General features: G+C 39.7%; 1 protein-coding gene and 7 long non-coding RNA genes across 25 annotated transcripts; 4 read left to right on the top strand and 4 right to left on the bottom strand.

Annotated features, from left to right (window-relative positions):
* The first annotated feature begins 69,845 nt into the window (after nt 1-69,845).
* On the top strand, nt 69,846-115,824 carry LOC144324179 (uncharacterized). Of its 8 annotated transcripts, none has more exons than XR_013389597.1 (6): nt 69,846-70,010; nt 78,716-78,798; nt 107,476-107,667; nt 111,935-112,100; nt 112,720-112,862; nt 115,471-115,824. It is a non-coding gene; the product is annotated as an uncharacterized LOC144324179 (long non-coding RNA). The 8 variants fall into 8 exon arrangements; XR_013389595.1 differs by lacking the exons at nt 69,846-70,010; nt 78,716-78,798 and adding exons at nt 104,802-104,902; nt 106,568-106,665; XR_013389593.1 differs by lacking the exons at nt 69,846-70,010; nt 78,716-78,798 and adding exons at nt 104,802-104,902; nt 106,568-106,694.
* On the bottom strand, nt 113,773-303,673 carry CCDC85A (coiled-coil domain containing 85A). Of its 10 annotated transcripts, XM_077915452.1 has the most exons (7): nt 303,266-303,671; nt 295,282-296,245; nt 151,276-151,352; nt 126,180-126,314; nt 123,043-123,162; nt 119,472-119,570; nt 113,773-115,589 (listed from the first exon to the last, which is right to left on the bottom strand). In XM_077915452.1, the coding sequence occupies exons 1-7, from the start codon at nt 303,524-303,526 to the stop codon at nt 115,500-115,502; spliced, it is 1,746 nt and encodes a 581-aa protein (XP_077771578.1). In that variant the 5' UTR covers nt 303,527-303,671; the 3' UTR covers nt 113,773-115,499. The 10 variants fall into 10 exon arrangements, 9 of the variants coding, with proteins under 9 accessions (XP_077771578.1, XP_077771580.1, XP_077771579.1 ...); XM_077915454.1 differs by lacking the exon at nt 126,180-126,314 and having other exon boundaries at nt 303,266-303,669; XM_077915453.1 differs by lacking the exon at nt 119,472-119,570 and having other exon boundaries at nt 303,266-303,666.
* On the top strand, nt 134,625-155,532 carry LOC144324178 (uncharacterized). The gene is made up of 4 exons (XR_013389591.1): nt 134,625-135,004; nt 142,275-142,366; nt 154,420-154,496; nt 155,222-155,532. It is a non-coding gene; the product is annotated as an uncharacterized LOC144324178 (long non-coding RNA).
* A 4,018-nt stretch (nt 303,674-307,691) lies between the features above and the next one.
* LOC144323087 (uncharacterized) lies at nt 307,692-359,836 on the bottom strand. Its single transcript, XR_013388626.1, has 3 exons — nt 359,738-359,836; nt 341,479-341,573; nt 307,692-308,848 (listed from the first exon to the last, which is right to left on the bottom strand). It is a non-coding gene; the product is annotated as an uncharacterized LOC144323087 (long non-coding RNA).
* On the bottom strand, nt 353,841-355,911 carry LOC144323085 (uncharacterized). Its single transcript, XR_013388624.1, has 3 exons — nt 355,784-355,911; nt 355,460-355,604; nt 353,841-355,385 (listed from the first exon to the last, which is right to left on the bottom strand). It is a non-coding gene; the product is annotated as an uncharacterized LOC144323085 (long non-coding RNA).
* LOC144323086 (uncharacterized) lies at nt 356,006-360,542 on the top strand. Its single transcript, XR_013388625.1, has 3 exons — nt 356,006-356,427; nt 357,168-357,319; nt 359,594-360,542. It is a non-coding gene; the product is annotated as an uncharacterized LOC144323086 (long non-coding RNA).
* A 64,046-nt stretch (nt 360,543-424,588) lies between these two features.
* LOC144324176 (uncharacterized) lies at nt 424,589-512,031 on the bottom strand. Its single transcript, XR_013389588.1, has 4 exons — nt 511,942-512,031; nt 451,733-451,802; nt 427,710-427,827; nt 424,589-426,154 (listed from the first exon to the last, which is right to left on the bottom strand). It is a non-coding gene; the product is annotated as an uncharacterized LOC144324176 (long non-coding RNA).
* Nucleotides 435,022-474,013, top strand: LOC144324171 (uncharacterized). 2 transcript variants are annotated; one of them, XR_013389579.1, is made up of 5 exons: nt 435,026-435,179; nt 442,876-443,031; nt 448,319-448,416; nt 468,669-468,784; nt 473,810-474,013. It is a non-coding gene; the product is annotated as an uncharacterized LOC144324171 (long non-coding RNA). The 2 variants fall into 2 exon arrangements; XR_013389578.1 differs by lacking the exon at nt 442,876-443,031 and having other exon boundaries at nt 435,022-435,179.
* Nucleotides 512,032-538,382: the final 26,351 nt, after the last annotated feature.

The following is a 538,382-nucleotide window of genomic DNA, read 5'->3' as shown; positions in this document are numbered from 1 at the left end:
ATATAGATATTACAGAAGCAGCAAGGAAGGATTTTCTGGATGAGTGATGAGATTTTGGCTCCAGAGAATCCAAAACCCAAGCCTCACACAACTCAGGAAGACCATGGTTTAAACTTTCAGACTAACTTCATATAAAAATATGCGCAGAATCCTTGACAGATTTTTTGCAGTACATAGCAAAGATGCTTTCCTATCTCAGACCCTAACCCTCCAACTTTAAAAACGTATCTATCACATCATTGACAAAATGTGAGCTATGGGTCCCTCAGTGTACCTGCATTAGCACTACTGGCCAGGATTTCCTTTTTAGGATATTTAGTGAGATATTCAGAACTGGCACTTAACAAGATGGAATTGTTTGTCTGGTGTCCCCACCTGTCTCTCCCATGTCCCTCTCCTCTGCTCTTAACTTTAGCTATCTAATATCCTCCCACAGTCTCACTGTCTCTTCCCCTACTCAAATCCCCCTCTTAAATTAACCCATCTGAAACTCTCAATACATAAGATGTTGATATATCTAACTATATCTAACAGAGAATCTGAGGGCTTTTATATTTAGATCAAAGAACTAAAAACAAACAGATGAGACCCCATTCAGTAGAATAGAATGTTTACAGACGTTATGTTTTACTGTTGTGAGATTTCTGAAATTGGTCACAGGCAATCACCAACTAAACTTAGGGACCTAAAGTGGTTTAGATCATTTATATCCCTTCTTCTTCTTTCAATCATAATGAGAATTCCATTCCTTTTCATATCAAAGATGTCTTTAGAATCTAGGAAGTTTTACAAACAGGAACTAATCTCCCATTTGCTTCCTATAAGACACAGTAAAGAATGAAGGTTTCTATAGACATATATTGAGAGGGGTAGACCATAGATATTGTGAAGAGAACACAATGAAATTGACCTGTTTGGTAGGATACTGAAATATTGGTAGAAAACCTCTCATTTGAACATGAAATTTAACAGGTATATAGAAAAAGCTGAAAAGGAAGTTGCCAAATGACATAACAGAATAACCCAACTTCCTGCAAGTCCTTACAATTTTAAGCTGACTTTGAAAAATGAGAGGAAAGGATAGAAAAGAATTTTTAAATTTCCCTCGAATAAGCATGAATAAATGGACCATTTAGGGAAAATCTCAGACGAGAAGAACAGTAACACTTTAAGTTTCCTAACAATACCTGGAACAATGACAAAAGAACTTAGAGCTTCACGTTTATTAACAGATATCACCTTGTACTCCTATTGAGCCTTCTGAGAGTGAATAGCACTTAGTGTCCACATAGGAAAACCCCCCTTTTTTTGTTCATCTGCTCATTGCATAGCCAAAACAGTCATTGCCTGCAGGGGTACAAATTGTATGGCTTCTAGAGCCAGCCTTTACTTCCAGAAGGCGTCCATGCTGGAAATTGGGGCAGCGCCGACAGGACATTAACAGGGCTCAGCTACTGTGCCCAGTAGCTTCGGTGATTATCAAATCTCTATTCAACAAACCCATAGCAGCAACTTGGTCAACAAGTGCTTGACAGGATCACCTCAGAGGTAAAATTCTATCAGTTACTTATGAAGCCTCTAGCTAAAATCATAATATGTGTTATTCTCATACCAATAAAAAGTGATATCACAGATTAACTTTCTAAAGTATAAATTTATTAAATATAGCAGGAGATTTTGCTAGAGGTCAAATTATTAAGGTAATTTTTTTTAATGTCTGAAAATATGCTCTCATCAGTGTTACCCAAACTGTGTTCTACTAAACAGATGTTCTATAAGGGAAAAAAATAGTTTCCATGGTCAGATAAGTTTAGAACATATAGCTCTCTGGGTTATTTACCATCCTTATAAGAATAGTAATTAAGTCTGGGGAAGATTTTAAAACATTTTTTTTAGAATTTGCATGAACACCTGGAGACAGATGTGTGTTCTTTGGACAACTTGGCAATACAGGATCACTTACAGTTAAAAAAAAAAAAAGAAAAGAAAAAAGTTTTCCCTCAGATAACTACATTCACTTCATTTTGTTAAAATTTTTTATTCCTCAAGTTGAAAACATTAACTTTCCATTTTAGATGAAGAATTGTGATAATAGATTCAAGTTGGAAGCAACCATGCTAATCTGAAGCCAAACACAGCTTGAATAACGGGAAGGGCTCCCAGCAAGAGCTCTAGAAGTGATCACCTCAGAGTGATGACAACTTCCCATTTCCTTAGGTAGAAAATGAAAGAACAGGTTATAACAAACCAACTCCAGATAATTTATAAAAAAAAAATAGAAGCCACTTAAAATGGCTGAAACTACTATAGGGCCTTGCTGCTAGTAACAGAATTACTACAATAATTTCTTTTACAAAACTTCGTATTTGCTCATTCACCTGTGGCTATACACTAATTGATTTGAGAGATAAGGATAAAATTAAGCTCAGGGATGAATTGATTTTCAAGTTCTTAGGAATTTAATACTAATCCGATGGCCAGATGAATTTTCTCTGGTTTATATTTGGTTTATATTTGAAGGCAGAGTATTTTTTAAATAATATTCCTTTGAAGAAATAAGTGAAAATTATTCATATCTTTTTAAAACTTTGAAAACAAAGATGGTGGAGTGTCAAAAGAAAAACAGCTTTTTCCCCTAGAGACTTTCAGAAATTAAAATTTCAGAAATTAAAAAAGATACTACATATTTCTTTTTTTTTTTTTTTTTTTAATGAGGGATGCTTGTGTGGCTCAGCGGTTGAGTGTCTGCCTTTGGCTCAGGGCATAATCCCGGAGGCCCGGGATCGAGTCCCACATTAGGGTCCCTGCTTGGAGCGTGTTTCTCCCTCTGCTTGTGTCACTGTCTCTCTCTCTCTCTCTCTCTCTCTCTCTCTGTGTGTGTGTGTCTCTCACGAATAAATAAATAAAATCTTAAAAAAAATTAAATAGATACAAGTATGAGAGATTTAAGATAATTATTCTTTTATTCTGAAAGAAGAATAGCTATGGAAAAATGTATTATGAGGCTTAAAAAACCCACAATAAGTTGTAAAAGACCTCTGTTTTTCAATTAAAGGAGCTTCTTTAAACTTACTTTGAGAATCTCATTGGAATTATTTGCTATTCCACTGAAATAATAAACTGAATTATTTAGCTTTTACGTGTTTCATGTGGATCATCTATAAAGTTATACAAAGAATTTCATATTTTAAAATACCGATTTTCAAAACAAAATGTTAAATTCACACCATACTTTTTCAAATCTAACACAAAATCAATTTTCTAGGAAATCAACATAATGCATTTAATTATGAGTATTGCAGTCTTTATATTCCTTTTTCCTTTAAATTCTACATAATTTGATGATTTATGAAATAACCAGCTATTAACATAGACTAGACCCATTATGCTTTGCATTAAGTGAACATTATTACAAACAATGATAATAAGGATATCCTGATATCCCCTGCTTTTTTACAAGTAAAATAAATCTCTGTCTACTTTTAGGCCATTTATTCACATGGTAATGTGGTTTGGATATTTCTCCATATCTGTGAAAAATCTACCTCATTTTTATTTTTTAAAAAATTTTTTTATTGGAGTTCAAGTTGCCAACATATAGCTTAACATCCAGTGCTCATCCCGTCAAGTGCCCCCCTCAGTGCCCACCACCCAGTCACCCCAACCCCGCCCCCCTCCCCCCCCCCCCCCCCCCCGGCCCACTTCCCCTTCCACTACCCCTTGTTCATTTCCCAGAGTTAGGTATCTCTCATGTTTTGTCACCCTCACTGATATTTTCACTCATTTTCTCTCCTTTCCCTTTATTCCCTTTCACTAAGTTTTATATTCCCCAAATGAATGAGACCATATAATTTTTGTCCTTCTCCGATTGACTTATTTCACTCAGCATAATACCCTCCAGTTCCATCCACGTTGAACCAAATGGTGGGTATTTGTCATTCCTAATGGCTGAGTAATATTCCATTGTATACATAGACCACATCTTCTTTATCCATCATCTTTCGTTGGACACCGAGGCTCCTTCCACAGTGTGGCTATTGTGGACATTGCTACTAGAAACATCGGGGTGCAGGTGTCCCGGCGTTTCATTGCATTTGTATCTTTGGGGTAAATCCCCAACACTGCAATTGCTGGGTCGTAAGGCAGGTCTATTTTTAACTCTTTGAGGAACCTCCACACAGTTTTCCAGAGTGGCTGCACCAGTTCACATTACCTTATTTTTAATTAAAGTTATACTGTATATTCTATCAATTGTGTAAATAACAATCGACAGATATTTAGATTGTTTCCAGATTTGTGCCTGAGTAGTTGTTACAAATGTGTTTTGATGGGCAACCTAGTAAACTACCTGTTCATGTTTGTCATAATTCTATAAGGTTGAACTACTTTTTCTCTATAATTTATCAACCCTTTACTAAAAATAAAATTAGTCTGTTCTTACATGCTTTTCCAGTTAGTTTTCCTCATGGTTGTCATTCGTACTCTGACTTTAGTTTTCTGTGTTGACTGAATGATCAAATATTATGTTCTTAAATTGATCAATCTCCCTTCACAACTTCCAAATTTTGCATCCTGCTTGGAAGACCTTCATGCAGCAATATTCTAATGTTTTACTTCATTGGTTTTATGATTTTATATTATGTGATACTGTTTGATTCATCTGCAACTCACTCATGTGAGATCTCTATCTCACTTATATTCTCCAATTGTCAAACCAATTTATTAAAACATCACTTATTACCTAATCTATTCTCTCCACCATTTATTAGAATTCTACTACTATCATATACTAAATATTCATATATTTCCACTTCTACACTTTTCAGTCTATTCCTAAATCAGTAACAAACTCCATTTCTTTAGATTTTTAACTTATATTTATCCTGAGTAGGGCTTGTTTTCCATTACTCTTCTTATTTATAATATTTCATTTTAATCTTACTATCTATTTTTCCAAGTGAAGTTTAGCATTACATTGTGAATTTTCTTAAAAGCAATCTTGCTGTTATTTTGAAAAAAGTATGTTAAATATACCGATTTGAGAAAAATATGCATTTTTATTTCATAGATAATTCTTGTCCAAAGCACATCTTTCTCTTTATTTAATACTTCTTTACTATCCTTAGAAAAGACTTAAAGTTTTTTGTTTGTTCATATTTTCTAAGACAGAGAGCATGAGGGAGCCAGGAGAAAGGCGCAGAGGGTGAGGAATAGGGAGAGAGAATCTTAAGCAGACTCCATGTTCAGTGTGGAGCCTGGGGCAGAGCTGGATCTCAGGATGCTGAGGTCATGATCTGAACCAAAATCAAAAGCCAGTGTCTTCATTGACTAAGCCACCCAGGAGCCTCTAACACTTTTTTTTAACATAAATTCTACACATTGATTATTACTCTCAGGCTTTGTATCTTAAGTGTTTTATCCCATCATGTTTTTAATATTAATGATGTTTATTTAATTCAATATGCTCAAATATTTCAACATGTAATGAACATAAAAAATAGTTAATGATATTAAAAAAATTTTTTCATAGTAAGTCTTCAAAATATAGCCTGTATTTTACACTTACAGCACATCTCAGTTTGAACTAATCACATTTCAAGTGATCAAAAGCCATATGTAGTTAGCAGCAATTGTATTGGACAGCACATTGCAGACAATTCTCCTTTACAGGTGAACATGGAATGTTGCTATGCAGAAGTCTGAAGTCTGTTTTTTTTTTTTCTCTTTGGAGGTGACTAACTTTTTCTGACATCTGAATAATTATTTCTTCATTCTTGAAATTCATTGACATAACAGGGGTATATATCAATGTAAGGAGTTCTATGCCTCATTTTCATGCTAATTTACTGTGCAGGTGTAGTTTTTCATTTCAGTGATATCTTCTTATAATACGTCTTTGTAATATTACTTTTCTAATGTCACTGCTATATAGAATACATTGAAGCTATGTTTTTTTCTGAATTGATTGGTTTTGTATATAGGAAACTTTGGCTGTTTATTTTTAAAATGCTATTTTACTAAATTGTTTTTATAATAGTTTTTAGTTTATTCTTTTAGGGCATATTACTATCATTTGCAAAATAAAAAAATTTGCCCATACTTTCCATTATTTGTAAGTTTAATTTTTATTTTTTTTCCTAATTTTACTGTCTGTACTTCCAGAAAAATAATAAATGATAACAATGTAAAAGACCATATTTGTGTTTCTTCCCACCTTAGCAGAAATATCTCAGTGTTTCAATAGTAGGCCTGATGTTTGCCTTTGAATTAAGACATGTATTTACTTCATACTAAGGAAGTTTCCATTTCCATATTTTAGGAGTTTTTAAAGTGTTTTGTTTTGTTCTGTTGAGAGAGAGCAACTACCAGAAATGGGGAAGAGGGAAAGGAAGAGGGAGAGAGAGAATCTTAAGCAGGTTCCATGCCAAGTGCAGAGTCCAACTAGGGGCTCAATCCCATGACCCTGAGATCATGACCTGAGCCAAAATCTAGAGTCAAATGCTTAATAGCCTGAGCCACCCAGGCACCCCAAGAGTTCTTAAGGTTTTATATTAAAAAAATAAATGCTCCTTTAAAGCAACTGCATCTATTAAATTGATTATATGATTTTCCTCTATCTTTTAATATGATAAATCTTATCACCAGTCTTCCAAATACTAAGGTGTTTTTCACACAGCTCTATTCCATTTGCTATAATTCGTTTTGCACTTTTGCTTTCATGGGTTAAAGTAGTCTGCCTTTGTTTCTCCCTTTCTGTTATCATTAATCAGATTTTGATATCACTTTAAACTTTCCTTTTTTATATGATGTAAATTTATTTGACAGAATTAGAATTATTTCTTTCAAAGTTCTAGAGTATTTGAAAGACTTCATCTGTAAAATCTTCTAAGTGTGATGTTTGTAAGGAATAACAAGTACTTTTCTCAATTTTCACCTTGAATATTTGGGTCATTTAGTTTTTCCATATCTTCGTGAGTAAATTCTGAAAACTTATGCATTCTTTTATTTGAAAAAACTTTCATTTTGTCTAGGTTTTCAAATAGAGAATATTGTAAGATACTCTCTTTTAACTAATTTGATATATTCTTTATGTGTAGTTGTTTGTTTATTTCCTCACTTTCATTTCAAATTTAATCTGTTTTATCTGTTTTGTTTTAAGAACCAGGCTTTGGATTTACTTATAGGTTCTGCTTTGTTATGTATTCACTTCTGCTTTCATTTTGTTAAATCATCCATCTACTTTCCTTAGTTCTTACCTGTTGATCTTTTCCAGAAACTTGATTTGAATAACTAATTTACTTATTGTTACTCTTTTTTTATGTAAGAGTTTAAGACTATGAGAATTGTGCTGTATATAACTGTGAATATATTCCATAGATTCTGAAACTTATTGCTTTCAATTTCATCGTTTTATAAACATTGCAGAATCCAGGTTTTGATTTTTAACCAGTGAGTTATTTAAACACAGAAATTCCATGAATTGTTATCAAAACATTTGTTATATTTTGTTGGTTTGATTTCGTATTTCAAGATGGCTATATTGTAGCTTTAAGTATCTCAAATACCCAAACCAAACTCTTTTTGAACCATTACTGATTTTCAGATATCATTTACATATCTTGGAAATGTAAAATTTCTCTCCTATGAAATGCAAATAATAGTACTTACCTCCTTGGTATTCTCTGTAGACCCTATTTAAAATTGAAGCCCCACAGATATCCACCTATTGTGCTAAACTTTTCTCTAGAGCACTTTTCACCATCTAAAAATTAAACATATAATTTATTTAAATGTTTACTTACACTTGTGTCTCTCCCAACTATAATATAAGCTACACTGTATTTAAGAACAGACTCACATATTTATGTTTCCTACTTAAATTTAATATCATTTTGTCAGATGTCTCAAAATATTGATATTTTATTAAGATCGTATTAGTTATATAGCTTAAATCAAGATTTGGAATTTTTGAAATCTGAGTACACATAGCAGGTTATATGTGTGTGTACATGTGTGTACGTGTTTATAGTGAATACACTTTGAGGAGTCAGAGAGAAACCTTTCGTGAAAGCATAGCATGGTGCCCCCCTACTCAGACATAAAAAGTCTGTTTGTATACAACCTGACCTATAGCTATTCATCTCACACAGGTGAAGAGCTGTTACGGTTTCCTTTCTTTCTCTCAAAGGAACAGAGCTGGCTTCAAGAGGAGGCTCTGATCCCTTAAACAGTTTTATGCTTATGTATTCCTTATAGCACTCAAAGAGAGGTAAACAGAATTAAAAAAAAAAACCCACACACAATTTCTCTGACTAGTCAAATTTTATTTTGACCTGAAGCAAGTGTCTTAGAGAGCCTTATAAACACACGCATAAATTAATCACTGAGCTAATCAAATCAATCAGATCAAGTTCTATTACCTGGTCATTCTACTTGCAGTGGAATGTCACTGAGATGACTAGGGTTATAATGAGTAAAATAAGAGTAGCCACACATATTCAATGAGAATTTGCTTCCAATTATTATCAGTGTCATTATGTATGAGAACTTAAGTGAAATTTCTTTATTAAAGAGAAATTTGCTGGATTCATTTGATTTGAAGGCTTCTTGTAAAATTAGCGTGTTTATAAACACTCTAAACTGAAATTCACAGAGATTGAATCATGCTGATCATCCATCTACTCAGACACATTTTAAGCAGAGGTTTCTTGATCCAGGCTCTCGGTCCTATCAGATTCTCAAAGAGTGGCCAGATTCTGTAGAGTTGATTCATACTAAACAAACTCAGAAACCAACTGTGGTAACTGGGGAAGATATACTTACCTTGGATAGGACTTTCCTATCTAAAAAGTACAACAGCTGCAAACAAAAAAACATTCATGCTCTTCAGTAATACCATGTTTCCTCTGGATTCAAGCAACGGATTCTTTCAACATCCACATACATGCTTTACATTTATTGTTCATTCATTGTTGATTAGGTTGGGAAGCATCATGGTTCCTAACTGGATTTAGGAAACATCTCAGCAGTACTCATTTACAAAATATTTTGTAAAATGATCTACTCTAAATTTACTCATTCACTCATTTATATTATTTGTTTGTTCACTCATTTATTGAACATTAACTGTCTGCTATACAACAGAGCTTGTGCCAGACACTGATGAAAAAGTAGTAAAACACAATTCCCATTTTAAGGTCAGAGTCTGGAAGGGAAGACAGACATATTAAGAGATAAGTTACAATATGGTGTGACAAATGCTTTGACAGGGTACCTCAGAGCATATTGTAGCTGTCTCATCTAATCACTTTTTGTTCATTTCACTTGTTTCAATTTAAGAGGCTTTTTGAGGGGAGAGAGGAGGAATAAGGGTGAAACTTCCTAAACACCAAATCTAACCTGTATCACAAAATTGCACTTTTTTAGGCAAGGAGAACTATTATCCACACATTTTACATCCAGCTACAGGAATCTTCCTTCCTCTTCCTGAAAATAGACAAGCTCATGTTCAATGGGCCATATCTCCAGATCCTTGAAACCTGATTGGAGGCCACAAGGATCTCTATTAGCTCCTAATTGGAATCAGGATTCACACTTTCATGAAAAAAAGTCAAATTCCCTTGTGAAATCAGGCAAAATGAATTGTCCAGTCTAGCTGTATTTGACACCAAATGCAGGTGACACTCTAAGACCTCAATCCCAAAGATCGAGAAGCTATCCAAATCCTCCATGATTTGTCTTAAGTACTATATGGCATCCAGAAAGATGTGAGGACAAGAAAATAAAGAAATGGTTATTAAAAGGCCAGAACTTGTGAGCCACAGATGACAGCGGATTTTGACTGATCATGAGGTCAGTATTCAAAATTTGCCCGGACAAAGCAAATAACCAAATACTAGAGTAAGGACTCCAAAGGCAAGTTATGATGAAATGGTAAAACACATTTGATAACTGAGAATGTATTTGGGCTGAAAACTAAAATTCTACATATCTTTCTGACCTAGACATAAATGAACAGGTTCATTTGAAAAGGTGTTGTTCTACCAAGTTTCTTACCAAGTACGCACTTTGAAATTGCTCTCCAAAGAGAACAAGAATGATGTATTATAGAACGCAAACATTTTAAAGTTCTTATTAGATATAACCTTTTTTTTCCTGCTTGAGCATAGTTGAGAATTATGCACCATTATTGTTCAATAACTATTAAAAAGAACAGAGCAGCAATAATTCTTTTGAATTTCTGAGCTTCAAAGTAACATTTCTTCCCACCATCATTAGAGATACTCATCAGCAGACTGTGTCCTCATTCTAAAATATTGTCTTTGTAAGCACAAGAGTTCCCAAAGGAGAGTATCAATGGTTATTGACTTTAAACCACTGACACAGCAAATGACATTCATCTGTTAAGAAGGGAAGGTCGAAAGATTGGTACAAGATCAGTTTCACTTCACAACTTAACGTATGTATCCTTTGCTATCACTTTACTTCCATTTACCCCAAGATATCTACTAGCAGCCTTCCTCATAAACTCTCAATAATAATTCATAAGCTAAATTATTTTCCAATTTGTGTCATTTTAAAAATTCTTATTGATGATGCTGAATTTCTAGAAAATAATATGTAGGGGATCCCTGGGTGGCTCAGTGGTTTAGCACCTGCCTTTGGCCCAGGGTGTGATCCTGGTGTCCCGGGATCTAGTCCCACATCGGGTTCCCTGCATGGAACCGCTTCTCTCTCTGCCTGTGTCTCTGCCTCTCTCTCTCTGTGTCTCTCATGAATAAATAAATAAAATCTTTAAATAAAAAAGAAAAGAAAAGATTATGTATTTTCTGGAAAAAATAGAAAAGTATTACTCCTAGTTATTTAAGTTTAGCTGTATTACTCTAGTTTAAGTAACTCATTATTCTTTGAGGAACAGAAATACCGAATAAATGGGAAAATGCTAATTATACAATGTCGCATTTAAAATGGAAATTATTTTAGTTTATCTTCAAACAGCTAATTTTTAAATTATTTGAGTGACTTCTAGGAGGATAAAAGCATAGAGCTTTCTCTACAGCTTTCTCTGCAGCTGCATTAACTCTTCCTAGACACTTGGATCCCATTAAAGCTATTCATTGACACAGTCATACTTGCCTGAAATTTGGATATTTTGGATAAGAAAGAAATAAAGATTACTGAATTTTTAAAAATTCTTCATTTATACAAGAGATACCTTTTCTCTTTTAAAAATAGCCATCTCTTCCATAAGCTAAGTTCACGAACATAGCTGTTCTCTAAAATGAAATGTTTAATGGAAGCATTCATCTGAAAATTTTCAAACACAAGGCTATTAGTTCTTTGAGGAAGTAATTTTGTCTTAATTGCTATAGCCTATAATCTAGCACAGTTCCTGACATGTACTTGGATGCTCAAAGAATATTTTTTAAGTAAATGAGTCAAAATGATGTTCTTTTTGTCCAATGTTTTTGACATAATGGATTATAATAGCCAACAGTTATTGAGGATTTGTTATATTCCAGGATATATGACCACTTAAAATATATTAACTACTTTAATTCTCAGTCCTGTGATATCTGGACTATTATTATTCCCACTTTACAGATGGGGAAAATCTCTGGAGAGGTTAAGAAACTTGCTCAAGATACACAACTCCCATCTAGGTAGAGTCAAGATTCAAACTAGGCAAACTGCCCACCTGTCCGGCCTTCTCATATAAACATGACATTACACTACCTCTCTGAACTGATAAGATCAAAAAATTAGATTCCAAATACTTTCAATAGCAGTCTGGCTATCCATTAGAAAAGATTTCATGTGGGTCCAACTTGTTCTTTCCATCTTAAAATAATTTAAAAATAGAACATTGTATGCCCTGGAGCTGGCTTAAAATAAATAAAATATTAAATCAGTCAAAAAGTAGTTATTTGAAATTTAAAATGTTTGAATAGGTTTTTGGCAGTATTTACTAAATTCATTTTGACTTTTGTTTTATCCTAAATAATTAAGGTATTTTGCTTTACAAAATTGTTTTTACATATCATTTTCTGAAGACAAACAAAAGCAGAATGCATTGTAAGACTGAGGAGATAAAATGCACTGACATATCTACAGAAGTGCAAAGGAACATAAGAGATTTTGACTTGAATTACATGGATTCAGTCCACTAACTTACTTAATATATATAGACAATTAGAATTAAGATAAATTACAAGTGGAAAGTGCAATTGAGAAAATTGTTTGCAAAGATCATGGTGGACAGTAAAGTGAGGTCACTGACATTATGTTAGATTTTAGTCCCCACGCTTATCGTATTGAAGTTTTAGGTCCTACAGGTTAATTTTTGTGAGGTGAAGGATGTCTGCAAAAAGGTAGCTAGACACTAGGCACTAGGCACGATAGCCTGGAAGAGAGATGAGAAATAGGAGATCTTGTGCCACCTTGACCCTAACCAGCTCTAAGAAGAGCACTTGAGCTAAAGGTGAGCAGGGGCTTTCTCTCCATTTCTGTGATGAATACATATGGCACACTAAGGACCCTTCTGATGCCCCCTTGATTTGCAGATTTTGAGGATCTTGTTCTGCAGTCAGGGCAAGAACCTTAAAGAAGAGAAGAAGCGAAAGATGCCATGGATAATAATAGTGATTAATGTTGATGGAACGCCTAATACATGTCAGGCATTCTCCAACTACTCCAAATGTATTCTCTCACTTAATCTTTTTTTTTAAGATTTTATTTATTTATTTGATGTAGAGAGAGAGAGTGAGCATGAGTACAAGCAGGGGGAGCAGCAGAGGGAGAGGGAGAAGCAGGCTCCCCATTGAGCAGGGAGCCCAACACTGAGCTCGATGCCAGGACCTTGGGATCATGACCTGAGCTGAAAGTGGGTGCTTAACCGACTAAGCACCCAGGGGCCCCTCACTTAATCTTGAAAAAGTCTTCACTTCTCAGATAACAAGCTAAAGTTTAGAGAAGTTAAACAACTTGCCCAAGATCACACAGCTGATAAACAGCGGCACCAGGATTTGCACCCAGGTAGTTTAAGTTCCAGAACCTGCTCTCCTTAAAAGAGAAATCTGGAGGGAGAATGAATTCCCTGGTAGACATGGACTATATGATTCTACATAAAGATACGCCCTAAGAATTCCCAAGATTACTTTCAGGGGTAGTGGAGTGGCAGTGGTAAGAGAATTTTCTTGGATGCTGACTTCCTGCTTGAGCAGATAGGACAAGGTCCCAGCAGGAATTGAGCATAACTTCTAATATGAATTCATTATTTCCACAGACTAATGGAGCCTAGGGGTATTTGGACAATACATATTTCATTTATTTTATATTTGGGAAGAAGAAAGCATTTAGACATCAGCAGAGATTAGTCACTACTGAATTTGCACATGTTCAAAATTTCAGAAGTGAAGTAGCAGGCTAGCCAGACAACTAAACAAAATGATTTGTCTAGACTAAGGATTTGGCTTGAAAGAAACGGGACCAAAGGCTTATTCAATAAAGCATTTGTACAAACATAATGAGAAAATCTAACATAGAATGTCCAGTGAATTTCAGTTAGCCATTGACACGAAAAGGAATAAGGCAGTCCACTGGCAGTCTGACCAGACTGTGCTCAAAAACTTCCATCTGTAAATCATTTTTCACTTGGGAAGCATATCCCTTAAAGAAAATATTAAAAACAGTGATTGGATATTGAGCCAGCTCATCTTCAGAAATCTATTTAACTTATAAAAAAGTACTTGAAATTCAGTTTTAGAAGCACTATGAAGTTTACTGCCATTATCCCTAGTCTTTCCTTTTTACCTTAAATCATTTTTGGAACAAGGCAAGACCTAAGTAAGTATAAATAAAAAAAAGATTTCTGTGGGAAAATGCTTTGGGAAATTCAACTAAGTCATGCTCCAAACACACTTCTTGCCCATCATTTTAGCAGTGAGTCTGGAGATTTTCCTGCTCCTAGGTGAGGGTAGAGGAGCTATTAGGGCATTGACTGAAGGGAAAGTGAATTCTTTTGCCTTTGTGTGTTTAAGAGAGTAAAGCAGTCTACTTAGCCAAGTTCCACAGTCAAATTTTAAGACTATTGTAATAAGAGTGTAGGATTGAAAGAGGTGGACAGACTATGAGCACCTGGATCAAACTGGCCTGAAGATGTTACTTTTGTACATTTTAGTTCTGTGACAGTAAATTAAATACCCAGTTTTGCTTCTCAGTTTGCTCTGAGTCATTTAATTTTAATTTGCAATTGAAAGTCTCTGGAAGCTCTAGGAGTGTAAGAAACTGGGTGGGAGCCTACGTTGGGGTGAAGAATAGGGATGGTATGATGAGCAGTAGAATGGATGATAATTCAGCCTTCCAGTGACCACTGGAGGCAAAACAGGACCTAGGAAAGCAATAGGACCTAGGAACAGGACCTGGAAAGTTTCATTTAATGACGCATAGAGTCTCCTTCTCATACATCCTTCACTTTTCTCCTTTTTACCACTAGGATTTCCTGGGAAAAACTGGCATCAGAAGGAAAAGAGAACAGGATTAGTTCAGGAATCAGTATGCTCTAGACAGGGCTAATAGGGGTTTCTCCAAACACTGGGTTGCAGTTTGCAGCTGCAGCAGTAGGGAGGATGAAGATGGTTTGAAAAGTTCCTCTTGCAGCTCTATTCTTTGCAGATATTTTTATTATAGACATGCACAGAGATAGATCATTGGTAGCTCAAAGACTGAAAGAAAATAAAGGCATATGTGTAACCCTATTAGATGATCAAGCTACCGAAGAAAGTTCTTCACTCAAGATGACTTAAATATCTAAAGAAGACAACAGGATCTCAAGACCTGATTTTTTTTAAATTTATTTTTTATTGGTGTTCAATTTACTAACATACAGAATAACCCCCAGTGCCCGTCACCCATTCACTCCCACCCCCCGCCCTCCTCCCCTTCTACCACCCCTAGTTCGTTTCCCAGAGTTAGGAGTCTTTACGTTCTGTCTCCCTTTCTGATATTTCCCACACATTTCTTCTCCCTTCCCTTATATTCCCTTAAGACCTGATTTTTTCGAGACTTTAGGTAACTCCATTTTGTGTCATTGACACAGCCCAACAGCCCACAGAAAGCATATGAACTGCACAGAGGGGAACCTTTACTTTCCCAAACTCAAGAAGCAAATAAAGATCTAGTCATGAATTTATTATAATCCAACAGGAAGTCATTAACTCTAAGCATAGAAGAAAGTATGTCAACAGCAGAGAGTAATTACATTTGCAGCACTATCAACAATCCTACACCAATTATTTGGGAAGCATTTTCTAACTGCAATAAAGTAGCTTGAGGATAGGTGGGGAAGTTACTCTGTGGTGTGCCGGCTTTAGGAAAGAGCAAAAATTTAAGGAAGGATAAAAAATTCTTAAGGAACTCTATCTATAATGATGGCTCAAGATAAAATTATTACATTTGTATTACAATAACCTGTGGAGAAATTTTATAAAATCACAGAGTGAAATAGCCAAGAGGAGAACCTGTAAACATTTTTTAAAATGCTGACAGAAAAACGGAGGGAAAAACACAATAAAAAGGATAATTCCCATGATTGTCTTTAATAGCTTACCAAGTTCTCTGAATTTACTAATAGGGCTTTCTAGTAAGAATGAGAACCACTTGCAATTACAAATTAAATCTCAATATAGAGACATTGCAGCATTTAAAAAGAGAACACGTGATATGTATAAAGATGAGACGTCCATGTGCCTCTGTGTTTAAGTGCTAATTTGATTTGGGAAACTTTTATGCACTTAATAATTACCCCCCTTTCTCTGTGTTAATTGGTTCCATACCCCCACCAGCACCTCCCAACAGAGAAGTAAAATGAACTTCTTTAGCACTATGTTTAGAATTGTCAACACCTCCTACGAAGTTATACTGTCCTTCGCAAATAGGAGCAATTGGAGGAAGGTTTAACTTTGGCGCTCTTTGGGTGGTGGAGAAAAATCCGTGGCTTAAGGCAAATATTATTTTGTCAGATTTCAGGCATGGTTTTGGATTAAATCAAACCTAACTGCTAAGCTCATTACATAAATAATTAAAATAGCAGGAAGAGGGAAAAATATTAGCAAATTTTCTGAAAAGAAGAAAGAAAGCTGAACTCAGGGTTATATAGTTATAATTCCAAAGACCATATTTTTACCTCCTTAAACCTTTGAAAACTACTACAGGTCATGTCAGCAAGATGGCAGAACAGGAGTTTTATATTGTCATCTCCCCACGGTGTACCAGTTTTGACAAGCACCCCTGGATGTGAGTATCTTCGTGGGAGAAGTTCAGCAGAGAAGTTCCAGCACATCATTGGAGCAAAAAGTCAAAGAGCAGACTCACCGAAGAAGGAAAAAGGAACAATTTCATTTTACCTGTAATCACTCTTCCTCCAAAGTGGCACAGCTTGATGCCAAGAAAGGCTCCCTCAGTCCGTAATCCCTCCCCTGCAGGAATGTGAGAGGATACTAAGAGTGCCCAGCTTTCCTACTTGTGTGGGACACTGCCTAAGTGACCCACCTCTTTCTTGTTCTACCCAGAACTCTGAGGGGATCAGCATGGTTCAGTGGCTGGAAGACGCTGGGTTCAGGGAAGAGTTACAAGCACTTAGAGCAACCAGAGCTTATAACACAACAGAGAGCCATGTATCCCACTATTTCTCTGTCAACCCCATCAAGAAGCCTGCCCATGAGCCACTAGAGTTGCTTTACCTGTGGATCTCCCAACTGGCTCATGGGTCCTCTCACTGTTCTGCACCACACCTCATCTCCCTCCCAAGGCCCATGACCATTTTCCTGAGTATACTCCTGCAGACAGTGACTATGATCCTTTGTAGATAGCTAGGGAGCATGAATAGAAAGCCAGCCTGATTCTGCGGGATTGGAAGTAGACTCACAAACGAGTATTTCAGGGCACCGCTTTGGGAAGAACAAATGGGAGGGTCTCAGTATTCAGTAGGTGTTTGCAGGACCAAAAGAAGGCATGGAGACTTAACAGCCCATCCCTTACCCACAAGAAGGAACAAGAGAAGTAGAGCAAAAACCGTTGTGCAGTGCCTGGGTGGCGTAGTCGGTTAAGCAGTCACTTAAGTTGCTTTTGGTTCAGGTCATGCAGGCTTGTGAGATTGACCCGTGTTGGGCTCCATGCTCACTGAGGAGTCTGCTTTGATTCTCTGTCTCTGCCCTTCCTGCCCCACCCCCATGCTCGCTCTCTCTCTCTCTCTAAAAAATAAATCTTAAAAAAAAAAAATCCCTTATGATTACATTTGACCCATTCAGGATAATTTTCTATTCAAGCTCCATGTGAGGTAACATTTTCACAGGTTCCAGGGATTTGGACATGGACATTATTTGGGACCCATGATTTTACTTGCCACAAAAAACAAATTGTTAGAGGGATTGAAATATTACAGTAGGAAATATTCATTTAATGTAAAAGAAAATGGTAAAGGAGAAATTGAGGAAATAAAAAGATAAAGCAAATAGAAAACAAAACCCAAAATGGCAGATTTAAATCCAACTAAATCAATAATATTAAAAGTGAATGAATTAAATAATCTGATCAAAAGCAGAAAATGTTGGATTTTTTTTAAGTGTACAGAAAATATGGTATCTGTAGCCAGTACACTTTGGTTTTTTAAATTTTATCATTAAAATCTTAGGTAGTTAACATACAGTGAAATATTGGTTTCTGGAGTAGAATTCAGTGATTTATCACTTATATACAATATCCAATACTCATCATAGCAAGTGCCCTCTTTAATACCCATCACCCATCTAGCCCATCCCCCTCCCACCTCTCTCCATCAATCCTCAGTTTGTCTCTATCATTAAGAATCTCTTATGGCAGGACATCTGGGTGGCTCAGTGATTGAGTGCCTGCCTTCGGCTTAGGTGGAGATCCCAGGGTTCTGGGATCGAGTCCTGCATCAGGTTCAGTGTGGGGAGCCTGCTTCTCCCTCTGCCTATGTCTTTGCCTCTCTATGTCTCTCATGAATAAATAAATAAAATCCTTTAAAAATATATCTGGAAATTAGGGCAGCCCGGGTGGCTCGGCAGTTTAGCGCTGCCTTTAGCCCAGGGCCTGATCCTGGAGACCTGGGATCGAGGCCCACGTAGGGCTCCCTGCATGGAGCCTGTTTCTCCCTCTGCCTGTGTCTCTGCCTCTCTCTCTCTCTCTCTCTCTCTCTCTCTGTGTGTGTGTCTCATGAATAAAATCTTAAGATATATATATATATATATATATATGTATATATATATGGAAATTAAACAAAACAAGGCAAAATAACTGATGGGTCAAAGAAGAAAACAAAGGGGAACTTAGAAAAATTTTTTGAATGAGTTAAAATGAAATGCAACATACCAAATTTATGTGTTGCATTTTAAGCAGTTTTAAGAGGGAAATATATAGTTGTAAGCACCCCTATTACAAATAGAAGATCTCAATCAATACCTAAACTTCCATCTTAAGAACTGGATAAAGAAAACTAAACCCTAAACATTGAGAAGGAAGGAAATAACAAAGATTGGAGCAGAAATAAATAAAATAGAAATAAAACTGAAATGAACTAAAATAGAAAAACAATTTAGAATGAAGCAAGAAATTAGAGTTTTGAATAGATCAACAAAATTAACAAGCTTTACCTAAACTGACCAGGACAAAAGTAAAATAAAATCCCATGGGGATTTACAATCAATTATTACAATCAGGAATGAAAGAAAGATGTAACTATTGATTTTACAGAAATAAAAAGAATAAGAAAGAAATACTACAAATAACTGTATGTTGTTCACATACAACATACAATTATCCATTTGATAACTTAGGTAAAATGGATAAATTTCTGGAAAGACACAAACTACCAAAACTAACTCAAGATGAAATAGCAAATCTGAATAGACCTATCACAAATAAAGAGACTAAATCTGTAATTTAAAAATTTACCACAAAGCAAGCCCAGGTCCATAAGCCTTCACTGGTGAATTCTAGCAAATACGTAAGGAGGAATTAATACCATACTTCATAAACTTCCAAAAAAAATGGAAAAGGAGGAAACATTTTCCAATGCATTACATGAGTACTGAATTACCAAAACTAAAGACATTAGAATAAAAGAAAACCATAGACTGATAACATTTATGAAAATACATGCAAAAATCTTCAACAAAATACAAGCAAACTGAATCTAGCAATATCTAAAAAGATTATGCACCCTAACCAAATGGGATTTATCCCAGGAATACAAAGTTGATTTAACATGCAAAAACCAATCAGCATAATACAATATGTTGATAGAATATAAGATGAAAACCACATCATCATCTTGATAGATGCAGAAAAAACTTTGACAAAAATCGAACACCACTTCATTAAAAACACACTAAAAAATTAGAAATAGAAAGAAACATTCTCAACCCAATAAAGGGCATCTACAAAATAACTACAGTTAAAATCATCCATAACAGTGAAAGACTGAAAGTTTTCCCATTAAAATTAGAAAGAAGACCAAGATATCCAGCCTTGCCACTTCTATTCTGCATAGAACTAAAAGTTCTATCAGGGCAATTAGGCAAGAAAAAAAAGTAAAGTAAGGGAGAAATAAAAATATCTCTTCACCGATGACACAATCTTGTATATAGAAAATTGTAATAAATCCACCAACAGTATTATAACTAATTAGTTCAGCAAACTGCAGAATAGAAAAGCAATGTACAAACACAATTATATTTCTATATACTAGCAATAAACAACCTGACAATGATATCAAGAAGTCAATTTAATTTACAATAGCATCAAAAAATATTTGAGTAAATTTAACAAAAGTAGTATCATATGCACACTAAAAAGTACAAAATATCATACAGAAAAATTAAAGACCTAAATAAAATAAGAAGACATCCAATGCTCATGAAATGGAAAACATTGTTAAGATGAAAACACACACTCCAAACTCCAAACACTTCCATGGAATGGAAGACGTTATTAAGATGAAAACGCACACTCCCCACACTCATCCAGTAAGTTCAATGCAATCTCTTTCAAAATCTGTTTTTTTGCTGTTGCAAAAATTGACAGTGATCCTGATATTCATATGAAATTGCAACCCAGAATAGCCAATGAAAATGAAGAACAAAGTTGGAAAATTCATACTTCCTGACTTCAAAACGTACTACAAAGCTATTATAATCAAGATCTGTGGTAGTGGCCTGAGGATAGACATGTATATCAATGAAATATAATTGGAAGTCCAAAAATGAACCCTTACATTATGTTCAACTGATTTCCTGCAAGGATGGCAAGACAACTCAAATAGGCTTGAGGAATCTTTTTTAGAGTTAATGAAAATATTCTAAAATTGTGGGAATGATTGAACAACTCTATAACATTACAGAGAGTCATTGGATTGTACACTTAAAATGGGTGAATATTTTGGGTGGCAAATTGTTCCTCAATAAGATATTTAAAAATCAACTGATTGACTTCAAATGTACAAGTATCTCATTTACACTAAGAAGTCAATGCATTAAGTAATTTTTGATTTTTTCAAGGGTGGAGAAAGAGGGTTAGGGTCTTTAGACTTTTGTTAGTTAAAATCCTATATTCAAATAGGTGTCTGTCTCATTTCACAGATTGAGGAATTGAGGAGGACTCGGAGAGTTCCTTGTGCGCCAACCTGTTCCAATGAGATCTTGGTCACCGCCAGCATTATCTGATAGAGAAAGCCAAGAAAAGAATCATTGTGGAAAGTGAAAGGCAAAGATTAGAGACAGGCATTCTAGGTTTGTTTTAAATCAGCACACATTTGGATGTTTTTAATACTGAACATTTTATTAAATGCAAGCAGCTCACTGGGCCACAGAGAATCCTGAGCTATTTGTGGCCTCCAGCTCCTTGGTCTGAAAAATTGGAGTGAATATCAGTTCATTCTACTTGAGGCTTAAGAACTTCTCTGAATTTATGAAATTGGAAACAGATACTTGAATCACTTGATACCATTATTCATCCATAACGTGGACATAAGTGTTTTCAGTATATTTTCCCTTGAAGTTGAGTAATGTGAAAGTAAATGCCTAACATATTCTAGACAGGTTCCCCTTTTTATGAACCTATTACATTCTGTGAGTTTGTTTCAATTACCTGATCTCTAAGTCCCACCAATTCTGAGCTTTGTCTAATAGTAGAAGCATCATGTTGCCAGAACCTGAAATTCTGCTTTTCTGGGATGTTCTGATGGCAGAGAGTACAAAGAAATGACTTCTCTGGAATCATTCCAGGACAGCATGCTGTCAGGGCAACCAGAGGATAATATGCACAGTCCAGTGAAGGCTGCATAATAAATAGCCTATGCGCTATTTTTAGCTCACTCTCATGAGTTACATCACTGGCACTGATAAGCTATTACAATGTGCTCAGATACATATTAAAAGTGATTAAGTGTCATGGACTTAGTGACATAATATTATATCTTCAAGTTTGAAGGTTGAGTGCTGCTTCCAGGATTCTTGCTTATAGCGCTGTTTATTCATTCTTCTATCACCTCTGTTACTTGGAGAGATGACAGAAGGAATGCAGAGGGAAAGCAAGTCACTCAGATCAATGCCAGGTGGCCAAGTCAGGACAAAGCAAGGGACTGCCAAGGGTTCTATAGATTCACTGTGATAAATACGAAAGTGCTTTTATTTCCACTCTAAACATTTCATTGATATATGCTTCTTTTGCACCTACAATAGGTTGGTAATATTTATTTCTTTTGGAGACTTTCCTCCAAAATGGCTATTAAAATAGAGCTGCACTTAAAAATCAATACAAAGTTCATTATCTGAGAGATAAATGGTCAGTGGCATGAAATCATGAATGAGCAAAATTGTTAATATGTTACACTACTGTGCTCCCAGCCTCTCTAACGTGCTTATTCTGAATTTCCCTCATTCCTAGACCTCTCCTCCCACCCACTTCATCTTCTCCCTTCAAGCTGGACAAATTTCAAACATGAGCCAAGTGGATGAGCCCTTTTAAGCGTCTGTGCATTCCATTTCCCTAAAAAAATTCATATCTCTAAATAGTGGTGAAGGAAAAAGGTAGTGAAATATACAATGTTAGAAGGAAAGGGTCAAAAATGTCAAGGTCTGAAGGCCTCTGTCATCACCTAGACTCTACTTTATAGTTCCCTAACAGGTCTTCAGGTCAGGGATTGATTTGAGTGGCCACAACACTCAACAAACTAACGGTGATCTCTGTTGATCATTTACTAGGCTTTATAAGACTAAATTACCATTTTTGAACTGCTTAGAAGATATCAAACCACTCAAAGTTGTGAGAATGGAGATACCCTTGCAACATTGTGCTTTTGGGCTCAAGCAAACCTCCTTAAGGTATGTGGTATTCTAGGACAGGTTAATTTCAATCCCTCTGCCCACTAGAGGCCTGGTCAGTTGTGGGTGCAATTCCAGCCTAACAGCATGGAGTTCCGAAGTTACTTTTGTTGACTTGAACATATGAAGTTACTAGAAAGAAGCCAGAACATCTCTCCATGCTGGTGTGGGTGTCCACAGGTCTGCCCTGAGGTTCTAGCACAATGAGCTCAGTCCCAAGTGGCATTAGTTAAATAGGTTTAAATACTTTCATCTGGAGTGAAAGGAAGTAAACTCAGATATTTGGATTTCTTAGGAAAACCTGACAGTGTTTGGAAAGGCAGTAAATGAAGAGTACCAACTCCGAAATAATACTGGATTCAATCTTTATGACCTTGAGCAACTGTCTAACCTTTCAATATCACAGTTGGCTCAGCCATAAAATTGTGGTAATACAAAACTCTTCTTCATACTTATTTTGATGATTCAGTGAGACCATGTATGTAAACTGCTTCTCTTAGAGCCTGGCACATAATAATTTCTCAATAAATTCTTGTATATATCAGTACGAGTATGAATATTTGTGTCATTTATATTATTTGGTGATGGTTTAAAGTATGAGATTCAAGATTCCAAGGAACAGATCAATAGCTTCTCAGAGGAGTCTATGGATTGCATCTCAGATAAAGGCTGTCTGCATCCCCCGGAAATCAATCCTATTGCCATGCAGCCTGCAGCTTGACTGAGTGCCCTCTGAGAAAAGTTTCTGCCCTCCAACCATCCATAGCCAGCTCCCTACAGCCCTTTAGGGAGAAGTTTTGAGATGCATTGTTTCACCTAAGATATTCCAAATGGAGTGAAAGTGGTGTCTCTTAGCCAAGACATGGAAACCCTAAGTGTCCATCAACCGATGAACAGATACAGAAGACATGCTATGTATATACACAGATATGCATATCTACATACATAGATACATGTCGTACTGGTAACTACCAATCTACCCTCTGTTTTGAAGAGTTCACCTTTTTTAGATTCCCACATGTAAGAGAATATTTGTCTTTCTCAGACTTATCTCATCTAGCATAATGCTTTGAGGAATCACCCTTATTTCTGCAAATGGCAAGACTTCTTTGTTTTTCATAGCTGAATAATATTCTACTGTACACAACCACATCTTTATCCATTCATCTATTGATGGACAAGTTAGATTGTTTCTATATTTTTGCTATTGTGAATAATGCTGAAATAAACATGAGAGCGCAGATATGTTTTCGATATTCTCTTTCTATCTTTTGGATATGAGTGGGATTGTTGGATAATATGGTAGTTTTATTTTTAATTTTTTTGAGGAACCTCCATAATGTTTTGCAGAGTGCCCACCAACATGCACGACTGTTCCCCTTTCTCCACATCCTCACTAGCATTCATTATCTCTTGTCTTTTTGATGATAGTCATTCTAACAGGTGTGAAGTGATATCTCATTATGGTTTTGATTTGTGTTTCCCTGATGATTAATGACATTGAGCATTTTTTCATGTACCTGTTGGCTATTTGTATGTCTTTCAAAAATGTCTATTCATTCACTCTGCACATTTTTAAACCATATGTTTTTGTTTTTGTTTTAAACTAAATATTTTTGTTAAGTTGTATGAATTCTTGCTATATTTTGGATATTAACCACTTATCAGATATGGTTTTCAAAATATTTTCTCCCAGACAATAGGTGTCTTTTCATTTGTTCATGGTATATTTTGCTGTGCAGAAGAAGCTTTTTGGTTTAAGATGGTCTCACTTGTTGATTTTTACTTTTGTGGCTAATACATCCTCAAAAAACTATTCTCAAGATCAATGTCAAAGAGCTTTTTCCCTGTTTTCTAATAGGAGTTTTACAGTTTCAGGTCTTACATTTAGGTCCTCAATCTATTTCAAATTCATTTTTGTGATATATAAAATAGGGGTTCAATTTTATTGTTTTGCATGTGAATATCTAGTTTTCCCAACACCATTTATTGAAGAAACTGTCTTTTCCCCATTGAGTATTCTTGGCTCCCTTGTCAAATATTTGTTGACCATCTATTCTGTTCCATTCATCTATGCATCTATTTTTAAGTCAATATCATAGTGTTTTGATTACTATAACTTTGTAGTATAATTTGAAACCAGAAATGTGATGCCTCCAGCTATGTTCTTCTTTCTTATGGTTCCATTGTCCATTTGGGATCTTTTGTGGTTTCATACAAATTTGAGGATTGTTTTTCCTATTTCTGTGAAAAATGTCATTGGAATTCTGATAGGGATTACACTGAATCTATAGATGCCCTTGGGTAGTATGGACATTTTAACAATATTAATTCTTCTGACCTATGAACATGGAGTATCTTTCCATTTGCTTATGTCTTCTTTAATTTCTTCCATCTAGGTATTACTGTTTGCTTTGTACAGATCTGACATTCCTTGGTTAAATTTATTCCTAAGTGTTTTGTTCTTTTATTTAGTTATTAATTTTTTGCTATTTCTGTGGATGATATTGTTTTCCTTGTCTTTTTCAGATTGTTGTTAGTGTATAGAAACATAACTGATTTTTGTTACATTGATTTTATATCCAGGAACTTTTCTTTATATATTTTATATATATTTTCTATGTATAAGATCGCTTCATCTGCAAATAAAGATAATTTTACTTTTTGTTTCTAATTCAAATGCCTTTAATTTCTTTATTTTGTCTGATTGCTCTAGATGGGACTTCTATGTTGAATAGGTGTGTGTGTGTGTGTGTGTGTCTGTAGTGAGAATATTTAGGACCTACTCTCAGCAACTTTCAAGTATTGTCAACTAAAGTCAGCATGCTATACATAGATTTCCAGAAACTTATTCATCTTATAATTAGAAGTGTGTATGCTTTGACCACCTTCACCCATTTGACCTACTCCACTCCCCCCAACTCTTGCCCTGGCAACCACCAATCTACTCTCTGTTTCTGTGAGTCCTTTTTTTTTTTTAATTCACATATAAGTGAGTTCATACAGTATTTGTCTTCCTCTGTCTGTATCCTGCAACTTAATTGGATTCATTTATTTGTTCTAACAGTTTTTTGGTTGACTCGTTAGGCTTTTCTATATGAAAAGATCATGTCATCTCATAATAGAGATGATTTTACTTCTTCCTCTCTGATTTGAATGCCTTTTATTTCTTTTTCTTGCTTGATTATTCTGGCTAGGACTTCCAATATTATGTTGAATAGGAGTTATGAGAATGGGCATCCTTGTTTTATTCCTGATCTTAGAGGAAACACTTTAATCTTTCACCACTGAATATAATGTTAGCTGTGGCTTCCCCCTTATGACCTTCATTATGTTGAGGAATATTCCCTCTATATCCAGTTTATTGAGAGTTTTTATCATGAAAGGATATTAAATTTTGTCAAATGCTTTTGTTGCAACTATTGAGGTGATTATATAAGTTTTATCTTTCATTCTATTAATGTGATATATCACACATATTGATTTGCATATGTTGAACCATCCTTGCATCCCAAAAATAAATTCCACTTAATCTTAGTGTATGGTCCTTTCAATGTACTATTTAATTTGGTTTGCTAGCATTGTGTTGAGAATTTTTGCATCTATATTCATCAGGGATATTGGCCTGTAGTTTTAAATATGTCTTATTTGACTGTTGTATCAGAGTAACTCTGGCCTAGCAAAATTAGTATGGGAAAGTTCTCCCCTCTACAATTTTTTATAAGAGTTTGAGAAAGATTGGCATTAATTCGTTTTTGAATATTTAGTAGAATTTACCAGTAAAACCATCTGTCTTGGGTGAGCATTAGGATTTGGAAAGCTCCCTAGGTAATACAAATATGCAACCAGGGTAGAGAACCACTATTTGGGAGCCTTGGTATTTCTATCCAGAATGTAACAGTGCTTCTCCCCACTTCCTCCTATACCTACTGCTAGAGTAATCTTTCTAAAATAAAAATCTGTTTTTTATGTTTCCTTAATTTTAATATGTCCCTATGGCTCCCCATGTATCCCAAACATGGATATTCTTCATTATCTATCTCCCCAACTATATTTTGCCACTTCCCCATCACACTGCCACACTGGATAGCCATATTTACCTAAGTGGCATTTCTCAGGTGAGCCTCACACTTCCATACCTGATATATCCCATTTCCTTGGACTAGAATACTTGGTCTCATTGATGCATTTGACTAGCTCTAACTTGACCTTCAAGATGCATTTTCCTCTACATAGAGAGAAGCCTGAAAATGAGAAGAGGGAAAATGGTTTGTAACTGTATCTAACAGATTCTATTTCATTCATATATATTTTTAAATTTTTAACAAATATCCAACTTAGTCACTGTCTCTACTGGCCCCCTCTTCAGGACTCCCTAAGCACAATGTAAACAATTCTTTCAATAAATGAATCATGCTGCATGGTAACCTTAACCTTGTGAAGTTAGGATCAGTGTCTAATTCATCTTCTTACCTGTAATAGAATCAGAATCTAAGATATACAGTGGCTATGGAAAAATATAGCTTTGAGTAACAAATGAATGAATGAATGAAGCAAGCACAGAAATATTAAAGTGAGTCTCCAATGACCTCATTCTACTTTCAGCAAGATCTTCCATCCATAGTTTGCATCTGTTGCCTAATACTGTACCCACCTTTAGATCAGGACTTTGAGAGCACTTGTCATATCAAAATCACTGTGACGAAAGGAATAGAGTCCTCAAATCTAGAGGTTTCAATCTATCTATGGTAGTTGAGGGCAAAATAAACTAAAGGCTCAGGTGTTTTCACAAAGGGCTCATCTAGTAAGTAAGAGGAGAATTGTGTACCCACATTAGAATGAAATATATAGAAATTTTTTAATGCTTCACTTTCTTCTTGAAATTATAGAGTTGCCACAGGGTATTTCCTACCATATTTCTTTTTTTTAATTTTTATTTATTTATTTATGATAGTCACAGAGAGAGAGAGAGAAAAAAAGAGAGGCAGAGACATAGGCAGAGGGAGAAGCAGGCTCCATGCACCGGGAGCGACGTGGGATTCGATCCCGGGTCTCCAGGATCGCGCCCTGGGCCAAAGGCAGGCGCTAAACCGCTGTGCCACCCAGGGATCCCTCCTACCATATTTCTGCCTGCCTTTTATAATCAACCTAAACATGGGGAGATCATTGCACTCCAATCAACTAGTAAACCCCATAACCAGATTGTGTGATCATACCAGCCCCCTCAGGAGTCATGGGTACACAATGGGAAATTAATCAGATCAGTGACCATTTTCAGACCACATCTATACTTTTTCTCTCCGGGGTGAATAGCTCCTCTGAGACCTATAACCACAGCTAAAAGTGACTCATGTTAAATAGAGAAGTTTCTTTTAAAATGAGAATGCAGAAAGACATTATTAGTTTCCTTCTCAGGGAATAAGAATGTCCAATGAACATTTTATCCTAAACACTAAGAATCAAAGCCCAAAACACACCTGTCTCTTAAGAGAAGAGCCATAGACAAATCACTGGACAAGTTTAATATTATAAGGATGATAATTTCACATTAGAAAATTTGTTGCTGGGCAGCCCCAGTGGCCCAGCGGCTTAGCACTGCCTTCAGCCCAGGGTGTGATCCTGAAGTCCGAGGATTGAGTCCCACGTCAGGCTCCTTGCATGGAGCCTGCTTCTCCCTCTGCCTGTGTCTCTGCCTCTCTCTCTCTCTCTCTCTCTCTCTCTGTCATAAATAAATAAATAAAATCTTTAAAAAAGACATTTTGTTCCTTTATTCTTTTATCCCAATTCCTTTAATCCAAAATAGACATTGTTTTCAGTCCATTGTTTCTAATCAAGTTCAAGTCAAATGTCTCAGCATCAATATTAAATTCTTTGAATTAAACAGAATCATTCTTCAAAGATTATTCCTGGTCTATGATTTATTAAATCCAAATCTGTGCCACTTCTTTCTTACCCTTGCAAGAATTCTTCCCCCAAGAGAATCAAGGGACCCTGATATCTTAAGACCACAGGGCCAAAGAGCCTAGTCTTCCACACACTTTATACTTGTTTCATCTCTGTTAGAAAGGCAAGAAGTTGAGGCAAGGTGCCATGTGGTCAGGGATGAAGCTCTAGGCATTGCCTCTAGAGCTGTGTCTTCCTCGGATTGTGAATTGTGGTTAATGATATCATCTTATATTTATATCATACATGGCAGGAAGCAAGAACTCTCCAGTAATTCATGTTTTACATAAAGATGAAGTCCAGAAAAGTGAGAATGTGCTGAAAGGACATTAGGAAATTCTAATCAAGAGAAAAACAGGCCAGAGGCTCACAGCCAGGCCCAGTTTCCCAGGACTGCTTTTGATGACCTTTTGACTGTCCATCCATGATATAAAGCCAGGCTGCTGGATGGCAAAGAAAGGACACAGAGCTACCACCTGCTGACCTCAAAGCATCATTGACTGAATGTATGAGAGAAAAGTAACATCCAACTTGACTCAATCCAATCTTGAGTAGGAGAAAGAACATGAGTTTTGGAGCAAAATGAGCTTAGGTCCAAATCCTAGTTTTGCTACTTTTTACTGCCTTTAATTTTAGGTACATCTATTAATCTTTATATGTCTAAGCTTCAAATCTATAAAATTAGGGTTAAATGAAATGACATATATAGGCTGTCTAAGATAAATAGCAGGCACACATTCCATATGTGTGCACCTCATTACATACCCAAACTTGCTCACACTCCTGGCACAGAAATATCACAACCCTTGTCCATCTATAAACTTGAGTGTTTTCATACATATCCAAATACATCAACTTCAGATTTTCTTCCTAAGTCCTGCAAATCACAAATCAATCAGTGTATCTTTTTCACAAACACAAGCCCAGAAGACATGGTGCATCTCTTTATACACAAACACAAATACAATTCGTTACAATACCAGGCCCATGTGGAGAATGGAGACCGGATGACACATATTTTATTTGTAGGCCAGTGACAGAGCTCTTAAAACAAATAGTATTTTCTTGCCAAACACCAAAAGACAAAAAACAAACGTTTTTAGGCTGACTTGAGTCCATTCCGTGAATTGCTCCTCTGGGTTCTTCCTCATTAACTAAGGTTCCAGTCAGGAGGCACTTCATGCAGGAAATCCCTGTGCTGCTATCTCAGCTACAGAGAGATTCCAGTGGCAATGGTAGGAGCAATGGCACCCATCCACCCCCCAGGGCTGCTAGTCATACATGTGTCTGGTATCCCTGCCCAGGTCTTTGGATATGAACCATTATAGGCTATTTGTATTTGTGGGTCTTCTTTATGTGTGGACTTAGATTGGATGCCAGTAGCCTCACTAGTATCTCTCTGAAACACTCAAATCATATGTCAGATAAACATATTACTGTTGCAGGTTAAGGAGGAGGCTGTACAGTTCCAGACATGGATCAACATATTTTCACAAGGTTTTGGCTGAGGTGCAGAGGGTGGCAAAGACTGTCACATATCTTAACAGGCTGTGTTTATTATTGGTATGTGTTATATGGCCCTTTGTATGTACCCCAGAAGGAAGTATGGCCATCAGGCCTTTCCTCACTTTCCCATAAAAGAAGGCAGTGAATGGCAAAGACCAGGCATCTCACACCACAGGTGTCTGTGGCAGAGTCTACTCTGTTCTTGTCCCAGACGTGTCTTCCTGGACCGAGTTGACACCACTGAAGATGCTGGTTCTCATCGTGGCCCCTTCCCTTCAGATCTGTGATTGGTCAGCTTGCTGAGTTCTACTGTGTAAAAGCTATGTGCTATAAACCCAGTTAATAAGGGAAGAGAGAGAGAGACGTTCTAAGGAAGAACTAAAGACTAGTGCCCCACAGACAACTTGCAGCTTTGCTGTGTTTTTGCTTTTTTCCTTAACCGTGAAAGTATATCAAGTGGGAGATGCTAGCCAGGATCAAAATGTAGAATCAATTTGCCTCAGCAAGGTTGTAAAGTTTCTCCCTTTCCTAATGAACACAGAAGTATCTGAGAGAGGAAAAAAGGAAAGGCAGAGAGAGAAAGGGCAGGAGATGAGTTGAGTAAGGGTTCTTCAATAGCTAAGTGCTATTCTTTTCTTTCTTTCTTTCTTTCTTTCTTTCTTTCTTTCTTTCTTTCTTTCTTCTTTCTTTTTTTCTTCTTTCTTCTTTCTTTCTTCTTTCTTTCTTTCTTTCTTTCTTTCTTTCTTTCTTTCTTTCTTTCTTTCTTTCTTATTAGAAACAGAGAGAGAGAGAGAGAGAGAGGCAGAGACATGGGCAGAGGGAGAAGCAGGCTCCCTGCAGGGAGCCCAATGCAGGACTCAATCCCAGGACCCCAGGATCATGACCTGAGCCAAAGGCAGGCACTCAACCATTGAGCCACCCAGGTGCCCTGCTAAGTGCTATTTAAAGTCAGTGAGGCTCACTGAAAGTCATGATGGAAGAAAAGCCATTATGCTTAATTTAATTTCTAGTTTATTTTCATTCTAACATCCCATTGTTACTTTCAAGAAAGACTTCTCATTTCTGTTATGCGAACACATTTTCTGGGTACAAGTTAAACTTAGAAGCCCTGACTGAAACTTTGGGAACTGAGCTGCAGCGGGGGGGATCCCAGTATGGATTCCTTTATGAGATGTGGGAGGGCCACTTTTACAACCATCTATGTCATATTAATGCCTCTGTCCTATAGGAATCCCAAGAGAAGAGAAACAGCTGAGAAAGGAATAAAACTGGTGGTTGTTGACTTAATGGGAAGCTAGGGAATTTGACTCTCCATCCATCTTCACCAGCTTTAGTGCAGTGCTCTAACAAAGGAGTGGGTAGGAGCAAACAGGAGAGCTCATTTTGCCTCCCAGACTAGATATCATTAAGTCTGCAAACAACAAAAGTGGTATCAATCTTTTATATGTACATGGGACTTTACAGAGCTCAAAGAACATTATATATGTATATATACATATATAGAGAGAGATTTATATATACATACATAAATATATATACATATATATATATACTCCTGTGTGTATTATGTACACATTCAATCCCCATAAAAACAATGCAAACTCTTAGAAGTTTGTACAGAATAAAAGGTGGGGCTCAAAGAGGTGGAGGGATTTATCAAATGCCAGAGAGATAGTAAGGGGTAAAGCTGGGACAGGAACTCAGATCCTATGACATCAAATCCAATGCACTTTGCATTATTCAGGGGAAACTGAGGTATTGAAAGAGGTTCAGTGGCTTATCCAAGGACATATGGTTGGGTGGAAACAGAACTCAAACCAAACAGATTTCTCTGAGGTGATAGATTTTAGGGAGGGAGAATGGGATTGATTGGTAAGGTCTGATGGATACTCCCCACTCCCTGACACACTCACCCTTTGGAAATGGAAAGAAACAGAGGCTTCACAAAGGAGAAAGAAGAGAAACTGCAACTGTTCACTCATGTCCTCCCCACAGCTTCTTCAGCCTTCAGGAAAGTTCTTCCCAGGATTTTTAACATCTCACAGGTAAGAATGAACTACACAGTCAAAAGGTTCAAGATGGAATTGAGCTTACCCGTGATAGTCACAGCCTGATCCTTCCTCAATAGCAGAGAGGGAGAATGAGGACATCTCCACCACTGAGGCAGGGAGTGTCACAGGAGCCCCCTGGCTTATAAATTCCTGCTGGCAGTCAGAGCAGTTGTAATGGACACCCTCTGCAGCTACTAGAAATAAATTGAGTATAAGTGTGTGTGTTGGGGGGGTGGTGGCAGTGCCTGGAAGGCTTCCATTTAATTTATGAGCCTTCGTGGCCAGCCACAGTCATCACGAAGGTGCTATTTCTGGGATCTGACCAATTTAATTTTGTAGTTTCCAGGTTTCTTTCATTTTGGGGAAAAGTAGTTGCAGCCTTATTTGGAGTTTCCAAATTTAAAGCTGAATCCAAGTTTTTACTCTCTTCTTCTATAAGTGGAATCCTAATCCTTTTGAAGGCCTAGGGAAAATGTGTACGCACGAGACTCATCATTTTACACATTTCCATTTCCTCTCTGGGAAATGGAACCCACGGTACCTATTGTAACTACCTGGCAGATGAGGGGAGGGGTGGCATCTACATGTCACTGAATCTCCCCCTTCAGGTGAAATCAGCTTACAGAAAAGAATCTCAGGCTCTTACTTCAGGAAGCTGGAAGACTCATGAAACAGAATTACCTAGTGGTAAGAAGCCCTATGTGGAGAATTTATTTTTCTGATTTTTAGTTTCTTTGCCTGTGCAAATGAACTGATAGTATCTTCCTCATAGGATTTTTGAGAGGATTAATTACAATTCTTTACATTAATTATAGACATCCTTGAACATTTTAAGTGTCCGCTAAAGTTTAGCTATTGTCATTATTATTAATATCACTGTTCCATGGCTGCTCTGAGGAAAAGGTAACAAGAGTTTACATTCATAAGAAAAAAATGCCCTGTGAAGTTCTGATACATAAAAAATAAAAGCAACTGCCCATCTAGAGGGTGTGTTAGGGGACCATCATAGTTTGATTGTAATAAATTCAAATTTTCTATACTTCAGCTCCCCTAAAGCAAAGAATCTAATGTTTGCTTTCGGTCTGTGAAGAGATTGCTCTGTTGTGGATGCCATGGTTGCAGAAAAAGGACCTCACTCCCTGGAGGGAACTTATTGGTGATTTCTTTGAGTGGAAACAACTAGACAGGACGTCCTGCTCAATAGCTTAAGAATGGAAACTGTGGCTCTTAAAGATCTAGTGGCTTGGTTTGAGAGTCATTGTGAAGATTTAACAGGCTCAGCAGCAGTGGCATCCCACTTGGACCCTGGTCCTGTGAAAATGTAGATGGAGCAAGGGAAGAGTGGGCCTAAGGTGACTTGCCCAGAGTCTCACAGCTAAGAGGGCACATGGTCAGGAAGTAATGGAATTGCTCCGGTATCAGAACCATCTGAGCAATCCTGCTGCTTGGACTTTTGAAACATGCTTTAAGCTTTTGTCTTTTTTTTTTTTTTTTTTCGGTAGAAAAATATGAGGAAAGTAAAGTTCTAATGCCAGAAATTTGCTATTATCCTGTTGTGAATCTGGGATGCCCTCATGGTGCAGGAATTGCGAAGTAAAATAATTCTACAATTACTTGCCAGCATCCTTTAGGGATGGGTTCAATGGGCTGTGTGACAATCCCATCAGAAGGCAGTTAAGGACTTGATGTCATTTTGAAGCTTGGTCTCTTCAGTTCCAAGAGTTTCCTGAGGAAACATGGCTGTACTAAGAGTTTCAAACTATAAACAAAAGCTTGAATTAATCCCAAAGTATGCAGTTAGACCACTGTGCCCTGCACAGTGGTATCCCAACAGTGGCAGCATGGTTGGCTAACAAACATTCTATTGTTCTTCACAGTTTTTGCTATAACATCACTTCCTCAAAAGGAGATTTTGTTTCTCAAAAAAACTACTTAGGAAAAACACATGATCTTGGTTGCCTATTTATGCATGGGAAGTAATTTAGACTCATTACAGTCTCCCTGCAAGTTCCACTCTTCCTCCCCATGGAGGCAGAAGAATAGATTTTTCAACACAAAGTAGCCATGGAAAACTTTTCAATGATTTCCTGTCTCATTTTCTGATGCATAAGAGCAAAAGAATGCATAAAATTGTATTGACTAAGATCAAGCAGGGGTGATAAAGCAAAACTTTATCACCATTTCAAAACTGACAAAATCAAAGCAGCTTGTAAATGGATTTAATTGAGCTCAGAAAAACCTCAACATTTCCCCCACTAAAGAAACTTGTATTGTTTCCTTTCTATGTCACAAAGGGCACATATTTGACAAGTTTAAAAGAGATCACCTCATAATTTTTCCCTTTGGAGAACAGCAAAGGGAAGCGTCAGGCACAGCTTGGTGGGTGTTGGGTAATTGTCACATCTCTCTCCATCCCAGTGCCATACTCATGGTCTGGGCCATGGCCTAGGGGTTCTCGAAACTGTGGCACATCAGCCAATGCAGATTGGACAAACATGCTCCCTATTTCCAGAGCCTGCAGCGGGAGGCTGTGCCAAGTTTTGATGCATTTGTGTGGCAAAAACAGTATTATCTGCAGAGAATCATATTCCAGGGCATGGCCTCTCATGCTGCGGATCTGTGTGTGAGCTGTCCACCAACTGGGAAACTCTAGAGGGTCTCTCTGGACTAGCCTGTTAGCTCTGCATCTCCTAAGCTAAAGGAAATCCTCGATTAGATTTCTTTTCTCTCTGCCACGTGCTAAGCAGTTATAGCTCCTGCTGGCTTTTCTGGCAAGTCCCACCCATGAAAAGAACTTCATTTTAGCTCCCTGAAATTCCATCTCCTCAGGAACAAAGAAATTTCTCTTATAAATATTAGTGCTGCTTCTAGAAATACAGATTGTTTCACTGGGAAAGGGAGTCTCACATCCCATCCCACAGACCCTTGGGTTCTCCTGGAATTTCAAGAGCATTTTATGAAATAATAGGTTCCTGTTTGTGTTGCAGTATTTCATTCAGCACTTAAATCTGCCCCTTGCCTTCACAGCCATGTACTGCTTTACAGTCTAATTTCACACTCTCATACTTTCATTGCCCTTCTTCTCCAATCACTCAATTATTTATTTAACCCTGATATAATTCTCAGGAGTCAGGCGAGCATTGTCCTCATTTTGGAGGCAGGAAAATGGAGCGGAGTGTGCATGCGGGTGAGTGTATGTGTGTATGAGAAGAGAGGAGGATGCCTGTGTTCATTCACAGAATCAACTCAGAACATGGAATTAGAATACACAGCTTCCTCGGCTGGTCATTTACTATGTCCCTCTGCTGATAAATAAATAAATATATATATATATATGTGAATATATATGTATAATACATATATATATTATATGCGTGCATATATATACACACATATAGAATGCACACGCACATATTGCTGACCATATAAATGGTAAGCTATGAGAAATAGAAACTAAAAAAAAAAAACTTATTCCATCTGGCTGCATACCTTGGAAACTCACCAGAGACATATATAGCTCTATGCAGATAAACCTTTTTCTCCCAAACCTTTTTTTTTTTCTCCCAAACCTTTTTTATTCTTACTTGTCTTCAAGGACGTTTATGGGTGAAGAGCAAATTGATAACAAGTCATTGTAGGATTCTATTGCTCCATCATTAATTCTCCTGTGGTTTAAGCTTAGTAGTGTTTTCTTTTCCTCTGTTTTTTTTTTTTTTTGTTTTTTTTTGAAATTACAGAGACAAAACAATATGGAGTGGTAACTATATTTCAAAGAGTCACTTGGATTAATAATTCAGTCAGACACCTTCCTCATCTCCCCTCTTATCCTCAAATCCAGATAGATCCTATTGTATGAAATAATTAGACTAATTATGCCTCTATCCTATAATCACTTGGACTTAAAAACTTGACTTGTTTTTAGTTTCTTGAAAATATATTAGCTAATAGTTATATATGATATATGAGTCAATACATATTTCAGTGTTACTTTTTCTTTGATCTTTGCTCCCCATGACTGGCAAACATTAGCAGCTAATAGTGTTGAGTGAAATCAGTCATGCACAATTTATCATAGAAGCAGCAAGGCTTCTATGGAAGTGAAATGACACTGGATGACAAGAACCTTCTCAAACAATGCCAAGAAGCATTTCTTTTTTAAATGATACTTTAAAAATGATTAATTAGATTGGCAGACGAAAGATACTCTTAGAGGAAACTAGATACGTTCATTTCAATTCCATAAAAATGGTCACCTCTATCTTTGTTATCCTGTATCTGTGTCATCTTTATCCATGCCACCTCTATTTTCATTAGGAAGAGAAGTATAGGAAGGGATGTGTCACAGAAGGGAGTATTAAAGATGAAGGAAGAGTTTGAGAATGGCTAGATCCAGGGCAAATCTACAGTCTGTAGAGGACAAGTGGTTATCTCTGGTGGAAAAGCAGAGGTGGGATGAGAGAAAACCACAGAAAAGTTACAAACTATTAGTAATGTTCTAGTCTGAGGATGCAGAGATCATGGCCAAATATTAATTTCCAAATTATGTCAGTCCCATCGCAACTGACAGAAATGGGAAGTCAGTAAAATTTCTACTACTTAAAAAAATATTATTATGTTTTAGCTGGGATTATGAAATGTAAGATTCTTGAGAACAAAGAATCTAGGGCAAGACTAAAATTTCCTAGTTTCCCTCTGACTCTGTAACAGAAAATATTTTTCCAAATAGGTAGAATAGGCATTTCGTCTGCTTCACCAAGAAGGCCCTCTTATGTAGGTTCTCACTCCTTCCTTTCTGTTATTACTTCTACTAGCCCATTTCAATGACAAAAATTTTACACATTAAAAACTAGGGCATTTCCGCCCAGTTGTTACATATGAGAATATTCCATCTGTTGTATCCAAGTGTCAAGAACATTATAGCTCTCAACAATGTCATCTGAATTGATCTAGCACAACATTTCTACTTTGATACCTAGCTGAAGATTCTTTAGATATGGAACTTTGAGATAGGTAAATTTTCAGGTAAGGGGGAAATGGAAAGTTAATAAATAAATCCAAAACTGAGGCACTGTCCTAGAAAACAATGCTGAATTATGGAATCTAACTGTCAAGTTAATATGAGCTCTGGGTTCAGGAAAAGCAAGATATCCTCAAATCATAGAAACTGGACCTGTGATTTTGGTCCTTTTTCATTCTATAAAGTATACTAGTTGTCTTCATTTTGTGGGCCCATAGTTGAGGAGTGACAAAGCAAAAACATGTCTAAGCATGAAAAACAGCAACACTGAACAACCACAAATAAGGTGGTCAGACAACACTAAAACTCTCTTTTAGGATAGCTGGGGATTCCTGAGCTCAGGAGAAAATGCGTGTAGGCATTTTCAGAGGAGCATGAAGATAACAGGAAAAATCTCTTGGAGAGCAAACTCTTCAAAGTTGCTTAATCATATTAGAGAACATCATGAAATTACCCAATCTCCCCTTCTGGTTGGGACAAGACTTGGGGATGAAATCTAGGTTGGGGTGTTCAAGGGCCAGGGATAAGGCATATGATGATCAGAACTAAACCTCAGCTTACAGATGGAACAGGAGAGAACTAGGTTACCATTATAAATAAAGAGCTTTTTTTTTTTTTTTAATAAAGAGCTTTAGTGAGATCATCTGTAACTGTCAAGATCCCAGAAGGAAAAAAAATCCAACTTAGATGACAGAAGAAATTTTAATAAAAGAAATATTCATAGACATTTAGGCATGACTCATATACTATTGGGGAGGGTCCAGTTCCAGTGATCTTCCAGAATACTGTTTCTTCCTTTAAGATTTGGTCAGTAATGCCTTCTAGCTATGGTAGTCTTTGAGTGCCTCAACATTTGGTTTTTAGTGGAGCCTCTCCTTGGATGAACTCCATGAGCCAACAGTAAAGAAGCCTAGGTGTACAGACTTGGAGAATTAGCCTCCTGGGACCCAGAACAGGGGGACGAAGGATAGAGAATAGAGCTGAGGTGGAGAGGATGAGAGGTCAAATGGGGACTAACCAGTACATCATCTAAAATATCAAATCATCAGAGCTGAAAAATGTTATATCATCAGAGATGAGTGGAGATGACCCAAGGCAATGGACGAAGAACTGATCCATAGAGGAAAGGCAGGGCCTAGAGAGAGCCCTCAAGGAACCATGTACATCAGTGGGAAGGAAGCTATTGGGGAGGGTAGATTTCTGACCACTAACTAAATCAGATAATATCAATTATCATTGACATGGACACAGAGTCTTTACTCCAGCCTTATAGACTTTCCTTCTCAAATTTCATTCTCAAAATTCTCAAAGGAGACCTCATACACTCCAACCCTCTAACTCTTCTTTCAAACTCAGTTAAATATCTCAGGGAACGCTTAACCTCCCTGATGAGATCATCTTCACCCTAACATATGCTCTTTTAGAACCATGTATTTTATCTTCACAGCATTTTCACTTTTCATTTTAGCAATTTAATATTTAATTGTATGATTCTTCAATTAAGGTTTGTTTTCCCGCTCATACAATAAATCTTATGAGAACAGAAATCATGTTGGTTTTTGCTAACCATTGGATCTCTAGTGCTTAATATATGGCAGGAACTCAGGAGATATTTTTTGAGCAAATAACATTTTTTTAAAAATCAGAAATAAATATCCCTAACTCATGCAGTTGGGTGGCTTAGTCAAGGGCTGGCTCCATAGGTGAACAAATAATATCTAAAGCTGTGTCTTTTTATATTGTGCAAAAAGAAAATGTGACACTCCAGGTATACCATGTAACAGAGAAATTGCATATGATATATGTTAAAAATGGCAAGACAGATTTTATACAACCTACTGCACTAGGAGAAAGACTTCAGTACAGAAATCACCTAAAGTCCAAGTTAAGGAAGACTACTCAAGAATATTTCAGTAGTGGTCAGTATTAATTCAAAGAGGGAAAGATACTGAACTCAAATCTGTTAAAATGAAAGTTAGGAGAACTTGTAAGTACTGGGGTGAGCTAGTGGGAAGGCATGAGAGGATATGAGGGGAGGATGTTCTCAATGTGATTGACCATCAGTGTTTACCAATTGTCACTAATCAAAGTTAGGCTCCTACCTTCCCACAAGTTCTGGGAGATAGAGACATTGTGTGTCTTGATTACATTTCAGAGGGCTGATTCCTAGACCCTGGAGAAAGGTATTCCTGGGTTATAGAATATTTATATCTCAAAGGGGCAGAGAAAAAATTTATAATTATAAGTTGTTGAAAGTAAATGCTCAAAGAAAACAGTGGCCAGGGGCCTATAGTCAGGAACTTTTGCAGGTTTTAAGCAAAATAACCTATAAGCAAAAAGAATCTCAGAACAGATACATGTTCTTATTCAGTATGAGAAGTACCTGGTACAAGTGAGTGGGAAGAAAAGATTATATGACGAGAGCAAAAAGCCCCTCAAAGAAAGAAAATAATCTGTCTCTGTGGTTTCCAATTACATCCTCTTAGCTATTGCACTGAAAATAGAATCATGCTTGGTAATTATGGAAGAGATATCTTGAAAGCAGGAGGTATTTACACTAAATGCCAAGTCAGCAGGCAATGGCATAGGAAAATTATTCCACCCCCTTGTGCTGACTTCCACCCCAGAGTCAAACATGCTGACTGCACATGTCCCTGCTCCCCAGCTTGGGAATCTCAGGGACTATAGGGGGTCAGTAGCAAGCCCACAATTCACTGTAGACTGAGAACACAGAGAGAAAACATCACATCAGGTAACAAAACAGGAAGAGCTTTAAAGAAACCAAGTACAACTAACAATATAGGTCATTAGCTGTTCAGACCCTTGTGAAATCCTTGCTGCAGTTTAAGTTCCCTCTAAAAAATAACCAGTGAAATAAATAGAGTAGCATACTTGGAGTGGCATGGAGAAGCAAAACTGGTGTGGATTGGGTTTAAAGATGCATTTGGGTCTATAGACTCCACTGCTTGTTCTAGCCAACTAGAACGTTCACTGAGATGGAGTGATAGGGGAACACAGGGCTAGCTGAGGACAAGGCTCTAGCCCAGGGCAGCACATGGACAGGTCCTTGAAACAGGCAAAGGGACATTCCCCTACAGACAAAACTGCCTCAATGTTCCTACTTTGCTAAGGGCAAAAGGCAATCTTAGCCTGACCCCCAGGATCCTGTAAGCCTACTTTAACATATAAAGATTCCTTTAGAAATTTCCCTCTATCTCTAAAGCCCCAAGATACGTGTTGGCAATCATCCCCCAAGCACATGGCCCACTGATACACATCTGAAGGGTCTCATGACTTAGGTTTTATTAGTTATAATAAGTGACCTTTTCCCCATAATAGCTAGCCCACTCAAGGTCCTGGAAATCTTGCTTCCAAAATTCCTTAGAGTACACTATCCCCAAACCCCTTCCAACTCCCAGGTATATAATCAGCCACCCCTCACAGGCCTGGGGCAGCAGCTCTTCCTGCCTACAGGTCCTGTCCCATGCTTTCATAAAACCACCATTTTGCACCAAAAACATCTCAAGAATTGTTTCTTGGTCGTCGGCTCCAGACCTCACCTATATTCCAAAGCTTCATCAGGAGGACTCTAAGTGGAGACATCCCTCTCAGATGCACCATAAACCCTCCCGGGACAGGCCACCCTACCCCTCAGCTCTAGCCCTTCTGCGCTTGCAGCTGTTCACCAGATTCCTGCTTTCCACTTGGAGAGAGCAAGTCTGTTCATTAGTCTTGGTGCTCTGAGCTTCTGCTTATTTCGACTAATTAGCTCCCTGCCTCTGGTGAGAAAAGGGCATGAGGCCCAGGCTCACTCCTCTTTTCTTCCCTCTCCCTTTTTTTTTGGAAAATGGACATCTAATTTCTTTTCTTTTCTCCCCTTTTATTTTTCGCAGAGCTGTAGAGATTGACATGGCTGGCGATTCAGCAATTTCGATGCCCTGGAAAATTTAATGAAGAGGAGAGGGAGACAATACTATTCATTAAGGTGACTTCAGCCTCTGAAAAATTGAGGGTCTGCAGTGCAAGGTTCATTTGATTGCTTAAATGACCGCCAGCCTCAAAGCAGAGCTGGTGCTCCGGAGAGTCTGGGTCTCCCTCACCTCTCAGCGTGGCTTTGCTTCCCACCTCCTTTTCCTACAACAGATAGTGAGTTTTCCCCCTCTCGCTGCCTGCCCTCCAATCCTGTAGCCCTGGGTGAGGCCCATTAACTCCTTTGACTCCTGGCCCATTCAGCGAGTTAATGATTGAGCCGCGGGGAACCCTGGTTGCCTCCAGCCTCACCTCCACCGTCAGCAGGGCGGGTGTAGGGCATGCCTTAGCACACCATAAATCCCGCAGTTCCATAATGGACAGTTCATCTTCATGCTTTAGAACTTCCAAAGATTTTAAAGAGATTGCATCAGCATCTCCTAAAATCCCTTTTGTTTCACTGACAGCTTTAAAAGATCGTCTTCCCTGGCTGCAAAATTACGGATGTCATTTTTAATGATCGATGTTATTTGTCATCCCAGAGGATGGTCTCTGGTGAGAATTACAAAGATGCCTTTATGAGACAGGGCCAGGAGCCCAGAGTAAATCAGAGGATGGTTTTATGGCGACCCAAGTGACAGAGCTGAAGTAATCGCGTGGAAAGTGACACCAGACTCTAAATAACACTCCCTTCCACATCGCCTCTGACCTACAACTCATTTGTTCGTGTTGCCTCTGACCAAATATGTCTTCAGCCCAATGGGCGGGAGAAGACTCAGTAATCATTATCTGATGGACAGTGGCCTTCAGCCCCTGCGATATCACACCAGCTGTGTGACTTGTTCTACATCAATTAACCTCTCTGAGCCTCAGTTTCCACAAGTGTAAAAAGATCTTTATTTTAGTGCAAAGGTTCTGTGATGTGGTGGTATGTGATTCATGAGAAGAATCTGTATGGTTCACTAACTATATCCTTCATGACCAGAGCGAAGGCTGGCTGAGCACCTCAGATGCTACAAATCCTCAATATCACAAACTATACAGGAATACTCTCTGGAAAATGTCCCCCCATGATCAGCTTAAGCAATACTATCCGCCTAGTTAAGGAAGTCTGACAAACACTAATTATTCTCATTAAGTTAATTTGGTTTCCCAGATCTGCTCTGATACCCAGAAATCAAAGGCTAGCCCCCAAACTGGGGTGTTTTTGGAGGAAACCCACAAATGTACTTCTAGGACCCAACTACACTTAGCTACCAAAATAAGAGTTTTCTATTTTCCTTCTATATGATGGGAATGTATAATTGGGTATGAGGAAATGGGTCAGACATCACATCCCTGTGCAGGCCTGCCTGTGACATTTGTGGAGCTTGGAACAAAAATACAAATGAAGGTCCACCTATTATACTGTCCGTGTTTATGCTCTTCAGAGCCCTACATGGGGCTCACAGCTGAGACCTCTCTACCCAGACCTAAAAGCTGCCCTGTGTCTGTGTGACCTGGATGATCCTTGGTGGATCAAAGGAAGAACACAAAGGAGTTCTTTCCCAAAGGGTTACTTCACTTGTACCTTGCACATTAGTCTGAGTCCTCCAAGAAACAAAGAGACATCAGGATAGGACTTTAGGGGCAAGAAAGTTATTAGTGGAAATTCTTGGGAGAAAAAGATGAGAAGAAATCAGGAGAGGCCAGAAGAACTTTTGCGCAGTGGTGCAGGTCTGACTCCAAGCAAAGGGGAAGGAGAGGAAAGAAGGTCGGTTGGAAGTGTCTCACACAACAGGGCAATTCTAAGCAAAGCCAGAGTGAGGCCACTGGGCCAACTTTAAGGTCATCTTCTGTCGAAGACAAGGACACCTACCTGACTATTCCTACCACACTCAGCCACTGGCTGGGAGCAGCATGGGGAGGTGTGGCATGAGTGTGAAGGCTCTGGTGGATTTCAGACAGTGACACGTGCAGCTAAAGTTCAAATCCATCCTCTGAAGTCACAGATCTGAGTGGCTGCCATAGTCTGTTTGATTCACATGGACCTTCTCTATGTATTCACTACAGACGAAGCTATTTCTCAGGATTGCCAAGCAAACCACTGGTAATGTGCGGTACAAACTCTTTCAGCCTTCAAAAGTCAGCACTGCAACCGAGTGGCTAAGTGCCTGGGTTTCCAGAAGATGGCCTACCCCTATTTAGGTTACAGGTTTATCTATTCAAGGAATAAGCACCTAAAGAAGGGATGCCATTGGCCACATTGATCAGAGTCCTCCTGTCCCACTCACCTCTCTGTACTACAGTGACGAGGTGGCTCTCCTTTGGTGAGGACACAGATTCTGACTCATGGTCAGAAACTCCACCCAACTGTGATATGTTGTCAGTGCCCTTGTGAAAATAAGAGCCCAAATGTGGGTATTGAATGAAATTTCTATTACAAAAAAAATCAAATTGCCAGAAACCTAGTGGCTCAAAACAATGCCCACCTGTTATCTTGCCGTTATTATAGGTCAGCACAGTATGGTTTGGTTCTCTGCATAGGTCTCCCAAGGCCAAAATCAAGGTGTCATATAAGCTGGACTCTTAACTAGAGCCTTAGGGGAAGAAGTCACTTAGGCTCACTTGGATAATTGGTGAATTCAGTTCCTTATAGTTGTAAAGGTGAGGTCCCCATTCCCTTGCTAGATGTCGGTTGGGGGTTACTTTCAGTTCCTAAAGGGTACTTGCTTTCCTTAACACATGGACCCCACAACTTCAGAATCAACAACTGTGCATCAAATCTCCTTCATGTTTCAAATCTTTGCTTCTCCTTCCATTGCTTACCAGAGAAAACTCTCCACTTTTAAAGGTCTCATGTAATGAGATTAGGCCCAAATAGATAATCTAGCAAAAAATTTCCCTTTCTTAAGGTTCTGTTAATCAGTCATCTTAATTACATCTTCAAAGTCTCTTTTGATATACAACATACCATATTCATGTGTGTGATATTTTATCCTATTCACAGTCACAGGATTAAGGCCAAAAATCTTGGAGAAGGTGCATTTTTAGAATTCTACCGACAGTAGATATCTGGAGCTAAACATCCTCTAAAATTATCTTCCTTAATAAAAACCTTACCGATATAACTCTTAAAAAAGAGATGAGAATATTGGACACTTTGAAGCCTATAGACATGCCTGTCAAGGTGATGGATAGGGGCTGCTCCAGTCAGCACATGCTCCCAAAGAGGACTAGACACCCCCACCAACTCTGTAACTCCACAAAACGGATCAAGAGGCATCAATAAACCCACTCCACAAGACACTCTGCTAAGCAGAGAAAAATGCAGGAGAAATGATATAGGATTACACTTTCAAGATTGCAACTTTAGAGGAATTTAAAGAAGCCAGTCAATTTGATAAATAAGGAAAAATCGTGACAATTCAGGAATATGGAAAATAGTGCAATGCCAGCGTATCCCCACGGCATTGACAGCACACAGACACAGAAGAAAACTACTAAAGATGGAGCAGACCCAAATAGAACCTATATAAAAATAAAAGGCAATCCAGTGTCATAAAATAATGTTATAGATTTAAGAACTAAATAGTGGGGAAGATTTAAGAACTAAATAGTGGGGAAGTATAGCTAATAAAATAACAGATAAAATATAAGTGACATTTATCTTCTATCAAGTTGACAAAAGGCTTTTGTAGATCAAAAGCAGAGAAGTCAGAAAGGAACATGATATGGGGATCCCTGGGTGGCTCAGCAGTTTAGCACCTGCCTTCGGCCCGGGGCATGATCCTGGGGACCTGGGATCGAGTCCAGCGTTGGGCTCCTTGCATGGAGCCTGCTTCTCCCTCTGCCTATGTCTCTGCCTCTCTCTCTCTCTCTCTCTCTGTCTCTCATGGATAAATGAATAAAATCTAAAAAAAAAAAAAAAAGGAGCTTGATATATTTACTATGTACATTTTAAAACTTCTATACAGCTAAAAACAACCACAAAGAAAATTAAAATGCAATGAGAATTATGGAGAAATAAAAATATGTATTTTGTTGTATGATAAATAACAGTGGATTATAAGTTTAATATATAAAAGCTCATACTGATTACTAATTAAATTAATAAAACAATAGGAAAATGATCAGAGAACCCAGATTAGCAATATACAAAGTAAGAAATACAAATTACTGTTAATCATATGAAAAAAATATATTTGATCAGCAACCAAAGTAAATATGAAAAAATATAAACAGTAAAATGCCATTTACTACCTATCAAATTGATAATTAAGTATATATTCACACACATATATAGTTACCAGTGTTAATCAGGGTATAAGGAAGTAAATGCTTTATATGATGCTAAAGTGATTGTATATTAATTCAATCCTTCTATTAAACATGTTTGAAATAAAACCTTAAATGCGGGGACACCTGGGTGGCTCAGCGGTTGAGCTATTCCTTCAAACCAGGGTGTGATCCCGGAGTCCCGGGATTGAGTCTCACATCAGGCTCCTGCATGGAACCTGCTTCTCCCTCTGCCTGTATCTCTGCTTCTCTCTCTGTGTCTCTCATGAATAAATAAATAAAATCTTAAAAAAAAAAAAAACTACCTTAAATGTGTACACACTCTTTCTTCCAAAACCTTTACTTCCAGAAGTTTATCATAAGGAAATAACTAAGGATGTGCCTAAACCTTTGCCTACAGAAGTCTTCATCTAAGCATTAGTCATACAGTGAAAAATTGGGGACAATCTCAGTGTCAAAAAAGAGGGAATTGGTTAATAAATTATGGTGCATTTTATGTAGCCATGAAAAATCATACTCTAGAAGAATATTACATGATGTGAAAATGTTATGGTTCATCATGTATTATAGAAGGAAAATAAGCAACATGCAAGGGAAAAAGTCTGTATAATAACATTTCGTAAAGAAAGATACATTATATGTAGCTTAATACATAATGTCTCATATGGAAAACAAATTAAAAATGTAACACAGTGGGGATTGCTGGGTGGCTCAGCAGTTTAGCACCTGCCTTCGGTCCAGGGCATGATTCTGGAGTCCTGGGATCAAGTCCCACGTCAGGCTCCCTGCACAGATCCTGCTCCTCCCTCTGCCTCTTTCTCTCTCTCCCTCTCCCTCTCTCTCATGAATAAATAAATAAATAAAATCTTTAAAAAAATGTAACACAGTAATAACAGTTGTCATTTTGGGGAGTTGAGATTATGGAAGTTCTTGTGCTTTTGTGCATTTTCCCAAGTTTTCAAAAATAAACATACTATAAAAATACAAAACTAATCTTAAAAATAGTTAAAAATAAATGCCCAGAATGTTATCAACTTGGGTATCTCAATACAATTGAGGATGAAGACAAAGCATTGGAGACAGAAGATGTAAATTCTCAACAAGCCACTCTTGGAGGCTGGCTCCCGGGCATTTGCCCAAAGGAAAGGCATGCTCATGGTGTCCCAAAAGAAGTGATAGTGATCCGTAGGTTCACAAAGCTGCCTGCTGGCCTGGCTGCCTCATAGCAATTCATCGTGGTCGTTTTATGGACGTCTTACTTCAGTTAGCTTTTCCTCGTCCAACTTCTCTCTTTGGAAAACTGTGGTTCTTCTAAATCTTTTTCTCTGCCTTTGCGTCTCACCATAATCATGAAAAGACAATAGTTAAGGGCCCTGGGAAGTAAGCAATATCAAGAACTCGAGGCATTCATACTGAAATTTGAGATAATCTGAAAATAATGTGTCCAGGGTAAAGCTTGCTGTTGAGAATGTCTGATTCCATGCAATTGCCTTTAAGTTAAATTGGAACTCAACCTAAGCCACATTTTTTCCTTTCAAGAGAATTTATTTGGAAACAGGGTCTCCAAACTGCATGTGGATAAGGTTTTGACAGGGCCTCTAGCTATCTTCTGAGAGTCAGTTTGAAATATATACATAGGCACCAATTTCATTACTAATGCTAATAGTAGTAAACAATAATAATAAGAATTAGCTTTAACTGAAAATCTCTAAGTCCAGGGATTATGCTTAGCTCGTCATAGGTATGATATAATTTAATTCTCCTAAAACTCTGAAAATTCAATGCTATTATTGTCCAGCTTCAAAAATGAAGAAATTAAATTCTGAAAAAGCTCAAATCCATTGCCAGTCTTCTTAAATGCAAATCCTCTAGAAAAAAATTAAGCCTCTTTTACTTAAAGGTTTTCTACTACTTGGTTTATGCTTCCTTGTCTGTCTTTGGACCCTGCAAGCTCCACTCAAGCCTATGGAATTAAATGAAGTCACATCAGACGTTTTCGCTCAGTGTATCTGGCTTGTCATCCCTATGCACTCGACAGGGGTGCCTCTGTAGTCTCACCTGAGAACTTCTAGAAGACTCAAGTGTCCCAGCAGGGGTTCACTCTGAAGTCTGCTCACCCTGCAGCCTTTCTCTTCTTCCTTTTGTCTCTCTCTGGATGTCCGCTGCCCTCAGAGCTACTGGAGGACAGAGCTTTGCCCCTGCAGCTGCTCTACCCACAATTTCTATGTGTTCCCCGAGTTGAAAGACCTTCTATACTGCCTTCACTTCGAGCCTAAAGGAGCTGAATCATGGTGCGTTTTGCACAAATATCAGAGAAAATGTTCTCTTGTTAAGACTCAGATATAGACTTTAGGAGTTCCTGCACTGAGAGAAGCAGGTGCTCATGCCCCTCTCCACTTCCCCAGGTATGACACTCCTTCCAGTCACATCCCTTCCCACCCACCTGCCAAGCTGATCAGCTCCTGCAGATTAGCCCAAGCCCTGCTAGAGCTCCAGGTCATCAGACATGCCCAGACCGAACTTGGGCTCACATTAGGCTACAGCCCTTCTCATTAAAAGTTAAAATACCTATCTATTTAAAGCCAAAGGTACACCATTGTGTAGATTAAAATATCTGGAGAAAAAGACTGCAACTCAAGTATCAAATTCTTGCTGGCAATACAAAGTGAATATCCTATGAGATCTGGTTTATTTTACCAATGCCACCCGACTTCATTGTGGACAATTTCTGTTTAACTAGTCATCTCACTTTGCATTCCACTCATTTTCATTGACATTTATTTCATATTCAAAGGTGTTATTAAAAAGGTAAAAAGGACTCTGCAGGAAGGGCATTATATAAATGTTGTGAATTCATTGATTTGACTCTTCTAAGCAGTAGGTGGCATTGAAAATGGTACTATAATTGAATTTTAATCATTGAAATATTTCCACCTAATGCCTTTTTCCTTTTTACAACTGAAGAGCAAATGTAATGTTTGCGTTTAAGAGAAATCATGTGTCTTTAATTCAGAATTCACTTAATTGGTGAGTTAGGGATTTCAAAACACATCCAAGAGCATTTGGAATTTTAAGAAAAATTAAAATTGAAACTATTCTGGAACCTATAGAATATTGATCTGTCCCAGAGTCAAAAGTAGATTTGCAGGTCAAATTGGGCCCACTGCCTATTTTTGTACAATCCACGAGTGAAGAGTAATTTTTAATTTTAATTTTTAAATATTTATTATCTTACATAAAAGTTACTTTATTTACAATTTTCATTTTTAAATATCTACTAGGCAAAAGCAAAGATTGTTGTGGGGCACCCAGGTGGCATAGTCGGTTAAGCATTGGACTCTTGGTTTTGACTCAGGTCGTGCTCTTAGGGTCATGAGACTGAGCCCTGCATAGGGTTCCATGCTCAGCTCTAAGTCTGTTTAAGAGCCTCACTCCTTCTTCCTCTGCCCCTTCTGCTCATGCTTACTCTCCTTCTCTTTCTCTCTAAAATAAAGAAATAAATCCTTAAAAACAAAAACTAAAAAACAAAGATTGTGGCATGATGTGATAACATACAAATTGAAATTTGGGGGTTAGTAAAGTTTTACAGGAACACAGAAAAGTCATTTATTTGAATATTATCTATGATGGCGTATGCAATACAGCAGCAGAACTGAGTTATTGCGACAGAGACATATGGTCCACAAAGCATGAAATATTTACTATCTGGCTTTTTACAGAAAAGTTTGCCAATCCCTGATCTGTTTGATTGATTTTGGTATTTGTAATTAGGCATAAAGAAACAGAAAATAGGGACACTTAGGTGGCTCAGTGGTTTAGCACCTGCCTTCAGCCCAGGGCGTGATCCTGGAGTCTGGGATTGAGTCCTACATGGGGCTCCCATTTACACAGATAGCTATTAAATGGCTCAGTTGGTTAAGTGTCTGACTTTTGATTTCAGCTCAGGTCATCATGTCAGGATCGTGTGATTGAGTCCCACAGTGGGCTCTGTGCTCAGTGGGAAGTTTGCTTGAGATTTTCTCTTTTCCTCTTCCTCTATCCCTCCCCCTGTTTGCTTGCTGTCTCTCCTAAAAAAAATAAATACATAATTTTTTTAAAAGTTCTAAATTTTTAGAAAACTTTTGCAGATAGATAGAAGTAAAGGAAAATATATAACAATATTAGAAAGAGTGTCAACTTTGGATCTTGACAAAAACTAAGAGTAAAACCTAGCTTTAGTACTCACTGTGCAACTTTAAACATGTCACTTAGCCTCTCTGAGTCTGATTTCTCAACTGTGAAATGGAAATGAAAATACCTACCTCATTAAAGTCAGAATGAGGATTATTAATAATGTAAGTAAAGTGCCCTATTTCCATGACTGGAATCTACTAGCTTTTCAGTGAATAATATATAGAGTGCTGCAGTTTGGGTCAATCCTCTTCAGTAACACACACTCTTGAAAGAGGTCTTCAAAAAGAAGTCAGATTAAAAGGGTAAACTTCTGAGTTGGTTACTTACAAAAACTTCCAAAGACCTTTTACTACCACCATCCACCCTCATGTACAGGCATGTACTCCGCTTGGGGCGGTAACCTTGAAGAGTATAGGAAGAAAGCTTTCACGGATTTCAGAATCTAAAGAGAAAAGCAAAGTCAAGAAAGTATAACCATGCAAAGAAATGCCTCCCTAGGTGATAGGCTGGAAAAGCCACACAATGGCTAAAACTGAGCTCTGGAACTAAAAAGACCAAAGTTGAGGCTTTGTTACTTACTAGCTATGTGTCATTGAGGAGGTCACTTAGCTGCTTTACTCTCTTCCCTCATGTACAGACCAAGAGTTGTATCAGTATCTATCTCATTGAAACTTGAGGATTGAGAAAGATACTATGAAGTGCTTGAGATGGTGGCTGGCATATGAAAGCATTTCATTCTTTCATGCATTCAACATACAGCTAGGGGCACACCTGTGTACCAAACACTATGGCCAATGTTAGGGAGAAAACAGCGAACAAGAGTTGTGGCATCTGCTCTCATGAACTTTGTAACTGATAGGGAATCAAGGCAGTATACAAGTAATTGAACAAGTCAGTCAGTCATAAGTCATAAGTAATTCTACAAGAAAATAAATAAATAAATTCATAATAAAAGAGGTGTCTGTGTTAGCTGAAACATTCGATTAAGGCTTCTCTAACAGGATGACACCCTTCTGAAGGATGAGGAGGACCCAGGGATATAAAGAGCAGGACCAAAAGAAAAGCTTTGTGCAGATTTTTCCTTGAAAGGACGTTAGGTAACTGGCTAGAGTATGGCTAGCAAGGGAGAAAAATAACAGAAGATCAAATCAAAGGGACAGACAAGAGCTAGATAATATAGGATCTTTTTTTTTTTTATCTTTTTTTTAAGATTTATTTGTTCATGAGAGACAGAGAGAGAGAGAGGCAGAGGGAGAAGCAGGCTCCACGCCGGGAGCCCAACACGGGACTCGATCCCAGGACTCCAGGATCGTGCCCTGGGCCAAAGGCAGGCGCCAAACCGCTGAGCCACCCAGGGGATCCCAATATAGGATCTTTGAAACCCTCATAAGGAGGTTGATTTTGTTTCTACTGCAAAGGAAAACATTTAAATGACTTTAAACAGAGGAGTAATATGAGGTGTTTATACTTATAAAGGGCTGCTAAGTGAACGGAGGAAGGCAAGAAGGGAAGTAGGGAGCTGTTTTGGGAACCTGTGCAGGAGTCCAGGAAAAAGATGTATCCAGGAAAGAGATGTGTCACTGTCATCTAGAGAGAGTTCCAGAACAGGGAAGAGAGTGGAGATCGTCTAGGCAGTTGGAATAGGCAGGACATGCTGATGGATTAGATGCAAAAAAGAGGGAGTATCAAGAATAACTCCAGGTTTGAGAGGATGGGCTTCCCTGTCATTTCCCTAAATTTGGAAGACTATAGGGAGAAACAGCTTTGAGGGTGAAAGTAAAGAGTTCCATCAGGACGTGTTCTTCAAGTTCATCATTTAGAAATGGGGTGGAGGGAGAGATGCCAGTTAAAGGGGCTGAAAAGGAAAATCAAACAAGTGTGAAACTAGGAAGTCAAAAAAGGAGAGGAGAGGACTTCAAGAAGAAGATGGTGGCAAGTTGCATAAAACACCACCATCATCGTTATTCTTATTATGAAGGAAACATTGGTATGGGGCTTAACATGTCCCCTCCTCTAAGCAGTCATTTGACTATGAGAGTTAGCTCCCTCAGTTGGGCTCTATCCCATCACCATACTCATTGTATCCAAATAATATATCGCAGCTTGTATATATGTTATTTATTTACAGTGTGGATCTTCTACTTAGAATTTTGTTCTACAAAGGCAGGGACCCGGTCCTTTTCATCCTCACTGTATTCTCAGTGCCTAGAAAAGAACTTGGCACATAGGAAATGTCCAGTTAATACATGCAGAATGGGTGAGTGAATGAATGGACGTTTGGTGGCTTCCTATTCCTATCTCCTTTTCTCTTTGTGCATCTCTGCTCTTCCCTGGATGGTCTCCTCAGAGTCGCCTGTCAGGCTTACTTAATACATTATGTTCAAGTTAAATTTTAAGACATTTATATAATATGTCTCTTCCTCCTGCCTTATAAGGATGGCAGGAGACATCCCACCTGCATTTTACAGAGAAGGCAGCAGAATAGTGAAAAGAAAACTGGATTTGGACTCAGGAATCTTGACCTCACATATAGCATTACACTCTAATTAACTGTGTAATTTCTAAGCAATTGCCTAAGTGGTTCTTACCTCGACTTCCTCATCTACAAAACAGAGATAGTAATCTTATACTAACCTCAAATGCTTATTATAAGGAAAATGAGATTGTATATAAACAGCACAGTGCAAGGCATATAATAGTATTAAAGAGCAGGTGTGTGTGTGTGTGTGTGTGTGCATGTATGTATGTATGTAATAACGGTAGTAACAGCAGTAGCAATAGTACTAGTAATATTTGAAATCAGTGTGAAGCAATTTCGCATTTGGGTAAAAGAGAAATTTGCAACTTGAAATTGGCATATTGGCCAAATCTTTCAACAACAAACATTATTAAAAATGAAAATCCACATAAAATGAGGATCTCAAGCCTCAATCAGTCATTTGCTTATTTTCTGAATTTTGCATATCACAGCGGGGCTGTAGTATTACAAGAGGCTTTGGATACTACTTCCTGAAAGTCTACTTGACCCCGTTCCATGAATTAGAGAGAAGCCACAGTATCTGGCATATTATCAGGAGACTGAGCCATGTTTGGAATAAACTTGGTGTTTATGCTGAACTATCATGAGGATCAAAATATGCTACCTCACAGACTAATTTAAAATGTTTTCTATTCTTTAAAAAAAGAATTTGCTGCAGCACTTAAAATTCTTAAAGCAAGCTCATGAAGAAATCCTCCAGATCTTGAGGCCTAATTTAAACTAGACAGAGCAGGGCTCAGTTCATGAAACTTCTGGGTTCAAGAGACCTGGGCCCCATTCTGAAATTATGCCCATGAGTACTACCTGGTTGCAAGAATATTACCAAATGCACACTAAATGACATTTAATAATGTGACATGATCTCACATTCTCTTCAATTTTCAAAGAAGTGTTAGGGCATTTCTTTGCCTCCTGTCACTGTAAAAAAAAAAAAAAAAAAAAGAAGGAGGACATCCTAACTCAACTTGTACACTTCCTTGGTTTGGTCACATCTAACAGCCTGTCCCTTGAACATTACATCAAGAAAGTGCTATGGCTTTGCTTTGTCTTCTGAGGAGTTATGGTGGGTTTCCCTTTTTCTGCAAACCTGAGTTTGGCTTCTGCAACTATAGGATTCTAAGCTTCCTGAGGTCAGGAATCAGTTTACTCTTACTGCATAATAAACTACATCAAGACATAGAAGCTTAAAATGATAGCCTATGATTCTACAAGTCACCAGACAATTCTTCTGATCTCAGTAGGACTCCTTTAGGAAGTTGCACTCAGTAGCTTTATTCTGGAAGTTCAGTGGTTATGGGTTGGACCCCTTGTTTCTCTCCGTGTGCTCTGTCATCCCTCAGCACAGAATACCCAGATAGGATTCCAAGAGGGCAAGAGAGTGGTGCACGGCCTCTTGACCCCTAGTTTTGGTATTAACTAACATATAATTACTTTGCTGCATTCTGTTGGCCTAAATAAATCCCAAGACCAAGTCAGATTCAAGGAGTAGAAAAATGATTCTCTGCTTTCGGAAGGGGCCAGCTGAATGGGGCCACCCATTTGAAAAGGTGTGGATAAACGGAGCAATGGAAAATGGGGTCAATTTAGCAATTAATCTACCACAAACCATGAATTCTTTGTGACTATAGCTCCTGTGCCAAGGCCACCCAGTGTTTAGCTCATAGGAAGCACTCAATAAACAATTACTAAAGGAGTCATGGAATGTTGTATTTGGGCCTAAGCCCTGAGCCTTCTCTTATTTCTCTGTGATCCCTGTTTTTTTCATAGATTTGAGCTGCATGGTCTTCTCTTCCCATTATTCTCTGGTCTTAGCTCAGCTCTGATATCAGCTAAAAAGCCCACCAACATAACTGAGATAATACTGAGTCAACATATCACTACTGAAGAACAAATCTAATGAAAATATTTCCATTATGAACAGTTCTGGAACACTTAAACTTCTTCTTTACTTTGCATTTAAAAATGGGTGAGACTTGACTTCCACAAGTTGATGTTTTACAAGGATAGAAGGAAAAACTGTGGTGTAACACATACAAATCAAACATATGACTAGATTGTTTACATATATTATCTAGTTTAATCCTAATAATATTATAGATATTATTGTCCCCATTGTAAAGATTCAGAAGTGCAAAATAACATCCCAAAGGATACCTAGTAGGAGGTAACAGAATTGACTTTAGGTCATGTCCTTTCTATTATAGCACATGTCTTTTCAGATCTGATAAAAAGTAATTTCAAGTTCTAATTTTCAAGCAGACTAAAACAAGGAAGGCCATGAGACCTGAGATGAGGGTGTTAAATTATGAATCCTTACTCTTGAAGGGAGCCAATCTTAGCTTTCTATAGTGGACAGAGCCCCTGACAATTTTGCAGCAAAAGGCAGAGGAAGATAGCTTCACCTCTGCAGCCTCTGCAGCTGAGACAAGAGTAGAGCTGATGAAGGATGGGCCCTAAAGGCCCAGACTGACTAGCAATGAGTTAAGGACAAAATGGTAGCCTGAAGACATACTGAGCCCCAGTGAGAATCCAGTCATAGAGCCATTAGGAGATTAGACACACTTCCCTTTGGCCAGAGTGTAACTATTTTGTTCATGATATTGATGAAATTTTCTCTTTCCATTATGTTTAGCCCCAAACACCAGCAATTTAAAAGATCTCTCTCCCAGATCTCTTGTAAACTTCTTGTATGAACTAGAATATTCTTTCATCAAATTCTTCTTGAAATGGATAGAAATTGTGTGATAATATGGCATGAATGCTGAACCAGGAAGTCAGGAGACCTGGTTCTAATACCAAACCTTATATAACTTTAAACAAGATCCTCATAACTCCAGGTACCATTCTCTCCATATGCTAAAACAAAACTCAAAAAACTCTTATTATTGGACTGCAACTACACCCTAGATGCCCACCATCTCTAAACATCTCTTCAGACGAATTAGCCAGTTAATTTTCATATATAGATTTCCATGCTTTAGATCCTAAGACCACAGCTCTTTGGACGGGGATCAACCCCTGACCCAAAGAATAGCCATCTATGTGATGGTTGGTGACCTCTGACCAACAGGAAAATGCTATATTAGATGGTGTCCTTGGCCACATGCCCACTCCCCTAACTTGAAATCACTTCCACATCACAATGTATAAGCCAACTGTTCTGGTTTTGATATAAATGTCTCCAAAATATATGTAACAACAAAACACAAACAAACCAATATGAAATGGGTGAAGGGCTCAACTAATCATGTCTCCAAAAGATATACAAATGACCAAGAAGCATGTGAAAAGATGCTCATCATTAGTCATTAGGGAAATACAAATAAAAACCATAATGAGATACCATTTCATCCCCACTAGGATGGCTATAATTAAGAAGATGGACAATAACAAGCATTACCAGGAATCTGGGGAAACTGGAACCCCTATACATCATTGGCTAGAATGTATAAAGGTACAACTGCTTTGGACAACAGTTTGCAGTTGCTTGAAAGGTTAAATCTAGAGTTACCATATGATCCACTAATCTCATTCCTAATTGATACCAAAGAGAACAAAAAAACATATATCCACACAAAAACTTAAACACAAATGCTCATAGCAGCATTATTCATGACAATCAAAAAGTGAAAATAACCCAAATGTCCACCAACTGATAAAACAAAAGGTAATTATCCATTCAATGGGCTATTATTCAACTTTTAAAAAAGAATGAATTACTGATATATTGTATAATCAATGGAGCTTGAAAACATTATGCTAAGTGAAAGAAGCCAGGTACCAAAGGCCACACACTCTATGATTATATTTATATGAAATTTTAAAATAGAGAAATCTATAGGGAGAGGAAGTAGATTAGTGGTTACCAAGGGATGGTGGAAATGGGGCCCCATAATGGGAACAGGGTTTCCTTTGGGGGATGAAAATGTACTTGATTAGAGAGTAATGATTTTTCAATATATTAAAAACAACTGAATTGTACATTTTAAGATAAAGGTAAATTTATAGCATGTGAATATATTTCAATGTTTAAAAGTTTGAAGAAGACCCTTGTAATTATCAATATTAGTATTATCTTTCTGTATATTGATGAGAAGTCTAAGATTATAAAGTTTAGGTGATTTACTCTAGGTCTCTAAATGAACAGTTAGGAAATACTCATATTTTATGCCTTCAGTGTGCATAAACCGGATATATCCATGTACATATGTAAATATTCTTATATTTATATGTAAAAATGCATGTGTGTTTTGCAGGAGTATAGCATTCCATTCATTTCTTTTCAATGGACAACCACTTATTGAGTTTAGTCTGTTCTAGGCACTGAGGATACAGAAAGAAAGAAAAAAAAGTAGCACTTGCAATTATTTTCCTTCAGTGAATTAGTTTAGCATGTTAGCTGTCAATAAAAACAATGAAAGAGAATCTACCCTGGATTTTTAAGTAAGCTCCACCTTTCCACACAAGACCAATCAACACATCTCACTACCATCCTGGCACCTGTGTTTCTGACCTGAAGTCCTTCTAACACTTTCCTCCCTTAACTACAAACCCTCACTCAGTCCTGGTATCCGTCCTATCTCCAACTCTCTGGAAAGGGTGTCTCTCTGTTTTGAGCCCCCCATGTCTCCCAGGTGGCAGTGATGGCATTAGCCAGCTTTCTCCACTGCAGCACTATTAGCATTTAGGACCAGGTAATCCGGGAAATTGTCATGTGCACTGTAGGATGCTTAGCTGCATCTCTGGCCTTGGCTCCCTGATGGCAGTATCAACCTCATCCCCAGGTGTCACAAGCAAAATGTCTCCAGACATTTCATATGTCCGCTGAGGGGTAAATCTCCCTGGGTTAAGAATCACGTCTCAGCCTGACATTTGCTCTAAGGCTCTTCCTGGCCTGGACCATTGAGAAGGCTGCCTCTTGTAATGGTGCTTCTTGTAATCGAGCTAAGCAAGAATGCACCCCCACTCCAGAACCAGGCTGCTGGGGTTGGGGGGGCACAAAATCCCTTTAAAACCTGCTTTCAGTTCTCTTCAAAAGCATCTAATGAGCTCTATCTAGCTCTATTTAACCAAAAGAATCTAGAGTCCATATTTTTCTGAAGACCCCTCTCTACTCCCAGAGAAATGCCCCTGTGGCTTATTTTAGTTTCTGGATCCAGTGTCAAGCATAGAGTTCCTGTGAAAAAGAAGTAGGACAGATCTGGGGGCTTCGAATCATTAGAGGTAAGACCTGCTCTCGTCCTGATTCTGCTCCCTTTCACCTTTTATTCCAGGACCAGTTACAAGGCAGCACTTAACTGAGGAAGCTGCCTCAGCTGAAAAAAATGAAAGTGGGTAGGAACAAGGCCTGATGGGCCCTGAATTTAGGTGTTCTGGGTCTAAATCGGGAATGCAACTGAGGAGCTTTCAATCCACCAGAGCAGAATAAATGTGCGGAACAGACCATAGAAAACTGCCTACAGAGGCAATAGTTCTGTGAACCGTACTGCTCAAGGACTTTGCTGTTAGGAGAGGGAGCCTATTCAAGGAAACGTTAAAGAAAAAAATTCTTTTGTTACTGCTATGTGGAGGGCCAATTCTTGTCAAACTGTCAAATGGATCACATTGGAGCTGTCTGTGTCAGAAGCTCTGTTCTCCTCAGGTGGTCTAAAAAGGGAATCAAATAGCTCTGTTGGGAAGACCAAGGGGTAGGCCAGATTCAGGCACAGAGGAATCCTCACGTCTCTCCCTCCCTCTCTCTCCTCCTTACTTACATGTTTGTTGCACACCCTCAACTTGTGGTAGACTGTGACAATTAGCATCTGGATTTCACTGCCAATATCAATCTCCAAGAAAAACTCTGATAGGTCCTTCCTGGGTTACTTCTGTACCTTGGACAGGTCCACTAGCACTATCTGAACCACTTAGTCCACTAGCATTAAGCCAGTGCTACTGGGAGGGCAAAGCACCAACTTTATGGCTCCCCACTGCGGTCCTCCTCCCCCTGTCCCTGTTGGCATTTATGGTCCTCTTGCTGCCCAACACTGCCTTCAGGTCTCCTTGAATCCACAGGCACCCTATTTCCTCCACTCCATACCTTATCTCTAGCCTTCAAAGCCCACTCTCCCATAAGGATGGAATGCATAAACAAAAAAAAAAAAAAAAAAAAGGATGGAATGCATACATTTGGAGCCTGTGACAGAAATGTTTGGAGCCTCCTGTGGTGAAAGGCGAGGGTCAGAGTCCATCAGAGTACATTATGTATGCAGTTGTCTTACCTCAGTGAGTATGTGCTGATTCAGCCCATCCCAAGTGAGGGGTGTCATTTCATTTATTTGAATTTGTGTTAGAGCTTCAGAAACCTCTCTGGCAAAATATAGCCACATTTCTTCAAAAACTTCTAGAGAAGCCTGACATTTGCCTTACCTATTCAGACAAACTCAAATTTAAAACTCCCTGAGAGTTACAGGGGTAGAAGCCAGAGCCAAAAACAGCTTTCCCCAAAGCTGGGACTGTCAAAGTGGCCCCTCCTTACCCTCACTTGAGGGAAAGTCCTCCAGAATTTAGTCAACTTCACCATGTCTGTTCTGTGCTCAGGGTTGGACCAGGGGACCAGTGGCCAGTGAAAAACCATACTGAAACCCCTACTGCCCAAATCCACCTTCTCTCACACTCAGGAAAATGTCTTCCTTACATAGTTCTCACAGCTTTGATAGATTATTTTGTGTGTGTGTGTTTTTAATAGCAATTAGACCAGGAAGAAAAATCCCCTCAAAATCAGATTACAAAATTCAGAACAATATGTCAGAGTCTACAGGATAAAATACTCTTCAACACGTCTTGTTTTCTTGCTACTACAGAATGACCTCAGCCTCTAGGGTACCAGCCAGAGACTAGTTAAGGATTGACACTGTAGTGATTACCAAAGGCCTCTCTCCTGTGTCTTTGGAGAGGTCTCTATCAGCTGTGTGGATCACATCTAATGGTCATATGTACATGAGAGGCCAAAGGAATCATCTCCTCTCTGATTTCTGTATGACACTTGGCAAATACAGAGGTTCTCAACCATTGCCGCACACAGAATCACCTGGGAAGCTTTCAAAATATGCCTAGGCCCTGACTCCAACCTCAGAAGCACTGATTTAATTAGTCTAAGGTGGAGCGTAAACACTGTAAAGTATTAAAAACTTCCCAGGTGAACCTACTGTGTAGCCAGATTTGCGAACTTTCGGCATAAACAAAGATCTAGTATCCATTGAGCTCTCACTACATGTCGAGCGTTGCACTAACGTGTTCACAAGCATTATCTCATTCAGGTCACAGAAGAGCTCTACCAGGTAGTTTCCATCATTTTACCTATTTTATAAATAAGGCAATTGAACCTAAGGAGTTTTAGTCATTTAAATAACCAATAAGTTTCAGAAAAGGGAATCAGTATCTGGTCTTTCTGTCCAAAAAGTCCACATGTTGAGCAATTATGCTATCCCGTGTCCTACTACACTCTGCTACTTTCTGAACACACAGGATTATGGTTACCAAATCTAAACAGAAACAAGATATATGCTACCAAATGAGAAAAGGGGAAGAAAATGTCAAACAGGTGAGGGAGATTTGCTAAATCTAAAACAAAGATTTTGCTGCCCTACCAGCTAGGAGCTTACTTTCTTGACCTCAAGAGCACTATACAATTTCTTCTTTGGAGAAGAAAATGATGACAACGACATGGTAATAATGTGGGGATATTAGTAACCTCACTTTCTTTTAGATACTCAAAAAATTTATTAAAAGAAGATACACTTGCACACAAACACAGCACAGGATTTTAAAGAACCTAAAATTATCTGCACCAATCTTCTAATTTTACATATGAGGAACCTAAGACTCAGAGAAGTGATTTGACTTGCTCAATTTCACATGGTAGAGAGAGAGAGAGATAGAGATTTTTAAATTGATCTTTTTTTAGTTATCTCTACACCTAACATGGGGCTCGAACTCAGACCCTGAGATCAAGAGTCATATGTTCCATCCACTGAGCCAGGCAGGTGCCCCTCCTATATATTTGAAGAAATTATCACAAAGTCTCCTGACTCCTAGTTTGGGCCACTTTACCATGTCCAGTGATGGAGAGTTCTCAGGAAGATGCATCAGCACTAGAAAATACGTAACATGCTGTAATAGCACTCTTCAAACCTCTGTCCATGACATTACCAAATAAACCATGCCCATGTGCTTGTTTTGGTAGTCATAAGACAGTTTGCGGGTAGATGGCCTTCTTGGGATGGTCTCAGAGCTGTGTCCTCCATTATCTGTACCTTAAGAAATGTCTCTTTTCCAAAATGGCTCCCCAAACTGTGGGAAATGGGGATGACACTGAAGCCATACGCGTTTGGATTTTGCTTTCCCAGTGATTTCCACACTGGTTCTAGACTAACAGGTCGGGATTACTCAGGATGTTTATTCAAAAAACATATGTGTGACCTATGAGCCAGAGCTACCAAATCATAATTTCTGGATGTGAAGCCCACTTTGAAAACGACTCCGGTGATTCTTCTGCACATGAACATTTAAAAACCACTGAGCTTAAGCAGCAGCCTTTCCTGCTACAAGTGGGTTCCCAGAAGAACCAGAATAAAATCAGCAACTTCACAACCAAAAAAAAGCTTTTATACACTCTCAGTTCTGATTCTTTACTCATGCTGACAGCTGTGACATGCCATTAGGAAATCCCTGAGGCTCTCTAGACATACCATAATCCAAGCTGGAAGGCCTAGACAAAGAGTTCTGGTTTCCCAGCCTTTTGATCTTGGGTGTCAGAGCCAACAGGCCATGCAGACTTCTGTACTCCAAGTCCTTAGAGTCCCTCAGCTCACTGATGCCTTATCTGCTGCCAAGAGGGAGACGACAGACACTGTGCCTCCACTCTCACCCTGCTCTGCAGTGCTTCCCTCAATCTGTGGCTTCCCAGAGAGTGACACACTGAGGCTTCTGTGGCTACTTGCCACATTTATACTTTTTATTGTGTCTCTGAGGGATTCAGCCTTCCAATTTATGCTAGCAATGTAGGCACAAGTGGATCCCTCCAAAGAACATGAAAAGGTCTTATCTCTTCATATAATGTTTCCCCCCAAAAAAGCAAAAAATTCATCAAGAACACCAGATGCCTGCTCTTTGAAATGGAGGCAACCCCTCCATATAAAAGACATCTATTCCTTTTTATTTGAGGACTGATTTTTCAAGGCATAGAAGTGCCGACTGTGACTTTACAATTGCATAGTAGCAGGCCTGCCTGACCAGAAATGTGAAACATCCTTAATTTGATGTCATGTATCTGTGATGCAGGTGGAAGCTGGAGAACAAGAACTGAAGAGAACTACTCTAACCATCTCAACCAAAAGCCCCCATCTAACTATTTGAATTAAACTGAGCCATGAACCATTATATAATATCTAATCAAAATCTAATGAATCTTTTCAAACACAAGAAAATCTATATAATAGGTCAATTTACTAATATGGAAGCAAACCAGAAAAGCCTTATTCTCCAATTTCCTGAAAAAATAAAATACTGAAGTTTAATCTGAGTTATATCCCGAGGCCAAATCCAATCCAACATGACCAAAATTGCTATGACATAATATCAAAATATACTACTGAAATGAAATTTATTTTGGACAGACACTACACTAGAACTCAATCATCAATGATAGCTTTCAGTTCTAGGAGGAGAAGTGGTAACAAAGGTGGGAAATCTATATATGAGTGTGGCCCTATGGAATGGGTTCCAAGGCATGCTTCTATGTTATGAAACTCTGCATCTGATTGCTACAGAGTCACATGACTCGAGTGGTGGGACAGGACCGACTGATGTATTTCCTCCCTCAGTCAGGAATTCCACCTGAGATGAAGCTCATGTGTGGGTTTGTCTGTGGAGACATCTGTGAGTATCTGAGGAAGACAAATGTATAAGCTAAGAAAGAAGTTGATGGCCACAAGGAAGTCAACTTAGAGGATCCAATTATACGTAGCATGCTGATGGAAAATAATTTTCTTCCTTAAAGACAAGACTTGTCATATTGCACTAAGCCAACTATCTGCAATCAAATTTTCTCTGAATGGAGGGTACAGTGGAATTCTGTGTCTAGGGTGAGACACCTACTGCTGGCACCAGGACAAGGGTTTACTTAGAGTGCTTGGCCTGAAGAGCTACCCATTAAATAGTTGGATATTGAAGCCAGGACTAACCAGTTGGAAATTTTCATCTCCTTACAATTCTCTTTAACACAGGGATACCTGGCCTCCCAAATAATGCTGACATTTAAAGATCTTGTCCTTTTTTTTTTAAAAAGATTTCATTTATTTATTCATGAGAGACACACACAAAGAGAGGCAGAGACATAGGCAGAGGGAGAAGCAGGCTCCACACAGGGAGCCCTATGTGGGACTTGATCCCGGGACCCCGGGATCACGACCTGAGCCAAAGGCAGATGCTCAACTGCTGAGCCACCCAGGTGTTCAGAAGACCTTGTCCTCAAAAGGCAGTGACTATTAACCACCAAAATGATTTGGCTCATTTTTGTCCTAGAGATATTTTAACACTTATTAATACTTAATAATATTTAATACTTACATGTGCCTCCCACAATATCAAAACTCAGTAGGTGTTGTTTAAATCCTTTTTTTAAATTTTTTTTAAATCTTTATTTATTTATAATAGTCACAGAGAGAGAAAGAGAGAGAGGCAGAGGGAGAAGCAGGCTCCATGCACCGGGAGCCCGACGTGGGATTCAATCCCGGGTCTCCAGGATCGCGCCCTGGGCCAAAGGCAGGCGCCAAACCCCTGAGCCACCCAGGGATCCCTGTTGTTTAAATCTTAATGTTAGATAACGTACTTGGTTGCAAAAAAAAAAAAAAAAATTATGACAAAACTCTGTTTACCCTAAATGTGTTTATAAGCTATTATTAATATATTTTACACATACAAACTGGTGAAATAAAGAAGAATTCAATCTCAGGGAATCTGAGTTTGTTAAAGGCACACAAAGCATAAATATGTGTTTCTAAATATCTAGGGGTTAGAGGGCATCTTCTGCTTTATGTGAGAGGACTGGAAGGATTTGTAGGCACAGGGGACATTTTCTGTCTGGATCCAGTCTTGCACTGTTATTTCCTCTCAGTATTACTGAGAATATGTAAAAGTCAGGGAAGAGATATTAGGGGCAATTCAGCCAATAAGTCCATCAGTATATTTTTAAGTATTTGTTTTTATTCTGAAGCATGTTCCTTTCCACATTTTTCACAATTGCCCTATGAGATAGGTAAATGTCTTACATCCATTTTATAACTAAGGCTTAGCTGTGTTGGGTGACTTGCCCAAGGCTAGTCAGTCAGAAAGTGGAAGAGGTGGGACTTAAGTCCAGTGCTGCCTCCCTCCGAAGCAGTACTGAACATGATCAGATATTATGTCCTGCAGCAACTAGCTACCTACCAAGTCTTTTGTCTTGATGTGGTGTTAGGGGTGGCAGTAGGAGTGGAAAATTGCTCCAGTTTGAACCAAAAATTATAGAATTCAGATATTTTCCCAGTATGTCCACAAAACTGGAAGAATGAGCAAACTAGATATATATTTTTATGAGGTGACAGAAAGCTAATTTGCAATGATTATTGGCCTTTGGGGAATTTTGAAAAATGCCTCCTTAAATTCAAAGAATGTTTGTATGAATTCACAAGGCTCAGATATCCACTGCAGTCCATTCTGACCCAAAAGGGCCAACAGACTCAATTTAAAAATGTCATCTCTCATGATACTGTACATAGAAAACCCAAAAGACTCCCCCCCCAAGATTGTTAGAACTCATACAGCAATTCAGCAGTGTGGCAGGATACAAAATCAATGCACAGAAGTCAGTGGCATTTCTATACACTAACGATGAGACTGAAGAAAGAGAAATTAAGGAGTCAATCCCATTTACAATTGCACCCAAAAGCATAAGATGTCTAGGAAAAAACCTAACCAAAGAGGTAAAGATTCTATACCTTAAAAACTACAGAACACTTCTGAAAGAAACTGAAGACACAAAGAGATGGAAAAATATTCCATGCTCATGGATTGGCAGAATTAATATTGTGAAAATGTCAATGCTACCCAGGGCAATGTACACATTTAATGCAATCCCTATCAAAATTCCATGGACTTTCTTCAGAGAGTTGGAACAAATCATCTTAAGATTTGTGTAAAATCAGAAAAGACCCCGAATAGCCAGGGGAATATTAAAAAAGAAAACCATAGCCGGGGGCATCGCAATGCTAGATTTCAGGTTGTACTACAAAGCTGTGGTCATCAAGACAGTGTGGTACTGGCACAAAAACAGACACATAGATCAGTGGAACAGAATAGAGAATCCAGAAGTGGACCCTCAACTCTATAGTCAACTAATATTCGACAAAGCAGGAAAGACTATCCACTGGAAAAAAAGTAGTCTCTTCAATAAATGGTGCTGGGAAAATTGGACATCCACATGCAGAAGAATGAAACTAGACCATTCTCTTACACAAGACACAAAGATAAACTCAAAATGGATGAAAGATCTAAATGTGAGACAAGAATCCATCAAAATCCTAGAGGAGAACACAGGCAACACCCTTTTTGAACTCGGCCACAGCAACTTCTTACAAAATACATCCATGAAGGCAAGGGAAACGAGCAAAAATGAATTATTGGGACTTCATCAAGATAAGAAGCTTCTGCACAGCAAAAGAAACAGTCAACGAAACTAAAAGACAACCTACAGAATGGGAGCAGATATTTGCAAATGACATATCAGATAAAGGGCTAGTTTCCAAGATCTATAAAGAACTTATCAAACTCAACAGCAAAGAAACAAACAATCCAATCATGAAATGGGCAAAAGACATGAGCAGAAATCTCACAGAGGAAGACATACACATGGCCAACAAGCACATGAGAAAATGCTCTGCATCACTTGCCATCAGGGAAATACAAATCAAAACCACAATGAGATACCACCTCACACCAGTGAGAATGGGGAAAATTAACAAGGCAGGAAACAACAAATGTTGGAGAGGATGTGGAGAAGGGGGAACCCTCCTGCACTGTTGGTGGGAATGTGAACTGGTGCAGCCACTCTGGAAAACTGTGTGGAGGTTCCTCAAAGAGTTAAAAATAGACCTGCCCTACGACCCAGGGATTGCACTGCTGGGGATTTACCCCAAAGATGCAGATGCAGTGAAATGGCAGGACACCTGCACCCCAATGTTTATAGCAGCAATGTCCACAATAGCCAAACTGTGGAAAGAGCCTCGGTGTCCATCGAAAGATGAGTGGATAAAGAAGATGTGGTCTATGTATACAACGGAATGTTACCCACCATTTGCTTCGACGTGGATGGAACTGGAGGGTATTATGCTGAGTGAAATAAGTCAATCGGAAAAGGACAAACATTATATGATTTCATTCATTTGGAGAATATAAAACTTAGTGAAATGGAATAAAAGGAAAGGAGAAAAAATGCGTGAAAATATCAGTGAGGGTGACAAAACATGAGAGACTCCTAACTCTGGGAAATGAACAAGGGGAAGTGGAAGGGGAGGTGGATGGGGGTTGGGGTGACTGGGTGTTGGGCACTGAGGGGAGCACTGGGCAGGATGAGCACTGGATGTTATGCTATATGTTGGCAAATTGAACTCTAATAAAATTTTTTTTTTAAAAAAAAAAGAATGTCATCTCTAAGAGAAAAAGGCAAGCTCAACACATTAACTCTTTTTTTTTTAAAGATTTATTTATTTATTCATGAGAGACACAGAGAGAGAGGTAGAGACACAGGCAGAGGGAGAAGTAGGCTCCCTGCAGGGAGCCCGATGCGGGACTCGATCCTGGGGCTCCAGGATCACGACCTGGGCCAAAGGCAGGTGCTAAACCACTGAGCCACCCAGAGATCTCCCATATTAACTAAATCTTAAGCATAGCATGGTGTCTCCTGCTCACTTTTGTCTGCTGCCCCAGTTGCCATCCACTCCAATACCATGGTGGTCACTGTTGGGGGTGCAAATTAACCCTAATAAGAAATTGGGACTTAATGCAGGCTGCCTTTGTGTAACATAGAAAGTCACATAGACACAGAGAGTGCCAAAGCCTACCTCATCTTGTCTTAAACCATGTAGGCTTTGGTACATTAAGTGAGAAGCTTGAGAAGTGGCAATGGGGTTTGTGGCTATGAAGTAATTGACATGATCTGCTACAGACATCCAAGAAAAATTTCAGAGTTGCTCCTAAAGGGGAAGAGAATGACAATAGTTGTTCATACCACACACACACACACACACACACACACACACACACACCCCAGAAGTAACAATATTACTATTATTATTATTTACTGTTTAGACAACTTTGGAGGAGGAATTGAAAACGAAGAAGGCTTGACTTAGCAGTGAAAAAAGAAGTGGTTCATTCCAGGAAAGAAGATTGGAATGTGAAGAGATAGAGAGACCAGTGTGATCAAAGACCAAGCACTACTGTAAAATTGAAATGATTTCTATATCTTCTAATAACTCCCTTTTTTTCCTCTATTGTAGAGGCCCCACTAAATTTGATTGAAGCTACACAAAATGCATTTCTTAACAGATCGCTTCTCCAACACCATAAATGTATTGTGTAAGAACGTCCTATTCTTTATTATAATTCAAATAACTGTCAAAATAAAATGTTAGTTGCTTCTCTAGTCAGAATAGTCCCTTTAGGCTGTGAAAGAAATGATAATTAAAGACAATCCCCACTGGATGCCATTGATCTTTCACTCAGGATTGAAATCTTTCTGTAAGAAATCAGGACTGACATAATCTAACATGTGCATGTAAAGTGTCAGTATGAGTATTTAATTTCAAATGCTGATTATAAAAAAAATTACATTGCAGTGTTTTTAAAGCATTAGTACTTATTAATTGTCCCCTTTTTGCTATAAACTGCTTAATTTTAAAATGAGTATAATGCATAGCTTCATATATATTACTTTTTAATTTATAGTCATATATACAATCACCTGCATGCTACCAACTTTTTGTTGTTTCTGTGGTTTGGGGGTGGTTCTGATGTTTTTGGGGTTCATATGATAAACTAAAAATTGAACATCTTGCCATAGAAATAATTTTCTATGGAAGAATTTAGAATGTAAATCAACAGTTACGGTGGTAAAACACACTATGGCAGCAAGACGATAGATTTTTGTTGTCCTTTGTTGTTGTTGATTAGTTTTATGGGATTTTGTTTCTGCTGTTTATCAGTTTAGTTTCTTTTATCTAGGAAAGATTTTATCTAATTCCAGTCCCATTGACTTTTTCTGGACACACCTTTCTCCTTCATTTGCTATGTTAAATAATTTGAACTGTTATTTTGCAGTTGAGAATTTTAAAAGCCTATTTGAAGACCACAATAATTAATTTATTCATAAAAAGAACACAATGTGGGTACCTACCACATTCCAGGCACTGTTTTTGGACACTCAGAGTACAAACCAAAAAAGGCTTTGAATTCATAAGTTTATATCCTATATACAACCTAGTAAACAAAAAGTAAATTGTATGTTAGTATGTAAAAAGGTAATTAGTGCTATGGCAAAAATAATAAAATGGAGCACAGCAAGGCAGAATATGAGTAGAGGAAGTTGCCATCATACACAGGGTGGGGAGGAAAGCCTTAAAGGAGTGGAAGAGGTTAGCAGTGGGGATAACAAGGAAAGGAGCATTCTCAGAGAGACAGTGCAAGTGACATAGGGTGGAGTTAATCTCCTGAGCTCAAGGAAGGGAAAGAAGGCCAGTGTTCTATAACGGAGTGAGGAGTGAAGGCCAGAAGATAATATGGGGACTCACAAGCCCCCACAAGTACTTTAGATTTTACTCTTAGGAGGAAAGCCATTGAACATTTTTGAAGGAGTGACACAATCTAATATAAGTTGTAATGGGTTCACTCTGGTTGCTCTGTGGTGATTGTAGACAGTCACGACAAGGCTCTTGGGAAGGTCAGATAGGAAGCTGCTACCACTTGCGGGTGTGACAACGTGGTGGCACAGACCAGAAAAGCAGCTGTGGACACGATGAGAGGTGGTGGGATAATACATACGTTTAAAGTAATGTTGTGGGATTTGCTGATAGATTGATGTGAGGAAAAAAAGAAAGAAGTCGAAGATGGCTGGCCTTAAGGGTTTTGGGATAAGCAACCAGGATAGAGCCCTCATCACTTGTAAAAAACACATAGCCAAAGAGTAGACTTCAATGGAGCAAGAAGTCAAAAAGTGGAGATTGTACTTCTGATTTCTTGTAGAGCATGTAAGAAGCTCAGCAGTCATCACTTCATTACAACAAGTAAAAATCTGAACAAACTGAAAAATCATCAACTCCTCTTAGATCGCTTAGAGAAGTAAGGCCACAGGACAAACCGATGCTCTCAAAATTGGAGAGACAGACAGATGAATGCACAGAATCACAACTCACTCAAGAAAAAAAGATCCATGCACAGAAACCACCATGAGAACCAGTGCCAGTGTTGGAAAACCTCATCTGTAATTGATGAACTGCTGGAGCCCCAGGCAGGCACGTCTGAGAGTTTCAAACTTCAGGGGACCCAATCACAGGGGTATCTGCACCCCTTTGTGAGTTTTACCTCCAGAAACTTTTTTAATTTAAAATTTAAAAGCATTCTGTTCTTAGTAAGGCTTGCCCTTAGGAGAAACTATTTCACCAGAGCCTAACCTGCTGGTTTTCATCACAGCCCAGCCTACTGAAGGAAGGTAAATACCCAGCTGCTTCCTCTAACCATTCTGTCCTAAGGGAAGAAAAACTTGAGGAGCTCACTATAAGACTGAAACTGACTCATGAAACCTTAGACTGCTTCCCCTCATCCTCACACCTCACCACTACATAACTAACGGCCTTTTATCTAGTATGTCATGTTCACCTTTGAAAAGTTTCCAAAAAATTTACAAGACATATTAAAAGGAAAAAAATATGGCTTAGAAGAGAGGAAACAAGCATTAGAACGAGTCAGAAATGACAGGAATGTTGGAATTCCTAGAGCAGGAATTAAAAAACAAACAATATCCTGAGGAGTTTAACGCAAAAAGTAGACAACATACAAGAAAAGATGGATAATGTAAACAGAGATACGGAATTCTATGAAAGAATTAAAAAATAAATACTAGTTATTAAAAATACTGTAACAGGGATCCCTGGGTGGCGCAGCGGTTTGGCGCCTGCCTTTGGCCCAGGGCGCGATCCTGGAGACCCGGGATCGAATCCCACGTCGGGCTCCCGGTGCATGGAGCCTGCTTCTCCCTCTGCCTTTGTCTCTGCTCGCCCCTCTCTCTCTCTCTCTCTGTGACTATCATAAATTAAAAAAAAAAAAAAAAGATTTTAAAAAAAAATAAAAAAATAAAAAAATAAAAATACTGTAACAGACACGAAGAATACCTTGATGGATTCATTAGTAAACTTGATACAGCTGAGGAAAGAATCTCTGAGCTTGAAGACAGGACAATAAAAATTTCTAAAACCGAAAAGCAAAGATGAAAATCCAGGTCAGACCACATGGCAAGCCACCTGGATTAGCAGAAATGCTAGCTAAGATTGAGAGGAGTTTAAAATAGGTGACAGAGAAAAAAGATAATGAAAATCAACTGAGCCTTGGGACCCACTGCAACAGAAAGGGTTGTAGTTCATCCTGTTAATTCTTGTAACTTTTCCCTAGAAGTTCTGATGACCACCATCTGGAAGAATCTGAGACTTAAATGTTAGATCCAAATGATCAGAACAATGCGCAGGATGCGACACCAATGGAAATTGTTCATATTATACCCAGATCGCACTTAGATATCCTTTATTGTTTCTGTCTGCCCACAATTTTGCCTCCAGTGACCTGTACCTGTGACTCTTCTTAGACCTACTGTCCTCAGGCTCCCAGAGCCATTTGTGCAGAGAGCTGGAAATATCTGGACTTCACGTTCTCACCGCCACCGTGCCCATGCCCTTGCTCCACACTCGGTGCTTCACAAGTGACTGATGGCACAGCAGGGTGAAAGCCAGCTTACTTGCCTTGGCTCAGGACTAACTCTGAGGGGTAATTTACCCTCCAGTGTTCCCTTGAAGCAGGTACCTCCAGAAATGATGCCCTTGCTTGGTTTCTCCTCCCTTCTTCTTCTATTTCCTTCATTTAATTTCTGGCTTCTCTGCAGAGCACTTCTCTTGTATAACAATTCTTAGCTCAGAGTCTGCTTCTGGGAAGCCCAACCTAAAATATTTTTGCTATAAGCTTTCATTCCACTTTGGACTTCCACTTCATATTACTCAATTCATGGGCAATTCCTTGTTCAAAAATCTATCATTCTACTGGTATATGAATGGCATAAGTGGAGGGACTGGTTGTCCCTACTGTTGCATTCCTGTGTCCAACCTAGTTTGTGGCACATAGATGGAAATTCATGCTGGATTATGAGTGAATGAACAAACCAAGAGGGTCAAGATTAATTAGTGAATTAATAACATGTTTATAAGGTTATTTTAAGGAAACGATGCTTTATTATTTTTTTTATTTAAAGCTTATATTTATTCATGAGAGACACACAGAGAGAGAGGCAGAGTCATGGGCAGAAGGAGAAGCAGGCTCCCTCTGGGGAGCCTGATGCAGGATTCTATCCCGGGATTCTGGGATCACGACCTAAGCCAAAGGCAGAGGCTGAACTACTGAGCCACCCAGGTGCCCCCAATGCTTTATTTTTTTAAAGCAGCTTTAATTAATTAACCAAAGATAGATAAGCAAGCCTTATTACTGAAAAATAGAAGTCCTTAAGAATATGCATGTCAGTTTTCAACCTTCTGGGCATTCTTTCTCTGTACTGTCTACTCTGATTACTTTCCTTAAAAGGGAAGATAGAATCAAGATGGGAGCCAAGCAGGTACCCAATCACACTGGGTACCAAAATTATTCTGGCTATTCTTCCCCTGTAGGTTCCATCCTTACAGCTACAGTGAATTGAGTGATGTTCAGAATATCTGATTCTTTGAACCGCATCACCAAGACATACATGGTGAGCAGCCACTGCTACTGCTCATGTCTGCTAAGCGAGGCCTCAGCAAATGGTTTGGGTCGTTAGAGCAGTAAATACAGGAGAGAAAACTTGTCCATTAATCAACACACGGGGAGCTCTTCATTGGCCAGAAAAGGAACTGACAATCTTTTGGTGTGTGTTCTCAGTCACTTAATGACACCATATTGCTGCAAGAAGATTCCCTGAATAATTTTAAAGCAAGGAGTACAGAAGAGAAGGATATATGGGAAAAAAAAATCAGAGTCAGTTCTCTATGCTAGTCTGCCTAGAATTTTAACTACCAAACTAAGCCAATCTGAATTATTTTAAATCTTTTTTCAAGTCCTCTTCTCCCTCTGTGAGATGAATACACTTCCTGCAATACACATGCCAATTTTGAGTTGTAACATGGAAAAAGATGTGTTCACTAATCATGGGACTTTGGCTCCAACTGACACCATCTTCCTTTGGGAGCTAAAGAAACTTTCCTAAGATAAAAGAAATCAGGGTCCCTGCTACAAGTTGAAGAGATTCTTAGGGCAGAAAAAGTCAATGTACATTGTCTTTGGAGAGGTTTTCTTTATAAAAGCCTCATGCCAACATTTTAGAAATAGCTATACCAGCTGGGAAAAGAATGAGGACTATGCCTGACTTTACCTACTAAAAAGAAAGATAATTCAGGTAGCTTTTAACTCAATAATTAAATCTTTGTTTAAGTGTAAATGCAAATTAACTGTATTAAAATATATATAATTTATGTGTTCCAAATTTCAGATGAAAAGCTTATTCACAGAAGCAAATGTAAAAAGGAAATAAAATCCCTTAGTTTGCAGCAGTGCTGTTTTATTTTTGTTTTGCATTTATTGTGGTTAATTTAGAAGTTCCTTCATGCTGTTCCTGTGGCTTGATAATCATTTGATAAAGGCAGCCTGATGGTGAGGTTTTTAATTCCTGAATTTATAATATGGTTCTGTCAAAACAAAATAAAAATCCAATGAGCTTAAAAAAGAAGACACTAGAATGGTTAATACAGATTAATAAATCAGGAAAGGAAAATAAGGATTGAGAAAAAAATAGGAATTCAAAGATGTTCACCAGAGTGGTTAATGCTATTATATGACTGAACTTCAAAACTTGGCTCTAGACTTCTTGACAACCAGACAAGAGGTAAGTTTAAACAGTCCAAATAAGAGAGGGAGAAAAGACCCAACTCATTCACTCTATGAGACAATAACATCTTCCAACTATAAATTTTAGACTGAATTTTTCATTTGAGAGTATATATAACAGATTCTATTTGATCAATGGACATTATTCTTGGTAACATTTTTACAGCAAACACATGGTCATTTCACAATATCATATTTGGCTAATTATTTAATGCAACTGAGTGAAGGTGATTCTATGAACCAAACTTATATGTCAAATGTCAGTGATCTAATTTGTTGTGGGGTTTTGGGTTTTTTATCTTGTTTTGTTTTTTGTTTTCTTAGGGGGAAGATTGTAGAGGGGGCGGGGGGGAGAGAGAATCTTAATGAATCTTTTTTTTTTTTTAATTTTTATTTATTTATGATAGGCACACAGTGAGAGAGAGAGAGGCAGAGACACAGGCAGAGGGAGAAGCAGGCTCCATGCACCGGGAGCCTGACGTGGGATTCGATCCCGGATCTCCAGGATCGCGCCCTGGGCCAAAGGCAGGCACCAAACCGCTGCGCCACCCAGGGATCCCGGGGAGAGAGAATCTTAAGCAGGTTCCACATCCAGCACAGAGCCTAATGCGAAGCTCAATCTCATGACCCTGAGATCGTGACCTGAACTGAAATCAGGAGTCGAACGCTTAACCAACTGAGCTGCCCAGGTGCCCTCTAATTTGTTTTAATAACAGCTTTAAATTACCAAAAATAGTGAATACTCTATTTTTCCTAAATGGAACTTTTCTCAGCCAGGTTTTTGTTTAGAGCTAGATGGTATGGGATCCCTGGGTGGCGCAGTGGTTTAGTGCCTGCCTTTGGCCCAGGGCACGATCCTGGAGACCCGGGATCGAATCCCACGTCAGGCTCCTGGTGCATGGAGCCTGCTTCTCCCTCTGCCTGTGTCTCTGCCTCTCTCTCTCTCACTGTGTGCCTATCATAAATAAATAAAAAATTTAAAAAAAAAGATTTAGAGCTAGATGATAGAAAAATTAGATCATACCCTCTGACCAGTGATTTGAGAAGCAAATTTCTATACTGACTGTGCATTGAAGGAAGCTCCCCATTTTTTGGAAACAAAATGAACAGGTGGGTAACTGACCTTTTCTTATAACAACTGACAAACACCTTACCATTCTCCTTTGGATTAACTGATGATCCATCAATGCCCACAGGTGAGCGTTTGTTAGAAAGCCAACAAGTTTTGTTAGAAAAAGATCTTAGAGTGATCCAGTATTTAAATAAACCATAGATTTTGATACCCTTACTTTGCAAAACATGGTATAGGCTTATAACACTTATTCTTTTTGAGAAATGTACAATGATGCCGGTGATCACAGCTTCCCTTTCTACATGACACTGTATGCTTTAGCTATAACAACAACAATAGTGGTAATGAAAGCATTATTTATCACAAACTTATTTGCGGAGCACTGTTTGCAGTCATTTACAAATAACTCCTGTAATCTTCACAAAAGATATGTAAATTATTATCTCCACTTTATAGATGAGAATACTGAAGTAGGAAGCTCAAGGTCACACAGCTAATAAGAGTTGGAGCTCAGGAAGTATAATTTTCCAAGACTGTGCTCTTAACCACTATGTTTAAAAAGAACAGCTATAAGAATTAGAAGGGGAGAAACACACTTATCATGTAATACTTCTCAGATAATCATGAGATTGTCTATAAAGGAAATTCAACGGCATATAAACAAATTAACCATTCTCCAGAGTTACTTGATAAAAGAGCAACAAAGGAAAATAAACAGGTTCTCATAGCTCTGTAATAACCAACTAGAAAAAAATGTAACAGAACCTCTCACCCACAAAATCAACAAAAACTATAGAGCATCTAGTAATAAATGCAACAAAAAAAATGTGTAAGACCTTCATGAATAAACTGCAAAGCGTAATGAAAAGATATAAATAAATCTAAATAAATTTAAAGAGTAAGGGGTGGGAAAACAATGTTCTATTTTAGATAGGTCAATTCCAAGCAAACTCTGAAGAAGGATTATTTATGAATGTGAATCTCCAAAATTCATATGGAAGAGAGTCAAGACTGAAGAAAAAGAACATATCATAATAGAAAGAAGACACAGGAATTTTAAATAATACAGTAAGTATTGGAGGAGGTTGAGAAGATATGACCTCCAGTTGTCCCAGAGCCTGACCCAGGCAATCAGAGGCTCCTCCACACACCCCCACACAGTTCCCACAGTTGGATCCATCTTCAAGCGCTGTGGCTTTGAGAGAGCAATATGCTATTGAGAGCATCTGGATGGTACACATGATGAAGCCCTATTACCACCTCTCTATATAAACTCCTGAGTCTGGCAGGCAGGTGTGAAGATCTACTTATTCTGCAGACCCCCAAGACGAGCCTCGTAAGTTCTCTTATTAAAACTGCCTCCTACCGTCTGGAGTGGCCTGCCTCCTTCCATCTCTCTGTACTCTCTGTGTGTGAAACCATTTTCAGATTTCACTTAGGGAATCTGAGGTTGCAAACTGGTGGGCCCAGCAAAAACACAAAAACAAAAACAAAATCAGAAGAATGGGTCTTGGGAAAAGGGTGTCTGAGAGGGAAATCCTGAATTGGCCTTTGACCTCTGTGTGGGGAGGGGTGCCTCGGATATTAGATGGTCATGGACCCCTACATGACTACGGGAATGCCCTGAAAATGCCAGCTGGTCTGATGTGCCAGTTTGAGGAACAGTGCAGAGAGCACCATGCAAGGAAGGGAGAGGCAACAGGCTTGCCTCTCCTGGGGGCGTTTGGGCTGGCCACCCATGCCTGGCTGGAGGTGAGAGCTTGAAGAGCCGAGGTTAGAGAAGCACTTGACCATGTAGGTTCCCCTGCAGACCTTGGGGTTGGCTGACAAGAGACCTTAGCCTGCTGTTCTGCAGAACTAGGAGGGTGTGTAAACTGGCCCAGATTAAGGTCCGAGGCCTTGTAACAGAGCCTGATTAGGATGCTAAGCATGGAACCTCTGAGAAGGTGAGGAGAGTGAAGAGCAGGATGTTATGTTGATAGTGAAATGACTGAGCTAGTACATGCTGTCCTACCGTTAATGCAAAGGCAAGCAGGAGCCTCAGCAACCCCCAACAACCCCAGCCAGCAGGCAACCCCGCAGTTCAGAAACCATTCGGGATAAGAGAATGAATGCCTGCTGGCTTATTGATTCAGCGCCAAATTCCAGCAACATGCCAGGAGCCCACATGCCCAGAGAGTTCCCCTTTTTGAGCCAAACTTCCCAGCAGGCTAGACTAATCCAATACTCAGGGAATGAGTACCCTCTCCTCACCCCAGCACCCTACAGACATTGCCTTCAGGCAGGATGTGTGGCCAATTTTCTCTAGCTCCTGCCCAGTCGGAGAAATCCCAATTCCCTCCCATATCCCATAGCCCCACAAGCCAAGCCTGCATAGAGTCCCTGGTCTTTTGCTGGGAACATCTATGAGGGAGAGGGTGGGCCGTGAACCCAAAGAAAATTCAATGCCCAGACACCACCTTAAAGTTTTGGGTAAGATGTGCATTGTTACAGAATCTGTAATTTGTTGACCAAGAAAAGAGGCAGAATTAAAATCACTTATTTGGGGTCTCAGAATTGCAATTTAAGGAATCCCGATTTTGGACAATAATCCAAATAGTCCTCTGTGGCCCCCCAGCAACACTCTGGGTGGGGGGGAAGTCAAGGGTTCCTGAAGACAAAAGGGAATGCTAAGCTGTATGTTATTTACAAAGAATTCTGAATAGTATTAGTGGTAGAAAACTAAACTTGATTGAATATAATGGGTTGCTAAGACTATAAGCAAAGTCTCCTACTGTAGCAAGTTGCTTGACCTTAAGTCTGTGTTCTTGGAATATTTGTGGTTTGGCCCATTTTACAAGTTCATGGTTTTTCTGGTGAGGATGTATATAGATAAGGCTCATCTTCTTAGTGGCCTCCTGGTTCCATTTTAAAACCCCTGGACACAAATGACCCCTATTTGTTTCACCTTTTACCTTTCCCCCTTTTGATGAAGATCTTTCTCTGAAAACATCTGATTAACTATTTCTTTAGTCTCATGTCAATGGGATGGACCTGTCCCAGGAAATCCTATCCCACATCAGGAGGATTTTTAAATTTTTGATGGTTTGTTTTAAAGAGTCCCTGTCATTGGGGTCAGGCCACACTGAGCAACAAGGTGACAGCTGGGAAATGGTTCTCAGGCCGTGTCCGCATTCGGGCTTTGTTAAACTGCCTCGAGGTTTAGGTGAATTAGTTCATTGAGTGACCATGATCAGATGTTTGTAGAGGTTTTAGATGGAACTTTCTTAGCAAGGTGATAACATAAGAGCAATTAGCAATAACCTAAAAACGTCCCGGTCAGTCGGCATTAATCCAGAATGTTAAGAATGTTTATGAAATACCTAAAGGCTCAGTAAACTTAGCAGTGTGATAGAGATCTAAGGAAATAAAACCTTGTATCAGTTGTTGGCAAGTTGGAAGGCTAGTACAATGCATATTTCATATTTTAACAAATTTGAGTCCAGTGTAAATATGGATGGAGTCCTTGTTGGCAATTTTTCTTACTTTTTTTTTCCACTTTACTCATGGTTTCCTGGAGAAAACCTCAATCCCTTGAGGCCAGAGTGGTTTCATTACCTGCTCCAGTTCCAGTACTATTTAGTCCCTTGTTGGCTGCAGGTGGAGGGGAGTGGGTGGTGTATAGCTTGTGAGAAAGCCAACTGCTAATTCCTTCAATTCAATTCTTTTGGTCCATAAACCCATCCTGATGAAAAGCATCTAACTTGGTCATCTCTGCAAACATAAGCTGTGCAGTTGGGTGAGTTATAACAGTGATTACAATTTTTCTTTTTTTTTCTTTTTTCTTAATTTTTATTTATTTATGATAGTCACAGAGAGAGAGAGAGAGAGAGGCAGAGACACAGGCAGAGGGAGAAGCAGGCTCCATGCACCGGGAGCCCGACGTGGGATTCGATCCCGGGTCTCCAGGATCACGCCCTGGGCCAAAAGCAGGCGCCAAACCGCTGCGCCACCCAGGGATCCCAATTACAATTTTTCATAAGCCTTCGATCAGCCTAATAATATGTATTAAGATTAATAGTAATAACCAGTTGGTGCCATCCTTCTTAACCATGATCCTATTCCTGATGATCACCACCTAGAGATGGAAGTAATCCCCAAGTCCTGGCATTCATCCCACCTGGCTAATAGGTTGATAATATCCTTTCTGGTTTTCAGTTCTTGTGTTATTTTGCCAGACTGATTAACATAAAAGCAGCTCTCTTCTAATAGAGCACAAGTACATCTTTGCTGTGCCATCAAGATATCCAGTGCACTTCTATTTTGTAAGACCATTTCTGCCAGGTATTAGTTTTAGTTTGTTGATAGTTAAATGCTTGAACAGAAGTACTGAATGTGGTAGTCAAGATTATGGATCGGGTGCATATTGCCTTTTCCAAGTCTGATACTCCAAAGAAAGAAGGTCTTGGGCAAGGACACAAGCAAGGCCCTGTCTGTCTATAATTGGGTTATTGGTTGACATCCATCTAAAAGTATAATCTTCCCTGCTTTTCCAAAGCCTTTTTAATTAGTAAGAGAAGGATCCCAGATTTGGTGTATGGGAAGTTGGAAGGAAGAATCTTTCCAATGGTGGTATCAGGGGCAAAGATAACAACTTCAATATACCCTTTCCATAGAAAGATTGGAGTAAATGTTGGTGCCACAGAAACACTCAGAGAAATGCCAGTACCTTCTAGGAACAATGCATAAGTGGGTCCTTCTGCTCGGCCTTTTTCAGTTTCAAAGGCAGAAATCTCCTAATCAGAAATGTAGTCCTCTTCAGAGTACACAATCAGGTTTACTAGAATCATGTGAGTGATTGTAGGAGCACCTTCTATCTCTATGCACTTGAGGCAATAAATGAGTTTGATTGTTGGGTCTGATTTGGGCTAAGATATGGGATGCTTCCAGGAAAAAGATAGGTGGAATTAGGCTTCCACCATCTTTCAGATTTCTGATTAATTCTCCCTATTGACCATTAAGGGGAGCACATCTGCTTTCCAATGTTCAGTTCCTTTATAAATTTCATTTCCCCACCATAAGGATACATTAAAAGTTGCATAGACTTCCATGTGGAGTGGATTCATGATCATCTGAATCCTATAAAAGCCAAACATTCAAGGGAAGATAACCAATGCCATTTTTATTTTTAAAACATAAAATCATTAGTCAATGTCCAGATTTGAGAGGTATTCTCTATGAGCAGGGACAACCCAGTGGAAGGCAATTATGTCTAAGGCATGTTTTCCAGGTGCAAGTTGGTGAGTATTTTTCAAAGAATATAGGGGCGAAGGACAGGCCACCCCAAGGCACCTTTGACATGAAGATTCATTTGAGTTGAAGACAATTGAGACTCTGTAGGCTCAGGAGAAACTTAATTACCTAGAAGAATCTAAATTGAGGGTCTTTCCTAGACTAATGATTGTTACCAGAGATAAATCTTATGAGTGACCCACCTGTATGGCAGGGCAAACCTCTAATTACTGAACATCTGTTTTTCTTATTGCCTAGGACTTGTAATCCTTCCCTTCAAAGTCCAAGACTCTTCCACTCTTCTCCTTAGTTCAGGATGTCTGACATACAGCTGGCAGAAGGTACGATTTCTTACCATGTCAGTCACACTGAATCTGTAGGGTCTGATGGAGTGTGTTGAGTCTTTTTTTTCTCTAAATTTAGATTAGCAGGAGGAAATATTTGTGAAACTATTTCCTCGGGCTTAGAGACTCTTTGGCTAAATATGATATTTTGGCTACTGATCATTTCTTCCCAGGGATGGTCTTTGTTTTTCTTTGTCTTCTCTGTCCTAATGCGCACAGGAGAAAGGCTGCTGCTAATACACCTCTGGGAAGCCAATTTGACACAATTGGTAAGCACTGGTTGAACACTGAAAACCTGTTAGAGCGCTTGCCACCTAACTCAAAGACTTCAGTGTTAGGATAAGTTGGTCATAGAATGGCTTAAATTGACACTAGATCATCTGCCAACCTCCAGAAAACTTTTGTGCATGAAAATACACTGTAAAACAACCCTTGGTTCCCAACCCCACAGCACAATCTTCTGAGAGATGCAAGTTTTTGATAAAGCTGTTAATGTGCATATACCAAATAAGATTTTTCCTTTCATCTTGCTCATGTCCTAAGAGCTTGGCTTTGTGGCCACTGAGAATATTCTCTTTGGTCTCCAACACCTAGAGAGTGTACTTACTTGGTGACCACTTGAATAGAGTGGGGTTCTGAGTCTTTTGGTTGTGCCAGTTCTCAAGGGAGTGTCATGAGAAGTCCCAGCCCATTAGAATCTTTGTCATCTGAACATTCATTGCCTTTTAGTGCTGGAAAATATCACTTGCCCAGTGTCCCATATTAGCAGGTGTGTGACTGGAGGTGTCTGATATCTTTGTAGACCAGAAACTGTTTTCACTACATCATCCTTACTGCCTGTACAAAGAAGACCTTTACTTTTACATTGCCAGGTGAACTGGGGAGACCCTGGGCTCTGAGTCCACAACCCATCCCAAAGATGTTGCTGAAGGCTCTTGATCTTGTCAAGAGAAAAACTCAAGGACAGACACAACATAGTAGATAAGTGACACAACCAGGAAAGTTTATTAAAAAGTATACTCTCAAAATGTGGAGTGGGCAAGCTTGAGGAAGAACATGAGTGGCATGCCCTGGGTTTCTTTTTATTGTCAATTGTTAATTAGGTGGCATATTTATTACTTGGGATGAGTATTTCTTAGAAGCAGGGTTGGTTTCATGCCTTTTTTTTTTTTTTTTTCTTTATTTGGTCGGGGTTTTCTGGCCAACTTTATCAGCCATCTTGGGTCTATGTGGTTTGATCTGGCTTCTTGCAGCTTTGTTTTGGAGTGCTGCCTGGACAGGTCTGATTTTCCAGATAGCTGAATATGACTTCCTCTTTGTTGGCCTACAGGTATCCTGTTAGAACCTAACTGCCTCTAACACTTAGACTAATTTTGGAAGTAAACTTTGGGATTGTGGGGGCTACATCATCTATGCTCTCTGGACACTTGTGTTTTTGGTTAAACCTACGAGCTTTTAATGGCTTGAGTTACTATTGAAATTAATAAGTTCCTACTCATCAATGGCCAGATGATCTTTTAAATTGGTTTTCTTTGAAATATATATTTTTATAAAGAGCCCAAAATTGTTGCATTAGTATAATGGTTAGCTGTAGGAACTCCCTTAAAAAGAAAGAACAGAAATTAGACTTAAGATAAAAATGTCCATATTCGATGTAAAATCCCCTCCTTAAAATCTAGCCTCATCTGCCTGTTCTAACTTCCCTTTTCCTACAAGATTTGAAGAAATATCATTTGGCTGTATTCATAATCTTCACAGAAGAAACAGGTGACCAGAATTTCTTTTGGGCCTTCCTACAAATGATCAGCAGAAGGCCAATATTCATGAGCTAATAGAAACGAAGTTGAATTGTATATCCAGAGAAATGCCTTTTGTTAAAATGTTTTTTTTTTTTTTTTTTGTTAAAATGTTTTAAACAAATTTTACAAAGGCACAAATCTTTGATTCTCATTTTAGTTAAAAATCTCCCTGATAATGGCAGGTGGGTAGCTCAGTCAGTTAAGCATCAGACTTTCAGCGAGGGTCGTGATCTCAGGGTCATGGGGTCTAGCCCTGTGTGGGACTCTGTACTTATCAGGGAGTCTGCTTGAGATTCCCTCCCTCTGCCCCTCCCCCTGTTTATGCGCTGGCTTGTTCTCTCCAAAATAAATAAAATCTTAAAAAAAAAAAAAAAAAAAAAAACTCCCTGATACAAAGAAGCACAGATATCATTAAAAAGATAGGCCTATCCCTTAATATTCAGACTCTAATCCAGGTCTTTGGGGAATTAAAAACAACAGTCTTTGTCCTACAAATCTGTACAAAAACCCTGATGGCTCAGGGGTTTAGTGCCACCTTCAGCCTGGGGTGTGATCCTGGGGACCCGGGATTGAGTCCCATGTCAGGCTCCCTGCATGGAGCCTGCTTTTCCCTCTCTGGGTCTCTGCCTCTCTGTCTCTCTTATGAATAAATCTAAAAAGCAAACAAGCAAATCTGTACAAAACTAGAAATACAACTCTACTAATCTCAAAACCTCACCTATTCGTCTCAAAATGTTTGGGGTATGATAAAAGATCTGGATAATGGAACAAATATCATCTGAAAGTGGAAAAAGGATTGATTTTTAAATAAGAATTATTCTGAAACCCTAGGGGGAATTTTTTTGCTTTGTTTTTACATTCTTTCTCTGTCCCTTGAGATTATAAAACTTGCCTTTGAAATGTAAACATAGCCCACAATTACCTGAGACTGCAGGAAGAAAAAAAAGGCAGGAAGGGACCATGTTAAAATATAAACTGCAGAAAGGGCTCTTGCTGACCAGACTCTAGTACCTCTGGAAGGAGGCAGGTACATCCAATTATGCACCTTAAAGGAAACTTAAGATCTTCTCTCTGTGCCTTGTGATACAAATTTTCTAACCACCATCACCATGATCCCCTTGCCATTTTCTCTGGGACCTAAGAGTCATTCTTTGAAATGCAAAATTTAGGGAGAAGTTGTTCATGAGTTAAAAAAAAAAAAGATATTTGAAAATGGGTCCTGTGGTGTTCCCTCCACAAATAAAAACAAAAGCTCTAAGATTTTGTTTGCATCGTGCCTCTGTATTTGTATGTGTGTCCATGTATGTTGTAAATGTGATTTTTTTTTCTACCTCCAGATGTGGTTGCTAAAACTAATTTGTAAAAGAATTCTATTTAGTTGGTTTGAAAGCAAGGTTACTTGTAAAGATTGGACATTTTAAAATTCAGAAAGTTAAAAGCAAACCTAAATGTTTTTCAAGTTCATGTAATCTGGAAAACTCCTCAGTATTAAAGCTAATTGAAGATTGTGGGCTTGTACGTCTGTTTTTAGAGTTACCAGAATTAAATATAAAACTTTTATTCTGCATATGTTTACTGAAAGTCAAATAAGTTCATGCAACCTCTGATGCAAAAATGGTCAGGAAAAAAATTAGAATAATGTTCAACTCTGTTTAATGTCCAATAGAATTGTGGATAGTCTAAATATAATTAAAAACAAGTAAGTAAATAAAAAAGTGTGTAGGTAAACTTTTAAATAGCTTCCAAAATCTTTGGTGATCTGAAACTAAAGTTTTGCTGAGTTAATTGATGAGTAAAGTTAAATTAATCAAATACTATATCTGTTCCAAATAAGATAAACTTATGTTCAGGACTTAAAGGTTTCATTATTTTATCTACTTTGGTCTTATTGATTGGGGGGGGGAGGCAGAAGAAAAATTCCCTTACTACCTGCAGCCCATTGACAAGTCCTTGAACTAGTGACATTTCTGTAGGGATTCAACTGGCTCAATGTTAATACCTTAAGGACAACAGGTAATATCAGTCTAGACCTCAGGACCCTGTAAGTCTACTTTCACACATAAAATTCCCTTGGGAATTTTCTTTAAATCCCCCAGGATACATGTTAGTAATCATTCCCCAAGCATATGGCCCACTGATGTATATGTGAAGGGTCTCATGAATAAGGTTTATTAGACCATAATTAATGACCTTTTAACAATAGCTAGCCCCCTTAAGTTCCGAGAAACTTTGTTCCAAAATTCCTTAGAGACTAGCACTACCCCTAACTCCCTCCCAACTTGAAAGTATATAATGGGCCATTCCTTATTACCCCAGGACAGTTCTTTCTGCCCATGGAAGGGGGAATGGAGGAGGGTGTTCTGTCCGCCTGCTTTAATAAAGCTACCACTTTGCACCAAAGACGTCTCAAATTCTTTCTTGGCCATCAGGTCTAAATCCCACCAATCCTCACCTATATATTCAAACACTACATCATTTTTATAGAAAAACTCAAGATAAATATGTTAGTACAATCTTCTAATATAGCATAAAACAGGTTTACTATGAAAAAGCACATATTTTCAAAAGTTAGGAATATATTCATAAATTTGCCAATCTCAAGAATTCTGATGAAACCCTTCACAATTGTTTACTACCTAGTTTTTACTAGAAAAGTTTCTGAGCATTAAGAATTCTAATAAATATGATACTGAAAATAGTAACTATGCAAAGAAAAGATCAGGGTTTTTGGTCAGAAAGTATAAGGAATATATATTATATATAATTTTATATTATATATAAATTGGGGGGGATTTTTTTTTCTCCTAAAGTGAAACTGGTCATTTAAAGAGGGAAAACAGAATAAAATCTGAATGGTAAAAGTTTATGGAGAAAAAATCTTTGGAAAGAAATCTTATGAGTGGTCAGTATTGGCTAAGATTAGGATAAATTTAAGTAAATGCAGTTTTTAAAAAAGATTTATTTTAGGGAGTGCATGGTAATGGAGGGGGTTGGGGGTAGGGGCAGAGATGATCTGAAGCAGACTCTGTACTGAGTGCAGGGACTGATGTGGGGCTCAATCTCATGACCCTGAGATCATGGACTAAACCAAAACCAAGAGTCAGACACTTAAGGGATGCCTGGGTGGTTCAGTTGGTTAAGTAAATGAGTTGCTTTACTTAAATTCAATTTGCCAACCTATAACAGCCAGTGCTCATCTCATCATGTGCCCTCCTTAATGATCATCACCTAAGTACCCTATCCGCCCCCACTCCCCTTCTGCAACCATTTGTTTCTCAGAGTTAAGAATCTCTCATAGTTTGTCTTCCTCTCTAATTTTCCCCCACTCAGTTTCTCACCCTTCCCTTATGATCCTTTCACTATTATATTCCACATATGAATGAAACTATATGATAATTGTCTTTCTCCGATTGACTTATTTCACTCAGCATAAATACCCTCCAGTTCTGTCCACATCAGTGTAAATGGTAGGTATCCATCTTTTCTGATGGCTGAGTAATATTCTATTGTATATATAGGCCACATATTCTTTATCCATTCATCTGTCCGAGGATATCATGGCTCCTTCCATAGTTTGGCTATTTTAGACATTACTGCTATGAACATCGGGGTACAAGTGTCCTGTCATTTCACTACATCTGTATCCTAGGGGTAAATATCTGATAGTGCAATTGCTGGGTCATAGGGTAGCTCTATTTAACTTCTTGAGGAACCTCCACACTGTTTTCCAGATTGGCTGCACCAGCTTGCATGCCCACCAACAGAGCAAAAGGGTTCGCCTTTTTCCACATCCTTGTCAATATGTTTCCTGTCTTAATTTTAGTCCTATTCACTGGTATAAAGTGGTATCTCATTATGGTTTTGTAAATAAATTTTGATATCAAAAGTATACTGGTATAAAAATTGTTAAAAGGACATAGTTTTCTTGATCAATACGCTTTTAAGATATTCTAAACAAAAAATTTTTACCTTTTATCTGCCAAAAGTATTCTGTTTTTCCAATACTTCCTGTTTATCAGGTCTTTGAGTACTACAAAAAAAAAAAAAAAAAAAAAAAAAAAAAAAAAAAACCTGAATCTTATTATTAAGAGCTAAATTTTGCTTATCTAAACTTCTATATTTACCTTCAATGTCTTTTATTGTCACTTTGGTTAAATGGATAATTACTGTTTCATAATGACTTATAATCAGTTTAATGTTCAAACCTTTTAATATTTTGACCTTGGGATGCCTGGTGACTCAGGTGGTTAAGTGGCTGCCTTTGGCTCAGGTCATGATCTCAGGGTCCTGGGATCAAGCCCTGCAGTGGGCTCCCTGCTCAGTAGAGAGTCTGCTTTTCCCTCTCCCTCTGCTCCTCCCCTCTATTCCTGCTTGCTCGCTCATGCTCTCTGTCTCTCTCTCTCTCAAATAAATGAATAAATCCTTAATATTTTGACCTATTTCCCAAATCAAATTCTGAAAGCTTCCTGACCACAATCTAAGGGGTCCTGGAATATCTCAAAAATTTCATGAGAAATTAAAATCCATGTTCCAAAAACCATAAAAAAGCTTTTAACAAATGTGCTTCAGGGAGACTCATGGGAGGGTGGGGGGGTGGAAACTAAGTACAGGTTTCTGATAACCTTAAGATCTGAATTAAAACTGAATTTCCACAAGTCATGAAAAAACTGGAATCAAACAAAACAAGAGTTAATAACAGAACTGAATAAACCAAGGAGGATAGTTTTATGATGTTTGAAACCTTATAGACCTAAGTCTGGGAAAATTTTTTTTAAGAACTTCTTTTAATCTGACTTATAGAAATTTGATTAAAATACACCTTTGTGAATAAACTGATCTTTCTTTCTGCCTTCCTAAAGCCTCCAGATTTCAGAAAATCTTTGAATATTCTTATATAAATATATTGCCATAAAATGTAAGTTCAGTAAGTATCTGTTCTCCTGACAGGGTGCAGTTGAAAACATTACCAAAGCTTTGATTGCAGTGTCCTATTTGAGAGAAACCTCAGATATGACCAGACAACTTTAAGGAACTAAAGTTGACTTTATAAAGCCAATAAATCCCCTTGAAAATATCAGTCTGATGCCTTACTTACAGGGTTCCTAGCAGCCTTATTAGTTCCAAACTGCCTTAGAAGGTCAGTTCCTAGCAGGTGCAAGAACTTCAGGATATATGGGGAACCTTGAGAAGAGAGGAATTTATCCAAAACTATAGGTATTTCAGGTGAAGTTTGATGGTAAGTATTTGTCTTGGCTTCTGGCTGTGAGGCCATTATAAAGTTCAATCTAGAGATTCCTTATGAAAAGTTCAGCAAGCAGGTTTTAAAGAACCCACATTATTGATTGCAAGTCTTGCTGCACTTACATAAATAATGCCAAGTGGTTTTCTTGAAACTAGACTTATTTTGCAAACAACTTATTTTTGGTAGAAATGAAGGTGATTATAGGGAGAAAATGGAACACCCCTTTTGTAGGTATTACATTATAGTACTGTTTTTATAAACTAGACAAGATCCTGATTTCTTTTAGTGTCCTCTAATGCCTGGCTACAATTCTCAAGACATTTTTAAAAAATATTCATGAGAGACACAGAGAGGCAGAGACACAGGCAGAGGGAGAAGCAGGCTCCATGCAGGGAGCCTGATGCAGGACTCGATCCAGAGACTCCAGGATCATGCCCTGGGCCAAGGCTGGCACTAAACCGCTAAGCTACCCAGGGATCCCCTCTCAAGACATTTTACATTTTTCTTCTACATTTCTTTTTTTTTTTTTTTTTCTTCTACATTTCTGACTTGGAATAATCGGAGAACTAAAAATGCCCTTTTTCCTGAAGCCCTGCAAAATGAGTATAAAAAAAAGATAATATAAACTTCAGAGAAATCATAATAGCTCAGCTTAGGACCTCTTAGGGCCTGTTGTTCTGCAGGCCTCTCAAAGATCACCAGAGACCTTGAACAATAAAGGAGAAAGATCAGATTGCCACTGCCTGCCATCATTTGAATGTGCTTCAAGCATGATGTCTACAAATATTTTTGACCACCCTGAGAACTCAAACTGGCTCATAATTTGATTCAATCATTAAGCATGCTTTGTTTCCATAGAAATGCAGCTTAATTAATACCTGATTACTTGAATCCTAGGCCTACCTTTGAAAACATACCTGCATTACTCCTTTCTGAAATGAGATTAGCTAAACTGACCCATTAAGACTGAGACTGCTACTTCTTATTGAACAAATCTACTAGCGTAACTCAATATGGGAAACTCAGGGAAGTTTCAGAGGGCACTGTAGATGCTAAGGAGAGGCCAATCCAAGATGGGCCACGTCAACATGGAGCTTATTTTGAGTTGAAGGTAATTGAGACTCCACTGGCTCAAGAAAAACTTTGTATCCCTCCCTTAACTCCATAGAAGAAGCCACATTGGATATTCTTTCCCAGAATGATGGTTTATGCCAGAGATAAAGTTTATCTGAGTGACCCATCTGTATGGGAAGACAAATCCCAAATTAGCAAACATTGGCTCTTCTTACCGCCTGGAAATAGTATTCCTCCCCTTGGAAATCTCAAACCCTACGTGCTTCTCCTCACTTTGCTTGTCTTTGGAATTTCCATGTCTGTATGGATTCTCCATATGTATTAAACTAAACTTTGTTTTCTTATGTTAATCTGTCTCCTGCCAATTTGATTCAGTCCATCAAGGAGGACCTTGAAGGGAACAAATTCTTCTGAAACAACAAAACAACAAAAGAGAATCTTACATTTTTGCCAGTTAAGTTTTCCATCCCTCTAGGGATAGAGTCCAAGCTATTAAGTCAGGCATTTCATGATTTTCCCTGGCACAAATCCAACAGTTAGGTTTGCAAAATCAAAGTTTTTGCAGGGTAGGGACAAAAGGGTGTAATAAGGCTTGACCATCAGTAATAAGGGTCACAAGAAAAAATAAAATGCTAACCCAGGACTAAAATTATTCCCAATAAGAGAAGCCATTGTAAGAAGAACTTAGAAAAAATGTATCAACTAGTAGGAGTTGTAAGCAGAATGGAGCAACTAAAAGAATTAGATTCAGTCCACATGGCAAATAACCAATATGAAAGTAGTGAGTTTTTCTAATACTATAGGATTTTATCAATTAAGGAGTCCTCATTCGTATAATATAGCAAAAAGCATTAGAATGCTTATTAGAACAAACAACCAAAATACTTCAACAGTCCTTCATGACCAATTTTCCTAAGAATCTTAGATGTATTCTCCCAGTTAAAATGTCAAGCATAAACCCACTCTTGGTACTCTTCATTTTAGACAAAGAGGTCTACAGGGAGTATGAGGATATATGCTAGAAATGATGTTCTATTTCTTCAGAGAAAAGCTGATAAGAGCTTCCCCAGTAAGATGATTAAGAAAAGTGTTATAAAGACAATAAGTTATTGGTTTAAAAAACAACAACATGGAAATACGCAGGCCTGATCCAATGTCTTGGGAAAATTGTCTACCCGGATGTCCTCTGCTTCAACTCTGGGTCAATTTGAGTTTTAGGTCTGCAATACATTCTGGTGCCTTGTGTGTGACTGGAACTTTCTTTAAAATGAGAAACATGAATCTAAGAATCAATGCCTTTGAGTTTAGCTGCATAAACATTAGTTAAACATACTTGGTGGGATCCTTTCCATGAGGGTTATAGGGCAACTTGGTGGTGCTATCTCTTCCAGTAGACACAATCTCCAGGTGTAGATAATGGTGAACGTTGCTTTCATCTTTCAGGAGCATGCTAGGAAAATAATTTTCTACAAAGTATGTGTAAGAAGGGAAATACTCTTCCTTTACCCTTCAAGGTCTTCCAGTTAGATGACAAATTAAACTTTTGTGAGAAAGATCAACAGGAGAAAAAAAGTTTTATGTACACACAGATGCCAAATGATGAAACTGAGACCTAAATAAATAACCAAGGAGGCAGTTTTTAGGCAAAGAGATGGTCTGTGGAGAATTGACAGGACAAAGAATTTAATATTGGGAGCTTCAATTGGTGAGAAATTCTAAGCAGAGTTTGGACTGTGATAGTAAAATTGTAAAAAAGGAACAAGGTTGCTTATAAGTTTTCTGAGCCCTGAATTTCCTGCCTTTGGTGATAACTCTTTACCTCCTAGTATGGGGAAGCTATCTTTCATATGGGAGACTTATTTTCTCTTTTCCAGGGCTATAGAGAAGGGTCTAGTGTCCTTGAACAGGCTATCTCCTAAGTAACTTTTACTTCAAATAATAGACCAAAGTGGCACATTTTGGGTGGCTGACATTTGGGCCTACTTCTCTGGAAGTTTCTCACATTAAAAGTTGACTTCATAGGTGGTTCAGTCTCAACAAACCAGTCTTAGTTCTGACAATAGGTCAGCTCAGTTAAATTCATCAGGAAGTGGTCTTGCAAATGTGTTTTCAAATTTAAGCCTATAGTTCAAATAATCCAGTATTAAATAAGAGGTATTTTTATGGAAACAAAAGAAAAATGATTAATAATTTAAAAAGCAGTTTGGGGGTTCTTTTTTTAAAGTAATAAATTTATTTTCTATTGGCGTTCAATTTGCCAACATACAGAATAACACCCAGTGCTCATCACGTCAAGTGCCCCCCTCAGTGCCCACCACCCAGTCACCCAAACCCCCCGCCCTCTTCCCCTTCCACCACCCCTAGTTCGTTTCCCAGAGTTAGGAGTCTTCCATGATCTGTCTCCCTTTCTGATATTTCCTACCCATTTCTTCTCCCTTCCCTTCTATTCCCTTTCACTATTATTTATATTCAGTTTGGGGGTTCTTAGGATAGCCAATCAAGAGAACTTTTAGAGGTCTGGCTTGAAACATCTTCAGATATATTGGATGATTTTTTTTTCCCCTCAAGTTCCCCCAAACAACCTGAGTTAATTGCACCTGCTCAGGAAGTGACTTTCTTTACACACCTGGTAAGGTTCCTGGGAACCCTGTGTAGGGACCAGGGGCAGGCTGCACCAAGATGGGCCACTTTAGCATGAACATTATTTCGAGTTAAAAGCAACCCAAATCCAGCAGATGGTAGGAAAGCTCTCTACCTCCGCTCAACTGCTGTGTGTACCAGGGAGGAGAGCAACTAACTCTATCTATCTAAAGATAATTCTTTACCTAAGCAACTTCTCTGCATAACAAGCACCTTGTTTTCCCAACATCTCCTTTCACAGTCCTGCTAATGGTCTACTCCCCTTTGTATCCTCAGACCCTACCCTTCTCCTTAGCTCACATAAGCGTCATATTGCATCACTGTCTTTGGAATTTCCACGTCTGTGTGGATTCCCCATAGTATACTATTAAATTTGATTTTCTCCTGTTAATCTGACTCCAATCAACTTCATTCTTAGTCCCTTAGAAGAACCTAGAAGGTTAAAGGAAGTCCTTCCTCCCCAATGCCTGTAAAGCAAGATATAATGTTTTTCTGAGGGACTTCATTGAACCCCTATAGTCAACCTGAGTTCCTAAAAACTGTTTGACCGTATCTGAATCTGTACATACCTTCCCAAAATGACATTCCAGTCAAAGCCTTGGTAATATAACCAATGTTTTCAATTGTGTTATAAAACAGATTTTTATTGAACTTATGCAAATAAATATATTGTCGTGAACATAAAGGAATATTCGGAGTTTTTGAATTCTAGAGGGGTCAAGTGGGGAGAAAAGGATATTTTATCAAATTGCTGTAAGTCAGAATTAGCTTTAGAGAACAAGTTTTCTTTAATCTGGAAAAAAAGAACATTAAAAAATATCAAATATTTCAAACAAAAATATTATAAAAATTATAATCCTCCGTTCATTTAGTCTCATGTTACTAATTTTTTTCTGCTTGAATATAGTTCTTCCACTAGTTCCAGAAATTCTTACCTACTTTAGTTTTACAATCTTAGGGTTATCACAAACTGGCACTTAGAATTCTTTCCATAAGTCTAACTGAAGATGAAAATGTTTGCAGAAAGCTTTTGTAAAGCATCTCAATAAAGAATAACTAGCTGTAAATGATAAAAGATTAAAAATGGCCATAGTGAAAGATCTGATAAGAATTCATCACGATGTAACTGATACAGAAATTTGGTTATTTCTGTGACATGACTTTCAAAATAACACACCAGGACCTATCAGATTTCTAGATGTTTCATAAACAACTTTTAGAATGTTTATTTTAATATACAAATATAATGTAAGAGGGTTTGTTATCACTTTTGACCATACTTCCCATGTAATTTAACATAACAAGTATAATTTATCTTAATATCTCTTTTACTATGAGAAACAAAATCTTTGAAATATTCAACTTTCTGGAATATTTTACATTGCTATCAAAAAAGGCTTCATTTAGGAATTTGATTTTGGAAGATTTTAAAAATGAAAACGTCTGAACATTTGATTAAATCAGATCACAGATAATCATGAAAACATATTTATTGAACCAAAGTGACAGTCAAGGAATTTAAAGGCAAAAACAGAAAGTTATATAGTTGTGAATAAAACTTAGCTCTTTTATTATTAAAAAGACTCAGGGTTTTTTTTTTTTTTTTTTTTTTTTTTTGTATCATCAAAATCTGATACAGACAAAGCCTGGAATCTTTGTTTTCCAGGCATATTATGTTAAAGGTAAAGAAAAAATTTGTTCCTAAATGCTTATAAACTAAAAATAAGTTTTTCCTTTTAACAGAAAGAAACAAATTCTAATTTTGCACTAGAGTACTTTTTTATTCAGGTTTTATTTTAATTCCAATATAGTTCACATACAGTGTTGTATTAGTTCCGGGTACACACGCTAGTTATTAAACACTTCTGTACAAAAAAATAAAAATAAATAAATAAATAAATAAATAAATAAATAAATAAATAAATAAACACTTCTGTACAACATCCAGTGCTTGTCACAATGAGCACACTCCTTAATTCCTATCATTTTGCTCATTTCCCCCACCCACCTCTCTGGTAGCCATCAGTTCTCTATAGTTAAGTGTTTCTTGGTTTAGTTTATTCCTAGGTATTTTAATACTTTTGGTGTAATTGTAAAAGGAATTTCTTTATTAATTTTTCTTTCGGTTGCTCCATTATTAGTGCATAGAAATGCAACAGATTTCTGTACATTAATTTTGTATCCTGTGACTTAAGAGTTTCAGTAGTTTTTGGTGGAGCCTTTAGGGTTTTCTATTTATAGTTTTATATCACATGCAAATAGTGAAAGTTTTACTTCTTCATTACCAATTTGAATGCCCCCTTTTTTTTATCTGATTGTTGTGCAGTATTTTGTTGAATAAAAGTTGTAAGAGTGGACATCTTTGTCTTATTCCTGACCTTAGGGGAAAAGCTCTCAGTATTTCACCATAGAGTATGATTTTAACTGTGGGTTTTTCACATATGGCCTTTATTAGGTTGATGTATGTTCCCTCTAAACCTACTTTGTTGAGGATTTTTATCATGAATATATTTTGTACTTTGTCAAATGCTTTTTCTGCCTCTATTGAAATGATCATATAGATCTCATCCTTTCTCTTAATCATGTGATATATATGCTGATTGCAAATATTGAACAACCTAGCATTCTGGGAATAAATCCCACTTGATCATGGTGAATGACTTTTTAATATATTGTTGGATTCAGTTGGCTAATAAGTTGAGATTTTTTCATCTATGTTCATCAGAGATATCAGCCTGTAGTTCTGTGTGTGTGTGTGTGTGTGTGTGTGTGTGTGTGTGTGTGATGTGTTTATCTGGTTTTGGTATCAGGGTAATACTGGTCTTATATAATGAATTTGGAAGATTTATGTCCTTTTCTATTTTGGGGGGGATAGTTTGAAAAGAACAGGTGTTAGTTCTTTCAATTTTTGGTAGAACTCAACTGTGAAGCTGTCAGCTCCTGGAATTTAGTTTGTCGGGAGTTTTTTGATTACTCATTCAATCTCTTTGGTGGTAATCTGTTCAAATTTTGTCTTCCTCCTTCAATTTTGGTAGATTATGTTTCTAGAAATTTATCCATTTCTTCTTGGTTGTCCAAAGTATAGGCATATAATTTTTCATAAACTTACTGTATTTCTGTTGTATTGGTTGTTATTTCTCCTTTCATTTCTGATTTTATTTGCATCCTGTCCCTCCCCCCCCCCCTTCTCTTAATGAATCTGGCTAGGGCTGAATTAATTTCATCAGTCTTGTTCAATGAACCAGCTCCTGCTTTCATTGATCTGTCCTATTTTTTTAGTTTTCTATTTCATCATTTCCACTCTAATCTTTATTATTTCTTCCTACTACTTGTTTTGGGTTTTCTTTGTTCTTTTTGTAGCTCCTTTAGGTATAAAGTCAGGTTGTTTGAGATTTTTTTTACTGCTTGAACTAGGTCTGTATTGATACAAATTTCCCTCTTAGAACAGCATTTGCTGCCACCCAAGATTTTGGAGTATTGTGTTTTCATTTTTGTCTGTTTGTTTCCACCTAATTTCTATTTCCTGTTTGATTTCTTGGTTGACTCATTCATTGTTTAGTAGCATGTTATTTAACTTCCATGTATTTTTGCTCTTTCTATATTTTTTTCTTGTGGTTGATCTCTAGTTTCATAATGCTGAAGTCAGAAAAGATGCACAGAATGATGTCAATCTTTTTAAATTTGTTAAGACTTGTTTTGTGGCCTAATATGTATTCTGGAGAATGTTTCATGTCAACTTGAGAAGAATGTTTATTCTGTTTTAGGATAGAATGTTAGGACTATATCTGTTAAATCCATCTGTTCCAACGTGTCTTTCAAAGCCTGTTTCCTTTTTAAAAACTTTTTATTTAAATTCTAGTTAGTTAACATATAGTGTATTATATTATTAGTTTCAGGAATATAATTTAGAGATTCATAACTTACATACAACACCCAGTGCTTGTCATAACAAGTACCCTCCTTAATACCCATCACCCATCCAGCCCATCCCCTTCCTACTTCCCTCTATGAACCCTAGTGTGTTCTCTATTAAGAGTCTCATGGTTTGTTTCCCTCTTTTGCCACCCCTCCCATATGTTTATCTCTTTTGTTTCTTAAAAAATATTTTTCATTTATTTGACAGAGGGAGCCCAAGCAAAAGGAGCAAAAGGCAGAGGGAGGGGGTAAAGCAGTCTCCTCGTCAAGCAGGGAGCCTGATGTGGGGCTCAATCCCAGGACCCTGGGATTATGACCTGAGCTAAAAGCAGACACTTAATTGACTGAGCAACCCAGATGCCCCCATCTCTTTTGTTTCTTAAATTCCACATGAGTGAAATCATATGGTATTTGTCTTTCTCTGACGTATTTCACTGAGCAAAAAACACTTCTATTTACATCATCGCAAATACCAATATTTCATTTTTTTGATTGTCAAGTAATATTCAATTGTATGTATATACCACTTCTTTATCCATCAGTTGATGAACATTTAGCAAAGCCACTGTTTCCTTGTGATTTTCTGTTTGGAAGATCTGTTCATCAGTGTATGTGGGGTGTTAAAGTCCTCCAGTATTATTGTATTACTATCAATTATTTCCTTTGTGTTTGTTATTAACTGTTTTAATTATTTCAGTGCTCCCATGTTGGGTACATAAAGATTTAATTTTGGGGGGAATCCCTGGGTGACGCAGTGGTTTAGCGCCTGCCTTTGGCCCACAGCGCGATCCTGGAGACCCTGGATCGAATCCCACGTCGGGCTCCCGGTGCATGGAGCCTGCTTCTCCCTCTGCCTATGTCTCTGCCTCTCTCTCTCTCTGTGTGACTATCATAAATAAATAAAAAATTTTTAAAAAAGATTTAATTTTTTTTAAAGATTTTATTTATTCATGAGAAACACACACACAGAGGCAGATAAATCCATCAATCCATCAAGTTCCTTGAAAACTTTTCTCATCTTGCATATTTTTTCCCTCTATCCTTGATTATTTCCTATTACTTTGTTCTCTAGGTCACTGATTCATTCCTTTGTTTTGTCTAGTCTACTATTTATTCCATCTAGTGTGGTTTTAATTTCATTTATTCGTTTATTTCATTAATTCATTTATTTCATCTCTGATTAGTTGTTTTTTTTGAATCTCATCGTTAAGAGTCTCATTGATGTCCTTACCCTTTTCTCAAGTCCAATCGAGTATCTTTATGGTCATTACCTTAAATTCACTATCAGGTATATTACTTATCTCCATTTCCCTTAGGTCTCTTGTTGTGGTTTTGTCCTGTTCTTTTATTTGGAACATATTCCTCTGTCTCCTCATTCTATCTAAATCTGTGTCTATTTCTGTGTGTTACAAAAGACAGCTACATCTCCTGCTCTTGAAAGTGATTGCCTTATGAAAAAGTGGTCCTACCTATAGTGCCCTGCTATCCAGTGTCCCATGTTCACCCAAACCTGGTACTTGAGGAGAGTCTCCTGTGTGAGAATTGTGCACCTGCTCTTGTGCCTGAGCCACTTTTTCCTTTAGTCCAGTCATCAGCAGTGGTTCCCTTTTAACTTTAAGTGATCACTACACCCAACATGGGGCTGAAACTCATGACCCTGAGATCAAGAGTCACAAGCTCTATTGACTGAGCCAGCCAGATGGCCTTGCAGTGAGCATCTTTGCCTGTTGTGGGCAGAGTTTGGTCCTTGTGGTGTTAGTGGTCGAGTTTGGGGACATTTTGGGCTTGAATTGAGTTGGATTAAGCATTTTCTAGAGATGCAATAGCATGGAACTGCAGGGTACTTTCCCTGTGTTGTCCCCTGAGAAGCTTTTGTTGGTAAGTGGAGCTTGCATTCAGATCAGTTGTCTGCCTCCAGCCTAAGCTAGGGTCTCTGACTAGTTTGTGTGGTTATATTTCCCTGTCTCAGGAGCATGAGTCACTTTGGAATGGTGATGGCTGCTGTAAGGGCTACTTGTACACTGCCAGGCCTGTGGCACTGCCCTATATGGGCTCTGGCCTAAGGAGTATTGTTAAGGATAGATATGCTAACACTCAGCACAGGGTGGAGGTGGTGGGGTGAGGAGTATGCTGAGCCCTTAACAGCAGGGCTATGAAGTTAGGGAGTTAACCCCACAGGTGGCCATGTGTGTACGTTGAGTGGTAAGGAAGGGAAATGGCTGTTGCCAGTTCCTTAGCTCCTGAAGGAGTTCCCCAAGGATTTCTGTCCAATAAATTTCCTATTCATAGGCCGCTCATGGGGACTCTTTCCTCTCACCCACCTGCTATCCCAGAGCTGAGCCTCTCACCCACCTGCTATCCCAGAGCTGAGCCCTATATATATATATGTTTTAGGTACTGCTGCTTTTAAGAACTCATGAAATTCAGCTCCCCCAGTTTCAAAGCTGTGTTATGGGGATTTGTCTTTCCCATGCAGGCTCCCCAGTGTGGGGGTCTGTTTCTCTCCCTTCTCCATCTGGGCATGGTCCTTCCCTCTTTTTGGAGAGCCCCACTTGTTTAATTTCTGATTGTTTCTCTGTCCTTTTCCTACTCTCTTTTATGTGGCCTCTTCCCTATACTTAGTTGTAAGATTTGTTCTGCTAGTCTTTGGGTCATTTTGTGGATTATTTACACTGACGTGTTGTATAGTTGTATCTGTGGGATAAGGTGAGGATAGTAGGGTCCTCCTACTTGGCCATGTTGCCCAGAAGTTGCATGAGTGTACTTTAAATATTAGGGAATCATTCTTAAACAAACGTACTTTAATCTTATAGCCAGTACTGACCATGTATAAAATTCCATTGCAAAAATTTCTTTTCTATAATCTATCATTTTTTTTGGTTCAGATTTTGTCCTCTGTTTTCTTTAACTACCCTCCCTATAGGGCAAAAAAAGTTTTTTTTTTTCCTCAAGAAAAACGTATTTCCATTTCTTATACTTTATTTTATCAAAGATACACATCTTTTCTTACATACAGAATTGTTTCTGTATTTTTAGCAACTTTAACTTCATGTATTAGAATTTTTAATTCTTAGAAGCTTTAACTTCTAGGAAACTAAATAGTAGTAAGTGTGTATTCTGTTGTAACAGCATTTTTTGGATTGGCAAATTTATGAATACATTTCATAACTTCTAGAAACATGCTTCTTCATAGTACAATCTTTTTAATAAAACACAATACATGTTTGCTAATACCCCAACTTATTTTTTGTTTCTCTGTAATAAGCCAGAAGTAGATAAATCTATGTTAAGTACTTAAAGTTTATCTTATTTGGTAATGACCTAGATATTCAATGAATTCAATCTAATTCAGCCTAATTCATTACTTAGCAGAATTTCAGGATTTTAGGTTACCAAAACAATTTGGGAAAGTTGTTTTAAAATTTCACCTAAGGGTGCCTGGGTATCTCAGTTGTTTAAGTGTCTGACTCTTGATTTCAGCTCAGGTCATGATCTCAGCGTTGTGAGATCAAGCCTGGCATGGGGCTCCACACTGGGAATGGACCATGCTTAAGATTCTCTCTCCCTCTTCCTTGCCCTCCCCCACCCTCATCCCAAGTGTGTGTGTGTGCACGTGTGCTGCACTCTCTCTCTCCAAAAGAAAAATTTACCTAAAAACTTATTTCTTATCACATCTGTTTGATTTACTTGTTCTTAATAATCATGCTTAGATTATCCATACAAACTGTGAGACAGCCAAGTTAATTATCTTCCCATGCTAAACATATTGTAATAGACATAATAGTAGCTTTAAGTAAACCCAGGCAAAGTAAATGTTTTAATTTTAAGGCTAATAACTTTGAAGACATGTCTGTTTTAATTAAGCAAACAACCTTATATTAGCTTTAATATTAAATAATTTTTCAGAAAGCATGAACTTGAAAATCATTTGGGTTAGTTTCTTTGAGAGTTTTAGAATGCTGATCCTTATTAGAGTTTCCCTTAATTTAACTAAATACAACTCTTGTATAAATTAATTTTAGGGGGACGCCTGGGTGGCTCAGTGGTTAAGCGTCTGCCTTTGGCTAGGGGTATGATCCTGGAGTCCCAGGATCTAGTCCCACATCGGGCTCCCTGCATGGAGCCTGCTTCTCCCTCTGCCTGTGTCTCTGCCTCTCTCTCTCTGTCTCTCATGAATAAATAAAATCTTTAAAAAAAATTAATTTTAGGAATGCCATCCAGAGGTAGCGAAAATAATCTTACATTTATAACATATGTATAGGCATTTAAACACACAGACATATACAAGTAAAATCTAATGCCTTTTGTTTTTACTAATATTTGTGGAAAGAACATTATAGATCTGATTTCCAAATACATCTTTCTTTTTCTAATAAAAAAAAACAACTCCTTAAAAGTCCATATTTCAAAGAATGGCTCTCAGGTTCTAGAGAAGACAGGGGCAGAAAATTTGCATTATAAAGGCATAGGGAATGTATCTGAATTTTTTCCAAGGGGACTTTTTGGGACATATTGGCTTCTAATCAGAGGTGCTAGACCCTGGTTTAAGAACACTTTTAGCAGTTTGTATTTTTAAAAGATCTCTTCCTCTTTGTCCCCCTTTCCTTTTCAGTCTTGGGTGATTGTAGACTGTGTTTATATCTCAAAAATACCATAGAATGTATCTCTATAGGCAATAGAGAAAAAAAATGCAAGTTCTTTTTTAAAGTGATTTGAGATCATTGCTATTAAACATTCTTTCCCTTAAGTACAGGGTAATTTTGTTCCAATATCCCAATCTTTTGTAATATCTATCAGCATTTTTGAGAAGAAAAGGTGAGGTTTTGAGATTAGTGAAGATAGATAGCCTTAGACTTGCTTTCAGAGTTCCATTTCTAATTTTGCAGAGATTTAAAAAAGAATTTTTTTGCTAAATTTTTTTTTCAAAGAACTAGACTACATGTTGAATATTAAGGAATTGACTCAGCATCTTTCGGTGTAAGCATAACTTTACAGTGTTATATTAGTTTCAGGGGTACAGTATGATGATTCAATAATTCCATGTATCACCAGGGGCTCATCACAAGAGCCTTCTTTAATCCTCATCACCTATTTCACTCAACCCTCTACCACCCACCACCCACCTCTGGTAACCAGCAGTTTGTTCTCTATAATTAAGAATGTTTCTTGGTTTGTGTCTTTGTTCTTTTTCTCCTGCTCATTTGCTTTATTTCTTAAATTCCATATGGGAGTGAAATCATATGGTATTTGTCTTTCTCTGACTAACTTATTTCACTTAGCAGAATACACCTTAGCTCTATCCACATTGTTGCAAATGGCAAGATTTCATTCCTTTTGCTGGCTGAATAATATTCCATTATATATCACTTCTTCCTTCTCCATCAATCAGTGCACAATTGGGCTGAATCCATTTCTTGACTATTGTAAGTACTGATGCGGTAAACATAGGGGTGCATGTGTATCTTTGAATTAGTATTTATTCTTTGGGTAAATATCTAGTAGTGTAATTGCTGGATGGTAGGGTAGTCTTATTTTTAACTTCTTTGGGAACCTCCATACTGTTTTTCACAGTGGCTGCACCAGTTCATATTTTTACCAAGAGTGCATGAGGGTTCCTTTTTATTCACATCCTCCCCACCACATGTTGTATTTGAGTTTTTATTTTAGCCATTCTGGCAGGAGTGAGGTGATATCTCATTGTAGTTTTTTTTTTTTTTTTTTTCTCATTGTAGTTTTGATTTGTATTTCTCTGATGGTAAAAGATGATGAACATCTTTTCATGTCTGTTTGCCAGCTGTATATCCTTTGGAGAAATGTCTATTTGTGCCTCCTTCTCATTTTTCAATTGGATTATTTGGTTTTTGGGGTGTTGAATTATAGAAGTTTTTTTATATATCTTGGAAACTAACCCTTTTTTGAATATGTCATTGGCAAAGATCTTCTATTCCATAAGTTGCCTTTTAGTTTTGTTATCTCCTTCACTGTGCAGAAGCTTTTTATTTTGATGAAGTCCCAGTAGTTGATTTTTTTTCTTTTTCTTTTCTTTTTTCTTTTCTTTTCTTTTCTTTTCTTTCTTTTCTTTTTTCTTTCTTTCTTTTTTTTTCTTCTTCTTTAATTCCTCTTGTCTTAGGAGACCTATCTAGAAAATTTGCTATGGCCAATGTCAGAAAGGTTACTGCCTATATTCTTTTTTTAGGATTTTTATGGTTTCAGGTCTCACATTAAGGTCTTTATTTGAATTTATTTTTGTGGATGGTGTGATAATGAAGTCCAGTTTCTTTTTTTGCATGTTGCTAACCCAGTTTACCTAACATCATTTGTTGTAAAGACTGTCCTTTTCCCATTGGATATTCTTTCATGCTTTGTCAAAAACTAATTGACCATACTGCAGTGGGTTTATTTCTGGGTTTTCTGTTTGGTTCTGTTGGTTTCTGTGTCTATTTTTGGGCGGGTACTGTGGTGAATGATTTTTAAAATATATTGTTGGATTTAATTTCCTAGTGTTTGGTTGAGGATTTTTACATCTATGTTCATTGGAGATATTAGCCTGTTCTCTTTTTTTGTGTGTGATGTTTGGTTTTGGTATCAGGGTAATGCTGGTCTCTTATAATGAATTTGGAAGTTATATGTCCTTTTCTATTTTTTTAGAATACTTTGGGAAGAACAAATATTAACTCTTCTTTCAATGTTTGGTAGAATTCACCTGTGAAGATGTTTTTGGAATTTTGTTGGGGGTTTTTTGATTACTGATTCAAATTGGTGGCGATTGGTCTATTCAAATTTTGTTTATCTTCCTGCTTCAGTTTTGGTAGGATATATGTTTCCAGGAATTTATCCATTTCTTTTTGGTTGTCCAATTTGTTGGTATATAGATTAATATTCTCTTAGTGCTTGAATTACTTTATTTCTCCTCTCTCACTTGATTTTTGAGTCCTTTCTCTTTTTCTTGAAAGTCTGGCTAGAGGTTTATCAATATTGATTTTTTTTTTTCAAAGAATCTACTCCTGGTTTCATTGATCTGTCCTATTATTTTTTTTTTTTAGTTTCTATTTCATTTATTTCTGCTCTAATTTCTATTACTTCCTTCCGTGTACTGGTTTTAGGTTTTCTTTGTTGTCTTTTTCTAGCTCCTATAGATGCAAGCTTAAGTTGTTTGAAATTTTTCTTGTTTCTTAAGATAGGCCTGTATTGCCTTAAACTTCTCTCTTAGGACCATTTTTGCTGCATCTCAAAGATTTTGGACCATTGTGTTTTCATTTTTATTTCCCTCTATGTAATTTTTTATTTCTTGTTTGATTTTTTTGGTAGAGCCATTCATTCTTTAGCATATTATTTAGCCTCAATGTTTTTTTTTTTTTTTTCAGATTTCTTGTGGTTGATTTCTATTTTCATAGTGTTTTTGTCAGAAAAGATACATGCAGAGCACCTCGGTGGCTCAGTCAGTGAAGTGTCTGCCTTCAGCTTAGATCATGATCCCAGGGTCCTGGTATTGAGCCCCACAGCGTTCTCCCTCATTGGGGACACTGCTCCTCCCTCTCCCTCTACTGCTCCCTCTGCTGTGCTGTCTTGCACTTTCTCTCTCACTCTCTCAAATAATATTTTTTTAAAAGAAATGATGTATGCAATGACATTGATCTTTTTGAATTTGCTAAGACTTGTTTTGTGGCCTAATATGTGACCTATTCTAGAGAATGTTCCATGTGCATTTGAAGAATGTATATTCTGTTGTTTTAGGATGGAATGTCCTGAATATATCTGTTCAATCCATCTGGTCCAGTGTGTCATTCAGAGTCATTATTTCCTTATTGATTTCTGTTTGGATGATCTGTCCAGTAATGTAATTAGGGTATTAAAGTTCTGTACTATTATTGTTATTACTATCGTTTATTTTAAAATATTTTGGTGCTCCCATATTGGATGCATTAATATTTATGATTATTTTACCTTTTTGTTGGATTGTTCCCTTTATTAGTATATATTATCCTTCTTTGTCTCTTGTTATAGTCTTTGTTTTAAAGTCTATTTTGTATGACCTAAATGTTGCTACCCCAGCTCTCTTGTGACAGCCATCTGCATGATAAATGTTTCTCCATCCCCTTACTTTCAGTCTTTAGATGTGAAATGAGATTCTTGTAGTCAGCATATAGATGGGCCTTTTTTTTTTTTTTAAGATTTTATTTATTTATTCATGAGAGACACAGAGTCAGAGACACAGGCAGAGGGAGAAGCAGGCTCCATGCAGGGAGCCCAACATGGGACTCGATCCCAGGTCTCCAGGATCACACCCTGGGCCAAAGGCGGCGCTGAGCCACCCGGACTGCTCTTTCTCTCTCTCTCTTTCTCTCTCTCTCTCTCTTTTTTTTTTTAATCCATTTCATCATCCAATGCCTTTTGATTGGAGTATTTAGTCCATTTATATTCAAGGTATTTATTCAGAGATATGTTTTTATTGCCATTTTGTTCTTGTTTTGTGGTTTTCTATTGTAGTTCTCTGATCCTTTCTTTTGTTCTCTTCTCTCATGGTTTGCTGGCTTGCTTTGGTGATATACTTGGATTCCTTTCTCTTTGTTTTGCATGTCAAGTACTGATTTTAGATTTGTGGTTACCATTTGGTTAGTACATAATGTTGGGCCAGCGGGGGCAAGGGGGATGGGGAGGCACCAACAAAATGGTGGTAGACCCTCCACCTGTTGCCCCCACCTCAGAACTTTCCCATCACCAGCAGACCGCTGGCAGACATGTTATCAGGGGGAGCCTGGACCTATGCAGGAAACCTGAACTGCATCTTACTCTGATCCCATATAAGGGCATGGGCAGTTATTGCCCCAGGCCGATTTCACCAGTACTATGCCTAATACCTATCATCCTGTACAGACACACAATCCCCCCTTTAAAAAGCCCACTTGCACTCCCCTGCATGTGACTTCCCTGGCCCTCAATTTCCCTGCTCTCTTCCTCCCCTGTGGGCTGTGGAACCTCACCGGAGAGCACGTCCCATTAAAAACCTGTTTCGACCAACTTTGGCCTGGCCTCTCTATTTCATTTCACTACCGATCTGATTAAACCTGACATATAACATCTCTGGATATAGCGGTTTATATTAAGTTGGCTGCAATATTAAGTTGATCGTTTATGTTTGAATCCATTATTTACTCTTCTCCCCACTTTTAGGTATATGGTGTCCTGTTTTATATCCATTTATTTTGTGAGTTCCTTGGCTGATATTTTACAAAAACATTCATTTTGACTGCTTTTGTGTTTTCTACTGTCATTTTTTGGTCTTTCTTTTCCGTCCAAAGACTGCCCTTTAATATCTCTTGCAGGGATGATTCAATTATCACAATTTCCTTTAGATTTTATATGTCTGGGAGATTCTTTTCTCTCCTATTCTGAATGATAGCCTTGTTGGATACAAGGTTCTTGGCCACAGATTTGTCCCATTTAGCACTTTGAATTTATCATGCCACTTTCTTCTGGCTTGGAAATTTTCTCCTAAAAAACCCTTTGATAGCCTTATGGGGTTTCCCATGTATATAACTGTTTTCTTTTGTCTTGCTGCTTTAATTTTTTTTATGACTGTATTTTGCCATTTTAATGATAATATATCTTGGTATGGATCTGCTTTTGTTGATTTTTCTTGGGGGCTCTCTGTGCCTCCTGGATCTGGATATTGTTTCCTTCCCCAGATAGGGAAATTTTCATCTCTTCAAATAATTTTTCTACCCCTTTTTCTTTCTCTCCTTCTGGGATCCCTATGATGTGAATATTGTTATGTTTCATGGAATCACTGAGTACCCTGTCTATTCTCATTTTGCATAATGCTTTTTTCTCTTTTGTTCAGCTTGATTGCTTTCCATTACTCTGTCTTCTAGGTTTTTAATTTGTTTCTCCTTTTCTTCTAGCAGCTGTTTATTCCATCAAGCATGCTTCTCATTTTGTTTATTGAGCTCTTTATCTTTGCTCTATTGTTCTTGATCTCTGTGTCTTCCACTCTTTCCTTGAGTCCAGTGAGTATCTGTATGATCATTACCTTGAGTTCTCTATCAGGCATGTTATTTACATATGTTACACTTAGATCTCTGGCCATGGCCTTGTCCTATTCTTTCATTTGGGACAAATTCCTCTGTCATCTCATTTTGTCTAAGTCTCTGTGCCTGCTCTCTGTGTTAGAAAAGTCTACTTCTGTTCTTGAGGGTAATGGCCTTATGAAGAAGAGATCCTATGTGCCCTACAATGTAGTGTTCCCACCCTCCTGCACTTCAGAGAGTACCTCCTATACATGCTGGTGTGTCCTGCTACTTTGTCTTGGTTGCTTTATTTTTCAGGTCAGTTGTCTGCAGTGACTCTCTTTGCCTGTCATAGACAGTGTTTGGTACCTGTGGTGTTAGTTGATCAGTTTGGGGCCACCTTGGGCTTAAGTTTAGTTTAAACCATTGGTTTGCCATAGATGCAGTAGCACCAAGTTGCAGGGCACTTTGCCTGTGTTGTGTCTGGAGAAGTTTTCATTGGTGGGCAGATGCTTCATTTAGGCTCCTGAAGTGCAGGAGGATGGGGCTTTGTGTAAGCAATGTAGATAGTGAATGTTGGTAGTCAGGCTAGTTCCTGCAGATGTGTGTTTATGCTGATAGGCCAGGGAGTAAATGGCACCTGATAGCTCCTTTGTTCCTGGAGAGGTCCCTCAGTAACTCAGCCCCTCTGAGATAGGCTCTAAGGTTAGTAAATAACTGCCTCCCATATGCCAGAGGCATTTTCCAAACTGCTGCTTCTATGCTTTATCTCCTAAGGCTGTTTGTGGTACTGTGTCTTTAAGGGTGAGGATTTAGCTTCCTCCCAACTTCTGGGCTCCCCAGCAGTTAGCCCACTGATTTTTGAAAACTGTAGGCTTAAGTCCCACTAGTTGTAAGAACTCAAGAAATTTGGCCTCTCTAGTTTTTAAAACCAAATGTTATGGGGATTTTTCTCCCCGTTGCATGCTCCTTGGTGTAAGAGTCTGTTTTACTCCCTTCTTTGGGACTGTAGCTGCTTCCCTATTTCAGCTGGTCCTACATGTCTGTGTAGCTCCTATGTCTCTGCCCTTCTCCTTAGTTGTGGACTTTTTTCTGCCAGTCTTCAAGTCATTTTCTGGGTTATTCACACTGATTTGAGTGTTACCTAGTTGTATCCATGGAATGAGGTGAGCTTACTGTCTTCCTACTCTACTATCTTGCCAGCCTTCTCTGGGTTCTATTTTTGTATCCATTTAGTTACTCTGTCTTTTGATTGGAGCATTGAATCCATTAACTTTTTTTTTTTTTTTTTTTTAAGATTTTATTTATTTGAGAGAGAGAGCAGCAGGAGGGGCAGTGGCAGAGAGAGAACAGACTACTCCTGAGCAAGGAGGCTGACATGGTGAATCAATCCCAGGACCCCGAGATCATGACCTAAGCCAAAGGTAGACGCTTAACTGACTGAGCCACCCAGGTGCCCCAAGTCCATTAACGTTTAAAGTAATTATTGATCAGTATGTACTCTTGCCATTTTGTTACTTATTTTCTGGTTGATTTTGTAGTTCTTCTGACACTTTCTTCTTTTGCTCTCTTCCCCTGTGCTGTGATGGCTTTCTTTAGTTATGCTTGGATTCCTTTCTCTTTATTTATTTACTTATTTGTTTATTTTTTTGTGTGTTACTGATTTTTAATTTGTGGTTACCCTTAAGTTCATAAGTAACATATATACCACAGTTTATATTAGTTGATGATTAAGGCAAGCAAATTGTAAAAGCACTAAATTTTTATTCCCCTCTCCATCTTTTATGTTTATGAAGTCCTATTTTACATAATTGTTGAAGATATAATTGACTTTACTGCTTTTGTATTTTAGCCTCCTACTGGATTTATAGGGGATTGATCTACCTTTATTACATGTTAGCTTTTACATGTGAAATGTTTTTCTTTTATCAGTTTCTTATTTATGGTTCTGGCCTTTTCACTGAAAGAACTCCCTTTAACGTTTACAAAACTGACTTGGTGGTGATGAACTTCTTTAATTTTGGGGGAAACCCTTCACATCTCTCCTCAATTCTGAATAATCTTTCTGCATAGTGTATTCTTGGTTGTAGATTTTTTTTCCACTCAGCACTTTAAATAGATTATGCCACTCTCTTCTGGCCTGCAAAGTTTCTGCCTACAAGTTAGCTGATAGCCTTATAGGGGCTGGGTGGTGGTGGTGGTGTTGTCCTTTATATGTAACTATTGCTTTTCTCTGGCTGCTTTTAGGATTCTCTCTTTATCATTAATTTCTGCCATTTTATTTATTTACTATTTTTATTTTTAAAATTTATTTACCCTTTATTTTTAAGATTTTGTTTATTCATGAGAGACACAGAGAGGCAGAGACACAGGCAGAGGGAGCAGCAGGTTCCATGCAGGAGCCTGATGTGGGACTCGATCCGCGGATTCCAGGATCACGCCCTAGGCCAAAGGCAGGCACTAAACCACTGAGCCACCCAGGGATCCCCAATTTCTGCCATCTTAAATAGGTCTTGGTGTGGACTTGCTTGGGTTCACCTTGTTTGGGACTATCTATGAATCCTGGACCTGGATATCTGTTTCTTAGATTAAGTAAGTTTTCAGCTGTTATTTCTTCAATAATGTTTTCTTTCTCCTTGTTTCTCTTTTCTCATTCTGAGATCCCTATAACGCGAATGTCACTATGCTTGATGGTGTCACCTGTTCTCTCTCTCTCTCTCTCTTTTATTTTTGGCCATTCAGCTTGGTTTCTTTTCATTACTGTTACGAATCTCTAATCTATTCTTCTGCATCCTCTAATCTGCTGTCAATTGCCTTTAGCATACTTTTTCATTTTAATTGTTGTATTCATCTCTGGTTTTTTTAAATATTTTCTATCACTTCTTGGAGTTTTCACTGAGCTTATCTGCTTTTTCCTCAAGTCTGGTGAGTATCTTTATGGCCATTACTTTCAAATTTTATCAGACATATTGCTTATCTCTATTTCATTTAGCTCTTTTCTGTGATTTTCTGTTTTGTTCTTTCATTTAGGACCTATTCCTCTGCCTCTTCATTTTGCTTAACCCCCTCTGTTTGTTTTCATGTATTAGGTAGATAGCTATGTCTCCTGACCTTGAAAATAGTGGTGTGGTATAGAAGAGATCCTGTGCTGCCCTGTAGTGCAACACCCCTTGGTCACCAAGACCAGGTGCTCCAGACATCACCCTGGAGTAGGCTGTATGCTCCCTCTTATTGTGGCTAAGCATAATTGCTATGGGTATGCTGGTGGTTTGGCCTTCACTTGCTGTGGGCACTCTGGGCAAGGTTGGATTACTTCACTGTTGAGAGGCCTAGTTACAGTCTCTGTAGGCTTCCTGGTGGGCAGAGCTGTAAATCAGCCTCACTGTCTACGTTTAGCTGCTGGGACAGCTGTGGTACACAAAGGGCAGAGCTTCTCTCTATGCAGCATGCTAGGAGGCTTGGCTACAGGGTTTGCAGGCATAGTGGTGTGTGTGGGGTTATGTCTACTCCTCAGGGCAGAAGTCACTTTGGAATGGAACGGCTGCTTGCCAGGTTTGCTAGGGCAGGAGCTGCTTTGGAGCTGTGTCTTTCCAGGTGGGGTTGTTGTGTGGGAGGGTCTGTAGGAAAACAAAAAGCTGGGCATGGAAGTGCTAGCAAATTAGAGTGTTATCTGGACCCTTTCAGGAACCAGTTCTATCTAGTCTGGATAAGCAAATATCTGAAGGTCAAGAGAAATCATTCCTACCAAGATAAATCTGTAGATTCCTGCCCTCTAGCACACATCCTAAGATTAGTCAAATCTCCTTCAGGTATTTTTCAGTCTGCTGCTGCTGTGCTATGTCTCAGGCCAAGTTATTTAGTGTGCTGGCCCTTTAAGTGTAGAGACTCAGTTTCCTATAATCCTTAAACTCTCCTGGATTTAAGCCTTGCTGATTTTCTTTTTCTTTTTTATTTCTTTCTTCCTTTCTTCCCTCCTCCCTTTCTTTTCTTCTTACAGATTTTATTTATTCATGAGAGACACAGAAAATCAGAGACCTAGGCAGAAGGAAAAGCAGGCTTGCTGCAAGGAGCCTGATGCAGGACACCAACCCAGGATCCAGGAATCACAACCTGAGCCAAAGGCAAACGCTCAACCACTGAACCACCCAGGCACCCCAAGACTTGCTGATTTTCACACCAGATATCACAGGTATTCATCTTCCCATGTCCCCAAGGCAGATACTGGGTCTGATCCCCAGGTGTCTCCATGCTTGTGATGTCCCTCCCATTTATGGTTAGCTGTGCTGGGGGGTTGGTTTTTGACTGTGGCTCTGCCCCCTTTTGCTCCTTTTGATGTGGCCTTTTTTTTGACTAGTTGTGGAAGATCTGTTCTGCTAGTTTTCAGGTCATTTTCAAAGTTAGTTGTAATAGATGTAGTTATTGCTTCATTATGTTTATCCAACTAGGTGAGCTCAGGATCCTTCTACTCTTGTCATTTTTCTTGGATTTCCTTATATATCTTACTTAGAATTTTGACTGATTTTGGTGACAGAAAACTAATCTTGACAGACTATAATTTGTTGCTAAGACTGTCACCAAGCAAAGTCTCCTACTGTGGCAAGTTGTAGATTTTGCAGATTTATGAGTCTCTGGAAAATCATGCTTTTGCCCATTTAAAAAATTCATGGATTCTCCAGTGAGGACTTGCATAAGGCTCATCTCCTTAAAGGTCCCCTGGCTCTGTTTTAAAACCTCTCTTGCCCTAAATGACCTCATTTCATTTCATTTCATCTTTTCCATATTGGTAAGGTACAAGTTTATCCAACCCAATCCACTTTTTGCATAGAAAAAGTGCAAGTTTATCCAACCCAATCCACTTTTTGCATAGAAAAAGTGCAAGCCTTTTTAGGATTTGAGTGCTTCGGAGAACTTCTATTTTCCACTTAGTACAGTGCCTTTTTAGCCTTATACTGTCTGGCAAAGAAAGAGCACACATAGAACTGGGGATCACAGCAGCAAGCCACCTTTTGAGAAGGCAAAAATACTTGAGAAGCTGATTAAAGTTCTGGGCATCTCCCAAGCACGGTCATCCTGAGTTAGATGTATCTGTGACTCTAAAAGGTATGGGTTAGATGCTGTGGCAGAAACAACAGAAGGAGAGTACCCTTGGAATTTTGGTCTCAGCTTTGGAAGGGGGCAGGAGCCTGATATATATCACATAGAGCAACAGCTCCTAGCAGTATGCAATCATCAGTAGAGCTGCTCAGGAAGGAACAGTCTAGCATGGTAAGAGCTTCCCTTTGAATCAATGTGTGGGTTGAGAATGTTTTATCCACTTACTTCTCCCATGGCTCAAACCCCACTTTGACAAAGTGGCATGCCTATTTGCAGCAGAGGAACACTATGTTTGCCAGCTTTCTAGCTTTAGAAATGCTGGTGTCAGTAGACCCTATAAATGCCCACATTCCTATTCCTATGGTGGCCCATTTGACCTGTAGAGAAAGGAGGAGGGGAAATTCCAACTCCTCTCTCCTAGGAGTCTACAGATGGGTCCAGTTGGGGCAACCTGCCCATATGGACTGCAGTTACTTTTCTGCCTAATACTGACACCATCTAGATGGAACCAGGAATGGACCACAGTAGCCAGTGGGCTGAACTCAGAACTATTCGGCTAATGATCATTCATAACCACTGGCCGTTAACCCTTTGGATTGACAATTGGGCTATTCCAAGTGAATAACCCTATGGCTTGGACAATGAGCTACTAAGGGGTGGATGATCATGATTAAACCCTTGTGGAGTCAGGATATATAGTAAGACATTTGGGCTGGCCAGTAAAAACCTAAGGCAGTCTTCACTGCCTTCCATGCCCTGGTTCATAAGGTACCGACACTTCCTGGCAGTCAGGAAGCTGATGCCCTAGCTCAGGTATGAGCCCTTTAGTAGATAGAACAGACTGGGTATATAGAAAAAATGTCCACCATAGCCGCTGATGGGATGGCATATTGCCAAGGATGCCAAATAACCCTTGAAATACACTGACTTGGTTAATGGACTAACACCATGTCCTGTGTGTTCTAAATGATACTCAAGGCAACTACCAAAATAATCTGAGCCCATCTACTGGAGTTCCCAACTGGTGAGGGGCTGGTAGATGGATTATACCGACTCTCTTTTCTCTAAGTGAGGGTTATAAGTAAGTCTTGGTTTGTGTGGACACTATATCTGGCCTAAACCAAGCTTTCCCCTGTTGCCATGTAAATCAGGCTGTATTAGGGGATTAGAGAAGCTGTGTGCCCTGGGTGGATACCCTCATCAAATAAATGGTGATCAGGGTCACAGTTCAAAGGTCATGATATAGAAGACTGGGCAGTCTTTCCTTACTGTTGAGATTTTTGCCTCAGCGCTGTTTTACCTTGTTCCTCAGATGGATTGGAGGATGGGACGGGTCAGGAGAAGAGTGGCAAAATAGAAAATAAGCAAAAGGAATGAGGAAGGCCCTATTGATAATTTTTTACTCTATCACATAAAGAGAATACAGAACTTTTTTCTTGTGTGACAGTAGTTAAAGGAATCACTTGTTTAGACACTGTTTATTTCAATAAAATTAAGCCATTGTGATATTCTCCAATTTGCTGTGTTAGGAGACCATATATCCAAGTGATAGCATATAAAGTGTACAATTTTATTAAAATTTTGGGCAGTCTGTAACAGGATTCTAAATCAAACTAATTTAAAACAGTAGGGAAAAATTGAATCTATTTGAGAGCCCAAGATCAGAGTAGAATCCAGACAAGGTATAATCGGTGTTTCGGCCACCTTTCTCCACCTTTTCCTGTATGTGTTCTCCTCAGGATGACTTTTTTAATGATAGCCAGCATGACTGTAGGCAACAGAAAACTCAGAACATCCAACATTAGACAGGAATGTTGTCTACCCATGAAACAAAATTTCTTCCAGGAGTTTAAATGAGCCTCGTTAGGTCTTATTGTGACAATTGGACCATAGGAATGCCATGTGTTGATTGGCTTAAGACTGGCTTCTTGAGCCAATTATTAGTAAGTAGGACGAGATTATCATGGCCAGCTTTAAGTCTAGGCATTAATCAAGATTCAGCTCTAGAACTGAAAATTGCTTCTCTCCATTCACTTGAAAAGTGTGGAGGGAGGGGTATGTTTCTAAAGCAAAGGAGGGCTCTCCTAGGAAAAGAAAAATGAATCCTGAGTAATCAATGTGTTCACTGTTTGAATAGAAGAGCTATACTGAGTCTGGGGAATGGTGATAGCTTAAAAAAGAATACCCATAGAGACTTATCTGGTCGGTCAGAAAACCATTCCTACCTAACCTAGATTATTACAAAAGGAAAACAGATTTTTTTCTAATAAGGCCTATCTGAAATGTCATGGTAGTAAGCTCACGGAGCTTGGCCCAAACCCAACAATGAATCCATAGAATCAAAGGCCAATTTCAGACACTTTCTTCTTCTATAAATTGCACTCCTGATTAGCATATGAATCTATTGCCATGGCCATTATGATGTTGCATATTGTATGCTATTGTTTCAGAACATGATCTAGAAAACTAAGGGTCCTAGGATAGGAAAAGGAAACTCTGAGTAATAAGACCAGGTGGAATTAGAACTTGGGCATCAAAACTACGAAAAACACAATTGTAAAAATGAGAGTATCTTGTGTGTTTAAAGGGACATTCTTAAATCTCAATGAAATGAGACTATACTTCATGTTTGTTTTATCCTCACGTCCAAGTGGTTTTGAGACAGCCATCGACATTAAAACTTAAAATAAGGTGACTAAAAAAGGAGAGGATGGAAGGAGACAGAAGGATGAAGGAAAAGGGTAGAGGAAGTAAGAAAAAGCACTATGAGAATAATAGTAGCTGTTCCTCTTAATTATCAGACTTTTAAAAATCTTCTGCTAAATTCCAGCAGGATTTCTTGGCTTCAATCCTGCTAAGTTGCTCTCAACAGTGTCCTTTCTGCTAAATGGCCAATGTATTGAGTTTTTCATGCTAACATTTTATTTTCAAGATATGAAATGGATTCTTTATAATGAATATGATATTTAAAAATTTGAGAATATTGGGCATACTTCTGAAATTCTCTTAATTTTAATTCTTTTCCTTGGTATATATTAAGTTTGGGGATTCCAATTCAGAGTCATGGCTTCCCTCCAATGCTGGGTGATATTTGGTTGCATATCCATCTTAGTATTGATATTTCCTCATTAACCTTGCTGTGTTTACCATACAACTTGCTTGAAGAAACTGGTCAGGATGCTGGGTTTGGGAGACCCCTGACCATAAATCTAAGGAGGATGGTGGGACAAACTTCTAGGCAGGCTGTTCCAATACCTAATGATCTGAGCACAGAGGGTCCTTCATCCTGTGGGTGTTTACCAAACGGGAGACTTTGCCTTGTGCCTGCAATTCAAGTATCCTTACTCTTTGCTCTGGCCTAGGAATAATTCCTTGTTCTGTCTGACACAAGGAGGGAGAGATTATATGCGGGAATCAAAATGCCTACCTCCTGTCAGTTGCTCCAGAAGCGCACACGATGAGGCTCCAACTCTTGAATTTGTAGCATCCTTGCAGCCATTCTGTGTTGTCAACAGTACCCTCCATCAGGTACTTTGAAGAATGAATCCATTGTTCCAACCAGATACTGTTTGTCTTCCATTTTTCAAGAATTTATCTTAATTGCTGGTTCAGAGTACACTGTTATATTCTAGTGGGATTGTAAATACCTCTTCACTGTTAGAGTTTAAGACAAGAAGGGGCTATAGCAGACATTCTGCCATTTTTGAAGTGAAAGTCTTTGCTCTCAAATGTTTTTACAATGATATGAAAAATACAGAAATAGTTGGGGAAATTTTGTTTTTCAAACATCTTGTTCCTAGGAGAATCAGACCATTATCCCCTTTTTCTCTCCATTTCCACAATTTCGACCTGTGATTGGCCAGGATAAGGCCTGCAGACCTATAGTCTGGAGGATATACAGAAAACAGCTTGAAAGGGTGAGCTGTGCAGCTAGAATTGCTTTATGTGGTTAATAGACCTTCCATGTTTTGTCTATTTTTAGAGATTTTATTTGAGAGAGAGAGCATGAGCCAATCCCAGGACCCCAAGTTCATGACCTGAGCTAAAGGCAGGCATGTACTGACTGAGCCACCCAGGCGCCCCAGACTTTTCATGTTGATGTAATTCCCTCTCCCAACCTAATGATCTAACATTGCCACACATGTAGCTCTAGGCTCCTGTGTCTTGGAAGACTTGGGGACCGTCAAGACCATGAGCTTGGGAACTACAGAGACTCTAAAGAATGTTCAAACAAGTCAACAAGAGAGATGTCCTCTCCTTTCAGCATGTCAGGACAGAGGCTCAGCAAAGGTAAGTTGTTTGAACTGAGCCCATTATGGAGTTGAATTCTGAACTTGCTGGCTGAAGTCTGCTGTGCTAAGCCCAAGAGCTTTTATTCAGTGCCGTACTTAGTAAAGCATGCTTCATGTAGGCTCCAGCCCATGTGATCTATAACACACTCACATCCAACAGTGTATTACTGGGTGTCACATAAGATCCAATTTTTCTATTGTGCCTTGAGCATGTGTTAGAAACTTAAAAGACATTCATTTGAAAAGCTTAGATCATGATTGTCAGTCTGTCAGCTTCAAGGCTGGTAAAAATATTCTGCCAAGATGTATAAATTAACCTTTGTTCCAGAGAAAAGGAGATCATAAACTGATCACATAAGAGAATGATGCCACACATTTTTGATAAATATATTAGCAAGATTCAGGCCCTGCACTATTGCCTATCAGTTATATCCATTAAAGTTGGGGCTGATGTTCAGTGCAGGAAGCCTTATTCTAGTCTTACTAGTGGTTTCCCAGAAGTAGGTGTGTTCTCTGAGCATGTGTATAATGGGTGTTTTCCAATTTTTGTCTTGGTCAAAGCACAGAGGTCAAGTTTTGCACTCTGCAATATTTCCCCTTAGTATATTTCCTCCTATTGACTGTTTTAATGATAATTGAATTAAATTTAAATCTATATGAATAAGTGAAAGATTTTATAACCCTAATTTCTAAATATTAAATACGATTCTAAAGTTTTATTTACATTATAATAGAGAATGGTGTGAATTGAGTAACCTGAATATTAAATCCCTCAAACGTTCCTTTGGTTTAAGATAATGAATCATCTGTTTTACCATGATTAATACCATCATACAGGAACACTATGATACTTAGTGCCTATCAGAAATCTATGGAATGTAGGAAAAACATTTTGAAGGAAAAAACACTGAGATTAAATAATTTATTACCATTGCTAAGATGAACACATATACTTGATACTCAATTTTATGCAGAACTTTAAAAAAATAGTTTTAATACAGTATCAAAATTTACACAAGTATTTTGTCAAAAGACCAGTGTTCCTTGTATTAGCTTCTGCAGTCTCTACTGCAGGCACAAAAACTTGTTTTAAATATCTTCAGAGTGTAGGAATACAACAATTTAAGGATGAATGCTTTTCTACAAGAGAAGGTGTAAATATAGCAAGCCATTTTCTTTTACAGAGTAATAATATAACATTTCAAAAGAAAAGCTTAACTGGTAACCCAATTACAATAATTAGATAATTCTATAGCAAATTAATTCATAAATATTTTCTGAAAACAGGGCTGTTTTTTCATCACCATAACATTTTAAAAAGTAACAAAAGTCCTTCACATTCCTTCACCAGTGACAATTAGTATACTGTAATGAGCCCATTAAAAACAACAGCAACAATGAATATCTGCTATGAATCCAATCTGAGTAATTTAGAAGAAATCTAAAAACTGGGAATTGTTGCATTCCTACTTTTATAATCTTAAACTACAATAAAAACTTAGCATTCTGTCACAGGCCTCTTGCACATTCATACAAGAAACTATCATTGCATTTGAAAAAAACCAAAATACCTATCATAGCATTTCCAGTACACACAGTCTAATATTATATATATATATATATATACCAAAAATAAGAAACTAAGCAAAGCTAGCACACCTCTTTTTCAAACCTCAAGCTATCTGAAGAGCTTTTAGCCTCAATAATGAAGGACATGCGTCAGTTTCATAAAACGTTAGCCGCTGTAGGCAAAGAAAGCTTTTTTATCATAAATGCAGTGCAATATTTTAAAGTTTACATAAAGTTTATTAAATATAACAGCAGATCTAGAAACTAAATTGTAGAAATTGACATCACAGCTGGAAACACTTAGAAAAATTATGTTTGCTTGTTCTTTAATTGGAATTAATATTAACATCAATGGATACACTGAATGAATATGGAAGTTGATATGTCCCCAAGATGTGTCTTCATGAACATAGCAAGATGAAAAGGAAAGCTATATTTATCTTGATTACTTGAAATAAGTGGTACTCTCTGCTATGCACTCTACAAAGTCCTTCTACCCTGCTAGCTAGTAAAGAGAATTTACGTGGTAGTTTTAGCACCTCAAAAGTCAAAACAAAATCCTAGAAACCTAATCTTATCTTACATCCAAATGCATTTTGCATCAGGAATTTGCTGACTAAAATAGAAGAAATAGGCTCCCAACTCAAAGTTGGAAAGCTGGAAGATACCTCTTCCTCAAACCTCATGGTAGGAAAGTCTCACCATTTTGTGCAATGAGTCAACTCTATCAAACCCACCGAGGCCCTACTGGTTCTTCTAATTGTGCAGGTTTCCTGATGACAATATTAGATCTGAGGAGTCCAAAAACATTTTAGTTCTAATGAAAATATTGGTACCAAAGTGGTGATTTTCAAAGCTATTTGAAATCTACTTGAGATGAGCTGTTGTGGGCACGGAAATGAGAGAGACATGAAATATAGCCTCAGTAATACTAAAGGTTTTAGAGGGAAAATATGTGCAATGTACAATCACTCCATGTTATTCAATGAGTCCAGGTTTGTGGAAACTCATTTTTTCTTCTTTTCTGTCTCTGGCAGTGGTGGTCTTTTGCTTGAAAGAGTGCCTTTCACATTGGTCCTTTGTACTGGTTTCCGGACAAATGTTGCCTAATTCCAGGACAGGAACCTGCAGCATCTCCAAGTTTCCTCCATACAACCTTAAAAAAGGTAGAAAATGAGTAAATAAATAGCATCTTAATGGCCTCTATGGTTTTTAAAGGGGGATCTATGAGAGGGGCAAAGAGAAATGTGAAGACGAGACAAAATATCTCCATGAATGAGTTCAAACACAATGAAATGTGATGGAAGTTCTAAATCACAAGGGCTGCTTAGTAGAGGGAACCTACTATGCTTTGTTAGCAATCAGGGTCAAAATTAAAGAATGATGTCCAACTTCCTCTGGTTATGTGAGTGGTCCTTCACTCTGGCTGTGAAGGGTGCATTTGTAGAACCTTACACAGTAACTCCCCCTGGTAGAGAGGAAGCATCATCATCTATATCTTTTTTTTTTTTTTTTTTTAAAGCTACAAATGTAACTCTGTACAGCCAGAATTAAGAACACATGAGCAAAATCCTCATGGTTTCTATATCCTACATCTTAAACCAGAGATATCAAAATGTTTAATCCACTAAGGAAAATGGAGTTTTTGTTCTTGAGCTATTTAAGCACTCAGCTTAAACAGGGTCACTGGTAAATTTCCCTGGCTTTCTCTATGGGGGGTGGGGGAGATGAGTCCTAAATCTTAGCTACCTAACAGTACAATCTGATTATCAAAGCAGAGAGCATCCAAATGCAGGACAAATATTAAGAATACATTCAAGAATCACCAAATAAGTACACTAAGTCAAAAACTGGGTCATTTTAGAGGGACAATAGCAAAAAGTGAGAATAAGACTAATTTGGGAGTAAAACCACTGAATTCACCAATGATATACCAATATGCTAAACTGGGGGTGGGGGGATGCATTTTCCAATTAACAGTCATAACCCTCCTTAGGGTGATTCTTTTCAGATTGATTCATTCCCTAAAAGTTTACATAGCTCTAACATAAACACAAAACCAGTTGGTTAATTATTGATTTGATAGACTCTTTGTTTTGTTTTTTTGGTCCCCACCCCCCACCCCCACCCCCCCCCCCCCGTCCTTCTTTTAAATAGAGCAGATACTCTAGGGAAGCTCAATACTATTCATAGCAATACATAAGAATATAAGGTTCTGTCTACCTTCACTTCTAATGAAACCATTAGCTCTCTTTTAGCAGACACCACTATGTGGTAGAAAGGACTGGTCCTTTTTGAAGAGGGTTGTACTGATGGTCTCTAGTAGGAAAGGAATGATCTAGCAATGAAGTTCAAGCTACCCACAGGGTAGTTAGAGAAAAATCTCATTTCTTAATAGACTGCGAAAAGGTGCAAACACTGCATCAGGGAGTCAAGGGATGCTCTGGACTTGCCCTTTCTAGCCCTTATGTGGTGTACACCATTACAGCTGACCAGGGTGCCTTGAATGTCTGATTCTATCTTCTGCTTCTAAGCCAAAGACCTCAAGGAACACAGACACAAAGTCCAAGATGGTTACAACTCCAAAGTGCAAACACTTTCCAAATATTCAAATATGGAATACCATGGGCCTTTGCCCCAGAAGGCAAAACTCTGAAATGAGCCAGTGCTACTAAGGTAGACACAGAGTAGCAACTCGTTAACTAGAAGAACAGGATAGGTGTGTGTCTGGGTTAACCAGTCAAGTATTTCAGCTGTACTCAGGGCATTTACAAGAGCCAAACAAACCTAAAAATACCATTACTACAAAAAGATAAGATACTGCTCTGTGAGAAACAGTAATTCTATTTTTGTGGCACAGTTTGGGAAGAGAATAAAAACACCTCTTACTAATCAACATGACGCTAACAGTCAGTTCCTTGTAGAGATGTTGACAACTGATCTCCAGGAGGAACACAGGAAACGGAAGCAAAACTTATTATCCTAAGTTCTGAGTCTTAGAACTGATCTCAGATTATGAGAAAACTTTCCATTCCCGTGACCTTATTTTATAAAAGCACATAGCTCCTCTACTAAGTTTAATAACCTTGGCTAGTTTCTAAGAAATTACTTATCTGTGAAAATTTCTCACAATCTGTTTTTCACTTAATTCTCCAGCATGCAGTATGTGATTTTGATGTTCATATAATTTATAATGTGACAAACATTTTAGGACCAACACCTTTTTCTCCTAGCACTCTTCTATTTGGAAACTATTTAAAAACTAATATCAGATTTAGGTTGGCTTATTTTTTTTTTTAAGCAAATGTTGGTAATTAAAGACAAAAGTAGACAAGGAGCCCTAAAGAACTTCTACAGGCAAAAAAAAATTTGTAGCATTTTTGTGAAACATAGGCAAACCTAAAGATCAACACAAACTAATCAAGACCCAGTCCATTATACGTTTCTTCTGTGACTAAGAAATAAATTTTCTAATGTGCAGAAGTCTTCTATCAAAAAACAAACAAACAAACAAAAAAACAAAATAAGCAATCCTAAGCATGTGATTTTACAGCGATGCATGCATTGATGCATTGCTTTTCATTCTTGGGGAAAGAAAATGTAAGCTCCCAGATTTATCACACTTGAGACAGTGGTGATCTGGATATAGTTCTGACTTCACTGTTCATTAGAGAACAATTCAAGAGGGCAACTTTATACATGAAATGTAAATGTGAGGATCATTCCCAGGGCTTCCTCTCCAAATTGTACAGGGGGCTGGGTGAAACCTCACCATCTGAATTACAAAGGATCCCCTTATACTACTCTTTGGAGAACCACTGTAGAATGATCACTGTGGCCCCATCTAGTTCAATTCCTAATGTCTGAACCTGTATGTCTCATTCCCTAGCCAACAGACAAGCGACAGGCTTTTTTATAAAGGTATGTGGCTTAACTTTTTGAATTTATGGGAAGGAAATATTCAAATTTAAAACTGTAAGGACAGGCTGAAAAAGCTACAGAAGGTGTGAAGAGTGGTGCATGGGGAAATAATGACTTGTAGAACTAATGACCTTTTTGAAAACAGATGAAAACAGATGCAGGGAAGAAAGAGTTTCAAAAGAAAAACAGCTACAACATGAAGCTGGAGACTAAGACTGTGGCCCCAGCACATATAAAATGCCCCTGGGACTTAAAACATTGCCTGGATTCCAAGAACACCTCAAGGAAGTAGATACATTTAAGGTATTAGGACCTTCATGTATTTCTAAGCAATTTTGATATCCTAATGGACAAAGAATGAGGATAAAAGTACAATGTAGAGCCAATTAAAATCAGTGCTTAATTTTTTTTTTTTTTTGCTTTTAACAAACATATTCCTCTACAAGAGTCTATGTAGCTTTTTAACTTCAGTTATAGTCTTGATTAAATGATATACCCATGCATATTACTCAAAATTTAGCCAGGGATTAATAATAAAACCAAATCACATTATTGATATGCATCATGAAAATAGCGTGTCAATTTTTTTTAAAATTTTTTTTCAATTTTTTTTTTTTTTACTGTGTTCTTTGACTTCTATGTGTCTATCTCTTCATTATTTCTTCCTAAACATTTCTGAGCTTTTATTAACCACTGAAAGGTAAAGATACTAGTTTGCATGACACGAAGTGCCCGTATCGCCTGATTTAAGTCTGAAGATGGCTGTGTTTTGATCACAGGCTTTTTAAACACTGATTTTCAGATACTGATTAAAAGTATGAAACAGAAACCCATTTCTCAAAACTAGCAACACAATATTTTAGACAGTAAGTTATGTAAAAATGTTCATAGATCATTTTGGAATACAGAATTGGCTGATTATCGCTTACCTGAATATTTTGACTGTTAATAAAACTGCAAGAAAACATACTAAAGATAAAAACAAGGGGAATGGGTTTTCATATAAAACTATAAAGGCATTTGGCCAGAATTTTAAAAAGTAGATATTCAAAAAGTGGTAACTAAGCTACGATGGGGCTTTCAACACAGAATACACAATAAAGCACATTAAACTTACATTGCACATTTCTCTGACTATAGCTTTTTCTGTCTCACTAAGGTCATTTTCATACTCTTTACCCTGTTGACGATCTATAGTTTCCTGAACATCCAAGACCTAGATTTGTTGAAAAAGAAAAGCAAATTTCACATGGGGAAAAAACTTGTTAGTTATGAATTAAACCATCAAGGAGCTCCACTTTGTAAAACCTTTGGTTTTCTCCGTGTCTGCATATCAGAGTGGATTAATATACGGCAAAATCTTTTAAAACAGTCAATTGTTCTAAAACCTACGACCAATGTTTCTACCTGATTTTCAAATGGCCATTCAAAGCAATCTACTGCATCACTAATAGTCAATTGAATTCATTCATGCCTAAAATAATTAGATGCATTCAGTTAATTGGGTCATTAAAATAACATCAACCATTTCAAGAAAATAGTTCTTGCTCCATTGTAAAGGTGAGCAAAATAATTAAGGATATGCCAAATAATCCAAATGATATGTAGACATGGCCTATAGAAAAGAGGACTAAAAAGAGATATCGACAGGTTAAACTGGTCAGAACCCAGGAATATGTACATAAGAACTTGAGTGAACATTACAGTTCTTACCTGGACATGTTCCCAGGGCCTAGGAAAGGACTATAGAAATGGCTCTTTGATAACATCAAAGAGAAAAATTGGCTCCTTACAGTGAAAATGTTTGAGCAACATTTTAAATATTTTTCATTAGAGCAAAGAAAGTTTGGGTGAGATTCCTTTAAGTAATTTTAGGGGCCTATCATTCCACTTCTCTACATTATCTATAAATGGATCCAAAATATTTCTTCAAATAGGTCTATAACGTTTTCATGCCATACTTTCTATAGGTCAAAAGGGGAGAAAACTTTGGTTTTGTTTTCTCTAGATTACCTTACAAGCCAAAGCATTAAACAGCAAAAAGACCCAAGAAAACAAAAAAGCCCAAAAAACCAATGCTTTTCCTCAAAGCTCCTCTAAGAATCCCCACCAAGCTGTGACCTTGCTAACCTCCTTGATTCTGTTGTCATCATGGTCAATGCTGATGGCCACCCCTAAAAGCGTCACCTGAGAACTGGCACCAATGAACAGTTGAGCCAAAATAAATGACTTAAACATGAAGTGGGGCCTTCATGTCAAGTTCGTAGATACTGAGTCTACACGGATATTTACTGGAGTTCAATCCTGAAATAATCTAATTCAGCAACTACTCCCTTGTTAATTCAAAATGTTGAGCAATTATTACTACCTAGGTACTACTACTTTTAAAGGAGGATATCACAGTAGTAAATGAAAGCCTTACCCTGATACTCTGATGAGTGTCTGTTCACATTCTTTAGACACTCAGAGGAACTTTTATTTGCTCAGTGAATATTCATAGAAAACTAACTCCTGGAACAAGCTCCTTTGCCTACAAATTCAGTTTCTAATGCACCTCAGAGAAGTGTACTTCAAATCAGTTAATTTCTACTAAATGAAGTGAAGCTCCAATTAATAGTTAGAATGAATTTTAAAGCAAGATAAATGTGATGTTATTACAAGTGGGCTAATTTCTCACACCGATTTACAACACTTTCCTCCCAAATCACAACCACAGAGTTTTTTTTAAAGCTTACAGATTTTTTTTTCAACTCTATCAGAAGATGAGAAACTGAGCCATTGTTCTAATTAATCCTTTCACAACAGAAAAATTTTATGATGTAAATCAGCTCTAGAATCCATGGGCTTTTAAAAACCAAACATGTTGAGTGGCTATGTTTCTTCTTTTACATTGTGGTATCCCTAAGAGGCATTTCCCACAGGCGATATTTCCCATAGGCACATACTTCTGTTTCATGACACTGTTAATTCATGGAAGCAAACATTTTGTATTCAAGAGCCTCCACTTATTCAATAAAGATGCTTTAGTTGCTCAGTATTACCCATCTTCCGAGTGAGGACACTTATGTTATAATCAGAACATGTTATCTTTCTCTTGAGATAAAATTTTACATGGAAATTAGAAAAGGAATTCAGAGAAAATTGAAGAGCTCCTCCTTGCTCTTCCTTTTAAGGCCATATGAACACAGGTGCAGTGAAAAAGTTTGGGAAAGATTGCAGTGCTATCCACTATGCTGATCTGATTCAAACAAGATTTGCCATTTAATAAGGCAAAAAGTGGAAATAGTTTTCAATCTGAAAAGTAGGGCAATGTGTTGCTGGAGTAAGTGCAGATGCTAACCCTACAAGATTGAAGCCACACTCATTTTTTATTTCTAAGCTGCTTTTCAGATAGCTGGCGTCTGGTTCATACTCTAGTAACAGCATGTTTATAGCACGCTGCTCATGCTAACCAGCAACCGGATGCTGTTGCAGAGAGCATGATGTCGGTCAGTTGATAAATCAGCACCCACCAGATGCAGGGTGGTGCCCCTCATTCTGGTGTGCCTTCGCACATGAATTCTTCTCGGTTGCTCACTTGGTGAATTATTCCAACCAAGACAGGAAGTACCAGGTGCATTGCACCAGCCACCAGCATGGTTCTGCTACCTTCCCTCATCCGCAATCGGTATATATTTGGGAGGAGCAACTTGTTACATGGAAGCTACAGCAAAATATAATGAGCTAAATCTCCTGCTAAAACCAAACCAAATAAATACTTTGAATTTCTTATCTACTTATTTGCTTTATGCATGCCAAGGAAAGTGTGGCCCACTCTTTGGGGCCACATCTTTAGGCTGCTGATAAATCATCCAGAAACCAAAACCATTTTAATAAAGCTCTGAAGCTCCTGTGGCAAGTGCAGAGCTGAAGCACACTACCTACTTTATGGCTCAGAAAGGTCTGATTAAGGCTATATGTTAAGAAGTACAGATAATTTGAAGGACAGTGATTCATGCCTTGGAATTTATAAAACTTCAAGGAACCATACTAATTTTTAAAGTGATTTTTATTGCCTGCATCAGTTTCTTCTTTCAGATTATTAATTTTACTTATAATGCTTATTTATCGGAAAGCTCGCTATTAGTAAAGAAAATAAATAATAAATTTCCTCTTTGGAAGTCCTTGGATGATCTGAAGTATAAGCCAAAAAAACTAGCTTTCTGAATAAGATCCTCTATTTTCTAACACGATATGGAAGAGCATTAACCAGCATTTGAAGACTTAATACTTAAAGGGGGATAGAGTAGGTTTTTAGTTCAGTATTTTCTTTCAGTACACTGCACAATATATTTCAATTGCATAAAGAAATATCCTTATTTTGGCCAACTATTATAACTCCCTATTTTGAAGACATGCATGCTACAAACACTGCACATAAAATACCCAGAACAATATTTTACACATATGGATATACATGCACATCAGACTTCAACTTCGATGCAGATTGATATGAATCACATTACTCAAAACAAAATGATAAAACCAGGGATTCAACCATAAGTACTCAAACCCGTTATTAAAAAAAATTATACTTCAAAAATCAAAGTATCTATGGTTAAAACAAGACTGTGAGAACTACCAGACTATAGCGAACAAGCCACAACACAACTGAAGTTCTGTATAAACGGTTGTACACAGTTGGTTACCTTAAGAGAATGTACCACGGGTTCAGGCTGCTGAGAAGGTGTGGTATGTCCACTGAAGCTAGCTGGAGAGTTGGGTGGACTGTTACTCCCATCAGCCCCTGATGACAACCTAAAAGAACCCTTAGTAGAAAATCAACAACTTTGTTATTAAAACAAAAGTCGTTTATAACTGCATAGATGTCATTCAGTATTCAATTTCGCTGCCAAGTGAGAATGAGCCACTTTGTTAATTTTTTTTTCTAGCCTGTTCTAAGATGCTCTCAACCTGTTAATTGGAATACTCTTGCTGCTTGACCAGCAAGAACACTTAACCAAGTGCCCTCCCTGTGCATGCCCAGATGTCATTTCTGATTTGCCAAAAAGAACAATGTCCCCTAAGGAATGCCCATTAAGAACATTTCAAGACTGATTTTTGAAATTTAAAGATACTCAAGAGCAGGGAATTTATGAGTTGCTCAGCAGCTGAGTTAAACATGCTCACTCAGCAAGACAAACGCTATATTCCATATGTCTCGGAAAATACAGACACATCACATTCTTGCATTGGAGAGACAGTGTATGTTATAAAAACTTTAAGGTAAAAACCTATAGCGGAGCATTTTCCAAAGAGACTTAACCAAACTGAACATTTTCTTTAAGGAAGAATTATCTTTTGGTTTTTAAAAAAATAACTATGGTCGAAAATGACATTTGTACTTTAGTGAGCCTGACTTAATTGCTGAAAAACCAGCACTTGGGCACGATTAACTTGGCCTTGGAGACTCATAGTCACCCAAACAGGAACTGAAAAAAAGCAAAGCTTCAGTTCTGTCCCCTCCTAACCCGTTTTTATGGAGATCATTACACTCGAAGGGCCTGAGATTTTAATTTCTGTCCATCTACAAATCTACAGATATTTTTTCATGCCTAACAGGTTAATAATGGCTTCATTTAACTTGATCTTATGACTCTAATACTCTGAGAAGGAGCCACTGAAGGTACCTCCTGTGTGGATTCATAAAGGGAAGAAACAACTGTGGTGAGGAACATATTTTTTCCAGTACCTACAGAAGAGCTTCTGTGTTGTGCTTTTTAGGGATGGGAGGGAGGCTCTGAGAGCAGCAACAGTTCTAAGTACGGGATAATGTAGACCATACTATTGGTTAGAGAAAATGACAAGTCCCAGTGATTTTTACAGACTATCATTTTTGCAGTTTGGAGTATCTTCCCCCTTCCCTTGTCCCTGTCGTTTCTTCCTGTGTCCTTGAAGGCTACCCTTGCCCCCTCACAAGCCAACTGAAGCTATGTTTTTTTTCCCCTCGTGCATAGAGTTATGCAATCAAGTCAGCTCCTACCCATTCCCCCCGCCCATACTAGCCACCAGGAGGAAGAAACTGTGGAATATGACATTTAGGGGACCTCTCCGGCTCTACCCTTTGCTACTAGCATTACGAGCAGGTGATGACACAGGAAGGCCAATTACAATAGCCCCAACGCCTTCTGGGGGAAAAATGTCTATGTTTTCCTGTATTTGTAATTCAGATCAAATCAGATATAATAGTACCTGATACAAATAAAAGAAGGGAACCTAGTAGAAGTTTAAAGATGGTGAAGGGGCCTACCAGTCCCCTCAACTTCACCACCAAATTCTGGACATCCTCTTCCTCGGTAGAGATGAAATATTTGCAAAGTGAAGGAGTTCTAAAGGAAGCTGCTCCTCTTTAAATAGTTCTGCTCCTCTATCGTTCTCTTTCCCTACTGCTACCACCTTTATTAATGGTCTTGAAAAGGCCTCTAAGGTGAGGCAGAGTTTACTTCCAACTTCTCATTTAGGACCCACTAATGCAGTATAGTTTGCCCCCTGACTTAATCTCACTACGCAGGCCACAATCCTCCCCCCCTGGGGGTTATCCATTCTTCCAGCTCTTCCTTTTCAACCTTCTGCTGCCCAGTCCTTCTGTTTAAAATGTTCCCTTCCCAGAACTGGCAAAATGGTGGGCACATCAATCCCAGCATGCTTTTGCTTGGGCATGAGGCCTCTTCGCATTCAGGGCATCTGGATTTAAAAGAATTTCTAAAATCAATGACAACTAGTTCCCCTAAACCAAACCCTTTGGGAAAGTTAGTATTGTTTAAAATTAAGGGGAGTCTTGTTCTTCCCTTAAACACTCTTTTATTTCTTTAATAATAACAATTGCTAAAACAGGAACCGCACAGTGTGGAAAACATATTCAGCGATTAAAGTTCTACTTCAAATTTGCTTGGCAAGCTAAGGACTAGTCATCACCAGAAAGATCAAGGTTCACATTTTATGTGGTTTTTGTAAAGTCACAGAGGTAACCAAATGCCCAGTAGAGTTGTACACTAACAGGTGCTCAGTAGTTTTCTAGGTTATAACACAAACAACATCATTCCTATCACATCTCATTTAATTACTCTAAGATAAAAGGTTACATATCTTTGTGCTTAGCAGAATCAGACCAATATTTGGAGAATTATCTAGGCTCAATCACTACCTACTCTCAGTTGACTAATAATACATTTTCACGGAACTCTTTTTAAAATATGCTGAGAGAAATACTAGTGAAACGAATGGTTTTAAACAGTCCTTTGGGATTTATGATAGTAACATTAAGCCTGTTTGTTTAAATTGTAACTTGGCTGGCTCAGGAGACAGGGAATTTAAAAAGAAGAAAATCTTAATAAAATTGGAAATGTGACTTGCAGCTTCAGGGTTATTTTCAAACTACACATGATCGCATGGTGCATACACCACCTTTTGGGGCAGCGATCACTTCTGAAGGACAAGAAATCATTTTCTGGGCTGGTCTACAGACAGTTCATTTTCATGGCTGTGGATCTTTTAAACTCCTTTTCATGAAAGGTGCAGGGTACCTTTGTTCTTCTCCAATGCGAGGGGTTACTCAACCTTCAACCCCCAAGTTCAGGAAAAACAAAACAAAACAAAACATCGACGCTGACCATTTAGGAGATGAAAGACTCTACTCCCAGCTTCCCTCCCCAGGTTCAGACACACACACAGCAACTTTTTTTCACGTGTACAGACTTGCTCTCTCCCCCCAGCGTAACTTTTCCTCTAGCAACAGAAGCCATCTGTATGCACAAGCAAAGGCAGCAGCTGACTCATCTTCACTCACCGGGAGAGTGGGCAGGCATCGTCCTATTCCTCGGCACCCTTGCCACCACTGCAAGACCCGCCGGGCTCTGGGCCCCCAGCCTTTCTCCATATTTGAGCTGTTTCTAGTTGGAGGTTGCCTTCTATTCTGGGTGGCCTTATATTTGGAACAATATAGTACAATCACTCAGAAAAATACTGTTTCCCAAGTCTCAAGAAAGCAGATAGAACAAGAAACTTAATGAAATGAACCACAATGACCACAATGGCAAGCTGTAACATGCACCTCAAATTAGGAAAAAAATTAAAAACAAACTCAAGTCCTGTCTATGAAAGCTAATACTGATTTTTAAAGAAAGTTTATGACTAACTCTAAAGCTATCAAAAAGAGGTAGATGATAATGTCCAAATCCCCCCCAAAAAACTGAAGCTACTTGGACAACTGTTTTGTTGGTTTCACTTGTGAGAAACAGAGAATTAGCCATAAGTCTTCTGAGTGTTTAAAACTGTGTAACTTCAGAACTTAGCAGAAATGATTTGAAATGCAATTGGGAGCACCATGCTCTTTTGTTAAGAAACCCGAGGTGGGTAGATATATTCAGCAATACTTCGCACACTGAAGAGTATGTAATGAGCTAAGAAGTCATCACTGCATTAAAATAACTTTTACATGGGACATATACATCATTATCAAAATTTCCATTCATCAGTTAAATAAAAATTTTCCCCTAAATTTTAATTTTTTCTAAAATTAGAAAATTAATCTAAAATTAATTTCTAGAATCATGACTAAACAGCATAATTCTATTAAAATAATCAGAAGCAAAATGAACTTACTTGAACGTAATTTCCTCTCCCTGGCAACTTCCACTAAGACCCTTATCTAAGAGTGCTATGTCCTAAGGAATAAGATCTGTTTTTTTTTTAATACAGAAAATTCATCAAATAGTCCCCAAATTCCAGCATCTGAATGTTTAATTATAGGAGGATGAAAAATGACAACATAATTTTCAGTTCCCACTGATCTCTTTTCCCAGAAGTGTGTGCTGTGTGTGAGTAGCACTGGTCTAATTTTCACTCTTCTCCAATATTTGGAGGCTGAACAATGAAGAAAATGCGCCATGGTCTTAAGTGAAAAAGAGTAACGATGACCGGCAGTTGGTACTTGCAAATATCTCTTCTGAATCTATGGAATCCATAGGACCAGTTAAGAAGTCAGCCACACATATTCCTCAACATATAACAGTGAAAATTATATATTTGGACTATGATGATCATTTCATTGTTAGCAATACAAATTTGAACATCACTTTCAATAATCATTTCATGTGTCAATGCCTCATTTCTTTCTATCATCAAAAGAATTCTATCCAAGAATTTATAATATGGTTTATGGCTTAAAATCCACCTGTCATCCCAATCTGCATAATTCTATTTTTGAGATGGTCATTAAAAAGTACCGCAGATTTTTTGTTTGTTTGTTTACACAAATGAGTCCTACCTTCCAGATTTGGTTCTCTTTATGACTTCTAAATCGATCAGATCTTATGTTTTTGGATTCGGTGACTAAGTAAGACATATAGGGATCCCTACTTCCATTCTTCTTTAATGTGTAGTGAGATTGAAATTCAATGCCTCTCCACTGTAACATGCTCATTATCATAACCATGAGATCTAAGGTAACAACTATAATCATTTAGAAGCCTGCTGGAAGGAGCAGCCCTTTAACCACAATATTTCCCCAGTTTTATAAAGTAGATAGAACATGATATAATAGCTGTGCCTTTTAGCATCTTGTAAATGGTTCTTTTAAGACATTAAATATAGGTTGCATAGTATTATTAATCTCTTAAGAGGGGACAATATACATGGGCCAGATTTTTGTGGACGAATACTTGATAGTATAGCCAGTTTCAAGGAAAGATACTCAGAATCAGGATGATTGGCCTTCTACTCATGTTGGCAACTTAAAAAACAAAACAAAACAAAGAAACCGCCAAATCCCCCCAAAACTCCAGGTCATGGAAAAATGTGTTCTGGACCAGCCATCATTTTGACCTGCAAGTAAACTGTTAGCTTTTCGCTAGCTCTACAATAGTCAATTATGCTATCTGCTGAAGGCTGTTTCATAAAACATAAAGCCTTCACTGACTTTACAGGTAGAGTGGTTTCTGGCAACTTCAGAGCTTGAGGTGAGGCAACCTAGATTCTGGCCATCAGTTGGGAGAACAACTCCAAACCTTAAAAAACTCACTTTTCCATTTTCTGAGTTCCATTTTGTTTAAGTTTTGTTTTCTGCAGTTTTCCAAAATTCCAAATTTATAAAGAATGCCTGAATGACCCTGCTACTCCCTAGAAATCTGTGTACTCAATGGCCACTTTATATACAGGTATATAGAATAACCCATAAATTATTTTAGGTATCAGGAGGACCCTGATGCTAATAGCAAAGTAATGCTCTGTGTCACAACTGCATGGATGTACTTACGATGTGGTAAGTACTCATTATAGAAATCATGAAATCCAGTGCTTATAAGCAAAGACCCTAGATCAAGAAACAAAAATATCCCTTACTATCACTGAAGAAGATAAAATGTATTGGTACTGTTATGCATTTTATTACATGATATCTGGAAGATGTTTTTCCAAGAAAATTTGAGACTTGGGGTACTTTCTAGTATTGTCCTTAAAATAACCAACTTCTTCAGAATTAAGGGAACAAAAGAAGCCACTCACATTTTTTAAAAGGTTACCTGAACAATAAGAAAATATGTCACTTATGGTCTCATTGAGTAAACTATAATTCATTATAAGGGTTTTAAGAGCAACAAGATGAAGCTATTGTCATTAAGTTGTCTTCTTGCTATTTTATGGTTGTATTTTATTTATTGTAATTTTAATTAACATTCTGGAAGTTTCCATTCTTTTACCTTAAAGAAGTACATATTAAAAAAAATGTCTAACACAAAGAATAGAATGTTTTTATATTTTGTCATATATAGGCTTTTCACTTAGATATAAATCAGTTGAATGCATTTGTAACAAACTTTGGAGCCTAGCCCTCTATTCTAGGAAGCCAATTATGGAGAGCTAAAGATTGATCGGCTAAAGTGGTTTCCTGTTAGTTAAAGATGTTCAATTTTTAATAAGTTCTGAAGCTAGGTCAAACTATCACATGGTGCATCATACCTCATCAGAATGCATACCTAGTTTAGGAAGGAGGATGAACTTTCTTTCCTTATTATGGGACAAAGGCAAATGCTTTGCTTAATTTCATCAGGAAAATAGTATTTTGTTCGGTTTGACCAGTCTTTATTCTGACATACCTCAAAATTGTGCCAGCACACAAACAGAAGCTTCGAAGAAACTTTAGAGGTTACCTTGATAAGCCTTTTCCAAAAGATTCCTATGAATGATCTTAGAAATGCTAAGAGATCCTCTGCCTTATTCTAATAGATGATATTTAGTTGACCAGATTCAAAGAAAAGTGCATTTTAAAAATTTAGGTAAGGAATCTATTCAATACTGATTTAAAACATTAAAGAATTTCCTGGATTTATAGATATTCATCTATTCGCTTAAATACTTACTAAGCACCCACCAAAGGTGACATCCCATGCTATGCCAGGTAGGTCCCGAATCCAACCATTTTTTGTGTAAGGAGCAGCAAAGTAGAAGTTCAAGTCATTGACTCTAAGGTCATGCTGCCTGGACTCTGATTCTTGATCAGACAGCTGGCAGGTGTGTGACCTCCCTGAGCCTCAGTTTCCCCATCTATAAAGTGTGGGTAATGATGCTACAATGGCACTTCACTCAATGAGGCTACTTATATGAAAAGAGCTCTTCAAATAGCACCGGGCCCACATTAAGCAGTCTGCAAGTATGTGTTTGCTTTGCTTATCAACACATCTTATAATTTATTTGTCAACCTACTTCCACATATTATCAAGAGTAGTTCTCAACCTGAGGTGAGTTGACCCTCCACCGGGGACATCTGGCAAAAATGCAGACATTTTTTAGTTGTTAAAACGGGGCGATTTCTATGGGCACTTACAGGTGGAGGCCAAGGATACTGTTGAATGCCTGACAATCCAAAGGACCGCCCCCACAACAAAGACTTATCCAGCCCTAAATGTCACTAATGCTCAAGTTGAGAAACTCTGATTTAGAGAAGAACTGTGCTGGAAAACTGCAAAGCAAAATTTCTGGTGACAGCTTCATAGATTTTGTAGACGAGGACAAGTCACCTACATGATTTGGAGCTAGTGATGATTTTAAAGGAGACTCTCTAAGCTTCAGCCCTCAAGTGGTCTAAGAATAAAGACATCTATATTTCTACCCCAAATAGGAAATCACTCTTTCTAACAAAAGGAAAAGATTTAAAAAAAATACCCCAACATCCTACTGTTAACAACGCTAACGGAAACAGAATACAAATGGGCAGCACAGGGCAGCCGTCCAAAGAACAAAGAGCTCTCTGAGAGGAGACAGCATGTTGCAGGCACCTTAAAAATCGAGACACCAATCCCACAGAGACTAAAATTGGCAGAAGGTGCTTTGTGGAAATTATGAAAGGAAATAAAGCTTCTGTAGCAATAGGGCAGGTAAAGATTCTGCACTCAATTTTAAGTAGTCACACTAGGAAAGAACACAACTGCCAGCAAATAGAAATGAGAGCCCCAACACGTGAAACAACATCCCTGTGCAGAAGAGCATTGTGTGACACGCAGAGGGAAATCAGAGAAAAATCCCAACCTGAATGGAGACCATTCTCTTCTTCACACCTGGTTAAGAGCTGTAGTCTGAATGCATGTCCCTGAGGGCGTGTCTGAGTCCCAAAAGTACTCAGCCACTGAGCTCCTACTCCCTGGTAGGACTCTCCTAAATGCTGTCACTTAAAGGTGATTAAGATTAGCTAATATGAGCTCCTACTACATGTTAACACGTATTAAGACACTAACTGTTGGCCTGGTGCTGTTCTTGATAATTTAAAAATTTATGCTCCATAATTTGTTTTGTTTTGGGGTCCTAGAGATCTCCTTCTGTTCAATGTACCCGCTATTTAGTTCCTGGGCTGCAAAGAGATCCTGGGGAGGATCAGGTTGTCTGGAATGGTCCAGGGTTTTATGTGTGTGTGTGTGTGTGTGGGGGGGTATCAGAATAAAAGTGTGTTAATATTAATAACTGATACAAATGAACTGATGAATATACCAGCTGAACATCAGCTCTGTGCTCATTTGACTTTCTCCATTCAAGGCCCATAACTGGGGATGCAACAGTTCATAAAGTCTGAATCTGGAAAAATAACCCAAGGATTTTGAAACTTAAAATTTTACAAAATCTCCTAAAGAATTTGAGAATTACTAACAATTCATTATGGAATACCATAGGAGTCATGCTATAAGTGAAATATGATAGGGCTCCAGAACAATACAGTTACAAAGAGAATATTCGACTTCCTGTCTAGCTTTCTTCTATTTGAGTCTGGGCTCCAGCAATACTTTTCTGGATCTCATGGTTTTTTTGATACCATACCAGTGTCATCCAGGATGTCACTCTCTTGCCCCTGGTTCCTATTGATTCCTATTCATATTTTCTCTCCCTCTCTGGTCCTGGGATAGGTATCTTAAAAACTTGCTTCAATCCTGGCTTTGCTGCTGAAAAGTGATGATCACGTGAACTTTTCTTTCATTAACAGATGAGAATAATTACTGTGACCACTCACCTTCAGGTGAGATAAGACTTGTCCGCAGCTCAATTTTAAGCCCTATCATATTTTGCAGCAATATTCTATATCTTTGAGCTCCTTGAGGTCACTGTACTTTTATTATCTTTGTCATAATGATGACTAGTACCCTATCTGCACATAGTAGTGGCTCCATAAACTTGGTATATTATTGGATGGTCAAAATTTACTTGTGAGACTGACTTTTCCTTTATCATCTCAAAAAGAGTTGTGTAAATGCTTTACTTGTATGTCTATACACTTGGTAATTACAAGACACCCAACTACTTGTCAAATAATTAAAGTATACCTCTGGAGTGCTAGCATGGCCTGGATCAAGAAGTGAAACTCCATTTTGGCAAGTTAAACTCCAACAAGATTCCCATTATTTTTTCTTCTTTCTCGTTCCCAGTTAAGACCACAAAAAGTAGAGCAAGATAAATTTATCCTGAAAATCTTGAACTACTTCTGATTCTAAATAGTAGTAAAGATCAAATATGTTAAAATAGTGACTGAAAAGACCACTAGGGATGGATAGTAGACTGAAAGTAGAAATAGACTTACTACTAGGGCATCCAAAGTATATGGTGGTTCTCATCAAAATTATTATGTAATGCCAAACACAAGTGGTAAAAATTAAATATCATCTAAAGAGATACTATTCTCAATTTCTTTAAATGTAGGCCAAACTAGCACTGGTTTGTTGGCAAACTGCATTTGAATAAAATATTTAAAAAAATAAGTAAAGTGCCAAAAAATGCCTAAAGAAGAGAAAAAAATGTAGGGCAATCTTTAAGTATCCCAGTATTCCCAGCCAGGGAAACCAGAAGGTAATATTTATTCACTCATTCTTCATTTTTTATGCCAAAAAATGGCTAAGATTGAGGTCTGTAGAGTCATAGAAGAGGTGGCAAGGAGCTTTAATTCAAAGAACCAAATACCTGGGTGGCTTAGCAGTTAAGGCCTTTGGCCCAGGGTGTGATCCTGGAGACCCGGGATCGAGTCCCGCATCAGGCTCCCTGCATGGAGCCTGCTTCTCCTTCTTCCTCTCTCTCTGTGTCTCATGAATAAATAAGATTAAAAAATTTTAGATATTTGCCCTGTTTAGGGAAACAGAAGTGGTTCAGAAGGATGTGAGGGGCAGAGTAGGAAGAACTGAAGCTGACATGAAAGGCAGGAGTCAGATCATGGAGAACCTTCTACACCACATAAGGATTTACATCATGCTAAGGCATGAGCTGTAATGAGACCCGATTTGTGTTCTATAGATCCTTCTAGTAATGATGTAGAGAATGATCTAGGTGGGACAGGACTAGCTGGGATGAAGCCCAGTTAGGAGATTGACAGAGAAGTCCAAGTGAAATATGGTTACTTGCTGCCCATCAGACAACATCAGAGGGAATGAAAAGAGGAACAATGATGGGTTAAAAGGGCAGGACCCCCTGAGCCTTTGTGTTGATCTGCATCCAGGATGTCTCCCAGCTTTCTGGCCGGGCACTGGCTAAATGGTCATGCTGTTGACCAGGCCAGGAAATGCCAGAGCAACTGATGCATCTAACTAACTCCTTCATCAGGTATGAAAATCAAGATGAAAAAGGTAATTAATTAAGAATATAAAGCCCCCAAACATCTTTCTCACAGATACCCCCAAAATGGTTTTCTTCTGACATGTAAAAGAGTAGGCAAAATATTTAAATTAAAAATGATTTTAACTTCATGCCATCGTAAAAATAGCCCATCAAATAATATAATGTTCTTGGGAGAAAAACAAAGTCATTTTGAAATATCTGGGACTCCAGGTGAAACTTGCAGATATATAAATACAGTTTCAAAAATAAAACAAGATAAATGGAAGTAATTACAGAGGTTAACGTGAAGCCTTTTTACAAGAATTAGAGAGGGCAAACCCCAGAAGAATAGAATTTGTATCTTGAAAGGGCTAAGACAGCGAACACCCTGTATCTCGGTAGCCAGAGTGACAGCAGACAGAATAACAATGAAGGCCCAGTTAAAAAAAAAAAAAAAATTAGCTGTTAAACAATAGGTAGGAAATGTGAACAATTACATTTACGTACATTCTGCTTCTAGGTAATGAGTTTATGTGCTTAATTCTCGTCTTTTGTTAACCATAAAATCCCCAGTGAGAAACACTGAAATTTCTAGAAAAAAAAAAAAAAAAAGAATGAATGATGCATTTAGTTTTCCAACCAGGTTGATGTTAATTAAATAGTGAAAAATAATGGTATTTTTGTTGAGAAAAACATATCTGAATACTTTCAGGCTTGTAAGAATGAGGGTGGAGGAGGCCAGAGTAAGAACTGAGAGTCAGGGCATGCAGCTGAATTGCCAGCGTTATATGCAGAAGCAGAAAAGGAATGCTAGTTAACACTGCATTTGGCTTGCTGAACAGAGCTGATTAACGCTTGTGTTAAAATACCTCAGCCCACCCCTGGATCCCAGGGTGAAGACCTGGGCAGGGCTAGAGCCCCTGGGACTAAAGAAGCATTTAAGAGAGACACTTGTTGAGCTAAGAAATATTACTCTGTGAGGTGGTTTTTGCTGCCCTGGCTTTGGCAAAAGGAAGAATCTTTTTCTTCAAGGAGTCGTCCAGTACACAGGCCTTCTGCACAAAATGGGAAGGTCAAGATCACAGAGAGCTAGACAGAGAGGGAGAGTCTGCATCATCCCAGGGCGCCCACCTCTCTAGAATGCATGCTTGCATCACAAATAAGGCCAGCTGCTTGGGAGACTGAGGTTCCACCCATGCCATTTGTTGGAGGCTCCGTCTTGGAGGATTCACAGTGACTTTCTGGGTGAAGGCTCACAAAAGCAGGAGTGGCCAAGACGATTTCAGGCAGTGTAGCCTCTGCACACCTGGTGGTAATAAAATCTCTAGCCTGGAACAATGAAACTCTCCATTCGTGAGAACACCCTTGGGAGACAAAAGGAAGCATCTTGAAAGCAGGAGCTCTTTTCACAAACAGCTCTTACTGGGAAGAAAGAGACTGACAAATAGAGGTTTATGTGTGCCCTGGCTCATGACGTAAATAATTTATGATGAAAAGCAAGAGTTTGGGATTCAAACTATAACTGCTCGGTTTAAGTAAATAATATTCAGAAAGGTAAGTCGATGACCCATCAGGGAGTTAAAGGGTAAAACCACTTAGCAGAATTAGTACACAAGTAAGGTCTCCCCTCTTCTGGGAGATTAAAAATGTTGAATGGGCCTCTCCTTCCAGTCTGGACTGCACTTTTGCCTTATCTTTAAATTTTAAAGTATACCAGGGCACAGCGCACAAACCTCTTTTTCCCTCAACACTCATTCGACAAGAGGTTCCAATTCAGTCCCACAGCCACATATTCTTGCAAATCTGTATCTCCGGCCCTGACCTTTCTCCCGACTTTCAGAGGTGTAGATCTAACTCTGCAGGCGACTCCTCCTCATAGCTGTCCACCTCCAATGTACCATGTCCAACACAACTTGACTGCCCTGTACCTCCTAACCTGTCCCCCCCCGCAGTGTTTTCCATCTCCATTAACAGCACCACCAATCACACGAAATTACTTAGATCAAAATCCAAGGAGTCATTCCTGATTCTTCCCAGGGCTGCCATACTGTACCACACCTGGGCCGTCACTCACTGTACAGTCTGTGTAGACAGTTCCTCCTGGGGTTGTCAGTACTCACACTATGAAGCCATAGGCAGCCTCCCCCCCCACCCCTTTATATTCTAGACCTAACCTATCATCGAACACTCCCAACTCTGTTTAAAAATATACTAGGCCTCCAACACTTCCTTATCATCTCCAACCTACTACTTAGTTCAAGCTACCACCACCCCCTTAGGCAGGCTACAAACCTAGCCCCCTACGTCCTCAACTCCTCGCCTCTTCCTCTGGACTCCACTGCCTCTACTTTTTTAGGTTTCGTCTCTATCCAACATTCACAGTGACCTTCTGATAATGTAACTAGATGTATCACACCCTTGCCCAATTCCTCCAATGGCTTTCCATGAACTCAGACCCAAACTCAAAACACGTGGCTTTGGTCAACAAAGCCCACAGGGGTCTGTTACATGCCTGTTCCTGACCTCACCTCTTGTTATTCTCTGTCTCACACACTCTGTTCCAGCCACATTAGCTTTCTTGCTCCTGTTTCCTCACACATGCCTAGCTCACTCCCACCGAAAGCCTTTTCCCTTTTGTTCCCACTTCCTGTGATGCTCTCCCCTGCTTCTTTGGGTGCCTCCAGATGTCACTTCCTCAGAGAGGCTTCTTCTCTCTCACTCCAGTCACTCACCAATCCTGTACCCCGCTTTTGTTTCCTTCATAGCAATGATTACTTCCACACTTTACAAATTTATTGTCTTTTAAATAATAGTCCACTAAAATGTAAGCTCCGTGAGTTCAGGGCTGTATCCTCGTTGTCTAAGACAGTATCTACAAAAAAGAGGTGCTCAAAAACTATTTTAGGGGCAAACTATTGAAAGAATGACCAATAAAAGCAATCAGCTTTCCATCGGATGGAAGCTGATTTCTACAGAAATCCCATTCCATATTTGTTAGCAAGGGTTGTTTTGGTTATACCAAGAAAAGCAGAGGAAGCCCACTAGTTATCTGTCTCAGATTACTGAAGGGATATGAATTCAAACAATTAATGGCAACATTTCTCATTCCAGATAGCAAGGGCACTGCTTTTTTGTCTAGATTCTATGACATTCTAGGGGTAAAAGCGTAAATAGCTGATATAAAAAGTAGTTTCCCCTCATCCTTCCATACTAACTCTGACCACAGCTAATGCCACAAACCAAGGCTGCCTGGTTAAAAATTTTTGTCTTTCCTTAAGTCTCTAGAGCCCAAATTCTGAGAACATTACCCAAGTAAAGAACCTGGCTGAACCTTAAAAACGCATAGCTAAAATTTCCTGGAAAGTTCTGAAAAGCGATGTTGTGAAGCTTTAGAAAAGGCAAATTTTAGAAAGGAATTTCTGAAAGTTAGAATTTTTATAACAGTATCACCCTGGAAAACAATCAGGTTAACCAATGATAATAAGTTTTCCTAAGCTAGCCAGAGAAAAAAGAAAAAAAAAAAGGTTTTTTTGCTAGCTCAAGAGAGAAATGACCTGGAGACTAATGAGCTCCGTAAGTTAGTCACTGCCTGACCCTCAGCAAGTCACTTGTCCTCAATAGAGAGGCTAAAATGGAGAGCCCTATCAATTAGCTTCATGTGGCGGCTGTGAAGGATGACTAATAAACCTGATTGCAAGGCACTCTGAAAACATTAAGTGCTATAGAGAAGCTTCATAATTGCCAGATTGCCATCAGTTGCCATGAAAGCACTGTGAATGCATCTGGCTCTTTTTAAGCCCCCATCCCCACCCCACTCTTCTGATGTCAATCAGTCCTAGTGACAAAGACAAAAAGATGAGTGAGGATTCTTGTCACCTTTCTATAGGTCTCAATCCACAGGAAACATGATGGAGACACAAACTAGCCTTTGCACTCCTTTGTTCCTTCCAAAGTACCTTGCAGATCCCCATGAAGAGAGACTGTATGAATGGCCAAGTGAAGGCCTTATCTTTTTGTCCTTTTCAAGCATAACACAGATCATCATTAAAAACCATATATCTGACAAAGATCATGGGACAAGAGAATATTAATATGAAGGACCTGAAAATACAGAATTCACTTTATTCTTATTATTGATTTCTTGATTTCTCATTCTACCATGTGATGTCCTCACTTAAGGAAAAAGGGAGATTAATTGGTTTTTGACCTTTCCAAGCCAGATATGGTTTTCCTCAATCACTGATAGACGTGGATTTAGAATTTCACTTGCCTGAGAATGACTATACAGCAATTCATGTTCTTTCCAAGCTACCAGCCATGTGGTATCTATTTTAAAGACAAGCCTGCCCCATGTTATCTTTCCAGCAATCTCTCTAAGACATGCAAGGACACAAAAGCAATATAATCAATCACTCACTAAAGTGCAGCTTCAATCACCAGATATATGTGTTTCAGAAAAGTACAAACTTCCTATCCATTAGTACCACAATAATTGTCCTTCCTCTAGGGGAGGATTTGGCTTTTCCAGTCAAACATAAGCATCTTGATCTCCAACAATTTTCTTCCCAAAGCTCAGTGGTTTCTTGGAAAAAAAAGAGCTTTTGCCTCTTCTTCACTACTCCTCTGGTTCACTCACAGTGCTTTTCAAATCCCACATATTGATAACTCAGAGCAGGTTTGGGGATGACAGGACAAAGGAACTTAAGCCAATGAAAACATAAATAACACTGGTTAAAGTATTTGTATATAATAAACTCTTTATGTACAAATGAAAATTTACAAAATGAGAGACAAATTTAAATAACATTAAGAGATAAGCCAAGTAATTGACAATTTCAGTGTAGAGAAGGGGTCAGCAAACTACTGTCAGAGTTAAATCCAGACCCTTTCACCTGTTTTATAAGGAGTTTTATTGGAACACAGCAAACTCGTTCATTTAGATATTCTGTTTTCAGCTGTTCTGGTGCCACAATGGCAGACATGAATAGTTGAAAAACACCATATGGCTCAAAACTTTGAAAACATTTACTATCTGGCCCTTTATTATAAAAGTGCCAAGCCCTGGTTTAGAGGACAAGAAAATCATAGACTGGAATAGTCTGGGAAATTTTGGAGATGGAGGCAAGTAGCTCCCAAAGAAACTATAATTGAACCAGAAGTGATCAGTAGTAAGTAGACAAATCTTCTTTCCTGACTAATCAGTTATCTAGGGGCTAGAAATGTCCTGAAGACTAATAAAAAGAATGAGATCTCCCCATGCTGAGAGAATCATTATCAGAGCAATGAAATCTCTCAGTGAATAGTAAAACAGATGGACTAAAATCCAACTGGGTTTCTCAGCTAATTTCCAATTCAGACCCCAATGATACTACACTAGAGGTCTGCTTTGGATGGTGATGGTGGAGATTGTGGTGGTGGTGGTTGGTGGGGTTTTCATCATCATCTTGCTTCAAAAGAAACATACTTGCTGTGCAACAGGTTTCAGCAAGAATGCTAGAGTAGTAGTAACAGAAAAATCTGGGCATAAACCTTGCCTCTGCCCATGAGTGAACATCCTCTCACCTGCAAAACAGAGATCATCATATGGGCTAGGGTCAGAATGGAAATCTGGCCTTAATCAAGGTGGCCCCAGTGTTGCTCCAATACGCAGGACCTCAGCTGCTACTCAGGATATGGCTCTACTGTTGTAATAGCAAAAAAACTCTAATGTGGAATGGCTGACTCAACCATCCCCATCCTGTGTGTGCTGTCTGCACCCTGAAGCGGGCTCGACTACAAGGATTACAGATGATTGTAAATCAGCCATTTTGCTGTGGCCCAAGCTGTGTTTCTCAAGGGAGAAAGGTCCATTTCAGGCTGCAGCCCCATTGGTTAAGACCTTTTATTTTATTATTTTTTAAAGATTTTATTTATTTATTCATGAGAGACACAGAGAGAAAGAGAGACACAGGCAGAGGGAGAAGCAGGCTCCATGCAGGGAGCCCGATGTGGGACTTGATCCCGGGTCTCCAGGATCAGTTCCTGGGCTGAAGGTGACGCTAAACCGCTGAGCCACCTGGGCTGCCTGGTTAAGACCTTTTAAAAAGAAATCAGGTCTGAAATCCCTTTCAGACCTCTAGTGTCTTTCCTTGGGCTCTAAAGACCTCAGATTCTGAACACTGAAGACCAACAGGATTGGTGCCTTCAAACAGAATGAATATAAAAGATATACCAAAAATAAAAAACGTAATTTAATGAGGTAATAAGGTATTAAAAATCAATGTGATAGCAACATTGGACATTTTCTAGGTATAAAGACCAAAGTGCTATTGATTCATAAGTTACTACAGCATCATTTACAGCCCCGAGAAACCACCCGGAATTGAGAGCTGTCTTATGACACCCTCATGACTGATTCTGAAGAACTCTGTCAATACCAAGATCATGAGCAGGGTACTCGTTTTTGTTTGTTTGTTTGTTTGGTTTTTGTTTTTTTTAGAGTACTCGTTTTAAGTGAAAAACGTTGGAGAGCCAACTGTCCTTACCTGCCCTCATGTCCATCTTAATCTCATTCTCCAATGTCAACGGCTCAGTGTAACTGGTTTCCCTAACCAAGAGAATCCTCTTCAATTAAATGAATGCCCATGAGACCACATGAGCCACCCTCTTCACAAGTAAGCATTTAGAGGGTCCAGTCTTAAATCGACTTCTCCAAAGTCCTTTTCAACTGACAAAGGACCTGTGCATGAGTTTTGCTGGTTAAGGACTCATGCGTTAAGATACGAGTGGGATAGGAATATGGAATGGCAAGTGAAACGGGGCTGGTTCCAAACAAAGTAACAAATTTCAAAATGCAAAGCTGCTGAAGCTCCTTTTGTCTAAAACTCTGTCAAAAAGATGTCAGCCAAATTCGAACTGTAGCTTCTGTTAACTTTTGGCTCTCAATACATGCTTGCCACCCAAAAGGATAAAGACCTATCATTCCCACACAATTTATTTGTGATTAAGTTTGCTGGAGTTGTCATTTATTTCTGAATGTGTATTTTATGTTCTTCTTGTAAGAGATTTCTGTAGTTATGGATATTCAGTTTTCTAGCATATGAAAATGTTTCAGAAAAGAAATTACCTTTTTGACATTAAGATACACCTGCTTTGGGTGTCAAAAACAGCTGAAATATTTTGGCTATTAAAAAGCTTCCCTTTCTTAGAGCCAGCTTTTATGTAAGTCCAGGATGGCTCCCATCTGGTCCTGGGTTTACTAGTTATTTGTTATCTGTCAAACATTAGAATTTCTGCCTCGCATGTTCTGCAAATGAGAGGCATTTTTAGGTCAAAAAAAAAAAAAAAGATAGTACCAAATTTCTTTGTTATACTACATTTGAGACAGATTTGCATTTCTTTTTGATCCTTACGTTTCTACATGCAATCTTTCCTAATAAACTGCTGAGAGCCGGGGCTAGATGAATAAAACTAGCAAAATAATTAGTCCAAGCATCTTAAGCAAGGGGTTAGTGGTCTCCTTGTTGTGTGTGTGTTTTTCTTTTTAAAGATCAATTCAAAAGTTGCCTCTATTCCACTAACCTACATTATGAAAGTTAGAAAAATCTCAAAGAAGATACAAGTTCTGAAAGAGGGCTTGGTTGGTTGTTTGCCTTCACTAGGGCACTCCCGAAATCACAAATATCTCAGTTGAGTTGATTTCAGTGAGGTACTGATAAACCTGAGGACACAAAGCTCTCCCAAAGGAAAGAATTAGACTGAGAGGGAGGGAGGGAGGGAAGGAGGGAGGGAGGGAGGGAGAGACACTAGAATGAAAAATAATGGAGTACTTTGAAAAGGGAGGAAAAATTTTTTAATAGATTGACCCTTCCCTAATAGTAACTCTTCTTCCCCACCTCCATTTCTGGGCTTACCGCCAGAACTTGTGGGGAGGAGCACTTTTCCCATTAGGCTTTGGATCTGGAACAAGGCAGAACCCAAGCAGGAATAGGGGGATTTTCTCAGCCCAGAGAATGTTGGGAGCCCCATCACAGGAGTTGGAAATGGACAGGACATCACTGTAGCAGCCGGTCAACAGCCAAAGTCAGGAGCAGACTTTAGAGGATGGTGAAAACTGATACACTTGAAGGCAAGCTCAGAGAGCAAGGAGTCCCTCTGTCTGACCCCAATCTACACTGGTGTGGCCTGAGGAAACACAGTTTTCTGTTACTCCCAGTAATGCCACATCTACAAATGTGAGTGGGTTGTTTCTCAAAAACACTCCACTGCTTACTGATGTAGGAACTATTTTGTAGGATTTCTAGAACAAACCCCAAGTCATCTTCTAAGAATTATTTACCCAGCTGCCAAACGCCCTTCAGACTTACAACAATTGAAGGGAAACCCATAATTTATTTCCTATGCTCTCTTCATATTGCTTCTCTACACATGCTTTAATTAGATTCATATATGATAACATGCTACCAGGTTATGCAGGCTCAATGGCACAGTCCAAAAGATAATCCATAAACGTTCCACATGAACTATAAAAGCAACACAGATCGTTGTCTCATGGTGCACCCCCGGCAATTCCTCTTTCATGCTCTGTGTCAACGAGAAAATATGAAGAAAAGCCCAGTCCGCTGATTGCTGGCTGTTACTTCAGATGCTTTAGTGTACAGAACGAATCCAATACATCAGAGAGCCTTTGAAAAAATGTTTTTCCTCTGGACATTGTTCCTTCTGTGTATCCCTAGTCTAGCTGACTTCGATTCATATGCAAGACATCTTGTTATTCTCCTCAGTCTATCACAGTGTAAAAAAATAATGTATGCTATATCAAGTCTTTGTCATCTCTTTTTTACAGTAATTTCTTTTGGCTTATCTCAGAACTGGATTCCTGACAAGTATGTTACATTTTAAAATAGAGAATACAGATGGTTTCCATATAAGTTGCAGGTAAATAAAAGTCAATTTTTTTTTTAACATTTCCTATATTGGTATAGTTTTTCATCACCATTTAAAAAATTCTCTCTGAAGTGTCAGATGTCCATGTATCCTATGCAATCTTTTAAAATATTTTTAAATGTGATTTAAAAAGTGTTAACATTAGTTTATGTGCCCAGGAAAGAATATCCTAAGTTCAGGTGACCTTTCACTATCATCTGTGCCAACTTTTCAAAGGTATTTCCTTCTCGGGTAATAACAGCTAATACATAAATAATAACTAATGAGACGATTCATACTTTTGGGCTTTCTTTGAAATGTTGTGCTCACACTGGATTTAAAGGATAGCCCCACAATATTTACAATACCACAGAGGGCACGGCAGAGGAAGAGCGCTGTGCTGTCTGCTGAGGACTCCTTTTCCATCCATACCTCCTATGAGCTCCTCTTTACCACTGGTAGGACCAACTCAATCCATTGTATGTCTCTAGCTCTGCTTCAATAAAAACTTCTTCATTCTAGGACCTGGACACAACCTTTTTCAGGGCTTGAAAGGGACCACACTTATCAAATGAAGACACAGATGCCTCTGTTCCTGACCAGAGAGAAAACTATAAGCATGTATATACTTGTCAAGTTTATTTTTAAATATGTATACTCTTAGGGAAAACTAGTGCCTCTATGTTCATTATGTAGGGTTTACATAAAGAATAAAAATGAAGATTAGGGGAGATTAATGCACATTATCTCTCAAAATACATAAGCTAACACTACTCAGACTGGTATGTGAGCCCCTCTAATACGCATATTAATGTGTCACGAGCCTCAAAGATATATAGCCTTGACTATTACTTAAACAGCTCTCTGATGAAATTTTATTACTTTTAGAACCCAGTGAGGTAGAATAACTCACAATGACATAAATATACACCTATAAATAAAAGACCCTGTATGGTATAAAGTTGTAGTTTTAAGGAATTTAATATCAAAGTTAAAAGGACATGCCTATTTTTATACACATCATACACATACACAAACTTTCTCTGGATAGAGAGTCACGGATTTGTGGAGCTGAGCAGAACCTTCCCTATCATCTATGACAATCGTCTTTGTTACTCAAAGCATATCAAGGTCATAAAGGTTAAGATGCATCATCTTGGTCCAACAGCTAATTAGGCTAAATCCTAGCTCTTGTAATTCCCATTCTGTTTGTTCTAGCATATTTACAGGGACTCCTTTAATTACTTGGTAACTAAGTCACTGCTGACTATGTCTCAGCTTTCTAAAATTAACTCAGTTATGTTTTGCTTATTTTTCACACAATGCTAGCTTAAATATAATTTAGGAAAGTCTCAAATCACTTAGAAGTTTATTTACTTAAACTGTCTTATTGTGTCAAAGAACCCCATTATTTGCCTCTATTACAGTGATTATCTAGATTATATTTAGGCAATACAGATATTGCCCGTATTACATTTCTATTTGTCTACTTTACATTTATAAGATATTAAGAGGCACCAACTTGAATTTTTAATGTGTTAAAAGCATGACTGATCACTTTGCTAAGGAAGAAAAAAAAGAAAAAACCAAACCAACTAGAGGTAGAGACTTTTAAATGAGAGATGCCTGAATCCCATTGTAAGAAAGGTCTGAACTGGAGTGGAGGACAGGATGGATTGGATGCCTCTCATCGCAAAGAGTAGTGACCATCAGTGGAAAATGGAAAGCAAAGTGAGGCTGCTCAAATAGGAATCTTCCCATCTTTAGGAGCTTCAATTAGATCCAAGTTTTCACAGTTACTATTTTTTAGATATATTATATATCTATATATTTCCATATCTCAATAGTATTTACATTTGACTAATTTAATTCCCATATCAAACACCACACAAACTTTTCTATCACCTTCTAGGAGACTGTTTCCTTACACAATTAGGAAAGGGAAGACTGTTTCATCTTTTTTGATTTTTCACTTTATTTTGGATAAAAATAAAAAAGAGCAGAAAGCCATTTTTCCAAGGCAACATTAATTTCTCTTATAGTTCCATCTCAAGTTTCCCCCAAATAGTCCTCCATATTGCTTCTCATTCAAATATCTACGATCCTAGTTGATATTACTGCACAACTAACATTTTTGCTGAATTAGTCCTATCATTTTTTGTGTGTGACACATTCTGCCAAGGACAGGTGACCAAAATGCAACTTTTATGGCTACTCCAAATAAAAAAAAAACATTTTTTAATATGCCCTAGTGGTAGAACCATTATCATGCCAGTATCAATAGAAAAAGGCAGTACTATTATATAAGATTTGGTACCACAGTCCCTAATGGGTGCTTTTAAAATTCAATAGGTCTCTTAGTAAGTTTAGTAAGTGGCATAGCTGTATTTTCTGTTGCATTTCTATTTTATCTATTTCCTCTCATTATATTGAAGACCTCTCATTATGTGTCTGAGATTCTCAAATAAGAAACTCTCAAGAATGAGAGGGGGTCACAGAAGAATGTCATAAACCCCCTCACTGTGAAAGGCTCCATGTTGATGCAGATGTTTTTTTTTCTGTGAATTTCGTTCTCTTCAATATTTTTGCTAATACATTTTAGCTTTTCCCTTAATCCAGTCTCCATGTATTCAGGTTATCCAACATGACTTTTCCCCTATAAATTTATTTTCCATATCTATTTGTCTCTTTTATTCCAATACACCCACACCACTTGGGTAGCTCCCATCTGTCCTCTGAAAACTATTGAACTATACATAAAAGCTCTTTTTTTCTTTAATTATATAAATCATGGTGATTTGGAGAAAATGGCAATCCACAAGCATTATTCTTCTGGTGGAGTCCATTTCTTTTTCCAAATATGACTCTGCAGCAACCAGCCCTTAATAGATTTAACTGCTTTCTTCTATCAGTAGCATCCAGATTCTATTCCGGTTGTACTACATAGAGTTGCTTGCTATACATGAAAAAAAAATTTTTTTTTGCACAAATTACTCCTCAGGAGTGCCAGAATGGTAATTTCCAAGCAAGTAATAATTGAAGAATAGCACCACTTGCTTTAAGTATCCGGTAAAGCATTACTCTGTGCCTGTTTTTTATACAATAATGACTGATTTTTTTTTTCCAGAGCAATTCCAAACCCTAGAAAAGCCAGATATTTATGGCCCTTATAAGACAAAAATGACTTGAAAAACAAGAAAATATGAAAAAAGGGGGGGGGGCAACAAATAAGTATCTCCACAGCCAAAAAAAAAAAAAAAAAAAAAAAGGAATAACACATGAGGGAAATCTATGTGTCAGAAAGAATCCTCTCTTTTCTGTCCAGGACACTGGTAATCTGCATAGGTACACAGGTAAGGGAGCTTTTCAGAGATGTGATGCTGGACCTGGGCTGTGTTGCCATGGAAGTGACAAGCTGTTTCTTTAGAGCCTGGGAACCCTCCTCAGCACTTCTGGTGATGGTGACAGGTTCTTTTCTTTTATTCAGAAACTGCTCTGGAAATGGCCATGCCTCCTTCCCAACATGCTGCATTGTGGGACCACACTGTAACCAAATTGCAGGAGAGGAAGATTTATTTCCATTGCTAAAATTAGACTCTTCTCTGTGTGTTAGCACAACAGAAATAGAAACACTTGCTTGAAAGGAGCCCTCACCGTAGAGATCCGAGTTGCCATGCTTTTCAAACCGAACCCCCAGCACAGGGGCAGCCATAGGACACTAGACAGATGAGGGCACCTTTACGGATTCTAAAAGAAATCTCTAAAAAGTTAGTCTCAAGAGGTGGGCAGTTTGTTTTGGAGAGGGACTTTGGGGTACAAAGGACACAGAGTGCTTTCCAGGCTGGAAATGCCAAAGCATTTGATGAAAGGAACAGATTTCCCGGTAGGACCTTTAGCAAATGTACTTAATTGACTTTGAATCAGAGCAAACTACTTATTTCTTGTCTCCTCTTGATGCAAACCTTAATTCAACACAAAATAGGTGAGAAGAGTTTTAAAAATAATAGTTTGTACCTCATGGTGATGGCGGAATATTGACTGATTTCTTCAAATGATGTTTACTTATTTATAATAAAATCATCAGATAGGTGTCCTATATCAAACACTTTAAGGTATTTTCTGGCTGAGCGGACTTCATTGGATATAGCACATAAAGAGAGTAGATAGGTCTGGATTAAAAATCCTTGTGACATCAAGAAAAGGACCATGGGATGGTTGAGAGATCCAAGCAAGATTTTTAAATTTGGGCTAAAATAACAAATTTCATGGGTACCTTAAGAACCACGACTATAACTGTTTGTTCCCTTACCCACCTATATCTCCAATTCACTCTGGACAGAAAGGCCCTCTCTGACCACATGCTGTTAAGTATAAATCTCACATGAAGATATGTGTGTATGTTTCTATAAAACCAGGATTCTGAAGTATTTTGGAAATGTGTCAGGAGGAGAAGGCTCCATAAAACGCAATTCTTTTTTCACTTGTGATGAATACCATCCATGGCTTTAAGAAATAGAACATTTATTTTAAATCCGGAGTAGAATGTCAGATAAATCTTGGATGGTCAAGCAAATCCAATGTTAATTTTTTTTTAAAGATTTTATTTATTTATTTATTCATGAGAGACACAGAGAGGCAGAGGGAGGAAGTAAGCTCCCTGCAGGGAGGGTGAGGCGGGACTCAGTCCCAGAATCACAACCTGAGCCAAAGGCAGATGCTCAACCACTGCGCCACCCAAGTGCCTCCAATGTTAATTAAAATAAGTGTTTTAAAAAAGAATTTGACAATAAGATAAAAAACAGATTTAGCAGTTTACTTACACCGCATTACATAAGTAGCATGAAACAATGAAAAAGGTGTTATGCAAATGCTAGAGTAACACTGAATAGGCCTACATCTTAGCCTGAGTCCAACCTTCATTAGCTGTCTGACCAGAACTATACTCCTAACATTCTATGAATCTTGTAAGCCTTTACTTTAAAAAATGGGATTGTCCAATGTGATATGTGAATTCTACTCAGCTTTGAAAATCTGTGACTCTTTATCCACAGAAAGTTTGTATTTATATATATGTCTATTCACAATAGGTATATTCCTTTTGAATTTAATATAAAATTCCTTGCAACTACTTTATACCATTTGGGGTCTTTTATCCATATTTATTTGCATCATTGTGGGTGACTCCACCTCAATAGATTTAAAAATTAATAAAAAAAGATTCACCCGTGTTGTCACATATTGCAAGATTTCCTTCTTTTTCAAGGCTGAATCATATTCCATTATATGTATATGCCATTCTTTTTTTTTATCCATTCATCTCTTAATGGACATTTAGGTTGCTTCCACATCTTGACTGCTATGAACAGTACTGCAGTGAATATAGGATTGCTAATATTTTTTTTTTTTGAGATCCTGATTTCAATTCAGGTAAATATCCAGAAGTAGGATTGCTGGATCATATGGTAATGATCACTTGGTAAAATGCCAAGTGAAATAAGACAGTCACAGAAGGACAAATACGACATGATTCCACTTATATGAGGTATCAAAAATACTCAAACTCATAGAGGCAAAGAATACAATGGTGGTTTTCAGAGGCTGAGGGGAAGGGGAAGGTGCTAATCACCATGTACAAAATTTCAGATATGCAAAAAGAATTAAGTTCTAGAAATCAAATGTACATCATACCTATAAATAACAATAGTTGTTATACACTTGAAAATCTGACAAAACAGTAGATCTCATGTTTTCCTATCAAATAAATAAATATATAAATGGAGACATTTCCTTTTCAAGTAATATGTAGTACATAATACTGCATTTTCTGTTATTACTTTAGGATTCTTTTGAAATATTGTGTTCACAAACTGGATTTAAAGTACTGCTCAGTGATTCTTGTGAGATATTGCAGAAATCATGGCAGAGCAAAGAGCTACATGCTCACATGGGCTCCATACTGATATTCTAATCACATCTCCTGTAGGCTCCTCTTCATCACTGGACAGAACTGACTCAATCTTCACTGCATTTTTCTAACTGTTTTTGAATAAAAAACCCTTCATTCTGGGACTTGGTAACTTTGCGTGTTTATAAAACTGGACCCATGCTTTATTTATACTTTAGGCCTACAAAAGGATAAGAGGAACCTTGTCATTTATAAATTAAGAAATTAAAGCCTTTGTATCTGACCAGAGAGAAATCCATAAGCACTTATTACACTCATCTTCTTTACTTTTAAATACATATTGATGGGGCAAAGTTGCAACTCAGTTCATTATACACAATTTAACATAAAGAATAAAAATAAGCATTAAGGAGATTTCTTCCTCCAGGAAAATACTTTACATAATTATTCTAAATGCTAAACTATCAGCAAAGACCTGGCCACAGCCACAAAAGATACCCAATATATTTGGAATTCCAATTGCCAACTATATATTTTTTTTCCTGTCTATCCAAAGTCAAGAGAATATATTTTTATAAACTTGGGAGTAAAACAGAATACCTCCTAATCGAGGCACAGTGAGCAAGTTCCTACAATGGGAAAATCAAGTCTTCAGATATTGAGACTAATTTATTCAGGGATGTCAGCTAGTCACATTGAATTGACCTTGCAAATCAGCTAACATCATGCAGTCAGAAATAGTCTCTGCAGGGAAAGCATGTAATTATTTGTAATAGTACCAGTAACATCCAAGAATAAGTCACATATGCCTTTGTGTCATCTGGTCCAAATCTCGTCTTCCACGGCTATTCCCTTTAGACGATTCTCACTGCTCTGAGTTTCATTTATTGCTTTCCATCCTCAGACCTATTGTCTGTTCATTTCAGTTGTATTTATACAAGTACTTGCAATTGGTGATCCCATCATATTTATCTTAGCTATAAATGAAGGCAACATTCTCAGATAACAGAAATTTCACAGAAATATTGTTTTTGAACTGAGATCTATTGTATTCTTTGTATATATGTCCCATAGCATATTTCAAACAATAGATTTTTCTTTTCAGTAAATTGCCCTGGACATGTAAAAAGCTATTCAATTCTAAAGCATTGTTTTTCCATTTTAACATCTCTAAAATCAACAAGAATCCGACATGGTATAATTGACAACATCTTTTCTCATTCTTAGTGGCACATATGATAATGGTGCATCCCACATTAACAACATCTTAAGATTCAGTCAAACATGATCTTTCCCAGTCTTTTCCGAGAAAGAAAACCTTCTTTGATAGAAAACAGCAATGCATTTAAAAAAACATATGTTTTAAGACTTGAGCCTGAAAAGTTGTTTAATCTCTTCTACTTCTTGACTATGCAACTGCTGTGTATTTAAATATGCACACACTTGATATATCAAGTATAGCTGAAGCCTCTTCTGATTTCTCTTCAAGACCTCTAACACTTTTACAGATTTTTAAAAATCAATCTTGTAATCATTTTCATATTTGTTGTGCCTCTTTTTAAATAACATAGTGCACAAGCTAGCATTTCAATGTTTGACACGAACCTCAATTTCCACTCAGAGGTAAACTAAGAGACAGATCTCCTTATCTTCCTCTTTTCATTTACATTCCCAGTTGCCCCAGAGCCTGTATCACCAGATAGAACACTCATGATAAACTAATTCTATTTTTAGGTTTCTTGGAACGGAAAGAAGTTAGGTGTTTTCAGTGAAGGGTCTCGGCACAGTCAGACTCTGAATCCCATATAAAAGGACAAATGACAAAGAAAAATTTTAAAAATGGAAAGTATAGAAGAGGAAAGAGAAAACTCTACCAGCAGTGTCTTGTCTTATGATGCAAATAATCCCTTCTGTCCACATCAGTATTAACATAGGCGTGGTTTGAGAAGGGAGAAAGTAGACTCATTTCATTTAATCTCATGATTTTTAGCCAGAAGGCTGGCCAGTGGAAGAAAGAGAAAGGCATTCTCTGACAGACCCCAAATTATCATTAATGAGCAAAAGTAGTTTAAAAACAAAATGAGATTTAAAAGACCTAAAATATCTTTTCAAAGTGTTACCATTTACATGTCTTCTCTTGAATTTGAACCAGTCTCTGTTTTCATTTAAACTACTGTTTGCTTGTTTTTTTTAAGTGTTCATTTTCCCTTGGTCACTTAAGAAATAGAAATAATCACCAGAATGTGGAAAAAAAACACTAGTGACTGAATGCTTAGAAAACTCCTTTCCTAAAATATTGAAATACTTTCCTGCCTCCATGTCTGTAAAGGAAACCAACCTAGAACCAGGGGATTTGCTCAACTCCTCAACAAAACATTCCCCGAGAACCACCACCTCAGCCAACATCATTCTCACCAAGATATTTCAGCCCAAAGGAATAAGTACAATAATATGGTGAGGCATTCAAAGAGTGCCACTTTGTATTCACCAGGGAAAAGAAATTAAGCCCCAAGGTAAAACTGTCAATTACTGTCATTGCTTTGTTGTACTAAAAGAGTTCATCAGTTATATCACAAAGAATTTTAGGAAGTACTAATTTGAATTAAAATATGAAATCTTCAAACTACCTACAGCTTTCCCTAGCTCATAAATTAGTTTAAAAAAAAAAAAGAGTCCTTTCCCTATATTCACCAACTACATGCATGATATATGTGAGTGAGTAGTACTAGCAAAGTATTTTCTACTTTTCTTCATTTCCTCTTTCTCTTGTTTTCTTCCTTTCAAAATTACTTTGCATTCTTATTTCAGACATCTGCATCCTTTGGTATCACACTTAAGAATCCAGATAATATGATGGTCATTATGGAAAGCAATCACAGTCTACATTGATGAATGACTATTTACAAAATGATTTCTATCATTTAAAGGAGAAAATGTAATTGAGACTTTAAATTCCAGATAAAATGCCACAACTCAAATGACACTGACTAGCTATGAGCTTCTGGAAGTCACCCACCTGGGGCAGCATGCGATTTTCTTCCTCCAGCTGTCTTACTCTTGCCTCCAGCTGCCTAACATAGGACAAGGTTGATTCTAAAATTAAAAAGAAAGAACTTACATTATACACACAGGTCTTGTTTGGTGCACTGTCAGGATATTTCTGGTTTGATTTACTCAAATCAGGTAGTGACAACATAGACTGTTATTTAAAAAAAAAAAAAAAATTCTCCCCAGAAAAACAGTAACAAAAGTCATTGAAACCACAAGCAGTTTGAACAATTGTACAATGCTAAGGACAATTAGAAGAATTTATAAGGGGTGAGGTTACAGGCTTTCGTATATCATGCAGCCCTCAGAATGTCAGGCGTTGTGAAGACACTTATTCCCCTTTCTACTTACTTTGTACTTTCAGGGAGCTGTCCCCATGTAAGACTTTTTACAATGTTAATTATCACCAAAATAAATTCCACAGGCATATTTAAAAAATAGAAAATTAAAATATTTCCAAATAGCCAGCTCCCTTCATTTTCCCCCCAAATACTTCAAGCCTTAAATTCAACATTTATTCTTCTCATCAATCTCCAGATATTATGACTATAATCCAGAGAACCATTACAAAAGGGCCAAGTGGAGGGGAGGCTAAATATCGACTTTGATTTTGGGTGAGTGTGACACAGATCTGTTTTTCAGAATCTTTAGGTAAGCCAGGGGCTGACTTTAAAACTCATTCTTGTTTTCGTTTCTTCAGGAGCTCAGGTGTGTGCTGACTGGTGACAATCAGCATTACACCTAGGGTCTGTTCCATGTGAACTCTACAGTTTACAGCTTTACATCAGGGAATGATTCACAGGTGAAGGAAAGAGGAGTTTCACTTTGAGGAACAATCTGACAGGAACTCTTCTTAAAGCAAAAATATTCAAGTGCATCATATAGCAACATAGCTGCCATTGATTCATTACCCAAGAACACACATATTTCAGGTAGAGTAAAATGTACATGACAATAAAATTCCTCCAGCAGGTTTCCATAGTTAATATTAGAGCAGCATAGCTACTATTAAACCTTAGTGCATGTTCTTCAGCCTTGGAAACATAAAAGAGCAAGGAGCAAGACCAAGATGGTAGTGCATTTAAATGGTAAATATTTGGAGACCCCAACAATTTAAAGTTAGAAAGAATATTGATGTAAATTAATGCCTTGATCTGAAATTCATCATGGAAACTATAATTTCTGTACGGAAATTGGTTATATGAACTCAATTCTGTTTTTGTGACCTTCAAAGCAGTAAGATAGCATTTTATTTTCTTAAAATACACAAGAAATTTTGGTCCTTAATTTGCAAATGTAACAATTAAGCTCATTCCAGACAGGTTTACAGCATGTCTGTTTTCACAAACATTTGCAAAAAGTCCCTATCACTGATGTTAATATAACCACCCACGAATCTCACACCAATAGGCGAGTCTTGGTTTTGGGCATCCCTCACATAAGACATAAACACAAGGTAAAGGAAACTGAAGACACTTCCTAAAAATATGCTCTCATTTTTTAGCTCAATGAAATGTTAAGAGTTTGCTTTATGACCAAAAAAAGAGGCATAAATGAATAACAAACATATTGATTTCATGAATCTGCTTTACTCCCACAAATGAATAAGTGATTTGCGGATCATCAAAACATGAATGCAAATTGCCTGATTTATGCAGTTTTGCAAGCCCCACTCTCTACTTTAGAAAAACGATCATTTGATAAGGGCCATCCAAGTGAAAAGTTGCTCAGAAATGTTCTACTTAAGCCATAAACAAGTATAATTTTTTTCTCCCTTGTTCATAATTTATACCTTATCTTTATTGTCCCTAGACTGCACCATCCCCAAAGCCATGATACTTAAAGCAGCTCAAAGACTCTTTATACACAGTCATTCAGGTGACATTTGGAAATGCCACTGAATGGATTTTAATTCGGTAACTATCTTCTATCACTTTAATCTACTTCTCTTTTTAAAATTTTTGCAGTTTACATATTGGATGGTTTCACTAAGCCTCTCCCTATGTTAAGAAAGTTCTAGCATGTCAGTTCAAAAAAAAAAAAAAAAAAAGAGGGTAAATTCCTGATTTTGGAAGACATTCCGTAAGTCCAATTTCTAATGTCAAGTTAAAAAATCAATGAAGTCCACATCTTTGTTTCCAAGCATTCACTGCATATAGGGGCAGGGGCAGGAGAAGATAGGTAGGTAGCCCTTTTAGACTGATAAAATAATTGTTAAAGATTAGCTTTATAAGATAAAGGCAAAAGCTAGGGAGAGTTTTGAATTCATTCACTCAGCACCTATCGACTGTGTCATTGGTTTGTGTCAGGCTCTATTGTAGGGTTGGGATGAAGAGAAGGCCAGTGACTACAAGACTCTCATCTCACAGAACACAAATTCTGCTTTAGGATTACACCCCCACATTCTGTGTTCCAGAAAGCCCTGTTGCTCCTGGCTGCCTCTGCTGCAATTACTACTTAACAGTGAACAGATACCATGATGAGAAAACTCCTCAGGGGATGGGGGCAGGATGGGGAGAACGGAAGAAGAGCTGATGCACGTGCATAAATAAGAGAATTCCCGCTGTTAGTTCTTTTATTCATCAAGAACCTGATTATATAATTCCTTAATGGGAGTGGAGTAGGCAAACATTTTTCTGAAACATCACTGGTCCTCAAGTATAGACAAAAAGCCACTCAAGAAACTCCCCAATCCCTCCACTGTGAGGTCAAAGAACAAGAAACGTTTTGTTAAGCTTTAGGATTGAGAGATTTCTTTGTGACTTTCTTTTACTGCTCCACAGGCGAGCCAAGCCTGACTACAAGTACATAGTTAAAATAATGGGAGAGAAAAGACGTAACCATTTTAAAATAAGATGTAATAGGATAAAGTGTAAGAAACTCCATGCTTTGGAAATCCATCACAATGTACATCCCAGTCATGGCTGAACATTGAATAAAATACTGGAGTAATTTCTTGTGAGAAAGAAAAGGAGCCCCTCTTTTATGCTACAACCTACTGGCCACATTGGCACAACCCCTTCCCCAGCTGCTGCTTCCCTTGTCTTCCTCATTCAAGGAACTTCCAAAGTGCTGTCATCTATAAAATAAGCTGGTTTTCCATTACATGCAGGGAATGAGGACCACGGGTGTGCACTGACCAAAGAGAAGTATCTGGCAAACACTGGCATTCCTTTCTTCTTAACCAAGGTATAGCTGAAGTAGAGTGTTGTACTAGTTTCAGGTGACAACATAGAGAGATTCCAGAACTCTCTATGGTATGCTGTGCTTATGGTGTTCTTTTTTTATTATTAAGTGATACCTGTACACATGTATGCATGCAGCCCTGAAAGTGGATATCCTATAATTTGAAGGGATTGTCCCGTCTTCCACCAGTGACTGACAGCTAAAGCTTAGATTGCAGAAGTCATCTGGCTTTCAGAACTGAGAATGAGGCTCCGGACAGGCAGCCAAGCACTATGTGACACTCTACCCAGATCCACAACGTATTCAGGAGGACTCCATCTTTCAGAAGGAGATAGCCTGTCGTGGGGAGGGAAGAAGGAAAAGGCAAGGGAATGTGAGATTCAGTGGGAAATCATGTGCCATGTGAGCACAGAAAGAGAACAGTACTGGCTGCAGTTCTTAGTAAAGAGAAACTGAGCTTCTCAGATCAACAGAAGTTTGACAGGCCAGAGAGATGCAAGTGTAGTCACAGGATGGACAAGGACCAGATGCCAAGAATGATCCTGAGTGGAACGGGGAAGAGGAATGGGAGACACAGGAAGGAGGAGAAAGGGACATACTGGGGAGAAGGAGGAAAGGCCAAGTCACTTCCCATAATCCAGGATATGAAAAGCTAACATCAAAACCCAGTTATGCAGATGGTGGGTGATTTGCTTTTAACATTCCCAATATGTATTTTCTCTTTCCAGTCTAGGATCGAGGACATCTACATACTAAAAAGGCAAAGTGAAGCAAACAATACCCATGTGGAGAAGCAGGTTCCATGCAGGGAGCCCGACGTGGGACTCGATCCCGGGTCTCCAGGATCACGCCCTGGGCTGAAGGTGGTGCTAAACCGCTGAGCCACCCGGGCAGCCCTAAATGGCTCCAATTTTAGAACTGGAATGTACCTTAGAGGTTTCCTAGTTCAACCTATCCTTGAACCCTAACTCATTACGGAGATGACAGGATAACCCCATAGTGTAATAAACTTGGCCGCCAACACGGGAGGTTAAATATATTCAGAAGGTTTTGTTTCATTGCTGGGGCATCACGGTGATTGCCATCTTGGGTCTTTGAATTATTAAATGATATCACACTTCTCACATAGATAAATTCCAAATTCACCCTTCTTCTTGCTGATTTTAGAGATTTAGGTGGATTTTTATTTAAAATAACTTGATATTTTCCTTGGACAATATCTGGGACTTGACTTCACTTCGTTTTACCTGAAATGCTTTCAATCATATAAAGTAGCTGGACTTTTTCTCTGCTAGTTTGAAAATACTCTGCTCAAAATGTTAAGCCCTCTCTCTTCCCCCTACTTTCTAAAGTAGCACTTCCCTCCTGAGGGGAACACCCATCCTTGAAATCACCCACGAATTACTCTAATTATTGTACATAAAATGTTTACTGTTGGTAGTTACTACTATCTGAGGTCTGTCAAACTTCTGAGTGGTTTTGATTAGATGAAGTACCATTGGGTCTTCAAAATTTCAGGGCAGAAAATAAAATCTAGTAGTGGTCCATTCAAAGACAAATTATATAGCATTTGGAAGGACATAAAGGAAGAAAATCACTTGGAAGACTTTTGCGACCATGGTTTTTATAGATGGTAGCTTTTTGGTGGCTCCCTCAGAGTTAACCCCCTTAGCCAGAGAGAGGCCAATGACCATGTGATTTAAATCTGGAGGCAATCCCTTTGATAAACCCCAACTTCTAAAGGAACTGCTTGGAATAGTTCCAAATTAATCTCACTGTCCACAGGCTTTTGCACATTCTTAAAGAAATTACTTCAAAAAAAAAAAAAAAAAGAAATTACTTCAGACTACATTTTAAAAAAATGATTACTGTTCTACTAGTGTTTCTCTTTCTTCCTCAGGCAAGCAAAGGTCAGCCTCCTACTTAGAATTCATATTAGCTCCAGAAATATAAGTGATTACATTTCTCACTAGAATTTGATGCCTTTCTTATTAAAAAAAAAAAAAATCTTGTTGGAATCAGCATTTTCAGATTTGTCTGGATATTTGCCTCCAACTGCCTTACCATGGGCAGAAATAGGATTTTTGTTTATCAAAATGAAAAGTTTGCCCTAAATAAATAAAAAATGATGTCAGGTCTTGCTCGAGTCCATTATCTGTGGGGCTAATTTTACTCTTCTCAGACACTTCCCTCTGTGCCAACCCAAAAGAGATAGGAAATATTTTCCATCCTGTTTCTCCCATGTAGAACCCTGCTCACTGGTTATTCACTGGCCTGATGTTCCCCTAGGTCTCTCCAACACCTTCCCTTGGCCAAATACTCACTCCATCCTGCCTAGTGCAACACTCCTTATTCTTCTATGCATGGTAATGTAAAGTAGCTTTCTAATGATTAGAATATCCCGAGACTGGAATACACCGCTTTGTATGATAGCAGCCTTTATATTATTGGAGGTGTTTGGAGAAAGCTCAATAAGATGCCACAGAGATTTCTACCTGTGTATGTTTTTGGGCTGTTTGAAGTTCAGTAATCCTAAATTTTTAAATATTTCCCATTCCATGAATCTCTTAGTTTTACTTCTTCTCAACTCACTTGCTAATAAATCATGTATTCAGTGCCTTACGATTTCTCTTTATCTACTTTCTTATATGTGATTTTTTTCTGTTTTCACACTTTGTGCCCAAATATGCTACATGAAAATATTCCTTAAACTTCACACAGTGATTGGTGGCGTTCCCTGCAGGGGTTTAATATGGACTTGCTGATTTATTTTAATATGAAGACTTCTTCACCCAACAGAGAGTGTCCTGCTGTGTGCCAGACGCTGTCCTAGATATTGGGGATACAGGAGCACACAAAAGTGGTAAGAGTCTGTGAGTTCATGGAGTTTGCATTCCGGGGGGTGTGGGGGGAAGACGAGCAGTGAAAACCAAATACGATGTGTTGTGCAATGAGGATAACACAGGGTACTGCCGTAGCAAGACTTGGGGAAGTACACCTACATTAGGGAGCATGGCCTGAGGCTAAGGTCCAGAAACAAGCCAACTATGTAAAGACCTGGGAGAAGAGAGTTCTAGGCATGACATAAGGGGAGTGCACAGGCTCAGGCTGGGAAACCCTGCATTCTGGAATCCAGTTGTGAAGAGGGAAGTGACAGCCACAGAGAAGGATCTGTCTTGTCACCTTCTTCCACTGCCTAAGTTTTTAAAACGTTGTCCTGTTTTTGACTTTTATCCCTTAGGACTAGATTTAAACCTTTTGACCAACAGGCTTCCCTTGTGACAAAAACGTGCGCACTGTGTTTGGTTCTGCTCTCTTACACACCCCAGTCCTCTCCCAGGTCCATTTTCATTCAAATTATGTTTCAATCCATAGTAGCCAGGGTTTTCTTTCTAAAATGCTAAGTCTCTTCAGTTCTTTCCCCACTCAAAACTCTGCAGTAACTCCCCATTTTGTTCCTCATAAAAGCCAAAATCTTTTAAAAGTCCAGCAAAGATACAAATGTAGTGATCTGAAGGGGCACCTGCCCCCCGATGTTTACAGCAGCAATGTCCACAATAGCCCCACTAAGGAAGGAGCCCAGATGTCCATCAACAGATGAATGGATAAAGACAATGTGTATATACGCAATGGAATACGACTCAGCCATCCATAAAATGAAATCTTGCCATTTCCAACGACATGGATGGAACTAGAGGATATTATGCTAAGCAAATAGTCAGAATAAGAGAAAGACTATTATCATATGATCTCATTCATATGTGGAATTTAAGAAACAAAACGGAGGATCATAGGGGAAGAGAGGAAAAAACAAAACAAGATGAAACCAGAGAGAGAGACAAACCATAGGAGACTCTTAATCATAGGAAAAAACCTGAAGGTTGCTGGGGGGGAGGGGAGTGAGGGGTTGGGGTAACTGGGTGATAGACATTAAGGGGGGGCACGTGACATAATGAGCACTGGGTATTATATAAGACTGATGAATCACTGACCTCTACCTCTGACACTAATAAGACATTCTATGCTAATTAATTAAATTGAAACAAAATTAAAAAAACAAAGTCCAGCAGGGCCCCACATGACCTGGCCACCAGATAGCTGTCTCACTTCATGCCACCATACCCTGTGCTCCAGCCACACAGCTTCCTTTCTGTCCTGAACACCTCAGGCATGCTCCTCCTTTATTGTGTCCCAGCTTTCTGGAAAGCCCTCCCCCAGATAGCTGCTCGGCTGACTTCCTCACTTTCCCCAAGTCTTTGTCCAGATCGACAAATGCGACTCACTGAGTCCACCTTCTTTAATCCCACCCCCCCACCCCCACCTCTACCCATTCCTGAGCTTCATGTCTGTTGCACTTACTTTTCTCAAGACACTTCATCACCTTCTATCGTATATATAAACCTGTGCACAGAGAGAAGTCCCATCTCTCCCCCTCAGAATGTCAACTCCACAGGCAGGGACCCTTTGTGCTGAGTGATGCCCCCCAAGTGCCTAGAATAGTGTCTGGTACAATTAAAATGTATTGAATGTGTCAACCGATGCAGGCAGTGCCCTGAAAGGGGATTATTTTATAGCACAGGTCTATACTTTTCAATCACTCCAGGCAAGGCAGGATTTGTATTTAAATGGAGCTTCATATAAATTGTGCTGTGCCATTTGAGAAATCTACTACAGAACACTAAACTCGGGATAGAAACTTCGCAGAGATTCTCAAATTATGCCAGATCAGGTCACTGGTGGGTAACTTCAGTAAGAAAATCTGAAATGTGCTCTCACCAGGCAGTTAAAAAAAAAAAAAAATCTGTGTGTGTGTGTTGGGGAGGAAGAGAGAACAGGAAAGAGTGGGAAAGAAGGAAAGAAAAGGAGAGAGAGAGAGAGAGAGTAGCAGAGAAAAAGAACAGCTATAGGGGTATACAAAAATGGACCATTTCTATCATTAATATCTTATAGTATAAATGTCCTTCAGCTGGAAATCCTCTTCAGTTAGTAAGGCTGCTTTCTGGTTAGCATGGCCAGTGAGGGGAGTTTTGAGGGTGCAGGAGCACACACAGTTGTGGGGTACCGGCAGGTGTCAGCTGAGCCTGAGGGGCTTGGAGCTGTCAGAGGGCAGCTGGACGAGGGCGGTGGGCAGCGGTCCATATCAAAACAGGTTATGTTTCTTCGAGAAGGGAAAAACCTGTCATTCCACAGTTAAAAGAAACAGAGCAATGTGCTGTCCTGTTTATTGCAATTAGAATGAAGGCTGAACATACTGCATCTCTTTCCAAGAGTGCGTTGGACAGAAATCATGAGTGCTCTTCTCCTGGTGCCCCACAAGTGCTCTAGTTTTTGAAACAGTCCAGATTTTGTTTCATTTATTTTCTATAAAAGAGTAAAGAGTTAAATGGATATTGAAACCTGACAATTTGCATGTAAGTCAATTTAGAAGTCAGAAAAAAAAAAGTGATCCTAACTTTTGTGCCAGAAAATAGTCACCCTAAATTTGTCCTGGTCTCTCCTCTTCCCAAATGAAAGTGCTTTTAAAGTGGGAGAAAATGGCACTTGTTGTGAATCTGCGGTCATCCAGCTGGCCTATTCCTTGGTAACGGACACGTGATGGTTTCAGCTTCCATTTCTCTCTATATATAAGCTGAAGGCTCAGTGTGGCAAGGTCCTGCCTTCCAGTTCTTTTCTGAGCTGCCTTTTGACCAGCACAGAGCTGTGTGCTATAAGGGGTTCAATAACTTATCATGGAAGGAAAGAATGAATTAATATCCCATCACCCTGGTTCCCAAGAACTCTGGCTGCTACTCAAAGTTTGTGCTCCTCGGATAGTCTGAAGCAATTAACTCCAAATACAGCCAGATTCCCAGAATTTCTAGAAAACACACAACAACATGCAATCTAAATTGAAGTCTGGTTCAGAGGAATTTTTTTGTGCCCTAAAATTGCCTTCACTTTTACTACTCCCTTTGAAAACATCAGCCCCACAAAGGAGGTATGAGGTAAATAGCAATAAACTGGCAAAAGGATGGGGGGGAGTATATGGAAAATATTTCAAACTCCAAAGAGCTGTTTAGCATGAGTACCATTTTCACAGCTACTCAGGGTTCAAATGCATCTTACTTTCCACTGTTAAATTGCTGCTGTCCTTGTCATTTCCCAGAGAAAATAACTGCCTTTTCCCAAGGCCAGAGAATAAAAACTGATGTCATTTTAATAAACATAACAATTTTCTTCAATGTGAGTGGCCCCCCTGTAAGCATATCTTGTCAGTATTGTCAATGAATGCATAAGGAAGTACATCTGTAAAAAAAACCAAATTTTCAAGGGACAGTAAAACCCATCAAAATGTTACCCTCTTCAGGTAATTATGTTGACTTTTTATGTATTTTTAGATTTTTTATATTTAGATATTTTTTAAAGCCAACCTACAGTTGTTTCTACTGTCATACTTGTCAGTGAAATAAAATTATTTTTTAATCAAAATTTACAGCAAAGCATCATTAATTTGGATTCCATCATTGGGGAATTCATAAAAACTGTGCTCAATTAAGCCTATATATGCTCTCTGCCCCGGCTATGACAGTTGGCAAAACAAAGACAGTATAACAGGTAGGAAATAGTTCCCTCACATGAGAAAAACTGTTTCCACAATGTCTTAGCATTATCTGTGCACATACAAAGTGATGCAGATAAATAATGGATCAAGTTAGATAATGGATAGTTAATGAAGATAAAATTAGAAAGATCAAATACTTTGGAAAAGTTTTTTGTATGTTAGCTATTTTGGCATATTTATCATATTTAAAAAGCACTCTGTAATCTCAGGCGGTTAACGTGTATTTGAGTACCAGCTCTGCGCTAAACACTCTTTCCTGTGCTATAGACTTTCACCGAAAACAAAACCAAAAGGGCTCCTCTGCTTAAGGAACATTCTATATGGAAGGCTGACATGCGTACACAGACATGAATAGCTACAGTGCTCTCCCAGATACCCTCCACCACTTAGCTTAGACCTGGACCACCTGAGAACATCGGAGGCATCCAAGTTGAAATCTGAAATGGAAAGTTTCCAAAGTGGAAATGAGCCAGAGGCACCCTCCAAGAACAAAAAGAAGGCCTGAGTGGCCAAGGTGAGGTGAAGAGAAGAGAGAAAAGATCACACTGGAGCAGGAAGGAGACCAGGTGCACAATGTATCAGTGGCCCAATGCAAGGAGCTTGGATTTTTGTACTGTTTGCAGTGAGGAGCCATGATGGAAGGAGGCTTTGCCACTATGATGTGACACAATTGATTTACTTTCAAGTGATCTTCCTGGCTGCTCTGTGGAGAAGAGAAGAACACAAATGGAGTGATGGCTGAAGGGGCCTCTAGTGTGCAGGGAGAGGACCGTGGGTTGCAAATGAGCCATAGCAGTGGTGCAGAGAGCACTGGCCTCATTCATTGCATCTCCTAGAGGAGGCAGCCACACAGCACATGCATAGAGTAGAGGTGATCAATTATGGGGGAAGAAAAGGAATCAAAGATATGGCTACGGTTCTGCCATGAATCGGGGTGGTGGTGGCAATCATGAGTTGGCTTTGGAGAAGGAGCACGATTGGAGTCTGAAATCAAGAAATCTACTTTGTTCACATTAGGCTTAACATTTCTACTAGGTATGTCAGGTAAGACATGGAGGGGATACACAAATCTGGAGCTCAGACAAGAGACTTGGGGTTTTGGTTTAACCATGAAAGGGAAGAGCAGAGAGCTGTTATGGAAAGGAAACCTAAGGAGCAGAGACAGTACTGAGTACAGAAGGCTGCGGGAGGAAGCAGAGTCCCCAGGGCAGACACCCCTCCAAAATCTCCCCTCTCCCCAGCCCTGAGCCTCAGAAAGCTGACTACTACCCAGCCTCCCTGGTAGACAGAGTCTGGATCTGTATGACTTCCACGTGGGAATCCTCTAATGAGACCTCTTTATCCATTTTCATTCTCACTTCTGTTTCATTCCTAAGTCCAATCCTCCTACTTTCTTGTAGATCTCCTGCCGCTCCATTTAGCACATCTCCCGCATTCTCTACCATCGGAGACCCCTTGCCCTCCCACACTAATTTTTGAAGGAGGGAGGTAAAGCATAGTGGCTAGCAGTACTAGTTTTGTGGACTTTAATTTTCCCTCATCAAACACGAATATTGCAGCAGATGATCTCTTTAAGACCCACAATTCCTGGGTAACAATTATTAGGCATTTTACAATAATCCTTACCAGTGGTTTAACCACTAAAGGCAGCCAAGATAGGATTTCCAACAGATGTATATTTCTGTTGTTTCATTTATTTGTTAAACAAAAATTTATGGAGTATCTATCACGTATGAGACCTTGGGGAAGCAGAGAATATTTAAGACCATGTAATGCTCTGAGAAATGAGAGAAAGCACACCCATGTGATAGCATGCTTCTCTGAGGCTTGTTTACATTTTCAAATACTATCCTTTAAGAATACCTCCTTACAGATTTCAATCCTAACTTTGTACACTTAAAAACTCTTTCCAGTAAGGAAAATCATCAGGTTAAGAAAAAACCATCTTAGTATAAAGAAATATTAGCTGATGCCACTGATGAGAACAAAGTACTGAATATTTGCTAAAGCAAGGACTCAAAAAACTATAAAAGTACTACTTAATCTAAATAAAATGATGGTTTTCTAACTAAACCTAAGATAACAGTTTTTTTTTTCTGTCATTAGTAAAATTGATACAGGGAATATCTCTCAAAAGTCCTATAAAATACAGCCAATACAGGGCATCCTGTTTTTCATGTCCTTTGATTTTAGAGACACTTTGCAATAGTAAAGTAGGGAAGAGGAGGGAAAATTCCTACTGACCTCAAAGTTCAGTTGGGCTCTTCTTGATTCACAAGTATTCAATCATTTTGTCTTCACTAAACAGTTGCTAGGCAACAACAGACCAAGCAATTTGGTTCAGCAAGTAAATCAGATGACACAAATAATGGCTAATAACTTTAACTTGATTTATCATGCATCAAACACTTTGCTAAAAAGGCATATGCATTTTTCACATGCATTAATGCATTCAATCCTCACTGCAAAACTATAAAGGAGGTGTTATTATCCCCATCTTAGAGATTAAAGGCTTAAAGATGTTGAGTAACTCCTCAAAGTCACACAGCTAGTGAGTGCAACTCTGGACTTCAACCTGAGATCTGCCCCAACGAAGTCCACCATCTGTGGCACTGTGAATACTCCTCTTTGCTGGAGGACATAGGTCCTGTAGATAGAATGAAGGTTAAATAAAGCAATTATCAAAGAATTTGACCAGCACCAGCAGAGTCTGATTTAAATTCTCTTATCATCATAATTGAGCACTACATCATCACTCAATTGATGCACTTATTGACAGAATGAAAACTGTATTTTTCCCCTAAGATGTAAATCAGTGCATCACCTCTTTGATTTATATGGTGATGCCTTCAAGTAAACAAGAGTCAGCCAAAGTGGAGACAGTAAGTTTCATAGTCAACAAAAACACCAAACCATCCCAAGCTAAGTGCCTGGATCTGCCAGGTAATCGGTGCACTTAATAAATGTAGATGCCATTCAAAATGCAATCTTTGGAAATGCTCACACACTTCTTACAACCCAAATCTTAGAAATCTTCAGTCTTGCAAGAAAATGATGGCAAAGGCAAAGGGCAGTTTCTCTTGCCTTGTAAATGCCTAATTTTTGTTTTCAAAGTAGCTTCTTTCCTGAATCTCCCCTGGATCCTCTTAAAAAGGGGTGGTGGTGGTGTCTACTTGGTCCCAAATGGGTTGAGTGGGCACTTTAATTAAAAATAATAATGTTTTTATACACATGGGAGAATTTCATTGTAATAAGATATCTCAGGGCCTGCTGGGTGGAGGAAGCCTGGTCAAAGAGGTATTCCTACTTATGTATACCTTTAATTAATAATTAACATTATTCTATCCTGGCTCCTCTAGGAATACACAGTTATGGGGGCACCATCACCATATAAAGAGAATTATAAGTCTATTTTCTCCCTGAGAATAAGCTAAGTTATGCAAGAACTTAAAACGATGCAGTAAAGCAGAGGGCCTGCTAAAAGAATTGCTTATAAATACATCCCTCTCCACTCTGTGTATGGCTCAGCTTTCTGCCATTAGCACCAACAACCCAAATGGGGCTTCTGTTTGAGGCCACTGGGTTAGCAGATTTACCGAAAAAGAGCTGCTTTAAATCATCACATTAGTCCCAAGAATGGGACAAGATGAATTGTTTTTAATTTCCATTCTGTCCTTAAGAAGTACCCAGGAACATTAAGGTAGAATAAAACAATATCCCACGGCCCATGTATATTCAAATCCATAAAAAATGATAGATACCTCTTATACTTACAAATATATATACCTTTTCGTAATGAGCATTTTAACAAACTGATCTATAGGTAGATTAATCTTCTCCACCTAAATAACAACTCACTTGAAATTTATTTTCCTATTGCCCTTTATGCAGGGATGACAGAGAAGTCAATCTATCATCAAGAGACAGCAACTTCTCTTATTCCATCACTCCTATCAAGCCAAGAATTTAGCTCTAATATACATGGAGAAAAATAAATTACTTGGAAGGAGTGCGCATAATAAATCTGAAGACGGTGCACCTCAATTCTATGTAAATAAGATCAGCCCTATTTTTATAGAGGCCTACAAAAATACTTGTATTGTGATCAACACTGTCACGGAATATTTGATACCTACATAGGGAGGGGAAAAAAAAGCTTCCAAGCTAATCCAAGTCTTCGACCTCAGGTCAGAGAAGATTCTATCCCAGGAAGGGAGTAGCCAATGGAAATGTCTCAAACCCACCAGGGTCAGGAACTGCATGTTACTAACTTCTGCTCACTCGGATCTAAATAGCAAGCAGCTGCACAGTAGCTCCAAAGTTAACGTTAACACAAAGCCTCCCTGGACCCTAACCCAGCCTCCTTCCCAGGGGCTAGATTGGGCCTCCATTTCTTACCCCGTCAGAAGCTACCTTCTGTCTTGCTCTTCAGTCTCCTGGAACTGAGGCCTATGCTCCCTGCTCAGCCACTCTGGGTGTGGGGGTCCAGTGAATTTCCTAGCCAATTTCCAGGATATTTCACAGAGTCTACTCTTTGGTGTTTGGGTCTTCTGCAGGACTTCAGCATCACAGCAGTATGAGCTGTGCCCACTGTTTAATTTATTCGATTGTGTCATCAGCACCTGGAAAGGACATGCCATCTTTCTTTCAAGACAACATTTATTGATAATGTGCACTTTTAACTGGCCTTTTATTTTTTTTAATATTTTATTTATTCATGAGAGACGCGGGGGGAGGGGGGCGCAGAGACACAGGCAGAGGGAGAAGCAAGGCTCCCCGGTGGGAGCCTGACGTGGGACTCGATCCCAGGTCTCCAGGATCATGCCCTGGACCGAAGGCAAACGCTCAACTATTGAGCCACCCAGGCGTCCCTTAACTGGCCTTTTAAAAGTTACTCTTAAATAAAAGGCTTCTAGCTTTAAAAAATTCTCTTACTACTATGATGCTACTACATTATACGTTTTTATGCATTGTTTTCACAGTAAAATGGAACATGTCCGATCCAGTCTTAGGATATTCCTCCCTGGACAAAGGAGGACTATCTGTGGCCAGGAGATTTTGCCTAACTCATCCCAACCTTCTGTACTCCAGTAAACGTATGTAACGTGTACAGGTGCAGTCTGCTCTGACAAACTAGATTCCAGGCTCAGGAACTGGCCCTGGACTCAAGCCACAAACCCAAAGTCAGGCCGGGGAGTGGAGGGAGCCCTGTGCCGTTAAGGAAAGCAAAGACCAGGTAGGAAGGCAGGTGCTAGACCTTCAGAGGACGCATGTTAGGAACAAAGCTCAGGCTTGGAGATTACTGGGGTTGCCCTGTGCCTGGCGTCCAGGACCAGGCATCTTTCCTGTTCATTTGCTTCTACTTACTTTAACTCCAAGTCTTCCAGACAGTTCTAGCTCCTATCCGGCCCTGCTCTGTTTGTGTAATATTCTCTTTATGCAATTGTAAGAATGACTCCCTCGAGGACACTCATCTGGGGTCTGGTATAGACAAGTAGTGAAGAGCTGAAATATTGGTGCCAGACTGCCTGAGTTTTAATCCTGGCTCTCCCTGCCTTCTCTGTGGCCGTGATGGAGTTGTTAAACTCTTGTGTCTCCATTTTCCCACTTGTAAAATGGATTAATAACCCCTCCTAGGTGGAAGATTAAGTAAATCAACTAAGTGTATGGCACCTAGTACGGTAAACCCCGGCTGTTAGTATTACAGGCCTCCCTTCTAGAGCCAAAGGTGGGTTTTGATATCACTGCCACCGCTGGCACCACACTGGCTCTCTGCAGTGGAACAGATTGCTTGCTCTACTCTGCCCTCAGGGCCACAATGGTGGAAAGGACTATGCTCAACAGTTGTGTCATCCTCCCTGCCACATGCATGATCTTCGGCCTAGCTTTCTCATCTTAGACCTTCATGGGCTGCTCGGTCTCAATCATCCACACACTAACACTGGCAAGTAAGGCAACTTTCACTGAGTGCTCCCTGATTACTGCATGGAGCACTGGGCATCAGCAGAGGAAATCTGCAAAATGGGAGTGAAAACCGATGAATACAAATGAGTAAGATTAAAAGGAAAATAAATGCCCATGCTTTGAAGCAGTATTGATTACATGATTAAATGTGCCCCAAATTTGTCCGATGAGTGTTAGGAAACTGGCGAGTTACACTCCGATTGTTAATTAACACTTTGTCTAGGTCACAACAAAGGTCACCATAAATAGTAGATTCATCTATTCAATGAATATTTGAATGTTCCAGAAACTGGGAGATAGGACAGAGCGAACAATAGATAACAACAGATAAGAAGAAAATAAATAATTAATGTCAAATGTGTCATGAGAAATGAAAGAACCACTGAATGGTCAGGGAAGGCCTCTCTGAGGAATGGGCATTTAAAAACTTGATAAATACTGAATGAATGAGAACCAGCCATGGTTTACAGGGTGGGCCTTCTAGTTAGAGGGGTAGCACATGCAAAGGTCCCGTGGTAGAAATGAGCAAATTTTTTTGTTTTTTGGTTATCAATTGCAAGTACAATTAGAAGACTTAAGCAGCAAATCTGTACTGCCTCAAACCAGCTTGGTCATGAAAGTCATGTGACCTCTTCCAGTTCTAAAATTCCATAAATGGGCACCTAGGTGGCTCAATTGGTTAAGTGTCTGTTTTCAGGTCAGGTCATGATCTCAGGGTCCTGGATCCAGTCCGAGCAGGGCTCGCTGCTTAGCAGAGAGTTTGTTTCTCCCTCTCCCTCTATCTCTCCCCCTCCTTTTGTACGGATGCATTCTCTCTCACTCTTGCTTCTTTGAGATGAATAAAATCTTAAAAAAAGAAAAAAAAAGTGACGTATCTATAAGTACACATAAGGCAGATTATACTGGCTCTAGCACTTTGGTCTGATTATACAAACATGCCAGATGAAGGCATTTTAGTAGATGACCTACACAACACAGCAGTAATCAGTCTTCACTAGAGAATGAAGATGGACTGGATTCTAGAAACTTTGTGATCTAGTCAAAGAAAGAGGAAGTAGCATGATAATCCCCCATCTTCACATCAAAAGGACCAAAGGACTCAGGACGGACATGATGTGGACACAGTAGAACCAGAGGTTAAATAGCACCAGGCAAGCAGATCCACGAACCACTTGGAATTTTAAAAATTTTGATCCCTTTTTGCAAACTGAGACAGAGATCTTAAAAAGTTTAAGTTCCAAAGACTGTTTGAGAGCCTCAGTCAGACTACTCTGCTGGGGGCTTTGAAACAAACACCCTTTTCAAGTCCCTTCTGAAAAACTCATTTCCTATTATGAACACAACTCCAATATTTCAGGTAAAATTTCCTCTTAATGAGGAAAGAGAAGAGTCTGGGGACAGATGAACTGGGTTGCTTGGCTAAGTATTTAATTTCCCACTTAGCTTTCCAAGTCGAGATAGACAGCCTTAATTCAAACATTAATATTCATGAAAAAATGGCATAATGTTTCATTTGGAGAGAGGATTTGGGGGAAATGCTACATCCAGCAACGCCAGCTTAGGCTTTCTGAACTGCCACATGCTAGTGTAGGTGTGCTCCTTAATACAGAAGGAAACCTCCAATTAACATGGAATTTATTTTGTGAAAATATCTTTACAGATAAATTGCTCAAATAGATGGCTCGGAAACCATAGCAACTATATATTTTAATTAAAGTTTGCTGCTTCAAAGGAAAATCTTACATAATTGGTACCTACACATCTTTGCTGAATTGGCTTAGCTATGGGAAATACAGGCTTTTAATAATAGGAAAAGAAAAATCTTCCCCTTTACCATCTTGCACTTACTATGTACATCTCTTATACTCCATTAGATAGCTTGCATTAATTTTCTGATATGCATGAAGCTAAGATTTGCTCTATGAATAGAAAGTCTGCTTGAACACAAAATAGAAAAAAAATTATAATTCTGACTTATCAGCCAGAGGTAAGACACAAAAAAGAAAAAGACATTTTAAAAACCTTTTGGCAACTATTATTAATACTTCTAATTTATTGGATGGCAATGATGTCTGTTTACTATAGAAAAGTGCCGTTTTGCCATTTTGTGAATAATGCCTGAAACAGAAGTGGGATTCTGTAACCACACATTTACTTAAGCACTTGTGTGCATCAACCATGTGTCTTTACAGAAAACAAAAACAAAAACAAAACAAAACAACCAATACCTAACAGAATATATTTGACAGAACATCCCTTTACTATGTACTTTTGGAATACTTTCTGTTTTACCCCCACAATAACATCATCACAATTCAACAGATAGGGTAGATGGGACCTAGCAAAGGTTAGTGACTCTCTGCAAGTCAAGTATGAAGATTGTGTCTACTCCTACAAGCCAGTCCATACCTTCAAAAGAATTGACCAGTTAGCTTCATCGATAGCTCTCAATTTTGGTAAATAATAACAAAGCCAAAAACCACACTCAAGTGAATCACTGGACTGATCTTTCTATATATTCAACAGAACCAAAGGTCTTTTGTGTGGTTCCTTGGACCCAGTTAAAAGCAGAACTACAATTCCAAGGCTTTGCCTAACTAAATATAGAAGAGAAAAAAATGCAAGATGGGATAGGACCATTTGGTCTCTGACATCCAAGGACAGGTTATAAAAGAACCACATAAGTGTCCATATAACCATATAAGTATCCTGGCAAAGATGAATGGTTAAAAGCTATCTAAACCATGGGTACCTGGCTCGCTCAGTCAATTAAGCATCCAGCTCTTGGTTTCATTCAGTTCAGGTCCTGATCTCATGGCTCATGGGATTGAGCCCCATGCTGGGCTCTGTGCTCAGCGGGAGACTGCTTGGATATTCCCTCCCCCTGCCTCTTCCCATCACCACCCCCTCCAAATAAATAAATCTTAAAAAAAAAAAAAAAAAAAAAAGGCTAACCAAACCAAATTTGGCATGGGGACGCTCTTAGGATGATTCCAAATGAAAACTTGACATTTATTTTACTTGTAATTTATAATCTCATTGGCAGTCAACTAATCCAAATCTCTAAATTCTTTTAACAAATACATCTCAGAAACGTATTAATTATTATGATTCTTAATTGTTAACATCACATTCTCGTCATCACTTGATTGTGGTCCCAGGTCTCCCAACACGGAGTCCACCACTGAGCAGGCTTATCTGCCCATTCCACTGAGCTGGGGAAATTCCAACTTAACCCTCAACAGGGAAGCTGGACCTATGACTCTGTCTGTAGCTACTTTACATATGTTCATCTTCCTAGGTCCTACCTATCGACCTGCCGCCTCAAAGAAGGAGTTCTCAGTATCGTCCCCCTTACAAAATGCACTTCCCAGCACATAGCAGGGTTTCAAAAATATTTTGAGTAGGTTTGATTTGCTTATGCCTTTGCCCATCTAAACACTGTCCATTTTCTTTGCAAAATCTACAAATCCCACCACATATTGAATGAGGTGGCTCTCAAAACCCACCGTCTCCACAGTACTACTCTTCCCTACATTAGCTTGTAATAGTCACTTCCATCTCTGAATTCCTACACTTTCCCTTGACTCACGGAAGTTCTAGGTCAATCCATACTGGGTTCCATTCTCACGTCTCCATACTGTGGTCTTACCACCCCAGTTGCATACATTCCTTGAGGGCAGGAGCTTGGTTGACACCCAGGTCTCTGGTATGATGTTAGACATGTGGTAGAAATTGCATAAATGCTTGCCATCTGAGTAAATATTGTCTTAAAGTCATTACCATAAGTAGATTCAATCACTAAAAAAGTCACGTTTACTTCCACCATTTATTTTATGAAATTTTCCCAATCCCAAAAGACTGCTGGAAAGAAAAAAAAAAAAGTCAAGCTGTTCTTATTTATGCAAAATGCAGTCTGATAAAACAATTAGTATTTTTTCCTACTCTTGATACAAAATGTTTAAACAGATTGTATTTGAGGAATTACCTCAGCCAACCCCATGGGATGTGGGGTGACGGGCAGAAATCCAGAAGCTTATTTGTAAATCAGATATTTAGAAAGAGGAAAACACTTTCCCACTGAAAGAAATACCCTATGAGCGGGTAAGTTTTCCAGAAGTCTTTAAGAGATGAAGTAAAAGGGACTGGAAGAGAAGCACGTGTGGAGAGGTGACTTCATACCCACCCTCAGGGCTCCGAGAAGGGAAGGAGGAACAATTGCAGGCACTTTCCACACCCCTTCCTCTGTGCTGGGATGTGGGAAACAGGGACCAGTGTTCCTCTGCCGAGGGACAGGAAATCCCTAACAGCAATGGAGTCCCCAGCATAACTTTAAAGAGGAAAGAAAGAATGAGAAACCAAGTTAAAGCTGAATGGAAGGAGCCATTGGTAGCTACCCAACCGGACAGGCCATTTGTGTATCAGTGGCTTCATAAATGAAGGTAGACAGACTTGAGGGTACGCTCAACTGGCAGCATCTGAGAAACCGGAGCCCAGGCTTTCTCAGATTGTGAGCTTCCAAATTCCAGATCCCCTCTCACTGGGTTAACGGCTGCTTGGGGGGAGGAAAAGACATTCCATGGTCAGTCAGTTTGAGAACCACTAGGCTAAATAAAAATCAATCATAGGTTATCACCGACTACCTTAAGATAATAATGAATATTGTAAATCTCGGTGATGTGGGAGGGAGACACACCATACAGCATTCTCCAAACTATTTTAATGCAGAACGCTTTTTACAAAAGGTAACACTCCGAAGGTCGTAGGTTAGAAAATGCACATCAACCCATCCTCTGCATTTTACAGATGAGGAAACTGAGACCTAGAGAAGCAGAATAATTTCTTGAGATGGCAAGGTTATATGTGGAAGAGCAGGGGCCAGAACTCAGGATTTTCCTACTCCAGGTCAGTGGTCTTTCTTCTGTGGCAACGCACAACTTCTAACTCCAGCTCTGATGACAGGTTCAAGTGTGTTGGCTAGCTGTGCCTCAGCCCCTCCTTCTCTCCTCCTGATCCTGAGGCTCTGCGCTCCATGGCTAAATGCCCATGCTCATTGAGGACTGCCCTTGACTACTGTCCCTAATTTATTCTACTTAATACCTGGTCCAATCTCAGCTGCCAGCACACCCGGATCTCTGCAGATTACCTGCTGCCAGAAGCCTCATCACAATGTGGTTGATCACCAGCCAAAACACACCTGCTGCCCTTAGCGGCCCTCTTCAATAATGATCACTGCTTGCAGCAATACCATCTCCTGATCCCACAGGCTCCCTTCACAGGCCCAGCCCTAACTACCTGCCTAGAATGCCCCCTGCCCCCCTCATTCCCCCCCAGGAAGGGGGGAGCTCTGCTGGGTCCAACCAAAGTCCCTGCCCTCCCTGTGAATGTCTGGTACTCACATTCCACCCCTGCTCCTCCACCACCCACCCACCGCCCACCCACGGAGCTATTTGTTGCCACAGGCAACATCCTGTACAATGCCTGTAGGACAACCCTCTGCCGCAGCAAGTATCCATGGCAACCAGATGGGGCCAGCAAATAGAATTAAAGTCCACAGATAATTCCCCAAAGTTAGCTTAGCCAATAGATGATTTATCAGAGCAGTGAATGTTTGGCAAAACTGAGTAGAGTGGGTTCCAAATCCTCTTCGTTGCACCACGGTCTGCTGGGCAATGACATGCCTCGAAGTGAGAGCAGGGAAGGGAGAGGCAGCAGCGCTAGCCTTGCCTGGCCTCAAGAACAAAACACTGCCTCGGAAAGGAAGCAAATGAGGCCCCATGCAAGTCAGAATGCCAGTCCTCCTTATTCCCACTTCAGATCCACTAAAGTTATTGGTGGCCTATGATGTGCCAGGTAATAGAAGGAATATAAAGAAATAGAACACCCATGAGATTTGCACAGGCTAGTTAGCCAAATAAAACTGCTATGTATAAAATGATAAATATGCTTTAAATGGCTATTAAAATAAAAATAGAAGGCAAAGTTATCACACAAGGGAACATGATTAATTGCCAACTGGCTCATACAAACAATAATAGCCATGAATGTTCAGAGCAATAATGAAAATTCCTCATCTGTGAGCATAATAAAAGACTTTTAAAATGCAAAGGGCAATAAGATCATCTGACTCATCCATCCATCCTTAAAATGGGCATGTTAAGACCTAATGCATGTGGGGCTTCACTAAGATAGTAGTTAGGAAGCATTTTATTTTATTGTTTTTTAAAGATTTTATTTATTTATTCATGAGAGACACGGGGAGAGAGGCAGAGACACAGGCAGAAGGGGAAGTAGGGTCGCTGCAGGGAGCCTGATGTGGGACTTGATCCCAGGACCCCAGGATCACGGCCTGAGCCGAACACAGATGCTCAACCACCCAGCCACCCAGCGGCCCCAATAAGAAGCATTTTAGAAGCAGAAAGAGCTCTACACACTTAGCCAACATGCTTCTGTATTTCAGGATCAAACCACGGGCTAACAAGTCTATCCTTTCTATACAATATTTCAGAAACAATATGTCAATTCAGTTTTGCGACTTGTGAATATCATCAGATTTTCAAAATTTGAGATGAATATAAATAGTACATAGAAGGCACTCAATATCAAATAAATATTAAAATTAAAGTGCTAAGCAGATAGCGTTTCTTTCTGTGAAGTTAAAATCCTTACAATCACTTTGCAAAATGGACACTCATAGAGCAAATCATCTTTCCCACTGAGACTATATCATAACTGGGTATTTGTTTCTGACCAAGGATTCAGACTTACAGCTATCACAAATATGACCTACAATCTTATAAAAGCAAAGGTAAAATAATCATAAGTACAATCATGGAAGGTACTAAAGTTATTCTTCAAACTCTAGGATAGGGGCATCATGCATAGTACACATTGATTAGACAAAGGGCCCTAATGCCTCATAAATTGTACCCATATCACAAAAACAACCCTATTACACTATAAATTCAAGCCCAAGCTACTGTGGTAACTATAATCAACATTAAACAATTATCAATGCTTTTTTTTCCCCCTTTTGTCTTTTTACCATGTCTTCAGGTGTTCAAACATAGTCCAAGAAATTATGACTTAGGATCCCATTTTCTCCTGAACCATGTCTCATGACAGACAGAGATTTTCTAAATTATGTCATCAATGGAGAGCTGTCATTCAAGAAAAAGGTGCTTGGCAGGTATTTAGTACTGATAATGATAGTGATGGTGGTCCAAAATTAGTCTGTAGGTCACCATTACTGCAACACTGTTCTTCATTGCCCCTGACTGCTCGCTTCTGTTAAAGTCAGAAAACTAGATGCTCCACAACGCACCTAAATCATACCACCAGGAAGTGCCCCTGACACCCCATCACCTACTGCAGTTTCCAGTTTAGTTCAACTTCTGAGTGAAGCAGTGCTTCTCGAATATCAACGTGCATTCAAATCATGTAGGGATCTCCTTACACTATAGATTTGGGTGCAGGGGTTCCGGGCTGGGCTGGCACCCTTGTGGCTACCCTCTGAGATGTGCTACTAGGGATGCTGGGCTCCCTGCTCTGCCCGGCGCTGGCTCTGAGAACCTCAGCGAGTTACACAGCCTTCAGATCTGGCTTGCATCTCCAAAGGGGAAATTCTACTGCTACACTTTTGGAATTACTGTAAAGATAAATCGAATTCACATAAAAGCTTCTGACACATAGAGTCTCATTAAATGTTAGTTACCTTCCCTTTACTGCAAAGCCATTAAAAACAATCCCAACCACAATGATTAAGAGATCATTAGCTTGAGCTTTTAGAAGCCGTCTGGAAGCAACTCTCACCAAAATTGCTAAAAGCCACCAAACACCAATATCTCATGTTTTAGCACTGATGAAAAGTGTCAAGTGGAGAAAGGCATTGAGACCCGAGGAATGGTATGAATTATGCAGTGTGGCTGAGGGCAGGAGAAAAATAGGAAGCAGGGGAAGAGGAAGGTGGTCCCCAGTGACGGACTCTAGAGTTCAGGACATTCGAGTTTGTATTCCCTTTATCTCTCTTTCCCTCAACCTCATCACCAGACATTACCAGGAGTTCCGAAGAATTTTAGAAACTGAAACAACATACAAATCAAAATCATTCTTTCCTTCCTATATTGTAAGTCAAAATGCCAGCCTGTAATAGTAATGTATCCATGAAAATGGATAAGGACATCACCACTGAGCTTACAGGAGATTTGGGTGGACAAGGTCTGATTTCACATTTTCTTTCTGAAAGTTACCAGCATTGCAAGGATCAAGAGTTTCTTGAAGATCTAATTCAGGAGAGGGACCGAAGGCTCAAGCTGTGGGAAGAGTAGGGATTCAGCAATCTCATTTTCTGTCTCTGCAGACCCACAAACCTTAAGTGGGAAATCAAACTAGGTTTCTCTTCCTGAAAAGTATGTGCAGTCGTCTACACAACCTTGCTTCCACTTTGCTTCCTGGAAGAACTCCTGGCTGCTTCTTTTTCTCAACGTTCCAGAGTGCTGTAGACCTTACACATTTAGATGTTACGGGGACAGCTATAAAACTGGAAATCCCATTTTTTCTTTTTCCACCACTGGGGGAATTCTTAAATGGGCATTCTCAGATATAGCCACATAAAAACTTAAAAAAATTAATAATCAGAGTAGTGCTAAGCCTAGGGAATGTGAAATCAATTAAGAGTTTGCTCAGATGATACAATAAAATAAAGTTGCAGTAGATCAATTTTTTGTTGTGTGCTTGGTTGGTCTGCTTACATTGATTTAGTTTTTAATATAGAGACATCGTTGTAGTCCAACTTTGCAAAGGCCTTGTTATAGGTTACAATACAGGAAATCCATTTTGCCTAAAAAGAATTATTTTGACGTTTTTGTTGCATCCTTAGATGAACTCTGATTTCTTGTTGCTTCTGGTAGTGGTGGTTGACAAGAATAACAGAAAGTTAGATTCCAGTTAGAACCTCCTTGGGGTCCTAATTTTGTCCTTGGTCCATCAGAAGTGGCTTCTGGTATTTGGGGGCAGCCCTCTTCCCCAGAATCCCACCACCTTTGTCAAAATGAATAAACCATGCTCGACAACCAGCTGCATCAGTGATGATGGCCATGACACTTCACCCAAGGCACGCTCCTGTCTCCCCCAAGATGATAAGTATGAGTTAAACAGTGGCTAGACCCAGAGACAGCAAATGACTCTAACCCTGTCACAGTTGGATGGGACCAGGAGTATGTAATTTCTTCAAGCCTCTGTTTTTTCCTATGTCATATGGGGCAAAACAAGGCAAAAGTTGATGGTGTGAATAGTGTGACTCCTTCGGGGCCTTGTACAACTGTTTTGAGGGCCAAAAACTGAAGTAGAAAGAAAAATAGTATTTTTCTCTATTAGGCAAAGTACACATTATGGTATAACAACTTAAGAAGCTCCCATAAAGTCTAGGCATGGGACTGACATCCAGCCAACTGTGGTGCAGTGAAGCCAGACTCAAATCCCATCACCATCCTTTTGGGTCCTTAGCTAGCATGAGAGTCAAAGTCAATGCCAACCTTTGACGCTGGGATACTTGATAGCTTCTTAATTAGTTTAAATCCTTCTTGAAGCTGTTGTTTAAATGTGACCATCGAAAGATGAACCATTAACAAACAGGCTCATTTCCCCAGTTCACCAAATCGTCTCAAAGTTTATTTTCAAATCACCTCTGTTGTTAACCAGACATTCTCAAAATCTCACCACCTCTCAAATCAGCATCGCTATTACTTTCTGAGCAATATTTTACATTGTGCAAGGTATCATGACACCATAAAATATTTTAGAAACCAAGGTTGTAATGCCAACTAGGGTCTGTGAACCACTTGTGATAATTAAGCTGGCAGCGTCACGTACTATACTGCAAGCTGAAACTCATAAAACATATTTACAAAACTGCTATGATCTGTGTAGCTGCCTATCAGACTTAAGAGCTGAGTCTGATGTTAAGAAAAATTTAATTTTAACCATTATAAGGACTCACATCATAAACCACTTATTTTCTTCTGAACAGTGCTTGAGCAAGTCATAGAATCTAAAATCTTACACTGCAGTTATTTTCCTATAAAAAGGCTTTGCCACATAAGTTCATATATTATGTTTTCCCTCTTTTTTCCATAGAAGGAATGCCTAGGTCCCCATCTGACCAAAATAAATCTTATTAACTCTAAGCACAAATTATGATATTAATAATATATTATATTATATATAATATAATACAGTTTCCCGATTTCTGTAGCAAGTAGTCTTAAGGATCAGCTGATGGTTTGGAACTTTAGAAGTTAGGGAACCCACCTTTCCTTTCCACCTTCCAAAGGAAATTCTGGTTTCTACAGAAGACTCCCCTCAGTCATCTCAAAGGTACATCCTTCTCTCCCTCCCTGAAATAGCCTGTAAGTTACAAGGGTAAGATTCTGTCTTAAGTCTGTGTGATTCCAAAGCCAAAGAAGTTGGCTTTGGAGTGCAGAATGGACGCGTAAGGTTAAATGAGACAGTACGTGATGTAGATCTGCCAAAGGACTGGGCTTAGTAGACTACACACAAGTTCTCTTTCCTCTTGCTCACAAATAAATGGCCTTTTGGGCTGAAGGCCCCACTATGCTTTCAGTAAATGTTGGTATCAATAGGGAGAGAATCTTATACAAAACATGGTAGGTAGCTATTAAGTTCACTTTTCCAGTTGAGTGAAACTAAAGCTCAGAGACATTTAAGTCTCCCCACCCCACATCAATGTCCACATAGCTAGAAGGCAGTGGAGCCAAGATTTAAACCTAGGTCTTTTTGAGTCCAGAAGAAAGTTCAGTCTTGCTAAACCCCATCTTAAATAGATCTTCATAGTGCCAGCCAACAGTGCCCTAAATAAAATCCACTTCCCTAAAATGACATTGGCTCAATCCAGAACCTTTGGATAAACCTATTGATAAGAGCTTCCCCAACAATCCCCCTCATTTTAGTTCGAAAGTAGGGATGGGAGCTAGGGGGAGTTCTTTTTACAGAGGTATAGACAGTTTAAAGAGTGGGCTTCAGAACAGAAACATTTTGATGAGCATAAATCTCTCTCTGGTCGAAGTAGCCAAGATGTCCTTCAGTAAGTGAATGAATAAACTGTGGTACATATGGACAATGAAACAGTACTCAGTGCTAAAAAGAAATGAGCTACCAAGTCTTGAAAAGAATGGAGGAATCTTAAATGCATATTGCTAAGTGAAAGAAGCCCATCTGAAAAGTCTACATACTGTATGATTCCAACTATAGGACTTTCTGGAAAAGGTAAAACAATAAAGGCAGTAATAAGATCAGTGGTTGCCAGGGGTGGGGTGGGAAAATGAAGAGACAGAGCACAGGATTTTTAGAGCAGTGAAAATAACCTCTATGATATCATAAAGATAGATATCTGTCATTATACTTTTGTCCAAATATACAAAATGTGCTACACCAAGAATGAACCCTTAAGTAAGCTATGGACTTCAGTGATTATGATGTGTCATTGTGGGTTCATCATTTGTAACCAATGTGCTACTCTGGTGAGGGATGGTTATAATGAGGGAGGCTATGTATGTGTTGGGGTAGGGAGTAAATGGGAAAACTCTGAACCTTCCTCTCAGTTTTGTTGTAAATCTAAAGCTTCTCCCAAAAATAAAGACTTGAAAAAATAGTCTTGCTGGAAAAAAAAAAAAAAAAAAAAAAGGCTGAAAATGTTGAACTGCACTGGCTTCTCATGACTAGTTCAGGGACAAGTCAGGAGATGCTCAAGATGGTCTGGAATGGAGTTAAACTGCCAGGTCATCAAAGATCCTCCTTAAATATTTAGTCAAGGTACAAAAATAAAACAGGATGATCTTGGAGTGAATGAACTTCAGGATAGGAGTGAGTGAATCATAGAAAATATACTTCCTAAAGACACTTGTTTGCTATTGACAATGATGTCATCATGGTTGTGCTCAGAGAGGCCTTTCTTTCCTGCATTGTTACTGACAACCAAGCTTATCTTGACTGTCAGTAGCCACTGCTCAAAGCACCAAGAAGTCAGTTGAGATATATAAAATTTATTTATAAAGTACACATATTAAGATTTTATTTACTTATTTATTTAGAGAGAGCATGCATAAGCAGGGGGAGAAGGTGAGAGAGAACCTCAGGCCGACTCGGAGCTAAGTGAGGAACCTTATGTGGGGCTCAATCTCACGACCCTGAGATCACAACCCGAGATGAAATCAAGAGTCTGATGCTGAACTGACCCAGGTGCTCCAAGAAGTCAGTTCTATATATGAATCATATCCACTTGCCTGTACATAACAGATGTATTTGGTAACTATCTGTGTAAATCAAAGTTTCTACATGTCAAATCATTTTATACTAGGTTTGTTTTTGTCATAGGTATTATATCTTCATCAATGCCAAGAGCAGCAGGAACAGTGTGGCATTGGAAGAAGCAGAACTAAATATCAACCATTCCAGGTTATTCATTCCATCACCTTTGCTTTTCTGAAGGCCAATGCTGGAATACCCTTGGGTTGGCCATACAGCCCAAGCTATCACTGGGTCCACCATCTTGTCTCGCCAAGGCAAAGAGTGTCACATGTGAACAAAGCACAGGCTTTGATGCCATGGGTATATTGGTTCTTGCCTTCTGAGGGCGCTGACTACAAGGAATACTACTTTGGGCAGTTTTTAATTACCTCAGTTTTCTCACCTGCAAGATGAAGAGGGCAATACTTTGTAGAATTGCTGTCAGAATAAGACCTGAATGGCGCAAAATAAACAATGACATGTTAATTGTTATTACTTTTACATGCAGACATCGGTTAACAGCAAACTCAAAGTTTCCATGCATGTCACTCTATATAAGAAAAAGGGCCATTTATTCAATAAATATTAGTTCACTAAATTTCTATGCTATCTCTTATCACTGGTTTAGATATGAGGGTTACTACTAGGAATGAAACCTACATGGAGCTTAACTCCCAGAGAAAACTGATCTGATTGCATTGGACTGAACCCAGATGGGTGTTTTTTGTTTTTTTTAAATATAATTTGGAATCAATATATTTGGAATTAATATGTTTCATCATGGTAAACCTGATTATCATTTTTCTTGCCTTGCAAACTTAAAAGGAGGCAATCTCTTTAACTGGTAAGACTATAACATGTAAGAAAATTAAGGAATTAAGCATTTATCATACAGTATTTATTTACAAAGATGCCAATTTCTTCTATTCGAAGCACAGGAAGTAAATTATAAAGATAACCCCTGATATTTCTTTGGTTTGGGCTACAGTTTAAGAATTAAAAAAAAAAAAAAATCCTTAACCTTACCTCAGCTTAAAAATCTAAACTATTAAGAGTTACATAAATTTTGAATCTAGCAAAACCACTCATTCTAAATTTTCAGCCCATCGATCTGAACTAGGCAAATGTCTTTATAACATAAGAAAAGCTAGGAAAGGAAAACTACATTCCCTTTCAGACAATAATCTCATGGAGTCTAGCAGTATCCCAGGACAGTGTCTTGTCCAGTTACAACTTGCTCACTACCATCACTCAGCAGGGCTGGGCCCGGCACATGGTAGATATTCAATAAATATCTCCGCCTAGCCAAGTAGCAAACATGCTTACTTGAAATTTTAGTCTACTTAGCAGATCTCTAGTTAGAAACCGTATGGGTCAAAAAAAAAAAAAAAAAAGAAACAGTATGGGTCATGCTATGTGGATTGAATGTTCATGTTTGCTGAAATCCCTACAGTGAAGCCCTAACCCTCAAAGCAATGGCATTTGGAGGTAAGGTCTTTGAGCAATACTTGGGTCATGAGTGTTGAGCCCTCATGACGGAATTAGTGCCCTTATTAAAAAAATATGAGGTCATTCCTCTCTCCCCCAATTATGGAAGGAGATCCCAGTCAGGAAAAGGGCCCTCCCCAGAACATGATCATGTGGGCACCCTCATCTTAGATTTCCAGTCTCCAGAACCGTGAGAAATAAAGTTACACTGAGAAGCCACCCAGTCTATGATATTTTTGTAAGAGCAGTGCAAGCTGACTAAAGCCATGACATGGGTTCACTATATAAAATAAATACAAAGTAAAGAAAGCATTTCTAATTCATACTTTTTATTAATTTAAACCTATACCACCATAATTTCTCTTATTAAACTGGATATAGGATTATGTAAGTGGTTAAACTTTGAATATTTCTATAAAACCTTTTCAACCCAACTGCACAACTGTTGTTTAGGAAGATGTCCTTTCTTGATGTTCTGGGACCCTCACAGCACTTATAATGCAAAGGAGAGACTGCAACCTTCCCATTCATGTTCATTGTTGTAGCCATAACATTTTGTACCTGGTAAGCATTTAATCAAATTTTTGTGAAGAAAGTGAAGAAAGGAAGAGAGCAAGAGACAGGAGGGAATCTCTTTTTGGATCAACTTTGTAGTTCAGTTGAAAAGAAATGTATCAATCATCAAATTGTCATTTTGGATACTTAATGTCATTATCTGGGAAACAGGAGTACTTAATTATTAAATCAGCAATGCTGATTACAGAATCAGAAGTACTCTATGCTGAATTAAATTCAGCAATTAATCAAAGCCAATGTGCCTGCCTGTAAATATCAATATTGAATTTTAAGCATACAAGCCAGCCAATCAATTAAAACCAAGACCATGACTTTAATCAGTGAATGCTGAGATGTGATTTGCTGAATTCTGCAAGTAATGAAACCGAAATCATTGTTGAAGCCTGATAAAAGGCAAACTGAGGCAAAATTAAAATTTCTGAAAAGATTATCTGAGCAACCATCAACCAGAATCACGCAGTGTCAAACGGAAAGTGGTTAAGGGTGCTCCAGCAATAAGAACTAGGGGCGAGGTTTTTACAGCGAAGATGTGGGGAAAAAAAGCAAAGCAGTTATCTGATTATTTATAACTTAAGCAGTTGCTTTAGTTGGCCAAGTCCAGTTAGTGGTCTGTAAATGGCTGTCCTTAAGTTTCACTTTCTCATATTCATATTCAAGTGTATCCACTCTGATTTTGGTGTTGGTTCGCTTACATAGCTGAGAGACATTGGGGAGACTTGAGTAATGGTCTCCATCTTTAAAATTTTTAACAAGTGTGATCTTGCTGCCTTTGAGGCAGATACTGAAATTACAGAATCTTTTGGAGTCATTATCTACTGGCTGTGCCCTTGCCTTTTGAATAAATCTGGAAGTAGAAGTTGTGTACTACAAAGATTATACTCTCAACTGCCAACACAGGACAATGTATTTTAGAGTTTAAAAGTGCAGGAACCAAGAAAAAGTGTTAGCAAGGATATGGAGCCAAAGGAACCCTAGTCCACTGTTGGTAGCAATGCAAGCTGGTGCAGCCACTGTAAAAAAACAGTATGTAGGATCTTCAAAAGATTAAAAATAGACGTATCCAATGATCCAGTAACTCCACCACTGGCTCTTTACCCAAAGTATACGAAAACACTAATTCAAAAGGATATATCCTATATTCACTGCAGCATCATTTACAGCAGTTAAATTATAGCAGTAACCCAAGTGTCCATCAATAACAAATGGATAAAGAAGATGTGGCATATATAATGGAATATTATTCAGCCACAAAAAATTTAGATCCAGTCATTTGCAACAACGTAGATGGATCTAGAGAGTATAATGCTAAGTGAAATACGTCGGTCAGAGAAAGATAACTACTATATGATTTCATCCATATGTGGAATTTAACAAACAAATGAAATGAATACAGAAAGGCAGATACAAGCCAAAAAAGACTTAACTCTAGAGAACAAACAGATGGCTACCAGCGGGGAGGGTGGGAGCACGGGTGAAATAGCTGATGGTGGTAAGAGTACACTTATCATGATGAGCACTGAGCTATGTATAGAATTGCTGAATCACTATATTGTACACCTGAAACTAATAACGCTGTATGTTAATTATACTGGAACTACACACAGGAACTGGAGACTCCCCAAGTTCAAATCCCAACTCCACTACTTACCAGTTGTGTGACCTAGGGCAGGTCACTTGACATCGCTGTGTTTCAAAAAAATAGGTATAATACCTACTTCACATGCTTGCTGGAAAATCAAGTAAGTTAATACCTGTGAAACACTGAAAGTAGTATCTGCTAAACTGTGACTGTTCAATAAATGTTAGTCATCACTAAAAAACTTACATATTCACCTCCATCCCTTAAAGTGACAATGGGTCAATAGCATTATGTACTAAATATACTCAGGACAACCATTATTGCTTTTTTCATTTTCTTAATACTCCTGAAGATAATCTTCCATAGATTGTTAAACATTGCAAAAAATTTAAACATTTTTAAAGGAAACCTAACTAAACTCAGACATTTTTTTTAGGGCAGCCTGGGTGGCTCAGTGGTTTAGCGCCGCCTTCAGCCCAGGGTGTGATCCTGGAGACCCAGGATCGAGTCCCACGTCGGGCTCCCTGCATGGAGCCTGCTTCTCCCTCTGCCTGTGTCTCTGCCCACCCCCCCCCCGCCCCCCGTCTCTCATGAATAAATAAAATCTTTAAAAAATATATTTAAAAAAATAAATAAATAAAGTATTTCAGATATCTTTTTATCTCCTAGACTCTCCCATGGATAAAACTTAGAGTGAGCATCAGGTGCATATATATATATTTTTTTACATTAGCTATTTCAACACTTCTGAGTTTCATTTTCATCACAACATTATCGTGGGCAGCTCAGCAGTTCTTCCCATAATTTGGATTTCCTATTCTGCTACCAGCACAAATGCAAATAAAATCACGAGTGTTATTTCACCTCATAATTAAGTCTATGCGGCCTGGTGAACTTTCGTATAAATGCATCAGTCCTAGAGGAAATTAGCGATGCCACTGCACAAAAGTCAAGCTTGCTTGCATATCCTATTCCTCAGATTTAAAATTCATCTCAGAGCCCATCTTCAGTGCCATTGTTTAGTGTGAGCATGAGAGTGTTTCAAAAAATATGATGTATTTGAAATGTCAGTTCTGTGAATTCTTCTTAGGTCTAGAAAGCCCAAATAATAGGTGCTATCTTCAATTAAAACTATAGAATCAAAGGTGACTCTTACTGTCAGTGCACTGGTCATGAAATGTGATGGGATTCCCAATAATATGCCCTATCTCCTAATGAGAATGCATTTACAACAGCCCAGTTCATAACACTGTAAGGAACCATCACAATTGCTACCTAATTGAAATAACTTATGTATCGGGTTTCATTTGGTGAAAATCACCAGGACAGAGATCTAACATCGACTCTTTCCTCTCTTTGTCACTTGATATCTCTGTGTTTATCTCTCTCACAGCTCCTCCTGGCTTTACTTGATAATGTGAATTTCCTCAACTTGCTCAACTCTTAATAGTATCAGCCATCAATTAATTAATTTCATTAAAATTTAGCACTAATAAATATTAATACAAAATTAAATAAATGTCAACAGTTAACTTGCCAATTATTAATTATTAATGTTAATTCCCAAAAATGTCCTGTAGATTGTGAGCTTCTAAGCAACCTTCATTAGGAGATGCTCATATCAACCAACATATTGCTTGTCCATTAATAATGCCTAAACACAACATACGTTACACTTAGCAAATAATTGCTCCTTGCATTCAACAAAGACAGTCCAAAACTTTTATGGATATAATTTTCTTCCTTCAATCAAAAAAAGCTCATGGTATTTTCTCATCTGCACTATAAATACACCAATCATTCGGAGGGGGAAAAATAGCTCTATTCCTAGGAAGATAAACTCATTTTCCCAAATTTTTTGCTCAAAAGCAATTATCATCCTAGAATGCTTTTACTGCTTGGTGTCCTTCAAAATCCCTACTTACTCTTCCAGGTTCAGGGTTCAAATTAAATTCTTTCCTACTTGTAGCGGTCGTTGCTGACCTTTCTTCTTGTCTTCATGCAACAAATACTGATCAAGTGTACTCCGTGCCGGGTCTTGAGCCAAGAATTGAGGGTGCAACAGAAAGGAAAAGAATTGATGCCCTCTGGGTTCCCGAGTCCAGCATTGTGTCTTTTGAACTATTTTTAGCTTAACCACAAAATCATGCACATGCTTTCATTTAAACATTACATAATGATTATTTACTCCGAACCAGGGTGTGGGGGATAATAGGCTATAGAGAAGATGAAACCTTGGGCCTGAAGCAGTTTACTCCAAGTCTGGTACAGGGAACAGGCAAAAACAAGTAAAAAATTATAATGCAATGAGATGCAATCCCTTCCAGATTGAGACGACTGGAGATGACTTCACAGTGGTAACACACGGACAAAGGGCAAAGGCACAGAAACACAAGGGAGCAAATGCAGGGCCAGGGAAGTGGACAGAGGCCGGAAGATGAAGAATCCCTACCCATCTTTACCAGCTCATTAGGCCCGGGCAATGGAGAGCCACTGAAAAGTAATAAATGGAAGAAGAGTAGACCAGATTACAGGCTGAGGGTACAATGAGTTAAGAAAATAGTAAAATGGAGGACATATAATTCTCTAAGTAGCTAATGGGAAGGAAGAGAAAAATATTTTCTGTACATTAGTGACATGCATTCCCATCTGCTTTACTTTCCTTGATGGTGGGCCATGTTTCAGACCTCTTCTGTATCACAACACTCACTGACTGCAGGCTACAGCACAGAAAGTACTTTCATACAACTTATCCAATTGATTGTTTAAGAAAACGAACCAGCAAAATGTTTAACTGGTTTGAACTAAATCTAGAGGAAAAAAACCCCAAATGAACTAAGAGACGATGAAATAAAGAGGAAAATCAATTCTACTAATAAGATATTGAACAGTAATATCACTTCCAAATGGTTGAAATTTTATTTTAAATGGAAAAGAAATTATTCCCTGGAAAGTTTCAAGCTCTTTGCTTATTTTTAGCCTTACAATATATACATTAAAAATGTTATGGTAAGCTTTCTGGAATCTGTGATTTAGAATCCTATATATGCCCCAAATGCCTTGTATGTGGAAATTACTAATAAAAAAATACATAAAACATTTCTGTAACACTGCAACTATTGGAAGTATATTCAATCAGAAGTCTCTAAACCCACTAAAGATCATCTACTTTGCAATCATCAGCCTGTCCTAAGGGTTACATACTACAATCAGCCTCTTGGAAGACAGACAGTACACTTTGGAATCATACAAGAGGAAGAAAGGCCCACTGAGTGCTCACATTAGCAACATTTTATCCCAACCTGACAGCCCTAAACAAACTTTTTTTTTGTTTTTCTTCACCTTCCTCCCCCCGAGTGCAATCTTGTCTTACTTATGAATCCTGGGCTTCTGTTTATCTATCAAATGGCGGTAGAAAATAGTTCTTACTTCATGAGGTTAGCATAAAGTTGACATAAGTCAATATATATAAGGTGACTGGAAAAAGTTTAAGTGTTCAATATTTCCTATAATAATAATAATAATTATTATTATTATTATGAACCTAGTCCTATGACAAAAGTCCTAAGAGTGTTCTAACTCTGAATTTTGTGAGAAATCTCTGACTGGAAACCCAATCACCATTGTTTCCAGCAGTCTATAGGCTTTTTTTTTTTTTTAATTAATTTATTTTTTTAAATTTTTATTTATGATAGTCACAAAGAGACAGAGAGAGAGAGAGGCAGAGACATAGGCAGAGGGAGAAGCAGGCTCCATTCACCGGGAGCCCGATGTGGGATTCGATCCCGGGTCTCCAGGATCGCGCCCTGGGCCAAAGGCAGGTGCCAAACCGCTGCACCACCCAGGGATCCCTATAGGCTTTCCACTTGTGTCAAGGACAGAATATTCCTTGAGTTCCAGGAAAGAAATCAGCAGGTCTATCCAAAGGAGGCATGGAACATAAAGAGGAGAGGCAGTGGCCCGGGAATCCTGAAGCCTGGCCTGACTCCTCCTCGTCTTAGCTCAGCTTGACATGGAACACGTGGCCTAACCTCTCCCCTCCACTCAAGTTCTCAGCTTAAATGCTCTAACAAAGCCTGTCGATTTCATTTATCTCACAGGGTTCACTTGAGCATCAAATGAGAGGAAAAGAATGGAAATGCAATTTACTAAAATTCTGTTCTCAGTTCCCTAACTGGGCTGGCTGGCTGTAGAGGATGGGAGAAGAGGAAGGCTTAGGAGAGCTGACCTCACGGGCACTAATAAACATGATGCGCGTGCACAGTGTGAATCTCACACAGGTATCTGTAAAAACGTGCTCTATAGTGAATTTGTGATATTAGTCTAAGATTAGGTTCACACCAGAGAACGGTAGAAACAAAGATGTGTTTGTATTGGAAAGATGGTATCTAGACATCCTAATCTCTGTCCAGATCTCTTTGTACTAAGCAGATAGTACAAAAACAAATGTATTTCTCTCAGATGGTTTTCCTTCTGTATTCAAGGGGTTAGTTTTTCTGGCCCAAAATATTGGAGGTCATGCCCATGTCATTTTCTGACAGGTGGGAAAGAGGAAGGAAATCTCTCCAGGCCAAATGAGCACATGTTACTCTCAGTGGTTTCACAACCCAGTCTCCTTCCTGCCCACCACCTCGACAACAGTCATTTTCTCTAAAAGCCCCTCATTATATGTTGCTTCATCTTACTTACCCAAGTATCTTCTTCTACTGCCCTAGGTCAAACAAAGCCTTCACTCTTGAAGAAGCAGATCTATTTACTTTCTTTTAAATTCTACCTTTTGTTTAAACCACTCTTTATGCATAAAATGTCCATCTTCTGCTTCAGCACCTAGAAAAATTCAAATTCCACACTGTCTCTACAGTTTCTCAACACTCCAAGCACCATCTCTGAGGACCTTTCCCTTCTCACGTCCTTTTCACGTGGTGTTAATCACATATTGTCAAGAAAGTCATGATGTGGCCTTCTCTCCCCTGTGTATCAGAATCATGGGTGGCAGGCATGTGCTTGTTTAAAATCGAGGTTCCCCAACTCTGGCCTCAAGAAATTCTGACTGGGAAGATGTAGCCAAAGAAACTATTTTAACCAGCACCCTAGGTGATTCTGTCTCTGTCATATTCAGAAACAGGGTGCTGCCACAAATTCATCCTATGACAGAACTTTGCACACTAACATGTGTGCACACACACACACTCAAAACACACTCAAAGCCCTCCCAAGTCGCATTTAATGCTCAGTAATTTGATTTGCCTCATAAATATTTATATAGCACAAATATTATTTTGAGAGGGAAAGTATTTTAGGGTAGAGCTTATTATTTCAGCATCTAAAGTCTAGAGGTTCAATTCTTTTACAGAATTTCTGGCACAAACAATTATTAGCAGCTTGGACAGATTAAAAAAAAAAGAAGGGGTTTAATATTGCTCTTTTGATTCATTACTGCTTATTAAATAAAACCAGGGTTTCAAAATCCACATTACTTAGCTAGTATTCCTGGCTGAACTCTATAGGTTGGCATCTGCAGGAAAAAATTATCATGATTAAATGTGACTCAAAGCACACACTTGTAAAACAAGATTCACTGACCTTCCTGGGCAAACAACACAACGCAATCATACTTGCAAAAAACACCATCCCCACATGAGAGATGACAAGAGTGGACCAGCCCATCCGCACTGACTGCAACGGCCAATACTGTCATCTGTTTTTACCTCATTGGGTTATGTTGTACATACTTTGGACTGTTTTTCCTCAAATGCTCTGAGAAAAAAAAAATTCAAGTATAAACTCATGGAGTTACAAACAGAAAAGTGGTCCATCTTTGACAGTCAGCAGTATGAAGTAACCTGTGTTTTCTATAGATTTCTTTTCCACCCAACCAGAACCACTTGATCAAACACTAGTCAGCTCTTCCCCCAACCTGGCTCAGCCTTGTCCCCAGGTGACTACAGCTGCCTGTAAGTCAGGGAGGGGGAGAGGGGATTGCTGGGAATATCTAAGTCAACTCACCAACAAATAAGCATTAAATTACACCTGCTGATAGACTACCTGAGTCTATTTCCAGCACCAGGAAATGCTGTTCAAGTTCATTCACCTTTTCAACAAATATTTATTTAGGACCTACTTTATATAATGTATGGTATTTACCTTCCAGGGTCTTCCGATCAAAATCAGAAAGTCGAGCTCCACCCATCCCTTCCCCATAGAAGAACCATGTAGCGTCCTATCTTATTCCACTAATATCTGGTCCTGAACCTTGAGAACTTGGTCAGCAAGCCAGTTCCTCTAGGTCTGGGGCCTATGGAGTCCTCTCTCTGAATCCCAGTCACTTTGGAGGGGCCCGAAGCTTGCATTTATGTGTACTGTTTCTGAACGCAGGCCACCACTAGGATACACCGTCATGTCACTCAGACGCCTCTCTCTTTCTTGATAGACGCCCCTCTATCTTTCTTTCCTAGAACAGAGCTTATGGAACATGCCAAAGGCCAAGTTTCTTGACCAGCTGCTCACCTCCTCCAGTTTTGCCTGGTTAACTCTTCTAGTCCCCATTATGTCCTTTGAGTCACCGCCCCTGGGAACTCTAAGAAATGTGTCCTCGTACTTGAAATCAATCACTGCAAATCTTCAGTTAGTAAAAACTCACAAGCCAGCCCCACGTCCAACACAGACTCACACAGAGATAGAAAGCAACTGGGACTGGGGTGCGGGGGAGCCTCAGCTGATTTCATGAAGCCAGTGGCAGGGATCACAGCCAACGTGACCTCAAGGATCGAATTCAGTTTGTCTTTTTGCTTTATGGGGAGGTTTTCCTCACCCTCCCCAGTTTCCTGATTCAGGAAAAGTAGTCACTGGCTATTGTCGTCTGTCATCTACTGGGCAGCTGGAGCCTCATCTTCCCAGTCAGACGGACTGTGACTGACCACCCTCCCTCCCCAGCATTTTCCTTCTCGCATGCATGCTGCTCATCCAACCATCAGCCAAATTGCCCGGAAATTTGTTTCCAGTGGCAAAGCTCGGAAACAAAAGACGTCTGCGCTCCAGAATGGAGTACAGCCTCGGGATCCCAAGCAGAGATTATGAATTTTAATTCTCTACTGCAGCACAGGCGCGCCCAGGCAAGAACATTAGACCAGGCTAATCAAGGAAGAAATCAGCAGGGGGCATGTGCGCGGCTCACTGACAGCACTCTAAACTTAGCACAGCCAAGGCTAATAGCCTCCTTATATCCTCTCCTCCCATTAAAGATGCCCTGAAAACAAGCTACCCAAGAATATTGCTGCAGTTATCACAGTTAGCAAATTGGCAGGTGATAGTCTCTAAGTGCACTAGGCCGCTAGTCGAGGATTTCCTGTCCTTTACTCTCTCAGACCTAGTGCAGTTCTAAGAGGAGAAAGAGCGGAGGTACAACCATAAATAATGCATGAGAACTACAGGTGTGCAAAGCTTTATTCAGCTTTATTCAGACCCTAATGCATGCCTAAGCCTGGTATTTGCTACAATGGGGCCGGGTTTGCTCCTCTGTGTCCAAAAGGGGGATGAGAATGAACATTGAAGAGTCTGTACCAGCGATCCAGTCCTTAGCCTCACTCTCCAGCCGTCCTGACCACTCTGTGCTGCCGTCCCTCCCAGGTCTCTCCTCTCCAGACCTTGGAGATTTGGCTAGGCAATAAAATCACAGCACTTCCAAGGCCACGAAAGTAACTAGAACTGATGTGTGCGGTTAAATACTCTACCAGTAAGATCCTAAATTCCCAACCCTGCAAAGCTTTCTTAGCGATTGAGTTAGCTGCCTCTCCTACTTTCCAACTGTTCTCAAAATTTTTAGAGTAGTGATGTCACCGCAAACCAGTGACCTCTGGACTCTAGTTATCCTAGAAAGAGTTGAACAAAATCTGAAACTGGAAAAGGGATAGTAGGCTTAAAGGATTCCCTAAACTCATCACGTCCCCTGAGAATGCATGAAACCATGTATCTTAAAAACAATTTTCCCTTAAGAATTTCTGAATTAAGGAAAATTTAGCTAAGCCCTGACACAGAATTCAGATCCAAATACTTAGTGAGAGTATTAATATTTTCCTTTAATTAAATGTGGAACAAGATCACTTTCTCCATAATGTAGTCTATCATGTGGTTGAAACAAGAGCTCTCATGCATTTAGGATCCTTTCAGATCTGAACTTCCATGATGCTCTCCAGGAGGTACGAGTGTCTTCTAGAATGTATTTCACACCAGAGCCCTCACTTCCACAGTGACCTCTGTATGAGACTCAGCACTGGGTATCTGTTCAGTCTTGCGAATTCTCTCTCCTGCTGCCATTTCTCAACTGATACTACTCAGTCAGCTCCAGATTACCTGAAAATATCTCCTTAGCACAAGAGGCCATTTGGCTAGTGCATCTACAAACAAGCAATTGTCATTACTCAACATGACATCAACCTCAGGAAGGTTCCATGGTTATGCAAGATGGTTCCGGTGCCTGGGGCATGACCCTGTAAATCTCTTCTGCAGTCTGCATGTGATGGCACAGCTGGAGAATCACAGCTCAAACCCTTCCTGGAGATGAATATGTAGTTGATAGCCAATCATGGAGTCTCCAACATGGAACAGGTTGGAAAACATGACCATTTCACAGTCTCCCCTGCCCCGCCACTTCCTTTGTTTTACACAGCCCTAAACACTTCCAGTAGTTGGTGCCAAGCTCCACTCACCATCTGCTCAGTGCCAATTTGGCCAAATGGCTAAGGTTTAAGGACGCCCTGAACCTAGTTCCAAACACCACCATCCAAAGCCATCAAATTTTCTCAAGAGGCAAGCGCTGACACTTGCCTGGATTAAGTGATCAAATACTTCTCCCACCAGTCTCTGCTATTGGATTGGGCCGAGAATAAGCCATACTCTTGTCCTTAGGGACCTCACTGTCTGAAACAGGAAACCTACCAATGACAAGCCACTTTCCATGGCCCACCACTATGATTCCACTCAAAACATATCACCATTCAGTCAATGAACTCTTTTTTATTAAGTAGCTACATCACAAATTGCTCCAACTTTGGCCTTGAAACTTGAACAACTGTATATACATGCTTTGGAGACAAAAATATACCTACATCATACAAAGGTCACACAGTGGAAAATGCAGGCTAGTACAAAGACTGGTGTCCAAAAACCTAAGAGAAGAATGAGGTTTTCTAAGCAGCCAGAAGAGAGGCACTGCCTCTCTGTTGTCCTGTTTCCCCAACTCATCCACACTCCACTGAACATATAGGTAAGAATCCATATCAGTGAAGCAACCTCGCCTGGCTTGCTCATTTCCTTTGATCATTTTAGTGCCACTGTGGGAAGCATTTGTAATGTGCTTACAGACTCATGCCTCCACCTCTCAACGAATAAGTATTTCCTCAGTAAATCCCACTGAGAGTGCACTCTAGAAAAAAGCAGTGCTTGCAAAACATCTCATGTTCATTTTTCAGAATTCAGAATGAAGTGACTAACCCCTGATATACAATAAAAATGATTAAATGCAAACACTACTGAGACTCTGTAATAAATATTTTATGTATTAATATGTTTTCGAAAGTCTTATTTCATTTTTACTGCTTTTCTGTATGGCATTATTCTATTTTAGTACATTCAATGAAGTGATCTTCCGTGAAAAAAAAAATAGGCATTTCTGGCCTATTTTAAATAAGCAAATGGATAATTATTATGCTATTAATTTGTTATGTAAATTGTTTAAATTGCTAACTCTTTCCTCTTTCCATTATTAGGGACAGTTCACTCCTTCCAAAGGAAAATGGTTTCCTCCCTCATGCCCAAGATACACCATCCAGGTGCTATGTCCTAGGATTATCTTACAAAAGCAGCCATAAACTCAATGAAAAGCACATAGTTCAGTGTAACAGCTGCTCATTGCTCACACAACATCAAAACTCACCAAAATTCTCTTCCTGTTCTAGAAGCTACCCCCTTTCTTTAGGAACAAACAGTAGATGGGGACTATGCCTTCATATAGCAAAGCCTGGGGGCCTGGTGATCTTGAGTTGTCTTCTCCTTTGACAGGCAAAAGTATGTTTCAATAGTCTCTCTTTCTCATTTACATTTGCTGTTTATGGAAAAGGGAAAGAAGAAAACTATTGCATTCTAGGGAGTTCTCAGCTGGTATGCTACAAAGTTATTTCATAACATCCTGGCACAGTTCAGCAGAAAGAAATCTTTTTCTAAACTATTAATGACTCCTTGGGATAAACCTTTTACACAGGTGCTGTTACGGTAGCCAAAGTGGCACACATGGCCATCAGACACATATTTAGAAGCTTCTATTAAGTGGGAAATATTGAGGAGGAGAATAAAAAGAGTCACTGAAAGCTATACACGTGAGATCCTGCCAGGGTGCTAAAGTTCCTGATGTTATTTTCATGGAGAGGAAAGGAAAATTGCTGCTTGCAGGTTTCATATTTTAGAAACTGACTTATTTTTCATTTTTCAAGTTGCCTGCCTCCTCTCTCTCCTTACCTATAAGTAAGAAAGATGTCAACACTTTACAGACTTAATTAGAAAATAGTAGAATACACTGTCAGCTAGATTTGCAGAATTCTGACACAGAAATCCTCAGGCACACAGCACCTGGGCAGTGACACTGGCAGCTTCGCACCTCACCCTCTACCAGGCCTTTGCCTGAAGCCAAAAGCTAGTAGGTGTGGGACCAGGAGACATGACCCCAGGCACTTCCTTCTTATCCTATCCCCGCAAAGAATTTCCTGCCATTAGATAATGATGCTAAAGCTCATGGGAACAACTTAACTACATATACATCACCTTCTTAATTTAGAAATGACCTGGAACAAGATTGAGTGGCAACAGAATCCCACACTCCCAAAAAGAGGGGTCACTTCTCTTTATTGGAACCACGCACAACCGATTGCCAGCCCAGTGAGGGCCCTTCGGGTAGATTCCAGCAGCATCCTTTAGGAAGAAGTCAACCCCCTTGCCTTTACCCATGTGTAGGCTGAGTTTCCGCATCACAAAGAGTGAAAAGCTTCAGCGTGCTAGTAAGCAGTTCTGCTTAGTTACTGCCCCTGTAGAAGGTCTGGCCCTCGGTAAAGAAACTAACTCATCTTGGAAATCACAGTTTAGCAAAACACAAAGGAAACCTTGATTACCTTGATTGAAGTCTTACTACACAAAAGGAAAAAAACAGCTCAGGATTAAGATCAGAAGCAATGCTCTCATGATCTTAAAAATAAGTGTAAGGGAAAAATTAATTCAATAAAAGTATGCTAGTCAATTGGTTTCTTTCTTTGAAGCTGTGACCTTTTTTTTTTTTGAGGCAGTGGCATTTAGAGAGGTGTCTGTTTCATTCAACAGCAACCAAAAAAAAAAAAAAGAAAAGAAAAGAAAACAACCAATCAATTTTTTAAAAAAATGTGGGGAGGACAAGCATACTCAGCAACTAATATGTGGCACACTCCTTCAGCAAGTCTGGACGTTGTAAATATACCGTTTTGAATCCCATACTCACATCAGGTAACGCACATGATTCAGCGACTCAGGTTTCTGCTATTATGTGTTCAGTCCTCATGACTGCCCAAGTCGCTGTAATTATTACTGCCCTACCTCCACAGCCACCCATTGTGGGTATTTCAGGTACCCAGCAATTGGAGGTACTGCCTTAGGAACCACCATGTACTTCCTCACAGCTGAACTCCCTGAAACAAGTCTTATATTGGACTTAGGATCTTTTCCAGAAGTTCTCTCCCAGCAAGGTGGACACATTAACATCTTTTCATATAGAAATCCTCACATATGGAAGGTGCTTAAGTTATGGTTTTATATGCATTGTCAGTCTCTAAGTGATCATACAAGTGACTTGGGGTGGTGGCTGGGCAGGCAGTGGGGGTAGATGTAAACCCTCAATTCTGAATAGTTATCTCATTGGGATGAGCAATTAATTCCATGAGGTCACTCCCAGATTAAGTGTGTTAGGGACAGGATGCCACTGGCTGCAATGCAATCTACAGAATTGAAACAAAACAACAACAAAAAAACCCACATGACCTGGAAAACTGATTTTACCCTTTGAATAGAAGTGAAACAGGTAACTCAGTCTGCATGGTCTGACACTTTCCATCTCCATTTCCAACCCTGCAATGCAAGCATTTGTTTGCAAAATTCCAACCTTCTGGGGCTCTGAAGGCTCTTCAAACATTCTTTCCCACTTCAGGGCTGCTGTACTTGCTGGTCCTCTGATCTTCTCCCAAATTTCCAAGGGAATATAATCTTGTTATCCTTGAGGTTTCAGCCTAAGCATTATCTACTCACATCTCTGCCCACACTAGCCAGAACAGCCCTGTTCTCTCATAGCCGCAGTCTCTTTGGAGCACTCACCATCTGCTGTTTGCATTATCTACAGAAGGGTTCAGTCCTTTACAGCTTTATCTCACTCACTATTGCCCTGTTGTTCACTCCTCTGTCCCTAATGCCCAGCACAGTGCCTACAGTGAAGGACTCTCTCAGAGCTTATTGAATGACTGATCCAGGAATAAATGAGAACCCACAATATGGTTGGATCTATCAATGCATATTTTGTTATCGTTGAGCCTCTACTCCAAGATTAAGACATCAAGCTTTTTAAAAATTCTTTCCTCATAAAATTGGACTCTCTTCAATATGTGTCTAAATAAGAAAGCAATACATTTAAATTTTCAAGACCAGAATTTCCCAATTTATCATCAGTTGTGCTAATAATGACTACCATACAACCTACAACATCAGTTCTGACAATTATCCCCTCAAAAAGAGAGCCGTGATCAAATGAATCTAGGAAACATTCCACATCATTTCTTTTTTTGCCTTGGAAATTCACAATGCACATTAGCATATTAAAGCTCCAAAAGAATTAGAGAAGCCTGATTAACTGTGTCTAACCCAAGATTTTCCATACTTATTTGACAACAGAACCCCTTTTTACCACTACCAATTAACAACCCCAAGAACTAGTATTTCCAAGAATACATTTTAGAAACAATTTTCAGGTAAATATATAGAATAAAACGTCAAATGCAGTGTTTTTAAGAGTCACTCGCTAGGTTCAAGGTAAAGATACTGGTGATAAAAATCTGAAACACTAACAATGATAGTTAAAAGTCATGATCTCTACACCAGAGGTTAATTAGATGATGATATCATATCATAATTACATAACAATTATCATCTACACTGTTTACTTCTGTTTATCTTCTGGACAGTTAAATGGTCACTGTTGGTGATGTTCCTATGAATTCAACCCAAAGCTGAGTAAGTCTGGAAGCGTTCAACAGCAAAATTTCACCACGAATGCAAACATAATTCATCTGATCTCATTTGCCATAGCTGAGAGGCAGAGTCATGCATATTTAATCATAAATGCAGGAAAGAGCAAAAAAGCTTTTCTTTCCCCCCACCACAAAAGATGGATTTTCTTAGGGCCCCTCTCACCAAAACCAGGAAGAAAACAGAGATGTCAGGTTAGCAATGGCAAAAAGTTCCACCTCTAACATTAGCATAGATTATATAGTTAAGAATCAAGGGATCCCTGGGTGGCACAGCGGTGGGATCCCTGGGTGGCGCAGCGGTTTGGCGCCTGCCTTTGGCCCAGGGCGCGATCCTGGAGACCCGGGATCGAATCCCACATCAGGCTCCCGGTGCATGGAGCCTGCTTCTCCCTCTGCCTGTGTCTCTGCCTCTCTCTCTCTCTGTAACTATCATAAATAAATAAAAATTAAAAAAAAAAAAAGAATCAAAATAGCTAGAATGACAGAAAGATAATGGATTAAATCTAAGACTGATATTTGAGTGATTATAGACAGAGAGATTATGAACTTACTACAATTGAAATGTCAGCACTGATAGGAGAACAAGACAGGGTTACTGTGGAAGGATGTGGCCCACAGTAATGCAGAGCAGAGAAACACACAGGAGAGTGACTCAGAACTGGATAATAGCAGATAAAGAGGGTCTGGGTCAGAACCAGTTCAACCACTACCCCAACTCCTCTAGGATAAGGTTTGACTGAGAACCTAGTACCAGAATTCATTCTTCAACTTGATCTGTAGTTGAAATATAAAATATTAAAACAGAAAGCACCTGACAAAGAGATTATAGTTTATTGCCAGTATGTTCTTCTAGGACTAGAAAGAATGTCATGGTAGACTTTAACTTCATCCCCTTAAAAATTAGAATATTAAATTAAACTTCGCTAACTGAAAATTCATGACCATCCCAACAACAAAGCTGAAGTTTACCACATGCTCTTTATTGAGCATGTAAACAGATGAACTGTGGGAAGACGATGGCAGAGGTGCCAGCTGAAGGGGTTTGTTTGTCAGGATCTAGTGTGTGCTTACTCCCAGCCCCAGCTCCCAACTCCCCACCCCACCCCATCGCCTTTGCCCTGTTTTGGACTTTATACTCCAAGCATCTCATACTACATTGCTTCCCACACATGCCATGTTCTCTCCAGCTGCTCCCTATGCTCAGAATGCCTCTCTACCATCCAATCACCCCCTCCTGCCCAGCTAGATCCTACTTATCTTTCAAGGCTGGGCTCAGGTGCCCTCCACAAGCTCTGCTCCTTCTCCGTCTGGGTTGAGTGCATCTTCCAGTCGTTACACAACCACATCAGAATATTTACACTATACTGTATGGCCTATTTACTTGGCAATTAATTTGTCAGATTTATATCCCCAATGTCTGCCATGGTGGATAGTCAACAGTGATTGATAAATATAGGTAGAATGAAATACAAAAAAAAATCCATTTGTAAAAAGAAAAAGAGTGACAATCTGAAAACTAAATTCAGCCAACAATCAGATCATGGGTTCTGGAGCCTATTGGCTTATGAATAAATATACTTCATTTGATGTGCTAATTGCAGTCTGGACAGCTCTGCCTATACCTAGGAACCCTGGTGTATATCCCAGGCCCCAATTTCTTCCCAGGGCGACTCTTACACCACCTCTGCTTGCACTTCCATGTTAGTGAAACTCTCAGCAACTAAAGGGTCACCATATATGGGCACGTGGCTCTGTGCACACAGACCCTTAGAAATAATTATCACTTTCCTACCGCAAAGGGCAGATGTAATGGCCCCCCACAAGTCATTTGAACAGTTAGTACAGACACTGAACTACAAATTTGCAAGGTTCACAGACTAGAAAAATGGTGTTAATTGTGGCGCTCTGGTTTCAGGATATACAATGCAGGCAGAATCACATTTGTTTTAAAAATATATATATTGATTTTGCTTCAATGATGGTAGGGGGGAAGCAGAAATAGGGCCTCAGGAGATGAAATGTATTTCTCTGCTGATGTGTTCTAAAATACGCCACTAAGCTTGGTTATGGAAATGTCATTTTCATGCCAAATTAAAAGTAAACATAATTATGTGTAATACATCAAAAGTACCTAATTAAGCACTCTGAAGCCAAAATATGCAGACAGACATAACCAGTTCTAACTTATTTCATATAATTTCATTATTTATTTATTGAAAGGTGTCACTCAAAAACATTAAGCTCTTTTGTGTTTATAAGAAGAGTTTAAAAACTGACAGTGATTTTCATTATAATTCCCTTCCTGGTTTTCTTCTTTGGGAAATATACAAGCATCTGATTATTTTGATACTAAAAAGGGGGAAAAAAAGAACACAGGCAATTTTAAGTATGGAGAGGTGGTGAGTGAAGATAAAGCCTGATGAGTCATGATGAGCTTGCTGCAAATAAAAACACCAGTATTGTGACCAGATATAAAACTATCCATCACACTAATATAAAGACCTCAGTCTCTCTCAGTCCACTCCAACCCTCCACAATGAGAAATTACCATGGCATTAGTGCCCTCTCTTAGGTATGGGGAGTGAGCTGTCAATTACTTCCAAAGGCATTGCATCCAGAAGTGAGGCTGACACCAGGCTCTGTTAAGGAGTTTCTGAGAAGGGCTAGAAGGAGATAGGGCTTAAAGCTTCCCCAGAGAACCCCTGCCATGATTCTTGGCAGTTCTGTGGGGAAAAGAGAAAACCAGAAGATGACAGGAAAGGAAGTTAAGAGGCCTAAAGTTCTGCTCCAAATTGGGAAGAAAACTTCACACTCCCAAACGTATTTCACATTTACATGCACAGAACATTGTGTGTTAGGTGCTAACATGTCCCGTTTATTAAAACCAAGCTAATAGTGAAAAAAGGAAAGAATTTGAAAAGGGCAAAGGCTAGAAAATAAAGGAGAAATGTCAAGAAAGAGCCAAGAAAGAAGAGTCACATAAATACTGGGTCTGAAAGTTGAACTTATCATAGATACCGCAGAAGAAGAATGTAGGATGACCAAGCATCAGTCATGGAGCTCTAGCATGCCTTCCACAGAGAATGTTACTTCCAGTTATGATAGAATAAATTGGAATTGGACTTGCTATCCTGGCATAAACTAAAATCTTGGATGGAATACTGGCAACTATTTCCAGACTAAGCCAACAGGAAATGAAAAATAGTAATCTCTGAGAGATGGGAAGCCGACAAGGTGAGCCCATATCTGTCCTGGCTTTTTACCTAGGAGCACTTTCTGGAACTGGCACAGGAAGGCAAAACTCAGGCAGAGCACTGTGTTCCTGACTTTAGAGACTGGACCTTGCAGCCACTGAGGCAACTGGAATTTGTGGTGCTGGGAACTGGGGAGGAGGGCACTCTCTAGGGGATTACCCAGAAGTCTGGTGGTCTCTCATGGTCCTTGACTCACTGCTGGGATGTACAAATGTGGAGTGAGGCTCTGTCAGGCATGGCAGAGAGTAGTTGATACAAGGCTAAGACATAAGTAAAGCTACCAGATGCTGCCCTGTGCTGAAAGACAGTGGAACCCTGCTGTGGCCAGAGTGGAGGAACCTCACCTAATGCCTTAGCATTCAGCTAAGACCAGACTAGGGCGATACCTGTGGAGAAAATAAACAAAAAGGCACTCCCTAAAGTAAGGAGTCATGCCTGTTCTAAGAACAAAATCTAAACTAGTGCAGTCTCCATAGAGAATAAAACTGAGTCTGATAGGATCTAGAGAATCCACCAGTAATTTAACTATTGGCCAAAAAAAAGAAGCCAATCTCTTTCAAAGAAGATAATGTGCTTAATATTCCCTACAAGAATTATCCCAGTTGTCCAGTATATAATAAGAAATTACAAGTCATACAAAGCAGTAGAAAAATGTGACTCATAATAAAGAAAAACAAGCATTCAATATAAAGAAACCAAATGATGACCCAGATGTAGGCCTGAGTAGATAGGATTCTAAATTAGTTATTTTAAATATGGTCAAGGACTTAGAGGAGAATATGGACATATGAGTGAACAGATGGAAAAATCTCACCAGACATAGAAAAAAATAAAACCAATTCTACTACAGCAAAGCAATACATTTAAATTTTAAAATCCACCAGATAGTCTTAATAGCATATTGGAGACTAAAAAATAGAGGATCAGTGAACTTAAAACAGATCAATAGAAATTATCCAATTTGAAGAACACAGATAAAAGTATTAGCAAAATAAAATAGAGGCTCAATGGAGAAACTCTCAATAATACCAATGGTCTAACACGTGTACTGCAGGAAGAGAAAAGAAAGAATGGGGCCGAAAACTATTTAAGGAAATAGTAGCTGCAAAGTTTCCAATTTGATGAAAAGCGTCTATGTACAGATCCAAGAAGCTCAGGAACCACAAGCAGATAAATACAAAGAAAATCACAACTAACCACAGGCTGCCAAACTGCTGAAAACCAAAGCTAGAAAGAAATTGTAAAAAGCAGTCAGAGAAAAACAAAAACATTACCTACAAAGGAACATAATTCAAATTGCAACTGACTTTGCATCAGAAAAAATGAAGACCAAACAACAATAAAGTAGTCATATTTACACTGTTTAGGGGGAGGGAAGGGAGGTGGGGGAGGGCAGAAAAACTCTGTGACCCTTGTAAACCCTAATTCTATACCCAGTGAATATATCCTTCGAAAGTGGAAGTGAAAGAAAGACATCTGCAGAAAAGATAAAACCTAAGAAGATTCACCTTCAGCAGACCTGCACTCCAAAAAGATATTTCTGCTGGCTGAAGGAAAACAATACCAGTTCAAAGCTCACAATACAAGAAGAGAAGGAGAGCACTGAAAATAGTAAACATGTAGGTAAATACAAAATACAACCTTCCTTTCTTAATTTTATTAAAAGAAAACTTTGTAAAGATAATATCCTTATACTGCATGGCTTATGATGCATATACAAGTAACATATATGACACAGTACACAAGGACAAAAGGATAAATGAAACTATATCATCAAAGATTTTTTACATTGTACATGAAAGGTATAATATAAATTCTGAGAAGACTGATAAATTCAATATGTAGACAGTGTAATTCTCAGAGCAGTGATTTAAAAATATAAAGAATTAAACTAAAAATTTTGATTAACAGTAAATTAAGTATTAAGTAAAAATGAAGTAATGAAAGGAGAAAAAAGAAAGAAGCGACAAATAAACAAATGCTTTTCCTCAACTAAATTATATAAAAGCACATTAAATTGAAATTGACAAAATACTCTAATTAAAAAGCAGAAACTGCCAGATTGGAAAAAAAAAACAACATCCAATTATATGCTACCAGAAAAGAACAAATATAAAAACACTTGAGGTCAAGGTAAAAGAACAGAAAACCATATACTATGTAAATAACACGCATTTAAAAAGGTTGTGTGAATATATTAACAATAACAAAAGATCTCAAGGAGTAATACTGTAGATAAAAGATAATTCATAAGGATAAAAGGTAGATTTTTCAGAAAGATAAAACAGTTATAAATATGTGCATAACAATAGCACTTCAAAATAAGGGAATAAAAACATGATGGAACTAAAGGAGAGACAAACCCAGAATCATGTTGAATATTCCAATACATCTCTGTCAGTAATTGACAAAAACAGTAAACCAAAAATTAGTAAGGATTTAGGCATTTCAAACACTATCAACTGATGGTCATTTAAAAATCATTACATCAGGGACACCTGGGTGGCTCAGTGGTTGTGTGTCTGCTTTTTGGTTCAGGGCGTGATCTCAGAGTCCCGCAATGGAGTTCAACATCAGGCTTCCTGCGTGGAGCCTGCTTCTCCCTCTGCTTATGTCTCTGCTTCTCTGTCTCTCTCTCTCTGCATGTCTCTCATGAATAAATAAATAAAATCTTACCAAAAACCCCACAAAAACCCATTACATCCAAATCCTGGGTGGCTCAGTTGGTTAACTTCACTGAGTGTGGAGCCTGCATAAGATTCTCTCTTTCCCTCTGCCTCTGCCCCTCCTTGCTGTGTGCAAACACAAGCTCTTTCTCTTTCTCTCTCTCAAAAAAAAAAAAAAAAAAAAAATTAAACCATTACACCCAGAAATGTCAGAATTCACATTCTTTTTATGTGCAAATATATTCTCTAGAAAGAGCAATTAAAGGCAAAATAAATTTCAAATTGTTGAAACATTACAGAGTTTGACAAATGAAATAAATTAGAAATCAATGTGAATATCTAGAAATTCCTCAATATTTGGGATGCCTGGGTGGCTCAGCAGTTGAGTGTCTGCCTTTGGCTCAGGGTGTGATCCCGGTCCTAGGATGGAGTCCCACCTCGGGCTCCCTGAGAGGGGCCTGCTTCTCCCTCTGCCTTTGTCTCTGCCTCTCTCTCTGTCTCTCTCATGAATAAACAAAATCTTAAAAATAAATAAATAAATACTTATTTGAAATACTCATTCCTTTAAATTACCAATATTGATTCAAGAAGAACTAGCATACCTCTGATGCCAAAACCAAAGAATCATTTTTTTTAAAACTTGCAAATCAAAATTCTTCATAAAAATAGCCTAATTTTTAAATAGAATATCCAAACCTAGCAAGATGTAGACAAAAAGAGTCATGAACAAGTAGGGTTCATTCCAAATACACGTTTGGTTTAATAGTCAAAAATCAATGTAATTCCATTTAGAGAATAAGAAAAAACATATCACAATAGACATAAAAATATTTGACAAAATGAATACCTATATATGATGAAAACTCAGCAAACTGGGCAGAGGGCAGAACACAATAAAAAGGCCATCTGCAACAAAGGGACAGAGTGATGGAATAACTATGATCCACATGCAAGAAAATTAATCTAGACACAGACCTTAAATCTTTCAGAAAAATTCAAAATGGATCACAGACCAAAATATAAAATGAAATACTTAAAATTCTTAGACCATATCATGGGAGAAAACTTGGGTATGGTGCTATTTAGATACAAAATTAAAGACATGATCCATGAAAAAAACAATTGAAAATCTGGACTTCATGAAAATTAAAATCTTCTGCTCTGGTAAAGACTGTGTCAAGAAAACAAGACGACAATGGGACCCCTGGGTGGCTCAGCGGTTGGGCACCTGACTTCGGCTCAGGTCATGATCCCAGGATCTGGGATTGAGTCCCTCATTGGACTCCCTGTGAGGAGCCTGCTTCTCCCTCTGCCTATATCTCTGCCTCTCTTCCTCTTCCTCTCTTCTCTCTCTCTCTCTCTCGAATAAATAAATCTTTAAAAAAATTAAAAAGACAAGCCACAGATTGGGAGAAAATAATTCCAAAAGACATATCCTTTTTTTTTTTAAGATTTTATTATTTATTCATTCATAAGAGATACAGAAAAACAGAGACATAGGCAGAAGAAGAAGCAGGCTTCCTGCAGGGAGCCTGATGAGGGACTCCATCCCAGGACTCTGGGATCATGCCCTGAGCCGAAAACAGACGCTCAACTGCTGAGCCACCAAGGTGTTACAACAAAAGACATATCTGACTAGGAACTGTTCTTCAAAATATACAAAGAACACTGAAAATTCAACAATAAGAAAACAAATAACTAGATTTTTTAAAAAGGGCCAAAGATCTTAACAGATACCTCACCAAAGACGATATACAGACAGCAAATAAGCACATGGAAAAATGTCCCACATCATAGTTACATCATGAGGGAAATGCAAATTAAAACAATGAGACACCACTACATTCCTACTAGAATGGACAAAATTCAGGGCACTGACAACACAAGTCCTAAAGAGGCTGTGGAGCAGCAGGAACTCTATTTCATTGCCTATGGTAATGCAAAATGGTATAGCCACTTTTGAAGACAATGTGGCAGTTTTCTACATAACTAATAGTCTTACAATACCATCCAGCCAAAATAGTCTTTGGTGTTTACCCAGAGATTCTGAAAATGTATGTCCACACAAAAACTTGCCCATGGATGTTTACAGCATCTTTATTCATAACTGCTATAACTTAGTAATCCATTACATCCTTCAGTGGGTGAAGTGACAAACTGGTACACCCACATAATGGAATATTATTCGACACTAAAAAGAAATGAATATCTAGCCATGAAAAGGCATGGAGAAAATACAAATCCATATTACTAAGTGAAATAGGGCAATCTGAAAAGACTACACATACTGTATAATCTCAACTTACATGACCTTAAGAGAAAGGAAACACTATGGAGAAGTAAAATGATCAGTGGTTGCCAGGGGTTTGGGAGTGGGGGAAGGAATACAGACTATATGGAGCACAGAGGATGTATGGGACAATGAAACTAATATTAATATTGGTATCTGGTAGCTCTATTTTGGTTATATAGAGAAAAAAAGTCCTTCCTTCTCCCAGATCTCAGGGATACACACTAATATTTACATACCATATAAACACTAGTATTTATACCAGGGATCTTCTTTAAAACATCCTAGATGTATACTTCTATACAACTTTTGCAATCAAAATGTATAAATTAAGAAGATAGCTAACTATGTCAAGATTTGAGGTTACAGCCCCATAGGATTTGATGACCAATGGTTTTCCATCTTTTAGAACTCTAAAAATCATCTCCTGTTATGTAGCAAAGGTTATCTCAGTTACATACTTAACTGGCTCACAAAAAGAAAAAAAAAGAATGCTACTGATAAATAATAAGCATCACAAAACAGGTAAAATCAGTTAAATGAAGAAAGAAATTTTAAAAACTCAACCATGCTAAAAAAGAAAAAAGTGACAAGTAATAGGGGAATATTGAATGATTTCCCTAAGATGAGAAAGGACTCTCATCATTTATATTCAATGTCTGAGTTCCTAGCATGTACATTAAGGCAATAAAAATAAATTGAAAGAGATAAAAATGTCTTCATTTGTACATTACTTCTTACACAAAAAATCCTAAATATTTTATTAAAATACTACTAGAAAAAGAGAATTTAATAATGTAACAGGATACAAGGTTAATATATAAAAATCAGCTGTATTTCTCTATGCAGAAAAATAGAAAATATATTAATGCCATTAACAATACTATAAAAAAAGTCTTCAGAAATATATTTGAGATTTGGAAGGCTGCTATTCTAAAAAATACAAAAAAACTGCCAAGAGAAGTCAAAGAAGTCTAAACAAATAGAGGTTAAAAAGAATGGCTCACTATTAAGATATATAGATTCAACATAACAAAAATCAAAATCCCATCAGGCTTTTTTTCTCTAAATATAAACTGACAAATTGATTCTGAAATATATCTGACTTCAAATGAGCAAAATAATCTTAACCAAAATAACAAAATTTAGAGAACTCATGCTACCTGATGCCAGGACTTATTATAAAGCTACAGTTATCAAGATATTGTTGTAGTAATATAAGGAAATGAACAGAGTCCAGAAAAAATACATTGTCAATTAATCTTTGACAGAAGTGTCATTTGATTCAAAGGAGACACAATACTCTAATAAATTGTTCCAGAACCTGGCACAATTTCATATAAGACAAAAAAAAAGGGGGGGGGGGACTTAAACTTCCCTTACATGATGAAAGAAATAAAGAACTTGAAATGGATCATAGATCTAAAGGTAAAATCTAAAATGATAGTTCTATTTAAAAATATAGGGGGGGATCCCTGGGTGGTGCAGTGGTTTAGCGCCTGCCTTTGACCCAGGGCGCGATCCTAGAGACCTGGGATCGAGTCCCACGTCGGGCTCCCGGTGCATGGAGCCTGCTTCTCCCTCTGCCTATCTCTCCCTCTCTCTCTCTCTGTGACTATCATAAATAAATAAAAATTTTTAAAAAATTATAAAAATATAGGGGATTTGCAATCGTGAAGTAGGCACAGGTTTCTTAGAAAGGATAAAGCAGGGTTGTAGAAGGGAAGGTGCATGGGGGGATAGGGTAACTAGGTGACAGGCATTAAGGAGGGCACATGGCAAGATGAGTACTGGGTGTTATACTATATGCTGGCAAATTGAATTTAAATAACCCTTTTTAAAAAATAAAGAAAGGATAAAGCAAATACAAACCCCAAAGTTTTTAAGTAATATACTGAATTTGATTAAAATTAAGATTTCTTGTTCATCTATTAAGAAAATTATTACATTTTTCAGAAAATGACAAGTCAAACTAAGGCTGAGAAAATATTTGCTAGATGTTATATAGTCATGATGTATATGACAAATAACTAAAGACTATATAAAGAACTTCAACTCAATAAAAAACATGAACAGTCCCATAAAAAGGGCAAAATACTTGAACAGTTCACTAAAAAGATACAAATGACCAATACTCACATCATAAAGTATCCGAATCATTATTCATCAGAGGAATAAAAATGCAAACCACAAGGTACCATAATATATTCCCACCAAAATGGCTATAACTAAAAAGCCTGAAACTACCAAATGTTTATGAGGATGTGGAACAACTGGACCTCTCAACTTTCAAAACTTACCTGATTTTTTTTTAATAAAGCTCAACATACACCTATCCTATGACTTCCAATTCCACTCCTAAGTATTTACCCAAAATAAATGATAACATATGTCCACAAAAAATGTTGCACATGGATTTATAATAGACCAAAAGCAGAAACACAAAATCCAATGAATATAATCATATATAAACAAATTGTGTTATATTTAATATAACTGAACAGAACATATATCATAAAAAAAGGAGTGAACTGACAGTACACACAACAACATGGTTTCATCTCATAATCATGTTTAATGAAAGACTACAAACACAAGAATAGATACTATATAATTCTATTTATGTGAAGCTCAAAAAAGGCAAATCTAATCTGTGGTGCTATACATAAGAAAAGTGGTTGTCCAAGTGATTTAGAGATTGAATGTAAGGGGGTACAAGGTTACTTTTGGGAGTGATAGAAATGTCCTACATCTTCATTGAACTGTTAGTTCTATGGAAATACCATTTTTCAAGATTCATCAAACTACACACTCATGATACATAGATTTATCTCTTGAAATTTTTACCTAAAAAAGAGATCAGAATGTAGGACATCTTACAAATACTAATATTTAATGCTAAAGGAGAATGTGAAATTTCATTAGTTTGTGAATGTACCTAGTTAATAATACAGCTTGATTAGGATACTACCTCCTCACCAAAAGTGTGTGTGTGTGTGTGTGTGTGAATGAGAGAGAGAGAGAGAGAGAGAGAGAGAGAGAAATGGACCAGGAATGGCTTTTCTGTTCAATGTATTTGCTAACATTACTGCCTCTCCTACACTTTATTCTTCATTGATAGTGTCTGACACTTAAGAAGGAAATAGGGATTTTCTCAGTAGCTGGATCCCAATTCCTATCACTCTTGGCAAATGGCTTAGATCTTTAAGCATCTCACTCTCTTTGACCAAGAAATGGCACACCCAAAGCCATGAAGCATTTTCAAACACTAAGCTATACTGCACTTGAGATGTCTTTAAATAAGATCTAAATTGCTCAGTCTATAGATGAGAAAACTGAAGTATAGAAAGGATAATGACTCTAACTGAACCATATAAACCTCAAGGTTAAGAATGACATATCCTTGTACACCTGGTTCAAGGCAGAGCTGACTCCAAATGCCAGGCCAGTGGAATTGCATGAACCATCAAATTCTGCAGAAATAATGGAAAGTGCACAGAATGAAAAGGTTCTAAGAAAGAAGGACAGACATCACGGATTAAATGAATGCATGCCTTGCATTTCGGAGGGATTGAGCACAGTTTTCAAAGTAATTTAAAGCTTTTGGATTTTTTTCCTTTCAGGCTTTAAATTTAAGCATTGGAGACAACAATATCAGTAAAATTGCAACAGGAATTTCTAGTACTCACCCTTCCTCCCAAGTAATATCAATTTGAACTATTTGCACAATAAAATACCTTCATAGGAGCCAAGGATTCCAGGTGATAGATAATAGCACCTGGTGAAATACAGAAATAAGAAAAGCACAATGAAGAGGGTAGAAACGATAGATTCAACCTACCCACATCACCCCTTCTCCCAAACTCAGATCAACACACAGAAATACCCTCCCTAAGGAAAAAGGAGACTGAAGTCAGTGCTCAGTATCACTATGGATCCCAGAGCCAGCCACTTCAGCCAACAGGCCAGCTCCTGCAGCCACAGGTGATATCATATGAGCTCCCACAAGCCCAGGACCCAAGCTCATCCCTATAACTGTGGGCTCCTGCAGCCCCATGTGGCTGACCAAACTCAGGAATCCAATAAAGAGCTTCAACTGAAAACTCGACCAATAAGAAGAATTAATGAACAAGAAAACAAGTCATTTGAAGTCATCCACTGACAGGAACAAAAAAGTGAAAAGAATACAGAAAGCCTATGTAAATTATGGGATGCCATTAGAAGAAACAGTCTATGTGTTACTGAAGTCCTAAAAAGAGAAGACAGAAAAAGAGGAACAGAAAATTTATTTAAGAAATAACGGCTATGAACTTGCCAAATCTGGGGAGAAATTCACACTTCCAGGTTCTTGAAGCTTATAGGTCATCTCCAAATATGAACCTAAAATGATCTTCTCCAAGACACATTATAGTAAAACTGTCTAGAATCAAAGACAAAAAGAATTTTAAAAACAGTAAGAGAAAAAGAATTTCTCACATATAATAATTTCTCAGTAGAAACCTTGCAAGCCAAGAGAGAACGGGATGATATATTCAAAGTACTGGAAAACATACACACATACACCTTGCCAACCAAGAACACTTTACTCAGCAAAGCAATTTTTCAGTAATAAGAGATAAAGACTTTCCCTAACAAATAAAAGCTATGGCAGAGCTCATCACCCTGACTTCCAAAATGCTCAAAGTTCTTGAAGCTGAAATAAAAGCATGATAATTAATAACATGAAGACATATAAACATACCAAACACAATGTTAAATGTAAATATATAGTCAAATTCAGAAGGCTCTAATCCAGTAATATGATAGTGTGTTAATTACCAACTCTAGGATGAAGGTTTAAAGTACAAAAGGATTAAAAAGAACTAGAACTACAATTATTAGAGAATATACAATGTAAAAAAACAAGTAAATTACGACATTAAAAAAGTAAAATATGGGAAGGGGAGTAAAAGGGTAGTATTTTTGTATGTGATTAAACTTAAGTTGTTACCAGCTTAAAACAGAGTGCTGTATTTACATTTAATGTTAGCCTCATAGTAACTGCAAAACAAAAACCTAAAGTATACACATAAAAGATAAAAAGATGGAAAACAAAGCTTATCACCACTATGGAAAATCATCAATTCACAAAGAATGACACCAAAAGAGGAAGAAAGGAACAAAAGAACCAAATAGTTAGAAGACAGTTAATTAGAAGGCATTATTAGCACTTATCCATCAATTACTCTAAATGTAAACTGATTAAATTATCCGATCAAAAGCATAAAGTAGCTCAATGGTTTAAGAGAAGAAGCCTCAACTATATGCTGCCTTAAAGAGAGTCACATCAGCTCTAAGAATATACATAGGCTCAAAGTAATGGGATGGATAAAGATATTCCATGTAAATAGAAAACAAAAGAGAGCAGCGGTAGCTATAATTTTACCAGACAAAAAATAGACTCTAAGTCAAAAACTGTAATAAGAGACAAGGTCATTGTATGATGATAAAGGGGTCAACTCATCAAGATATAACATTGCAAATGTACATGCATCCAACACTGAAGCAAATATTAAAAAACATGAAGGAAAAATAGATAGCATTGCAATACTAATATGGGACTTCATTATCCATTTTTAACAATGGATGGATCATACATATAGAAAATCAATAAGGAATCACTGGTCTTGAACTATACCTTAGATCAACTGGACCTAAAAGACAAATGCATAACATTCCACCCAAAAGAAGAATGCAAATTCTTCCCAAGTAAACAGAACACTCTTCAGAATAAGTCCTATTTTAGGTTAATAAAACAAGCTTTAGCAAACATAAGATTAAAATCACACCAAGGATCTTTCCTAACCACATGGTATGAATTAATAACAGAAGGAAAAATGGAAAATTCAGAAATGTGTGGATGTTAACACACTCCTGAATGCACGAGTCAAAAAAGAAATCAAAAGAAAAATGTAAAAATATCATGAAAGAAATGAAAAGGAAACACAATATACTAAAACTTACAGGATGCAGAAGTTTTAAGTGATGAACACGTACATTAAGGAAAAAGAAAGATCACAAACAACCTAACTTTATAGCTCAAGGAGCTAGAAAATGAAGAACAAGCAAAGTCCAAAATACGCTAAAAAAAGAAAATAAAGAAAAGGCAGAAATTAAAAGAACAGACCAGAAAATCAATAAAAAAGACCAATTAAAATTAAGAGCTGTTTTTTGGAAAAGATAAAAATTGAAAATCTTTCAGCTACACTAAGGAAAACAAGAGAGAAAAGCCTCAAATAAAATAAAAAATGAAAGAAGAGATATTACAACTGACACAACAGAAATACAAATTATCATCAGAATATTATGAACAATTATATGCCAAAAAGTTGGATAACCTAACAGAAATGATCCATTTCTAGGACATACAACTACCAAGACTGAAACAAAGAAACAAAATTTGAACAGGTCAATTATGAGAAAGGAGACTGAACCTGTTATCAAAAACCTACCAAAGAAAAGTCTTGAACCAGAAGATTTTACTGGTGAATTCTATCAAAAATTTGAAGAATTAACAGCAATCTTTCCCAAACTGCTCCAAAAAGAGGTGAGAACTCATTCAAACGCATTTTACTAGGCCAGCATTACCCTGAGTCAAAAGCCGGAAAAGAACACTAACAAAACTAACCTTAAAAAAAAAAACACTAACAAAACTACAAACCAATATCTTTGATGAATATAAATGCAAAACTGCTCAACAAAATACTAGCAAATCAAATTCAACAACACATTTGAGAGGATTATTCAGGCTGATCAAGTAGTATTTACTCCAGGGATTCACAATGGCTCCACATACACACACACACAAAATGTGATACAGCACATTAATAGAATAAAAGATTAAATTCATATGATCTTATTAGATGAAGAAAAGTTTGACAAAATTCAATAATTTTTCATGATAAAAACTCTCGAACTGGGTATAGAAGGAATGCACCTCAACATAGTAGAGGCCATAAGTGATAAACCTACAGCTAACATCATACTCAGCAAAGGTCAAAAGCTTTGCCACCAAGATCAGAAAAAAGATCAGGATGCCCATTCTCTCCTTTTCAGCATGGTACTGGAAGTCCTAGCCAAAGCAATTAGGCAAGAAAAAAAATAAAAGGCCACTAAATTGGAAAGATAAAGTAAAATTCTCTATTTGCAAAGGATATGATTTTTTTTTAAAGATTTTATTTATTCATGAGAGACACAGAGACAGAGACAGAGACACAGGCAAAGGGAGAAGCAGGCTCCATGCAGGTAGCCTGATGTGGGACTCGATCCCGGGTCTCCAGAATCACACCCCGGGCCAAAGGCAGGCGCTAAACCAGTGAGCCACCCAGGGATCCCCTAGGATACGATCTTATATACAAAAAACCTTGAAGATTCCACCAAGAAAACTGTAACATGTATTAAATGGATTTAGTAAAGTATAGGATATACAATCAACATACAAAAACCAGTTGTTTCTATATACTGAGAAACTCTCTAAAGAAGAAATAAAGAAAATGATCCCATTTGCAAGCATCAGAACAATATTTAGAATAAATTTAACCAAGGAGGTAAGAGATGTATATACTGAAAACTGGAAGACACTGATGACAGAAATGAAAGAAGACAGAAATAAATGGAAAGAGTCCATGCTCATGGACTAGAAGAATATTGTTAAAATATCCACACTACCCAAAGCAATCTATGAATGCAATGCAATTCTATCAAAATTCCATGGCATTTTTCACAGAAATAGATCAATCTTAAAATTTTATGGAAATACAAAATATCCCCAAGTGACTGATAAAATAGAATGAAACTGGAGGCACCATAATTTCCGATTTTAAACTTTATTACAATGCAATAGTAATCAAAACAGTATGGTATTAGTTATAAAAGCAGACACTTAAACCAATAGAAGAGAATAAACACCCAGAAATAGACCCATGTATGTACAGTCAACTAATATTTGACAAGGAACCCAAGAATACTCAGTGGGGAAAAGATGGTCTCTTCAATAAATGGTGCTGAGAAAATTGGATATTCGCATGTAAAAGAATGAAAATTGACCCCTATCTTCTACCACTCACAAAAATTAGCTCTGGATTAAAGACTTAAATGTAAAATCAAAAACTGAAAAACTATTGGAAGAAACCACAAGGTAAAAAGCTACTTGACATTGTTCTTAGCAAAGTTTTTTTTGGCTAGGACACCCAAAGTGCAAGCAACGAAAGCAAAACAAACAAGTGGAAATGCATCAAACTAAAAAGTGTCTGCTCAGCAAAACAATCAGCAAAATGCAAAGGCAACCTATGGAATGGGAGAAAATACTTGCAAACCAAGTATTAAGGGGTTAAGCTCTGAAATATATAAAGAACACATAGAGCTCAACTGAAAAGAAAAATCCGATTTTAAAAAATGGGCAAAGAACCAAGAAAGAATATGTCTCTCCCATGTCAAGCCCCTGAGACTGACTGTTGGGCACTGCTTATAAGGACAGGAGACTGAAGTGAGACCCAAGCCAGGTATCAGCTTAAAGAATTTGGCAGGACTAGATTGGAGTGGACTTTCTTAGATATGTGTAAGTGACTCCATAATTACTCAAGTTATCATTAAAAGAGCAATTCAACATAGCCTGGTTGAAAGCTGTGATTACAGAAAAACGAAACCATTTCATCTATGCACCCAGTCCTGTTCAACCCAGAAACCCAGTTTATGTTATGAAGAAATTATTTTCTTGGTTTTCTTCATGAAAACGGGGAAGAGAGGAGAGTAAATATGCAGACCCTCAAAGGATCTAGAAATTGGCATGGTGGAAAGACACTAAAGACACACAGGTTCTAATGACACTTCTGTACAATCACCTACTAAGCCCCCAGTCAGAGCTGGTGTCCTGAGCACCCGACTGGTATATCCAACGGTCTGCTGGACATCTCATTCCAGTGTTTTTTAAGGTCCCCGCAGCACTCAGCATGTTCAAGTTTGAAATTGTAGTCATCTACCCTCACCTGACATTCTCCTCCTATGTTCTCGATTGATCCAAGCACGTAGTTCCTTTGCCCTTCCAATCTTCATTAGCTCTCACCAGGCCTGCTGCTTTCCCTACACACACCCCTCCTCCCAGCTGCTCCTCTCAGTCATCCTCCATGCTCCTGTCACACTGATATTTCCAAAAGGTAAAGAGGATTACATCATATCCTCATCTATAAATCTTTCAAAAACTTCTAGGTGCCTTCTTTGACATGCAAGGTTCTTGAAGATAGAGGTCATGCCTGCCTCCCCAGCTGTTATCTCCCACATGTCCTCACAGGCTTCCCTAGTCCCACCAAGTTGTTTGGAATCCCCTGAGCTCTCCTGAGTGACTTCCTCTGCATGCTGCTCTGTCTCTCCAATGTCCCCTCATAATATCTAGTCTGAGTTACTCGAACTTGTCTTCCCAAACTCTGAGCAAGAGTCATCACATCTCACAAACCCTGCCGAGCTAAAGGCCATTCTCACCACATTACGATGTTTCCTAAGAAGCAGCTACTAAACAGCAGACTAGACTGACAGTCTAGTCTCATCCTACTGAGGCTAGTACACCCTGCGCTGGGCAGAGTGCCTTGTACATAGAAGGTGCTCGATAAATGCCAGCTGAAAGAACAAAGATATGAATGAACCAATGAAGATATGGATTCTGTTGAGAAAGTCTTCCAGAAGATTCTGAAATGTAATATATGAGGCAATTATCATACAGCAAGGTCAGCTTTGAATCCTGCCTATGACTTACCCAAGTTGCATGAATTTTTTATGCTCTTCTGTCTCCATTGTCATATAGAGAGATTGTTGGTTAACCAACCTCTAAACAATTCTTTTCAACTTGAAAATTCTACAGTGCCAGGATTCTGAGAATCAATAAGGAATTTGAAGCAGGAGAGATTTTAGTTAAACATAATAAAAGAACCTCTTAAGGAAGAAAATGAGGACTTTCTGTTCCCAGTTTTTAAGAGAAAACCAAACAACCATCAGCTCTAAAAGGTTTAATCATGTCCTGAAAATGGGGAAACATGTAAGATGATTTTAAATTTTATGTCCTTCCTCACTTTGTAATTTGAGGATCCAGACATCAAAGACACAGGTAGAAGTTCCCCATCAGGGAAGACCAAGGATAATTTTATCCTCCAACTTGGCACCAGGATCCAGCTTCCTCACGTGGGCTGCTATTATGAAAAGAATCAAAACAAGTCATTGAAGGCAGAAGGGCATGCCAAAAAGAGAGGACTCTGTGCTCCTAACAACCTAGCAACTCAGAGTATCTGAGAATTTGTCTGCTCTTGGAAAGTCTGGAGATTATAGTCCCTGCTCCTTGGGTTGTATAATAATTCTGAGATCTTAGGGTTCTTTGCACTGACGAGAAGCTAAAAAAGTTAGCTGCTGAAGCAGGCTGATGCTTGCTTAAGTGCTCGCTGGTCTGCATTTGCAGTCCAGATGTACATCAGCCTTCAAGCTAAAATATGCTAAGACTTCAAAACTGCCCAGGACACTAACCAGTCATCTTCGGGAGGCAGTGTACCAAGAGCCAGCGAGAGAAATGAAAAGCACCAAATAAAAAAAGAATTCCTAGGCGTGTAACCTTGCAACACTATCCTGGCATATTCCTGGGAATAATTCTACATTTACATTCAAAGCTTAAGTAAAAAAAAAAAAATTAATGAGTTTCTAAATTTACCTAATAGGGATATAAGAAGGGGAGGTGCCCTATATCTATTTCACATAGTGTGAAATTGTCTCCAAGCTATCAATCTCACTGAACTGATGAGGTGTGAAATATTTTTCCTGAGCCAAATTTAAAGAGAACCCTTATGGAGGACGAGGAAACATCATGAGGCTAGCCCACAAGATCTTAATTTTTCTGCCTCAGAGTCTTTTCTCCTAAAATTGCAAAATTAGACCTGCAAACGGTGCTGAAAACAACAGACCGATTTTACTCAGAAGGTTCACGATGAACTTTTGCCCCCTGTTTCCCAGGAAGGAAGACCAATTTATATTTTGTTTGCTATCAAGCGAATTGTGTCTCCCCAAAATCTGATGTTGAAACCTTAACCACTAACGTGATGGTATCTGAAGATGAGGCCTTTGGGAGATAATAAGGTTTAGATGAGGTCATAAGGGTTGGCACTCACAGTGGGATTAGTGCCCTAATAAAAAGAAACACCAGAGAGGTGGCTTAGTCTTTCTCTCCCTGCCTGCATGCACATCCCCAAGGAGAGGTCACATAAAGACACAGTGAGAGGGCAGCCCAGTGGCTCAGCAGTTTAGTGCCACCTTCAGCCCAGGATGTGATCCTGAGGACCCGGGTAGAGTTCCACGTTGGGCTCCCTGCATGGAGCCTGCTTCTCCCTCTGCCTGTGTCTCTGCCTCTTTTCTCTCTCTTTCTCTGTGTCTCTCAAGACTAAATAAATAAAATATTAAAAAAAAAAAGACACAGTGAGAAAGTAAACCTCTGCAGTCCAAGGACAGAGATTTCACCAAACATCTAACCCTGCTGGCACCTTGATCTCGGACTTCCAGTCTTCTGGATGTTGAAAAATAAATTCCTGCTGTTTAAGCCACATCATCTACGGTATTTTGTCATGACAGCCCAACCGACTAAGACACAGATTATGCTTAACAGGTTAATGTCTTATATCAATGTGGCTGAACTACTTTGATCAAACACTAGCCTGGATGTTTCTGTGAAGGTATTTATGGAGGTGGCTGATCTTTACAAAGCCAACTTTACGTAAAGTAGATTATCCTCCACAGTGTGGATCCAATCAGGTGAAGGTCCTTAGAACAAAGCCGGTGGCTTCCCAAGCTGCAATTGTGCCTCAAGACTACGCAACCTAAACTTTGCCCGAGTTTGCAGCCTGCAAACTTTCAGGCTGCCCACGTTTCAAACTTGAACTCACAACATTACCAAAACTTCCAGCCTGCTTGATCAGCCCTATAAACTGCAGACTTGCTACCTCTCCCTAAATGTTCCTTAAATACCTCTATTTCTTTTTCTGTGTTTGTGCATAGATAAAACACACACACACACACACACACACACACACACACACACACGCTCTTTGATTCTCTTTCTTTGTAGAGCCCTTCCTAATATATGTTAAGCAAAACGACAGAATAAAATATAGAATAAATAAGCAATTTATTGGGGATAGGGAACAAAGAGGAAAAAAAACACAGAGATCTTTCCCAAGTTATCCTCAAGGGTTGGGGTGATTTACAGAGCTTACTGAAATACAGGATAGTTATTTTAGACTTATCGACTGATTTGATTGATAAGTCTAAGCAAAAAACATTTAAATGAAAACTTAGTATTACCTACTCTGATCATGTTTAATTAACTTTGTGTTTTACTTATACAGGTGATAATGGCCGGTTTTTCTATAGTTTTCAATTCATTCACTCCTATTTGCCATCAGACCCGCCATATGCCTGACAAGAGATCTCCCCCCTCTAATAACAAACATCAGACACTGTCGACTCTTTTTTTTTTTTCCTGGAGTCCTTCACAATTACCTCCCAGTCACCCTCCTCCTAGAACCAGCTCTGCAACACAGCTGCTATCTCGGGACTTCCCTTCTCCTTTCCCCAGCATCATTCTTTCTGGAAAAGGAAGCTAGGTCTTCCTCTTCCTTGACTTATCCATTCATTTTGCTGAAGAACCTCCTCTAGTAACTTTCCAAGAAAGAGGAGATGTGTTCAAAAAACATAGGTCTTTAGCTTTTTTTTTTTTTTTTAAATGCTTCTTTGTTGATTTCCTGCCCTCTTTTTTATGGTGCCTTTCTAGAATATTGGATTTGACCTTCACAAATGGATCTCCTCTTTCCCACACTTTTCTTTTTATTTACTTTCTAGAGAGTTATCTTCTAAATCTTCCTTTAGATCTATTTTGGCTAAGTATATATTTATAAGACCTCTCTTCTGGGATCCCTGGGTGGCCCAGGGGTTTGGCGCCTGCCTTTGGCCCAAGGCGCGATCCTGGAGACCCGGGATCAAATCCCATGTCGGGCTCCCGGAGCATGGAGCCTGCATCTCCCTCTGCCTGCGTCTCTGCCTCTCTCTCTTTCTCTCTCTGTGACTATCATAAATAAATAAACATTAAAAAAAAAAAATAAGACCTCTCTTCTGTTCCTTAATTGTTCCTTTTTCATAGCATTCTTTTTTTTTTTTTCATAGCATTCTTTTAATTCATAAATGCAGTACCCTCAAAATCTCTTTAGGAATATCAAATACGGTTATTTTGACATTTTCTTATCTCAATTTTCTTTATTTCCTTTTTTTTTTTTTTTTCAATTTGTTCCTAGCAGTGTTTTCTCCCACAATGAAAGCTTTCCTCTAATGCTCTGTAATCTTTGTCTGCATATTCACATTTACAAGTTGAGGCACTAAAAATCTCTGTGGATGGTTGAAATGTATGGGCCGGGTACTTTGCCTTGGAGCCTTCAATGAAGGGCAATCAGCCAAACAGAAGTTGTTTGTTTGTTTGTTTGTTTGTTGAGAAGCTCTCAAATATAAAGATCTGGAAATTTTTTCATCCAGGAGTCATTCTGTTTCTCAAGACACTCGTTTTCTACTCTCCTGCCTCAAGAGTACCTACCTTGCAGATTACTGAGTCTCCTCATTGTTGGTCCCGTGACTCAGCTTTGCCCTCTGCTCCATATGTTATATCCCTCTGTGTGGAGCTTCCCAGTTAAGTTCCAAGCAAAAGGGATGGGAGGCTGGTGAGGAGAGGTGGAGAGCCAAGCCAAGGATCCCAAACACCCCTGTTCCTTAAGAACTTTCTGAATAAATATATTTTGGCAGCTTTTGAACCTATCTCATTGCCACCTTCTGTGGTACTCGCTACTTCTACAGCCATTAGAGGCTGTATTAGTTGAATCTACTGGCTTTTGGACAGTATACCCCTCCACCAGATGGTAGGTGGTAGTTTCCTTTGTTTTGCAAGTTGGTCACCACTCCTCTTGCTGTGTTTTACCTTGCTAAAATCCTTATTAAAGTCTATTACCCACTGATGCCCATTTTCTTTAGCCTTGGGGATCAATACCACTTAATGAGCTTACTATTGTTTGGTAGTATTTTTGGAAGAGAGAGAGAAAAGGAAAAAGCAAAGTGGTCAATTTGTCATATTAAATTATGTCCAAAGCCCCAAACTATCTTAGTCTTACAACCCAGCGGGCTAACCTGTTTGGAAATGAATGCCACCAACTGGTCCCTACCCCCATGCCTCATAGCTTTCCGCTAAGGTTCTTGCTGTAGGCAGAATCTAGAAGAAGCCTGGAGGGAAGCTTACAAATCTAAACGGTAGAAACCTGAATCTACCCTTCACCTCATCAATGCTGTCATTTGCCAGACAGCAAGGACCAGGCCAGGTAGGGCCTGCCACCGACAGAAAAGCCAAGATCTGATAGATTTCTGCCCCTTTATGCTGTACCTGAAGCAGCCCAGCCCTTCACGGAAGATGAGGCTCCTCTCCTTCCCAGACACAGAGGAAATGCCTGCCCATATCTCTGTTCCTAATCTCCCATTAGCACGGAGAGATCTAGCAACAGAGACCTTCTAATCAGTACAAACTCTGGGGATAGAATGATGGATTGGGAACAGCCTGCAAGGGAGAGGGAAGAAACTAAAGGACTTGATATCCCTGGATTGCTTCTTTATAAGGCAATCTTCAGCATCTGCCCTGAAACTCACCCACATACCTCTGATACCTGCTGTGTAATGTTTGTGGCTCAAAAGCAAAAGACTGCACAAAATATGGCAGGGAGCAGCTCTGGCTCATATACAAAGCCTCCCACACTCCAGTTAGTGCTCTTGCCTTTTTGGCATCTCAGCCCTACCAGCCTAGCCAGTGATGCCTGTCTGCTCCTCTCCATTATAGCCTAGCCATCTGGATCAAATCCTGTGCTTTGCCTAACCACACACAGCATCAACCATCTCTCCCACTGTGCTCTGTCCAATAGTAATTCATTACTCCAACTATTCTCATCTCTACCAAGGACCAGTTCTTGATCAAAATCTACACTCCTCAGAACTGACCTACATACGACCCAAATCTGACTCAAGCCTCGTTAACTCCAGCTTAGGAAATCCTATAGGAGAGGTGATGGAGTAAACTAGTAATAGATTACACACTGGAGCCAGACAGACTTGGGTTCAATGCCAGCTCTGCCACTGTGGGATCCTGGGCAAGTCATTGCCTCTCCTTGAGCCTACTTCCTCATTGGGAAAACGGCCAGAATACTAAATTCTAATTCAAAAAGTTGTGATGATTTAAGGAATTAATTTAGCACTATCAGTTAATAGAGTACACGAAACAGAACAAGCATGTGATAAATACTAAACCCATCCCATCAAAGCTGACCTGAAAAAGTAGCAAATTCAGTGGTTTTCCCGTGGTGGGCTGCACGGACTACCTGGGAAGCATTACACGGATTTGCTTGCCTTGAATTCCTAAGTTAATTACCTTTATCTTTAGTGCTGATTTCTGGGTGCTTCTAAATCCCTTGACCTTCAAATACACAAACAAAGCCAATCTTTCAGACCTACTACAACATAAAATAACATTAAAATAGCAAAAGCATAAAAACAGGAGGTTAGGTAATTGGAACTTGTAAAAAACACTACAAAAATAACTCCTAGGTTTAGTTCTTGATTTAAGTGGAAAATTAAATTAACTCTGTTCCAGGGTACACAATAATTGACATAATATTGCAGGCATCCACAAAGTATCTATTACTTTTCATCCTAGGTGTTTAAATGGGATGTATGATACTATTCCATTCATTTTTTTAAAGATTTTATTTATTTATTCATGGCAGAGAGAGAGAGAGAAAGAGACAGGCAGAGGGAGAAGCAGGCTCCGTTCAGGGAACCCGACGTGGGACTCGATCCCGGGTCTCCAGGATCACACCCCAGGCTGAAGGTGGTGCTAAACCGCTGAGCCACTGGGGCTGCCCAGGATACTATTCCATTCAAAGCTTTTCTTGTTCTTTGGTATTTTATGAGCACATTTTCTTTGGAAATCTGAACAGTAGCAACATTCTACCCTATTACCCAGGACTTTTTAAAATATCAGCCTTCAAAGATACCTTATGAATTAATAGCAGTGTGAACTAACTTTTTTAGGTATTGTTGGTATTAAATTACAACATTATATGACTAATACATAAGAAAATGATGCTAATTCTCCCACAACTCCTAAAGTTGTCAACTTCCAATCACTCGCATAAATCATTAAACGTTTCTGGAGCCTACCTATATTAATTAGTATAACAGAAAGGTGCAAATCAGTCAATCTGGATCGACATAAGTACATGTATACATTCACTGGCCAAGATCTTCATAATTCCTGCAGTGGAATGAAAACAGCTGGGGCATACATGACAGGCTATTTCTGTACAAAATGAAACTGCCACTCTCTTAGCTTGACAATGCCATTACTATGAGAAAGCATTTAGCAGACAAGACTCCTAATAGCATTCCAACTGACAGATATGCATACCCCATGTTGAGTATAAAATAAAAATCACCAGCAAAGCTAATGTGTAAGGAAAATTTAATAGTGCTGTTTATGGTAATGGATCATCGGAGATAATCCAAGGGAATGAATGGGTGTTAACTCCCATCTTGTGCCCGGAATCAGCCTACCACTTGCATATCCTCACTTAAAAATAAATAAATAACAGCTTTCTATCCGGTTGCTTTTTAGCGAGGAGGAGGGTAGTACTAATGGGGAGGAGAGGGGGAGCCTCAATTAAGCACAAGGGGACTTTCAATCACACGTTAAATGATGAGAACTGAATGTGACCCTGGGGATAGGAGTTGGTGAGAGGAAGTGCCACACACTCTTTCTCTGGAGAGCACTCTTGGTGATGGATTTGATGAATCATCAATATGTATTAGCTAAGGCAGATTTACTGTGATTGTAAAAAAGCTTGAGCTTTAGGACTCTCACTTGCATGGGCCTCTTCCAACAACTTGGGAGGAGCTCTAGCAATGTGTTCATTCAGAGTTACATCTTTGTAAAATCTGCACAGATGAGATGTATTACAACTACCATTAAGATTGTTTCCCTCTATTCCTCTCTCCTCCAAGTTTTCCTCCTCCATATACCCTGTCAGACATATGCACATACACCCTGCCAGGGGGTGTGGTAACATCTATGGACATTTGGAACACTGCTAAGGAACAGTTGAGTTGGAGTAGATTGAGCTTTAGTAGGATACACTTACATGTCTCTCTTTTTTTTTTTTTTCTTTAAGACTTTAAGAAAGAGTGAGAGGGAGTGCATGAGCAGGGAGCCTGATGCAGGACTCGATCCCAGGACTCCAGGATCATGACCAGAGCCGAAGGCAGATGCTAAATGGACTGAGCCACCCAGGTGTCCCCACTTAGGGGTTTCTATACGAGGTAAGTTATTGCTAGCTGTCCTGGTGGAGAAATGGCTTCTAGGAATGCTCCTGTCCTAATTCCCCCTGTGTCATGACCCAAAGATACAGGGATGGCAAAATAAACTGCTCAGGACCAAAAAGGAAATAGAAAGGAGGAGGAGAAAACAAGGCTTGAAATAAACGTTCAGAGCCAGAAATCAGTCTACGGAAAAGTCTTCCAAATCTTACAGAAAGATATTTACAATGAAAGAAACTTGATTGAGATTCCCAATTTGACAGCAATGCTGAAAAATGTATATGATATTATTAATAAACCATAAAATTTTCCTAAAGTAGCAATAAAAAGCAAAGTCCAATCAATCTTAAGAGGGGAAAAACAATTATCTTTCTAATTTCTCCATGGAAAATATTACAAAAATCAGAGCGCCTGGGTGGCTCAGTTAGTTAAGCAACCAACATTTGATTTTGGCTCAGGTCATGATCTCAGGGTCATGAGATCAAGCCCTTCAATGGGCTCCACACTAGGCATGGAGCCTGTTTGAGATTCTCTCTCTCTCCATTTTCCTCTACCCTTCCCTCACTAGTGTTCTTTCTTAAAAATAAATAAATAAAGGAAAATATAATAAAAATCACTCTTATATGAAGTGATCAAAGACCATGCAGCCAAAAGTATTCTTTCAAACAACAGACAATGGAGACATTTAATTGAAATATTACATACTTTTCCTGGATATTGTATGATAATGGTATTTTTCACTTTTTAAAAATATATACTTTGCTGTGATCTCTTTTCCTATTCTAAATATTTCACTGTACCTAATCTTTTGTTTTCCTTTAAGATGTCCTCAAAATTTTACATTTTAGGCCCACAAAACCTAGGTTTGCCTCTGCATATTAGATCCTTTTCTTCAACACTCCATAGGGTAAATGAATAGCATTCCTGATACATATGTGGAAGCCCCAGCAACTCGGAAACTTAACCTGGTATTAACCTGAAGAGCTCATGTAAGTCTTCTAATAATATACAACAACCTAAAATGTTTTAAAAGCAAAATTTAGACTTTCTCTATTTTGTATGTTAAGTTTCAAGGGCATCATTTAGCCATCACACAGAAGACAGAGAAAGTCTAAGAGGTCTACCTTTGAAATTAATTTTAAGAAAAATAATTGGCATAGGCTTCCTAAAGCTAGGCAACTTCACACCAGACATCACTAGCTATTTCCACTGCCCATTTAGCCTTTTCCTCTAAATTGTGTTCAAGGAGAAATGCCCGATGTTCCTAAATTCTATAAGTTAGATATTGGCTATTAGGTTTATAAGTGTAATTGAGGGGAGGGGTGTTCAAAATAGTCCTGAATTATACGAAATCTAGCTCTCTAGTGTTCCTAGTGAAATATGGGTCTATGTGGTTGCCTTCTGAGGTTAACATAGCCAGTTTAATGCTTTATGAGGGTTGAGAGCACTCAATAAACCTGCTCAAAAGCCAACCCCCACCTCCCACCCAGCTCACCCTGGTTTCTAGCAGGCAGAGCCACATCCCATCTGGTCTCAGTCAGAATGAACTCAAGGGCCTAGGCACTGTGATGAACACAACAATGACCTTTTTGAAGAAGAATCCAAAAAGTATATGGATAAAAACAGGTTAAAATTACTTAGGTATGGACCATATATGTAAAAAGGCACTTGAAACATTACCATTCCCCATGGGTTTCATCAATCTTTTCACAGATTTGAGTTTTTGTGTCTAAAAAAAAAAAAAAAAAGGCATCAGAAATAGCAATACTGGTTGTTAACGAGCTCTGCCCAGGGAGCTGGCTTGAATCCTGTTCTGTAGCCTTGGCCAGGGATGGTGAGAACTGGCAAGAAAGTGGGGTCTAGGGGGTGGAGAAGTTGATCTCTATTTTTAGGGCCAGTGAAAATTGTTCCATTTTAGAACAGCTTCTACTTCTCAGTTGGAAATACCACAAACCAAGCCCATGAACATATTTCATGGTCCATAATTATATACTACACTTGCTCTACATGGCATGTTAAAAAAAAAAAAAGACAAGGTTGTCTTCATGTGTGCAAGCACATGAAGATTCACAAATAAAACAGTCTTCAAAGAACTTGCTCTCAGTAGGGAATAGGTCTTACAGCCACTTACTTTTTCTGCATAGCCAAACATGCTCCACTGCCTGCCGGACGCCTGACGTTAATGGCCTGCCATCTTGTTCTTCGTATATCGGCATTAGAGAAGCCTTCATTAACTGCTAATATATTTTAAACATCCTCATTTGTACAAAGTGCTAGTAATTCTTAATGAAGAAGATACCACTAAGGGTCAGGGCCGTAAGTGGGTGACTGACAGCAGGGACAGAGAAGCTGGTGTAACAGGAGTCAGGAAGTTGTTAACCCATTTAAGACTGAAAATCCAACCCATGAATGCTAGTTTGTAGATTTCAAGGCTTTCTTCAATTCTTTTCAAAGAAATCAGGATTAATCTTGGCTAGTAGCTGTGTTGTGAAAACGGTTCTCCACAGAAGAGATTACCCTAGTAAGTGTGTTCAAGTGAGGGAACTTTGACAGGAGGAGCAAAGAGGCAGCACAAGGAAGTACAGCTTTTCTTTCTAGTGCTTGTCCTTCCTTTGTCAAGGCCTCCTTTCTCCCTTTCCTGCTCCCTACTCCTTGGGATTGCCAGTGGCATCCATGAGCAATGGTTACCTGCGCTTTCCCCCACTCTACCCCCAGCCCCCAGTGGCACTCTGGTTAAGTCTTATAGTAGTACGTGCTATGGGGGAAAAAAAATAAAGAGGGCAGAAGTAACTCTAGGAGGAGAAGGTTATTATTGTGTTATTTTATACTGGCAGATTCAGGAAGGTCACCTTAAAGAGGTGACATTTTATCAGAGATCTGAATTTATAAGGGCCTAATCAAGCAAAGTACCTGAAGCTGGAAGACAGAGGCAGCAGCACATGCAAAAGCCCTGAGGCAAAGCTTGCATCCAGGGTGTGACTGAAGAGCAAGACTTAGTGCCTCCTTCAGCCCAGGGCCTGATCCTGGAGACCGGGGATCGAGTCCCATACTGGGCTCCCTACATGGAGCCTGCTTCTCCCTCTGCCTGTGTCTCTGCCTCTCTCTCTCTGTGTCTCTCATGAATAAATAAATAAAATCTTTAAAAAAAAAAAAAAAAAAAAAAGCAAGGATGGCCTGGAGAGGAGGGAGGGGAAGCCTGCCAGGAGGGAAGGTCACAGAGCTATGGGCACCAGATCACAGAAGGCCTGCCTCTTCAGTCCCATCAGAACTTCTGCTTTCAGCCTGTAAGAGGGAAGCAGTCAGGATGGCTGTGAAGAGAAGACCGCTCTGGGTGCTGTGTGAAGGGCAGCGGGAGCAAGGGTACCAGCAGGGACCCCAGTTAGGAAGCTGATGTAATGATCCCAGGGACAAAAAATGGCACCTGAGCCTGGAGTGCTGGTGGAGGGGTGGGGAGAGCAGAGGGTAGATGCTGGGTAGCTTCTGAAAGCAGAGCCAATAGGGCTTGCGGGCATTAGGATATGAAAATTCAGAGGTCAATAAGATGTGAGTCACGGGTGACCCAGGTTCCTGCTCTGGGAAATGAAAAACATAATATTACTATCTATGACTGGCTGATCAAGAGGAGAGAAAAGCAGATTTTATAGGGATGAGGATATTATAAGTTTGGTTTGGGACGTGTTAAATTAGAAAACCTCCTGGATAGTAAAGAAGCAGATATCAAAGTCTGAAGTTCTGGAGGGAGGTGAAGGTTATAGATAAAAGTCAAGAGCAGAGACCCGATATAGGGCTGTATACACATGTGAGACCAGATGCAACCACCCAGGGAACGAGGGGAATCAGAGAGGGGAAGAGCATCCAGGATTCAAGTGCTAAGCAGTCCAGTGTTTTAATTTGTAAGTTGGAGGAGATAAAAATAAACTGGGGGAAAAGGGCTGAGAAGGAGTCCCTCATAAATTATTCTGTTTACCCCATTGTAAAGGGAGAATGAATCAGTTCACAGTCTTCAAGAGCCAAACTCTACTGCAGGAAGGAGGCTACTAAAGTGTCTACACCGTCCCACTCATTGCTTTTCGACATGAATTGCTCCCATCCGCACAGGTATACTCTCTCACTGTCAAGAACACACGTTCGCATACACCTTCACACCAGGTTGCACCTCCACAGGACAAGCCCCAGATACCGCTAAAGTGCAAACTTAGGAGAACATACTTGGGGTTATCCGGCTAGGGCAACCTCAGAGCATCATCACCCCGCAAACCTGAAGAGGCAGGCAGAGTGTGGGGAGGGATCAGGGAACTCACTGTCCACTTCAAGATCCTGTCCTGATTCAATCACACAGGCTGCTTTGCCAAAAGGAACAAAACTCAAAAAGAATTTTATACTACCTATCCCCAAACATTCTTCCAAGTTTAAAAGAAGAATTTGTATCTTAATCAAGTCTTAGTAGTTACAGAGCCTAATACTACCTAGAAGCTCTCTGTAGGTGTGTGTGGAATGCAAGACGGAGAAGTCCAGGACATCAACTCTCCTCCCGCATCAGGACTTTAGCGATCCCTGAGGGCGCCAGGCTACCTGGAGGAAGTCTGTGCCGCTGGATTATACTGCATTTCTGTACAAGATGTCACAGTGCCCAGGAAAGGTCAAGTTTTACACGCTCTGATTAAGTACTTTCACTTGCTTTGTGCTGCTTGCAGTATTCCTAGTGCTATTCTGAACTAAGTATTCATTTGGTCCCTGCTGGTCTCTTTGTTAATCAACGCTTTAAGTGGTCTTGAAAAAACAAATGTTCTGAGGCGCCTCTTATTTTCCAAGCAAGGTAATTGAAGCTGTAGTTATACTTTGCCTAAGTAATGGAATGATCCAGTGGGGCAAGAAGTGGGCAAACCAAATGCCCTGTTTAGAGGCACATGGCTGAGCATTTAAATCTCCTATTTGTGAGCTACTCTGCTGGCATCAATCAGATGGACATTCTCTGTGCTATGGAGCTTGCCTGTGAGGACTCCATGGGAAAGCACAAAACTGAGAAGAGACAGTGATGTCCTGCCTCAACCTTACTTTGAACATAAGGTCTGACCCTGCTGTGGTCTCTCACAAATACAACTGCTGCTACTTACCAGATACCACAGAGAATTTAATGAACCCTTAGCGATGTGTGGATTGTTTATTGATGGCCACCACTGGGGATGAGCATCTCCCAGTGAGGTGAAGACAACTCTTGATTACCTGGGGGGCAACTGAGTTACACCAGCTTATCCAGCAGTACCTAATGGCCCAACCCTGGCTTCTCATGTAGGAAAAAAAAAAAAAAAAACTTATAAAACACGGACAGTTGAGTAAAAGCCAATTTTAAAGTAGACTGAAAGAGACATTTCTAGCAATTAGTTATAGGAAAGGATGAGACAAATCTTTATGAGCAAGTCTCATTGTTCTGTTTGAAATAACCCCCCCAATTATCTGATGCACTCCTTGTCATACCAAACTCTTTTTAAAAATCCAAAATCAGTATTAGGTTAATTCTGAATAACCTACCCTTCAGTTATCCAAACCTTAATCAAGACAAAAAGAATCAGTTTACCATACAGGAGGGGTCACTGCAGAGCTACAGGAAATTAGCACACACCTCCACTGACCCTCTCAAATTTCCTCTACAATCCTATTCCTCTCCCAGGCATGTGAAATTTCATCATCACAGTGAAACTAGGCTCATGCACAGCTGTCTCCTCTTAGCTTCAAAGTACTCCAAAACTCTCCAGCACATCATGTGGCAGATGTTCACTAAATACCTACTGAACGAGAGTATGGGTAGTTGATTTCATTAGGTCTTTCCTCATTGCCAGAGGAGCTAGGACAGTGGATGCTGGAAAGGGGGTAAGTGTGAAGGGCCAGCACATGGCCTGGGTTGGGCCTCAGGGTCACGGAGCGCGACTGAATGGGAGTAAAGGGGCAAATGAAATATTCTACAAAAATTCATTTCACCCAAAACACAATTTGCATTAAGTTACTAGCATTGTTTCTACTTTTCAAATGGCAATTTTACAGCAAGTTTATTCTCATGTCACCAGATGGTAAGTCAGTCCTCGCGAACAGGGGCTGTGCCATGCATATGCCATATATCATACCTTACATATGTTTGATGCTCACTCATTAAATGTTGGGTAAATTGAAGTAAAATGAAGCATAGATTTTTGTGAATACAACTCAAACGATCCTACTGGGGTACGATGCATGCAGAATTTCAGATGGCTTAAATGAGATAAATCTTAGCATATAAATTTGGTTAACGGATGTATGAATGTTCAAAATGGCAGCAGGACTGTGCCAGAATCACTTTGGATGCAGTAGGATGTACACACAACATTCATAAAGGAAGGAAAGAGGATGAGAACACCGAGCTTAAAAACTACCTATCGTGCTGCTCTATTTCTTTCTGCAAAGCTGAGGGTTTCAGTTCTAGCCTAAGAATAGCACCATATGTTTGTATAGCCCTATGGTTTTCAAAGTGCTATCACAGGTTTCTCCACAATCTCCCTGATGAAGGAGGTTTCACTTAAGAGATAAGAAAGCTATATTCCACAAATTTCCCCAACATCACCCAGAAGAAGACTGATCTGGGATGGAAATCCAGAGTCCCGATGCCTATTCAGGGCTGTGGCAACTTCGTCACTAAATCAGATGTTCTTCTTTTTCTTTCTATCTTTTTTTTTTTTTTTTTAAGATTTATTTATTTATTTTAGAGAGAGAAAGAGTGGGCGAGAGGGGCAACGGGAGAGGGAGAGAGAAAAGCTCAAGCAACTCCCTGCTGAGCACAGAGCCTGACACAGGGCTTAATCTCACAACCCTGAGATCATGACCTGAGCCAAAACCAAGAGTCAGATGCTTAACCGACTGACCCACCTAGGGCGCCCCCAGATGTTCTTAAGAAAAGAAAACTAGATTTGTACAAGATAGTTCTGTAACATCAAGATGCATTTAATAAATTGTTAGTTTTTGTGAAGGCCAGATCTATGAGAAACAGAAGTCTAATAAAGATTAGAAACCCTGAAACAGGATACAAAGACTATTCAGGCTAAATGAGATATTCAGCCAACAAACTGAATCATTGGAAACTTTTGTAAAAATGACGCTCATTTATGTGTCCAAACCACCTCATCCTGATACTAAAGTAATAACCCAGATAGACATGGTACCTATACTTCCCAAGCCGATGGAGTTTATACCAACTCCAGGCAACCTCACCCTTAAAAGATGCTTCCTGGCAACAGCAGGCAGTGAAGAGATGACTCGAGTCATGAACACAACGCACGTACTAAAGCAGCCCTTTCCTGCTCATGAGGCTAACCTGCAGAGCCACAGCATGTGGCCGCTCCTGCCAGCAGATAAGCTACCATGACCTTAGAGCAGCTCAAGAAAAACTGGACAAATTTATCATGTTCATGGAAGCCCAGGTTTGAATAAATTAGTTCCACTAAAGTTATTTCAAGCATGACTTCTCACATTATGGGCAGTGGCAAACATCATCTTGTGAAGAACAGTGACCAAATGGAAGATTTTTAGGATTCCTTGTCAGAATCCACCATTATTTATTTATTTATTTTGAAGCCACTGCCCCACTCCTTTACTAATCCCTAAAAAAGTGAAACTCAAAATTAAGCTAAATGGTATTTTGTGGGGAGCATGCATTACTGGTCACCTCTTTTTGCACACTGTCTTATTTTTCCTTTTTCTTTTTTCTTTCTTTTTTTTTTTTTTTTTTTTTTTTTTTTTTTTTTTGGTTCCTTACTATCTTTCTAGATTTCAAGATGCATGCTGACTTTCACATTGGTATTTTACTGCTTCCCATCAGCCATCCTGGTTCTCTGACCCTCTGGTTCCTTTCACATCCAACTTCTCTTATCTTAAATGCTAGCATTTAAGCAGGTTTGACCAAGGGAGTACTGAGGTCTCAGCAACCCATTCTTAAGGAAGTGGGTCCAGTTGGATTTGGTGAAGACGATCCAGCTATTAGACTGGCCCCCAAGATGATAATGGGTAGTTCAGCATTCGATGTCCAAAGAGACAAGGAGAAATCAGATCCTGGGCTATCATCAGTACCTGAAGAGGCCCAATTTGGCAAGAAGGCCAAAGCAGCTTCTTGGTATTTAGACCATGAAGGGCAGGACTTCAGTCAATAGTGAGGCTTCTAGTCTCTGCAGAGTAGACTCTAGGGAGATCCAGAACCAGACATGCAGAGGGGGTGGTCCAGGCAACCCCAAGCTCAGGGAGGAGCAGTAAACAGAAACTGAAGGAGATTAACTGTAAGGCTACTACTCCACGGATGTGCGAAGGCCATGATTGAGCACATCTTTATCAGACACTGGGGTACAGAAACAGAACTAAGTCCACCTCCAACCACCAGCAGACTAACAGCTCCCAGTGGGCACAATCGCTGTTCTACCAAGGGGGTCAGGGATGGGACAGGCCTGAAATGGGAGAGGAGGAGCCTGGAAGGCACGGCTGGAAAACTGGTGCTAGGGGCACTAGGGCCACCAGCTCTCTGGCCACAGCTCTTTCTTGGGACTCCTCCATTCTCTACCATCAAGATATTAATTCCAACAGGTCACCCTCTAGGAGTACAGAGGAATGAAGCCATCAGTGCCCATGATCCAGTCTAGAGACAATGAACCCCATCCAAAAACACTATTGATAATGTACAATAAAGTGAAATGAGATATTTCACCCAGGTTCCCCAGTCACCATATGTCAATGTTCCTGGCTCTGTTCATCCTCAGCACTACTGGACCTCAACTAGCTAAGCCCAGCACTGCAGGAAAAAGCCATAAGCTAGGTCACTACGAATACAGGATTATCCAAACTCACCTGGCCTTTGAGGTTGCACAAACCTTCTATTTTTATTCATCTCACTTTGACACTGAACCATCTGACCTTTATTTTTTTTAAGATTTTATTTATTTATCCGAGAGAGAGAGAGAGAGAGAGAGGCGCAGAGACACCGGCAGAGGGAGAAGCAGGCTCCACACAGGGAGCCCGATGTGGGACTCGATCCCCAGGTCTCCAGGATCCCACCCTGGGACGAAGGTGGCCCTAAACAGCTGAGCCACCCAGGCTGCCCCACCATCTGACCTTTAGCACTTATTTTAAACTCTCTCAAAAGCCTTAGCTCTACATCTTACACACCTATTCACTCTTAAAGAGAACATTCATATTTTATTAAAAAGATCAAGGAAATCTAACTTAAAGTACTCCAAATTTCCTTCCATTCTGCTTCAAAATGTCTCTATCTTTACCTCCACCCTCAACTCTCAGGAAGAACTATCCCCTGTTCTTGCCTAGAACCCAGAACTCGTCTCTTCCCCTCTGGACTTTGCAAAGTCATAACTTTATCAGTTAGGTCTTTTCTGTCATAATTCAATCTCATTTTTTTTCTCCTGACTTCATTCCTGTCTTAATTATATTTAGGTGTCTCCTGTTCTAGGTCCTATTTTTCCCTTTCAACTACCATGTTGTTCCACCAAAGTTCTGGAATATATACCAGAGTCTATACCAGGATATCAAGCAGTCTGCCCAGGGCCACCTCTGTCCATAATTCTATCTGGAAAAGAACTCAAACAAAGGCCAGGCCATGGCCAATGGTGGAGCAGGACAGAAGGCAGCAGCAGTGAGAGTGCTAAGCACACAGCCTTCATCTTCCTGCCCTCACTCACCCCTGCATTTCTGACTGGCTTTCAGTGGGATCATAATGGATAAATCCAGACATTCTCATTCTTCATTTTCCTCAGTATCCCCCTTATGCAAACTCTTCCATTGGCTTCTAGATCACTCTGCAGGCTTCAATCTTCTCCCTGCTGGCTGCTCTTCCTTGATCTCCTTCCACAGTCATCTTTCCTCCCTCACCTCTGAACCACAGGTATGCTGGTAGACCCTGCTTTCCACTTCCTTATACATGCTCACAATCCATCCTCTGAAATGGACTCACCCTTCAGTGTAATCTCCATGGCTTCCAGGGCTCTCTCTCAAGGGAGAGCATTTGATAAATTCTACCATTCTATGATTTAAGGATTAAAACCCAAACTTTTTACCTTAGCTGATCCCAAATAAAAGACAGCCCTTCCTCCTGATTTACTTATTTCTGTTGATGGAAAAGATTTCAATAACTTACCATCAACTTCACTCCCTTTTTCTTCCCCTCCATCAGTAGGTAATATGCACAAGTTTGACATCCATAATATCATTTGCATCTTCTCCTTCGTGTCAGGCTCAGAGTACAGCTCCCCTTGTTTCTATCTTTACAATTTCTCACTTAGATCATCAGAATAGGGGATCCCTGGGTGGCTCAGCGGTTTTGCGCCTGCCTTTGGCCCAGGGCGGATCTTGGGGTCCCGGGATCGAGTCCCGCATCGGGCTCCCGGCATGGAGCCTGCTTCTCCCTCTGCCTGTGTCTCTGCCTCTCTCTCTCTCTATCATAAATAAATAAAAATAAATCTTTTTTTAAAAAAAGATAATCAGAATAGCTCCCTACCTCAACTCCCTGCCTCCAGCATCTCTCTTAACCTATCTTATATATACCTAAATACAAACCTAATTCGACTTCTTAAACATAACTTAGCTTCTCCACTCAAAAAGTACCAATTCCTCATGTAGGCATCTAAGAGCTGCCAACTTAGGCCCAAACCTACCTTCCTCCCACATATTTTTCATGTGACTCCTCTCCTTCTGTACCTTGCTTCTGTCAGACTATAGGACCACATACACCTTGCCTTTTCACACCTTTTGTTTTCCTCCCACTGCTTTCTGCCCTCACTTCCACCTCCCTGTCTTCCTAATTATCCCATCATAATTCAGGTTCAGCTTATCTTGAGGACTCACTTTAAATATTACCTCCTTCATAAAAACTTCCCTGATCCCCTAATTCAAGACACTATCTTCCTCCAGTTGAAAAAGAAAACTGAAGCTGGTGGCATCACAATTCTGGACTTCAAGCTCTACTACAAATCACCAAGGCAGTATGGTACTGCCACAAAAACAGACACATAGAACAATGGAAAAGAATAGAGAACCCAGAAATGGACCCTCAACTCTATGGTCAACTAATCTTCAACAAAGTAGGAAAGACTATCCAATGGAAAAAAGACAGTCTCTTCAACAAATGGTATTGGGAAAATTGGATGGCCACATGCAGAAGAATGAAACTGGACCATTTCTTTACAGCATACACAAAAATAGACTGAAAATGGATGAAGGACCTGAATATGAGACAGGAATCCATCAAAATCCTAGAGGAGAACACAGGCAACAACCTTTGTGACCTCGGCCAGCAACTTCTTGCTAGACACATCTCCAAAGGCAAGGGAAACAGGCAAGAATGAACTATTGGGACTTCATCAAGATAGCTTTTGTACAGCAAAGGAAACAGTCAATGGGAGAAGATATTTGCAAATGTTTTATCAAATAAAGGGCTAGTGCCCAATATTTATAAAGAACTTATCAAACTCAAGTCCCAAAAAACAAATAATCTAGTCAAGAAATGGGCAGAAGACATGAACAGATATTTCACCACAGATGGCATATAAACAGCCAACAGACACATGAAAAAAAGATCCACATCCATTGGTATCAGGGAAATACAAATCAAACCACAAGGAGATATCACCTCACACTGGTCAGAATGGCTAAAATTAACACATCAGGAAATGTCAAATGTTGGTAAGGATGCAGAGAAAAGAGAACCCTCATGCATTGCTAGGAGGAATGCAAACTGGTGCAGCCACTCTGGGAAACAGTATGGAGGTTCCTCGAAAAGTTGAAAATAGAGCTACCCTACGACCCAGCAATTTCACTACTAGGTATTTACCCTAAAGATACAGATGCAGTGATCCAAAAGGGCACCTTCACCCCAATGCTTATAGCAGGAATGTCCACAATAGCCACATTATGGAAAGAGCCCAGATGTCCATCAACAGATGAATGGATAATGAAGATGTGATACAGAACAGAATACTATTCAGCCATCAAAAAAAAAAAAAAAAGAAAAAGAAAAGAAAAGAAAAAGAAAAAAAGAAAAAAGAAATCTTGCCATTTGTAACGATGTGGATGGAACTAGAGGGTATTATGCTAAGTAAAATAAGTCAATCTGAGAAAGCCAATTATATGATATCACTCGTATCTTAAATGTGGGATATAACAAAACAGAGGATCATAGAGGAAGGGAGGGGAAAAATAAAATCAGAGAGGGAGACAAACCAAAAGAAATTCTTAACCATAGGAAACAAACTGAGAGTTGCTAGAGGGGAGGCAGGTGAGAAGATGGGGACTCTGGGTGATGAACATTAAGGAGGGCACATAATGTAACGAGCACTAGGTGTTATATACAACAGATGAATCACTAAAGTCTACCTCTGAAACTAATAATATGCTATATGTTAATTAAGTGAGTGTAAATAAAATTTAATTTAATTTAAAAAAAGACATTACCTTCTTTTTTTAAACTCCTATAGCTCCTTTGGTCTCATTTATGACATCCATTAAATTCTGGTTGCATTACAATTATTTATGCCTTGCCACCATCTCCCCAATACACATACACATATGATAATATACTATAAGCTCCCTTAAGTCAAAGATTAGGTCTTAAGTTTATGCTTCCAGAGGTTTATACCCACAATACCTCGCACGTGAAAGGTACTTGTTAAACATGCTGTGAAGTGAATAAAAGCCAACAGAGGTCTATCACCTGGTAACTTTCAAGGTCATAGATCATTTGAGTTATTCTACATTTATTATGGCATAGGAGGGGTGATCCTGTGCAGACTTCAGATGAATGTTTCCCCTGTGACTAAGCTTTCTCCTTTTCCCTCTCAAATATTTTTGACAAGTTGAATCTGGCTAAGATTACTACCACCTTTTTTTTTTTTTTTTTTAACTTTCAAGCACAAAGTGAAAAATAAATGGCATTCATTTAGCAAGAGTTTACAACTGTTGTCTGATTTTTAAAAAAATCTTTCGAGGTGAGTCTGCAGGGCTGTTTACTCTTTTCACAAGTCACAGGGAGCTTACTAAATGCATGTAGCAGTCATTCACACAGCTTAGGCATTGGGCCAGGAGGTCTATATTTATCTGGCTGGACAAGAGGGTCAAATCCAGCCCAACAATACCTCAGTCACCTGTGTGGCTCTTAAATTGGGATAAAAATGGCCTGCCCTCCTTTGAATTTTTAGAGTGAAAGTGAAGACCTAATCCTCCAAAAAAAATATCTGACTTAATACTGCAAATGAAATTCTAAGAGGTGTAATTCATTCCCTCCCTATGCATGAGTTATTTTAGTCAACCACCTTATAATTGAATTTTCTTTAGGCAATTCACAGCTAGGCTGACTGACAGGTTTTAAAGTGATAACACTGATCAATAGGCCACCAAGGACACAGTGTGCCCACTTAATAGTAATAAGAATCAGGTCCCTGACATCTGAAAGATTCCTATTAATTCTCATACACAGTCCTACAAGGTACCCTGACTCCGCTTAAGAAGATCTGTAGTCCATTCCACCCAGCAGGTTGGTTCTATGTTCCCATAAAAACAGCATAATTATTCAAAATGCAACATTGACTATTGTTTTAAGTTTCCCAACGGCAGCCCTTTCATTGGGTCCTCCATAGTTCTGGCCTGTAATTAAGATGTATTTGAATTCTGATGACCATGAGCTAACTTGAATATTGAGTCCTGCTGTGCAACTGATTATACATTTTAGGATTTGAACAGGAAACCTCTAAGGGTTCTATATAGGCTATGTACATCTTTTCTTCTCTCCTGACATGCCCTTCATCACCCCAAAGATAGCTATATTTGAAGTCTCCTGTCATCTATTGCTCTTATCTGTAAGAAAGAAATAACCCTCCACCCACCCCATTAGCAAGGCTAACTGAGGACTCTATCTGCTCATCTCCCCTAAATCCTCATCTTCCTGTGTTTCCATTTTCTCTTTTCCATATAATCATGACTCTAGGCCAATCATCATGTCCAGGATTCACTCCCTCCCACTAAAAGCCCCTAACCCATGACTTTCATCATCTCCCATAATTCTATCTTTTATTTCTCCTTTCTAGATCATCAATAACCTCCCTCAATCCCCCAACCCAATGACCTGGTCTCATTCTCAATCTTAACATCTACAGTATTTGACAGTAGCTGGCCACTGCTCCCTTCTGAAACACCCCTTACCTGAGCTAATGTAACTCCACATGCTATCCTTTGATTGCTCCTCTTATCTCTGGATGAGTCTGTGTTTTCCTGGTTCAGCTGCACGGAATGGTTCCTCAAGGTATAGTTCTTACTATCTTCTCTCTGTTTTAGTTTCACCTGTCACTCTTTTTTGTACTGCTCTCAATATGCCATCTCCAACCCTCACTTCTAGAGCACTAGTACCAAACTTCCAGCTGCTTATTAGACATTTTATCCTAAAAATACCACAGACTAACCATGACCTAAACCAGACTTACTGTCCCTCTCCCTAAAAGTCTCCCTCATTTCCTTAACTTTGTGAACTGTACTCTAATTCTAGATTCACCCAGGTGCTAAAGACTACCTCCTTCTTCATGACTCCTTCCCCTTTTGCCAGTCACATTTTATAAGCCATGCTATTGATCTGAGATGTCATTTGCAGGGTCACTGATCTGTTCTCCTTGGACATAGCCATAATCACACTTCAGTGAATGTTATTATCACCTCACAGAGAAAATCATACCTTCTAGTACCCTTTAGCTGGTGTGCCAGTGTGATCGGTCTGGCCAATGGGCCCTGAGCAGAAGTATTCTACTTCTGAAAGGGCAGAGAGGAAACTAAAGTGAAAATTCCATGTGTCTTCTCTACTCATGCCACAATGACTTTCAATGCTTTAGAAGAAGTCTCCATTTGGTGGGGTCCCTGATTAACCTGGTCTGCTTCCTTTCTTTTTTTTTTCTTCCAAATACCCTACTATCAATGCTTTTCTCACCATCCTCTCTGGTCCAAATGATATTACTCTTGCAACTGAACCATCACTTCTCCAGGGAAGCCTTTGCTGCTGCCTCTCACTAGACCCAGTCCCTATCTATATGTCCCATAACACCATATATTTCTCCCTTACAGTATGCATTGTTGTCATGTTTATTGTTTCTTTAACGTACATTTCCACTACTAGCCCAGAAGCTCCCTGAGAGCAGAGATGTGATGCTTGTTTTAGTTCACCACTGAAACCCAAAGTCCAGCGCAGAAGAAATAAATTAATATGCACTTGCAAACTGAGTCAATGTTACTGATCTTTTTTATCTACAGTGTCTAATACAGCACTTGGCATAATATTTGGTTTTTAACAGGAGATTGTTAATCAATTTGGCACCACTGTACACAATAGACATTGGCATAAATGTCTTATCACCTCTATTCGATTGTTTCAAGGCAGGATCCATATTTAATCCTTATCACCATTGCTACCATCACTACCTCAAATAGAGAGAGATGACATCACTAAAAGCTGCAGAGTCACCAATGGGATTTAGGGGCTCCTCTAAGAACTTGCTAAGGGTGCTTTATGAGCTGTGAACAGGTATAGGTACTAACCCTTCCATAGTCATCAAATTCAACAGTTATCATCATTCCTTCAAATACTTGAACAACCACTCCAATGAACTCCTGCCTGATAAAAGGGAAAATACATATAAGCTACACATGTGTAAGTGTTTGTGTATATATTTGTGTGTGTGCATCTCCTCCTCAAGAGTAGAGCTGAGGGCAATGAGTTAGGAGACACATAAGTAAATGTGGCACGTTCTTTTAATACTGAACGTACCAAACTGTGAGTTAGAGCCAACATTTGCTTGGATGGGCACCAAACTAATTACATCTGCCCCTTGTTTTGCCTACCTCTTTCCAGATTGATATTCTGTGAAGCCATTTGGGTTGAGCTGACAGATGATCTCAGCAGCTAGCATCACCATTCTTTCATGTTTCCAAACCAGAAAACATGGAAGTCATCCTTGACACCTTCTTCTTCTGGTCCTCATGGCTGATATTATCAATAAGTTCTATCCATCTTTGCTACAAAACAGCTCTCAAATCCACCCTTTGTCTACATTGCTACCACCACCCTGGACCAAGCCACCTCCTCCCCAGCTTAGAATATCGCAGTCACCTCCCAACTGGTCTCCCCATATTCACTCTCTTAAATCCATTCTTTACCCCACATAAAACACAGGTGGTTCCCAACTCCACTGCTTTTATTATGTGTCAAAACCCTGTACTACGGTCCATGAGACCCACCATAGTCCAGCCTTACCTTCCTCTCTAGCCCTCTCCTATTCCAAAAAGAACTTTTTTTTTTCCCCATCCCATGCTTGCCTTTTAGTTTCTCAAAAGCTTCCTGCTCCCTCCTGTCATAGGATGCCTTACCAGGAAACCCTTCCTTCAATCTTTGCCTGAATTCCTATCCTACTCAACCTCAGCAATCATCTCAGGCCATATCTCTTTAAGGAAGGTTCTCCTGACTTTGTATTTGACCCATGCTCCAAACCAGCCTGCATTGTGAGAAGTTGAATTACAGAGGCTGCAATCCTTACATAGGGAGTAGGAACTTAAAGGGAATACAAGGGACTTCTGGGGGCTGGTAAAGTTCTGCTTCTCGATCTGGTGCTAGCTACACAGAACCAATGAGTCTGTGAAGATTCATCAAGCTGCACGCTTTTATGTGCTCTCTCTTCTCTGTATATTATATTTCAGTGGAAAGCTTTTAAAAATGCCTAGAGCACCTTGATCCTCATATATTTGTCCTTTTACATATTATGTCTTTGCCCAGCTACAATTTTACACCATTAGCTTTACATTCAACACTCCACCATTAGACCCTAAGGTCCATGGAGGCAGCCTGGGTTTGCTCACCACAACCTCACAATGGAAAGTGAGTACCTAGAAATGCACTCAAGAATTACTAGATGATTTGGCCAGTGAAACTCTGTTGGGATGACTCTCACAGAAGAATAAAATGGGTCAAAGTGAAGGACGCAGGCTCTCTGACTGAAGAAACATCGGTTGCTCTCTCTCCTGTTGTGGACATTCTGTTCGCTCAGGGTCCCTCCCACATGCCAGTGCGCAGGTGCTGTGACAAAGCACCAGCTCTTTATCTTAGAAAGACCAAGACCTGTGCCATTTAGGCAGAATGAAAGAATCAAAAGGCACCAAAAGAGGGAGGGCAGTAGAGGAGTCACAATAATAAGGCCTGGAAAAGCATGGCAAGGCAGAGCAGGCCAAGAGGAAGAAAGGCGCTGGCACCGAGACAGCCATGAAGGAAGGCGCAGGCCGGCCGCCGGCAGCACAGTCCAGAGGTGGTGAGCCAAGAGGAAGGTGCAACTTGATAAAACATTAAGAATCAGATTTACTATAAGAACAGAGAAAGGAAAAGAAACAGCAGAACCCAATGAAAATAGGCAATTGAGAAAGAAACAGAGTGCCAAGACAAACTGGCAGCCAAGACAGCTGAGCCACCACACCAGATGCAAAGCCACACGACACCTGCCCACACCTTCCCAAACAACAATCCTCACTTTCCACTCCAACTGGCCCAAATTTTTCAGAGAATACAGCCACGGCTCAGTAAGCACTGAATGTAGGCCAGGTAATGGGCAGACCTGGGGCATAAAGCATTTGCTACCTAACAGGAGGAGGCAAACTGCCCAGCAAAGGGCTCCTGCACTCATGCTCTTCCTTCCCCCAATGTCTACAATGTACTGAGGCATGACTTCCAGGTTCCAGGGGACACCTTTGGGACAGGAAGTGATGAGACACCTGGCACAGGTAATATCAGATGAGTAAGAATCTGGGACCAAAAACATCCCATAAGGAAATACACACACACACAAAGGAGAAGGGAACTAGGGTGGAAAAACAAATAAAAGGGAATTAGAGTGACAAACAGAACAGGAGAGACTGGAGGTCAGGGCAACATATTAAGAATATGGCAGAGAAGAAAGGGAAAAAAGATAACATTTATAGTAAGAGACTTCAGCAGCTAAAATCCTTCAAATGACCTTTTAATATTCTTCTATTCACTCTGGTTCCATGGACTCAATGAACGGAGATCTGATTGCTTATTAATAACCAAGTTCAATTTTTCAGGATGTGTAGGATTTTTTTTAAGAAGTGTATTTCAGCAACTTGAAACACAGTATAACTCCTTCCTCTAAAGCATCTACTTCTCAAAATCCTTAACTTACTGCTTCCTAGAAGACTTCAAATTCTCAGTCCTCAGCCTCCATGTCATGGCCATGGGCCCTTCTACTTTCCCTGAAGCTCTCTCCCTCCCACCCAGTGTCTTCCCTGGTTAGGCTGGCTGCCATGTCAACCACGATGCCAGAAGTCCAAGGAGAGCTTTTCCTTCCCTATTTTCCCTGGCCAAGTCTGTATCATCTTATTTTTGGTACACATTGTAACATCCTTCTCGACAATGTTCCCAAAAGAAAATTTGCTTCATTTTCCAACTTCAAACTAGGAATATTTTCCAAAGGTTGCATATACACAGCCCTGGGTACATGAAGTAATTGTAAAAATCTACTATAGTCTTTATGCCAATTACACAATTGAGTCCAGGGGATATTTCTATTGCTAATGCTTAGAAAAAAATCTTGCTATATTTTAAGTAGGCATCTCCCAAACCAGCAAGTACTAAGCCTTTAACGAACAAATACTTGCTTCCAGAGGCTTCCTGCTGTCCCACAAGCCCTTCCCATCTACCTCACTCTCACCAAATTGTTGAGAAGCAAACCTTGAACACAGAGATCTCATCTACATGGCCTGGCCTGCCCTTCATGGCTGCTGGCACGCTGAATGCATTTACTGCCTCAGGAATCTCAAAAGCAGAGGCAGAGCACAGAATGAGGCAATGAAGCCATTTAAGTATAGCTATGGCTGGGCCTGGCAATGTTACAGCAAATTAAATTTTAATGAGACACAGAAAATGCTGAACCTTCAGAAAGTTTATCAAAGGAAGGGGCATCTGAAGGACACAAATGCCCCAGGGCCCAAGTGTAGACACAAAAAGATAACTACATGCCAGGGCCACTCAAGGTCAAAAATTTGCAACCTACACAGACATCCAGATGTGAGGAGCCCAGCCCTCTGCAAATATGCTGGCTTTGACTCAGAAGGCAGAGCAAATTGATACAGGCTTCTTCCAGAAGGCTTAGAGAAAACAGATACGTAACAAGGTCAAGTGAAAGATGCTGCATATACAAAGGTAACCAACCTAAATACAGCTGCTGACCAATGACCCTCTCCTTGCCAGCTGTGCGGTGGCAGTGGATACATCCCTCTACCTAAGGGAAAGCTCACATCTGCTGGCCCCTCTCCCCTGGTAAGAGCTACTTCCTCCCCTTGTCCCTGTACATCTGGTCCATGTAGATGGGAGCAATGGACTCTCCTGGCCGCTGGCTTTCCAGTGCTGGCTCAGTTTACTGAGCAACTCTTGCAGGATATTAGAGGGAAGAGAGTGAGATCCCTCAGTGCGCTGCCCCTCCAGTACCACCTTGGGCTGGTACATTCACACCTTGACCCCAGTGCCTAGAAACTCAACAGTTTTTATGAGGCCCTGACTGGTATAGGCAATCACATGATGTGATGTGCAGGACAACTGCAATAGCTAAGAATATGGGTTCTGGCATCTGACTCCCTGATACGAATTCTGATTTTGCCAGGCATTAGCTATGTGACTTTGGACGAGTCACCTTCAAGCTTCCTCACCGTGGGATCCTAATGGACTCCAGCTCAGAGTACTATCATGACAAATAGTCATATATGCGACATTTACTGCACCCCTGGTCATGTAAAAGTGCTCGATAAATGTGGGTCATTATTGTTATCACAATTATTATCTATAAGAATCACTCTCTAGTTCCTCCCTGAATTGCTACTATTGCCTGAAATCCACACTTTTGTGATGAGCCTCTACATCACTAGAAGCCACTGTTAAAATAGAAAGGCTTTGGGGGTATTTGGGAAGTCTCTGTACCTTCTGCTCAGTTTTTCTGTGAATCTAAAGCTGCTCGAAAAAATATGTTCTATTAAAAAAAAATAAAATAAAAGCACATCAGGGAGATAGGACACATTCAGCAGCTAGGACCATCTACCACTCCAAGCAAGAAGCTGCCCAGAAGTGACAGGCATGTGGGCCTGGATAGGCAGGCCTCAGCAGATTACCACAGTAGGAACCCTGGATGCCAGGGCCTTTGAATGGGAACCGAAGCCTTGAGAGACAAGCTGGCCACAAGGCAGAGAAGACAACACTGGGAGGGAGGAGGACAGGCACCAATGGCCTGTGTTATCTGCTTCCCCATTTTCCCAAGGGAAGCCACACTTGGCCAAGGAGCATGCAAGTCTCCTTCAGAGTGTACCACCCACATTTCAGCACCTGATCAGGAGGCTAGGGCGGTCTCCAAACCAAAGGTCACCAAGGCTGGAGACCTGAGCAAGGGACCCCCATGCAGGGCCAGTCATGCCTAGAATTGGCCCTTCGCCTTAAATCCATCATCCTTCCTGCCAACTGGCAAAACATTCTCCCTCCAGAGCCAATGTTTTGGTAGAATATTTAGAGAGTAAAAGCATTTATCACAGTGATATAACCTGACTTCCAGAAATTAAGACATCTAGAAACAGACATCTGAGTAATATCACTTATATCCCCTGTCACTTTCTGAAATGATCCAGTGAGCGGGAAAGACAAAGTTGTTCTAACTTTCTCCCAAGCAGGTAAAGCATGAATACACCTGACATGTCTCCCTACTCCCCAGCAAATGAGGGGAGCGTTTCTGAAGACCTAGCTTTCCTCTCTCAGTAGCTTGTACCTCCCTAAACAGCTTCTGGTACCAGCAAAACACTGGCCCCAATTCCAATATCCCCAGATTTTCCACTTGTTTTTTTGAATCAGAGCATTCCTTCCTTTCTCCTGTAATCCAAAGGAGAGAATTTAAAAGGGCTGTATTTTAACAAGACTGTATTAGAAAAGAAAATTTAACTTCCATCTTCACTGTCCTTCATATCCTCTCTGATGTCTTTTTATTTGTTTATATTTTTTAATGGTCTGGTCTTTTCCATCTCACTGTTTCATCAAAGCGTAAAAGGAGATACTTATCAGTCACCATCAAAAGAAGACACAGTTTGGAAATATCCAAACAAAACACTTCACATTTAAATAAGGTGGCTTCAAGGAGCCCATTTCTCCCTGTGGAGTCCTACTACATTAAAAGTCTGAACACCTTTAAGGAGAAAAAGCCGGACAACACTCCAAATACTTCAAGATTGGAGATGAACACCCTTTTAGTTGTACCAGGTGTGTGTTCTATGTGAGGCAGAACTGCACAAGGAAAAAATGTATCTTTCACATTTCTTTGCTTTTCCTTCCAAGAAACAAAAAAAATCCCGTACCTGTTATATTCTATGTCTATACTTCCCAGGTAAGTATTAAAATCAAATTTCAGGGCAGCCCCAGTGGCGCAGCGGTTTAGCGCCGCCTGCAGCCCGGGGTGTGATCCTGGAGACCCGGGATCGAGTCCCACACCGGGCTCCCTGCATGGAGCCAGCTTCTCGCTCTGCCTGTGTCTCTGCCTCTCTCTCTCTGAATAAATAAATAAATAAATCTTTAAAAATAAATAAATAAAATAAAATTTCAATTTCTTAGGACTCACGCTCACTGGATACTAGTGGGTTACCGTTACTTCTCCTAAGCAACATGTTTTCATAGCAACCCAATGTCAGAGACAGAGCCTCAGTGCTAACCCAAATAAATGATCATGACACCGATGGGAAAAGCTCTGGAAACCCACTGTGTTCTGGTCACCTTCAGATTACCCCCTATTATCAGGCAGCCACACATCCAGGCCAATCTTGGCTGCTGGGAAGAACTTATGCTATGGCATACTCATGTTTTAAGAGGACATCATTTAGCACATAGCATATCTGAAACTTTGTAATAAAAACATTAGAGGGTAGAGCCTTGCTGAATTTTCATAGGAAGATGTTGAAAAAAAATCATAGAAATCACAACTTTTTCAAGTCCCTTACACATTCTTCAGCTGCAAGGATGACTAGAATCAATCGATCTTTCTCAAAACAAATATATTTTCAAACTATGAAGTCAGAAGTCAAAGAGCCTGAAATCATCAACCTTCAGGGCAGAAACAAATCCAGCAAGTCAATGTTTTTTATTTCATTTTCTAACTTCAATCTCTAAAAGTCTATCTGTGCATTGAAAGCTACAGTGTTGAAATCTAAGTGGACCATCCTATCATATCGAGTCTCCGCTTCCTCTTATATGTTTTCTTTCCTTCATTATTTTAGACTGAGTCTATCATCTTTCCAAGAAATTATTAAAAAACCAAACAAAAACCTTCTATCCTTCTTTTCCCAAACGTCCCCATTTAAGATTTAAATGGTGGGTACAGATTTATTTATTTTTTTAATAAATTTATTTTTTATTGGTGTTCAATTTGCCAACATACAGAATAACACCCAGTGCTCATCCCGTCAAGTCCCCCCCCTCAAGTGCCCGTCACCCATTCACCCCCACCCCCCGCCCTCCTCCCCTTCCACCACCCTTAGTTCGTTTCCCAGAGTTAGGAGTCTTTATGTTCTGTCTCCCTTTCTGATATTTCCCACACATTTCTTCTCCCTTCCCTTATATTCCCTTTCACCATTATTTATATTCCCCAAATGAATGAGAACATATAATGTTTGTCCTTCTCCGATTGACTTATTTCACTCAGCACAATACCCTCCAGTTCCATCCACGTTGAAGCAAATGGTGGGTATTTGTTGTTTCTAATGGCTGAGTAATATTCCATTGTATACATAAACCACATCTTCTTTATCCATTCATCTTTCGATGGACACCAAGGCTCCTTCCACAGTTTGGCTGTTGTGGACATTGCTGCTAGAAACATTGGGGTGCAGGTGTCCCGGCATTTCATTGCATCTGTATCTTTGGGGTAAATCCCCAGCAGGGCAATTGCTGGGTCGTAGGGCAGGTCTATTTTTAACTCTTTGAGGAACCTCCACACAGTTTTCCAGAGTGGCTGCACCAGTTCACATTCCCACCAACAGTGCAAGAGGGTTCCCCTTTCTCCGCATCCTCTCCAACATTTGTGGTTTCCTGCCTTGTTAATTTTCCCCATTCTCACTGGTGTGAGGTGGTATCTCATGGTGGTTTTGATTTGTATTTCCCTGATGGCAAGTGATGAGGAGCATTTTCTCATGTGCATGTTGGCCATGTAACGCACATGCTAAGGAAACGCACATTTCTTGGCAATAGCTACCTTCAGGATAGCATGGCTTTCCAGTAACTCCTCTGGAAAGTCTAAAACCAAATGAAGTAATTATCCTCTGGAGGCTAACCAGTAAGGATGCTATGATTTGCCTTCAAATGCCAATTCAGATCACATACCTCCATCATCACTCCTCATAGCTCAAGTTCCACTGAATTTTGTTAAACATTATAGAAGGAATTTCAACATAAAACCTTTTCTTCTCAAGACAGTAGACTGAACATCCAGTTGATTTTAAATATAAAAAAATTATACACCACAACCAAGGAAGATTTATCTCAGGAATGCAACATTGGTTCAAAATATGAAACTCAATATAATATATCATATTAATAAGATAAAGGACAAACACACATCTGATAAAATCCAATACCCTTTTATAAGAACAACACAATAAATCAGGACAAAAAGCAAATTTACTCAATTTCATAGAAGCCATCCATGACAAACCCACAGCTAACATGATACTTAGTACTTATGACTAAAATTTTCTCTCTAAAGTTGGAAACAAAATCAGGATGTCCCCTCTTACTACTTCCATTCAACTTTGTACTGGAGGTTTTAGCTAGAAAACTGGGCAAGAAAATGAAATAGAAAGCATCCATATTGGAAATGTAGTAAAAACTATCTCTCTGGGTAGATGGCATTATCTTGTATTTAAAAAATCCTAAAGAATCTCCAAATAAAATATTAGAGCTAATTAGTGAGTTAGCAAATTTGCAGGACACAAAAACCAGGTATATTTCTTCACATTAGCAATGAACAAAACAAACAATTAAATTAACAATTCCACTTACAAGAATAAAAAAAAAAAATACTTGGGAATAAATTTAACAAAAGACATGCAAATATATACCCCGAAAACCATAAAACTTTCTTGAAAGAAACTAAAGAAGATCTAAATAAATGCAAAGATATCCCATGTTCACCAATCATGACTTAATATTGTTAAGATGGCAAAACTCCCCAAACTAATAAAAAATCAACACAATCCCTATCAAAATCCTAGCTGGTTTCAGGGAGCCTGGGTGCCTCAGTCAGTTAAGAGTCTGACTTCAGCTCAGGTCATGATTTCAGGGTCCTGGGATGGAGCCTGATGGGGTAAGCAGGGAACTGGCTTGTCCCTCTGCCCCTCCCCCTGCTTGTGCTCTCTCTCTCTCTCAAATAAATAAATAAAATCTGAAAAAAAAAAATCCTAGCTGGTTTATTTGAAGAAACTGACAAGCTCATATGAAAATACATACAGAAATTCAAAGGATCTAGACCAATCAAAATAATCCTGAAAAAACAAAGGTGGAAGACTCACTTCCCCAATTTCAAGGTTTAGTACAAAGCTGCAGTAATCAAGACAGTACAGCACTGCCATAAGAGCATATAGATCAGTAGAATAAAACAGAGTCTAGAAATAAACTCTCACATTTATATATGACTGATTTTCAACACTGAAGCCAAAACAATTCAGTGGAGAAAGAATCATCTTTCAACAAACGGTGCCAGGACAACTGTATGTCCACATGAAAAAGAACGAATATGGACCTCTATCTCATACCATATACAAAATTTAACTCAAAATGGATTAAAAAACAAAATGTAAGAAGCAAAACCCACAAATCTCTTAGAAGAAAACATGGGCATAAATCTTCATGACTGGATTAGATAGTGGTTTCTCAATTATGACACCAAAAGCTTACAAGCAGTCTAAGAACAGGTAAATTTAACTACATCGAAATTAAAAGTCTATTGTACTTCAAAGGACACAATCAAGAAAATAAAAAAACTAGAGCGATGCCTGGGTGGCTCAGCGGTTTAGTGCCTGCCTTCGGCCCAGGGCGTGATCCTGGAGTCCCGGGATCGAGTCCCGCATTGGGCTCCAAAACATGGAGCATGTTTCTCCCTCTGCCTGTGTCTCTGCCTCTCTCTCTTTCATAAACAAACAAATAAATAAATCTTTAAAAAAAGAAAAGAAAAGAAAAGAACCCACAGAATGAGAAAGGGTATTTCCAAATCATATCTAATAAGCAACATGTACTCAGATTATACATAAAGAACTCCTAAACAAAAAGAAACTCAATAAAAAATGGGCAAAAGATTTAAATTGACATTTACCCAAACAATATATGCAAATTGCCAATAAGACACAAGATGTTTATTAGTCATTAGGGCAATGCAAATCAGAACTACAAGAAATACCATTTATACCTACTAGGATGGCAATGGTCCAAAGGACAGACAATAACAAATGTTGACAAGGATGTGGAGAAATTGGAACCCTTACATGTTGCCAGTGGGAATGTAAAATGGTACAGCTACTTTGGAAAACAGTCTGGCAGACCTTCAAAAAGTTAATCACAGAGTCACCATATGGTGCAGCAATTCCACTCCCCAAAGAATTGAAAACATATGTCCACACAAACACTTGTACACAAATAATCAGAGCAGTGTGATTTCTAATAGCCAAAAAAATGGAAACTCAAATGCCCATCAACTGATGAATAGATAAGAGATGGTACATCCATACAGTGGACTATTACACAGCCTTAAAAAGAACTAAAACACTGACATGTGCTACAGTATGAACAAACCTTACACATTATACTAAGTGAAAGAGGTGGGCACAAAAGATCACATATTGCATGATTCCATTTGTATAAAATGCCCAGCACAGGCAAATTCACAGAGACAAAAGTATTTAAGTGGGTGGCTAGGGATTGAAAGAGAGGAAAATGGGGAGCAACTGCTAATAGGTACGAGGTTTCTTTCTGGAGTAATAGAAAGGATTCTATCTGGGATTACACAGTATTGATGATCGCACAATACCGTGAATTTACTCCACACCCTTTTAAAAGGTGAATTTTATGGTGTGTGAATTACATCTCAATTTTTAGAAGCTTTTGTAGATTTCTATGTAGATTTTAAGATTACACAAATCTTGATTTAAAAAAAAAAATCAAGCAATTCTATTAAAAACTTGCCATGGAACAGACCTAAGCCTATAAAGCGACAAGTTGATAAAAAGATCAAGTTACAATTCCAAGAGCCATCCAAGGACATTCTCCCACAAACGATCACATCATATTGCCAGCAGCTGTCACTGAAGGCTCAGAACAATACGCTCACTGAATGAGACCAGAGCATGCCCTTTCCAAAACCCAAAACCTGGAAAAAATCTTTCACTTGGTCTGAAGAATTAACAATGAACACCCTACTCAAAGCAAAAGCCATCCGAAAAATATTTTTTAATGATTCTTCATCATAAAAATGAACACTGCCAATTTATTTCTCAAATAAGCTATATGCTGCAGGGTATTTCAGACTTGTTTCACAAGGCTCCAGGCCCTAGCCTACTAAGCGATTCTATCTGAAATGCACGTGGCTAGTTCCCAGCAACTGGTAGCTTCCTGCAAAGTCATTTTAAAGAGGAAAGAGGAATGAGGAATGTGCCAGATAAAACCTACAGAGAGTAGTCTGTCAACCAATATAAGGCATTAGACAGGCTTCATAAGCATATTGCTTTACCGTTTCTCTTATGGGCTTCATCATCCAGAGGTTTCCTCTCTCCTGCCCACTTCTGAACAAAGAAAACAGTATGACATGTACCTTGAGTCTCAGGACATTTAATTCTCTCTTTTTCTGACCCAAACAGGCTGTCTGTGCATACTCCACAGTCATACAGTGACCTTGACAACCAGCTCAATAAAAAAGAGTGAAATGTCTACTCAGGGAACCTCAAAAGCATACTGTCCTCTCTTCAACATTTTAAATTTCAGCACACTTTAGAGAGGAAAACTACCTCTCTTTTCAAGTTTCCCTGCATTTTTTTTTTTAGCTGCCAAGTAAATTCGTAAGCATAAGGATCCATTTTGCTCTTAGATAAGTATTGAGCATAGGAGTATGATGTTGCATCTCATGAGGAGAGCACAAAATGAAAAGATACAGGTAATTAAGAAAATTTTAGCAAACACTCATCTCAGAGCCATACAGCTATGGTTACAAGTATACGTGATGACCTACCGAATGAGTCAATCCTCCATGAAAAGGGCTGGTTTTATGTAGACTGTGCCCGTGGTTCAAAATAATACAAGTTTATTATTCTTGCACAGTACCTAACAAGTGGTCTTGTATTAAGAAAATGATCAATTCTTTGAAAGGAAAATGAATGAGCATGTGAACAAACTGCACAATTCCTCACTCTAATTAAGCAAGTGGTCCCATAAAAACAAAGCTTCCAAATAATTTTCAAAGATTTTCTCTATCTTCTAATATATTTGCACAATGTTCAACCAAATGAAAACATGGGCTACACAGACTGTGCCATGAATGAGTCATAGACAATGAGTCATATTTTTAATAAAAGTATATATTATGTTGTATTTGTTTAATGACAAAGTTGAATGCTGAGTGCTGCGTTTATTTTCACCTGCTACCTCACGGCAGCATGGCACAGCATAAAGAGCAGAGAAAACTGGACAGTCAGGCAGACCTGGGTTCAAAGCCCAGCTCCACAACAAATTGGCTATGGGTGAACTTGATGTTACAGCCAACTTTATTCATTTTCATTATCATTCAATGGTTAGAGGTAGTGCAGCATCACAGACGAGAGTTACAGTAAAACAGGGATGAGATTTGAGTTTGAATCTTAGTTCCACTGCATACTGGTGAAGATTTGGACTGAATTTCTTAACCTCCCAAATGCAATCTCTTTATCTTTGAATTAGGGATGAAACATTCATAAACTGCTCAATAAAGAGCTTGATAAACATTAGGCATTATTGTCACTATCGGTCAAGATTCTTACACGATTTTTTTCTCTACTGAATTCCTTTAAGGTACAAACCTGTTGAATCTCCATGGAGAAAAAGCGACATTATGGCAGAAAGACCAGCAGACACCTTCTTTCTGCCATCTGCAGCCGACCCTTCTGGTCAAATGAGCTAGGTCTGCCCAGTATTTGAATTAAACTGTAACAATAAGCTTGAAGAACTAAGTGTAAATTATATGTGCTCTCTAAATCATTGCAGGATTCTGAAGAGAACATCTACCTGGCTTTAAGGGCGCACCAGCCATATATAAGTGAATGGCTCTCTACACTGGGGAAGGTGTATGGTTAGCCTTCTTAGCAAGCTACAGATTATGGGCCTATCCCCAGTGGGAATCCTAACATAAAAGAAGTGTCGAAATAAGAACCATCTAGAAATGCCCCTCTGCACTAAAGCAGCACTTTGCATGGATTAGCAACCAACTAAATAAAATACTGTAAATAAGTTCATAGGAAAGCTGGACATGACAGAAAGAATAGGACAGAATCAGTATTCTTCAGGAAATGGGCCCTACTTTGTTCCTCGCCTCAAAGACAATCTAGCACACCTCACAGGTGACTGCATCATTCACACATTCAGGCGTGAAACTAGGAATGAGAACCATGGGGACAGAAGAAGCTGGAACAATTTACACAAATATGAGGCCAAAATGCCAAAGCGGCCATTCATAGAGACAAAAGAATTCATCTGAGAGATCTGGGTTCTTTTCCTTCCTCCACAAAACTGCATGTTTATTTTATCTCGTGTGCCCTAAATCATCCCCCCTTCTCCTGATACCCGTGTAGGATATTTTTAGGTCCTGAAGCAGAATATGTAAAATGTGGGTGGAGAATTAAGAAAAAATGAAAGTGAATTTAGCATAAAATGTCAAGAAATGTGACGTCATGGGGCACCTGGGTGGCTCAGTAGGTTAAGCATCTGCTTTCAGCTCCAGTCATGATCCCAGCATCCTGGGATTGAGCCCCACGTGGGGCTACCTGTTCTGCTGGGAGTCTGCTGGTCCCTCTCCCTCTGCCTCACCCCACCCCCCTGCTCATGAGCTCTCTCTCATTCTCAAATAAATCTTTTTTTTTTTTTTAAGCACGAGGTCACATCTCCTCAACCCTCCATGAGTTGCTTTTCCTCTTCCATCTCGACAGCACACAATCTTCTCACTTCTCTCTCATTATCTGTGCCTGACTTCCAACTCAAGGGAGAGGTCAAGACCAGAAATGGACTGCAGAAGTCAGACCCAGAACACACCGTGTCACCTCTCCTGGTCTCCCAGTTGCCTCAAGTCTCCCCCCCACCCCATTGCATCAGGCATGTGACTGTGCCGCTTTTCTGCTCAAGCACAGAGAACAGCTCTCTACCATCCTCCTACTACCAAAGAGTGTCTGCTAGGTGCCAGGGATGGACTGTACAGGACGTTTCCTGAATTATTATTCAGGAATTATTTCCTGAATTATTCCCAGTGCTTGTATGACCCTAGAAGCAAGTTATCATTCCATTATTGTTATTATTATTATTATTATCTGCAATATTATTCAAACTCCATACTTGTATTTTCAGCAGTATTCCTTGATCCCCAAACAAACAGAACTTCTCCCTGCCTCAGAGCTCTTCCCTTTCGGTTCTTGCTTGTGACTTTCCCTCCAACAGGAAGACTCTCCTACTTACCCTTCCTTTTCAAAGGGGATCTCAAACACACCTTCTCCTCAAGGACTTCTCATACTACGTAATCAAAACTAGCAGTCTCTCTTAACTATTACAGATCTTTTTAGTACCACCTTTATGAAACTTCCATTTGATTTTATACATCTCTCTCCTCTGCTAGACTGACCATTTTTCAAGAGACTTAATATCATGACATCAATGCCTGTGTTCAACATTAGGCACACAACACACATTTGTTTAAGAAACATAGAGAAATATCCTTTGAGGAGAAAATCTCATCTTTTTTTTGGTATCTTACGCATTTTGCTTCTCTTATTATTTCTGTCTTTTCCCTAATTTACTTTTTTCATGCCTGTGTAAAACCCAGTATCAAAAAAGCCTCCAATGTATTATATTATTTTTCAAAGTATATCTAATGATGGTTATTTCATCAAGGCCTGGCTGGTTCTACAGTAAGTGGACTTTGACAAGAAATTACAGGAGGATTCTATACAGAAAAATTCTATGCCTATTCTATTAACTATTCCAAGTAATGAGATTATTCACATTTTTATTTAGATAAGTTGGCAGATTAGGAGTCGTATTTAGCTTTATATTTTTTTTCCCAATCACACTGCACACTATGGAAGATGGTATTTCATATAATTTCACTAAAGATATTTTTAGCTTGTGCATGGAAGTTTAAGTCTCCAGGAAGTTTAATGGAAATTAATGACCCTAAAATCTTACATCTGTTTTGACTTGTTTCTGATTTTAGTAAATGGTTTTTCACAACCTGAGATCAACTCATTTATGCCTAGGCTTATAGGTATATGGGAACCTTTACTAAGCTATTTCTATCAGCAGAGATGATAAAAATGGTCAACCTTTCATAATGTGGTAATTATTATTCACCAAATAATTAAACCATAGTGTCTTCCCTAAGTCAGCAAACAGGCAGGACAAGAAAAGAATGTGTAAATACTCAGGTGAAGAGAGAGGAATACATAATTAAGGGGTTACAAAGATTAGATCAATTCTGAATATCTTTAAGAAAGGTCTAAGCTGGTTCCAGAGGACATGCATTTTTCAGAGGGAAATGAAACCTGGAGAAGAGAAAAAGTGGATGATAAATAATGGCTGATAGAAGTGAAGCAGATAACTTTAAGAAAAACAGTGAGGAGTCTCAAAAGAACCCAGATTGGAATAAGCATGAAGCCCAAGAGAAAATGAAAACCCATGGAAGTTTAGTTTTCTTTTTTTTTTTTAAGATTTTATTTGAGAGAGAGAGGACATGGGCCTGCCTGTGAGCAGGGCTCAGGGCAGAAGGAGAGGGAGAGAAGCAGACTCCCTGCTGAACACGAAACCCAACACATCCCAGGGCCCTAAGCTTATGACCTGAGACAAAATCAAGAGTCTGATGCTCCAACCACCTCCATGGAGGTTTAATTTTTTTTTTTTTTTAAATCAGAAGAATAATTTAGATTCATTTTGAATTGGTAAGAGCGGTAGCTAGAAAAGAAAGGCTGAGCAAGCTCAGAGGGGGGCCAGTCCAATTCAATAGCTATTTACTAGGTCCCAGTAAGGGCCAGACAGCCATGATAAGAACTGCTGAGCCCACAAAGATGAAAAATAAAGAAAGAATTTGCCCTTCAAAAGCTCAATGAAATGACAGAAACAAAGCTAGCACCAACCAACCACAATAGATGGCAGATTGAGAGGACTGTCAGGAAAGAAGCATCCAGGGGTCAGGAAACAAAGAAGAAAGCTCCCTAATGAAAGAAGGAACTTTTAAGAGCACATGTTAAGCAGGCATGCCATTCTCATTCATGGAGAAACAAGAGCTAAATGAACACCCAAAAGAGCCTTGTATGAAAAAGCAGGAAGCAGTCTTTCTCATTTTTATGTGGGCAGGCTGGGAAGAAAAAATTTGGAAATAAAAAAGGACCAGAACAAGCAATACCTGAGCTACAGTATTAAGTATAAGGACAGAGGTCTTTCAAGTGCTGATGAATATGAGGAGCCAATGAAAGACATTCCAGTTAGCATTTCCATAGACAGAGCATTTTTCAGGTGCTGTGCCACTGTACCTTTAGAGCAAATTTTATCCTCCAAGATCTTAGCACAGAAGTGTGAAAACAATACTTGAAAAATAACTAGCCCTCAGTCCATTTCCAATTTGATTATGCATAAGCTGACTTTCCCCCTTTGCTTTTGACCTAAAATGTAAAGAGAATCTTCTTTTCCTTGCAGACTGCAAAATAGGACTTAACAAAACAGAATCAACTGAGGCAAGCGTTGGTTAACAAAGCAAAACGAAAGTCATGGTGAGCAACACATCCCAAGGGCCTTCCCTCAAGGAGCTTATATAAGTAGCTGCAATTTAGAGGTAGTCATGAAGGTCATTCTTGAGATTCACAAATACAGCACTTGAAAACTCCAATAACATTCCTCAGCAAACTATGGCCCCTGGGCTGAATCCAGTCTACTGCCTGGTTTGGTATGGCCCAAAAGCCAAGAATGAGTTTTACATTTTTAAACAGTGGAAAAGGAAGTTCTTTAAACATACTTTGTGACACGTGAAACTATCTACAATTCAAATTTTAGTGTCCATAAATAAAGTTTTATTGGAACACGGCCACATCCATTTGTTTACATATTGCTTATGGTTTCTTTGGCACTACAACTGCAGAGCTGAGTAGTTATGACAGAGACCTATTGGCCCAGAAACCCAGCCTAAATATTTACTATCCAGTTTTTTACAGAAAAAGTTGGCTGACTCTTGCTTCAGAGCGTGCCAGGATTCCTCAACACAAATGTTTAACATGTATCCTCTCTGCTATTTTTCAGAAAGAGGAGACAAGAAAGCTGTGTACTTTTGTCATTACAGAGGAGGCTCCGTAGTCAGAAAGACAGGCCTCCAGGCCTGGCCCCTCAGTCCTCAGCTGTCATCTGCCAAGTGACTTAACTCATTACATCCTCAGCTTCCTTTCCCATCCAGGAAAGTACCATTAATCCACACCCACCCATCAGCAGCCTAGGTTTACCAGAAGCTGGACAGGCTGGTGAGTTCTTGGCCTTGGCTTCTTAAGTCACATGCAAGCCTTTCTTCTTCCATGGGCACATCTCTGAGATGTTTATATTTGCACCACACAAAAGGCATTGGTCATACGATAGCACAAAAGACAAATTCCAAACCACAAATCGACTGTATTCCTGAGAGCAGCCATTCTTAATGCCTTTCAAATCAGGGATCACTCCAAGTATAATCATGTATTCATTCATTCAGCAAATAATTTAGCTCTCAGGAAGTACCAAGCACATTGTAGACAATGGGGACAGAGCACTAAACCACCATATTCTGTGGGGGGAAACAACTAACACAAATGTGTACCCTTATAAATATTCATATATATCTCCATTTCATGTATATAAAGCCTATTTTTAAATCTATATATGGTGGGGGGCAGAGTCAATGGACTGGATGTAGAGGGTAAGGAAATGCAAGACATTAAATGCAAGCAGTAGATTTTTGGCTTGAGTAAGTGGTGCCATTTCCATGGAAGCAGCAGCTACGGAGAAAAAATCCAGAATCTTAGACACTTAGACATCCTAGTGATAATGCTAAACAGGTATTTATATATCAGAGTCTGAATCCTACAAAGAAGTTATGGGTATAGGTACAGATCTGGGAGTCCTCTGTATTTAGCATTTAAATCCATGGGACCAGATGAAATGACCTAAGTATGTAAGTAAGAAAGGGAGATACCCAGAAGAGCATTCTCCAATACTGAAAGGTCAAGAAGAGGAAGACCAAGAACTCAAGTGTAAGGAAAAGCACAGCCAGAGAAGGCAGGCAAGAGATCATGCTTTGCAATTCACTTAAGCTCCAAGGCGACTTTCAGCAGCTAAAGAATATGACAAAAGCACAATCTGAAGCAGGAACAGTTTGTTCTTACTCTTTTACTTCCTCCAATATTCCTCTCCCAGCAGCTACTGTGCCATCTCAGAAGGCTAGTACTGGAGAGCAAGAAGCAAGTGCTGAGTGACAGCTGAGGTCCTCCACTCTTGGAGCTCACATTTTGAGTTGACGAAAAAACAACAAACAAGAAAAAATAAACAAGTACGCATGAAATTTTCAAATGGGATTACTGCTCTGAAAAAAAAATAAACCAGAGTCAGAAGCAGAGAGGACTGTCTAAATCGGGTGCTCTGGGGAGGACTCGGAGACCTGAATGACAAGAGGCAGCAGCCACAGGAAGAGCAGAAGAAGAGGATTCCATTTTTGCTTTTAACATCTCGTCTCCAACATCAAGCTTAAAACCACTGGAAAATAATCTCGGCTTTGCAGTTTAGCAGCAGTATTTCTAATAGCAGGAAAATAAATATGAAATCCTGGGAGTGCCTATAAAAAGGAGTGAGTCATTACTTATTTTATGAGGTTTTCAATGACTAATTAAGAGAGTAGGGAGCATGGAAAAATAACAACTGTTTGTACTTTTACTGCCAGTGTCCAGGAATTACATCATCTGCCCTAGGTATCTGTCCCTAGAGTAAATAAGTCTATGTTCCTAAATGATCAGTCATGAGTTACTAATATCATAAGCAGAGAGGGGTTTATTTAGCTCAATTAGTCTAAGTAATTGTGCAAAACTCATCCAGCCTCAAGAAAATATTTGAAATACAGAAAATGAAACTAACCATGAGCTACAGGCAGTAGAATGTTGGGTACGCTGGGCTTAATATTGCCTAATACCTTGCTAAATTTCACTGGCTGATTCTGAAAATGACACCGTCCAGTATTTTAAAAAAATTGACCCAGCAATACTTACTCAAGCCTAATTTTATGGACAACATCGATACAGGTATCAATGATAAAGATAAAATTTGATATCAAACTCACCAAAATTCTGACAATAAAGAAACAATTTTTCCTAGTAAGATATCAGAGTCCAAATTCAGGTACAGCTTGCTAGTGCTAGTCAGCTCAAGGTCAAAGTCCTATTGATTGCCTGGTGAAAACCTATTTGTTGATGCTGATTCATCTTTGCCTCAGATACAACACAAAGACCACATAGGCCCTTTAAGCCAAATTTGTCCATATACTTTTTTGAAAAACTGATCACCTTGTCACATTTCATTTAGAAGAAAAATCTAGACTTAAAGATTTGGCTGTTTAAAACTACGCTTCAACTTGATTCTTCTATCTTTAAAAACTAAACAAAACACAAGTTTATGGTCACCTTGAGCAAAAATCAGAGGTCTATGATAGCAAATGTGCTGCTCTTTTTCCTCTTCGTTTTTCCCTCCTCTTCTCTACACGCAGGGCTTGTCACCAATACCAAGTTTTTTCAAAACTTTGCAAAACTAAGGTCTAGGATGACTGGAAATCACTGACCCATAGAGTTCGCCATGATTATCAGCTACAGTGTTAATAATCTTACCTAAAAAAAAAAAATAAATAAAAAATAAATGCTTCCAGGTCTTCTATTAAAAAGAAAACATGACACATGTCCAAAAAACTCAGCCAATCAAAACAGAGAAATAAAACAGTTGCAAAATAGCACAGATATTCACAGACATGAGTCTGTGTCTTGATCAAGTAGGATTAAGATCCTTATAAGCAAATATACACACACACACACAAACACACACACACAATAATACGAAATGGACAAATGAAACTTTGGATATATCCAAAAAACCACAGAATTTCCAAACAGAGGGGGTTGGGGATAGGTCCTAATTCTGCTGATGAAAGTATCCAGGTCACAGCAATCCAGGTCTATGATGGAAAAATCCTGTCCTGGGCTTGATTTTGCATAACAAAGAGATTTCTAACCAGGAAGAAGTTTAGAGTCTTCAGAAGCTTTGCAATCATCACAGGCATCTGGTCCCTTTATTTCAGCAATCGCAAAGCCTTAACGGGAAAGCTCATTATTTAAGCATATTACTGTCCAATATAAAGGTTAGAAAATATATAAAAACTTCCACCAACTTAATCTTGCGTCTTAATATGGCCGAGTGGAAGAAAAGTTATAGGAGGAGGAAAAAGAATATTAGTGTGTAGGCTTTTATGTTTTTGCCTTTTAATGCCTAATATTAATAACAAAAGCAGATGTATTACTTTACACTTACTGCATGCCAAATGGTGTGCTGTCTTATTTAATTCTGAGAACAGTCTTATAACAATATGTACTACTATTATCCTCAGTTTATGGAGAAGGAAACTAGGGCACAGAGATGTTAAGAATTTTGTTCATATCACAGAGCTTGTGAGTAGCAGAGTCCAAAAGAAATATTAGACTGGCTGGCTTCACAAAGGAAGTTCTTAGTTACAATTATTTCTCAATGCTCAATGGGGGGAACTTGAGTCCTCAGCTCTGCTCTGTACCATGTCCTTGAAAAAAAGCATCTCAATCCTTCAGAAATTCAGACATTCCAGGATTCTGAAATAGGAAAGCACTGGTGGGAACAGCACGGAGTCTTTCTCAATTCTTAAAATCAAGGTGAGCATATTTCAAAAGGGGCAAGCAGACCAGCAACAAACATCACTAAGGTCACAGGATAGGGAGAGGGGGTGGTTCTGAAAAAGGCCTCCAGGGACCTTGAACTCACACAGGAGACAGAGGCTAGACTCTGTCTATAAGGAATAAGCTGGGCAAATCTTCAAACCAGGAGCCTGAGTCTCAGCCAGAGCTATGTACACAGCTCAAATGACAAAAACCAATTCCTGCTTAAAACATTTCTTAGAAGGCAAATGTAAAAAAAGATACTGACACCATGGTCCATCTTCTGCCTCCAGGCCTCTTTTCCACAAATAATGAAATCATTTTAATAAAAAAACGAATAGTAAAGCCCTGGATTATTTTTAAAATCTGAAAACATTATATCTTCCCTTCTGTTGCCAAGCAACACACTTTTGCTATGATACAATTTGAGACCTTGATTAACATTCTCAGTTGTATAGAAAGGATACAGAAACACGATATCTTGATTACAAAATGAAGTTTTTTAAAAAAATAAATAAAATGAAAAGAAAAGAAAAGAGAAAGAAATAAGACTTACATCAAATCGTTTGATTTTTAGATTGGAAACAGTAAGCCATGGATTCTTCAATTCCAGAAAACTCAGTGTGCAGAACTAATAATAAAGAAAGAATCTATGCAGCTACTCAAATTGCTGCAGCCATGTTAAAACATAGCAAAGTCACTCTTCCCACATCAACTGTCATCATGCATTTTCAGTTATTGAATGGTTTTTTTTGTGTGTGCTTTTGCACCTTTTAGTGCTAGAATTCACCTGCTGAAAATTCTCAGGATGCATCCTTGCAAGTGCTCATATAACAAAGTTATAAGTTTGGGTACAAAACTCCAAGTCTGTAGCTGCAGCCCATGTTAACAGCCTTCTACTGGAGCTACGAAGTCAAGCATCAAAACTGTGGGCAGAAATTTAAGACAGATTTCAAAGGTGTACCTACCATGGTGGGTGAATTCATTAATCCTATAAAGCCAGCAGGGAGAGTGGGAGGACTGAGGACAGGTAAGATTTGGGAGATAGAATTAAGATAACACAGTTCAACAAAACAGGAGGAAGCAGTGAAATTCACAACAGCAAAACTAACACCAAATGTAATGATAAGCACTGAGGTTAAAAAAGATCAAATTGGGAAATTATGATTTCATAAGTAAAAGATCTTGGACTTTTAGATGAAGAGAGTTTTAATATAAAGTATAATATAGTTGTGGGATGCCTGGGTGGCTCAGTGGTTGGGCACCTGCCATTGGCCCAGGGTGTGATCCTGGAGACCCAGGTTCAAGTCCCACTTCGGGCTCCCTGCATGGAGCCTGCTTCTCTCTCTGCCTGCCTGCCTGTCTCTCTCTCTCTCTCTCTCTCTGTCCCTCATGAATAAATAAATAAAATCTTTAAAAAAATCTTTAAAAAAAAAGAGTATAATACAGTTGCTTAAAAAGCATTTTAAAAATGAGTGAATGCTAAGTTCTGGGCATTGCGCTAAGTGCTTTCAATGCTACGAGTTCCGTGTGACAGCATCCATTCGCACATCCACTCAATACATATTTAATGAGCACACACTGTCATCTACAAGCACCATCCTAAGAACTGGGTAACTGATGGTAAGCAAAGAAAACAAATATAGTTCCTGCCCTCATGAATTCCATAGGCTAGAGGCACTCCCTTATTTTATGGATGAGGAAATTAAGTATGTTCAAGTACCTTCCCCACAAAGCTAGTAAGTAGCAGGCCTGGAATTTAAATTCCAGTGTCTTTGACTCCAAAGCCTAGAGTCTTAACCATAGTTCATTACATATGTCCTGACTGCACCTTGCAATGACATCACACCTGGAAAATTATATTCAGTTCTCTGTGATGCATTTTAAGAGAGGCCTTGAGTTCCTCTCGATACATTCCATTTTGTCAATCAGGATAATGAAATTAAACTATGTTGACGAAATCAAGGAGAAAAGCTCAATTAAGTATCAATTTATCTTTAACAACTCTCTTTAACACTTGCTGAAAATACCAAAACAACAGAATAGCCAAGAAATGGCAGGAGTGGGCTGAAGCCAACCCAAGAACTGAGAATCTAAGTTTAGCTGACGAATATAAATGAATATTCAAAACTGAATTCTCTACCAGCAAACCTAAAAGGCTTCCAATTCTGACAATGTGTAATCCTATCACAAGACCACTGAGCATAGTTGCACATTTTAGTCTTAGTCAAGAACTGTACTCCCTGGAGTTGTTCAATGCACAATTTGTGAGGCCATAATGGCCCAAACCTACCTATCCTTCATAAACCAAGAGAACATGACTGACCCTCTTCTAGTTAGACACACTGCGTTCCATTTTCACTGATGCCCAAGGCTTTGTGAGCTCAACTCATCTTTCACCAACACCTCATGACAACCAATGTTACATAATTAAAAGACTGCCTAACATAGTGGTCAAATTATTTTGATCTCATAGGCCCACTGCTCTGAGTAAATAACCTAAGCAAGACTCTTGTCTGGTTATGACAAAAACCCAAAACCAAAAATTCACTACTTTTGAAAATTTTTAATTTATTTGAGAAAGAGAGAGAGTGTGCTCAAGCATGTGCACACAAGCAGAAGGAGGACTTGGCAGGGAGGAAGGGAAAGAATCTCAAGCAGACTCCCTACTGGGCATGGAGACAGTTGGATGTGGGGCTCGAACTCATGACTCTGAGATCATCATGACCTGAGACATAACCAAGAGTTGGCCACTGAACTGACCGAGCCACCCAGGCACCCCAAAATCTATTAATAAAAACAGTAATAACTTCTTTTAAGGAGTTCTCACTACTATTCTAACAAAGACATTTTCTTATAACTAGCTATAAAAGATAAATTTTATTTTTTCATCCTCTCCTTAACTACAGTTAAGGTTCTGAAAATGGAAAATTACTTGAGATTTCCCACGCATACTGTGTTATTTATCTCTCAGCCTTTTTGTCATTCTTGAAGATCAGCTGCTGAGATCAGAGGGTACAGTTGCTGGGAAGGAGACTTAACTATGGTGATGAAAATGTGAAACAGTTACAGAGGGTCATGAAAAAGGATGTTAACCGAGTCCAATAAAATAAATTTTTTTAAAAAAATGTTTTATTTGCAAGTTACATGATCTAGTGTACAGAAAATTCTAAGGAATCCATTAAAAACTATCAGAACTAATACATGAATTCAGTAAAATTGCAGAACATAAGATTAATATGCATAAGTCAATTGTATTTCTATATACTAGAAATGAACAATCCAAAAATGAAATTAACAATTCCATTTATAAGGGAATCAAAAAGAATAAAACACATGAAAAAATTTAACCACAGAAATATAAGACTTGTACACTGAAAACTGCAAGACATTACTGAAAGAAATTTAAGAAGATCTAAATAAATGGAAAGACATCCCATAATAATGAACCAGAAGCCTTGATATTGTTATGCTGGCAATATGCCCCAAAATTGATCTATGAATTTGGTGTAAACCCGTCATAATTTCAGCTCTTCTTTTTGAAGAAATTGGTAAGTGGATACTAAAACACACATAGAAATTTAAAGGACCCAGAATAGCCAAAATATTCTTTGGGGGGGGGGGGGACATAGTTGGAGCAGTCACATTTCCCTAATTTGAAAACTTACTACACAGCAAAGGTAATTAAAACAGTGTGGCAATGACTTAAGGACAGACCTATAAAGCAATGAAAGAGAATCAAGAGCCAGAAATAAAACCATACTTTAATAGTCAGTGATTTCTGATATGAATGCCAAACCCATTCAGTAGGAAATAGTCCTTTCAATGAATGGTGCTGGGAAAACTGGATATTTGCATTCAAAGAATAAATTCGGATCCCATACCTCAAACCATATATAAATAAAAACACAAAATGGATCACAGATTTAAATGCAGGAGCTAAAACTCAAACTCTTAAAAAAAAAAAATAGGCGTAAATCTTCATGAGCTTGGGTTCAGCAGTGAGTGGTTTCTTAGGACACTAAAAACACAAGCAATAAATGAAAAGAAAGATAAATTGGACTTAACTGAAATGACCTTTTGTGCTTCAAAGGGCACTATCAAATTGAAGACAAGCTACGAAATGGGGGAAAAATAATTCTAAGTGGGATAAATGTTTGTACAACAAAAGACTGAGTGTAGAACATATAAAAACATCTATAACTCAATAATTATGACAAACCAGTTTGAAAATGGGGAAAATAGGGCAGCCCGGGTAGCTCAGGGGTTTAGCGGTTTAGCGCCACCTTCGGTCCAGGGCATGATCCTGGAGATCCAGGACCGAGTCCTGCATTGGGCTCCCTGCATGGAGCCTGCTTCTCCCTCTGCCTGTGTCTCAGCCTCAATTTTGTTTTTATTTCTTTGATGATTTATGATCTTGAGCACCTTTTCATGTTTAATGATCATTTGTATATTTACTTTGGAGAAATGTCTATTCAAGTATTTCCCCCATTTTTTTTAAGATTTTATTTATTCATTCATGAGAGACACCGACCTAGAGAGAGGCTGAGACATAGGCAGAAGGAAGAGGCTCCATGCAGGGAGCCCAGTGCAGGCCTCGATCCTGGGTCTCCAGGATCACGCCCTGGGCTGAAGGCAGGTGCTAAACCGCTGAGCCACCCAGGGATCCCTGAAACTTTTTACATACATGTTCACAGGAACATTATTTCTAAGAGTTCAGATACGGAAACCCAAATTTCATCAACTGAAGAACAGATTTTTTTTTAATGTGGTATATGCATCCAATGACATATTATTCAGCAATAAAAAGGAATGAGATACTGATACATGCTAGAAAATGGATGAATCCTGAAAACATTATCTTAAAGGAATCAGTCACAAATGACCATACATTATATGATCCCATTGATAGGAAATCCACAATAAGCAAATCTATAAATACAGAAAGTAGATTAGTGGTTCTTCAAGGTTGTGGAGAAAATGGGGATCAACTACTAATGGAATTAAAAATTAAAGAGGAATTCTTTTGTGGGGTGATGAAAAGGTTCTAAAATTGTTTGCAGTCAGGATGTACAAGTATGAATATACTAAAAACCACTGATATGTATACTTTAAGTGGGCAAATTTTATATGTGAATTATATCTTAAGGACATGAAAGAGAGTGAGAGGAAAAGTACTGGGGGAAATGGAGGGAAAGGTGGAAGAAGGGAAGAGAGGAAAGACAAGGTACCATCAGACAGTTGAAGTGAATTCTAGAGGGTTTACTTAGGGAAATGGGAAGACCCATGTCATGATGTCTTTCTTAAATCTCTGATGCAGCCATTCCAAGTATTTGTATGAACAGCCTTTGGGGCAGCAACAGTGTTGGTCACAATAACACCATGGTAGTGAGCACTTTCAGCTCATTAGATACAGAAGTAAATTCCTCTTTAGACTTCTGATTTAGGTTATTGGCTAAGAACATCAGTTTGAAATTGTATGTTAGGATGGTCAGGTATTTTTTTTCTTTCTTCGACATAGGAGACAATCTTTTAAAATGGTGATTCTTGTATCAGAGATGGAAGCAAGGATTCCAATTTATATTTTCAGAGGATGAGATGGAGACTTAACTATTGAGAGGCATTCATTTTTCAGGGCTCTGTAGAGCCGTGCTTGACAACTATGGCCCATGGGCCAAATTCAACCAGTTGTCTGTGTTTGAAAATAGAGTTTTAATGTTTTTTATTTATTTATTCATGAGAGACACACAGAGAGAGGCAGAGACATAAGCAGAGGGAGAAGCAAGCTCCTTGAAAGAGCCCGATGTGGGACACGATCCCAGGACCCCGGGATCATGACCTGAGCCAAAGACAGATGCTCAACCACTGAGCCACCCAGGGGCCCTGAAAATAGAGTATTATTCATTTATATATTGTCATATAATGTCATTCATTTATATATTGTCTCTGTTTGCTTTTGTGCATAGTTCAATAGTTGTGACACAGATCCATGGCCCTCAAAGTCTAAACTATTTACTGTCTGGCCCTCTATGGAAAAATTTGCTAATGGCTGCTCTAGAGCAATGGGACTAATTCACCTTTTTAACAAATGATTTGCATATCCAAATCAACACTCTCCTCTTCAAGGCACCCACTTAATTAGATGGTTTATGTTTATTTCAGTGATGCTACAACTGCTCAAGCCTTTTTTGAACTCTCCTTTGGGGCTGTCTTTAGGACTTGAAATGCATGCTTTTTAATATTCTAGTAGTGGAACATCTTGACACCTAGTAGTAGTAGGTAGCTATTTAGAACCAAGATGGCAAATCAAGATGGGTTAAACTATCATTGGTTTCAAAAACAGGTATAACTCTGAAACAAGTGAACTGGCATTCCCATAGCATGTAAATTGCCTTCAAAAGCAATTTCAAATGGTTTCCAAAACTTTTCGAGTAGAGACAAAATCTTCGGAATAATTGTTAAACCTCCTACTGTCATTAATTTGAAAAAGCAAACTCATTTGGATGTATAAATTCTGGTATATTGGTTAAACTGGTCTCTTTACTTCCCAGTCACATCTCATACTGGGGACTTAGGACACATTTATTATCAATGGGTGGGAAAATGTGTCTGATATGCCCCTGAATATTATGTGCCAGGGAAACAGATTTACAAAGACATTAACTCTCCACGGTTCAATTATCCTTGATGGGCTCCCTAATAGCTGGAGGGCCTGCGCATCTTCTTCCCTGACTGGGTCCAGAAATCCATTCTTCTATAAAAAAAAGAAATGTTCCAGTTCAGTGGTTCTAACAGGGAATTCTCTTCTGTGCATGACAACAGATTAACAAAAGGGGGGGGGTCCCCGTACTTCAGATGCTTTCTAAGTCTTTCATCTAAGACACACCATAACAAGGGACAAGGGTTATTTCATTAATTTCAAAAGCTGGCGATCACTTTTAAAATGATAAATATAGGCCAAGTTCTTTTCTCAGAATTTATACTGTTATGCTCACAAAAGCCAATGCAAAATGCATTACCCAGATTTTCTGGTTTTGCTGTCTTTTAAAGTATAGTGAAAAATCAACACTTAAACTTTTAAAGAGAAGTCTGTAACCTAACAAAATCTTTTAATTTTTATAATTCTGTTTCCAAATATTTTACCATTTTCTTGCCCATCCACACTTTGACAATTTTCTTAGACAACTTGCCTTTACTGAATCTTTCCATAGCATTTTATTTCTCTCTCATAGGAAAATAACTCGTTTACGGTTCTAGTTCATTAACCTACGCAATATTTCATTAAATTTCAAGATTTCAGTAACAAGTGCAATGGACATACACAGGTTTGGGAATACACACAGCTAACTCCCAGTAAGCCAACAACTCAACTAGTTGGGAGATATACACAAGCTTACCAAGGAATATCCATCTAGCTGCAAGTGCCAAAGGCATCAATATGTTTTACAGCAAAAATGGAAAGCATAGGTCTGTTAAGTAGGTTGAGTGGAAGCCGGCTAAGTACACAACTACTACCTAGTAAGTACATATGTGGTGCACAACTTCGTGATAGGACATAAATGCTTTGGCAGCCGCAAGTGTAAAATCACCCTGCACACAGGCTGATTCTATTCTTGAGTGACCAGCCAGGAGTCCAAACCCAACTAAGATTCCTCTATGAAATGATCTGTGGCTCATCTCTTATTCATAAGCTAGTGCTGATTATTAGTGTACCAGGAAATGGAGTCAGAAAAGCAAAGAACCACAGAAAACATCAAGAGAGTGAGGACCTTAAATATAGACATTTTCACAGAAGGCAAATTTATCTTGGAAAAAGAGGATATGCGTCTCTAGCAAATCGCACTGTTAGGAGGTAGCAGAGGGTCAGTAAGGTATCCTTCAGACTGTGAAGGTGCTGTGATATGGAAAAAGGAAGAGGGCCACTCCGTACTGTTCATGTGGGGTTTTATTCAAGGTCACTTACTGAGGGGAGCAAGGGGGGCATCAGACAGACAGAAAATCCAGTGCTACGCAGCTGTTCTACAGCCATATGTGAACTTTCATGCACAGTGAAGGGCAGTGTGGTGAGGTCAAAGGGTAGTTGTCTAACATGGCACCTTTTGAGCACCACTTTAGAGAAAGCCAGAACAAGCCTTCCAGTCAGGGCTTCCATTAACCTCCAGGGGCCTGGAACAGGGAGCCTTGAGGGAGGTCATTGAGTGGGTAAGAACACGATGGAGGGCCGAAGATGGAGGCAGTGCTGTCAGTACTTCTACACCCAGAAGCTTTAAATCTTTAAAGTCAACTTCAGTGAAGTCTTCCTTCTTCCCCACATGATTCAATCCAGAGACCCAAAGGTCAGAAGGGGGCAAAAGGGTGGCAATGGCTTTAGTGGGAATGGAGAAGCCATATAAGAACAAAGAGACCCTACATCCATGGCCTCCTGCATATTTCTTTCCTTCTCAATTCCTGGAAAAAGTTATTACAAGCTATTTTTAGTAGCCAGGAGACAGAAGAAGTTATCAGTGGAGATCAACTTTTATTGCTATTTTGTTAGACAAAGCCAGTCTTACTTAGCTTTTAGACAATCCATTTGCGGTCTGTCCTATCATTAAGCACACTGACATTTCTGAAAAGTGATCTTCCAGAATGCCATTCAGCTACTAAGAAGAAATGATGAAGTACAGCTGCCTTCTCAGAAAGGTCTGACCTGCTAAACTGTCTGCAAGGAAAGGAATATTAAATGATGGAGTTTCTGGAAAACAAAGCATCACACCATGTGGTTTTGTTGTCCTAGCTTATTCTTTGAAATCACATTCATCTCTCTTCAGAATGATTATGAAAAGGTAAGCTGTTTGCAGAAGCTTGGCGATAGCTTTCGGACTTGCTACAAATAATCACATCTTATTCTCTGTTATGACTATGCTTTGCTTTTTTAGATTATACAAGCTTGGCTTCATTAAAGGGAAAAAAATGTCTACAATGTTTATTCACACATGGAGGTTACCTGATTTACCAGCCTTTAAGTAAAGGACGCAATATGGGTGATAGAGCTTAAGATTAAATAGAAAAATGGAATTAAAAGGGATTACAGAAGGAAATATTTGTATCTACATTGGCAAATATATTCACATGCAAGAAAGGATCTTCCAAGTACACAATATCTCAGAAGTCCCTGAATGCGTCATGACTTCACAACACTATGCTTTCATGCGTATTGTCTGCTATACTCTTATCACCTCCTTCTTCTCTATCTAGCAAATCCCAGAATCTTTAACCCTTTGGAATTAACTTCAATGAAGCTCTGTTTCTTCCCCACACAACCAATGGCTCTGTAACTCCTTGTTCCCATGGGTCACAGTACTTCTACTACATTCGTCACGCTGAACTGATGCTGTTTCTATCACCCCTGCTGTATTTCAGTCCCAGAAAGGAAGGGACAAAGTCGTGGCCCAAGTTTTATCTACCCCAGGATTGCACATTAAGCCTGCTATATAAGGGATATTGGGAAAATATTTACTCAATGGACGAAACAGAAAATGGAAAAGAAAAAAGGTTGTTCATAAAAGGGCAAAAGTAAAGTTAACATGCTGTTTGAGTGGCACAGAAGTGTATCATGCAGATACTTTGGTCAACAGTGTTACACACAAAGACCTCGGAGCACAGAGGAGGGGTTAACAGTCTGGAGGGAGGTGAAGTGAATCTTGAGAAGCAAGCAGGGAGGAGGGCATTCCAGACAAAGGCAAGCAGCAAAACATACAACACATATCAGACAATCAGAAGAGCAAGGAGAAGGTGGAGCTTGTCTTCGACTTCACAAGCACTTTGTTAGTGCAGCAGGATGAAGCAGGGGGTGGTCCCAAAATAAGGCTGGACACTTAAAATGGGTGCATTTTATTGAACATAAATGAGACCCCAAGAGAGGTGATTTTAAAATACAAGATCAGATCATCTTTTTTACTGAGCCAAGAGTATCCACTAACATTATTTCTCCCTATTTCTGGCCGATCTTTCCCCCATAATGATTTCAGAGAGACCCCTGAGAGCTGAGTCTGTCATTCATTTTTGTGTTACTCATCTTTACCTTGCACAACGTCTAACAAGGCATAGCACGCTGTAGGACTCTGTACCACTGCTTTTAGAAGTCGACCTCATGGCCCAGGAAAAAAATGTATCTGCGTGTGAACACACACACACACACACACACACACACACACACAAAGTCAGTGTGAAGGCAAACAACAGTCTAAACAAAACCCCAAAACCAGCCTCTTTAGTAAATGGACGCTCATAATCAGCCTTGTTAATACAATAAGAAATAAAGGCAGGGCTTGGTGAATTCAGAGTCTCACAGTTTGGGAGACAACATCTCACAGACCCAGTATGTAAATGATAACTAGCACGTATACCCTTGTGGAGAAGAGGGTTCTCTCGCTTCGGTGACATTTAGGTCTGCCTTCCCTTCTCCTCTTGCTTCTGGTCCTCCCAAAATCTCTGAAGAAGTGACATGAATGATTCAAGAAGTCAAATATAATTTCGAACAACTTTCACATTAAAAACATCTGGGTAGGGATCCCTGGGTGGCGCAGCAGTTTGGCGCCTGCCTTTGGCCCAGGGCGCGATCCTGGAGACCCGGGATCGAATCCCACGTCGGGCTCCCGGTGCATGGAGCCTGCTTCTCCCTCTGCCTATGTCTCTGCCTCTCTCTCTCTGTGTGACTATCATAAATAAATAAAAATTTAAAAAAAATTTAAAAACCTCTGGGTAAGGGCGCCTGGGTGACTTAGTTGGTTGAGCCCTGGACTGTTGGTTCTGGCTCAGGCCATGATCTCAGGGTCATGAGATCAAGCCCCATTCAGTCTCCATGCTAAATGCAGAGTCTGTTGGAGATTCTCTCTGTCTCTACACCCCCAACTCTCTCAAATAAACAAACAAACAAATAAAATCTTAGGGGGAAAAAAACCTCTGGGTATGAGACAAGTTGCCAAGCTTCTTCAACAAGTTATAGGAAACTTCCTGTGTCACAGGAAACAAAATGGGGACCATGCTAGACAAAAGGAACTTAAGGGCTGTGGCAACTAGACACAACAAAAGACAGAGACACAATCCTGACTGGACAAAACAGCTCTCAAGGATATCTGAGACAACTGTTAATGTTGAAGGTGAACCAGGGAATATGTAAGAAGCAAATTTATTGACATCAAAAGCCAGGGATTATTATTACTGGGAAAAAAAATTTAGAAAATGGGATGTAAAGCATTATCTTTTTGGCTAAAAAACAGGCACACAAAAATGGACATGAAAAAATGTACAGTCTTAAACGATAGTCTCTAGTGATAGGAAGATGAATTTTCATGTTCTTATACTGCATAAGTTTTTACAATGTCTATCACTATTGTAATAAAAAGGCTCTTAATTTAAAAAAAAAGTAGTGGATGACTTAGTGCTTCTTTAGCAAGTATAGCTTTGGCTTTAAATATTTTAGATTACTAAATTAAGACAGGAGTTCCCATTTTCAAATTGGTTTTGAAACTTCTTTCTCACAAATAAAAAATATTCAGCACTATATCCACAGTCACCATGTATGATATATTTGCCGAAATTACTTAAAAAGCATTTTGACTGAGGAAAATTTTACGTTGCTGACGTTTATTCTTATTTTTTGTTGCTTTTGTTTTGGTTTCTGAGCAAGATTTTTCACACAAGATGTTGTATCAGACAAGATGCCATATGTCCCCAAACCTCAGCAGGAACAACTCAGAGTCTGTAAAACAAATTTAATGATGCTTTTCCATAAATTGACTTCCCTATGATCCTTAAAATATGCACATATTTTAAGAAACCAATAATGAGGCAAACCTAATTAAGAAAGAGATAATTATGACTAACAAAAAACATTGGCAAATCACGTTCAGAGATGTATATTAGGATGTTTGCCATGATTTCCATGTATAACATAATAACTGTACATCGTATGCTTTAATCCTTCGATAATTAAGATACACTACATTAAGCTTTTAGAAAGAAAATCATTATTTTGAGCATTTTGCTTTTATTCCATATAGAAAAAAAAATCTGTTTTCCTTCCATTCTTGATGTTTATGACTTTGAGAAGAAAACACCTTACAAATGCTGGCTCTTTCTCTCTATGGCATTCTCACATGTGGATAAAAAAGTAAAATAAATCATCCACTTATTTTAGCTTCTAACACCAAACATTCATGTATTTTTACAGCATTGGGGGAAAAAAAAATGTCATGACCTCCTACTGAAAACGGCTAAGCAAAGGAGTTCATCTCCATCAAAAATAACCATAAAAATAAATACAGAAGAAATTCCTTTGGAACAAGAACACAGTGGCAAATCTAAAAGGCAAAATACAGAGCACACTTAAGAAATGGAGGGTAGTTCTATACCTCCTCCTAAGTTAGTGGAAATAGGTTTCCCTAAAACCTCAAGTCAAGGTAAGCCTCTAGAAGAGGCCCGTTCAAGCATTAGGGCAACTAGATGGACAGATGTAGGTCTGCAGGGGAGGTTAAAAGGAATATATCTGGAGGCAATAAAGTTGCAGAAGATGCCACAGAATGTCACCGGACATACAGCTCACACAAACCCTTTTTACACCTGCCCTGGTGTTATCTGTGACCTACACTTAGATAAGGAAGCCATCCAGCAGGGAAGTAGGAGATGACACAGTCACTAACTTCAGTGTCTTTGCTGTTCAAGGCCAAAATCTAAGGGAGGAGAAATTCACATGGCAAAGACAGTAACCTATTTGGTAAGAGGACTTTTGAAAAAAAAAAAAAATCAAAGTGGAAACTTTAGACTATCCCAATTCATATTCCCCTTGCCTCATGAGCAAAAATGAAGAACACAAGGGGGGAATAAAAGCCACGACAAGACAAAGGATTTTCTCAGGCAAATAATCTCCCATGTCTGCTAAGAAAAGTTGGGTAAAAGAGTCATAAACAGACAAGTTCAAAAATGTGTGTGTGTGTATGCCAGAAATCAGATTTAAAAAAGAAATGAAAATATTAATGAGATGAAAACATTAGGAAGAAATAAGTGAAATAAATACAGCTAAAATCACAATCAAAAACAAGGTGGACAAGATTGAGTAAGAGGGAATTGGGGCAGGGAGAGAGACAACAAACATATAATTGGTGCTTTGGAAGAAAAGAATGCAAAAAAAATACTTCAAAATGGGTGCCACTGGTGATCAAGAAGGAACAAATCAACACTTAAATGATATATGAGGTCACATCTATCACACTGACAAAAATTTTAAGTCCTACAAACAGTGGTTATTGGCAAGCATATTTAATGATGGGAGTTTCATCCACTGCTGGTGACAGTGTGGCTGCAAATAACCACTCTGGCATCACCACTACAGCTGAAGGCAGACACCATCCATGACTCAGCAATGCCGCTCCAAAGCACACACACAGCAATGATACACATGCTTACGTGTATTAGTATACGTGCATAAAAATGTTAATGACAGCTTTTTTATAATTGCCAAAAACCAGGGCACCTAGGGGGCTCAGTCTGTTAAGCATCTGACTTGATTTCAGCTCAGGTCATGATCTCAGGGTTGTGAGACTGAGCCCCGCATCAGGCTTCACATTCAACACAAAGTCTGCCTGAGATTCTCTCTCCCCTTTTCCCTCTGGCCCTTCCCCTGCTCACTAGCTCCCATGCTTGCTTGCTCTTTCTCTCTCTTTCTCAAATAAAAAAATAAAATCTTTAAAAAATAATTGCCCCAAACCAGTAACATCCTTAAGCCCATCAGTCAAATGAGCACATATCTTTTGGACGAATATATGCAGTGGACTACTATAGAGCAGGGGTCAGGAAACTTCTCCTGTAAAGCACTAGATGGTAAATATTTTCCATTTGGAGAGCCTGTGGTCTCTATTGTGACTACTCTGTTCTGCTACGGGAACACAAGAGCAGCCACAGTGCTACATAAACAAATCAGTGTAGCTGGTTCCAATTCCACTTTATTTACGGGCAATGAAATCTGAATGTCATAATTTGCATATTACAAATTCTATTTCTTTAGATCTTTTCAATCACTTAAAAATGTAAAAAATCATTCTCAGCTTGCAATTATATAAAAATAAGCAGTGGGCTAGACATGGCCTACAGACCAGAGTTTACTAACTCATTATACAGCAGTAAAAAGGTATAAATTCCAACTACTGGTACAAGGTTAGTGAGTCTTAAAAGTTCAGTTTTGAAAAAAAAAAAAAAGTGAACAAGTTCAAAAATACATACTAAAAAAGGGAAATCACATGATCATGTCAATATAGAAAAAGCATTTAGACAAAGCCCAACATTCTTGATAAGAATTCTTAACAAACTTGAAAGAACTTCCTTAACGATCTCTTAATAAAGAGGGGAACTTACTCAACTTGACAAAAAGACATCTCCAAGGAGCTTACAGCTAACATCATACTGGATCCTCTGTCCCTGTGATCCTGGACAAGGCAAGAATGTCCTATGTCTGCAAGCCTAGGCAACATCACACTAGAAGTCCTAGATAGAACAATAAGGAAACAAAAAACATACAAATTAGAAAGGAGTAACACTTTGCTCACAGAGGACAGGACTGTCAGTATGAAACATGTCAAAGTGGAGGGGAAAAAAAATCCTTCCCAGATCTAATAAGCCAGTATAGCAAAAATACAAAGTTAATACATAAAAGTCCATTGATTGGGATCCCTGGGTGGCACAGCGGTTTGGCGCCTGCCTTTGGCCCAGGGCGTGATCCTGGAGACCCGGGATCGAATCCCACGTCGGGCTCCCAGTGCATGGAGCCTGCTTCTCCCTCTGCCTATGTCTCTGCCTCTCTCTCTCTGTGTGTGTGACTATCATAAATAAATAAAAAAATTTTTAAAAAGTCCATTGATTTCATGTATACCAAAAATGGACAATTGTAATCTAAAATTTAAAAATAAGACCATTTACAATAAAGAGCTATTCTGTGCTCATAGATTCAGATGACTTAATTTTGTTAGGACATCAGTTCTCCCCAACCTGATCTATAGGTTCAATGGCATCTCAATCAAAATCTGAGCAAATTCTTTTGTGGACATCAACAAATAGCTTCTAAAGTTTATGTGAAAAGAAGTCACAGAAGAGCCAACAGGACATTGAACAACATATTTAAGGGACTCACAAAACTCAACTTCTACCATCACAAAGCTCAATAATCAAGGCAGTGCAGAATTAGCAAAAGGATAGAGATGTATATCAATGTAATAGAATAGGGAGCTCATAAATACACAAATATAGTCAATTGATCTTTCATAAGAAACAATGGTAATTAAATAAATTAAATAGCACTTTCAACAAATGGTGCTGTGTATATGCAAAAAGAAAAAGACGACGATGACATTATCCTCATACCTTTCACAAAAATTAATTCAAAATGGATTCTATATCTAAATGCAAAAGTAAAAAAAAAAAAAAAAAAAAACAACCCTAGAAGATAACAGGAGAAAATCATCTAGGTGACCTTGGATTTGACCATGAATTTTTAGATGTGCCACCAAAAGCAGGATCCATGAAAGAAAACATTTTAAGTTAGATTGTATTAAAGCTGAAACACTCTGCTCTACAAAGAACACTGTTTAAGAAAATAAAGAGACCAGCCACAGACTGGGAGAAAATATTCGCAAAACACCTACTGGTAAAGGAATTGTATCCAAAATATACAAAGAACCCTTAAAAATTCAAAAATAAGACAAACAATTCAGTTTTTAAAATGGGTAAAAGATCTGAAAAGACATCTCACTAGAGAAGACTCACAAGTGGCCAACACACAAAAGATGTTCTACGCATTTGTAATTAAGGCATACGTGCAATATGGGCTCAATTAAGCTAAACTTACTACCAGCATTCATGTTTTGAACTGGTACAGACTTTAGTATAAAGAAAAGCCAGGGAGTGGTACCTGTCAGTCAGGACAGGGGCATCACCACAGAAAGAAAGCCATGTGGGTGAGAAGGGGAAAGCAGGGAACTTCTGGGGAGGCAGACAGGATTTGGGTCTTCACCCAGGGGTGGGTACTTGGGGAATTTGCTTTATAACCAATTCTTAGAACAGTACATTTTAGTTTCATTCCATTTCCTCTGTTCCATGTTATACTAAGAAAGCTAAATATTTTAAAGTTGTAATAAAAGATAATTTCCTAAAATTAAAAAGTGGCCACATCAAGAGGGCCCACTCCATCCCAGAAAAAAATTCTGAAGCATCAACATCAAGACGATACACAGGGAAAGTTCCCTGGAAAATGTTCTAGGCACAAAAGCAAGTTGCATTCATGGAGAGGAAAAATACCAGGTTGCCCATGTTTTTCTCCAATACAATCCTTTAAGAAGGCAAGGTGGGGTATAGATTTACCTTGGTTTATAAAATAATTTCTATCCATCTACCTTTCATCTATATTATGCTTAGAGAAAGGTGTAGAAGGTTCACAAATGTGAATGGTGTGTATTTCTGGATACTACAATCTTGGCTTGTTTTTTGGCTTTTTTTAAGTTTTCTGGACTGCTCACTAAATTTTTTTTATGATAATGTGCCATTTTTACAAAAACAATGAAGTCATTTTTCTAGGCATATCACTTTTCACTTTGATAAGGTTTGAAGTCCAGATTTAAGGCTCACCCAAAATGACCATGTACTGTCAGTCAAGCCCATGTCCCAGTGCTTATCCAGCCTCATTGGACGTAAGTGGCACCCCATCTTAGCCTCCCGTACCACGCCATACACTGTAGCTGACTGTGCACCCTCCTCACCCAAATTCCAGTTGAATAGTAAGGGGTGCTCCTCTCGAACTGGGTCATACATGATCAGGTCACATTTAGGAGAACACACTATTTTTGGTTTTTCTATTAGACTTTGCTCCTTCTGTGTCTGAGACAAGAAAGAAAAAAAACCACTTCAACAGCAACTTTTTATACTTGATATAAATACTCTTTAATATCCAGTCATGAAAAGTGCATTAGTCTCTTTTCAAGGGTTCCTAGAGAGCATAATAATAAAAATTTTAAGAGGCAGCTCAATCCCCGTTTGGCCTAGATCCTAAAGCCTGGGTATTCAGACAAAAGTCATCTATCTCCCCTCTTCCTCCAACCTCCTAGAAAAAGGCAGTTCCTAGAAGACTTTTTGTTTGAAACACAGGTAATTTTAGCTTCAGCTCTTAGCGACAACAAAGAACCTGCTGCCAATCACAGCCAAATCTAAACTCTTCATAAAGCAAGACTGTCGGTCCCAGTTGCTACTGTACCGCCTCACTACCCAAGCCTCCTGGGCTTATATCTATCTACAGGGCAGGAATGAAACACAGGTAAATGTAAAATACTGACCTAATACCCTGATAGCAGGTAATAGGGGCCCAGACTAAGCAGTGAGCTTGAAACTGAAATTTGGACACACTCAAAGCACATTCAAATGCTTACTTCTTCTTCTATAAACAATAGTGACCAAGGTGACTCATTTGAAAGGTGTCAGCTGAAAAAAAGCATAGAGCCCTAACCAAGACTGTAGAGTCAGCCAAGAGGTCTTCTCCTGTCATTCTCTCGATTCTGTGTTCGGACATCCTCCTTACACTCAGCGACAATTAACTTTTAATAGGAGGCTTACAATCTCCTAAGCTGCTGAGATAAAAATGACATAATAAAGAGCTAAGATGTGAAAGAGATGACTATCCAATTGTCAAACAATCATAAAATTAGGTGCACTGTTATTTCTCCTCCGGAGGGAGGAAGGGACCTAGCATTTATCAACTGCTACTCTTATCTGCTACCCACATGTTTTAAGTAAAGAGAAACTCTGAGAAATGAAGTAAGCTGTCCCCTAGGATATGGAGCTTAGGAAGAAACTGAAACCAGAGTGTGCCTCGGTCCAAATTCACATCCCATCTACTATATGGGATGCTCTTGAGAGAATTTTCAGTGGAAATTGGGGCTGCTCAGTGAGGAAACTAAGAAATGTACAGGTGCACACAAAGGAAGGTTTTTCTTGACATTTACCAAGGAGGGCTAGATTTACTACTTTCTAATATGTACAAATATATCATCAAGATGCATATTTAGAAAATCTTCCTTGTTCTCCTCCCAAATACAGTTTACACGTTCCCTTTCAGTGTGAAAGGCACAGAGAAGGATTCCCTCCTCCTGTCAAACACAAAACCAGAATTGGGTCCTCTACTCCAGTATAAATAGACTGCTATTCAGCAAGAATAATTCTTTCTTTTTTTTAAAGATTTTATTTCTTCATGAGCGAGGGCGGGGGGAGGGGGGCAGAGGGAGAAGCAGACTCCATGCAGGGAGCCCGATGCGAGACTTGATCCTGGGACTCCAGGATAATGCCCTGGGCCAAAGGCAGGTGCTAAACCACTGAGCCACCCGGGAATCCCCTCAGCAAGAGTAATTCTGGCACAGAATCACTGGTGGGTTTCCATCAGCCAGCCATTCCATGCACATTTACCCAAAGACCAATCTATGCCCAGCAGCAATATATGGAGACAGGAGAGGGTTTCTGCCTTCAAGAAATCTGAATTAGAATTGGAAAGATAGGTGAAAAATAATTATTACATGGCTAAAGGCTCTGGGATACTACAGAAAACCCAAAGATGGAACATGTGGCACAGAATGGGCAAGACAGAACAGTAGCCAAGGCTTCCAGTATAGGATTTACCCAGAAGTATCCAGAAGGTGCCCAGAAACAAGTGGCCAGTTATGACTGGAGCAACTTAGGGTGGGAGTGTACTGGAGCAGGGAGGAGCAATCTGAAGATGAGGTCTAAGAGCTAAGCTGGGTCCAGATCAGATAGGACCTCCGGGACCATTTACAAAACAATGTTTTCTCCAGAGGCAGAGTGATCCCATAGTTGGTTTGTTCACAGGCAACTAACATGACCTGACAGAGGTTCTAGGAAGATCATTCTTAAAGTAGAGCAGAATGGAATGGAGCGAGATTACAGACTAGCAACCCATCTAGTCAGGTGGCCTACCACCAGGAGTCCTGATTCTGTGGGTCTGAGCTAAGAGAGTGACAGGAGTCAACGAATAGATGGAAAAATATTTAGGAGAATAACCTATCAAATTTGTTGACAGTCTAGGATGATGGGCAAGGAAGGGACTAAGGTAATGCCCAGTACTCCAACTGGGACAACTGTGCGTGATAACTTCACTCGAAGGACAGAGTTGGGTAAAAATGAAGAGATGATCATTTTAGACACTTTTCCTTCACTCCCTCTTTATACTATGGTTACTTCAAAATTCTAAGACTTCTTGTAGTGTACCACTCCGAATTAAGATTTCATTATTTACAATGATAGTGGTAACATCCATAGGGTAGTTTTTAAATAATTTTAAAGATAAGCAAATGGCTTGGCCCACAGTCTCCAGAATAAGGAAATGCATGTATCCAAGGTGAAGAAATAAAACAGTGAGTACATGAGTAAGAGAACCCATTTCTCTAGATACAACAGAGAGCATGGCCACCACCATGAGCATGAATCATACCACAGTGGGTTATTTCCCCCAGTGAAAACTCATATACTGCTTCCCCAAAAATGTTTGCAGTGGGAGTCAACGTTGCTTTCCACTCTTTCTCCTAAAGGCAACACTTATCATTATAACTGTTGACAGAAGATGAACTCTAAATTCTACTTCTGGTTAGAGTCCATCTAAATTTAGAAGTCCCAAGGAAGAACGGTAATCTCTAACTCAAATGCCCTCAGGGACAATCAGGTAATAGAAATCAGTAAAGCAGCCTGGACACAATGTCATGGGAGGTGAAGAGGACAGCAAATGGAGCCAGTCTGCACCCCTTGTCAGTCTGAAAACACAGATGCAAATTCTTTAATTAGCCCATCAAGAGGTGGAGTATCTGGCCCTTCGCTTTCCAACTTGGTGGACTCGAGATTGCTCCAGTCAATAGAATAGAAGAGAGTGACAGAGTCTGATCTCTGAGGCTAAGTCCTGAGAGGCCGGGTGGCTTTTGTCTTGTCCAGCTGGAACACTGGATCTTGGATCACTGAGTCGCCATGTGCGAAGGCTGAACACCCTGAGGCTGCCATGTTGCAGAACCTGCATAGAAAGAACACATGAAAAGCCTGGAAGCTGCATACAGATTTGGGGGTTTCCCAAAGAGCCCCACGCTCTCCTGGCCCAAGGACACATGTAAATTATTACTCCTTTGGATGATTCCAGCTCCCCAAATTTAAGTCTCCCCAGCTGAGGCCCTAGCCACTGTGGAGTAGAAACAAATCATCCCCACTATGCCTTGTCCAAATGCTCAACTCACAGAGTCCATGAACATAGTGAAAGGGTTGCTGTTTTACAACGCTCGGTACCAAGGTGGTTTGTTACACAGCAGGAGAAAACTAGAACACTCAAGAGACAGGTAGCCGCTGCTCTATTCCTGCTGACTGCTGACATGAGGGAGCACACGCGTCAGGAGACCCTCCCATTTATTAAAAGTCAGAAACTTCGATTTGTGGGTGACTTTTTCAATTGTTAGGACACTATGTGGGCCAAACAAAACACGAGTATAACTGGATTTAGGTCATGGCCCACCAGCTTGCAACTCTTCACATAGTATATAGATTTTTTGGAGGCAGAGAGATGCACCCTTGAAGAGAGCCACATTCAAAGAGCACAGTCAGTGCTTCAGAACACTTTGCCATCACCACTCTGCACCACACCAGCTTTGGTTGCTGCTTCTCCTTCGACAACACCAAGCAAGAGTCAACTTTAGGAAAGGCTGAGAAATTTCCAACAATATTCCTAAAACCACTCCAGGATTTTCCTTAGTTTTAAATCTCCCACAGACTGGAATGTCCTATGCTAACACCTCAAGCCATGGTGAGGACTACAAAAGCCAAGGACAAATTTGGAAGTCATAAATAGGAGCTCAAGTGGCATGCCTGGGATCCAAGAGCTACAAAGCAAACCAGGAATCCAGTTGCGGAATTAAAAGTGAGCACAGAGCCTAGTAGGCAATAGTAGCTCAAAAAAAATAAACGTATAAATGAATGGATAAATAACCATTTCAACAGACTTGTCTAACCCTTCCTTACACTGCATTCTGGCATCTCCAAAAACCACAACCACAACCTAATGTAGGTTCACTTAAGTCTAAAAACTAATGTCAGTTGGTAAGTCTCTAGAATAGAAATGACCAATTCTCCCAAGTTTCTGTACCTGTTGGGGACCAGCCAGTACAGGTAGTTCATTACAGTTCACTCTAGATTAAAACCTTTGCCCAAAATAAAAGTATCAAACAACCCAAAAAGGCCATTCTCATTTAAACTACTTAGTAGGAAGTCTTGTATCCAGGCCAGCATTTAGTTCCAAAAGAAAGAAAAGAACAGACTCCTATTTGCATCTTTGTAGTTTTTACAAAGTACCACCCAGGCCTAAATTAATCTTGTAAGTGACTAGGGTTTTATTTGTCTGTTTTAATTTTCTTTATAAGAAGCAGAGAAAAGAAGTCACATGAGACTCAGCAAGAATATTTACTTTCAAATAGGTTGCATTCAACAAATTAGCATTCTATTTACTTTGTGTGAAATCACTGTACCACAGCCATCTGTACAAATGAGCTAGGATATAATTATCCTATCAAGACTGAATATTAAAGATGACTTAAACATGAACTCAGATAGCAAAGTCAAATCCACCACCGCTCTGTGATCTGGTCAGGAGGCCTTCAGAGAAGGATAGCTCAGAAGGGCCCAGACTTGGCCACCATGGCCAAAAGATTTCTTCCTTTCCTTTCTGCCTGCATTAGACCTTAGACTCCCATGTACAAGAAAGTCCTCGAAACAGGTGAAGAATGCCTGCTGTCTCCTGTCTGGATTATAAATGGGGGATTTTTTAGATTGATATGGGGTACCCAAGGAATTCTGGTTTTTCCAATATTTAGTAGTGGATGCTGAAGACCACGAAGCGCCAAGAGTTTACAAGTAGATGGGAGGAAACATCCTGCAGGCTAAGAGCCAACGCTGCCAGCTGTCCTAATACGTTCCCTTCTCCTCCACATCACTTTTATCACATTCTGGGTGAGCCTGGAGGAGAACAATGTGAAAGCTTGCTTGTCATCTGGAAGCCTATAAAATCATGATGAAAGTTTGAATCAAGCTGAGCTCAAGAACGTCGCTTGACCTCATGGCAAGTGCTTAACCATGTGCTCCCCAAATTCTAAGATTCTACTCAGTAAACCAGGCTTTTCTTGATTTACATTAACCTCAGAGTCCAGGAACTGTGACTGCAGGGAAGTAAAGGATCCTGTGCTGCTGTCTCATACACCCCACTGCTCCCCACACCTTCACTGCTACAGTGAAGCTGGATCTTCAGTGAGTTCAAGTAGGTGTTGGGAGAAGGTTAGGCATACGTATGTGTGTGTGTAAAATGGAGGGGAGAGAACCAGAACCAAATTTCATTTTACAGATAAAATTAGCAATTTTATTTTTTCTGAGCTAACGAAATTCAGTATGCTGAATACTCTTAAACACTAGCTCTTGGGGTACCTGAGTGGCTCAGTTGATTAAGCATCCAACTCTTGATTTCGGCTCAGGTCATGATCTCAGGGTCCTGGGATGGAGCCCTACAGTGGCCCCTGCTCAGTGGGCAGTCTGCTTGAGGGTTCTCTGCCCTTCCCCCCACGTGGGTGCATGCACACGCACACACATGCACACACTCACTCTCTAAAATAAATAAATATTTTTTTAAAAAACCCACAGAACTAGCTCTTAAATAAGTAAACCTTCCTGTAAGAACTCAGAATTGAGGCAGACAGCCAATTCAAGGAACCTCACTGAGGTCACAACAAAGCTCACATTTATCTAATTAAGCTATTAAAATAGACAGTCTGCCCAGACAGTTCCATAGCAAAGAAAGGAAAAGGGAAGGTGCAACAGGAGACAACTAGATACTTGGTGGATCAAGGATAAATATTGTTACATTTATGGAGCAAATTTTGTTACTTCCTTAAAAAAAATTAAAAATTATCAGCACCTTAGCAGTTACAGGTAGAGGTTAGCAACAGTTTGGTTTCCTTTACAGAATTTATATTCTGTTTCCTCTCCAGCCCCAGAAGGCACCACAGAATAAAGAACACATAGTGAAGACTAAGGACAAGAACCTAAGGTCAAAGTTTTCGAAGATATGCCAACGTGGATGTCTATCTCTGAAAAAGAAAATCCCCATGCCTATAAGTTAACTTCATTGTGTGTTTTTATAACATACATACCCCTACAGATGTGACCAAGTATGCACATTCAGTGACAAGAAGAATCTAAAAACGGTATTATCAGGGACCATCCATTCACTGGTCCAGAAATCTGGCTGGTGTGTCCAAAATATTGGCTTTTGGGGTCTCTGGCTTGGACCAAAGGTTTTCAAACTTTGTAAAGTCAAATCTGTTCAAGTAAAAGCTTAAGCAGAAGTGTGAACAAACCAGGTGAATATAGGGTTGCCCCAGCCGAGGGGTACAGTGGTTGGGGCGAGGGGGTGAACCAGCCTATTCCCCTTCACTCACTTCAACCTGTTTCCAAAGAGGCACCACGGACCCACGAGGGCTCAATGGAGCAAAGTCTGAAAATGATCTGAGATTTAACATCCAACACCACAGGCTAAAATGAGGTCAAAATACTAAAGTGGCGAAACATCAAAATGAATGAACTATAAAGGCTAAAGTAGGTTAATTTTCCTATCTAGACTTACCAGAGGGTCAACAGGTTTCAAGATTATTTTTCTTTCTTTATTGTTTTAACAGAATCAGTTCATTGATTTTTACTTAGCGCTATCTTTCTGCCTTCCAGGCAACTAGGCCATATTTTCCCCCAAATCTTATAACATCTTCATTACTGACTCAGAAGATTGCAGTCAGAGGATGGATTTTCTTAACTGATAACCCTCACTGTAAAACTCCTCCACTAAAAAGAAGTGGTCATGCAGCAGAACCTGTGCTAGAAAGAATAAAATAATGGAAGAGGTTTACATGGTGGCATAAATCTGAGTCTATAGAGCCCTGAAGCCCTGACCATTGTACAACTGCTTAGCCCAAGAACACTTAAGAAAAGGAATAAAAAAAAACTATTAGCATTAAACTGAGTTATAAAATCCCAACAAGAGTTTTGTTTCATTTTTTATTGCTTAAGAAACTCCGCTTTCCAGGCCCACTTGGTTTAATTACAACGTCTAGAGAATGGAGAACATTTTACGTTTCTCCCCATTTGGACACAAACCCTGTTAGTAGGAAGCACCCACGCACAACGTTTAACACTTTGCCTAGCCCCTACTTAGTTTCTAAAAGGATCTACCGCAATCTAGCAAAGACACCAGCACAGATCTACTCATCATTTCTCCAATGCTGTTTGCTCAGTTCTCCCAGACATCCCCACCCCTCGTGCCAGCTTACCCAGATCCAGGCACTCCCCAGGACTCAAGCTTACAACACACTTCCATAAGCGGCCAACCCTGGCCTGGAGCCCATGAGCCACCTCCCAGGCCCACAAAGACCCATGGCACCAGGAGTTCATTCTGTTTGGTTCTTAATCATGCACCTTGACTGTTACTTCCATCCTCCCACGGGTGTGTCAGACCATCAACTCTGAGTGCGAAGGGGGCTGTGGCTCACTTTGCTCTACCTCATGCAGTATCTATCTCCATGCTGCACCCACACGAAACACCTAATAGTTGTTGGCCCAACATTTATGCATTATTCCCAATAATCTCCCATCCACACATGGAACAGTGCAGAAATACACAAAGTGAGCCACGAACAGAATTTGGTCTTCTACCACCACCCACGCTTAGGAGTCTTTTATCAACTCATGCTTCCCCTTACTGTCATTTATGTTTGTTTTACTATGTTGTTTATCACAGGACACACTCCGATTAGCCTTTAATTTGTTGTAATAAATCTCTATTATCCCTGGCGGTGTTGAGAACTTGTAGCTGCCTGATGAGTCAAGGCAATGATTTACAACGAGATTGCTTAGATTTTTGCCCTTCCTCTCACTTAATGTTACCCTCCCGATTTCATTCAAGAGCCTGACTCCAAACGAGTTCCTACACAGCTGTAAAGTAATAGGATTAAAATGAAGAAAGGAGAAAAGGTCTTCATCCTGTCCAAAGGTTTCAGAAAAAGGCCACTGATATCTAGTTAGAGGAGACACATCATCATCATATGAAGAGCCTAGTGCCATGGACTCGTCATTGGTTTACTCTCCTAAACTCTAGGTGATAGCCATACTTCCCCATGTGGTGCAAGGATGGCAAAGAAGGGACGCCTGGGTGGCTCAGTGGTTGAGCGTCTGCCTTCAGCCCAGGGTGTGATCCTGGAGACGCCGGATCAAGTCCCACATCAGGCTCCCTGCCTGGAGCCTGCTTCTCCCTCTGCCTGTGTCTCTGCCTCTCTGTCTCTCATAAATAAATAAAATCTTAAAAAAAAAAATGGCAAAGAAACTTGAGAAAACTCCAGTCTACAGTCATTCTGATTTTCCAGAGCATCGTTCCACTAAGCAACGTGCAAAAACCTGGAAGTGTCCAAACAGAATGCACACATTTCATACATGGCCAGTGCGTTTGCAGTCTGCCCTCTGACATGTGCCCAAGCACAAGAAACCAGACATCAGGCTGACTTCAGAACTGTACAAATCCCAAGTCACCTCCACTAGAGCCTCTCTAGCTCCTTGCGCACCAACAAGGTATTCAGACTCACCAGTGTGGCCACTTCAAAAGGGATTGGGTCCACCCTATCATTATTAGGAGGACTCCTGCAATCCTGACGAGGTCCCCATCAAGCACAATGAATGGTGCACAGAGCACATTTAGCTCGATGGTCCTCATGTTGGGCCACGCACAGTGAAGTCTCCTCAGCACAGAAGCCCCCCTGGGATACCAACCTTACTGTTCTCGGGTAGGAGCCCAGCCCCAGCAGCACAAACACTGGAAGACGACGGTGGGACAGCAGAGAGAGGAACCCCCAATCTAAGCTGGCCAGAGCCATAGGAGGCTCTGTCCTGGGGAGAAAGTGGGCAAAAATCTGGTAGCAATATGTGGATTGTGAATCCTGGCTTCCACTGAGTCACACGGACTGTGCTTAAGGGAAACTGAATTAACTCTGAGAATTCTGTTTATCAACAAACATACCAGGGGGAAACCAGATTTCCTATGATGGCAGCGATAAAGTACCCCGAGTGTAGTGGACACTGGAAATGTACCTGGTATTGCATTGTTGAATCTGAACTCTGGGCTACACATTATTCCAAAAAAATGTTCAACAGAGTTGCAGCACTACAACATTGCCAGCTATCTCTTTAGGGAGAAAGACTGACGTTTAGTAAATATGTTTTCCTGCATTAAATATCCAAATGATCTTCTATGAAATGATAGTGTTAGATGAGGATTATGATTTTATAGTGCACGCCTAACACAAGTAAAAAGCTGGCACTTCCAAGTTTATTTTTAGGTCCTTTATATCTGGAAAACTTAAATTCTGGGACTATGGACTTAACAATTCCCTATCCGGAGCCCCTTACTCAAGGGAGAAATTATTTTGCCCACAAAAGGTGGTGGTGTGCTAAAGGTCACATAGCAAGAAAGAAGCAAAGTCAATCCCACAGATCCACATCACCAGCTGGGCAATTGTGCCAGGATGCATTTATTTAATTTTTTAAATTATTTATATTGAATTTGTGGGGACTCCAACAAACTGGGGGGCTCCACATGAACAACTTTAGGAGCATCTTCTCCAGGAATGTATTTATGTAACAGACTCTTCACCACTTTTTTGAAAAAAAAAAAAAAAACAAAAAAACAAAACAAAACAAAAACTCAAGTATAGTTGACACACATTGTTAAGTTAACCCCAGTTTCAGGGGTACAACATAGTGATCCAACTTCTCCATTCATTAGGCCACGCTCACCGCCAGCAAGGCTGTCACCGTACAACCAGGCTCTATTCCAGTCCCGCGGACTGCATTCCCTAGGCTCTACCTTTTATTCCTGAGGTTTATTCACTCCACAGCCAGAAGCCGGGATCCCATACTCCTCCTCACCCATTCTCCCAATCCCCCCATACTCCCCCCTTCCTTCTGGCAACCATCACTTTGTTCTCTGTATTACAGATCTGGATTCTAGCTTTTGTTTATTCATTGGTTTTGTTTTAGATTCCACATATGAAATTATATCAGATTTGTCTTTCTTAGTCTGACTCTATTTCCAAATGTTTTCCACAGCGGCTGCACCAATTTATATTCCCACCAACGGTGCACGAGGGTTCCTTTACTCCCACATCCTTGCCAACACTTGTGCTTTCTTGTCTTTTTGATTTGCAGTTGCCTGATGAGGGATGTTGAGCATCTTTTCCTGTCTCTTGATGCCTTTTAAGGAGTTAGTGCATCACACTAGTTTGGTGGGTTTTGTTTTTTTTTTTTTTTTTGACTCGTTATTTTATTTTTAAGGATCTTTAAATACATCTTAAAAGACCTATCATTTCTACTCACAATTAAAATAGAACTTGGCTAAAGGAGGTTTATAAAGTTGTTTCACTGCTTTAAGGCTTTAAATAAAGTTTAAATGCCACATGCCAATTTAAGGATGGTTATTTACATATTACTTTAATATATGAAATTCAATAGATACCTACAAGTATAAAAATAACCAAATAAGCTTTGTGAATAGGTTCAATAGTAACAGGCCTAGCTCTTTTTAAAATGAATGTTTTTTGTATACCTGGCTGTATAGACTCTGGTGAGAACAAGGTTTCCAATAAAGACAGATTTCTGTGGTAGGCCAAAAAACCTCAAAGTGGGCAATTTTGAGAACACACAGGGAAAGCCAAAGAGACTGGGGTGAAAACCACGTGGCACATAGTGTTAAGGTAAGAAGGACTGAAGTACTGGTCTTCAGTTTAATGTTAAAGGGACACTATAAAAATAATTTTTGAGCCTGTTCTTCCACAAATTTTGAAAAGCTTGATGGTGCCAAATGGTTTCTCATGAATGTCACTATGCCGGGGGAGCTATTCATGGCAAACCACCTGGATAATGTTTATTTCTAGACCTCTAATTGATCATAATGCTAAGTGTACTCTCTTCCAAAGTACCCTCACATGTAAAATATGCATCTAAATTCAGCTAGCTCCCCACCACCGCTGCCGCCGCCTCCACCACCACGGCTTCACGACCAGGACAATTCTGGTGGGTTCTTATAATCAGCAAGAGGCCTACCTATGAGTGTAAGACAGGTGCCTGTTAAGGACGTCTGCTGCCAAACAGACCCTCTGAAATTCTTCATGGCCTCATCCCCTCACACCGCCTTTGTCTGCTAGCTCGTACTTTCTTACTCTAAGTTGACTCTTGGCTCACTTTCCTGGGAGCTGCATCTAATCCATCATCTGCAGATAAGACTAATAACTTGCCTTTCAGGGTCTTATTATTCTGTTTGGGTGAACTGGCACTTGCTGTCTAGGGAAAGAGAAGAGATGCTGAATTAATGAGCATGGTTAATTTGAATTCTCAAGAGTGGTTCAACAGACCAGGCTGCTTCGAACAGGAATCTGCAACTCAGATATTCTGACCTTTTAAATGCCATCAAAAGTGTAATGTAAGTGTACTCTACTTCTGCCTATAGTAGCATAAATCAGAATAACTGGCTCAATTAGTTTTGTTTGCAGCAAGCTGAGTTATTAAAAAACACAACTCCTTGAGAGCAGTTGGTGTTGCCATCTGGCCCATCCTCTTGCTCCTGGTCTCTCTCCCTTCTGTTTCTTGCAGTCCAGGAGCTGACACTTCTCCAGACACCCAACATTTTGGCAGTGAACGCAAGTGGATGTGTGAGGACAGGACTAAGGTCAGTCCATCATCCCAAGAATATTTATGTGGAAGGAATATGGCCTTGAAGTGAGGAAGAGTCCACGTAGGAGGAAAAAGGGCAGGAAGGTTTTAGCCTGAGGCTATTCCTTCTAAGACTGCATTTCAGGAGCTGACCATTGAGCTGTGAACCATGTACCCCATCTGGCCTAATCAGAGGTTCCCAGGCAACAGATATGAGCTCTCCTGCTAGACCATCAGGTCTTCTAAGCCAGTTTCTACTGGCATTCACCTGGTCTCATTCTTATCATTGCAGGACTCTGGTTTTCAGGATTATCCAACAGGACTGGAGGAAGAACAGTTCTCTCTTCCATTTAGGATCTTCATAATTAACATTACCCCTACTTCAAGCGGCCTCAAAGTCTGTAAGATTAAAGATCTTCCTTATAAGACAAATTTTGTGCCCTGTGAATCAGCTTGATTTTAGCCTTCTGCTAACTGGCAATTGGCCTTAGAGAATTCTTTGAACTTCTCTGGAAGTCAATTTTCTCCTTCAGAAAATGGGAAAGTTAAACTGATAAAATACAGAGTACTTTACAGATTTAAGTTCTAGGATTCTCTGACTTCCTGAACTAAATACAACCACAGTGTCCCAATTTCTTTCTATTCATCAGCATTAAAAAACTCATTCTCAATTGAATTAAAACATACACCTATGCATATATGTGTGCATATATTTGCATGTAAATATTCATCACTAATTAGGTTTTTCTACTAGTAAGCACACATACATACCATGTCCCCACATGCAATTCATGCTTCTCATCGATATTGAGCCAACTAGTAATTACAGACACTCAGGAAGCTGTAGCTATTCACAGCCTAGATTAGGAATATCTTCTAAAACCCAAAAGACCCCTTAATAATTGGAAGGAAGGGGGCACCTGGGTGGGCTCAGTAGGTTACGCATCTGCCTTCAGCTCAGGTCATGGCCAGGGTCCTGGGATCTGAGCCGGCTTCTCCCTCTGCCCTTTTGCCCTGCTCATGCTCATGCTCTCTCACACTCTCTCAAATAAACTTTTTAAAAATATTTTTTAAAAAATTGGATGGAAAATGAGAAGACCTTTCCATTTCCTTTAAAAAGGAAAAAAAAAAAAAGACTAGAAGACAAATTTATGAATTTAGTGCAGAGATGAACACACTGGACTAGAAAAGCCATCTCACCGAAGAAGCATCCGAGACCTTGGAGTCTGTGGCCAAAAGTTAACCAAAACATTCTATCCCTCAACTATATCAGCAGCCAGAAGCAGCGCTCTATATGTTTTGTTTGCAAGATTTTAAAATGTAAAGATTCACCACTTTTATGTAGCTGAAAAATGAAAGAGGTATAAAAAAAAAGTCATTCAATAGACTGAAATTCAATACATTTAATGTTCTATTAAGTACACATACAAGAATACTAAATATGATGTGGGTATGTGCACAGAATACAAATAACTAAAACAGTCTGAGAAATCACCAAACCCAACCTTTCTCTCTAACATACCCTGTCTTACAAAAAGCCTACCAAAGGCCTACATAAGAATCTGAAGGGGAAAAAAAACAAAAAAAACAAAAAAACACTAAAATATTATTGGAGTTTTCATTCATCTGGTAATTAAATGTGTGCCTCATTCCAATCCATGTCCAAGACCATATCTCAAGTCCTTCTGCACCTTTCCATAAGGACTCAGGTATGGAAACTCTATAATTCACAACTCTCTGTTAGGTGAAAACTGTAAATGACCACCATCCAGCAATGTGTGAAGAGCCAGTTATGGTCTTTTATCTTAAGGAAGACAAACCAGTATTGCCTGCAGAAGGGTGATAATGCAACCTGCTATTTTTCTGCCACTTTCTCTAACACCTCTTCTGCTTAAAGATGCTCCGTCTCAGAAAGAGCAGCCACTCTTTTTATTGCAAACTCTTGAACAGCACTCTAAAGATGAGGTCATTTATGTCAGGGGCAGCAATAACCTGAACTTCATTCTCCTGTGGACTAGAGACTTTTATAAATTAGAGTTGAGATTTCATGCCTGGATCCTCCAGTGTCCCATAGTCTGCTCTTGATACTGAATCTCAAAATTTCCTAGATTCTTGAAAATCAGCTCATTTTACAACATGAGACATTCTTAACTTCTTAAATATTCAGAATATAAAGTATTCTTAATATTTCCTGGAATAAAATCTAAAATAATTTTTCAGAAGTACACAATATGTCCCATGAACGTTATGTACTAAAATAGCATTAAAGGCAACTTGGTTGTGCTCAAGTATCCAAAAAGCAAGTATTTCTTATATTACAGAAATATCTGAGTTCCCTTAAGTATAGTCACTACCCAGAAAATAAGCCAAGAGGAACCTTGAAAAGCCAAAGTATGTACCAATGCAGGACACATGGACCATGCACTATAGCTCATGCATCTTACTGCCAGAAGGACACTTTAACGTCATTCATTCCTATTTAAAAAACAATTCTAATCAGTGTGATTATCTACTTTCCCAAAATATGACCAGGCATTAGAAACAGAATTTAGAAACAGCAATGAGAAAGAAAATAAGTTAAAGTCAGGCTTGCTGAGGGCAGCAAGGAATACTGCTGTTGGCATACTGCTACTTGAAGTGACTGCAAACCTATTATTTGAAAGTAAACATGAAGAAAGAATAGCCATGTGGGGCCAGCTGATGTAAGGGACTCACGATTCTATCTACCATAGGGGCAAAGGAGGCCTATAAGCATCCGACGTGGCTACAATTTACAAAGTTTTAGAGCCTAAGGTCATAAATTTGTATGGAAAACTTATTCCATCAAGCATACACTGGCCCAATGATACTACACAAGTAAAATTTTATTATCGCTATTTTTAAAGCTTTGGCAAAGTTCATCTTCACATTCTTTTTTCTGACCAGTGGAGCTTGACTGATACCTACACCACTGCCTCCAAGAATAATCTATCATCACCGTGAGTGAATGTATAGCCTTATGGCAGATCACTGTATTTGTACTCATTTGACACTTCTGAAAAGGTGTCCATCAAATGGAATACTCACCGTAACTTTGCACTTTCTCCTGCTTGGTTTTAAATTATTTCTGTTAAGAGGATAAATGCATCACTAATTAAATGATTTTTTTTTTTTTTCTGTTACATCTTCTGGCAACGAGCCAAAAATACAAACATTTAATGGACTTCAGTTGGGTCTAAAGAACATGACCGCAATCAGGTGAAAGGGATTCTGGACTTCGCAGCATCAACTGGCTTCCATGAGTGGATGCTGGATGTATCTGGTTTGACCAAATAGAATCAAACTGAATGTCTGATATTGTTCAGGTACAAATTTATTTATTAACAAAAATATATACATACACACATATAGATTGTAGATACAGATCATCTCCTTTGGAAAGAAGAAAATGGTCCCCTAAATTTAAAGGAATTTTTATAGCTTTCTTATTGCAAGTAGAGTTGAAAACCTTAAATTCTACCAGAAAATACCTTTCTAAGCCATCTAGGTTTTCCAATAATAGCTTGCCTCTTAAAATATTTAGAAATTTCTTAATCTGTATTTCCAGTATTAAGCTCTGTCATTAAATCAAAATGTATTCTCATGAAAATGCACTATGCTTTGCATACACAAGTATGGTATGATAATTGGTTCTATTTTTCAGACCTTCTTAAACTGATGTCCTATCGAAGCATGTTTAAAACTACCAGATTGCCATACTGAAGCTTAAGGATCAAAAAGCATCATCTACTTCTTTTACCAGCTACATGTCAGTTCACACAATAGAAAACAACACTCTGAGGTCCTCAATTTAAATCAGTTCTGGTATTCTGTAACTTAGAATTTTTCTCCCAGGAGACATTTAATTCCTATTGTCCAAAATCATTCATAAATGATGTTCCGATTTTTTCTAAGCAAAATAAAAGATTTATGAGAGCAATTACTCATGCTATAGTGCACCACTACTTAATTTACAGACAACCTTGCTTCAGAGAATTCCTGCTGGGCTCTTCCACTCGCAGGTTATCTTACCCCTCGTAGACAAGGTCATTTTGTGTTATCAGCGTTTTTCGTTCACTCATTAATAACCTCAACAGAGAATAAGGAGAAAGCCAAAAACTCAGAGTAAAACTTATGAGGTGGGAGATGTGAAACGCAGTATTCTCAGTGGGAAACATTCATTAGCATCGCAGGCGTTACTTGATCTACATGCACCATCGGCATCCACTATAAATGGGTTAGAAATCCATGTGCTTCTTTCAGTCTGGATGTGAAGCCTTGAACAAGTAGCTCTTATCTACTCATATGCCAGAGTTTCCCCCAAGTTCACCTAAAAATCCCATCCACCAAAAACTCAAATTTTCAACACGTACCCCAAAGGTGTTTATCTGAGGACCTTGGTCTGGGGTCAAGGGTTGAAGTTCCATAGTACCTGCTGGTGCCAGTCCTTCTCAGTCTTGGAATTCAACAATGGAAGGAAGGATGTTAACTTTCATCTTCCCAAGACGCTTGAGTTCCTCACCACTCCACACACACGTCCACCCATCTTATACAACATGCACTCACCCAGGGAGTGGTTTTCACCTGGTCTGAGCATTAGAATCACCGAGGAGCTCTTTTCTGCAACGTACACAGGGCCAGACCAATTCAATGTGTATCTGCAAGTGGGGCCCAGGCATTGGTCATTTTTTCAAAGCTACCACAGTGATTTTAATCTGCAGCCAGGTTGAAAAACACTGCTCTCTCTGAAGCAGTGGTTTTGAATCAGGGGCAATTCTAGCCATTCCCCTACCCCCCTGGGACCATTTGGAAACGTCTGGAGACATCTTTAATGATCACAAACTGGAAGTTGCTCAGAGCCCAGAATGTTGCCAAACCTCCTAAAATGCATAAGGCAACCCGTTACGACAAAGAATTACCTGGTCGTGCCACTGTCGAGAAGCCCTGCTCTAGAGAAAGAAGTGGTAGGAGAAACAACTTGCTCTTTCTAGAGATCCCTCACAAAAGAAGGAAGCCCTAAGAAGCTTTCAGGAGGAAGCTGAACACACACAACCCTGACACTCCATCCAGCAAGGCCGAACGTAGTTCTAAATGGACCCTGCCTGACACAAACCCATAGTTTCCTCATGGGTGCTCTCATTGGCTAGGGTGCTGTGGAAGGACAGCGTGAAGCTACTGGTCACTGGGACATGCTCTAAGACCACTAAGTAAACGAGACCGACCAGGATAATTAGGCAACTTTTTCAAAAGGTCGATAAACAACAGATAATGTCTAGATGTAAGGGTGTTGAATCTACTTCCTCTTTGCACATGGAATTCTCTGCAAATTAAAAAAAACAGTTGAATAATAACTTCTAAAAAAAAAAGTAAATGAATTCATGAGCATGTTGTTCAATCTGGAGGGGTTGTTTTTCTGTTTTGTCTTTGCTTTATGCTGTTCTTCAATCAGCTACTCATTTACATGAGTCTTAGCTATTTTTAAGAAAGGAAAAGTACCCCACATTCACCTTTGTATCCAGTTGGAAATTAAGCCAACTGTTTTAACCAAAGGAAACTCTTGGATACGCAGTTCATCAACTACTTCCTCCACTGAGTTTGTACCAAGACTTAAGGATGTCCAAGGCACAACCAACTAAAACAGTAATTGTTTTCACTGATGTTCCCTCAGGGGGTACATGTGTCTTTTTGGAAGGAACGTTACAAGTAAGACAATATTATGCCCATATGTGTTTCTTTTCCATTTCATTCTGCCATAATGCAGACTTACTTCCACCTGCTTTCACCTACTTTTTCTTCATTCAAAAACGTGCAAGTGTTCATCCAAAACATTCATTATCTCACACAAACTCCAAACAGAATGAATCTATAAATGACTCAATGAATCTGCAATTTGGGATTTATCTTGCTACTGGTTCTCACTTGTTTCTAGGCCAACAATTCAACCGAAGTGTGGGGGGATTAAAAATATGAAAAGTCATGTCTTAGCAACCATATCAAAAATTAATTTGTAACGGCAGGATACATGCAGGCTACCAGCGCCCAAGTTTACAGGCTGATGATCCACACACACCTCTTTGTGCCACTTCATTTTCCAATGAATTATTGAATAAAAATGCAATGCAAATGTACTACAAATATACTTTGGTGAGGATATCAACTGTCAGCAGATTTGTCACTTAAGAATGAGAAAACCTGAAGTAAACATAAGAATAAAATACAATGTCACTCTAAATGATGCATCTGTTATACAGAAATTTTAGCCAAATAAAATGGTTACATTTTAAAAATCATTTGCTCAATCAATAAGCTTATCTGAATGCAGGCAATAATAAGCCATGATGTAACGTCATCCTCATCCAGAAATATACTTTTATGCAAGGTATTGCTTAAAAATTGCACTTGAAATCTTTTCTCATCAGTTAATCATGTGTTGATCAAACTTGAGGCGTTCTTTTTTTCAAAGAGCACTCTGGGAAAGAAAAGAATTGTTTCATAAATGAACTACCTGCCCCCTAAGTAAATTTTTTTGGGGGGTTCAAGATACAAAGTTTCCCTAAAATAGTGCACAAATATACATGTTCAATTAAAAAGAAATTGAGAAATCGGAAAGTCATTACTCAACTTTCCAGGTAACCCATTAACCTCCTGAAGACCAGCTTCACGGCTAACGGCTCACCTCATCAGGGTAACATAACTAAAATATCTTTTTAAATGACTTTCATCTCTCATGAGAAGAGCACACCCAAGGCTGCCCACAACAATCAGGGCGGCTTCTGGGCCAGTCCTGGAAAGAGGGAGTGAGGGTGCAATTAACGTAGGAAGGGCCCCAGCCAGCCAGCCAGGGGGCCTCTGCACACACTTGACTTTGCTTCTCCCGGCCTCCACTTCCCAACCCAACCCAAAAAGCAGCAGCATCCCATCTTCCCCATCCTTTCCAATTCCATCTGCACATAAAAGAACTTTGGATGTATTAGAAGCCAAGCTTCAGGAGTCAATTTTCAGCATCAGGAGAAAAGGATTAGGATGAAATGGGATCCAACAGGTAAATCCCCAGGTACAATATTGACAATTTACCCCTTCGTGTCACTCACTGCTCACACTGGCCGCCTCCACCACTGCTCAGAGCCGACTGCACAGACTCGGCAGCAGCTTTCAATAAAGCAGAAAACCTCAGGTATTTTGGATGAAAACCCCCTACAGTTTATAAAACCAAACACGTTAGTTCTAACTCAACCATAAGTAACATCAAAGGATTGGGAGGGGGTTTTCTTTGTTTTAAGAGATGATTTTTTTCCCTCTTTGGTATTCAAAGTGGTTTTAAACCAAGATGCAGAAAATTTAACTCCTTCCAAAAGGCTCAGGGTCAGGTTTAGAGCTGTCCCAGCAAACGCAGTGGATGTTACTACACTCTAGAAGCCAAAGGAGTGTCTGAACACATCTGTACATTTTCAGGAGGAACATTTACACAACTCGGGGAGGCTGGCTCGCAGTGTAAAAGGGCATGCTCTTCAAAGTATGTGTAAGGGAGTCAGGGAGAGGGTGGTGGGTTTTGAAAGAGTATGGAAGGAAATCATTTGATGTGTTTCTCCTGCAAAGGGAAGTTCCCCCAACACGTGGACAAAATCAAGGTAAAAGTCAGGCCTATGTACAGGCATTCAGGCAACGCGGCATCAAGCCTGTTGAGGGACACCGTATTTCTTTCCAGTGTTACTGTTTCTCATAATAAATATTCCTTTCTTTATGCACATAAGCTGTGAACCGGATTCAAAAAACCTTTTGGTCAGCCGTTGCTTGAGAACCCCAGTGGGAAACTGTACACAGCTAGGAAAATACTCCAGTTCAAGACCAGAAAACCTTAGCTGGGTTCTCTTTTATTCTCCATACCCACACACCTCGCCCTGAATTCTTGTTTCTCTCCTTCCCCTGACTCCTCATCCCCCGTCTTCGCCGGGCTTACTTGACTGAGAACTGTATAAACTAAAACCAATCGAGGCGAAGAAACACAGGGAGCCTCGGAAGCAAATGCTGGCTCGGGTCCCCAACCCACTCCCTAGGCAGCACCTGCGCTTCCTACCGTGGCTGGAAAGCCCTCCACGGTTCATGACTCTCTAGCGTCGCCCCAGCCAAAGCGGTTCCCCAGCACGTACTGACCCACCGTTCATGCCACTGTAGACACTCCGGTGATGGGGTGACGCGTCCTCCTGCGCCTGCCTTCGGAGGGTGCCCTCCCTGCTGCCTCCGCCGCTGCCACTGCCGCCGCCTCCTCCGCCCACGAGTTTGTGATCGGGGCTCCCCCCGTAATGCTGTTTGAGGTGCTCAGGGCTGGTGCCCCTGGCTCTGGGGAGATGCTCCAGGCTCCCACCGAGGGCGTGTTTCTGCAGGTGCTCGGGGCTCCCCCCACTGTGCCTGGCGTGTTCGGGGCTGCCCCCCGGCCTGTGCTTCTGAAAGTGCTCTGGGCTCCCGCTCAGCACGTGCTTGGGCAGCGTTTCGGGGCTGCTCCCGGGGTGCGGGTGCCTTTGCTGTTCGGGGCTGCCCTTGCACAAGGGTTTGTGGTGCTCGGGGCTGGGTCCTTTGAGCGCTTTTGGGTGATCCGGGGTCCCGGAGGCCCTGGGTTTCGGGAGATGCTCGGGGCTGGTGCTCCTGTGCTTGGGGTGCTCCGGGCTGCCCTCGGCCCGGGGCTTCTGCAGGTGCTCCGGGCTGCCCCCGCTCGCGTGGTGCTTGTGGTGGTCGGGGCTGTCGGTGCTGCCCGTGCTGGAGGTGCTGCTGCCGTCGCCCACGTCCCGCACGTAGGGCGCCGTGGAGGCCGTCAGCTGGCACAGGCTGGCCTGGCTGTCGATGGAGCAGCGGCTGCCCGCGCAGCCCGCGCCCTTCTCCTCGTCCAGCAGCACGCAGAGCTCCTTGAGCTCCATGTTCTCCTTCACCACCTCCTCCTGCTTCACCTCCAGCTCCTTCAGCTTCTGCAGGTATAAGGCCACTTCCTTGTGCATCACCCCGGCCGTGTAGCGGCCCAGTCTCTGCCACTCCCGGGACACCCTCTTGCCTTTCTGCCGGTCATCATCCAGGAAACAGCAGAGGTCCCTCAGCTCCTGGTTGTCCTCCTGGAGTTTCTGGTTGATGTCCTGAAAAGAGGGAGGTGCACAGTTGAGGCATCATCAGGCTCAGACCTCCTGGCAGGGAGGCTGGAACTGGTGGACTCTGTGGGATGCGAGGGGGCGGGTGAGAAGCTGAGAGGAGGGGAGAAGCTGATGACTGGCATTAAAACAACAATCGTGGGCACTGGTTACGCTCCCTGTCTGGTGCTTACCTGTATGATCGAATTTTCACAAAATATTGGGGGGATAATGATTATTATGCTTCTTTTACAGAGGGGGAACTGGACCTCAAAGCTGGCCTTCCCAAGGCCACCCCGCCAGTATCTAGGGAGCAGCCGGTTACTTAACAAGAAACCAATAAAAACCAAGGATCCCTGCCCCACCTTCCAGGGAGACACTGGCTGCTTGGGATCTGAGAAATGCTTCCGACTCTGAGGCGACAAGCTTTCACCAGCACAAACACAAGCACTGCCGGGTGTTCAGCCCTTGACACGAGAGGAACAGCCCGGATCCCACGGGGGACCAGCACAATTGCCCTCTAGTGGCGTTCCCGTCCCGCGCGTCTAAGCCCCACTGGCTGTCCCCCCTGAGCATCTCCTGGGCTTCCCACAGGAAACACAAGCAACACCAAGCTCTTGCGGGATTTCCAAAGCCGCCCCCCCAAACTGCTCCCCTCAGCAAATGCCACCTCCGCCCATCCTGCTGCTCTTTCTAAGAGCCTGTGGTTATGTCTGGCTTCTCCTTCTCCCTCCCCTTTCACTTCTGAGTCAAACGGGTCTTCTGAACCCCACCTCTGAGATTTATGTCATCTTGTCGCTCCCATGCTTACCTTCCTTAAAAGAACCTCCCTGCCCTTAGGACAAAGTGCAAAATCCTTCAAGTCTCCCCAGACCCCCAATCCTCTTAACCTGGCCCATTTCTCCCGCATGACCAGCGGTCCACTCATTCATTCACAACCACTTAGTAAGCATCTACGATGTGCCAGGCACCAGCCCAGGTGCCAGGCAGGTGTCAGGGGACACGGCAAACACCCTGACACCCTCTGGCTTTCATTCTGGCGGGAAAAACTGGCATAAGGTAAGTATAGAGCACAATGCCGTGCCATGAAAAGTGCTGGGAAGGAAACTAAAGGAGATTAAAGAAAACTATTTTTTAAGAGAAGGCACCTCACTGAAGAGAATATTGGAACAAAGACCTGGATGAAATGAAGGAGCAAACGTTTGAGGGAAGATGATCCCAGGCAGAGAGAAGGGCAGGTATTTGCCCTGAGACCAACATGGCTGACGTGGTGGTGAGGCCAGGGTGCCTGAAGCACAGCGAGCAAGGAGAACAGAGCTGGGACAGATGAGACCCAACAGGGTGGGTGGCAGGGCTGGCTAATGCTGGGCCCTGGCAGCCACGGAGGGACTTTGGATTGTTGGTGAGCTGAGGATAGAGGAGTGACACAACAGGTTCCTTTTATAAAGAATCACCATAGTTCTGTGTGGAAAACAAACCGGAGGAGGGGATAGAAGAAAAGGAGACCAGGCAAAGGTGGAAGTCAGGAGAGATCAGCGAGGAGGCCACCAGGCTGATCCAGGTGGAGGCAGAGGAGAGTGGGTTGCACAGAGGACAGCCGTGAAAGGGCGGGACCTATCCCCCACCCCCAACTGAACCCCACCGACACTGGCCTGGTTTCAAGGCCCAAGGAACAAGTCCTTCCACTCTTTCTCTTGGAATGCATTCCCCTAACAACCTAAAGGCCTCACTTCATAGTCACATCCCCACAGAAGCCGTCCCTGACCACTACCCTCTATCTTAAGCAGATCACCGCGGGGCACCTGGGTGGCTCGGTCGGTTAAGCACCTGCCTCCGGCTCACATCATGATCCCAGGTCCGTGCAGTCAAGTCCTGCATCGGGCTCCCTGCTCAGCGGGGAGTCTGCTTCTCCCTCTCCCTCTCCCCCAGCTCCTGCTCCCTCTCACTCTGTCTCTCTCAAATAGGTAAAATCCTTAAAAATATAAGTAAAGGAGGTTGCCTCATATGCTCGACCATTATCCCTTTCACTTTCCCTCTGTGGCCCTTATTGCAATCACATATGTTTGAATGTGGCTATTAGAACTCACCAGACTCTAGTCATAAGAATGGTGACCTCATCTCTTCTGTCCACCTCTACGTGTCCAGAACACAGCACCCCCACTGTCGACACCTGAACCAAGGAACTTTGAAAATGCATTGTGAAGTCCCCCTTTCACACAAATAGTAAAGGGACCATTTCTAGAAGCACCTTGGTTTGGTAGGGATGAGCCAGGGGGTGGTATTATAGAGCTGCTACCTAAGATTTTCCTTTGCATTATGAAGCCAGAAAACCTCTAGTCTTCCAACAGAGAACTAGAGGCACTCAGAGGAGACTTAATCCCCTTAAACTCAGATTCCTTCCAACACTTTGTCTGATACTAGTGAGAAAATAAATATATAACATCTGCCAACCACACCCTGCACCCTCTGACAGTCTTGGGCCTAACGTGGGAGTCATTTTCAAGGCCTGAGAAAGAAGATCTCGCACAGCGTGGTTTTAACTCCAATTCTAACTCTTGGCATCCGACTATTCTGTTTGTTTCTGATGCCCACCTCTTCCTTCTCATTGCCACTTTCTGATCTCAGGCCTGGCCATCTCCAAACACCTCCCGCCTGTATCTAGCTTCCCAACTAAAAAATACTGTCCTCTTCCCTATATGAACTCACCGAAGAGGAGAGATTCCTCTGAGAAGCCTCCCCTAACGCTGGAACAGCGGCTGGCATGCAGCAGAGACAAGCACAAATGAATGAATGAAGTAACTTTGCCACTCACCACTTAATGCCTGTAAGCATTCATTGGGCATTTTTTTTTTTTTCCAAATGTAGCTACCTTAGCCTCTGGGGGGTGGGGGCAGAGTCCATTCTAAAGTCTTTCTTTGTGTAAACTGATGCGCCTGGCATGGTGCCTTGTGTACAGTAAACAGTATGAGTTTATGAAGCCCTAGGCCTGTGGCCAAAACAGGATGTGGCTCTGGCTCCGGAGGAAAAAAAATGTCATATTGTAGTCTCAGTAAGCCTCTGCTAGGTAGGAGTCTGTCACAAGAGAGTAGACGATCTGTTGACATTGATGATTTTAAGGGAAATCAGAAGGTGGGGATACTCTGAGAAAATAACACTAAAAAAAAATTTAATCTTTCTAAGCTTCAAAAATTATTCTTACATTTAGTTTAATTCTGGTACTTCATAGAAAGTTCAAGTCATGTTCTTCTCCAACTAAATGAACTTCCATCTGAAAATACTTCCTTTTGACCATCCCACAGCTTTTCCTGATTTCTCCAGAACTGGGAAATAAATAGGAGTTGTGCTACCTCGGGCCTCACGTAGCTAATGCCTTTCCAAATGGAGTGAAGCATGTGTACTTCCCAGAATTCCAGTTGAGGTAGAAGAGGTAATGGCAAAAAAAAAAAAAAAAAAAAAAAAAAGAGGTAATGGCCTATTTAGCTTTCTTTATCACGCCTTCTTCCAAGAGTAAATAATATTCTTAGGGATACAATTCTGAGCTATTTCCTTTCCCTTCTGTGGAACAGCTAAGCAACCGATTTGATAATAACCTTATAATCCAGCTTCCTCAAACCTTCCACATTAAGATGCGGGTTTCCTTTTCAAAACACTAAGTGTCCCTTTAACATTGCCACTGGCCACCAGATGTTATCCATCTGTCTGAAGTGGACTTTTAAAAGGTTAAACCCACCTCATTGCATGCCTCTCAAAACTTCATACGTGAGACTCTAGAGAACTGTATCTGTGGTTAAAGAATTGTTCCAGTTGGCTATTTTTCTTCATTGCAGGGCGGAAGAGGATTGGTGTGTTGGGGAGCAGAGAGGAACATTAATGTGATGCATAAGAAATCTATAGATTCAGTTCCCCCCAAATCTGCCCCCTGGCCCCTGAAATCCCAGGTCAGAGCAACCTGAGCATTGCTATATGCTCAGCAGTGCACAGACATGGTTCTCAGACTCCAACTCCTTACAACATCAGAACCAGAATCCCCTTTCTCCACCCCTTGCAGGATCACACGTTCTAACCAGAGAATGCCAACTAGCTGAAAGAAAAGCCCATTTTCAACATCCGATATCTGTGTGACCTTGAGAAAGCTATTTAACCTCATCTACATAGCATTTAATCCTCATCAAACCTCTTGTGGAATTAGCATCCCCGCTTAGCAGATGAGAACACTGAGGCTCAGAGAGGTTCACAGCTTGCCCACGCTGCCCAAATTGTCAGACTCCAAATCCTTTATCTCCGCGCCGCCCCACCCTGCCCTACCCTTGAAATGCTGAAACACTGACAAGTCGGCCAGTGCTTGGATCCAGTCACAGGCCCCTCAAAGGAAAAACTTAGCTCCCATCTCCCCGTCTCTCTAGCTGCAGTACCACCTGGTAGCCTTGAAAATACTTAGATGCAATTTCAAAAGCAGATCACAGAAAGGAACATAAAAAAGAGAAGCGTTGTGGCCTGAAGTACCCTAAATTTACCATCCTCAACTGGGACTCCCAAACCATCAGAGCCAAAAACAAAACCAAAAAATCCTTCCTTCTAGTTAAGCCAAAATAAATAAGTGCACAGATCATTTATTCAGTCGACCACATTAATGGATCATTAGAGTGTCCAGGGATGTTCTGAGCGAGGATGATGAATAGGAGGGAGAAGGCTGGCGTCTCAGCAGGGCTTTACCACAACCCCTCAGGGCTGGGCCCCAGGCCCTGGAGGCTCTGATGTAACTGGCCAGGGAAGGGAGGAGTAGAGGCTGCATCAGAAAGTAACCAGCCTCACCTTGCCAAACTTGTTAAGGAGGTGGACAGGGAAGTCTTTTGACGTCAGGTCATGAATCTCGACCACCAGGAGACCCTCCTACTTGGGGTGAAACTGCCCTTAGCTGGCCTCATAGGTATTTCTCTAAATGAAGCTACTAGATTGAAGATTAGGCTCCCCCACCACTCACCCAGGGCCCCCCTCCCCACACACACACACACACACACACACACAAGCAATCCACTTAACCCAAGAGAACCTGCAAGTATTTCTGAACTACGATGTCAATGCTCCATACTATTAAAATCCTTGGGAAACTGATTAATTACCTAATTAAAAACTCTTCCAAGCTACATTATAGTTCAAACCATGGAAGATTAAATTGGAAGGTTATGAACCACATAGCTTTGTCCAGCTTTACCTAAGAAACCCAACCCCGGAGATGCACGCCCCTACATTCACCCGGCCTCTCCTGATGACTGTATCTACCATTGTTTTGTAGTCAAGTCCAGGATTAAAGCGTCCCCTACATTATCATAAAGCACTGTCGCGACCCCCGAGGAGATGGTTATTATCATTTGCATTCTATTGATGACTAAAATGAGGTTCTGATAAATTAATTACCCAAGCTCACCCTCCTGGCGAGTGAGGATTCTAGATGCAAAACCACCTCTGAAATGATCTTCCCACTACACCAGCCTGCCTCTAACTCCCCATGAGTCTGGTACTTAATAAATACTCCATTAGTAATGAATTAAAGGAAAGGAGAGTGTAAGCCTTGGGATTTTCCTGACTGTGGGATCTGCCTAACTGCACCCACTCTAGGAACTATATGACAGTGAGTTGGGGCCCCGGGAAGGCCATCTCCACTTGCATCGGGCCCAACCCCCAGGTGAGCATCTAGCCTTCCGCCCCTCCGCACCTCTTTGCCCCCAAATCCCAGAGCTGGAGCCCTAAGAAAGTGTCTACAGCCTGTGATGCGGGGTGGGAGTGCAAGGGCACAAGAACAGCATGTGCCTGCAGGAATTCGCTCCCTGAAGTCCCTGCAGTGTTTTCGTTTGTGTCTGGCTTCCTATAAACAAAAGCAGAACAATGAGAGGAAGGAATAGCGGCAGGCAGCAGCGTGCGCAGCGAGGGGAGGAAGTGTGCGGGGCGCGCAGGCGGGGCGGGGCCGGGCCGGGCTCCTCCAGCCCCGCGGGCAGGCACCCCGCCGTCCCTCGCAGGGCCTCCGGGGAGGAAAGAAGTTGATGGGTTTTGCTGGTCTTCTTCTTCTTTTTTTTTTTTTTTTTTTGAATTTTTATAATAGCAAAGAGGGAAGGCTGATTTAAAAAGCACGCACCCCTGGCTGACACTTGGGGCTGTACCTTTCAAACCCCCTCGCCCCCCCCATCAATGCCTGGGGACATTATAATCAAACTGGAGGTGAACGGGCAGGGGGGTCAAGGAACCCCAGATGCCGCCATCTGACCCGTGGAGGAGGAGAGCGGAGGAGCAGGTGGGCACCGTTAAGGCCGAGCTCAAGCTCCTCTCCGCGGGCGCCCCCTCCCCGCCGGGGCTGCAGAGCACCCGCTGCCCCCTGCACTGGCTCCTCCGCGCCCCCGCCCCTGCCCGTGACCCGGCCCCCAGCCGCGGCTTCCCCGGAGCTCCGAGGAGAACAGAGGTCCCGGCCCGCGCGTCGGCTCCGTCCCGACCCGGCGTCCGCGGCGCCCGCTCCTCCCGCCACCGCAGGTCCCGAGCGAGAGCCCCGCGGGCGCGCCCCGCCGGGAAGGGGACCGACCGCTGCCGAAGTTCGGAAAAGTTTCCCAAGGGCCGGGCTGGGGCGCGGGGGGCGGGGGCTGCCCGGGAGGATCACCTGGGGGGGGCGGGGGGCTGCCCGGGAGGATCACCTGGGGGGGGCGGGGGGCAGCCCGGGAGGATCACCTGTGGGGGGAGGCGGGGGGCTGCCCGGGAGGATCACCTGGGGGGGGGCGGGGGGCTGTCCGGGAGGATCACCTGGGGGGGGCGGGGGGCTGCCCGGGAGGATCACCTGGGGGGGGGGCGGGGGGCTGCCCGGGAGGATCACCTGGGGGGGGCGGGGAGCTGCCCGGGAGGATCACCTGTGGGGGGAGGCGGGGGGCTGCCCGGGAGGATCACCTGGGGGGGGGCGGGGAGCTGCCCGGGAGGATCACCTGGGGGGGGCGGGGAGCTGCCCGGGAGGATCACCTGGGGGGGGGCCCACCGCCCCGCGCCCGCGCTCACCTTGAGCCCGCGGATCTCGCCGAGGTGCAGCTGCAGGCGGCGGTTGACCTCGCGGATGAGGTTGCTGTGGTCCAGCATCGCGCTCACCTTCTCGGCCTCGGCGCGCCGCAGGCTGCGGATCAGCTCCTCCTTGCTCCACTGCAGCAGCTCCTCGTCCGACACTTTGGACAGGTCCTCCGCGGCGGCGGCGGTGGACGGGCCGCCCGGGGCCGGGGGGCAACTTTCCGCCGCCGCCGCCGCCCCTCCGGCCGCCTTGGACATGGTCTGGGCGCGGCGGCAGGTGCGCGGGGGAGGCGGAGGCGAGGGCTCCGGCGGGTCTGGGCGCTCCGGCGAGTCAGCGGCACCGCCCGGCGGCCGCTGGGTCGGGGCGGCAGGGGTCGCGCGGGGCCGCCGTCCTACCTCGCCGTCCCCGCGCGCCGCCGCCCAGGCGCGTCCCAACTCGGCGCAAGTCCATGGTGCGGGGCGCCCGGGGGCCGCGCCCCGGGGCCGCTGCCCTCCGCTCCGCTCCGCCGCGAGACCGTCGCCCCGCCCACGCCCGCGCGCGCACCCCCCGGCCCGGAGGCAGCCCCGGCCTCCCTGCGCTGCGGGGCGAGCTACGGCCCCGGTGCGCTCCTCCCCCCGCCGCCGCCGCCGCCGCCGCCGCCGCCTCCGGGCCCGCGAAGCCGGGGCTTGTGCAGAGCCGCGCCGCGCCGCGGAGGGGAGGAGGGCGGAGGGGCGCAGGCCGGGCCGGCAGGAGGAGGAGCCTGCAGCCGGGGCCGCCCGCAGCCGGCCCACCTCCCGCAAGGGCCGGGCGCCGCTGCCGCCGGGGGGCTCCGCGGCTCCGGGGCGCGCTCCCCGCTATCCCGCCGCGGAGGGCCGGGGGCGCGGGCGGGGCGGGACGCGGGACGGCGGCGCCGAGCGGTGCCTCCCGGGCTCTCGCAGGCTCGCGCGCGCCACCGTGTGGCGGAAGGGGCTCCCTCCTCGCCCCCTGCGCGCCAGGCTTGCGGCCCTGCGGGGGTGCGGGGGTGCGGGGGGTGCAGGCGACCCGAATGAGAGACCCTCGGTATTTGCAGGGAAGATGGATATGGGAGCACCAGAGGGATAAGCGTCGGTTTCTACTTTGGAGAACGCAGGGAGAGGTCGAGGACCAAAAAAAAAAAAAAAAAAAAGTGGGGAGGAGGGTGGAGAGGGGAGGGGGAGAAAGAACCTTTAAGAAAATCCCAGCGCTCTCCAAGGAGGGAAGAAAGGCTTCGCTTCGGGGCACCACTCCCTAGGGACCCCCCCCCCCCCCGCGCCTTTGTCTTTTCTAAAAATGCACTACTTTGTGAAGAAGCTTCAGGGGACGGTATTGGGTCTTTTAATTTAAAAAACAAAAACAAAAACAAAAAAACCACATCAGAGCCTCAAGGGGAAAAGAAAATACCTTCAGCTCCTACTTCCCCAGCCCTGGATTTCTAAGGTCAGCACAGTCACCTCCCCTCGAGCAAAGGACAGCCCCGCCAGCAGCCTGAGCGGCCCCAGCCACCCAGATTTCCGTGTTGCTGCTGCTGCTGCGAGCAGTCGATCTTACAGGATTGGCTTTTTGTGATGGTAATTTCTGGAAGGTGGTATTATTCTGGGTCCCTGGGTCCTATAGTTGGGCTACAGAATTCCCTTCCCCACCTCTCCGATTCTACCCTCCTGTTGCGTGGACTCCAACCTGAGCTGAAAGCATCTGTTTTTTCACCTGGAGAAGTAGAAGCGTTTGTCCTGGGCACGTCGCTTCGATGAATACTCTCGGCCCCAGGATGGAGACTGGGCCAGAAAACTGCAGGGCCTTACCACGGGGCTTTGGAAAGCCAAGGTGGGGAGCAAATAATCACCTGGCAGGATGAGGCTCTAAGTCAGAGTCCCTCCTGCAGCAGGTCCCTGTGTGTCCCCTGATAAAGCTGCCCCCTTTTAACAATCGGATGGGGACTTCTGAGACCTCTAGCTTCCTGGAGAGCAAGGAAGGGGGAGCCACCCTCTGACCCAGATGGCCTTAAAGTTCCTGTCACCTTGACTGTAAACGTTAGACGGGTTCCTTCCTGACCCTACGTCCCTGACCTCCCTTTTCTTAGAGCACAACTTGCAATGGTGAATTCTTTCTCTGCTGCCTTGAGTTGTAAATCACCTCCCAGCTTCTCACCAGTTTCACCACCCAGCAGTGTCCTGCTCCAGGACCCGGGAGCCATGCCTTGGAAATGTAATGATCAAGGAAGATAGCACCCCCCCCCCCTATTTCTCCATCTCTCTGGAAGGTGAGCAGCCCAAGTGCCAGCTCGCAAACATAAATGGTCTAATCACAGGAACCAGCTCTTCCACCCCTTCCCATTCCCAGTCTCCTCAAGTACTTTCCCAGTAGACACCCCTCACCCCATGTTTAAGAGCCCTCCTGCCTCTTGAGGCGCCTGGGTGGCTCAGCGGGTTAAGCATCTGGCTCTTGATCTCAGCTCAGGTCTTGATCTCAGGATCATGGGTTCAAACCCCATGCTGGGCTCCCGACTGGGAGTAGAGCCTACTTAAAGAGGAAAAACCAAACCAAACCAAAACACCTTCCTGCCTTTTATGTCAGAGGAGTTCAGTGTTTCTCTCTCTCCTTAGATTTAACTACTAGTGAAATTTGTCTTTGACACCTCTTCTCTCATGTACCCAGAAGGCTCTCCTCAGTGCAGTTCCTGAGACCTCTTTTGGCTCAGGAAAGGAAACACAACTCAGAAAAATATGAATCCTGTCCCTGTCCCTTGTCAATTTGTCTCCTTGAACAAATCATCTCACTTTACTGGGCCGCAGCAGCTAAAAAAGTAATGTCCACGAAGTGCTTTGTCAAATTACCTACAGAAACGCCAGTTTGTTGTGACCGATATTGCATCCGGGCAGCCCACTCTCTGGAAATAGGAACCATCACGTCTGGGTGGGTTTTTTTCCGCCACCAGGTTTGTTCTTTAGGAGTCCTGTTCCAAAATCCAATGGGCAGCACTCTTCCCCGCTAACTCTCCCAGACATGTAACACCTAAGCAGTTATTAGAAGGCAGATAGGCGGCTGAGAGTTTGAGCAAGACGTGTGTTGAGAGGTCAAGGAAGAAAGAAACCAAAGAAAAATCTCTCCACAAACTTACATACAGCAGCAGCTACTTACTACTGGGCTGTATCACCTTGATGCGGTTTTCATGTTTCTCATTTGGGTCATTGATTCGGGATGATTATTGAATAAATGATGTCGCTTCGTGTTGCTAGGGTCATGGGTGGTATCGGGAATTTGGCTGCTACAAACAGAAAACTCAAAAATCAATCATTTAGAGAAAAGCATTTGTTTTCTCACACATACCCCACATTCAGTTGAGGATTGGCATGATGTCTTTATGATATCGTCAGAAACTTAAGATTCCTGGGGAGCCTCGGTGGCTTAGTCAGTTAAGCATCCAGCTCTTGATTTCAGCTCAGGCCATGATCTCCGGGTCGTGGGATCAAGCCCTGCGTTGGACTCTGTACTTAGTGTGGAGTCTGCCGGAGATTCTCTCTCCCTCTCCCTCTGCCCCTCCTCCCACTCATGTGATCTAGACTCTCTCTCTCAAATAAATAAAAAAAATCTTAAAAACAAACAAAGAAACTTAGGCTCCTTCTCTCTGCTCAGCCATCCTTAGCACGATTGCCTCCTGGCAGCGAGATGGCTGGCTGCTGGAGTGCTAGCCATCCGTCTACCTTTGGGGCAGAACAAAGATAGGAGCAAATGGCAAAAGGACACGTGCCCTTTTAACATGTGTTCCTGGTACTACAACCCAGTGAAGCTCATTTATATCCTAATAGCCAGGGCTTGCCATGTAACTACCTCCCAGCTACAAGGGAAGCTAGGAAGCTTTTTAAAGATAAGTGCATTAGCAGCCCCGGTGGCTCAGCAGTTTAGCGCCGCCTTCAGCCCAGGACCTGATCCTGGAGACCCGGGATCGAGTCCCATGTCGGGCTCCCTGCACGGAGCCTACTTCTCCCTCTGCCTGTGTCCCTGCTGTGCTGTCTCTCATTAGTAAATAAAAAAAAAAAAGGTAAGTGCATTATGGGGTGCCTGGGTGGCCCAGTCAGTTAAGCATGAAACTCTTTTTTTTTTTTTTTTTTTTTTTTTAGATTTTATTTATTTATTTGAGAGAGAGAAAGTGTGCAAATGGGAGGAGGGGCAGAGGGAGAGAGAAACTCTCCAGCAGACTCCCAGCTGAGCATGGAGCCCAATGCAGGGCTCAATCTCATAACCCTCAGATCATAACCTGAACCAAAATCAAGAGTCAGATGTTCTAGCAGCTGAGCCACCCGGATGCCCCAAGATTTGACTCTTGATCTCTGTTCAGGTCTTGATCTTGGGGTTATGAGTTTAGGCCCTGAGGTGGGCTCCATACTCCACTGGAAAAAAAGAAAAAGACAAGCACATGAATGGCACAAGTAAAATCAAAGTTGTTTTAATAAGAAATAAGAAAAGAGCTATGTGATGGGCAACCAGCAGTTTTGTATGCGACCTGGCAGTAGCTTCTGGGCACGGTACAGGAAGGCACCTAAAAACCAGCCGTAGGTGACTCCCAGTCCTTAAACCATGATGGTTTTATCTCAGCTGTCGCTGGAACCACCTCTCTCCACTCACTGTTGCCCAGCCCAGGCTCTCGCTAGGTCTCACCTGGTCCTGCTCACTGGTCCCTCTGATGCCAGCATCGCCTCTCTTGAACCTGCTCTCCACACAGCTGCCCAAGTGATCTCTCTACAAAGTCAAGTGCAGCTGCTTCGCCCCCAGTGTAGACTGAATCATTGTTCAGCGTTCTTCCCAGCCTCCCAGTGTGGCTCAGCCCCCCTCTCCTCATGCGGCTTTGCAGGAACTCCCACGGAGGGGGGCAGAGTTTATCTTCCCTCCCCAGGGATGTTGTGCTTGGCCATGGGCTTGTGGTGCTGATGGAACGTGGGTGCCACCTGAGGTGGGTCCCTTCTGTTTGTCCCCTTGCCGCCCTGTACTTCTGCAGGTGTCTGGCAGGAGAGCTGACCTTGGGTAGCTGCTGTTCCTTGGGTCTCAGCCCCACCCAGTGCCACCCCACGCATCCCACAGACCTGCACCCTGAGGTGGAGCCTCCCTCCCCTTGGGAACACTCGCATCTGTGTGCAAGAGTGTGGGGCTGTTGCTTAATCCACCGAACTTTGGTCAGACACATCGTGCAGCATGAAGGCAATAGTGAGGGTTACAGCTCCCCTGGCTCCCCTGCCCAAATCCCTGCAGCGGCAACTCAGCACCTCTGCACAGAGCAAAGCCACATTCCTCAGCAGAGCGCATAAGACGGCCCAGGAGGGCCCTTGCCTCCACCCCCAGCGTACCTTGCCTCACACCATACTCCAGCAGCACCCACTGCCCTTAGATCCCCACCAGCAGCTCTCCATACCTGTCTCCTGACACTAGTCTCCCAATGCGTGGAATGCCTTTTCCCTGCCTTTGTCCCCTAGATCCTTCTATCAGCATCATCTCCTCCAGAGCCCTGGCATCAGCCCACATTTCTCCAACGAAGTCAGAAGGGAGTATTCCTCTCCACTCCCATAGCCTCTCGCGTACCTCCAGCCCAGCACCTGAAACAGCACATTGAACCACAGGTGGAAGCTCTGTTATTATAGGCGGAAGCTCACATTAACCCAGCCCAACCCCAGCAGAAGACTTTAGCTCTAGCTAGAATTTAATATTCCCTCTTTTGCACTTTCTCCAAACCCTGTAAACTTCTGTCATGCCCTGTGAAACGCCTTGATGGGATTAGAAATGCTGTCAAGGACATTGCTGAGTGGATCCCATATGCCTTATTACGACACTACACCCTAATCCATATGGTTCCTTGGGACTCATTAGTTTTAATCTTACAGACACTGTGAAGTATGCAACTGGTGTACATTTCTCTTTGCACTGGCTGCTGGGAAGTCAGATCTAAACTTGCAGCCCACTCTCAGCAATTTAGATGAGACTTAAGGAATATGCCTTGTTGACTAACCTTTTATCATTTTCTTACTTTTAAATTTCTCCCTCTTCATTTCTTCTATCTCTGCAAGTTACCTGATACACACGTGTGTGTATGTGTATATATGTACGCGTAAGGTGGGAAACAGTAGGAAGGGGCTAAAGGGGAAGGGGGGTCGCTAGTCAGAGACTCTATACATAATGTTTTCTCTCATTCACTTTGAGGCCTTCTCCCTCTAGCAGCAGGCCACTTGCTAACCTAGAGGCAGCAGCATTCAATAAAAGAGGGAAGGGAGGAGGAAACAAGCTTGCTTAAGGCCTTGGTTCAATTTTTTTATTCCGCTGGTTTGGAAAGGCGAGTCCTCACCTGCAACACAAGTAGAAGACTTCTTCTTTGGGAAAATATTATTTTTTTTAAAGATTTTATTTATTTATTCATCAGAGACACACACACAGAGAGAGGCAGAGACACAGGCAGAGGGAGAAGCAGGCTCCATGCAGGGAGCCCGATGTGGGACTCAATCCCAGGTCTCCAGGATCAGGCCCTGGGCCAAAGGCAGGCGCTAAACTACTGAGCCACCCGGACTGGCCCCTTCCTTGGGAAAATATTAATGACGGATGCCTGGGTGGCTCGGTGGTTGAGTGTCTGCCTTCGGCTCAGGGGTGACCCCAGGGTCCTGGGATCGAGTCCCACATCGGGCTCCCTGCAGGGAGCCTACTTCTCCCCCTGCCTATGTCTCTGCCTCTCTGTGTCTCTCATGAATAAATTTAAAAAAAAAAAGAAAGAAAATATTAATGACATTTAAAGTAGGCTATTTTGGAAGTCACATGAGTCCTATGCAGTTCAGAAAACTTTTCTAAACTGTCTAAGTATAGGATCATACGGTGTTTTAATGCTCAAATCGCTGTGAACTGCACTCAGGTGCAGGCTTGTTCACCGATGATGTGGGACGTAAATAAAGGTACCGCGTGCACACGGCTGCGGCTTATCTCCTCGTGTCTGGGTTGTGTCAGGCAACAAGCAGCTATTGAAACATCTCATCTTGCTCCACTAAGAACCAGATACCCAGGCAATACTTTAAAACCCAATGAAGTACACCGAGATTTTTGTTTTGGTACCTAATTCTGAGGCCCAATCCAGAAAACATGAGAGCTGTGTGGGAATGCGGAGTCGCTGGGAATCCCAGCAGTCCCAGGAGCCTCTGGTGGAGGCAGGTGTTACCGATGGATGTCTCCCAAACCTGCTGCCACCGTGAGCCTCTGTGAAGGTGCTTTGCCTCCATCCAGCCCCACAAACCAAACATTAAGGAGCTTGCTGGCCTTTACTGTGTTCTGTTTTGCCAGGTACTCTAGCAGAAACTGCCAAGGAAGGGTTGCTTCCAGAAACACCCAAGGACGAGAGGCTCAGCCAGCCTGACCCTCAGAGTGTCGAGACCCCAGGTGTCTTCTGAGTCATGAAAACAGTTGCTCTGTGCCCTTCCCACCTCCACTCCATCTGCTCTCTGTGGGTAGGATGAGACACGCGTTTCAGGGAGGAAAACCGAAAGCAGAGGGTCCTTCAGGCACCCATAATTTCTGTTTGTGAAGAAAATGGGCAGACCCATTTGATAGTGCCCGGGGCCACTAATGCAACTTCCATTTTCAACCCTCCTCAACCCTCCTCTAGGTCTCTATCCCACAGATTCTCAACCCTTGGCTGCACATTAGAATCACCTGGAAAGTTTAACACATACTGCTGCCTGGGCCTCTCCCTAGAAATTTCTGATCTCATAGCTCTGGGGTGCAGCTTGCCTTTTGGGGTTTTAAAAAACTCCCCATGTGATTCTGCTGTTCAGCAGTTTGAAAATTAACTCTTGTAGATGGTGCAGAGCACCGTCCAATAGAATTATGATACAAATGACAAAGGCAAGCCACTGATGGAATTTTAAATTTTCTAGTGGTTGCACTTAAAAAGTAAAAAGAAACAGGCTTTAATAATATATTTCATTTAACCTAATATACTCAAAATGTTATTTCAACATGGAATCAACATAAAAAATTGCTAATGAAACACTGCATTGTTTTGTAGTAAGACCTCAAAAATCTAGTGTGTATTTTACATATACACCATATCTCAATCCAAACAAGCCACGTTTCAAGCGCTCAAGAGCCACATGTGACTGCCAATATTGTGGCCACCAGTAAGTGGCTGCCACATTGGACATCACAGCTGCAGATCATTTGGTTGGGGGACAATAAGAGTGGTACCTGCTAAATAATGACCTTACCCCAGATATCTGCGTGCTAATCCCTAGAATCTGTGAATGTTACCGTTTAGTGCACTAAGGGACTTTGCAGATGTGCTGATGTTAAAGATCTTGAGATAGAGCAATCATCCTAGCTTCTCCTAGTAGATAAACGCAATCACACATACCCTCGTAGGAGGGAGACAAGGGAGATTTCACAGATGGATCAGCAGGGCATGTAACCACAGGGGCAAAGGTTGAGTGGTGAGTACAGTAAAGGAATGCTGGCAGCCACTAGACACTGGGAGAGTCCAGGAATGGAGTCTCCCTAGAGCCTCCAGGGGAAACGCAGCCCTTCTGATACTTTGAGTTTAGCCCTGAACATCTCATTGCAGATTTCTGTTCTCATTCTCCTATGAGAATAAATTTCTGTTGTTTTAAGCTACTAAATTTGCAGTCAAAATAGAAAAGTAATACAGCCCATTTAATAAAAAAGCACTTCCTTTTTTATCTGTATGATTGAAGTTATCACAGTCTTTCTTCTTTTATTGCTGGTTGGATACCTATTGATTTTTTTTTTTTTTTCCGGAGGGCAGGGACCTGTCTTATTCATTGATGAACCCTCCACCACACTTAGCAAGTAAAGTGTTTGTTGCAGGAGCACAGTAAAGCGTCTGAAGCTCAGCCTCGGGGATGCCCAGATTCTGGTGCGCACGTTCAGGGAAAGCGTGAAAGAAAGGCCGCCTCCCGAAGAGGTCTCTATCTAGGAAAGCAACAGATCACAAACATCCCAGATGTCCATTGGAGCGCCTGCCTGCCCTGGTCACTTGAGGTGTCTTTGAGAAGGCGTGACCCCTGGAGTAGAGAAGAGGAAGAAAGCTCTAAAAGCAGGACTGCCTGACAGATCTGAGCTTTGAGGCCAATTCCCATGGAACTGGCCTACCCCTGCCTGTCCCCACGCAGACCCACCCCCATGCGATCTGGAAATTTCCAGTCCTTTTGCTAAGCTGCCTGAAATAGACATAGTTAAGTCTCACAAGTGAAAATGCCTCTTCACACATTTGCTCCATAAGAGAGCTTTTCTCCTAACAGAAATCAGCTGCCCTGAGGGTGGGCAAGTTTGATAAGGAAGTCCCTCCTGGGCCGTTTCTCAAATAGTCCGACCCTGGCAGCATGGGTCTCACCTGAGATGCGGGCTTATCCTGCCCCTATGCACTAAATTATGATAAATGACAGACTGAACACTGAGGTCCACTCGCCGCCTTTCAGAGTGGAACCTTCCAAGGGCCATGATCACATTGCGACTGGACAGGAACCATCCTGGATGACGCACCCCATCGTAAGCCATCGACCTGGGGACAGGCACTCTTACCCCATTTTCCAGACGAGGCTCAGGCCAGACTCACACAGTCATTGCAGAGTATCATCCCGATGATGAGCTTCACCAGAAGAGACAGGAGGAGGCTGAGGACTCTGCAGGTGGCCCTTACGCCCCCAATCTTCTGTACAGCCTACAAGAGGTGTTGGGGGGGGGGGGGCTTCCTTGGTGTGTTTGGTGAGACCCAGGTTTTTAGGCTTTAGGAACAAGAATTGGCTCTAAAATGGACATAAATGAAGTCTTTATGCCTTTGCCACCTAAAAAAAGAGTCCTAATTGCAGAATAATTTGCAAGGAACTCGTAATTGTGTCTTTCGTTTGTCTGGTAGCATCTACAGATGTTCATAAAGCAAGCTCTTTCCCAGGGGAATGCTCGCCGGCGATGCTCTCTGCCTAAGCACCACCGTGATGCTGGAAAGTTTGTACCCCTCGGAGTCACTGCCCCAGGGACACCCTCGCCAGGCAGGTCATCTAAAGGGCCTCCTCCTGCCTCGTGAGTTCACCACCTGTTTCCTTCAGAACACTTATCCTTCACAGTTTTTTCTAGTTTACTCTCTACTTGGAGCTGGGAGAGGGATGAAGGGAGGAGCCACGCGCCTGACCCGAAAGACACTCGGTGACTCTGTGACTGGATAACGTGAAGGTGTTTAATATTTGCTCATCAATACAGCAAGCCACTAACTGCTCTTTGCTTTGTGACAATACATACTACCCCACTACCACCCCCACCCCAACGCTAATTCATTTCACCAGAGGCAGTAGAGGCCTTGGAAATGTGTATTTGATGGTTGCTTCTGGGCTGATTCTGGGCTGATCCATCAGCAGAACAGCATGTGGAACAGAACCCGTGCCTGCCTCCCTCACACAATTTTCATTCTCTTTGCAGTGAGAGTCATGGCAACAACCTAATTCACACACTCATTTCTGGGTCTTTGGGATGCCTGAGAGTATCCTATGAATCCTATTTGCATTTGTATCACTTGTCTGCCAGTGAAAAGCCATGAATTCGATTTTAAGGTTAATGTTACCTTCTAAACACTATGATTTAACACTCACCACTGTCTTTGGGAGCATATTCAGGGCAGCAGAGAAATTGTGCTTTCTGGGAAACTCATTCCAAGGTCCTGGGAACCTGAAAGTGATCTACATCCTTTGGGGGCTTGTAAAAGAACTGGAAGCAAGAGCACCTAAGGTTGACCAGATGGCCTGTAAGCGGGACACTCTTGCAGTGGAAGATGTGTAGCGGTAGGGAATAGAAGTTCCAGCTGCACAGTGATGGCATCAGAACAAAGAGCAGAAATGGGATGAAGCACCTGAAGAATTAACTTTACTTTGGGCTCCTACTATTCCTAGTGTGGCCTGTGGACCAGCAGCATCAGCTTTGCCGAAGACCTTGCCGAACACTGAGAATCCCCATTCCTACTCCACAACTACCAGATGGGAATCTACCTTGGGATGATCTCCAGGCGATTTGTAAGAACATCAACATTTGCGAAGTGCTGACTTATACCAATGGCAAGTAGGAGCTTGGGGACCTAGAGGAAATTCCTTACAATTTAGGAATTCCTTCACTTAGAGGAAATTCCACTATGCACATATTCAAGCCTTGGTCATATCCAAGGAGAGTGTGAGTCAGGGAAACAGGGCTTATCACTTCACTCTTGCATTCCTGAAGGTCTTGTTTCCTCAAGGAGGGTATAAGCTAACTGGGGCCAAGGAGAGTTTATGGAACTCCCTTCTGTTCCTCCCGGCACACGGCCTTGGGAACCTGACTTTGGTTTTTGGTAGGCAGTGACGTCAGGTCACTTAGCCAGCCCTCCTAGGATTATGTGTGAATATGAAGACACAAAATGTTAGAAAATGGTTTAAGAATCTGTTGTTCATGCTCATAAACATAATGTTCATTCCTCAGAACTGGGTCTTTCCAGAGCCAGAGGTGTGGCTGTGTGGTTTTAATCTGCATTAAATGCCCCAGAGGCAAGGTTACATAAAAGCACAAGAAATCATGAAACCAATTTGGGTAGGCGCTGAAAAAACAAAAACAAAACATTGGTTCTCTAGTTCATTGGCTTTCATCTTCTCCCTAGGGCACAGAGAACTCTCAAGCGCATCATAATAGCCTTGGTACTCTTCCCCCTCTCTCCCCTTCAGCACACCCCCCTCACCTCCCTACCCCTGCAGCTGATCACCAATAATAATTCTTATTTTGAAAATAGTATGTCAGGGACTGCAAACATGACCTCACATTTAGCGTCTATTGCAGTGATCTGTGTGATATTGCAGTACCCAGAATACATGCAGTTTGAGAGCTTTTTAAGAAAATTACAGAACAAAGTGGTCCTAGGATATGTGTATGGTGCGACTGTGTGCATGTGTATGTGTGTGTGTGTGCATTTGTGTACTGTGTGGATTCTTGCCTTTACAGCAATTAGACTTTGAACCATGAAAGTAGAAAACTAGGCTAAAATATATAATTCAGCTCAAGTAAACATAGCCCTTTTCTCAAGAAATAAAATTAAAATCTGCACCAGCCAGGATCTCTAGTATTTGTTCTTGAAGGAAAGTATGTTCCTTATTATACTGTTCAATTTAAAAAAAAAATGAAATGCTTAGAAAGAATGCACTAATGTTCTGAGAATTCCATAGGGCTATGAGGAAGGCTGGAAAGAGCTTGGGACCCTGGACAGCCGCTCAGCCAGAGGAGAGACTTCCCCTCTAGCCACCACCTACGCAAGTGTCCCCTCTGCAGCTGTATCTGCACATCTTTCAAGTGAGAATGATAACAAGCATCAGCCATACATCTTCGTATTAATACAATGAGAGAAACACGTTTCAAAAAGTACACATCGCCTCCCCAAAATGCACCATTTGAGTAATTTCCATGCATATCACTCATCCCTGTTTTGCTGAATCTCCCTCCAGCAAGCGAAGGCATTCTCAGGGTTCACCACTAATGTAGCAGAGGAACAAAAGCCCTTAATTGCTTCCGTTCCTCTGGAAGAATCACCCACCTTCTAGAAGACTCATGCTGAGAGTAGGAGTTTCACAGCACAGCCAAATCTAAGGAAGTGGAGAGGGAGGAAATTTTCAAATGATGCTTATCAGCCCCTCCATACCCACCTCTCCATACCCAACTCTATATCCATTGCCAGAGTCTTTGGAAGACTATGCCTGAATTAGCAAAAGGCATGCCTCTCCTGAGTGGTATCTCAAGGAGCGTACCTCGTCGTATATATAATATAAGGAATTAGCCCATACAGTTCTGGAGGCTGAGAGGTCCCAAGATCTGCAGTTAGCAAGCTACAGACTCAGGAGAGCTGATGGGGTATGGTTCGGTCTGAATCCAAGTCTGAAAGCAAGAGAGAGGACCCATGTGCCAGCTCAGAGGCGATCAGAGAGCAAATTCGCCCTTACTTCACTTTTTATTCTATCCAGGTCTTCGGTGAATTAGATGAGAGTCATTCACCTTAGGGAGTGAAATCTGCTTTACTCACTCTGCCGATCCAAATGCTAATCTCATTGAGAAACCCCTCACAGACCCACCTAGAATAACACGAGGTCAAATATCTGGACACAACTGCCCAGTTGACACATAAAACTAACCAACACAACTAGGGTGCATGGTGGACCACAGGCTGCATTCCACTCCCATCTGCCATCAGCCGGGCACGCTAGTGTAGAATCCACATAAACACACCCAGTGACCTGCCCTCCGTGGTAAGGACCGCTCTAAGAAATGACCTCTTCTCCAGAATCAAGGACACTGTAGTCATGCCTTTGTGGTTCCCTCAATCCCACCATAGTCTCTGGACTGATCATGGCATGGGCTCCCCGTAACGCCCCAACAAAGGGCATGTCACCTTATAATTTGTTTGAATGCAGCCTCTCTTTAATGTTTTACTCGGGGTCACCCGGATGATCATCTGAGTTACATGACTGACATGAGTCAAGGGTACAACGTTGAACCCTTCCTTTCACTGACAGAACCACAGCGTTCCCCTGGACTGGCGGGTCTGCTCCATATACTCAATTTCCCCTCAGTGAAGAATAAGAGAACAGAGGAAATCCAAAACAGCAGGAGGAGGACAACAAAAACAAAACCCAAACCTCAAAATAAGCCCACAAAGTAAGGAACCATGTAAATGAACAGGGAGATAAACAGAAATAACAACTGACAGAGCATTCAATGAGAACTGGGTCCCCGAAGTGGCACTTGTACAGAGCTGTGGCCTACGGACTGAATCATTGTTTACCAGCCACAGACATGCTGCTGGCAAGTTTGAAGGTGTGTGCAACAATTAGGAGTGGAACATGCGGTGCCCGGAGAACCATGGTATAGGGCCGGCATTGGAAAGCAAACAAACCCTACCTGTATCGTGTCTCCAAAAAGGAGAGGGTGGCATGTGAAAGGCTCACGTGCACAATATATAAATGTTTCATGAAGCAAAGGGTTGGAATAAATGGCAGTTCCAAGTGAATAACAACAACAACAAAAAAGGTTTAGATGTTGTCGGCTAGGAAACACAAACGGTGCCACCAGGGAGAGCTGGAGAATACAGTTCCTGCTACGGTAACAGGTTTAGAAACCAAATGTGACTCTGATGTGGAAATGCAATTTTTTTATGTTGGAGGAATAAGCATGAAGTGCCTTGCCTTAAAATACACTCCCAGTGTCCAGCCTTGAGATCTGAAAACCTGGAAATGAACCCAGGTCCGAGGAGGGAGGACCTTTGAGAAAGGGGCTTTCGGGTGATTTTTCAGGCCCAGAGTGTGAATGAACTTCTGGCCTTCGGACTGGCCGGATGGATGGTTGTCATACGGAGATGGATTTGCTGCTAGGTCAACAGCTAGTCTTACAGAAACTCAGCCTAATCAGTGACTGGAAACTTGGTTCCAGGCTAGTGTGTCCAACAGAAACCATGGACTGGGCTCCCAAATGCTCTCAGTATTGGAGTCCCCACTTGGAGAACCCAGACCTCAGTCTCCTAAGTAAAGAGAGTCACCATCCCTGTCCCCCTCTCCAGTCCAGCTCCTGGCCAGCTTAGCCGGGCCCAACCTCCCTTTGTACATACTTGCATGTCCAACGGCTGCCTCAAACCTAGACAGTCCAGACCCAAACTCCTGACAGATGCTCATATTCGCTCGCCCTGCAGGCTCCCCATATCAGCAAATGGCAGCTCCATTCTCCCAGCTACACAGGCCAAAAAGCCATGGATTCATCCTTGACTTTTTCTCTCATTACCCCTCCTCTAATCATCTGTAATTCTACTGGCTCTACCTTCAAAATATACCCAGATTTTGGCTGCTTTGCACCACTCGCACTGTTATCACCCTAATCCGAGCCACGCCTACCCCTTGCCCCCTAACTGCACACCTGCCTCCCAGCTTTGCCACCCTGGGTCTATTCTCAAAATGGGTTAATCAGATCATGTCACTCTAACATGCAGAACTCTTCAATGCCCCCCAAGTCACTCAAAGTGAAAAGCCAAAGACCTTAAAATCACCTGTCAGGAAATAGAATCCATTCTCTCCACCTCCGCTCATCTGTCTTGCCTTACATTTGGTACGTTCCCCTTCATTCACTCTGCTCCAGCCTCACCGACTTTGTCTTGCTTCCTTTAACACACTGGACTTAGTCCCACCTTAGGGCCTTTGCACCTGCTGCTCCCTCTGCCCAGAATACTCCTGTCCCAGGTGCCTCTCTCCCTCACTCCCTTCAGGCTTTCAGGTCTTAACTTCAATATCTCCACAAGGGCCTCCTTGGCCACATCGCTTCAAATGTAATTCCCTCCCCAGGTGGATGGGCAAAGAGAGGGAGGGGGGTGGTCTCTCCCTACACCCAGAGTCCAAGGCTGTTTAATGTTTTGCCATCTTGTAGCTGCATGATTTGGGACATGTGACCTCCTGGGTCAGGGAAGGGAAGAGAGAGTTTGGAAGTGACACACCAGCTCTACCATGCTGGATGTAAGAATGGCACATAACAGTTTCCTGCATAGCTCATCAGATCAGTCAAATTTTTACCTAGTTGCAAAAGGGCTAGGAAGTGTAGCATTCTACGTGCTGAGGAAAAAAAAGGAGAACAAGACATGAGTGAATTCTATCTCATGAACTATGAGCTGTTTCCTTGGAAATCCTTCACTGCTTGGGCAATAAGGATTTGGGTCTCCCTACCTTATTGTCCTAAGATTCATCTGAGAGTGATTCCTTTTCACTCACCCATTCAACAAATCTTTTTTGAATTTTGAATGCCTCCTATGTGCCAGACACTGTGATGATGCTGAAGATACAAAACATGAGGTATTTTGGGGTTCCTAGCTGCAGTGCCCCATCGCAGAGTAGAAGAGGGGCACCGCATTCTGACTTCAGCTGCCCCCACCTAAAGTCGATCGCGTGCTGCCCATTACCCATGGGAGTAAGTGCGGGATGGACAGAACAGTCTTACTCTCCTCAGGAATGCTAATATTGTAAGGGGATACTAGAGTTTAAGCATTCCTAAAAGTTCTTGCAGCTGTCTCAGAACCTATAGACCCATTGTAGACATATGTAGTCACATAATTAATCATGATCTCCTTTCTCTCCTCAAGAAATAACAACTCATGAATATATATTTGATCTCAGAATAATGATTTGAGCACAATTTCCTTCCTCTTTTGACTTCAGGCGGACACCATGGAATCTTTTGCTGCAATTACAGGCAAAAATCTAAACACGCTCACAACAAGGACAGAGTTCAATTTGCGCTTAATGTAATGTTTAGGAGCGGAAAATGTTAAGATAACATTACTTTTGTGAATATAACTTAAGTCAGTTAAAAACACATATTCTCAAAACCACAAAACATTATATATTCTTCAAGGAAGCATGCATATCCATCCACTCTATGTGTTAAACATCCTAGAAGAGGTGCTTATGGAAGAGCATGGAAAAGGAGTGGGGATCCACATTCAAGGAGGGGAAATGACAGAACAAGAAAGCATCCTGGCATGGACTACGAGGCTAATGTACCATCAATTGAGGAATATTACTAAGTTGTCAGACACAAATTTTATCTCTTATTTTCCTTGTTTGAAGAGACACTCAAAAACATTTGTTGAATGGGCTAATGAAAAGACATCAACTAAAATTACTCTTTAGAGCCATAAGATAAATTGACAAGTCTTCCTACTATATTTCCATATTCTGTTTTCTGATCTAAGCCCAGGATTAAGTCTGTAAGTAAAGAGTGATCATATATCATTTTGCTAAAGGCAGACAATAGAGGATGAAGGATCATTAGGCATATCAGCTTCCTGGTGGGAAGCACAAAGTGTCAACTACTAGAAGACAGGCTCTCTATACATCCACAAAATCTGGGGGCTCTGTAGAAATGTGAAATCTCCAGTCTTATCCCAGACCTACTGAATCAGAATCTCCCTTTTAATAGGATCCTCAGGTAATTCATGGTGCATTAAAATTTGAGAGGCACTGGTCTATCACACAAAGCATGTAGAAGATTCTCAAAAACATATTAGACAATTGAATCACCAATTTAAAGACTCCACTAGCCAATTTTATAAAAACAGTAAAACTGATTTATTCAGAGTCACCTTCTCTTTTTTTTCTTCATTAGTTTTTTTTTGGGGGGGGGAGGGGATATGCATTCATATGTATGAACCTAAGTGGAAAGTTGGTAATTGTACTACTATTTTATGAGAAACTTCAGTAGAACCTATTTTCAATTAGGGTAGTCTACACTTGCTTGTTGTTCTTGAAGCTCCTATCTTGCTCTCCTTTTCTCTCTCTTTCACTTCCATTCTACATCTCTTTTTTTTCTGCCCCTCATTTTTCTTACAGCTGCTCCTGACTCCCAGGGTAAGAGGAGATCCCTGGAAGGGAAGGATATGGCTTAGCTGTGCCCCTATCTTGCTTTTTTTCTCCACAAATATGTGAATATGGTCCAGGCCTCTACTCTAACAGGATCCAGATTTAAATTTTACTGAGAGCAAACATTGCCTTAAGAACTCATTTTTTTTTAATTCTACTGTAATGGATATAGCGATAAAACAAATGCAATTTTCAGTCTATTAAGCACACATCAATACAAAAGTGAGGCATGTTGGTGGTTAGATGTAAGGTGGCTTATTCCAAGGCAAAAAGTTTGCAGTTAACATCATTTGGAGGATAGTAGTTTTTAATGGTTGGTTATTATTTTAAGATCCCACTAAGATTTAGAAAAGTACATGATTTTTTTTTGTTAAATGTGCTTTTGCAAATCCATTGACCATCTGTTACTTTGAACAATTGCCATTTTTGATATTATTTTTTATGTTCTGTTATGTAGATTGCTTGAGTTACAATGAACAGCCTATAAGATCAGATGTGTTTAAAACTCAAATTCATCTAATGTAAAAAAACATAAAGAAATCAATTTCTATGTCTCACCTTTTAAAAATGATTACTCTGTCTTGATCTGTGACTTCTATGATATTCACCTCTCCAAATATGAGACATAAATCTCTTTTATATCACATATTATTATGGACTGAATATGTTCATTCAGATTCATATGTCAAAGCCCTAACCCCCAATGTAGCTACATGAGTATACCCCACTTTTGCAAAGTTCTCATTATACCACTTCACTTTTACAAAAGGCCTACATTAGTACCTGTTTTTCACTAGCTGGAAAAAATACAAAGAGAATATTCACTGCTACAAAAAAAAAAAAACAAAAAGGCAGTTACTGCAGTAATGCAGGTCTTTTGTAAAAGTAAAGTGATGTAATGAGAACTTTCCAAAGTTGGGTGGGGGGTAGTCCTGGCTTTATGCCATTGCAGCTTGCAAAAGTTTTCACAGGAACACTCTACTTCTGGATAGCTTAGGAAAGCTGTATTTGGAGATAGGGCCTCTGAGGAAATAATTAAGGTTATAAGGCTGGGACCCTGATCCCATAAAGCCTTAGCACTCTTTCTCCTCTAAAACACAAAAAAGAGGTGATGTTCATACAAAAGGCAGCTGTCTATAAGTCAGAATAAGAGCCCTACAAGAACTGAACTGGCCAGAACCTTGATCTTGAATTTATAGCTTCCACGACTATGAGAAAATAAATTTCTATCGTTTAAGCTATCTAGTCTATGGTATTTTGTTATGGTGGTTGAAGCCAACTAATAAATAGCTATTTCATGTGATTCATATATTTTATTGGTACTGTACATCAAACAAATTTGGTTAAGGTATTACCTGATTAGATTCTACTAAATATATAAGCTTCTTCTATTATCTAGACTTTTTAAAAAAGATTTTATTTATTTCTTCATAAGCAACACAGAGAGAAAGGCAGAAACATAGGCCGACGGAGAAGCAGACTCCTCACAGGGAGCCCGATGTGGGACTCCATCCTCAGACTGGGATCATGCCCTAAGCCAAAGGCAGACGCACAACCGCTGAGCCACTGAGGCATCCCTATTATCTAGACTTTGAATTCATCCTGCAAATTGGGAATTATGAATATATGGCATTCCTGCTACCATTCTCCATTCTTAAATAAATGGTAGATTACTAATTGATGACAGCATTAGTTCCTACTGAATCTAAACCAGATTTTATAGTCCTTGTCAGCAACCCAAGCAGTCACCATCAATAGATAAACACATTTAAGTTGATCTGTTTGCTATTCATGTATTAGACTATAAAGCCATTGCATGCTTGGATATTATACTATTTCTTTTCTATAGTCTATAAACCTTCATGTGATAGAAATGGAGTAAATTCTCACTGAATTAAATAAACTTCATTCTAACTATAAGCCTTCTCTTTTCTAAAAAAAAGATTTTATTTATTCATGAGAGACACATAGAGAGTGAGAGAGAGAGAGAGAGAGAGAGAGAGACAAGACATAGGCAGAGGGAGAAGTAGGCTCTCTGCAAGAGAATCCAATGTGGGACTCGATCCCAGGACCCCGGGATCACGACCTGAGCCAAAGGCAGATGCTCAACCACTGAGCCACCCAGGTGCTCTATAAAGAAAGTTCCCTATAGAGGAGCTTTGGGTCCTGAGTCAAGACAAATCTTTCTCGGCTCTACACAAACGCAGGGGAAAGAGAGCATCTTGTGTACTTTTAACTTTGAATGAATTTTTATCAAGTATGAATAATGAGTCATAATAATGATCATCATCATAATTCATAACAACAATGCATAATTCATAATAATGATTGGTGCATTATGCATCATTATGGAGGAAGTTCAAATTTGGAAGATGCAAGGACACAAAGGATTGGAAAGCCCAGTCCCTTGCCTTGAGGAACTCCCCATCTAGTTGAAATAGCAGGTTCTCACACATGAAAATCCCACTCACAATAGGAATAGAATGTGACAAGTGCCACTGCCAAGTGGATAGTTTTGGCAATAGGAGCATACGGTTCAGAAGAAGGAAGGAAAGATTTTCCTTTAAGATTAAAAGGAAATTCAATAGATGAACCAATTCCTGCAGAATTCATTTATTTTTCTTCTGTTTTCTCATAACAAACTCCCCTGTGGTCTTCTGTTGATTTATCAAATTAGCTATTCAAGATGGTTGCCTATTCCCCAAATAAAGATATACTCTCTACACTGCCCCACCCCATCATATTCAAAGCAGATGGAGGAGAATGATTTTCTAAATCTTTAAGTGCCTGGAAGATGCAACATGTCCTCTCTTTGAAGACTCAGTGCCCCATGGTCAAAGTCTTGCCATACTGATTTAAGATGTCCTCGCCCTCAATAGCAATTTGCAAGAACAGAAAAGATGTGAGGCTCCAAAAACATCTTTGAGGGCTAAATTCTAAAAACTAATAAATTGCTTGGTCTCCTGCCTGCAGGCAGGCACTTCCTAGGGCTCTACCTCAGTTACTGGGCCTAATTAGTCAGTAGAGCAGAATTTAAACTTAAAAGTTTAAACTTAAAAATTTGGTCCTGCTGCAGAATAAAGAGAAATTAAGGCATTAATCCCCTTTACAATTGCACCAAAACCCATAAGATACCCAGAAATAAATCTAACCAAAGAAGTAAAGGATCTGTACTCTGAAAACTATAGAACACTTATGAAAGAAATTGAGGAAGACAAAGAAATGGAAACATATTCCATGCTCATGGATTAGAAGAGCAAATACTGTTAAAATCCCTGTGCAATCTACACATTTAATGCAAGCTCTATCAAAATACCAACAACTTTTTTCACAGAGCCGGAACAAAAAAAAATCCTAAAATTTGTAGGGAACCAGAAAATATCCTGAATAGCCAAAAAAATGTTGAAAAAGAAAACCAAGGTCGGTGGCATCATGATTCCAGACTTTAAGCTATATTACAAAGCTGTAATCATCAAGGCAGTGTGGTACTGGCACAAAAACAAACACATAGATCAATGAAACAGCATAGAGAACCCAGAAACAGACCCTCAACTCTATGGTCAACTGATCTTCAACAAAGCAGGAAAGAATACCCAATAGGAAAAAGACAGTCTCTTCAACAAATATGTTGGGAAAATTAGCCATGTGCAGAAGAATGAAACTGGACCATTTTGTTATACCATACATAAAAATAGACTCAAAATGTATAAAGACCTACATATAAGACAGGAATCCATAAAAATCCTAGAGAAGAACACAGGCAGCGACCTCTGTGACCTCAGCTGCAGCAACCTCTTGCTAGACACATCTCCAAAGGCAAGGGAAATAAAGGCAAGAATGAACTATTGGGACTTCATCAAGATAAAAAGCTTTTGCACAGCAAAGGAAATAGTTGACTAAACCAAAAGACAACCTACAGAACGGGAGAAGATATTTGCAAATATCTTATCAGATAAAGGGCTAGTATTCAAAATCTATAAAGAACTTATCAAACTTAACACCCAAAGAACAAATAATCTAATCAAGAAATGGGCAGAAGAGGGATCCCTGGATGGCTCAGCAGTTTAGCACTTGCCTTTGGCTCAGGGTGTGATTCTGAAGTCCCAGGATCAAGTCCCACATTAGGCTTCCTGCATGGAGCCTGCTTCTCCCTCTGCCTGTGTCTCTGCCTCTCTCTCTCTCTCTCTCATGAATAAATAAATAAAATCTTAAAAAAAAAAAAAAAGAAATGGGCAGAAGATATGAAGAGACATTTTTCCAAAGAAGACAAACAAATGGCCAACAAACAGATGAAAAAATGTTCCACATTACTTGGCATCAGGGCAATACAAATCAAAACCACAATGGGATACCACCTCACACCCGTCAGAATGACTAAAATTAGCAACTCAGGAAACAACAGATGTGGAGAAAGAAGAACCCTCTCACACTGTTGGTGGGAATACAAACTGGTATAGCCACTCTGGAAAACAATACGGAGGTTCTTCAAAAAGTTAAAAATAACTTTTTTAACCTATATACCCATATAACCTACAACCCAGCAGTTGCATTACTGTGTATTTCCCCAAAGAATACAAACACAGTGATCCAAAAAGGCACCTGCACCCCAATGTTTATAGCAGCAATATCCACAATAGCCAAACTATGGAAAGAGCCCAGATGTCCTCCTATAGATGAATGAATAAAGAAGATGTGGTCTATATATATAATGGAATACTACTCAGCCATTAAAAAAGAAATCTTAAAAAAATAAATAAATAAAAATAAAAATAATTTTAAAAAATGAAATCTTGCCATTTGCAACAAAGTGGATGAACTAGAGGGTATTACGCTAAGTGAAGTAACTCAATCAGAAAAAGACAATTATCATATGATCTCACTTATATGTACAATTTAAGAAAGAAAACAGGATCATAGAGAAGGGAGGGAAAAATAAAATAAGATGAAATCAGAGAGGAAGACAAACTATAAAGAGACTCTTAACTATAGGAAACAAAATGAGGATGGCTGGAGGGGAGTGGGGGATGGGGTAACTGGGTGATAGGATTAAGGAGGACAGGTCATGTAATGAGCACTGGGTGTTATATGAAACGGATGAATAGTTGACTTCTGTCTCTGAAACTAGTAATACTCTACATGTTAATGAAATGAATTAAAAAAATAAAATTAGAAAAAAAGAATTTGGTCTTCCTGGACTAGTGGTAGTGAATCATTACTGTTCTTTAAATTACCAAGAAAAGAGCCCTTCACCCAGCACAGTGTAAGCAATAAGCAAATCAGCAAGACATTTTGCTGAGGCGGATGTTTGTTGTTAGCATTTGATTACAGAGAGATTCTCAATCATTCTGCGAGTCTGTTGATTTTTTTAAGTGAAAACTAGATAAGGAAGACAAAGTATCAAGCTTCCCTGCTTGAAAAGACTCAAAATACCCTCTAAGACCTGAAAACTTGTACCAAGTGGCATCCCAGGGTTTTCGGAGTAGTTCACTATCATAGACACTAAGAGTCATGCCCCACATTACTTTTTCCCTGGCTGTCATCCAGTTTATTTATAGAATGAGATCAAAGAAAAGACATATCCCCGGGCTCCACGCTGGGTTCCATAAAGAAGCATCTCCTGTTTTCCTCTAAATTTGAAAAAGCACCGAGAGAATCTTGTTTTCAAGATGTAGAGTCACATCCTCCTACCTCCAATCCATGACCTTCAACCCTACTGTCCTAGGAACCTGGCTTTCAGGGAAGGAATCTGATTGATGGAGCTACATGTTTTTAAGAATGTCAGAATGTCTTCATTTCTGAGAAGAGCTGGGAATTGGCAGAGAACTTCCTCCACTTAAAAGGGAGAACTGTTTCTATTACCAAGTGAATCACTTTCTCCAGCTGTAAACAAACAACTGAAACAGCGTTAAGGAGAGAAATACTGCAAAAAGGGAGAAGGGTGGGGCAAGGGCTACTGCTCATATTCTTATTTTTGAAGAGGTAAATGGGCAGAAGAACTTTTTCTGGCCCATTCTTCTGCCTACCTCTCCCAGACCCCAAGCGGGCGGAGGAGCAGAAGCAAGAGCGTGGGCCCAGTCCTCCACATTACCAGCTCCCCCTCTCCTCACCTGCTCAGCTGGAGAAATCACAGTGTCAGTGGTTTTCTGGCTTTTCTCTAAAGAGAAATCCCCAACAAGTGAAGAGTTATTTGCCAGGAGTCCCAGGGATGAGAAGGAGAAAGGAAAAGACAAAAGAGGGAGAAAACCAACATTATTGAGCTCATGGTTAATGCCAGACACGTTATATTCTGATCAATTCCAACAATCAGATATGAGACACTGGAGTCGGATGAGACCTAGATTTGAATTCCAACTCTACCACCTACTAGCTATTTGACTTAACCTCCCTGAAAGTCAGTAGGGTCACCTGTAAAGTGGGGTTCCTAATAATAATCTAGGGTTCTAGAGAAGATTATATGAGGTCATGCACGTGAAGTCCTTAAGGTATAAATGGTAGTAAAAATTTATCAAAATTTAGCTCTATTTTCTATGTGACGTATATGAGTCAGAAGGATAGGTGACTCCCTTAATCAACTGATTCCCAGAAGATGGTACATTTCCTCCTTAGGATGATGCCTGACTAGTTCAAAACATTAGACAAGAATGCAAGTGGCTTTAAAAAGGTATATGCATTCTCAATATACTCAGAAGTCACTTCTTACACTCCCTTCATAATTATGTGAAATAATGATCTTTAGAAGTTACTCTCAGACCCTGCATGTCAGTCTCTGCCCAGACCATCCTAGCAGTCAGACTGAGAACTCAGCTAGCTGGGGGGCCATTAAACCTTTTCCTGCCAGACTAGGCTCTCCTGATGCCTTCCTCCACCTCTCTTTCGGATGGATTCCTTTGCACTTACTCCCTCAAACTTCTGGCTTGCCTCTCAGCAGCAGCTCCCCTCCTCCACTCCTTCGGATGGGATTCTTACCCATGGATCTTGTGGTAGAGACACAATTCTCACCAAGTATTATACTTAACTCTTCTACACCTGGCTATGCCAGAATGTCCGGCCTAATTTCTCCTGCTGTGGAGTACAAAGTCTACAGGACCCAGATGTCTGCAGATACTAAAATAGCAGAGCCTTGGTTAGCCTGGGTTCCTGAGTGGCTGTGTGGAACAGATCATTACACCATACCACTCAGGATACTTTATAAAAGTAAAAACTTTTATTTTGTTAAACCACTGATTTGGGGCTGTGTGTTCTTACAGCACAGTCTAGCATATCTTAATTTATATAAAATTCAGTCCTTGTCTATAAATTACAATTGAGTCTCCTTGCTCTTGGCTACCTCTCCAAGAATTTTTTTTTAAGATTTTATTTATTCATGAGAGACATACAGAGAGAGGCAGAGACATAGGCAAAGGGAGAAGCAGGCTCCCATGGGGAGGCCAATGCAGGACTCCATCCTGGGACTCTAGGATCATGCACTAAATCAAAGGCAGACGCTCAACCACTGAGCCACCCAGGCACCCCTCTCCAAGACTCATACTGGGTCCCATTTTGCCTCTGTGATCCTAGCACACTGTGGCAGGTGCGGAATGGGAAGTTCTAGTCACCTTCCAGTTTATTATTTGCATCCCTCCTTCCCCTTCTCCCTCAAATCCTACCTCAACCTCAAAGAGGTCAGGAGATAACCCAGCTGGAGATTAGCTAAGTCACCAGAATATAAACTGGAACAGGGAGTTTCCAGCTGATACAGAGAGTCAATAGAGCAAGGAAGAGAAAAGTAGAGAACGAATTGACAATTTCAGAAATCGGTATAAGTGAGCTGAATCTGAGAGTTGTTCAAAAGTAGGAATTAAAGTCTTGGAGTCTTGGGGTCTTGGAGCCAGTGCTTTGGGATGGAACAATGGGGCCAAAGGGAAAGTGAGTCGTGATCAAAAGTAGATGATCCTGGGCAATTCCCTCTCACTCCGATTGATGTGGCTCATCTACCTCTGTTGGGTCAGCGGGTAAATCTGTAGAAGTAATCCTGGCTGGCCTCAAGGATCAGGTGTCTACTAGCACAGGAGCACTGACCAATGCTACTGTGCCAGGTGATCTATTAAATCCCATCATCCTTATAAATCCACAGGGTTTATTCCATGCTCTTCAAGGCAGAGTTCCTCTTTCCCCCAAAACCCATGTCACACGTCATCGGTGGTTCCAATCCAACACGCTTATGACTTGCTTCTTATTCTAAAAGCTTATTCACTGTGTAATGCAATTTCTCCAGAATAAGCACAGAGCTAATTGAGGAACTTAATGACTAATCTCTCAAGCCAAACAAGATGTTCACATTACCTTTTTAATGTTCGAGTTTGTGACCAGATTATCTGATTTGTCTATGAAAGCAATAATCACACCTTACACCCCAAGTAGCATTAAAAATCAATGTGCAGTGGAAAAGTTAATTAAGATTATGAAATATTAATTATCCTTTTTGATCTTTTCATTTAAAAAATCCATTCTTCCTTCATTTGCTCTATATTCAAAGCTGAACTGTAGATGATGTATCTCTGAATTTACAAGGCTATATGCAGTGATATTTACAAGATAAATCTGCATATCACACACTGAATATGCAATGAGAAGCAGCAGACTGCCCAGAAGCCCCTCTATTATTAATACCCTGCATATCTGGAGAGATTGTAAATCTTTGCTTATAGACCACATTAAATTTGTGATTAAGTGTAAAGGCAAAAATCCTTTTATTTCAGGCCCCAGGAAGTAGTGATAGGAGATACTGTTCCCAATGAGCTTTCTAAAATGATCCATTTTAAACAAAGCTAAAAGCTTTTACCATTAAGGAACACTGAGTCACCTTTAGAGTGGCTCTCATATCACCAAATCCTACCTGACTTTATTTCAGAGCAGATTTATCTTTTAAAAATTGTTTTTTCATTTTGTGCATATGGAAACTCATACATCCTATTCACCTTCTGCCAACATACTACTGCTCATTCCTACTAAAACTGGGGAAGGCAAGAATTTATGAAAATGTGTGCATTTAAACTCTGAAATTATAAGGTACCTTCAAATCCTAAACCCCTTTCCTTTATACAAAGCTGGCGCTACCAGTAGAACCCCTGGAGGTGGTTTCAATTTAATTTTTATTCTGCTTTTCAGACCACATACAGGTTTTATTTGATGTTTTTAGTACATTAAATGGTCAGTATATTACCTAACAGACAAATCAATTTGAAATGGGGTAGCTTGTCAGAAATGATGCCCCTACCCCAGCTTTTACAATTTAGCAGGTTCTACTTCTCTTCTGAGAAACTTCTGGGGGTGCTATTCCTAGAAGGGGAGGTGTGAACATTCCAGAACCAGTTAATATAGCCAATCTTATAAAATGAAGTATGAGTACTCCATTGTCCAAGACGCTGGAGCACGCATTGTCATTCCCTCACTCACCTCTACAGTCCAGTGACTTCTTACTGCAAATGTTTATAACTCTGCCTAATGTCTTTCTTCTCTGAGGGTGGCAACGTGTGCTGAGAATGCTAGGGAAGTAATGCCTCCAGGAGAAGTGCTCATCCAATGGCCAATGGGAATTTGGTGGATAGACCACATTTCATTTGCCATTCAGTTGAGATAATTCTGATGCATATTTCTACATTACCTCTTCAAGTTGCCAAGGAGGGTTGAGTTCAGTTGCCCAGGGCTACTGAACCCTAGTCTAATAGTCTATTTTTGGAGAAATCCAAAGGCAAGTCCTTTGTGCTTCTGAGGATTCAAAAAGAAAAGCTATCTGCCTCCAAGTGTTGGGTACCTAGACAAAGAAGGGTCAGTAATTCTGGGTCCATGAGATGATGGACAACAGAATCACCTCTGATTATGACTTGGTAGCTGCAAAAGTCCCAGGTAGTAGTTTTACACAGAAACATGAAGACTTACAGCCTTGGAGTCCAACCATGAGCAGTGTGGCCAAGGTTAGCCTGAGGGAGTAGGATCATATTCCCCAAGACTTGCAGGAGGAAAAGCAGGGTTCTATTACCTCTCCCTTCACAGCAAGCAACCGGCAACTGTAAGACGGCAGTGCAGCCCTGAGCTTCAATAAGCAACATAATTTGGTGATGGGAAGCGTCACCTACTGTGGGTTACTGAGTCCAGTGACACTCCCCATGGGTACAGAGGTTGAAGCAAACATTATGGCTGTGCTATCCAACATGGTAGCCATTAAATTTGCATCTAAATTAATGAAAATTAAATAAAATTAAAAGTTCAGCTTTTAGTTTGAACTAGCCACATTACAAGTGCTCAATAACTACATGCAGATACCCTTAGGGAAGAAAGTTCAATTGGAAGTAGCCTCCTTAGTTATTGGGTATTTTAGGGAGAGGGGAAATCTCAAGGAAGTAAAACATCCCAACTTCCTGACTATAAGGGACCTAAGGTATGGGGTGGTGATTATAGTTAACCACATGGGGTTATATACTTAAGGGCTGCTAAGGGAGTAAATATTAAATGTTCTCATCACAAGGAAGAAATGGTAATTCTATGAGGTGATGGAGGTGTTAGCTGATGCTGCAGTGGTAACCATTTCATAATATGTAAGTGTATGAAATCAACACATTGTACATATTAAATTTATACAATGTTATATGTCAATTATATCACAATAAAGCTGGAAAAATAAAGAGGTGTAAGAGGCATAAGGATAGTCATTAAAAAAAATAAAAAGACATGCCTTTATCTGCACCCTAAGTTCATGAGCAATTCATACCAATTATAGAATTACAGAAGTTATAGAATTACTGCAAGAGTCTGGAAATTATATAGGCCACCCTACTGACCTAATGTTTTACAAGCTAGCATGAAAATAAGATGAGTATACCTGTGATTATTGGAAGAAGTATACATAAATGCTAAGGGAACTATAAAATCTCTATTATAAATTACACAGGCAGAGATTAATTTTAGCGGGGATCAATAAGATAGGCATGGAAGAGATGGCATCTTCATTAAGCCTTGAAGTATATGTAGGATTTCAGTAGGTGGAAAAGTGAGAGGAAGACGGGCATTCTGTTCTAAGATAGAGGCAAGGAAGCAGAAACCATCTTCAGGGAAGGTTTAATAGACTGTCTAGTAGTGAACGATAAAGATGGACCAATGGCCTGGGGCCACTTGAAGGAGAACCAAGAGAGTCGAACAAGTATCCTTTCCAGCGCAAAGCCAGAACTACAGACCTTTCTAGGTAAATGAGACTCCAGATCTTTTTCTCCATGTATCCCTCCTTAGCTAGCTATCATTAGACCACAACATGTGATTTCTCACCACAAGATGGGCCCCAAGTGTTCTAGTGACCCTGAGGGACAGCCCCTGCCTAAAATTCTGAATGTCGGGTGCCTGGGTGGCTCAGTGTTTGAGCGCCTTCCTGCAGCTTAGGGTGTGATCTGGGACCCGGGATCAAATCCCTCATCAGGCTCCCTGCAAGGAGTCTGCTTCTCCCTCTGCCTGTGTCTCTGCCTTTCTCTCTCTCTCTCTCTCTCTCTGTCTCTCATGAATAAATAAATAAATCTTTAAAAATATAAAATACTATAAAATTCTGAATGTCTTGATACTAATTCTGATAAACTACACAAAGGTGGTGCCTCCACTTGCCCATTCAGAACAAATAGACACTTTCCTTTTGCTGGTGTGACTGCAGAATATTCTGGTATGATGCTTTGTCCTGATCCCCACTCCAAAACCTTATAAAATGGCAGATGAAAGAACCTCAACTTTAAATCACTTAAGCAAAGAGGGATGTGTTGTAAGATTGCAGGGTAGCTCAGAGAATCAAAGAGAAAGCTTATCTCCTGAGCCGTGAGCAGAACCAGGGAAGACCTTAGACTCTAAAGACCTCAGAAGAAAACAGAAACAGGCATGCCAGCTGGGCCTTCCCTGCCTTGCCTTGGCGCTGCTCTCCCGAGGTGCTCCTCATCCTCTCCATTTGCAGACAGCCTCTGCTTCCCAGCTGTGGGCAGAGCACCACCACTGCACACTTGCCCCTTGTGGTTCCAGCACCAGAGTGGGGCGGCTCCCATTTAAGACCTTACAAGGGAAAACTCAGGGCCATCTCTGGACACATCACTGTGGCCAGGGAACTAGGGACATGTAAAATGATAACAGTCCTCCTTTAGACCACATGACCAGGGTTGTGGGGAGAGGAGTTTCCCCCAAAAGAAGGGGATAGGAAAGGGAAGATATAACTTGGCTCAGACATGACCACTCACGGTAGCTGTTGTGGTCAGCCACCCCAATCGGAATATGGGATACAGGGAGCATTTAGAACAGACTTGTGAGGAAAGGGGGGCAGGCACGAGTTTACAAGAGGTCTCACTATACTAGACAACTATCCTAAGATGTGTAAGAGGCCTGACGTTAGCCAAACCTTGTCCGGCTCCTGTTCCAGTCTTGTAACCTAGGCCTGCAGCAAAGAGCACAACGGCCTCCAATTTGCCAAACCCACGCATAAGATGCAAAGCACATAACTCTTCTGTACGAATCATGTTGCCACACAAAGCCAAGCCACATCCTGATTCCCATCCTCTCCTATATTAGCTTCAGCGTGTTTTTCAGGCATACTTTGCACCTTTCGCTAAACAAATGTATTTTCTAGGATTTAAATAATAAACAAATACAAACATGTATCAGTATGGTAGATAGCAAAATATTTTAAGACACATGTATGCGGGGCACCTGGGTGGCTCAGCAGTTGAACGTCTGCCTTCAGCTCAGGGAGTGATCCCCGGGTCCTGGGATCGAGTCCTCGCACCAGACTCCCTGCAGGGAGCCTGCTTCTCCCTCTGCCTGTGTCTCTGCCTCTCTCTGTGTGTCTCTCATGAATAAATGAATAAAATCTTAAAAAAAAAAAAAGACACAAATATGCTAAAATCAAGGGTGACCCAAAATTGGGAAATCCACTCCAGGAGACAGTTTTCTTGGGGGAGACAAGGTGTCCAAATCACATATGGTATCTGGTGATGGCTGCTCACTGCATAGAACTGGAGGCCTTGCTGAAATTTTGCAATGGAACCAACATTAAATTTGATCCTTGGTGAGTCAGAAACTGTACTGGGTTAAGTTGTCCCATAAAGTAAACTTTATTTGCAGCAACTAAGGAGGTCATGGGGAATGGCTTCCAAAAAAGCCATGATTCCCTGGGCAAGGGTGAATGAATTCCTTTTATTTAGGGTTAGGATGAATGTAGTATATAGGGGCAAGCATAAAGTCACGCATACGTCTTAAGGAAATATGCCTATACACCCATTGCTTGTTATGTAAACGAGCCTTTGTAAAAATCTGAGGAACCTAAGACTCATGCCTAGAAAAAAAGGCCAACACCCATTCAGTGATAATTCAGTAATAAGAAAATCTCCTTCTTGGGTGGAGATTTTAGTATTATAATGAGATAAAAGTAGTCATCAGTTATTCTAGAGGCCACTTCATGGTCCACGTGTACAGGCTCAAGTCAGGGGTTAAGTTCAAACTGGCCTGGGTGCTCTGGGCCCAGCCGGAGGTCTCACCAGGGCAGTCCCTGTCACTGGACGGGTGGTTTCACTTTCCACTTGCCTGAGTTGAGAGACAAGCTGGAAAGAAGAGCTTTAGGAAAAATGTGGGACAAAGGTTGGTGAGTACAAGCAGGTGGGCAGTAAAGGTCAGGTCTTGGGGGTCTGGCTGGTGACACTTTCTGTGGCATCTACCACATTCACTTAAACATAAACACATCCCTGTAAAAAGAATAAAACTTTCAAAATATTTGGGGAGAAGGGCATTTTTCAGCTGAATCTTCACCTTCCAGAAAGTGCTCCTCAACAGTAAAGGGGACAGCATTTCACAGCCATCTTGTGAGCTAGATCAGAGAAATCACCCCACCTTCAAATGGAAACAAGGGGTCCCATACACCGTTTGTTCATAACCTGCACGGACCTTGAATATCATTTCCAACTGCCAGACTTCTGGATGTTTCCACACTGGCCAAATCCAATTGAAAATTTGGTATAAACTAAAAGCAAATGTATAGAAACTAAAAGCAAATGCATTATTTGTCCTGACTTCCATGTAGCTCTACTACTGCTAGTAGTAATACCACCATTCTCTCTGTAGCTGAGGTTTTGAACCCCATCCCTAGATGCCTTTCATCTAAGCCCTTGCATGGAGTCCTGAAGCTTAGCAGTTTTTTATCCTAGCTTCTTCCTAGCCCATTCTTTTGTTCATGTCCATTGGCACATCTCTAGTGCTCTGGGACCCTAGAGCGAAGTCTAGCCCAACATCTGTTTTTGATAAATAAAGTTTTACTGGAACACAGCCACACTCATTCACTTCTGTATCATCTCTGGGTACTTTCACACTACAACAGCAAGGTTGAGTAGTTGAGACAGAGACTGGCCCTGAAAGCTCAAAATACTATTAGGCTCTTTGCAGGAAATGTTTGCTAATTCCTGCCCTATAAACAGTCTGCTCAGTCTTAACTTCTTTCCAGTTCTCCCTACTTTAAAAAAAAATGCTCTAATCTGAACCTTGTGCTGAATTACCAATGGATCTTAACATACCCACACACCTAGAGTTTTCAAAAAGTTTGTAAAATGCTTCTTACTACGTTTAGAATAATTCCCAATCAGTACTATGTTCTACATGATTGGGCATGGCTTACCTCTCCATCTTGCCTGTCACCTACTTCCTCCCTCACCATATTCCAGCCTCACTGGCCTTTCTCCTTCCCTTCAGGCATTGAGCAATTCCTACTCCAAGGCCTTCACAATTACTGTTCTCTTTGCAGCAACACTCTTCCCCACCTGCTTCCTTCTCATCCTTTAGGTCTCTGGCTCAATGTCATCTCCTCAGAGATTAGATCACCCTTTCTAAAGATTTTTCTCACTCTGTACTCTCCTAGCACCCTGTTCTCTGACTCCATAGGGAGAAAACAAACATTTCCTTATTGGATTTTACTTACTGGATTATTATCTACCTCACTGGTCATCATAGCTTGAGGGGGCCAATCATTACATCCATTTATTTATCATTCCACATCCAGCACCTTTTGAAGAATAAGCCCTGAAATTATATTCTTACAAATGAGTGATGTTCCATTCATTCCCAAATAATATTCATTCTTTAGCCTGGTACGATATGGCTCTATTCTATTTTCCAGTGCTAATTGTATACCTCGCTCCAGGTAAACTGGCATAACCATAATTTCCCACATACACACTGTACTTTCTCACCTCTAATGCTTCTTCATCCCTCTCCAACACTACCTCCTCTATCATATTTGCCCAGGAAAACCTTTATCTTCCAGACTTAATTCAAAGAATTATTCTAGGAACCATGTTATAATAAAACATGTTTGAATAATATAAATCAAAGACATGCTTCATAAAGATTTCTGCAATGATCTTTAATATACATAGTTTGATACCCTCATGCCAAAGTCAGTGAAATAATAGCAAATTTTACATGAGCCATGCCACAATGCTTTCCAAGTCTAATTCTCTGATAGGCTTCATTCAGGGATTAACTTTAGAGTGTAGATGAATGGATTGCATAGCCTTCAGGTTGTGTACTATTAATATTATTTCTCTAAGTTCCAGTTTTAAAAGTACTTGAGTAATGATGGTACCTTCAGGTACCCTTATTCCATGTTTCAGTTCAATGGAATTAGAAATGGGACTGATAACTGTGTGAAATCTGAGGAACCTAAGACTCATGCCTAGAAAAAAAGGCCAACACCCATTCAGTGATAATTCAGTAATAAGAGAATGCATCCTTATATCAATCATGACAACATGCTGTACGTAGGATATAGTAACCTGTTTACTAAGAGCATAATAAAGAATACATTTCTTTTTTTCATAAAAGAGAATGTTTCAGTGTCTATTGCCTGTTGCTTAAGGGTCTACATCTCCTCTAGTTTATTGAAAGAGATGGTGAAGTTTTTCTCAAAAAGGCTGAAAAGGATGAAGCCACAATATATCTTTGTGTGTGTGTATGCCTGTCCCCTCCCTTGTTCCACACATAATGAATGTAGCTTCAGATTGTTATTGCTTCTGAGCTGTTTACTCATAATGAGTTTGTTATTGACAGGAGCCCTTAGAATTTTTTTATGTTGTTGCTAATCACATATTTCTGTTGTCTACTTATGCAGCTGTTATTTTAGGACCCAAGATCAGGAATATATACATACAAATACATGCATGCCCAAACTTCATTCTCCCACATAACTTTATGTCAAGTGTAAATGTTATATGTATAGGCTCCCTGACTTTATTCAAGCTATTTACACCCCAACAAGGGCCAAACTAGCTTCATCACACCTCTGGTCTCTTTCAGTTGACATTTATTATCAGTCAGAACTCTAATCAATACCTAAACAAGCTCTTTTGCCCTCAAATCTAGTTCTTTGACATGAAATCATTAAATAAACAATATTGACCTCCTACTATGTACTAGGCATCTTGATAGGTAGTAAGCTTTCAGCAATAAAAAAGAAAAAAGTTGAAGTGCCTCCGTGGGTCATTCACTTGAGTGTCTGACTCTTGATTTTAGCTCAGGCCTTGATTTCAGGGTGATAAGTTTGGGCCCTCTATTGGGCTCCATGTTGGGCATGGAGCCTATCTAAAAAATAATTTTTAAAAAGACAAGAAAAAAATCCCATTTATAACCTGGGAAGTGTCTAGTGAAGACTATAAAGATAATAAGAAAGTTATCTTTCTTACTAATAAGAAAGGTATCTTTCTTATTGAATCATGTACTATTTTAAGTGCTTTACATGTATTATGTCATTTAATCCTCACAGATAATAAACCCTAAAGAAAGTACTATTATTCATATAGAAGAAAAACTAAAGTTCAGGAGATTAGGTAATTTGCCCAAAACCTCTGGAAAGTAGTGGAAACAGGATTCAAACCCAAATGGTCTGTCTCCAAAGGTGGCACATTTAACACTTTTGCTATTTAAGATCACTACCATGTGTGCCCACAACCTGCACACTGCACAACTTAGAGGAAGATAGTTCAAATGACTACAGCCTACATGATCTCATACAGCAGATTGTAACCCAGACACACCACCATATTGCCTTAACCTTGATTTTTCTACGCCTGGTGTCTAAAACAAAAATAACATAAATGGAAGGAGATGAAATGGGAAATTTTCTAGATAGACACAAACTACTGAAATTGACTTAAAGAGAAATGGAAAATCTGAATAGACTAATAATAAGGAGGTTAAATTACTAATTTTAAAACTACCCACAAAGGAAAGTACAAACCAGCATGTCTTGTGAATTCTGTCAAAGCAATTAAAGAAGAAGTGATCAAAACAATATGATACTGGCACAAAAATAGACCCATACGTAGGTCAATAGAACAGAATAGAAAAGCTAGAAATGAACGCATAACTATATGGCCAATTAATCTTCAGCAAAACAGGAAAGAATATCCAATGGGAAAAAGACAGTCTCTTCAACAAATGGTGCTGGGAAAACTGGACAGAAACATGCAAAAGAATGAAACTAGACCACTTTCTTACACCAAACACAAAAATAGATTCAAAATTGATTGAAGACTTAAATGTGAGACCTGAAACCATAAAAATCCTAAAGGAGAATACAGGCAGTAAACTCTCTAATATCAGTCATAACAACTTCCTTCTAGATATGTCTCCTGAGGCAAGGAAAACAAAAGCAAAAATAGATGATTGGGATTTCATCAAAATAAAAACCTTCTACACAGCAAAGGAAACAATCAACAAAACTAAAAGGCAACCTACAGAATGGGAGAAGACATTTGCAAGTGACATATCTGATAAAGAAGTATAGTAACTATAATATATAAAGAATTTATAAAATTCAACATTCAAAAAATGAATAATCCAATTGAAACTGGGCAGAAGACGTGAATAGATATTTTCCAAAGAAGACATACAGATGACCAACAGACACACGAAAAGAAGCTCAACATCATTGATCATCAGGGAAATAAATATAAATCAAAACTACAGTGAGATATCCCTTTACATCTGTCAGAATGGCTAAAACCAACAGCATAAGAAATATCAGGTATTGGCGAAGATGTAGAGAAAAAGGAACCCTCTTAAACTGTTGGTGGGAATACAAACTGGTACAACTACTGTGGAAAACAGTATGGAGCTTCCTCAAAGAGTTAAAAAAGAATTATCCTATGATCCAGCAATTGCTCTACCAGGTATTTTTCGAAAGAATACCAAAATACCAATTCAAGGGGGTACATGCAGCCCAATGTTTATAGGAGCATTATCTACAATAGCCAAATTATGGGACAGCCCAGTGTCCATTGACTGATGAATGAACAAGGAAGATGTGAGATATATATATATATATAATGTAATATTACTCAGCCATAAAAAAATGAAATCTTGCCATTTACAATGATATGGATGGAGCCAGAGAATATTATGCTAAGCCAAACAAGTTATTCAGAGAAAGACAAGTACTATACGATTTCACTCATAATATGGGATGTAAGAAACAAAACAATCAATGGAAAAAAAAGAGAAGGGCAAATCAAGAAACAGATTCTTAATTCTAGAGAACAAACTGATGGTTACCAGAAGGGAGGGAGGTGGGGAGATGGGTGAAATGGATGATGCAGATGAAGGAGGGCACTTGTGATGAGCACTGGTTGCATGGCAGTGCTGAATCTTTATATTGTACACCTGAAACGAATATAATACTGTATGTTAACTAGCAAAACAGGAAAGTCTTAAATTAAAACTTTAAATAAAGAAAAAAAAAAAAACAAGAATTAATCCCAACTCATTACAGATTCTTCCAAAGACTAGAATACTTTATAACTCATCCTATCACAGCAAAAGCACAAAGATCCAAAGAAAAAATAGATAAGGTGGACATATTTTGTATTGCAAAAGGACACCACCAAGAAAGCAAAAAGACAACACACAGAATGGAAGAAAACATTTGCAAATTATGTAATGGATAAGGGACTAGAATACATTTCACATACACACATACACAAAAACTCAATAATAAAAAAAACAAGTAACCCAATTTAAAAATAGATTGTTTGAATACATATTTCTCCAGAGAAGATATACAAATGGCCAACAGGCACATGAAAAGAATCTCAATATTATTATCTACCAGGAAAATGCAAATGAAAACCACAATGAGATGTCACTTCACATCCACTAGGATGGCCAAAACAAAAAAGATAGGTAATAGCAAGTGTCAGTGAGGAGGCAGTCCTTGGAGCCTCAGGCTTGCTGCTAGGGATATAAAATAGTGCAGACACTTTGGAAAAGAGTCTGGCAGTTCCTCAAAAGGTTAAATATAATTACCCAGAAATTCCAGTCCTAGGTAAATACTCCAGAGTAATGAAAGCATATATCCATACGCAAACATGGACATGAATGTTTCTAGGTGCATTATCCTTAATAGCCAAAAGTGGAAACCACTCAAATATCCATCAATGAATAAATGGATAAAATGTGGTATATTCAAATGGATAACATTAATATTATTCGATAATGGAATATTATTCACTGATTAAAAGAAATGAAATTCTGATACCCACTACTACATGGATGAACCTTGAATACTTCATGGTGAGTGAAAGAAGTCAGGCACAAAAGACTGCATATTGTCTGATTCCATGATATAAAATGCCTAGAATAGGCAAATCCATAGATATAGAAAGTAGATTCATGGTTATCTAGGGCTGGAGGAATTAGGGGAAAATGAGTAGTGATTGCCAATGGATATAGGGTTCTTTCAGAATTGACAAAAACATCCCAAAATTGATTATGGTGGTGGTTGCACAACTCTGTGAATATACTAAAAATAACTGAATATACTAAAAATAACCATAAATGGGTGAGTTGTATGATATGTGAATTTATTTTAATAAATTGTTGTAACTAAAAGTGATGGAATGAGGGAAGGAGGAATAGAGTTCTCTTTAAATATGTAATATTAAAAAAATAATAAAAATAAAAAAATATGTAATATTAAATGTACTCATTTATCTCTCCTCAAAACCCGAATAAAATGGTGAGAAAAGAATTTTTTATTTTCTTATTTTTTAGGTCTTATTTATTTATTCATGAGAGACAGAGAGAGAGAGAGAGAGAGGCAGAGACACAGGCAGGGGGAGAAGCAGGCTCCATGTAGGGAGCCCGACGTGGGACTCCATACTGGGTCTCCAGGATCATGCCCTAGGCCGAAGGCAGCACTAAACCGCTGAGCCACCTGGGCTGCCCTTAAAAAGACATATTCCCATGTGGACAAATAATATGGGAGAAGAGAGCACACACAGCAAAGGGGAGACGTCAACACAATTCTGGATGCTGGGAAGTAGAGGAACAAGTATCACGACCTAACAGACCCAGGAAAACTGAAAACCAAGCCTGTAGGAAAAGATAAGATGGAATACTTATGCTTCAGAAAGCTCCAGAAAGGCTCACAAATTGGAAGCATCAATTAATTCTGAAGACCCAGGGTATGGAATAAGGCTGGAAGTTGGAGAGCTGGTTCAAAGTTTATATAAGAGGGAATCAAATCCCCTTCCTAAACCATGAAGCTAGACTACAAAGTCCACCCCCAACCCCACTCTGCTACCTTAGCTAGAGACAGATGGTTTCCTCTTTTTTTTTTTTTTTAATTTAAAAAATTTGAAGTATGACACATAACATATTAGTTTTAGGTATATAACATAATGATTCCATATTTTTATACACTGCAGAATAATAACAAGTCTAGTTAACATCCAACCACCTTGCATACTTACGTTTTTTTAATATTCTGATGAGAATCAATAAGCGATTTCTTTTCTGCAGAAGTGGTGGGTCTCAGACTCAGGATTTAGGCTCTTGATTCAGGGATCTAAGACACAGAAGAGGAAGGAGTGAGATGGTCAACTAAAAACAGGGGAATTGAATACACTGCTCTACATTAAAAGGTAGTCTAGGAAACTCACAGAAAGTAAAACAAAATGGCAAAGAGATAGGAAATAAGAAAAAAGACAAAAAAGTTGGAAGCTCAATCCAGATGGTCAAACATCAAAACAACAGAAGTTCCATGGTGAGGTGGGTAGACAATGAGATCAGAGAAAATGGAGAGGAGAATATTATAAAAAAATAACACAGGGCCACCTGGGTGGCATACTCAATTAAGCATCAGACTCTTGGTTTTGACTGAGGTCATGATCTCAGGGTCATGAGATCGAGCCCTGAGTCAGGCTCTGCACTCAGCACGGAGTCTGCTTGAGATTCTCTCTCTTCTTCTGCCTCTGCTTCTGCCCCTCCCCTCCACTCTCTCAAATGAATGAATGAATAAATAATTTTTTTAAAAAAAAAGAAAGAATGGAATAAAATTTCCTAGGACATAAAAGAATATGTTTCTAAATTGAAGGGACCTACCAGGTATCCATCACTGTGAAATTTCGTTAACTCTGGGATTCTGGAACACACTGGAACAGTGCCATCAAGGTCTAAGAGAAATTCTGTCCAACACAGAATTTCTTACTTCGCAAAACCATTAGTTAATTGTGAGGGGAGAATGTAGACCAAGAAAGAGAAAGTCATGTCATCTAAAAAGTTGGGATTCGACACCAGAGAGAAGCAAGCAAAATGCCCAGGATGCTGGTGAAGGACACTCCCGGTGACAGCTTCAGGCCCAGAGAGTGGAGAGTCACAAGCTGTGGGACAGACAGGAGCAGGAGGAGGAGGATTCTGAAAGTTAGGAAAGATTGAAAGGTCAGAGGGACATGGGGGAGGGTGGGTGTGCAGGGATTACTTAAAGAGATGACTTGATAGAGAATCTTCAGCCTTCAATCCTTTAGCAATGAGCTAAGCAAATAGATAAAGCCAGTCAACTGCTCTAGAGAAAAGAGAATTCTATAGGAAAAGAAGGGTAAATTTAGAGGCACATTATAACTATTTATAATTGTAGGGTCCTTGCAAGCAATCTCATAAATCATTTTCTTCTTCCCTACCCAAGTTTTAAATAATTTGATCAATAAAAGTAAGGAATTCAGATGAAGGACAAAATATCTCTTTGTTTTTCTTCTTCATGACAAAGGTTTATTTGGCTAATGTAGTTCAGTTTTGAGAGCCAAATGGGCTTTGAACCCCAGAATTAGGCAGATTTTCCCGCCCAGGCAGGGCAGTGCTCCAGGGAAAGCTTGCTCCTTGGCAACAAAGAGCTTTCACTGGGCAGGACAAAGGGCTGATCCAAATCTCCCACCCAGATGAAGCTGCTCCTCCTCCCCTAGACAGAAGCCAAGTAATAACCGAATAAAGGGGAAGAGAGCACTGGATGTTAAGGGGAAATCCCACCTCGTGGAAGAAAACATGAGGAGCAGGGACCAGGCTTCCCTCCTTGATGCTAACAATGCCAACGTAGTGATTTCACCAGAAGTTATAATAGAGCAACGTAAGAAGTGTGAGGGAATTCGGGGGATTACGATAGTAGAGGCATGAGGCAGCCAAATCCCTATCTTTACAATAGAAATCCAATGCACAGTGGATTGTCAAAAATGGAAAGTCAAGAAATGACAGCAAAACACATCAGGTGGCAGTAAGTAGCTAAAAATAGCTAAGAACAGCTCCCAGAGTTGGAGGAGGCAGCCTTAGGGGAGAGAAGTCTGGGATGAGGAGATGGAGAGCAGAGAACTCCTGCCCTTTTGTTATTAAGACTTGTTTGTCCTGCTGTTGGACTTTCAAGACTTTGGGTTAGGTTGGAACATAGGAAACTGCCAATATTTGACCATATGGCTTTTTAAAAAGGCAAAGCCATATGTTCATATTGTTCAAACTAAAAGTGTAACCGAAATTTAATTCAGAAAGCCTTTTTAATGAAAGGAAAAGGAACACATTGCCCAGGGAACCTTCTGGGTGGGTCCCTTTGCCCCTTGGCTGGTTTGTGTGCCCCCCCACCCCGGGCTCCCTCACACTTGTGTCACTACGCTCCCACTATCTGGTGTCTCCACAGCAATGAGGTCGTCTGTGGGCCTGTCCCCTCACTTGAGGAGAGGGCTCTGTTTATCAGGGTGTCCGCCAAGCAGCAGGCACAAGAGCAGGACCCCAGGATTTTCCAAATGACTGTGTTTTAACAACCCTTGCTGGGTGCTCGGAGCAGTGGCTTCCTTTCCCAGGTGTTTAATCTTTCAGTCTTGTGTCTAAGGATTTCCCTCCGAATCACACCAAGCTCACTCCTTTGAACTTTGTAGAATTTATTACTGTCTAGTCTCCTTCTTTAGGGGAAAAAAAAAAAGTTTAAAACTACCCCCCCAAAATAAAATAAAACAAAAACCCCATTTTTCCATCCTTGGATCTCCAGCTGCTCACCGTGGTCTCCAGTCCCTGCCTGCAAGTTCCCCCAGAAGATGGGGTGTCCCGCATGGGGTTCAGGAGACTCCCCTTCCCCAGGGAGCAGCTCAGCCCAGCTCTCAGACTGCAGATCCTGCAACCAGGTGCAAAAGGTGCTCTTTCCCCTCCTCCAAATGACATGAAATTTCAACATTCTGGCTTTACCTCCCTAAGTGCAGGGCTCCTGGTAGCTAAAGAAGATAGTGCCTGGGTCCGTAGACTTATTGGACAAATGAAAGGAGATGATGCAGGTAAAACACTGAGCTCTGGAAGCATGCAGGTGCGTTTCTGCTCCCATGTGATGCGCAGTTCTCCAGTCTGGACTTCCTTTCCCTTTCTTAGCGTTTGTTCTATGCTTTTCAACCCAGGGATCATTCCTTGTTGCAAAAAATGAAGATGAACAGAAGTGTGGAGCTCTGGTATATATATATATCTTTTTGGTATTATTGGCCAGAACACAAGAATCCCTCCGAGCAGCAGACCCACACATGCCCCCACCTCCTTGTGGGTCTCACTCTGAAAGTAATTTTATGGTTGTTGTCACCCTGAGCACTTCCCACAAGCTCCTGGGAATTAAAGCCCACATAATTCTGGTCTCAATGGTCTTGCCTCTCATCTCTGGCTTCAAGCACTCATCTCTCTCTCTCTCTCTCTCTCTCTCTCTGTCTCGTGTTCTTTTGAAATCAGGACTCATAGGTGAGCTCCTGTGGAGGCACCAGTGGTTTCCCTAAGCACTTAGTTAATTATCCATCAGTGGGCAAATTTCCATTTGCACAGCCAGCCTCCCAGGTTTTGGGAGTTCCAGTCCCTCGTCCCTCATGCATGGTCTTCCCCCCAAGTACCCACTTCTCTTTAACTCAAGAGCTCAGGGCCTGTGACTCCAGAGCTCAGCTTTCCTCCGAGGCCCTCACTGCCTCAGGGTGCCATGGTCACTTCCCACGATGTTCTCACCCCCCATCACCCTCTCTTGGTCAGAATTGGATCTAAGTCGGCAGCTCTTCTGGTTACTTTCTAAATAAGCAGGGAAATAACAACTACTCAGAAAAACCCTGTGTGTGTGAAGGTGTTTGTGGAGGCAGAGTGCAAACGAAGAAGCAGAGGTTTCCACTCACAGGAGCAACTCTAATCATGAGACTTTCTAATAGTTTGCCTAGCCAGCAGGAGAGATGATGGTTGGGGCCCTGGATAAATTCCAGATGTCCCTTCAGTCATAATGTGTAGCCCAATGGCCACTCATCTAAGTGCGGACCATCTGGGTGCTGGGAGACACGCGGAGCTCCCTAGCTGGGAAGCACGGAGCATCTCTACTCCTCTGAGCCCCTGCTTCCCGTCTGTAACATGAGGGCTTTGGGCCGGGTGATCGCAAAGCTCTCAGCCCTTTGACAGTTCTGGGATTTTAAGTATAGACTGAGGGTTTCTCCTGACAACCAGTGTTTGACCTGATGTAAAACATAGTATCTTATCAAAGGAAGCACATAAGGGTTCAAATAAGAATCTTCCAGAAAGCTAAGTGTATGGTCCATCTCTTTCCATGTTTGCCTTGACAAATTCATCAAGTCCTCTGTAACTTTTCTGTCCTGTACAATGAGACCCCCATCGAATTTTCCTTTAATCTATTGTTCTATTTCCCCAGTAGATGGCACCCCATTACAACTTTCAATTACCTTCTGCCCACAAAGGGCAGACAGCCCAGAAAATAGAGTGAAGAGCATGTGTTTGGGGGGGGGGGGGGAGGTATTTGTTTATCAAACACAGATAAATAAGAGGAGCTTCAGGGTGAACATCCACCTAAAATATTCATTGATTTTTCTAAAATGTAAACAATCGTGTAGGTTCTACACATAAGGTGTCATAAATTAGAACATTTTTATATAGACCCATCAGACTGTTGGGTGTTAGAACTGAGTACTGCCCTTCAAAAGGATGAAACTTTGAAATTACAGCTGATCAAATGATGCTGTCACATTGCTTTAAAAAAAAAAAATTTAGAAAATCATTCTCTAGAAATGTAATCTCATGATCAATTTCCAGCCTACATGAGAAAAAAGTCTCAATACCCCCTTTTGACAATCCCTTCCCCATAGCACCATCTTCCTAGATAATCCTCGCATTCACGAGTCATTTGGGTTTTTTTTAAATTTCCCCTTGGAAAGGCTATTTGCAAATATTCCACACTCAATGAAATTTGACCATTCACTTCTAATGATTTTGGAAAGAATAGAACTCATCCACTTATTACCTTATTTTCACCCCATATGTTCTGGCTCCCAGCTGGCTGCTTTTGCCATGGGGTGGGGGGCGGGGGGTAGAGCAGAGCCTGTTCTGTAGGAAGATTTATTCTAGTATGCTGGCAAGCAAAGAAGCCAATAAATGAGATGGAAAAGACCTCTAGCACTGGGAAACATGAGCTTAGAAATTTGAATTTAGCTTCTGAGGAAAGTGAAGGGAACAAAGCTCACCAGACTCAGGTCATGAAGAACCAACCCGTGCTTCAAGCCTGGCAGTGGATTAGGAACCCCAGGCCTACCCACATAGGTGTTACCAGGATTGTCCTGCTGCCCAAAGCCCAGAGCTGCTGGGACCTGGCTACCTGATACCCTTGGAGCTAAAACCATCACCGGTTATTAGCTGAATGCATTCCTGTTTCCCTCCTGGAAGGGAAGCCCTGAACCGCTTCTCTGGGGGAATCCATCCCTGGTTCTTTAGGCGTTGCTAGCTAGCCCCTTTAAAGCATGGGGGAAAGCACAAGCAGGTAACACCCAGCCCGACCCACAACCACCTTGCATCTGACTGACGTGTCCTTACCTGCTCTCATCTCAGCTGCTGGGTTCCAAGACTTTTATTTTCCAGCTCCCAAAACCTTCCTCAAGCCCAGCTTATTATGGTGACATTCTTGCCCCCCTGCTGTGAGCTCCTGTACACTCCTGGGATCGGGCACCCTGGCTTGCTGGGTAAGAGATGGGCCCCACAGCCCCCCTCCCGTGCTATTTACCGCCCTGCTCTCTGCCTGGAGAAAGGATCAACATCTGGCTCTACTTCCCCTACTCGTCACAGCTGAGTCACCCCTCAAGGTCAGTTGCATGATCTTCTGGTTGCGAGACCACTTAAGCTTCCTAGATGCCCAGTCCGGTTGGAGCTGAGTTTTCAGTGATCTGCTCCTCTGTCTCCCTCTGGTGGTCAAAGCCACACCCGCGGGCCACCACACAAAGCTGAAGGTTTGATGGCCCTGCTGATTTATGGGCTCAGTTCAGTGGCTTCCTAAGGATATGAGGTGACAGTTTCGGTTAAGTGGTGGGGGAACTAGGCCCCCTGACTCCCAGGTTAGGTTTTCTTGGGCAAACCCTCACCAATTCTGAACGACTTCCATATTAATCTTATGTTTGCTCCACAGCCTGAAAGCCCTTGGCCATGGGAACTGGCAAATTGGGATAACATAGACCATTCTTTCAAGAGTCTGTATTACTATAGTATTATGTAACTTTTTCTTTTTTCTTAATATTTATTTAATATATGCTTTGTGCTGGTTCCCATTCTAGGCACTTTTCCTGTATTAACTTATTTAATTCCTAAAACAACTCTATGGGGTTGGTGTGATTATCATCCCATTTTTTAGAAGAAAAAATAGCCACATGTTGCCTCAGATGCCACAATCCAAAAAGGACAAGTATTCATTTTTCAGCTTCACGCATAAGTTTATGAATCAAATGAGCCGTTGAGTCCATAAAGAGGCACCAGGCTGATAGCATTGGCCAAAACAAGTCATTTTGCAGGAGCTGCAGAGCCCAAGAAGAAGTGTTTGGCCAGTGGAGGACACTATCACTGAACTTCACTCAGAAATTTCAAGCCAAGACTTTTAGGAGCTTAACCAGTAGCATATGGTTAAGGGGACCAGCTTCTAAACCAATATAGGAATATGGAAGAGAAAAAGGAGCTAGAAATGCATATGACATCTGAGATGGGTCAACACTGTGGTCTTCCAATAGACTGACCAACTGTCCCAGTTTTTCGGGGTTCTCCAGCATGTGGAAATTTCAGTGCAAACACCAAGAAGCTTCCAGGAAAACAGAGACAGTTTGGTCACTCTATCTTCCAAAGAACTGAGATTTGCTTTGAACTACTAGAGACTCCAGGGGTCTCCTGTCTCACCTCAAAGTTCACAAGGCTCCTCATTTCATTGGCTTCCATCTTCCTTCAACACTGGCGCAGGGATGGGGTCTCAGCATCAAGCTCTATGTCACCTTCTGGGGGCTTGTCTAGTTGTTTTAGTACAAAAGAAGGAAATCTTTGGCTCCTTGCAGACAGTAATAAACTTGTTACCCCCAAAACAGAACAAGCAAGAAATACATATTTTTCAAAGTTTGGATATAAAGGAGTTTGGAACATGCTACCCCAAAATACGCCACTTTGGCATATTGATTATTTTGAGTTAAAATCACTTGATAAACAGTAGGTGCAAGAAAGACACCCTGACTTTCCTCTTTCTTCCTGAAAACAGGTGGTAAAATTTCCATGTGAAAGGTGCCCCTCTATACCAGAGAAAGAAACATTCTCATCACCAGGGACAGGGGTCAGGGCCAAGAGAAATCTATGAAAAACAGACCTTGTTAAAATAATTTTAACAAATTTATTTTCCTTTAGTCTCCCCACATATTTTAGTAACCTTCCATTTTGCCATTCTTTGTTCAATTTAGTATATCCCCTTTTCTTTGGATCTTCATTTTTCTTATGATAATTCCCACATACATATAAATAAAATTCATATGTTTTTTTTCTCCTATTTATTTCTCTGATGTCAGTCCCAAATGGAAACCCTAGGCGGGTGGAGGAAAATTCTATCCCCCCTACGGACGAACTAATGAAATTCAGATGTCGAAAAGATTGGGAACAGGAAGGTGGGTGTGAGGAAAGGAAGAGACGTCACACTGGATGTCCCTTCGGCCCCCTATTGGCCAATAAAATGGTACCTAAGTGGACCACGTGTCTGAGCTGATGCCCAGTCCTTATGTCCAGGAGCTCTTACAGGTACTTTTAAAGAAAACAATGAACAAATAACCTTGACTAAAAGAAATACATGACTGAAAGAACTATGAAACAGAAAGTCAATTTGATATAGCCAAGTGATTTATTTACCCTTTCTTCCATCTTGCCAAATCTAAAATACTCATAAAGAACCAAGAAGAAAGATAACTTTAGTGCCTGATTTTCTTATCTCCTTTTTGTACCCTAACTGGCTAGATTTCAAATGAAAAGCCTTCCTGAGCTTGGGTAAGTACATAAAATCCTGTAACAGAAGGGACCTGCCAAGGACTTGCCTGAGGGAGAGCTGGCCTGGTCCTTCAGTAGACCCTACCACCCACGTCCAATCCAGCTGCAGTTTCAAATATTTGTCCCAGATCCTGAGCATTTCCAGCTTGCCATACTTGGATCCACCTTCTTCTAAATCTTGACTTTTGGCTCTGACCTCTGAATTTAATCCCTGTATTTAGCTTCTGTAAACATGATGTTTAGACATCTTCCATCATCAAGATTTCAGCTACAGACTTTGTCTTTGCCTGTCCTTTGGTTTCCTGGGGCCCCCTATGAGCTCTGATAGGAACTCACAGCCCTAGCCTTGACCTCATAAAATCTAATCCACTCCCAGTTACTTAGCTGGACAATATTAGCTGGCCAGGAGTCAGGCCTGAGAGTCAGACAATAGAGAATCTGGCATTAACCGTTCAACCCCATGGGTCTCAGTTTTTCCATATTAAAATGTAGTGATCCCTGCACATGCCCACCATTAGGGCATCGGGACTCCTCAGAACAACCTCATAAACCTATAAGGAAAATTGTTATAATCCTAAGAACCTCATTTTTTTTTCTTTTAGAGAGAGAGAGAGAGAGCAAGAGTGGGAGGCAGGAGTAGGGTGGCAGACACAGGGAGAGGAAGAAGCTCCAAGTCCCGTGCAGAGCCTGATGTGGAGCTCCATCTCACGACCCTGAAATCATGACCTGATTCAAGCCAAAATCAAGAGTTGGATGCTCAATGGACTGAGCCACCCAGGTGCCCCTAAGAACCTCTTTCTACATAGCATTACCCTTGCCTATGCTTACACATAGGCTCTTTGATTTCAAACTTAAAAACAAGGCAGGTGCCTGGCTGGCTCAATTGGAAGACCATGCAACTCTTGATCTCGAGATTATGCGATTGAGCCCTACGTTGGGTGTAAAGATTACTAAAAATAAATAAACTTAAAAAAAAAAAAAAAAAGCAAAAACAGACAATGCTGACCCAGAGAAGGAAAACAATTAGCAGGCTTTAGGTAAACACCCTGAATTGTTAAAAAGAAACATACTGTCTAAAACTGATTCCCAGACTTGATTTGTATTCATGTCTCCGGCCTAGAACCAATCAACAGTGCAGCATTAATAAACCCCATTTGGCATAATGCAATGATGACTGTCATTATTACTCCAAGAAAGAGGACACAGGAAGTGGAGACATCATTGCCCAGAGAATTGCTAAACAGGATTAATAGAAGTGCTCTGAGCAGTTCAAGTTTTCCAGTATCAGTGAAACCATGTCTCTGTTTAGCACCTTCTCTAGAAGTGTCTGAATCAGGTTTTGGTACCCTCGAGGTCTGCTTTTGTATCAGCCCTCGGATTACCCGGTTCAGACAGAAGCTTCCTGGTAGAAAGGGTCCTCATCCAAGCAATGAGACAAGCTTTTTAATTAAATGCCCTTTATATGCTCCTGTGACTCTTTCATCTGCTCTGCCTCCTTTATCTCTCTCTGGGATGCAATTCATTCAGTCTTTTTTAAACAGAACACATCTGCTTAACCTTGCCCAAAAGAAACTTCTACTGTCCTATTTATTTTAATAACCATGTGATCTACTAACGAACATTGAACAGTAGAGATTAATCAGAGGAAATCTCTCCCCAGTTGTGCTTTATCCATTAAACACGTGTGAATCTGTGATGATCTCGGCTTTCCTTGTGCCCAATGACTAATTGAGTTTGAGACAGTGGCTGTCAAATGCTGGAATAGAATGATTTATGTTAAGGATATTTTTGGTCTCTGATATCTCCAGCTTCAGAGGGAAGAAAAGAAGTCGTTACTGTCTCAGGATTGTGACAATAGGCAGTTTCTAACAATGGGATCACCCTGCTACGACCAGCCAGGCTATTAACGGAAAGCATCTTTGCTTTCACCCACTGCTCCTGGGCTAGTGATCTTGCAGATTTTTATTTGCATTTATTTCAGCTGCAACATGTATTCTATTCCCAGTTATCCTTCCCTGAGATCTTATTGAAGCTGCCACTGGGAACCATGGAAATAAGTGATAGTCTCAGTGAAGAACCAGCTGCTGGGCCCGGCCCACCATTCAGATGATATATACCCCAACCTGGCCCCTCTCTCAGCAACAGCGACTCAGAAATACTCTGGCTATTCATGGAAGAAACCCATTTCCTGCCAGGAACTTGATTACCATTGCTCTCACTTGGGACTGTAAAATGGCAGTAGGTGAATAGAAATTTGAGGCTGATGTGTGTGAACTAGGTTTATAATACCACCCTCTGGGGTGGGGTGGGAGGGGCGGTGTGGAATAGGGCAGGTGGGACTGATTTTTAATTGTTTTAACAGACACAGTACACAACTCAGAACCCAAACTATGTCGACCTGTAAGCTATAGAAATATTATTAATAACATTTAAGTGCTGAGTTCTGATGACTATAGATTTGCCCCCACCATTTGATCACAAGGGTACTTTAATCAACCAGCCAGATTTGAAAGACTGGCATGGATCACAAGGTGAAGAGACTTGTGACATTGCTTCCCTGGCTCTTCTGCTGCCTCTGAGAGCTGTCTGTCTCGGATCCAGGAAAAGCATGGCCATTCTCCCATCTGCAATCTCCTCCAGGCTCTACTGCTCTCCTGCTGCCAGTCCTGCCCCAGGTAACCACCAGAGCACCCTCCCAGCCAGCCTGCTTTCTGCTTCCCACCCCTAGCTGGTGCTCACAGCCCCCATCACTGGCCCCTACAAGGCTTTTCTGATACCATGTCAGATGGGTCTTCAGGTGCCCAAGGAAATGGATGCAAAATGCCTCCAGGGGGTTAGATACCCAGCGGTGAGGCATTCCAAGGGCAGGTACTCACATCTCAGGGCAACAGTAGGAAATCGTGTTCCTCACATCGCCCTCCTCTTTCATGCTCTAGCCCTCCTGTCCCCCATCAGTGGGTCGGCTCCCCCATGAAGGGCCCCACCCTCCTCTCTCCCCAACAAAGCTGCTCAGAGCATCCATCAGCAAGAGTCATGCAGTGATTGGGCTGTGACTCTCAACTGTAACAGACAGAGACTCCTCTCATGCTTAAACAAAGGAGATTTCCATAGGTGGGATGTTCAAGGGGCAAAGTACCTCCAGGCATGGTTGTATCAGGGGTTTTGACAATGGCCTCAGAAACCTGGCACCCTTTCTCAGCTCTGCCTTTTTTGGTCTCAGCTTCATTTTGAGGTGCGGGCTCCCTGTGTGTTAGCAAGGTGGGTTTCCAGCAGCTCTCGATTCACCTCGTCTTTATGGCTAGTGGTCCCAATAATCCCAATACAAAAGCCAGGGTGCACTCTGGTCGACCTAACTTAATCAAGCATCACCCCGTGGATTGTGCAGTCAAATTAGTCAGCCTTATGTCATATGCTCAGCCTAAAGCACTTGGAAACGGCTCCCTACTGAAATTAGGGGTTTTGTTGCCAAGAGGAGATGGCTCAAGAGACATGCAGGGCAAACACAACAATAGCTATGATGATAGTCCTCCGTACTGTTTACAACGCCTCGGCCCAGATGAATAGGTCCATAGTGGAGAAGCCTCCTCCATTAATAACAGGCTAGTAGGATATGGGGCCTGTTAGAACAATTCTAGTTATATTTCCTGCATGCTGCTATTAATTGCAGTGATATCTAACCCCCTCGAAGTATTACACTTATAATATGTGTAATATTCCTATGGAATCAACCCTGCTTGGGTATCACTCTTTAAAGCAACAGAACTCAAATTTATTTTTAAGCACCATGACTTTCTTCAAATAAAATTGCATGTAAATCCTGATATAGGAAACAGAAGTTAAGAGGCTCTACCTACAGCTGAGAGTTGGAAGTGCTAAAGCATGGAGACAGGCAGACACAGATATGCTCGGTGGTCCCTAGAGTGCATCTTAAGAACCCTTGAGATTCCTGAAAGAACAGTTTACAAACAAAAGATCCAACTGTTCTTGGTACCAGGCCCGTAGGTCGCCTTAACTAATATTTGTAGCTAACTCAGTTCCCTTATCATACCCATATGTAAAGGAACTCAATGATCACACCAACTCAGCTGAGAAACTGAGTCTCATGGGTCTGTAAGTGGTAAAGCTAATTTCTAACCCAGGACTAATTATTCCCAAATCAGTCCCTTTATCTCTACCTATTAGAAACAGCATATAGGACAGCACACTGATTGAAAAAAACAGGACACAAAGTTACATATGTCTAATATGATCCTACCTATTTAAAAATATAAATGCATGATTAAATTATTAGAAGATTGAGAGGGAATATGCTAAAGCATTTCTTAACAGATAATCTAGGTTGGTAATTATAATGATTGTAATAATAGCTAAAATCTAAGTGTTTACTACATGTCAGAGACTTTGCTAAAGACTTTATATATAAATTGTCTCATTAAATCCTCATAACAACCACTTGGGGCAGTTATCATTATTTTTCTCATTCTACAAAACAGGAAATGGCAAATGGCTTGCCCATAGTCATACAGGTTCTGAGTTCTGGGCTCAAACTCAATTTCTGAAGACCTTGCTCATAACCATATTCTCTGGTGCCTTCCACTAATAACGGACATGTATTTATTTTTCAATCACACAAAAAATTAAATATTAAGATAAAATCAGATCTGGAGCCAAATTTTCTTCAATGCATGATTACGGGCCAGGACATGGGAATTTACTGGGCTTGGTGCCTTGTCCACCATACAGGTTAACCTGGGTGGCAGGGCCTTCCAGTCCATCCCGGGCTGTGTGCCTGCAGGCCACACCACCCTGCAAGCACCCAGCCATGAGAAGTACCCTCCTTGGTGGTAGCTCAGCTCATGCCCTCCCTGGGAACCTTCCCTGGGTGATCTGCTTCAGAACTAAGGTTATATGACAGGGACCTGATCACGGTTGGTTTGAATCAACCTTTCTATTTTCCCAGACTCTGATTTAGTGCCTGCTTCCCTTCTAGCCTCCTGTCGCTACCCGGCCTCCGACTCCTCTGTGGCAGAGCGTACATTGCTCACTTGCAGGTAGCCTTCAGAGGATGGGCTGCGAAGGTCCACAAATCACAGCTTTGAAAATGGGCAGAAAAGGCAAAGTTGCCAGCATAATTTCCCCTTGACCAGCTAGCTAGCCAGCCCCTGCCCGTCTGGTGACCGAGGCCCCAGCACCCCTTGGCTCTGTTGATTTCCCTGGTAATGCATCTGCTCCAATAGCAGGGGGCTGAGGAGTGCTCCTCAGTAACTGCCTCCTCCATGGCTCTTCCTTGGCTCTCTCCTTGCCCATCGTAGTCCTGGGGTCTTCAATGGGACACTGGGCCAATTATGCCTTCCTGACATCCTCGATGCTGTCCTGTAGGCTGAGCAATTCTGAGAGCTGAATTTCTGCATCCAGCGGGAGTCGGGCTGATAGCCACTCTGTCAGCCAGGTCACTAATGTTTCTGGCCTGTGGCTTCCTTCTCGTGGGATGGGTCACACTGGTCCACCTGGAGCCCAGGTGTGGCAGCCTAGCCACACCTAGACCAGAGTTGGCTGGTCTAGAGAAAGTCTATGTGATTGACAACCTGGTGAGGACTCTAGTCTTTGGTGACTATGCCCTTTCTCTGGCTGGTCTCAGGGCAAGGACAGTATATCACAGCAATCCCCCCAAACAGTACTCCTTACAATAGTGTCTGCTGAGACATGGATACGTTACAAAGGAGGAGAAACTGTCTATTATTAAATGAGTTTGCAAAATTCTGCCTCTATAACTTTTATTGGAGATTCACAGCTCCCATTAGAATATTCAGGGGGCTATGAAATCCTGCAATAAAGAAAACTGGTTAACTAGGCTATACCCAGTGTTGCCTAAACTTATTTATAAGGCCATAGCTCATCCCTCTGTCCCCCAGAACTTCTAGTAGCCTCACCTTGGACACTGGTATTCTAATGAGCTGTCTGGAAAATCTCAGTGGCCTGAGAGTAGAGCCAGGTAATCACCCAGTGATGTCTCTAACCGGCTCTATGGAAGTCACTTCCTTTCCCTGGGGCTCAACTTCACCTGTAAAATGGGGGTTAGGTTAAGACAGTTTTCAAATGAATCCTGAAGGAATCCCGCAGTGTCCATGGATCTACCTTAGGTGGTTCCTCAGGGGATGAAGTAGAAGAGAGGTCAGCTTGGAGCCCTGCAGACCCCCTCGGCCTCAGCTTGCACAGCTTTGTTGGCAGCTATTTTATGTATAATAAAGTTTCCTTGTAAGAGATCCTGTAAAGAAATTCCCTTTGGAAGGGAAGGTGATAGAAAAGGGACAGAAGGAGAGGAAGAGTATGAGGATGTCCATTGCCATCTTGTTCCCCTGACTCCCACAGCAGTGTCTGACTCCCCCAGTTGGGGTATCAGTTTAGGAACCCCACCACCACCTCCCCCAACATATACACACTCTCAGGTCCTCTGCTAACCAAAGGCTCAATGTCATATGGTCCAACACCATCTTGCCACCGCCAAACCCCTTTTCCCCAAAGTGAAGCATATGAACTACCCAGCTGCTCATTAAAATACAGATTTCTGGGTTTCACCTCAAAACTACTGAATCAGAATTCTGGGAGAAGGGACCTGAGAATCTGCATTTTAACAAAAGCCCCAGTAGATTCTTAGCTACTTCAAAGTTCCAGGCCCACTGCTCAGGTCTTGGGAGCTGGGCAATTTCCACCGCACCCCCCTCCCCGAGGCATTTGATGCCCTCTCCCCAGCACAGGGCTGGAACTCGGAGACCACCCCTACCACCGACTGGGTGCAGGGGCCCAGGCGAACCTCACAAGCATGCCCAGAGCAGCCAACACTGAGGCCTGGGGTGAAGGTCCAGTGTCAGTCGCTGGGAAAAGGCAGTCTGGAGTGAACACAGGGCGCTAAACACTTAGAGGAGGAGGTTGGAGCCAGAGAAGCAACAAGCAAGCTAGGGAAGATCTGCATGGGCACAACAGGAGAGAGGAAGGCTGGCTGAGCCCCAGAGATCCAGGGCAGCTTGTGGCTGGGCTTTGCTTTGTCTTTTGTGTGACAGGCTATTCGTGTCTTACCAGCCTGTGTCGCAGAAGCAGACCAACCGGTGAGGGAGGGCAGGAGAGGGGCGCCCATAGGTGGCCTCAGAAAGAATCCCTTGCCTTCTGTCCTCTTCCCTAAAGTGCAGGCTACCCCAGAGGTTGCTGGGAGAGGGCACACAGTTTTCTGGGATAGTTCCTCCCCCATCCCCAAGCGCACCCCAGGGTAACGAGGTTGGCGGCCCCCAGAGCACCCCGCAGGGACACAGGCCGTGCGGGCCTGTGTCCAGGTCTACGTCATTTCTCTGCATCCCTGAAGCTGAAGAGCTGTGGGCCCAGAACCCAGTCAACAAACAACAGCCAGAGAGCCTTCTGGCTTCAGGATCACATGGCTGGGCTGGAAGCAGATCAGGATCAAATCACCAGGGAAGGTCCTGAACCCCCAGCATCCAGCTTCTAGAAGGTTCTGGCTTTTCCACCCTAGTGACGTCAGTGGCCTCAGATTTCCATCAATCTTTCCTCCTCTGTCACATCAAGTGTGTGGCTAGGAGAGTGGGTCTGGGTGTCAGGCGGACCTGGGGTGGAATCCTGGCCGAGTGGTTCACGCGGGGTGCTCCAGTAGCTCCCAAAGTTGGGGACGGTCAGGGGGTAAGGGTTCTCATCAGCACCGGCACCGGCACCGGGGTAGCATGGGGTCCCTGCCCCATGATGACCTTTACAAAGACTCAGTGAAGTGGGGACAGGGCAGCCCCTAGCACTGGGCTTCTTAACACATTTAGATTTTTATTGTGATTTTTATTATGTGCAGCAGGCCCCCAACTAAGGCCCTTTCAAATTCATGCAGCAGAAAGGGTTCAAAACCTTCCTTGATGGTCAGGAAGTTATTGAACTAAACCCAAGGACCAGGAGAAGAGGAGAGCCTGCGGAGAGGGGACCTGCAGGAGCTCACACCTGCACAAAGTAAGGGGGGGCCCCCGGATTTGAAAGAGACATGGGTACTTTCACACTAGTTCCTATACACAATTCAGAGACATGGGTTTTCTCATTTGTTCTATGGGAACCTGTAACACAAAGTGAAAACACAATAGCACCAACCAATTTTCTTCATACAAAAAAAAAAAAAAAAATATATATATATATATATATATATATATATATATATATATATATATACAGAATTCCAGGATGTTTACTGGAAGAAATACAGATAAGAAAGGAAAGTCTGCAAAAAGGCACTCCCGGGTCCTCAGCGGGGTGCATGTTCTCTAGTCCAGGCTGCTCCCTGCTTGGTCACAGGTTCACTCCTGCCCCTCTGCTGTGCCTTCAATGCCTTGGCCTTCTGGCCTGTGGTTCTGATGGGTTAACAAGCCTCTGAGTTACCAGGAGGGTTTGTAAAAACACAGACTTCTGGGCCCACACACCAAATTTTGGATTTGGGGCTCAGGAGTGTGGGGCCTGACAGTTTGCATTTCTCATGGTTCTCACTGGGGCTGCGGCTGCCGCGGGCAGGAGTGGGGGGCCTCGCTGTGAACAGCATGGGTCTGACACTATCCCTGGTCAGCAGCTGAACCTCTTTACACCTCAGGTGCCTCATCTATCAACTGGGGGATAAGAACATCAACTTCACAGGGTTCTTGTGAGGGTTAAACTAGTTACCCCTCATAAAGTGCTTAGGATACTTTCTGGAATTTATGAAGCTCTCAATAAATGTGGGCCATATAAGTCATAATCCCAGAGAAGGGGTTGCAATAAGGATGCGCTTTGCTGTAAAATGCGCCATGCTCCCTTTGTAGAACCCAAGTCGTCCCTCAAAATGGATTTTCTCCTTGTGTTCATTACTACATCTTTTCAAGCTGTATTAAAATTCATAGCACCTAAAAATGTACTGAGTACCGAGTATGAACTAGGAATGCTAAGCAACTCACCCAGGGTTCTTTCTACCACCTTCATGATAATCCTGTGAGATGGGACTACGACCCTGCTCTTGCAGGTGAGGAGAGCGAGCCTGCCAGAGGACCTACAAATCTGAAATATCTTGCTATGGGTCCCACAGCCTCTAAGTGGCAAAGCTGGGGTTTGAGCCTTCTAATCCCATTTGACTGCAGAGTGTATGCCCTGCTCTACTCCGGACACAGCAAATAGATTTCATCATCTAGTCATCCCATCAGCTAACAGTCGCCTGGGGCAGAGGATTTTGAGGCATAAATATCCTGGTTCAAGGGGAAGGACTACTGGAATTGATTAGAAATGTCTAGCTGCCATGCAGCCAGAGAGGGGGGTGTGAAAACATTGGCCAGATATTTGCTGCGCCTGCACTTTGCTATGGCAACACAGATGGTGGTAAAGGTTTCCTCATTTTATTGAAGATTATATTTAAATACACACAAATCAGGTGAATGCCCCCAGGAGTTACTAATGATTTCAGATCTGAGCTCCTCTGCCCACTGTAATTTCATTTACGTGGCATTTCAGTGCACACCAATGAAGGCAAGTAGTCATGTGACTAAGCCACATCTGTAGATGATCCAAAACCATTTTTTTGTTGTTGTTGCTGTTTTAGAGTTCCAACAGGGATACAGTCAATAGACTATCTGACATGATTGATAGATATTCCAGCAAGTTTCTGGACAGTATGCAAGTATTTAAAGAGGAGAGGGATATTCCATCTTCAGGTGAAACTGAAAACACAAAGCTTTAACCTTCTGAAGTTGATTCCTGATTATGTGAAGGTTATTTTCCAATTCCCTTAAACCCATGGTTCTCAAGTGCCAATGTATGGGAAAAATTGGTGTTAGTAAGTTGGTTTTAGAAGCAGATTTCCAGCCACCCCCGGAATTGCCTGCTGCGGCCAGGCAATCTGCACTTTGCACTGTCCCTCAGAGTCTTAGGACCACACCTGGGAAGCCCTGCCGTAAGCAATGCTATAGAAGAGCAATTTTCCTTGTTTTTCAATACAAGGAAAATTTTTACTCAAAAAACTTCTCAGGCATCACTTGATAGTACTTGAGAAATTGAAGAGGCAGGGTGGTAAAAAAATTACAATTCATTTTGTATGATTATAGATAAGTATGTGTTTTAATTACCTTAATAGTGGATATGTGGATATTTGAGAAAGAATAGGAACTCTGTGTAAAACATAGTGTTTAATCCATCCATATGCAATGCTCATTGCACATATGGATTTAAAAGCTTTTGCAGACATTCTGCTAACCTCCCCGCCACCCTTGCCCCAAGATGTCCACAGGCCAAAGTGCGAAACCGTTGACTACAGTTTTGATTCCTGCCCACTCTTTAGTACGGTTGTCTCTTGATGTATTGAAGGGACATCACTCACCTGAGAAGAGGAGGAGAAGAAAAGTCCTATTATTGAGCACTTACATGACAGGAGTAGATCCATATTGGCTGGTTTGTATACATATTTTCATTTAAAAGCAGGAGTCCAATTCTTTCTTCTATCACCTGCATCAACAGAATAGAAATCCAAATTTGATTAATAAATCCTCATTTTACTGTAAAATCAGATCTCTCTACCTCTTATATCTCCATTCCAGTTTTTATGCTTCATGTGGCTAAAACTCACATTTGAAAATAATACTGAATCCAAAAAGGGTTGTTGGGTATTTGGCGAACAAGGCACTATGTGGACAACAATAAAGACCTCATGGAAATCAGCATGTGAATACAGGGTTGAGTACAGGGGATTCTCCTTACCAAAGAGGCACTCATTTGGATGTTTCTGGACGGTTCCTATTCTGTTTGCCAAAATCAAAACTCTTCTCAACCTTAGAAATGGGAAAAGCAGAAGACAGGATTGTCTTCCCATAATAAAGGGTAATTGGTGGCAGCAATGTCCACAATAGCCACAACTATGAAGAGAGCCCAGATGTCCATGGACAGATGAATGAATAAAGAAGATGTGGTATATATATACAATGAAATATTACTCAGCCATCAAAAAATTAAAACCTTACCATTTGCAATGACATGGATGGAACTAGAGGATATTCTGCTAAGCGAAACAAGTCAATCCAAGAAAGACCATTATCGTATGATCTGACTCATACGTAGAATTTAAGAAACAAAACAGAGGAGCATAGGAAAAGAGAGGAAAAAATAAAACCAGATGAAATCAGAGAAGAAGATAAACCGTAAGAGACTCTTAATCATGAGAAACAAACTGAGGGTCACTGGAGGGGAGCGGGTAGGGAATGGGGTAACTGGGTGATGGGCATTAAGGAGGGCATGTGAGGTAATGAGCACTGGGTGTTATATAAGATATGAAGCACTGACCTCTACCTCTGAACCCAATAATACAGTATATGTTCATAATTAAATTTAAATAAATTTTTAAAAAAAACAAGTAACTGGGTTCTAACAGATGTAGCTTCAATAAGATGATGATACAAGTTATGTTTTGCTTAAATTCACATTCAAATTGGCTGAGAAGTCCCTCAAGACAGTAGATGCCCATCTAGAATTCAAAATTTACAGAGAAAATCTATCAAGCTTGTGTGGACAATAACAAAATGGATGTCTGTAAAAGACAAAGGGAAAGGCAGTAAGTAACCAGGGAGTGGTGGCCCAGTGGCCCTGTCCTGCCTGGCCTGAAGGACTGGCTCACCCTGACCACATGTCTGTTTGACACTGTCATTAAGTGGTAAAAGGGAGCACTTGGGCTGTGGCGAAGACCCGACCTTCAGGACACAAGGACAAAAGTGCTCTGAGCGCTGGCCCCCATCGACTCCAGGCTGACCATTTCGTCCTGGGCTCTGCTTGGACTGCAAACCATCAGGCTCATAGGCGACTGAGTCGTAGTTCATTAAGAAATGCTTGGAGGCTGATGAGAAAGGAGAGTTTCATTGGGAGAATTTTTTTTTTTATTGCAATTTGTCTTCATGACACCAAGGAGAAACACAAGGAGATTCGGCAGCCCCATTTAGTTTGTGATGACCTTTCCCCTCTGTTTGCTCTCTGACCCAGCTGTTTCAATCACACAGACATGGAAACAAAACTGGAAAAAACTCAACTGGGAGATGGTTTAGGAACCTTTCCCTTTGTAGTGTGGGGGTGGGGGGGCAGGGGGGGTAATTGAGAAGAAAATCTCTCTGCCAGACAAATTGCCTCTGGGCTTCAGCTGACAAAGGGTTAACAGAACATCAGGTCCAGTTTCCTGCTCAGCAGTTTAATTGCTGCAGCCAGGGAAACATTTGAGGGAGAGAGGGCTGTTACTGGGGACCTCATTTTTCAAAGACCTGTCAGAAAGCTAGTCCACCGACTGGGTTGGATACAAAAACCAGGAATCGGGTCCCTTTTTCAAATTCAGATGACTCAGATTCTATTGACTTGTCCCTCAGCAGAAATACTCTAGTCGTTGACTACCTTGGTCCTTCCATCTGTTATTAGATTATTTCCCAAAAGAGCTACCCCGCATAGAGGGTGTGTGTATGTGTGTGTGTGTGTGTGTGAGTGATTTTAGAGCAGAGTTCCCAAAGATGAGCATGCATCGGTCATTAGAGAGCTTATAAAAACAGTAGCAGGCCCACTGTGAGAGTCGTTTCAGGAGATCTGGGTGAGGCCCACAAATGTGCATTTCTAACAATTTCCAGGTTGTGCTCTGCTAGTGGTCTTAGGACCACTTGGTGAGAACTACCATTCTAAAATATACTTTCTGCTGTCATCTTTCTGCCTGAATATAATTACACTCACACTCACCATATTATGTTTAAAGTATCAATTATTATCAATATTATTGACTGAGTACCCACTGTATGCCAGCGCTACCCTTTTTTAAAGGCAGATATTGTTGCCCATTTTACCAAAGTAAAGCCTGATTCAGCCCAAATATGACTCCTAAGCCCATGTTCTTACTTTATTACTTTCTTAATAAGTAATAAAACAATGAGTCCAAACCAGCTTACAAGTATTTTTAAATAATGTCTTTTCTCTATTCTAATAAAATAAATACTGTACTAATTCTAAGTAGAATAATATAAACTTTCTTTTTCCTTATGCCATTTAGAGCCAAAAAAACTAAAAAAAGAATACTCAGGGAATACTGTAAAATTAACCAGCCAACAAATATGTACTGAGCGCTTCCCGGATGCTTGAGGGCCACATGACAAGCCAGCTTCCCAAGCCAATGCACCTGAAACAATTAGGGAATAGTCTGAGATTAGTGTAAATGTCAAATATGAGTGCCACAAGATTTTTTTGCCTTGATAATTAGTGGTACAAGCAAAAGATAACATGGCACCAAAACAATATCTCAAAGCAGTAGTTCTCAAGCGTTGGCCAGCAGGAGAGTCACCCAGAGGACTTGTTAAAACACACATGGCCACCTCCCTGTTTGTGATTTAGCAGGACTGGTGTGAAGCCCAAGAATTTGCATTTCTAACAATTTCTCAAGTGATGCTGAAGCTGCTGGTCCTGGGACCATACTTTAAGAACCACTGTTTTAGAATAAGCCTTCCTGGATTAACTCAGCTTCTCTGATTTATCTTTTATTCACTGATTCAGCAGACCTTACTAGAATATCTACTATCCTCTTTTTTATTCTGAGGATAGAGCCGTAACCCAAGAGGAAAAAAATCTCTGCCCTCACATAGCTCGCGATCTAGAAGTAACAACCAGCCAGAAATAATAAATATATAATGTGGCTGGGGGATCCAAAGAAGATCAAAAAAAGTGGGCAGAAGGAGGGATGTTATTTTAGTAGGCCGCTTACCTCTTGGAGGAGACGGTATCCATCAGAGCAGAGATGCAGCGTGGATCTATACGTGAAAAGAGTTCAAAGAGGAACTAGCAAGTACAAAGGTCCTGAGGCAGAACTGTGCTCAGTGTGTTCAAGGAGAACTAAGGAGACTGGTGGCAGAAGGGAGGGTGTGCAAGAGAGGGAAATTCAGATTTAATAGGAATCTGCATGTTTAAAAAGCTCCTCAGGAGAGTCCAGTATGTACCCAGGTTTGGAAATGACTTCTCAGTTGCACTTATTTCTAAAGCTCATCCAACTTTTCTCAATTCTCATCAACAGTGTTTTGGTGTTGAGAGGCCTGGGTGGCTCAGGGGTTGAGGGTCGGCATAAGCTCTGGGTGTGATCCCCTGGGATCGAGTCCTGCATCAGCCTCCCCACAGGGAGCCTGCACCTCCCTCTGCCTATGTCTCTGTCTCTCTCTCTATGTCTCTCATGAATAAATGAATAAAGCCTTTAAAAAAAACCCCACTATTTTGGTGTTGACACAAAAATAGAGTGTGTCTCAGAGTAGATACATCCCTGGAGTACAAAACAAAGTGCATCCTCACAGGGTAAAGTTTATGGGGAATGCCCAGGGATGAGCTTTGCATGACTGCCGTTCAAAGAAATCACTTCTTCCTCTTAAACAAGAGCCTGAACCAACCTTATATATTGAGTGTGGAAATGGAAGAAAGGAGCTGAATCCAAAGAGGAAGGAAGAACTTTTGGTGCAGACAAGACATGGAGACATATAGGAGGGGAAGAGTGGATAATGTGTGGCTATCCAGGGGGATAACAAGGGATCTGATCTCATTCACTAGGAGTGAGTGTGTGTGTGTGTGTGTTGGGGAGTAGGGGAGAAAGGTTTGGGAAAAAAGGCCATGGCTCTGTATGCAAACAGGTGACAAACGAAGCCCCTAAATTAAAGACTTCTTCGCTGAAGAAGATGAGGACGATGGAGAATGAAAGGCCAGGACTAGGTCATCGGGGCGACAGCTGGCCGGGGGGGGGGGGGGGGGGGGGGGGGGGGGGGGGGGGGCGGGGCGGGGAGAAGAGACACAGAATCAAGAGCAGAGCCTAAGAGAAGTCCCCCCCCCCCAGCAGCCCATTACCCTAAACTACTTCCCACAGAGCTGCTGCAAACACCCCGGGCAAAGGGCAGCCTCCTGTCCTTCGGGCTCATGGGCTTGGAACCAGCTGGCTTTGCAAGAAGGACCCGGCGTTATGGAGAACACTCTATCCCATAAATAAGTCAGACTCAATTATTTGATATCAAAACAATATCTTAGCTTTTAACGAGCACGACTGCCAATACCCAGAGTCGCGCGTTATGAATCACTATTTGCTCCTTCCTACACTCTCTAATTTCCTGCTAAGGAGACAGGGCTGAATGGGGTCATTAATCTGAATTAGAAATACCGTGACCTGCTCTGCACTTTGCTGGCTGACACTGCGCACCAGAGCTGGATGCGGAGGAGCTGCGGGGGGAGAGGTTAGTGTCTACACAGTTCTGAGGAAGAGGTGGGGCGCTGGGGGGCGGGGGGGGGCTGAGCCACTCTTCACTCTTCAGCCCTCCTTCATTCCAGATGCCACCTGGCCCTCTCACACCGGCCTCGGAAATCATTGCTATCATTTCGATGCTTTTACTGGAGCTGGTGTCCAATGACAAGCTTTGCTGAGCCTCTGTCTGGAACTCTAGAAGATTCACCTAAGCAGCTTAAAATAATGTGCTCCCTTTGCTAGAAAAGGGGGACTTGTGTGTTTTTTGGGCTGCATTGGTGTAGCTCACCGGATGTTCCACCAGTGAGGCCGTGGAGGGAAGACGGGAGGAGGCCGGATGGTCTACAAGGCCCTGGGTTCAAGAAGTCTCTCTTGCAACTGCTTGCTTACTTCAGAGGGAGTACAATGAGTGGCCCTTGGAAGAGCACCGCTGCAGAGTACACTCGCGACGGGCAAATACCCAGAGAGCAAACTCCAGTTTATTAATGTATCTTCTTTTTAGGACCCCGGGGAATTTTGATGGGCTTTCTGGGATTAATGGGGAGCTGGGGACTCTCTTCAGAGGCCCACCAGCCTTGTTCTCCCCAGGGTCCTGACCCAGAGCTGCAGATGGGAGCGGACCCCTAGGCCTGCAGCCTTTGGCCAAAAGATGCTGTTCTTGACCCACCTCACCCTGCTCCGACCTCTAACTGGTCACACCATTTACTGCTAGCAATGCTACTGGTGGAAACTCACTAGAAGTAAAAAGTGGGTTCCGAAGGGTCGGAAAAAGTCCTGACAGCCTGGTCTGTGGAGGCCGGTGTGCAGGTGAGCCCCAGCCTTCTTAGACATTCAGGAACAACAGCTGCGTTCCCTAAAGCTACTGGTGGTTGCCTCCCCCAGACCCAGAGTGCAGGGCTGACAGGTCTGTGGTCCGAGCTGAGTCCTTCATCTGTCCTATCTGCTGGGCCCCACCACACCATTCCAGAGCCCCTTAGAGCTGGGAGGATAAGAGCTTCAACTTTTCTTTACGGTGTGTTTTCCCTTTGTGACTCATCTCCTGCCTCCCTCACCCCCTTCCATGGTACTGGGTGATGAGGTCCTTGAAACGGCCCCCACTGCAGCTTTGCCCTGAACTTCCTGAACTGGCCAACCTCCCACTGTTCCCCACTCCCCCTCCCACCAATGCTCCACTGTTCCCTGAGAGACCCAGAGGTGAGCGCAGTCAACTGGCTTCAGAGCCTCGAGTATTGGGGGTTTTGCTGCTGCTCTAAGGCTATGGAAAACTTGAGTAACTTTCTGTGGTCACAGCCCCAGGGCCCCCAGTCAGTGTAATTATAAGCCAATCACTCTCTTTCCAACTCTGGTTCCTCTTCCCTTTGGGCAGGTAAAATCATTACCATGGCTCCTTTCTCTCCTCAGCCAGACATTTATACAGGCCATTTACCTCATGTCTCATGAATCTTCTCAACTGAATGTTATTCGGTGGTGGTGGCAGTGGCAGGGGGGTTGTATTTATTTATTTAACGCAGAGCAGCAGAAGGCCTGTCATTGATTTCTCCGCCCTCCACAGCCTACGGCCTCCTTCTGTTTTCCTAAGTGTGAGTGAAGGGTGGATGATCCCCACAAAGAAATCTTCGTGAGGCCCAGCCCCAGAGGGCCCCCCAGCATGCAGGCCTCAGCCCGCCACAGCCTTGCCTGGAGATGGCCCAGCATGCAACAAGGTCACAGGGAGCAAAACTCTCCCTCCAGGGAGGCACTGGGGCTGTATAACGGAGAGAGAAGGCTTTTTGTGTATTGAGAAATGTGAAGAACTCCTTCCAAATTTCCTTTACTACACTAATAGAAAGAAAGAAAGAAAGAAAGAAAGAAAGAAAGAAAGAAAGAAAGAAAGAAAGAAAGAAAGAAAGAAAGCCTTCTTGTGTCGGGTAAAGTAGTGCCAAAGGCAGGATGGTCATTTACAAGAGTTTCGTTGAGCCAGAACTGAACTGGCTGTTTAAATTCTCCCCAAGACATCTCCTATCTGTCCTTCCCCTCCAGGTCCATCAACAACCCTACCAAATAACCCCGCAGAAAGTGTTATTTTATTTTATTTATTTATTTATTTTATTTTATTTTATTTTATTTTATTTTATTTTATTTTATTTTATTTATTCTATTTTAAGAGAGAGAGAGATAGAGAGAGAGAGGAAGCACATGTACTAGCCAGGGGAGGGACAGAGGGGAGAGAGAGAGAGAGAATCTTGAGCAGGCTCCACACATCTCAGAAACTTAAAAATTCCCTGAGTGATGTTTATTTCCAAAGTTCTAGATTGACAGCTTCCCTTTCCTGAGGGCACAGATCTTGTGGTCAATCCTGGAGCCAGACTCACTGTCATTCCTAGCCCTATGGCACATACTTCAGAGGCCTTGTTGCATTTTTAATTTTGTAGTTTAACAACCGTCAGCATTTCCACAGTCGTTTCTCATGATTCTTCCTTCAGTGTTCTATAACATAGCAGCAATTCCCTCAAGAGGATGTCAATACAGCCGCATAAAATAATGAGAGAATGTGGTCACAGAGTCTAGGGGGCTGGGGTTCAAGACCCAAGTCAGCCAATTATTAGTTGTGTGGCCTTGGACGAGTTATTCAACTTCTCTAAATTCTAGTATCTTCAGAAATGAAATGAGGGTGATAAGATTACCTGCCTCATGGAATAGTTGGGGGGATGAAATAAGATAATGAACAGACATACTTAGCCTGATCCAAAATCTATAAAGAACTTATCAAACTCAAGACCCAAACAACAAATAATCCAGTCAAGAAATGGGCAGAAGACATGAATAGACATTTCTTCAAAGACACCCAGATGCCAACAGATGTGAAAAGATGCTCAACATCATAGGAATATAAATCAAAACCATGATGAGATACCACCTCACACCAGTCAGGAAGGCTAAAATTAACAAGTCGGTAACCAACAGGTGTTGGCGAGGATGCAGAGAAAGGGGAACCCTTGTACATTGGTGGGAATGCAAGCTGGTACGGTCACTTTAGAAAACAGTATGGAGTTTCCTCAAAAAAGTCAAAAATAGAACTACCCTATGATCCAGCAATTGCACTACTAGGTATTTGCCCAAAGGATACAAAAATAGAGATTCAAAGGGGCACCTGCACCCCAATGTTTACAGCAGCATTATCCACAATAGCCAAACTATGGAAAAAACCCAGATGAATGGATAAGGAAAATGTGGTGTGTATATTATATATATATAATATTACTCAGCCATCAAAACGAATGAAAATTTGCCATTTGCACTGATCTGGAGGGAACTAGAGGGTAATATGCTAAGCAAATAAGTCAGTCAGAGAAAGACAAATACCATATGATTTCACTCATATGTAGAATGTAAGAAACAAAACTGATGAACATAGGAGAAGGGGAGGAAAAAATAAAATAAGATAAAAACAGAGGGGGAGGCAAACCATAAGAGACTTTTAACTATAGGGAATAAACTGAGGGTGGCTGGAGGGGAGGTAGAAGGGGGAATGGGGTAACTGGGTGCTGAGCATTAAGGAGGGCACTTGATGTGATGAGCACTGGGTGTTACATGCAACTAATGAATCACTAACTAGTACCCCCAAAACTAATAATACACTATATGTTAATTAAATTGAATTTAAATAAAACCTGAGGAAAAAAAAAAAGAAATACCTAGCCTGAGGCTAGAGCAACACTGTCCAATAGACAGACACATAGTGTGAGCCACATATGTAATTCTAAATTCTCCAGCAGTTTCTTATAAAAAAGGAAAAGACACAGGTAAACTTAATTTTACATATATAACTATTATCACCACAAAACAACATCAGTATAAAATATATAAATGAGGCATCTTTAAATTCTTTTTGTCATGTGAAATCTGTGAAACCTCGTATGTATGTTACCCATCTGGATGGCGACCAGCCACATGCCAAGTGCTCGCCAGGGTGGCTGCCGCATGACGTGGCCCAGACCTAAATCGTGGCAAATATTAGGTAGAGGCACATCCCTTTCACTGTGTCTCTGTCCTTCCAGGCCTTGGAGTTTAGAGATATTTGGAAATGAACTCTCAAGTCACCTGTAGCCCCAGTGCCCAAAGGTTACTTTTGAGTTCCAAAACCAGGTTTTTCCTGTAAGGGAACAGGGAAGGCCTCAGTGCTTAGCCCACTGTACACAGGTAGAAAGTTCTATGGATGCTCTACATGACCAGCCTCACTTCCTGGAACTCTACACCTCAAAGTTGCAGGGGCTCTGGGCAGTCTAGCCTCACCTCTTACTGGGTGCTCGGGCACCTTATGCAATGCTCAGACTAATAATCCCTCAGCCTCTCCTTGAATGCCCCCCGCGGTGAGCAGCTCACTCTCTCGGGATCAGATGACTTTGGCTTAGCACCCCGTCCCTCTTCTCTCCACCTGCTGCTCACTGGTCTGGATACCAGCCCTCGGGAGAGGATAGTCAAAGCTGTCTTCTGTGTGACAACTTTTCAAGTCTTTGAGGTTGGTTCTGAGGAGCCCTTAGGGCCATTTCCACGCCACTCACATGACAGTGTGCAACCCCGGCTCCATTGGGGGGGTGGGTCGTGCATCCTTTGCTCCTTTGCAAATCACAGCTCCCAGAACTACACAAGAAGTGTGCAGCGTGGGCCTGGAGGACACACGTTCCCGACTGTGGGCCACCTCGCCACCTCTTCGCCACAGCCCCCCAGCACCTGGTGGCAGGCCGCCCTGGGCCGCAAGGCCCCACATGCCCAACTCTGTGCCCCGTGCGGGGCGCTCTCCGGCTGAGCATCCCAGGGATGCAGACCCCTTGCTCTCGCCGCCCCCTCCTCCCAGGCCAGGGCCTCTGAGCCTCCTTGGCTTATTGTTTCTCTGGGGGATGAAGGTTGCCCCCCACCCCGATCCCCTCTGTCAGTGGGGAAGCCCTTGGCCAGCCTTCCTCTTGTGTCATATGGGGGCTCCTGCCAGGATCCCAGCGCTGCGGCTGCAGCTTCAGCCCCTCCCTTCTAGATATTTCTCTGCCACTGATTAACTTCACACCAAACTCCCATTAAGGCCCAGTTCAAAAGAGTGGGGTGGGCAATGGATGTGGCTGCTGGGCGGGGCCAAACACACTCCTCCCGAGATAGGGAAGGAAAGGAGCAGCTGCAAGGGAAGATTAAGCTCGGCCTCACTCCCATCGATCAATAAATCAGTCAATCTTTATTGAGCTCCTCCGCCTGCACATGCTCATTAGCCAGCATGGACCCAAGGGTTGCAGCTCTGAGTCTGGGATTTGAGGGGGAGGAGAAGGCCTCTGTGAAATATTTTCACCTCACAAAGGTCAGTGGTTTCCCTGTAGGGTCATTAGCTAATTCACGCTAAGGTGTTAATGACTTATCAGCTCCCTTGCTTTCTAAAGAGATTCTAGCCAGGGAGGGCCTGGGTAGGGACCTCCTAAAAGGGTTAAAGATGGAGAAGTTAATGCTGAAGGCCAATGTCTCTATCTTGCCGTTTTCCCTTGGGCTCAGGATGCTGAATATTCATTAGGGTCAGGAAAGAAGGTAGGAGCAGAGCTCCAGTGACACTGCTACCTTCAAACCCTGGTTCTTCCCTCACCAGCCAGTGACTTGGCCTCTTGAGCCTCTGCTCCCTCACCAGTAAAGCAGGAGTGTCCACCAAATAGAGCCGAGGGGATAAAGCACTTGGTACAGTTCTTGGTTTAAAACAGAACAAAACAAAAACCATGATGATTACTTTTGTTCATGTTGAATTAAACCCAGACTGACAAGAGCTATGAACTTCCAAAAAGGGGACGGATGGTGGATCTTCCTCAGCCTTCGGCTATAACAATTCCTGTCGTCCAGACCTCATTTGGTGGCCTTCCATGACACTGTCATTTGCAAATTTGTCCAATCCTTTAGATATTCATTCCCATTCATCTATGTATCCTCCTTATATTGCCTCTTTATTAATGAGCCTCACAAGTTTTTTTGTTCTAAAATCACCTCCCTGAAATGTCAAAGGCAGCCTCCTCAGCCCAGTGTTTTGGGATTTGATAACCAGACTGCGTTTTCCTTTTGACTCATAATTTTATAAATTCTGCCCATGTCTTCACTCAGGCTTTTCCCTCGGCAGAGCCTGTAGTGTGTCTTTCTGTCTCAATCTGGCCTGCTTCACATTATTCATCCGTTCATTCATTCATCAAACATTTATTGGGTGCCCTCTAGGTGCTGCTGCTAAGGGCAGGACCACAAACATGGTGCCTCTCCTCATAGTCATCACGTACTACCAGGCAGAGGCAGGGAGGAATCGGCAGACAGGAAATAGGGGAGGTAATTCCAGTGTAATGGAGTATGAGTAAGTATAATGACGAAAACAACCAAGAGGCGGAGCTGGGGACTGCTAGAGAGAAGGCCATCGGGAAGGAAGGGGGAGGTCCTCGGGTGGCCAAGAGCTCAACGTGAGATCCTGAGATGCTGAGTGTAGGGGAGAAGGCAGGGGGTTGGGGTGAAGGGCTAGGCTGGGGCCAGACCATGAGCAGCTCTGTAGCCCACCAAAAGGGGCTTGAACTTTATGCTAAATTTGTTGAGAAGTTGTTGATAGGATGGGGGTGACTGGGTGATGGGCACTGAGGGGGGCACTTGATGGGATGAGCACTGGGTGTTATGCTATATGTTGGCAAATTGAACTCCAATAAAAAAAGAGAGAGAGAAGTTGTTGATAGGTGTCAGTCATGGCAGTAACATAACCCAACGACGTGTGTCTTAAAAGGTTTAACTTCGCCATCACGTAGAACACGAGTTAGGTTTGGGAAGAAAACAGATTGCAGATTTGGAGACTGTTGCTTTCATCTAAATGAGACATGATGGTGGCCGGGACCGGTGGGAAAGAATAGATAAATTCTAGGCACATTTACAAATCAGAAGTGACAAAAGCAAAGCAGGGAGAGAGTCACAGACACACATTCATTTTGTGATGCCTGTGAGGTGTGATGTGTCAAAAAGGTGGCTGGATATGCGAGCCTGGGGCTCACAAACCTGGCCGGACATGACTTTAGAAATCAGACCATAAAGGTGACCCACTCCTGTCATCCTGTCATCCACAGGGGTCCATCCGCTCACCTCCGTCCTGCCAAGTACTCCAGCTCCTCTCCTGCGGACACGATCTCCAGTACTATTATATTTGCTGAGCGGCCACTAAGGCTGGGCCCACAGATTTCTGGGAGGACCCAGGAATCCCAACAAAAGCAAACTACGAAAGAGACAGTACCCACTGCGACTTGCTGTGGAATCAAACCCTCTTACTCAGTTCTAAGCACTGTTCTGGAACGGGTTGCTTTGCCCCCCAGCTCTTTGCAAGTGTCATTATATGTATCGTTTGGCAACATGGCCATCTCCGTACTATTCAAGCAAATACTTGTTCTGGTTTTGAAAATGGAGATAAATGACCATCCCTATGTATAAAATCCTCACTCTGATTGGTACCACATCTTTTGGGTGGATAAATGCACTTTCCATTACTCCTGGCTTTTTGAGACAAACATACTTGAGACATTACATATGCCCATTATTAGGACACCAAATGAAAGGAAATGTTGAATTTGACAAACATAAGAAAGGGCAAGAAAAGAGACAGAGGCATCTTTGATTCTATGGCTACATCTCAGACGGCCCCGATTTTCACAAAGATGCTTCTGAGTGAAGGGTTGATGAATAATGAGCTACCAGAAACGAGAAACATTGCTTATGACATCTAATTTTTTCTAGCTTTTATATTTCTCCCATTGTAACCATGAAAGGACAGTTGAAATCTTTTCTTCCTTCTTTGTTTATAGAATTGACTCCTAGGCAAGGTTTAACAAAATTTACATTTTGTACTTTTAAAAATATTTCCAGAGGGTATAATTTATAAAGGAGATTCTGGTGAATATGTACCTTAATCAAAAATCACTATAGCATTAAATGTTTTGCATGCTGTGGTGATGTCTTCCATACAAAATTACCCAAATTATCCGCCAACTGTTACCTGCCTCGGCCTAAGGAGAATAAAACAAAGCCATCAGCATATGCCACGCCAGCAACTTTTTTTCGGTTTCGAACTGCAGTAGGGAGCTTGAATTTGCATGCTAAAGTAAATGAAACGATTTGATTATATTTGCTGAAACAGCCCATTACTGTATATCATTTCAGAGACCACAAAATTTAGCACATGTAATCGAAATGGATTGCCTCCTTCTAACTGTGAGGAGAAACTATAAAAACACCGGGTATTGTGATGAATTGAGTTCTCATACATGAATCTGGTTCATTTTCTGACCATTATCTTGCTATTACTTGAATACAATTTAAATACAATCTACATCTAAAGTCTTTGCATCTTGCCTGTGAATTTGTTGGTGTTTCCTTTAGAAAGACTTAATTCCACATTAATTTCTTTGCGCCTCATCTTCTCAGCTAATTAGATATTTTTTAGCTTCTGAGGCCAAAAAGAAAGTATTGTTGGAAGCATGTAGTTGCTCACTCTATAGAGAAGATTGTCAGCATATAACAATTTTAATTTTGACTTAGAAGTTTCTAATGTATTTATTTTCTAGTTAACACACAAAAGAAGATGTGGGTTAAAGGAAGGTTTTTTTTTTAATCTTTCTCTATAGGAGTACATGTGCTTAAGCAAGCTAGCAAGCTAAAATTAGAAATGTTCTTTTGCAAAAAGCACACAAAGTCTACAAGAGGACTGGGAATTGAAGAGAGTGGGGAATAAAAACCGGTAAGTTGTGATAAGGAAATACTTGGTGACCCAGTGTGAGACTTCTGTGTAGACGCTGTGTTCACCCTGGTCATGCACAAAGTCCTTTTGCTCTCCTGGTTTCTACCTGAGAGTTTGGTTAGAAAATCAGAAGGAAAATATACAGGTATGTCAACATAATTTGGAGATTTTTGTTTCAATTCAATTGGGGAGGACTTTTCTTCCTGATGAAAGAAGAAGCATGCTGTCCAAAACATTAAAAAAAAAAAACAAAAAAAAAAAAAAACGACGCAACAAACCTATGAAAAGACATATCTAAAGGAACTTTTCTCACAAATGCTTCTTGATACAGAACATCTTCATACGAATACCAAGTCAATATTAAGCCAAAGATAAAATGGTAGAACAAGAATATTATGAAAAAGAAAGCCTCAAACACAGAAACAAATTGGAAAACCAAAACAGAATAACTAAGGAAATAACAAGTACGTTAGAAAAGCAAGGGACAAAATAAACAGCACTCATGGCCAAATTACTGGCATGGAAGAAAGGTTTGAAATAATTAAGGTACATGCACATTTAAAAAGATAAAGCAATGAAAAAAAAGACAATAGTCCTAAAAAAAGCCTGATATATGGAATAGTTATGCATTCAAAAATACAATACAAGAAAATTTATCTGAGTTGAAGAAACATTTTTCTAATTATCTATAGTTGGAAAAAACCTGTATTCTGAGAAAGTTTAATCCAGGACTCTATACTAAGACTCTAGCCGAGCTCCTGAATTTCAGGGAAAAAAAAAACAGTTTTAGGCATCTGGACAGAAAAAGCAAATAAACTATAAGAGATTAAAATCAGGCTGCTTTAGATCAATCAAGGCTGTAAGACAATGGAACGATTGTTCTGAGGTGAGAATTGCACAACCCAATAATGTTATACCCATGGTGGCAGTCAAATAGAAAAGCATGTAAGCCATGGAAGGACTAAGAGGGCATGTTACCCATGAACCTCTCTGAAAATAAAACAAAAAAACTAGACAAATGAACACCTGCCAATTCCTTTTTAATTAAAATTAAAAACTCAGAAATAGAGAAAGTATGATTTTTCTTAAAAAAGACTAATAGTGAACATTCAATCCACTAAATTGTTGATCCTTAACACATCGAAATTGAAGTTACAGGAGAAAAATGCAATGTTATAAACCCAAACAATGTACAAATGATAATTAAAAAACTTCCAAAAATTGGAGGTAGAGGAGAGAAAGGTGTGAAAATGTGATAGTACTAGGGTCCAATTCTTTCACAGGAGGGTAAATTGAATTGAGAATTAAAATATAACTTTAAAAATCTTGATTCCAACATGAATATGTTTCATGTTTTCTTAATTTTCAAGAGCCCTTTCACAAAATATTTCCCGAGATGAGGAAATCTGCATTTGAAATACAATAATGCCTCTGGTCTTACTTCTATAATTTCAAGTAACATTGAATTTAATAACTTTTACTTCAAAATAGCATTTATAATTTTAGAAGCATAATGATAAGGAACTATCATCTTAAAAAAGACTAGAAGCAGATATGTCAGGATATTAAATATTCCTTTTAAATCATAGAAAACAGGCATTATTATAGTTCAGGCAGTATTATAGTTCCATCTTTGCTTTTTCTGTAACTTCCTTTTTCAGGCCTTGTGACCTCACTTGTGACACATTATCTCCTGCCTGGTGACAGTAGTCAGTGAACTAACTACTTAGAGAAGACACCTCGGTTGGGATTGAGAGACATGGAAGAAACCCAAGCGTTCCAATGGGTTCCAGTCCCAATCAGCTGCTGCAGGAGTTCCAGGAGGATGGTGGGGGGAGGAGGGCAGCTGGTTCATGGCTGGACCAAGATGCTCGCTCAACCTTGGCCAACAGCACAAACACACTGATGAGTTTTTTTCAGTCCTCGAACTTTCCTATTCTTTTTTATAGACTTAGAAGGGGGGAAGGTGAGTAGAAAGTAGCAGAGAGCAAGAAAGCATATTCTATAGGCTCATTGGTATGCAAAAAAAAGAGAATTTGGGGAGGGACAAAGGTGCGAAGCAGCTCTATCTATGACAGCTCATTCAGTAAAATGTTTGCGTAGCTCAGGACTTCACACCTGTGACTTCCTGGATCCCAGTGACAACCCTAAGCGTTAAAGGGAAATGACATCACTGTGGTCCCCACTTTAGAGACGACAGGGACTCAGCCCAGTCAGGGATTTCCCCAAGGCCGCTAGGTTAGTGAGTGGAAGAGTAAGGATCCCAAGCCGGACCTGCTCACCCTAAAGACGATGTGCTTTCTAGTACCGCAGCCATTCAAATATAATTTATCACAGCTCTTAGTTCATTTAGCAAGCAAACAAAGCAGAGAAACTAAAGAAACATAGAAAAGGGTAAAAAAGAAAAAAAAAAGCCCTTCAAATATCCCAGTCCCATATAGTAAGACCTCTTACTCCTGACTTGCCCTGTACCTTCTTCCCTGTGGACAGCATTCCACACAAATGTCTCAGGGTTCTCCCCCCTCAGTGCATGAGGCTCAGCTAAAGCCTATGCGTGGGAAGTGGACAGTGTGTGGGGAGGCTGTGTGTGTCACGTGTATATTTACTTGTGAGTATTTCATTCCCCAGATCTTTTCATGTCTATATATATGACTTTATTGATCTGCTGGCAGCCTCATCGGATTGACTGGCAGGTGCCACGCAATTCCTCTTATATCTAAAGAAAAGAATAAAGTTTTTAGAAAATGTTGGTATGCTATATATTTCTAAGCCCCTGAGAGACTGAAGTTCTGTCCAGTCTTTCCAAGTATCCCTTCTACATAGGACTCCAGGGGCTAATTTCCTCACTTCCCTCACTAATGTAATCTTTAGTAGTCTGCAGCAGGACTGCAACTGTGACAATAATGGCTAACATTTCTTGAGTGCTTAAGGCTCTGGACTAAGTGCTCTGTTAGCATTATCTCATCTAAGAGAATTGCTATCTTGATATTTGAGATGATGGAATTGAGGAGCGGAAAGGTTAAAGAGCCCATTCCCAATGGCACAGCTTTTATGTAATGGCAATGAGATTTGAGCCCTGGTCCAGCTGATTTCAGAGCAATATTCTCAACCACTAGACTAGCATCCTACACATTTCCTCTGGTCAACAGCACAGTTGAAGAGCACGAAACACCTGCCGAATGCCTGAACAACCCCCTGAGAGTAAGCATGGAAAAGCTTGGTGGCTCAAAGTTTGGGCTTTGGAGTCAAGAAGTCTCAAGTTCAAACCCCAGCTCTGACACCTGCAACCTGGCAATATATCGAAGCCCCAGATTCTCTAGTGAGACAAGGGTAATGACAGCAGCAGCTTCATTGCTATTGTAATGATTAAATGAGATTAAAATCTAAAAATGCTTAGCTTGATGGTTGTTGTATTGCAGAGGCTCAAGAATATTACTATTATTTATTTAAGCCACAATAGAAGCTATTATTCCTTTCTGTCAACCTCCATTAGCAACTTACTAAAGGTACAACTAATAAGAATTTGCATATTTTAAAACTATTGATTAAAATGAGTCAATCACTCGTCAGAGATCCCAGCTTTCTAATATTTATCCTAAAACAGCGCTGCAAAGACTGTCCAGTATAAATCAACCAACTAATATTTATGAAGCACCTAATATTTGCAAAGCATTTGAGACCCACTAGTGAGTATAAACCTATGTGCCTGCCCCCAGAGCATTTTCGGGCCCTGTTATATAACAATAGAATGTTACATTACAACGATAGCAACAACACAAAGACAATCCAATGTAGGTGAACTTGCAAAGCAGTATTCAATAAATCCCACTTGAGGGGTATAAATAATGACATGCTTAGCTCAAAGTAAGTGAGCCAGAAAATTTGTATAGGCCAAGAGGGAAAGAAAGAATTTAAGAAAAGGCCAAAAGGCAGTGCAAAAGAAAACAGTCCCTGGTAGTGCTGAGTCAGGGAAGGAAGGAGAGAGGTGGAAAAGCAGTGTGTATGTGGGTAGCTGGGGAGTGGGGGGCAGGTGGGCATGCATGAAGATGGGGTAGAGTAGGAGTCAAGTAAATAATGAGGTTCTCACATCCCCTTCTTCTCCACTCATGAGCACACTCAAGAGAAGAAGAGAAATTAAAGCTCTGTGATAAAAGAAAAGTCTTAAAGTGACTTTAAGGAATCTTAGCAGCACTGTGTCTTGGGGGAGTTGCAGGGTGATGATTGCTCACCACCTTAAATCTGCTGTGAATCAGGAACTCATTAGAAAAACTGAGACACCAGAATCAAATAGTCAAAATACAGTATAAGTTCATAAGCAGATAAGGCTGGATGAGAAATGGAATCAGATCTTGGCCAAAACACTATGACTAATTTGTTGGTCCAATTAAGGGCGAAGTTGCATAACCGCAGCCTCTCCACAAATCCCACCCAGGAAGATCACTGCACATTGTAGGAAAAGAGATGAGATATATCCAGAAGGGCTCAGTGCCCTACCCTCCTGCCAATCATACCAGTCAGGTGCATGGCAAGAAGGGACAGACGATTCCCTCCCAGTATTGGGGCCATATACGTAGATCAATAGATTGATAGATTGGCCAATAGATAGACAGCTGATAGATATCAAAGTTTTAGAGTGTAGCAAATAAAAAACAAAAGAAATATTTTATCCTCTGTATTTTCCCTAGGAATTTATTATTCAGATTTTGTTTGTATCCATGAACTAGTAATTTTTCAAAATAGCCTTCTGTGTTTTAAGGAGATTGGATCCATTTCTGCTATTTTTTAATATTTTTAAAAAAAGGTTTTTAATTTACTTGTTCATGATAAACAGAGAGAGAGAGAGAGAGAGAGGCAGAGACACAGGCAGAGGGAGAAGCAGGCTCCATGCCAGGAGCCCGACGCGGGACTCGATCCTGGGACCCCAGGATCAGGCCCTGGGCCAAAGGCAGGTGCTATACCTCTAAGCCACCCAGGGATCCCTATTTCTGCTATTTTTGAATAAGCATCTCAACTTCACTTCCTAGGAAAACCAAGGTAAGTGGAATTTTAAGGTCCATTTTTTTATGCCTCAGATTTTGTGAATTTAAACATGTTGAAATTAGAGATAAAATGTAAGATGTATAAAATACACATTTTATAAGGATAAATTGGAAAATAAATCATAATTTATTTGAAGATTATTATCTAAACTTGAACCAAGTTCAAATATCCTTCCCAAAGAATCAAAAGAAATGAAATCTATCAGTGGGAAGGGAGCACAATCATCGTTCTGTTTTTGTTTTGATTTTGCAATGGAAGGCCTAAAAACATGACTGCTTTCAAGAGCCCATGCATTTTTCTCTTCTTTTTCCTTCCTTTTCCCAATCCAATTTGAAACTCCAATGTCTTAATTACCTAAGCTAAATATTGATCCGATTAAAGCAAATAGTATCAAGATGACTAACGAATAGCCCCAAATATCCCAACGTGCATTTATATTCCAGGGATGCCCTTGTTCACTCAAGTAACTCTGATGGATAGAATGTGGGTCGCTGGACTGAGCAAAGATCTCCCCCAGTCTAGACCACAGAGATTCTTCTAGTCACAGTTCCTCTAGGAACAGTAACTTCTCTTTGATGTTCTACTCGCTCAGGTCAGCACCCTGGTCAGCTAAGGAAGAGGCGATGATTGGGCCACTTCAGGCTCGGGTGGTTCCAACAGGTGGGTGGGGCTAGGGGATTTGTCTTGTTCTGGTACACGTGAGCTTCAAGCTTCTAAACACAGCCTGAGAAATTTAAGCATTTCGGGTACCTGAGAGGCTAACCAATAAACCACACAGCTCCTCTTGGAAAGAGATCCTTATCCAGCTGGCTTCGATGTTTAGGTATCCTAAAGAATGCACATCACTGGGTGGGTAAACTTGACAGTTGTACTGACGTTACCACTATGACATGACAGTCAGATTTGATATTTTTTTCCCTCAAATAGCTTTTTTCTGCTGCCCAGGCCCCATCTCTCTCTGATGGTACAGATGTTATCATCCTAAGCCAAATGCCTCCAGCCACAATGCCTCTACATCATCTCTCAAGCTGACCCCACATTCGTCATCTCCCCTACGTTCCCTCACACTAAAAGCTCTTTTTTCTCTCCTGTGTTACCAAACACCTACAGGTTATCCCCCACAGAATTTATCCCACAAACTCATTCTGAACTCTAAAGGAGAGGTCCACAATTAGAAAAAAATTGTTTAAACAAAGTACATGCTTGAGACTCACGGGTGGCCCAGTCGGTTAAGCATCTACCTTTGGCTCAGGTCATGATCCCAGGGTCTGGGATAGAGCCTCTCATCAGGCTTTCTGCGCAGTGTGGAACATGTTTTTCCCTCTCTCTGATGCTCCCTCTGCTTGGGCTTGTTCTCTCTCAAATAAATAAATAAAATCTTTTTTTAAAAAAAGCAAAAAACAAAGTGCATGCTTTATTAAGGGCACAGGGATGTAAAAAATGGTCTGTTGATCTTCCTGAGCCCTAGCTGGGCATCAGTGTCCTTATTTCTGCAGTGTCCAGGTCATTAGTGACTCCCATTGATGGAATATTCCAGACTTCAGTGTACAGGGAGACTAAAGGCAAATGGACTCAACTATTCCTAGAAGAGGAATGTCAAGGAGGCACAATGTTCCTGCTACTCAAAGGGAACCAACTGCATCTTAAAACAAAACACTAAAAAAAAAAAAAAAAGAAAAGAAAAATGGGGGAAACTAATTTGTAGTAAAATGCTGGCATGCAAAGTGAATCAACCTGGCTCATTGTGTTGTACTGACAGCCCTACTCCTCCTCTATTTCTCCTTCTCAAATCCCCCTAGACCTTAGAGCAATGATTTCCAATGGTTTCCCGGACTAGCAGCTCAGTGTCTCCTGGAAACTTGTTAGAAATGCAAATTCCCAAGTCTCATCACAGATCCACTGAATTAGAAACTTCGTAGGTAGGGGATAGCAATGAGTATTTTAAGAAGCCCTCCATGTGGTTGTGAGGCTCACTAAAGGTTGAGACACTGATTTAATGCATCCTCTAAGCATCCCCTCACTTTCTCCTCAAGCTGTATTTGACACCACCAGTCGACAGTCCTCCTCCCTGTGCAGAACTAGGTACGGTCTACTCTTTAAGGGACCCTGAAACCTGCAAGTGAGAAATACTATAAAGGTTTATATTCAGGGCACAGGACACTAGGAATAGGTTTTTATTTTGCCCTCAGGGTTTTTTGTTTATATATATACACAAAAGACAGGCCATAAGAGTATAATACCAAGCCTCACTTACACCAGAGCTTTTGGAGATAAAAAATAGCCTATATTAGGTTCGACTTACTACAAATAAATTCTTTTAAAAAAATCAAAAACCCATTATTTAACCTCTAGTTGATTCCTAAGTGAACAGATGACCCTTTGATTTTAGCACCCCCACGACCACGACACAATTAATTTAAATTGTACAATTTTAGAAGCTCATTTATTCTTCCAAATATTATCCACATATTGCAGACTCTGATCAGTAAACATGTCGTAACTATGATCATTGCCTTTCCTCTACCTCTCCCTACCATGTTTGTAACTTACGGCCTCATCTCTCCTCTAGCAAAATGTTTCATGCCTTGAAACACCTACGAACACTGAGAGTCCTTTTTGGTACCCAATGACTAAGGAAAGGTCACTTGGCAAAGGCAATGAAGGCAGAACTCAGAGAGGACAGGTGAAATGCAAATTCAGGAAGGAGAGGAGGAATAAGTCAAAGTTCAAAGGAAGGCCTGAGCATTCAGCAAGGAAATCAAGGTCCAGATGTCTCCCTTAAGCTCAGTGTACTGAATTAGCATCGTTGGTAAATTGAACTGAAGATGAACCTAGCTGCTTGAAAATCCACTCCAGTGCAACCTTTTTCCTTCTCTAGATAAGCACAAGCTGGTTGAGATTCCTAGGAGCTAAGTAGGTTTCCTTCCCTCTATTTCTCATTTTCTAGGTAATTCCTATCTTGACCAATTTATTTTGGACAACCACTTTGGCCATTTTCAGATAGAGAATGTTGTTCTACTGGGTCCTTTCCAATTTTTCCAAGTTTTCCAATTTTTCTGTGAGTGCTTTGAAAGGAAAGGGGCGGTCCAAAAGGTAGAGTTTGGGTTGATCTGGAGATATTGGACACATAATTGTGACATTTGGGTCTGGGTAATGTCTAAGGAGACAATATTCCCTGACACAACCAAAGGAGCTTTTCTATCTTTACTGGATGTGATTTCTAAACACCAACTGTACATTAGATGACTAAAGACTAGGCTGATGAATGTTTTATTTTCCTATGACAAAAAAGTAGAGCATTCATAATGAAAACTATAGTTTGCTAATGTTTTTTACTAAGAACACTACATCCCTATAATAAAAGAGTAAGAAACGAACAATGCATCAGAATGCTTTATTTCTTCTTTTTCCTTTCTCAATATTCCAAAAGTAATAAAAAGATGTTTATGTTTGTTTTTGCTCCTTTAGAGTCTTGAAATGATTCAAATGTCTACCTGGTTTATACCCTGCCCCCTACCAGCATAAATATTGAGAGGAGGGCCTGTTACCTTAAAATGTTAATTTTTGGTCTCCATTACTGCAGTATTGCATAGGTGACCCCAAATGTGTATTTCTGGTATAAGAAAAACCATTAGAGAAAGCAGAGTACCCAGTAGAGACACAAAGCCAAACAAATCTCTTCATTTCCCATTTTACTTAACAAGTAAACATTTTACAAAGACAAAAGTTATTGTTCCCGTTGAAGGCATCGGCAAGCTACATATTCAGGGAGGGATGCATTTGTATAATGTGTGGTTAGAGAGTAATCAATATTTCATATCTATTTCAGGGCAACGAAATGCTCATATAAGTTATTTGGTTATCCTTTGGCATTTTATTAGTTAAGTGAAATTAATTTATTCCACAAATATTAAGTGCCTACAATAGTTCTTGCTACATAGTAGGCATTTAGTGACTATTGATGCAGAGAATATTTTTTGAGCATTCACTATATGCAGACTCAGTACTGAAGTCCTTGGCTGAAATGATTCAGAAGCCAAGATGGGAATTTTTTTCTCTCAGAGCCTGAGTCTATGACTATGAAATCATTTGCATACCAAGCATCTCTGGCCTCTTCCTTCCTCTACACGTAGCCATTCCCACCACTGCTAATGAGACAAGTAATCTCAGAGCTTGAGCAACGTGCCCATAAATCCATCTCTAAGGCTCTGCTCAACAGTATGACCTCCCCTGGGCCCACTGCAGCAAAGTATGCATCACTTGAAACCTGAACCATCCGCTGCCATAGAAAAGCACATGCATCATATGCCCACAGCAGAGTCCGATGCTCACTGGCTCATCCTCCATAGTAATTCCAATCACTGATATCCTAGTGGTTTGCTGAAAAGAACAGACTAATTAAAAGCTACTGCTCAAACCGCTTCCCTACTCCTGGGGAATGAAAATCACCTAGTACTCTCCTCTAGGATCTCCTTGCCTGGGGGCCTTCCTCGATGTTCTCACCCTTTTTCTTTAACCTTTTGTAGATTGTGAGACCACTAAGGTCTAAATGGACATTGCTTAAGAGCAGAGTAGAATTTGAGCAACAAAAGCACTTAGGCAAGAGAAAGGACAGAGGACGAATTAATTCTCTGATCAAACCTTCCCTTTCAGAATAATATGGTAGATTCGTTTTCCTTTGTGCCTCACTCCTACACTTTGAAAAACTCTCAGTAATACCAATGATCGATCACATTCTGCTAAAATTATTTTTTGCATGCTTCTTGAGAACAGGACCTTGGGCTTCTTCATCTGTGAAGCCTCAACGCCTCACATGCGTGGCAGTGACAAAATGATTTTCAGGTAGATTTTCTTTGTTCTTAATGAATCACTAAACAAATACCACCTAGTCATGGCCCACAAATTCTATAAACATTGGAAGTATCTGTTTGACCTGCTGCCTACCCACCTAACAGTCCTATAAGGTCCTTACCGTAGTTCATTATATGCAAAGCCTAAAAATTATTTTGCCCAATTACACTATTAATAAATCACATAATTTTTAACAAGTATGATCTTGAATATTTAGTACAAATCTCTTAATTTTGTAGATGAGAAATCTTAGATTTCCAAGAAGTTAAGCCAAAGCTGGTGAATAGCAGAGAAGGAATAGAATCCAAGTCTCCCTGTTTCCTGCCCAGGACTTGGTATACCAGTCAACAAGCCTGATTCATTTCATCGAGGTTCCATTTCTTCTAATGCTCATGAAGGGGTTTAGGGAAGGCTCTGACAGTTGAGCTGGATTCAGAAAGAGGGAGACAACACCAGCTGCTCTATTTCTTTTTCCTCCCCAGAGATATAAACACTATCTAAAAACTATCTTCGTATAAGAAATAAGAAAAAAAAGAAATGATAGAACACATAATTTGAGGCTAATGAGATGTAAGAAGGCCCTCTAGGATGGTTTCAGGTTTATCTAGAATCAAGAGAGGCTGCCCCTAGGTCAGATCTTGTGCAGTAGTTGACCTCCAGAGTAGTGTCTTTGGGTCTGCCCTGGTCTAAATCTCCATCCCTGACTGACATGGACCAAAACATGAATAGTGCATGACTTAAAAAAAAAAAGGCAACACTTCCTGAAGCTTTCTTTCATCAGGCAGTGTATTATCCATTAAGTCACGAAAGGTCTATTGACTATGTACTAAACGTCAGGCACAGAGCTGAGTACTGTGGCTATAAAGATGAATGAAACAGAATCCCTGCTCTCAGGGTATGTGCTGACTGTGTTATCTCTGAACTAAGAACTCTTTATGTACACACAACCACCCAAGTGTGTATTAGAAACACATGAGCACTGGGGAACCTGGGTGGCTCAGTCAGTTAAGTGACTGACTCTTGGCTTTAACTCAGGTCATGATCTCGGGGTTGCGAGACTGAGCTCCACATCCAGCTCTAGAAGTCTGCTTAAGGTTCTCTCTCCCTCTCTTCTCTCTCTCTCTCTCTCTCTCTCTCTCTCAAATAAATAAGAAAGAAACACATCTCTGTCACAACTCAGGATTTGACACTCAATACTGGCATAGGACCCATGCAGACCTTAAACTTTCTGTCTCATGACTAATACATTTAGGCTTCCCTATATCTTTTGTCCTATATCCCCTAAACAAAAGGCAACTGTGTCTGGATGCTGTGAAGGTTTATAGATTGTGATACCATTAAAGTCCAAATAAACATTGCTTAAGAGTAGAATAGGATTTGAGCAACAAAAGCACTTAGGCAAGAGAAAGGACAAATTCTGTTATCAAACTTTCCTTCTCAGATAGAATAAATATTTCAATTCTCACAAAACTAAAAGTTACTTCTCTTCAAGGACCAATTTGTGATTCTGAAGATACAAGCACTATATTTACAGTTGTTGCAGATAGAAGTTGAAAAACGTGCACAACATCAAGCAATTCATGTTACTCTTAAATTTATCTTCATGTAGATCTAAACATAATATGTGTGAAGAATAATAAAAATTCTCTCTATTGGCAACAGGTGAACTTTCAACATTGGAACTGTGAATAGTTTTATATCTATAAAAATGTTCAGAATCTAAAAGTAAATCTTAAATGCCACTTTTTAAAATAAGTTATATTCATAAATTACAATTTGTACTTTTAGCTCATTTTTATTAAATCTTGAATATTTTAAGATCAATGTAATTTTTAAGACAGGATAAATGAATTTAATGTTTTTATTCTTACATTTATTCTATATTTTTGACAAAATGGAATCAATTGTGCACTTTAGAGTACAAATATATTTTGCTTTTAATCCTTTAGTTCATTTCTAAAAATAGCACTTAAATTATGAAAAATATTAGGTATAACAATATGTTGTGATTTTGCTAAAATAAAGAAAAAAGGTATCTTACAGGATATATAACATTTGAATAAAACATGCTTGTATTTATTTTATTACTCATCCAAACATCATTAGTCTATACCATAATACCACAGCATGCACAATAATACTTAAACCTAGTCATGTTAACATTTAAAAACTGTTAAATGCCAACTTTCTATCATATAAAAAACATGGCTTTACACACATTATTTTTACTTCTCATTATGAAGGTAGAAAGAAAGAATATATTTCTTCTAGCAGTGTGTTAGCTTGACCTAGAACCTTCATGTGTGTGGACATAAGTACTGTCTGTGAGCCTCTGTCCTCTCATCCCAGGTGCTGAAACATCAGAGGGTGCGGCCAGTGTCTGAGTCACCAAAAGTTAACATAGAACAACTGAAGCCCCAAAGTAAGACAACAAGGTATGTAGGGAAACAAGCCTTCCATCTTCTTGAAGTCAGGACTCAGTTTCTCTCAACACTACCAGTCTCAGGTGGAACTAACAGGTACATGAGTCCATGGAGATGGTTTCCGTCTGTGGAACCAGTATCCGCAAAGGACTTATTTATAAGTTTATAGGTTATGTCTCTTGGTTCAGCATCCCTTTCCTCATGCTCTCTATGTGATTCTGTGCACTCCAAACTTAGAGAACCAGTGCAGGGGGGCCTCTCAGCAGCATCTATGCATTAGAATCACCCAGGGAGATTTTGTTCACTAACAAACCTTGGCCCACCCTAGACCGATCAATCAGAATCTCTGGGATGGGGTTGGCCATCAGCCTATCTTTGAAGTTCCTCAGGTGGTTTTACTGGGCAGTCAGGGTGAGAATCACTGGTTCAGGGGCTTCTCTCCCACCTTAGCTCATTTACAATCTGAAGTATCAACTCCATTCAGCAAACGGTGGGCAATGGGAAAGAATGGGAGAGGATCAAGGATAATGACCAAATGCCAGGGTCTGGGGGAAAGCTAACTCTGGGCAAACTGCCTTACAGCCATGGCTTTCAAAAGCAGTGTCATAGTAAAAATCACTGGCTCTCTCTAAGCCAGTAAGAGAGGGACATTCGATGGAGGCACCATAAAGAGGCTCTTTGCTACCTTATGTGTGTTATCTAAAATAATTCAATTGTACCCATGAAGTTATTCCTAAGACTGGCCTATGGTAACGCCCCACTGGAATTAGAAGGGGATAAATTAATCCCTTGTTTTAAAAAAATAAATATTTGACTGCTCTCTGGAAAAAAAAAAAAAGCCTATTTGACATAAGCTGTTTAAAAAAGAACTAGCGCTACTGTCTTTTACAAGCCCTCTGTGCTATCCGCAGGAAAAGTACTATTGTCCTCACTTCAGAGATAGTAAAATCTGGGTGGAAAAGGTTAAGTAGCCTTCCAAGGCCACATAGGAAATGGAAGAAGCAGGACATAACTCAGACCCTCTGACCCAAATCTAATTTTTTTTTCTCACTCATCCAAGTTCATCAATTTTATCCTTCCCCTAAAAAAAAGAAAAGGGATTCAGATTATATGGAAAAATCTCACCTGCCTGCAGCTTTCCTACGACACTTACTACTTTCTGCTTTATTTTTATAATAATTTCAGAGCTAGATCTCTCTTGCTACTCTATGTGAGGGATAGTATGTGTTTGCTTCGTCTTTATATCACCCACAATGCATAGCTCTGAGCAATGCTGGGTAGTAAGTGTTTCTTGGATAATTAGATGAAAGTCAGATATGGTTAAAATTTCCAATTGTAAAATATTCAACCTGAGAGCAAGCATAATCCCACTGATCACCAGTTAACATGATCTTTTCTAGAATGTCTCTGTCTTCCTCTTACAGTGGTATTTTAACTAACACCATTACTAACCTTGTCATCAGCCCAAATCCTAACCAAAATTGGGAATTATATACCAGGACTCAATTACAGTTTGAGAAATCAATGTTTTAATTCTGGGCCAATATGTTCTTTCTTTGATTTTATTTTTATACCTCAGCTTTACTGAGATATAACTGACAACATAGAAATATATTTAAAGTGAACATGATAATTTGATACACATACATTGCAAAAGGATTCTCAACATTGAGTCAACACATGCATCACCTCAGATATTTACCTTTTTTTTGTGAGAACACTTAAGTTCTACTCTCAGCAGATTTCAATTCTATAATACAGTATTATCAACTATAGCCACCATGTTATACATTAGATCCTCAGACTTTATTCATCTTATAACTGAGTGTTTGTAGCCTTTTACCAATTTCTCCCTATTTCCCTCACCTCCTAGTCTTCCCCCACCACCATTCTACTGCTTCTGTGAATTCAACATTTTTTTTCTTTTAAAATTCGACATATAAATGACACCATGCAGGATTTATCTTTCTCAATCTGGCTTATTTCACTTAGCATAATGCCCTCCAAGTTCATCCATATTGTTGCAAATGGCAGGATTTCCTTCTTTTTTAAGGCTGAATAATACTCCATTGTGTGTTTATACCACATTTTCTTTATCCATGTGTCCATTGATGGACACTTAGCTTGTTTCCATACCTGGGCTATTGTGAATAATGCTGTAGTGAACATGGCAGTACAGATATATCTTCGAGAAAGTGACTGCATTTACATTGGACATATAGCCAGAAGTGGGATTGTTGGATCATATGGTAGTTCTACTTATTATTTCTTGAGGAACCTCCATACTGTTTTCTATAGTGGTTTCACTAGTTTACATTCTTACCAACAGTGGGCAAGTGTTCCCTTTCTCCTACATCATCACCAGCATTCATTATCTCTTGCCTTTTTGATAACAGATATTCTAATAGGTGGGAGGTAAACATCTCATCGTGGCTTTAATTTGCATCTCCCTTGATGATTAGTGATGTTGAGCACCTATTTGCCATTTGTAGGTCTTTGGAAAAATGTCTAGTGAGTTCCTTCGCCCATTTTTTAAACTGGGTTATTTGGGCTTTTGTCTATTGAATTGTATGGGTTCTTTGCGTATTTTAGATAGTAACACTTTATCAGATGGGTTTGCAAATTGTTTTCTTCCATTCCATAGGTTTACTTTTCATTTTGTTCGTGGTTGCCTTTGCTGTGCAGATGCTTTTAAGTTTGACATAGCCTCACTTATATATTTTTTTGTTTTTGTTCCCCTTTTTTTTTATATCAATTCCAAAAAAGCATTGCCAAAAACAATGTCAAAATGCTTACCCCCTCTGTTTCTTTTTAGTTTTATGGTTTCAGGCCTTGTGTTGAAATCTTTAATCTATTTTGGGTTGACTTTTGTGTACAATGTAAGATGGAGGTAGAGTTTCATTCTTTTGCATTTGGACATCCAGTTTGCCCAGCACCATTTATTGAAGAGACTGTTCTTTTCCATAATTTATTCTTGGCTCCTCTACAAAAGATTAATTGAGCATATATGCATGAGTTTATTTCTGGGCTCTCGACTTTGTTCCATTGACTATGTGTCCGTTTTTATGCCAATACCCTTGCCACTTTTATTCAACATAGTTGGAAGTCCTAGCTAGAGCAATTAAGCAAGAAAAAGAAATAAAAGGCATCCAAATTGGAAAGGAAGAAGTGACACTGTTACTATTTGCAGATGACATGATATTATATATATATAAAACCCTAAAGACTCTACCAAAAATTGTTAAAACTAATAAATTCAGTAAAGTTTCAGGATACAAAATCAATATACAAAAACTTGTTTCTATACACTAATAGTAAACTACCAGAAAGAGACATTTTAAAAAACAATTCCATTTACAATTACATCTGTTTCTTGATTTGAATAGTAGATACAGGGTATGCTTACTTCATGAAAAGTTATTGGAGACTTTTTTTTTTTTTGCTAAACAAAAACTTTACTTAAAAGGATGAGGCTCTTGGAACCCCTTAATTAGTAGTGCACTGATTCAAACAAGTTTCTAATTGGCAGGAGTTGGGGAGTTATTTCTCTAAAAACGGGATTTTAACATCAGCATTTTATATCTAGTAAGAATTCATATATTCATGGGGTGTTTCCTTGATTTATAGTTTTTAGAAATTCACATGATTATTTTCACATTTTATAAATACCACATATTACTCTGGCTGTTTACCTATCACAGAGTCTCTTGATGCTCTTTAGCCTCTGTCTCTTGTTGCTTCCATTCACCCACCATACTCCTCAGAGATCTTCAAGGGCATGAAAAGAATCTCTGCCCTGCCTGTACATATAGGGACTTGGTTCTCTGTACCTAGGCAAGCCAAGAAAGGCATGTTAGGAGGAGGCACTTGAACAACATTGAGTCTTTACTCCAAAACTTCCCTTAGTCTCTACTGCCAGTGCCTTCTAGAACCATCACTGGCTAGGGCACATGTATCATAAATGGCTCTTTCAGCTTTTTCCTAGCACCACAAAGCAATTTCAAAATGGACAAACAAAAGAGCTTTTCCAAGAACACATAAAGAACAATCTTAATCCAGGGGGCCATGGAACCACCTCCCATCACTTCTGTTTCTGCACTTGGCTGCCACACACAAATTTTGTCTCTAGACTTTCCAAGGCATCATTTTAGTCAACAGCTTCTCCTTCTGGAGTCTAACTTTACAAAATAATTGCCACACTATCTCTTTTAGGAGGCAATTCCTATACTTGAGAGTGGAAGAAATGACCTCCTTAACAAGTTTGAAATTCCTTTTAGAAACTGCCAGCAGCAACACACGCTTCTTTTCCAGTAAAGGCCCAAACTCCCTGGCCCTATCTGGTGATTTCCAGAATCCAATAAACCCACGTGTTGTATTTAAATTCTCTATGAGGTACTGTACTCTGTCCCCTGGACAACTCTGGAGTTGTAGTTGTTGAATCTCTTTTATTGATAAAATGAATTTCCATTCCCAGGACTTAGGATGATAATACCTGCATTGGGCCAGTGAGACACCAGGAGTTTTTACAGCTCCATTAACTTCAAGTGGTGTCTTAATTCAGAGCAGGTTATAAGATCAAATAAATGGAAAGGGTAATCCAATTTTAAAACAGAACTTTCATGCATATTGCAGTAAATCCTTCCTAAGTTACATTCTGGGAGAAATATTTAAATTTTAGATGTATATTTACCCTTCTGATATCAATGTCTGCCAGCCAGTCAAGAATTGGGGATCCCTTGTGCAATATATTGGACCTGGAAAATATTTTTACCTCCATTATTTCTTAAGATTTTATATATTTATTCATGAGAGACACAAAGAGAGAGGCAGAGACATAGGCAGAGAGAGAAGCAGGATCCCTGCAGGGAGCCTGATGTGGGACTGGATCCCAAATCCCAGGATCACGCCATGAACCAAAGGTAGGTGCTCAACCTCTGAGCCACCCAGGCATCCCTATATTCATTATTTCTCAAACCCATTGAAATGACAGTAAAGATAATAAATAAATTAATAAAGTCATAAACGTTCTAGGAAGTGAAGAATAGAACATGAATGGGTCAAAGGTATAAAATTTCCTGAAGATGAATGGCATATGAGATTGCACTAATGGATAAAACAGAAGAGAGAATGGCATTAAGAGTATAAGAGAAGGCACAAGGGAAGCAACAGTAAAGGTGAGAGCTGTTATTTCACAAAACGAACCCTTGGAACCCAGCAGACACTGATGCAGCTGACTGAAGAATCTGTGGGTTGGCTTTTGGGTGGTGAATAACAAAGAAAGTTTGTGTTTCTCATGTCAATAAGAAAAATTAAAGGAAATTAGAAATTCCAGGAAAAATAAGATGTTATATAAAAAATTATAGCAAAAATATGAAGCATGATTATAATACATTTATGGAGAATCTAAAAAAAGAAAATCTTGAACTTGGAACTTGAAATACTCTACTTTAAGAGACTTGATTTAAGAACATAAATTACATTCTATAGTCACATTCTGGCTCTGCAGTAACATCATTACATGGTCAATGACATTCATTTCTCTCCGGTTTTCAGGATTAACATATAGGTGAAAGCATGGAAGACTTAATTAAAGTTACTCTTCGGAATGTAAATGCCTTAAGCCTTGGTGATATAAAAATGATGGTATAATTGGCCAGTAGTAGAGCAGTAGAGGAAGAGGGATGGGAGAAAGTATAGGGGTCATCAACTCTAACATAACTTATACCACGGGTAGTTACCCCATATGTCTGAGATTGATGGAACAAGAATAAAAGCCAAATATGTTACTTAAGTATAACCAATAGGAGGATCAAAAGAAAAAAAATTGAGGGAAGATATAAGAAAAAGGAAGAGGGCTGGTAGATGTGAGCTGAAATAGACTTTTTTTTTTTTAACAGCAAAGAGTTACAAGATGAACTTTCAAGCTAAAAAATAGATATTTAAAGTTTTATAAAATCGATATTTAGAGCTATCCTGATAACTGTTGGGAGAGCTAAAAACAGAAAATGTTGTAGGTGGTAGCCTCTTGGGGATAGGGCTATGCATAATGGAAAGAGACGCATTTTTCATTTGGCGTTCTTACCTTTGATTGAAATTTTATTTCCATGAGAATGTACTTTTCAAGATTTTCATCAGTATGCTGAGTTCTAACATCCCAAGTTTTCTATCTTTTCAACTTTCTAATCCTCAACCAGTGAGGCAATGCCTCCATACCATGACCAAAGCCTGACAGCAGGTTAAATCTCCATGGTCTTCAACCCTCTGAGGTCAGTAGCCACCTCACTGGCACTCTCTGTTTTGCACATATTACCTTGTGAGCTATAAAAGCAGATACTTCTGAACTATCTCCAACTGTCTGCTTGTTTTTCCTGCCAGAATCACCCATTTTCTGTGAATGCCATCTTATCGTACCACCAGGCATCATCAATCTCTCCCTAGGTCTCTTCAGTAAGGTGTGCTGATTAAATCCAGAGATTTTTCATTTGGGAACTACCAGAGAAGAAAAAGCTGCCAGAACTGAAATCCTGACAAGACATTCCAACTTTGAGCCTTAGCAGAGGGTACTGATTACACTTTAGAGCACTCGCAATCTTAGAAACTTCTGGACCCTAATGACAAAGATGGAAACAATGGTTATTAAATCCTAGAAATATCCCCACTGCCTACTTTAAAATGCCAAATCCAAATGTTAAATCACCAGAGGATAAAAGGTAATGCTGTGCAATCTGCTTTGGAAGATGCAAGGTCACCATGTTTTTTCCTCACTCCCCATCCTCATCCAGCCTGTAAGCACACTCCTACCTTCACTTGACCTTGCTTGCTTTAATATACCCCTGGCATTATTTCACTTTGCTTGGCTTAACACGTCTTAGGATCACTTCATCTTACTCGGTTTGACACAGGATAAAACATTGAGAGAACAAGTGCAAAGTATAAGGGAAGTAATCAAAACTTCTTAAAAGAAGAGATATTCAAGTTTGATACAGTTTTTTTTAAAGCATATATATTTTTAAGTATTATAAAACTATTGTAGGGTTTCAAATTTGCAAGATTAAGTAAGGTGGGTAAGGTCACACAGCTTGTAACATTAAGAGTCCATTCCAGAATTGTTGTTTTATTAACTAAATAATGATCAGGCAATAGGGGAGATGATAGTTCTCAAATCTGTAAATCTATCTCAAACCAAATGAATATTGCCCGAGCTAAAAGCCATGATGGTAGAAATTTTTTTTCCTATATATTAGCAAATTTCTACTGAGGCCTATTCTAAGTCCTGAGGGGGTACCTAAGTTCAGGGAAATTAAGATTTGGATTTTTCCCTTCAAATTAATCACAAAAAGACTAGGACAAACTCATTCTGTCTGATTATATCAATCTCAGAGTCTGAAACATGAGTTTTATTTCTGAATAATAAGAATTAGTTAAAGGCTAATTTATTCAATCCAGTATTGCAGAGTTAGCATAAAGTACCTTTTTTAAAAAAATGCATCAATCTTTTGTCCAATTGTCCTCCTCTTTATATGGCTAAATGTGAAATGTCAAACATCTTAATCATTATGGTTTGCAGTCAAAAACTTTTTAAGGGTAGCCTGGGTGGCTCAGTGGTTTAGCGCCACCTTCGGCCCAGGCGTGGTCCTGGAGGCCCGGCATCGAGTCCCACGTGGGGCTCTCTGCGTGGACCGTGCTTCTCCCTCTGCCCGTATCTGTGCCTTTCTCTCTCTCTGTGTCTCTCATGAATGAATAAATAAAATCTTTAAAAAAAATTTTTTTAAGAATGCTTCTAAATCTATTTCAGCTATTTCTATAATATAGCTCTTCTACTTACCTTTTTTTTAAAAAAAAATCCAGTATAGTTAACATCCAATATTATATTAGTTTCAGATTACAATACAGTGACTCAACAATTCTATACATTACTCAGTGCTCCTCATAATAAGTGTACTCTTAATCCCCTTCATCTATTTCACCTATATCCCCACTCACCTCCCCTCTGGTAACCATCAGATTGTTCTCTATAGTTAAGAGTCTGTTTTTGGTTTGCCTTTTTTCTTTGTTTTGTTTCTTAAATACCATAAATGAGTGAAATGATATGATACTTGTATTTTTCTGACTGACTTGTTTTGCTTAGCATTGTACTCTCCAGATCCATCCATGCTGTTTGCGAATGGCAAGATTTCATTCTTTTATATGGCTGAGTAATAATCCATTGTATATTTGAGTATATACCACTTCTTTTTTATCCATTCATCTATTGGTGGACACCTGGGTGGCTTCCATAGTTTGCCTATTGTAAATAATGCTGCAATAAACATAAGGATGCATATATCCCTCCATATTAATATTTTTGTATTCTTTGGGTAAATACCCAATAGTGAAGTTAGTGGATCACATGGTAATTTCTCCACACTGTTTTCCACAGTGGCTGCACCGGTTTGCATTCCCACCAACAGTGCACAGGGATTTCTTTTTCTCTATGTTCTTGCCAACACTTGTCGCCTGTGTTGCTGATTTTAGCCATTCTGACATGTGTGAGGTTTTGCTTTGCATTTCCCTGATGATTAATGATGTTGGCCTTCTATATGTCTTCTTTGGAAAAAAATGTCTGTTCATGTCTTCTGTTCATTTTTATTTTTTTCTGTTCATTTTTAAATTGGATTGTTTTTTGTGTGTGTTGAGTTCTATAAGTTCTTTATAGATTTTGAATACTAATGCTTCATCAGAGATGTCATTTGCAAATATCTTTTCCCAATCAATAGGTTGTCTTTTAGTGTTGTCGATTATTTCCTTTGCTGTGCAGAAGCTTTTTATACTGATGGAGTCTCAATACTTTATTTTTGGTTTTGTTTCTCTTGATACAGGAGGCATATCTAGAAAGGTGTTGTTATGCTCAATGTCAGAAAAATTACTCCCTATGATCTCTTCTAGGATTTTTGTGGTTCCAGATAGAACATTAACTCTTTAATCCATTTCAAGCTTATTTTTGTGTATAGTGTAAGAAAGTTGTCTGGTTTTATTCTTTTGCATGTAGCTGTCCAGTTTTTCCAATACCATTTATTGAAAAGACTTTTTCCCATTGAATATTCTTGTTTCATTTGTCAAAGATTGATCATATAATCGTGGTTTTATTTCTGGGTTCTCTATTCTGTTTCATCGATCTATGTGTCTATTTTTATGCTGTAGCATACTGTTTTGATTACTATAGCTTTTTAGTGTATCTTGATATCTGGAATTGTGATATATCCAGTTTTGTTCCTTTTTATGATTGCTTTGTGGGTCTTTTATGATTCCATACAAATTTTAAGATTATTTGTTTTAGTTCTGTGAAAAATGCTGTTGATATTTTGATAGTGATTAGATCAAATGTGTAGATTGCTTTGGGCAGTATGGATATTTTAACAATATTTGTTCTTCCAATCCATGAGCATGGAGTATCTTTCTATTTCTTTGTGTTGTCTTTAATTTCTTTCATCCATGTGTTGTAGTTTTCAGAATACAGGTCTTTCACTTCCTTGGTTAAGTTTATTTCTGAGGTGTTTTTTTTTTTTTTTCACTCCTTTCCCCTTTAATCCCTTTCACTATTTTTTATATTCCCTGAATGAATGAGACCGTATGATGTTTGTCCTTCTCCAATTGACTTACTTCACTCAGCATAATACCCTCCAGTTCCATCAACGTTGAAGCAAATGGTGGGTATTCGTCGTTCCTAATGGCTGAGTAATATTCCATTGTATACATAAACCACATCTTCTTTATCCATTCATCTTTCGATGGACACCGAGGCTCCTTCCACAGTTTGGCTATCGTGGACATCGCTGCTATAAACATTGGGGTGCAGGTGTCCCAGTGTTTCACTGCATCTGTATCTTTGGGGTAAATCCCCAGCAGTGCAATTGCTGGGTCGTAGGGCAGATCTCTTTTTAACTCTTTGAGGAACCTCCACACAGTTTTCCAGAGTGGCTGCACCAGTTCACATTCCCACCAACAGTGCAAGAGGGTTTCCCTTTCTCCACATCCTCTCCAACATTTGTGGTTTCCTGCCTTGTTAATTTTCCCCATTCTCACTGGTGTGAGGTGGTATCTCATTGTGGTTTTGATTTGTATTTCCCTGATGGCCAGTGATGTGGAGCATTTTCTCAGGTGCTCATGGCTCATGGCCATGTCTATGTCTTCCTCTGTGAGATTTGTGTTCAAGTCTTCTGCCCATTTCATGATTGGATTGTTTGTTTCTTTGCTGTTGAGTTTAATAAGTTTTTTATAGATCTTGGAAACTAGCCCTTTACCTGATACGTCATTTGCAAATATCTGCTCCCATTCTGTAGGTTGTCTTTTAGTTTTGTTGACTGTTTCTTTTGCTGTGTGGAAGCTTCTTATTTTGATGAAGTCCCAATAATTCATTTTTGCTTTTGTTTCCCTTGCCTTCATAGATGTATCTTGCAAGAAGTTGCTGCGGCCAAGTTCAAAAAGGGTGTTGCCTGTGGTCTCCTCTAGGATTTTGGTGGAATCTTGTCTCACATTTAGATCTTTCATCCATTTTGAGTTTATCTTTGTGTATGGTGTAAGAGAATGGTCTAGTTTCATTCTTCTGCATGTGGCTGTCCAGTTTTCCCAGCACCATTTATTATTAGGATTATTTATTCTAGTTCTGTGAAAACTTGTTCTAGTTCTGTTATATTGAAGAGACTGTCCTTTTTCCAGTGGATATTCTTTCCTGCTTTGTTGAATATTAGTTGACCGTAGAGTTGAGGGCCCATTTCTGGGCTCTCTATTCTGTTCCATTGATCTGTGTGTCTGTTTTTTTGCCAGTACCACACTGCCTTGATGATCGCAGCTTTGTAATACACCTTGAAATATGGCATTGTGATGCCCCTGGCTCTGGTTTTCTTGTATTTTATTATTCTTGATGCAATTGTAAATGGGATTGTTTTCTTAATTTCTCTTTCTGCTACTTCATTGGAAGTGTATAGAATTACACAACAGACATTTGTATATTAATTTTATATCCTGCAACTGAACTCAATTTATCAGTTCTGATAGTCTTTTGTGGAGTGTTTAGAGTTTTCTATATAGTATGCTATATGCAAATAGTGAAAGTTTTATTTCTTCCTTACCAGTATGGATGTCTTTTTTTCCTTTATTATTTCTTTCTCCTTCCTTCCTTCCTTCCTTCCTTCCTTCCTTCCTTCCTTCCTTCCTTCCTTCTTTTCCTTCCTTTCTTCCTTCTTTCCCTCCCTCCCTCCTTCCTTCCTTTCTCTCTCTCTACTTCCCTTCCCTCCCCTCCTTGCCTCCTTCTTTCCTTCCTTCATTTTTCTTGTCTGATTACTATGGCTAGGACTTCCAATACTATGCTGAATAAAAGTGGTAAGAGTGGACAATCCTTGTCTTGTTCTTGATCTTAGGGGGAAAGCTCTCAGTTTTTCACCATTGAGTATAATATTAGCTATGGGTTTTTCATACATAACTTTTATTATGTTGAGGTAAGTTCCCTCTAAACCAACTTTGTTGAGGGTTCTTCCTCTTTACTTTTAACTTAAGAATTTATATTCCTTACTAGAATTAATCTGACAATAGATTAACAATTTATCAGGCAAGACCAAGTGGTAATAATAGTTGCTTGGAGCACTGCGTTAAGAAGGATTCTGATGTTGTGTCCAAATTCATGGTAAGGTCGACCCTAACCAATTAACATGTTTACTACAGAAACAAAAGAGAAAATGACAATATGCACTTGTCATCTTTGCCAGGTACTTGAATCTAGCACATTTTAAAACTTTATAGTTTTGTGTTTTCTAAAATAAAACATAATTTCATAAATTGAAATTCTGTAATAAAAAACCCTTATTAAGTCTTCGAAAACTACCAGAATTGTAAGGGTTATCCAAGCTGCCCCGAAAGAAGATGGAAGCCTTCCAATATAAATATCAACTTGTTATTCAAAGTCCGGAGGGTAAAATCATAGGCATCAAATGACGTGCTAACCTAAGTCCTCTAACTTAGCACCATCCTTCTCAGAATCCAAGTCAATTTCTCCAGGGATCATTACTGACCACAGACTAAAAGTATTTTCTTTTTTAAAAAATATTTTCTTCTGAATAAATAGAATAGATAGCCTAGTAAGAGACCCATGTGAAATATATGCATATATATATATATATGTAACATATGATCAAGAAGATATCACAAACCAGTGAGAAAGGAGAGGATTATTCTGTAGCAACTAATTAGCTATTTGCATTTTTATAAGATATTTCAGCTATAGCCTTGTTGCACACATACACAAGAATAAATTCCATATGGATTCGATTTAAATAAAGGCAATATCATATTTTTCAAATCTACAAAAAAAGGAGAGGTGAATTTTTACCTGATCTCTGATTAGGGGAAAAAATTTATGTGTAAATGCAATGTAAGTAATGACAAAGGAAAAGATCAAAGATATAACTATCAAAAATTGCACAACATATATATTTTTTAAAAACACCAAAAGCAAAAATCAGGGGGAAAAAATCTTAAGGCTTAAAAAAATGCTAAATAAATTGCTATAATTAAGAATGTTTTTTGTTAAAAAGAATGGGTATCTATTTACATGAATTCCTATGAAAAACTGATGAAGAATCTAACTAAAGTAGTACAGGTGGATTCATGGGAACAGGAAAAGATTAGACAGCTCCCCTCTTCATCTTCATCTCTCTCTGGTCCACATGGGCTCTTTTCAATCTGCACACTTCCTTCTCTCTCTCTCTCTCTCTCTCTCAAGGGAACTATGCTCACTACTCCTCTACAACTGGCCTTGGTGCCAATCCTGGCTCCAGAACCCAGCACCATTTTAATGGCTCAGTCTTTCAGTACCTTTGTTCTAAACTTATGGGAAGAAGATGTGCCAGGCCCAACCTAGGTCAGATATCCGTACATAGTTTAGCCAGATATGGCCACTGGACCAAAAAACAGTATCCCATGGACATGGAACTGGTGAGGCCTAACTGTTTCTCAGCAGATCCAGATGCAGTGCAACCCCAAAGACAGGGATGTGGGATGGGCAGGCATCAAAGACACATCTACTGTGCATTTGATGGTATTGTGATATGAACATGGAGCTTCATTAAGCAAGAATAGCCTACTACAAAGTTTTGTTAGTTGATATTACCTCCAACATGTGAAGAATAGTATGCTTTCCCCCACAGACCTGCATAATTCCAATAATCAGGAAAGAGAGAAAATAAAATACCAAAAGAAAAAAGAAAGGAAGTGTTGGAAACTAAGTGCCAAGTATTCAATTTCGGGTGAATTCTCCGGTCACTTTTCATGACATGTTCCAACTTTCAACCCCACCATGACCCTTAAGAGTCATTTCTACAGTCCAGCCTCAGTTAGTGACAGACTCTTCTCGGAAGACACTACCCATACTCATCTACTTCACCAATCTCATGGTCATGTTGACTAGAATATTCACCAGACTCTCTCTGCCTAGTAGATACCACTCATCCCTCAAGACATGAATGAAACAGTCAGCGTTCCTCAACTGCCATTGTCCCAGCAAACCTTCTCACTTATGTCGTTTGGCTCTGAGTTTGTAGCTCCACTATAACCCTCAGCCCAAATGTACATTCACAGGCTGAATACACCTTTGTGCTCCCAGCTCCACTTGCAGATCTTTGCAGGGAGGCGTTCTGTTCTACTAATGCTGTTTTACAGCAGATAGTACAGGACATGAGCAAGAGTAGTTCTTAATGAATGTCTTGCTGAATAAATGTTGAAAGTTCAGGGAATTTTTTTCTGTATTAGGGTCAGAGACTTCAAATTGTTCTCATACCAAAAAAATGTTTTACTAAGAAAAAAATGAGATGTTTGCAATATACTGGAAAAAGTATCAACTTCAAAGACCAGGAGGCCAGTTTTGAATCCCAGAAAATTGTTAAGCTTTCTTTTTTAAAGATTTTTGTTTATTGATTTGAGGGGGGATGGGGGAAGGGGCAAAAGGAGAGAATCTTTCAAGTACTCCCTGCTGAGCACAAAGCCAGACACAGGGCTTGATCTCACAGCCCATGGGATCATGACCTGAGCCAAAACCAAGAGTTGGAGGCTCAACCAAATGAGCCACCCAGTTGCCCTGTTGAGCTTTTCAGAGCCTCAGTTTCCTCATTTTAAAAATGAGGATGACAATATTTCATGCAGAGTTGGTTTGAGGATGAAAGGTGAAATATATAAAGTGGCTGGAGCATTTAATAAATGACAACTATTATTCATATTGGGATTATTAACTTGATTAATGAAATACATTTGAAATACTTAGACAGTTGTGTACTCATGGAAAATACATGGTGTTTGAATTTTTTTCTCAAAACATTAAGAGGGATTTTGTCACTAAAAATAACCATGTATTCATAAATGAATAGAAGAGCCACTATCTCTAAAATGTATAGGGCTGGAAAATTATGTGAAATCCTAAAGACATTAGAATTTCCAGGGGCTGTCTGATTGAATTTTAGCACCCAACCCACCACTTCAGAAGCACATTATTTTAAACAACCCTTGGTTTTTCAAACTCTGCTATTGTTCTGGTAACTGGGATCAGAGTTTTCCTTTTTTCTTAGCCGTTACCAAGGCAAAACATAATGGACCACTTATCAATAAGATCATTCCAAGAGGAAGGAACAGGCCAGGTCTAGAAGGCAGAGAAATTCATCTCCTTGCCTGGCATGTGATGTGCCAAGGAATGATAGTAAGAAATTGGTACTGGAAAAAATGGAATCCTCTTAGAGATGCCTGGTGGCTCAGTCAGCTAAGAATCTGACTCTTGATTTTGGCTCAAGTCATGGTTTCAGGGTCATGAGATTGAGCCTCATGTCAGGCTCTACAATGGGCATGGATCCTGGTTACAATTCTCTCCCACCCTCTCTCTATGTCCCTCCCCCCTTCCTCCCTTCTATCCCCCCTCTCTCTCTTAAAAAACAAAAGTAGAATCCTCTCAAAAGCATGGTTCTTTTTTTTTTTTTTAAAGATTTCATTTATTTATGAAAGACACAGTGAGAGAGGCAGAGACTCAGGCAAGGGAGAAGCAGGCTCCAACCACAGAGCCACCCAGGTGTCCCAAAAGCATGGTTCTGATGGGACAGCACTTGCTGTGGGTGCACTCGGGTGGGAAATTGTGAGTTTTATCATTACTTTATTATATTCATGCTCTTTTAAGATACATATTTATTGAGCACCTATTGTATGGAAGACCCCACACTGGGGAGTGGGCAGGATACAAAGGTACAGATGGGGTCCATGCCCCTTGGGAGCTTCCACTCCAGCAGGGAGGCATGACAAACTCACAACTACCACCAACATCAGGTCACGCAGGATACATGTCACAATGCACCCATTTTAAGCATCCTGAAAATATTATATGATTTCAAAGGACTCTTGGCATCTCAAAGATTATCTCCTAAGGATAAGGTTCAGAACACTTACTGAAAAATTCTTCAGCAACAACCATAGCAGTCCTAGATTGGATTGATAAGATCTATGTAGCAAATGTCTCCTAAAACTTATGCATGCAGTAGATATTTTCCTCCTACAAAGTGGATGCTGGGGTGGGGAGGCTTTCAATTACTACAAAAATACTATTAAGTTGTCTACACTAATTGTTTTTTAAATTATAATAGCCACCTTGGGGCCTTTGCACTTCCCATTGCTTCCCCTTAAAGACCTCTTCCCAGATTTCATATGTCTTACTCCCTCATCTTTTCAGATCTCTGATCAAATGCCATCTCCTTAAAGACACTCCTCCCATCCCTCACTCTCTCTTGCTCTCTGCTTTGGTTTTACCATTGGTATCTATTATTATTTGACATTTTATTATACATGTGCTCATTTTCTGTCTCCCCTCACTGGGAGTCAAGAGATCTTCTGTGTAGTTCACCACCGTAACCCAGGGCCTAGAATAGTACCTGCTCATGGATGGCATCTTATAAATATTTGTTAAATGAATAAAAGAGTGAGGAACGTGCCTTATTAGGAACATTAGATTCCTTTGAATAGTCTCAAAAAAGGCAAACCTCCATCTAATGGATGTCAATTTGAATTTTTTAATCCAGTTCACTCAGAGCTTTCTGGTTAATAAGTTGGGTAGATGAAGCCGGGTTCATTCACTCATTCATTCAACAAGTACATATTGAGGGCAGCTGTGTGCCAACCATTCTAGATGCTGGATTATTCAGTTGGCCCCAAATGAAATGTGGCTATTAAGACCATGGGCTTTATTATGTGACAGTAAACTAATTCTGAAAAGTTTCAGGAAGTCTGTGGCAGTACATAGCAGCATACCTGAAACAGAAGCAAAGCTTTCAAAAATGACTTACTTACATGTAGAGGTTCTGGGTTGGTTTTTTGAAAAATGGGTTTCATCTTCTCATGATTCCATTTCCTAGAAATGGGTTCTCTCTGGTGCCCACACTGGATGTTGTGGAGGCACAAGGGGGAGGATTGTAATAAGGTCTCCTCTAAATTATTCTGGACACTCTACTGTGCTGTTGCATAGTTCACCTTCCACAGCTGTTTGTGGGTGGAAAATGTGTCAGCCTGCAACTTGAAGCAAAGACACTTTGGGGGTTCACAGATACAGGGGAAGTATTTCCAGATGTAAGTAAAAATCTTAAAGATGTGAATGTGAAAAACATATGCAAACAAGTATATCTATGGTTGGGTTCTTTTCTTCCTTTGAAGTCCAGAACAGAAATTACTTGGTAAGTAACCATGACTTATAATAGAATCCTTTAGAACAAGAATGTCGAAATCCAATCTTCCTAGTGTCAAAATGATCCTAAATACTTGTGTACATCTAACTATACCAAAAGGTTCTAATCCGTTGTGGATGTGTTATACTCTACGGCCAGGCCAACTCAGCATTTACCTGTAAGAACTTAGGAAGAATCAAATCTTGTTTTCATTTCTCTAAATGACTGTCTTTGCAGAGTCTTCATTCTCAATAAAACTTTGCTTTCAATTATAAGAAATATTTTCCCCATAAGCCCCATAGGGTAGCATTCTGATGGAAACTGGTTTGGGTGTCTCCCCTGATTCGACATCCCTTTAAGCACAGCAGATCCTCAAGAACCGGATGTCCAAATTAAGATAGCTAAATCCACAAGCCTGCAGGACCCATACAACTATGGCCCCTGTCAGCTCTTAAATAAAATATTAGATTGTGTCTATTGTTGGTGAGCTGTCCACGGTCCCTCGTTCAGCTGGCTGGGGTTAAAGGGTATGTAGATTAGTTGGCCAGCTGTGTGGTAATTGTCACAGCCAGTTACTTGGTAACCCACAGAACAGCCTTCTCTCGAGGTAGAGGCTTTGTTGCTAAGCAATAAATTCAGGTAAAACAACCTTTCCCTGGTGCTTATCGGTCCAGTTTTATAACATGGGGTATAGGTTAGGTTGTGTCCCTGACGGGCTGCCCAGTCCTCTTTTGTTTTCCCTCTCGGGCCATGAAATGAGTGTGATAACTTGGACAGCTCTTGTTCACTGGGGCTTGTCTACTGCTCACGCAGGCTGGGAGCAAGCAAATGGCTGGGGAGCAGGGCTTATTGGGGTGTGCCCTCACGTTGCCACTGTCTAACATACTTTCTGGATCTCAGGTTTGGGATTGGCCGATACAGCAGCCAGACAGGCACAAAGACCAAAGCCAATGACAGAGCTTTCATGGAAAGGAAGGAAAATGTGTGCCTGATGATGTTTTATCTACATTAGCATCAACTCTATAATAATAATCATATTATTATTGTCATTATTATTTGTTATATCTTGAAATACCTCCTTGCCCTCAATGCGTGAATGAGTGCTTTTTAAGTAGATCACTGTGTTGCAGAGACCAAGAGCTCTGAGAAGGAGACTCAGGCAGGCGAATCTCAGGTCAGTCCCTTCAGGACAGGTTTGAACCAGCTTTCTCCTCTTAGGGATTTGTTGCAGAGGCTAATCAGCCTGCGCCACAACTATACTTCAAAATTCTTGAGGAGGTCAGGAAATACTATGGGTAAATTTCTGAGACAAATTCCACTTGCTATTATTATAGTCTCACCTGGTAGTGTTGGAGTAGAAAAGAAGTAAGAAAGAGTAGTATCCCAGTTTTCTTAAAAACCTAAGAATTCGGGGCACTTGGGTGGCTCAGTGGTTGAGCACCTGCCTTCGGCTCAGGTCATGATCTTGGGGTCCTGGGATCAAGTCCTGAATCAGGTTCCCTTTAGGGAGCCTGCTTCTCCCTCTGCTTGTGTCTCTGCTCTCTCTGTGTGTGTCTCTCATGAATAAATAAATAAAATCTCCAAAACAAAACAAAACAAAACCCTATGAGTTCAACTGAGCATACTTGCCACTTGTTGTGGAAAGTTACTGTTCCTCAGAGGAAGTGTTTGGATTCAGCCTGGGATTATTCCCATTTGTTGGGGCCTGTCACTGCTCCTTCCACGGGTGACCTCACCTTAGGAAAACCCCATTCGCAAATATCCAGACCTGTCCAGGTCTGGACAGGTTAACAGGTAAATATTTTCTTTCCCCAAAGCCCAATTCCTTGTGATAGAATCTCCATGAATAGATCTAAAACGTTTCCTCTTTTCATACTGAATCAAAGTATAATTTATAGGGTACAAAAATTATGGGCTGTAACATGCCTCCGGGCCAGTACAGAAGCCACTCTCTTGGTGACACCCTCTCTCAAGACTCTCAGCTGGAATTTAAGAGCCCCTGCCAGCTGCCACTGGTCCTCCATACTGAGTAACGGTTAAGAGCAGCAGAGTCTGAGACCCAATCCCCCCTCCCCGTTTATTAGCCAGACAGCCTTGATTGGGAAAGTTACTTGACTTCCCTCTGCCTCAATTTCCTTATCTTTCAAATGGGCATAAAAGAAGTTTTTTAAAAAAACAGGGTTATTGGGAAGTTACATGACATAATGCATTGATACCCTAACTATATAATAATTGTTAGCTTTGATTTTAACTAGTTCTCCTTTTGGAACCATATGGTCTTAAAATAACACTAATAAATGCCTATTGTGTGTGGGCAAAGCTTTATGCTGGTCACTGAAAATCTCGCTTGAGTTCAATGAAGATAAGACGTTAAAGACTTCTCTGGGTGTTCATCACTTAATGTAGTTACCTGACTTTTCTGGAGAGACAGGCCCATAGAGCACAGGGAGCAGCGCATGAGGGGCCCGCCCTGCCAGGCAGCAGCTTGGACACCTGAGTGTTTGCTCAGTGACTTCCCTGGGCTGGCGGCAGGCACGGGCATTTAGCTCTGCCACCTTCCCTCGCCCCAGCAAATCCCCAGCCCAGAGTAAGTGGCCCATAAACATTTGCTCAAATTGCTGAAGCAGGAAAGGATGAGGCAGAGAAAGGAAGAGGTCACGTTCAAAGGGTTTCCTATTGGTGCTGGGGTTGTTTTCTTGTCTGTTTTCCTTTCAAATCTAAAAACGCTCCAATCCTTTATGGACTCCTTCACCAGGCAGCCAAATAGATGGGCACGCTTGTCTTCCTCCCCAGTCACTGCATATGAATTGAGAGAACGTGCAACTGGATTGCAGCCCAAAACTATGACAGCCGCACAAACACAATGAAACAAAGCAAAACATTTACTTGGACAAAATTCCACGCAGGCCTCCTCCCACGCCTTAAGTCACGGAGTTTCCCTTGAAAGGGCAATTTAGATAAACCAGCTTTTATGCAGAGATGCTCAGAGTCTTTCAAAAAAAGGAACTCAACAATGCAAAGAAAGAGAAGTGCAAAGCTGTGCACCGAAGGGCGAGACGTCCAGACAGGCTGGCCCCAGCTCCACATGGGCGAGCCCCTCTCAGCCCTGCTCCATAGAATCTTCCATTGGGCCCCCTGTCCCAGACAGGAACCAAGGGCCGAGGGTCACAAGGTAAACTGATAGGTGAAAAGGACAAAAAGAATTTCCCAGAACAGGTTTTGTGAGGCAAAAAAGGAGAAATCCTAGTCTGACTTCTGAGGACAGTGACAGTTTAACTTCATAAACTCTGTTGATGTACAGAGTAAGTGTTCTGGGCTAAAAGGAATTCTTCTTAGCCATAATTGAAGTTCAAGAAGCCATTACACTGCTCATTTGTAATTTGTGGATGGTAAATCTCCTAGCTGATGGCTCTAAGGAGAACCTAAAAAAATGTCCCATGACCCGTATAACATGCTGAATTATTTTTGTTCCTGAACTTCACCCTTTGTTAGACTGATAATCAGTTGTCACATAAATTTATAAAATTTAAAATGGGCTTTTTACAGTCTTTTCAAGCCTTATGGTTGCGCTGCAGCCTTCTTATAACAATTTCCTCATTTTAACAATCTCCTCGTATAGTGGGCCAATCCTTTGGATAGCATTACCTCATAAAGAAGTCATTTTGATATTTCAGGAATAAACCCCTTTGGACAGACTCCAAGAGCCACTACCACTTTAAAACAAATTGGTCTTTGTGACAAGTCATATATTAAGATTCCTGTGTGTTTTAACTTGGGTCTGCAGAATGCTCGCTCTCTGTCTCTCTGTCTCAGACACTCAAATGTCAGAATCCTAAACTAAGATGTATTCACTTTTTTGCTGTGTCCCGAGTATCAAAAGACACTATTTTGACAGCTGAGGCACATTCTATATTGATACTTCACACAAACAAGTCACACGTGCACATTTTGTCACCACACAAACCTAGATAAACATCTCTTTCTTCTCGCACATGCCATTTGGCCATGAGGCATTATTTTTGCTTCCTTATCCTTGGTTTTTGAGCGAGTGATGTTTTAACTAAACTTTCTTTTTTCCTGGAGTTAGCGATCAATTAGACGTCTCCCTGCCCTGCACAATTACAGAGGGAGACCCTGTGTGTGTGTCCCCTACTTCCTGAACCTAGAGCTCTCCACGACTGGGAACAATTCTTTCTTATTTTGAGACAGGGTTTACCATGAGCAATGCAAACAAACAGTAAAGGGCCTCCCAAAAGTATGCTCTTTTTAGAACATGCTTGTCATTAGCATGATACAAATCTGCTTCATTATTTTTCGTCTAGACAAAACTCTGGTGAGGATGTTTTTTTGTTGTTGTTGTTTGGTTTAGGTTTTGTTTTGTGTGTGTGTTTTTTTTCTTTTTTCTGTCTCACAAAAACCAAGTGTTCTCCAGCAATGAGGCAACGGAAAAAATCAATACTTGCCATGTACCATGTAACCAATAGAATAAGGGGAATGATTTATGTATGGATGGATGCAGCCTGAATCAGCTGGGGCCTCGCACAGAGAGCGAGAAGGAGAGAGGGAGAGACAGAGGAAGAGAGAGTGCACAGAGGGAGGTGGGGGGCGAGCTGAACTGCGGTGATTATTTCTACAGTGTGGCCAGATTTTTTTTTTTTCCTGCAGCAATAATCCCCTTCTCCAGCACTGCAGGACATAGGGAAAGCCTGCAATCTGCGGACTATCTGATGGCTCAGCTCCCCTCAGAGTCCTGATGCCACGCTCACACTAAGGTGTACCGAGAAGGGGAGAGTGATGTATGGCCTGCAGTCCTTCCACCTTCCGGTCATCTCCACCCTAAGAGAGGCCAGTGATGGGTCGACAAGCACTAGTTGACAGAGAGTCCAATTATGAAACAGGATTAAAAAATAATAATAAAACGTTCCAGCACCGCTTCCTAAGAAGACCAGCGGGAAGGGCTTCCAGATGAGAACTCTCTCTCTACCCCAGGACTTTCTGCTGGAAACAGAGTTTGGTTAGCTGGAAATCCAGGGCGCTGCAGCATGAAGCGATTGCATCCTGAAGGTAACTTTTAGGCTCTTGCTCACAGCTTAGATCCTCACTGTAGTTATGTGCTTGTGGTGCGAGGGTGCAAATCGCACCAAAGCCAGCTACCTCGCGGCTGGATACACGGTACTATTGTATATTGAGTTCTGGTGGTTGTAACTTTAAACCGGGTTAATCATTTGCTTTAGAAAGACATAATATATTTTTTTTTAATGGAATGTTTTCTAAAATGCCTACTTTTGCTTCAAACTCAGGATGAACCATAGAGGAATTTGTGATGGGCACATTTGACCATCTCTCTGGAATATCTTTGGTTTTTGATGGGCATTGAAATAGATCTAAAAATTTTTTAAGTTACCTGCTTTCTGCATTGTGCTGGAAACTATAGGAAGTTTGAGACCATCATATTTCCATCAGTCTGTTGAAGAAGACTGAATTATGGCCATTTAGGAGGCACGTTGATGCCATATAATTTTTTTCAATGTTTTTACAACCTTTAACTCAAGATACAGTGCTAATGTCACACTAGGTATTCCCCCATAAATATCCTGTGTTCCATATATGATTCATTACACTGAATCATAATACATGGAAAGATACTTTAAATACTGAGTGTAGGAGAATAATGCCATGCCACTAATGTCTGCTTAATTTGGAGCCGGGAGTGTTAACACCCATAAGCTATTTAACTAGTTTTTTCTCTCCTTCATTGAAAGTATCCACTCAACCTAACATTATTACAAGCTCTCATGACAAAATGCCATGTTATTTTTAAAATATGTATGTTTACCTTATACAAAGTATGTAAACTCTGTTGACAAAATTCCATGTTGTTTTTAAAATATGGATGTTAACCCTATAAAAATTATCATAAACTCTACTAACAAATTTCATGTTGTTTTTCAATTACACATGTTCAAAGTGTACTGGATGGCAATTTTTAGCGTTTTCCCACATATGCACTCATCTAATTTTTTTCTTTCATTTATTACATAATTGTCTTTTTTACCTAGCATAATGTATTTAGTTGCTCATTTACATTGCATAGTTTGTAGGTTTATATTGTAGCTAAGTGTGCATATGTAGGATTAAGGATTAGAAGCAAAAAGTAGAAAATTAGAAAAATATGAAGAACTATCCTCAGTAGTCCTTTTTTAAATGATTCTTCACACTTTAATTCCATTTTTATAGGTGTTACTGAAGAGCAATTAAAGTCGAAGCACTGTCAGTTAGAAGTCAGTAAATATTCTCATGTCTTCATTAAAATATCTAGTCATTGACAGATTTGATCTATCCTGTTCCTTGCAAAATTATTTTGGAAAGATCTTTCTGCAAACTAAATAAATGCATGCATAAGGTGTCTTTCCTCTAAATAAAATTCAAATGATGAAGAGGCACTCCAACAGTAAACTGTATAGGTAGTGAAATATCTTTCAGGAATTGTAATACCAAAATGATTACCCAAATTAGCAGAAACTGCACATAATCCTCCTGAGAAGGGGAGACCAAGGAAATGTTTGCTGCCTCCACCCAAGGCAGATGAGCCTCAATTCTTATATTTTGCTCCCCATCTTCATTCCCTCTCTCACTCTTCTCTTGGCCCAAACAGGTGAAACAACAGAAACCCCTTACCATCATTGCTTTTCATTTTGCTGCTTCAATCAAGCTGTCCAGGGAAGGGTTAATAAAAAACAGAAAACCTGGAGACGGACCAAATACCGTGAGGCCTGTGAAGACCAAGCTCAACAGTGACCAGTGACTGGTGGCCTTAGGCAGAAGGAACATTCTCAGCACCTCCAAGCAGGTATGAGCTCACCAAAGCACATGGAAATGAAGGAGCATGATCACAACCAAGGTGCTGCTGAACTGCAAGGTAAGCACAAGTGGGACCTTGTTGTGGGCTTATTTTGGGGGACGTTTGCTGCCACTTAGGATAAACTGTTATTTATAGCAGACAAAAAGATTCAAAGCCTGCCAAAGGCCACAGAGGGTAGTTAAGGAGTCCAGCCACGTCTATTACATTGTTTGAGGAGGGCCTTATGACCACAGGTACCTGGCGTGTTAGCAAACAGAAAACCCTGGCCCTAACAGTAGGAGCAACACACAACATGAGTGATAAGCTAACTGCAGGCAGGAAGTAGGTAAACAAGAAGGCCAAAAACTGGTTTTCACTGCCGGTCAACAGAGTGCCAACAGAGCCTCTTTGTTTAAAAAGTTTATGTCATAAACTTATCATAACTTTCCAATTTCTAACAAAGCCAAAGAATCCCTCTCCCCAATATGAGATTAATTTCCTAAAACACCTGGAGTTAAAATGCATACGTGAAACTCAAGTTGGCATCTTAGGCTGTGACCAAAAAAGCAAATCTCACCGTGAACGGGGTCTTCAGTGAACACCTGCTATGGTTTATTCTCCTTCATCGGTGGTTACAATTTCACCGATGAAATACCCAGTAAAGAGAAAAAAATCAATATCTGAGTTTAACCACCTGCTTTGTTTTAGTACCTCAAATTATTTTAAAAACTGATTAACATAAGTAACTCACTGTTTAGGAAACACAGCAAATGAATGTTTCACATTGCTTTTCTAGCATTTGCCGAAATAGAAAAGGTAAGGTGATATCCGGTTCTGGTTTACTTAGCAACTGCTTAATCTACTTAGTAAAAAAGAAAGAAAGTTTCACATTTTTACTTTCATCCTTGCATTAAAATAAAAATGAATACAAGCGAAAACTTCTGGTGTTAAAAATAAATACTACTACTTCTAAATAAATCTGCTTACACCGAAGAGATAACTTGTAGGTTCCCCATAAAAGAGCTGTTTCTCACTCAGTCTCTCTCTTTTTCCTTCAATTAGTCCACAGCAGCCAGAGTGTCTCGGGTTAGCCTAGTTTAATCTGAACATAATTGAATGGCAAATTTCTAGTCCCTAATCTAAATGAGCTCACCTCAAAAGCACATAGAGGGTGGATTCTATTGAACAGGGAGGTCAAACAAGGACAACAAAATGTGACATTGCATTTCTGTTCATATGATTACCTGCACTTTCCAGATCTTGCCAAGGCATGGATGCACAGGCAACAGCCTACCAAAAATATTAAAAGACAGATGCCCGAACCCTCACCTTCAACCAGTACGTCTGGTAGCATGAGATTCTAGGCCCTCATCCTGGCCGTCTGCATTTGCATCTTTATAGATTATGTGGAGGTATAGATCCTTTCGTCTCTCAAAAAGCTGTCTAGTTGGAGCTACAACTCAGATGGTTTTCCTATATGGGCTGCTTCATTTATTTGAATAGAATTTTTCTCTGGTGAGATCTAAATGAGAGCACGTCTTCCCCCCTCTCCAGGGAATAATCCAAAAGATCGGAGGTTCTTAATAAAACAATTAATTGTGATAAATTTCTGATTTTTGCTCCTTCGTCCAGGGCTATTTCCATGGCAACATCCTCCCGTCCTATTGTTGGGTTGTTCTTCATTCACACAGCAGGTTAAGCCCAGGGCAGCCAGGGCAGGCTGATGGTCAGCCTTTATTTTCTCTGGCCCTTCAACAAAGGTTAGTTGAGGTCACCAGAAGCCAAAGGGTAATTACTTTTCCTCCACAGGGTTAAAGGTACACAGATTGCTATTGGGACAACTGTATGGATGACCTTCAGCTTTGAATGTTCAATCTTCTTTTCTTTCATCAGAGCGAATAAGTATGATATAAAGTGGAGATGCCATGAAATTCAGAATAGAAAGCCAAAGGTCTTTTTATGTTGTAAGCTTCTATCGATTAGCATAATATACTCTTGGAATAAATTTGGAAAACACAAGGTATAAGAGGTTTCCTAACCTTTAAATTAAAAACAACAACAACAACAACAACAACACTACCTCATGGCAGAAAATTGCAGCCATTCACTGGTTTTCTTAGCTAATCTGATATTCATAATACCCAGGCTTCAGTCATTTTCCTGCGGGTGTGCTCTGTAACACTGAGAAGAGAATGGAAGCTTTCCAGACTCCAAGCAGCATCTGGGGCTCTATTTTACCCCTTCAAATACGAACTGTGGCCCTGTCCCTCTGAACTAAGGGTAAATCAGATTAAAATGAGCTTCCATTCTTGGCTTCTCTACTCTCAAAGACAGTCTCTAAAATAATTTGGGGGAGGGAGCCTTTTGAAACTGAATGCTTAAAATGTTTTGCCCACTTGTTTGAAGAGCCACTTTGAGATTTCAGCTCTTTACTTCAGTCTGAAATTTTAAAGAAATGATTGTTTAGACTCCTCCAAAAATGGAGCCAGCTACCAGGCCGAAGGATGTATGTGCTGTTGTTTTACCACCAGGGACTTTCAGCTCCTTGACCACCGTGGCTTTGCTGATGGTTCATCTCAATAGAGATGCACAGAAGGGAGCCTGAGCCCCTTCAGAGGGGAGGAGCTAAGTCCATCTATTTGAAAGAGCCACTCAACCTATTCGGTAGTGTTAGCCAGAGAGAACCATCAGCTGGTTGACAACAGTGTCCCCCGCTGGTCAAAGAAGTTGTCCTTTCCTCAATTACAGACCAAAGCCAAGAGAACCAACTGCATTCTCTAGTCAGGGCTCCCCGGCCAAGGACATTCAATGAAAGCAGGGCTGTCAACTCCTAATGCGGACTCTAGGCTGGTCAGGTGGGGCTTTAAGAGGTGTCAGGGAGAGTGAAGAGTTCTCACCAGGTCAGCCCTAGGAAGGGTATTCCTTTCCTTTCTGCACACTTTCTTCCCTTTCTTATTTCCTCCCCATCATGTGACCAGATACCTCAGCTCCTCAGGGTCCCATCTCACATGGGCTGTAATGTCAATAGGCTGTATTTTCCCCAGATCTGTAAGAAAGACGCCTGAAGGAAAAGCAATGAATGTCTAATGATGGCATTTCAGGCGATTTGGATTTTTGTGAGAGAGAGATTTAGAAGTAAGTGTCACTTTTCTAGACTTTGCCAGGTCACCCTTTGCACGCTCTTTGGGCCAGGGACAAACTGAAAGGAGAGCGCCCAGGTTGTGTTAGGTCAAAGCTTCCCGCAGCGCTAACAGGCCCCACGCTTTCATGGATTCCAAAGTGGACACATTCTTCATCCCAAGGCAAGCAATCCAAGCACTTGCCCTTAGCCTCTTACTACTTCTTAAGGCTCGTGTATTTCCTCTTGACAGCCAGGCCCACTGGGTTCTGTGTCCTCCAGTAGGCTTCTCTGTTTCCCATTTTGAAGAGAAAAATGTTGCTAAAAGGTTTAACATAGAATCTTTACAATCATAATCGATTCCTCCTCATGTGCCAGAAAAAAAGATGTGACTTGTCGTCTCTTCGAACTGGTGTCTTCAGACATGGGATGGAAGGCTGTCTCCTACAGAAGGCACAGCAGAAACTTCTTTCGTGGTTGTTGAGTTGTTATGGAGACTGAGAGGGAAGTGTCACGATCCAGAGCATCAGGCCTGGGAGCCAGACGAGTGATGAGTGCTCAGGGTTCCAGCGCTGACAGCTGGGTGACATGGTGTCCTAAAGCTTGGAGCCCTTCCAAGGCTGATACAAAATGGGACTGGGGGAGAAGACTGCAGCACAGCGTGGCTCACGTCTTAGCACGCGTAAGAAAGAGACTTCCCTTCTCTGGATTTCATGCTTCTACCTCTAAAACATACCGCCACCTTTCCATTGGTCAGAGGCCTTTTCACCCGTTCGGAAATGCTAACACTAGTGGTCTCTAGACACTACTCTGACTTTCCTGCCTCTCTGTTCCAGTTTTCACTTCATTTTGACATAGCCCTTTAGTTCGTATGGATTGCAGGGCCCCTTAACAATAGTGCTTTTCTTATTTTTATTCAACTTCAAGGTAACTCCGGATTCCTGCTTATTGAGGCCGAAAAACACTCGTGCCTTCCACCAATCCTCTGTATCCACAGAACCCCCTTTGGTAAATTCCAGATCCTCACATCTCGACCAAGCCTTAGGTGATCCATTTTCTTTTAGGTCTTAAATGAGCCACGAGATTGCCAAGACACACAGGGTGACACAATCCCTTTCTCAGGAAGCTTGTATCAGTGGGTGACAACTTAGTACAGGGCCTTAGCACTAGACAGAGGTTGAGTTCAGGCCTTTAATAAATTGTGACTCCTGACAAATAATTGAGCCTTTCTTAGCCTCAACTTACTTTTCTGCAAAGTGGGAATAATGCACACATACATGCCTCATAGAGTTATGATAATTTTTGAGTAATATAATGCATAAAAAGAGCTTAGGCACAGTGCCTGGAACACAGAACAGCCTGGATAAATGGCAGCTATTATTGTAGAAAGCCCACATTATGAATGAATGGCACAGGCTTTAAAATTCCAGCCCAGTTGCTTCCTTGTCAGATAATTTTAGACAAATTAATATATACCTGGGCCGCAGTCTCTTCATTAAGTGAGGATAATTCACTCACCCTTCAGGATTGTGATGAAGCTTAAAAATAAAGATACATAAACTTCCTAGCCCTCTTCCAGGAGGTACTCAACCAATAACTAGTACAAATAGTATTAAATATATTGCCCTTCATGCAGCTGGGGTCAGAACGTAAGTCCTGCCTTTGACTTTGAACTCCGGACTCTGAACAGCTCCTTCAAAGACACTCCCACAGCTTTCAGTCTCCAAATAAAGTCACACTACTACTTAATTTCTGTGTCCATGGAAGTCTAGATAAGTCATTTCCATAGGTGGTGCCCAGACTTTGGGATTTCACACACCAGGAAATGTATGTTTATACATAATATACATAATAAGCACATTATATATATTAATTATATTATCTATTCTTCCCAATGGGGCTCAAAACTCAGGCACCAGAATTTTTTCTCAATAAAAAGATTCTGTTTTTGTCTTTATCTACCATCTGTCAATACTGACATTTTGTGAAAGAAACAACAGTTTATCATTAAGAAGCATACAAATCAGGAGAACACAAAGTATTCCTTGCACACACACACACATATACACACTGCCTTGTCTTCTCATTTTATTGTTAATGTGGGAAACATTCCCACATTATGCTGATGGATGGCGCACAAATGTGAGTGGGAACCCCTGACTTACGTTATCTTAGAGCTGGCCTCCCCTACACTCTCAGAGGCTTTCCTACTGTTTCTGGCCTAGGTAGGCAGGGGAGGAATATGCCTCTTCCAGGTCTCAGATTCCAGATCCCACGGCCCCCTCCCCTTCTGAGCATCTGAGGAATGGAAGGGTCAAAGTTCCCACCCACTTGCTCTGCAGTTGTGCAGTGTCCTCCCCTCCTCTCTGAGGCAGACATCCTGGTCCAACCAGGCCCCCCAGTGCAGGCTGTTAGGTGATGCTTCCCAGCATCTCTCACCTCAGCTGGTTAAGCATTTTGCAGGCAGATGCTCATTTAGCTGCAGGATGTTGTGCATGTTATTATTACTGTGTCATGGATACATAGATTGGGGTCCCCAGGGGTCAAGAGGCTCTCCCCAGAGACCCAGGAATGAGCCCTCTCTGCAGCCTATTTGAGTCACAGGACAGGGTAGGAATAATATAAAATGAATGTCTCTCCCGGGCAACAATGAGGCTGCACACACAGAACTCCCCAGTGTCACAAGCTGAACACTATTTTGGTCCATGTCAATTCAGCGGGCATTTACGGAGTCCCTATTAGATGCTGTTAGGTGCCTAGAATGCAATCATGAAGAAATGTAGACTTTACTCTCGAGGCAACAGTTTACAATTTATTTCTTCCTAGAGCCGAGGGAGAACCTTGTATACCTCTCCTATTCACTATGCCAGAGACCCAGACAAGCAGGTGTGATGTGAGGCCTCAGGCAGGCAAGAAAAGGCACCGCAGCGAGCAGCTTCAGTGTGAAGGGCTTTCAGGGAATTTATGCAGTGTGAGGACATGATCCTCCAGTTCTTTCTGAGAGCCTCTTCCTTCTCCCTGAAGATAGGTGATTTTTTTTCCTCCCTCGAAGATACCTGAAAGATTTTGGCAGGGTTTTCTTCATTTCAAAATTTTCATGAGAAGCAAATCTTGCTGACTGAGGAATAAGCAGAGGACGATGGGAAGAAGTAGAAGGACACTGACCTAGAAGTCATAAATGTGTTCTAGTCCTAGCCTGGCCACCCAACTAAGAAATGCCTGGAGCAAGTCGCCTTGTCTCTCCAGACCTCAGTTTCCTCATCTGAATAATGAGCCAGTGGAACTTGCCATAACATTGCATTCGGTACTTCGTCCGTGCAGATTCTCGGGGCTCTGCACAGACTAACTCGCTTAATCCTCACAACCAGTCTGTGAGATGGACAGCAGCTTCATACCCACTTTCCAGGCTGAGAACACTGAAGCACAGAGAAGCAAAAATATCCTTGCTCAGAGTCATGCAACTAGTGAGTGGCAGAGATGGGATTTGGACATAATCTATTTCTAGCATCTACGCTCTTGAGCAATATGATGAGCTGCCTTTGGGGCAGGTGAGAAGAACTAGATGGTACTAAAGTCCCTCTTAATGTTCACATTCTATTGATCTATGCGTTTAACATGACCCCTAAAGGCTCAGCTTCTATATTTTAGACCAATGGAGTACAGGGTTTATGAAAAACAATTTATAATTTATGAACCAAAACTAACGGCTCATACTAGCATGAAAATAAGTTTTCGAGGTGGTTTCACAGATGTGATCACTGGAGAGTGTCACTGGATCTTGTATCCGTGGGGAAGGGCATAGCATCATCTACACCATCTACTGTGCCAGAAAAAGGAAGCTTGGAGAGGTCAGGACTTGATGCCACCCAGTAAACCCAGTCCCTAAGCCAGCGGAGGAGTCTTACTTCTCCAGCAAGACCCGAGGCCTCCAGGCTGCTATCCTGTAGCCCAACCTACCGAGTCACACGTTTCCTCTAGAATGGCCTCTTGGATTCAGAGAGACACCCTGAATTCCCAATAGCTTCAGAGAAAGGAGCCTTTCTCTCTGAGGCTCTCCTCCATGCCTCTGCAGGACTCAAAATCTCACACCGAGACAGCTGACCCTGCCATCAAGGGAGTCAGCTCACAGACCCTTCAGAAATCAGATGCATATGGGTGTCACTGCAAAATGAGCTACTCTGGCCTTGAACCCCATTTTGGGCCCTTTTAAAGAGCCATCGAACCTTGTAGCCTCCACCAACACTGCTCCTCCTCCTTCTCCCACATGTGCAACGTAGCTTCTGCTCGCCATTCGGGGGAACCGCACTCTCACACATCACCTGTAACTTCCAGCCCAGAAAGCAGCTGCTGATTCCCTGCACGCACCTGCTGCTTTCCCAGCAGTGACTTCTGCTCACGTCCTCCCCATCCCCTGGGACACGCTGCCCACCGCCCCACCTTCACATCCTACCCTCCTCTACCGGCCTCCCTCACGGGCCACCTCTCTCCCAGGAGGCCTCCTCTAGTCCTGCCAACCAGATGTGCTCAATATATCTCTGATCACCCACAACTCTTTTCTTGTGTCTTTCTTAGGACACGTTTGACTTCTGCTTTTTAAAATTTGTTTATTTATTTATTTTTTGTATCACCATTGGCCTTATACTTTCTTACCTCCTTCACACTCAGACTGGTTTTTACTTCTTGGTAATGCCAGGAGCAGTGCCTGACACTGATAAATACCTGCTTGACCTTAAATTAATCTTCTCCCAGGCCATAGAAGGATAGTGTGCGAAAATATATGGCAAAGAAAAGGGGTCATTACATTCCAATGGCTTTCCCAAATTTCACCAAATGCTTTTTTTTTTTTCTCCTTAACCAATTCCTGACTGATAGAGCTCAGCCCCAGAAGTGAGAACATCCTTTCAGTAACTGCCACGTGGCCTGTCTCCAAAGAGGTGTCTGAGGGTGAACATGTCAGTCCAAGACTGTTAATGGGACCTTGGGGTATTCAAGGTCCGCACCGCACAGCTGCTGTTTTACCCAAGAAACAGAGCTGGGAGCACCAGAAGCAAAGGAAACAGGATCAGGAGAAGGGCCCCACTCTTGCAGGGCACTCGGTTTTCCCTGAAACTGGTCAGCCTCGCAGGGGGAGAAGGTGGGACCAAGGAAAGACTAGTGAGCTGTTTCTTCCCCCTCTTTCCCCTCCCAAAGTAACATATTAGAGAAGGGGACTTAACTTGGAATTTTGACAATTGGAAAAAGTTTAAATTCTTCTGGTGAAAAGGAAAATCCCAATCCTTTCCTCTTGGGACCACAAAACTGGTCAGCACAAAAATGCTGCCCAGATTTCCAAGTCTTATGGAGTCTCCCCTTACAAACAGCGCTATGTAGGCCCTTCTAGATGGTAGCTCCAACCACGGTAACCAGTATTTGGCTGGTTTCTCAGCCTACCAGCACGTGGAGGTGGAGAACCATGACCAGAGGACTACCGGTGGCACAGTACTTTGGGAGATCAGGTCTGGTGGAGGATCTAGCTTCTCTCCACTCCCCTAATCCCCCCAAATCAAGGCAAACACTGGGCACTTCTGAGGCTTTGATACAATTCACCAGCAGATGGGTGGCCATCATTCACTTGATCAAGCCCACTCTGGGAAGTTTGAGCAGAAAGGTGAAAGGGGCCTCCTTCTTACTCACGGGCAGTGCTTGTCCACTTTTCTTTCATTATCACTCTACCCAGGATTCTTTTTATTTTTTAAAAAAAATATTTTATTTATGAGAGAGAGAGAGAGAGAGAGAGAGAGAGACAGGCAGAGACACAGGCAGAGGGAGAAGCAGGCTCCATGCAGGGAGCCTGATGTGGGACTCGATCCGGAGACTCCAGGATCACGCCCTGGGCCAAAGGCAGGAGCTAAACTGCTGAACCACCCAGGGATTCCCCACCAAGGATTCTTTTTAGACATTTTTTTTCCAAACTGCTTCCCCTGGATATTTAATTGCCACAGACACAGGGTATATTTGTCTGCGTACTTGGACCCCCTGGAGGCCACAAGTCCTTGTAATGCCTCAGATCTTTCGGTCCCTCAAACACTAACACATACCCCCCTCCAGGGGTAATACTGCTCCCTTAAGAATGCAAGTCATGGACCACCCCTTGGGTTGAGAAGCAACTGAACACTTCCTGGGCACAACCCCGGATTCTTTTCTCATTCTTTTCTCTCACTCTCCTTCAGACTCAGTATGAGCCTTGTAGGCACAGGGCCAGGAGGCCCACGGTGACTGGGGGTCTGCTCCGTGGAATGCCACGGCAACATGAGGCTGTTAGGGCAGAGAGACTGAGGGTGCAGAGAACTGATGGGCTTCATGCAGTGAAAAGCTCAACCTCCACAGCAGCAAGCGTTGCACTAATAATAATACATGGGTTCGGTGGGAAAACTCCCTGCAGTAAACTTCTCCAAAGACTAGCATTGCAGAGCTCAGAGTGGATTCTCCTATCACCTTTTTCCCCAGCTAAAGGGTCTGAAATTGGATATTCCCTTCCATCTAATTCATTTTTCCAATATACTAATTAACTTGAGAAACAGACCTCAACGTCCGCACTTTCCCTTTTGCTTTGCACACTTTACAGGCACCACATAATGACTCTATTTACTAGCTCACTTTAGGCCAAAAATAAGAGGGCTAATAATACATTAGCATTTCCATTATCAATCAGAAAATTGCAGGTCAGCTCTTGAATGATATGTTGCTCAGCACATTAAATCCTTGAACTCAGCAAAAATGTATAAATACTTTCACTCCTGAAATTACGGTTTAAGAGAGACATGTGGCGGGGTAAATGGGAGTAGGAGGATCAATTTAAATTGGTCTAAATGGAAGAGCAATAGATTGCTATTTTTCTCCTTTATCTAATATAGAAAGTGAGTGCCCACGGGCCCCCTCTGGATATTCATTTGGTACCCATTTTGGTATCAAAGAGGTGGCAGTGAGTAACCAATCAAAACTCCACTTCTCAGCCTTTGGCTCTGTGCTAGTACTTGACCATCTGCTCCATATGCATCACCTGGGGAGAGCACCAATAGATACCTGCCAACTGCTATCACTAAAATGAGGTTAAGAGCGAAATTATCTGCCTTTTATCTGGGCACCAGAGGACCTAATTTTTCTGTGTGAAGCTAGTGCCAACTGTGTGTGCCAATTCTGTAGATTCCACAGGTTTATTATTAATCTCTTCCTAAACTTTCATTAGTGCCAGAATTTTGAGATCTTAATAGTGCTTCCAGAAGGGAATCTCCCCTATACTTGTTTTCTCCACAAAGTAAGCAAAAGAAAAAGTACATATATACACATACACCTATATGTATATGTACGTGTGTGTGTGTGTGTATGTGTATATGTATATTTTTTACATACCTTTAATAGTGCCCATAGCAAGGATAAGCAAACTAAATAAAGCCAGTGGGCTAACATCAGTCACACCCTTTGTTTCCATATTGTGTGGCTGTTTTCCCTACAAGGGCAGTGCAGAGTAATTGAACCAAAAGCTGATTATTTGGCTTGCAAAGCCAAAAATAATTACTGTCTTTTCCCTTCATAGAAAAAGTTTGCCGAACTCTGTTTTGTGATGTGGATTTTTTTTTTGTACTAAAGATGAAAAACAAAAGTTAAAACCTTTTTCTTCTATAGTTTTCAAATTCAGAAATTAGGGTTTTTTTTTCTTAGAGCAGAATAACATACAGTTGTTTTTCTATACCTAGGGATGAAATTTGGAAATATAAGCCCAGAAATGTTGTAAAAAACATTATTGATAATGACATGGGTTGTTTATCAGTTACTTTTGTTGAAAAGGAATGTTAGGTTTTCTCTTTGAACCATAGTTGTAGATACCCATTAGAAGACAGAATGGCATTTTCCCAAAGACAGATGTTTTCTTCATAAGCAAGGAAACATGCTTGAAACATGAACATAGAATTTTTTCACATGTATGTAAGTTTACCATTAATATCCCAAATGGGGACGCCTGGGTGGCTTAGCGGTTAAGCATCTGCCTTCCGCTCAGGGCGTGATCCCAGGATCCAAGATTGAGTCCTGCATTGGGCTCCTTGCACAGAGCCTCCTTCTCCCTCTGTCTGTCTCTGCCTCACTCTTTCTGTGTCTCTCATGAATAAATAAATAAAATCTTTTAAAAATAATGATAATATCCCAAATGATCTCTTAAATAATATGAATGCAAAAAATACAATGCAAGTAATGATATATTGTTGCTGAATGAGATCTTAGTTAAGATGAATCAGAGATCTAAGAATGTGAATATGGTAGCCAATGACCTCACCTATACAACCCTATGTTTGCATCTAAATTTTTTGAGGATATCAATATACCCATTAAATCTACTGATATTTATTAAATATCAACTATTAATTATATTAAGTATATTAAATATATTAATCTTAAATAGGGGGCACCTGTGTGGCTCAGTTGGTTAAGTGTCTGCCTTCAGCTCAGGTCATGATCCTGGGCTCCTGGGATCGAGTCCTGCATTGGGCTCCCTGCTCAGTGAGGGAACCTTCTTCTCTCTCTCTCCTCCCTACTCATGCTCTCTCTTACTATTTCTCTCTCTCAAATGAATAAATAAAATATTTTTTAAATTATTAAAAAATAAAAATAAATAAAAATCTTAGTACTAAGGTACTATATAAAAGGCATAATATCTACTCTCAGAGAACTTAAAATCTAGTAGAAATGCTAAGAGGTGCTAAAAGTATTCTATTTCCTATATATACACTTTAACATATTGAATGTTCAGAGGTAAGAAAAGCTTCATGTTTGACTTAGGCAATTGCTTATCATAACAAACAGTATTAAAAAGCTAACTGTATGTACCCCTAAAAAATTATCTTTCCTTCCCAGGTGTTATAGTGACTGAAATTCTACTATATTTTAGAAATTCACTTATTTATATTAGGCACTGCTCCAATTTCCTTACAAGGCCAATGGGTCATTAGATTTTCCTAGGCATATTTAATTGCTGGCATTTTCAATATAAGAACCACCTAAATAAATTACTGTAATAGATAGCTTCTTTCCAATAATCTCACTTAAGATGAAATTGTTCATAGGTGATTTAACATGTTTTCGTGTCATATACTTATCAGGTCACTTTCCACTATGAGAAATAGTACCCCTGCCCCATGAAGGCACTGGGAATTTTGTGCAAAGGAAGGATCATTAAAAGGGAGACAATATACACAAAAGGCAGGGGAAAGAATCCTATAAAATAAGCTTAAACTCCTCACAATCTATCAAGACTAGGTGTGTATAAGGAGTTAATGTTACCAAAAAAATCAAGAGTCAGAAACAGAAAAGAAAGATATTCTTTTCAGTTGCCCCCACACCCCTAAAAATCAATCAGAGTCAATAGTCATATCGAAGTAGGATCATGGTGATAAAGGGAAAGAGAAAAAAAAGAGATATTTCCCATAAATTCTATGTTATTGATGACTGGCCACACAGAGGCTAATGTCCACAACAGGAATGAGCATTTACAAACTCATGCATTAAATCTCTGTTCTATTATGATGAGAAAAAAAAAAAAAAAAACCTTTGTTAACTTAAGATTTTTGTGCCTCAATCACAGAGCCACATGAAATTATTAACTAGGCCCAAAATGCAAGGAACTAAAAGTGTAACACACTTGTTGGGAATTTAAATGCATTATTATTCATTAGTAGGCACTAAAGGCTACAATAAAGCAGACTTCAGTGAACCTATTTCAACTGACATTGAGTGTAAATATGATTTGATTAAATGTGTTCTCTTGCCTGTCCAGCTACAGCCTATAAGTCTGCTCCAAATCCTAGCAATACGTGTTGTATTTACTCTCTACTTTATTTGTGGTAGTTATGTTTATTTGACTTAATGAACGTTATATCATATAATCTTGCTAGGATTGTTTTTCTTTTTTTATTTGTGTGAGTGTGTGAAATTTTGTCACATGTAAAGATTTGTGTAACTACCACCACCATAATCAAGATACAGGACTGAATCATACAAGAGAGAATTCCCTGTCCACCCTTTTATAGTCATATACTGTCCCTAACACCTGGCAACCACTCTCTTGTCTCTGTCTTTATAATGGTGTCATTTTTAGAGTGTTATAGAAATGAAATCATATGGGATATATCTTTTTATTGAAGATTCACCTATTTTTTGAAGTACATATATGGCATACATATATATATAAAACATTTTATATATGTTTAGATTTGTTTTATATTTATATATATATATAAAATCACATTCATATATTTACGTGGTATAATCTTGCCTCAAATTTTATTAAAGTGTTTCTAAGTTCAGTTTGATTCAATCTACAGCAAGACATTAGAGACAGCCCTGGGAAGAAAATTTCCAGAGTGTGGTCTGCCGAGCTCTGTGCTTTTAAAATGGCTCAATAGCTCTGAGAGCTGGAGTCTATGATAAAGCTGAAAGGCACCTAATATGAGAGTATTTGGAGCAAATCTCCCCCAACCCCCCAGAGCGCTGTCTTTGGAAGGTATCACTGGGGAGGGTGCACTCTTAGGAAGGCAGGCAGCTTTGCTCCCCAGCTGTGATGTTCATGTCGCCTTCACTGGGTTTTTTTCACAATGGAGAAGCCTCATGAGTGATTTTGCTGAACAAGGTGAAGATAAAGAGTTAATGACTTCTAACCAAGCCATAAATTAACCTTTTTTTGTTTGTTTGTTTTTTTGTGTGTGTGTTTTTTTGTTTGTTTGTTTGTTTGTTTTGCAAACTGAAGGAAAAGGTGCTCAGGAGGACTAATAAACACCCATATCTAAAAATAACTCCTTAATTAACAGCACACTCCACAGTCATTCTAATTAAACTGGCCAGGCTAAGGACCCTCAGCTCCAGGGTTTTGTACCTTAAAGAGTTCCCTGAGACACTGAAATCATTTGAACTTCATGAGGAAGTAGCAGGTAGGCAACAGAGTAGAAGGGTGTCAGAGACAGGGAGTTAATTGCATTTTAAGCGAAGAAGAGGCAGTAGACTGGAAGTCAAGCTGTGCAGGAGGTCAGGGTGAGAAAGGGAGGGACCAACGGTGGAACCAGAGGGGCACAAGCCACCGGTTCCAAGCAACCTCCATGATGGGTCTGAGAATGGGGGAGGGGGTCACGTGATATAAGAAATGTCCATCTCTATCTCTGGGACATTAAGCCCAAACTAACATGGAGGAAGAGTAGGCACCTGTCCAAAGTGGAAGGATTTCAAGAGTTCAAATAACAGCAACAGCCAACATTTGCTGAGTTCTTATTTTGTGCTAGGAATTGCACTATGTCAACACGTATTGCCTCATGTAATGCTCGCAACAACCCATCTTACAGATCATAAAACTGAGGCTTAGAAAGTTATGTCACTTGCTCAAGGTTCCCAAGCAAGTCAGTAGAGGAACCGGGAAATGGGCCCACAGATTGAGACACTGTGCTGCCTTATTAAATGAGACTACCTACTACCAGGACTCCTGTGATGATTCAGGAGGGCCTTATAGTTACTAGGTGCTCAATAAATATTCCCCCCCAAATCTTTCACAATAACCTATGTCAGACCCTAAAAAAAATCTACCAATGATATTTGTTCCCTTTGGGTAATGCCTGTGTGTCTAGCAGTCCTCTAAAAAAACAACACAACCACAACAACAACACAAATACAAATAGTATATATATGCAGCGTTCCTGAAAACTTCCACCAGATTTGAAAAAGGAAAACCAGAACGTGACTTATATGCTGTAAGAGCAGTTTCATTCTCAGAGAGCTAATATATTAGAAAACATTCCTCTTCTTACAGACCTGGTTTTTGATGATATCTTTTTTACATATGACACATTCTCTTTAAGTTTCCAGCTGAAACCTCAATGAGGGCTGAATAAGCCTAACAAGTAGTGCACCAATGATTTCAAGCTTTCTAACACTGACATTAGCACTTTTATCATCTCCATTAATTTTTGTAAGATTTTATAAGATATTACTTATTTATTAATTTATTTTAGAGAGAGAGAGAGAGAGAGGGAACGCAAAAGCTGGGTAGGATAGGGGGAGGAGCAGAGGGAGGGTGACAAGTAGATTCCCCTGAGCTGAAATCAAGAATCGGACACTTGGGATCCCTGGGTGGCGCAGTGGTTTAGCGCCTGCCTTTGGCCCAGGGCGCGATCCTGGAGACCCGGGACCGAATCCCATGTCGGGCTCCCGGTGCATGGAGCCTGCTTCTCCCTCTGCCTATGTCTCTGCCTCTTTCTCTCTCTCTGTGTGACTATCATAAATAAATAAAAATTAAAAAAAAGAAAGAATCGGACACTTAACTGAGCCACTCAGGAGCCCCAATTTTTATAACATTTTTTATAGAAGAAGTAAGAGTCACACAAATATTCATATAACCCCTCAAATACTGATGTGGGTAGAGACACTGATATTCCCAAGTCTCATCTGGCAGGTAAGACCCCTGCACATCAGCTTGAAATGTTTGTTCATCATCTTAATTCAGCATGAAAAAGGTAGTTCATAGGTATTGATGTTGAATACATGGAAAACATTGGAAAGTCATGTATTTCATGAAGCCAGTCCACCCATTACTACCTGTTGAGGATTTAAATTTGTTCAGTTACAAAAGCAAGAGACTCTGGCATCAAGAGGAAGGCAAATAACAAGGCGGACCAGAGAATGGTAGACACTCTGGCAAACTTAAGCAGCACCGAGCTGTCTGAAGAGGACTGCGGCTATGCATCTGCTGATGGCCGCTAGGAAGAGGGGGCCCCAGGACACATACCATTTCTTGGCTTTTATATGAAATTTCCCTACTGCTAGAACTTAGTAACTAATGCTTTAAAAAAAAAAAAAAAGTAAGCACTGTGCTGGCCAAAGGAAAGAAGTCTGAGGCTAGATCCAACCTACAGACAAGGGAACTACATCCTCTAGATGAAAGACATCTAAGGATGAATTCTAATTGCTTGAAAAGGAGGAAAGAGGGTCTGGGGGTTTAATTGGGCAAAAGGCCCAGAAGTGAGCATGAGCACCCTTCCATGCCAGAGCATCTCTAAAGAAGGGCAGAGAAGATAGAAGAAATACATGGTAAAAAGACAAAGCTAAGAAGCTTTGCTTTCTTTCCACTGTGCATAATGTTAGCAACAGCTGAAACTGTAGAAAGAAAAAAAGTAGATAAAAATGGCTGGAGATGTCTGTGAGCATGTTGAATATCACGAGGCACAAATGAGCCAAGTGAGATATGAAGAAGCACTCATTTCACACTCTGGAATGGTGAGCTGGTGACAATCACTGCAGCCAACGTTTCTAGGCATCAATGTGTCCAGCTCCATGCTGTGTGCTTTAGAGAGATTATCACCTATTTTAACCCTGACAACAAAATCAAGTAGATACAATTTTCCCCGCTTTACAGATAAGGAAACCGAGGATTGGAGACATTAAGTGTCTTGCCCAAGGTCATAAAACTGGTGGGTGCAGAGCAGACCTAACCCAGGACTGTGCGACTCCAGTGGCCGAGTTCTTTACCAATGTCCACTGTTGTCTCTCTGGCTGGGCTTGAAATGGAACCAGAAGAATAAAGTCCTGAAATGTTGCAGGTGCACAACCCTTCAGGAGTCTAAATAACTAGAGAGAGTGAGGGAAGCGTATGTTCTTCTTTTCCTGACAACGGCATTTTATGGGGAGCAGAATGAGGTGTTGATCAGAGCCGTGTATCAATATGCCAGCGTTGCCTTCACCTTCCTCTGATACTTCTGTGTGGTGTGACACTGGCCAGGTCACTGGAGCCCTCTGTGAAGTTCTCTACGGTTCAGTTCTCCATCTGTACAATGAGAACATTATTACATTTAGCTGCCAAAGAAAGGAGACCCCAAGAGGATTTCCTAAAGTCTACCCCTGCACATTTTCAAAAAAGACTTTCAGGGGTAGCATTGCCAAATTCCTTCAGCACCCTTCTGTTACTCTGGAACGTGCTTAAGAATTCACTGCAGTGTGCCAATTCCCAGGCTCTTTGGCTATTTGAAGAGCCCATAATCCAGTCAGTAATCACCTCTGACTCTATGGGATTTGTTTTTGCCTGTTTTCAACCAAAGAAATGAGACAAAGTCTTACAAAGTGTAAAAGCCCAAAGTCAGGCCCCTAACCTAAAGATGAGGACACAAATGATAAGGACAACAATATAAAAGTGGCTTTTAAAAGTTATTCCTAAAAATACTGTTAACACCACAACCCATACCAATGTATCTGCTTGTATCTGCTTAGCTGCCCTTTCTTGAGGTAAGAGAGTGAGATTTTCAGAGAAGATCACTCTCAAAACCTTCACAACTAAAGACCTCAACAGTAACCCAGGATAGCGACATATCTGAGCATCCAAAAGTCAGAAAAGCTTCATAAATGTATACTGATGGTGATTGGGATGACAACACTACAGTTCAATCAATGTTAATATATTGTGTTGCATTTAATCTTAATGAGTGAAAAATGTTGAGAGGAGTCACCCAAACTACAGTGGGATGACCCACCCTAGCCCTGCATGTGAATGGTGTCTGGTCCACACACACTACTTCGCAGGTGGAAAACCTTCCCCAGCAGCTGGCACCTCCCTACTGCCACACAATTGTAGAAGCCCAATGCTGGGCTTAGGAATGGATTTCCTTGACTCCTGCTCTTTGAAATTCTGAGACATTGGCTTATTCAAAAGCACCAGTAGTTTTTGAGAGCTTAATGTATTAAGGTGCTGAAATTCTTAAACAAACTATATTCTGTTTTTTTCAACAAATACATTGGAAGAAATAAAGGAGTGAGGGAAAGGGAAATCCATACATTAAAAGAAACTTTAAGACATAGCAACAAATTACAATGTATGAACCTCATTTCATACTAATTTCAATAAATTATAATTTTTTAAAAATTATGAGAAAGAAATTTAAACACTCTTGTATATTATATAATGTTAAGGAATTGGTGTTAATTTTTAGAGGCAATAATGATATTATGCTTGGTTTTTTAATGTATTTTTATCATTTAGAGAGAACACACTAAAACATTTAAGGGTTATAGCACATATAATGTCTCAGATTTGTTTCAAAATAATTCTGGAAAAGAAGAGAAGTGGGTAGAGTGTTTCAGGCATTATAAGTTTGGGCATGAGTTGAAAATTGGTAAAAAGTCAGGTGATGTTTAAGTGGGGGTTCTTTACATGATTCTCTCTCTTTCATATATATTCGAAATTTGCCGTGATAAAAGACAAAAAGAGATTGTGGCTATCAGCTTCTATCAGTTAGAATAGATATTTGAGAGGGAACTCTTTTGGAAGAGGATGCCCACAATTCCATGCAACTACGGCTGATTTCATTGTAATTAAACAATGTACTCACTTTTAAAAATAAAATAACTTTAAGGCACAGATGACCCCTTTAAGCAGTGGTCCTCTAATGCCTTACTGCTACCGAACTATAGATCTTCTTTCTAAACGGCCGGCTGATGCATCTCCATCTAAAAGATGATCAGGAAAAAAAAAAAAAAAAAAAGATGATCGGAAGACAGAGCAAACTCATATCCAAAATTGAACTTATTTTTCCAACCAACCTACTTCCTCATTCTTAGTATTATTGCAAGCCCCATCGACTCAGTAGCCCAATCTATAAGCCTAAGAGTTATTTTCAACTTCCCCCTTTCCCTTGTCCTTACATCTATCTACTTGTCATATCCAATCAATTCTAGATCAGAAAGGATCCATCAACAATGAACTGGCATAGATTCTGAGAGTGACAGAACTGAAAGAGGGAACAAAGGGCCTGCCAGTCACCCAGTCACATGTAAATATCCCCACCCAGTGGAGTCACCTACAAAGACCCACAACCGTAAGGAAGAGCAGTAGCAATGAGAAACCTGCCACTTTATGTGAAGGCACCTCTAACTCCTCTCAGGGCCTGATACAGTAAGAAGAGTTTGGGCATAACCATATTCCCCATCTACCAGGGAGCTCAAGCACACTCAGAGGAAAACAATAAACCAAAACCCTCTTCTATAAGAGGACCAAACCACAATCTGCAGACTACCAAAATGGGAGAATGAGAAACGCTGAGTTGTTCAAACGGCAAAAGGAGACTGTAACAAAATACAAAAATAGCAGGGAGAGTAATAGAACTTAATTGCTGTCTATGAACAGTATCTGAATCTATTATATCAATGATACCATGATTCATCCCCACAAGTCAAACTTGGAGCCAAATGAACAAAAGAAAAAAAAATCGCATTTGACAAGAAAGATGCTTGCAACACATTTAATTTTGCATAAGGAATGTAAATTTCCCAAGGATTTGACCTAAAGCATTAAACAAGCCCATATATTGTTCTAATCAATTAGGCCTTCCTGCATCAGCACTTTTGCCTTGCAAACAACCAAAGCCATCATGTTCTCTAATCAACAGAAAAAAAAATTCATACAGATTGGTTTTTTTTTCATTTGTTTCTTATTAAATTTCTAGGAAAAAAAAAAAACAAGAACTTCTCAAACATCTGAGGATCTCTGCAAGTGGAAAGGATGAGTCATCATTAAATGACACCCATCTAGGGGCACCTTGGTGGCTCAGTGGTTGAGCACCTGCCTTTGGCTCATTGTGATCCCGGGGTCCCTGGATTGAGTCCCCACATCAGGCTCCCCATGGGGAACCTGCTTCTCCCTCTGCTTATGTCTCTGCCTCTCTGTGTATCTCTCATGAATAAATAAAATCTTTTTAAATAAATAAGTCAATAAATAAATGACACCCATCTGAAAGGGAGAAACAGCTAGATGCTGCTTGGTAGTTGTCTTGGGGCTTTTCAACATTCTGAGATTTAAAACTATAGACTTCCATATTGAGAGATGTCATTTAGAATTATCCAAATTCAAAAAATGGAGCCTTCAACACTACTCTGGTGACTATTCAATTTATCAAAATTGGAAAAGTGTATATTTTTAGCTAAAATGAGCTCAGAGATAATTATTCCATACTTTTCACCCTCTGTATGGAAATGCAGCAATCTCTGTGGTAGGCTCTTTATTAATTCTGGTAATAATATCAATCAAATATTTACTAAACACTTACTATGTGGCAGTATGGTATGCAAAGCTCACTCCATACTTTATCTCATTTAATCCTCACCAAATCCTATGAGGTTGTCATAATTACTAACCCCATTTCATAGATGGCAAAATTGTGGCTACCAATCAATGAACATTCTACTGACTTCTCCATAGACAAAAGAGTGTAAGAGCAGTGAATAAATGCCCCAACACAGAAAATGTCTTTAGTTCTATACCAGTTCTTTAGTTCTTTAATAATAACTTTAAATTTTCCACTTAAGCCCTCAGAAAATGTCTTCATAAGGAACAAAAGTTCATATCAAGGATTTTCCTACAAAACTTCAATGGTATCACCCTGAGACTTACTCAGTATCTTCAGCATTTAGGTCATTTCATTGCTCATTGGACTCTCCAGAATGTAAAGATACAATTTAGACCGATGCTTTAAGAGCCTCCTGTGTGCCAGATAGCATACTAGTAACTTGTGAATTATTTAATTTTCACAATGTAACTATGAGACAGTACCTTTCATAGCAGACAGGTATAAACCCAGAGTAAAGGGACTCGCAGCTGATAAAGGCTGAGGCTGGCATATAGTTTGAGGTCTTCCAATTCCAAAAGGAGGATAAGAGACTGGTTAAGTTGCTTGCGTTGGGGGGTGGGAGGTGGGGAAGAGAATATATTTTGCAACAAAAATATATTGAAACAAAAAGCCAAAGGCTGGATAGTTTATTGAAGGTTTTTAATTATTCATTCAATTCTTGGATCTGGATGGCAGCACAGAGAATGTTGTTCTGGTTCCAAATTTCTTTTGAAAATTTTAACATGGGCTATGTAAGTAGTGAAATGTAAAGGCTCGCAGCCCAATGCTCTTGCTTTCTGCAATACACAGTCCTTTGCTTCTCATATTTCTATCCAGAGCAGCATTAGGAGATATAAAAAGGTGTCTCAAATTTCAGCAAAGAAAAAGGGAAATGGGACATCACATCAACAAAAACATTCATGATTCCAATGACTGTTTTCTGATCTGTGACTGTGCCTGACAACTATTCTCATAAACTTAAATTCCAACCAATGAAGTCAATAATGGTAGATGACCTACATTGTTGGCATTTTGAGGCAAATGAACTCAGCCTTCTGCCATTCTAACAGCAGTAGCAGCAAATACTGGCAAGTGTATAGCATGAGTGTATTTGCTAGTGTATTCTTTTTCTGGATCCCCTGAATGGATCTCTCTGTTTCAAAGAATATCCCTGGGCCCCAAATACCAGGTGAACCATACAATGTAGATCAATAGATTTTTCGAGTGCAATAATTGTGTCTCTCTGGGAGATCCCCATTAGCCCCAGAAGGAAGAATACTTTGATTGACCTCGAGGAACACAGCAGATGTGGATAAACTGTGTGCGCTGCTGACCTTATCAGAAGAGAGCCAGGCCTTGAAAATCACAGGGGAACACCCTGGGCATGTGCATGTGGGCTGTGGGAAACCAAACAGCTGGTCAAGTGTGTGCTTTCTTTAAAAAATATAAAATAAAATAAAACAACAACCAAACCCCAAACTGCATACATATGAGGAGAAAGAAGTATCTGAATTAACAGTATTTCTTGATATTTAAAAACATTGCCAGGAAATAATAACATGAATAGAAACAAGAGGAGGTATGTTGTAAGGATCTAGGAATCTTTAATCCACTAGTGAAAAGATTTTCTACATAAAATCCTGCTTAAGCTCCTGGAGACAGGAAAGAAGTTTACTATGTTAGCTTTGATATATTTCTTGCTCTGTGTAGGGGCTCTGTAGCCAAATAAGATGGCAGGAAGAGGGTGGACATTCAGCAAAATTGATCTCTCATATAGATCCAACCCAGAGAAAGAGGTTAGAATTCTGAGAGAGGGAGGAGCGAAGGGAGAGAGAGGGAGAAAAAGAAGGAAGGTAGGAAGGAAGGGGAATCTAGAAGATGCTCTGGAAAGTCTTGATTTGGAATGGAAGGAGTTTTTATCTCCACTGAAATCACCACCCAACACCAACCGGACCGGATTTGTTTGGAACAGAGGCGAGCCCTACTCCCCTGCCATGCACTGCAGCAAGAAACTGAACACGTTGCTAGTAGGAAGAATCACAAGCCGCTGAACCCTCACACATCTGAGGAAGCAAAATGTGATCCTGGGCAAAGCACTGCAATGAGAGCTCAGGAGACGAGCTTTTACCATCTCGGGCTTCAATTATTCCAGTTGTGCAGCAAAACCAGTGCACTCCTGAACAAACAGAGCAGACACGGGGACATGAAAATAAACCCTTGTCCATGTGCCAGGAGACAACTTATAGGAAACCCAGAGACGCCTCCTTGGAATCACAGCAGATGAGGACTAAGGGGAAACTAAAATATGAATATCCGTCATCAATTCAGATGTTAAAGACCTAGAATAATTTTCATTCATCCACCCACCCACCCAACTAGTATTTAAGGCAGCCTACTATGTGCCAAATACAACATTAGGTGCTAGAGATATAAGGCCAAACTAAGACAAGAGCCCTCAAAGAGTTCACGGCTCACAAGAGAAAAATGACATGAATTCACTTTATATAGCACAGTGTAGTGGGTAGACCTTAGGTCAGTGTGATGGAAGAGGGGGCAGATGGAAAAGCAGAGGCTGGAGGCGGGAGGGTGGAGCTAGACACATTGAGAAAGTTGCAAAAAGTTAACGACTATTAAACTTTCATTTTGAACACCTCTGAGCAAACCATGCACATTTCTCCAGCGATCACAGGACACACCACTCCCTATTGTCTTACGTGGGGCCAGATTAACACGTTCATGTTATCTTAGCCTCCGGCACCACTGGCATTTGTGTGAAAGAATCCTGAGCCAAGTCATGGCCAAAGCACATATTGCCAATGCCCATAGGTCTTTTGCAAGGTGCGAGGGTGTTTCTGGATGTCATAGTAGCTTGCAGGTGCTACTAGAAGTTGTGACCCAGGACCAAGAATGCCCCCCCACACACATACCATCCTGCAAGGCCTGGAAAAGGGGCTCATGAAGAAGACTTGTTGATCCCTGAGTGCCTGGAGCACCTCATTTAAGAAACTCTGGGCCAGATTGTGTCATGAGCCACATTTGCACTTTAACCTTAATGTTGTCTGATTTATAACACTGGCTCCATTTGAATTATTAACCTTTTAAAATTACTAACCAGAGAGCACACACAAAGAATTCCACAGAGAATCTTTATTTGTAATAGATGCTGAGAAAGAGACATGTTTTGCTATAGTTAAAAGAAGAACAATACTTTTTTCCCTGAAATAGTAGCAGTATCTGGTGTCATAATAGTCTTCACAAAAACAAAATGTCCCTTCCCACTGAGGTTTCATGATTTCATATCAGCGCCCCATTAGAGAAACCAGAAGGACTACTACCCCCAAACCACCTTTAAAGGGGATAGCTTTCACGTGTGATATTCCTGGCACTGCCCTCCTTTTGATGGCAGTAAGTGCTGTGGAAGGGATGAGGGGCTACTTATTGCACACATTAGGAACAAGAACAATGTAATGGAAACATTTCTGGTTGGCCATGCAGGGCACAGACCAATGTGGGAATGGTTCAGAGCCACTCATGTCAGCACTTGCTATTCTGTGGTCCCGGTGTAAAAATTCAAGGAAAAGAAGTAATTGTAATGCTCTTGGCATTATAGATTCAGAGTGTGCAGAAAAGGAGGAATTACGTGTCTGCTGGGATTCAAAGGCACATTGCTGGTGTCTTCTAGACTTCCTGACTGCACAGAGAGAGACGAGGGAAGGTCTGCCCCAAGGATGTTCCTGACAAATGACTGCCCAGGATCATACTCAGGGGTGAAAGGCATGAAGATGGACAGTAACTCTGTGGTCAAGCCATTATTTCAGTTTTTCAGCAGGTCCCATTGTTGGGCAAATGAGACAGAGACCGGTCTTCATGTATCTATAATCATTAAAGAGCAGTGAGGGGACAGTCTTCAGTTGCAAGTGTGGAAGGCTCCTATTTCTTAACAAAAGCATAAAACCACTACTGCCATTTAGCATTCCACTCCCCTTTCTGCCAACGAACGTCCTTGAACACCGAGCCCACTTTTGATGCACCCGCTCACTTATCCCCACTCTCATCAGTCTGGCTTCTGCTTTTGGGAGACCCCTCACACACATTCACTAGGAGGTCAACCCCCCCACAGCCTATTCCATTCTCACTGTCTGGTGGCCTTTCCTCAAATTCATTCATTCACTCATGCAGTATTTATCAAGAAGCCCCTAGATCCCAGCATTATCCTAGATCTGGTGAAAACAGCAGGAATGAGAGAATGAGGTCCTAGTTCTCATGCAACTCAGAGTCTAATGGGGCAGAGGGGAAGACAGGTAAGAAGTGAGAAAAAAAAAAAAAAAGAACAGGATCATTTCAACTACCAAATAAGCATGCTTCACACAGCTGTTCTGAGGATTAAATGAATGAGGAAACACTTTCAGTAAATGCATATGACAATGGAGTGGGCATTAACTAAGGGCTCAGAATTGGCAGCTAGTTCACACTTCTATTACTATTCTCATCATACTTACCCTGGGTGGTAAAGAAAAGCCTACCTGAAGAAGTGGCATTTGAGCTGAAACCTAAATGATGATTAGAGACCAGGTGAGGAAAGATGGGGAGGAAGATCATTCCAGGCTGAAGAAAAAAAAAAAAAAAGCCACGGTGGGAAAGAACATGAGAGGGTCCTGGGAACAGAAGAAAGGGTGGTATGGTGGGGCAGTGTGGGTGATGGAGAGGGGGCAAGAAATGAAGGTGAAGTGGTGAGCAGGACCAATCAAGTGGGGCCTTATGAGAATATAGAAGGTCTCCCTGTTCTGAAAGTAACTTAAAAAATTTGCCTGTCCACAGGACTTGTAGCAACCTGTAGTCTCTACAAAGGCAACCCAAGCCAGAGCAATTACCTGCATCTGCGTAGAGCTTTGCATCTCACTGACACTAATAAAATACTAGACAGGTGGTCAACAAACTTTGAAGTGGTCCCTATAGATTAAGGAACAGAAGACAAGTGCCTTAACTTCTCTACATTTTTTTGGCAATCTACAAAATAAAATGGATATAATTAGATGGTCTTTCCGGTCCTTTCCAGCCTGTGATTCTATATTTCTATTCCTGCATTTCCACTAGGTCTGAAAACAGATCTAGGCCAGTAGAGCTATGGCATACTTTCTGTAAAGCTAGATCTTTACTTATCCTATCAAGTGATCTGCTAATTAGAAAATAGTAATTTTCTTGAGCAATATTACTATGTAAAAAAGTAAAAACAACAACCCAAATCTGCCTCTTCTAAGACTGGTTTTGTAAGAAAATCTTATCTTCTGGTAAATACAAGATCGGACCAGGAGGCTTTTCACTCCTTCCTGCGTGCAATTAACAGCAAACACCTTGTCATAAACATTTTTGAAAGGTCAGAGATGGCAACAGTTTTGCTAAAGAGATAAACAGTCAAATAAAACAGTGCCCTGGTAATTCCCAGGCTTCAAAAAACAGCATATGTCCGATCAATAATGAGACACACAAAAAGGATTGTGGGATAAAAGGGCGGGTCCAATTTGAGGTATTAAAAGCTTGCCTAAGTCATTTTTTTCCCAACACATCTTGTGTTGCAGCAGATACTAGAGCCATGAGTGGGCAATATTAGAAAAATAAGATTCTGGCTATGAAACAAAAGACTGTTTTAGGTTGGAGAAGTAAATAATAGTAAGAATAAGGACTTTTGCAAAAGCCAAGGTAAGAACATATTCCCTCTGTAATCAACTATTGAGCTCAAATTTCAGACGTTATTTTGGATTTATTATTATTGCCTTTTACCTTTGTCCTAGCACAAACTACAGGAGCTCAAAGGATGCTAGTTTATTCCTAGATGTATATATTTATACTTTAAATGTGCCTTAGAAGTAGTATGTTTTCTATATATGTTCCTATCTAGTACTGTTGTCTTAAAAGTAAATTTAACTTTTTGTGCATCGAAGAGATAGGTTTACCTTCCAAACTGTTCATTGTAAATTTTAGTATCTTAAATAAGGCATTTCTAGTCCTTATGGCAGATTTTATATTCCTGGCAAAGGTATTTTATCACTTAAACTGCATTACACATTGATTATCTATTATCTGTTCATATTAAGAAGGCTCTATCATCAATTAATGTTTACTAAACAATCAATAAAATCTGAGTGAAACCAGAATAAACTCTAACAAATACATGCGATGAAACTCAGAGAAAATTGAGACCATGTCCACTTAGAAGGGCAACTTTTGTGAGATCTCATTTCTTCCTAAAAGATCTAATTTATCTTTTTTAATGCCATCAAAGTTAATAATGGATGACATGTCTTATAGCTTCAGTGATGCAGCAACTTGTTGATAACACAGAGAATTTAGAAACCAATTCATCAATTCATGATTTTTTTTAATTGGACCATGGATGGTTAATTCTAAGTCATTAGACTCTCCAGTAGTAAACCTCTAGAAAGAGGGTGTTAATACAGAAGGTCTCCTCAATGAATAAGAGTTCCTATTCTGTCTCAATAACAGGTGGCACTTTACACTTTGAGCATTTTGGGGGTAGGGTGAAGATACGTAGAATGGGAGAAAGTGAAGTAAAAAAAAAATTATATACATAAATTATATATATTTATGTATATATAATTACAGGCTTATGTATAATCATATACATATAATTGCATATATGTGAGGTGTTTATATATTTATATTTGTTCTTATGTAGATTTATATTTAAATATAGATTCTATAGATTTATATTTAAATATATATTCTTATGTATTTATTTACATTCAAGTATATTTGCATTTATATGTATTTTGTTATAGGTATATTTACTTCACAAATACCTCTCTCCCAGACACTCACAATGAGTCCATTATATTCTGGGCAAATAAGAAGGAATGCAGCTTTTTCTTATTTCCTTATTCAGAGGGGAGGTGGGGTGGTTGAAGGATTTCCCCACATCTCAGTTTTGCACTTACTGGTAAGTCTGCTACTCATGTATTTGCATATTGATATTCCATTACCCATTAAATGTCCATGTTGGAAGGGACCTTAGTGATTATCTGGACCCCCTTAGATCCTTCCCAGTTAGGGAACCGGAGGCTCAGGAACATTAAGAGACCTGTCCAGGGTCACACAGCCAGTTAGAGGTAGTTCCAGCCTCCCAGCTCCCACCCCCAGCAATCATCGCACTATGCTTCTCTGTTCTCCCCTGCTCAAGAGCACATCTTCTGACACTCACAATGGAGAAATTAATGAGTCTGCAAGTTAAAGATTCGCTTTAAACAAATTGGTTCATTACTATTTAATTGAGGAGGCTTCAGAGCAATAAAAGCCTTGCTTACCAAAACTAGATAAGCAGCTCATGAAACATTGAGCTCGAGAAACTCAAAAACTGTCACAAGTCAATAAGTGCTGCCTTTCTGTTTGATAAATGCCACCCAGTAGCTTCAGAAGTATCAGAAACTAATGGTGTCCCGGCACTCCATAGGCATACATTAATGGGATCAGGAACATAAAATATAAACAATAATGTACATATTGATTGTTCCGGACATTTGAAGCCCAGCTAACATTTGAAAGGTCAGTCGTTGTACTTGCATCACATTACAGATAAGTCATTTGCTTAAAGCTGGAAACTTGGCTCTCCATGTAAATTTATCTCGTGACCTATAAGCTTAATCATGCCATGCCTCTGTTGGCTTCCTTAGGCTGTCTGGCATAAAAAATATACCAGAAGTGCTTAACCCCATAAAGCATATTCAAATAAATGACAATATACACATTGCCAGGAAGGATACTGTGGGGGAGAAATCTATTTTCTAGGCTGAATAAATGCCATGACACGGGATTTTTACTCTGACAGAACATATTCAAAGGTTTCTATAAGGCACTAACTACATAAGCTTACAAATGAATCTGTGTGTGATCAAGGTGTTTCAAAAATACACCAGTTTTGAAAGTACAATGCCAAAGTTACTTTTACTTTCAACAAAAAACTAAATTTGGTTTAAATAGTTCACACTAGAGCATAGGCATTTTTTCCTACAATGAAAGATTTCTTTTCAGAGCTCCTCCAAAGCAATCTAACAATGTGAAGATTGTCTGGCTGCCTGTGTAACAGGATGTCTCCTTACTGGAGCTTTCACCCCTGAAGGCACCTGTCCCCCCACCGAAATCAGTCAGGCTTCCATGTAGCAGTCTTTCTGCTGCTCCCACCTCTGAAAGGATAATGGATGCAGATGCTCCTTCCCCCAAATGCTAAGTCTCTTTCTGGAGTCAGAATCCCACTGCTGACTTTTTTTTTTGGGGGGGGGGAGTTCAATTTGCCAACATATAGCATAACACTCAGTGCTCATCCCACCCAGCGCCCCCCTCAGTGCCTGTCACCCAGTCACCCCCACCCCCTGCCCACCTCACCTTCCACTACCCCTTGTTCGTTTCCCAGAGTTAGGAGTCTCTCATGTCCTGTCTCCCTCTCTGATTTTTCCCACTGATTTTCTCTCCTTTCCCCTTTAATCCCTTTCACTAGTTTTTATATTCCCTGAATGAATGAGACCATATAATGTTTGTCCTTCTCCAATTGACTTACTTCACCCAGCATTATACCCTCCAGTTCCATCCACGTCGAAGCAAATGGTGGGTATTCATCGTTCCTAATGGCTGAGTAATATTCCGTTGTATCCAGAGACCACATCTTCTTTATCCACTCATCTTTCGATGGACACCAAGGCTCCTTCCACAGTTTGGCTATCGTGGATGTTGCTGCTATAAACATCGGGGTGCAAGTGTCCTGCCATTTCACTGCATCTGTATCTTTGGGGTAAATCCCCAGCAGTGCAATTGCTGGGTCGTAGGGCAGGTATATTTTTAACTCTTTGAGGAACCTCCACACAGTTTTCCAGAGTGGCTGCACCAGTTCACATTCCCACCAACAGTGCAAGAGGGTTCCCTTTTCTCCACATCCTCTCCAACATTTGTGGTTTCCTGCCTTGTTAATTTGCCCCATTCTCACTGGTGTGAGGTGGTATCTCATTGTGGTTTTGATTTGTATTTCCCTGATGGCAAGTGATGCAGAGCATTTTCTCATGTGCATGTTGATCATGACTATGTCTTCCTCTCTGAGATTTCTCTTCATGTCTTTTGCCCATTTCATGATTGGATTGTTTGTTTCTTTGGTGTTGAGTTTAATAAGTTCTTTATAGATCTTGGAAACTAGCCCTTTATCTGATAGGTCATTTGCAAATATCTGCTCCCATTCTGTAGGTTGTCTTTTAGTTTTGTTGACTGTATCCTTTGGCTGTGCAGAAGCTTCTTATCTTGAGGAAGTCCCAAATATTCATTTTTGCTTTTGTTTCCCTTGCCTTCATAGATGTATCTTGCAAGAAGTTCCTATGGCCAAGTTCAAAAAGGGTGTTGGGATCCCTGGGTGGCGCAGTGGTTTGGCGCCTGCCTTTGGCCCAGGGCGCGATCCTGGAGACCCGGGATCGAATCCCACATCGGGCTCCCGGTGCATGGAGCCTGCTTCTCCCTCTGCCTGTGTCTCTGCCTCTCTCTCTCTCTCTGTGACTATCATAAATAAATAAAAATTAAAAAAAAAAAAGGGTGTTGCCTGTGTTCTCCTCTAGGATCTTGATGGAATCTTGTTTCACATTTAGATCTTGCATCCATTTTGAGTGTATCTTTGTGTCTGGTGTAAGAGAGTGGTCTAGTTTCATTCTTCTGCATGTGGATGTCCAGTTTTCCCAGCACCACTTATTGAAGAGACTGTCTTTTTTCCAGTGGATAGTCTTTCCTGTTTTGTCGAATATTAGTTGACCATAGAGTTGAGGGCCCATTTCTGGATTCTCTATTCTGTTCCATTGATCTATGTGTCTGTTTTTGCGCCAGTACCACACGGTCTTGATGACCACAGCTTTGTAGTACAACCTGAAATCTGGCATTGTGATGCCCCCAGCTATGGTTTTCTTTTTTAATATTCCCCTGGCTATTCGGGGTCTTCTCTGATTCCACACAAATCTTAAGATGATTTGTTCCAACTCTCTGAAGAAAGTCCATGGTATTTTGATAGGGATTGCATTGAATGTGTACATTGCCCTGGGTAGCATTGACATTTTCACAATATTAATTCTTCCAATCCATGAGCATGGAATATTTTTCCATCTCTTTGTGTCTTCCTCAATTTCTTTCAGAAGTGTTCTGTAGTTTTTAGGGTATAGATCCTTTACCTCTTTGGTTAGGTTTATTCCTAGGTATCTTATGCTTTTGGGTGCAATTGTAAATGGGATTGACTCCTTAATTTCTCTTTCTTCAGTCTCGTTAGTGTATAGAAATGCCACTGATTTCTGGGCATTGATTTTGTATCCTGCCACACTGCCGAATTGCTGTATGAATTCTAGACATCTTGGGGGGGGGAGTCTTTTGGGTTTTCTATGTAAAGTATCATGTCATCTGCGAAGAGGGAGAGTTTGACTTCTTCTTTGCCAATTTGAACTTTGAGAGGTTGAAAGACAAGACTTGCAGTTTATGCCCTCTTTATGAGAATGGGCAAGAGTTGGAAGTATTCCACATCTCCTTCGAGAAGGCATCAGATTACCCTAAGTTTGAAGAGTTTCTCCACTTGTTGTCAAGGTAGGAACGAAGCTTTTAGCCCTGATTCCCAGCCCCCCACCCCCAAAGGTTGGTGAGGGGGAGCGGACACAGGGCAATGGCCCCTGGAAGAGGCCTTGCAAAAAACACTTGCTAGAATCTCCTCTGGCAGAAGCGATTCCTGTATCTGTGGAAGAGTGAAAATACATATGCCTCTAGGCTGACAGTTTTAATCTTAAGTATTTCAACTGTTTCCTGTGAGGAAGGCAACCAGATTTTCTTTTGCATTCTATGAATCTTTTACATTGACTTCTGCAAGATTCTACAACAGCTAAAACCAGCCATTTTGAAAATCAGATTTCCTTATTCATGAATGAAACTAGTTTCAAGAACATTTTTTAAATTTGTATTACATTCTTTAGCTATTGATAACCATTGTAAAATCACATATTTATAATTTACATTAGAATATCACCATTCTAATAATAATTTTAAATCCCCAAAGGAGAACAACAGTAATTTTTTTAGTAGCCAGATGACCTGATTTGAATGTAAAAGGCCTCATTTCATAGTTTCCTAACAAAATCATTACCTATAGAAGAGATTTTTCTATTTTAAAATGTATATAAAACCTCAAGTGGACCAAAGGAATTAACATCAGTTTAATCAAAATCCAATGATTATATTTGGGCAAAAGAGAAGAACATTTCAATTCAAAGAGAGTTTTTGCTTCTTGCTTAAATCTACTCTGATTGTAGTTCCTACATGTAAATTGTATTCTATTAAGCAAAGTAAATAAGCTCACATTACTGTTTCCTGCTATTTAGATTTGTAAAGACTCCAACAGCCTTCATAGCTCAAACCACTTTTATCACAATGAAACTGAATTGAGACAATCATATTAATATTTTGAGCAAAGAAAATTTAGGAGCCTGATAGTGATTATGTTTTTTGATAAAGAAATTGTATTCTGAAATACAGATTGTAACTTCATTTTGTCCTAGAGCCAGTAGGATGAGGGACCTTCATACAAAGGAAAGGCATCATTTTTAAGCTGTAAACACTCTCTTTTAATTCCAAAATGTATCTTTTACTGAGTTAACTTTTAATTGTATAAAACCTGCTGCCTAAGAATCCCTTTAGAAGATGTCCTCTGTATTTTCTGTGCTTTAAATTTTAAACTGAGACTCTAAAGATCAATGAACAAGAAGAAAAACCTTTCATTTGAGACAAAAGAATCCTACTTCCCTACCACTTACAATAAGATAAATACAAAAAATGGTCAAAGTCATGTCCCCATTATATCAAAAACTGTTCACACATCCTAAGATGCAGACTTACAGTGATGTTCAAGGACAGAGCCAACTGAACTATCAGATTGAAGTAACTGTGCAGGCCTCCCAAGGAGGTCTTCAGGGCAAAACTTCAAAATAAAAGGACGCTTATCATATCCTCCCCCTTAATGTTTCCTCCAAAGTGATGTGAATCTTTCAGGACTCAAGTCAGATTTACAGGTGGACTACTTTCCCTGTGCTCCGACTTTGGAATCTCTTCTTCCTTCTTGAAAACTACCAGCCGACTCTCTGGGTAGCAAGTCCACCAGGCCAGGGACTGGGTACCTCCAGGTCCTGCCCTTGGCGTCTCACATTTAGAAAACTAGAACTCGGCTATCAATATCACCTGAGTTTCAAAGAAACGTTCCCTGCCACAGTACCTAAACTCAAAGGATTTCCTTTTGACAAGAGGCGTGTGGTGATGTGAAAAGGGAAATGAGAGTCCCTACTGGGACTGTGAACATCCTTGCATTTGTAAGGCCAACTGCCACACTCTCGGCTTTTCTTATTCCCTGACAAGGCTCGTCTGGCCCTCTCCTGGGAGGCTTTTGACAGCAATTGCAAACAACAGAAGCCAGCAGGAATGTGTAAGAACAGGTGCTGGAGCCTCCCAGGGCAGCCTGCTTGCAGAGAAAGGGCGTCCTCAGAGCAGCGTTGGGACATCCCACTTCCGAGATGCCCTCTTGCCCTCAGCCATTGCAAGATCTTGCTTCTTTTCATGCAGCAGATGTTTGGAACGAGTTGGAACAATGCATATGGCTCCTAAGTTGCTGCTGGCAAATTTTCTCGGTCAGCTTTTAAGGGGACTTTGGTGGGATTGCCAACAATATAAAACGAGGATGGAAAAATTCATTCTTGGGTTTGTGTTCAGATAAGAGAAATAATAATAAAAGGCTAGGACCTTTCCATATTATTCCAGGTTACTGCTTTCCACTTCCTACCACATCTCAGGAAAAGGGACATTCCTAGGTTCAGGGGATCTCCAGCATTCAAGAGGAAACAGATCAGAGAACACTTCCTCCACAAACAGGTCAGGAATATTCACATACTGCACACTCCAGCATGTTAGACCCCACTCTGGGAGCATCTGGCCAACTACTATTAACTCTTACTCTTTTCCACTTATTAAAATTGCTCTGTGGACAGAGTGCTCTGCACAGTGGGCATAGTCACCTGTGTCAGTGAACAACCACTCGGAGTGGCTATTTTGGCCAGCTTCTTAAAGTATGGTACATGGACTAGCAGAAGCAGCATGAGACATTGTCTGGGAGCTTGTAAGAAATGTAAAGCCTCAGGAGCTCCTGGGTAGCTCAGTCAGTTAATTATCGGACTCTGGATACTAATTCAGGTCTTAATTTCGGGGTCTGAGTTCAAGTCTCTCTTTGAGCTCCACACTGAGGGTGGAGCTTTCTCAAAAAAAAAAAAAATTAAATTTTGCCCTACACCAGACCTTTTGAAACTGCATTTAACCAGAACCCCAAATGATTCTTCCACAGATCCAAGTCTGAGAAGCACTATACTACAGCTTCTTAGAGCAAGTCAGTGCTCGGGATTCAGAGAGCAAGATCTGCCCTATACCAATGCAGTGATTTACACTTCTCCAAGAGTACTCCAGAGCATGATGCAAGCCTCAAACTTCCCAGGATATACAGGCAAGAATCAATGAGTCTATGTTACAGTTGAGAAGACTGAAGTCAAACAGTAGATGACTGGTGGTAGCAGAACTCAGTATTCCCAGATCTTAGATTTTTGCCCTTTTGGCTGCTTCAGCTAGTCCTAAGGAATGGCTCTTTCACATCTGGACCATGAATTTTTTTTTTCCTATTTGAATCATTGGTATAATGGAAAGAAGACTTCAAGTACGATTTCTATCATTATTCAGCCTCATGACTTTGAACAAATCACTTCTTTAGAAAATAGGTTGAAAGCCAAATAAAATGAAAAACATTTATAAAATAAAGTTATTATATTAAAATTAGAATAGAGTAGGACCATGAGTTAGTAATAAGTAGCAAATACTATAAAAATATCAAGTTCTAATTTAATTTACAATTTAATTTCGGAAAACGTATCCTAAGAAAATAATCCCAATGAAGAAAATGTTCCATGTACTAAAATGATCATTACAGCATTATTTATAATAGGAAAAAACTGAAAGCTACCAAAATACTCTCTTTTCAGGATATGGCTAATTAAAATATGGAACGTTTGCTCATTTTACATGATATTCACCAAGACTTGGCAGCAACATGAAAAATTCTGTTACAATATCAAGAGGAAAAGCAGGTTATAAAACTGGTACCAAAAAAATACAAAAAAAATAAAAAATAAAATAAAACTGGTACATTATAATTCCAGCCATGTCAAGACAGGCACACGTCTAGAAAACCATGGAAAACATTTGTGAAACCTATCCTGTTTTATCAGGATAAACAAGATATAGGTGACTCTTTTCTAAACTTTCAGTAGTTATTCAATTACTTTTATTATTTCTTTAAAATAAAACAAGTATTATAAAGAGAAAAACGAATGTAGTAATGATGAGACCTAATGCAGTCATTACAAATTATCCTTAAATCTGGGCCTGAACTCCACAGATAACAAGAGTGAACAATGACCGAGCACTCCATCTGTGCTCATTGCTGTGTTGAAAGCCTTGTCAGCATAGTTCGTTAAGTCCTCTGAGAACAGTAATATTCTCATCCCCACTTTATAGATGAGGAAACCAGAACACAGCGCTCAGCCTCTTTGAAACTCCACCGTGCACACAATATATATATCTTGCAGTTTTCTTATGAGAATTAAAATACTGTCTTGTTAACCTATGTGGTTCTATAAAAAGACCACAGAGAGAAAATACTGGGTGGGAACTTTGTTTTCCTGTCAAGATGGAGACAGAAGCAGCTCCCCGACTGTGGGGACCCTTACATACCATCACCATACTAGACTGTCTCATACAAGGGTATGCATTGAGGTGGCATCCTCAAACACTCCTGAACAATATCATTTTCAGAGCGCAAACACTAAACAACAGAAATCTGTGTTACACTTTAAGGTGGGATAGCGAAAGGTGCCAGCAATATCGGTCCTAAAAATTAGGAGACATGGGTTCTGAGCTTGGTTGTGTCACTTCTCAGGCCTCAGCTGCCCCATCCGCGCAGTGGGAACACGTAGTTGGTACTGCTCGCCCCACAAGCAAGTCAGCCCCTCCCAGCCAAGGCCCCACTCTCCCCCAGACTTTTCCCACATTGCTGCCAAAATGGTCATGTCAAAACCCAATCTAGTCAGGTTATCACACTTCTCCTTCAAACCATTTGCCCCTAGGACAAAGCCACATCATCCCTAGCACAGTCCACTCAACTCTGTGGGGTCTGGCCTCCTTGTCACTCTCCATTTCACAGTCCAAGCTGCCCTCACACCAGCTTTCTTGCAGGTCCTCACACACTGGCTGGCACACCCTTTGCCTGGGGATCTCTCTCTCTCCTTCTGCCCTTCCCAGGAGGCCTCAGCTCCTTCACCACTTCCTCAGGGAGCCCTGCAGACCTGTCTGATAGGAAAAGCTCACCCTATGGACCCACTCACCCCTTCAGGTCTCTTTCCCTCATGCTACTTAGTGGAGTGGTAATTTTATAATATTTGCGTGAGTCTGTAGTTAATGTTTCTGTATGCCCTGTCATTGCCACACTATCTGCTATAATGTAGTGTCTCCGAATGCTTTTAGTATTCCCAATTCTTAGCACATGGCAAGTCTTTGATAAATCTTTGTTGAATGAATATTATTCTGACTCCCCAGGATTGCTGTAGAACAGTGCAACTAGCACATGCTCAAATAAACCCAGTAGACTTGAAATGACTACAGAAATAATAAACATGACATTTAGATTCCACTCTCCCACCAAAAAAAAAAAAAAAAAAAAAAAAGAGAGAGAGAGAGAAGCTGTTATACTACATCAACTAAGAAAGTAAGAGTCCATGCAAAAAAAGTACTTCATAAACTCGAAATTACAGTGTAAACATAAGGACTTGCCTCCACCCTTTTTAGAAACAACTGCAATACGAATATATACATAAAATATAAAACACGGGATGTAATGGTCACTGACAGTCTGGAAAGCAAATTATTAAGTTAAATTCTCTGGAAGGATCTAAACACAGTTAAATCACATTGAAATAGCTTTTAAACCAAGGTTTGGATAAACTATAGAGTAGGCTTGTCTGTATCTCAACTTCCTCATCTCTATAAATGTAGAATTTCACTCAACGATCCTGAGCATCCTTTGAACGCTCAGATTCTGATACTATGACAATTGACATTAACAGCGAGACTCGTTGGGACCCCTGGGTGGCTCAGTGGTTTAACACCTGCCTTCGGCCAAGGGCGTGATCCTGTAGTCTCAGGATTGAGTCCCACATCGGGCTCCCTGCATGGAGCCTACCTCTCTCTCTCTGTGTGTCTCTCATGAATAAATGAATAAAATCTTAAAAAAAAAAAAAAACAGTGAGACTCGAGAAACCTACACATGCATAATGCCAAGCAAAGGTGACTCTATGGACCCTTGAACTAGTCTTCCTTAGGTGAAACCCTGAGGAAGCCCCAATTTGCCTCTCCTGCCTTCACCCCTTCTCCATTTGGAGGGCCTCCCCTCCTGCTCTCCTCCGCTTCTTTTTGCTCTCTGAATAACTGTCATCAAGATTAATTTAAATCCACGTGCTCTCTCTCCCTGGGGGCATTTGCCTTTGAATTTTCTCTTGGTGTGGTAAAAGTTGTTTCCTGCCCCCCAGGAGAAAGGATTTCAGGCATTAATGCCCTGGTGGAAGAGGTATGTATGGAGCAGGGACCCTGTCTGCCTGCAAAGTCAGCTTCCTTCTCAGCCTTCAAAGGACATCAGCCCCTCCAAGGAGGAAGGGCAGGTGAGGGAAGCTCAGGGAAGGGGCCAAGTCCCCACTCAATTCAGACTTTGTCCAAATGCATTTGCACATGGATTCACAAAAGCATATACGGCTGAAGTGTCTCGCAAAACTGACACACAAAAATTCAATCTGGTAATAATTAGAAATTATTTGTTATCTAGTTTCGACATTGCAAAGTATTCTTGGTCACTTTAAGAAAATCACCTTTTGGGTTTGTAGTTTATTAAAAATATCTTACATAAAAAAATATCTTACATAAAGCATTTTAAGCATATATATGTAAGAGCTCTCAAATCTCTGTACAACATACATATGGCACATTGAGTAAAATATAAAATGCAAAAAGTACATATTTGTGTAATTGTAATCAACTAAATGCTTATTTTTACAATGTCTTCTTGACAATGTAATTATCCATTAGACAATGAATATACTTACTGTAAAATAGTAAATCTAGTGCATATAGTAGACATACTATCTTAAATTTTTTTTAGGATTTAGGAAAATTGGAAGAGTGATTAGGTAAAACAAGTCAGAATGAAGCACAAAATTTAACTGAAAATTTAAATTTGGAATAATTCTGCAAAAAAAGAAAAGACCTCACTTCAACTTTTAAACTCAAAACTTCTATTTTATGATTCTGTGTTTATGAAAATTTCTGAACTGTTTATGCTAGAAATGGTGTTCTACATTTAAAGATTTCAAATAGACACCTAAAATTATTCATTAAATATACAAAGTTTTTAATGCAAAATAAATTTGTACCTCAAAAATTATGTAGCATTTTGGTAGCACCTAATCAAAAGCAATGCCGTTTCTAACTCCTTTATTATCAATTGATACATCATCTTCTATACAAGTGTAGCATGACTTAATTGATTTTATTATGATTAGGCTTGTTAACTTCTTAGAATTGATTATGATATGGAGGGGGTGGATTTTATTTATGCACTCTGAGATTTATGAAGCAAGAGGTTAGCCCATTAAAACCTCTATTTGGGGGGAGCAGCAGATTTGTTTTTGTACAGGTTTAAACTACATTAAGAAAAAAACCCCACGAATCCTTAGAATTGAGAACTTTCCAAGCCATCCATGATTTTAGCCACAGAGTTGGCAAAAAACATAAATAGGTACAATTTCCTAATTTTGTAGTATTAGCTGTTGGGAGTGCAGTTACAGTTTCTCACACACCCCCCCCCCCCCCCACTTTCTTCAGAAGAGAACTATTAAGGAAGGACATAGCATACCTAATACAGTTCACCCAAATTTGGTAGGCTGCAGGGTGAATTTCTTACCCCAACATTAGCGTTAGGACGCACACAAGTTTAACTGTAGGTAGCAGACTTTTCATTCAGCGCTCTTTTCAGCATCTTAGAGTAAAGGCGTGGATAAGGAGGGGAAAATAAAGCTTTGACAGATGGTACTCAGCGCTTGACTCCTGCTGAGCTCAGCAGGACCTGTGGTTTCCAAGGTTAGGGCTGTCAAAATGGCTCTGTCTATCAAGTGAATAACAAAGTGTAGACTGCCTGTCTGTTTCCTATACAAAACTTAGATTTCATGTGCCATGATTGTCCGTCTTTCTGCTGATTTAATAACTTCCAAGGAGAAGAACTGAGGGTTCCGATAAAGCGTCACTATTTGGGAAACTACCTGGAAAAGGGATTCTCAAGGGCTGAAAGAGGTAGGCTGAGATCTGATCTCTTTGACTTCAGTTTCTAAGGCTTCTTGACTTGAAAAGGATTGGAAAGCCACCAAAGGTTCGCTTTTGGTTAAAAGCTAAATGTGAACCTTTCAAAATGCACTTAATGATGTCTCTCTCTCTCTCTCTCTCTCTCTCTCAAAATGTTTCTATTACAAATCCTTGCAGTGGTGGGTACTTATTCAACTAGAAATATTGAGAATGAAAAGGAAAATGTTTCTATTATGAAATACAGTGATGTGTTTAGATGTGTTTGTCAAGGTCCATTTCTCACCTTTCACAGCTCTTAATATTAAAACCACCACCTTTTTTCCCCCTCCTATGTCTAGAGCCTTCAGATGGTCGGAATAAGTAGTGGATGCTGAAAGAATGAATCATGTCATCAAACTGGCCTTTTGTCTTAACGCTGTTACAGATGTTTTTCTTGGTAAGTCTTATGTTTTTCTTCTTCCTGTGTATTTTGTGATTTCCAGATTGTTACTGACCTCTTTGGATTCCAATAAAGGGCCAGTTAGTAGATTCATAAACCTAGGCTTTTTATTAAGATGCTGCTGAAATTAGGATTGTGATAGTGTGCCTGAATAAGCTAATAATTTCATGCCAGTGTTCAACTTATAACATTTAAATTAAAACTTCCCATTGTTATTCCATAAAAACAAAGTAGAATTAAAATGTGGCATTTCAAAAGTGACATAGTTGGGCACATGTTGGTGATATCCTGTTACACTATTTTCGTTACTCTTTTTGATGAGCTGTAAAAGTACCTATCTTGTCCCTTTTTTGAGCTGGCTTGAGCAGACTCATCCATTTGTGTGGTGACTGTTCCTTACTAGCATGTCTGAAAGAAGACCGTCTTGCTATAATATAGTTGAAGAATTTTCCTCTACAAATATTTAGTTTATGTAAGTCCCATGATCACGATGGGAATGTTATTTGGAAGGATGGCTATTATTATTTCCAGTGTATTCAGTTACTTCAAACATTTTTTTTTTAAGTTTTAGCTTTTAAAAAAACCAAAAAACAAAAAACTCCAACCCAGAAGTCTATCTGAGACACTGTATAATAGATATGCAGTATATGTTACTGAACTGGAACTAAAAGGGTATTAAAATTGAATACAAAGGAATTCATGAATTGAAATAAAAGGGATACAACTTTTATATCAGATTATGACAAGAAATTACCAAATGCTAATTTAGCATAAACTCATTTCTGGTTGTACTTGCTTCTTATCCTGGAACTATATGATGCTTTTAATCATCTTTGTAGACAATAATGATAATTAAACTGGAATTTTGAAAAGAAATCCTAGCCCCAGATGAAATTTTCTTCTTTTTTTCTCTCTCTACCTCTTTGCTTGCTTTGTTCAGTAAGGTAATTTAAGCCTATACCACCCCCTGAAGATGTTTTTTTGTTAATGGTAAACTTGATCAATCAAATTTGCTCTTCATGTGTCTGTATTTTTTGAAAAGTCTCTGGAGTTTCTTCATATGTCTGTGGAAGAAAGTATGCTTCTGTAATTTCATCTGGTCCATGAAATATAAGGCCCTAGAAATTAAGTCCATCCTTGGCAAGAAGTCAGCAATCCTAGAGGAAAGAAACAGAACTAAAACAGATATGACCTGTTATCACACACTTAACTCCCAAAATATTCTCCGTTCTGACCCACTGCACTGACCAGGAACGCTGGGACTGAGAAGTCAGAATGTCCAGGTTGACTAATATGCTCTAATTGCACACTTGTTTTTATTTTTAGAAGTTTTAAATGATGGTAAAATACACAAACCTAAAATTCACCTTTTGAACCATTTTTAAATACACAGTTCAGTAGTGTTAAGTACATTCCCATTGTTGTGATAAATCTCCAGAACTCTTTTCATCTTGCAGAACTGAAACTCTTGTACTCAAACAACTCCCCATTATGCCCTCTTCCCCAGCCTCTGCCAATCACCATTCTATCTCTGAATTTGACTACTCTCGCTACTTAATGTAAGTGGAATCATACAGTATCTGCCTTTTTGTGACTAGCTTATTTCACTTAACATAGTATCCTCAGGTTTCATCCATGTTGTAGCACATGTCAAAACTTCTTTTTTAAGGGTGGATAGTATTCCAGTATATGTATATATTACAATGGATCTATTCATCCTTGCAGGGACACTTGGGTTGCTTCCACCTTTACTATTGTAAATAATGTTGCTATGAACATGGGGGTGCAATCCTCAGTTGTTTTCGAAAGTGATTACTGCATGCTACAGAGTAAACGAAGACCACAGTACACATTGGATAAAGAATGGCAGAAAAAATATAGTAATAAAAATAGCCAATATTTAAGGGCTTACTATATACTGTCACAGTGCCATGCCTATCACTGGTATTAATTCTATGAGCAATGCACTATTATTAGCCTCATTCCATAGAAGGGAAAACTGAAGCACAGAGAGGTTAGTTAACTAATCCAAAGTCACTCAGCTAGCAATCCATTGGGATGCAAATCTTGGAAATGGTAGGGGAGAGTAGGTGTACTGGGAGGAGGGAAGAAATCACAGAAGTCCTATTTATGGAGCCACAGCCAAATAGTAAAGAACTCCCTGACCACTGCAGAGGGTGTAGTTTGGCCAAAAGAATGCTCAGATGTGAACCAGAAAAACCATTTATGTCACCACCTCATTGCAAGCAGCTACCCTCTCTGGGCTCCTTGCTGGGGAAGGGGAGGTTGAATTGGGTGTATGAATTTCCGACAATCCCTAATTACACATGAGATTTACCATGTAGTGCTTCGTGACTTAGAGCATTACCTGGGAGATGAGGATGTAATTTAAAATGTTTAAATGTATGCTTCAGTCTTCAATATCAATAATAGTTTGCTGATTCTTACTCCACTATGCTCAAATCACTATTTATACCTCTTGAATAAAACTAAGATGACAATGACACAATACCAACAGGAGTGTGTGAGGGGAAATGAGGTCTCTCATTCAGGTGTGCCTGCCCCAACAAAAGCAAAGCAGAGAATTATGAACAGTGCTCATTGCATATATATTTATGTGATTAGGGTCATATAAGCCCCCAAACCCTGCTACTGGAGGGAATGAGAGGGGTAAATCTGAAATGAATCAATATTTTCCTCCACAGTCAAACTTTATCACTGTGAAACAAATACTGTACTTAATTGCCCTCATCATCGTAAATAATTTACTAGCTCTTTTAGTTCTATGGTTATGAGTTTAGGTTGTAGATCTTTTTGTGTTCATTTTCAGAGCATAACCCTAACTCTTGCTTGTTGTGACTAAACTGGACCCAAGGACACAAAGATATTTTTAAATACTTTTTTTAAAAAAGCCTTTTAGACATTCTAAGGTCCTGGAGGAGAGCATTTGAATGCCACGCATGTAATTTATAAATAGGTGCATGTTTGAAAACACATGAAGAACATTTCCAAGAAAAGGCTTTGCAAATTAGGCTCAAGAAGAGATTTGAGTTGCAGTATTGTTTGGATTCTTTGCAAATCAAGCTACAAATGCTTATTTGACCAAAGTCCAGGTATTTCAAATAGAGTTAACACAAATGATCGATGAGGGCTGCATTTTTTTCAGGGATATCTGTTCAATACTAACTTAAAAGTGTGTTTTCATTCAGCATTTACAGGATTTATGACTCTATTTTAAACCAAATAATTACGATGGGAACACCTTTCATATTCCCATTATGAATTTGCTTTTCGATAGAGTAACTATATTTACCTTCAGCAAAGCTACAGAATTCTGCGGTACATGGTGCATCTTCCATCTGTGGTTTCAGGAGACGTGAATTCTAGAAACCAGACAGAAGAGGGAGCTATCCATCAGGAAATTAACTGATCCTTTCAAAAATATGTCAAATAAATATAGAAGGAAATTCTAACATGACCAAGTCTTACCTTATTTGGTCTTGTATTTTATAGCAACACTACAAGTTTTCTGGTGCATTAAAAACAAGAAAGAAAACTTCCAGTAAGGGCAAAAACATTGAGCTAAATTAATGAATAGGCAAAGCATACAAACCATTTGAAGTCCAGCTAAAAATACACTCAGATTTTATGGTTGGATTTCCCACTTTATAGCAAAGTGTATAACCACAACACACCCCAAAGGCCAAAATGATATACTGCTGCCATACACAACACTAGTATTGACTTCCTATAGGACCTGATAATAAAAGGGAACTCTGACTTTAAAATTGGTAACATCTGGAAATAATGGCAAAATAGAAAAACTGTTGGGCTGCATCTGTCCTGAAAATGCTATGTAATAAGATTTACTTAATATATTTGAAAGAGAAAAAAAATGTTTTGTTCCCCAATTTGTTGCAACATCTGAAAGTTCATGAGGTTATGACCCCTCTTTAAGAAAGCATCTCCCACCACCTGCAAATACCCCAGGAAAAGCAGTTGGAAACAATAAAACACGTGCTAGTTAACGGTTACCAGGGAAACGGTTCTGGTTCACCAATCTGAGCGCCTGCGCTTCCCAGTGGCTTTGTCCGAGGGAGACATGCGCCAGCTGTTAGTGAATAACCATTGTTATAGATCATCAGGAAATCACAGTCAGCAGGCAACCCAGCCCCACTGGAAGTTTATTTCTCATATTTGTTCATCACCAGGGCAATCCTCCACCTTTAAAACATCCCCTTAGGCTGGGTTAACTAAATAATACCCAGCACCAGCAGGACCGTTTAAAGGGGGCAAATTGCAAAAAGGTCTTTGCGCAGCAGGTAGATTTCTAACTTCCATTCCAACTGCATCACCTTCCTGCCCGCTTCACTTTCCAGTGGCAATTACAGGCCAGATACCTGAAGTCATTCTCCCTTTGGATGCTGTCCCTCCTTGCTCTGGTAGGACACTCCGGCACACATGCAGCCCTCTCCTAGAGCTTTCAGAGATCATTGGCTTATTCCATGCTAGAGAGAGCCCTATGAATGGTAATTGAAGGACTCTACAAGGCAGTTTGGTGCTGCCATCAGATGAGGGTCTGAGAGGACAAAACAAGGGGACCCTACCTCACCAACACACACTCCAAACAGAACAGCCTCCACTTTTACCAATTTTATGTATTTTTAAAAGATTTGTAAATTCATAGATTTTTCTCTGAAACAAGATCATATTGCCTTTTTAAAGTTTAAAAGCCAGTGAGTTCCAAACCCAGATATCAGACTCAACTTGAAAAATAGATTTCTAGACTTCCATACTCCCATTTGGCATGGACAGAGCTCAGAGTCACTGCTCCATTCTAACAATAAAAGCTGAATAATAAAAAAAAATAAATAAATAAAAATTAAAAAAAAAAAAAGCTGAATAAACTGAAATATCAACAACTCTTCTTAGATTCATCAGAGAAGTGAATTCATAGCACAAACCAATGCCTCCACAATAGGAGAGACAGGTGAATGCAGAAAATAACAATTTACTAGAGCAGAAACCTCTATGGGAACCAGTACCAAGGTAGGAAAACCTGAAATGCTATCGAGGAATTGCCAAAGGCTCAATGTGGACAAGCCTGAGAGTTAAAAACTCCGGTAGGACTCAGTCATAGAGGGCCCCCCAAACTTTTGTGAGGCTTACATCCAGTTGTTCCACCAGGTCCTTATGGCTTATGTTGGAGAAAAACCTCCTTGTGCTTCCAGTAGGGGTAGGGGAAAAGGAACGATTTGAAAATATGCCAGAGCATCCAGTCTTTCTTAATAAGGCCTCCCCTCAGGTGAAACTATTTTACCAGAGCCTGACCCCTATTGGGGTTTTATCAGACCTGGGAGAAGCCCAATTCTAGCTCTTTCTAGCCATCCTGTTCCACCTAAGGTAGGGGAATAGGGGTACTGAGAAGCACTGTTGAAGCTCAGAGTCCAGGGGTGCAAGCTCACCAAAAAACTGAAACCTAATCATAGGACTGTAGAACGCTTCTACTTACCTAGCACCTTTCCACCATATTATTAAAGGCCTATTTACCAGTACATTACCTTTACTTTTTACCTAGTACATTCCTACCTTTCAACAAAAAATGACAAAGCATACTAGAAGGCAAAACACAATTTGATGACACTAAACAAACTTAAGAACCAGAGTCAGAAATAGCAAGAATATTGGAATTATCAGATCAGGAATTTTTTTTTAAACAATGGAAAGGAATTTACTGGAAAAAGTAGACAACATGCAAGAATACATGGCTATTGAAAGCAGAGAGATGGAAGTTTTAATAAAGAATCTAGAAGACATGGTAGACTTCAAAATACACTAACAGAAATGAAGAATGCCTTTGATAAATGAGTTGGTAGAGTGGACATAATAGAGAAAAGAATCTCTGAGTTTGAGGATAGGACAATGAAAACCTTCAAAATGGAAAAGCAAAGAGAAAAACAACTAAAAAAAGCACAAACTTCCAGTTATAAGTAAGTCAGGGGAATAAAAGGTATATCATCAGGAATATAGTCAATAATATTTTAATAACGCTGTACAGTGACAGATGATAACCACACTTACCATGGCAAGCATTGCATAATGTATAGAATTGTCAAATCACTATGATGTACACTTGAAACTAGTATAACATTGTACATCAACTACAACAATAAAAATTTTTTAAGAAGAACAGAATATCCAAGAACTATGGGATAATTGCAGAAAGTTTAACATATGTGTAATGAAAATACCAACTATAGTAGAAAGGTGGGAACAAAGGCACTATTTGAGAGAATAATGATGGAGAATGTCCCCAAATTTACATCAGACATCAAACTACAGATCCACAAACTCAGAGAATACCAAGCAGGATAAATGCCAAAACAAAATAAAGCAAAAACAAACAAAAACCACCTGTACCTGGGCATATAATTTAAAATTCAGAAAATCAATGATAAAAAAAATCTCAAAAAAAACTCAGAAGAAAAAAATCACCATATCTATAAAAGGGAAGGACAAAAACTACATTAGTTTTATCCTCAGAAACCTTGTAAGCAAGAAAAGAGTGGAATGAAATTTGTTTAAAGTGCTAAAAAGAACAAAACCCAACCTAGAATCTAATAATTTGTGAAATTATCTTTCAAAAGATGAAAAGAAATGAATTTATCAAACAAACAAAAATTGAGGAAATTTGTTGCCAGAAAATCTGCCCTACAAAAGAGATTAAAATTCTTCAGAGAGAAAGAAATTGATATAAGCTAGAAACCTGGATCTAAATAAAGAAAAGAAGAACATTAGAAAATGAGTAAGTGAAGGTAAGATAAAAACTTTTGTTTTTCCTGTTCTTAATTGACTTAACAGGTAACAGTTCTTCAAAATAATAATAGCAACAACATATTAAATTATGTATGTTTACATGTGATTTATCTATACCTTTATAAATATATATGCTTATGTACAAATAAACTGAATTACAATGATACAGGGAATAGTATGGAGGAATATGGAATATATTGTTATTATGAAGTACACTACTTGAGAAATGGTATATTGTTACTTGAAAGGGACTTGGATTAGTGGTATTTTGCAAATTTTAGGGAAACAATGAAGAAAAGTTTTTAAAAAATATAATTTATATGCTAAGAAAGGAGAGAAAATGGAATCATATTAAATGCTCCATTAAAACAATGAAAGGCTTAAGTGTGGAAGACAAAAATAGGGGCAAAGAACAAGGACAACAGATAAAAGTCAGTAGGAAATACGGTAAACATTACTCCAACTACCTGAATAATCACTTAAAATGTTAATGGTCTAAATACACAAAAGACAGACAGTCAGAGTATACCAAAAAATAAAAACCAACTGTATATTGTCTACATGAAAGCCAGTTTAAATATAAAGACACATGTAGATTAAAAGTAAAGGCATGGAGAAAAATATACCATGCTAACACTAATAGAAAGAAAGTGGGAGTAGCTATATTAATTTCAGACATAGCAGTCTTCAGAGCAAGTAAAGCTATTATAAAGAAAGAGGGATATTATATAAGGAAAAGGTATTAATTTTCCAGAAGATGCAACAATCCTTTAAGGTGTATGCACTCAAGAAGAGCATTAAAATATATGATGCAAAAAGCAACTGAACTACAAGGAGAAATAGATGAATCCACTATTCTAGTTGGAGACATTAACACCCTTCTATCAGAAATGGACAGATCCAGCAGCCAGAAAATCAGTTAGGACATAGTTGAACTCAACAGCACCATCAGTCAACTGGAAATAATTGACATCTATAGACTACTTCATCCAACAACCGCAAATTACACATTCTTCTCAAGCACATGGAACATTCACCAATATAGACCATGTTGTGGGCTATAAAACACAGCTTAACAATTTAAAAATAATAGAGATGTGCTTTTAGACCACAATGGAATTAAAGTAGAAATCAGTTAACAGAAAGATAACTGGAAAATCACAAAATATATGGGAATTAATCAACCCACTTCTTACACCCTAAAACATGGGCCAAAAAAATAAAAACTCAAGAGAAAATTTTAAATATTTTGAGCCAAATTAAAATGAAAACACAACTTACCAGAGTTTGTAGAATGCAGTGAAAGCAGCACGTAGAGGGAAATTTATAGCGCTGAATACATCTATTAGAAAAGAAGGGAGGGGCAGCCCGGGTGGCTCAGTGGTTTAGCGCCACCTTCAGTCCAGGGCGTGATCCTGGAACCCCGAGATCGAGTCTCAAGTCGGGCTCCCTGCATGGAGCTTGCTTCATCCTCTGCCTGTGTCTCTGCCTCTCTCTTTCTCTCTATGTCTCTCATAAATAAAATCTTTTTTTAAAAAAAAGAAGGGAGCTCTAAAACCAATCATCTAAACTTCCACCATAGGATACTAAAGAAAAATAAATCCAAAGTGATCAGAAGAAAAACAATAATAATTACAGCAGATATCAAAGAAATTGAAAACAGGAAATCAATAGAGAAAAATCAGCAAAAACAAAAGCTGGTTCTTTGAAAAGATCAATACGATCAGTAAGTCCCTAGATAGGCCAATGACAAAAAAAAGAAAATGCAAATTACTAATACAGAAATGAAAGAGGGGATATCAATGCAAATTCTGTGAACATTAAAAGGATAAAGGGGCATTATGAACAATTCTATGCCGATAAATTTAATAACCTAGATAAAATGGACAAATTCCTTAGAAGGTGCAATTTTCCAAAACTCAGAAAAGATTAAATAGACAATCTGAGTAACCGCTGTTGATTTAAGAAATGGAATTGATAATAATCTTCCAAACAGAAAGCACCAGGCCTAGATAATTTCTATTGTAAATTCTACAAAACATTTAAGGAAGAAATTATGCTAATTTTTACAATCTTTTCCAGAAAAATAGAATACTTTCTAATTCATTCCATGAGGCCAGTATTACCCTAATGCCGAAATCAAAGACTTAAAAGAAAATTAAAAATAGACTAATATCTCTCATGAACATAGGTGCAAAAATCCTCATGAAAATATTAGCAAATCAAATGAACAATGTGCAAAAATAATTATACACCATAATCAAGTGGGACTTATCCCAGGAATGCAAGGCTGGTTCAACATTAAAAATCAGGGTGCCTAGGTGGTTCAGTTGGTTAAGCATCTGCCTTCAGCTCAGGTCATGATTCTAGGGTCCTGGGATCAAGCCCTGTGTTAGGCTCCCTGCTCAGCGGGGAGCCTGCTTCTCCCTCTTCCTCTGCCTGCAGCTCTCCCTGCTTGTGCACTCTCTCTCTCTCTTTGTTAAATGAATAAATAAAATATTTTTTAAAAAACAACATTCAAAAAAATCAATAAATGTTTTCTGTTCAACATTCAAAAAATCAATAAATGTCATCCTTCCTGTCAGCAGACTAAAGAAAAAAAATCACACGATCATACTAATTGGTGCAGAAAAGCATTTGGTAGAATCTAACACCTGTTCATGATAAAACTCTCAGCAAACTAGGAATAGAGGCACTTCCTTAACTTTATTTTTTAAATCTATAAAAAAATTTATAGCAGGGACGCCTGGGTGGCTCAGCGGTTGAGCGTCTGCCTTTGGCTCAGGTCCGGATCCCAGGATCCAGGATGAGTCCCACATCAGGCTCCCTGCAAGAAGCCTGCTTCTCCCTTTGCCTGTGTCTCTGTGTGTGTGTGTGTGTGTGTGTGTGTGTGTGTGTGTGTGTGTGTCATGAATAAATAAATAAAATCTTTAAAAAAATTTACAGCAAATATCATACTTAATGGAGAACAACTTGAAGGTGTCCTGCTAAGATCAGAAACACAGCAAGGATATCCCTCTTACCACTCTTTTCAACATTGTATTAGAAGTCCTAACTAATGCAATAAGACGAAAGGAAAAACGAAAGAAAGAAAGAAAGAAAGAAAGAAAGAAAGAAAGAAAGAAAGAAAGAAAGAAAGAAAGAAAGAAAAGTATACATAGTGGGAAGGAAGAAATAAAACTGTCTTTGTTTGCATATGACATGATTATCAATATAGAAAACCCAAAAGAATTGACAAAATAACTCCCAAGAGCTAATAAGTAATTAAAGCAAGGTTGAAGGATATAAGGTTAATAAGCTAAAGTCAATTGCTTTCCTATATGCCAGCAACAAATAAGTAGAATTTGAAATTAAAAACACATTGCCATTTATATGAGTTCCTCAAAAAAAAAGTGAAATATTTAGATATAAATCCAGGCAAAAGATGTACAAGATCTGTGTGAGGAAAATTACAAAGCTCTGGTGAAATATTTAAAGAAAGATCTAAATAAATGGTGAGATAGCCCATGGAGAAAGACTCAATATTGTCAAGATGCTAGTCCTTACCAACTTGCTCTATAGATTCAAAACAACCCCAATCAAAATCCCAGCAAGCTATTTTGTGAATATCAGCAGATTCTAAATTTTATATGAAGAGGTAAAAGACCCAGAAGAGCCAAGTCAATTTTTAAGAAGAACAAAGTTGGAGGACTGACACTACCCAACTTAAAGACTTATAAAGCTACAGTAATCAAAATAGTGTGGCATTGGTGAAAGAATAGACAAATCAAAAAATGGAACAGAATAGAGCCCAGGAGTCACCCACATAAATATAGTCAACTGAACTTTGACAAAGAAGCAGAGGCAATACAATGGAGCAAAGATAGTCTTTTCCAATAGTGGTGCTGGAACAACCAGATATCCACAATCAAAAACAACAACAAAAACACAGACTTTATACCTTTCACCAAAATTAACTCAAAATGGATAACACACCTAAATGTAAAATAGACAAAGTCCTAGAAGGTAGCATAGGGGAAAACTTAAGTGACCTTGGGTATGGTAATAACTTTTGAGATACAAGACCAAAGACACAATCCATGAAAGAAATAATTGATAAATTGGACTTCATTAATATTAAAAACTTCCATTCTGCAAGAAAATGAGCAGACAAGCCATGGACTGGGAGAAATATTTGCAGAAGACACATCTGATAAATGTCCAATACCCAAAATATGCAAGGAATTCTTAAAATTCAACAGGAATAAAACAACTCAATGATAAAATGGGTAAAAGACCTAAACAGACACCTCACCAAAGATGATATACAGATGGCAAGTAAACATAAGAAAAGATGTGCAACATCTATGTCATGAGGGAGTTATAAATTAAAACAGCAATGAGAGACCACTGCATACCTATTAGAATGGTCAGGATCCAAAACACTGACACCCCTAAATGCTGACAAAGATGTGTAGCCTCAGGAACTCTCATTCATTGCTGGTAGGAATGCAAAATGGTACATCCACTTTGGAAGACAGTTTGGCAGTTTGCAAAACTAAGTATCTTCCTACCATATAATCCAACAGTCTTGCTCCTTAATATTTACCAAAAAAAAAAAAACAGAAAACTTCTGTTCACATAAAAATCTGCACATAAATGTTTACAGCAGTTTTATTCATAATTGCAAAAACTTTGAAGCAAACACAAAGTGCTTCAGTAGGTGAATGGATAAACTGTGGTACCACATCCAAACAGTGGGATACTGTTTAATGACAAAAAAGAAATGAGCTATCAAGCCATGAGAAGACATGGAAGAAATGTAAATGCCTATTACTAAGTGAAAGAAGCCAATCTGAAAAGGCTACACACTGTATGATTCCGACCTTATGACTTTCTGGAAAAGACAAAAGGAGAGGGTAAAAAAATTAAGGGTTGGAGAAGAGATGGATGAAAGACAATGCACAGAGAATTTTTAGGGCACTGGAACTATTCTGTATGATGCTACAATGGCGGATACATGTCACCATAGAACACTAAGAATGACCCTAATTTAAACCATGGATTTTGAGTGATAATTATGGGTTAATGCAGGTTCATTGATTGCAATGGATGTATGTATCACTGTGATGCATGACGTCCATAATAGGGAAGGCTGAGTGTGGAGGAATAGGGAGCACATGGGAACTCCAAACTTTTCACTCAATTTTTCTGTGAACATGGAAGTTCTCTAAAAGATAAAGTTCTTTTTCTTTAAATAGAGACTTCTCAAATTCACATCTGGGAAGTTCATGTTCAGGAGGTCTTGGTTGGGGCACAGCAACCTGTCTATTCCATAGATTCCAAGATGATTCTAAGGTGCAGTCCAGGTTGAGAACTACTTGGTAGATCTTGGCCTCCTGATCTTTCAAAATATAACTGTACTGTTTGATTTTTTTTCAGACCTTTAATCTCTGGTACATGTAGTATTCTAAGTTCATCTGTGATATGTTAATGTCAGATAATCCTTATATGTCAAAATATTTGCATTTATCAAGGAGTCTCTCCGTGGAAGTGTTTAAACTAATGGGAGCCCTGTGTTATAGGCTGGCTGCCTCTAAAGAGCCTAGTTATGGGGTTAAAATGATGATGCTCTTCCAAAGATGTTCCATCCATGCCTTCTCACGGAGCAAAGAAACAAACGCGATGTCAACAATCAGGGACATGGCAACTATGATTCCATCATTCACAAGATCAATTTTCCTTCAAAAGCACAAGTGATACTGTTAGCCAGGCCTTGCAAACACATAGGAAACAAAAAGCATCGCCCAAAAAGAAAAAACAAAAAATGGCATAAGAAGCCTTATCCTCCTTCCATAATCGAGTACATTAGTCCCACCCTTTGGAGCTTAGATGATCAGAATGAAGATCATGGAGTTCCTAACACTAGCCCTTTCTTTCTACATAACCCAAAATGATGTAGCTCTCTATTTAAAAAGCAGGAAAATGGATGGAAATGTCCTCTTTTAAAACCAGATGTTTTCTATCTTTCTAAGCTCCAATTACTTCAACACGTTATTTAGCTCCACTCACATCAGATCAGGGCCACCTGTTATATCCTCTGTACACTTATGAGAGATTTAAGGTTAAGTTTGTATTTATGGTTTATCTAGAAAAGTCAGAATGCAATTGATAGGATGCTTTTAAAGTCATTTTGAGGTCAAAGGATGTGTATATGGCAGATTAACAGATAATCAAGATGCTGTGTTGTGCAGTGTAAACAAAATCAAACTTAATTTTATGATTCATTACATAAATTTGGATATAATCCAGGACTAAAAACTCATCATCTAAAATAAAACTACATGCCAGAAAAGCATAATATAGCATTGTTAGACTATAAGGCAAAAAGTTTTAAAGCTTCCATTATAATGTTTTATTAGAGGAATATTCTTTATTACCAAGATAGAGTTTTGATATTTAAATGTTCTGGTTTTGTCTTGTGTGAAGTTAAATATGTTCACTCTGATATCAATAAAATGTGACTTAATGTATATATCTATTGCTTTTCTAATGGTAAATAAGCTTTTGCAAACAACAACAACAACAACAACAAAAATCTAAGTAAATTAATGTCCATTCATTAAGTAACTGTTGAGTACCTGTGTACCTGTATGTGCCAGGACCTGTTCTTTATGCTGGGATACAACAGGGAACAAAATACACAAGGTCCCTGTTTTGGAGTCAGGTGTTGAAATAAATTTACAGCTAATGTGGGAAAAAAGCATGTTCTGACAAACGAACAACAACAATAACAACAACAAATCCCAAAGTTATAAACTTAATGATATCACAATGTTCACAGATTATTGACCTTCTGAAGTAAATATTGCTTATTGTGTATTATTCCAGCACTTTAAAAATTAGTAGCAGGTAATGGCATTTATAAGACAGCTGTCCTAAGTAGAAGAGAGATGGAGAAAACAAGTGAGAAGCATACCTCCTCATTCCACTCATCCCTTTTGTGACTAGTTAGACATGTGTGTAAATTAAGAAAGACTGGGAAACCCAATCGCAAAGTCTAACCATTAGATAAAATTGCTTGAAATTCGAGGATATTTACTTGGATTGACCATAAAGATTTCAGTGTGGCAGAAACACTGTTGCAAATGAGATTGGTTGTGGTTTAAGGAAGGTTCACTTTTCCTATTTTCCTTCATTCTCCATGGAGCTGTGTGCCAGATTCAGAGTATCCATTCTCCTTCACTCTCCTATCTGAACCCCAACCATAACTCTGTTTTCCCATTCAGTTTTGATCTTGGGTAAATTAGGTTTAAAATCTAGCTTTCCTGGAAAGATCACTGTAGAAAGAAGACAGCTTTTTTCCATCTTAAGTACAACTTCAAAAGTGACAGACTGGAAAATCTCTGCAGGCAAATGTGATGTCACTAAAGAAATCACACACTTACCCGTAGAGATTCTGCAGTCTGACATCTTCAAGCATCGAACCATTCATCAACTATGCTTTTCTGGATGCAGTCCTTTGACTTGAAAGAAGTCTGGACTGGCCAAATAACTATAGATAATTTACTGAACTTTGGCTTCTTCTAAACTAAGGGGACATACAGGGCTCATGATGGTTGAATCCCACCGAATTAATCTGTAAGATAAGAAGGTTAAAGGGCTTAAAGCTGTTAAGAGCAAGGTGTGATCCCAGACTCACAGCATCAGCATCACCTGGGAGCTTATTAGAAATGCACATTCTCATGCCCTGCCCAGGCCTCCTGAGTCAGAAACTTTGAGGATGAGCCCCAGTCATGCGTGTTTTAACAAGCTCGTGATTCACACTCAAGTTTGAGAACCACTGGCTTACAGAAAACAAAAGATTATTGCTGGAACACTGAACTCAGAGATCTTCTGATGTTATGTAATATATGAAAAAATTAGACGATGTATTCACAAAAATATTACTATGTAGGATACATGTCTTTTCTAAGGTGATTATCTTAATAACAAGCGTAAATGTTAAGAATTGAATGGAACATCTTTCTTTAACTCTTACTTTGCCAATGGAATTGCAGAGCTCTGCAATTTTCCTTAGAAATAAAGAGTTAAGAAATCTTATTTAGGAGGAGAAAACGTTTTCATGTTTGGGAGGATTAAAAGGGTACTGACATCATTCAAGTCATGAGCCATAATTCTTATTAGATTTTATTGCTACATTCTTCACACAGCTTTGGAAAGTTATTCCTAAGAGCACAAAATATGCACTTAGACTGCACACAGAGAAGGAAAATGCTCTCACAATGAAATTATTTTAGCCTGACCCAATAATATCTGAAAGACTCAAGACTTGTTCTCTATGTAATATATCTTTTCAAAATAAGAGATGAGTTTATATGAATTTGTCTTTTTCAATATCTTCAATAATTTCCCCTCTTAACAGTCAAGTTTGGCTAAAAACAAGATCTAATTTCTGCATACTAAAAAAAATATATTCCTTTCTAATATAAAAATTGCATGGCTGAAAGGTAAAAAAAATACAAATTAAAAATTATAATCAAAGTTGGCCTTTAATGACAATGGATAAGATACACAAATTAGTTCTTCTATATGAGAATGTAGTATCTGAAATACTGGTATGCCTGTTAATCAGTAACTTCTGGTAGCATGTCAAAAATTCATCTTCGGTTTCATTCATAATGAATTCATTTGTATTATTTCTCGACCACACCAGTTTCCCATGATGTGATGGAAAAAATTGTAACATTCAAAAATTGAATTAGATCACACACAAAACGACAAGTTACTCAGATTATAAGATTTGGCTTATTCATTGACAAGTGAGAGCCCAGTTATGTCCAGAATCTGCAAAGATGGTGCAGAAGAGCAAGATGTTTCAGAGACCTCAAACATCCTAAAAGAAGTGCATTTACTTAGATGAGGATGAAAAGGCTCTCTAAATACTAGGTTTCTCTGCTCTTATTATAATTAAATCAATTCAGTATTGATGAAATTGCTGATCAGGTACTCCAACTGGTATTTTTAAGTGTCTGTGATAATAAAAAAGGAAAAATTATTAACCAATACTACCAATTTGATATACCAAATCTTTCAGAACATGGGGTTCATTGGAGGAAACAATAAAAAGCGATGCTAGGAATTTGGCATCCCCCCAGGCAGTAGGAGAGCTACAAACTGTCTGAGAGCAACAATGTGAAACACTCTATACACATTTTCTAATTTAGTCCTCACACAAACCTGAAGAGAAAGGTATTATTAACAGTCCCATTTTGTGAGCAAAGAAACTAAAGTTGAGAAAGACATAAATGGAAAGAAAACAACATGCACAACTACACATCGGAGACAAAATAGTATGGAGAACAAACAGGGAACTATAGGTTAGCAAATCTGGGCTGGGAATCTTTGACTCCCTAATTTGTGCCTCTCTGCATCTAAATGTCCTCATCTTTAAAAACAACGCATCCTCTTTTCCTGTTTACTTCCCATGGCCAGGGAAAACACTTGCCAATGATAAAGAACTGAAAAAATGTAGGACATTGTTATAATACATGAGGTGAACTGGGCAAGCTTTGGGGATGGCCTGGTCTCTTGCTATTTCCCCCATCATAAATCCAGAGCTGTGGAAACTGCAAGAGAAAGGATGTTGCTGGAAATACTAATTTGCCCCTATCATCAGCCTCTCTCAAAACTCTGGTCACTCTCCCTCCCAGGCCCAGCCATGTTCCTTTGCCCCACTCTAGTGACCCCAAGGCCACTCATCTTTAAAGCCAGAGACACCCTTTCTTGAAGGGCTGTGCCAGACAAGTTCACATGGTCTTTCTTCTTTTGACAGGGGAGCAAATTTCCTCCATTTTGCTTTCAATGGATGTCAGGATTTTCAACAAACATGTAATTGAAATACACTAGTGCCCAAAAGCCTATGCAGAAATAGAGCTTGGCTACAAAATACCACCCCTCCAAAACCTGAAATTCCTAACAGATCTAGTCCTTCAGACACTTTACAAACTCTATCTTCCATAGAATCTTAATATTTTAACTCCAGAAAGGAAAATAATGACTACGTATTCCAACTCTATTATTTATTGAGCACTGATTGTATGCTGGGCATTTCACATGCACTGTCCCATTTAGTCTTTATAACAACCTCATATGAAATCAGATTATTAGTAGTACCATTCTGCAGATGAGAAACTGAAGCTCCTGGAGATTTAACAAGGGCCTGCAACCAGATCTGTTCGACTCCACAGCCTATCATCTTAACTGCCCAATTTTAAGGCCCAGGTTCAGTGCCCCCAAGTCACATAACTGGTTAGTGGTAAGCCATAACTAGACTTCAGTTTTCTTTGCACCATGTGACACTTGTTACTACTTGAACAGTGTATATTCTTAGGAAAGTGTCCTAAAGAATTATTCAATTTGTCATATAAGCCTAGTGGCTGACTGGAAATCCAAACTGCTAAGTTTTAATTCACCAGCTCGAGTAGGCATCGAGGAAGAAAGTTTCATGTGAATTCTCCATCTATTCATACTTTAATGGGTAAGTGCTAAACACATGCCTTCCCATTCCTGAGGACACACAAACCATCAAATTCACTCATCATTATGAAACAGGTGCCTTTCCTAATGTCTGCTGGCAACCTAAAAAGCAAGGCAAAACAAATCATTAATACAGATGGCCCTTAACTTACAGTGGTTCAACTAATGATCTTTCAAACTTAGGGTGGTGGGAAATTGATACGCATTTAGTAAAAAACAAACTTTGAATTTTGATCTATTCCCAGGTTAAGGATACATGGTACAATACTCTCTCGTATTCAGTGGTGTAGGATAAACAAGGGTAAACAACCAAGAGACTTACAACCATTCTGTACCTACTCAACTATTCTGTTTTTCATTTCACTACAGCATTCAATACATTACAGGATATGTTCAACACTTCATTATAAAATAGGCCTTGTGTTAGATGACTTTGCCCAATGTTGCTAATGTAAGTGTTCTGAGCACATTTAAAGTAGGTGAGGCTGAGCTACAATTTTCTGTAGGTTATGTGTATTAAATGCATTTTTGACTTACAGCATTTTCAACTTAGAGTGAGTTTATTGGGATACAACCCCATCATAAATCAAAAAAGGTCTACTTGTAGCACAGAAAGGATCATTTTGGGGTTTTGTAAGCCCAGGCTTGAATTGGCACTCATGAACAGGTAAATGTTACCAATTTATTACTCATCATCAAATTTCCATGTCATTTGTCAACTCTGTCTTCTGTAAAGTTTCCACTGAAGGGCCCATTAAGGATATCAAAATATGTGAAAAATAGATAAACTTTCCATTTGACAGATGCCTTTTAATTTTCTGTCTTAGTGGTCACCCACTCTGGTGACAGCCATGAATAATTTCCTTCATCTCACAAATGATCACCTACCAACATAAAAGTAGTGCAAAATGAAATCTGATCTAATAAAAAGTGTAATTAATTGCCATGACAAGTTGCAACATTAATTCCTAAAGCAAAAGAAAGTATAAAAGGACCTCTCCTGAGGGCTTTAACCAGCCTTTTGTTTTTCCCTCCTATACTTGCTCCTCACCATCTTGCCTCTTATTTTCTTTCCTTCCCGCTACCCTCATCTCTGCAAAACTCAAGAGTTGTGTTTGGTTGTAGGGAGGGATGGAGGTGAAGGGCAAAATCATTTCAACTGTTATGTTAAGACACATCATCACTTATTCATAGATTCTTCTTTCCCTCGAGGCACCCCCCCCCCCCCCCCCCCCCCCCGGAGGAGCAGCAGAAGAACTAAAAGGCATACTTCTTTGCCCAGGTGATTGCTTTAAGGAAACCAGGGATCCCATGTAGTTTATAACTTAGCACCATTACCATTATTGACAAATATTTGCTGAGCACACCATGTGCTTGGAACAGGGCCAAATGCTGTTATGTTTTTGAAGGCTTTAGGCAAAGAAGACAGTGTATTCCTTTTTCTAGTGGAGACTCCTCTCTGAAACTTAATTTTCAGTGCCCCAATGGTTTGGGGGGTTGCACAAAATTATCCCTTATTTCAGGTTTTAATTATACTTTATTCAGATTTTAACATCTCATTTTTATGGAATTTTATGGATTTTAAGTGTTTTCTTCAACTTGTTTTTAGAGCAAACTCTCTTTCCTCATTTTATATATAAAACATCCTAACTGGCCCCATTTCTCTTTAAATATCTATGTTAGAGGGACAGGCATTCATTTAAGAAACTAAGCATGTGAAAACGATGAGTAGTAAATATTTATAAAGATGGTAATGTTCTCTTTCTTGACCTGGGTGGTGGTTACATGGGTGTGTTCACTTTGTGATAATTCATCAAGCTGTACACTTATGATTTGTACATTTTTCTATAAGTGTTTATTTACCTCAACAAAATAACTTAGAAATGCCTATTTATAAAGAGTCCTGACATCCCCTCCCAAACACATGCAAGCCCACATAGAATAATTGATTTCGCAGGAGAGTACTTATTTTCCCACTCCTAAAAGCCCTCATTTTTTGCCCCAGGGACTTTAACTCTTCAACCTCAATCCAAGAGATTGTTTGTAGGGCCTCTCTCTCATCAGATATTCTCGCCCCCTTTTTTTCCCTCAGGGAATTTCTTCTGTTGACTGGGTCCCTGTCTTCTCTAATAAGTCCTTATCTTATCTTAATATCTCAAAAACAATGCAAAAAAAAAAAACGGTATCCTTCATCTTTCCCTCATAGTACGCTCTCTAGCCACCCTTACCACAAAGATTTAGCTGTCCTTTTGCAGGTGCTGGCTCTATGGCTTTCTCAGGTTCCTCTTCAAGATGGTCTCATAGGATTAAAAATGACCATGCCTCTTACTCTCGCTCTCTTTCTTTTTCTCACTGTACCTCTGGAACTTGTATTTCCAGAAAATGAGTCCCATGTTTCTTTCCAACTTCATTGAAAAGTACATTCTCCCATTTTCAACTTAGTTTCTATAAGAACCTTCCTGGATTCTATAAGAATCCTTCCTAGGATTGTTGTAAAAATCAAATGGAATAATCTACATAAAATACTAAGTTATACATACTAAGTAAAATAGACACATGGTAATCACTCATTAAATAGCAGCTTTTGTTATTGTTAATATGATTAGCTAAGGTTGTTTTTTGCTTGTTATGACCATAGGGTCAACTTAAATTCTTAACATGTGAAGGTTGTTGTAATGCTGAGAGAATAACTAAATAGCAGCTACCATTTTTTGAGTATTCTATATCAGGCACTGTTAGGCACTGTACACAGATAATCCTATTTAAGCCTCTGATAATAGTACAAAATAGATTTGGGATCCTATTTTAAAATAAAAAACTGAGTTTTGTAGGGGTTACACCATTTGTCTGGGTCACTTGCCAGTTAAATTGACCATAGAGATGCATTTGCTTCTGAAATAACCACCTTCTTGCAGGATGTGCATCCTGCCAGATTGTGGCATGGCACTCAACCCCTCAACAAGAAGCCACTGGGTTGCAATTATAGAAGATATCTCAAAACTGGCCCTTGCCTCTAAGGATCAGACAATGGGTAAGTCAGCCCTGTCACCATCTTGCCCAGAATTTTGTCTTTGAGACCTAAAAATTTGTAGACTCCAAGAACCTAATTAATCATCTTGAACTCTTTTATGTTGTTGCCTTTACATCTCCCCCATCATCCCAAACCAAGTATCACCTTAGAAAACTGTGACAAACTTATAGACTAAAGTTTCTTCTCTGTTGCAAAAATCTACAGAGGTCTGGAATTCTAGACACTTTCCTAAAAATTTCCAGGTTAAACTTTCCTCCTTCTTTTACTATAGGTGTACTCTACAAAAGAAGGTAGGTTTAAGCTGATTCAGCCACTCATACCCCAACCCTGCTGAGTTATGATCAGTGCCTCATGTCACTGAAGCTAGTTATTGCTGTCTTTAGCCTCCAGAAAGAGGACCTTTAAAATACTCTTTATTAAGAAATGGAAGGTGGCATATACTGTCTTAAGACTTACACCCAATTATACATAGGCAATCCTTAATGTTCTGATAGCATCTAGTTTATTTATTTCTCCCCAGTTACTCATATCAATATCATTATCCAACCTACTAATGGCTTTCCTTGAAGAGGTCATTTATTCCTCTGCTTGGCTTCAGTTGTAAAAGATACACTGTGTTCCTTGAACTAGGGCTGGCTTCTTTTTAAGGCTTTCTAGAAGCTTAAACTAGAGAAGTATAAAAAGTCTTTTTTTATGGGAACCATTCTTTATATCAATTACACTTCTGCTCTGTCATTAATTGTGACTACCTATTCAAGAATGTCTCCACCATTCAGAATGTGGAAAACATGCCAATGGGAAGCTCAGCTCAATGGCAGTTCTGGCTTTGGCTTTGGGCTGGACACCCACTTATGCACAGTATGACTCAGACTCCCTTCTCGTAACGCCTTATCTCTAGACACCATTCTCCATGAATCCTTTTCTTTATTCGTAATCACTTCTAATCCTCATGCTCCTCTATCTGACCTTCTCTTCCCACAAAAATCCAGAAAGTATGCACTTAATAAACAAACAAATCCATTGACAAAGATAGATGTATTCAGGGCAGCTTTACCAAAATTCAGCTTCAAACTGGTATTTAACAAAATTCCAGCCAAAATGCTCATTTGTAACTGCAGCCAACTGTTTTATTGAAACCAATTCGAAGCCAAACATTTTTTGAATGCCTACAAAGCTACAAAAATAATAAATAATGTTTGGCTGTCTTTCAAGCCTCAAGGGATTCAAAGTCCCAATCCCATAAAGAACAAGAAGGCAAGGTAAAAAGGAAGCAGACCTGAAAAAGGCTATTGCCTGGAGAGTGATTCTCATCCAGGAATCAGAAAGAGGAAGTTTGTTTGGGGAGACCAGGTGCTCCTCACAACTGCTAGGAAATTGGGATATAGAATAGAGTCGCATTGAATGAGTTCTTATAAGTCCTCTCACCCATCAGCACCTTTTGAGTTGGTTTTTATAGATTTTTCTGCCTTTGTTTTGAGTTCATTTCCAAAAGAGGGGTTGTAAAATATACTGAAATGTAACAAAATTAGTACTATTCTAGCACCAGTGTGAGTTTGAGTACCTAAAGACTTAAGATTTTTCAGAATTCTTGAAGACTAAGAGAGGATTAGATTTTTTTTTTTAAAGAATTGGTCATGAGTGTTTTTTTTAAGATTTTTATTTATTTATCCATGAGAGACACTGAGAGAGAGAGAGAGAGAGGCAGAGACACAAGCAGAGGGAGAAGCAGGCTCCATGCAGGGGACCTGACATGGGACTCGATCCGGGTCTCACACTCTGGGCTGAAGGTGGCGCTAAACCGCTGAGCCACCAGGACTGTCCAAGGATTAGATTTCTAAACAACATGTCTCAAATGATGAGTGCTCATATCCAGAAAGAAGGGCACACTGGATTATAAAATTGCTTATATCAACTCTGGATACCATGGGGTTCTGAGAAATCATAAACATCGTACAAACTCAGAAGCCCCTCAATGTAGATATAGAGATCTCTCTAGGCCTACACCCTAAAATACCCTGGTACATCAATGAATAAATCAGTAGCTCGAGTAGGTTGGAAAAACTAGGAAAAAAGAAAATAACATAAGCATAAAAATAAGAGTGGAATTTGGGCACCTTTTCTAAAATCTAGAGGTTGGAAATTTGAAAACAAAAGTAATTGAGTGAACCAAGGCACATGATAATAAAATTAAAACTAAACCAGAATTTACTGAGTATCTACGTATCAGATTTTGTGCTAGGTAGACATTTTCATAATATTATCCCACTTAGTCATTAATAATCTCACCCCCAAGAATTAACAATGCAGAAACTGAGTCTCCAAGAAATAAAATGATTCACCTTAGAGTGCCCCACTAGTAAGTGATAGTACCAAAAACCACACCCCAGTCTACTTCACTCCAAATCTCATATGCTTCCCAACAACTTACGGTATGTTCGAGTCAAACTTGCAGCAGGAGGAATAATCCTCTCAACTTTTCAGAAGGTATCTAAAAACAGCCAACTTTGAGTAAATAACATGATCTTCAGAGAGATATTAAAATTGCTTCTATCTGAACAGATCCAATGATCTGATAGAAATTTCTGTTACATCTCAATACAAATCTATAGAGAGTAATATCAAAGAATTTACAGAATTAAGATCACAAGTGCATACATTGCAATGCCCCCACAGATGCCTGTAGAAATACTTTACTATGGATTTGGAGACTCCTTTCCTTTGGTAATATCCCTAATATCTTTGAATAGGATGAACAGTGTTAGAAATAGCTTATTTCTTGATACTTTGCTACTATTTCTTCAGTTTATCTGGCCCATGGATTATCCAGCCACATTAGCATAGCCACTTTCTATCGTTTCCCTCCTTTTTCCTTTTAAGTGCCCATCACAACAACTTGGTAAAGGGGGCAGGGCAGCAAACGTGTCTATGCTTTCTCTTCAGAGCCTTCTCCACTGCTGTTGTGGGCATGACATACCCTATTGTCTTGGGTTCACCACAGCCTTTCATTTTCCTCATCAATGTACAGTATTTTCATGTATGATCTTCTTTTTCTACTGTTTTCCAGTAGAGGGAAGAAGAACTACATCTTTATTTTTGCTGTCTCTTTACAGTCAGTTTTCAGTGATACGCCTTCTAGGGAGAAAGGAAAATTAAATCTAAGGTTAAGAGAAAAGGAGAAGTGAAGCAGCATGTATGTTTCTTTGGGGCTGGATCTGATGTACCCTAACCCCTAGAGAAAAAAAAAAGACATGAGAAATGATAGGCCCTTGTTTTCTGCTTAGGATAAAATTTTCTTTTTGATTCTGAGCAATTTTACCCCAGAAAATAGGCTTAGAACTGTATTTTAAATGCTAAATTTCAGTGAGAAGACACTTTTACTTTTCAAAAAGTAGCCTTTTACTTAGGAGTTCATATGAAAAGCCACATTATATTCTCTTGTTCTTTCTTTCTTAGATTTTTTTTAATTTATTCATGAGAGACATAGAGAGGCAGAGACACAGGCAGAGGGAGAAGCAGGCTCCCAGGGAGCCTGATGCGGGACTTGATCCCTAGACACTGGGGTCATGCCCTGAGCCAAAGGCAGATGCTCAACCACTGAGCCACCCAGGCATCCCTCTCTTGTTCTTTCTTAATTATTTTGTAACTTTATATCTACCTGAATTTGTTCCATGAAAATCCATCTTTCTAACTAAGCACATTATCACTATCCTTGTTCTGTCAAGTCTCAGTTATTTAGTGACAAGTTATGAGCTGGAATCTAGAATTCTTTGCTGCAACAAACATTTCTTTAGCTCAACAAATTTTTATTGTGTACCTTTTAAGTACCAGATGCCATACTGAGAATTGTATGGCTGAGACTATAAAGATGCATAACAGTGGTCCTTACATTTAGTAGTCCTTGATGAAGGAGGCAATATGTTAGCAAGAAAACACCACTGTGCATAATAGGTGTCAAAATAGAGAGGGTACAAATTGAACAGGATCACAGAGAAGGGAGAGAGAAGAGAGAAAGAAGTGTCTGATATTGATGTTAGATTCAATGTGTGTGTCAGTCACACAAGGTGTGTATGTGTGCATGTGTGGTGGGGCAGGGCTCAAGGAGGGAGAGAGGAAGAGGAAACCATCCCAAGTATGTGCAAAGGCATAATACTTGGAACTTCAAGCAGTTTGTTATACTGGAGTCCACTGTGTATGGGAGGAAATGGTTAGTATGCAGGGAAAGTAGAAAGAAAGAGGGGGCAAATCTGTACCTAAGTGCAAATCCCAGCCCCAAATGAGACCTACAGAATCAGAATCTGGACTTGGATCCTGGGGATCTGTATTTGAAACAAGGTCCTCCGATGCTTCTCATGTTCCCTGAAACTGAGAATCCCCGCAGCAGATGATGGAGAACCTCTGCAGTCTCCCCCTCCCTCCTTTCTTGATCATTATCCCTATGATTGATCAGCCCCATTCAATGAATTGAAAAGGCTGAGGTTCATGGCCTAATCAGATTTAGCTGAATAAAGCAGCATGGGCGAAGGGAAGGACACAGAAACTACTATCTAAAAAAGGTGAAGACCTGGACCCCCATTGTCACACCTGCCCCTTTGGTGAGTATATGGTCATTACTTTTTTTCACATCTGTAATTGCTGGGTTTTTTGTTTTTTGTTTTTTTTTTAATCTGAGGAACTATTTTAGGGTGTTGGCTTTGGTATTCCCAAATTCTTTATAAAGTTTGCTTATAAATGGGTTTTGAGTGATCGGTTTTATACTAACATATACTCTTGTGTTTCTTATTATATAAGAATTAAATAGAACAAATCCTGTCTAAATGCAAAAATTAGGACATTATATGCAATGCTGTATGTGCTAGAAATGTGTGAAAATAGGTTTCTATTCACCAAGAGAAGTAGCTTGATAATGTCTCATCAAGAAAAAAGCAGGAGACAAAGGTCTTCAGCTAATGGGCTCAGTGAACAGCACCATGTTTTTACCTAAGGCACCCATGTGCCTCTGCTGATATGATTCTCTTCTTCTTGCAGGTCTAACCTGGATGGCTGTGAGTTGGCTTAATCTCAGCTGGCAACTGTGAGATGTTCATACAATCCCCCACAGTGGTCTCTGGGATTATGCTAAACAGAGCAATATCCTTGCCCTCATGGATCAAAAGACTTATAGGCAACCAAAATTACAGTACCAAATTTCTGTTACATGAAAAAGAAAAAGTAAAGCTGCTATGGTTACCATTTCATGTTCAACCTCTTTCAATCTTGATAAAGTCTTTTCTGAAGTCCTGCTAGGCTGGAAAAGACAACCAGCCTTGGGAGTTAATTTGCCTTTATTGGATTCACATTCCATTTATAGCATTTCTTCAAGGTTCCTTGTTTTTTTAAAAACAAAACAAAAACAACAAACCACCAAGTTCAGGTGTTAGAAGCTAAACTTAAAATGTTTTCCTTCTGAAAGCTCTTTCCACTCTTTTTTGGGGTGTTACTCTGTCAAATTCCAACCAATCCAAGAGAGGATAGATCTGCCAGGCCCTACTCAAACTTCAGCTGCCCAGATAATCACACTGAATGGCTCTTTCTCATTGCTTCTGTGAACATTTGCATTCAACCGCCCTAATTGATAGTGAAATTTAAAATCAACTCTGACTCTGGCCTCAAAGACTTTTTGAGCTATAGCTAACTCTAATTCTTGGTGACCCCTGGAAACAGGAGCAGAAGACCATACTCTGGAAAAAGATTGAGAACAAATGTAATTTCTTAGAATTAAAAAATCGAGGCCAGTTCTCTTTCTCATTCACCCAGGAGTACAAAACAAACTAGACAGAGCAAATTTATAATTAATGTAAGATTGATCTTAACAGAAATTATTAAAGTTGCTATTTCAAAGATCTTGGCTTGAGTATCTTCAGGAAGAGAAAAAGTCTGTACATCTATCTCATTAAATTACTTTCTGCTATTGTGATGTATTATATTTCCTTGCCAGAAATTGATGTTGGGTAGTAGGAAGTCAGTTTGAGAACTAGTTATTCCCAGACTAACAGGACAAAACCTGAACGATAAGCCAGGAAATAACTTGTCCCTGATAAGAAGAGGGTTCATATTAATCCTCAGGGCTCATTAGGGCCCTTTATAGCTATGAAATTCTCCAAAGTTCATCTGTATCTTCTTGTTTGTTGAAATAACCCCCCCCCCCAACATTAGAAAATGACCAATTCCAACTCTTGGTGACAATTTTTCAAAAAAGATAAATCATTTTTTCAAAAGAAAAAAATGTAATGTAATTCAACAGGATAAGACAGTTTTTAAATAGACGAGCCCATACTATGTATCAGGAACTGTGTTTGTTGTCATGCTGGCATATGCAGTGAGTACCGTAGACGTTTGCAGTACTGTCTACACATACAGGCACCAGTAGGGCTTTTAGAAATGCCAATGGCAAGGGCTTCATCACAGGTGAATCAAATCAGAATGCCTAGGCCCAGCAGATTCAAATATGCAGTCGGAGGTGAGAATCAGTGTCTGTGAGTCCAACAGAAAGGCTATGTAGATGGAGTGGAGCGGAGTGAGAGAGAAACTGACAGGTGCTAGAGTTGGAGCAAGAACTGGGTGGGCCATGGTAAGGATGTGGGGTTTCACTGTGAATGACTTGAAAACTGTGGAAGAGTTTTAATGAGAGAAGTAGCAGGACTTGTTTATTAGGTCACATAGATCAAATAGGATTTTCTCGGAAGTTCATAATTTATAAACTCTAACAAAAATATTTGTTGTGGGTTCCAAATAACCTCCTCACAACTAAACCTCAGCACGGACCATAGATAGGTAGGTTCCTACTAAGAGGAGAGCTAGTATTAAAAGAACGCAAAGAAAACTGGCTCTGGAATTAGGAGCCCCATCTCCTTTTGGCAACTGATTAGCTTTATTACTGTTAAGAAAAAAACAAATCACCTATCTTTTCAGCCACATAGAATCTGACTTAAAAAAAAAAAAAAAAGCTTAAAAATTCTAGAGTTTACCCAGTTGGTAATTAGCATCAAAATAAGGGAAGCCTTTGGCTTTGGCATCTCTGTCAATGAGACATTCAAAATATTGTTTAGAAGGGGTTAGTTTATGACTGGGGCTTAGAAGGGGTTAGTTTATGACTGTTCAAACATACAGTACAACAGGCTTCCCAGACTTTTCGTAGGGAGGTTATGTCTTGTTCACTACTGGAGATCTTGTTAGGGCTCCTAGGAACCAAGTCTCCACCTTAGTTGCCAGCACCTACAGTGTGGCCCTTGTTAGTCTTTCACTACCTATACCGTGAAGACTACCTAGGTCAAAGTGGGAGCCAGTGGCCCCTCTGCCAGAGGAAGCAAGCAGGCAGAGGCTATTGCCAGTCTGCAGGCCCACCCCTTAGGTGTGTGCTCAATCTATGATCCTGAGCTGTTGCACTAAACCTGAATTCTATTCCTGCTCAATACAGATGACCATTTTCTCTTCATCCTCCAGCCTGCATATTCTTGTTTGATCATAGATCCCAACTCACTGAAGCTCTAAGCATTGCTCACGTAAAACCCCACCTCTACGCCCAGATTTGACTTTGCCACAGTGACCATGTGCCTCTTACAGCCTTAGCTATTTGGGGCGCCACGTAAGCAGCATCCCAAGACTGCTTCTTTAGATCTTGCCTGATTATTCCTTGACCAGTTGTCCCAGTATGTGCTGCACATCAACCTGTGTTGCCCAAAACTTGTACTGAGTGTTCTCTAAAGATCCCTGGCTTCCTCCCCGGTTATAGACTGCCAGCCCTGAGGTATCTCACCACCACCCAGCTCTGGTGCCTACCAGAATGACAGAAGTCCAGAGGTCCAGTGATTTTTTCCAACCAATTTCCTGGCTTTCCACACTATCTGTCAGTTCCTCCAAATGAGCAAAGGTCTCCTCCTGAGCTCATTCCCCTAGAAAACTCTTGTCTGAGCTATCTTAGTGCTAGAAGTCAACATTTCAGTCCTCGCTCAAAAAGCTAAGTAAGATTACCAGCCCCATTAGACCATTAGCGATGCTGGCTCAGGAGGTTGACCTAGCATTTCAGCTGCTGCAGGGAGCCCAGTGCTATGAGGAAGCCCAACTTGACAGCGGGTTTTATTTATTCCATTACTGAGAACAAGTTAGCTAGATGAACCACTCTTCTGCCTTCAAAGGATTTTATTGTCCTCTGCATCTGAATTAGGTAGTAAGGAATGTGGGCAGGCTCAAATCAGCCCATAAAAGTTCCATCTGCCACCAAGAAGGACTCTGAAGTCCCTGACAGAGAGCAGCCAGAGGCATCCTAGCAGCACCCCCATGCAACCTACAAAGGGGCCCCAGTTTCATAGTGTTTGTCTTCTATGTATACCCAGATTAGAACTTTCTATGGCCCTCCCCAGGCTATACTACTAGAGGATAAAGAGTCGTTGAATGCCCAGAAAGACCATCTTTGTCTTACTTTGCCAAACTGTACTCCTAAATAAATGGTTTATTAATTAAAAAATCAGAATAAAACAACAAAACAAAACAAAACAAATGGCTTATAGGTTCACTGATGATTGCAAAGTCTCAGCAAGTCTATAGCTGCCCATCCTATCTAAGCCAGAGCTGTCTTCCATTAAGGTGGAGAAGGGTTAAAGAAACCTTTCCTGGTTACAGATTCAATCCCATATCACCTAGAGCCCCTCGAGATCCATAATCTTGCCAGGATACGATCTAGCCCATTCTTCAAGTAATCCTTGAAGTCCAAACTTCTCCTTAAAAGCACACTTTCTCTTGGGAGTTATGGCATTATTTAAATCACAGTCTTAAAACCTGCTGCACTTGTATCTCACACTCTGCTAGCAATGAACATAATGATCTGGAGCCGGTAAAGATGGAGAAGGTTCCAAACTCAGCCAACATGCTTGATCTTCAAGAAACCCTGGTTTCAAGTTCTCCCCATAGGATACAGCTGCTTTTCATGTTTCATTCAACAAGTACTTAAAACCAGCGAAGTACCAGGCTTTGAGTTGGGAATGCAGCAGTAAACAAAGCATCTCTCCCCTAGTAGAAGGGTTGGTGGTTAGGCCAATCATGTAAATGCCTCCACTGTAAATAGGTTAACTGCTATGAGCTAAGAATGGGGGAAATCTCATCTAAGGAAGGTAAGGTCAAGATTTGAAGAAAGGGTAGGAGTTGTGGGAACAGCATGGTGAAAACCTTGGGAGAAGGGAGGAGTTTCACCAACTCTAGAAACAGAGAAGTTCTGCCACCTGGCTGTCCGACATTCTTGAAACCTAGAACGGATATACCAGGAGGATCTCTCTAGTAAAACCTCTGGGAGATCCTTTAAAAAAAATAACCCTCTGCTTCTTAATTCTACTATAGGGCTCTCTCTTACAGAGATGTCCTTGGCCTATACAACGCCCCAAAGATTACTGAATTGTCTTCCTTTACTATCATTTTGCCCTGTCCACAGGCAAACTAACTATATTTCCAAACTCAAGAAATCCAGAGAACTGAAGAGTTTTTATTATATAATTTTTCTAGGGTGAAAGGAAATGAAAACAGGAAGTTGCAAATGTATTCCTAAAAGATCTACAGTAATATGATGTCTGAAGAGCAACATTCCCAAACTCCAATAACTACTAGAATTTGAACTTCTGTAGGTGCTTCCTTCTGGCCCTTTTTCCTTCTAGATCATCACATTCATTTTATCACAGTCCTGGTTAGGATCATTTGTTTCCAGTAGCCCATAGAGTCTTGGACCAGGCTAGAGCAGTTGTTCTCAAATTATAGTCTCTGAGCTATATCACTAGGGAACTTGTTAAAAAATGCCAATTCTTGGGCCCCATCCCAGATCTATTAAATTAGAAACTCTGTGTATCCCAGCAGTCTTTTAACAAGCCTCTGGACAACTCTGCTGCATGTTCAAGTTTGATAACCACTGGCCTATATAGGAGCTTTTACCCATCTCTATGAATCTCTCCTTTCCCACCCAATTCCTTGTAGCAGTTTGTAATTACAGATGATATTCCCACAGTCAACCATCCCAGCCACCATGTTCCAGTCCTGAGGGCTTTCAAAAATTCATTGCTGTCCTATACTAGGCACTCCAAATAGCCAGTAGAAGCCTAGAATCATGGCATGTGGGCAAACGGACTTCTTTTACTTTGGATAAATGAGATTACATAAAGATCACACTGCATAATTGCAACAATCAAATCTTGAGGGATCCTGTTCCTCACCTATTTTTATTTCCTTATCAGATTCCTTCTAGCTCACAAATGACACAATACCAACTAATTTCCCAGCCACTGCTGGAGTTATTAACTCTTTCCCCAGTCTGTCAAATCTACCTGTAAAAACCAAAACTATACTCATGAGAGACAAGGAGAGCTACAGGGAAATATTATGATGGGCTGACTTTTCAGGTCCTTTTCCTGGAGTTTCTTCTCCAGGGAGGAGAAGGGGGTCTTCAAGATTCCCAGGACCATTCTATTTACAAGTCCTTTCACTTTACTGAAATACTCTCTATGAAAAGCATATAAACTTTAAGGGAATGCCTGTTAAAATAATTAATTATAATTAATAATTATAATTAATAATAATGCCTGTTATCTCAATTAGATAACATATTTGGTCATAGATAAGAGCTCTAGAAAGAGAATAAATAATAAGCTGGATTATTTTAATGTATTCCAAAATTGTACCATTGGTAGAATTAAAATACAGTGAAATCTTAACTCTCAGGTCTACTTGGTATTCAGATAAATGAAGACAGATGAAGAGCAATCAGTGAACATTCCAGTTTCCATTCTGTAGTCTCCACTTCTATTCTACTTCCAAATCCCCTATCCAGTTATTTCCTACCCTTTATGTCCAAGATAGTCCATGTAAACCAAAAGTTCCATTGGATAGAAAGATAGATTTTCTAAATAATACTAGAGCCCTTCATTCATTATATTTGGGGGAGTTTTAGAGGACTAATTAGAATTTTCTGAAAAGATCGTAAAAAACTGATATACAAAATGATCAATATGGTAGGAAACCAGTAATATTCTTGGAGCTCTGTATCTGACCACTATGTTCTTCCTGGTGTCCTGTGCCTCTCATATCTGCTCATTCTATCATTTCAGCGAGCTAGAATTCTAGAACAACTTAAAGACGTGATCAGCCTACCTTGAATATGTACATACAATGTATTCTAATCAGAGAATCTGAAATTAAATGCTCACCAGTTTGTCTCATTCACGTCCACCTTAGGATTTTAACGTTCTCAAAATTGTCATTAAAAAAACAGGAACAAGTAGTTTAAGGAAAGCTATTTTTTTAAAAAAAGATTTTATTTACTTATTCATAGAGACACAGAGAGAGAGGCAGAGATACAGGCAGAGGGAGAAGCAGGCTCCATGCAGGGAGCCCGACGTGGGACTCCATTTCGAGTCTCCAGGATCACACCCTGGGCTGCAGGCGGTGCTAAACCGCTGCACCACCAGGGCTGCCCAAGGAAAGCTATTTTTATTTTTATTTTATTTTATTTTTTTATTTTTTTGGAAAGCTATTTTTAAAATATACTCTCTAAAATATAGTTACACACTGGTTTACTATGAAAAATATGATTATAACACGAATCTTATATATATCAGGTTTCCAATGTCTCTCAAAATATGGTGAAACCTTAACACTCAGGTCTACTTGGTATTCAGATAAATGAAGACAGACACACAGACAGCAATCAGTGAACTTTCCAGTTTCATTAGTGTGGAAATTACTGGGGAAATTATTCATTAGTGTGACGCTGGATTGATTTTATCGCACATGCTAAAAAGGTTTACTTAATTGCAAATTTTATATGTGGGAACAAAAAGAACACAGCTGTTGCATTTGGAAATAAATATTTCATATAATTACTACGAGTTTTTGATGTCGCAGATACTGCATCAGGAACTGATTGGATAAGAATGGGTCACCATCAGTTCCTAATGCATTGCCTTCAGCATCTAAACAAGCCTCAGTGAACACCTCATGTTAGATGTGCTGTGATGTGTTTATGGTTATACAGCAAAAGAAGCACTTTTAATTTAACCCTGAAGAGAAAAGTTTCTAAGAGACATGATCCCAAAATGCTAAAAAACCTATCGTTAGCCTACCCTTTTACAGATTTATCACTGAAGCCAAGGAAGTCAATCTAGTCTCATGTTTGTGCCTATACTAACACTGGTACTTTCCTTGCTAAATATATTTACTCAACAAAACAACCTAAAGCTGCTGATTATTTTTATAACTTGGGAAAAAAATTAAGAGACAATTTTGGATTTTCTTACCTTTGCTTTTTTTGTTTTTTTTTTTTTTTTAACTTAAAGGCTTATGGGGTTTACATAAGCATTGCTATTCGAATAGGGATTATTTCCCACTATTACCACTAAAATAAATGTTATTAAAAGAAAAAATGCTACAAAGCAATTACTATAAAAGATAACCTGTTAATTAAATTCTACTTTCAACTAGCAGAAAGTCATTTGTACTTCTAGCACTTTCTAGTTGAAGGGTCCCAGCAATTTGACAAGCTAGCTCATTTTACTTCTCTTACTAATTCACTATCAAGTATTTGCTGAACACCTGTTGTATGCAAGCTACTATCCTGGGCATTTGTGATATAGGAGTGAGCAAAATGATACTAGTTTTACATACTAGTGAAGGGAGCAGACTAAAAATTAATTTGTAACATTCTGTGTGAAATCAAGAGTCTCCAGAAGAATAACAGTCTTAAAATAGACATGTTTTAACATGGATTGAAGAATATTGTATATAAGCCACAATACAGCTTTTGTGCGTACATACTTGTTAAATAAATTCCATAAGCAATTTAATAAGTTACTTGCCATATATTCTATGTTATATATATATATTTTTTCATACAGTCAGCTGAATATGATCCCCAAAGGGAGAAAAGGGTACTATGCAGGCTCTCTGAATAGTCTTTTCTATAGGTAATGTGAGACATAAATTTAATGTTTATTAAATTTAAAAACAACCCAAATATGGCCATACAGTGTAGTCCCAGTGGAGTACTACACAGGCTAATTATCCTAATTATAAAAGCAATCCCCAATTCCAGTCATATCTGACAAAGAACATCAAAGGAAAAGCAATTCATAAGCTTTAGCAACACTTCTAGGAATCTCCTCTCTTGTTTTTGGTTTCCTCATAATTGCTCAGGAGCTCTGAATCTCAATTCTCTAACAGTTGCCAACTGCAAGACCCCGGCCCTCCTGGCTTTTTGTATCTTTTTTCCTCTCCTTTCCTCCCGCCTCTCTAGTTTCCCCTTTGCCTCCCTCCTCCCCCTTCCTTCTCCCTTTCCCTCTCACTCTCAAGACTCTATAGAATCAGACCCCTGGATTCTCTTCCAGTTCTTTCCATTCTTCCTTGTTTACAATACCCGGCCACTCCATTCCCCACTGCTCACATAATTAGCTCACTTCAAGTCTCTTCAAGAATGCCTTCCCCAACTACCATATTTAAAATAGCACCTCCAGGGGTGTCTGGCAGGTTCAGTCACAAGAGCACATGACTTTTAATTTTGAGGTTGAGATCAAGCCCCATGTTGGGTGTAGAGAGTACTTAAATAAATGAATAAACTTGAAAAAAATAAGTAGAACCTCTTACTTCCATCACTTTCTATCCCCTTACCCAGCTTGATTTTTCTTCATAGTACCTATCACTACCTGACAGTTGTTGTATTTTTATTTTTTTGTTTGGGATTTTTTTCATTCTCTGACTTTCTTACCACAATGTAGGTAGCTTGAAGGCTGGGACTGTATATCCTTGCATCTAGAAAATTTCCTGGCATATAGTGGGCTTTTAGTATTTATTTGAATAAAGGAGGCTTTTGTACTGGAAATCATCATTTTAATTCTTCTTTTCAGAACAATAGTGTATACCTAAATATGAAATTTTAGAAAGATTACTAATTAGGTCTTCAGGACTTTATCTATAGTCATTCCTGCGGTGCGGGAGGGTGGGAGGTTTTAGAATCCAGTCCTATATCTTTAAATACTATCCACATGCAAAAGAATCGCAAATTTGTATTTCTAGCTCTAACTGTTCCCCTAAGCTCCAGACCAATATATCCAACTCTGGATTGGATTCATTGGATGAAATGGGATCCTGAAACTTGGAATGGGGACAGATGGGAAGTTCCTGACAAAGCTGGGGACATTGAACTTCTAAATTGTGAGGTGTTTGTGGTGAAAGTGGCCTCTCCACCTCCTCCTCACTTCCTCCAACTTGATGGGATTAACCCTGCACTTCCTGAGAAAACTAATGGTCTCTACTGCAGTAGTTTCCTTGTAAGATGATGTGGAGTCTCCACAAGAGACCCTCACCCTCACCCCAGCATGCCCTTAAAGGTGAGGTACAATGTGTCCCATGAGGATATGTCTATAATCCAGAAAAACTACTTGAGTTCTCTAACTTATATAGATAGAAATTCAGAGAATAGGTGTGGGAATGGATAATATGAGTGTGAAACAATTTTGGAAGGAACATAAAGTTGAATCAGGCCAAATTTATTGATATGAGCTCACTAAGTAGAGATTTTGAATTTAATATTGAAGAATGGAGAGTTAGAAAGGGCCCTAACAGTTTGATTGGTTAGCTAAAACATGGACCAAAAGGAGTGAATTAGAAATAAGTGAGTGAGTTAGAATGAGTGAGTTAGAAATGTCAGACTCTACCTTGGTTAAATGTAAATGAAGGATTCAAAAACTTAGGGAGATTGGAGTGTTAGAATGGATTTGTCATTTAGGACCTGCTCAACTACGCTGGGAGGGTCCAGAAGACATATAAATTCATGAGAGAACCCTAGACCCCTGAAGAGCTCTTCTCAGTAAGTCAGAACTTATAGTGGGAACAGAGGCCATTGCATTGGGGGAACCTAAATATGAGGGGAATAATTGGATCCTGGGTGGTAGCAGCACTCAACCACCAAAGGCAAGGTAGGCATGGTTCCCATAAGGGACAGCAGATTCAAAGGGGCCATAGGAATAGTCTAACTCATGACTATGGCATTGGCTAGTCAATCATGGTATTCCTAGAAATAAAATAGGAAGCCTACTAAATTCTTACTTATCTGTATAAACAGAAAAGTTCTAGGTCAAGTGAACAAAAGACTAAACTGAATCATAAAATTAACCACCCTCAATCAATTCCTAGACTTGAGCCAGTTTACAGACCAGAACTCCTTGAGTGAAGGGAGGCTCGGTCCCCTTGAAGAAGGACCCCAGTACACTGTCAAAATTTTATACTGTTTATCTTTCTCCCAGTAGGTCCCATTTCCAAAGGGACCTACAGACTTTTAACAAGGTAATTGTGCACTAGGGAAAGGAAATAATTAGACCTTTAGGGAATATGAACACTGCTCTAAACTGATACTAATTCCATGAGAACCAAAATGTTACTGTGGTCCACAAATCAGAGTCTGAGTTTATGTAGGTCAGGTCTTTTTTTTTTTTTTTTAAAGATTTTATTTATTTATTCATGACAGACGAGAGAGAGAGAGAGAGAGAGAGAGAGAGAGAGGCAGAGACACAGGCAGAGAGAGAGAGAGAGAGAGTCAGAGACACAGGCAGAAGGAGAAGCAGGCTCCATACTGGGAGGCCAAAGTGGGACTCGATCCCGGGACTCCAGGATCACGCCCTGGGCCAAAGGGAGGCACTCAACTGCTGAGCCACCCAGGGATCCCTAGGTCAGGTCTTTGATGGAATTTTAGCTCAGGTCTATCTCACAGTTGGCCCAACAGGTACCTGGACCCATCCTGTGGTTATTTCCCGTTTTTTAGAACACAAAATTGGAACATGTATACTCAGAAACCAGCAGAATTCTCACATTGATAACCTGACCATAATTGCCTACTATGGTAGGAAAGGTTATGTAGAAGCCATTAGAATTATATCTACCTAGGGACCCTGGGTGGCTGAGTATGTTAAGCATCTCACTCTTGATTTCACCTCAGGTCATTATCTCGGGGTTGTGGGATCAAGCCCCATATCTGGCTCCATGCTGGGCCTAGATCCTCCTTAAGAGTCTACCTCTCCTTCTGCCACTCTGAAAGAAGGAAGGAAGGAAGGAAGGAAGGAAGGAAGGAAGGAAGGAAGGAAGGAAGGAAGGAAGGAAGGAAGGAAGGAAGGAAGGAAGGAAGGAAGCCATATCTACCAGGAAAAGCAGTGGACCAAAAGCAATACCTCACACCTGGAGGAAGAAAGAAAGAACAAGCAAGCAAGCAAGCAAGCAAGCCATATCTACCAGGAAAAATAGTGAACCAAAAGCAATGCCTCACACCTGGAGGACTTGCAGAGATTAGTACCTTCATGAAGGACCTAACAGAAGCCAAGAGTTGTGATTCCCACCACATCCCCATTCATTCTGCCCATTTGACTTTTGCAAAGGACAGATAGATCTAGAAGAATGACTGGATTATTGTAAGCTTAATCAAGTACTACCAGATGTGGTTTCATTGCTCAAGCAAATTAATATATTCCTTGGTACCTAGTATGCAGCTATTGATATAGCAAATGATTTTTTTCTCCATACCTGTCAATGGGGACTACAAGAAACAATTTGCTTCACTGTCCTATCTCAGAGATATGTCAATTGTTCAGCCCTATGATATAATTTAGTTCACAGAGATTTTGATCCCCTTTACCTCCAAAAGATATCATACCTATTACATTGATGACATTATGCTGATTGAACCTAGTAAATAAGTAGCAAGTACTCTAGACCTAATGGTAAGACATTTGCTTGCCAGAGGTAGAAAATCTGAAAAAAATTCAAGGGCTTTTTACCTCAGTGAAATTTCTAGGAATTCACTGGTATGGAGCATGTCAAGAAAGCTCTTCTAAGGTGAAGAATAAGTTGTTGTATCTGGGGCCCCCCTACAACTAATGCAGAGGCACAATGCCTAGTGGGCCTCTTTGGATTTTGGAAGCAATATATTCCTCTTTTTACCTTACTGAGTAATTGAAAAAGTGGCTCATTTTGAGTAGGGACCAGAACAAGAGAAGGCTCTGCAATAGGACAAGGCTACTGTGCAAGCTGCTCTTCCACTTGGGCCAGATGGTCCACAAATCCAATGGCGCTCAGTATTAGTGACAGAAAGTATGTTGTTTGGAGCCTTCAGCATATCCCTATAGGTGAGTCACAGTGCAGGCCCTTAGGATTTTGGTTCAAAGCCCTACCAACTCCCCTAAATAACTATTTTCCTTTAAGTAATAGATCTTGGCCTGCTACTGAGTGTTAGTAGAGACTGAATGCTTTACCATGGGCCGCTAAGGTAACAGGTGATCTGAGATGCTGGGAAAAAAAAAATTGAGCATTAATCTGATCCAGCAAGCCATAAAGTTGGGCATACACGGTAGTACTCCATTATCAAATGGAAGGGGTAGATCTGCCATCTAACCTAAGCAGGCCCTAAAGACAAAAGTAAGTTATATGAAGTGGCCCAAATGCCCATGGTCCCTCTTCTGCTACACTGGCCTTTTTCTCCCAGCCTGCACCTATGGCCTCATGGGGAGTTCCCTCTAACCAGTTAACAGAGGAAGAAAAAACTCAAGTCTGGTTTACAGATTGTTCTTCTGCATGATAGGCAGGCATCACCCACAAGTGGACTACTTCAGCACTACAGTCTCTTTCTGGGACAGCTCAGAGGAGAGCAATGAAAGGTAACCCTCCCAGTGGGCAGAAGTTCAAGCAGTTTAGCTGATTGTTTACTTTGCTTGGAGAAAGAAATGGCCATAAGTATAAATATATATTGATTCATTGGCTGTGGCCAATGATTTGGCTGAATGATCAAGGATTTGGAAGGAACATGATTAGAAAACTGGTGGCAGGGAAATTTGGGGGAGAGGTATAGGAATAGACCTCTCTGAATGGGCTAAAAAATCATGAAGATATTTGTGTTTCATGTGAGTATTCACCAAAGGGTGACCTCGACAGAGGGGGATTTGAATAATCAAGTGGATTAGATACCCATTCTGTAGGTACCAGTCAACATCTTTCTCCAGCCACCCTTGTTATCAGGCAACAGGCTCATAAACAAAGTAGCTTAGCCATGGTATTAAGAATGGAGGATTTGCATGGGCTAAGCAACATGGATTTCCATTCATCACTACTACTAAATACCCTATCTGCCAGCAGGTCACTACTGAATTCTCAGTATGGCACCATTCCCTAGGGTGATCAGCTAGCACCTGGTGACACATTGATTACATTGGGTTATTTCCATCGTGAAAGGAGCTGCATTTTGTTATTACTGGAATAGACAATTACTCTGGGTATAGATTTGCCTGCCTTCCCTGCATGCAATGCTTCTGCCAAAACCACCATCTGTGTGGACCTATAGAATGCTTTATCTATCATCATGCTAAGCCACACAGCATTTTTTCTGAGCAAGGGATTCATTTCTAAGAAAAAGAAGTATAGCAATGGATGCATGCTCATGGAATTAAGTGGTCTTACTGTGTTCCCCACCATCCCAAAGAAGTTTTCCTGAAAGAATGGTGCAATAACCTTCTGAAGGCTCAGTTACAACATCAGCTGGTAATAATACTGTGTAGGATTGGGGCAAGATTCTCCAGAAGGCTGTATACACTCTAAATCAGCATCCATATATGGTGTTGTTTCTCCCATAGTCAGGATTCATGGGTCCAGGAATCAAGGGGTGGAAATGGGAGTGGTACCACTCACTATCACCCCTAGCAACTCACTAGCAAAACTTTTGTTTCCTGTTCCCATGACCTTATGCTCTGCTGGCCTAGATGTCTTTGTTCCGAAGGGAGGAATGCTTCCACCAAGAGACACAACAATGATTCCATTGAACTGGAAGTGAAGACTGTTGCCCAGCCACTTTGAATTCCTCATGCCTCTGAATCACAGGCAAAGAAGAGAATTACTAGGCTGGTTGGGGTGATTGATCCTATTAAGGAGAAATTAGGCTGCTACTCCACAATGAAGGAAAGGAAAATATGTCTGGAATACAGGAGATCTCTTAGTGTGTAATGGAAAACTACAATAATGCAACCTAAGCAAGACTACCAATGGCTCAGACTCTTTAGGTATGAAGGTTTGAGTCATACACTAGGTAAAGAACCATGACTAGCTCAGGTGCTTGCTGATGGCAGAAAATACAGAATGGGTAGTAGAAAGTAGCGCTACATATGAGCTTAACCACATAATTAGTTACAGCAATGAACACTGCAATTGTCATGAGTATTTCCTCCTTATTTTCTTATGAATATATTTGTCTATGTGTATTTTTATATGTACATTTATATATATGTGTCATATATTATATATACATTTATATATATAATATATAAATGTGTGTATATATATTATATATGGCAAATATCTTTGTTTTCTCTTTTGTTTACTTATCATGTAACATAAGAACTATTGCTAATTTTACATCATAGTACATAAGTTACAGGATATCAAGAAGAGTAAACGTTACTCAAGTAAACTTTACTTACGTGCAATGGGTTTGTGCATTTTGGGTTATATGCAGGATAGGTCTATCATGTTAGGTGGAATAATAATATTGTTATTATATTTATTTGGAGATTAAATGTGCATTAAGGAGATGCTCATGGGTAGCCAGATTGACAAAACGTGGACTGTGAGAGTTCTTTGTGTCAACTTGACTGGGCTACAGAGTGCCTACATATTTGGTCAAACATTATTCTGGGTGTGTTTGCGAGGATATTTTTGGATGAGATAAACACTTGAAGCAGGAGACTGAGTAAAGCAGGTTACCCTCCCTAAAGTGAGTAGCCCTCATCCAATCAACTGAAGGCCTGAATAGAAAAAAGAAGCTAACCTTCTCAAACGTAAGAGGTAACTCTTCTTACCTAACTACCTTGAGTTGGGACATCAGTCTTTTTCTGCCCTCATACTGGAACTTCCACCATTGGTTCTTCTGGATCCTTAGCTCGCCAACTGCAGATCTAAGGACTTCTCAGTCTTCATAATTATGTGAGCCAATTCTTTATAAAAATCTCTCTTTGGGGACAGCTGGATGGCTCAGTAGTGGAGTGTCTGCCTTCAGCTCAGGGCATGATTCTGGGGTCCTGGGATCAAGTACTTCTCCCTCTGTCTCTGTCTCTGCCTCTCCCTGTGTCTCTCATGAATAATACAAAAAAAAAGTGTTTAAAAAATCTCTCTCTATGGATAGATAAGTAGATAGATTGATAGATTTTTTGGGTTCTGTTTTTCTGGAGAACCCTAATGTAGTTGGCATCCTTATCTGAATGGACAACCTTAACATGACCAGAACATAAATTATGTTTTGAACTCACAAGTTTGCCATTTTGTCCATCTTCACCATCTCAGCAAAGGCACTGACATCTATCTAGTTGTTCAAGTCATGATGTTGGGATTCACCTTGATTCCTTTATATTCCCTCCAGCTCATCCCAAATATAGACCATATCTGACAACCCTCATCATCACCACTTCTTCCATTATAGTCCAGGTTCCCCACTCTCCTATACTTCTGCAAAAGCCTCCTCTAGATCCCCATTTCTATTCCCAGGGAGACAATGCTTAATGGTTAAGAGTGAAGAATCAGAATACTCCACTACTTATTTAGTGGTATTTGCCAAATGGCTTGACTTCTTGTGCCTCAGTTTCCCCATCTGCAAAATGGAAATAATAGCCTCATGAGGAGGTTATAAAGATGAGAGAAGAATATGCATTTAAATGCTTAAGACAGTGTGTGATATAAAATAAGCACTCAAATGTTAGCCATTAGTATAACAATTATTCGATTATTACTTTATTATGATTGCTCTGTGTATGTGTATTTCTCAACATTCTCTCCCTGGATAGGTGGAGTAATTCTTTAAAAAAGGGAAGGGGCATGACTTAGGCTTATTGTGGTGATAATTTTGCAATAATGTCTACCCTTCCCAATTTTATGTCACACAATTTGCTCCCTATATTTAGGAGTCAAGATCCCAGCAGGAACCTTAAAGAGTAATTGAAGGGACTTCACAAAAACCCTAGTGAGGGTTAAAGAGCCCAGAGACTTTGAAGGACTCAAGGACTTTTAACCGTAGTAATAGCGGAAAGCCAATACCTCACCTAGTCCTGAAGGGACAAAAGTAGAGTAAGTGGTCACCAGAATTGGAGCCCTAAGAAAGGAGCCACTGACAGAGAAGCCACTATCAAATCATAGCCTGGTTGGGTGTGGGAGTACAGGAAAAAATAGTCTAACTTCTTTCCTCCTCCTGCCTTTTGAGCTCCATCTAGTGTTTCCTGTTGGGTACACTCACCTGAACGCCAAAAGGCAAAGGAGCCCAGATAATAGAGTCTGAGAGGTGAGCCTACTGGCATACAGAAAGAGTAGAAAGTATATATGGAAAGGTAAATGCAAAATTTCCAGTACAATTCATCACTTTTGTTCCTCAACATCATCTCCTGTCCTTTATCTGTATGAAAAAGCCAAGTACGTAACATAGTTGGCACAATTGGTCCTATAATCATTTTTTTTAATTTTTATTTATTTATGATAGTCACAGAGAGAGAGAGAGAGAGAGAGAGGCAGAGACATAGGCAGAGGGAGAAGCAGGCTCCATGCACCGGGAGCCTGACGTGGGATTCAATCCCAGGTCTCCAGGATCGCACCCTGGGCCAAAGGCAGGCGCTAAACCACTGCGCCACCCAGGGATCCCTCCTATAATCATTTTATTGATGCTGGGTATAATATTAATTCAGTTATACCTACCTCAAACCTAAATTGTAAAGTTAGTCACCACCAATGCTCTTCAAATGAATTAGCAGAAAAAGGGAAGGAAAGGAAACAACGAATGTTCACACATAGTTATGTTAAACTGAGCTTCCTTGGGGCTTTTTAAACCACTAAGCCAACATGCACATCCTTGTACTGTCCAAGGTGATTGGCCCCAATTACCAAGGGGAAATTGGGTTACTGCTAGACAACAAGGGCAAGAAAGACTATGTCTGGAACCCAGGAGATCCATTGGAACACCCCATAGTACTCCTGAGCACAGAAATACTGGTGAATGGAAATAGTGGTGACCCAGTAAAGACAAGACCACCAAGGACTTGTGTCCTGCAGGCACAAACATTTGATTCACCTCTTCTGGTAAAAATTTCTGGTTAGCCAATGTTCTAGAAGAGGGTAAGGAATAGTATTGCTGTTATGATTATCAACATAGGCCTATGACCATCTACAGAAGCAGGAACTGCAACAACTTCCAATTTCACCAGATTATGACTTTAGTTCCTTGGTGAAAGTGAATATGAGGAAGTGGATGCTCTCTTGGTTACTAGGATCTCCAAACCCACCCAGCTCAAGGCTTTAAGGAGAAGAAACAATTCCCTAAGTGGAATATTAAGTAAAATAGTAAGAGAGGCAATTTCCATCCCCATATCTCAAACATGAAGAGTGTAGTGCCCAACAGATTAAACAACCTGCTCTAGAATGTTCTTTTTTCAATCTTTACATAACTAGCTTCTTATTTCCAGACTCAGCTCAAATGTGACCCCTTCAAAGAGGTTTTCCATGACCATCTGTTTTCTAAAGTAATGTATTCTCCCCACCTTTATACACATACTCACTCTATGGTATGTTTTATTTCCTTCCTAGCATTTCACACACTCTGAAATTATTTTTATCTCCTTATTGATTCTATTTATTCTTCAATCCTAGAAGCCTATGACTTTGTCTTATTTCTTCAATACCTAGAACAGTGCTATATAGAAGATACTCCAAAAATACTTTTTTTTCCCCAAAAATACTTTTGAATACCTTAAGGGCTGATGGCCTCTAAGAACATAAGGCAAGAGAGAACTGCATGCCAAAGTTCAAGTGTAAGCCAGAAGATTCCTGAAGAAGGAATCCTTTCACTAAAGGAGAAACTCAAAAGTTTATTTCTAGAACTGACAAGAACATTAAGACATTCTGTGATTACTTGTACTCTCTATCTTAAAGTGATAATGATGGCATATGGAATCAGAAGGGAAATATTTAAGCAATGCTTGGATTATGGAGACAAAACAAAAACATGGATTTGGGGGAGAAAGAGTACTAGATGTGACCCATATTGGCTGCTCTAGCATAGCCTCTCTTTAAAAGAGGAAAAATGTAGTTTGGAACATGTAGTGTGATAAGGACCCACTTGCATTATAAGGACTGTGAAGACATATGTGAAGTCCATGTGAAGGACTATGTCTTATTCCTCTATATTATACCATCACTTAGCAAAGCTCCTGGCAGCAAGAATGGGAGGTGGAAGGGTTTGAGAAACTTTGTGAAATGCTTTTGCATACACTTCACAGAAGTCAGGCCACACCCAGCAAGTAACTGCCACCATGGAAAATGCACCATCTGAGGTACCTTTCATTTCCTTAGGAGGCAAGTGACAGACCACAATGCTGTAACTTCTCATCCATTTGACTAAACAATCCCAATCCTGTTCTGCTTATTTGGACCAGAGACATAGAGCAGACGTGTCTGTTCTCCATTATTAACTCACTGAACTGGACTTAGGAACAATTTGGGAATGGGGACCATGGCCCATATCGCATCAATCACAGATTTAAAAAAACACACATACACGAAAGTACCCAAGTTTATAAATCATAGTTCCTCCGAGAACCCGCATGACATCCCATGTGCTGGATGGTATTTCTGAAAGCTCTGAGAAAGCTGAAAATCATACACAGGCAAGCAAGTCCCTGCTGAATACACATCTGAGGAGCTGTGCATGCATTGTTTATTCCAGCAACTTTATGGAATAAATCACACAAAACAAATTAGTTTCAGATGGTAGGATATGAATAGCTGATGTACAGTATAAAAGAAAGTGAACTCCCACTTTTGACCCAACTACTTCCCATCTCAAGCATCTCAGAATCCAGATGCAATTCATTTTTGAAAATGCAATGGAGATCAGAAAATTAATAATTGGTGAAGATTGGAGATTTCAAAAAGCAATTTATGAGTATTGTTAACTCATTATATTCTCTTAGGATTTTTAGTTGTTATACATGAACCCATTCCTTCTCCATTATGCATAATAATCAAAAATAAATCTCTTTGTAGGGCACCTGAGTGGCTCAGTCAGTTAAGCATCTGACTCTTGATTTTGGCTCAGGTCATGATCTCAGGGTTGTGAGATCAAGCCCTGTGTTGGGCTCTAGCACTGAGTACAGAGCCTGCTTAAGATTCTCTCTCCCTCTCCCCCTGCTCCTGCCCCTCCTCATGTTCTAAATAAATAAATAAATCCTTTTGTGACATTTCCTACATGTACAGATATTCTATAATAGATTTGACTCAACACACACTTAAATACTTCACTGTATGCCATACTGGGACAATCATTTATATTCCTGAAAGAGGCATATTATCTCCCTCCACCAATCTTTTTTCTTTTCAATTAGCACAGTAAAGTTGACATATTTTGATGTATATTTCTATTAATTTTACTACATGTATAGAGACATGGAACCACCCACTGCTGTGCAGGGTATAGAACAATTCTATCACCCCCAAATTCTCTGGTGCTAATTTATAAATTAGTACTGGCAAACCACTGATCTGTTCTCTGCCACTATGGTTTCATCTTTTAAAAAATATCATATAACTTTTTTTTCATATAACTTTTTTTCATGTAACTTGTCACTCACCCAAAATGCCTTTGAGATTCATCTAAATTGTTCCTTGTCTTAATAATTTGCTCCTTTTCACTACTGAGTAGTATTCCACTATACGAATGTATCACAGTTTGTTTATTCACCCACTGAAGTTGAGTTACTCTCAGTTTGGGGCACTTATGACTAAAACTGCATGAAGCATCTAAACAAGATTTGTTGTGAACATAAGCTTTCACTTCTCTTGGGTAAATACCTAAGGGTGTAATTACTGGGTCACATGGTATATGTATGTTTGATGTTATAAGAAACTGCCCAACTTTTTCCAGGGTGGCGGTACACAATGCCTTCTTTATAAGTAAAATAATACAAAGCTATTAAAAGTGACCCCCTGATAGCTTGTTCATTCATGTCTAAGTGATTCCAACATTATTCACCATGATAAAATATTATCCCCCAAAATCAAAAGCGTTTGGCTTCTTTTTTTTCTTTTCACTTTTAAAGCTTCAATCAAGTTTCTAATACTTTAATATGATGTTTTAAATAAAGTTAGATGCTTGAAAATTGTAGAAATGTAAAGCCTGAGGAATCTACTTATAAATGAGGAAATTTTAATGAGGGAGGGAGAACCAGGGAAAGTTTTCATCACAGTTAAGTTTGAGCAATTTAAACCAATGTCATATGCATGAAGTCCAATTTTCAATTCACAAAGAAGCCTCCCCCTCCCTTCCTCTAAAAACTTCCACCCTAGGCTAATTACAAAAGAAGAAAACGGAACATGAGCTCCAGCCAGAAAAGATTCACAGCTGCCACTCTTTAGCTGCTACTTTAATGGAAAACACATGTGCAAGATACCACCCAGGAGACAACTGTGCTCTGACAAAAGGATCGTCACCAGAAAATAAGCCACGTGAGAGGCCTTATTCTCATGGATAGGCTGAACCCAGAAACAAGGTTGATAGCATTGTTGTTCTTATATAAATATGTGCTGGTCCAAAGATGAGATGCTGGAACAGAAATTAATCTGTAGCAACAAAGTTGAAAGGCAATGATGTGAATTAGCCCTCAACACTTTTCATCTCATCCACATGCCCTGCAATCAATCAGTTTACCATCAGATTTGAGGAGTTCTTAGCAAAGTTAACATGAGGATAAATCCTGCAAAGGGATTGGAAGCAAGGACATAATGATGACTGCAATTATTAAATAATACCATTAATACTTACTATCTGCCTCCTTTTACAGGTAGCCAGCACTGTTCCAAGTCATACACACACACACACACACACACACAATTTACAGGGTAGGGATTATGTCCACTGCATTAAGTTAGGCTGCTATGACAAAATATATAGGCTTAAATAACAGGAACTTCTCACAGCTCTGGAGAAGAACAAGATCAAGGTGCCAGCTATTTAGAGTCTTGATGAGGGCTCTCTTTCTGGTTTGTAGATGGATACCTCCTTGCCATGTACTCACATGGTAGAGAAAGAGAGAAAGGAAGCAAGCTCTCTAGTCTCTTATAAGAAGACTAATCCCATCACGAGCCCCCCCCCCCCCCCCCCCCGCCATCCTCATGACTTCACCAAAGTCTACTTAACTCCCCAAAACCCTATCTCCAAATACCATCACATTGGGGTTAGGGCTTCAACATATGGATTTGGGGGGAATACAATTGAGACCATACCATCCACTTTACAAATAAATGATGTTTTGAGAGGCTATAGAGTTTACAATGGATCATTCAGTCAGCAGTCAACCCTTGAACTTGAATCCAGAGCTGTCTGACTCTAGAGAATATCTTCTACTTACTGACTGCCCATTTAAGTCTGGGTGAATCTATACAATATCTCTAATATTCACAGAAAATCTTGCAAGTCAATATTCTTCCCATTTATAGATATGAAAACTCTGGCCCAACTGGAACCTTCTGAACCTAACTTATTACACATAAAGTATCCTAGTGGTTCTAAAAGTATAGTCCTCAGACCAGCATCATTGCCATATTTATGTGGCAACAAAATAGAAATGCAACTTCCTAGGCCAAACAGCAAGCCTACTGAACCAGAAACTCTAGGGGTGGTGTCCACAGTGTATGTTTTAACGTGCCTTCTAGGTGATTCTGGGAAATGTTGAAGTTTGAAAACCATTTGTTCCATAAATTTATTAGAATAGTTAATACATTCAAAACCCAATACTAAGTGGTATATCTGAGATTCAAATACAAGTCTATTTGGTGACAAAGCCTGTGGCCTTTTGCTAAACTATACTGCCTCATCCCAGCATTACCAAAGGAAGATTTTGAAGATGGAACATATTTTAAGTGAAGTGTGACTATAGAGTGTAATTCTGAATTCTGCTTTGTCACTATAATGCTAGTCAGTTCTCCCACCTACAATAATGTGATATAGGAAAATGTCTGAAGGACAGCCCCTGAGAATTGACAATGATGCATTCTACCAATAAAAGAATACCTTGTGTTATGAACTAGGAAACCAAGCTTTGTGAAATTTTTGTTTTGGCCTGACAATTTTGTACTCCATTTAGTGAAAATGAGAAAAAATCTAGTATAGGGAAACAGTATAGAACAAAGTCACTTCTTTAAAAAGTGAAGCTTACCCCCCCTTCATTGATTTTTAAAAGTCGTGTTTAATTCAACCGCTGCTTTATCCACATAGAGTTGCTCTATAGTTATACCATTTTTCCCTCCAAGGAACAAGATCATTTTGAAAGTCTGGATAATTTGCAGAAAGAGACAAAAGTCTGACTATAATAGAAATAGCTATTTTTCAGAGAGTGGTGAATAAAGGTGCTTAATCTCACACACACACACACACAAAAATCTCACACCAAAGACTTTTTCAAATCATTTGCAAAGTCAGAGCATTTTGAAAGAAGTTATTTCCAATAAAAATTCGTTCACCTACATCTATGATCAATAGAATGTCTTTTTACCTCTAAAAGACATTATTATATTAAAAATATTAATGAGCATTGCTAGTCACTGTTGTGTTTTACATGTAGTAAAGCTCATTTAATCATCACAAACCTGTGAAGTTCATTTTCAGATTATTCCTGTTTCACAGGTGAGGGAATTGAGATGGAGCAAGGTTTAGTAACTTGCCAGATTAAGCCTATTAAAGAGCACTTGCGGGACATTCATTCAGACATGGATGCTTGACCCTGGATGGATGGGCTCAGTGTTGCTCTGCATCTGGATTAGCTCCAAAGGCCCATCTGTGAGGCTGCCTGACCCCTGGGGTGGGACAGTGCGGCCTTCATAGCCTTGGCATTCCATCTGGTTAGAGTGAAGAAAAGCAGCAGTGTGATGGTGCAGCAAATCTGACAGTCTCCTCGCTCTAATGAGAGATCAAAGTGATCAAGGGACGGAGTGGGAACTATAGTTCTATTGACCTGTTTGTTTTCCACTTGATTCTTGAAAACAAAACTATTAATCATTTAGTTTGTGGTTTTTGTAATTTCACTGACTCCTAACGCATTTGAGTCAATGAGGCAAGGATTAGCATGAACTGTAGATGTTCAAACTTCTCATATGGAAGAGGAATTGAAATCCTTTAAAAACATATCATTAGCCAGCAGAAAGATGTTCATGTTTTTCTACTTCAGAGTTGTAGATGGATGTGACTTAAGCCCTAATTGGGAAAGACTTTATGTGATTTATAATAGCAGATATTCTTTTAAGTAAACTTCCCATACTCTTTTATTCCATCTACCAAAAACAAAAGCTGTTTTCAGCAGAGCATGTGGAGGTGAAAAGGGCTTTCCAAAGAAACTGTTGTGTGTGATTTTTTATTCTGTCCTGGTTTGGGAAGTTCATGGAGCCTAAGATCATTGCGTGCAGCTGACAGGAAGTTTGCTTGATGGCTTTTGCCTTTCACACCCCAGTTCTTTTTATCTAAACAGGCAGATTTCCCACTTTCATTCTTTTCTTCCTCCCTTCTTCCTTCCCTTCACACACACCTCCATTCTGCCCATCCACTCTGATTCTATTCATTAACACCAGAAGGAACCCTGCTGGGAAGGGAGGTAAAGGTTCTATAATGTCCAGGGGGCTTTTAGTGCAATAATTAATTAATTATTTGTCACCACAGTTTGAGTCCAGACTCCTCAAAAACTCTGTAGATTGAGAGCCTCCTACTTTGAGTCCCTCTTTCATTTCTTGGTAAGTATTTGAGCTCAGTGAATATACTAGGAGCTCCCTATAGAGCAAAAACCCAGTCCTTGCCCTTAAGGAGCTCAAGCTTCCCTGAGGAGAGGTGGGTGGGTCTATGGATAGCAATGCTTTCCCTAGTTTATCCGGACCCAAGAGGATTCATTTAGAAGGCAATTTCTCTTAAAACTCTTTATGAAGGAGGTCCAGTCAGGCATCAAATTCACAAATCTCCCTAGGTCAAGAATGGTAAGCTTTCTGGTATAAAATGATGAGCTTTGGAATCAGATCCACATAAGTCCAAATCCCAACTCTGCCTTGAACAAGCTACTGAGTCTCATAGAGTCTCAGTTCTCTGTACTATAAAATGGGAATGAAACCCATTTCAAGAGTCTGCATGAAGATTAAATGAGAAAATGTCATACAAAGCACCTGGCATAATTCTTAGTAAACAATAAAGGCTTATTTCCCTTTTCTTTTTCCTCCTCTCTTCCCAGACCTCACAGGAAGAGGGGTATGGCCTCTTAAATGGAGGATCTGAAAGAGGTATTAATATTAAATACTTCTATATCACCTGCTACACCCCAGGTACCATTCTAAGCACTTACACATTTTAACTCATTTGATTCTTCCCCCAAATCCCTATAAGATAAGCACTATTATTATCATCTCCATTTCATAAATGAGGAAACTAAGACACAGAGATGCCAAGTAACTTGCCAAGGTCGTACACACTATAATTCGTATCTGGGTTATCAAGTTCTTAACCATCATGCTATCAGAAAGGCATATCATGAGAAAGGAGCTAACCACAGCTGGAATCTGAGAATACATACTGGCAGTCCTCAAATAATGGGTTCTGTTTGGTTGACATTAATTTAAAAATCAAGAGAGTCCACGTTAGAGCCTGCATTTCTGACTTCTTTCAAAAATTTTTGGAAGATCTTGGGACACCTGGGTGGCTCAGTTGGTTAGAAGCTCACTCAATTCCGGCTTGGGTCATGATCTCAGGGTGGTGGGATTGGCCCCATGATGGGCTCCATGCTCAGAGCAGAGTCTGCTTGTCCCTCACCCTCCCCCTGTTCTCTTTCTCAAATAAAAAAATTAACAAAATATTTTTTTAATTGGAATATCTAGCAATATACAGCCCACACCCTTGTAGCAATCAACCACTGACTGATGGCTATTCTCTGGACTAAACATGTATTCTCCAATTCAGTACAGTCATTGGTGCTCACAGTGGTATTAGGTAGGCCCTGCTTCACTTCTAACCTGCACACGCATTTGAGCTTTTGATCCAGAATTAGGCAGTGCTCTAAACATAGCTTTGTCCATAAAGACATGAGAACTATGTTCAATATTGCACACCCAATGGTCAAAACGTTTGAATGATTTGAAGGAACAAATGAATGCAGGAAAGAAGTCTGAGTAAAAAGCAATCAACAACTATGTTCAAATCACAACCACTTATATATGCTTGGATCAGCTTTTAAGCCATATGTACAAGACTCATAAATCCCTACTGTTCCTCTCCTCATTTCCACACCTAAACAAAGAGCAAAAAATACAGGTTTCCTTTTAGCCTATGGGACTAAGAACCATTTGCCTTCAATGTTAAAAACATCCTTATTTGTTTGGCATAGATAGACAAGGTACTTTAAATCTTCATGTACTACCTAATTCAAGCAACAACTTCTAAACCATTTTTTTCTTCTTTTAGCTTTTTAGGGTTTGGTGATTGGCATGATCTTGGAGAATAGACAGATATATAGCAAAACTCTCCTAGAAACCTGGAAAATGTGGAGAGGGGAAGCATAGAGCCTTTCTGTAATAAGCCTATGAGAGAAGAGGAATCACTTCAATTTACAAGGAAAGAAACTGAGACCAAAAAGTTATCCAAGACCATGTAGCCAGCTGACCCAGCATATCTGAACCTAGTCTATACTCTAAGACTTTATACTACCTTCCTCACAGCCTATCAACCTAAAAGTCCTGTTTAAAGAAGTGATCTATGGTATTACCATTTGTACCAAAATGATATCACACACCCTGTATTTAAAAGTCTTCCTAAAAGATATATCTTTGCCCAAGAGGGAGTTCTAATATTAGTCACCAATGACTCTGTCTTTGTAACATCTGAATTGTTTTTTGTTTTACCTTCTCAGTTTTATTAAACCCAGTTTTATTAAACTGAGATCAGAATAAACTTCATCTTTTTACCAGTTTATAATCATTTTATTTTATTAAGAACCTGCAGTAATGCTTATTATATTTACAAATCACTAAATGAAATTTTTAAAACGATTTTCCTCCTCTAATCTCTCCCATCCTGCTTTCTTAGAAGTACACAAAGCATTTCAACCACTCCCAAATTCCCTCTTGATACCCTTAATGATTCTGAAATATTTTGTTATTCCCCAAACACCGCCCTAAAGACAAATCATTGGACTCCAGGCTCTTTACACTGCCAAGTTGAATAGAGTTCAAATGTTCTATCTAACCAGACTCTAACTTAACAAAGACACATATAGTAGATGATGTGTAAGATATTCCGAAAATACCAAGGCAACAGGAAAAAAATCTCTACCATCAAGAGGTCCTCCCAGAATTAATTGTAACCTGAAATAATCATCTCTATCAGGACCCTGTAACCTGGTCATAACATATATGTGTATATCCTTATAACTAATAACGTAAGTCAACTTTGATATTAGTAATGTATAGCTTAAGATTTCTCACATCCAAAACAATATTTCAAAATTTACGGTGATTTCTCTAAACATCAGAGCATGCACAAGGACTTGAAGAGGGGGAAAAAAAAAAACAAGGAAAATAATCTTATCCTGATAAAACAAAAAAATTTAAATAAAATTATGAATCACTTAAAATACAATCTTGCTTTTTACTTAACCATTCCTGGTTAATTAAATGGAATTAATGGATTCCATTAATCCATTCACATTTAGCATGGCATAAATGTGAAAATAGGACGTAGAAAAAGAATTTTCTGAAAAGATATGGGATCTCTTAGAAATTCCTTTTTTTTGTTAAAAAAAAAAAAAACCATAAAAGAACAGTTTTCAGAATGATCAAAGCACAACCAGGTACCTCTTCACTAGAAGCTTCACCAAAAGGCACACTTCCCCCTACCGTTAAGTTTTGATTCCAGAACCACTTCTTGCCCAAGCTTACTGGGAGTTTTGTTAAGCTTTGAGCCAATCTCACTTAGAAAATCTTTGGAGGTATTTAAAGTTTAAGGTTAAGTCCTCTTATTATTTTCAGAACCATATGAACATAAAAGCAAACTATGTAAAGATACATTAAAATGATGGAATTTTTTTCAAACAATAAGTCCTTAAAGTCAATGGTACTCCTATTTTCTATCACTGTTGTATTACTTGCACCTAGAATAATGCACAGCACATAGAAGATACTTAATAAATTCAGCATTTATATGGATAAACTGAAAAATTCTCACAAGCCCAATGGGGCAGCTCTATAAACCTCTCTGTAGCTCTGCAATTTTCAAATGTTTCATCATACAGTTTCCCCGTGGCTCTTCAGTTCACCAACCATAAAGCCACTTAACCTGAAAGAAATTCCAGGGCCTGAAAAGTAGTTTGCCACATTCATCAACTCACATATTCACAGAGTTCTAGAGCTAATGGGGATATTTCTTTGAATATGTATGAAAATATATGATATTTTTTTGAACTCTTTTGCTCACATGAGGAAACTGAGGTCTAAGCTCTCAGGTTAAGTGACTTAGCCTTGATTATCCAGTTGAGAGGTGCCAAAGCCTTTCTTGTTATTTCTTATATCTACCTCTGTAACTCCCAAAAAAGTATTTGTAAACTTGAAAATTTCATCTTTAATAGTCGCCAGGAATTGCCATGACTTCCCCTTGAGGAAGGAGCCGCAATTTTAATCTATCAATAACCAGGAGTTTTGCTCCACCGAAAAATGCATTGACTGACTTGCTAGGGTTTTGCTTTTGGGGAAAGGATCTGTTGAGCCCATCTGAAAACTTGAAATGTTTTAATATGTTACATTATTTCATGAATAGGGGTTGGAGAGTGAGGCTTGATATCCCTTCTGCAAGTATTGAGAGAGACAAAAACCCTCCAATCTGGCCACAAGAGGGCAGCTACAACATTTCCTCCTTGATCTTTGCAGTCCCAAACGAGGACAAACTGGACATTTCAAGGCCCAGCCTGCCATAGATCACTGATAGCACCTTTCAACCGAACCCTTAATATGTCACAGAATATTCTCTCATGGTGTTTCTCGGGATTTGTTTTGTTTTGTTTTTAAACAAATTATTTTCCAACTTCTTTCCAGATCTAGAGAGCCCTCTTTTAGAACTTTGTGCCAAGATGACCGTCTACAAAGATCTTTGGAGACCAATAAATCGTTAGACTAATTTGGAAACCCACAGAAGAGGTTTTATTTTAATTATGTTTGACCTCAGATAAAAATAAAAACAGTAATAATCATCTGATTCCCCTACACTTAATAAAGCTTGTTCTAAGTGCTTTACAGGATTTGCCAAATATTTGCCTCATCTCATAGCCTTCATTCGTCATTCTCATTTTTGTGATATCCTGAAATCTTTCAAGTCAAAATTTATTGTGGAATTTTATCACTGAGCTAAACAGTGGGAGGTCTGCAAACAAAAAGCAGAGATTAGTGATAGCTAAGTTCCGTGTCATTATAGTTCTACAAAAACATAAAGTCAAATTTATTTCATTTTTTTAGATGAATAGATTTAGGGGTTAATTTGAAAAGTAAATGTTAGGTTGTTGTATGTGCATGTGTGTGCACATGTGTGCATATGCGTGTGTGTACTCACTAATAATTACTAGTTTTGATGTCTACTACTTTGAATTTGTACACAGATATGTATTTCCTTCAAGTTTTTTTGTGGGGCTTTCCCTAACCATCCTATTTTAAATTTCAACCCTTCCCAATTCCCACATATCCTGTCCCCATTCCCTGCTGTACTTTTCTCTCCAGCATTTATCAACATCCAACATATTTTATATTTCACTTGGTTTCTGTAAATTTCCTCCTCAAACACCCTCTCCCCAACTAGGACACAGCCCTATGACAAAGGAAACTGTCTCTTGTCTGTTGCCATATTCTCAAACCTATTCGTATTTCGAATATCATAAGAACTCAGTAATGCAGTACCATGGTGAAATCACAAAAAAAAATGGGAACATTTTTACCAGAAACTGATTTCTTAAAAAAAAAATCTCTGCTAGTGCTTAATTTGCCTCAGTACATTTAAGGAGACCTCCTTTAAAGAACCCGCTTAATCAGAATTAAAGCATATTTCTTAAAGCAAGTACCTTTTTAAAAAAGATTTTATTTATTTATTCATGAGAGACACAGAGAGGCAGAGACACAGGCAGAGGGAGAAGCGGGTTCCCTGTGGTGAGCCTGATGCAGGACTCGACTCCAGGACCCCAGGATCACGCCCTGAGCCAAAGGCAGACACTCAACCACTGAGCCACCCAGGGGTCCCTAAAGCAAGTATCTTAAACAATACTTGGGTTCACAATTATTGCCGAAAATACCCTCTTGAATGCTCAGACCAAGCTGGGTTCTGTTTCCCAGAAATCAGTTAAACCTGGAATGAATTCTCAGTGAACATGGTCCTTTAAGAGATGTCACAGCATCACTGGAGCAAAGCAATGGCACAAGGAAAAGAGCAGTGACTTAGCAATGGGGAGCTCGTAGTTCCAGTTCTGCCCCTGCCACTAGCTGACCAGGAGTAAGGTGATTCATTTAAACTGTTACCCACCCAAAGAGTGGGTATAACACCATCCCAACCAATATCAAAGAATTTTGGAGTCTCATGAAATAGTGAAATGTGAAAGTATTTTGGTAAGTGTGGAGTATTTTTCAAGTGCAGGATATTAAAATCAGTGTTTCTTGCTCTCTGCTATGTAGTGCCAACATTTGGCGTAGCCAATAAACGATATTTAATGATTTAATTGTTAATTATAGGTTATATGGAGTTCTATCAGTCAAGAGACAGGTCAGGCCCTCGTCGGTACCCGGCCTGCAGACCTTCTTGCCACAGCGGGTATATTTGGCCCTGGAAGCTCTGCCCCATCCTGTCTCTAGGATATAGTCTGGCTGGAAACAGAAGACATTTAGGGGAGCTCCAGCCCCATAATAAGGAATTCACATATGTCCCAGCAGTTAGTCCAACCCTGATCATGTGCCCCGATGCTAATAACTAAGCACCTTCCTTCTTTCCCTACTAACAACCAGATCCGGAATCCACCTCTTCTTGGAAGCATATTCTTAATCCACTCAGGCTGCTGTAACAAACTATTTAGACCAGGTGGCTTATAAACAGTAGAAATCCATTTCTCATAGTTCTGAAGCTTGGGAAATCCAAGATTAAAGCACTGGCAGATTTAGTGTCCAGTGACCATGTACTTCCTGATTCATAGAGGGCTGTCTTTCTACTGTGTCCTCACGTGGGATCTCTTTTCTATAGATGCTAATTCCACTCATGAGGACCATCCTCATGACAAAAGCACCTCCCAAAAGCTCCACCTCCAAGTACTGCCTCACCAGGGATGACGTTTCAATGTTAAATCTGAGAGGACACAAATATTCAGCACGTATTGCTGAACAAATGATAAAAGTCTTTATACCAGTGTTCTCCTAGGTTTAGAGCTCTGCCAAGCTCTTGCCAATATTCCCTTCATAAATACACATACACTCTTACCTGCGGACAGATTCTCTGATTCTGGGGGACCAATTAGCATTCGACCCTCCTGCCAATCACCTCTTCCTCAACTCCTCCTACCCCTTTATTTGACCACCTTTGGGATTTGTCACTGATTCCAACAGACTCCGTAGAGCCAACTGCTAGCCTTATATGTTCTTGGTTGCCAGACCAAGGGGATACCATGTTCTACTTGTCCCTGTGCTCCCTCAGGACATCTATAGTGGTTTATATCATCAGAGCCTGCCTTGCTTTGCTCCTGATTCACTCGTGGCTTATCCCAGACTGCACTACTGTCACTACTGTTAACTGAAAGGATGCTGTTTAGTCATGCCCATCATGGGCAGAGCCCTGTGAGTATACAAAGAGGGCAAGTGATGCCCAACCTCAAACGCTGCTATGTTCCAAAAGTTTGTTTGTAAATAGGTTCTCTAGCACTTGGGAATGCATTTCCCAACTCCCCACAAACTCATTTATTTTAATAGCCATTCCTTCAAAAATATTAATTATCTCCCCACTTTGAACTAGTCACTGCTCTTGGCACAGGGAGACAAAAAGAAATGAGATTCAGTCCCCTTTTTCCAGAAGTTCACAAAATAACAAAGGAGAATGTGGTAGAAGCACATAATATATATGCAGCACAGCATGTGTAAAAATAGAGGACTGTCCACAGTGCAGCAAGGACAAGAAAGAAAAGGTCATCCCTCTGCCTGAGTAGATAAGAAAGGTTCCACAAAGAGATACTCCTGATGAGGCCTGAAGAATGAGGAAGTGTGCACCAGACAGATGAGTGGAAAAGGGTGTTCCTGGTATGTGATTGTCACACTGCCAGACCAACACCCAAGTATCAATTTAACCCCAATGTAGCTCTGCTAATGTTGTAGCACTGTCAGAGACAGAAAAGGAACAGGTTTTTGTAGAATGGTCTGGGGAAACTTGTTTCTGTTGGGAGATTAGTTCTAAAACCTTCAATAAGACAAAATTGGCCCTGGGCTCCTGCCAACACATACCCACACACCACCACCACCACCCCTACCACCTCATCAACTGGGGCCAGAAAGAAAAGCAATTCAGTGACAGAAGGAGTAATTCTTACACTTTCACTTTCTTGCAAAACACAGCTGAATGCTAGGTCATGAGTAAAGCTTGTTAGAGACTACACACAATACAGAGGTCCATACCCCTAGGAGTTTAACTAGCTGTATAGGCAAGATTCATGCTACAAAGTAACTAAGAGCCCAAGGGCAGTAGCTGCCAAAAGAATGACGCATACTATAAGCACTATACTCCTAGCCATCACTGCTTTCTTCAGAGAATAATTCAGTTTAGTTCAACAAGTGTTTTATATTAAATGCCCACTATAGGTCTGTTGATGATGTAAGGCTGCATTCTGAATTTCACAAGGCAGCATCCACCAGGTTCTGTAAATGCACAAAAGTTTTCCTCCCAAAGGTATTAGGTTAAGTCAACTCTGGAAAGTCTCTGGGGGGCCTAATTAATAGGAATTCTGTTTTACTCAATACAAGAAACACATCCCCACTGAAGAGGTATGAGAAAGAATTTCCCACCAGTCGGAGCTGTCCGAATTAGAATGAACCGCCTTGGGAGGTAATAAGTTTCCCGTCAGGCTAGATAATTAGTTGGCAGTGATTTGTAGAGGTGACTCAAGCATTCAGTGACCAGTAGGCTCCCTTCCAATCCTATGATTGTGTGAACTTCTGCAGCTCCCCGAATCTGGGAACCCTTGCTGTGGAACAGTCACAATGTTGCAAATTAGCCACGGGTTAACCTCATTCAGGGTACCAGTGCCCTGACCGAATGGTGGTGAGGAAAGAGAAAATGGGAGTATATAACTTCTACCAAGAGCCTGACCAAACTCCAAGGGTATCTGAGAAGGCCTCAGGATGCCAAAATTCGTTGGTACTTTAAGGAGATAATGGCTATCAGACAAGAAGCATCCCAAACAAAGGCTAACACAAGAACTAAAGCTGTAGCCCCTAGGAGAAAACAGATGGAGGATTCTAGAGTACTCTGAAAGGCTCATCTGATTCAGACTTCCTTGGCCCCCATGCTGAGGGGCCCTCCTGGACATTAAGGCATTAAAATTCTTGAGAATGTCCAAGCAAAGGTGTTGCCAAAGATATGCCCAGGAAGAGAGCGTGTCCAAAGAGAAATAAGCAGGGGATGGACAAAGCTAAGTTATAAAGACCTCCTGGGTAGAATATACAGTCAGAGGATGGTAGGTGTAAAAGAGAAGCAATGGCAAGAGGGTCCTGGAAACCAAGAAACCAAGAAATCCTGTGTCACATGGCACATCAGAACAAATTGCAAAGTGTGGCTCATTGGGTTCCAGGTTTCGCACATCTAAACAAGCTAATTGCGTTGATGCCGGCATGTTGGTGGACACAGTAACAAAAGAAAATGTCCACATTTGGATCCCTATTTAACCAATTCTAGGCTCTGTGACTGAGACAGTTTGACTCTTCTGAACTTCACAAAGGAAAAGAGTGAATAAGAAAATTTTCATGGAGTCCCTTCCAACTTTAAGATCCCAGTGCGCAAAGGAGAACATCTTATAGCTGAAGAAAATAGTCATCAAACAGGCCACCACAAAACATGCGAGAAGAAACTAAATAAAGCAAAAACCTTGATTCCTGAATTTTGACTTGTGGCTTTTTTTTTTTTTTCCTTTTGGGACTCAATTGTGGTTTAAATAGTTAAGCCAAATGAATGGAAGTGAAACCAACACACCACACACCAGCAGCATTCTTATTTTTGTGGGGAAAGAAAGCAAATATGTGCTATTTGATCGTATAGGGAAGATCAATCTACAAAGCTTCCAGAGACAAAGCCCCATTAAATCAATAGGGGTTCTGTCCAGTGCCCAGGGAAACCCACCAGGAGGAGCCAAATTATGTCTTTTTTTAAAAAAAAGCTATCAACTTAACATTACAAATCATTTGCTATTCTCAAGAGAATGGCCTAGTATTGCAAAACTTGATAATTACTGATTCATGACTGATTTAGGAAAAACATGGGCTTAAGTAATCAGGCCAGAACACTGCTGCTGACCGCAATGCTGGCAGGAAACCTATCCTTTCTTTCATCATTCCTTTCATGAATGTTTAACATTCTACAAAATTTAGCTTTCAACATATTAATGGTGGTTTGATTTTTCCAAAAGTTGCAAACACAGAACATACCAGTTGTGTGGTATCAAGCACCTATAAGTCTCTCTTTTATTCAAGTTTCAGAAACCGGAGATCATGAAAAAGTGATTTCAGAAATCCGAGTTGGTAAGACATGGATTGTTTTATGTAATGTATCAGATCTCAGACACTTTGAAAGAACTCTGCAAACACAGAAACATCTCTTCCATGACCTGACACTATGGTCTGTATAAACTAGCAAGAATTTTTTTTTTTAAGAATTTAATTAATGTTTTGGACCGACCCAATGTACTAGTTGCACATACCTACATTAGGATAATATATGCTTCTCTCATAAAAGTTTTGCTAAATAATCACTTCATTTGCAGGTAACAGGCAAATCAGAAATGTTCATCTGTACATGCCTGTGGGAAGACGTTTTCTATAAGGATATGTGAGTCCCATATCTGCAGAGAGAAAGCTACTCCCTCTCTGTTGGAATTGCTTTTCTGCTTAAAGTTAAGAAATTAAGAATATTTTCTTTTCTGCAGAGGAATTACAGAGAAATTCAAGCCAAAATACTGTCCCACAGATTCAAAGAGACTGCCTCTAAAACGATATCAAATTCTCTTCTCAGGTCTTTCTTTTTCTGAAATTCTGCTCTTCAAGTAAACACGCTTTTGCTAGTGAAAGGCGAACCCTTGTCATCAGCTTAGTTTCTACTATCAGTCCTTAAACGCATATATCACGAAAAATATCAGAATTGTAGGTTTATTCACTGAGACACACCACCAGTGTTCTTGGAGGAAAAGAGTCAATTATTTAGAGAGCAAGAAATTTAAACATTTTAGCAGGGCTGTGGTAAGTAGGTACTCTTCTAGATTGCTGGTGTGCAAGTTGGCAAAACTGTCTCACAAGTAACTCAACAATATATAGTAAGGTTTTAATATTTATACCTTGGATCCTAAAAGTCCATTTTGGGGAATTTATCATTAAAAAAGATCTAGGCTAATGTAAAGCTTTGTGCACAAAGATATTTACTATAGCATTATCTATGATACAAAAACATAGAAACAACTTGTATGTTGAACTTAAGAAAATGATTCAGGAAAAACAGATGAACTTAGGGGAAGGGAAGGAAAAATAAGATGAGATAAAAACAGAGAGGGAGGCAAATCCTAAGAGACTCTTAACTATAGGAACACAAACTGAGGGTTGCTGGAGGGGAGGTAGATGGGGGAATGGGGTAACTGGGGGATGGCATTAAGGAGGGCACTTGATGTGATGAGCACTGGGTGTTATACGCAACTGAAAAATCCCTAAATTCTACCCCTGAAACTAGCATTACACTATTTGTCAACTAAACTGAATTTAAATAAAAAATGTAAAAAAAAAGAAAGAAAGAAAGAAAGAAAGAAGAAGAAGAAAAAGAAAGAAAGAAAGAAAGAAAGAAAGAAAGAAAGAAAGAAAGAAAGAAAGAAAACACTTCCATGTTCAGAAAAGAAAAAAAGAAAATTGTTAAGGAAAAATTAATATAAGCTCTCAACAGAATACTATGCAGCCAAAGAAATATTTGTGAACAGTAATGACATGAAAATGCTTATATTATAATATTAAATTTAAAAGCAGAAGACTGGGGATCCCTGCCTTCAGCCCAGAGTGTGATTCTGGAGTCCCGGGATTGAGTCCCACATCGGGCTCCCTGCATGGAGCCTGCTTCTCCCTCTGCCTGTGTCTCTGCCTCTCTCTGTGTGTGTGTGTGTCTCTCTCTCTGTCTTTCATGAATAAATAAATAAAATCTTTTTTTAAAAAAGCAGAAGACGAACATATTGCAGATATGCACATACCTATATAAAACACTTGCTTTTAACTATGCTTATAAAATAAACAATAAATCTCTACATGTAAAAAAATGAAAAGATGGGGTAATTTTTTTTCTCCTTTTACCTTTTTTTTATTTTCCAAATTTTCTTCAATGAATTCCTTAAGGGAACATTTTAAGTAAAATAAGAAGGACTCTAAACAGACACAGATTAGAGTGAATGCTCAATATTCCTAACCAAAATTAGATTAGGCCTGAGGGAGGTCAGATGTGGAGAAGGGATTTTGATGGCATTAATATTATTGAATTAACTCATAATTAATTCATTCAATGAATAGTGATATAAATTGACTGTAGGAGGGAGGAAGGGAATCACAGAAGTCATGGTTAAACCAAAAGAATTATCTAGTTCACATTATGCAGCAGCAGGAAGAAAGAACCCTGGGGAGACCAAGATGTAATTTAAGAAGTGGAATAATATAGCAGCAGAGAATTCATAGGAAGAGAAACTTTTAAGAAGGCAGAGAAGATCAGAAATGTTAACACAGCAGCAATGCAGGGAAAGTTAAGGAAAATGAGAAGGAAAAAGTGACTGGACTTAACAAGTTAAAGTCTAATCAGAAAACTAAAGAGAGAATCAAATGCCCAAGGGGGAGTGGTGAGGAAATGGAGGCAGTGAGTGCAAAGAGAGATGAAAGGGGGTGGCTGGTTAGATCCAAGGTCATTTGTTCTGTCCTTTACAGAAAAGGAGAGACCAGTGTAAATTTGGAAGCAAGAGAGAGAAAGGCTAGCCCTGAGAGACAGATCAGAGACGTGGAAACAGCCCAGACCATTCGGCCCCCTGCCTGCCCGCAATGGTCTCAGGTTGACCACACGCCTGCATCTGGCACAGAAGTGCCCCCACAGACTGGTTCTAAGTACCTGTGTGACCCTATCTCTAAACCATCCCTCATCACAAGTTGCCCTTCTGATCAAATGATGCTTGCACTTACGCACACCTGTGCTCATGTGGCTCTTCCTCCCTCTGGGATGGTTTCTTCTCTGCCTCTTTCACAGGTTCTCCTCCTCAGCTACCCTCAAATGTCAGGTTCCAGGGTCCATCCCTAGTCTTTGTATTAGTCTCCTAGGACTATTATGACAAAGTGCCACAAACTGGGAAACTTAAAACAATATAACTATACTCTCTTACAATTCTGGAGGCTGGAAGTCTGAAAGCAAGGTGATATCAGGGCCATGTCCTCTCTGCAGGCTCAAGAGGAGGATCCTTCCTTAGCTCTTGTGAGCATCTGGTAGTTCCTGGCAATCTTTGGCATTCCTTGGTTTACATGAGCATTACTCCAATCTCTGCTTCTGTCTTCACATGGCATTCTCCGCTGTCTCTGTTTCTGTTTTTCTTTTTGAAATGACACCAATCATTGTATCGGGGCCCAACCTAGTCCAGTATAACTTCATCTTAACCTGTTACATCAAAAAAGATCCTAAGGCGCCTGGGTACCTCAGTTGGTTAAGCATTGACTTTTGGTTTCAGCTCAGATCATAATCTCAGGGTCATGGGATCAAGTCCCACATTGGCTCTGCACTAAGTGTGGAGTCTGCTTGAGATTCTCTCTCTTCCTTTCCCTCTGCCCCTACCCACACTTGCATGTGCTCTCTCTCTAAATAATAAATAAATGAAATATTTTTTTAAAACCCAAGATCTTTTTTCCAAATAAGGTTGCATTCTAAAATTCCAGGTTGACATGAATTTTGGGGGTACACCACCTGAACCTTTCCTCAGACAGTGACCATTCCAATGTGGTCCCCTCTACTTCCAATTTCTCTAATCTCTGTTCATGAAGCTGTATTCCCAGCTTCAATCTCAACCCAACTTCCCAAGCCTGTATTTCCCATCGCCCACTGGATATGGTTGAATGAGAAATCCACAGGTCCTTTAAACAAAACATGTCCACTTCCAAAAGAGAACCCATGGTGCCTCCTGTGGTTTACACTTTAATTCATGATAAATCCATCTGGTCTCTGAAGTGAAAAGCCTTGGCATTATCCCCAACTTTCCCTTCTTTCTAATCACCTCCCACCACATCTGATCAGACAAATAGATCCTACAGATTCCATCACACATACATCACTCAAAATTGACCTCTTCTTTCCACTTCTACTGCTAAGGCCTGAGTCTGGGCTCTCAATCTTTCCTTAGACTATTCAGGCTATCAAAAAGTTTACCTCAGTGAAATATTATAGAACATGTGATAATGACAGGCATACCAACGGGATAAACACAACCTCACCCTTGTGTAGCTTTTGATCTCAGCTGGTCTCCCTGCCATAGGCTTAAAGCATTTTTTTTATGGGAAACAAAATCTTATAATGTCATGCTGTGACTCACAACTCTCTTTTAACTTCCTTTATCCTTCCAGTTGAAACAGAAGTCTTCCCCTTGTCATAAAAGATGTTTCATCACCTGCTTCCCCAAGTCCGACAACCCTTACCCCCAGTCTTTTATCACTGCCAGGTGACATCTTTTCCTTTCCAGATCCATGCCCAGGAGGAGACCTTTCTTTGATTTGATGTGCCTTTCTTCCTTCTGTAGCCTGGGAAGCCCCCTACCTACCTTTAAAGTGCAATTCAAATAGCTCCTCCTTTCTTCCTTCCCATCAGAATCTAACTGAGTCCCTGTGCCCTCACAGGACTTTGTTCCAATCCCTCGATGAGCACATTTACCATATTATGTTGAAATTTATGTTTTTACTTGTCTGTCTCCATCACTAGACTATGAGCTCACAGAGGATTAGTACCAGGTAGTACTCATGTATCTAGGTCTAAATGAATGTGGCTATGAGTGCACTTTGCCCTCTGCTTATGTGAATCCTACTCAAGGTTCCAGGCTTGACTCAGTCTCAGCTCTTTCGAAGACTTTTTCACTCCAGGTAGTGAGTGTCTCCCTCTTCCGAATGGCCACACCACTTACCTTCTGTATCACTGGCTTGACATTTACAACATGGTGCTTTGAGCTTTCCTCCCTGCTGCACTTCAAAGTGTGTTTTCCAAACCTTAGTCCAGTACTTGCATCGTAGTAGCCATTCCTTAATATTTGCTGATTGGTCAGTCTTTTAGGGGGTGTAATTTTAGAGGAAATGAGTGGGACACAGGATGGGTAGTGTTTTCAGCTTATGGAAAGGTAGGGTATATTTCCTCCCATGAAACTAAAAGGATGAGAAGGAAGATATAGGAAAATGATAGAGGAGAATACAAAAGTCCTGAATAAGAGAGCCTCAATCTTACAAAAATAATCATGAAAAAATAATATACGAAGCTAAGTATGCCACACAAATTTTAAATGCAGCCAAATAAAAACAAATCAGAACTTACCATGTTTGTGTAGATAGAGGAAGAGTTGGCAAGAGTATATGTAACTTATATACAGTAGAATATATCATATACACATTTAACTTGTGTAAAGTAACCCTAGAGGTTTGATTGGAAGGAGAGAGTGAGAGAAAAAGAGCCATAAAGGGTGGAAAATTCTGCCACCGATTTTGATAAAGGAGCGAGAGACACCGAGTCAGCCAGATGCACCTTCCATGCACCCCTCACAGTACAAGCAGCTCATGAAGCTGAGGCTGATTTTGGGGGTTGAACATAAACTTGAGACAGGTTCTCCAGCTCCCTGTTTGTACAATAAATGAAACACTAACTGAACACAACTTGCTAAGAGAAGGCATGTGTCAGTATCCAATGTGGCTCGTATTTGTGACGATTGAAATTTATGAGCGATTTAAGAGACTTTCAAAAATATGGACTTCACATAGCTTTTATGTCATGTATTAACTTTTTTTGGCACCAAACCCCCAAGTGAGATGTGACTCCACTGGCTAAGTCATAAGTCTACTGATACTTAACCTCCAGAAGAAGCACTCACAGTACTTGCTGTTTGAACTGCTTATTTTCACATGTAGTCGTACTATGTCTTATGCCATTTTTTAATTGCCAAATGCTCAGATGTAAATGTGACCACTTCATCCAGACTGTGAGTTGTTGATAGTAACACATCTTAAGCTTTTATACCCCATAGTACCAAGGACGAAAGTGTTTAATTGTTGAAAGCTCATTTTATCAACATCACTTTCTCTATTATCAAACTCAGAGTCTAAAAGAAATCACTAAATGTGTGATTTTCATATTTTCTGTTGTGCCTTCTAAGTTATTCTGACAGCTATAAAATGACTGGCAGGAGGGGAAAAGACCTTGTTTGACCCAAAATCATTCGTTAAATCTTAAATAATTGACTGTTATGTTGAATTGAGGAAGCATGAAGAGGCCCAGTATTAAGGGTAATAAAAGAGATATTGTCATCAGCATTTTTCTAGAGAGATAGTTAAAAAAAAAAATCATCTGGGAAAAGAGGCCTGCCTTTATTAGTGGCCTGAGAGAGAACATCAAATCAAGCAAAGATCCACCCACTCCTTGAGAGAAAATAGAAAACAACAGAGCAAAATCTCTGAGGATTAATCAACAAAATATAGCTATTTGAAGAAATTAATCAGGATTTCTTCAGGTTTAACTCAATTATTATGTATCATTTCTAATTTAAAAACAACATTTTTAAAGTAAAATGAGCCTTTCACTGCTGATTCCTGACATACTATTTCCTGAAATCCTTTCATATTATTAATATAACTCTGTCCACAAGGCAGCAGGGATCCGATGAAGATTGAGCAATTACTGAGTGTCTTGGGATTATAAAGATAAGCTATTTGGATAATTTAAACTAAAAAAATAACTCTCCTTTATCTCCAGGGTGGGTTTGGCAACCTGCGTTATTCAGATGATTTGGCCAGCCTACACTTTATATTACCAGAGTAGATATTCTAAATGTGCCTCTAACACTAGAAAATTATTTCAAACTGTTTTCAACATGTTCTGTGATAAAGAGATGTGAGGTTAAATATCACCCCAGTTAAAAAGTAAGTTTGCAGCTATTTTTACTGTACTGGTCAGCTAGCTCTTTTTAACTCTTGGGTCAAAGTTTTTGGACATTAAAACAAATAAATTCACTCTGTTTTTTCAAGCATAAATGATATGCAATAAGCCTCAGAGAACAGAGGTTACTCATTCTGGTTATGTTTTACTTTCTTGCAAACACATACTCATGCTCAATTGAACTGCCTCCAAGTGATTTTTAAGTATTAAAGGTGAACACAGCCCTCCTTTTTCAAGGATATTTTAGGCAACTGTTGTGAAACAAAATGCAAATCATTAAAAAAACTGATGTTAAATAAAAAAGCACTAGTCAAGAAATCACTCAAAGTTTAAGCTCACATAAAAACAAACTAAAATTAATGATGGGTAAGCACCTCATAACATTCAACAGGAAAAACATTCAGAACTCTTGACAACGGGTTCAAATTTCCTGACCTGCTGGACAACCCTCCCTTTCCACATCTTTCCTAGATTCCATCAGGTTCTGTTTTTCTCCCTACAATAAACTGTCATTTATCTAGAATGCAATAAACAAGAATGTTAAAACAAAGAGGGTGATGTTTTCCTATGCTCCCTTTTCAGTTAATTTACAGGTGTTTATTGAATACCTACTATGTTCCTAACACTGCTTTGGATACTGTAGTATATGTCACAAATGTTGTCTAGAACTGCATAACTTCCCTTTTGTGAAGAAAAAAATAACAAGTAAACAGGTAACTTCCAACACATCGAAAAAGTAATGTAGTCCATAAAGTAACTTCAAATACATCAAAAAGTAATTCTGATTCAATTCTAAACAGCCTTGTTCATCTCTAACCACAGGCCAATAACAGCCAATGCTCCGACGGTAAGTGGCAAAGACTATAAAATCTGGAAGCACCAAAGAGACTAAGTCTCTTCCACGTACTTTTAGCTTCAAATGTACTCCTATTATTTGACTTTATGAAAAAAATGTGACTAACTCATATGTTCTATTAATAAAAATGGCCTACTATTCTACATTATAAATAAATAAGGGGTGAAGTCTTTTTGTACCCTACACAAAACCCAAAATGAGTTTTGAAGGGTCAACAAATAGCTGCTGAATGACTGAGATTACGTTCATAATTCGAGTCTCACAGAACAGTGAATTTCTAGTTTGCATGGAAATGTTTTAAGAGATACAGGGAAGCTTGACTAAAAAGCACAATTTAATCTATGAAAAAGAGCCTAAGATTCTTCTACAGAAGTTATCCACGCACCTCTCTCAAGTTCCGATTTTCCCTTCCAAATTAACATGTGTCTGTTTTTAATTCTTTACTAGATCACCAATAATCATGTCACAAAGGAGAAATTCAATATAAGCAAGATTCTGATTTCAGAAAAACAAATGTATACATGAGGTCAGCAAAAATCTTTAATTCCCCAGGGTTTCCTATTTTAATGCCCCATCTTACAGTATCCTGGGAATTTTTGTGAAAAAAAGATATCTTCCACCGTAGGCATTGGCAACTAAAACCAAGGATGTAAAAGTCCATTCTCTTTGCAAGAATACAAAGGAAATAAAGAAACTTTAAAAAATACAAAAGCAGTCATTTTCATAATTTATTTTCCATATTATGCAGCTAATACATAAGCTTGTAACTTCTATTCAACACAAACCCTTTTGATTGGCAATAATTACTTCAGCCTTAATTATTTCATGTTTTTATGTTTTGATAAATTACCTAGATTTTGGGACAAGTTAACTGTCTGAAAAAAAATAAACCTAGATTTCTACTTCTCGTGTTTGATCATGATAAATTCTAAATAAATATTTAAGCATTTAAAACATGAAACTAAAAAAAAATAAAATAAAATAAAACATGAAACTATGAAATTATAAAAAGAAAATATATGTGCATGTTTGAATATTCTTTTTTTTTTTATGTTTGAATATTCTTGAAGTGGAGCAGGACTTCCTAAGTTTAACACCAAAACCAAAACCCAGTAAAGAAAATATTGATAGATTTAACTACATCAAATATTTAAATTTCTAGATTTATAATCCCAGCAATATGGTATGCCCCAAAGAATGCTTCTGAACAGGGCACCAAAACATTCAGAATAAAATATTTTTAAAACCTTTTAGAAGTGTAGCTTAAAAGGAAGAAAATAAGGGAATTCTTCAGAGGCAAAAATTACTTACTAGCTAGAACCCAAAAAGATAATCAAGCACTAAAGTACACAGTTTCCTGGGGCCACTTCTGATTTCTAGTAGTTTGAAAATTTCAATTTTAATGAGAAACAGGAAACAGGGTCAATTCAAAGCAGAAATTAAAATTAAGATACTTCCACAAAGCTGAAATCATGAAAGGAGTTATTCTCAGTGAAAAAGATAAACTGAAAAAACAAACAAAATAAAACCGTTACTCCTGCCCCACAGAAGAAGGGCTCTGGATTCTGGAAAAGAAGATGAAAATGTTTAAAAACTAAACCTTAAGTCAACTTTCATTTTGGTCTGGTAACAGACCTCACATTATCTATGTGGACTGGGAAAAAAATTAAATTAGGCCATCCCCCCCCAAAAAAATAATAAAAATAAATAAAAATAAATAAATAAATAAATAAATAAATTAGGCCAAAGTAGCTTTGATTTCATAGCACCTAATTGGTTTACAGAAGCAAATGAAAATTCTCTTTACAGAGAATTTCTATCTAAAAGTAGAAGATACTTTTAACCCAGGCCTCATAGGCTTCCCACAGAGTTTCAATAATTATGAGTTTACAAACAAAAATCCCAAAACACATAAGGAACCAAGTCACCATAAAAAAGAGTCAGCAGAAAAACCAAGCCATTCAATCAGACTAAGAAAATTGGAACGTTGGAATGATAATATATTGGATTTTTAAAAATGTGAGTTTAATGTGTTTTTAAAAGTACTGAAAGTTATGAAGAAATAAGAGACTATAAAAAATGGACAGGCTTTTAAAAAATGCAATGTTACTTCTAGCAATGAAAGCTATAATAATTAAGACTAGAAACTTAATTGTCAGATTAATCATCAAATTAGATAAAGCTGAAGAAAGAACAGTAAATCAGAACATAAATCTGAGTACTAATATGCAGCAAAGAGATCGACTGTAAATTTTTTTTTTTTTTATGATAGTCACAGAGAGAGAGAGAGAGAGAGGCAGAGACACAGGCAGAGCAAGAAGCAGGCTCCATGCACCGGGAGCGCGACGTGGGACTCGATCCGGGTCTCCAGGATCGCGCCCTGGGCCAAAGGCAGGCACCAAACTGCTGTGCCACCCAGGGATCCCGAGATCGACTGTATAAAGGAGACATCAAGAAACTTGAAGGAAAGAAAAAGATAGAAATATGTTTAAAAGGACAGCCAAAGAAGATAATAAAGGCAATGAGAAGATGCCAGAGATTGCTAGAATTATGAGAAGACATAAATCCTCATATTCAAGAATTACACCAATGCAGTGTAAATAAATCCTTATCTAGACACATCACAAGGAACTGCCACATACCTGAATTAAAGAGGTCTTAGAAGAAGTTAGACATAAAAGAAAGATTATGTACAAGTGAACAACTAAAATGACAGCTAACATCTTGAGAGTAATCACGGAAGCCAGAAGATTATGAAAATAATACCTTCAACATGTTAGATAATAATAGCTCTCCACCTAGAATTATATACACAACAAAAGTATCTTTCAAGATGAGCATAATGACATTTTCAGACAAACAAAAATGGAGAAAGTTTATCACTGGCAGATACAAAAGGAACTTCTAAAGGAACTACTCTAAGACAAAGCCCTGAAGCAAGGTCTGAATACAAAAGGAAATACTGAGAGAAAGTATAGTAAACATGTTGGCAAATTAAATAGAAATTGGATACAATGATACTAATGTCTAATGTGTGGCATTTTAAAAATACAGAACAAAAATAAAAGCAAACAATAGTACAAAATATGGATATCAAAGTTAAAGTGTTCTCAAGTCCATATAATATTCAAGAGGATGAAGACAGTGATTATCTTTGAATATTTTTAAGATAAATATGCATGCTAAAAATTTTAAGATAACCACAAAATTAATAGAAATGGTACATATAATTAAAAACTAGAAGAAAAAGTAAAATGAACAAAATAGCATAATAACAAACCAGTCCCAAAGAAGGCAAAGGGGAGAAAAAAGAACATAGAAAAGATAAGACAAAAGGAAAATGACAGTTAAGATGGTAGAGATGAATTCAAAATCACAATAATCACTATAAATAAAAATGGCTGTTTTCTCCTTCAAAGAAGAAAATTGTTAGACTAGAATTAAAAAAAAGAGAGATATAGCTAATCAATAAGGGAAAAAAAAAAACATAATAGGCAAATACTAACCAGAAGAAAACCAAAAACCTAGAGACATCATCATATATAATGAAAAGAGAAACAATTGGTTTTCATCCAGGAAAAAAAAAAAAAAAAAGAAATTGAATCAGCACCTTTATCAGTTAACTAGTGTTACAGAACTAACCACCTTAAACCCAGTGGCTTAAAGGAGTGATGGTTTATTATCACTGACAAGTCTCAGTTCTTTGGAATTCTATGGAAATCAACTGGGCTCAGCTTGCTTGGTTAGGATAGCTTTCTTTCTCTTGGGACTAGCAACAAACCTAGGCATGTTTTTCTCATAGCAATAGAAGAAGCAGAAACACACAAGGCCTCTTAAGGCCTAGGCTTGAAACTGAGGTCTCTTCTGCTCATTATATTGGCCAAAACAAGCCAGGTGACAGATCCCAACTCAAGCATTGGGGAAATAACTTCTAACTATGTGGGAGCAACTTGAAACCACATGCCAAAGAGGATATAGGGAGGGGTGAAAAACTGGGAACAATAAAACAACCTACCACACAACATGAAACTCTTCACAAAAACCAATATCAGATGTGTAAAGGAATATAAATATGAAAAACAAACAATTATCTTTCAGGAAAAAATAGATGAATATCTTTATATCCTCAGAGTAGAAAAAAAATTTAAACAAGATATAGCAAAGTACAAATAATGAAAGCAAAGCCTGATGAATTAAATTATGACACCAAAAAATATCATAAAAGGAAGTGGAAAAAATAAGTCACAAGCTGAAAGAGGGCATTTTTTCATAAATAAAGCTAACTTAAGATTAGTATCCAGAATATATAAAGAACACCTTAGAATAAAAGAAAAGAAAGGAAAAGATAAAGAAAAAAAGAGAGAACCAAAAACAGACAACTCAACGGAAAAATGGTCAAAAGACATAAAAAAGCTTTTCTCAGAAGAGCCATCCATGAATGACCAATAAACATGAAAAAGATGCTCACTTCAGCAGAAATTGGAGAAATGAAAAAATTACAGTGGAAACTATTTTATAGCCACTGGTGATATTATTCCTAATAATGTGGAACAAGAGAAATTTAAACACTGCTGGTGTGAATACAAAATGGTATGAATCCTTTGGAAGACAATTTGGGTTTTCTTAAAGTAGAAAATATGCCTATCGTTCAACCCAACAATTCCAATACTAAGAATACACTTTTTTGCACATAAGTACCAGGAGATAGGTACAAAAGGTTTATGGTAGCATTTTTGTTTTATAACAAAAAACTGGAAATAACAGAATGAATCAATAAATGGTGATATGGCTACATGATGGAATACCTTACAAGCATCAAAAAGGATGACTCTGTATGGGTGATTTTCAATGGGTTACATATAGTCAAAAAAATAAATAAAGGGTATCACAAAAGAACTCATAAAGTATGACTCTAGCTATATCCATTCAAAAATACACAAAATTAAATAATATATTATTAGAAATTACTCATATGTGGCAAAACTATAAAGAAGTCAAAATTTAAGGAAATTGGTTGTCTCTGAAAGAAGGGGAAATGTAATTCTATAGGAGTTTTGGAAATGTACTGTCCTTACTGGGATGTGAGTACAGAGTTTATTATTATTGCTGTTCAAACACTATGGTATGGTATTTACATGTTCTCTTGTACAAATATTTAATTTTTAAGACAAAACTTAAAGGTTTAAATTGTATATCAAAAATATCACAAATATTAAAAGGTAAATGATAAAACTTTTTAAATCTTGTGTCATATCTAATAAAGTCATTGCATTTTTAAACCCTACAAATAGAAAAATAAGCTAAACACTGAGACAACCCATTTTAAGAGATCATAGTTGTACAAGTAAATATATTGAAGGTATTCAGCCTCACTAGTAATCAATGAATCAGAAATCAGAGCAACCATGTGACGTCATTTTCAACAGTGAGAATGCCAAAGACTAAGAAGAAAGGGATAGTATGGGATAAAAGATCACTCATATTCAACAGGATGGACTATATATTGTTGTAATATTTCTAGGAAACAATTTAGCAAAGATATCAAAAGCCTTAATGTGTACTTACTTTGTGACCCAGGAACGATGCTTCTAAAAATTCATCCTAAAAAAATAACCAGTCAAATGCACAACATCTATGTATAAATTCACTGGTTGGAAAACTCTTTATGACAATATGAATTTGGAAGCAATTTAAACGTCTAATAATTAGCAACTAGCTAATTATTATTATTGCTAAATAAATTACAGCAATCTACAATAATATATTAAACAACCACTAGATAATAGCATAAATACCTAATCGTGGACAGGAAAATGTGTCTATATTCATATTAGATGGGAAAAACCATTTGTGCTAGAAGTAGGCATAGTATGACCCCATTATATACACTTATATATGTTTGTGTATGAATGGAAAGATACTGAAGGATATAAAACACATCCAAACAAAAATACTAACACTTGTTACCTCTGAGTAACAGAGATAGGATTTGAGGTGATTTTAATTTATGACTCTTTGCCTATCATTTTCTTATTTTGTATAATAGTCACATATAATGAATAACTTCAAAAGAAAAAAATTTTAAATGTAATATTTAGAAAAATATTTTGGTGTGTAAACAGCACCAGAGATAATACCATCGCCACTTTTTAAAACTTCACCTTTTCCTTTATGGTGAATCCAACACTTTCCAAAGGGACACACTGAAGCTCAAGAAGTACTGTGGAATCCAATACAAGACTATCCAACTATGGAACATGGTGGAAGTCACAAGTGAAATCATTTTTAAATGCCATATTGGATGTGTCCACAAATTTAATATAAAGAAGAGTAAAGAAGTCATAAAAATTAAAATCCAATATCAGGGGGAAAATGAAAAAAATATCTACAGAAATTTAACAAAGGAAAAGTTATTTAGAGTTCAATAATGGTATGCATACATTAAATATAAGAACTCTACATCTAAAATGAAGAATTTTCTAAGTTATAAATTGTTTATTCTTTGTGCTTCCATTATAGACATTTATCCCCTGACATTATACAATTAATAATGTAATGAGATGAAAAATGAAAGGAACCTAAGGGACCATGGGGATTCATAATAGGACTTAGGGACTTTTACCTCTAGTTCATTGTTTGGAATTTGGCCTACATCAACAAATAACTAAAAATTACAACCCATACTTCATACTTGCCTAGAGAAAATATATTCAATCCAAAAAGCTACTTACTGAGGTGGCATTTCTACTAGGACCCTACAAAAGCTTTAGAAATTAAAGATAAATCCTGATTTTTACCCATTCTCTAAATAACCGTGTATGTATGAAAGAGGAAATGAGGGAGTAAAAAATTCAGGGCAACAGGTAGTTTAAATTCCACCTAAAATCATTCAGTTCTAACTTTCATGCAAGTGTTGGTAGCTTTTTGCTAAACAAAGGAAACCATGCTATAATTAGAAGACAAACTTGATCAGTCCAAAAATATCTTAAATTTCATTTAGAATTTGCTTCCCCAGCATCAAAATTCCAAGATGTCTGTTATATTTAAAACATGATTTAAATTTCCCAATGATTACCTCCCAAAAAGTACCCCTAACTTATATATTTTCTATTTTCATAGCAAAACATCTTCCCAATAAAGAGTTCTCTATCAGATAATGAACAATTAGCCACAACTTACTAGGAAGTGTTCTTTACAGTTCTTTGCAGTGAAGACCCAATTAGTTGTGTCTGTTTAACTCACGCTGGCTTTCATTCAGAGGGTAAATTTATGTGGTGAGACCTGCTCTTTCCTAGAGATATGACTCGGTGATTGAATAATGCTAAGTATACATGGCTAAGATCCCAAAATCTGACAAATTGGATTATTGCTTGTAGAAATTTAAATTCCAGTTGAGAGCATCTCACAGTTCCCAAGAGCCATCACATACTGTAATCATAAATGTTATTTATTCATGACTAAATAAGACAAAATTAGTAGGTAGGGGGTTAGAAGGGCAGGAGTGGGAGGTTATTGAAAGGATAAATCTGTCAGCTATTCAGGTTACATGTAACATTCAGAAGCAGCTCTTTCGGCTATAAAATGATTTGGTAAATTTCTAACAGATTTCTTTTCTTTTCTTTCTTTCTTTCTTTCTTTCTTTCTTTCTTTCTTTCTTTCTTTCTTTCTCTTTCTTTCTTTCTTTCTTTCTTTCTTTTTCTTTCTTTCTTTCTTTCTTTCTTTCTTTTTCTTTTGCTTTCTTTCTTTCTTTTTTTGTAATTTACCAAATACAGAGACCCTAAAAATGTTACTAAAACGAAGAAATCTCAGTTGTTTGCTTTTTCTAAAAACCAGATTTTAGATTTGAAACATAAAAATACACTATGCTTGGAGTACCAGGTGCTCTTTAAAAGTAAAATATTGCCGGACTGGGAGGAAAGTAAGGGAAGCCTTAATAGTCCGGGAAAAACCTGTAATAAACAATGAAACCCTTTCCAGGCTTCTAGAAAGAATTCTGAAGACCAGGGATCAGCCTGAAAACACAATCACCACAGGAGGATTCAATTAAACATACATTTGGTTCTATGGGATAACATGACCCCATTTTGGTAATATAAATGCTTTGACAGCTGGGTACAAAAATGGGATGACCCATTCAAGTACTTCAGGTACTCATGGATGACTTTGGCATAGATGACTCTGGCTATGTCTACCACAAGCCCCATTCACATTGAAGTTTTTTAAGATTTATTTGAGAGAGAGTGTATGTGTGTGCACTTGTGCATGTGGGAGTGGGGGTAAGGGCAGGGGGAGCTAATCCCAAACAGACTCCCCACTGAGTGCAGAGCTTGATAGGGGACTCAATCCCATGACCCTGAGATCATGACCTAAGACAGACCAAGTCAGTCACTTAACTGACTAAGCTACCTAGGCACCCCCGACACCTAAGTATTTTAGTGACAAAATAGATCTTAGGCTGTTGTGCAACAACTGGCATCTGCATCATATACAAACTATTCAGGATATTTTTATTGAATGTCTCTTTTTACCATAGCCATAGGCAATTTAGGCCCATCTCCTTCATTTTATTTTGTCAGAAGACAATAGCTTTACCTCTCCTTTCTTAAAAAGTCATTTTCCTGATAGCCATTCAAATGTTCCAACAAGATTCTGATTATGGACAACCAGTGGTTTTTGAGTTGTCTAATGCTCTCCCGGGGTGGAAAAAATTTTTTTAAGATTTTATTTATTCATTGATGAGAGACACAGAGAGAAGGCAGAGACATGGGCAGAGGGAGAAGTAGGCTCCCTGCAGGGAGCCTGATTTGGGACTCGATCCTGAAATTCCGGGATCATGCCCTGAGCCAAAGTCAGACACTCAATCACTGAGCCACCCAGGCATCCCTGGGGTGGAAAATTAATAAAATCCCTCAGGTAGAACAACCATCTAAAATATGCCAAAGCAATAAGCCATCATTTATGGCTAACATGTCAAAATTTACTCTTGACAAGACACATGCTTGGGTCCCTTTTCCTGTGTGGTCATGGATTTGCCCTGAGCCAGCCATGGCTCCTAATAGTACCTTTATGACCAGGACATTTGTCTTTAGATATATTTTTCTGTGAAGAGTTAACTTTGTTCAGGTATGAAACAGAAAAACCTCACCACTTGAACCACTTGAATGTATTGAACATTTGAACAATATACAGCTAAGTTATACACTTTCTTAATGGACACACCCAGATGAGCCTCAGCTCTGTAGGCCTCAGTCTCCTCATCTTTGTGCAATGCAAACAGAAACAGACCCTACCTCCCAGTCTGCTGTGTAGATTAATTTGAGCCTAGTTCACAGTGACCCCTAAAATTGTGGACTCTTACTAGATAGCAAAGCCACACAAAAATAACATAAAATGACTTCTTTGTAGAAATGTTTTGCTTTGTTAGTTTCCAAGAATATTCTCTACTCATTGACATTTGCTTAAAATTTAAGTATGCATGCTTCTCCCTTCAGTAGCCTATTCTCCCAATTTCTTGATAATGTTCAAAGTAGAAGCTTTAAATACCAACACTGAGATTCTTTTTCTAGAGATTATCTATTATAGATAAATCAAAGAAGACCCAGGTTTTTCTTGGTTTGAAACTTATATAATTTGAGGGCCCTCTTTAAGAAAAAGAATCTGAAATTATAAACACAAAATTAGGTGTAAGATCTTAGGAATTAGAAATCCAGAATTAGGTAGGAGGCTGTGTAAGTGAGGGGGCTCTGAAGTCTCATTAACTTCATGGTAAATCGACCCTTGATAAGAGTTTCAACAACAGAAGTATCATCCAGAAGCTTAATTCTTAATGCTATAGCCTGAAAAGTAGTTTTTATTGAAAGGTAGGCAGCATGATTCTTAACAGTACAGGTAGACTGCTTTCTATAATATTATGAACAAGGAAGTCTTATAAATCAAATAATTTTACATGTATAAAAGAGCCAAAGAAATTCTACAACCAATGTCAAGAATTCTTATATAATGCCAAGAATGTCTATTATATAAAGTGAATAATTTATTTTCAAAAGTTAAATTCTTGTGAACTGTTTTATTTGTAGCCATAACTACTCAAAAATTATTTGAGATTAGGGGTGCCTGGGTGGCAAAGTCATTAAGCATCCTACACTTGATCTCAGATCAGTTCTTGGTCTCAAGGTCATGAGTTCATGCCTCCTGTTGGACTCCATGCTGGGTATGGAGACTAATTCAAAAAAAATTTTTGAGATTATATAAGATTTAGATGTACAACATAACGGCGTGATATTTGTATATATTGCTAAAGGGTAAGCATAATAAGTCTAGTCTACATCCATCACCATTTTATAGTTACGAAATTTTTTTCTTGTAATGAGAACTTTTAAGTGACTATCTGAGCCACTTTAAAATATGCAATGCAGTATTATTGCTACAATCACCTTCCTATACATTAAATCCCCATATCTTATTTATTTTATAACTGAAACTTTGAACCTTTGATAACCTTCACTCATTTCACCTACTACCCACCCCTGCCTCTGACAACCACTAATCTGTTCTCTGTATCTATGAGCTCAAGTTTTCAAAAATTAGATTCCACACACAATATAATCTATTTTAAATTCTCTCAGTCACTATGAGACAAAACTTTGTAGAAACTTCTCAGATTTCATATGCACCATAATTCTTCTGTAGAAACATTAACCTTGTTCATTAAAACTTCTTTTTTGAGGAAACATTTTTATCATCTAACATTATTTTCTTCATAGTACTCTTGGAAAATAAAATTAGCATACATCAAGAAAGATATATGATAGTAATCCTATCCTCTCTTATTGTAACCAACCTAAAATTCCATACTAATTCTATACATTTAATGGCATACAAACTTTAACTGTTTCATAAATTGAATTAACTTCTTGATAGCAACCACTGTCTCTACACCATCATTTTTTAGCCATTCTTCAACCTGCTGCATTCTGATTTCCACTCCCATCCATTCCTGTTAACTGCTCTCTTCAAGGTTAAATATAAATTCTATTTCTAAATCCAGTCAACACTTATCAGTTCAAGACAAATATACTTGAAACCCATTTACATAGTACCAAATAGTCCCAATTGCCTAGTCTGGAAAAAAAAAAAAAAGTTCTCATAATCTAACCCCAGTTTATCTCTCCAGCTTCAACTTCCCACTTTGCTCTCTCTACCCCAGTCAGATAATCTGTTTACTACTTCCCTGGAGGCTTCCTGAGCCTTTGTGAAGGGCTATTTTCCTCCCTTGCCTTGGTTAACTCAATTTATTCTCCAGGACTCCCCTGAGATGTCTCTCCTTCCAAAGCAAGCCTTCCATGGCCTCCCAAGATGGGATGAGTTGCCTCTTCCTTGACCTCTCCATGCTGCCCCATCACATTGTGTTATAATTGCCTATTTAGGTGTTTGACACTCCTCTAGACTATAATATCCTTAGAGGTGTTGTGGTAAACCCAGTGTTTAGGACATAGTATTGGGAACTTAGTACATGGTTTGTTAATCAGTTTCAAATACATAACTAGGAGCTTTCTCACATAAACATTATTTTCACAGATTGGAAGCCAGTCAAACTTAATGTATTAATACTCACAAATAATGGAAATACACATTCACTTTAATTTGGAGAGGAGTTTTGAGTTTGGGTATGTCTTGAACATTCTATGTGCTTTAAAATCTCACTGTTGTCCAGACAAAGTAGGAAATCAAAAGAAAAAGACATAAACTTTTACAAATTTGCATTTTAAGAAATCTACTTGGAAAGACTAAAACATACTCAGATTAACTCTACAGTATTTCTAAGGTCTATTAAACAAACAATCTCTTAAGCTTTTTTGATATAAAAAAAAGGGTAGTAGCAAAACAGAGTTGCAAAAGGAAGATGATAAACATTTGTGGAAGCCAGTTACTCTTTTTCTTTTTTTTTTTTTTTTTTTTGAAGCCAGTTACTCTTTAGCAGAAGGTGGAAGGAAGGAAGACATATTCTTGATAATATCCTTATGGTGTTCTGTGAGATTTTTCAACTAAACCACAGATTCCAAGAAAAAACTAACTATTCATTCAATAATTCATCCAACACATTTTTTTTGAGAATCTATTTCATGGCAAGCATTGACACAGAAGTGGACAGACAGAAACAGCCCTTGCCCCTGTAGAGCTTAGATTCAGTTGTAATATATGTTTGATAGTAGCTTATTACTGAAAAAAATCTGAATCTCTTAACTCTTGCCTCAAAACTATGCATTTATAATTTTATTCTGTTATAAACTATTTCTCAGACCTGGATAAGTACCTTATAAATGTATATTGTGTGTCTCAAAAATATCTTTGACTCCTCTAGAAAGGATTAAGCATTATCTTTCTTTCCTTCCAAATTAGGATGGGCCATAGACTGAGCTTTCTTCTTTGTAACCCTGACACTTAACCCAGGGCCTGGAACATAGCAGGCATTCAAAAAGTCCTTAAGAATGAATCAAAGGATGAATATTATACAGGATAAGAATCAAGAAACCAGAATTCCAGATCCATCTCTGCTATTAAATGTGTTTGTGTGTCTTTTGTTAGGTAAATTTTTTAACCTATAGAATAGAATAAGATTAAACTTGTAGCTCTGAAGTACAATCATATAAGAACAAAACTGGCGTAGGAAGTCAAAGAATTAAAGATCTAGTGCCTATTTAATGTTGCAAGATTTTGATAAATAGGAGAATATGGAAATAAGAAGGGTCCAAAAAATGATCCACAGGCTGAAATCTAGACCCTAAAATGTTTTATTTTATTTAAATTAATTATTAACTTGCTCAACTCCAGTTTCAAAGCTATTATAGAGAAATAAGAATGAAAAAATAAAAAATAAAAAAAAGAAGAATGAAAGGGACAAGAGTACCCTTATTGTCTGTGACCCAGTTGTTACCTATTTTATGTCAATGCAATGATGTTGGTTTAAGAAATCTGGCTTTCCTCAGCAGTCAGGAGAAAAATAAAGGAGGGAGCTAAAAGATTCTAGGGAAGAAAGACACATAGCAGATGCTACAGGGAAGAGAAAAAAAGTAATAGTAATTAGGCATACCAGTAAGAGCCAATATGTAGCAAGAATAGCAAAACTTTTCAAGGAAAATCCAAAAAGAAATCTAGAATTAAGAAGTTTCAAAAGTTCTTCAGTCTGTGCTGGATGTTCAAAATCCTTTTCATCTTCATTATCTTCTATCGATCTACAGATCACCCTTGCAGATCAAAGTATAATTTGATGTAGAGATACATATGCCATGTTCTTCTTTGAAACATATGAGTTTGTCTGGTGAACTGGGAGGGTGGGCCTCCTAGAAGATGATTTGCACTGGGAGACTGAGAAGCCTTCTGGAGACTTGATTCAACAACAAAGACACAGTTGCTGAGGAGGAAGAAAAGAGGGTAGCAGCCTGTTTTTAGTATCATATCATCACCCAGATTTTTCCTATTGGCCAAAGCCTCACACACTGACTCCTAAGAAAAGGTACTGATGAGAGAATAGACCTAAGATACTGTTTCTGTTATTGATTATGTAAATATTGATGTCCAGTGCAATGCAACTTTGGTGCCCATGTGATAAAATGTAGCTCGAAAGGAAGAAAGAGACATTTCCTTTACTTCCGCATGGGTGCAGGGCAGTGTCAGAGCATTGAAAGCTCCAGAAAACAGTTCACTTTGGAGACCTTGAAAGTTCCAACCCAACCATGGGAGCTTCAAAGCCCAATAGAATGCCTTAGGCTGCAGCATTCCCAGGAGAGTTATGCCATTTTTGCAGGCTCAGCAGCTCTCAGCTAATAGCAGAAATGAGAAGGACACATCTATGAGCCTATGTGGGACCACCACCCTCAGACCTGAACTTCCAGGAGGAAAGACTTTGAGACTGAAGGTCCTGCAGTAAAAAAAAAAAAGACATAAAGGCCAGAAAACAAATTATTATTCTCAATATAGGCCTGCTGTGGTTTGCAGTAACTTCAGTAACAAAGAACCTAAGATCAGCCCTGTCCAGGAAAGAGGCCTAAACTAAACCTGCTCACTGAGACCATGGAAAGTCTCTGGGCCTCCTTTTCTTCATTTTTCTTTAATAAACACACATGGAGCACCAACTAAAGCCACTCTGCTGAGTGCTGAGAATATAAAAATTAACATGGCCTGACCTCTCAAGGAGCTTTGGATCCCAGAGGAGAAACAGACACACAGATGTATATGCCCATGGCAATCATAGACTGCACGTCAGTGTAATGAAAAGGGAAATACACATGGTGCTGCTAGAGTGTAGACAAGTATTTACCAATCTGTTCTTGTCATAAAGTAGAAGGGATAATTTTCCTGTGAAAGACAGATTTTGAACCTATGCAAGTGGAGTGTGATTATTATCCAGGAAATTACGATAGTCCAGGTCAGTAATGACTAGAACCTAGGTCTAGAGATTGCTCATAAAGAAGATAAAAGATAAGCTTTATAAAGCATTCAATAGTTGAGGAAATGTCTAAAACAAAATGTTGATAAAGAAAAAATAATATACAACCCTTGGTACCATATGTATAATGTATATGCTTCAAAATAACACCATTGTCTATATTTCCATATATACTTAGAATGAATATGGGAGGAGAGAAAAATCAAGGAAGACTGAGTAAATATATATATATAAACAAATCTGGAAGGAAATACAACAAAATGTTAACTGGTTCTCTTTTATATGACAGTTAAGTCATTTTATTATGGATGACTTTAATGTACATCTTCATATTTTCGTATATTTTGTAAAATGTCTACATTGAGCATATATTACATTTAAAAACAGAAAAAACAAATACTATTATTTAAAAGAGTCATTAGAAAGAAGGAAACTACAGAATGTTCAAAACATAATAAATTCATGTTGAAATGTTAGCAAATCACTGAAAAAGAAGCTTCTAATCATTTTTAAACTCATTGTTATCTCCTTTAATATAATTCTGCAAAAGAAAAATACATTTTTTTTCTAAAATGATTCTAAAATGAAACTGGTTAACACATTTTTCTTTTCTCTTCAGAGAGACAGTGTAAGCAGTGGGGAGGTGGGGAGAGTCAGAGGGAGAGGGTGAGAGACAAAGAATTTCAAGTAGGCTCCATGTCCAGTGCAGAGCCTGATGCAGGGCTCGATCTCACAACCTGAGATCATGACCTGAGCCAAAATCAGAAGTTGGTGCCTAACCAAATGAGCCACCCAGGTGCCCCCCCAACACACACACATTATTTTAAATTGTTAAGTATTAGTTAGCTCCAACTCAGAATTTCTGAAAATATTTAAATGAAGACTAAGTGGGGCACCTGGATAACTCAGTTGGTTGGGCATCTGCCTTTGGCTTAGATTGAGTCTCCCCACCCCCACCCCCGCCACCCCATCTTGCTCTCTGCTTAGCAAGGAGTTTACTTCTCCCTCTCTCTCTCTCTGCCCTTCCCTCTGTTCATGCTCTCACTCTTTCTCTCAAAATAAATAGAATATTTTTAAAATAAATAAAAAAATAAAAGAAGACTAAGGAATAGAAACTCAACTAGTGTTTATAGCACAATCTTCACTGATTAGAGAAGAGAAAATAATCCCTTAATATAGCACAAACTTATAATCAAACTAAGTCTTTACAATACAAAGAGGGAGAAAAATAACCAGGTATTTGTAGAATTTTCCAAGTATTTAAAACCAACTATCTGGAAGTTCAAGACTAAGAGTAAGTTATATTTATGTATCTGAATGGGATCAAATGAACCATGACCATTTTACGTCACACAGGGTACTTAACATCATCTCTCCAAGCTAAATGTTCAATAAAAAGATGAAGATAAGGACAAATATGATGCAATGAAGTGTCTTTACTGTTCATTCCACAAACATCTATTGAAAATCTACCAAGTCCCAGGCTATCCTTATTTCTTCAGCAATACAAAGATAAAGACTATCACTTTCAATTGCCAGACAAATGGGGCCTGGGCACTATGGTGGGATGAGGACAGTGTCCCAGGAGTTTGCAGTAGGGGCAGAAATGTGGGTCACTTGCCCTAGAAGCATAGTGTTAAACATAAATAATATAGAAGGTAGTCTCCAAGAAAGACACCAAAATCAAAGTCAAGTTGAAGTGAATGGTCAGTCCAGAGAGGTTACTAGAGAGAAGGACTACTAGTAGGAGACAATGGGACAGAAATCAAAACAGACAAGAGTTCATAGGATAGAGACAGCTGGAAAAATTTACTGAGGCCAAATGTATTCTGCATAAAGCTTCATAGAGCATATATGTGCAATGTGGGCTGGGAAGGAGGTGGACAAACACAATCCCTGCCTTCAAGATCACAGCCTGGCTGAAAAGAGAGAAAATACTCATTTCATTCTGAACATGTATGTGTCAGCTCCACCCAACAGTTCACCAGGCCTAGAAACATACCTCAGTCAAATGCTCAATTTGTGTTGTATGGATAGATGATGATAATGAAGATTACGTCAAATAGACAAATAAGGCTGAAAATAAAGAAATAAGGCAGGGAGGTGGAACACTCCCAAGACAAGGAATCAAGACACCTGGTTCTAGTCTTTGGCTCTGCCACGAACTAGGGTTAACTTGAACAAGTCATCTAAGCTCCAAGTTTCACAAAAGAGTTGGAACAGATTGTTGCAAAGATCCCCTTTTCCTTCCATTTCCTTTTCACCGTGATATTGAATACATCGATCTTAAATCAGATTGGAAAGTCCTTTCTGATCCTGCCATTCTTCCAACTGAGTTGAACAAATTCATGTTTTATAAGTTTTGGTCCTTTTAAAAACCATCTACATTTGAAGCATCTGTTTGAACAGAGTTAAAAAAAATACTTAAATCTAAGTAATATTCCTGTGATATCTCCCTTGTGGATATGTAAACTTTCAACCTCTTACCTTGAATAGAGTTTCCACATTTGCCCTATTTAATCAACAATAAAAGTCAGATATGTCATTCCCTATATTTTTTTGTGTGAGCAGCATACTATAAATTCCAAGTAGAAAGGGTTTGGCATTTTTTTGCCTTTTCACATTCTACACTGAGAAAGAAGTTAAAGATAGTTAAGCAAAATAATTTATGCCTTAAAATTCCTCAAAAAGCAGAGAGAAAACAATGTCCATTCCTTTTTAGGCTTTGGTCTCAGCAGTTCCATTTGTATAGGATATGACATATTAATGGGAAAAAATAAAATATGTATTTCTAACATTATTACACATTTTTAAAATTTTAGATTTCAATGAGAACCTTTCAATGTTGTTTGAACCACTGCATCCTAAAAAGTTAATTTAAATATTTTCAAAGAGATGTCAAAACCCACTTTGTTATCTGTGATCCGTATCAAGATAGAAGATTAAGTATTCACAAAAGGACAGATAAGGAGGATTTTCTATTTTAATAAAAATCTAGAGTGAGGAAAAAATAATTCACAAAGGTAAAATAAAGTTGGAAAGTAGAACATAGAAATTCTAAAAGTCAACAAAATATTATGTAAAGATTCCAAACTGGCAAAAGTGGGAGAGTAATGATCCTGTTCTTTAAATTACATATTGAAATCAAATTACTAATTTACAGGGGGTATTTCTTTTCTAATTTTATGCTCCATAATGCAATCATCTTGAAACCCCATCAGTCTTGATTAGCCAAATGAAGTTTCCGGAAAAGCTAAGTTTGAAAGGAGAGGGAGGAACTTGTAGCTGAAAACAAAATAAAGCTTCACATCTGTGTCAGCATCTGAAGTTGCTCTGTAAGATCTGATAACTTGTTAGAAAGCAATCTTTTTTGCAAAGCAGTGGATTTACATCATATATTTTATTTCTCCAAGGAAATTTTAATTACTGGTTCCAATCATTTCTGATTGATTTGCTTTTTATTCATCCAAGGTATTCTCTGCTCTATGATGAAATCAAGCCTTCAATAAAATTCCAAAAATTTCAGAACAATTTACAAGCTCCAGATGACTGAAAGTGTTCTCATGTCGGTTTGGCATTCAGGAAGAGCATTTCACCAAATACATTCTGAAGAAGAATACATCTGGCACTCACTAAAATAAAGAACTCACCAATGACATACTTGAGGCAAATTAATGTCACATAAACTCAAATTTGCCAATATTTTCTGGGGCCAGAGCTGCAATCCAACTTCCATGTATTTCAATGAGTTCTCTTCTAAAGCACAAGCCATCAGTCACATGGCTTAATGTTTGGGGGATATTATAGCAATCAATTTAATAAATACACATTATTTTCTGTGTACAAGTTTATAGCAGTTTGTGTATGTGTGTGTCGAATGGGTGTATTAGAATAGACTTAGTATTTGCTGAAAGACCACTTACATTAGTCTTTTATCTTGGCCTGGTGTGGACTCCAAAAGACAAGTTAGAATCAAGGAATTTTAGCACTAAAAAAGTGTATTAGAAGCTATCTCTTCCAAGAACTTGTTTCAATAATGGGAAGTATATCAGAAATCCATATGTGTCTTAAAAAAAAAAAAAGAAATCCATATGTGTATTCACCATGAGAATATTTTCACAAATAAGAACAGTAAACCTAGCTATTCAAAAATATTGAATTTTTAAATAAACATCAATTTGAAAGCAGCTCAAGAAAATAAATAACTCAATCAACATTATTCTTGAAAGGGTATGTTACACGGCTATCATTAGGCAGAGATCAATTTTTATCATGTCACTAAGAATACTAGTATTTAACAAATGAACTCTTTCTACAAAAGGCAAAGGCTTATACAGCCAATTCTGGCCTCAGTATTGGATTCTCTTTCAATAGCTTCATAAAGAAGTATACTTTTGCAAACCACTGGACCCAAATATTGTCTGGTTTGGCTACATGGCCAGAAGTTGTAGGCTAATTCTAAAATTCATGTCTCAGTCTCAAGAATGTCAGGGATACTCACCGTGGGTTCTTGCTAGGCACAGTTTGCCTGTACTTTAGTCAGCCACTATTAGAACTGAACCACACTGACAGGACGTGTTTGATTCAGACATAGATTAAAGCATATTGGGACTTAGAGCACAACGCATGGTCATCGACATCTGTGAATCTCTTCTGAAATTGTAACTTTCCCCCCACCAAACAGATCTTCAAATCTTGAAAATCTCAGATTCCCTTGAGCTCATAGCAATTTAACAAAGTGAATTTATTGCAATCTCTAATTGCGGTCTGCGCAATCTATGACTCTAGGTTGGGTCTCTGTAGTCACATTACATTGAAGAAATAATCCATACTTATGCTCTGTCCCTGCAGTCCTAAATTCAGTTGATGGTAGGGAGGAAGTGACATACAAGAGCATTTATGGCATGGGCTTTGGCACCAAACAGTCTGCTTTTGAACCTCTACTCTACTCTTCACTAGCTATATGACTAGGGCAAGTTACTAAACTGCTCTGTGCCTTAATTTCCTTTTTAATAAAATATGCATAATAATAGTGCTGCTGAGTTAACACATATAAACTGCTTACTATAGTTCCTGATACAGCATAAATAATACATAACTGTTAGCTATTGCTGTTTATTATCAGTAAAGAAATATAATTTTTAGCCATTCAAAATTCAGAATATTAGGTATCTCAGAGTCACTTATTCCCAAAATATTGTCACCTCAGGACATTGCTCAGTATGAGGCCACACATTTCCACGACTCAGTCATAAAACTGGATTAGACTAAGTGTCCAGACCCTGCTTCTTCTAAATATCCCATAAACTACAAACGGTTATAAACAAAAATATGAAGATAATTTTCAACCTTAGTAACTTCTTTTATCTTATTGTACAGTGAATCTGATCTACTAAGCTCACGGCACAGACCCCTGAGTGATAGGTCCCTGGGATTAATAATAACAACAGCAGCAGTAACTATGTGCAAGGAACTATACTAAGGGCTTTACGTGCAATTTCTTATTTAATACTCATAAAAATTCTGCAAGATAGGAATCACCATTATCCCCATTTTCTATAAGAGAAAACTGAAGCCCAGAGAGTTTAAGTAACTTTCCCAGGATCATACAACCAGGGAGTAGCAATCAGGACTTGAACCCAGACTCTCCAGAATTCTATTCTTATGCCCACTGACCCTTCAGTAAGGGTTGTCTTAGGGTGTATTTATCAATTCTGACCCAGTAACTGTGGATATAGGAGATTTGATGTTATGACTAGCAGAGCCTGGCTCACATGCTTACCCATAGAGTCAGAGGAAAAATAAGCTCCATGCAAATCAACTGGATTGGAAATACTCTAGACCAAATCACAGTGTCTGGATTCAGGGATGGAAAGAATCAGCCAGCAGGATGCCTGGGTGGCTCAGCAGTTGGGTATCTGCCGTTGGCTCAGGGTGTGATCCTCGAGTTCCACATTAGGCTTCCTGCATGGAGTCTGCTTCTCCCTCTACCTATGTCTCTGCCTCTCTCCCTCTCTGTGTCTCTCATAAATAAATAAATAATCTTGAAGAAAAAAAGAAGAAGAAAGAAAGAAAGAAAGAAAGAAAGAAAGAAAGAAAGAAAGAAAGAAAGAAAGAAAGAAAGAAAGAAAGAATCAGCCAGCAAAAGATATAATGAAATAAGGACTCAGGGAGTAGGCCTCAGCTCTCCCCCTGCCTTATAGCTCAGATGCTAGTCTACAGCCTTGACATCCCATGTAGAATGGGCTCCTTCCAGTCAAAGAAACATGGAATGATGGGCCTGTGTTCTTTGTATCCTCATTCTTATCAGCACATGGAAACAACTTAAGAAGACAATAATTGTGCCGCATTAGTAGGCCTGATAACCCGGTTTTGGGCTTTGACATTCTTGTTGTACTGGCACTGGGCCATTCCCCCTTATTTTTAGGGCCTATGAGTTTTCTCTTTTTGTATACTTAGTGGCATTCTGTGGGCAGACCTGGTCATGGCCTATCACTGTAAGGGTTGGTTTCCCAAGGAAAGTCAGGATATTATTACCAGCAAAAGAGGGAATAGATGAGGAACCAGCAAAAACAAGGTAAAAAAAAATCAGGTAAATATAATAACTACAGTTATAAATGTTGTTACCCTGGTCAACATTTGTGCAGTTCTGTTTCAAAGAAGTTGAGTAACTGCCATGGTTATGTAGCTAGAGCATAGCAAAGTCCAGGCAAGAACTCCTGGCTACCTGTCCTATTTTTTTTCCCCACTACACAAACCTTTGAATTTGAGTAGAACTGAGGACTTTCCCAAAACACAGAACTGTCAGTGCAAAAACTGGAAAAGTCCTGGACAAATTGGGGTGAATTGATCTATTAAGCCCTATGTAACTGTTTCATCTTTGCTTCCTTTTTTGTTGAGTTCATTTTGGTTTTTGTTTAATGTTGTTTTTCTTTGTTTTTTACAGATTTCACTGTCTTCAATTGCCCACACATCAGTGAATATTCTTAATCAGGTTTTAGCCACAGGATTTGTTGACTCCATGACTCAATTAATTAAAGAGTCTGTGGGTCCCTGAAACTTCTAATTATTCTCAGGGAATTTTTAAAAAGGGAAATATTAAAGAACATGTAATATAAACTCTTCTTTGCAATACATATGGTGTAATAGTCGGCAAACTAGGAAGCAGAGGGCCTCCTTATGAAAATTAGTCACTGGTTACTTTTCAGATCATATGAAGAGAGGCCAGAGTTGCCTTCTTGAATTAAAGGGAGCGTTCAAGTCTTAAATCTTTAAAAATCGCACACACATACAAAAATGCCAGGGGATGGTGGGGAGGAACTCACAAGCTGATCCAAGCAGAAGTGGCTGGAACACTCAGCTTGCCCAAGGACAGAAAGGCTGGGAATCTCTCCCAACAGCCTCTCCCAAAAAACACTCAGAGCCTTCTACTCTGGAGTGCAGGACGCAAGCATAGCACATCACAAGGGCCAGAACTTCCAGAGTAGGAGGCTTCCTCATGCTAGCAGTGAGTACATTTTCTTCTGCAAGTAACTGAACACCTGACTTGGACCATTAGAAAATATATTACCTCACAAGACTGGAGTGTAGAGGTAGAACAGAGTCCACATTGCCTGATTTGGAAGTGCAACAATCAGGGCCACATTATGACTTTCATGATCCCTAGGCACTTTTGCCTTCATGGACCTCTTCCTCCACTTAAAAAAAAAAAAAAAAGTATTTCATAGACTGCAATGGTATGGTATTAAGACATTTAATTCAGGCTGGATGAAATTTTTTTCCTCTGACTTTATAAGAAAATAAAACTTTGTGGAGAACATCTAAAAGTATCATGGTTCCTAGGACCAGTCAGCCCCATGAAAAATCTATCAAGGACGTAGGTTCCATCCATGTGTGGGCCATTCACAGATTGTACCACCTTCCAGATCAGGCTGTCTTACCTCCAGGTGGTAATATGGTTGCCAGTGGTGACTGAAGCAAAGGGCTCCATTGTTGCCCTCTACTGCAAGCTTAGAAAACCTTTCCCCTAAATCTGGAAATGAAGTACTTCCTTTGAGTTCTGATTAATTTGAAGTGGGACAATAACCTACCCCTGAATCAGTAGCCCAAGAATGCCATTAACTAATTTCACTATTTTTCAACTAGTAAAGAAATACCCTATCGTCAGAAATAGGAAGGATGGGGTGCCTGAGTGGCTCATTTGAGTGTCTGACTCTTGACTTCAGCTCAGGTCATGATCTCAGGGTCATGAGATTGAGCCCCATGTCAGGCTCCTCGCTGGGCATAGAGCCTGCTTAAGATTCTCTCCCTGCCTCTCCCCTTACCCACTACCCTTCTTCTCTCTCTAAAAAAAAAAAAAAAATTAATTTAATGAGATATTCACAAAAGAAGATATATTGATGGACAATAAAGAAATTAAAAAATGCTCAATATAATTAAAAATGAGATCAGTGTAAAATAAAACCACTAATGAGATGTTACTTATTTACCCACCATAACAGCTAACTCTAGAAATGACTGACAATACCAGGTATTGGCAAGGATGTGGAGCAAATGGAATCTCACATGTTGCTGGTAGGAATGTAAAATGGTACAATCACTTTGGGAAACACTTTGGCACTTTCTTTTAAAGTTAAACATATCCTTACCACATAGCCCAGTAGTTCCTCTCCTAAGTATTTACCTAAAAGAAAGGAAACCATGTATCCACACAAAAATTTCTACATGAATGTCCATGACAGCTTTATTCATAAACAGTCCAAATATTTAT

The sequence above is a fragment of the Canis aureus genome, chromosome 11, assembly GCF_053574225.1.
Source record: "Canis aureus isolate CA01 chromosome 11, VMU_Caureus_v.1.0, whole genome shotgun sequence".
Taxonomy (NCBI): Eukaryota; Metazoa; Chordata; class Mammalia; order Carnivora; family Canidae; genus Canis; species Canis aureus.
Note: the sequence above shows the minus strand (reverse complement) of the source record. Positions and strands in the feature narration are given on the sequence as shown.

Bases quoted from the DNA above. Each gene is read 5' to 3' on its own strand.
- CCDC85A (XM_077915452.1), bottom strand. From the start codon at position 303,526: ATGTCCAAGGCGGCCGGAGGGGCGGCGGCGGCGGCGGAAAGTTGCCCC. The intron at 296,246-303,265 runs GTGAGCGCGGGC...CCCTCTTTTCAG, and splicing joins GCGAGATCCGCGGGCTCAAG to GACATCAACCAGAAACTCCA. The intron at 119,571-123,042 runs GTAACCAACTGT...CAACAAATCTAG, and splicing joins CCGTGGTACATTCTCTTAAG to GTCTTGGATGTTCAGGAAAC.